This window comes from Macaca nemestrina, chromosome 5 (genome assembly GCF_043159975.1).
Source record: "Macaca nemestrina isolate mMacNem1 chromosome 5, mMacNem.hap1, whole genome shotgun sequence".
In the NCBI taxonomy this organism is placed as follows: domain Eukaryota; kingdom Metazoa; phylum Chordata; class Mammalia; order Primates; family Cercopithecidae; genus Macaca; species Macaca nemestrina.
This window is the reverse complement of record NC_092129.1, coordinates 177,474,064-177,904,547: the sequence shown is the minus strand read 5'-3', so window position 1 is coordinate 177,904,547 and position 430,484 is coordinate 177,474,064. Positions and strand designations below refer to the sequence as shown.

Here is a 430,484-nt window from a genome sequence, read left to right as displayed (position 1 = left end):
TCCCTTATCTAAGTGGCTACTGGCTATCCTCGCTTGTCACATTCCAGTGACAACACACGCTCCTCATGTCTAACATGAGATGTATCAGTTTCCCTGAAAACCTGGTGCATCTCAGGAGTTCCCTACCTCAGTGAATACCATCACCTTACACGAAGGTGGTATGCCAGACATGTGGGCATCACTCTTGAGGCTTCCTTGTTTCTCTTCCTCAAACATCAAATTCGATCCCTGAGCAAATATTTTCTATCCTACCTCTTAAATAACCCTTGAATCTACCCATGAACCCCTTTCCAGCCAATTCTCTACAGTGCAATCAGAATGAATATTTCGGGGCTCAAATCCGAAATCAAATTATTTGCTCAAAGCCCTTATATGGCTACTTCTCTTTGCTTATTGGATAAATTGCATGCTTAAACTGACAAGGCCCTATACAAGCTAGACCCTGCCTCTAGCACTGCTCTTTCCCTCAGCATTCATACAATTTAAGGTTTCTAGTATTTTAAAAAACCTTCCCCCAGCACCAGTCTCCCCTCCCCACCTTCCACTGTTGTTTCTCCTCTCTTCCTCTTCATCACTAAGCTTCTGCCATTTGGCTTCCATCTTTCTTCCCTACCATCTTCCTCTGCCATCTTTCTTCCCTGCCTGGCCTCCCTCCACTGACTCCCCAGATGTCTTGTGAGGAGTTTACCTTGTTGTAGTGCTCCTCACACTGCATGATCATGTTCTGTTTCCTTGGCTGTACCCGCACTAGACTACAAAAAGGTAGGGACTCCAGCCAGAGTTCCCTGGAGAGAGGCTGCTGACCACTTAACTATCCAAAGTCCATCTTTGCCACATTCCTTGCTGAGTGCTACAGAAAGGCCCTAAAGATGTCTAGCACTGCTTCCCCTCAGCATTCATACAATTTCAGGTCTCCTCAGTACATTTTTAACCAGCCCCCCAATCCCTAACTATCATATTCTGGTAGTTCTCCTGGCAAACATCAAATCTGAGTGTCCAGGATTCCAAGATACCCTCACCCATGTGGGGTTGGAGGATGATCATCCACCCTGGTACCCTTCAGATGAGGTTGTGCAGATGCCAGGTGCCCCTGGGACTTGGGGTTGAGTTGTGCATTCAGAACAGGATTGTCACCCTCACAACCACCTCACGGTGTCAGTTTTGGCCTTAGACTAATAGTTGGCTGTGTGAACATACACACACAGTGGTTGGCTTTCTGACTCCCCCAAACCACTAACTTCATAAGCATCATAAACGCAGTGGCTTCCCTTGTGCTTAACAAAGTCGATAAAAATGTGTCCAAGGCACGAAGCCCTAGAATGTGGCTGAAGCCCATTCATTTTACAGGGCATTTCCTCGTGGTTGTATGACTGAGACATCAGAACAAAGGATTCCGGTTACACAACGAATCTTGAACTGTGCTAGGGATGCAACTTCCACAAGTGCATAGTCTCTGAGGTCCTTCAGGATGGGATGATGTCTTCTATTTCTGAATGCCCCTTGCCTGGCATGGAGGTAGACCGACGTAAATATTTAAGGAATGTGACAGATGAGGTTCATCCAGGAAAACGAAAACCACTCTAGGTCTTTCTAAAAGAAGGAATTTAAAGTAGAGGATTGGTTACACAGGTGAGAGAAGAGACAAGAAACCAAACAGGAGAAGGTGAGTCAGCTCCACAATTAGCAACAACAGAGAGGAGTTGGTGTCATCATAGTGGGAGGGCTGAGGGTAGGTCAGGCACTGGAACTGTGTGATCTTGTCTGGTAGGAGCTTTAGATGCAGTCATTACAAGAAACACTGTATGGGGTCAAGAGGGAGGAAAGAAACATCCTAGCTTGCCCCTTTCTTCCCGCTCCCTCTCCCTCCCTTGTCTGCCATTTTGCTGAACTCCACTAGAATCAGTTGACAAAGCACTCTGGAAAACACCGCCTGCAAATTTAGCCCCACCATTTCTGTGTTGGGGGCCCCAAGGCTATTCCCAGGTTCTGTGATTCACTAGGAGGACTCACCAGACTCGGCCACCCACATGGCCACGACCAGATACAAATGTACATATATTATATGTACTACACGATAAATCATGACAAAAAGATCCAAATCCAAATCAGCAGAGAAAAGGCACTTGGGCAAAGTCCAGAGGAAACCAGGCAGAAGCTTCCAAAGGTCCTCTCCTAATCAAGGCACAGGGGCTGTGCCTACCAACCCTGGCAATGAGTTGTGACAACACTCATGTAATGTCATCTGCCAGGGATGCTCACCAGAGGCTCAGGGTGTTTATGGGGGGCTGATCACATAGGTACCCTCTGCCTAGCTCATCCCCATTTTCCAGACTCCCTGAAGGAAGCAGGTGTTCAGCGTGAGCCACACTTTTTATACATTTTAGGCCTAGCCAGCCCCACTTGTCAGTCAGGGAACAGCGGGAAGACTCCTGAAGTCCAAGTTCCCAGATGCCAGACAAAGCCACGCTTGCAAGTACAGCTTTCTAAGCCAGTTTCAAGTTTGCTATGTTAACTCTTTTCTGCACCCATACAGGGAAAGGGTGAGGAAAGCCTCTCCGGGCAAACAGTTCCAGGACTGCCACAACACACTGCTCTTTCGTCATGGCATGGTCAGTCCCTCACATGCGATGTCAATAGGCCTGGAGCATGAGGAGACTCCAGTGGGAACATCACAAGGCTAATCCAGTTCTGCACCTACTTTCTTGGCCTGACCAGCTCAGTATGAGACCTCCGAGGAGACTGGCACTCCCTCTGGCTGCACGGGCCTGAGCATACCTTCTCACTCTTCTGCAGCTGAAGGGGTCACCCCGTTGCCTCCCCAAGAAGCAGGGTAAGAATGCCTAAACACATCACTTTGGGATCCCGGCATCTGTCAGAAATATGTAGCAAACTTTGGGAGTTGTGAATAAACAGAAAATACATAGGAGGAGGGATTCTGGATCCCCTCACCTTGATCCTTTAATTTTGAGTTTTCATTTCTATGGTATTGACACTTTTCTCCGCAGTCTCTCCAGACAAACCATCCTGGCAATACCCAAGGAGCAGACCGTATTTGCTCAGGCAATGAATTTTCTGGCAAACTCTATTTGATTTACATGCAAAACTTCACATCTCAAACAAACAAACAAAAAACCCAGTCATGTCTGGACACTGCTGGTTTTTTCCAGCTGAACAAGACCTGGATTTTGTTGGTTATAGATGTAATTCCAGAGAGAGGTGAGTAGATATAAATAACAACTGGCCTTGTACAAAGATGCCAGACCCTCTGACATGAATGACCCAAGTTCATCTCTTGGGAGAGTCTTTCTCCTCCACTGCCCTTGATCCTGTAGGAGCTGGAGAAAACTTTCCACTCCAGATGGCGGTGTCCTGGGGGAGAGGATGAAAGGGAGGCTGGGTGGGCAGTTTGTAGTCATGTTCTAGCCACAGTAGTGAGCAGTAGGAGAAGGCAAGGGGCCCTCTGTATCCATTCACCTATTTTTCAAAGCCTTATGAGAATTTTCACGAAGTCTGACAATGACATTTTAAAAGGAAAATATAAAGCATAATCGCAGTTGCCACCACAATAGGGCATGGGATCTAAGAGAGGACCATGCCTCCGACAGCCTCTTCTCCTTCTTCTTTCAGGAGACATGTAAATCCACAGCAGGGATAGCTCCAGATGGCAGGAGTTTTCTCTCTGCTTTGGCTTCCCTGGGCAAAGCCCACTTTTGCCAGGGATCTACAATCACCTGTAATCTACCTTCACGGGGAGCAGTGGTGGATTGCTGGGGGCTGCCTCACCTCATGGCAGGCAAATGGAAGAAAGCTGTTGTCGCCTTAGGAAAGAAAGATTTAACTAATGCACCCACTTACTTAGAGTGAATATCTCTGTCTTTTAAATTGTGGTAAAATACACATAAAACTTATAATCTTAACCATTTTTCAGTATACAATTCGATAGTGTTAAGGCTATTCATGGTATTGTATGACTAATCTCTAGAATGTTTCTGTCTTGCAAAACTGAAACTCTGTTTCCATTAAACAACTCTGAGTACGTGTGTCTGTGTGTGTCTGGTTAGATATTTGTGAGTGTATATGTCTGTCTGCATGTGACTCTGCACACATCTGTGTGAGCAACTGAGTGTGTCTGAGTATCTGCGTGTATGGGTATTTCTGAGTATGTATGCCTCTGTGTGTATGCATTGCCTATGTGAGCGTGTGTCTGTTTGTGAGTGTGTGTACATCTGTGTGAGCAAGTGTGCCGTGCATATGAGTGAGTATGCAGGTGGAAGGGAAGGACTGAGGCAGCACTGAGGGTTTAGCTTCAGAAAACTTTCTCCACTGGCTTGCTAACTCTTCCAGAGTCCTGATGGAGTCCAAGGAGACTCCAAGATGATTTTAAACTTGAAAAGACTCTATAAAACATGACGAAGGGTCAACTAGAACTAGATCTGTTGCAGATAAAGATTTTTCGGCCGGGCGCGGTAGCTCATGCCTGTAATCCCAGCACTTTGGGAGGCTGAGATGGGAGGATCATGAGGTCAGGAAATTGAGACCATCCTGGTTAACACGGTGAAACCCCGTCTCTACTAAAAATACAAAAAAAGTAGCCAGGCATAGTGACGGGCACCTGTAGTCCCAGCTATTCGAGAGGCTGAGGTAGAAGAATAGCGTGAACCCGGGAGGCAGAGCTTGCAGTGAGTGGAGATGGCGCCACTGCACTCCAGCCTGGGCGACAGAGCAAGACTCCGTCTCAAAAAAAAAAAAAAAAAAAAAAAAAAAAAAAAAAAAAAAAAGATTTTTCAAGTTTAAAGGAAAGAAAGTTCATAAAAATGAAAATTTCATAAAACAATACAATTTAATAAAATATGTTAAAGACATCCACAGCAGGGAGAGACATCAGTCATGCCAGCCTCACTGTATATCACACAGACGTGTGCATGGTTTAATTTGATACTTTTCCTTAAGTGAAGCAAGAGACCCCACATCCACCCATCCCAGGTATCTATCTCACTTTGCCAGAGGAAAAATTCAATAACAAAACATTATGAAAAAAATTAGTAATTAAAATAACTCAGCAATGTGTATGAGCAAAATAATCAATGAAAGTGAAACCTAATAGTAATTCCACAAATTTATTACAAAGCTATTAATTTAAAGAGTGGTGGCAATTGAAAACCACAACCAACACCAGATAATGGGGATGCTAGACAAACAATGCTTGCTTCAGTAAAACTATCAGAATGCTGACTAGATGTGTCTTCACATGTGTTTGCATGTGTGTGTGTGTGTACAAGTACTGTAGGAGTTTTGGAGTGTTCCCAAGGGTAATAGGGCAACTGGAGTTAGAATCTACTATTTATGTAACCTTGGGCCCATTACTTAACCTCACCTGTAAAATGGTGATCATAATAATGTATACATCACAAGATTATGAAGATCAAAGAAGATAATATCTATAAAAAGGTTTGTGCAGTCCCTGGCAAGAAGTTAGCTCTAAACAAATATTACCAGTAATGGTATGTGTGCACTGGACAACCTTCACTCATCTATGATGAATATTTTAACTTTTTATAATAGTTATTATCTGTATTTTCCCATTATCATCCTCATATCAGGGAAGTGAATATTTAAGTTGCTAATAATTTTGGATAATTTCAAGAGGTCATCCTCAGCATTTATTACAGTATTTTCAGTCTAGAAGCTCTTCAAGAGTTTCATGTGCAATTCATACTTGTCAAGGGCTGAGATTTATAATTGGCTGGTTGTGGTTGTATATGTAGGATATGTATATGTGAGGGTCTATTTCTAACTGAAGCAAGTGAAAAGCCTCCTGTTTTTAAGCTGTATAAGAAAGGTGTCTGGGGAGTCGGTCAGATAATGATTTTATTTGGTACATGCCAAGTGAATGGACCAGCTTCCACATGGTTGCCAGTTCTTTCTGCAAGCCCACATCCAGGTAGGCTTCCTGGGCAGACCCACGGGCATCTCACCAAACTCTTCTAATGAGATCTGTGGATATGGGCCAGCAGGGTGCCCTTGTCTATGGCAGACCCTTGCCCAAGAGTGCTGCTGCCCTCTGTTGTAGTCGCACAACTGCACCTTCTTGCCGATGAGGTGAAGCACTAACACCAGGCCAGAAATGGAAGGGACATCATGTCAGCCAGAGTCTTCCTAACAGCAGAACTTCTGGATAATGATCTATGAATTTCTAAGGCAAGCCAAAGGCCATTGCATAATCACATGTGTGGGTGCTACAACAGCCAAAGAAAGGGGCAAGTTCTCCTTTCTTTGATGCTCCCTCAGCAATTTCTGCAGTGAAGTTTCAGATAACTGTGCCAGAGCCCTTCCTGTGAAAGTGTTTCTTATTAGTGCATTTCTCCTCTCACAATGATAACTATAAATGGTTAAAATAGCATCAGAAATACTAACTCTATCATATGGACATGTACCGTGATTCACTGAAAATATTTCCCACAATGCAGTTTTAACTTAAACAAAAGTTGTATATACAAGTGTGTGTGTGTGTGTGTGTGTGTTAATAAATATCGACAGTGTAACTTACTCAGAAGAATTCCTTATGCCTATGTTCTGAAAAAGACAGCACAGAATATAAGAAATTTTATTAGGGGCTGCTTTTAGTGGTCCAAGAATCTCCTGCTGGCTTCTATGAGTGATAATGATCTAGAAGTCTTCAAAAAGCCATAAAGAAGTCTTCTAACAGCCATGATTTAATATAGTCCATTGTCACTGATGATTCAAATTCCTTCTGATTGTTCCATCTGATTTCATGATCATAAAGCCCATGAAGACATTTGTTCTGGGAAACAGAATCAATAATGTTTTATAAGCTTAACTGTGTGATATGATGTGGTATTATGTTTTATGGAATTGGACATGGCCTATGTCATTTCTCTACTATATTTTCACCTTGTATGTAACCTCCTGGGTTGCCATTAAATATATATGCTATAGATATGCTATATGTATATGCTATATATATGTACACATACATATTATAGCTAGGTATGGCTTTATGTAGTACTTTCTTAAACATTCTCCCTCAAATCTGAAGAGTTCTTTAATGATTGTGTTCATTTATTCACTTGGGATTAGCTAGTTTCCAAGGATGGATCAACCATCCGTGCCTCCCGGTATTCCCACCCATGTGTAGTCCCCTTCCACAGTGAATCTGGCTTCAACCAACAGAGTGCAGTGGAAGTGGCCCTATGCCAGTTCTCCACCTAAGCTATATGATGTTCTAACAGCTGCCTTTTCATGCTTTTAGAACCCTCAACTAACATTAAGAAGCCCAGCTACACTCCTGGAGTCCAGCTAACATGGAGAAACCATACTGAGAGGCCACATGGAGCGGTGAGGACATGAGAATGTACAGGGAGGGAGAGGAGTCCAGCTGCCTCATAATCCTACCAGAGCCCAGGCGTCAGCCATCTCTGCCAACCTGCAGCATGAGTGAGGACGCGAGTGTGCCATCTGGCAAGTGGATCCTCTGGCCCCAGTCAAGGAGCTGCAGTTGATGGTGCATGGAGCAGAGAGAAACTGCCCTGCTGAGCCCTGCCAAAATCATAAAATTGTGAGCAATAAACGAAGTGGCTGTTATTTTAATCCACTAAGATTTGGGACAGTGTGTTACACAGCAATAGATAACAGAGACACATTAATCTAATAAATATTTATCTAACCTACTGTTTATAATATTGAATAATGCACTAATATTGAATATGCTATAATATACGGTAGTATAATTAATATGGTAATATTTATCTATCTACTATTGGCAGACTTTGTGATGAATAAGAAATTATATCTATCTTTAAGGTCTGCAGTCAAGAAGGGGAAACTATATTAAAAGCTAGTATTTTGGAATTTTGTCAACAAGTCTGTTTCCATGATTTAATAGACTTCAAAATATTCTGTGTTTTGCTCCTATAACAAATATGTTCCTTATGGACCTAATCTGGCATATAATATATGTACAAAAATACAAGTTAATTAATGAATTAAAGTCAGTGGAATCTCTTATGTCAGTGAAAGCAATATGGTTGCTGATCAAAAAAAGGAAGTAAAGATTTTTAGTAAATTATATATGCACCACTGTTTTTTATTTCACCTTTATCTTAAACAGTCAGCCACTCACTTAAACTTTGGCTTCTGAGGCTGAGAGCCACATAAAAGGGAGCACTAAGTAACTGCAAGTGTAAAGAATGATTTATGCTCCCTAAAATGCTTTATTCATACATGGGAACTGAGGCTTGGAGAGGCCAAGGGGCTTGCTCATCATCACATAGCTGGTACATTACAGGTTTCAGACTCAAACTGACATTTTTAAAACCAAGTCCATTGTCTTGGCTAAAGTACACCTTCACCAACCTCCTATCTTTCTCTTACTCAAAATTTCCCTTCAAATCTACACATTCCAAGATCTCTCTTAGAGCTGGGCCCATGGTGCTCCGGGAAGACATGACTGGATTTCTCCACACCCTCTGAGCAGTGACCTAGGCCCAGGTCTTCTGGTTCAGTGGATGGGGACATTAGAATGTGGCAGCTAGCTGGTACCTATTGGAGACCACCCCTGCAGGTGGGGTGACTCTACCACCCTGGTCGGTCAACAGAATAGTTTTTATTGGACCCTCATATGGGTCAGGGACTCTGTTAGGTGCTGCAAGGAATTCAGTGGGGAGAAAGAGAGAGGTCCTTTCCCACAAAAGACTTACAGTCAGTCCCTAAACTTCTGGGTGAAGAGAAGAGCAACATTGAACATCCCTCCTGGACACCTCACCCCTTGGTTCTTCTACCTCACGAGTGCCTCCCAGTGGCTCTGCCCTGTGGACCCTTACTCACTTCTCTGGACCAGGGTGGTTACCCATAGCGGGTTAGATCTGCCCATTTATTCTAAATACAACAGCCAACTACCATCTTTATTTCAACCCTCATTTCCCACCACTTCTTCTCTGGTCTCAAAATGCCTTTCAGCAAAGGCAGGAAATATGACAGAAGAAAGTCCCAGTCGAACAAACAATAACCAAAAATGCTCTTTGTTGCTGGGCCTTGGCAATCAAAGCCCTGCACATGTTTGCCAGCTGTAGTTCAGATGCTTTCTATTTCACTCGGCATTAATGTTTTATGAAATCTATGGCCCAGGGGCCCATAATTGGCTTTTAGTTCTTCATTCTATACTGTCTGGTATAATTGCCAAGGCATGATAAGACTCAGATTTTAAGGTGGCGTTAATGTATTTACCAGCCTTCCCATCTACAGGCAGGCTCACCTCTTTGTATGGGATTTTAATCATGTTTTGTTTGTAGAAGGGAGATGAAGGTATTCTTGGACTACATATACTTGTTTTTCTTTGGATTTATTATCAGTATTTCACACCAGTGAAACAGCATACACAACACTGCCAATCTCAAACCTCAGACTTTATCTTCCAGTTTAAGTTTGATTCTTAAGAAGTATATGGAGTCTGTGCAGCGGAGGTAAGTCCTGTTTAAAATGAAGCCTGTTGTTTGTATGAAACATGCTTATTTAGCAGTGTATGATAAGGGGCCTGTTGACCCCAAAGGCTGTCTTTCCTTTCACTTAGCAGCAGCAGCAGCCTGGACTTTGTTTCAGATCATCTCTGGATGCTGTAGCAAAGCCAGCAAGTGACTCACTGTCTGTCCCCAAACCCTCTTTGCAGCCCCCATTACTGAAGAGTCCCATACACAACTTAGAAAACATAGTGATGGGAAAGTGGCAGTGTTTGCAGAGTTGCTGATTGCCAGGGGTCTACATGCAAGGCCAGTGCTGCAATCATTTTCATGAATTTCAGATGTCCTTTCTCTTGCCAACTTTGTGTGTTTTCTGAAAAATAATAAGAAAAAAAAGCCCAGTCATCTGGCCTTACTTCCTTAAACCAAAGCTATTAGAGGTATCCAGGATCTGACTAGGGCAGCTAATTTTCTTTCAGTAGTGATTATAGCTACACACCCTGCACAAACCGCATGCAAGATTCCCCCTCAACATTTTACATTCTTCACTTCTCCAATTGGCTTCAACTGTTAACAGAGCCCAGGTTTTGCATACATAGCCACATTTGGGGAGAAAGAAAAAGAGTTTGTTGTAGGCAGTTTTGCCTTGATACTTGGCACTACTCCATTTCCTGATTGCGTCGCACTCCCTTCCCTCCCAGGTACCTGAGACTTCTTCATGCACCTGAGAGTCTGGCTTTTGATGCAGCTCCTGGTTAGGAACCAGCCCTCTCCATGGTCATTAGCTTTTTTTTTTTTTTTTTTTAACAAAGCTACCATCTAGTAGGCAGCTTCTTCGGCACTATTGTTAGTCTGAGAATTTGCTAGTACTTAACTCGCTCTTCCCAGGCCATAAAAATCTCTATTCTTTGAAGTGTCTAAGTGTGTGATGGCTGAATGTGTTGGGAGGAGCTGTGTTTCAATATGTTTTTTACTTTTGTTCTCAGGCCAGAGAAATTCCATTCAGTTTCATGTGTTCAGTCCTTGAAAACAAAAGGCAGTGCTTCTATTTGAAGCTTTGGTTCATTTAAAGGAAGTAATCAATTCTGTTCTGTGAGTATTTGTTGAATACTTCCTAGGACCTATGAACTGATTCATGCTAGAGGCTGCAGGGCAGTGCCTCTCAAAAAAAAAAGAAAAGAAAAAAAAAATGTGTACCACAATCCTCTAGGGGCTGTCTGATTAGCTAGGTTGGGAGCAGGGTCCAATTAATAAGCATTTCTGAAACATCCCAAGGCAATGCTGACATTGCCTCGGTGGACCCCCTTTGAGTAACACTGCTGAGAGAGACACCATAGCAAATGCTCAGGGTTTTGTGGGAGGACATTGAAGCACATCTGAATTAGACACTAAGACAACCAGTAACACAAATAATTCAATCCCCAAAATGCACTCCAGAGATATAGAATGCCAGTGGCCTTCAGGAGGTGATAGGAATCACCAACCACTGTGGACCAAAAGTGTCAGATTAGTTGCCACTATCTAGGGTAGGGTTTTGGAGGCAGTGGGGTTTGGAAGAAAGGGTATGATGTGGATAGGTGGGAAAGAGAGAGGAAGGCTTCCTGGGACAAGAGAATATGGTTACAAATGATGATATGTTTGCACTGAGAGCTGATACATAGTTTCTGCAGAAATAAATGAAGACCAACCAAATGAGAACCAGAAAACTCTACTTATTCAGAGCTTGCAAGACAGTTAGTCACCATCACTAGCATTTTGGCAGAAATCCAAAGGCAGGCAGAGGAGTGGGAAAGTTTTAGACTGGCGGAAAGGGAAGGTTCCAGTGTGTGCTGATTGGAGGCTGTTGGCATGAGGAAGCTGGAGGTGGCTCACTAGGAATGGGAATCCCATTTATTGGTTAGGGGGTATATTTTGCTTTCTCCAGTTGGTCCTATATTGGAAGGATGGACACAAATTAAGAAAGCTGTAATTTATCGATGGAGTCCTAGCCATTTTTGACGATTGTTATAGAAGTTATTGCTTGGCTTCCTGAGTTGTTATGAGAGGTAAGAACCTACTTTCTACAAGTCTGACTTATAAGTAGCACGCTGGCTTCCTGGCTGGCTACGTAGAGGTGACACAGTCTCCAGGGCAGGTTGCTGCTGGCTGTGGGTTGTAGTTCTGTTTGTATATATGGTCTGGCCATTGATGTTTGTACATTCACCCTCTTGTTTCTGGATTTTTGGGGTTTGCCCTGATGTCATCTATCTTTTCATATTGTTTCCTCTTCATTTTTTGAGAATATGGGCTTGTAGCCTCATTCCACTTCACCGATGGCTTTTGAGAGGTCCCTCCTTATTTTCTGAGCACTCAGGAGCCCTTCTATGTTCTACTTATTCTCTCATCCCTCAGATTGACGATGAGGAACTTCTCCTGGAGGAGCAGATATTGGTTCAGTTGCTCCTGAGTGAAGCCCAATCTTCAGGCTCCATCGCTGTTCACAGGGTGACAGCTATCGCTTGCATGGAGATACCAAAGCTGTGTGGGAGACATCAAGGACCAGGGCTCACAGTTCTCTCCTTGACCTCATACGGAAGGACAATTGAGTGCTCTCTGCAGAAGCTTCCAAGTCCCAAGGTAGAGGGAGCCCTGCAGGATCCCCTTGGATGAAGGCAGATGCAGGCACTGGACCCTTTGCTAGTGTCTAGAAATGGAAACTCTGCAGATGGGGTCTATGCTGCCAAAGCTAACATCCTAAAGGCTCGTGGCCCCAAACAGCTGAGTGGGGTCACCTCTTTTTCCAGCAAGCGCTTAAAAAGGCTCCATATCAATGCTCCGTAGACACCACATTGAAGCTTTGCAGGACAACTCTCTGTTCTCACCCTCTGTCAGCAGCTGCTTTGGCCACAGTCAACTTCTATTTTCCATCAGAGATGGCCTTCTTTCAGGCTTCTCGACCAGCTCTTTGATGGCACATAACCTTTTAGCCACCTCCCTAATTCTGCAGGTGGCTCACCACTGTTTATTTATCCCATTTCTTTTGCTCTCTGAAACTCCTCTTGGGATGGCTCCCAGGAGGTCTAGTGAGCCATAGCACCTAATTAATTCCTCATGAGAAGTTCACGTGTTGGGCCATCCTTTCTCTTTTTTTTTTTTTTTTTTCAGAATTGCTTATTTGTTGCACTTATAGTCATTTCTCATGGAAAAAATTTAACATATAAATCCATCATATATCAGATTATTCCAGTATACTAAAATGGTCATAGGCACTCAACGTAAAATATTCTGGCATTTAAAAAATCCATACCAGAGATTTTTCATTTATAATAATCATAGATATTATTAAAGTAAATAATACGTCTGGGAGCTAGGGCTTTTTCACCTTTGAATTCAGACATGTTGGGTGTGTTCGAGCATATGCATTTATTTTTTCTGGGCAGAAAACAAATATCTTTGTGACCGTTGTATAAACAATGAAGAATTAAGTTATTGAAATAATGATTCTGTTTTGTATATTGAAATTAGAGATTGTTAACTGCTCCTCGATACTCATTTTCTTCTTCTTCTATAGTATTTGAACCTCCAGTATTTAGCTATGCACTTGGCTGCAAGAAGAATCCTACTTTCCAACTTTTCTTATATCTGGTTACAGCCAGATAACTGAACTGTAAACAAGGGGTATAAAAGGAGATATGTGCGTATGAAATTTCTGGCGTGAGTCCTTAAAAGGTGGAGATGTGCCCTTTCTTGACTTATTTTCCTTTCTGCTAGCTGGAACATGAACGTGATGGCTGGAGCTAAAGCAGCCATGTGCATCACACTGGGAAAGCCTTAAGGATGGTGTATGATGCAGCCAATTAAAAGGAGCCTGAGCTCATTCCAGCCCTGGATCACCTCCTCAGTCTCTTAAGTGAGAGTTAAATAAACACTTGATCAGTTTTTAAGAAGCACTGTTATTCTTGTTTTTTAATCACTTGTAACCAAGCCTGACCACAACTAATAAAACACTAAAATAATCAAGTATCAAGGAATAAATTTTGCACTGTCCTTTAAAAAGATGGAAGGAGCATTCATGCCATATAGGACTGCCTAAATCCACCCAGAAGCGTATTCACCAGAGTCTCAAATAGTGGCTCATCATGGTCACAGTCTTCAGTGAGTTAGAGCTGCTCATACACTCAGGATACTGGAAGTAAGGCCTCTGGAAAATCTCAGTTTAGAAATGATAGAAGGATGCATTTTCTTAAAAAAATAAAATCAGAGGCCGGGCGCGGTGGCTCACGCCTGTAATCCCAGCACTTTGGGAGGCCGAGGCGGGCGGATCACAAGGTCAGGAGATCGAGACCATCCTGGCTAACACTGTGAAACCCCGTCTCTACTAAAAATGCAAAAAATTAGCCGGGCGAGGCGGCGGGCGCCTGTAGTCCCAGCTACTCGGGAGGCTGAGGCAGGAGAATGGCGTGAACCCGGGAGGCGGAGCTTGCAGTGAGCCGAGATCGCGCCACTGCACTCCAGCCTGGGCGACTAAGCGAGACTCTGTCTCAAAAAAAAAATAAAATAAAATAAAATAAAATCAGAATGGGGTGACCTAAAATAATTGGATGGTCAAAGCCAGTCTTCACTGTCACAATGTCAAATACATTTAGGGACAAACAGGTAATGTTAATGTAGTTTGATTTAGGACACCTGAGTGTCAGAAACACGTACGCAAACCCAAGAGTCCTTGTTCTGTCTGAACACACTCAGATTTTTCTAAAATACATGTCTGGCTAAATAAAACTTGTCTGCGAGCTGGTCCTATTCTCAGGCCACCAGTTCGTGCTCCCAGTAAGTTTTTATCAACATTTTCATTGGATTAGAGTAGACTTCGTTGTTGGGGCAAGACGTGATCTCAGGCTTCCATTATAATTAAGGGGAAGACAAAACGGATCAGTACAGGTGACTTTTAGAACCTGAAATGCCTCACTGGGCTCAAGGGTTAAAATCTGGGATGGTTATCTTTGAGCTTGGCGGGAAGTGTGGTGGCCAAGAGAATGATCCATATTAGAAACCTAAATACCAGCCAGACAAAGACAGGAAGTGCACATTCAGGGTTGAGACCAAGAGAACTAGAGGTTCAGATTCAGAGAGTAAACCATCAGTCTCTGAGCAAGAGAGAAGAAATAACCTGAATGGAAAGTAAAAATTTTTTAAAATTTTTAAATTAAAATAAAATTGATGTCTCGTATGTTGTATATAAATATTAGATTTAAGTTAAGAAAGGATAAAATGCAGAAAGCACAGACCATATGCAGATAGGCTAATAGCCATTCTTCCCATCGACCCACACAAAAATAAAAGGCTCGAAAATCATTACATAAAATCAGGATTTATAACAATACCACGAGTTAACAACCCACCTACTTGGTTAAAGTTCCCTTTAATTTAAACAGGTGACATGATTCTGAAAGTTATTAAGACTACATCTGTCCCTTTCAAGCTCTAATTTGATTATTGACAAGTATAAAAGATTATTTCATAGATTGTTCTTAATATAGGCTATACTGGTCCAACTCCCCTTATGACAAAGCTGACAAAATTTGAGAAAATGAAACACATTTTCCTATAACATTACTCTTTTTCCAGTGTGTAGCATTGTAACTGAATTAACGTTACTTAGCTAGGAAAACATAGTTAATTTTATTTGGGTTGGGAAAAGAACTGGAATATTAGAAGAAACTATATACTAAAAAAGGGGGCAGGAAACGAGCCACAGATCTTAAGGTTTATTAATGCATCCTTCACTTGTGAGCTATCTTCACTCTAGTGAAGAGAGATAGCATACAAAAAAATTTGCCAACGCAGCTTAATGCATGGGAATCAGCATGTCGACACCTAAAAGGAGGTAAAACACAGCTCAATAGTATCAGCCCAATTTCTCACATCTTTACTGTGGGACAGATGGAGAAACAAATTGACATCCAAAAGGTCACTGATTTTGACATTCCTGGGACAGAAATGCTCCCAACTGGCAGTAAATCCACAAGTCACTGAAGTGTGCAGGACTAATCCACTTTATCGCCTTCATCAAATATCTAGAAATGGTAACATTACTCATTGGAAAACCACTAAGGGGATAAAAAAGAAACTTTGGCAGGCACAGTGCCTTACACCTGTAATCCCAGCACTTTGGGAGGCCGAGGTGGGCAGATCACCTGAGGTCAGGAGTTCGAGACCAGCCTGGGCAACATGAAAAAACCCTGTCTCTACTAAAAGTACAAAAATTAGCCAGGCATGGTGGCACATGCCTGTAATCCCAGTGATTCAGGAGGCTGAGGTAGGAGAATCGCTTGAACCCGAGAGGCAGAGGTTTCAGTGAGCGGAGATTAAGCCAGTGTACTCCAGCCTGGGGGACAGAGGGAGACCCAGTCTCAGAAAAAAAAAAAAAAAAAAAAAAGGAATGTTTAGGTTCTATGGTTTAATATATGTACAAACTGAACACTTTATTAAAACATTAGAATTGTTTTCTCACGAAAACAAAAACCTCTTTGTGGGAATTTGAGAAAGAGAGTTGATGGGACTATGTCTCCAAAAGATTTACATGTCACTTTGTGTGGAAACACTAAAATCTCACACACATAGATCACCTGAGGTCAGGAGTTCGAGACCAGCCTGGGCAACATGGAAAAACCCTGTCTCTACTAAAAGTACAAAAATCACAGATCACAATGGAAGAGACCTGCAGTCACAGACCAGATGAAAATGCTCGGTCTGCCAGCAACAGATTTTCACAGTAAGGCTTGGACTTTGAAGATTTACCTTAAAGATTGAGTTACTGGCCTGAAGCAGAATACCAGTGAGGCTTCCCACTGGAATCTCTTCATCCCAGAAAACTGTTTCAGGGACATGGACCCAAAAAAGTCCCTAAACTGTATGCAGCTGTTTTTGGAATAATGAAGTATAAGCCCTTCTAAACGTAGAGTTGGTCACTAAAATAAATGTTACCCTGGGATTCACTGCAAATATTGTGCAATTAAATAACCCATTAAGCACAAGCTTCAAAACAGAAACTTCTTCCTAATAACTGTAAAGTTTTGCACAACCAAACAATGAAAGCCAAATAATCCACTCACAATAAAACCCGGTTCGATAACATACAGAAGGTTATGCTATGAAACAACAGCCATCACAAATTAATACAGTTTTGTTCCCCAAGTACTATAGTTCTTTTTCGGAACATTGGTTGCCCTTTTAAAATTTTATTGATAAGGAACAAAACAACTACACAAGACCAAGATGTTGAAAGGTAATCTATATCCTCAAGATAAAGTAGAGGGTATTGTAAACAAGTTCTATCACATAAACTGCATTTACCTTTCCCCTCTACAAGTTATGGTACCCACCAGCTGCTGGAATCCCAAAGCAATGAAAAAACAATTAGAATTATATGCCTTGGTTTTGTTTTTATTAGTCAGAATGAAAAAAATAATAGCCTGGTGTTGAAGGCACAATGGATTTGAAATAACACCTAAGTCAGAGTCATAGCTGTGCCACCTTCGAATGTGCAACTTGGGAAACTCAATTTATTTTTTGTCTTGAGTTCCTTTTCTATAAATGGAGAAATTGGAATAGATTATCTCTCTTCTCTCTTTTTTTTTGGACGGAGTTTTGCTCTTGTTGTGCAGGCTGGACTGCAATGGGGCAATCTCAACTCAGTGCAACCTTTGCCTCCCAGGTTCAAGCGATTTCCCCTGTCTCAGCATCGCTCGTAGCTAGGATTACAGGTGCCTGCCACCATGCCCAGCTTTTTTTTTTTTTTTTTTTTGTATTTTTAGTAGAGACGGGGTATCACTATGTTGGCCAGGCTGGTCTCGAACTCCTGACTCAGGCTATCCACCAGCCTCAACCTCCCCAAGTGCTGGGATTACAGGCATGAGCCACCACGCCCGGCTAGAATAGATTATTTCTGAAAGCTTTTCAATATCTGACATTAGTATAATGACGAGCAGCTATTCTTTCCTTTAGGAATTCCTGGAGGGCTTTGCTGTCATTTCTTCATAACGCCTACTGGGGACACTATTGCTTTCTCCCTTAGTATCTTTCTTATGAGAACCACATGCCTGGAGGTAATCAATTTCCTTTGGCGATTGGTGGCTCATAAATAGGCATGGGACTTAGGCAATCTAAGATCAGGGATTCTGGGAAAGTTCATTATTAATTTTCTGCAAAAACTTCTGAAAATAACTCTGCTTTCTTTCTTTGAACTCGGCTGGGTGCAAAATGCAAAATCTGAAGTGTTAGTACTATCTCTCTACCACCCTAGAGGTGAAGCTAATGTGTGGAGAAAAGCTGAGTCCAAGGACTGTCAGGAAAAACACATCCCGAACCACAGGATTAAGTCAGCAAGGAAGCCAATCCTACTCTGAACTTTGAGTTGTGTGAGCCAACACATTTTCTATTGCTCCAGCCACTTGGAGTTGATCTTTTATATAATCAAATAGAAATCTGACATTTCTATTTCATTGTACTTGAACTATCCATTTCTGCTTTTTTTTTTTTTTGTAGAGACAGTCTTGCTCTGTAGCCCAGGCTGCAGTGCAGTGGCACAATCTTGCAATCTTGGCTCACTGCAACTTCTGCTTATTGGGTTCAAGCGATTCTCCTGCCTCAGCGTCCCAAGTAGCTGAGATTACAGGCGCATGCCATCACGCCTGGCTAATTTCTTTTATATTTTAGTAGAGACAGGGTTTCATCGTGTTGCCCAGATGGGTCTTGAACTCCTGGGCTCAAGCAATCCACTAGCCTCAGACTCCCAAAGTGACAGGATCACAGGCATAAGCCACGCGTCCGACCCATTTCTGCTTATGTTTCTTTTGCACCCACTCTGCATGCCATGGTAGAAATCCTAAGAGTGATTCACCTGCAATGTGTCCACTTGATCTAGAATCTCAGAGGGCTTATTTTATGTGTGTCCAGTAAAGGAAAGTGACAGATTTGAAATTCATCCGGAAATGGCTAAATAAATGAAGAGAACATATAACTTAAAACCAAATAAAATTGAGGGAGATAATAAATGTCAATTTGGAATTTAGCTCTTTCTGTCATGACATAATTTGAGTTCTGCCAGAGATTTGATTTTTTTTTTTTTTTTGTCCCACAAACTGAAAGATGTCTCTTTTAATTTCTCAGTAATGGTGGCAACAATGTCACATGTCTATTCTTAGCCTTCAATCTTTATTTTGCTTCTACCTTGGAAACTAGATCATTTATAAAAAATAATAAGACAGACCCTCATCTGTACTTTGCAAACAAGTAAGAAAATCAGCTTGTTCTCTGTTCAACTGTACTTTTTAAGAGAGAAGGAAGACAGTGGAGAACAAATCTTAATTGAATTAAAAACCACATTATTTTTATAGATGTGAGTTTAGTCATTTTCATTTAAGAATTTTTAATGTTCATTTGGAAAGTCTTACATCTTAAATATATTTTTGTAAGTAAGTACATTGGGTTAAATGTTAATTGACTTATACATGAAGCACCAAATAGTTCAAACCATCTGCTATAAGTCTTAGATACCAAGAACTTTACTAGGTTACCCAGAATGTCTTCCAGTGGTCACCTCTGACATTTTCTGACATGCTTCCCAGAACTTGGGGACAAGGGAACATCTGGCACCACACATAAAATTTGTCATTACATAAACCAAAGATGCTGAGGGCACCCTCACGAAAGCAGTATACTGCAAAGAAATTGAGTTTCAGCGGTGATTGATCACAACTTGATTTGTGCTGTTAACTCTTCCGAGAAATTTCCTAAACAAATAAGACAAAATCACATTTATATAACACTTGATCATGTATGGATCCCTTTTACATTCATGGTTTCATCTGTCTTCTATAAGAATTCTGTGAGAGAGATAACCATACCCATATTTTTTTTAGATGAAAAACACTAGGCTTAGAAAGATGAAGGGCTCTGACTAGGTCACACTGCTAGTAAGGGTAACACTAGTGGTTCTCGGGTGCTTTTTTCACCTACCTGATGTAACTCCCACTTTATGCCTCCTGTTACCCTCACAACCTCCTTTTCAGATAATTAGGGGAGACATTGTGATGGGTATTATAATTAGGTTAATATTGTAATTAGGATGGAGCTTCAGGTTGGATTGAAGGGCTTCTTCAGGGATCCACTTTCGGGTTACAAAGAAAAAGAAGTGGTACCTGATTTTAGTTCTCTGGGAACAGTATGTTCATAGAGCCCAGGAACTAAGAAATGAAGGCGACTTTAATGGCTGGGGAATGTGGAGAGGAAGAGTGCTGAATGACAGGGTCAAGACCAGGTGAAGGTAGAGCTATCCCCGGAGAAACATGTGGCCTTTGTTAAATCACTAGGGACAGGCACTAACTTTGAGGACATTTAGGGCAAAATACTGTGCGAGGTGCCCAAATTCCTCATATAATTTTCTTAAAAACTTGTTTCCCAAGCGTGGAAAGATTCACTAACTCTCTCAGATCTACATAAATGGGAAGGAGAATTGGCATGTTTGGTTCTCAAGCCCTCCCTGGCCTCAGTGTCCTCACTGACTTTGTTGATTTCTAACAGTCTCTTCCATCTCTCAAATTGTGAGTTGACTTTAGTACTACTGATATGGTTTGGCTGTGTCCCCACCCAAATCTCATCTTGAATTGTAATCTCCATAATCCCCACGTGTCGTGGGAGGGACCTGGTGGGAGGTAATTGAATCATGGGTGCAGTTCCCCCATGCTGTTCTTGTGATTGTGAGTGAGATCTCAGAGGTCTAGCATTTCCTCTAGACCTAGCATTTATATGTGTCTAGCATTTCCCCTGCTGTCTCTCATTCTCTCTCTTGTCATCCCATGAAGAGGTGTCTTCCACCATGATTTTAAGTTTCCTGAGCCCTCCCTAACCATGCAGAACTGTGAGTCAATTAAACTTATTTTCTTTATAAATTACCTAGTCTTGGGCATTTCTTCATAGCAGCATGAGAACAGCTGAATACAGCTACAGTTCACTAACAAATCAAACTCTCCCAGTTGACTTCATTCCCCCGTAATGTGGTTCTTTGATAATTTGAAATTTAAACTAGTAAATTGTGAGGTATCTTACAGATTATTATGGCTCAATAGTATTAGTTTCCTGTTATTGTTGACATTATAAAGGCTTTGGTTTCATTTGCTTTCTTTTTGGCTTTAGGTTTTTCTAATTGTTTCCTAACATCTGATTTATATATTCTTTATTTCACCAAATCATGCATTTTGAAAGACTACTCATATTTTGCCTGTTGCTTTGCGATTCAAATAACATACCATCAGGCAATCAGAATAACATCCCTTCTTTTTATAAAGACTGGCCAGTTTTTAGTTATCTTAGAAAGCACCTGAATATGGTCTCCAGTATGAAACATAAACACTTTTTGTTTTGTGCCAAACTTGGAAAATTTGTAGCCTCTAGTTCTTCAAATATTTTTTCTGCCCCATTCTCTCTTTCCTTTCATGTTGGGATCTTAATTAAATATATGTTATGACTGTGGATATTGTTCACTAAAGCCTGTTCCTGTTTCCCCCAATTTTTTTGCGTCTGTTCTTCAGACTGAATAATTTCTATTAATCTGTTTCTGATTATCTTTTACTTACATTACCTCTAATCTGCCGTTAAGCCCACCAGTGAATTTATTATTTGAAATTCTATTTTATTTATTTATTTTTGTCCTAGAATTTCCATTAATTTCTTTTTGATCCTTTATTTTTCCTATTAAGATCTTCTCTATGTTCCTATATGAGATTTCCTATGTATTCCTTCATTATGACTAAAACAGTCTTTATCTTATTGAACATGGTTATAGTAACTGCTTTAAAATTCTTCTCTAGTAACTTTAATATCCAAGTCATCACAGAGTTGGTCAACATTAATTTCTTTTCTCTAGAGCATGGGTCATGTTTGACTGTTTCTTTGTATGTATGGTAATCCTGCATTGCATCCTGGACATCATGAATGATATTTTGTAGACACCATGAATTTTGTTATGTTCCCCCAAATAGTGTTGATTTGCATGTTTGCTTATTTTAGCAGTTAGTTCACTTAACTAAGCTTATTCCCATTACAAGAAGTGAAATTCCTAAACCCTTCATTTTAAATGGCTTCTTCGAAGCACGTGAAAAATCTGATATTAATCAGCCACTTCTTCTGAACTTATTACCTGAAAAAATATCATTCCATCGTAAAGCAAATCAAACAGAGAGACTTGAGTAGATGTTTACAGAGATCTTTAGTTTATAGAGACTTCTCCTTCAAATAATAAAAATAATAACAATAAAATTCTCTCATAGCTCTTCTGCTTTCCAAAAATAAGGGAGTTAATCAATTTGTTAGATTATGAAAGCATATGCGTCTATAATTTTATCAGTAGATATTTAAACTCTATAAACCAGATCATCATTTAGGAGATTACATATGACACTGTATTTAAATGACTTACACTTCTTGGCTGAACCAAATTTGATCTCCAAGAAAAGTCTTTGATTAATGAAACTATATTATTTATTATTACAGAAATCATAGAAAACAAAAGAGTAGCTTTTAACAAAATTGGTCTATGTAACACAGGGTGAAGGACTATAGGGAGTAGATCCAGCCGACAAAAAAAGAAATCTACATTCTGGTTTGGCTGCAGAACAACTCAGACATGGCTAACTCCAGCTTGAGTTCCAGACAGTTCCACTGGTGCTCTGCTGGGAGATTTCATGACAAAGTTATTTTGCAAGAGAGGGATCATCTTGAGATAGGACTCTGAAGTTTTTATTATTCATAGTACTTAAAGGTCTGGGATAACATATTTTAAGAACCCAAAGCAAGATGCTCAAGATAAATCAATTCTTATGGTTGGTCTCAAAAATAGATACACATAACTAGATGTTAGGACCCCGTTTTCTCCTGTTGCAGGGTTTCAATAAGCAATAATATCCCACTGGACAACAGCTGCTCACAAGTCAGTTTATAAGCGCTTTTTTGGTTAGTAAATAGTCTTCAATAATTGTGATTGACCAACACTTAATTTTGCTGGAAATTGTTTTGCTTCTTTCTAGAGAAGTTTCTATTCATCAATGCAAGGAAGAATGCAGAATCTCCACAGAAAGGAATTTAACCTCTAGGAATCACTACTCTAGAAAATGATAAAAATAAAACCACTGAATTTGTCAATAGTCGAAGATTACTTAAAATGTTTTCATCCACTTATTACTGAAGTTTATGTAAAAGATGCACAATATTCAAGACTAAAGAAAACTTTACAGATCACATAATCAAACCCCTTTTATTTCCAGGCTTGGACACTAAGGCCCAAAGCAGAGGTTTGCTTCTGCATCTAACTACGTGCCAGCTACTCCACCATGTCCTTAAATTTACCTCATAAGGCTATTTTTTTTTTCTGAGATAGATACAGAAAAGAGAAAGTGCAGGGACATAGAGAATGCATATTTCTCACTTTAATAGGTATTGCCAAAATGCCCATGAAGATAGTCACATTGGTTTACGCACCAACAAGCATGTATGAGAATACTAGTTTCCCCACAGTTTCATCAGAACATACTATCAGACAAAACTCATTTTAAATCATATCCATTTTTGTAAAAATCATATTTCATTGCTTTAATTTCCCTTAGCACTAGTGAAGCTAAGCAAATGTTAATGTGCTTAATTAGATAACTACATTTCTTTTTTCTTTTTTTCTTTTGTTTTTGAGATGGAGTTTCACTCTTCCTGCCCAAGCTGGAGTGCAATGGCCCGATCTCAGCTCACTACAACCTCCACCTCCTGGGTTCAAGCGATTCTCCTGCCTCAGTTTCCTGAGTAGCTGGGATTACAGGTGACCACCACCATGCCCGGCTAATTTTTGTATTTTTCTGTGAACACAGGGTTTCACCATGTTGGCCAGGCTGGTCTCGAACTCCTGGCCTCAGGTGATCTGCCCACCTCAGCCTCCCAAAGTGCTGGGATTACAGGAGTGAGCCATTGCTTCTGACTAGTAACTGTATTTCTTCTGTGAATTTCTTATTCTTTGTCCATGCATTATTGGTCATTTGTTTTTACTAATTAACTAGTGTTACTCTTTACATATTGCAGTTTTTAATTCCTTAACTGTTACATATGCTGCAATGTTTTTGTCTATTTTCTCTAAAAGTAGTTCAACATAACTTTAATGAAATGCTGATTAACAAAAAAGGGTATCCATGTTTCTCTGGAAACCATTACATAAATTCTGCTTGAGAGGGTTATTTGTATTTTGTTTGGCTTTCACTGTGGCTTGGGCATGGAAAATTAATTTTATAATATTAAACAACTACTCATTTCACTGTATAGTCAGTGGAAAAGGGACAGTATGCAGAAATGAATCTCTACTTCATATCCGAAGTATCAACAACTCTTATTCTGTAGCTGTCATGTCTGATATAAAAATCCAGTCTTCCAAGCATAGCACACTTCTTCTCTAAGGGTCAGAAATGAATTTCAGACTCTCCTGTTGTATCTTTTCATCAGAGGAGGAACTGCTTCTTTTTTTTTTTTGAGATGGAGTCTCTCTCTCTCTGTTGCCTAGGCTGGAGTCCATTGGCACAATCTCAGCTCACTGCAACCTCCACCTCCCAGGTTCAAGTGATTCTCCTGCCTCAGCCTACTGAGTAGCTGGGATTGCAGGCACATGCCTCCATGCCCAGCTAATTTTTGTATTTTTAGTAAAGACAGGGTTTCACCATGTTGGCCAGGTTGGTCTCAAGCTCCTGACCTCAAGTGATCCACCCGCCTCAGCCTCCCAAAGTGCTGGGATTATAGGTGTGAACCACCGTGCCAGGCCAGAATTGCTTCTTTTCTCTTTTGCTATTAGAAACCAGCAAACTCCATGATGGCTATTTATCTATAATTTATTTCTAAGAACATTCTACCAGTGACGTCTCAAGCAAGATGTGATAACAGCTACACAAAGCAGTCTACAGCATGCAGTGTGTCTCAATGCCTCTGAGAAGTAGCAACAGCTTTTGTTCTCAGATGGCCCTCAGTCCTTCCCCATGTCATCTTTCTGTCCTAGACTATGGCCTCACTGCTCACAAGGATTCAATGGCATGCAAACGGCTGTTAGTTGGTTTTCTTAAAATAGGTATTGTTGATTGGAAAGACTGGCTCATATTTAAACTCTGCCCTTTTTGCAAATGCCAAATTTTCCCAATAGTATCCCAGGAGAGATTTTGTTTTGAACAGTTACTGAATTTGACCAGACTGCAGGCATAGCACCACCCATATTGCTCAATGCTAAGACACAGCATCTTTGATTTTCTGTATGTCATAACGTTCTGAAGATTGAGTTATTGATGGTGCAATTTTGCAACTACACATCCTCCTATAGTTCTTGCTCTCCATTCAAGCAGGCCCTAGGGCTCATGGCAAGATGATTTCCTTGGAGAGAAAGAGCCTGAGGCTTAGAAATTTAATTTATGTAAGGAACCCTGGCTTTTTCCCTCCTTTAGGAATCTGATTCTTCTTTATCTTCCTCTTCTTCTTCCATCACAGGACTCTTTGTGCTCCACTCCAGTGTAGTTTGGTTGACTGATGCTTCATTGTCTATATGCACTGACATGACAAGTGACTGTTCAGGCGCAGTTGGAGATGTTGGAGAAGACAGCACCTCATCCCCTCTCCTAGAACTAATCGTTGATTGGAGGGCCAATGTTTCAACCTTGATGTGATTCACCAGGTTGTGCAAGGGTTGCCTTCAACGGGAGCAGTGTCTCCTCCTCCTTGTGCAGTTCCTGACCCAGTTCAGCATGTTTCCTGGTGACACTGCTGCCCGCCACACAGCCCAGAGCTGCAAATATGTTTATATAATTAGATTTGTTCATTTAATTTTTAATGTCTTTTTAATAGAGAAAACAATAACTTTATGAGCTCAAAATCTGCAAATCCCTTGTTTTTTTCTAAAAGGCTTTCCTTAATTACAAAAATTCCCCTTATGTTTTATTCTAATATTTTATAAATTTTGTTTAGCTTGTCGATTTTGCATCTGAAATTTATGTTACAATAAAATAAAGATAAAATTTAATATTTTCCCTCAGATGTATTGCCAAGTGTCCCAACATAGTTTGTTGAATATTTCTTTTTTCTCTGCTGATTTGAAATGCCAATTTTCTCATACACCAAATTTCCATACAGATACATGTCTGTGGCTCTGTCCAATATTCTTTTCCACTGATCTATTGGCATATTCCCATGCCACCATCTATGTTCAATTACTGTAGAATGAATATATATATAGATATATGTATATCTATCTGTCTATATCAGAGCAGTTCTCTCTCATTGTTCTTGTCTTTTAAAATTATTATAGTTATCCTTGCCCATTTACTGTTCAGCACATTTTGCTTCCAGTAATTGATTGTAAGAAATGAATGTAATAATTTTTTTAAATGGCTCTGATGTTGAAAAGACTGTAAAAAAAAAAAATGAAGTACACATTGGCTAACTCAGTATACCTTTGGAAATATATTGTTTAAGATTCCATATTGATCTTGCAAGATCATTCCAGGGAAATAAGTGTGTTATTGTAGTGGATACATCCACCACAATCTCACCATTTGAGGATGTATCTCATCATCTTGACATATATCCTCAAAATGGCTCCAAATCCACCTTATTCTAACACAAAGTGGACTTTGCAATCACAGTTCTTGTCCACTTATTGTGACACACGAATTGTATCACCCTATTGTTTCTGAGGCAAACTTTGCACTTGCTTCCGTTAGGTTTATGAAATTTGCGAATTGGGCATTTTCACTGAACTTTTAATCTTTCATCATCTTAAAACTATCGAATAGGCAAAAAATTCTGCAGACTGTGAAAGGCTATGCACCTTAATGCTAGAGGAAGTCTGTTAAACAGACCTGCTGCGTGGATTTCATCATTTTATCTCAAGCTTTACCACAAGAGTTACTTCTGCTGAATTAGAAATAGGGTGATAATTCTCATTTGCTTCTATCTCAATTCCAACTGAGATAAAGACTTTAAAAACAAAATTACCTTCTGGGCACTGCTTCTTGCATGGACTCTGCCCATTTTAAACACACAAGTGAATTTTTTTTTTTTTTTTAGGAGTCAGGAGCTGGATTAATAAGGGTTCTTTCACCCTCAAAAGACCTCACACCTCATGGCCTTAAATGGTTCAACCTGAAGAGACAGAGTTAAAAATATAATAATGCATTACTCGGCATGATATTAGTCCTCAAGTATTTCCACAACCACTTGTAATTCAGGGAAATCCCATCAAGAACCTCGTTGATGGTTAAAAGACACCGTAAGGAAAAGAAGTGGATACAGTCCATATTCGTAATTTGGTTCTTCTGGGTTACTGGAGCTTCCTCTCATCATTGCTTCTCTTCCGTTTCTATGCATTTCTATTGCCTTCACTGAATATACCATTAGCTTTGAGTTGATTTTGTATAAAGAAAGAGCTTCTTAGCAAAGGTCTTTTGGCCCCTTGCTTGTTTTATTACTGTCAACACAGAGTTAGAAAAGGACTATTTAATAAAGTTGTCAAGGTCTTGAAATGATCGCTCAGCCAGTTCATCAAAATGATGGAAGATAGAGCAAATTATCTTTGCATGATCCTGTCCTTATTATCTGTTGGTCATCCAACAAAGGACAGCTGTACAGACAATCCCCTAATAATAGTAGCTCTACAACAATAAAAGTAGAAAATAGTAACTATATAGTGAAGAAACCTGGCAGACACCTCCTTCACCAAGTGGTCAAAGTCCAGTAATGGGACAAATCAAATCCTCTGCCTCCAACTATAATGAACTAGGGAGAATGCAACATCTCTTTTATGCTATTGCTGCCCCAACCTGATTCTCACTGTGAGGAAACATCAAACAAACCCAAATGGGAGGACATTCTACAAAATATCTAGCCTATCCTCCAAAAACATCAAGGTATAAAAATCAAGCAAAGACTGAGAAACAACTGTTTCAGACTTAAGGGGACTAAAAAGACAGATGACTTAATACGTCTTTCAGGATTTTCTCTGGTCCTAAAGTATATTACTGGGACAACTGGCAACATCCAGATAAGATCTATGGATTAGATAATAGAATTGTAGCAACATTCATTTTCTGAGTTTACTGTTTATACTATGATTATATATTTTGAAAAAAAAAAATCCTTGTTTTACCAATTCAGTCCCCTGATCCCTCCTAGCTACAAGGGAAAAATAGGAAAATCAATCTATATACCAAGCCTAGTGAGCTGGTTAAAAATCAGAGTTCTGCTACCCATGATAAAGGAAAGAATTGATACTAGAATGAAACCAGTGGTCTTAGACATGAAGTATGTGTTCCTGAGAATTGCAGTTGTACAAAGACAAAGTCACAGGAGAGGAAGACCTATTTTAAGGCTCTCATGGGCAATCTCATGGATGAGAACGAAATTATACATATGCAGCCTCATTTGGACTAGAATGAAACATCAAGAACTGAGTGCCCTCACTCATACGTTATCTCAGGGCCTAGACCACCTCCTGCACCTCTACTTTCTTTTATCTCGCACCCACCAGTTTCTTCTTGCTACCTGCTTTGCTGACCTATGAATCCAAATAGCGTTCCCAGTTTTCAAGTCTAAATGGCATGGCAGGTCCAGCCTTCACTATCAACTGCTGGTACTCACTATATCTCAGTTTCTATTGAATTGATTCCACCCATACTTTCATAAAAGGATTTCAGCGACCACAACATGTCTAGAAGTACTTCAGAACAGTTGTCCATCCGGGTCTAATCCTATGTGGCTTTAAGGAGGCAATGTCACATGGTTATGATTTGAGATTAGAAGGTTATGATTAGAGATTCTCCCAGAAGAATAAATGGTCAGGATGAGAAATGATTGTGATAGTTGGAGGATATTTCAGAATACTTTTCATTTGAAAAAAAAAAAAAGCCAAAATTAAGATGAAGTGATCACTCACTCCCAGAAGCAAAAAACTGCTAGGATTGATCTGAAGAACAGCGAATCAAGTAGCTAAAGTGGAAATGTACAGCAAATATGATGAAGAAAATTACTTCCAGTAAAAAATCCATCGATGGAATTTTTTCAAAGACCTTTCCTCAAGAGCATACGTATAGAAATAGACGGGACATGGGAGGGACAAATAGCTAGCAAATCAAAGCACTCTGCAGTGAAATTAAAAGAGAACTAAAGCCTGTGACATTATCCCTCTCCCTAATAAGCTTTCTGCCTTTACTTGAATCTTTTCCTGAACTTAGGTCTTGGTAAATCTGGCAGCTGTCACAAAATACCATCTGTCCTAAGAAAATGGGTGCAGAGGTGGCTGTGACCCAGGGGATTTTCCCGAATGCTGTCGGCGTGTATTTTTGGCCTGATCAAGTCCCTGACAAGAAAGTGAAAACCCTACAAAGAAAATCTCTGAAGCTGCACTCGAAAGAGGAATGGGTGCACAGTCCCGTTATAAGATTGGGGCAGTGGCTGTCCAGTGTGAACAAAGGGGAAGCTGGCCGGGCGCAATGGCTCGCGTCAGAAATCATGCGATTTGGGAGGCCAAGGTGGGCGGATCACGAGGTCAGGAGTTCAAGACCAGCCTGGCCAGCATAGTGAAACACCGTCTCTACTAAAAATACAAAAAGGTTAGCTGGGCATGGTGGCAGGTGCCTGTAATCCCAGCTACTTGGAAGGCTGAGGCAGGAGAATCGCTTGAACCTGGGAGGTGGAGGTTGTAGTGAGCCGAGATGGCGCCACCACACTCCAGCCAGGGGGAACAGTGTGAGACCCCGTCTCAAAAAAACCAAAACAACAACAACAACAACAAAAACGGGAAAGATGAGGAGGAGTACAACTTAGGACAGCTCGTGCTTAACTCCAGGGGAGGCAGGGGAGAAGAGAGGCATGGGAATTCTATAAAGCAGGCATGGAGTTTGCCATCTGAGAATCCATCCTTATCTGGTTAAATGTACGCATTAGTCAGAATTGCCTGTACCTTTTAATCTACCGAGAGCACACTTCTAATCTGAGAAATTTAAATGCTGGAATTACTCAGTCTTTGTGAACTGGGTACACTGAAAGCTGTCCTCATCAGCTCTGTTTAAGTTATCCCAGCATTTGAGAGGAAACCGTTTTAACCTCAGTCTGCCATCATTGATAATAGGAGGTTTTCTTCAACTTGCAAAGAAAGCCATTCACCTACCTTTAAGATAACTTCCTGCTACTGGTTCTTTCCGTGGGTAGGGAAATGTTTAGCCCGTTCCCAGGTTTTGCAGGAGAGTCAAAGCATTGCAATTGCTCGTCTATCTCCCAGCAAAACTGTGACTGTGGATCCTGTTTCCTCTGAGAGAATACCGAATACTTTTTATTTTTATTTTTTATTTTTGCAGGGGGATTGGGATGCTTTTTTTTGTCACCCAGGCTGGAGTGCAGTGGCATGGTCATGGCTCACTGCAGCCTCCATCACCTGGGCTCAAGCAATCTTCCCTCCTTAGCCTCCCAAGTAGCTGGGGATCTAGGACTACTGGCACACACCTGCCCTACCTAAGCTTTTTATGTTTTGGGAGATGGGGGTCTCACTTTGGTACCCAGGCTGGCCTCTAACTCCTGGCCTCAAGAAATCTTCCTGCTTCAGCCTCTGAGTCACTGGGATTACAGGCGTGAGCCACCACACCAGGCTTTGAAAGCTTTTTAAACTAAACCCTTGGCCATTGTACTGAGCAGGTATTAGGAAAACGGCAGACACGCTGATGAATACTCTAGAGCCTACTTATCCGTGCAGTGGGGGGCTCCCCAAAACTGATGGGGAAATGCAGCAATAGCCTCCTGATTCCACTAGATGTTTAAGAGGAATGTGGGAGATGCCTCTACAAACTAAAACCTCAGCTAGGCAAAGGTCAGATGCATACGGATGAGAAACGCACAGAAATAACCTGCAGAGGCTGGGCACGGTGGCTCACACTTCCCGTCCCAGCACTTTGGGAGGCCGAGGTGGATGGATTACTTGAGATTAGGAGTTCAAGAACATTCTGGCCAACGTGGTGAAACCCTGTCTGTACCAATAAATACAAAAAATATTAGCCAGGCATAGTGGCAGGTGCCTGTAGTCCCAGCTACTCAGGAGACTGAGGTGGGAGAAATGCTTGAACCCAGGAGGCGGAGGTTGCAGTGAGCCAAGACTGCAGCACTGTACTCCACCCTGGGTGAGAGAGAGAGACCCTGACTCAAAAAACAAAAACAAAGAAATAACCTGCAAAGAAAACACATGCACGCCATACACACTACACATACACACCACACATACACATCACACCATGCACACAACACACACTACACACACAAACCACACGTATACATCATGCCACTCATACCACTATACCACACACACCACACATACACACCACAGGTACATGTCACACCACATACCACACATACACACCACATGCATATGTCACACCATGCATATCACATACATATCCACCAAACACAACCACACCACACACACCACACACTTCCTGCACACACATACCATGCACACCTGTAAGGTAAAGAAGTGGATACAGTCCATTTTAGCAATCTGGTTCATCTGGGTTACTGGAGCTTCCTGTCATCATTGCTTCTCTTCTGTTTCTATGCATTTATATTGCCTTCACTGAATATACCATTATCACACACACACACACACACGCACACACCGTGCACAGTAACCCCAGGCAGCAGCAGCAGTCCATGACTACTTTCTCACATAAGTGACCCCGTGACTTCATTTCTGCACAGGTGTCTGAGCAGTGAGTGGAGTCTCTTCCCGTCAGTGACAGAAGGACCTACAGGCTGGAGACTGTGGGAGTCTCCAGAATTTTCAGCATCGAAGGGGTTGCCTGCGGCCCCTGATGTGAGCAGATCCCTTGGCAGAAGCTGTGGAATCTGCTCATTTGCTGGGAAAGGAGGAGGAGTGCCAGCACACAGTCTGTGTTCACTCTGAGTGGGGCATCCTGAGACCTATCAGGGTGCACCAGCCTGTGCGGGAGGCGCAGTGCCCTGTTGGTGCAAATGCCACATCCTTCCAAAGTGTAGGGCGTTCAGGCCTCACCTTCAGGCACGGTTTGCCCCTCAGGGGATTTTTCCTTATCTCTCACTCTGTCCTCCAGGTGCTGAGAAGGACTTCCTTGAAGGTGCTCACTGAGCCAAAAATGCCTGAGGAATGCAGGACTCCCTTGTTACACTGAGTTCTGGGCCTCATTAAAAGAAAAAAAAAAAAAAATATATATATATATATATATATATATGTACACTTGTAGTATATACTATGATGAAAATGTCAGACATAATGTAAGATGTAATATATGGTATGTTCAATATATTTTAGGTGTACTACATATATTTATAATATAATAATAAATATTTATAATATATTTTAATATATATTACACAGATATAGGTATGTGCATATATGCACATGTATGTATGTGTCTTTTATTTAATTAACAACACTTATATAATGATTTCTATGTACACTGTCCCAAGCCTTTTATAAACGATAACTCATTTAACTTAACCTTCAAAACAACCCAATGCTACAGCTACTTCCCCCCACCTCCACTCCCACTTTACGGATGGGGAAACCGTGCCTGGGCAGGTTGGGTAACATGCTCCAGGGTGCACAACTAGCATGTAATGAAGCAGGGTTCAAACTGCCCCTCTGGCTCCTGATCTTGTAGTCATGTTCCATTCCAGCACCCTGTCCATGCTCACTCTCACCTGAGACGGGACCTGTGATGGAGAATTTAGTAGGGCTTAGTTGGGCAGTTTGGTAGTACATAAAAATTTTCCCTGGGCATTTTTCCAGGCCACAAACTCTCTAAAATGATTTGAGGGATGTGCATCTACACCTCTGACCATTCACATTCAGCTTTGCAAGGCCTCAGACTTTGGATGAGGAGAGTTGTGGAGAACGAATTTGTCAACACTGCAAAGAAAGTTAATTGTGGTGTAATTTCATATTAAACGGTGTGAAAAGTCAGAAGAAATTTTCTTTCACAAGATATTATTTAAGCTATGTATTTATTTACTAGAGATGAAAATAGAAATAATCTAAAACCAGATGACTTTTTAAAAAAACATGCTACCAGATAATACAAAGAACAAATGTGTATGTGTGTGTGTGTATGTGTGTGTCTGTCTGTCTGTCTGTCTACCTTACGAGTATAAATGTCTCATTATTTACCTGTTATAAAATTCTAGATGTCACCTCGTTAAGCCTATTATCAACTAGTTATTACTGACCATCACTGACCTTTTGGGCTATTTTTATCTGCTTTTATTTATTTTGTTCTTTTTTAGGGAGTTTTACTCATGTGTTAACTTCTCCATTGACACTGCTTCTTACTTAACATTATTTGAATGTAGATTGTAGCCAAAGATATTCAATGATTCAAGGGTTTGACTATTTTCTCATAGCAATAGCATTTGCTTGTGGAGTATCTTAAGGACACTTTGAGACGAGTGAGAATGAGATTTTAAACTGAAGACAGGTTAAGAGCTGGTGCCCTCATGACCCTCCTTCTCTGAATGAGCCTCATGGAGCAAAAATGCCACCATGGAAATGAGGTGACACACAGCTCTGGGAAGGCTTTTACAGTTTATAAATTCTTTCCTCCACAGTGTCTCCTGGCATATTTCAAAAAGAGCCATTGTCCTGATGATATTTGACAATGCCCATGATCTCCTAGAAAGATGTAAAGAGAAATGACACTGGTGTCCAGAGTAGCCCAGGGGTAAGCAGAGCCCATACCCCCATCGGGCTGCCCAAGTTAGCAAATATAAATTCAGGAAGTTAAAGTCAAATTTCAGAGTCAAGAGTGCTCACCATTGTACTACAGACCCCAATGCTTTACATTTCAGATAAGCAATAAATAATTGTCAAGTTATTGACAATTGTCAATACATATGTATATATGTCAAGACATATGTATGTCCCACATATACTGTGGAACATATTTATACTAAAACAATCATTCAAATTTAAGTGAGCTTCTGGTATTTTATCTGGCCACCCTAGTAAGAAGGCAGGGACAGCACAGGTACGTGGAGGCCACTTTTCTCTACTGACAGATGAGTACAATATTCTTTGCATCTGTGTTTCCCTGATGAGTACTATAAACTAATGTTTTTGTGCACTCAAGATATGAGTATAATTTAGGGAGTCTCTGCACAGCCATGAGTGAGAAGGTAGTGTTAATAAAGAAGAAGGAAGTGTTAGTGAAAAATTGGAGAGACTGGAAAAGAAGTGCTGATTTCAAAGCATGCCTTGAACACTAAACATTTGCCCTCAGACAAGTCAGTAGACTTGTAGGGAAACGAGAAAGGAAGTAAGACATTTTCAAGTGGTTTAGTTTTGCCCATAAATTGTGATGATATCTACCTATTGATGATGGCTTTTGAGAGACTTAAATAATACCACCAACCACAAAAGTGCTTTATAGAGTACAAAATATTACACAAATTGTCAGGATCACATTTCCCAACTATACCTGTTTTAGGAGGAAGGGAAGAAAAGGAGCAGGAACCTCTTCCTCCTCCTCTTCTTCTGTATCTATCTGCTTGATCCTAAGCTGATGGTCTTTCATGTATTAAGGAATGTCATATCACTATGACCACCTCAGCTATTGCTAATTAATTCAACTCAAGCTACTGCTAAATGAATGACAGCCAATTTCGATACCTTGCTAACTTGCTTTTTAGTTTAGAGCAGCCAGACTATTTTGCAGCCAACCAAATACACATCAAAGAATGTTAAGTCTTTCCGTGCCACAGATATAATGCAGATCTCTTTACAAAACAAAGATGGAGGGTCAATATTCCCTGAGGCAAAAGGCTGAAATATATAAATTGCCATCCAATGTAAAGCACTGTTTTAACAGTGAAAATCCTTGGAGTAAGAAGACCTGGGTTTAAGGGCAAACTCTGCCAGGTACTGTGTGGTCTGGGCTAATCCTTTAACCTCACTGAACTTTAATTTGGTTATTTTTTGAAAAATAACCTTATCTTTCATATAAGCTGCTGTGAGGGTTAAATGTGGTTTATATACATATATAGCCCTTTGTGAAATACAATATACAATAGAATGTAACCTGTTTTTCTCATCAAGCTGTGTTGTGTTTGTGTTATTACAACTGAAATAGGAGTCCAGATCTTCTACATCCCTAGTGTTATTTCCATCAGCTAGTTCCTACCCTGAGTTTTTGGACTTGTATGCTTCTCTGAAGTAAAATTGCCCCAACTTTCTTTCAACTAAAATTTGAAGTATTCAGGAGACTTACGTTCAATTTAGTTTAGCAGCAGTTTGGAAGGATGTCGAATATTTAAAATGTGTCCTGTTTTTCTGAGGTTCGAGGTCCTCAAGACGATTTGGGGGTGTGCAGATATACCTTCTGACAGTTCAAAATCAGCTTTGTAAAACTCTTCATATTTCATACACAGACAAATGCCTTAACAGTGCCAACAAATGAGAATTACAGTGCAATCCAGACAAAGGGTATAACAAATACAAGGAAATCTGCTTTGGCAAGAACCACTTGGTGAATGCAATAAAGCAAGCTCTGAGCTGCAAATGTCACTGCTGAGTAGGTGGGTGTCTGCCTTGCCTTGAGCCACTGAGCAACTAGGAGCCTGACTAATATTTATTATTCATAAGAAATGGAGCCAGTGCATTTCAGATATTTGCAGAGTATTGCAGACATTAATGAGGGTGGAGAAGCGATCTGTTCCCTGGTGGACCCCTACTGCATTTATTCGAATGCGTGATTATTAGACTGCACAAGTCTCTCTGGGGCTCAGTGCCCAGAGTGCATTACACCCTGGAGAATGTGAAAATACTTTAATTAACAACAGGAGTGGGCAGACCTGCTGAGTGCCTTCTGTTACCATCCTTGGGACGTGGAAAGTCAAGACTCATTCGTCACCCCCACCATTTTTCATTATTGACATAAAGAAAACACTAAGCAACAATTTCATTTAAAATCGATTGGAAAGGCTGCTAAATGTAAGATATTTCACTCCTTTCCTTCCTCTGGCTGAAATTTATTAGTAACCAACATTACACGAACACATGCACACATCAGCACGCTCACACACACGTGAGAAATGAACTTGAGATTTCTCTATATTCCACATGCTCTGCAAATAGTACAGCACTCTGGAGTGTATAGATGGAGAACTTGCCAAATTGACTTGGAATAGGCATCCATTTGAACATGCAAATTTGCATTAGTCAATTACTCAGTCTGATAAATGCTTTGGTTCATTAGTTTAAATAAAATACTGGAAAATTCCTAACACTCTAACTGACTAAGAAAGGATGTGTTTTTGTTTGGTTTGTTTTTTTAAATGTTGTATCAGTGATTTCTGCCTGAACTGGTTGTATTTAAGACCATATAGTACCCAACCACAATTTGGGGAGAAGGGGTCTGCCATGGACACTGTGCAAAGATCAACTCTCAGTTTTTAATCTTTCACCCTCTGTCCAGAACTGATGTGTTGCTGTGTGAGAACTGAACGTGAGGAGAGTGGCTGTGCACACGCATGCAAGCCAACCCTGGGTGTTGTCCCACAGCTGGTCTGCAGGCTGGCTTCTTGTAAAATAAGGCCACGTCATGACATGGACTGGTTTGGCCAGAATTCAGAATTTACTTACCAAAGACCTAATTTTCACATCACTCTACCAATTCTTAATTGTTTATCGAGCATCCACTAGTGTCCCAGCTTGACACAGGCCCCCGAAACAGTGGGCAACCCAGACCAGAAGTGACCAGTATCTGAGACACATTTGGAGAAAATTAAATGCTGATATGCGACGTCGAGACTTTAACCTCTTTGAAAGCACACTATTTTTCCAGAAGTATTGGGGAAGTTTTATTTTTGGCTTTTTTGATGTACTAAATGACAGTGGAATGGATGGGGAGGCAAGGAGCTATTTTTTTTTTTAAATAAACTCTTCATTTCAGAACAGTTTTAGATTTACAGGGAAATTGTGAAGGCAGAACAGAGAGTTCCCATATGCCCACATACCCAGTTTCCATATTATTAACATCTTACATTGGTCCAGTACCTTTGTTATAACTAACAAACCAATAGTAACCCATCAGTATTAACTGAAGTCATACTTTATTCAGATTTCCTACGGTTTTGCTTAATGTCCTTTTTGTGTCCCATAACCCCATCCAGGCTACCACATTACGTTTAGTCACCGTATCTCCTCAGGCTCCTCTGGGGAGAGTTTCTTGGACTTTCTTAGTTTTGATAACCCTGACAGTCTCGAGAAGCACTGGTCAGAGATTGTATAGAATGCCCCTCAGTTGGGATTTGTCTAAAGTTTTCCTCATGAGTAGATGGGGGTTATGGTTCTGGAGGGAGAAAGACCACAGAGTTGAAGTGCCCTTTTCATCATGTGAGATCAAGAATGCGTACTATCAACATGACTAATTGCAGGTGCCATAATTCTCTCCCCATGAAGACTATTGTCTAAAAGTATTTGAGATCTTCCCTGCCAAAGTAGACATATAAGGAATCAGTCATATACCCAAAGTAGACGTATAAGGAATCAGTCATACACCAAGTCATATACCTGATCCACTTCTTGGACTATGACCAGATTCTCAGTTTGCTCACATGGCTTATGGAACCTAACGTTTGTCATGCAGCACTTGCTTTCCCTAGTAAGCATCAGTTTCAGCATTAACATTAGATATTTAAAACGTACAGAGGCTATGAGCCATCTTGAAGAGAATATAGTTTCTACCTCATTCTAGAAAATCAAGTGTATCTTGACTTACTTGTGAGAAACCTCAGCAACTGAGTATTTCAAGAAGGAGCCAAACCTTTATATTTACTGGCTTGGTGATTTTACATTTTAAATGTTCCTGTCACAGTTGAGTAGCTATAGGTACAATTTTTTCATGAAATAACTTGCGGGATTGGGAACAGGAGTGTTTGCTGAGCATCTACTATGTATAGACATTTTACATAGTGAACCTCATTTAATGACCACAGTAACCCGACATCCAGGTCAGGTATAATTGCATGCACTTCACAGAAAAGGAAGTGGATGCTCTGGTAAACCAGGGCACATGGTGACGAATGATGAACTAGAATGTCTAAATGACCCATGTTCTTTCTACAATACACTCTGCTCCTGCTGGAGTTGATAATGCTGTGTTCTAAGGGGATACAGATAGGTCTCTCTCTCATGGCTGAAGTGTCTCCATGAGTGATGCAAGACTTTTCATCTCTAAGAATTTCCAGACTTCAAGAATCTTCTGGAAAAATAAAAGGTTTTTTTATAGACATTAAACCTTGTAGGTTGACTTAAAAAGTTCTGTATATTTCTTCATTTTTCCTATATTTAGGCAATGTTTCTCACTCTTTTTTGGTAATGATATTTAAACAAATGTCTGTAATAAAATTGCTCATAAAATTTATAGAACTTGCCAGAGAATCAAAGGGAGGGCAACTGTAATAATAGTGTACAATAGAAAAATACTTCGCTGTAATCAATATGTAATTAGTATGAGAATGGATGCAACATATGTACTAAAATAGAGGGGTTTTTTCCTGTAATACACAAGGAGCTTGTATAACTTAACGAGAAAAATGAACAGTCCAACACAACCATGAACAAAGCTCATGAATAGGCAGTTTCAAATGAGGAAATAAAAATGGCTAGTAAATATATGAAAAGATATTCAGACTCTTTACTAATCAAATAAATGCAAATCAAAACAACAATAAGGTTTTTGACACATCAAATTGGCAAAAATTGAAACTGCCGATTCCCAGAATGGGCAAGGATTTGAAACAAATATATTTTTAGCAATACCAATCATAGCTTAAGTGTACATTTCCTTTGAACCAGAAATTCCCCTTCTAGGAACTTATTCTATAGAAATATTTGTCAAAGTACACAAAGATATGTTTCCCTGGGTGTTAATTGTATCATGGTTTATAAATTACAAACTAGGAAACAATCCAGCTGTCAATTAGTGGAGGTTTATTAAAATAAATTATAGCACATACATACAACGGAAAGCTATGTAAATCATTAAAAAAAGATATAAAGGAGAGCCACATTATGTTTTTGAGTGAAAGAGTCAGGTGGCTGAAGTTTACAATTTTTATCCAATGCATGTCACTATATGTGACTTTGCCTACACATTCCCATTCCTATCTTAATGCAGCAATGATGGGACATTACAAGAAAGAGAATCCTAAACAAGGCATAATCTTATTTTTTGCATGCCACTGATAATGCATCTGCAAACAGACCAGCAATTTAGAAAAATATTTGTAAGCATAGTCAAGATGTTAAAAGCATGAAGGTCAGTCATTCATTGAAAGCATGTTGAATTAAGGTCATTGTACATTATTAACCAGGACTCTGTTAATAATGACCTCAATCTAAGATGTTCTAGGAAATATCAAAAGCATGGAGTTATATAAAATGATTCTTCAAACATACGGATTTCATTAATTCCATGGCTCCAAATTTGACTAATCTTTTTTCTAATTCCTTTGTCACATGCTGAATGTTATAGAATGAAAAAACATAAATAAACATTATTACAGTATTACAGAAAATGTTCCTATGTTACTAGCTTTAAGTAATTGCTATTCAACTCTGAATAACCCACTTGAGAAAAAGAAAACATCATTAGTCTGAAATGTCTGCTAACGTTTTCTTCCTACTTTGTTAAGGTCCATTTAAGGAGAGACTTATCACAGCCATACTCAAATAATCTGATCCTCTAAAAATACTTTATAGTTAAGTTACACTGATGAAAGTAATGTATTTACCCAAGATGTAAACACATTGCCTGGAAAATTCCTAATTGACAAAGGAGTAGGAATTTACCCTGTTGTGTGTGGGGCAAACTAACGGTGAGGCTCTGTGGCCCTCAGCAGAGAATAAAACCTGTAACAGCAAGGGTAATGTTCACTCTATATGTCTACAAAGGCTGAACATGTACGCCATTGTCCAGCATCTTTTGAACTAAGTCTAGAACAATGACACTCCCCTTGGACTTTCTTAGATACTTCTAGGGCTTTAAGTTCATCTGATATTTGGCAAATGCTCAGCATAATTTTGCTTCGGAAAATAGTCACTCTAGCCATATCTAATATGGATGGTAAAAACTGGCTCATTATTATGTAGTTATGGAAAGCTGTCCAAAGGATGCCAGGTGTTCATCATGGCTACAGGGAACTTGAGCGGAAAATGTGGAACCAAAAATATTTTATTAAGATGTACAGATATGCCACCTCAAACAATAACCTACTATAAGCCCTAAGAGAAATGAACAACAAATGAAGCAACCGTGGGAAATGTATCAAGAAAGTATGGCAATCTGGCTGGACCCAAGGAGTGCTTTGAACAGCAGAAGTTCTAGAAATAGCAGCAGAACTTAGCCCAGTCTGGTTTGTGGGCTGCTGGTCATGCAATGTGGTCTTTTTGGTCACCTCTGCTCACAAAGGTAGATTTCATTGAAACAAGGGACTGTTATAACATCTTTCAACCTGGTATTCATTTTTGAATCATTGCATAACATTTACATGGAATAACACATACCAAGTTCTGAATAGTAACAGGCAAAACCTCAAAGGCACCATGACTTGGACAGGCCTTCAAAAGTACGACGTGGTTGAATGAATCATAATCTCTTTGATTTAACATCTGGATGGCAACCTCTTTAAGGATCTCATTTCCTGTATATTCACTTCTCTTCCTTGCATAACAATATCCACCTTCAGACACACACATGGTAAAAGCAGAGAAAATTTTCAGAGTCTAAGCTCAACAACAATTGGTTTATTCCAGCATCATGGTTCAGCCTTTTGTTTTTACTTTTCAAAAATATTTTAAAAACAAATTGGATATCTTTTATTACTACAGTCATAATGTTTTACATATTGCTTGGCACATAATTGACAGTAAACAGTTAAGGAAGGAATAATGGAGAAGGGGAAGGAGTTTATGTGAGAGATGTGGGGCTTAACTATCTGTCATATCTTCAATTCCCAGATTTCCTGCAGCATGAGTCAACTACTAACCCAGTGAGCAACAGAAAATTTCACATCGTTTTAAGAAAGATAGTGGGGCAATCTTATTTTTACTGCCAGCAAAACCCAGGATGGCAGCAGAAGAAAAAGGTATAAAACATAATATAGAGGTTAAGAGCAACTGGGGCAATGAGCTGGAAACCCTAGTTGTGACGACAGACCCACAAAGTGGAGCATCAGGTTGGGAATTCTATGATTAATGACTCCACAAAGGGAGAGATTTTAAAGAAGAAGAAGATTTTATAAGTATCTTCCTAGTGTTCCTGTAGGCTCCTGACCAAATCTATCTGGTGATAAAAATAGCATTTCAACAATCATAGGTCAATACTCCTGGGTCTCCACCCCTCCATTCTCTGATAAACTTCTGGCCTTCCTCAAACTCTTCATGCAGAACCATTGATAAACTCAATGAGCAGCTATGAGCCACCATTAATATGTGCCAGTCATGGTATGAGGAATACAGCTGTGAGCAGGATAGTCATGAGCCCTTCTGTGAGGAGCTGATAATGTGGTGAAGGGTTCTGGGCTCTCCCAAAGATGGTCTCACTTGCATTCTGAGTGCCAGTGCTGTTGACTCTAAGAGACATCCACTGCTCTTCTTTCCTTGTCCTGTTTTCTTTGGGGATGATCCCTACCCTTAGCTGTACCCAACCAGCTCTGCTGAGGTGAGTGCCCAGTAGTCACACTGCTCCTCTGATGGTGCCCATCAAATTGCTCCAAGGTTGGTCGTGCACCTGTTAACCTATTTCCTGTTTGCCTGAGAATATTCTTGTCTCTAATCTTAATGCAACATCATGTACATTTGCGTTACATTAGGATTAGAGACAAGTTCTATTTAGAAATAACTCCATGAAGTGTTTTTATATTTTGTTTTCACATTGCAGATCAGTCAGATTTGCTTCAGCCTCAAAGAGCATGTTTATGTAAATTAAATGAGCACTGGTAGTGAGCTGCAGTTGCTTTATTTTTTCTAAACGGGAAATAGGAAATGAGCTAAAAATATGGAGGACCATGGCCAGGCTGCCATTGACTTAGGAAGCTGAAGCCATTGGGGGCATTTCCCATGGTGGCAGAAGGTGCCAGCAAATGTGTTGGTGGCATCTTGTCCTTTCCATGTCCCACAAGGACTTTTGTCAACAGGCTTTGCAATGAACAACAGTCCTTCTCTCAAGAAGTTCACATTCTAGAGGAGAAAATTGGGGAAGGATACACACACACACACACACACACACACACACACATATATATATATATTCAACTCCATCAGCTAGTGGTGACCATTATCAAGAAGAAAAACAAAAACAAAGGACAATATGCAGACAGAAAGTGATGGTAGAGATCACTTTTATATAGCGATCATCAAGGGCCACTCTGACAAGGTGGTATTTGGGCTGAGACTGAATAAAGTGAGTTGGACAAATGGATATCTAGGGGAAGAGCATCCCAGTGGAGGGACCTACACGTGCAAAGGCCCTGATGTAGGATCGCACCTGACATCTTCAGTCCACCCCTAGGAAGTGAGTGTGGTACGATCAAGATGAACGTGGAGGAAATGAGGTCAGGTAGTGAAGGAGCTGGATTTCATAGAGTCTTGCAGACTTTGGGAAGGGCTTGGGGTTGTCTTCTGAGTTAGGTAAGAAGCCATTGTAGGGGTTGCACAGAGGGACAGCATAATCTGACCTTGGTTGTAGAATCATCACAGACTGGCTGGGGGGTGTAGTGAATAGACCGAAGGGTGCCAAGAGGGAGATATTTGGGGGCAGGCAAAAGGTGATGGTAACTTGGGTAAGCTTAGTAGTAGTAGAGGGGTTGGAGAGCATGCTTGGACTCAGAATTTGCTTTGTGTTGCATGTGAGGTGGGAGGGAAAAGCAGTTAAGGATGACTCCAGGACTTTTAGCCTGAGAAACTCTGGAAGTACTGCTAGCTATCTTTAATTGGAATGTGAAAGTCTAAGGGGAAGAAGGCTTATGGAGCAAGATCAGAACTTTGGTTACGGACATGTTGATTTCAGATGCGTCTTAAACATCCAGCGGAGGTACTGACTAGGCAGCTGATTACGCAGGATTGGAGCATAGGAAGACATCTGGACCGGTGATTTAACATTGGGAGTGTTCATCTTATAAGTTCATTGGACTTAGTGAAATCAATGGGGCACTAAGCATTAATATTAAACAGATAACAGAAAAGTTCTGAGGACTTCTGAAGGATCCTGGAGATATGTAGCATCTAGGGCTAAAGAAAGGATGAGAGCGTGTTTAAGGGGGGGAAAAAAGGCCTAAGTAGGAGCGCCTGTGAAAGTACTATTCTGAAAGCACAGTGAAGAAATTGTGTTAAAGAGAAGGGAGTGACCAGCTGTACCGAATGCTTTTGACTCATTGAGGAAAATGAATGTAGGGGTTGACGGAGAATTGAAGACTAGCATTGTCAACATGGAGGTCATTTGTCGGTGAACAATTAGTTTATTTTCTAAACTGGGACACTTTTAAGAGTGAAAGAGAATATGTATTAGTAATTTATTTCTGTATAACAGATTATCCCTAAAGCTCAGTGCTGTGTTAACACAGCAAACATTTTTGTCTTCTACAGTTTAGATGGGTCTGGAATTTGGAATTTGGTACAGGTTCTCACTCAGCACCTCTCATGAGATGGCAGCCAGATATTGGCTGGGACTCCAGTGATCTAAAGGCTTCACTGGGGCTGTGAGATCTGTTTCCAAGGTGATTCAGTTACATAGCTGGAAAGTTAGTACCATTTGTTGGCAAGGGCTTCAGTGCCTCACCACGCAGGCATCCCACAGACAGCTTGAGTGTTCTAACAACATGGCAATTGTCTTCCCCTGGGTCAGGCAACCTGAGAGAGCAAGGCTGAAGTGGTTACTCATGTTGGCCCTACTCAATCTGGAAGGGGTCCCAGAAGAGTTTGAACAATTGGAGACTAGAGACTAGGATAATTAATTGAGGGTCATCTTCAAGGATAACTACAGCAGGGTTTATCCATATTTATGCTCAGGTAGCAGATATACACTGGAACCATCTCAGGCAAACTGAGATGCATGGTCACCCTAATCTTTGGTGACTTTGGGGAGAAAAGTTTCAGGGTAGTGTAGTGATAGAGATGAGAACCACACTGATGAAATCCAAGCCCAGATCTATTGCTCAATCACTCAATTAAAAAATGAGCTCATTTCTCATTTCTTTCTACTAGACTTGAAGCGGGTGGAATGGTGAATGTGATGGCTGCTCATTTTACCATTAACTTGGAGTCCAACAGAGGGTTAAGCGAAGTCAAGATGGAAATTTAGATTAGATTTAATTAGGTTTATTATCCAATAACATTGTTTTAGTACCTGGATCTGGCCAAGCCTAAAGCTCACAGTAACTCTAACAGTCATCACATTCTTCCCCCATCCTCCTTAAAAATTTTAACTTAGATTTTTTTTTTTTTTTTTGAAATTTACAACCAAAGGAATCCAAATTAATGTCTCCTTTATTTAAGTAGATCCTTGTTGAACACAATCTACTAATCTCCCAGACACACCTAGGCATGTCTGAGTGTGGGGTAAACATGGTTTAAACTCAATCTGGTCTCCCTGGTATACTAAGAAGGCTGTTCAGGTCATCTCCTTTAAGAACTTTAACTTGCACTAGCATCTTACCTAGTGATTATGATTAGAAGATGGGTTTTATATGTAAAAGTATATATTGACATTGAGTTCATATCAGTATTTGAGCAACCCATAAAACTCAATCTTCAAGATGGGCAATGACACAGGTACTTCTTTAGAAATATCTTTACTCTGAAACACTGAGGGATCTTCCTTAAATCATTCCAGTAGCAAAAGCTTTGCCCTGAAAAATGTTGTCAGCAGAATAGCTAGACCACCGATTTGGAACCAAATTGAAGTTCATGTCTATAAAGGGAAAGAAAATATCTGTAAATTGCATGCCAGTTGCTTTCTTTTCTGTTACCTTCTAACCACCCTTCAAGTTCTTGTTTCCTTTAGTCATCCAGCAAGAACAGAACTAGGTTTTCATACAGCCTCTCAGGATTTATTCTATTTATAGTACCTCTATTTTGAATTACAATGTGATTAAAACTCTATCGGTGTTAGGTACATAGAAGAGAGGCTAGAGGTGAAAAGAAAAAGACAGCAGTGGCTGTAATCAGCCTGTGGGGCTCTCCCCTGCTAGGGGTTATCCCACACTGAGGACTGGGGACTTGCAGCCATCTGGAGGTTACTGTAGATCAGTGTCTCTTTGGAATGCACATGCAGAGGTAGGAATGCAACTGAGCTGTGCTTGTAGAAAATTGAATGTGTCCACTGATCCACTAAGTCTAAATAAACTCTCATTCTTGTTAGCACAGCAATTAGTCCTCGTGGTCACTGGAGCATTGAAACAAGGCAATTTGGCCCACTTGTCTTGTTTTCCTATGTTCCCAAACATGAAACACGTCCAGATTGGGACAGAACAAACCTCCTTAACTTTCAATCACCACCCGCTTCAAATTAAAAAGTAGACTGAGAAGCGGGAACAGCATGGAGGTGACATTTAATCTCAAGATCTACCCACTGCTATTGCTCAACATTAGCTTGGCCCCTTCAAAGAACACAAGCATGTTCTGGGCATCTAATTTTTTTATATACATCATCTCACTTAATCCTCACAAGTGAGGTTTATATAGCAGCCTCTCTTGCAGAAGCACAGTTCACACAGAACACGTGCATGTGGTAGAAACATCGGCGATGGGCAAAATCTGCTAATGGATTGAACCTAGAGGAAAGAACCAGCAAAGCCAAGTCATGATTCCAGATCCACCACAAGATCATTTGTGCCTCAGTTTCCCTTAAAATGCAAGACAACATTAAGGTAAGTAGAGGATCCCTGTTACCATGTTCAATGTAGAACTCTAAGCTTCTTCATGGAAAGGTGTTTAAAAATGCATGGTATGACAGCAGTTGAGTAGTCCTTTCACATTCAGACTTACCCAGCGCAGGTGGGAAGAATAATGTGAATTGAGCCCACTGCTGTCTCCGTGCAGTTCAATGTTCCCAGATGGCATATCCAATTAGAGTTTATTTCATCATCTTAATTGAAACTTATTGAGAAGTTTCATTCTCAATGGAGGGGAAATTCAAGGGGAACAAGCATATCAAGATGCTAGCTCTAATATACTGTTACTCTTCCATAGTTCATGGCATAGAACCTGCCATAATTTTCTCCAGCCACACTTAGAGAACAAGACAGTACCATGTCCTCTTTTGAGTGCCAGTTTCTCCCCCTTAGGCAGTGTATCTCAGCCTTGTCACTATTGATATGTGGAGCTGGATAAATGTGTGTTGGGGCTGGGTGGCTGTGTTATGCATTGAAGGACTGTTTAGCAGCATCCCTGGCCTCCACCTGTCAGATGCCAGTAGCAACCTCCACCTCCCCACCTCACCCCCAGTAATGACAACCAAAAATGTCTCCAAACATTGCCAACTGTCTCCCGGGAGTAAAATCACCTCTGGTTGAGAACCACAGCCTTACAAAATGCATAGCAACTAAACTACATTGCTTGTTTGAGTTAGGAGGTCTAGAGGGCTGAGTGATCATTTATACAATCATCCATTTTATAGATGAAGCCACTGAATCCAAATAAATGTGGTGCCTTGCTTTAGGTAACACAGGTAAGTGGTACACCTATCATTAGAAACCAGGCCTACTGACTACTCCCTAACTACCTTATCTAAGTCTTGGGAATGGAAAAAAATCCTATTACCATCTACCTGATCAGCACAGTCTATTTGAAGAAAGTCCATTAAATCTAGATGGGTTAGATCTAGATTTAGTGGGCTAAAGCTGCAGTTACTTTGCACCAACCCAATAAGTTAGGTGCACCTGTAGTTCTGGAATAGTCAATGGAATGTGTGGCAAATTAAAAGTAATGGCAAATTAAAAGTAATGGCAAAAACTGCAATTACTTTTGCACCAACCCAATATTATAGGTCTAATCCAAGCTCCTCTGAGGTCATTCTGATTTAGACAAAACAACCCTCTGCCAATTTTTTACCTCTGTCTCCTCAGCCCCACTCTTTTCTTCCCTCTAGTCCCTGTAGAAGCTGTGCTATTTCTAGGACACATAGTCATTGAGTATGTTGCAAGGTTGAACATCTTCAAATCCTCTAGTGAGCTCCACACCCTTACACAAGCCAACACATGGTTAAATGGTCATCAGTGAAGTCGGTCGGTCCCACCACTATGCTTCCTTCTTCAACTCACTTGATTTTTCTTTCTTTGCCCTTAGAGTCACCCATCCCCTTCTATGTACCAAATTCTCACTCATCTTCAACCAAAAAAATCCTAGATTGGCCCCTACCATCAAAAGATCCATGCCTTTCAAATCTGAACTGATCGTAGACACTTTAGCTGGAGATTCCTTTCTTCTGTAAGTATGTTCACCAAATTCTTGGCCTTGCCCAAGAATCAACAGGTAATGTCCTGAAAAAGAAAGAGAAAGAAAGAAGAAAGAAAGAGAGGAAAGAAAGAAAGAAAGAAAGAAAGAAAGAAAGAAAGAAAGAAAGAAAGAAAGAAAGAAAGAAAGAAAGAAAGAAAGAAAGAAAGAAAGAAAGAAAGAAAGAAAGAGAAAGAAAGAAAGAAAGAAAGAAAGAAAGAAAGAAAGAAAGAAAGAAAGAAAGAAAGAAAGAAGAGAGAGAGAGAGAGAGAGAGAGAGAGGGAGGGAGGGAGGGAGGGAGGGAGGGAGGGAGGGAGGGAGGAAGGAAGGAAGGAAGGAAGGAAGGAAGGAAGGAAGGAAGGAAGGAAAGAAAGAAGGGAAGGAGGGGAGGAGAGAGGGAGGGAGTGAGGGAGGGAGGGAGGGAAGGAGGGAAGGAGGAAGGAAGGAAAGAAGGAAGGAAGGAGACATTTTGGAATTTAAGATGTGACTATCAAGTAATGCAATGTATTTTCACTTAAGACTTACAGAACCAGGTCTCATTACTCATTACTCTGTGGGAACTAGAGATTTCAGATACTGTCCTTGGGCTTGATATTCCCTTCTTCTTATCCTCTAAGACACAGGTCAGTTATTTGCAGAAATCTTCTACAACCCTCTCTATCTCAGTTGGATATACATGGTCTCAGCCTAGGGCCTGATGGCATCATAACACATTCACTGTCTTTAGCACAGTCTATTTTCCTGAGTTGGAATTAGACACTCTACAGGAGCAAACAAGAACAGTGAAACATGCGTAGGGTATCCTGCTGTAATTACTCCAAATTTACAACAACATTTAAAAAGAATTTTACATAAATAGTGATATTGCATAGAATTTCAGAATAATCAGTTCTCATAAATTACTTTAATTGCACTGTCAAATAAATACCAACTATTTTTTTCTTTTAACTTAGCAAATTCTATTTTTAGTGTTGGTGACGTTGACTTCTTGGATACCATGGAGATATGTTCACCGTATCTGTCATGGCACACAGGTGCATACACACTATTTTTCAAATGTCAGTTCCTACATTTCCCTTGTCCCACTTCCATGCCCTGCTGAGGACGAGGTTTCCTGTGCTTTACCCCTATCCACAAATTCCATTGACCATCCCACTTATACCTCTGGGCTGAGAGGTCTTGGCCAGCTGCTAGAGGAGGGCTGGGCTCTGGGAAAGCATGAGTCCCACCCTCAAGGGGCTTATAGTCTGGTGAGGACCAAAGGTAGATAAATCAGTAATAATAATATACAGTAAAAAGTGGGCAGGAACCCACAGGGAAGACTGCTAATCCCATCTTGGTGATTGCCCTCATCAAAGAGAAAGCTTTCTAAAGAAAAAAAACATCTAACTCAAAATTTAAGGTGAGTGGTCCAGGCAAAGTGAGGTGGAGGGAGTGTCCCACGTAGAAGTTTGAGGAACAGAGAATGTCAAGAAACCTCTCAGAGGACATCAAGTCCCTTCTGACTCAACATGTTCCAAATATCAGCAACTGGCTTAAAAGGCTTGTTCTTAGACATGATATCAGAACAAGGAGAAAGTCCCCTGAACCGCCAAGACATCACCCTGTCTATTCAGAATTGGCTGTAATTAACTGAGAGCACAAATATGCCATCCTATAGTTAGAAATAAAATGCCTCTGGAGAGGTCACTTCTTAAGGGTTATAAGCTCTATACCAAATAATGTAAGTGACGATGTCAGAGCCCTAGCTTCCAAAGGCAATGATTATTAAACATTAAAGGGCATAGGAATTACCTGGGAAACCTATTTAAAAAGCAGGCTTGGATATTTATACACCCATATACATAGCAGCATTATTCATAATCACCAGAAGTTAAAAACAACCCAAACATCTATTGATAGGTAAATAGATAAGCAAAATGTGGTCTATACATAAAATGGAATATTATTCCATCTTAAAAAGAAAGGAAATCTCAGATACTCCAACATGGATGAAACTTGAGGACATGATGCTCAATGAAATAATCCAGTCACGAAAGGACAAATGCTGTTTGGTTCTACTCACAGTAAGTACTGAGTAGTCAAATTTGTAGAGAGAAAAAGTAGAATGGTGAGTGCCAGGGGCTGGGGAGGGAGGAATGCAGGATTGTTGTTTAATGGGTATAGCATTTCCGTTTGGGAAAATGGAAAAATCCTGGAGATGCGGTGATGGCTGCACGACCATGTGAACATGCTTAATGCATCTGAACTGTACACTTAAAAATGATCAAGATGATAAATATTATGTGTATTTCACCACAATTAAAAACAATAATGAAAAAGAAAAAGAAAAAAAAAGCTTGTTCCTGGGGTCTGCTGCCAGACAGTCCAATTCAGTAGGCATATGTCAAGGAGGTACCAGAGAAAGGTGAAGTTCAACTTAAAGAAATTAAAAAAAAAAAAAAAAAAGATACAGGATATGAATGGAAAAATCTCCAGTGAAACAGATAGAATAAACAAAAAAAGAATCATAACTTTTGGAAAGGAAGGGTACACTAACAGAAATACAAAAGGCACTGGAAAGTTTCAGCAACAGAATTGAACAAGTAGGAGAAAGAAATTCAGAGCTTGAAGTCAAGCCTTTTGAATTAACTCAGTCCAACAAAGACAAAGAAAAAACAATTAGAGGAATTAACAAAGCCTCTAGGAAATTTGAGATTATGTTAAATGACCAAATCTAAGAATAATTGGTGTTCCTGAGGAAGAAGAAAAATCTAAAAGTTTGGAAAACACATTTGAGGGAATAATCAAGGAAAATTTATCCAGCCTTGCTAGACATCTAGACATCCAAATACAAGAAGCTCAAGGAACCCCTGGGAAATTCATCACAAAAAGATCATCACCATGGCACATACTCATCAGGTTATCTAAAGTCAAGATGAAGAAAAGTATCTTAAGAGCTGTGAGGCAAAAGCACCAGGTAACCTATAAAGGAAACCCTATCAGACTAACAGCAGATTTCTCAGCAGAAACCCTACAAGCTAGAAGGGATTGGGGTCCCTATCTTTAGCCTTCTTAAACAAAACAATTATCAGCCAAGAATTTGGTATCCAGTGAAACTAAGATTCTTAAATGAAGGAAAGATACAGTCTTTTTCAGACAATCAAAGGCTGAGAGAATTCACCACTACCAAACCAGCACTACAGGAACTGCTAAAAGGAGCTCTAAATCTTGAAACAAATCCTTGAAATAGAATCTCCTTAAAGCATAATGTCACAGGACCTATAAAACAATAGCACAATAGAAAAAAATAACGCAAGGTATTCAGGCAACCACTAGCATGATGAACATAATAGTATCTCACATCTCAATACTAATGTTGAATGTTAATGACCTAAGTGCTCCACTTAAGAGGTACAGAATAGCAGAATGAATAAGAATTTGCCAACCAAGTATCTGCTGTTTTTGAGAAAGTCACCTGACACACAAGGACTCACATAAACTTAAGGCGAAGGGGTGGAAAAAGATATTCCATGCAAATGGACACCAAAAATGAGCAGGAGTAGCTACTCATATCAGACAAAACAAACTTTAAAGCAATGCAGTTAAAAAGGACAAAGAGGGACATTATATAATGATAAAAGGACTAGTCCAACAGGAAAATATCACAGTCCTAAATATATATGTAGCTAACACCGTAGCCTCCAAATTTATAAAACTACTAGATCTAAGGAATGAGATAGATGGCAACACAGTAATAGTGGGGGACTTCAATACTCCACTAACAGCACTAGACAGGTCATCAAGACAGAAAGTCAACAAAGAAACAATGGACTTAAACTATATCCTAGAGCAAATAAACTTAACAGATATTTATGGAACATTCTACTCAACAACTGTAGAATGTATATTCTATTCATCAGCACATGGAAATTCTCCAAAATAGACCATATGGTAGGCCACAAAACAAGTCTCAACACATTTAAGAAAACTGAAATTACGTCAAATACTCTCTCAGACCACAGTGGAATGAAATTGGAAATCAACTCCTAAAGGAACCCTCAAAACTGAAAATACATGGAAATAAAATAAGCTGCTCCTGAATCACTGGGTCAACAATGAAATCAAAATGAAAAATAAAAAATTCTTTGAACTGAACAATAACAACATAACCTACCAAAACCTGTGGAATACAGGAAAAACAGTGCTAAGAGGAAAGCTCACAGCATTAAATACCTACATCAAAATGCCTGAAAGAGCACAAATAGACAATCTAAGGTCATGCCTCATGGAACTAGAGAAACAAGAACAAACCAAACCTACACCCCGAAGAAGAAAAGAAATAACCAAGATCTGAGTAGAACTAAATGAAACTGAAACAAAAAAATTTACAAAAGATAAATAAAACCAGAAGCTGATTCTTTGAAAAGATATGAAATTGATAGACCATTAGTGAGAGTAACCAAGGAAAGAAGAGAGAAGATCTAAATAAGTTCAATTAGAAACCAAATGGGAGACATTACAACCAATACCACAGAAATACAAAAGATCATTCAAGGGTACTATGAACACCTTTGTGCACATAAACTAGAAAACCTAGAGAAGATGAATACATTTCTGGAAAGATACAACCCTCCTAAATTAAAACAGGAAGAAATAGACACATCCAAAAAGCTCCTAGAACTGGTAAATGAATTCAGCAAAGTTTCAGGATACAAAATTAATGTACACACATCAGTAGTTCTGCTATACACCAACAGTGACCAAGCTGAGAATCAAATCAAGAACTCAACCCCTTTTACAATAACTGCAAAAAAAAAAAAAAAATTAAATACTTAGGAATACACTTAACCAAGGAGGTGAAAGACCTCTGCAGGGAAAACTATAAAACACTGCTGAAAGAAATCATAGATGACACAAGCAAATGGAAATACATCCCATGCTCATGGATGGGTAGAATCAACATTGTAAAAATGACCATACTGCCAAAAGCAATCTATAAATTCAATGCAATTCCCATCAAAATACCACCATCATTCTTCACAGAACTAGAAAAAAAAATCCCAAAATTCATATGGCACCAAAAAAAGAGCCTCTATAGCCAAAGCAAGACTAAACAAAAAGAACAAATCTGGAGGCATCACATTACCCAACTTCAAACTATACTATAAGGTGATAGTCACCAAAACAGCATGGTACTCTTTAAAAATAGGCATATAGACAAATGGAACAGAATAGATAACCCAGAAATAAACCCAAATACTTACAGCCAACTGATCTTTGATAAAGCAAACAAAAACATAAAGTGGGGAAAGGTCACCCAATTCAACAAATGATGCTGGGATAATTGGCAAGCCACATGTAGAAGAATGAAACTGGATCCTCATCTCTCAGCTTATAAAAAATCAACTCAAGATGGATCAAGGACTTAAATCTAAGACCTGAAACCATAAAAATCCTGGAAAATAACATTCAAAAAACACTTCTAGACATTGGTTTATGCAAAGACTTCATGTCCAAGAACCCAAAAGTAAATGCAACAGAAACAAAGATAAATAGATGGGACTTAATTAAACTAAAAAACTTCTGCACAGCAAAAGACATAATCAGCACAGTAAACAGACAACCCACAGAGTGGAGAAAATCTTCACAATCTATACTTCCAACAGACTAATATCCAGGATCTACAAGGAACTCAAACAAATCAGCAAGAAAAAAAAAAATCAAAAATTGGGCCAAGGATATGAATAGAAAATCTCAAAAGAAGATATACAAATGGCCAATAAACATATGAAAAAATGCTCAACATCACTAATTATCAGGGAAATGCAAGTCAAAACCACAATGTGGTATCACCTTACTCCTACAAGAATGGCCATAAAAAACAATAGTAGATGTTGGCATGGATGTGGTGAAAAGGGAACAGTTTTACATTGTTGGTAGCAATGTAAACTAGTACAACCACCATGGAAAACAGTGTGGAGAGTCCTGAAATAACTACAAGTAGACCTATCATTTGATCCAGCAATCCCACTACTGGGTATCTACCCAGAGGACAAAAATTCATTATATGAAAAACATACTTGTACATGTTTGTTTATAGCAGCACAATTCACAATTGCAAAAATATGGAACCAACTCAAATGCCCATCAATCAAGGAGTGGATAAAGAAAATGTGGTATATATATACCATGGAATGCTACTCAACCATAAAAAGAACAAAATAATGGCATTCACAGCAACCTGGATGGAATTGGAGACTATTATTCGAAGTGAAGTAGCTCAGGAATGAAAAACCAAACATCATATGTTCTCACTTATAAGTGGGGGCTAAGCTATGAGGATGCAAAGGCATAAAAATGATACGATAGACTTCCAGGGCTCAAGGCGAAAGTGTGGGAGGGGTTGTGAGGGATAAAATACTACAAACATGGTACGGTGTGCCCTGCTTGGGTGATGGGTGCACCAAAATCTCAAAAAAATCACTGCTAAATAATGTGTTCATGTACAAAAAATAAATTTTAAAAATTTACCCCCCCCAAAAAAAAATACACAAAAAATAGCATATGTGTGAGGGTCTCACCTGGAGACAGAATTCATTTCAGGTGCCTCAAATGAAGGGACTAAGAGGAGGGATTCCTCACTTAGATGAGGACAGGTTTGAGAAGACCAGCAGGAATGCTGTAGCACCCAGAAACCAATGGCAGCAGAAAGGTAGAACTGCTCCTAGGGCTGAAGAGGCAAAGGATGGAGATTGTGGTACCCAAGCCCATTGATCACTGGAGCTCCGATGAAGCCAGTCTAAGCGGAGGGGCCATGCAGCAGGAGCAGTGTTGGGGATGCAGCCACTGCCAGGGATGTGAGGACCACGCAGGGAGGGAACTGGAAGAAGTGTGCCGACCCCTCTCCCCTCCTGTTCTCTGTTCTCCCCTTAGGGCCACCATTCACTGAGGCCAACAGAACTAGACAGGGAAGCAGCCAGGGGTGCAGTTAATCAAGGCCAGCCTCCCAGAGCATAGGGCTGGGAGAAGTGAGCAAAATAACCAGCAGGATAGTTATTGGGAGTGGGGGAGCTCTGAAATCAGCATTAAAAATAAATCCTCCAGAAATCCTTTAGCAGCCCCCCTTCCCCCGCCCCCGCATCCCCCCCACCCCCGCCCCCCCACCACACAGGGACAGCTGGAAGACACTCTCTTGGGGGAAGGAACTAGAAAGCCTAGAAGCACTGGGCAGCCAGGAGTGGAGACAAAGGTGGAATTGGAGTAGACTGGGTTGCTAGAAGGGATGCCAAACACAGTGTCACAACTGTGATCCACAGAGTGGCGCTGTTTCTCCCCTCCAGTTCCCACATGGAGTCTGTATAGGACAACACCTTTGCATACTGCCTCACTTCAGCAGGCTCTGAACTGCAAAGCATGTAACTGGTTTCTGTGGACAAGCAAGCACCTGAAATAGATTTATGTGTCTGGGAAAGTAAACAATCTCTCCTCTGCAGACCCAAATGTGACATGGAGTATACTAAAACCATAAGCACACACTCTGGTTCCTCTACAGATGGTATCAATCTTTCACCTTTTACTAAAACCATAAACATCATTATTCTAAACACTGTATCCACTTTCAGGTAATCACTCAGATTAAGTCGTAAGTCTGCATATTTCTGAGAAAGTCAGGCACAACAAAAAACAACTTTGTAATGTGTACAAATTATACAAATACGTTGTTAACCCTAGGCAAGTAAGAAGTAGCTAATTTAATAAATCATAAGTTCTGTGAAGTTTGGGGTTTTTAACATGCAATCGGCATAAATTACAAAATCACAGGATTTATTCCTTTTTTTTTTTTTTTCTGAGATGGAGTCGCACTCTTGTCGCCCAGGCTGGAGTGCAGTGTCACAGACTCGGCTTCCTGCAACCTCTGCCTCCTGGGCTCAGGTAATTCTCGTACCTCAGCCTCCTGAGTAGCTGGGATTACAGACGTGCGCCACCATGCCCAGCTAATTTTTTGATTTTTAGTAGAGACAGGGTTTCACCACGTTGGCCAGCGTGGTCTTGAACTCCTGACCTCAAGTGATCCACCCACCTTGGCCTCCCAAAGTGCTGGGATTACAGGCATGAGCCACTGTGCCCAGCAAGGATTTATTCTTATTTACTCATTTAACTAACATTTACTGAACTCCTATAATATGCCAGGAGTTAATCTAGATGCTGAATGAAACAGGCAAGACCTGGGCCTTGTGGAACTGAAATAGCTGAAGATGGGGCAAATTACACTCTGGCTTCCTTTCTACCACATTGCAGCTTTTTGGAGTTTAGAAAGACTGAAATGCCCTTTGCAGAACTTTATTGAAAATGCTGATGTTTTCCTAAGAGCAGATGTATGGAGTAAAATTCTAGGCTATGTCTCAGACTCTGCCTGCCAAAGCTTGGCATGCCTCTCTCCCTCCCTCCCTCCCTCCCTCTCTCTCCTTTCTCCCTTCCTCCTTTCCTCCCTCCCTCCTTCCCTGTCATCCTTCCGCTCATCCTTTTCTTCTCTCTTTCTCTCTTTTTTCTCTTATCTGCTCTCTTTTTTATTCCCCAATCACACCTAAACTGTTATACTAGTTCTGTTCTGGAGTACAACCTTCAGCAAAGCAAAACTAAAACACCCAAGGGTTTTAGTGATTGATTGATTGACTGATTGATTGACATGGAGTTTTGCTCTTTTTGCCCAAGCTGGAGTGCAGTGGCGTGATCTTGGCTCACTGCAACCTCCGCCTCCCAGTTTCAAGCAATTCTCCTGCCTCAGCCTCCCAAGTAGCTGGGATTACAGGCACCCGCCACCACGCTTGGCTAATTTTTGTATTTTTAGTAGGGATGGGGTTTCTCCATGTTGGCCAGGCTGGTCTTGGACTCCCGACCTCAGGTGATCCTCCTGCTTGGCCTTCCAAAATGCTGGAATTACAGGTGTGAGCCACTGCTCCTGGTCTCAAGGGTCTTTTAGATTGAATTAAAAAATAATAATAATTGGAATTTGTTAAATTGGTAGCCTACTTTGTGTTCCTTTAAGCAAACAGAAAGTACTTCTCCCAAGGCACTGGCATACACTATTTGACCACATTTTATTTATCAGTGACTCTCCAGGTCTAACCAGGCTGGCCAACTCATCCTGGTTTTAACACTAACTCCTCAATCTCCTGGAGGCCAAGAGAGTCAGTCACCCTTCCTATAACACAATTATACCTAGCAGATTCTTTATACACACTTTCTATATGAATAAAAAATATCCTCACAAAAATAGGCAATACTCATCCACACACTTCATTGATTCAATTTTCTCTAAGATTTTTCTCACGTAAAAACAGAAAAAGGAGATTTTCATACACAAGGCTATTTCCAATTACAACCATTAAAAATCAGATGTTTTAGGTTTGAACATTAAAATATTTAAAATCCACATTTAAACTCAGTCAGTATGCAATATGTTTATTTTAGTATTCTTAGAGAAAAATGTCAGAGTATTTATTCTTGTTATACTCTGTAACTTTCATTCTGCCAAATGTAGGTGGGGTGAGCAAATAGATTTTTGAAAATAGATTCTGAAAACCGGATTAAAAAAAAATCGAATGGCTTCAGGGCAGTCATAAACTTGGGATGATGGCTTTCTGCAGGGCAGAAGTAATGAGGCATGAATAAATATTGTTGATCTCACTTCCTCCCTCTGTAAATGACCAACAAGAGCCACGTTGTACATGTAACGCCACCAACTCACAGGCAGAGGAACCCAAACAACTTCATTTGTGCTTCACAGTTGAAGACAGCCCCTGTTGCATGACCTCAGGTTTAATAAGCCATCACCGGTCCAGAGACAATTCTTCCTGTAGACACACTTCCCAGCCCAGCTCATCAGGAGACGCTGGCGCAGTCTCTCCCACTCGAAAGCTTTATTAGCCATTATCCTTCGTGACTTCAAGGTGAGATCTCAATACACAGTAAAAACTGCTCATTTTCCATTGCTTCTCACATAACAGGCAAATCTATTTCCCTTATAAAACAGGAATTACAGGCGTAAATGCCACCTACACAGCTATTTCACTGCAGGGGCCACCCCACCAAAAAGAGAGTATCTTATCCATGGGATATGCTTTTCTGTGGTTTCAACCAAGTTGAATTAAGAACAGGTCATAGTTTTACTTTCCTTGCTCCCTCCTTCTCTCCCTCCATTCTTTCGTCCTTCCTTCCTTCTCTTGCTTTCTGTCTTTCTTTCCCTCCCTCCCTCCCTTCCTCCCTCCCTCCCTCCCTCCCTCCCTTCCTCCCTTCCTCCCTTCATTCCTTCCTTCCTTCCTTCCTTCCTTCCTTCCTTCCTACCTTTTCTTCCTCATGAGTCTGCAGAAAAAACTTATAAAATACTAATCAACAGTTTGCAAGACTAACATTCCTCAGAAAACAGCTTAGGAAGTACCGCAGTGAACATCAAATGGAGATTAGTGATCTACTATGTCCTCCTCATTTCAGCAGGATGTTCTGGACCTATTTACTCCTTAATGGAGAGCTGCATGGGGGAAGTGCATTGGTTTCAGGCCCAACTTGGTCACTAAACCACTGCTGGGTCTCATCTCTTCACCCCTACAATGGGAGTTTGGAAGGAGGCATTCTTCAGTGTCCCTTCAGTTCTAATCATGGTCTACATTAATTGGTACACACATACATGTGTGCACACATACACTCCAATGTAACCACATATAAAGGTATGAACTAAGTTGTGTCCCTCATCCCTCAAAACACTTGTTGAAGTTCCAACCCCCAGTACCTCAGAATGTGACTTTATTTGGAGATAGGGCCTTAAATAGGTGATTAAGTTAAAATGAGGCCTTTAAAGTAGGGCTCCAATGGAATATGACTGGTGTCTTTTTTTAAGAAGAGGAAAAGACACAAGGGATGCATGTGAAGAGAGAGAGGGGCATGTGAGGACACAGGGAGATGACACCATCTACAAGCCAAGGAGAGAGCCCTCGGAAGGAACCCACCCTGCCAACACCTAGACCTTGGACTTCCAGCTTCCAGAACTGTGAGAAATACATTTATGTTGTTTAAGCTTCCCTGTCTGGTATTTTGTGTGTGGCAAATATGTCCCCTTTCTATCAAGGAAGATCTGCATTGATGCTCTGACCCCAACTGTATGTGCAACACGGCAGAAACTGAAGGTTTGCCTGGAAGACCCAGACTTGCATCCAAATGGTGCAGTTGGAATAACTTCCTTCAGGTACCAAGACAACCCACACCGATGTGGTCTATGGCTGACCTTTAAGCACAGCCACATGGCATGTCTTCATTCTCTTAAAACCTGCAGTAGAATAAGCCACATGCTGGAAAAGGCATGGCTAACGTGGGCTTCTCGCCTTAGCTAAGATTCACGAAGACCCAGATAATTCTACAAGTATTTACTGAGCACTCATCATGCACTGGGAGTGACGCAAGACACAAGATAAATAAAGCCGGGGCCTCCTGCCCCTGGAGAACTTACAAGTGAAGGATGATGGACATATAAGCAGCTCCACTGTAAGCCAGATGGTGTTTTGTTCAAGCGACTAAATGCTATGGAAGTTGTATCTGTGAGGAATTATATTTCATTACAAATAAAAGGAGTCCTGGGGAAAAGTGGCTCAAACAAGTAAGGACTTTATTTTTCTTATACAACTAGAATTCCAGAATTTCATGGTTGCTGGTGTTGTTTCAAGGCTTCAAAGATGTTAGGGTCAAGGTCTTTGCAACAACTGTTTTCCCCCAGCTTTATTAAGATGTAATTGACCAATAAAAATTGTATACACTGACAGTATACAATGTGAGATCTCCACATATGCATACACAGTGAAATGATTAAATCAAGGTGTTTAACATTTCCATCACCTCCATACTTATTTTTATGTGATGAGAACATTTAACATCTGCAACAACTTTGATAGTCCGTTGTGGTTTCAAAGTGGCTACTCTGGTCACTGTGTCACATTGTGATTTAGTGAGATAAAAGAAGGAAGGAGGAAAAGAGCAAAGGGCAGACCAATGGCAGCTGCATCTACAGCCCATTTTAGAGGCTTTCTCCTTGAATCCCTCCCACCTACTTCCATTAACATCTCACTGGCCGGACCAGTGCTCCATAACCTCTGGGCCTAGAGAGAGGCTGAGAAATGCATTTTTTTCCACGTAGGCACTTTGCTGCTCATCCCTCCAAGAATGAGAAGGAGAAGTAGAGGGAGAACAGATTTGGGGTAGGCAGAACAGAGAGCAAGGAGAGGTGTGTTCATCTGCGATGGCTCATTCCATGTTGTTAGAGGATGTGGGGTGTGAGCTGAATCCAGAGACAAGCAGCGTGGAAAGAGCAGTCTATGCAGAGAGATCATCACTGCAAAGACAGAAGATTCAAGACCACAGATCACATAAGAACCACCGAGGCTAGGGCTTAACGTGTATGTGCAGTGAAAGAAAGTACCAGAAGATCAGTTAGAACATGCAGATGGGGGCTAACTGGTGAGTTTACTAGTTTCCTAGTGCTGCCATAAAAAACACCACAGCCTGGGTGGCTTAAATACCAGATTTATTTCCTCACAGTTCTGCAGGCTAGAAGTCCAAAGTCAAGGTATCAGCAGGGTTGTTTTCTCCTCAGGCCGGTGGCTTGCACGAAGCTGTCTTATCACTGCATCCTCACATAGTCATTCCTCTGTGTGCACACATCTCTCTGCATGTCCAAGTTTCCTCTTCTTATAAGAATACTAGCGACATTGGATCAGGGTCCACCATAATGGCCTCAGTAACTTAATCACCTCTTTAAAGTTCGTGCCTTCAAATATGGTTGCATTCTGAGGTTATTAGGGCTTAGGTCTTCCACACAGGAATCTGGGGGTGGGAGGGCAAGACACAACCAGAATTCAACCCATAACAGGGAGAACCTTAAAATCTAGGCCAAGGAGTTTGTGTTTTGTTCTGTATGCAAGAGAAAGACAGCAGACGTTTTGAGCGAGGAGAAACATTATTAGAGTTATTATTTTTTAGCAGGCTAGTCCTTTGTTCCCATTGTGTAGGATGCAATAGCAGCATAGAAACCCAAGGGTAACCATTGCTTTAGTGAAGGCAAGAGGTAATGATGATCTGAATTAGGGCAGTAGCCATAGAAATGCAAATAGGAAATGGAGTAGGAGATAAATCCAAGAGACACTGTGGGAGTAAAATAACCAGGATTTGCTAATTTGATATCACAGTGCAGATGAGGGAGGAGTTGGAGGCAATGCTGAGGTTCTTGAGGCCAGGCAATGGAGTGGGTGGGCTGGCATTCACTGACATGGGGTGAAGTGGAGGAGGACAAGTTCAGCTGAGGACATGACCATGCTTATAAGATGTGCATATGACACTACGACAGAACGATCACAAAAGCAGCTGGAAATGTGGGTCCAAAGCTTGGGCATCACCAAAAGCCTTATTTTAAACAACAGGCTGGCCTAAGCAAACTTCAGAGTAGGAAAATTTGTCTCTGATGTCTTTCCAGTCGCTGTCACATTCTGTCTGCAATCCTTGGGTCCTAGGCCCACAGGCTCCCAAATTGCCCCTCCTCCTCCTCCTGAATGCAAATGCCCCTGTACTCCATCAAGCTCCAAGGGTTCTTAGTCATGGAGAAGGAAGAGAGAATGATGATCTCCCAAAGGAATGCCTGGTGCCTTTCAGGCAGTGTCAGGGGGAAGAGAGGGATCTCAGCCCAGGGCTGGGAGGCATTTTCACAGTCGATGCCTTTTCCCGCTGCTCCTGAAATCCCACTCAGCCTTCTCAGAGGACTCTGAACCCAGAAATCAGACTTTGACCATCTGCTTTTGGTTGCTTCTGAGAGAAAAGGCCTTAAACCTTCAGATATGCATTTGAAAATAAAGAATGCATACCATAGATTTATGTGTGTCAAATGGGTTTTGTTCATACTTGTAAACTTGTCTTTCCTGAAGCAGTAGATTGCCAAGCAGCCCTGTGCCCTGGGGAAAGATCATCAATGCAACCATGCCTCTAACAACATTTAATCTGAGTTATCTTTCTGTTTGCAGCTGAAGAGTTCTCTAGAATGGCTTTCTTATTAGGATTAGGTGTGGGTTAATGTCTGTCAAATTTTAGGTGACACTAAAACTCCATAAGAAAATGGATACCTTTCTGTTTCAAGCATGCCAAGCCCTGGTCTTTGGTGAAGAAATATATACATTCTCACCCAAATACAAATTCTGTTTCCCAGACACCTTCTCTGAGCTCTATTTCCTTTGGGTAGTGTGGTACGGATCAGTTCCTGGGATGCCCCACAAATCCGAGATCTATCATTGCAGCAGAAAGGCCAGACTGCAACTTCTTCGAGTTTTCTCATCATTCTCACCCTGCCTCGAGAATATAGGTCATGGCATTTGTGGATGCACCTGTGGGACACAGTCACCTATATTCTCCTGTGGGTGCCCCCAAGGGATGGGCTTACTCGAGATCTGTTGTCTCTGTGCAGGAACCAGCTCTGAGCTTGGGCAGAGAGACATGTCTTACACAGAGAGGGAGGGAGAGGAGAAGCAGTAAAAGAGAACAAGGCCAGAGTCAGCCGAGGGAGACTCAGTATAATTGATGGTTGCTGCCCAGGGCCTCTTTGGCCTTCACCCCCTGGGAGGAAAAGGGATTATGCATCCCTCACATGCACAGGGCACCCCAGATGCAACCCTGAGGACTATTAAGAAGGAGACAGAGGTAGCCCTGCACCTCTTTCTTTTTCTCTCACAAACCACATTTCTGACGTTCTTCACCCCACAGCCAGTGGGAGTGACGGCTCCTTTTATCACTTGCAGTCTGACCTGCTGGCTGAGGATCTGAACTCGCAAGCTCGTCTCTTTTCAGCTGTGGGTTGTTTGCAGTGAAACAATACCAACTGCCTGCTGAATTTCAGGTGGTCATCGGCCACGGGGCTTTCAGGATGCTGCCCCTAGCCAGCCACCTCAGGGCCTCAGTCCCCTTTTTGCTGATTTCAGATAATGTTCTAGCAGCTTGGAATCATTACTTTCCCCCTTTCTGTTCAGGTTTGGGTAAGGCATTTATGTGTAGACAGCCCAACCCCTATTAGTTAGAATGAGAAAATCCTAGGGCTGTGAAGCTCAGATTTGATGCTAAATTAATTCACCAAGTTCTTGCTTTTTTTATGGATAACATGATTCTGAAAAAAAAAATCATTGCATTCTCAATCTCTGCTCTGTTCAGTACAGTAGCAAGTAGCCTCATGTGACAATTTAAATTTTAATTACTTAAAATTACATAAAACAAAAATTCAATTCTTCAGTCACACTGACCACATTTCAAGTATTCAATGGCCACGTGTGGCTAGCGGCTACCATGTTGAAGAGGCAGACACAGAATATTTCATCTTCAAGGAAAGTTCTATTAGACAGCACTGATCCAACAATTCCAATTCTGACCTTTGACTACGAAATGCAACAACTTTTTGGACCTATGACTCTTACACCAAACACTTGGATTTTGTCTGATAACAACAGATCACTGGTGGCAGGATACGTTTAATGTTCATTATTGTTATATTGCTGTTATTTTGATGATTTATAATTATAGAATAACTGCCAGGCTTTTAACTGATTTCTTTCCTTATTATTTCATGGATCTAATTTGCTAGTGTGAATTAATAGCATTTATGGAATTTCCAAGGTTACTCTGCTTCTCCAACAGCTTCCGCGTTCCTGACATTGATTCATTTATTCTTCGTGCATTCACTAGATGCTTCTGGAGGGTGTGTTCCATGTGCTTAGATGGGGGTGACATTTGTGAACGCACCTGTGGGACACAGTCACCTATACTGTCGTGTGAAGTACAGACACTGTAACATTACATTTCAGAGCGGGGGCTCTGGTGTCCACTATGCAGCTCTGTCACTTTCTATCTATGTCCTTCATTTTCTCATCTGTAAAATAAGGATAATAAGCATATGGAGCTCTACAGATTATGAAGATTAAATGAGCTAAACCATGCACAGTTCTTACACAGAGGGTATTATCTACTAGATAGTCTAACATGTTATTTTAATAATCAGCTGTTCAGTGTCATTATTGTTGATACAGGGTGATATTTTAAGTCCAATTCTTTTCCGGCCAATCACTCTACAAAAGAAATGAGGATCCAGAACAGGGATTGTGGTTAGTGTGAATATGTAGCTTCTTCCCAGAACAACCATTTCGACAGTTCCTGCAGCGTGGTGAAATTTCCTGTTCTTTGTTTTGCTGCTTTCTCTCTATGGATAAAAGCTATGAGTAAGCTGAACAGTAGTAGCAAGCAAGCAATTAAGAAATTAGGTTCTGAAAATGCTTGTTCTTCTTTTACAGAAGAACAGAGTCTGTTTTCAGTGCCTGGAGCAGAGCTGTTTTATTTATTTAATTTCTTTTTCTTTTTTTTTATTATTATACTTTAAGTTCTAGGGTACATGTGCACAACATGCAGGTTTGTTACATATGTATACTTGTGCCATGTTGGTGTGCTGCACCCATCAACTCATCAGCACCCATCAACTCGTCATTTACATCAGGTATAACTCCCAGTGCAATCCCTCCCCCGCTCCCCAGTCCCCATAATAGGCCCCGGTGTGTGATGTTCCCCTTCCCGAGTCCAAGTGATCTCATTGTTCAGTTCCCACCTATGAGTGAGAACATGTGGTGTTTGGTTTTCTGTTCTTGCGATAGTTTGCTGAGAATGATGGTTTCCAGCTGCATCCATGTCCCTACAAAGGACACAAACTCATCCCTTTTTATGGCTGCATAGTATTCCATGGTATATATGTGCCACATTTTCTTAATCCAGTCTGTCACTGATGGACATTTGGGTTGATTCCAAGTCTTTGCTATTGTGAATAGTGCCGCAATGAACATACATGTGCATGTGTCTTTACAGCAGCATGATTTATAATCCTTTGGGTATATACCCAGTAATGGGATGGCTGGGTCATATGGTACTTCTAGTTCTAGATCCTTGAGGAATCGCCATACTGTTTTCCATAATGGTTGAACTAGTTTACAATCCCACCAACAGTGTTAAAGTATTCCTATTTCTCCACATCCTCTCCAGCACCTGTTGTTTCCTGACTTTTTAATGATTGCCATTCTAACTGGTGTGAGATGGTATCTCATTGTGGTTGTTATTTGCATTTCTCTGATGGCCAGTGATGACGAACATTTTTTCATGTGTCTGTTGGCTGTATGCATGTCTTCTTTTGAGAAATGTCTGTTCATATCCTTTGCCCACTTTTTGATGGGGTTGTTTGTTTTTTTTCTTGTAAATTTGTTTGAGTTCTTTGTAGGTTCTGGATATTAGCCCTTGGTCAGATGAGTAGATTGCAAAATTTTTCTCCCATTCTGTAGATTGCCTGTTCACTCTGATGGTAGTTTCTTTTGCTGTGCAGAAGCTCTTTAGTTTAATTAGATCCCATTTGTCAATTCTGGCTTTTGTTGCCATTGCTTTTGGTGTTTTAGACATGAAGTCCTTGCCCATGCCTATGTCCTGAATGGTATTACCTAGGTTTTCTTCTAGGGTTTTTATGGTATTAGGTCTAACATTTAAGTCTCTAATCCAACTTGAATTAATTTTCGTATAAAGAGTAAGGAAAGGATCCAGTTTCAGCTTTCTATTTATGGCTAGCCAATTTGCCCAGCACCATTTATTAAATAGGGAATCCTTTCCCCATTTCTTGTTTTTCTCAGGTTTGTCAAAGATCAGATGGCTGTAGACGTGTGGTATTATTTCTGAGGACTCTGTTCTGTTCCATTGGTCTATATCTCTGTTTTGGTATCAGTACCATGCTGTTTTGGTTACTGTAGCCTTGTAGTATAGTTTGAAGTCAGGTAGCGTGATGCCTCCAGCTTTGTTCTTTTGACTTAGGATTGTCTTGCCAATGTGGGCTCTTTTTTGGTTCCATATGAACGTTAAAGCAGTTTTTTCCAATTCTGTGAAGAAACTCATTGGTAGCTTGATGGGGATGGCATTGAATCTATAAATTACCTTGGGCAGTGTGGCCATTTTCACGACATTGATTCTTCCTATCCATGAGCATGTTATGTTCTTCCATTTGTTTGTGTCCTCTTTTATTTCACTGAGCAGTGGTTTGTAGTTCTTTGAAACCAATGAGAACAAAGATACAACATACCAGAATCTCTGGGACACATTTAAAGCAGTGTGTAGAGGGAAATTATAGCACTAAATGCCCACAAGAGAAAGCTGGAAAGATCTAAAATTGACACCCTAACATCACAATTAAAAGAACTAGAGAAGCAAGAGCAAACACATTCAAAAGCTAGCAGAAGGCAAGAAATAACTAAGATCAGAGCAGAACTGAAGGAGATAGAGACACAAAAAACCCTCCAAAAAATCCATGAATCCAGGAGTTGGTTTTTTGAAAAGATCAACAAAATTGATAGACCACTAGCAAGACTAATAAAGAAGAAAAGAGAGAAGAATCAAATAGATGCAATAAAAAATGATAAAGTGGATATCACCACCGACCCCACAGAAATACAAACTACCATCAGAGAATACTATAAATACCTCTACGCAAATAAACTAGAAAATCTAGAAGAAATGGATAATTTCCTGGACACTTACACTCTCCCAAGACTAAACCAGGAAGAAGCTGGATCCCTGAATAGACCAATAGCAGGCTCTGAAATTGAGGCAATAATTAATAGCCTACCAACCAAAAAAAGTCCAGGACCAGATGGATTCACAGCCGAATTCTACCGGAGGTACAAGGAGGAGCTGGTACCATTCCTTCTGAAAATATTCCAATCAATAGAAAAAGAGGGAATCCTCCCTAACTCATTTTATGAGGCCAACATCATCCTGATACCAAAGCCTGGCAGAGACACAACAAAAAAAGAGAATTTTAGACCAATATCCCTGATGAACATCAGTGCAAAAATCCTCAATAAAATACTGGCAAACCGAATCCAGCAGCACATCAAAAAGCTTATATTTATTTTTCTAAAGAACAGAGCCTGTTCTAGAATACCCACCCAGCATGTAGATGATTGAGCCTGCCTGGCCCCCACTTTCTCATTCACATCTTTTCTCAGTGACTTCACTGGAACAAGAATAAGATCAATAATGAAATATAACACCATCTGTGTTCCCTGAGAACACTTGAATTTAGTAGAAATTGAAGGAATTCAAAGCACTTAAAGAATTAGATTATTTCTTGAGCCTATATCATCTATGGCAGGACGTCGGTGTGAACAGGAAGAGTTTACATTTAGGAAATGCTTTGGTGCATCAAGGTTACCTTCACTTCTACAGTCTGGCTTCTGCTCCACCTGTCTTGGTGAAATTACTCTTTCTGTGACTTTCCCAGGAACCTCACAGTTCGTTGTCCCTGTTTGACATTGCTAACCCCCTTAATCTTCCTTGAAAATTTATTTCCAATACTCACTGCTTTGTTTCTGGGCCTGGCTTGTAGAAGTATCTACATTGAAGAGGCTTTCCTACTGAAATTTAATAGTGTCTCAGATAAAGACCTTGATAGCATGGTATTTACATTTTTGGACACTGTGAAGCTGAGAAAATTACCCACAGTGATAGCTTGCACAATGAAGACAATAAGAAATCAGCAGATTTGAACAATGGATCAATTGCAAAATCTTCATCTTTGGTGTCTCTGAAACAACATCCAAATTGAGGATAGGGAAAAAGAGAACTGGATCACAAGCAATGTAAGATGTCTTTTGTTTTTTGGTAATAGCCACCCTGAGAGGTATGAGGTGATATCTTATGGTTTTGATTTACACTTCTCTCATGATTCGTGAATTAAGCTTTTTTTTTTAATTTTTTTTTTTTTAGATAGAGTCTCACTCTATCACCCAGGCTGTAGTGCAGTGGTGCAATATCTCGGCTCACTACAACCTCTGCTTCCTGGGTTCAAGTGATTCTCCTGCCTCAGACTCCTAAGTAGCTGGGATTACAGGTGCCTGCCACCACACCCAGCTAATTTTTGTATTTTTAGTAGAGACAGGGTTTCGCTAAGTTGGCCAGGCTGGTCTCAAACTCCTGACTTCAGGTGATCCTCCCCACTCAGCCCCGCAAAGTGCTGGGATTACAGGAGTGAGCCGCTGCGCCCGGCCAAGCAGTTTTTCATATAGCAAGACATTCTTATGTCTTCTTTGGAGAAATGTCTATTCAATTCGTTGAGCCATTTTGTAATCAAATTGTTCATTTATTTTTACCATTGTGTTGTAGGAGCTCCTTATGTATTTTGGATATTAACTACTTTTCAGACATATAACTTGCAGATATTTTCTTACATTTTGTAAGTTGCTTTTTCACTCTGTTGATTATTTTCTTTGCTGTGCGGAAGCTCTTTAGTTTGATGTAGTCCCTCTTACTTATTTTTGTTTCTGTTGCCTGTGCTTTTGGTGTCATGTCCATGAAATCGTTGCCAAGATCAACGTCATAAAGTTTTTCTCCTTTTTTTTCCCCCTAGAAGTTTTACAGTTTTGGGTCATACATTTAAGTCATTGATCCGTTTTGAGTTCATTTTTGTGTATGGCGTAAGACAAGGGTCCAATTTCATTTTTTCTAATGTGGGTATTGTTTTCTCAACACCATTTGTTGAAGAGACAAAAGACAAGTGTTGGCGAGGTTGTGAAAAAATTGGAATCCTTGCACACAACTAGCGAGAATGCAAAATGGTGCAGCTGCTATAGAAAACAGTATGAAGGTTCCTCAAAAAATTAAAAATAGAGCCACCATATGATCCAGCAATCCCACTTTTGGGTATTTATCCAAAAAAATTGAACTCAGGATCTTGAAGAGATAATAGCATTGCAGCACTATTCACAATAGTCAAGATGTGGAAACAACCTAAATGTCCACCAAGAGATGAATGGATAAAGAAAATGTGATATATACATACAGCAGAATACTATTGCTTTTAAAAAGAAGGAAATTCTGCAATATGTAACAACATGAATGAAACAAGGATATTATGCTAAGTTTAAAAAGTCAGACACAGAATGACAAATATTGCATGATCCCACTTATGTAAGATATTTTAAAATTGTCACATAATTGAAGAGTGAAATGGTGGTTCCCAGGGGCCAAGGGAAAGCAGAAATAAGAGTTACTAGTCAATGGGCATGCAATTTCAGTCAAGCAAGATGAATAAGTTCTAGAAAACTACAGTACAGCATTTTACCTATAGACAACAAAATAACGTGTTATAGACTTAAAAATGTAAGAGATTTCCCGTTAAGTGTTCTTATCACAATAAAATAAAATAGAACAATGCAAGATGTAATAAGTTTAACAAGGAAAATCATGTCAATGAAGTTGGGGCATGTTAAGAGGAGTTTGGGTTGTAAAACAAAGGAGTTTAACTCTTCTAATTGATTAAAGAGATAATGATTGATTTCATGGCCATATGGCATCCGGTGGAGTGCATGAGTGGCACATGCTATGTGAGCAATGCCAGGAAGTCATCTTTCTTTCTTTGCTGGCCAGACCAGAGCCAGAGCTTGTTGAACTCTTCTGGAGTGTGTACTTTAAGATGGGCATTAGCATAGAGAACTCTGAGAGGGAAATGGCCCATAACAAGGAGATGGAAATCCACATCATTCTGTGTGTGGATGCAGTTAATTAAGGGCAGGGGTGGCGCATGGTGTCAGTCCTCACATCTTCGACGGCCGTCATAGGGTGTTCTGATTTAGTGCCTCCCCACAATAGCAAAGACTGTTGTCCCCCCTGGAGCGGCCAGGCCGGAACTGGGCTACCACTGCACTATAATATTAAGGTAGAAATGAGTAGACTCTCTTCCATGCCTCAGATGTCCTGAATATGTCAGAAGTTTTGACTACATGTTCCATGAGGGCAGGAAGTGTGACTGTCTTTTGCACCCCTAATTCCCGTATCGAACAGTGCACCTGGCACATAATAAGCACTCAAATAATGATATGTGGAGTTGAATTGAAGGTTCTTTCTCTCCGTAAAGATGTGTGTTCCTCATGGCTGAGCACTAGCCCATCTGAGCATCTCTCTCACTGTCCTCTCTCTGATACCTCATTCACTCCCACGACTTCAGCCCTCACTTCTCTATGGAGAAGCGACCCCTGAGTCCATGCTTCTTGCCAGGCCCACATTTCCCAATTCCCTGCTGAATTATTTCCCACTGGAAATTTTGTTTTCTGTTATTTGCAGAATTGCTAAGCTCAAACTCCTTATGGTACCCACCAGAAAAGCCTTCCCTCCAATTTCCCTGCTTCAGTACTAATACACACATTTCTGCAGCCATCCATTTCTCAATGACAGCACATCAGCAGGCACTCAAGGTTCTGAAGAAGGCATGCAGAGTGTAGCTTGTGATTGGTCAAAATCAGACTGACAGGAGCTGATCACTGAGGCATGAGCCTGGCGTACCAGCCAATACAGGTGAGGGAGAGGCTCATTTTGGTCAAGTATAAATTTTTATGTCCACTTAAGAAGTAAATTCATAATTATCACCTCCTCCTCATCAATAACAAAGAAATGAAAGAATGCAAGGTAGTTCTATTCAATGTGGGCATGTTTCCTCCAATCATGAATACACTCTTAAACTCCAGCTTAGCCATCATTGTTGAAGAGCTTAGTGTGCTGCCTAAATAGACTAGATGCTTAATACATATTTGTTGAATGAATAGAGATAAATCTATTTTCAGGGAATAAATTAACATCAGAAATCTAATCCTATTTCTCTTCTGGCATAGGACTACAGCTATTAAGCACTTGAAATGTGGCTCGGCTGAATTGAGATGTGTTCTAAATATAAAAGCAGCATTGAATTTCAGTCCTAGGATGTAAAATATTTTACTAGCAATTTTATACTGAATATTGATTACATGTTGAAACAACCATATTTTGTGTGTATTGAGTTAAATAAAATACATTATTAAAGTTAACTTCACTTGTTTCTTTTTACTTTTTAAAAGTGACTTGTAGAGATTTTAAAATTATATGCCCAGCTTATATGCTATTTCTATTGGACAGTGTTTTTGTAGACCCCTCTGTGGGTGATACTGAACTCCTATTCATATTTCGGCAATGAAGAGGAGTTCTTCGTTCTATAGGGTGCCCGTTCCATTGTATGGTAGCAGCCTGATTGAAAGAATATTAAGTTGAAATTAGTTTTTCTATCATTTCCATACTTCAATCCCAGGCAAATGCCCCACCCTCACCTTGTAATTTCATCGGTCAAATGAGGCAGCTGGGCTAGGTGACCTTGAGGCCCTCTCCCTGTCCAACCATCTAGGAATCCTCAATTCCTGCCCTCCTCCCCCTTCCACCTGACAGTCCTCCAAATCCTTTCCGGCAGCCCTCAGATCTCTTCTTAGCTTCTGCCAGCTTTTCTCAGCTCCTCAGCACCTCTGAGAGCTTTGCAAATCATCCCTTCACAGCATCATCATAAAATATCTCACTGGAGCCAGTTTGAGGGGGAGGCAGCTTTTGCAGTTCCCAAGAGGGCAGACGCCACTCCCTGCCACCAGGTCTCCACAGCCCCTCCCGCACTTGGAGAGTGAGGGCTCTGGGGAGGGTGGCTCCACTTCACTGCAGAGAAAATGCACTGTCAGTGAGAGAAAGAGACACACTGAGGCTCCAGAGAGTGTACAACAAGCATCTTGTCACAAAACAGAGAGGGAACCAGGTCTGGGATTTATTGCTGAGCCCCTTCTTCTGATAAAGAAGCCAGAGGAGCATCAACACTTTCCTTGGAGTGGGGAGTCCTTGGCACCCTCTCCCTGCAGAGTGAGTTCCGTCCGAAAACTCTCCTCAGCTGCTCATGCCAATCTGCCTTTCTTCCAAACAAGGACATGAAATCACTCTCTCTAGAACCCAGATTCCGTAAGGCTCCAGAAAGAGATTAGGTTTCATTTTAGCCATCAAGGTCCTCTGGCCCCAAGTGCTGTTAGCTGGGTGGCCCCTCTTGGCAGAATGACTTCAAAGGGTATTTTCCACCTAAAAGTCTCAGTTCCCTTTTTGCTGATTTCAAATGATGTTCTAGCAGCTTGGACTCATTGCTTTCCCCCTTTCTGTTCAGGTTTGAGGGAAATATATTTTTTATATGTGTGTGTGTGTGTGTGTGTGTGTGTGTGTGTGTGTGTGTGTGTTAAAATAATCAGACTGTAAGCCATTGCCAGTGCACCCCTCAATTATCGGTGAGTCTCTTTCTTAGGGGTCAGCAGTCACTCATTTCAGTGATACTGCACCTGTGTTAGGTTACACATAAGACAATGATTTACTCCTGGTGTGTTTTGTTTCCACAAATGACTGTACATACTTCTGAATTTTTCAATTGCTTAAGAATAATTGCAGACCCCAAAGGCCAGTTGTTTGCAAGTCATTTCCCTTGGCATAGACAATCTAATCCATGATCCATGTTGGATGCAACTCTCCTGATGTCCTCGACACCCAGAATTTGCCAACACATGTTTTTGAAATTAAGAAGAATTAATACATGAGACTGGGCTTCTCTAGTCCTGTCTTAATCATGGGTAAAATTCAGCATGGGCTGTATTCCCTTCAGCAATGCCCATGCCATGCCAGCTACTGGACTTAGAGAACTTGAGGAATGAAGACAACAGGCAATTGTAATACTGTAAATGTGTACTCTGTTAAAGATGGTATGGACAAGACTTAAATCAGCACGTTGGCACCATCAGAGCTAGTTTAGCTGTTTATAGCTCAGACTCACTTTGGTTGGTCAGAAGAGACTCCAACCTAGCTGGTAGGGGCAGTGGGACAGTTAATAAGCCCTGGAAGATTTGTCAACACCCGTGGGACCAACAGAGGCAACGAACTCAAACTTTTCCAGTGAGGATGAAAGCCACACAACTCTGTCACTGTACCTTTGGGCTGACCCTCTGACCTCTTAGATGCTGAATCCCCCCCTGCCTTCCTGTTCCTGCCACTGCTGTCCTCCTCACCAGGCCCTCCATGCTTGCCTCCCATCAGCTGTCTCAGCTCCTGATGCCTGGCAGCCACCCAGACCCAGTATAGTGTATTTTGTCCTCAGGGCACTTTTCAGAAGCCTTGAGTTTCTTGACAAACTTTTGCTCCAGTTGGAAGGAGGTCATGTGGTACAGAGAAGGGGCCTTGGAGTGCAGGATGAGAGTCTGAATTGTAGCCCTACATATGAGAACTGTGGGAACAGGGACAGGTCACGTGGCATCCTCATCAGTAAACTGAAGATAATATGTGTCCCAAAGGGGATCACATGAGATGATAGTGAAAAAACAGTGTGTAAGCCAAATGTGAGGGTCTCACCTAATACCTTTGGAGATTGAAGCTGCACTGAAGCCCTGTGCAGACTGAAGCTCCCAGCTTTGCAGCATCCTGTTTCAACTCTACAAATCACCCAATGACTGAGAGGTTTTCAAAACTGGCAAACTCCTGTTGCCCATGTGAGATCTCCATGGGGATTTCCTCAGATATCCCTTGAGTCTTTCCGGCTAACTGCTATCTATTTTTCCCTCTCCTTTCTCCTAGATTCCAGGCTGAGTTTGATGCTCCTCCTTGGCTTGCTGACGGCTCCCAGAGCATGCCTCTATTCAAGCACAGGCGAGGCACAGATTTTCTGATCTGTTTCCCCCTGTAAATCCCTTCGTGGTGGAGACCGTATCTTTCACTGCTAGGTGAAAGATACCTTTCACATGGTAGGTCCTCAATAACTATTTCTTGAACAAATGAATGAGTGAAATTCTCACTCATTTCTAAAATGTACATTCTCTGCTTTCTCTGAGCAGCCTGTCAACACAGTATGACCACAATAATTCTATTTTCTCAGTGGAATTGCATACCCTGAGGTTAGACGCAGTCCTGGCAATGGCTACTATATAATAAGATGCAGGGAAGGAATAGAAGGCACCACTGGTTTCACTCACATACTTTGTTATTACAGTACTCCTTTATTACATGCTTGGGTTTTGTGTTTGGAGATGCAGTCACACGGCAGGACCAAATCTCATGAATATATAGGTAACATGGTAACCAAAAGACTCCATTTTGGAATGGCTGGAGTCTCTAAGACCTCCCTGGATGTAATATAATGTAATGATTAAATGCCTGGGTTTTGGAGTCGAATAGACAGGCTCAAATCTCACTTCATGAACGATGTGATCTTAAGCAATTTCTCTAACTTTGTTGCCTCATTTCTTTCATCTTTATAAGCTTTGTGCTCCTCACATACTTGTTCTGAGAATTAAAGAAGATAATACATATTAAGCAGTTAGCACAGTTCCTGGAACATAGGAATTACCCAATATCTACCATATCTACCAGTTCTTTCTTTCATAATTGTTATTATTTTCATCATTAGGAAGTCATCTCTTCCTTCCTTTTGGTGGCATTCCCCGGCACCTGTCTCCCAGTTCTAAGGACCTCAAGGGCAGCCTATTCCACAAGACTTTTAGTACCTCTGGTAGCATTTGTGGATTTGTGTGTCTGTGGATGGAGATATTTGGGAAAAAAGAATGTCAAAACTCTTTACCCTCAACAAACCAAGAATGTTTCAACAAGTATTCAATGACATCTCAGTGTCTTATCAACAAAGCAATCTCAAATATTTATTCTTTTCCCCTCCCTGATGTCTGGTCACCTCGCCAGTGCCCTTCCCCTCCACAGCCACATGTCCCCTGTAGGAGGACAGCATTCTGCCATCTGGAAAGTTTCTATGTATGTCTCCTGCCTTTCTGATCAGGTCCATTGCCATGGAAAGAGAAAAATGTACTTCGTTTTCCTGATTTCCTAATGCTGCGGGCATGTGGGTCAGGGAAAATAGTTCCTATTTCACTTTTTCTTTCTGTGATCAAACAGCCAGGCCATAGAGAATGACCAAAGTTAAGCAGCTCTCCTGACCTGTCTCCAAAACAAGTCTGTTTACAGATGTGGGCCACATCTTGATCTCTTAACATCAACCACAGAGCAAGACCTGTAACCTAGAGATGCTCAAAAATGTTTGGTGAGTGAAAGTGATTGGGTGAATGAGCAAACAATTAAGAAAGCCAGCAAGATGAGTTGCATTAGCCGTAAACTGCACTTGCACTGGATATCGGGGAGCAAATCCTTAGGCTTCTCCGGAAAAATGCTCTTTCTGGCCGGGCGCGGTGGCTCACGCCTGTAATCCCAGCTCTTTGGGAGGCCAAGGCAGGCGGATCACGAGGTCAGGAGATTGAGACCATCCTGGCTAACACGGTGAAACCCCGTCTTACTAAAAATACAAAAAATTAGCCAGGCGTGGTGGCAGGTGCCTGTAGTCCCAGCTACTCAGGAGGCTGAGGCAGGAGAATGACGTGAACCTGGGGGGCAGAGCTTGCAGTGAGCCGAGATCGTGCCACTGCACTCCAGCCTGGGCGGCAGTGCAACAATCCATCTCAAAAAAAAAAAAAAAAAAAAGAAAGGAAAAAAAACCTATTTCTTTCACTCTCTACACTCTCTATTATAACAAGAAGAAGAAGAAGGGGAAGAAGGGGATGAGGAAGAAGAAAAATGGTTGGAGTAGAAAAGGAGAAAGCAGATGAAGAGGAGGAGGGAAAAACAGAAAGGACTTAGACAAATAAACACATTTTGCAATTCCATTTTTAGGTGTATATTGCTTTACAGTTTTCAATGTGTCTTCGGGTTCATTTAACACAAAATATTTTCTATTAAACAACTACATAAAATTTGTAACAATTGGCTACAAATTGAATAGGACACAATTTCTGCCATCAATTTACAATAATCCTGAAAAGTATAAAGGACGCATATTTAGATTATGCCTTGTTTTATGATGAGCAAACTGGAGCTTGCTCAGAATGGAAGATTACGAATATTACTTGTCCAAGAGTACAGAGCTAATCAGTGAGGGGATTGGACCTAGAATTCGAGGTCATATTCTCTACCCATACAAGGCTACATCCTTTATCCTTTATTTAGACCAAGCAATATTCAAGCACTTGCAAACCATACGAATGTTCCAAATATGTATAGTGGACACCAAGACTTTATGCACATCCAGTAACTCATCTGTTGTGAACTTTGTTTTTGTTATATAATTTACTGCCAACAATCTGAAAAGGGAGGATTTGATGACATTTATAATCCACATCTACATAATCAAGAATTAACAGCATTAATCTCCAGAATGTAATAAATATTGAATCAAGCTTTTATATATGGCTAGTAGCTATTTGGTTATTACATTAGTTAGGCAAACTCATTTCAATACTCACGTTTAGGTTTAAACTATAAACCCTAATCAGATTAAAAAGCAACACTGTGCCAGATCTTGAACTGATAGCAAATACTGATTCATACACCAAAATCAGAAGCTAAATTCCATGGAACAACCAGTGAACTGTTTTGAGTATGAATTAAATAGGAAAATATTGGACTTGAAAATCAAAATAATGTCCACAACTAGGTGTCCATCATTCCAACATTCTATTCATTTTAGCCCTTGTAATTGAGCAGGCAGGCTCTCAACAGGAGGATGGGCACCCGTTCACATAGTGGTAAGTACTGGCCAACCTTGCAGTCAAGTCCACCAGAATTAATAAACTTGACCTTGTTATTCAGTAAGCAATATGGATTTTAAAAAGAAAGAAAAAACAACAAAAAACATTCATGATTCAAATGGGAACCATTTTGTAAAGAACAGCTGCAAAAGCAAATTTTACGTTTCACTCTGTTGCAATCCAAAGTAGCTGAGAGTACTGCTCTGCCACTTCTATTTTTGTAATGTCACACGCCCACAGAGAGTTCACAGGCACGTAGCTGGAGGAGAGACTGGTTCTCCCTTTTGTATCACTACCGTTCAGAGGCAGGCATTGGAATTGCTGCTGCTCAGGAAGGCTAATAAACATAGCAACCAGAAGAAAAAAAAAAAAAAAAAAAGAACCCAAGGCAATCAATCAATCAATTAGATTAATGGATTAATTTTCACTTAGGCCAGAATTTGAGTTATCTGTTGAGGACAATGCTGGGGAGTGTTAGGGAATAGATCGAGAAATCGGTGGGTTTGAGAGGGAAGGCAAACCGGGTAGGGTTAGTGGAGTGACCTGCTATATTCCTTGGCAAAAGCCTTCTGATTATTTTCTTTCTCCCACTTCAAACAGGCTTCTGTCACCATCACTCCACTGAAACTGCTTTTGCCAGGATCCCAATTTGAAAAGTAAAATTTCCTGATTAAAGGAAGTGGTTGACCCTGCAGTGTGCATATAGATGTGATCCATCGTCATTCAGGTATACAACGTGACTAGCACCTCTTACACTTAGGCAGGGCCCAAGGGTGACAGAATTAACCCTGTTACAGAAAAACTATCCCATCATATGAAGAAGGCACCAGTAAGCTATTTTCTTTCATTCATTCATTCATCAGTTCATTATTCAACAAACATTTGTGTCCATAACATCCAGTCTAGTTCTAAGCGATAGGAATGTGACTAAGCATTTTAATAAGATTGACGTGATACTTGCTCTTGTGGGGCTCATATTACGGTAAGCCAATAAAAACATAAATGAACAACATAATTTCAGGTAGAGATAAGCACAAAGAGCAACACGAGACAGGGTAATGTGAACGAGAGCTATCTTATATTACTTGTCAGGAAAGGCCTTCGTGAGGATGCCATATTTAGTAATATGAAGAACTTCTGCATGCTCAGTCTCAACCATCACCTGCCCACACCCCAGTAGCAACACTCCCAGAGTTGCCCATTCTCCCTCTCGTAGCAGCACATTTTCCATCTCTGCCGAACCATTCTTGTCTGCATGCAATTTGCCTACAGTATCTCTCAATTTTTAAAAAATACCCTCCTCTTGCCTTCTCTCCCCTTTCAGATTCCACTCCATTTCATTTCTCTACTCTCCTTTACTGCAGAAGTCTACTAACAAGATTTTTATCCTTTTTCTCCACCTCTCCTCCCCCTCTTTCTTGAACCCGCTTCAAACAGACCTGTTTCCACCACTCCAGTGAAACTGCTCTGGTCAAGTTCTCACCAACCATCAGGTGGCCAAATCCTGTGGTCATTTTTCTGTTCTCACCTTGTCATTAGTGCTCAGTCCCTATCCCTTGGCACTCATCACTCCCTTACACACGGAGATTCGTACTGTTGCCGTCTGGGACTCTCGAAGCAAGCATGGCCAGCTGGGGATGGGCTGGAAGTCCTTGGGAGTCAAAGCCTGTAGGGGCAGCCCTCAACCAATGATAGAGAGGAATTGGTGTATAAATGCCTCAGTTTCCATTCCCTCCTATGGGCAATTCTGACACAGGTTCTGTGTAGGTTCCCAGAGGCCTCCAGTGGCACTGAGTTCACTTTCCTACAGTGATAAACTTCTTATGAACATGCCCTGTGCAGACTCCCCTCCATTCCCTGTCTTATGTACCTGCGCCTTTACTGGTGCCCCTTAGAATCACCTCTCATATTAACTGCTTACAGTCAATTCCTTGTCTGGATCTGCCTCTGGGAGGATACAACTCTGACAAATTGGTGACAAAAGTGACTGCAATTTTCCCCTCACTATATTTGCAACGTGACTTTGCAGTTCCTCCCATAAAGAGATGAAAATCATTTCTCCATTCCTGGAATCTGGGCTGATCTTGTGTGCTGTTTTACTTTAGGGAAAGCAACAGAAGTGACAGTGGCAAGTGATGTGAGCTGAGGCCTAAATGATTGTTACATGCTTCTTCTTGCTCTCTTGGGATTCAGCCTCTATATGTTAAAAAGCCTAGACTAGCCTGCAGAGTAATGAGACATTACGTGGGCCAGTGCGAGTCATTTCTGTTCCTGTCTGTGAGAAGACTTAGCCAAGATCTGCAAAGCTAATCTGCAACTGACTCATTGTCAACCACAGACCTATAGGTAACCCAAGCCAAACCCGAAGAACCATGCCACTAGGCCCTGTCTAAATTGTCAACCTATGTAATCTTGAGCTAAAAAAAAAAAAAAAAAAAAAAAAAAAAAAGGTTACTTTTCAAAGCCACTAGGTATTAGGATGATTCATAACACGGCAAAAGGTAATTGTCACATTTACCTAAAACGGATGGTCCCAGAAGTGGTCCTAAGAAGATCTTCATGATGAGATTCTGGAACTCTCTTGCTTACCAAACAGATGGCAGCAAGTACCCCATTTCGAGTGGCATGCAGTATCACAAATAGTGAGACTCTTACCTTTGGTGGATTGAGATAGGGCAGAGATGAAAGGGGATACATTGCCTTCTGTAATAGTTCTAGCTCTTGAAATGTATGTAGACAATGATCATTATAAGGATGGCTGGCCATAGTGGCTCACGCCTATAATCCCAACACTTTGGGAGGCTGAGACGGGCCAATCACTTGAGGCCAGGAGTTTGAGACCAGCCTGGCCAACATGGAGAAACCTCGTCTCTATACAAAAATTAGCCAGGTGTAGTGGCACATGCAGGTAATCCCAGCTACTCGGGAGGCTGAGGCAGGAGAATCGCTTGAACCCAGAAGGTGGAGGTTGCAGTGAGCTGAGATTGCCCCACTGCACTCCAGCCTGGGTGACGGAGTGAGACTCTGTCCCAAAAAATAATTATTATTATTATAAGGATAATTGTATTGCTTCTCTTTGTTAATGACAGAAGCCCTGAAAGAATAAAATGACAGCTATCATTCTGAGCTCCAGTTTGAAAGATGAAAGTCTACAAGAAGGACCCACATCTCCTGTGGCCTGAAGACAAACTGTAATGAATAATCAGACACAGTATTTGGTTATAACAGCAGTAGAGATATAAATCACCTACACTAAAGCGTGAGGTCTAATATAGAAGAGGTGGGACATTGAGACCTGGAATGGGGAACTTTGGGTAGATACACTTGAGAACCTTAAATCTCCCAAATTTACTTGAATTTGCATAGAAGCCTACTTCCTTCTTGTCAGAGGAGGGTAACCTCTCATTACTTGGAGACCATGGACATGCTTCTCCTTACAAATGTCTTACAATATGATACTTTCCCTCCTGAGGATATGGCCCCACCTCCCCTCTTTGCTTCTAGACCAATAACCAGGCTCAAGTTTCTTCATGTCACAGTGAGAAGTATTGACACTTCTCTGGGAAGAAAGATGTTACTCACCAGGAACCAGAAGGTTCCTGCTCCATATTTTCCAGATCCTACAACTCTCTTGGTGAATAATATCTTTCTTTCCAAAGAAGGTCAATGTTCCCACTGGGGATACATATTGAGGGTATTAGACTGCGATCCGTAGATTTGAGGGGTTGGGGGGGTCTCCTGTAGGTAAGAGCCTGCAACATAACAGAAGGATTATCAGTAGCTCTTACTCCAATCTTTTCCCCAAATAACCAACAGCTGTTTTTCAGCGTAAATATAAACTGGAAAGGGAAGAAGGATCTTTTAACAGCTTTTGAATTAGGATATGGATATAGATCAACAGCTACCATTAGAATGCCATTAAGTCCTTACACTATCATGACACCTTGTTAGAGTTGAGATTCACAGATGTCAGGAGATAAATGGAGTCCTGGTCAAAGCCCATCTCACATGAGTTCACCCTGAGTCTATGTCCTTTGTCCTAGATTGCATAATAGGGACAGATATACATAGCATCTGGCAGCACCTTCATATTGGTTTCCTGACCTATGAAGTAAGAGCCATAAATGTAGGCAAGGCCAAGTGGGAGTCCCTGAAACTGTCTCTGTCCCTCACCAAATATAATAAATCTGAAGTGATGCTGCATCTGAGGGATTATACCTGAGAATAGCGCCACTCTCAAAGATTTAAAACATGCAGAGATGGCGGTTCTCATCACATCCCCATTTAATTCAACCATATGGTTCTTGCAAAAACCAGATGGATCATGGTAGCTGATGAGGGGATAGCACAAACTTAGCCAAATGATAGTCCCAATTACAGCTGTGCTGGATGTGATATCTCTACTAGATTTAAAACTAGATCAAATAGCCTGTTTCACTTGGTATGTGGATACTGATTTAGCACATGCATTCTTTCCTATGCCCATTGAGAAGCGGGATCAAAGGCAGTTCACGGTAACTGAGGACAGATAATTTTAAATATTTACCATCTCTACCTCTTCTAATCTTTGTCACAATATGGTTCCAAGGGACTTTAATCATCTGGACAGTCTACAGAAAATCATGCTGGTCAAGTGTATTGATATCATGTTAATCAGACCTGTGGAGCAGGAAATGGTAATTCTTTCCTATGTTCTGGAAAGACCCATGCAGGCCAGCAGGAAGAAGGAAAAAAACACACAAAGATTCAGTAGTTTCTAGGAACTGTGAGGTCTGGAGCATGCTAGGACATCCCTTCCAAGGTAAAGAAAAGCTATTGTACTTTGCACCTCCCACCACTAAGAAAGAGACACATGTTTGGTAAGCATCTTTGGAATTTGGAGGTATTATATATTACACTTGGAAATCCTCCTCTAACCCATTTATTGGATAATTCAGACAGCTGCAAGCTTTGAGTAGGCCCAGAGCAAGAAATAGTTCTGCCATATAAGCAGCCCTACTACTTGGGCCATATGATCCAGCAGATCCAATAGTGCTACAAATATCAATAGCTGAAAAGGACACCATATGGACTCTCAGGCAAATCTTCGTAGTAGAAGCTCAGTCAGAACCCAAGGTTTCTGGAGCAAGGTAATACCATCTGCATCAGAGAACTATTTGCTATTCAAAAAGTAGCTCCTGAACTGTTACTGGTACATACCTAATAGAGACTGAGTGCCTACTATGGAACATCAGGAGGTTATGTGACAGATGTTGTACATCATGAATAGGGTATCATCACTGCCAACAAGCTATAGGGTTTGCATGGCTCAGCAGCTATCTGTGATGCAATGAAAAGTGTATGTTTGGGATTGAGCAGGTCTGGAAAGCATAGGTTGAAAACCCATGCCATATATCTCCATTGTACTAGGGTCTTTCCCTCACGTCACAGCTATGTGAGTTAAAACAAGTAAATTTCTTATTGACGGCAACTAAATGGTGTTTGTAGCATTTTTTTCATACAGTAGATTCCATCCATTCACTATACTTTTCTGAGTTGTCCTACATGCAAGTACATGTTTTTAATGTTGTCTGTCTTCTGTGCTGTTCCTGTAAGTTTGCTATTAAAATACATTAAACTATATATATAAAAAAAGTGGACTGCTTACAAACTACAGCCTTACTCAAGAGTTCCTCTGATGTACAGTGAAGAGGGGAAATCCTCTCAGTGGACGGGGACATTCTGGCCATCACGTTTGTGTGGAAAAAGTAGTCCAAGCTAAGGTCTCTTGAGCACTGATGAATAATTTGACTGGGTGAGAGATCAAGGAGTACAAGATTAAAGATCAGAGACATAGAAGTCTAGGGAATAACATATTGTAAACACCTGTGGGAATGAGCATAAAGTCTGAGTCTTAGTGCCAATGCCAGCAGCTCAATCATTCAATCACTCAAAGGCAGCAAAATAGATGTGATGATGGGCACATGACCATGAGATTGATCATCTTTACTCTACACCACATCACTCAGAAACCACCAGGTTGATAGAAAGTTGGATGGCATGCCAAGGGACAGCTGGGGCATGAGCTTGGGATAGCTGTGATACTCCATATGACTGGAATGAAAGATGCTCATTTGAGTACAATATAAGTTTTAAACTATTATTTGACCATTTGGTGATGCATTATTCATGATAGCTGGCTAGACTACATGGGTCCAGGAACCAAGAGGTTAGGTTAGAGTGGCCTTTCCTGTAATCACTCCCAGTGGTCCACGTGGAGAAATTTGTGTTTTCTATCCTTGTAATTTTAGAATCATATTCATTAAAAGTTCTGATTCCAAAGACTAAGACTTCACATTAAAAATTCCATTAAACCTTTTAACCCAAAATCAATGAGTGTCACCTGGTCATTTTGAGCTCTCATACCAATATACACACAGGCAGAGAAACAAATGGTCATGTTGGTGGGCATAATCAGCCTTGATTATCATTAGGATCTACGGTTGCTGTTGGCTAAAGGTGGCACAGAAGAGTATATCAAGGACCCAGGGACAGCTTTTGTGCTTCTGTGTCCAGTAATAACCATGAATGGGCAGTCAGCAACCTTGGCCTGACTAGGACACAGTAACCAGTAACTCAGAAGCTTCAGTATCAACGTCTAGGCCACCGATTGTGCAAGAAATCTAAACAGAAGTGCTGAATGAGCATGAGGAGCATCGAGAGTGGATAATAAAAGAGGGAGGTAAATGTCTATTATGTCCTTGGGATCAACTGAAGCAACAGGGACTATAGCTGGTCCTATTAATCCTCCTACTGAACTTGTTGTGTTTTAAAGACATTATGGCTGGACTTCACTGTGAAAAATCAGTTATCAGACAGAGTGAACTTAAGAAGGGACAGAATTTGACCACAGCAGTGCAAGTGTTGATGCTTCACCTATATTTTCTTGATATGCACTGTTCCCTTACAGGCAGATGGCTTTTAGCTGCAAGCATCTGTGATCCTCTTGCAGAGGGCATTCTCCAATCACAGAGGAATTCTTGGTCTATGTGCATGACAGGCCTGAAGTGCCAGAAAGTTCATTCCCTCACAAGACGATCTCAATATGTCGGTCAAGAGTGGGTGGATAAATAACCAATCCACCCCCACTCGAGCAGGACAGCTCGGAAGCAGATTATATGTAGTGTCCCAGAAGCAAGCCCTCCAGTGGGATGGAGCCCCAGCTGCCCACATGGTAACAGCCATTAATGAAGCCGGCAACGGCCTCCTTCCCTTCCTTGTCTCACTTCCTCAGCCCAAGTGATTTCTTCTGTAATAAGTCCTAATAACTCCTCAAGGGTTGAGTGTCTTCAGCAGGCCACAGCAAGGTTGTTTCCTTGGCAATGAAAGAAAAAAGAAAGCATTATAATAAATCTGAAAATATTATCCCCAAAGGAAGGTCTATAATAAGGAAATTACATGCCATGGTATAATGTATGTTTTTAAAACAAAATAGTGCCTTCTCTGTAGAAAATTGATCAAAGGGAGACCAACTGTAAGTTATGATGGTATCTCAGACAAGAAATGGTGGTGTCTTGGCCTAGAGTCTTAGCAGTAGAGGTGTATTACTTCTTAATTCCAAGAGTGAGTCTGGGTTTTATACAATCCTTTTTATAAACTAAAACCTGCAATTTAATCTGGTAAGGTTGCCTTGTTACAAGCTTGGACTAAAGCAATTAGTGAGAAAAAACATTGCCTATCCAGGGATGGATTCAATGTTGACTCTTTAGAATCAGGTCCAACTAGTTTAGTAAACGTTTTATAAAACGGTTACAAAAATATAAAATTATATAAAACCCATGTGTTACCAAAACTGTAGATTCCCTGGTCTTTGAAGGGTCATTGTCATCATTACTATGATGGAAAAAGTATAACATACTGGTTAGTTAAGAGTAAAAGAAGGGAAGCCTCGCTGCCTGGTTTCAAATCTGTGATCTGTCCATTAACAGAGAGATGACTTAACTCTCTGAAGCTTACTCAGTTCCCTCAACTACAGAGCGGGAATAATCATAGCATTTATCACAGCTTTATCCGTAAAGATTAAGTGAGATAATACAAAAATGAATAAACAAACATCAATAAATATCCTGCAGACATTAAACATAGAAGAATATTATTAACAACTTTCTGCCAATACATTTGACAATTTAGATGAAACAGACAAATTTCTAAAAAATCTTCTTAAAACCGATTTAAGAAGAAATAAGAGGAATAAACAGTAATATAACCATCAATGAACTTGAATTAGTCATTCAAACTCTCTCCACAATGATAATCCAGGGACATTTAACTTTCTTCACTAGACGATTTCACAAAATATTCAAAGAAAAAATGCTGATAGTTTTATCAAACTCTTCAAATAAGAAAAAGAGGGACATGTCCCTCAATACATCTTATGATTCTAGAAACACCTTGATGCCAAAATTCAATAAGGATAGTAAAACAAGAGGAAGAAAATAACAGACTGCTCTTATCTATAAACATAAATGCAAAACAAATAAATAAGACATTGGCAAATGTAATCTAGCAATTTTCAAAAGGAAGAAATGATGACCAAATTGAATTCACTCAAGGAATGCAGGGTTGTTTCAACATTAAAGAAAAAAAATCTGTTGCTGCGATTAGCCACATTCACAGATCAAAGGAAAAAGTCCATGCAAACAATGTTAACAGATGCAGAAAAAGAAATGTTTGACGCATTCCAACACCCATTCATGATGAAGCACCATCGTAAAGTAGAATGAGATGAAACTTTCTTAATTTGCTGAGGGGAATCTACAAAAAAATCAACATCAGATATATTTTCTTTTACTTCATTCGGGTTTATTTTGCTGTTCTTTTTCTAGTTTCCTGGAAAGATGCTTAGTTCATTACTTTTGTGACTTTCTTTTATCTTATAAATTCACCTTGAGGATATAAGTTTTTCTCTAATCCTGCCCTTAACTGCGTCCTACGAGTTTGAATACGTGGTATTTTTATTAACATTTTGTTTAAAATATTTTCAAGTATCCCTTCTTTGACTCATTGGTTATATAGAAATACATTTCTTTATTTTAAAACAGAGAGAGACGTCCTAGTCTTTCTTTCTTTAAAATTGCTTTTTTTTTTTTTGAGACGGAGTCTCGCTGTGTCCCCCAGGCTGGAGTGCAGTGGCGCGATCTTGGCTCACTGCAAGTTCCGCCTCCCAGGCTCACGCCATTCTCCTGCCTCAGTCTCCCGAGTAGCTGGGACTACAGGAACCCACCACCACGCCAGGCTAATTTTTGTATTTTTAGTAGAGACGGGGTTTCACCGTGTTAGCCAAGATGGTCTCGATCTCCTGAACTAATGATCTGCCTGCCTCGGCCTCCCAAAGTGCTGGGATCGCAGGCATGAGCCACCACGCCTGGCCTAAAATTGCCTTCTAACATGATTGTTGGAATATACTCCCTGTGACAATATTTTGAGACTTCATGGTACAATATATGTAAACAGATTTCATCAGTGTTCTGTATGTGCTTGAAAAGAGTATATATGCTTCAGTTTTTTAATGCAGTGGTTTAGTCTAGTTGAATAGTCTAAAACTCTGTAATTTTAAGATCTTATTTATTTTATTTCAACAATGTCACTTTTTACAGTTTCCTTTAGATGCTTATATATTTTAAGCTCAGTTTTTACTTCTTCAAACTTATTAAGCCTATTTATTTTATAATGTGTCTGATAATTCCAACACCAGAAGTCACGGTGGACTCTGTTTTCTGTTGTTTCTGCTGATAATTGATCATGCCATATTATTTATTTAGGTATCCTCCTATCTTTGACCATAGTATTTATTTTTTAAGTTGTAGACGTAATTTGAGTCCTAGGATGGTACCTTCCTTCAAAGAGAACGTTATTTCCTTCTACTAGTTGTGTCGGGGGGCCGTTAGTGCAAGACCACCTCAATCCAAGTTGAATCTTGAGATTCCTCAGATGTCAGGAGAAGAGAAGTTGATCTCTGAGTCAGCATGACTGCTGGTTTACTTGTGGCTTACTCTCATCCTAAGGCTGGAGTCCTACCTTTAAATATGAGTGGGCGTAGATCAGATTTTTCATGTTCAGTGGACTTTGACTCTTGTTCCCCTTGTCCTGGGATTCTGCCAAAATCTCACTTCAGTTTTTCCACTGTTGTCTCTGGGTCAGCAAATGCCCTCATGGCAAAAGTTTTAAAGATTTTTTTTTTTAATTCCTATTTCGTCTAACTGTTTTTACTTGTTCTCAACAATAGAGTTTTTTAAAATTGTCTTGCTCATCATTACTGAAAGCAGACAAACCCCACTGAAAAGTATACTTTAAGTCTCAAATTTCAGTATTGATCTTATCAGTAAAATAGCAGTAATTGTGATAATAATAATATCAACCTACTCTTCTTTGGTAAATGTTAAGAAAGATAAAGACTGAAATACATATTTCTCTGCAGAAGATACATTCCTGTCATTTCTTTCACCATAGTGGCATTTAAGTCATGTTTTTCAGAAAGCAACTCTAAATTAAAATCACTATAAAGTCACCAACAAAAACCAAAGATAATATTGTCAAGATCTTCTTTTCTGTTTGCTCTAAGAATTTGTTCTATTTTACAATTCTCAAATAGTGGGGAATATTTTCTTAATAAAAGGGCTCAATCTTCCTGCCATAAATATATGAATGGAGGAGAAAAGCTTCCAAGTGATAACTGAAAAGTACAATCCCCACATTAGAGGGGGTGATTTTTTATTCTGTTTATAAATGGACTCAAATTTCATGACTTAATTTTACTTTTCTTAAAACTAAAAATAAATTCACTGGAACCTCGGAGTGAAATACCCTAAGTTAAAAATTCTAAAATTACTTCAAAGGCTATGGGGTTCATGAAAAGAAGTCCCATTCTCAAAACTCTGAAAATGGTTCAGTTTATTCCCAAGACCTGCTCAGGAATGAAGTGAGAGCTGAATCTGTTTTATTTTCAAGACTAAAAACATATCCAATTTTATTGAGTTTATTGCACAATCAGGCTGCAGATTTGAGGAGCCAAAATAACAAAATTACACATCATGTTTTGTACCTCACCCAAACTAGATGACATTTCTCCAAATTAATCAGCTACCCCATAAAGGATACTAACACGAGGTCTGCAGAGACTTTCTTCATGCCAAAATATTATGGTGACTTTGTAACTAAGCAACAGCCATTTCCAAGAAATTCTAAAGACAGCATGTTTCAAGGGCCAGGATCTTTCACCTGTATCCCAGCACTTATTTTCCTATGTCCTGAATACACTTAGGTTGCTGGCTTTGGCTCCACTCTGATTTCTCATACACTGTTTTCTGTCTGTTCCTAAAACATTGTGTCATCATTTGTTGTGAACAGTTAGAGAAACATACTAAAGAGGCCTCCAGGCAAAGCTCTTTCCAAAATGAGAGGAGCTGCTAAAAGATCTTGACTGGTATACAATGTCAAAAAAGAAAAACAAACAAACAAACAAAAACAATGACAAAACCAAAGTTCCCCATCAATTTAAAGACAGGATTACTTTAGAGCTCATTTTATTGGCAGGACAAAGTACTTCATATGGTCTCTCAATTCTCTCTAACATCTTCCAAACCTGTTCACCAACTCTCATCCAGATACTTGCCATCACTCTCCTGCAGTGAATCCCAAGCTCTTGGCAGCATTGTAGGAATGACTCTGTTTGGAAAGCTTTCACTGCAGTGGGCAAATGTCACATATAAACTTCATGTGGAAATATGCACAAATACCTAACAGCGGGCATTCAAACGCAGTTGTTTGAAGATGCTAAGCTTTTTATAATACTTTCTGCTTTTGCATCGTAAGAGAAAACATTCATCGTGTGTCAGGGGGCAGCAGATAAAAAGGGAGAGAAACACAAAATGAATCAGATATTCTCCATGTAAGCATTGAGCATCACTTGGCCACCTAGCAAAACATGAAAGCGAGAGCATCTGGTCTTGGTTATCCTCTGCTTTCCCCTCGAGAGTCTTCTTCCTTCAACAGGCATCTGTTTATCTCTGCCTCCCATCCTCCACTTTCTAAGTTCTCCAAACATGAAGCTGGTACTATTTCCTGTGCTGCATTTCACTCTTGGGAACCTCACGTTCCAGGTTTTCCCTCCTTCTCACCTAAACTGTCCTGCATTTCATTTCCTCAGAGTGTTGCTCTGTTCTGCTTTGCTCTCTCCAAACTGAATGATTCTTTCTGGCTTATGTGTAGATACAAGCTGTCCACACTTTGCAAAGTTCTCTTATGCATGAATTTCATCACAGTTACCACCAGTCCCCCCAGCAACATAGTTCCAATTTCAGTTATCACAGTACATTAACTCTGAGTAACTGTATAAAGTACAAACTTCGCTGTCAGCTCTTCAGTCCACAGATTAACACGCAATAACAGATGTACATCATGATCAGAGACCAACCACATCACTTCCTTCACATTTCCCCAGTGACTGGTCCCTGTGCATCTGTTATCAGTTCATGCACAGACAGAAAAGCATGTGGTTGTGTTGCCTCCTTGGCTCCCAGTGGTAAACATAAGTGACATTTTATAAAATGAATACTTCAAAAGAGGGAAATAGTTAATAAACATGACGGTCTAGCAAAAAACAAAAAGTGATAATGGTGAAAGTGAAATTCACATTGAAAGTAAATGGAATTATAGGAAAACTAGCTGACGGTGGGGATGTGAACCTTGTGTCTATTGGAAAGACTCTAGATAGGCAGCCAGAGGAACTTAAGGAAGGCGAATTTATACACAAGAATTAGGAAGGCAGCAACAGGGAAAAGAACGAAAGTTAAGATAAGATGTCTGAGAGAAAGATACCTCAGCAAAAAAAAAAAAAAACGTCATATTGAAGGAATTGAAAGATGTTTCATGACATTGAAGGTTCAAAGGATAAAATATTGGAAACTGTTCTGAACTTAGAAAGGAGTGTGACATTCTGCCAAGGCATAGAAACTATGTTCGCTCCATAGAGTAAGGTTGATGACAAAAAGAAGGCAAGCACTCTTCAAACTACTCTTGATTAAGTTTTTTACACAAAATAAAACTCCTGATGCTCCGTGTTTCTAATGATTTAAATTAGACTGTATAAATAAATATTAGTTTTACTGTATTTTTCGGTTTTCTATATGTTTATAACCCATAGTAAGAGAGTTTTTCATATTTTGGAAAAAAATTGAAAAATCACAAAACAATCGTAATGATTATGAAGATGGTTTTGCAGGGTGGCAGAGCTGTTTTTATTGTCCCACACACCATGCAAATCAGGGACTGACAGTCTATGCTCAACAATAGGATAACACCACAACCCCTCTTTGATAGAATAGTTGCATGTTAAAAGCTCTTGGTTAAAAGTATTACATAAGCAATAACTATGCCTCTCCAACTCTAACTGAAAACAGCTATCACACTATTTTAATTGAGTCAAGCAGGACTACATACAGTCATGTGCTACACCATGGTATTTCAATCAGTGACAGGCTACATATATAACAGTGGTCCCACAAGATTATAATACCATATCTTCATTGTACTTTTTCTATGTTTAGATATGTTTAGAGATACTTATAATTGTGTTACAATTGCCTGCAGTATTCAGTACAGTAACCTGCTGTACAGGTTTGTAGCCGAGGAGCAATAGCTGTACCATACGCCCTAGGTGTGTAGAAGGCTATACCATCTAGGTGTGTGTAAAGGCATTCTGTGATGTTTGCACAATAATGAAATCACCTAATAATGGATTTTTCTGAACATATCCCTGTCACTGAGTGATGTAAGATTATATATTCCAATTGATATCTATTCTAGCCCTCCAGCTTCATTTTCTCTGCTACTCACTCTCCTTTTCTCTTCAGGCTCACTGGCTTTTTAAAAAATAAATAAATAAATATTTTGAACAGACAAAACATATACAGAGTATTAAAATTAACTGCCTACTACACTTTCCTGCTAAAAAAAAAAAAATTATTACAATATTGCTGAAGCCCCTGTGTTCCCCTCCCAGACTGCACGCCCTCCATCATTCCTCACCACCAACAACACCTCTAACCCCAGATTCTGTGTTTATCATTCCCATTGTTTTGTCGCTCCTATTTTTTTGGCATATCTTGAGCATTCACATTCTTTTCCTGATCCTGGACCCTTTCACGCCTCCCCAGCACTGCTGCTGTTTCTTTTAGCACAAATCCCCTCCTCTGCTCCGCAGCCCTGCCCGCCACAGTTCTCCGCTACTTTTTTTCAGGTGAGAACTACATTTCATCATCACCTTCTCTGAGAGAAGGGACCTGGGACCTCCCTCACTGGGTCAGCTCCTGTATTGCAAGTTCTCATAGCACCTGACCCCTTTCCTTTGCACTCGGCATTTCACATGTGGTTTTGCATTCATTTGTGTGATTCCTCTATAAACAGATGTCTCCACACTGCTCCTGAGGGCAAGAACCAGGTCTGCATTCACTGGGTACTTAATCCTGGCACTGTGCGCTGTGCCTTGCATCTAGAAGTCACTTGATTCAGATTGAATCAGCAGGGACAAGACTTTCTTTGTTGTTAGGCTCTTTGGGAAGCTTTCATAAAAATTTGAAGGTTAAAGCCCTCTGGCCACACATTGCAAAACCAACAAAATAAATAAATAAAAATTTAAAATCAATGTGAAAACCAAATTCCAGCAATGACCAATGAAAAACATGCATGCAGATCCCCAAAGATCAGTGTGATGGAATTTGTCCCACAGTACTGAAGAAAACCGGGCACGTCGAAGCAGCTTCCAAAGTGAATTTTCTTCTGCTGTGGCCTGATTTACAGATTGGAAAGTTTGTGTCTGTGAAAAGGTGGCACAGGCAGCACACGCACCCCTGTCCAACTCATGGGTAGTGATGATTTCAGCAGAACTTAAAAGAAATAGAAGGGATGTTTGGAAGAGAAAAGAAAATGTAGCCTCAGACATTCATCAGAGGCTGGCTGGATTCGCAAATCTTTTAGGAGGAAGCAAAAAAAAAAAAAACTATTTAAAGGTTTCTTGCTCAACAGTATGCATTTTTAATGAAATTACTAAGTACTTTACAGTCCTTCTCACCCAAAGCCCTCATCTCCCAGCTCTGCTCCCAGGTTCTCTCCCTTGCCCACTGCCACTCCTGACACTTCCACTTACATCAGCTCATTAATCAGCACTTGCCCTTGTGAAATACACAGCTCCAAAATATTGTAACCTGAGTTCATGTTAATTACTTGGACAGTGGTACAGGATCCTGAGGGAAGTCAGAGACCTCTGCATGCAGAAATGCCTCTGCCAAGCCTAATATTAGGATTTTATATTTTTTGAAAACCTCTTTTTAGTATCCGACTAATTGGTCAGAATACATCTTAGAAAGAATAGTATCACATACAGAGCAAGTGCATCTCCTATACCAAATTCTCTTGGGTTCCACTAGCCTAGATTTGGAACCTTTTAGATATAAATAACAAGAGTTTCTGTAGAGTCACATTAAAGTAGGTGTTTTTGATTTAGGGTTTATGAATGACCTGGGGCGGGGAGGAGGAGGAATCCATGCCCTCCATGAAATTGTAGGCATGCTTGTAAGTGCTAAGGCATTTTTCTGTAGCAAGAATGATAGCGTTTATTAGATCCTCAAAGCGGTTCACAGCCCCAGCAAGAATCTTCTCAAATCTATTTGCTATTATTGGGCTGGTGAGTTAACCACAAAACTAATCTCTAAACTTGATTGGCCTAAATGCCTTGGACATTGACACAGCTCCTCATGGCAGAGAAGCAAGATTGAAATTGTGAGAAGGAGAAAAGCATTATTCCTCTTGTTAATTACTCATTGTTCCTATAATGGTTTTCTTGGGATGTCTATGGATGTCTTACACAAGGAAAGAAAGCATATCAGTTACTAAAATTCCAAAGAAACCAGAGCTTTAGGTATACATAGGCAGTGACATTAATTTGACAAGGGGTCTCTCAGATAAATTTCGCAAAGGTGATCTTCTCATCCCCAGAGATGTCTTGCCTGCTGTGCAGGGTTGAAAGCAGGAAGCACGGGGGAAATAAACTGGAGGGGTGCCGGACCCTGCTCCCTACCACTCATGGGAGCCAACAGTGTGCTTCTCTTTTCAACAATATTTTCAGTGACACCACATTGGCAGCTTGACATTGGCCATGCAGGGAGTATGTACACCCATGAAAGACAGCAAACACTGTAAATACTTTCCTCAGAGATGCAATAATTAAACGTTTACCAACACATAACTGATCAAGACCCTTTTGTGAGTTTTCAAGCTGTGCAAAGCTGGTTGTCCAGTGGCCATGCTTAGAGACTAGATGAGGACACATCAAAAAAAATTTTTAAAATGTTAAATTATAAAGCAAAAAATGTGCATATGCCAAATTTAAAGGCATTTTTAAATCATTTTGATGCAAAATTCTGAATAGGCTTATGGGAAGAGAACTCTTCACAATTATTTGGTGCCCGTGTGTTGACGGGGCTTTGGGCTCAGGCTCTGTCTGTGTGTGGAGAATCCAGCACAGCTGTGGACGCAGATGGAATTTTATTTTGCTTTTCCAAACAACCAGTTTAGTCTTTACTAGGCCAATGACCACAGTTGCACCTTTTTCAAGGTTTCCTAAACAAGATGTTTGCAGTGATTTTGTTTTGTTTTTGTTCGGTTTGCAACTCTCAGAAGCTCCTGACCAGTTAGGTTATAAAGAATAACAAGATGATTTGGATAATATAACATGGACAGGCTCAGGTGAGATTCCTTGGCTGTACCCCTGAAGGGTCAGGCTGCTGATCTGGAAGGAGCTAAATGAAAATATCCCCTTTTCTGATGCAGCTGCCACAGAAAATAGAGGAAACAACTGAGTGAGAAGAAACTAGATTCCACTCTGCTCTGACTTCACCAGCTCACCTAGTGTTCTGAGCCACCACGGCAGCCAGAGGCTAGCAGGTTTCTGCAGGACTGAAACACATGAACCTCCAAATTCATGTGGGTTACACTGGCAAATGCAGCTCCAGTTGGAAACCAAACATCTTTTTGATTACTGGCTATGTGAGTTTGTGTCTGCTGAGATGCAAATGCCTGAATGCCATTAGATGTACAAGAGATTTATGGGGGAGGCATCCAGAGAGTTAGGAAGCACCTTCAGACTACAAGGAAGGTCTGACAACTGTGGAAGAAAAAAGTCAAGGGAGGAGAACTGGGCAAGAGGAGATTTGGACCACAGCCCAGTTCTAGGCAAGATTCGGTGAGACTGTTGGTGAGCACCCTAGTCAGAGTCACCTGGTAGGAGGAGTCCTGTGTCTCACTAGATTGAGCCTGTCTTAGACCATTGCCAAGCTCAGTCTGACTGAGAGCAGCCCATGGGGAGTGTGGCTTCCAGTGAATGTGAGGTAGATGCAGAGGACAGCAGCTTTCGCTTCTTCAGCAGATCTGAGTGGTGCATTTTCATGGCTACCATGCTGGTCATTGTCATCTTTACATCTTTGCACAAATGCTGCTGTCACTGAATTTGCTTTTTTTTTTTTTTGAGATGGAGTTTCACTTTTATTGCCCAGGCTGGAGTGCAATGGCACGATCTCAGCTCACCACAACCTCCGCCTCCCAGGTTCAAGAAATTCTCCTGCCTCAGCCTCCCAAGTAGCTGGGATTACAGGCACGCACCACCACGCCTGGCTAATTTTGTATTTTTTACTAGAAACGAGGTTTCTTCATGTTGAGGCTGGTCTCGAACTCCTGACCTCAGGTGATCCACCCGCCTTGGCCTCCCAAAGTGCTGGGATTACAGGCGTGAGCCACCGCACCCAGCTGCTTTTTTGTTTTTTTAATGCAAGGGCCTGCAATGGCCCTTTAATGCAAGGCTGCTACGTGAGAAGTACAAGGTCATACAACATATATATTACTGTATATTACTATATATGTTGCAATTCTCTTGGGGAAAAGTTTGCAGACTAGAAATTACAACTATGTGAGGGTCTTCCAAGGCTGTTTATTGACTTTGGCTTCTGCTCAAAATGTACAAAGCGTCTAAGACACGATCTACAGGAACAGGAAACTGCAGAAAATGTAAGGGATTGGGAAGCTGGAAGCTCAGGCAAAATGTGGTTCCATCCTTGGGGATAAGAATATATACCTCTTGACTCACATACGAGGAGAATGAGTAGGAACTGACATTGGCTATGCATGAGGAACCTGCACTCTGTATTTTACATTGTCTCTGCTTTCTTTCCTTTATCCTCTATGGCATTAAGTAATGTCCTCTAGAATATTCTAGTCCTTAAAATTTAAGAACTCAGAAAAGTGATCTTTTGTTTACTTTGGGGACAGAATTTTAGAAAAGAAGTCAGTGCAATAGTGACCATGGTAATTTAAGAAGAGAGAACTCATGGGACAGATAAAATCTAGGAGGAACAGAGTCAGATGCACTTGGCCCCAATACCTTGTCTTACCTGGACAGTCTCCTATGAGGACTAAAACTTTGGAGAGTCTGCATTTTGTTTTAATAAGGGAGTTCAATTCCCTTAGATAGATCATAAAAATGTATGCCTCTTAGTGAGCCAAAGGCTCGTTATGCAACACCTTCTAAACAGTGTTCCATAATCACTATCACAGACTCAGGAACTCAACAAACCATTAGCCCTTCCAAGCCTCTTTCAGAGGTTTTCTGTGAATCTCCAGCATCCCAGTCACATAGTCCTTCGAAGGCAGCACCTACAGTCTGAGGTCAGAGGCCTGGATTATTTCAGGAGCTCCCAGTCACCCCTTAGCCACATGCATCAGTCCACTTTGCTCTGCAATACAGATTTAAAGAAAAGATTCTCTTGGTTAGGTTCTCAGAAATATTAGTAGGCCAGGAAAATAGTCTCTCTCTCTCTCTCTCTCTCTCTCTCTCTCTCTCTCTCTCTCTCTCTCTCTCAGAAGTCTACCAAGAAATAAGCGCTGAATAAATGAACAAATGGATGGTGCAATCAGGAGGTGAGAAATCAGACTAATTTCCATGCTACTTTCTAATATCCTATACACCCAAAGAACTAGCATTATGCCTCTGTCAGTGGACAGTACAGTAGATGTGGCCCAAGACCTCTTCTCAAGCCTGCTGCAGACAACAGGAGATATAACAAGAATACTTGACTTCTTCCTTTCATTTGGAACTGAGCTCTCATCCTTCTAAGAGATGAAGGATAATTCTCTATATTTTGCTCAGTGTTTCATAGTTTTCAAAGCAATTTTATAAGTTATCTTATCTAAGACTTATATTTATAAAGCAGGAGCTACCATATTATCTCCATTTTTCCCAAAGAGAAAACTGAGGCACAGAGAAGTTGATTAACTTGTCCAAAATCAAGCATCAGGGAGTGTTTGAGCTGAAATAATGGTGATAAACAACAGCAACAGCAACTACTTATTGAGTGCTTATTTTGTACTAACTACTAAAAGTTTTATGTAGACTACCTCTAACTATTAAAAGAGCCTTGTAAAGAAGGTATCTATGTGTTCATTTTGTGAACAGAGTAAGCAGCGAAATGCCTTTCATATATAGACCCTCAAAGAACATTAGCAGATTGATTGGTAGGAATAGATAATCTGTTGGCTGAGTCCAAATCTATTAAATTTTTAGAAAGAGATTTAGACTTTTAAAGAAGTGCAGTTAGGCAGCAAACAAAAAAGGGAGGAGATATTCATCTAATTCAGAAACATCGGTTTTTCCAATGGGCTGAACTATGGTATTCAAGTATAAATTTTCCCTCTTATGTTCTTCTTTGATTAAATCCCTCTCTGTCAAAGCTGGCCTAATCTTTAGGTGGAGTCTGATATGCTGTAACTGGTCTGGAGGATCCTCACAAGACCTCTACTTAAAAACCCTCCCCCACCAACAATCCTATAACCTATATTCCATAATTGTAGCTACCATGCTTGTAGTTTGAGAATCCTCTAATTAAAATGGAAAACAACATTACAGGTGGTCCTTGTTTGACTCTCCAGCTACTATTTACTTCTTAGAGTGAACAAAGATTTTAAGCACATGCTTTAATGTGAGAGGAAGGCAGGAAAACAAGGTAATCTGAGTCTAGAAGGGAGAAGAAGGAAAAAGCTTCAGAATAAACGCACAGCTAGTAGAAAACTTAATTCACACGTTTGACTGAGCCTATCTTATTTACTAGGAGAAAATTAGTGCACAGTCATACTTCAAGTCATTTCACTCATTATTCCCCAACTGTTTCCCCAATTTCTCATCATTTATCAACACTTCTTCCCCCTGCACACTCACATTCACATATATAAACTTGTTCCTGGGATATGATTCAGACACTAGAGAAAATATATCTCTGGCATGATTCCTTCCACAATTTAATTAATAAAAGCAAAGTAACAGGCATGATAATCACAATGAAGCAAAACCACTAACAATGGAAGAAAAATAAGAGAAAAAAATATATACTCACTGGAAAGATGTTTTATTGCTAAAGTGAGTTACTAAGGTCCCCACTATTGCTCATTTTCTTAGAAGGCTTAAATAGTATAGCCAACTAAATTTTGAGTTGGCATCAATACTATTGGAAATGCTCTTCCATTTCCAAAAACAGAATGGTAGAAGAGAAAGTTAGCCAAGTGCATGAGTATACATGTATTCATGAACTGATGGTGTGGTTCTATGCTTCAGAAAATGACCCTGGGAGTCACTTTCCATTCTTCCTCAAAGATCACTTTTCAAAGCACAGCTCAATATCTTGCTTTCCAGGAGCCTTCCTCGGTCTCTCAAACCTAGCAGAATCCCTCCTTTCTCAGAAATCCAAGTGCCCATTTAATTCATAGACTGTAATACAACAGTGGCAGCAAGAGATAGTTTCTATTCATGGAGTACTGGGTGTTGTTTTGTTTTCCAGAGCCCAGTGAACAAGACTGCATAGGCTTAGCTACATTTGTAAACCTCTCCATCCCATCATTTAGAAAGCTGAGCCAGGCATCCTGAGCAGCTGGCTCTGAAGCCTTTCACCTAGCATGGCTGCATGTGGTCCATTGATTGCATCTGCACATGAAAAAACTTTCAGGAAATGCAGCCTTATTGATCAAAGGGTCCAGGGACCTGGGGGTTCTGTGTGCACATCACTGGGGTTCCATTTCATTTGTCTGCCTCTACTCATGAGCAAGAGGGATTTATCCATAAAACAAAACAGGCATCTTGGCAACTCTTAGATGCTGGATTCATCTCTTGGCACATCTTATTTAGGAAAATGAGCCAGCTACCAAACCTAGGAGGGAATCTGAGGGGTCACCCAGATAGAGTGACCAACTGTCCAGTTTACCAGGGACTGAAAAGGTTCCCAAAATGAGGGTTTTCAGTTTTAAAACCAAGGCCGTCCAGGGTAGAGTAAGACCCGTAAGGATAAGGACCGATTCTTGTTCAATGGACAGAAGGCATACAAAAGGCCAAGGATTCAGTACCGTGTCTGGGTCAGCAGGAGAGGGAGGAGAAACAATGAATTGTAAACGTGTCTTCCAGAAGAATGCGGCCTTTGTAGGAAATGGTTCCTCCCGCTTGTTCAGAGGAAACCGTGTTCATGGAAGACATTACGCAGACAATTCCAAATCAGAAAATGGATGAGAACATAATAGGAAGAGGCCCTAAGTCCCTTGATCAGAGAGACCTGAAAACCAGCCAAAGTGACCCCACAGAGGACCATGATACAAAAAAGCCCTGGCCTCCCAATCAGCAGCAGTGCCACCTGCTTCAGCAGAGTGTGCCTCCAGGGCCGGCTGAGAAGTCTCTAATTAAGGAAGGTCCCAAGAGAGCAGCTTCTGTCCCAGGGACACAGGGACATCAATGCACATACATGGAAGATCACATAGCATGGCTGGATTTCTTTCCTAATGAGACTTCATGTTAGGGCATAGGACCATCATTTCTGCCCTAGAGGACAGTGGGGAATTTCCTGGGTAGAACTGTTTGGGGCTTCATCCTCTTAGAAGCTAGACAGCTCCAAGAGGCAATAGAAAACCCTTTTGACTATGAGCATCTGCAACACAAGATTTTCATTCCAAAGTAAGAGTCCCAAAAGTCCAAGGGCCATGGAATAAGATAACAAAGCTTCCCAGGCCTAATATTTAGCAATTTGTCACCTTGCTCTTCTCAAACAGGGAACAAACCTGGTCCCAAGGCAATCAGATTTCTAACACTGAGGAGCCTTTCAGGAGGTGGGAGGGACAGCTGTCATGAACTCCTTGTAGCTCTTGCTAAGCTGTGGCTCCTGGGAGCACCCAAGCTGAATGTGGGTGGCACAGCTCTAAAATGTTCTTTTCCAATTTGTTCTAAATCCTCCACACGCTGGGAAACTGGACCACTTGCCAGAGGCAGGGCCCGGTCCCTCCAGCTCTGATTTTCATTAGCCAATAGGACAAGATGGACCGCCAGAATCTATGCATCTTGGTGTCCAGGTGATGCTACCCTGTAAGCAACATGCTTTTAAAAAAAATTCTGGAGTTTTACACACACTCTGAAGAAAACAATCCTTTTGGATTTTTGCTTCAAGTCAGTGACATCTTTGATGGAGCTGGGTAATTGGAAAAGGGATTTAAATATGTCTGGAGGCTTCCCACACTGTAGAATTTGCAAACACTGTACGGAATCCGTAAGCAAACAGAATTTACAAAGAACCTCTCCCCTCTGGAATTATTCAAGGATCCAATTTGAAGAGATTTTAGTTTATTTTGAGGTGATGCCAGAAGGCCTTGAAAAGAAGAACAAAGCAGAGTGGGGTGTGGTGTGGCGGCAAGGGACACAGGGTAGGCGTCAGGGAGTGTCACTTTCTGGTAGAGAAAAAAAGACTGGTATGATCACCCATCTGTGATGGTGACAAAGCAGTTTAAAGGAAAAGCTCTAGGGATGGGGCTGCCCCAGAGTCATTTTTAACGTGTGTGTGTGTTTGTGTGTGAGTGCACACTGCGTGTTTCTAAAACACATTCTCTTTTAATTCATTAGGCAGAGTGAATATTCCGACTTTAAACAACCTGCTCATTTTCCTGCATAGAAGCTATTGCTGGACACACAGAACCCTGCATACCTGTGCGCACACATGTGTAGAGGCACTCAGTTCCATCTGGAGGTGCATCATTCATTCACAATGCTTTACACTCACAACCATTTAAACTGCTTAGAAATGCCTAGGGACCCTCCGCCCACCACCACCACTGTGGACTCCGAGAGACTGCACTTCACAGTCTCTGGAGAGATTTTTTAAATAAACATTTTTCTTTTTAAAATAGTTTTAGATTTACAGAAAAAAATTGAGAAGATAGTACAGAGAGCCTCCATATATTCCACACATTTATTTTCCCCTGTTTATTTACATATTTATGATTATTTATTTATTTTAAGAGAGGGTCTACCTCTGTCACCCAGGCTGGAGTGCAGTGGCACAAGCATGGCTAAATGCAGACTTGAACTCCTGAGCTCAAGCATTCGTCTCGCCTTGACCTCTGAAAGTGCTGGGATTACAGGAGCAAGTAACTGCCCCAGACCCTCCCTTATTATCTTACCTTAGTATGATGCATTTGTTGCAATTAATGAACCAATATTGATAGATTATTATGAACTGAAGTCCATACTTAGTTTTTGCCTAAAGTCCTTTTTCTGCACCAGGATCCCATCCAGGATACCCTATTACATTTAGTCCTCTCGTCTCCTTAGGTTCCTCTTGGCTGTGACGGTTTCTCAGACTTTCTTTGTTTTTCGATGACCTTGACAGTTTTGAAAAGTACTGGTCAAGCATTTTGTAGAATATTTCTCAACTGGGATTTTTCTGACATCTATCTTGTGATTAGGCTGGGATTGTGGATTTGGGGGAGGAAGACCATGGGGGCAAAATGCCATTGTCATCCTACTACAACAAGAATATACGATATCAATGTGTCTTTTCACTGCTGACATTGGCCTTCATCATCTGACAAGGTAGTGTTTGTCAGGTTTCTCCAATGCACGCCATGCTCTTTGGAAGGAACTTACCATGTGCAGCCCACACTTAAAGAGTGGGGAGCTACGCTTACCTTTCTTGAGGGGAAAGTATCTACCTAAATTAATTTTGCATGGCACATGTGTCTGTTTTCCTCCAGTTATTTATTTACTTAATCTATAATTTATTTATACTAGTATGCACTCATTAATATTTACTTTATACTTAGTTTATATTCCATACTACTTTACTTTGTTGCTCAAAATAAAGTTTTGGCCATTGGGAGCTCTTTTAATTCACTCCTGTGTCTCTTTGACACCTTCCTCCCACCCACCCCACGCCTTGAGATATTATGGCTTTAAAAAAAATACTTCCATTACTTTCTAGAATACAAGATACTTCAAGTTCATCTTATCTATTTCCTGTCCCGGTCCTAGAATTATTATTTCCCTAAGGAACCCTGGTTTTTTTATTGAAGACTATTAGTATCAGAAAACAAGATCTGGGCACTAGGTGTGCTCACTGCTACTGGGTTATAACCACAGCCCTTCTTCTAGACCTCTCAGCTGACAGAGCAAGGGTATATATGTGTGCACACTAACCTTTTTATATGCATATATCTATAACTATTGCTTTATATAACCATCTGTAACCTATATTAAGCTAATTATGATGTCTCCTCTGAGGGATTTTAAAATGTAGAATATTTTTTAAAAATTAGATCTATTTCTTAGAAAGAACATTCTAAGAGGTTTCTAATCTAGACTATTAGAGGAAGAAACCTGAACCACAGATATCTGTATAAATGTGTTTCAGAAGGTCAAGGCCTGATTAAGTTAGTGGCAGAGTACGTCCTAAGACCTTGAATAGCCAACAGATGGAATTAAGCAATTTTTAAAAACAAGGCTCAGTGTCATTGTTAAGAATTTGCTTCCACTAAACTTTGTTTTTTTCCCCCCTTAGAAGGCAGAGATGTGAAATCATCACTTTTTAAAAATTTTCAAATACGTTATTTGACTTTTTATAAAAGAGATTATTTTTTAGGGCAGCGTTAGCTTCACAGCAAAATTGAGTGGAAGGTACAAAGATTTTCCATATACTCCTTACTCTCACACATGCACAGCCTCCCCCATTACCAGCAATCCCCACCAGGATGGCACACTTGTTAAAACTGATGAACTCACATTGATACGTCACTATTACCCAGAGTCCGTAGTTCACATTTGGGCTCCCTCTTGGTGTTGTGCATTCAACAAATGTGTAATGGACAAATGTAGAGTGAAATGTATCCATCATTATGGTATCACACAAAATGTATGATACTCTGTGCTCTACCTGTTCATTCCTTCCTCCCTCTTAACCCCTGGGTATCACTGATCTTTTCCAGAATGCCATACACTTGGAATCATACAGTATGCAGCTTTTTCAGATTGGCTTTTTTCACTGGTAGTATGCATTTAAGATTCTCCTAGGTCTTTTTGTGGCTCAATAACTCATTTCTTTTTAGCACTGAATGATATCCCATTGTCTGGATGCACCACAGTTTATTTATCCATTCACCTATTGTAGGACATCTTGGATGCTTCCAATTTTTGGCAATTTTTAATAAAGTTTCTGTAAACATCTGATATGGTTTGGATTTGTGTCCTTGCCCAAATCTCATGTGGAATTGTAATCCCTAGTGTTAGAGGTGGGGCCTGGTGGGAGGTGATTGAATCAAGGGTGTGATTTCTAATGATTTAGCATCATCCCTCTAGTGCTGTCCTGTGATAGAGTTGTCATGAGATCTGGTTGTTTAAAAGTGAATGGCAGCTTCCCCCACCTCTGTCTTCCTCCTCCTCTCACCATGTAAGATGTGCTTGCTTCCCTTTACTTTCCACCATGATTGTAAGTTTCCTGAGGCCTCCCCAGAAGCAGAAACCTGTACAGTCCACAGAACTGTGAGCCAATTAAACCTCTTTTCTTTATAATTTACCCAGTTTCAGGTAGTTCTTTATAGCAGTGCAAGAACAAACTAATACAACATCCATGGGCAGGTTATCGTGTAGACGTAAGTTTTCAACTAATTTGGGTAAATACTAAGGAGAGCAATTGCTAGATGACATGGTTTATTAGTCAGGGCTCTCCAGAGACACAGAGCCAATAGGAGGAAGAGAGGAAGAGAGAGAGAGAGAGAGAGAGAGAGAGAGAGAGAGAGAGAGAGAGATGAAAGGAGACTTATTAGGGGAAATGGCTCATGTGATTATGGAAGCTGAACGATAAGATGTCTCCAAGCTGGAGAACCAGGACAGCTGGTAGCATGGCTAGGTCCAAGGCTGAAGGCCTCAGAACCAGGGAAACTGGTGGTATAACTCTCAGTCCTGGGTTGTAGTTTTATGAACCAGAACGTTACTGATGCAAGTCCCAGAGCCCAAAGACCAGAGAGCCTGGAGTACTGATGTCCAAGGGCACAAAAAGAAGGGTCTCTTGGCTCCAGAAGAGAGAGGGAGAATTCATCTTTCCTCTGCCTTTTTGTTCTATCTGGGCCCTCAGCTGACTGGAAGGTGCCTGCCCCCATTGAGTGGCGGGTCTTCCTTACTTAGTCCACTGATTTAAATGCCAATCTCTTCCAAAACACCCTCACAGACACACCTAGAAATATGCCTTACCAGCTACCCACATATCCCTTATTCAGTCAGGTTGACACCTAAAATTAGCCATCACAGGTCCACCCCTTGTCAACACATGTACATCTCTTCAGACCATAGTTAATCTCCAGACAATGACAATAACAAAGTCATAGTTCCACCTAACTCTCCTGTGTCCAGCTGACAATGCACTAATTCCTTCTCCAGAAAAGAAAGTAAAGTCCTTGAGTGATGTTTTCTCTTCTCCTGATAGCTCATAAATTAAATGTTATGATGTAAAGTTAAAAATACTTGGCGGGACACGGTGGTTCACACCTGTAATCCCAGCACTTTGGGAGGCCAAGGCAGGTGGATCACCTGAGATCAGGAGTTCAAGACCAGCCTGGCCAACATGGTGAAACCCCATCTCTGCTAAAAATACAAAAATTAGATGGGTGGTGGCAGGCGCCTATAATCCAAGCTACTCAGGAGGCTGAGGCAGGAGAATCACCTGAACCCAGGAGCCAAAGGTTGCAATGAGCCGAGATGGTTCCACTGCACTCCAGTCTAGCGACAGAGTGAGATTCTGTCCCAATAATAAAAGTAAAATAATAATAATAAAGTTAACAACACTTCAATACTCACATAAAGTCAATACATCTTATGTTACATGATAAAGTGGAAAGAAAGCAAAGCTATTTGTTTAAAACATGTATATAAATCCAAACATATTCTTAGCAAAATGGGGAGGAATTACTCATGACAATTACAGTTTTCAATTCCATAACTGGTCATGTCATCATAGCTGGTATTGATAGCTACCTTCTTCCACTATCCATTCTGTATTCCCCTTCCTTTTAGCAAGCACCTTAGCTGGTGGTGGTTCTTTATCTGGCAGGATGACCCAAATCTTCATTTCAGAAGGGTCTAGGCCATTCTTACTCATGCCTGGATTGTGTTGCTGTAGTTTTCCATTGACCTTAATTACAGTGCATGGTAATCCTAAGAGATGCCCTAAGGAATGTCCCATATTCCAGACATGCTCTTCCTTACCTCTGTTGTGGAGCAGTAGTCCAATTTCCTTTTGGTGGTCCAGATCAATCTCTCCAGCCAACACTGTACTTTCCTTCTTAGCCTGTTGACTCGGAGGCATGAAGAGCCCAAAGTGGCTGTGTGGCAGTCTTAATTTCAAGTTCAGTGGAATCATTGTTGTGTCTCCTGGTGGAAGGATTCCTACCTCTGGAATTAAGACCTCTAGGACAGTAGAGCATAAAGCCATGGGAATGGAAAGGAAAAGTTTTTCTAGTGGGTCACTAGGAGTAACGGTGAGTCATGTCACTCCCATTTCCACCGCTTGATTCCTAGACTGGTGAGTCCTAGATATGGGACAAAAAGTACCATGTATTGAATGCTGATTCAGAGCATACACTGCCTTCTGGGGAACCTTGCCCCAGTGTTACAAGGTATTCTCACCCAGCTGGTGCTGCAACTGCATCTTCAAAAGGCCAATCATTTCACTTTTCTATCAATCCAGCTGCTTCAGGATGATGGGGGATGTGGTAAAATCAATAAAATCCATGAGTGTGAGCTGACTGCCACACTTCTTTGGCTGAGAAGCGAGTTCCTTGGTCAGAAGCAATGCTTTTTGGAATACCATGATGGTGGAATCAGCTGGCTGGCTGATAACCCTGGGGAATGGTGAGAGATAGGGACTCAGTGTTGGTCTCAGGTTGGGCACTCACAGGTGGTCATAGTCAGATCAGCCTTGTTGCTGAGCCCTGAACCTTCCTTTGTGCCACCATGGCCACTTTGCTCATGAGCTCTCTGGGGCAATGACAGGGGTGACTGAGGAAACAGGCTGACTAGTATCACAGAACAAATCAGACTATCTACTTTATTATTGAAGTCCTCCTCTGCTGAGGTCACTCTTTAGTGAGCATTCACATGGGACGCATATATCTTCACATCCTTTGCTCATTCAGAGAAGTCCATCCATATAGCTCTTCCCCAAATCTCTTTGTCATCAGTTTTCTAATTATGTTCCTTCCAAGTTCCTGACCATCTGACCCATGAAATAGTATATATTAGCACATCTGATTATTATCCTTCCAAACAAAGTGTGCAACCAAGTTCACTAAGAAGTTCTGCACATTAAGGAGACTTCCCTTCACCACTGTCCTTCAGGGATGTCCTAGAAAGAGGTTGTAGTGCTGCAGCTATCCTCTTCTGGGTGGTGCCTGCATATCACACAGAATCACCTATAAATTAGTTCCTAGTTTTCTCTTCCTCTGTCAGTTAATTATAGGGTACTTCCCCTGAGACTGAGAGAGAGAAAGCAGTAGGAACAATGGGCACTGGGCCACTTCTTCATGTAACTTACTTGGCCTTCAGGACCTACTTGGGCCCGGTCATGTACACACTGCTTCCATTTGATGATGGAATCCTGCTGTGCACACCCAACTTTGTGGCTTGCTGGGTTAGATAACACCCAGTTCATGATGAACAGCTCAGGTCTTATGGTAACTTGGTGGCCCATGGCTAAGGGTTCAGTTTCTTTTATGACCCAGTGGCAGGCCAATAACTGACTTTCAAAAGGAGAGTAGTTATCTGCAGATGGTGGAAGGGCCTTGCTCCAAAACCTTAAAGCCCTGCCCTGTGATTCATCTATAGGTGCCTACCAAAGGCCTCAAACAGCATCCCTGTCTGCCACTAGTGCCTCAAGCACCATTGGATCTGCTAGGTCATACGGCCCAAGTGGAAGAGCAGCTTGCACAGCAGCCTGCACCTGTTGTAGAGCCTTCTCCTGTTCAGGGCCCCACTCAAAACTAGCAGCTGTTTGGGTCACTTGGCAAATGGTTCAGATTAACATGCCCAAATTATGAAAGTGTTAACTCCAAAACCCAAGTAGGCCCACTAAGCATTGTGCCTCTTTCTGGGTTGTAGGAGGGACCAGATGCAACAGCTTATCCTTGATCTTAGAAGGGGTATCTTGACATTCCCCACACAATTAGACTCCTAAAAATTTCACTAAGGTAGAAGGCCCTGGAATTTTAGTTTGATTTATTTCGCACCCTCTGACATGCAAATGTCTTATCAATAAGTCTAGAGTAGCTGCTGCTTCTCCTTCACTAGGTCCGATTGGCATAATGTCATCAATGTAATGGACCAGTGTGATAGGTTGTGGAAGGAAAAGTGATCGAGATCCCTGCAAACTAGATTATGACATAGAGTTGGAGAATTTGTATACCCTGAAGCGGGACAGTGAAGGTATACTGCTAGCTGAAGGCACATTCCTTCTGGTGGGCCTTATAGACAGGGATGGAATAAAAGGCATTTGTCAGATCAACAGCTGCATACCAGGTTCCAGGAGATGTGTTAATTTGCTCAAGTGACGAAACTGTATCTGGTACAGCCACTGCAACTGGAGTAACCATTTGATTAGGCTTACAGTGACCTACTGTCATTCCCCAAGGTTCCATCTGTCTTCTACACAGTCCAAATAGGAGAGTTGAACAGGGATGTGGTGGGAATTACCTACCTCTCGCATCTTTCAAGTCCTTGATAGTAGCACAAATCTCTGCAATTACTTCAGGGATGTGATATTGCTTTTGATTTACGATTTTCATAGGTAGAGGCAGATCTAATGGCTTGTACTTGGCCTTTTCCACCATCATAGTCCTCATTCATAGGTTGGGGAAGCAATGGGGATATTCTGCCAGTTGCCAAGTATGTCTATTCCAATTACGCATTCTGGAACTGGGGAAATAACCACAGGATGGGTTCAGGGACCCACTGGATACACTGTGGGTCACACCTGAGCTGAAACTCCATGGATCATCTGACCTCCATAAGCCTCTATTCTGACCAGAAAGCTAAGATGATGTTACAGGTCTCTCAGAATCAATGTCAGTTCAGAGATAGTGTCTAGTAGTCCCCTAAATGTTTGATTTCCTTTTCTCCAGTATACATTTACCCTGGAACAAAAAAACATAGGTCCCGTTGGAGAAGGCTTGGAGAATGAATAACAGTATAAATTTTTAGTAGCGTATGGGGTCTTTCCTGAAGAGGACCTGACGTTCCTTTCATTCAGGGGATTCTAGGTCTGTAAACTGGCTCATCTGGGAACTGATTGAGGGGCCATGATTTGAGTCTCTGTTTTTATTATTTGAGTTAGACTTTTGTTCACTTGACCTGCAAGTTTTCCACTTATACAGATCAAGTAAAAATTTAGATAGGCTTCCTGACTGTTTCACTTCTAGGAACACCATGATTAATTTGCAAATGCCATAGATTTACACAAGTCAGACCATTCTGATTTTTGCAGAGGCTGTTCATTATGGTAACCATGCCCACCTTGCCTTTGGAAGGATTCTGGGATGGCAGCTGCCTCTTGGCTCCTGCCATCCCAGAATCCTATTATACCCACTGGATTTAAGTTTTCCAGTTGAATATCTGTGGTTTCCACTAGAAGATCTGACCTATTGAGAAGAATAATTATGGAGCTCTTCAGGGATGCTGGGACTCCTCTCACAAATCACTCTCTTAAAATGTTGGTGAAAGGTATATTTTCTTGACTTTCCCAGCACGAGTCAGCAGGTTTTAAGTGACAGGTCCATTTTAGCATTTCAGTCTCCCTAAGCCTTTGAATCCCTTCCTCTATGTTAACTCACAGGCAATCAGGCATCTCCAGCTTCTTCATGGTGGGCCATCTTTTGATCCATATTTTAGCCAACCAACCAACCAAACAATTAGAGCCCTTTCTAAGTTCCTGAGATGCAACATTAAATGCAGAATCTTGGCTTAGTGGGCCCAAATCAATAAAGTCAACTTGATCCCATTTTTTTCATTCCTTCCACTATTACCCCTCACCCTTAATACCCATTCCCATGCCTATTCCCTGGATTTCTGCTGATATAAATAAGAAAACACAAGTAGTTCTTTTGGAGGGTAGTGCACCTTCTCATGGTTCACACTTTGTACTTTGCCTTTAGGGGCCTGCTGGGACTTGAGTCTAGTTATAGGTCTAGAAGCAAAGAAGGGTGGTGGAGGTAGGTCCTTAGGAGAATCAGCAGTGTCATGGTTGGCCACTGCCTCAGAGGTGGCCATTACCATTTCCTCAGGCAATGGAGGGTTAATCCTCTCAGACAGAGGTGGAAAGGCACATACCATTTTGGGGTGGAAAAGCCATGGAAGAAATGCTTAAAATAATTAGAAATTACAGAAACATAAATTAAGTCCACACACATAAGAGTGCATAAAATAAAAAAGCTATGTAATGCTATGCTCTGGCAAAAGATTGTGGAGATAGAGAACTTTCATGAATTGCTGGTAGGAGTATAGTCTGGTGTAGCCACTTCAGAGACCAATCTGGTTGTACTTAGTCAAATTAAGAAAACACAAACTCTAATATACTAGAATTCAGCAGTTCCATTTGTGGGCTTATATGCCCAAATTATTTTACACAGAATCACAAGAAGACATGAGCAAAGATTCTACCACAGTTTTACTTATGACATTGAGGAGCTAGATGCAACCTGGTGTTTACTCTGGGAGATAAGCCAGGTAAAATAATGCAGATGCACAGTTGTGGAGTATAATGGAGCAGTTGGAAGAAACGTGAATTTCTGGAAAACATGATGGTTGGTGGAAAATTAAAAAGTGAAATTTTACAAGAATAGGCACCATTTACATACATTTCAAAATACATTCATACAAGTGACATCACACAAAATGGTAGAATAAGAAGGTCTAGAAGTTGCTCCCTTCAACAAAGCAACAAATGAACTGAAAAAAGCACTTTTGAATCAGCTACATCAGAACTCTAGAACCTGATTGGACACTTAAAACAACTAGAAGAATGCTAGATAAAGTCAGAGGCTGATATTCTAAGGTAAGAGAGTGGAATGTATAAACCAGCCATCATCCCCCATTATTCAGCACCATCATGGCTGTGAAGATAGCTGCTCCTGTTTCTGGAGCAGCTGGCTGGTGTCAGCATGAGCAGAGAACTTCTCCTCCAAAAACTTGGGGTTGTGTGCATTGATGGGTCTGGGTGCCCTGAGGGACTGGCAGAGACACCTGCCTTGGTTTCAGCCCTCTCAGCAGCAGCAGCAGCAGATCTCCCCAGTGACATGTATCAGAAGATTTAAAGGGCCAATGCCCTTTTTTCTTTTTTGCTTTTGGAGCCAGACATTTAAGAAAATCCTTGTCAGGTCACTAGCTGACAGCAGAGATAATGGAACATAAATTTTAGTTAGCACATATGACAAGGAATATACTTTGCAAAAATGGTTTAGAAAAGTCACAAACAGACTACTCCATCCTTTGACAAGCAGAAAACAATAATCCTTAAGTTTTCAGATAATCAAACTTACCACATTATGATACTCAAAATGTGCAATTCTCAACCAAAGAATTACAAAGAATACAAGGAAACAGAAAAGTATAACTCGTTGATAGGAAAAAAAAAAAGAATTTGACAGAAATAATTCCTGGAAAGGCCCAGATACTGGAGTTACTAACCAAAGATGATTAACGCCTGAAATAAGCTCAGTTACCTAAAAAAAGTCATGGATGAAGAACAAAAGGAAATTGGAAAAGTAATATATGAACAGAATATCAGTAAAGAGATAGAAATTATGAAAAAGGAACCAAACAGGAATTCTGGAGCTGAAATTACAATATCTGAAAGGAAAAATTCACTAGAGAGCTACAAGAGCAGATTTGAATACATGAAAGAAACACTCAGTAAACTTGAAGATATGGCAATCAAAATGATCACGACTAAAGAACAAAATTTTTAAAAAGATTAAAAAATAAACAGAGCCTGAAGGACCTCTTGCATACCATCAAGTATGCCAACATCTGTGCATAGTATATATTAGTCCATTTTCATGCTGCTGAAAAAGACATACCTGAGACTGGACAATTTACAAAATAAATAGGTTTATTGGACTTACACATGGATGGGAAGACCTCGCAATCAGGGCAGAAGTCAAGGAGGAAAAAGTCACCTCTTACGTGGATGGCAGCCGGCAAAGAGAGATGGCCTGTGTAGGGAAACTCCCATTTTTAAAACCATGAGATCTCATGAGACCCATTCACTATCACAAGAACAGTGCAGGAAAGACCAGCCCCCCTCCATAATTCAATCACCTCCCACTGGGTTTCTCTATGACACATGGGAATTGTGGGAGTTACAATTCAAGATGAGATTTGGGTGGCGACACAGACAAACCATATCATAGTAGTATGAGAAGGAGAACAAAGAAAGAAAGAAGCAGAAAAAATTATCTGAAGAAATAATGGGTGTAAACTTCCCAGATCTGAAAGACATTAATGCGTATATCAAAGAAGCCCAACAAACTTCAAACAGGAAACTCAAAAAAATCTACACTGTGACACATTATAGTCAAATTGTTGTAAGTAAAAGATAAAGAGAAAACTTCCAAAGCAGCAAGAGAGGTGACTTGTCATGTACAGTGAGTCCTCAGTAAGACTGACAATGACAATGGATTGCTCATCAGAAACTTTGGCGACAAGAAGGCAGTGGGATGACTAAGTCTTGTAAGAATAAAATTGTGAATGAAGAGTTCTTTATCTGGTAAAATGATCCTTTAAGAGTGAAGGAGAAATTAAAACATTTCAGTAAAACAAAAGCTGAGAGTAACTTTCCAGTAACTCTTCCTACAAAGAATACTAAAGGGAATTTTTCAGGCTGGCATGGAAAGACTCTGGACAGTAACTTGAAGCTGTAGGATAAAATAAAGAACACTGGCAAAGGAAACTATATAGGTAAACATAATGGCCAGCATTATTATACTTTTGGTTTGTAACTTCTCTTTTTTCTTACATGATTTAAAAGTCAAATGCATAAAATTATAAGTCTATCTTAAAGGGCAAATACTGTATAAAGATATATCTGCAACAATAATAACATAAAGGGGAAAGAAAAGAGATGCATAGGAGCAGAGTGTTTGTATACTATTGGAACTGATTTGATACTATTCAAACTGGGTTGTTATCAGTGTAAGATATTAATATTAATCCCCCAAGAAAACCACTGAGAAAATAACAAAAAAAATATACAGAAAAGTAAAGAAGGAAGGAATCAAAATGGCACACTACAAAAAATCAACTAACTCCAAAAGTAGGCAGTAGTGTAGTAGTGGAATGAGGAATAGGTAAAATAAATAAATATGTAAAATATACAGAACAAATAGCTAAACGGTAGAAATAAATCCTTTCTTATCAGTAATTACTTTAAATTCAAATTGATGAAAACCTCTTATTAAAAGACACGAATGAGAAGACTGGATAAATTAAAAAATAAAAACAAACAAAAAACAACAACAAAAAAAACATGATCTATGTACTGTATACCATAGACTCACTTTAGATACAGAGACACAAAGAAGTTGAAAATGCCCAGCACTTTGGGAGGCCCAGGCAGGTGGATCACAAGGTCAGGAGATTGAGACCATCCTGGCTAACATGGTGACACCCCTTCTCTACTAAAAGATACAAAAAATTAGCCAGGCTTGGTGGCGGGCGACTGTAGTCCCAGCTACTTGGGAGGCTGAGGTTGGAGAATGGTGTGAACCTGGGAGGCGGAGCTTGCAGTGAGCCGAGATCGTGCTACTGCACTCCAGCTTGGGCAACAGAGTGAGACTCCATCTCAATTTAAAAAATAAATAAATAAATAAATAAACAAAAAGTTGAAAATGAAGGGATGAGATAAGATATTTCACGCAGAGAGTAACCAAAAAAGAGCTGAGGTGGCTGTATTATTGTCACGCAAACTAAACTTTAATTCAAAAAAGTTTACTAGAGGCAATGGAGGACATCATATATTAATAAAATGTTCAAACTGTCATGAAGATGTAACATTTATAAACATATATGCATCTAACAACAGAACTCTGAAATATACAACGCAAAACTGGACAGAATTGAAGGGAGAGATAGATAGTTCTACAATAACAGTTGGAGACTTTCATACTCCACTTTCAGTAGTGAGCAGAATAACCATACAGCCATATAGCAGAATACATCAAAAAGGAAACAGAGGACTTGAACAACACAATAAACCAATTTTACCCAAACGCATATATAAAACACTCCACCCAACAACTGAAAAATACACATTCTTCTCAAAAGCTATGTTTGGAACATTCTCCAAGATAGACCATAGGGCTAGGTCACAAAATAAGTCTTAATAAATTTTAAAACATTTAAGATATTGAAATTTTAAAACAAAATATCTTTTTTAATCACAATAGAAGGAAACTACAAATCAATAACAAAAGGAAAATTAACAAATATGCAAAAGCTAAACAACACAATCTTAACCAACAAATGGGTCAAAGAGTAAATCACAAGGGAAATTAGAAGACACCTTGAGATGAATAAAAACAGCTTCTCAAAACCTATAGGACACAGTGAAAGAGGAACTACGTGGAACATTTATGCTGTAAACAGTGACATTTAAAAAGAGGAGAGATCTCAAATCAACAACCTATCTGAACACCCAAAGAACAGGAAAAAGAAGATTAAAGTAAACCCAAAGCTAGCAGAAAGAATGAATAATAGAGATTACAGTGGAGATAAATAAAATTGAGAATAGATTAATGATAGAGAGATTCAAAAGTTGATTCTTTGAAAAGGTCAACAGAATAAACAAACCTTTATCTAGACTAAGTAAGAAAAAGAAAGCAAAGACTGAAATTACTAAAATCAGAAATGACAGTAGGAATATTACTACCAATTTTACATAAATAAGAAGGATGATTAAGAAAATACTATAGAATATTGTATGCCAATACGTTGGATAGCCTGGATAGAATGGAAAAATTCTAGACCCAAAATATAAAATTGATTCAAGAAGAAGCAGAAAATCTGAATAGACCTATAACAAGTAAGTATATTGAATCAGAAATCAAAAACCTTCTAACAAAGAAAGGTCAGGACAAGTTGGCTTCAGTGGTGAATTCTACTGAACATTTGAAGAATAACTGACATCAATAGTTCTCAAACTCTCCTAAGGAATCTAAGAGCAGGAAACATTTTATAATGCTTTTCCTTAAGACTAGCAGTACCATTATACTAGAACTGGGAACAGATTCTATCATAAAAGACACAAACAGGATTTTATGAATATAGATTTTAAAAAACTCAACAAAGTACTACCAAGCCAAATTTATCAGTATATTAAAAGGATTACACACCATGAGCAAGTGAATTTTATTTCAGGAATTCAAGGGTCCTTCAGCATATGAAAATCAATCAACACAGTACACCACATTAATAGAATGAAGGGAAAAACTCATATAAGCATATTAGTTGATACAGAGAAATCATTTCCCAAAATCCAGCACCTTTTCATGATAAAAACATTCAATAAACTAGGAATAGGGGGTAACTCCCTCAACATCTAAAGGCCATATGTGAAAAACCCACAGCAACATCATGCCCAGTGATGAAAGACTGAAATATTTTCCCCTAAAATCAGGAACAAGACAAAATTGCTCATCATAATCACTTCTATTCAACATAACACTGAAAGTTCTAGCCAGAAAAAATAGACAAGAAAAAGAAATAAAAGGCATCCAAGCTGGAAGAAGGAAATAAAATTATCTCTGTTCTCAGAGAATATAATCTTACAGGTCGAAAACTCTACAGAAACCACAAAAAATAAAACTGTTGGAGCTAATAAACAAATTCAGCAAATTTGCAGGATACAAAATCAACACACGAAAATCATTATGTTTCTATACACTAGCAAGGAACACTCTGTAAAGGAAATTAAGGAAAAAAGTTTCATTAATGATAGCATCAATTTAGGAATAAATTTAACCAGGGAAGAAAAAGACTTGTAAACTGAAAACAATGAAACACTACTGAAAAAAGTTAAGGACAACATAAATAAACAGAAAGACAACTCGTGTTCATAGACCGGAATACTAAATATTTTTTAAATGACAAAACTAATTAAAGTAATCTAAAGATGTAATGCAATCCTTTCAAAATCCCAATGGTGTCTTTTGCATAGACAGAAAAACCTATTCTAAAATTTTTAAGGAACTTCAAAGGATCCCAAATAGATCTTGAAAATGAAGAACAAAATTGGAGGACTCATGCTTCCCAATTTCAAAACTTACTACAAAGCAAAAATAATCAAAATACCATGGTATTGGCATAAGGATAGAGACATGAACCAACGGAATAGAATAAAGAGCCTAGAAGTAAGCCCTCATATATTCAGTCAATTCATTTTCAGCAAGGTTTCAAGACTACTCAAAGGGGAAAGGACAGTCTTTCCAACAAAAGACGGTGGGAAAACATGCATAACAAAGTTGAACTCTTACTTTATGTCATATATAAGAATCAACTCTAAATGGATTAAAAACCTAAACTTCAGAGATAAAAATCCAAAACACACAGAAGAACACTTAAGGGAAAATCATAACCTTGGATTTGGCAATGACATTTTAAATATGACACCAAAAGCAAAAGCAACAACAACACCATAGATAAACTGAACTTCAGCAAAATTAAAAACCTTTAAGCAAAGAAGACATTCAAATGGCCATTAGGTGCACAGAAAGATGCTCAACATTACTGTTGTTAGGAACATGCAAATCAAAACCACAATGAATTATTACTACACACATTAAGATGACTGTTGTTTAAAAAAAAAAAAAGGAAAATAACAAGTGCTGGGAGGATGTGGAACAATTGGAATCCTAGTTGTTCGTGGGAAGGTAAAATAGTATTGCTGCTATGGAAAACAGTTTGACAGTTCTTCAAAAAGTTAAATATAAAATTATCATATGACCCAGTAATTCCACTCCTACAATCCCACTCCTAAAATAATTAAATAAGGGGAATTAAATGGATACTCATACAACAATATTCACAGTAACATTATTCACACGCAATAGCTAAAAGGTGGAAACAAGTGTCAATCAACAAATAAGTAATTGGATAAAATGGCATATATATACAATGTATTAATATTCAGCCATAAAATTGAATGAACTTCTGATGGTTGCTACAGTATGAATAAACCTTGAAAACATTATGCTAACTCAAAGAAGTCAGACACAAAGGATAAATATTATACGATTCCTCAAAGATGAAATATCTAGAAGAAACAACTTTAAAGATAAGGAATGTAGAGTAGAGGTTATTAGCAGCTGGAAGGAAGGGGAAATGGGGAGTTATTGCATAATACTAAGAGTTTTTGTTTGGAGTGATTAAAAAGTTTTAAAAATAGATAATGATGATAATTACACAGCATTGTAAATGTATTAATGCCACTGAATCGTACACTTAAAAATGCTTTAAATGATAAATGGTATGTTGTATGTATTTTACAATAATAAAAATACATTCATGCAAAACAGTAATATTCATTTCAAACACATACAAAATGATATACATCAAAATGGTTGCCTATAAAGTGAGAGGGGGTTCATGGGGAAAAGGCATAAATGTGAAAAATATGAATGAATGAATAACAAGAGGCCTAACAAGAACCAATGATCAACAACAGACCAAGAAATAAGAATTCTTAAACTGTACTCTATATCTGAGGTCTGAAAGAAAACCAAAAACAACAAAAATATCTGTGTGTCAAATTATGAACTGCCATTTTGAATGGAACTGACACACACGTCCTCGCAGATTATGATACTCTTCTCATATATTGTCTCAGATCAGGATACTTAACTCCAAAGGGAGTTCCTGAGAAATGGAAGGAAATGTATGTGAACGCTACAGAGCACATTTTACTGAATGACAGCTGTGTGACACTACCTTCACGTTGATAAATTGGTCCTCCTATTTCTTACAGTACTTTTTACTGGTAACAGTTGTAATGAATTAAAGATGATGGTCAACAATTTTTTGATGTTCCTCCTACCAAGGGATGGAGTTAGTTTCCCTTACGTTTAAATATGGGTTGGTTTGTAACAGTCTTATCTTCTACAGATAGTAAAAGTGTCACTGTATGATTTCCAAAGCCAAGTTGAAGGCTGATTCCTTGGAATACATCTCTCTGGGACCCCTGAACTGCATGTGAGAAGTCAACTGCTCTGACATAGCCATGCTCGACAGGCCATAAAAAGGCACTCTGGGTGATAGCTCCAGCTAAGCCATTTTCTCTACACCAGATACATGTCCATAGTTTAAAAAAAAATGCAACTGCAAGAAGGTGGTGTGAAAAGTAAACATCTCCTCTCCTTGTCTCTCAATACTACTGCTTCTCCCTTTAGACAATTTCTGTTAGTTTGTTATTAATTCTTCCAAATACGTTCTGTGCATGTATTACATTTATATTTACACTTATCCATTCTTATTTACATAGAAATGCAGATATGACCTTATGCTTCTCAGTTAACAAAATATCTTGAAGATAGATCCATATCATTATATAAAGAGCTTTTGTGTTCCTTTTCATGGCTGTATGTAAGCAAAGTCTGGATGTAACCACCATTTATGTAACCGGTTCCAACTTGACTGTTTCCAGTCATTTGACATTCCAAACAATGCTGTAGTAAAAAACCTTGCATATTTGACCTAGAAGCCCAATTCCTGGATTCAAGGATATGCACATCGTAAATTTTGATGTATACTGACAAATTGCTCCTCAGAGCGTTTCCACTTATTCATACTCCATCAAATATGTAGGGAATACCAGTGCAACTAGTATTGTATACTATCAAGCATTAGATTCTTTACAACTCTGTTAGGTCAAAAATGTTTAATTGCTCTCAAATTTGCATTTATTTTATTATGGGTAGAGTACAATATCTTTTCATGTGTGATATTGTATATATACATTTATATATATATATATATGTTTCTGTGAACTTTCTATTTGTGTCTTTTGTCTATTTTATAGGAAGTAATCACTTGCATTTAATGATTTCAAAAAGCTCTTTAGATTTTAGTTAGCCCTTTGTCATATTAGATACATTTTTCTACTTTTTAATCTCTTTTAATATTACCTAAATTCTTATTTTTGCCATGCATAAATTATAATTTTTATTTACTCAAATTTGTCAACTTACCATTTTTTTCTTGATATTTTCTAGCCTTTCCTACTTCTTGATTTATTTTTTCAACCTAATATCTTTTATTTATTTATTTATTTATTTTAGATGCGGGGGAGTACATGCGCATGTTTGTTACATGAATATATTGCATTCTAATGGATACTGGGCTTCTAGTGAACTCATTACCATTACCAAACAGTGAACATCATACCTGATAGGTTATTTTTCAACCTTCCCCCTCCACTCTTTCCCCTTTCAGAATCCCTGGTGTCCATTATTTCCATCTTTCGGTCTATGTCTGCCACATGTTTAGCTCCCACTTAGTGAGAACATGCAGTATTTAATTTTCTGTTTCTGAATTAGTTAACTTAATATAATTGTCTCCACCTCCATCCATTTTGCTGCAAAGAATGTGATTTCATTCTTTTTTATGACTGCATAGTATATGACTGCATAGTATTCCGTGCAGAATACATACCATACTTTATTTATCCAGTCAACCATTGCTGAACACATAGGTTGGTTCCATGACTTCTCTTTTGTCAATGGTGCTGTGATGAACATGCAATTGCAGGTGTCTTTTTTATATAATGATTTCTTTTCCTTTTGGTAGACACCCAGCAGTGTGATTACTGGATCGAATGGTAGTTCTATTTTTAGTTCTTTGAAAAATCTCCATAGTGCCTTCCATAGAGGTTGTACTAATTTACATTCCCACCAACAGAGTATAAATGTTCCCTTTTCTCGGCCATCCACACCAACATCTATTGTTTTTGACTTTTTAATAACAGCTATTCTGATTGGTGTAAGATGATATCTCATCATGGTTTTAATTTGCATTTTTCTGATGATTAGTGATGTTGACCATTTTTTTATGTTTTTGTTGATCACTTTTCATGTGTGTGTCTTTAGAGAAAAGTCTGTTCAGGTCCTTTACCCAGTTTTTAATCCAGTTGTTGGTTTTTAAAATTACATTTCCTTCTACTGTCTTTACAGATTCAATTTTTATATTTAAATATATTTTAAACACTCTGAAAATTATAGACAGTGAAATGTACAAATATGAAGTACACAGTTTAAATAGTTTTAGCAAATGCGTGCATTTGTGCAACTCATGCAACTATCAGAGTTGAGAAAATTTTCATTTACTCCAGAAAGTTTCCTCATGCTCCCTCTCAGTTCCCTCCAAACGCTTCATTTGAAGAAACAATTTTCAGATTTCTTTCATTTGAGATTAGTTTTGCCTGTTCCTAAACATCTTATAAATGGGATCGTGCAGAATATACTCTTGTTTTTAGCCTTTAATGCTCAATATGTTTTGTTTTGTTTTGTTTTTGTTTTTGTTTTTGTTTTTTGGTTCATGAATGTTGTTGTGGGTATTAGTAATTCACTTCCCTTTTACTTATTGAAGCTGGGTCATTGTCTGGGGTAAATACCCAAGGTTCATCATCTTACACCAAGGAAATCAAGGACACGGACACACAAGAAGTGAGTTTAAGAGTGGAGGTTTAATAGATGAGAGAAAAAAGCTCTCCTTCCTGCAGAGAGGGGCTCCCGAGTGGGTCTGCCAATTTTATGGTGAAATCCATGGGGTTTTATAGACAAGCTTGAGGAGTTGGTGTCTGATTTACATAGGACATAGGAGATTGGTCAGACCAAGTGTGCCACCCCACCCTAATCTTTATTTTGCAGATGGGTTCTCTACCTGGCCGGTACCATGTTTCCTGTTCCTTTACTGTACATGTGGTTGACAAAGTAAAAGGACGGTGGAGCCTCATGTTGAACATCCAGGCCCCCAGGTAGCCTTTTCCTATTAGCACAACTGCTAGCATTCACCCGTGCAAGCATCTAGCTTGCCTTTGTCTGCAGGTTGATTTTAGGGGCTGGCTGTTCCTTATTAGAAAAGAAATGATTTGGGGTCTGCTTTTCGTTAAAAGGGAAGCCTTACTGAGGACTCTCTTACCCTCACTAACTGCCTAAATAATTTCTTTTTAGCTCCTGTATTATTATGAGTAGCATTCCATGGTATAAATATACCACAATTTGCTTATCTGTCTCTTAATGGTGAACATTTCCATTTTTCCGTGTTCTGGCTAATACATATAAAGCCATGTGAACATTCTGGCACAAACTTTTTGTAGCTATGTCTACATTTCTCTTAGGTAAATACCTAGAAGTGTAATCCATGAATGACACAATACATTTTCAATTTTTAAAACACTTTATAAGAAACTTTCCAAGTATTTTGCAATGTGGTTGTGTACGTTTATACCCCATTATTGTCGTATGAGAATTCCAGTTGGTCCACATCCTCATGAACACTTGGTGTTCTCGGTCTTATTAATGTTAGTCATTCTGAATGGTGAATGCTAGCACATTGTCATTTTAATTGCATTTCCGATAATTAACAATGTGGAGCATTTTTTAATGTGCTTAGTAATCATTGATATATCTCTTAATAAGTGTCTGTTTAAGTCTTTGCTCATTTTTATTGGATTGTTTGCCAGTTATGTATATTGTGAATATTTTCTCTGAATCTGTGGTTTCACTTTTTTAAAATCAGTCTCAAAGGTCTTCTGAAGAACAGATGCTTTTAAATTTAGTGAGTTCAGTTTATCAATAATTTCTACTACATGTGCATGTGTACTTCACACACACAAACCCAGAGTTACACTTCTAATGAAAGCTACCCTGTGGATCTCAAACTTTCTATTCCCACCCAAACCATAGTTACAGCTGTTACAGCTGACGGGTTGTCATTAATCAAGTGATTAATTTCATTCACATCAAAAATGCATACACACAAATATTTGTTGTAATGAAACAGCATATTTTAGAATGCATAGTCCTTCTCATTTTGAGCTCCCACTGACAGGTGTTTTCAAATTTAAGATTATATATACATTCATTTCCAAAAGGACAGCTTTTTCTTAAATTCTTCATTAAAAGTTATTAACTCCTTGCCAGAGAGGGTGAGGACAAAGACCCTTGAACTAATATGTCAGTACCATTGCCAGCAAAGATCAATGAGGGAGGAGAAAAACATATCTCAAAAATACTATGTCAGTGAAACTACTGGCTTAAATTTACCTAATGTATACTCAGCTATCCAAGAACAAAATTTTACAGAAAGGATATACTCTCCTTCATTTCCATATCTCATTTTTGGGGCTGGAAAAAGGGGGTATTAATGCAGCCAATGGCTTATTCAGGTCACACGGCGTTGAAGCAAGGAAACTAGCCAAAGCCGCCTGCCAACATTCACCAGTGAGCACCCCACGGCATCGAGTCTGGCCATGCCAGTCATCTATCTTCGCAGCCACCAGATCTCTTGAGCTCCTGCATTTCTCTTACCCTCCCTTGGAGAACCCTACCTCCTGGTGCACACCTCAGAAATATAATCTCAGTGCTTCCCTCTGCCAGGATGACTTGGCCCAACTCAGGCATATTGATTGGAACTCAGTGGAAACTTTTGAGTCAATTTTTTTAAAAGAAAGAAAACCACCCAGGCACAACTGAAAAAAAAGAACACACACACAAAAAAAAACCTTAAATTCTATTCAATGGTCTGGGTTTGTGCCAGATTGGAGGGAACAACTTGCAAATTCTTCTTTAGAAGCTGCCAGAATACTTGCCTTAAATTTGCTCTGACTCAGCTCTGCAGGAAAGACGTGTTGCCGCAGCTGATGCATCAATAAACTGTTTCTTGTCCAAGACAAGTCATAGACTCACCTTTGATTCCACTTGACTCTGTTCAGTTCAAGAAAGGGGTGCTTGCAGTCAGAGTGGACCACCACACAACTCACGCAAGTCAGTATGCCTTGAACTGCTCAGAGAATGGCAGTAGAGCTTGTCTTCTTCGCTCCTGGATGTGTATTCATTCCAAAGACTTTGAACAAAAACAGATGTTTAGGAGAAAAGGGACAATTTAGAAAATGTCAAATCACCAGGTGCTTCTTTTTCACGATGAATATCAATTTTTTAAAAAAGATGGTGTCAGTAGCAATCCAAAACACATACACATAAAAAATATAAGGGCATCCTCCAATTCTTTAAAGACTTATTTTTCTATAAATTGTTCTTCTGTACCCCATAGCATTGTCTTAAGTTGAAATACCAATAGCCATCTTTTATTTCTATTTGCTGAAAGACTAAGTAGTAACTTATATGGAGGTAAAATATGTGTCTACCAATACACCTAAACTATATTTATCACATACATTCAACGGAAATTTCAATGGAAAGCTAGAATCTGTCAAAAAATATTCAGGCTTCTTATTGCATTTGAATCTGAATCTAACAGTTTATATTTTCTTGTATGCAGTATGTGAAAAGAAAAGTTGATTCCAGATCTACGGTTTTCCTGATCATCAGAAGATTATGCACCAGAAAAAAGTAAGCAACAACTTTGTACTTAATATTGGGCAAACGAGTAGGAAGGATTTTCTAGTCCTATTGAAGAGTTGGTGTAATTTCAGGACTGGCATAAAAATAACTAAGCATTTCTTTCCTTTGTATGTATCTTCTCAAGAATGTTCATTGTTCTCTGAGCTCTTATCTGGACTCTGGATTGTAAATATTCTTTTTATAAGAAGAGTACTTTAAAATCAAAAATACTTGATAGTGAACTCTGATTCTTTCTTAAGGTTTATTATATACCACTGTGACTTATATTTTAATTTTACCCAAGCCTGAATTAAGTTGTTTGTTTGTTTAGGTTTATAATTTCTATTTCTAATCACTGAAGAGGGGTAAATTTTGATAATCAGTGAGAATTTTATCAGGGGCAGGAGTTCAGGAATGGAAGAGAGGAACTGAAATAAATTTGGCCCTCTATAAAAGCAGAAACAATGACAAAAGCCATCAAAATCAACTTGTTCAGAGCTCTGAAAGTTAATAAAAGGCAGGCAATTATTCGAGAAACATTTATTTAAGAAAAACTGCTCAACCTACATGAGAACAGGGTCTTTGTGATCTTTTAATTTGTCCATAGGAGCCTTGAATACTAACCATCTGGCAGCCACAGTTGCTACAAAAACCAGCAGCCTTGCAGCCACTAGATGGGACAGACTTGATTTGAAACTTCTCAAAAGTTCCCATCTTCAGATCAGTGTCACTATTTGACTTGACATACAGCCCAATCTGCCAGAAAAGCTCTATTTGCAGTCACTATCTGACCTGACTTGGAGCTCACTCTGCTAGAAAAGCAATACCCCCAGAGAACTGGTTGGAAACAAAGCTTTGAAAATTGTTTAGCATCACAGTTTCTTGGGACTGTGATACCCATAGGACCAAACGAGAGGTTGGCCAAAAACTTAAAAGGAAGATCTGGGGAATGTGTTATCCATACAGGGCTCCAGAAAGCTCTGAAGTATTCCTGAGGATATAGAAAGAAGGCCACATACATGTGCAGAGCTGTGTGCATTCCCTAGCAACATCTGAGAGGAACCCAACCTTCCATCTCTGGCTGACTTTCAGGCCCTGTACAAGCAGGGAGTGAAGGCTAAGACAGAGCTATAAACTACCTGAGCATTGGAGACACACCCCAACACACACACAGAGTCTCTCAGCAAAGGGTGGAAGTTTTATAGGTTCAAGGCATGTAAGACAATCTCTGACCTATTGTTGTTTGACTGCTAAGCTAACTAAGCAAAGGCTCAACTTCACACTACAGGGAACAAATACTTTACAGAATTAGTTAATAAATATCATTAAACAAGCACCAGCAACAGCAAACTCCAGGAGTAGAGGTGGAATCTGATACCCAGAGTTGCCACATCATATCAAAAATGCTCAATTTGAAATAAAATATTAGAAGATATGCAGATAAACAGGAAAGGAAGGTTCATATGAAGGAAAAGAGCAGTCATAGAAAAAGTTCCCAAGGAGACCAAATGAACAAATATTTTAAACCAGTTATTATATATACATATAAATATATATATACACACATATATACATTCTAAGAATTAAAGGAAACCATGTCTAAAAAATTAAAGCTGATTTAACATCTGAACAAAGAGCAAAAACCACATGATCATCTCAACAGATGTAGAAAAGGTATCTGACAAAATCCAGCATTCCTTCATCATAAAACACTCCACAAACTTGGAATAAAAGGGAACTTACTTAACCTGACAAAGGTCATCTGTGAAATATCCACAGCTAATACCACACTTGGTGAAAGACAGAATGTTTTTCCCCTACAATCAGAAACAATATTGTCCACTCCTGCCAGATATATTTACTATTGCACTGGAGGTTCTAACCAGGGCAATTAAGCAAGAAAAATAAATAAAAGGCATCCACATTGGAAAAGAAGAAGTAAAATAATCTCTACTTGCAAATGGCATAATACTGCATATAGAAAATCCTAAGGAATCCACTAAAAAATTAGTATAACTCATGAATGAGTTCAAAAAAGTTTCAGGACACAAGATCAATATAATAAAAAAGGTCAGTTGTATCTCTACGCACCTGCAAGGAACAATCCAAAAATAAAGTTAAGAAAATAATTTTACTTATGATAGCATCAACATAAAATGCTTATGAAAAAATTTAACAATTGCACACAGTGTACAGTATGAGACTTTTTAACTGAAAATACAAAACATTCCCAAAGGAAATTAAAGATGATCTAAATGAATGAAAAGATAACACAGGTTTTGGGATTAAAGGACTTATTATCATTAAAATGTTAGTATTTCATAAATTAATCTACAGATTCATCACAATCTTTATCAAAATCCCAGCTGGCTTTTTGGCCAAAATTGATAAACTGGTCCTAAAATGTGTGAAAATACAAGGACCCCATAATAGCTAAAACAATTTTAGAAAAAAACAAATTTAGAAGACCCATACTTGCAACTTCAAAGCTTACTGCAATGTTACAATAATAAAGATAGAATGCAACTGACATAAGGATACACACGTAAATGAATGGAATTGAGGTGAAAGTAAAAATAAACCTCTACCTTTATATTTAACTGATTTTTAACAAGTGACCTAAGATCATGTAGTGGGGAAAAAACAGTCATTTCAACAAAGAGAGCTGGGACAACTAGATATTCACATGTCCAAGAAAGACATAGTTGTACCCCTTTATTGTATCACACACAAAAAACCTCAAAATGAATCATAGGCCTAAACATAAGAGCTAAAACTATAAAACTCTTAGAAGAAAACACAGGAGTAATCTTTGTAACATAAAATTAGGCAATGTTTTCTTAGATACGATACCCAAAAGCAAGATCAACAAAATAAAAATTAAATAAATTGGACCTTGTGATGGTGCATTTTAGGTGTCAACTTGACTGGATGGAGGGACGCCTATATGATTGGGGAAGTATTGTTTGTGGGTGGGTCTGAGAGGGTGGTTTTGGAGGATATTGGCATGTAAGTTGATAGACTGAGGGGGGATGATTTGCCTCAATGTGGGCAGGCACTGTCCAATCAGCTGGGAACCCGGATGGAATAAAAAGGGGAAAGAAGGATGAATTTGCTCTCTGTCTCTCTTTCCACTGGAGCTGAAATATCCCTTTACTTCTGTCCTTGGACATTAGAACTTCAGGTTCTTTGGCCTTTGGACTCTGGGATGTATACCAGAGGCCTCCTGAGGCTCTCAGGCCTTTGGCCTTGGACTGAGAGTCATGCTATTGGCTTCCTTGGTTCTTAGGCGTTACACTTGAACTGAACCATGCTACCAGCACCCCTGGATCTTTAGCTTGCAGACACACTACCATGAAACTTCTGAGCCTCCATATGTGAGCCAGTTCTTCTAATATATCCTCTCTCATGTATCTATATCTACATCCATCTGTATCTGTATCTACATTTATATATCCTATTAGTTCTGTCTCTCTGAAGAACTTTGACTAATGAAGACCTCATCAAAATTAAAAACATTTTGCTGCAAATGATACATCAAGAAAATAAAAAGGCCACACACAGTATGGGTGAAAACATTTGCAAATTATATGTCATACATCTGATAATTATGTATCATACATCTGATAAGGGACTTTATCCAGAATATGTAAACAAGTCTTACAACTCAACAAGAAAAAGATGAATAGTCAAATTAAAAGTGGGCAAAAAAAACTACCAACATAGCAACACTCTGTTTCTACAAAAATAAATAATAAAAAAATTAGCTGGGCATGGTGGTTTGTGCCTATAGTCCTCGCTACTCAGCAGGCTGAGGCAGGAGGATCGCTTGAGCCCAGGAGTGGAAGGCTGCAGTGAGCTATGATTGTGCCACTGCGCTCCAGCCTGGGAAACAGAGCAAGACCCCATCTCTTAAAAAGAAAAGTGGGCAAAAGATTTGAATGGATATTTTTCCAAAAAAAAAAATGTAAGAATGACTAAGACATATATAAAAAGATTCTCAACATTGCTAGTCATTAGCGAATGCACATTAAAAACACAGATGCCACTTCCCATCTTCTAAGATGGCTATAATAAAAACAACAACAACAGACAATAACAAGGGTAGGCAAGGACGTGGAGAAATTGGAAGGCTCATAGGTTTTGCTTGTGGAAATGTAAACTGATGCAGCCACTTTTGGAAACAGTTTGATAGTTCTCAAGATGTTAAACATAGAGTTGCCATATTCAGCTATTCCACTCCTAGATACTATAGGAAACAAAATAATGCCCCTCAAAGATGCTCACCTCCTAATCCCTGAAACCTGTGAACATGGTATCTTACATGAAAAAGGAAGCTTCCACTGTGATTCAGTGTCTTGAGATGGGGAGATGAACCTGGATTATCTGTGTGGGTTGAATGTAATCACAAGCATTGTTATAAAGGGAGGTTGGGGGGATCAGAGTCAGAGAAGGCCATGTGACAATGGAGGCAGAGAGAGATGTTACAGCAGAGGCAGAGATCAGGGACGCAGAGATCATTATCAACAGAGGCAGAAACCATTATCTTTTGATAATGATCATGGGAACACAGGTGGGAAGATGCCATCGCTGGTAGAGCCAAGGAGTTTGGGTGTCTTAAGAAGTTGGAAAAGGTCCCCCTGGAGCTCCCAGAGAGGTGGCAGCATGGCCAGTGCCTTGATTTTACCCTGGTGAAACTGACTTTGGACTTCAGAACTCCAGAACCATAAGACAATAAATTTGGCTTGTGTTAAGCCATTAAGTTTATGGTGATTTGTTACAGAAGCAATAGGATACTCATCCAATAACCAAGAGAAATGAAAACATATGGTCACCCAAAAACCTGTACACAAATGTTCTTACAGCATTTTTCACAATGACCAAAAAGTGAAAACGACCCGCACATCCATCAACTGATGAAAAGACACAGAAAATGCGGTCTATACAAACAATGGAATGTTATTTGTAAGAAAAAAAATGAATGACTGATACAAGCTACAACATGGGTAAACTTTAAAAACACTATGCTAAGTGAAATAACTCAGCTATTTACATGAAATGTCCAGAATGGACAATACAATAGAAATACAAATAAATTAGTAGCGGGATGAGGACTGACTGCTAACAGGTGTGGGGCTTCATTTCGGGATGGATTATTCAAAATTAGATAGTGATCATAATTGCACAACTCCGTGAATATACTAAAATCAAACATATTATGTACATTAAATGAATGAGTTTTGTTATGAGAATTATATCTTAATGTTCATAACCTGTGATAAAATACAAATGCTCACCTCACTCTACTTAACAGCAATGTAATCAAACACATAGCAAAACCAAAAATATTGGTTTTCGTACATTTTTAAATTACCTTTATTATTATTTTTCTTTTTTTTAACTTTAAGTTCCAGGACACATGTGCAGAATGTGCAGGTTTGTTATACAGGTATACATGTGCCATGGTGGTTTGCTATACCTATCAACCCAACACCTAGGTTTTAAGCCCCACATGCATTAGGTATTTGTCCTAATACTCTCCCTCCTTTTACCCCCCCTCACCCCTTGACAGGCCCTGGTGTGTGCTGTTCCCCTCTCTGTATCCATGTGTTCTCATTGTTCAACTCCCACTTATAAGTGAGAACATGCGGTGTTTGGTTTTCTGTTTCTGTGTTAGTTTGCTGAGGGTGATGGTTTCCACCTTCACCCATGTCCCTGCAAAGGACATGATCTCATTCTTTTTTATGGCTGCATAGTATTCCATGGTATACATGTGCCACATTTTCTTTATCCAGGCTATCATTGATGGGCATTTGGGTTGGTTCCAAGTCTTTGCTATTGTAAATAGTGCTGCAATAAACATACACGTGCATGTGTCTTTATAGTAGAATCATTTATATTCCTTTGAGTGTACGCCCAGTAATAGGATTGCTGGGTCAAATGGTATTTCTGGTTCTAGATCTTTGAGAAATCACTACACTGTCTTCCACAATGGTTGAACTAATTCACATTCCCACAAACAGTGTAAAAGTGTTCCTATTTCTCCACAGCCTTGCCAGTATCTATTGTTTCCTGACTTTTTAATAATCACCATTCTGACTGGTGTGAGATGGTATCTCATTGTAGTTTTGATTAAAGGGCTTCTGCCCAGCAAAAGAGACTAGCATCAGAGTGAACAGGCAGCCTACAGAATGGGAGAAAAATTTTACAATCTACCCATATGACAAAAGTATAATATCCAGAATCTGTAGGAACTTAAACAAATTTACAAGAAAAAAAGAAAAAACAAACAACCCCATCAAAAAGTGGGTGAGGGATATGAACAGACACTTCTCAAAAGAAGACATTTATGCAACCAACAAACACATGAAAAGAAGCTCATCAGAATATTGATTTGTATCTCTCAATTAGCTTTTTAGTTTTATACTAAGCATTGTTAACCACAGAATAAATGCCAAGTTAACTGATTTATTTTTTCACTCCACAAATGAATGCGTACTTTGTATCATACCCTGGCTGGGCACTGGACCATGAGTGCCAGTGAAAATACTAGTGCCGTGAGTACTAATGGACTTATTATATTTTGTATCTTATTCATACAAGGACAGTAGGCATGCTGTCTGACTTCCAACCAATCACATATCTTAAATATGCCAAACTCCATTACTTCTGTCACTCCTTATGTAATAAAGCTATGTTATGCCTTACAGATTTGTTCCAATGTACTAACTTTATAAGATTATTGGCCAGCTCTAATTTGTTGATACAGATTAGGTTTTACCTGTTTATATACACACGCCTCTCTGCTAGGCTGAAATATTTGAAATACAATATAACAATATTAGCCAAATGCTTATGTGGACAAACGTATAATTAATGCTATGAGTGAGATACACAAGGAATTAAGAGAGTAATTATCATCTTGCCTTTTGGGTCAAAGAAGTTTTTTCCAAGGAAGCAAGCAGAAGAACATTTCAGAAAGGTGGCAACATGGCCAAGACCCAGAGATGCGGGGATGTTTGTTCATTTCAGAGGCCAGTGTGGCCAGAGTTGATCAGCCTTAAAGGCAGATTAGTAGGGGCACCTCAACATCCGCTTTCAAACTCTTCATTATGAATGCAACTTTTTAGCTGGATACTGTCCAAGGGGATGAAAGACTTTAGATCCCACCTGCCTTGCAGCTAGGTCTGGTTGTGTGATAAAGTTGGGAACAACTCAAGGCCCGCTGAATGGTCTCTCAAGGGAGAGAATGTTCTTGTCCCTTTGATTTCTCCTTCCAGTTAGCGGGAAGATAGAGGCAGTGACTGGAGATCAGCTAGATATCTTTACCAAGGTGAAAGCTTCTTGTTGCAAATGTCAGAAAAAGACAAGGGATCCAGGTCTTGGATACCATATTGGATGAATCAGCCCTAAGCTGCTTACCTCTCATGTCTTTTATATGAGAAAGAAGAAATTTCTATCCGGTGAATCCACAGTTATTTGGGTTTTCTTTTCTTCACAGTAAAATATAATTAATACACTTTCGAGGATGTGTTAGTTTCTCCTACAAGCACTGGGAAGATCATAAAGGTTAAGACATAATTGCCTTAAGCTTTAAAAAATGTTTTTGGCTGTCATATGAAGAATTAATTGAAGTGAGAACTATTGGAGATAGAGATACCAAGTGGGAAACTATTACAGTAATTTAGGTTAAAGATGTTGATGAATTTAGACTAAAACAGTGTCAGACAAAAAGAAAAGGAAAAATGAATTCAAGATATATTTAGGATACAGAATCAACGGGACTTGGTTACTGATCATTATGGGGAGTGAAGAAAAGGGAGGTGTTAAGGATGATTCCAGTCATTCTAAGATGAGCAACTGGTGGGTTGAGGTGTTATTTCCTGAAATGGGAAATGCTGGAGGAAGAACAGTCTTAAGGGAAAGATCAAGAGTTTAATTTTAGTCTGGGAGAGTTTGGAATGGCTGCAGCTATGGCAGGTTTACAGTTGGATATGGAGATATGGAGATCAGAAGATAGGTTTAGCGTGGGTGTGGTGCCTCACACCTGTAGTCCCAGCGTTTCGGGAGGTTAATGTGGAAGGATCGCTTGAGGCCAGGAGTTCAAGGCTGCAGTGAGCTATGATCTTGCCACTGCACTCCAGCCTGGTTGACTGAGCAAGACTCTGTCTCCTGTCTCAAAAATAAAATAAAAGTAAAAAAGAAGATAGGTTTATGCTGTACTCACAAATTAGTGTTATAAAATGTTTTGGATGAAAACCTACATTTGGGGGGATTTTGTTGTTGCTTTTCTTCCTCTGCTCTAGTGCTGTGCTTTGTAAACTACAGATTATGATCCTTGAGTGGCTCAGGAAAACAATATTTTTTATGTCATTAATGAGATAGAATTTTTAAATTACGGTGTTCCACTAATAAATATAACTTAAAAACTTTTGTTTCCGTTTTATGCAAGTATATATAAACACATATATACACACATGTGTACCTATATACATACATGATCATGGGTAACTAGATACGCACATAGGCTTCATAGGCAAATATTTTTGCCTATTTTGGTTATTGATGTATATGCATTGCCTAGAATGGTGTATGGTAGGCAGTCACTAAACATTAATTGAATGAATAAATATGTGAACATGTGCGTATGTGTACATTCACTGTGTGGCAATATAAAAACTATTTTTTACTATATTAACATTGACATGATTTCAGACTTAAAGAAACATTTCAAGAAAAGTCTAAGAATTCCCAGATACTCTTTTTTAATGAATTGGAGTCTTGCTCTGTCACCCAGGCTGGAGTGCAATGGCACCATCTCGGCTCACTGCAGCCTCTGCCTCCTGGGTTCCAGCGATTCTCCTGCCTCAACTTCCCGGGTAGCTGGGATTACAGGCACACGCCACCATGCCTGGCTAATTTTTGTATGTTTAGTAGAGATGGGGTTTCACCATGCTGGCCAGGCTGGTCTTGGAACTCCTGACCTCAGGTGATCCGCCTGCCTCAGCCTCCCAAAGTGCTAGGACTAAAGGCATGAGCCACCGCACCTGGCCCCCAGATATTCTTTATCCTTCACCCAGATTCCTCATAAGTTAATGTTTTACTGCATTCTCTTTATACACACACACACACACACACACACACACACACACACACACACTTTTCTGAATCATTCAAAACCTGCAGACATAATGTTCCTTTATGCATAAGTCAGTATTTATGTCTTAAAAACAGGAATTATTTCATATAACCACAATGTAGTTATCAAAACCAGAAAATTAACATTGAAATGTTGCTATTATCTAATCTACAGACAATATTGGGATTTTTGGTTATTGTCCCAATAATGCCTTTTACAGCAAAAGAAGATCCAAGATCCTGTGTGGCATTCATCTGTCGTGTCTCTTCAGTCTCTTTTAATCTGGAACAGTTCCTGAATCTTTATTTTTATAAAATATGGGGATTTTTTTTTTTTTTTTTTTTTTTTTTTTTTTTTTTTTTACTGTGGTCAGGGTAAAAATTTTTCTGACAGTCACTGGGCTAGTGAGCAGTTAGAGTCTAAAATATCACCTTGGTCTGCCTTCAGAGGGGAAATCACAGAAGAACATTCTCTTTCTTGAAATGGTGGAGGGTGGCTTCTGGATCTGATCAGGACATGGTGTTAGGGAAAGGAGAGCTATGAGAATGTCTTTGTTGCTGCATTTGGATTCTGAGAGGACATGAGAGTTCATTGTGGGGGTAATGAGGTTAAGGACACCTTTGTGTTGAAACCCTGGAAGAAGGTGCTGGCTGGCCTGAGCAGGTGGAATTCAGGGAAGAAGAGAATAGCCATTCTGGGTCTTTGCAAGGTGAGCTGGAACACTGGCTGATGTTGGAGCTTTGCGGAGCACCAGATCCTAAGATCTGAGGTAAGCAAATGAGAGATGCCCCCGGCCACACCTGGCCCTGAAGGAGGAAAGGCCCACCTAGGGAATCTACTCAGGCTCTGGATTAACACTGGCATCTGTCCACCTGGGTTGGATGTGTTGTCAACAGCCATGTGGTAGCAAGAGGCAAAAGATGATGGAATTTCAAGTTTTTCTCCTGATAAATTGATTTGCCCCATCCTAGCCCCATCTTGGGCTGCTGAAACAGTATTCCCAGGGCTTCCTTAGTTATCAGCAGAAGGGAAAATACTTCAATATTTGTTAATGTGAAAGGTAGGGCTCTCAACTAGCCAGATCTCATTTGAGTTGCAAAATATGAACATGGGTTTATATTTGCACAATGAGTTTTTGGAACAAGTCCTGCCAGTCACAGATTGCTTTTAAAATATAGGAGATGAAAGAAATCTCCTAAGGAGAAAGAAGAGAATAAAAAGAGAGCCTAAGGAATGCCATTATTTTAAAGTCAGGCAGAGAAATAGTTGTCAAAGGAGACAGAAAAGGCATTTCCACAGAGCAAGAAGGAAAAGCCAGAGTGTGTAGGTCACATAAGCTGAAGGACTTAAGACGGCAGAAATGCTAACAGATGGTTGAACTTTACTTGGAGTGTTTGCACCCTATCAAGAAGAAGTAATTATTACACTCTGGCTATTGTACCCAGAATGTTCTGTGACCAGTGCTGTTGTAGAGATGTGGATGTCTATGGCAAGGTCCAGCAGTTAAAGAGTCTATCAGGACTCATGCCATCAGCCATGGAAATGCACTTCCACTATCCCTGGATAACCAGGAGAGAACAGGCTTGGAAATGTGCAGCTGAGAGAGCTCTAGTGGGCTGGACAAGCCACCACAGCCAAGGTCTTCTAGCAGGAACCCTATTGCTGTCCCCTCACTGAATATGCCTCCAGCCAGCCTGTGTGCTCCCTCATTCATTGAAAGTAAATGTGCCCAGAGGGGCACCTGCATGCCCAAGCTTGAATTGCATGCCTACCTTGGGGTGCGCTTAAATGGTGAGACACAGGATCTGGGATTCTCAGTTAAAGGGATATTTTACTTAACTTGAAACTATTGATGTAGTTCCTGCATCCCTCAGTACAGGCAGAGAGGAGAGCAAGTGTGTCCTGGACCTACTTAGCTGTAACTATGGCTTTGTGTCTGTTCACGTGCCACATGTGGTCAGGTGGTGGGCTCCAGCATGCCGCACAGATGTAGGGAGCCCTCCTGAACACTGGGCTGTGTCTTCTGACTGACCCAGAAGCTGGTGGGAGCTTTGCCTCCCTTCTCCCCCGCCCTGCTATCCTGCCTCCCCCTTTTTACCGCCCACCCCCTGTCCCCTAACCACCACCATCATTCAGTGATTGTCCTGGCAAGATGACAGTTCCTGTGCAATCTCTCTGTGGACACCTCTCAGGCTGTAGGCGCCGTGCCTCTTGGAAACTGGTAAATTTGCAGGGGAAGGGAAGTTCCTAACCTCACTTTGCCTGGAAATGCCATGCCTTCTCTACCCTGCTAATTTTTTTTTCTTCTGTTCTAGTCACTAGGGACAGATCAGAAAGTTGGCTGGTGACACAGATAGCCTTGGAGGGAGAGGGAGGGGTGGCTGGAGTGCTCCCTTGGCTTTGGAAAGCCTGCCCCTCTCTCCCAATTAGGTGGTGACTGGAACAAATGACACTCCCTCCCAAACATTGCATTTCCACCAAAGGTGCTCCTCCCTTCTCCCAATCAGCGAGGATAGGGTGTAGGGAGGGAATGGGGGTGGGGGGGGAATTATCTGAACTGATGCCTCTCAGCAGGCTCTGAAAGGTGGAAGCTCGGCTTGACCCCTGGGGGTCCAGGGTGAGGCAGGGGAGCAGTTTGCTCTGGTGCAAGCAATTGTTAGAACTGAGACTTTGGTGGGAGTCACACGGGGATAGTAAGGAGACGGGTTTTCAGTTGGTTTTGTTATTATATTTAAGTGTTCTACAGACTGTGTGGCTCCTTGCTGTCTGCAGCACAGGGTGGACTGCTCCCATCTCCCCACCTCTGGGACAGCATGGATAACAGCTGACAGGCAGCTGCCTGACCTTAGGATGAGAACAATTAATGTGGTCGTGGATAAATTTCCAGGGTACCAAGAAAAAAAATCAACACTGAAATCCTATCTGATTTTCCTAATATCCTGGAAATTGATCCATCACCACAAAAATGCTTCTCTTCCTAAGGTCAGACAACTATCTAGTGATATCCCAAAGGTGGGGAGATGAGAGCAGCAAGTGGGGGAGTTGGATGATGGACAACTGGTGGGCAGGGGGAAGGAACGAATTTCCACTGCAATGAGCTTGTAAGTATTAGAGAGAAGCATGTGTGTGTACAAATATTTTTTACATGCACTTGCAATCTCCCACACATATACCCACTAGGAACCAAGGTTGCTTATGCAGGCAGGGGAAGTAGACAGGCTCTTACTGGAGCAGTTTGAAGGGCATCTCAGATATCTCCCCGTTGCCAGTTTTCATAGGTTGTGGATATCTAACTTTCGAAATTCATTCCTTTCTGAACCTGATCTTCAAGCCATTCTTTCCTTAGGTTCCCTCTTCAAAAACCACAGCTAAAATATTTTCCTACCTCACTGAATTTCCACATGCTTTACCTAAGGGCAGAAATCTCACAAAGTTAACCTTGTTGTATCCACAGCACCAAATGTAGTGCCTGGCTTATACTACGTGGTCAACAAACAGATGCTGAGCGAATTAAAATTAGAATCATATCTGGGAATTCTAGAAAGCTAAGTCACTGGCATGTCAAGGGCATTCGGGCTAGTTTTCTCCTCAGAGGAAAGACGGGGCAGCCTGAGAATCCCAGGTTGCTTTGAGCTATTGGAATGTTAACAAAGCATTGAAGAGAACTCACTAAAGTGACAGCATCAAAATGATGACATCAGAACATCTTGTACCCATTCCTGCTTCATCAAGTAACCTCAGGCTAGTCATTTAATTTCTCTGATCTCAATGTTTTTAATCTACAAGTTATCAAGAGTGGATTAAGCATTTTCTAAGATCCTTTTTCTCTTGGTTCTCTTCCCTGCTGGAGAGAAGGGAAAATACTTCTGTTACTTTTGTTATTATTTACTTGTCATCAAGTTTTATCTCTTTCTACATACGTCACATTGATGCTATTACTCCACTCCTTAAAATGTCTGTAATTATCCCCCAATTACCTACCAGATCAAGTCCAAACTCCATCTGCAAACATTCGAGACCTTCCCACCCAATCGACACTTTGTCTTTCTCAGCCTTATTTCTCACTATTCCCCTATCCTAAGCTTCCCTGGCTGTCAAAATTGATCTATTTCTGGTTCACTAAATAGTTAATAAATTTTTAAAATTTTGTCCCTTTACTCAAATACTTCTTTCTACATACGTGATAGTTAATTTTAGGTGTCGCCTTGACTGGGTTAAGGGACACCCAGATAGCTGGTTAAACATTATTTCCAGGTGTTTCTGGAAGAGATTAGCATTTGGAGCAGTGGACTGAGCAAAAATGATCAGCCCTCACCATGAGTGGGCATCATCCAATCTGGGGAAGGACCACATAGAACAAAAAGGTGGAGGAAGGGCAAACTTGCTCTCTCTCTTCTGCAGATACAACACTCATCTTCTCCTGCCTCTGGACTACAAGACCTTCACCAGCACCTCCACCCGCCCTCAGACTGAGAGTCACACCCTTGGCTCCCTGGTTCTCCAGCTTGCAGACAGCCTACCATGGGACTCCTCAGCCTCCATAATCATGTGAGCCAGTTCCCGTAATAAATCCCCTCATATATCTTTATCTATCTATCTATCTATCTATATATCTATCTATCTATCTATCTATCTATCTACCTATCCATCCTTCCATCCTATTGATTCTGTTTCTCTGGAAAACTCTGACTAATACAACATACAATTGCCAAATCCTCCCATCTTACTTTGAAGTCCTCTCCATTCTTCCAAACAAAGCTCAAATATAACTTACCCCAGAAAGCCTTCTACAGACAGAAGTGACAATTTTTCCTTTAAATTCTTATAGAACCTCTTATTTCCTTTTTTTAAATAAGTATTTTTTTTTTACTTTAAGTTCTGGGATACATGTGCAGAAGGTGCAGGTTTATTACATAGGTATACATGTGCCATGGTGGTTTGCTGCACCTATCAACTCATTATCTAGGTTTTAAGCCCCTCATGCATTAGCTATTTGTCCCAATGCTCTCCCTCTTCTCACCCCAACCTGAAAGGCCTCAGTGTATGTTGATTCCCTCCCTGTGCCCATGTGAAGGAGGTCAAAATATCAACACTAACAAGATTTGAAATAGGTGGATTCTGACACTCGTGGATGACTTTGAGGCATTCAAGACTTCAGTGAAGGAAGTAACTGAAGATGGGGTGGAAATAGCAAGAGAACTAGAATTAGAAGTGGAGCCTGAAGATGGGTCTGAATTGCTGCAATCTCATGATAAAACTTGAATGGATTAGGAGTTGCTTCTCATGGATGAGCAAAGAAAATGGTTTCTTGAGATGGAATCTACTCCTGGTGAAGATGCTGTGAACACTATTGAAATCACAACCAAAAAAAAAAAAATGGAGCAGTCCATGAACCAAGTTGATAAAACAGTAACATGGTTTGAGAAGATTGACTCCAATTTGAAAGAAATTGTATTGTGGGTAAAATACTATCAAACAGCACTGCCTGTTACAGATAAATGTTTTGTGAAAGGAAGAGTCAATTGTTGTGGAGAACGTCACTGTCTTATTTTAAGAAATTGCTACAGCCACCGCAACCTTCAGCAACCACCACCTTGATGACTCAGCAGCCATCAAAATTGAGGCAAGACCCTCCGTCAGCAAGAAATATTACAACTTGCCAAAAGCTCAGATGATCATTGACATTTTTTAGCAAAAAAAGATATGTACTTTTTTTAGGCATAATGCTATTGCAACTTAATAGACTACAGCAGAGTGCAAACATAACTTTTATATGCACTGGGAAACCCAAAGATTTTTGCAACTTGCTTTATTGCAGTATCTGCTTTATTGCAATTGTCTAGAGCCAAATTGGTAACTTCACTAAGTTATGCCTGTGTGCATTTGTATAACTTTCATGTCAGACAAGTATGACTCATGAGCCATCTTTTATTCCTTGATGCTTATTTAGTGAGGGTTACTTGTTTTTCCTTTGACCCTGGATGTAAATTTAGGCAGGGCTCATGGTTACTTCCACATAATAGAAATTCCTACAGCTATTTTAAGATGTAGAACATAGTTTCAATTTAGTAATCATGTAATATTCATCTAAAAATCAACACTCCAAATTTGATTTAAGTTTGAGATTTATCCCCTTTTTCCCAACTCAGGTCTATTGCAGGTAGGAAGTCATCCTTTGGAAGGGTTAGTTGCCTGCCTCCTTTTTCCATTCCCCCAGCTCTTGACCCTCCAGGGTTAGAGCTCAGGAAAGGATCAAAGGAAAGGGGAGTAGGAAGGTTCTTCCTTGTTTGGTACCAAAGTGAGCTGATGCCAGTGACCTCTGGTCTTAACACAGCTTATACTATACATATACAATGGACTACTACTCAGCCATAAGAAAGAATGCATTAACGGCATTCGGAGAGACCTAGATGAGATTGGAGACTATTATTCTAAGTGAAGTAGCTCAGGAATGGAAAAGCAAATATCATATGTTCTCACTGATATGTGGGAGATAAGCTATAAGGAGGCAAAGGCATAAGAATGATACAATGGACTTTGGGGACTATGGGGACTTTGGGGAAGAGTGGGAGGGGAGCAAGGGATAAGGGACTACAAATAGGGTGCAGTGTATACTTCTCGGGTGATGGGTGCACCAAAATCTCACAAATCACTACTAAAGAACTTACTCATGTGACCAAACACCACCTGTACCCCAATAACATATGGGAAGATGAGTTAAAAAAAGAAACAGCTCCCCCAAAAATCATGGCTCATGGCACTTTTCTGCAACTAGGATAAGAAGGAGGCAGCTGACCACTGATGTAGGAATCCCCGACATAACCAGACAGCTTATTTCAAGATTGCAACAACTTAAATAAAAACTCTCAGATTTCTCTATCCAGGAAAGACCTCTCATGTCACTATTATTTGCAATAAAACACCTGGGTCAAAGATGTCAAAATTAACATATTTTTATAAGAAATGCAATTCCTGGAGAGCAAATAAAGTCACTATAAGATAACCCGACTGGCACCAACATCACCTGTCCCTACATTACTGAGCATACAGTAGGTGCTCAACAGATACTGCAGGGTTTTTCAGAGGAAATTGTCATTACCACACGCCTCCAAATTGGCTTCCTGATGGGATGCATCTGTCTGTTCCATGGACCCATCAGCAGAGAGCTTTTCCCAGCTTGGATTCATACAGAACAACATTATTAAAGACAAACCATCGTCACCAGTTCCATTTTCTAACTTTGAAAAGGGGAGTGATTGTCCACCTTCTTTTTATATAAGTGGGAGAAGAAATGAGTAGATCCAGACACATTTTAATAGTATTTTGGGATTAAGAAATGAGTAGATCCAGACACATTTTTAATAGTATTTTAGGATTTAAAAATGACCCTCTCTAAACTAGATTCCTGAAAACTGATTCACTGAAGATGGTGAGCCACAGGAACTTCAGAGAGTTCCTGTTATAGAATCACAGGGACAGAAAACACCACCTCAGCTGCCTCCCTCAAAATTATAAAAACCCAGGGGCTATTTTAGTACCCACCTGCTCCCCCCAACTAACACCTGTCTTGGTTTGGGTGATAAATATGTATTCAAACCACAAAGCTGTGAGTGAAGACGTCTGCCTTTTGCTCCTGTGGGCTCCAACCCTTCCCAGCGGAGGTGACGCCAGCAGACAGTGGTTAAAGGGATGGGTGTTAAAATCGAGCCAATTCCCAAGCACACCCAGCTCTGGAGAAAAACGCCTGTCAGACTTGCAGATGGAGCCAAGCTCCGGCAACTATGCAGAGCCTGGGAGGGGCAAGGAGACTGTGGGGGCAGAGGTCTCCAAGGATGTGGCTCAAGACAGATGCCCAAATGTCCCAGGACACACGTAGCAAAGAAGCCGAGTGCTAGCAGGGAAAAGTGTGGGCAGACGGAGACTGTCTTTCGGGAATGTAGTCTGTAACTACAAGTGTAGACCTGCACATGGAGCAAACCCTCCACTCTGCTGGGTCGCTCCTGAGGATCAAGGAAACATCTCAGTGGCCGTTGGAATAATGGGGGCTTTTAGGTTAATTGAGTTATGTCTTAGATCAAGATCCCCAGATCCCTGAAATGGGATTTCGTAAGGTTTATTAGGAAGTGGGTTTAGGAAACCAGTAGAGGGAAGAGAAGGGAGCTCAATCCTGCAGAGGACGCTGTAGAGACGCAGCAACCTCACCTCAGAGATGAAGGGACAAGAGAGCTGGAATACGGATAACATTGTATCCATCAGTCACCCACCAAGAAGGACCACCATGGGGAATGGGATGGGGAGGTATGTTCCCAGACACTTCCAACTTTCAGAGTGTGCAGAGGAAGCCAAGTTGAAGGTGTCATTACAGCCCGAGAACAGTGGTGGTCCTCAGACAGGGAGACCCAGCCATGCTGGCTGTTAGGAGTGAAAGTTGTGAAAGAACATGGCAGAAGAACCAAAGGGAAACCTGTGGAGCAGCCCCCAGCATCTACTACAGAGGAGGCCATTGCCTAGAAAATCCACACAGGGGCTGCTTAGAGGGGAGTATGACTTCTGCTCACAAAAGCACAGGCAATCTGTGCTCATCTTTCCAACAAAGAGTTCCTGGGCTACTCATCTCAGACATTTTCTATGTAATTGCCCAGTTCCTGTAGGTTTAGAGAAATTTTCCCAGACTAGTCTTTCTCTCCCATCCTCCTCTGTATTCTTGTATTCCTCAAACCCCTTTTTCCAATTTCTGTCTTTCCGCTTTCCCTTTCCTACTTCCTTTCTTCGCAATCTTTCTCCTTCTCCATCTCCTTCTCCCTCTCCTGCTCTCTCAGCCTTTGCTCACCTTGAAATGCCCATGTTTCTGCATAAAGACAGCAAAGATACCAAAAACTACTTGATGCAAGAAAAGCAATCAAAATTAATTTGGCAGGTTGCAGTAAAGAAGCCAGCCAAAACCCACCAAAATCAAGATGGCAACAAAAGTGACCTCTGGTTATCCCCACTGCTCATTATATGCAAAAGACACTCCCACCAGCGCCATGACAGTTTACAAATGCCATGGCAACATCAGGAAGTTACCCTGTATGGTCTAAAAACGGGAGGAATCCTCAGTTCCGGGAATTGCCCACCCCTTTCCCAGAAAATTCATGAACAATCAATCCCTTGTTTAGCATCTAATCAAGAAATAACTATAAGTATTCTTAGTCCAGCAACCCAACCTGCTGCTGTGCCTGTGGAGTAGTCATTCTTTCATTCCTTTACTTTCTTAATAAACTTGCTTTCACTTTAAAAGAAACATAAGTTTAGAAAATTTTCCCATTAAATCAAACTTCTTTAAGGGGGATAAAAATCCTTGGATTACTGACAAAGTAATATTTGATTCCAAAATCTCATTTAAACGCCTTAAGGTTTAATAGGCTCATTGCATCAGTATAGCTATAATATGCCTTTAAAAATCCATGCTGGCTAAGCGCTTTGTGGTATAGTCCTATTTCTGAAGCTATGTGCTTATTTAGTGGTGTCTTTCTGTTTTATTTGGAGGTATTACCATGTGAAAACATTTGGTAAGCCTGTCCTCTTAGCCGAAATAAAATCTAAAAGAGTTTCAAACATACTTTGAAAGGCTAATGGACACTAGCCAAAGATCAGGGATGTTTCCCCCTACTTGTGCTCACACAAACTTGAGAAGAGATGAATAGCTACTTCCTGTTCTCACTCATACCTATCTCTAATTTAAATCTGCCCCTAATTAAAAATGCAGTACGATGAGAAAGCATATGATATGATTTGGCTGTGTCCCCACCCAAAATCTCATCTTGAATTGCAATCCCCACATGTCAAAGGAGAGACCAGGTGAAGGTAATGGAATCATGGGGTGGTTTTCCCCATGCTGTTCTCATGATAGCGAGTGAGTTCTCATGAGATCTGATGGTTTTATAAGTGAGTGCTGGTTCCTCCTGCACTCATTCTCTCTCCTGCCGCCTTGTGAAGAAGGTGCCTGCCTCCCTTTCACCTTCCGCCATGATTGTAACTTTCCTGAGGCCTTCCCAGTCATACAGAACTGTGAGTGAATTAAACCTCTTTCCTTTGTAAATTACCCAGTCTCGGGTATTTCCTTCTAGCCATGTGAGAACAAACGAATACAGTATAACCGGAAACCCTTATCATAATAGCTACAGAGGAGGCATTAGCAGCCTCCATCAAAATTCAAAGAACTGATTCACAAAATGAGACAAAGAGACAATAAAAAATATGGACTTTGTTGCCTCTCTAAAGATACCAAAATCCACAAAATAATTAATGTCTGTATTTGCACTTCTAACAAATTCGCTTTAGAAATGAATGGGTAAAAAGAAAATTAATTCTTGGCTTTATTTATTTTTCCCAATACTCTGGACTTTGGGTTTGGATATTTTCAAAGAAGGTATTTTTATTCTAACCACAATAATACAGTTTAAAAAATAAGTTATTTAATGTCTACTGTGGAGGGATACAAAATAAATAAGAAGTAGATCTTGACCTTGGGATGCTTACACACTAAGGAATTATGAAGTAATTTGAGAGGAATGAAAATATACATGTGAAAAATAATATTGGCAACAATTCAGAGTGGAGAAATAACTCTAATGCAAAAAGTCAGCATATGAATCAGGGAACCCTTCCTGACAATGGGACCGTGGGCACAGGCAAACACAGTATGTCTTAAGTGGTAACCCTGCTTTTATTTAAGCTGGAAAGTAGCACTGGAGTAGTTTTACATTCTTTACTTGAATTTACTACTTTCCTATATTTATCTGAAAACTATTTTCAACCTTGTGTTATCAGGAGCTGCTGAACTAAGAATGTTGGGGAATTGATTTAAAAAGATTCGTATTCCAAGTTCACGTAGATGTTTTTTAGCAGCCACTTTGACTCTCATTTGAACATATTCTCTCTAGTGAGAAGTAATAGAGTAATGAGCAAAAGCAGGTACTCACCAGGATGTGTGATAAAGGTGAAGGAACAGGCTTTGTGAAACAGGGAATTAGATGCCAAGATTGGCAAGAAGAGACACATAGTACTCGTTCTGTCATCATCCCAGGAAGAGCTGTGCTTGAGCAGACACACTGCATGTCTGTGCTCTGGGGAAGGGGCATTGCCTTCCTGTCTTCTTAGATTGAGAGTCAAAAACAGTCTTGGTTGTGAGGAATGATTAGATGAAATTTTAGCACCTGCCATCTGCCTATATGTTTCAGCTGTAGGCAAAGCTGTCAGAGAACATTCACGTTTGTACCAGGAGACCTTGCAAGATGCTGGATTCAGCTGCTGCATGGGCAGGGAAGAGGCACAGTCCTTGGGAAGCTGAGTTGGGGCACAAGCTCTGCCACTGGACAACAGGGGGCCCTTGACCCTGGTGAACCCACTGCCTGGCCATTGATCTTCCAGGCATTCACTGGACAATTTTCCTTACTTTGCCACAGTAGAAAATAGGGCACATTTAGGACTGGGGAGATATTGGTTGAAGGATACAAAATTTCAGTTACCCAGGAGGAATGAGTTCAAGAGATCTATTGTATAACATGATGACTATAGTTAATGTATTCTTGGGAAAAAGGAAATAGGGCATGTTTATTTAAAAGAAGTAATTAGGAGATACTTCACAGCTTCATAACCTCCAAGAGCCAGTATGCTGGTGGGCACGCCATATGCATTCTAACAAGAGCTTCCAGAAAATTGCAAGGACCCAGATCCAGGGTCACTCTGGAGCACTTTGATTCCTCTACCACATCGAATGAGCTGAGAATATGATACAGCCTTATCTGTCTCCAATGCAGCCTGAAGTTATCCCACACCAGGAAGGGTATTCTCTGTTGGTCTTTGTTTCGGACAATTTGGCAACTGAATTCAACTCCATTTGCTGGGGGAAACCTGCTGCTACTGGTTTTGGCATCATATATTAAAGTAATTATGATGACAGCAATAGGTATGCACTCACCATATGTCAGGCACTGCGCTGAACACATTACCTACATTATCCTATTTAATTCTCTTGACAAATTCATTATTTTTTTATGTCACCTTTTACCACAAAGAAAATTGAGTGGAAAAGTGGGGATTCCAACCCATCCTTGTAACGACCTTACTGTTCAGTCTTGACAGTTTAGTAAAGAAAGCACTGATGATCAAAATTAGCCACAAGAAGTTAAGCCATAAGGCTGGGTGACCCTTACCTCCCTCACAAAAACCAAAGCTTCACAAGGGAAGAAATTTTGTGTCTTACTCCTCAATCTATCCTCAGTGATGAGAACAGGGATTGGCACAAAGTAGATGTTTAATAAAATTGTACAATGGATGAACCCTACAAAAACCTCCTCTTCCAGATCTCAGAGGTGTGTTCCCGGCCCACTGTGCAAAGCTTGGAGGCAGGCAAAAATAAAGAGGCTAAGTCTGCCTTCTTGCTACCTCTACACGTCTTGGGAACTTTGCTCTCTGACTCCTGCTGATTTAGAATCCTTACCTTGCCTCTTGTAAATTTCTTCTTGGCTAGGGTGTAGGATAAATATAAGAGAACTTAGAATTAGGAAAGTCTCCATTAAAAACCTCACCTCTTCAATTCCTCATCTACGTGACTCCAAGCCAATAACTGAATCTTTCTTAGATCATTTGGAGATAACAATATCTAACTCAAAGGAATATATATATATTTCAAAGTCATACATACATGTTATATATCATCACTGACTAATTATTATTATTATTATTTTAGACAAGGTCCCACTCTGTCACCCAGGCTCTGGAGTGCAGTGGTGCGATCACAGCTCACTGCAGCCTCAACCTCCCTGCCTCAAGCAACCGTTCCCCCTTAGTCCCCCCGATTAGCTGGGACTACAGGCATGTGCCAACATGACTGGCTGTATATTTATTTTCATTTTTTGTAGAGACAAGGTCTCACTATGTTGCCCAGACTGGTCTAGAACTCCTAGGCTCAAATAATCTTCTGGCCCCAGCCTCCCAAACTGCTGGGATTATCGGCATGAGCCACCATGCCCAGCCTATCACTGAAAAATTATTGTAAAGCATCTGAAAAATTAGCCTAAATGGAAAAGTTCATCAATGACAAATATTTCAGGTACAGAATGTAGGCTTTCCTCGATATTTCTCAGATCAACCTGAAGAGCGGCAACCATCCGCTCTTGACTATATTTTATGGTCACTAATAATGGTATTCCATCTGTCACCTACTAATAGACATAACATCCCCTGTGGACCTTGCAGAGAGACCAGTCATCAAATGGCTCAGTCACTTCCACAGGTGCTTCTACCTGAGTACCAGAGTCAAGCGAGACCGCAGCTCTCTGCGAAAGTTAGCCCAGTTGTTCTGCATCGGAAATGAATGACTCCTGCCTTGTTCCCACCTCCACACCCTCCTACACGCACACTCTGAAAAAGGTGATGTCAAATAAACAGAATTTTTTTTTTCAACTTATTCAAACCCTGCAAGTCACCTCAACTTACCGAAAGATTCCCTGGGAACTTAGGAGAAAGAGAAAATGTGTCGCCTTATTTTTTCACTTATCTTCTAATCAAACAGAAAAGCCTCGGCTTTGCTTCGGGGCACTGGAACACATTTCCCTTCTCTGGGTGATGAATATTTAACACACGGGTCAGCTGTAAACAGCTGTAGCTCCCTGATGAATCACTCACTTCAGACACCCAAGCAACCTCGTCATCCAGGCCCTGCCCACAGGCACCTGGGTTTCTCCGCTCCGTTAGAACACCAGCAGCTTGTTCCTAGCCTCCTTAGTATTAGGACTCCTTCGCCCACGCGGCTCAGAGGCCTGCAGTTGATTGCCTTTGCCTCTATTGCGCTGATTCATCCCCAGCCTCACACTGCCTCTCACTTGTCTGTAGTCTCGTATTTTACACCTATGTGCTCGTTGTTCAGTTTCCTCACTGGCCTGCATGTTTCTCCCCCTTTCTCTATCAAGCGTGGACCCCAGTCTGTTTTATAAATGAGTAAATGGAACCATCTTTCCTGCTTACCTCAGAGTTTGCCTCCAGTACTTGTAACTCAAAGCATCTCAGTCAGACCTACTTTAGGTCAACAGCACGAAACAACACTGCGCCCCAGGCAGGGCGAGGCGGCTCACGCCTGTAATCCCAGCACTTTGGGAGGACGAGGAGGGCGGATCACGAGGTCAGAAGATCGAGACCATCCTGGCTAACCCGGTGAAACCCCGTCTCTACTAAAAATACAAAAAATTAGCCGGGCGTAGTGGCGGACGCCTGTAGTCCCAGCTACTCGGGAGGCTGAGGCAGGAGAATGGCGGGAACCCGGGAGGCGGAGCTTGCAGTGAGCCAAGATGGCGCCACCGCACTCCAGTCTGGGCGGCAGAGCGAGACTCCATCTCAAAAGCAAATAATAATAACAATAATAACACTGGGCCCGGCACGGTCAGCTAATGCCACATGGTAATTGCTGCGTGTGTGAGTAGCAAAATCACGTGGAAGAGGAGCTGGCCTTGGGGACAATGCCACATTACAGTGAGGAGTTCCAGAAAAACCCACGTACAAATTTCTCAGGTTCACTCTTAGGTGCCCATCCTCTCCCTGACCCCACAAAAGAATAAAGATCTTACAAAGATCGAATGAATACCAGGATGGAAACAACTTGTTTCCTGGCATTCAAGCCAAAGGAAATCCTTACTATTAAAACTAGAAATGATTAGCAAAGACATGAAACACAACAGTTTAAAAAGCTTCAGGGGCCTACAAACACATGTGGATGTTCAATGTTTAAGGACTTGAAACTAATGCAAGCAGGTAGTTAATCCTACCCTCAGTCTCTCACCTCAGAGCAGTTATCTGATTTTAAAGACCCCCATGAAGGAAGTTTCACAGTCATTTATGCAGTAACTCTGCAGGTAACCTTTGTACCAAGCATCAATATTGACACATTGCACTTATTCTAGTACTCAACCGATTTCCTTCTCCTGAAGAGCTAATTCAGTAACACCTAAGAATAGTCACAGTTCTTCCTTTAAATCCAACCTTAATATCCTGTGCTGTGGCTTCATCTTCCTTGCCTCCTCTTATTTTCCTCAATGGAGATGGGGCCCGTTTTATCACCATGAGTGCCGTTTTTATGCCAAAATCATGTTAGTCTCTCTTCAGTGCTTTCTTCTTTTAGTCTAGTTGTTCAAATCCTTGGCTCTTTACTTGTGAGCCTTTTTTCCTCTGACTTCATCCCCACCTTCATTTCCTGGGCCCTGTATAATTCCTACGACACGGTTATGTGATGGCCAGAGGGCAATTGAACATTCTGGTGAGTTTTGGCTAATTTGGAAATCACGAGAATCTCTCTTGGGCTGCTAAATTCTTCATTCCTGTTAGTTCTCCCCTGGACACTCCTTGGTTTTTCTGAAAGTTGCACAACATTGCTGATTCACGTTCAGCCATTCAGTGTGCAGATGCCAAACAGCATATGATGTTTCGATTGGCTCCACATAAGAAACGTGAGCTTCCTGGCAAAACAGGGATAGAGGTGTGGCTTTACCTCCAGGCTCTGCTGCAATGGCCAGTCACCCTCTTATTCTATACTCACAAACTCTTGCAAGAAAGGCTCAAAACTGGTTCACAGATTCACAACCCTGAGGGGTTGCCTGGCTTTAAATGAGTCTCATTTTGACTAAATCAGTGTGTCCCCACAAGGCAAGTGTTTGGAGGGCAAAAGGAGACAGGAGTTTGTTCTAACATCGTGCCAGCTTAACCTCCACATTGTGTCACTTCCACCTAGGTGGCCGATGGGTTCCATTCCCTTTAAATGAACCTGGTTCCTGCCGCTCATACTGCACTGAACCTTGCACGAGGCCAGTCTGAGTGCCAGTATTCCCTCTGCTCAGCCTCTGCCCTCCTCAGCTTTCCTGGTCTCAGGACCTCATAGGAGGTTGATTGTTTCCAAAAAATGGTCCCAGTTTTCTGCCTTTCCCGGTATTCACATTGTTGTAACGTGGCTCTGTAACTCCTCCCATCCAGAGGTGGAGTTTAGTCCCCTAACCCTTGAATCTGGGCTGGCCTTTGTGACTGACTCTGCAGCAGAAATGACAGCATGCCAGGTGCAAGCCTGAGCCTCAAGAGGTCTTGCACGCTTCTGCTCCCTCTTGCACCCCCACATCTGTTGTGAGAACAAGCTTCTGGAGGATGGGAGATAACAGGGATCAGAGCTGAGTTATCCCAGCTGAAGCCATCCCAGAACAGCTAGCTCCAGGCAACCAGCCTGCTAACCACACATGCAAGAACAAGTCCAGCCAAGATCAGCCAAGACCAGTTCTCATGAGTGGAAATCATGGATCAGCTGACCCATGGATTCATGAGAATTAAGAAATGGCTGATGTTCTAACTCACTGAATTTTACGGTGATTTGCTATGCAGCCATAGTTAACTGATACATACTCCATATCCTGATTTCTGTTCTCTATTTTGTTACTCTGATGGCTGAGACAATGAGGGATCTTTTCTCTCTCGTATTTGATCCCTGGCATTGCTGAAGAACATACTGTCTCTTTTCTGACTACTTGTTTCCTTCTCTATAATTTTGGAGAAAATGTGCACTATTGTGGATGCACCTGTCTCCACGCCTTGCCTCCTGAGGGAAAGGACTCAGTCACTGAGACTAGATGATTCCTTACAGGCCCCTTCAATCACCCCTGCAAAGCCACTCTTCTTTCTGCATTTTCTGCTCCTGGGGGCATCACTTCTAGTTGCCTAGTCAGTCGCTCAAGCAAAAACCTGGAAATAACCTACGGCTTCTTCTCCCTCATTCCTTGGGGGCCAAGCCTTCAGTTCTAATTTCTCAGCACCACTCATTGTCATGCATTTCCTCCTCTCTATTCCCACTCCCAGGGGGCTCTGGCCACCAGCAAGCAGTACCCATATGGCAAGCTCTCATTAAATATTTACTGAATGATGGGTCTATCCACTCACATCTCTCTGTGTAAGCAATAGAGTCATCAAAGAAGAACTTGTGAAATATCATTTGCACCTCCCCTTGTGTTCTCCCAAATCAACAGTAACTTTGGTGAAATCATCTTTTGTTGGCATCTTTTGAAATTGTGGGTCACAGGATGAAAAGTCTAAAATGTATGCAGGATTCCTAATTTCTACTACAAATAATAATGCAGTGAGTACATTTGGGTTTGGTTTGAGTATTATATAGAACTTAAATGTAAGTCAAAAGCATAAAAAGCCTTTAAGAGTACTGACCTTTCTGTCGGGAATCCTGCCTAATGCCACAGTCTCATGAAAATCTTTCATTGTATTTAATTTAAGTGGCTCAAAATCATGTCATCAATGGCATTTGGCTTCATATAGATTACCTGCCCTGGCCACAATCTGATACACACCTGATGACGACTACAGAGGGTGAACTTTTGAGAGAAGGGATGCATTGTGTCAGGTGGGTGGGAGTGGGTCTGACATTTCAGACCCTCTCAGATGGATCTGTAACCAGCAAAATGCCAGAAGGAGGCCATTCTGGTGTTGGAGGTTCAGAGCCTGTTGGTGGAAGCACCACCCACTCATCCTTCTCCACATAGCTCCTTGACTGCTATGATTAGGCCTTCGCCTTGGAAGCAGACCACAGGAGCCACAGGCCTTATCGGGAAACAAGTGTTGATTATCCTAAACTGTCTCTGTAGGATGTGCTTAAATCCTGACATGCATGATTTTGTCACACTAAACATTTGAATAATCTTGGCACTTAGGAATCAATGACTGGAGGGCAATGCCTAAGGAAGTGGTGAGCCAACTGCAGACCTAAGGTAATGCAGGAGTCACAGGAGAAAGCCCCAGGTCCCAGACCTTCTAGCAGCTGCTACCCTTTGTTTCCCTATGCTCAGGGGTGAGCCCCTTCCCTTCCAGTCTCGACTTGTTTGTAGCATTGCACAGATGACATGATACTTCCACATCTTTTTGTCAACAATCTCCATAACATTGAGACATGGAAAAATTATTTTTATTGTTCCCATTTTATTATGAAAATATGAAAATACGGTAGTAGATTAACCAGTGTTGTCCGGGTGCAGTGGTTCACGCCTGTAATCCCAGCACTTTGGGAGGCTGAGGTGGGTAGATCACAAGGTCAGGAGTTCAAGACCAGCCTGGCCAACATAGTGAAACCCCATCTCTACTAAAAATACAAAATTAGCCAGGCATGGTGGTGCATGCCTGTAGTCCCAACTACTCAGGAGCCTGAGGCAGGAGAATCACTTGAACCTGGGAACTGGAGGTTTGAGAGAGCTGAGGTCGTGCCACTGCACTCCAGCTTGGGCATCAGAGTGAGACTTCATCTCAAAAAATAATAATAATAAAATAAAATAAATAAAATAAAAAGGATTAACCAATGTTACATAAATAATAGTAATACTGCGTACCACTTGTTGGCCACTTTCTGTCTCATATTCACTTCCTTTTAGCCTAATTAAAAATCTTGCTGAGTAGCCTGCATCAGCATCCTTTTACAGAGCAGGAAACTAACCAAGGGAGGTCAAGGTCTAGTGGCTTGCCCAAAGTCACGTAGCTAGGGTGGATCCGAGATTGGATTTGCACCCAAGTCCAGCTGATTCAAGGCGCATGTTTGATTGGTTTTAGTTTACTTCCTCCAGGTTTTCTCTGCCCCACTTCATTGTTTGCTTTTGGGAACTCAAGAATTCAGGGAAGGATGCAGAGTTAGAGCTTCATTTTCTTGGTCTCACACACAACCATTCTCTCCTCTTCCTCCTCCAAGAAGAGCTTATAGCCACATCAAACTTGACTGCAGTTGCCCATGGCATTAGGTAAATCCTAACTTTCTGAAGGCAGTTTGACTTTCCAAATCGTCTCCATAGGAAGATATTGGCATCCTCAAAATGCCAGATCAGAGACTGTCCTTTGAGCTGTTATAATCCTGGCATTTGTTTTCATTATTACATTAGCAACTGAGAATAGCTTTCACCTGGGTATCCCATTGAATTGACCTACATGTTGGCAGACAGAAGAATCTTACTGTATCCTCCCCATACCACCAGTCACTTGTTTGGAAAACGAAAATCCCTGGCCTTTTCCTAGAAGATTCCAGTGCCTGGCTTCTTTTTCACTGATGGCAAAAGCTCAAAACAAAACCAATAAATATCTGTGGAGTGTCTGCTAAGTGTTAGTCATTGTGTAAGCATTTAATATTTGTTTCTTTTTATTAGATTGGTGCGAAAGTAATTGCGGTTTTTGCCATTAATTTCTTTTTTTTTTTTTTTTTTTTTTTTGAGATGGAGTCTCGCTCTGTCACCCAGGCTGGAGTGCAGTGACACGATCTCGGCTCACTGCAAGCGCTGCCTCCCGGGTTCACGCCATTCTCCTGCCTCAGTCTCCTGAGTAGCTGGGACTACAGGCACCCACCACCACGCCCGGCTAATTTTTTATACTTTTAGTAGAGATGGTGTTTCACCATGTTAGCCAGGATGATCTCGATCTCCTGACCTTGTGATCCACCTGCCTTGGCCTCCCAAAGTGCTGGGATTACAGGCATGAGCCACCATGCCCGGCCTTTGACCCCAACTTCTACTTGTATTTATTATAAAGAAATAATCAGAGACAATCATAAATATGTATGCATAAATAACACAACAATGTTATTTATAATTGCAAAATTATAAAACCACTTAAATGACAATAGCAAAAATGTTTAAATAACTTCATCATCTGTATAATACAATATTATACAAACACATTTTTGAAGATACAGCATGGCATTTAATGATATGAGAAAATAACTAAACTGCAATAAATGGAAAAATACAGAATATAAAACTGTATATATAATATCACCTCAATTTTATCCAAAATAAAAATTTAAAATGTTTACATATACATAAAATAATTGTAAGTGAATAAAACATGCTAACTTGAAGTCATCTCTTTTTTTTTTTTTTTTTTGAGACGGAGTCTCACTCTGTCACCCAGGCTGGAGTGCAGTGGCCTGATCTCAGCTCACTGCAAGCTCCGCCTCCCGGGTTTATGCCATTCTCCTGCCTCAGCCTCCCGAGTAGCTGGGACTACAGGTGCCCGCCACCTCGCCCGGCTAGTTTTTTGTATTTTTTAGTAGAGACGGGGTTTCACCATATTAGCCAGTATGGTCTCGATCTCCTGACCTTGTGATCCGCCCGTCTCGGCCTCCCAAAGTGCTGGGATTACAGGCTTGAGCCACTGCGCCCGGCCTTGAAGTCATCTCTTTATGGTTATTTTTTCTTAAATTTTTCTGTTTTTTCCAAATTCTCATCCATGAGCTTCTGACTATTAGAAACAACAAGTGTACTATTTTAAAGAAACGTAATTCCTATCACTATTACAAGTAAGCAGAGGTCAAAGTGGCTCAAGTCCAAAGGGCTGCTTAGAACACCTGGTTCTTTACTACTTTATTCTCCAGTTCAGGGAGCAAGAGAGAGGCAGTGTCAGAGCATAAAGATCTAGCTAATTCACTGTGTGACCTTGGACAAGTCACATTACCTCTCTGGGCCTCAGAGGGCTTTTCTGCAAAATGAACAGCCTGGTTCAGTGAGCTATGCCCTAGCAGAGCACAGCCTCCTGCAGTGGCTTCTGGGTAGAATTGCCTTTCGTTGTGCAATGAAATCTGGCCTTCCCTCATGACTGGAGAGAAAAATATTTATGAATCACTCTCTAGTTTAGAAATGGATCTCTGTCTGGGAACAAAGGAACACAAACCCCACTGGCAAATTAGAGTCCATTATCAGATACTATAGCAGCAAGCTCAGCCTGGTGGTAATTGTATCTGCAATAATAAGGCTGTGAGGGTGACTCTAGGCCATTTGCTACCTGCATCAATCATCATTACAGTCTAGCACAGAGGGGATGGGGAAATGAGCCCATGTTATCAATGGCCAATTAGAACAAAGATCCATCCAGAAGCTCTTGGGAACCTGGCCAGGGCCAGCGGAGGGGGTTGGGGAGGAGTGCAGAATGACAGGTGGCCTGGGTCTGTCAGCTCACTGATGTCACCCAGGAAGATCACCCTGAGACGCCGGCCTGCAACTCTGTTCGGAATCCCTGGTGACTTCAAATGATGTCAATTCTGCTTGGCTATGTGAACCCAAAATATCTGAAACAGGTCTCAGTCAACTTAGAAAGTTTATTTTGACAAGATTAAGGACACGCCAGTGGCACAGCCTCAGGAGTTCCTGAGGACGAGTGCACAAGGTGGTCAGTGCAAAGCTTGGTTTGATACATTTTAGGAAGACATGAGACATCAATCAATATATGTAAGATGTACGTTGGTTTGGTTTGGAAAGTTGACAACTCAAAGTGGGGAGGGGGCTTCAGGTCACAGCTAGATAAGAAACAAACAGTTGCATTCTTTGATTGTATGCATTTGTCTCATGTGAGCAAGAGAATGACTTTGAGTTCTGTCTTTTGTCCACAAGGAATTTCCTTGTGGGCAAATTGTGAGAGAGGTGTGTAGCTTTTTTATTTTTGTAGCGATATTATGTAGGAATAGAATGGGATGCAGGTTTGCCAGCTCCCAGCTTGACTTTTCCCTTTGGCTTAGTGATTTGGGGGCCCTGATTATTTTCCTTTCACAGTGATGACATACCAGTGTCATGTAAATAACTGTATACTCCCTATTGATGGCACCTATGGAATTACCCTGTGTATCACTGTTCTAGGACTGCCATAACAAATTATGCAAATGTGATACCTTTAAACAACAGAAATTTATTCTCTTATAGGCCTGGAGGCTAGAGGTCAGAAATCAAGGTGCAGTGGGCCCATACATACTTCTTCTGAAGGCTCTAGGGATCCTTCCTTGCCTCCTCCAGCCGCTGGTGGCCACAGGCATTCCTCAGGCTGTGGAAGCGTGACTGCAGTCTCTTCCTCCACCTTCACAGGGCCTTCTCCTCTGTCTCTGTATGTTCCCTCTTCTTGTAGGGACACCAGCCATTGGATTCGGGTCCTCCCTGACCCAGTATGACTGCCTCCTCACTCGACGACATAAGCAAACTCTCTATTTCCACTAAGGTCACATTCTGAGGTTTCCCAGTGGACATGAAATTTAGGGGACACTATTCAAGTCACCACACCCTGATGCAGGACACTGTTAGATTTTCATCGGTTATCTTTTGCCTCAGTCATATCCGTGGTAGTAGATGGGGTAATAACAACTAATATTAAAATAGCGCTTGCCATGTGCCAGGCAAATTCTAATCTCTTTGCATATATTAATTCATTTCATTCTCACTATGAGGAAGTACTATTTTTATCTTCATTCTTCAAAGGGAGAACAGAGACATAAAGAGATTAAGTAAAGTGTCTGAGATCATGGAGTAAGTGGCAGAGCAAGCACTTCAGTTGAGCAATCTGGTTCTGAGCCTAGGTTCTTAACCATGCATCCTACCTCCTTAACGATGGACACAGCTGAAGTAGACATTCTGACACAGGAGAAGAAATGCAGATGGCAAAACACTTTTGGAAAATAACTTGACAATCCATGTCAATAGTCTTGAAAACATCCATTCATGTTTTATCCAGTAATTACACTCTGGGGAATTCTTCCTTAAAAAAAAAAAAAAAAAAAAAAAAAAATCTGAACTGTGTAAAGCTTCCATCCACAAAAACACTACAGCAGCATTGTTTATAAGGAAAGGCTTACAAAAAAGCTTACAAAAGCAAGGGAAAAGATACTCTCAAACAAAAGGAGATTACTTAAGTGAATAAGGTTATACCCATAGAATGAAGAATGTATCTCCATTAAAATAATGTAGATTAGTTGAGAGTAACAAAAGCAAATGCTTATGTTATAACATTAGGTGAAAACTGGAAAATAAGGTGGTCTATGTAAAATATTCTTGACTAGATTTTCAAACAACAGAAAAGAGAGAAATTACATTAACATGTTCACAGCAACTCTTTTAGAATAATTTTTTTCTTTCTCCTTTTTTTAAACCTTTTTGGATTTTTCAGTTTAATAAACATATTACTTTTGTAATTAGAAAAGAAATTATGAATATGGAAAATGTAAAGCAGAAGCAGTATTCTTATGGAAAGACTGAGGGGACAAGGGGAGGGGTAGTCAATTCTAGCCCTACCTCCTTATTCTCTCTGATGGCCTTTACATCAGAGATCTAAAATCCAAGACAGGCCATGGGACATGCTCTCGCCTGGAAGCTCTAGCATTTGTTATTAAATTCTGAGACCATTGATTTGTCTTGTTTTTCAATCTGCTAAATTCTGGTTTTGACATTGATATATGCTATGCAAATGTCTGTTGAATAAATGAATAGGCAGCTGAGCTAAATAAGTGCACAGCATAAACAAGTGAATGGAGAAGTGGAGGCATAGAGAGATTAAATAAAGGGTTTGAATAGAAAATGTCTTTCTAAGGGAAAAGTTTGAAGCCCCTTCCTTCCTGGTTTCTGAGACAATCCCACTAGGAATCTTGGGACTTAGTATCATTGACTTCACTTTGCAAGGCGGTAGATTAAGCTTTACCTCTTCAGCTATAAATGATGGAATCCCAAAAGAAGAAAAGTAAATCTAAGCTGTGGGTCAAACAAACAGAAATTAAATTGACCTAAATCGATACCCAAAGAAGTAACTTTCCCTCTGAACAAAAGCTGAAATGAGAACCTAGTTGCTTCAAAGGACAAACTGCCCTCCAGTTCAGGGAATCAGAAAAGTTTTTGTCTACATCCAAACCTTTGTAGTATAACCCCCCACTTCCCATTTCCTTACATAGAAAGACTTCTATCTGTGTTTGTAACCACATAGTGTCTGTTAGCAACCAGGATGGTTTTGTGGTTCTGGGTTAGGACACCGAGCTCAAAATTTGGACTAGTCAGATTGCCACAGTATGGCCACTCTGAAATTTATTACCAAGTGCAAAACAAATATTCCCACCTGAGGACTAAGCTCTGATTTTTTTTTTATCTTGCCCAAATTCCTATCTAAGGAGTCTGGGGTGTCATACTCTACAAACCATAAATTCTCATCAGATGGGTTTTATTTAACACTATATATCATGACTTATTTTCCAACTGACTCTGGTATAACATTATGAGACAAGGAAGAAAATCAAAATATTTTCCCCAAAACATGTTTCTTTGCCATATCTTGAAATGGCCCTGCAAGCCATCCTCTGTGGAGGAAAGTTTGCATCTGTAAAGAATCTCTATTAACATAGCTAGATCTTTTTCTTCCAGGCCCTCCCAGTCCTAAAGAGATTAGACCTAATAGTCTAGCACCTTTTAAAGATCTGAATAGGAAGCATTTGCCATCTATTGTCTTTAAGGGCAGCCGCTATAAGACTTCAAAGGAACCTTGGTCTCCAAATCTTTTATCTTAATCTGAAAATTTCCTTTCTATCAATCTTAGGTCTTTAGAGAAACTCAACCAATTGTCAACCAGCAAATGTTTAAATTTACCTGTAGGCTGGAAGCCCCCACTGCATCAAGTTGTCCCACCTTTCTGGAAAAAAACAATGTATTTCTTAAATGTATTTGATTGATGTCTCATGCCTCCCTAAAATGTATAAAACCAAGCTGCACTCCGACCACCTTGGGCACATGTTCTCAGGGTCTCCTGAGGGCTGTGTCACAGGCCATGGTCACTCATATTTGGCTCAGAATAAATCTCTTCAAATATTGTACAGAATTTGACTCTTTTCACCAACACAACTTTTGACTTCCAGGGCTGGTTGGCTGAAAAAGGAATGTCCTTAGTCACATGTATACTCACACTCTCCTAATGACCCAGAGAACAGGGGCCCACTTGGTCCCCATTGCCACGCAGGGGAAGATGCTTCCCTTAAACTGATGGTGCAAAGTTAGCCACCAAGGACCACGAGCTAACTAGACTATCCCTAGGATTTCAGGCCATGGTTAACGGACTTTCTGTGCTTCTGTTCAAGGGCATCAGTGTTTCAGGGCTCAGTGGAGAATATCCTAAGCCAGCCTTCATGGACAAGCAGTGTGGCATCCCACTGTCAAGAAAGGGCTAATTTCATGAGGTAAAAGGTTGCTGAGACCCACACGTCATGGCATGGCCATCTGTCAAGCTCACAATAATTCATTCAGCAAAATTATGTGTGAAGCACTGAGTCAGGAGCTCAAGACACTGAGAATACATTCTACTAAGAGAGGCAGACATAAACTAACAAATACAATATGCATGTTAGTTGATGGGGTTGGGGAACTCTACTGAATCCAAGTGTGGGAAATGCTTGTTCCCCGGTGCTGTAAAGAAATAGCACTTGAACATAAATTTAATTTCCGTAGCAAGGTCATTTTTATACTTGCTGCAGAAAGGGTACACTCACCAGCAGTTTTGCCATGAGAGTACACCGAACAAAGGAGACAGGGTCATTTACAACCCGAAGCGTCCACCCTACTGCTGTGTCCAGTTTCCATTGGCTGGAACAGGACCTCATATTCTGTATTTGTCCAGAATGGCTAGCAACTTCGAACTTTTTTAAGGAGGCAAACACAGAGGAGAACAAAGGAAGGACGAAGTAACTTGTGGAATGCTGAGAAAGGTAAAACCACCTTCAAATAAGGAAGATACATGGGCTATGATGCAATGCTTGCTTGGACCAGTATAAGCATGCCAGGGCAGATATTTAGGCTAAACTGTGGGAGCTAAGAACATAAAGTACATTGATTTCTTTATTATGGCTAGCAGGTATTTAAGAATGTTAGCACAGGTCTTCAAATAAATTTTGCTTCTAAGAGAAGTTACTATTTATTCCTAATTAGATGGGGAGGAAAGGCTTTGAAGATGAACCTCTACTTTACTTTTTACACAAGTTGGAAGAAAAAAGATCTCCGAGGAGAAAATGGCTAACCTGTGCTCTGAAATTCAGTGCATTCCTAGAGCAGAGAGACCTAGGAAACTTACACAATTAGAGAGGAGAAATAAAGTACACTGCCTGCATGTGCCCAGAGTCTCAATCTACCCATTTTTCCAGGACAGCGAAAGCTATAGCCACTCCATGTAAAAGTACTCTCTGAGTCCCTTTGGGCTTCTAGAACTACAGGACAGATGGCTGCAGATAGCAAAGCCTAGCTGCAGACTAGCTTGGTGAAGCAGAATTATACCGTGGCTATCTATCATGTCCACAAAGAGGTAGGGCAAATTTCTACAATGCCAGGCCCCTTGGCAGCATTTTCAGGAATTGCCCCTCATGACTAGTGAAACAATGTAATCAAGACTTGCAAGATGTGAAAGGCACAGTTCAGCTTGGTGACTCAGGGTAAATGTTTTATTGCTCACCCGGAGAATAGTGCCACCAGTATTCTGTCCCAGGGTATGCTTTCCGCTTACTGGATAACAGGAATTTGGATTCTTAATTGGCTAAAGAGGATCATTTTGCTTTGGCTGATTATTTGTGTTTTGAATGGAAGTGAGAAGATCTTCAGATTTTAGAGCGTGTGTTAGAGTGTGTGTTCAGTTCTAAGAAAAGCACTTCATTTGTCTGGTTAAATTAGCTGCGCCAGTTACATATGTCTTAAAATTGAACTAAAACAGACCAACATTGGCAAGATCTTGGAGTTCATTGAAGAGAAAACTAAACTAAATATTTTCACATTGTAATGGTGGGTAAAACTAAAGATCTGAGTTTGGCTAGAGGGGTTTATAAACTTAGGATTCTATGGGAAGGGGTAAAGAAATTAATTCTTCAGCCAAAGTTCTTTCAAGTATGCTGTCTTCTCAAGCCAATGATGACAGTGTGTCTTGCAGTATTATAAAGAAAGTACATTCTGGAAGGAAATGTTCCATATGAAACTACAGGGACCCATTGCCTTTGACCACTGATGGCCTAGAAAGTTACCAGGATACTCTGAAAGCTCTGAAGAGAACCAAGAGGCTATCTCAACATTTTCTTTTCTTTTCTTTCTTTATTTTTCCCTCTCAAACCAGCTTGGGAGTAGCTCATGGCTAATTTTAGAACCCACTCCAAATTTATAAACTCAGAGCCCCAAACCAAAATGAAATTCCATTTGCAATTAGTTAAAATATTCTCTGAAAATTTTTTGAAGTCTTCTTGAGCAACGATTCTCTTACAAAATACTTGCAGAGTAACATCTTTATGATTTCAGTTCCAATGAAGCAGAAACCCAAAGATTATATTTTCTTTAAAAAATGAACAGCAGGTAATCAATTCACTGGGAAAGTCAAGTCTATGTGTTATTAAACAGAGAATATTCAAAAGGTGATTCTCAGACTCTAAAAGGTTGCATTATTTATTCCACCCCAACATGAATTCTGCAGAGGAGACAGATGGAAAAGTCTCCTGGGTTTTAGAAACATCTATTTTAAGGGGATTTTGAAAAGTCTCAATGTCCAAATCTACTGACAAGCTACACATCATCTCATAAGGGATATTCAGAGGCAGCAGTAGCCAACAAAGTGGCCAAAAGCCTTCAGCTCCTGCTGTTTGGTGGCATGTGACATTTGATTGGGATATTTCCCAGACTAAATCATTACTATCAACTTCTGTGATGAAGAAGTGTGCTGTGGGTGGAATACCATCTTCCCACAGGGGAAAACAAAATAAAGAATTTTTTTCTTTATTTCAAAGGAAGAAAACATCAATTATCCAGGGAAATGAACTGGAAGGTGCAGTTTCACAGCTTCCAGGAGTCCAAGTGATCCGCAAAGGACAAGTCCATTTTTTTTTCCTTCAGCAAAGCAATTACTGTCCTTTCTTCCATGTTGGATGATCTTGTCACATCTGACACACCAGTTTGATTACCGAGAGAATGAGCAAAGCAATGAGCCCTTAGCACAGGGCTCTCTGAGACTACCAGCACCAGGGCGCATTGGGGAAAACACTCCACTTGGCATTAGGAAATTAGTCTTTCAGAAGACAATGCTTTGTCACAATTCCACTCGTACAAATGAAAGAGAGGAGAAGAAAAGGGCTTGGGAGTTTATTTCCTCATTAATGTGCTAAAGAAAGATATTCAGTTAGAAGAGCTATGTCTGGGCTCTTTGTTTACAGGTGCCCTCTAGGACAAGTGGCCAAGAAGAAAGGCTTCGGTCATATGGAAATGTGGTATACCAGTAACAGGTTTTGCTTGGTGCTTTTGTGACTCATCTTTTCTGCCTGGGCTGAATTGCACCTCACAGCAATGCTGGAGACAGCATAGTGACAGAAAACAAGGAAGACATCGGACATGGTGATAGGGATGAGTAGGAGGCTCTCAGAGCGATATCACTTTAGGAAAGTATTCAGAGGCTACCACAACCATCTTTCTAGACTGAAATATTTTCCTTAGGATGTCCCAAGTGAACTCAAATGTCTTGCAGTCTGGTCTTAGGAAAATACATTCCAAGTTGCTTGGCAAGGGAGACTCAAACCTCAAAGAATAGGACTGGCTGCCTATTAGGAAACCTCCAAAAGAGTGTTGGTCACTGAAAGCCTGAACCATGCCTAGCTAGTTGTAATCATGAGATGGGAAAATGTCTTCCAACTTCCACAACAGTGCTGGGAGGGCTTGAGGGGGTCTCTGCCCAGAGAAGCAGCGGTGGTCGCAGCAAAGTTAAAAAACCAGCAAGGGAAGAGTAGATGCTGGTGGGGATCCAGCGGGGAGCTAGTGGGGAGGACAGAGATTACACTTGGGGTGGGTGGGGCTGCAGGCAGCTCAGTTCAGTGCTGAAAAGGGTGGGTGTGGCTCCACGTGGTTACAGTTGTCACCCAGGTCTCGGGTACAGGCTAAGGAAACAGAAATCCAAAATAAAGGATTGAATGCTGTTCAACTTTATAAGCGATTTGCATTTATGTGATCCAAAACAAAGATTTATCCATTTTTCCTCTTAATAGAGGGAAATACTCACGTAAAGAAGGCTAAGGAAGCTCCCATCACCAAGATGGGGTTTTTAAAAGTCAGGGAGGCTGGGACTGTGTGATAGAAGAGTTAGGATTGCATGCCAATAAGTTAGACTGTGTTTATTCCCTAATCCCAAACTATTTGACAAAGCTATAGTAATCAAAACTGCATGATATTGGTGTGAAAACAGACACACCAGTGGAATGGAATAGAGAGCCCAGAAATAAACCCAGGTATATACAGTCAACTATTCTTTGACCAGAGCACCAAGAATACACAATGAGGAAAGGACAGTTTTTTCAATAAATGAGGTTGAGGAAACTGGATATCTACACAAAATAGAATAATATTGGGCCCTTGCTTTTTACAATATACAAAAATTAACTCAAAATAGATTTAAGACTTAAGTATAAGATCTAAAACTATAAAACTCCTAGAAGAAAATGAAAAGAAAAAGTTATCTGACATTGGTCTTGGCAATGATTTTTTAACATGATGCCAAAAGCAGAGGCAACAAAAACCAAAATAAACAAGTGGGACTGCATCAAAATAACAAGCTGTTGCACAACAAAGGAAACAATCAACAAAATAAAAAGGCAGTCTACAGGGTGGGAGAAAATATTTGCAAGCCATATATCTTATAAAGGGTTAATATCCAAAATATATTTTTAAAACTCACATTGAAAGTAAAAAAAAAAAAAAGGAAAAAAGAAAGAACTCCATTATAAAATGGGCAAAGAAGCTGAATAGACATTTTTCTAAAGAAGACATACAAATGGTAAACAGGTATATGAAAAGGTGGTTAAGATCACTAATCCTCAGAAAACTGCAAATTAAACTACAATGACATATCTCTTTACACCTGTTAAGATGGTTACTATCAAAAAGATAAGAGATGGTAAGTGTTGGCCAGGGTATAGAGAAAAGAAAACCCTGTACACTGTTGGTTGGAATTAAAATTGGTATAGCCATTATGGAAAACATAACGGAGATTCCACAAAAATCTAAAAATAGAACTGCCATATGATCCAGTCATCCCACTTCTGAATATATATCCAAAGAAAATGAAATTAGTGTGTCAAAGAAATGTCTGCACTCCTATGTTTATCACAGCATTATTCGCAATAGACAAGATACAGAAACAACATATGTGTCCATCAGCGGATATATGGATAAAAGAAAATGTGATACACACACACACACACACACACACACACCCATCCCTCCCCACAACACATATACACTCCCCTGCCCCCCACACAGAAATGATTCAGTCATAAAGAGAAAGAAATCCTGCCATCTGTGACAACATGTATGAACATGGAGAACATCATGCTAGGTGAAATAAGACAGACACAAAAAGACAAATATGATCTCAATTATACATGGAATTATAAAAAGTCTAACTCAGAGAAACAAAGAGAGCTCCTGGTTGCCAAGGTCTGGGGATGGGAGAAATGGGAGATGTTGGTCAAAGGGTACAAACTTTCAGGTATGAGATCAATACATTCTGGGGACCTAACGTATAGCAGGTTGACTATAACTAAAAATATTGTATTATTTACTTGAAATTTGATAAAAGAGCACAATTTAAGAGTCCTCACCCCACCACACAATGTGCGCGCGCGCACGCACGCACGCACACACACACACACAGAGTAATTATGGGTGACCATGGATGTGTTATTTTGATTTCGATAATTATACAATGCATACATATATGAAATCACATTGTATATCTTGAACATATACAATTTTTATTTTTCAATTAAACGTTTAAAAAGGAAGAAAGGAAGAAAGGGAGGGAGGAAGGAAAGAAAAAAAGAAAGGAAAGAAGGAAAGAAAAAGTGAGTTTCATAATATATCATTAGAAGATTGACGAGGCAAGCCCCAGGGTGGGACAAGATATTTGCAGGACCTATATCTAACAAAAGACTTGTAAACTATAATACATTGTAAAACTCCTACAAATCCATGAGAAAAGAACAATCTAGGTTTAAAAAAGTAAGTAAAAGACTTGAAACTGCATTTCACAAATAAGTTATCTAAAGGGCCAGTAAGTAAATAAAAAGTTAACATCATAAGTGAGGCACTAACAAATATCCATCCCACATGTACCTGCATCCAGGTGTGTGTACACACAGACACACACGTGCGCACACACACACACACACAGAGAGAGAGAGAGAGAGAGAGAGAGAAATGACCTAGATTAGAAGGACTGAGAACACCAAATGGCAAAGACACAGAACAACTGAAACCCTTCTACGCTGCTGCTGAGAATGGAAAATGCAACGCCACACCGGATAACTGTTGGCAATTTTATCTGAACATAAACATATGCAGCACTGTGACCTAGCAATTTCACTTACAGGAATAAAGCCAATAGATTTGAGTGCTTACGCACACCAAAAGATGTGTCCACAGCTAGCTTTATTCATAATAGCCCCAAACTGGAAACAACCCAAATGACCATCAAGGGTAGAACAAATAAATTGTAGTATATTTACACAGTGGAAGACTACAGAACAATGAAGGAAGACTGCAAAGGGAAACAAAGTGAACAAAATCTTACAGCATAATGTTGAATGAACTAACCGAGACCAAAGGAGTACATACTGGATAACTCAATTTACATGAAGTTTTTAAATAGCCCAGACTAATCCCTGATGACAGAGGTCAGAAGAGTAGCTACATTTGGGGGGCATTACTGGTGGTGAAGGGGCATGAAGGAGACTTCTAGAGTGCTGAAAATGATCTGTATCTTGATCTATGTGGTGGTTAAAATTGGTCTATACATACAAATGTAAAAATTCATTTAGCCATGAACTTAAGACATATGCACTTCACCATATGTTAGGTGTACCCTGATTAGGAAGTTGGAAATATGTCCAGTACTTCATTTTCTTCTCCAAGACCTCTGTGCGGGACTTCAGCTTTGCATCCACCACGTTAAACAAGAGTTATTTGCCTTCTCTATTATGTGTAAGCTTCTTGCAGGCGAGCACCATGTCTCATTCATCTGTACTTCTCCATTGCCTAGCCCAGTGCTTGCTATAAAAAAGTTACCTGATAAATGTGTGTTAAACTATCCTACATGTCATGTAGACTCTCAACCATGCCTACTGTCCATCTCCTGCCTTCTACTTTGGATGCGAAATTAAAGAATGGGGGCAAACTTGTATAATCCATTCCATTTGTCAAGATTTCAGATGAAGAAAATATGCTAAATTCTCTCATGGGTGGTGGTTTACTTTCAAGCAAAGATTCTCAAGATTGAAGAGCATAAAGTTCACATGCAGATCTTGCTAAATATGCAGACCCCTAGCCCTATACCTGAAGATTCTTAGATCAGAGAAGGAACCCAGGTGTACACTTTTACCAAGCACTGAAGAAAGTTCCGATGGTTCATACCAACCATCCTATAACCTCCTCCAAAACAGAAGGTTCTAAGACAAGTGTCTTACCAAAATATTGGTATGTAAATACCAATTTGGGTATTTCTAAAACTACCCAAATTAAGTGATCCGTTAGATTCCAACTTTCTTTGGAAACCAGGAGGCACATGACATCTTTAATTCACCTAGGGAAACAGCCATTATGGCTGAAAATCCACTTCTGAAGGAATGTTCTACTGAGCACTGGGGAAATAAGGAGGCTACATGAGGTTCTATCAGAGATTTTTCTTTTAGAAAAATAATATTCTGGGGAATTTTTTTGCCAATTTCTCTCTAGATAGAGGTCTTAAGGCCATGACACAGACTGACAGGAAGCTGAAAACTCCAAATCAAGACTGGCACTTCGCCCTCAATTTACATCAGTAAGTTGAGAACAAATTGTCCGACTCAATTTCTCAACTTTTTCCTTATGTTGAATTAGTTTATCAGGAATTAATGTTCTTTGGGGGAAAATGTATAAAAACAAGGGAAAACCATCAGTTTAAAAGTTCTCTCTCCTCTAAGCGTTGAACTATACATATATGGCATTACCAAATTCTGCAGACAGTGGGTTGCTGACTTTACTGTGAGTACAACTCCCTGAAGAACTACTCAGAGCCTAGCACTCCAGTAACATATATCGGTTGCAAAACAAAACCAACAGGCCATAAACAAACCAACAAACCATTTGCAAACACAATGAATGTATGTCACGCACGTATGTGGCTGTCCAGGAATATTGAGTTCAGCTCCTCTGACTGGAATGTAACAAATAGCTTTTTAGTTTTGCTTTGTCATCTACTTCTTCCTGATGGAGACAAGGAGAATATTCTTGAAAAGCAGCTGTTAATGGATAGTGACTAGTGGTTTCCTGTGGTCTAAGAACAAGCCATTAATTAGTGCTTTTTATGTTCCTTTAAATTCCAGAGGCAAAGGAAGTTCGATAGTGGTATATTGACTTCATGGTTATTGAACTAAGAGGAGGAATCTCAAGATAAAACAAGGGCTTTTTTTTCCTTTTTGAATGAAGTTATATATATTTTCTTCATGAACACTACGAAATTTCTGGGAATCTCTGGGCTTCAGTTTAGCTCCCTATATCTTTTTGTACAATATAGAATGGTAGACGTGATAGCATCAGGGTCCAGTGTGAATAATCCCAGGAGAAGGTCAGTAATGCTTATCACGTAGGAGGTGGTGGGCAAGGCACTCTAACTCCCTTAGCCTCGCCAGGCCTTCATCCCTCCACGGAAAGCCTTCTCAAAACGCTTTTAGGTCTCCTGGGTCTGACTTCACGTAGAAGAGACAGAACCCAGAAGCTACAATGAACTCTTCGAGAAGTGTTTGGAATCTTCCTCAGCAAAATTTAGACAGTTTGTCCTCTCTGGCCTCAGACTTCCCAGGTCTTCTCTCCTCTGGCTTCCTCCCCTCACGGCTCCATCCGCCATTATTCCCCATGATCACAGGTGGAACCACCAACCTGTCTCTCCGCACTGCCTGTAGACTATCTGATAGCTCGAAGATATAAATGACTGGCAGCAGCTTCAAACATTGCCTCTTACAGAGACTATTCATTCTGGCAGAGGTAAAGCAAAGGAATGCTGTCTTTGGAATTGAAGGAGAGAAGGGCACAGGGAGAAGAGACACGCTTGGGAGGCTGAAGGGAAGCCACAGAAGACCAGAGTGCATCAACGAGCTCCCACACACAGTCACAGCTGGCCCATATTCTGGAACCAGGGCTCTGCTTGCAGGCATCACCTCAGAGAGACTGCCCTGACCAAAGGAAAACATGTCCACATAGTCACAGCCTTCAGTCTGTGTCTGGAGAACCCCACTTTCTTCCCCATGTGTTGCTGCTTGAAATTGTATCACGTATTTATATGTTTGCTTGTTTATCGTCTAACTTCCTCACTGTCTTCTAGGTAGGATCTTCATCTTGTTTACTGCAGAATACCCAATAGCTAGACTAGTACCTGGCATATAGTAGGTGTTCGATAAACACTTGTTGAGCTAATGAATGAATGATGGAGTGGATGGATGGGTGGAGTCAGGCCTCCATGAGCCCACCAGCCGGCCATGCCTCTATCCAGGTACCCAGGGCAGCACCCTATCCTGGCCCCAGTGGCTCAGAAACCTAGAGCTAAACTATTCTGGTTTACCTGAGACTAAGGAGGTTCTTGGGACATGGGGTTTTTGGTGTTAAAGCTGAGAAAGTCCTGGGCAAACCAGGATGAGTTGGCTACCCTCCCTAGAGACACCTCCTGAAAGTCTTTGACAGTTTATGTGAAAAGAGCAAGGTCAGGCTATCTACTCTCCTTTCAAGGTCACCTCAGGCTGGCTTGCTTGCTAACTGAAGGTCACTGCTCTCGCCAGGTGGTCTCCTCTACCCAATCCTTCCCTTCGGATTCCAGTAATTATTGCCACTCTTTGTCATTGGAGCCTGGGGGTGGTAGCAGCTCTGACACTACTAATTCTGACTATCTGCACCATTCCTGTGGTTCCTCTCTGCTCTCCTGAACCTCAGTAAATAGCACTTTTAAAAATAACCCCCTCTTGAGTTATCTAAAGATGAATGAGCCATGGTTTTTCCATGGGGACCCTGACTGACATGAGGGAAAAGGAGAAACGTTGAAATAAATGTTATCAGAAACCATTAAGATGCAAAGGTACTTAACCTCTCAAAGCCCCAGTTCCCCATCCATAAGCCTCTGACCACCTCATAGGGCTGTTATAAGAAGTGATTAGGAAAATCTACTTAAAGCTATTTGATAGCATATCAAAAGCACTCAGCAAATTTTAGCCACCATTGTAGCTATTATTCTTTACTTCTCTTCTTAACAGGAACAAGCCAGAAGGCAAGATCAGGCTTGCCATTCGTCTGAGAAGGGCCCCAGAATCTCACCTCTCCAGATGGCCTGAGGTAATGGGTAGAAGTACTGTAAATTTAAAACTTCACATAGGCACAAATTCATACTTTTAGTATTTTTATTTGGGCTTTGAGTGGAGGCCTTAATATTCTATGTTTAGAGATTGGATCTAGTGGTAAGTCCAATGTCTGTTTTGGAGGAGGCCAGGAATGTGGGAAATGGTGGTTACTTTGCACATTTGCAGGAAACCCCTCCACCTGCGGGATACACCCGCACCTCCTGTCCTGGCCAGCCTGCTGAAATAGACAAGAAATCGATAGGCCACAAAATGGAAACAATTTTGAACTCAAGAAAAAGGTTCTCCTTTTCTAATTTAATGATGCGGTGACCTGTCTGCAGACTTTGGATGAAAATGAGGCCCTGAGAAGATCCTGGGGAGTGCAGGAGCATGACGGCTGAACATCAAGAGCAAGAAAGATTTCTTTTTTATTAAAACAAATTGGTACACTTGGATTTATAGTACCCAGTAAAGTATAAGCAGGACGATGAAAATTCCACCAGGAAATAAGACAATTTAGGAAAGACAGAGGGGGTGGAGATAGCACTCAGCTTATTCCAAAGTGAATAATCACACACACACACACACACACACACACACACACACACACAGAGAGAGAGAGAGAGAGAGAGAGAAATGCTTTGCACATAACTTTCTAGGAAAAGTGGGAATAAGGAAAAAATACATGAGGAAATAATGCACACTGATGTTCCCAAGAGCAAGGCTAGATTTAAATCATGTTATAATATGTTAAATAGTATCTCCTAAATTCAGTCACTCAACACCTCAGAATGTGATCTGACTTGGAAATAGGGCCTTCAAAGATGTAATTCATTAAGGGTCTCGAGACAAAATCTTCCTGGATTTAGGGTGGGCCCTAAAACCAGTAACTTGTCTCCTTACGCAAGAAAGGAGAGGGAGATTTAGACACAAGGGAGACCATGTTAAAACAGAGGCAAAAATTGGAGCTACGTGTCTTTATAATAGAACGATTCATATTCCTTTGGGCATATACCCAGTAATGAGATTGTTGGGTGAGATGGCATTTCTGTTTTTAGGTCTTGGAGGAATCACCGTACTGTCATCTACAATGGTTGAACTAATTTCCCCTCCCACTAACAGCGTATAAGCGTTCCTTTTTCTCCATGTTATGTTTATCACAGCACTATTCACAAGCACAGAGACATGGAATCAACCTGAATGCCCATCAATGGAAGACTGACTAATGGAAATCTGGTACATATACATCATGGAATACTAGGCAGCCATAAAAAAGAAAGGCATCCCATATTTTGAGTAATATGGATGGAGCTGGAGACCATTATCCTTAGCAAACTAATGCAAGAGCAGAAAACCAAATACTGTATGTTCTCACTTGTAAGTGGATGCTGAATGATGAGAACACGTGGGCATTTAGAGGGAATAACATATACTGGGGCCTAGTGGAGGGTGGAGGCTGGGAGGAGGGAGAGGGTCAGGAAAAACAAGTGATGAATACTAGGCTTAATACCTGGGTGATGAAACAAGCTGTACAACTAACCCCTGTGACACATGTTTACCTATATAACCAGCCTGCTCATGTGCCCCTGAACTTAAAATAAAACTTTGAAAAAAGAGATTGGACTTATGCTGCCCCAAGACAAGGAGCTACAGGAGCTACAAGGAGCGGGAAGCAGCAAGGAAGAATCCTTCCCTACAGCCACTGGAGGAAGCGCGGCCCTGCCGCCACCTTGATCTTAGACCTCTGGCTTCAGAATTGTGAAAAGTTAAATTTCTGCTGTTTGAAGCCCCGAGTTTGTGGTAATTTGTTATAACTGCTCTAGGAAACGGATGCACTTATCAAAATTCTTCACATCGTTTATACAGCAGGAGCTCAGTAAACACAGTTGGCCAACAGATCACCTAGATGAATCTACTGCCCTATAAAACCATGGAGGTACAACTATACTTACGTGTGGTCTCATCTCAGAATGAAGACCCAGCACTTCATGCTTCCTGTTTTAAATGTTGCAACGAGTACGTTTCATGTGGAATGAATGGGAGTTCAGAATATGGAACAATCCGACTGAGATTGGTGTACCTGCTAATCAAACCTGGCACTCTGTTTCCAAACTGCTCGTTCCAGCAGAAGCCACTGAGTAATTACACCCAATAGGAGGCTGCCAACATCTGTCTCAAGCAAAGCCCGACTATAGGGTGACACCATGCCTAATCTTTGCAATGGTGTTTGCATCATCTCAGGCCTTTGGTCGTCCAACCATCCATGGTGGAATTCCAGTTCTTAAGACCCCTTAGCTATTACTGGCCACAGTGAAGGAGGGCCGCCTGCACAGGGAAGGTGGCAGTTGTTGGGGTGGAGGTTGAGGGGGTTACTAAGAATGAGGCCACTGTACTTCCAGAGAGGTTGGAGGAGGACAGGAAGGAAGCAGAAATGGATAAAGTGTATCTCCTACAAGACCCAGAGCATAACACAGCCGGGAGTTCTCAGTCCCTTGCTCTGCTACACAGCACTCTGCCCAGGAATATTTTGAATCCTGTCTTCCAAGTCCCCATGTACTTAGTGTGACCCTAATGATGTTCCTCTTCTCCATCTCACCACGTGCCTCTTCTTCCCAGCTGGTGAGGCTGTGGACCTCAAGTCCAGTTTGCTCCTCCTTGTTTTTGTTCCTAAATTATACATTTGGTTTCATCCCTCTACAATTCTAACTTGATTCCAAGGCGCCCAGGTTTCTAGTTGATTATTGTGCTGTTGACCTCCATTCGCCCCTCCTCATTGCTCTCTGCCCTTCTCCTGGGCCCCAGGGCATCCACTTTGGTGCACAGCATCAGCCAGGCCCCCTAGCCCTGGTTTCTGGATAGGAAGGGAGATACTGGCAAGAGACCAGAGGAGAGAGAGGTCAGATCAGGGTCGGATCAGCGTGTCCTTTTCCCTACTCAATCCTTGCCAGGCCTCCGTGGTAACCCTGTCTCAGTGTCTCCACAGCCAGAGCTCTGCCAGTTCCTTCAGGCCTGGAACTGGAAACTGCTTCCTGCTGTTCCAAGTCCCTGAGTGCTAGACTTTCCTTTATCACTTCCTCAACTCTGTCCCACCTCAATAAAAGGTACTTCCATTAAATCCATTAAATTCCCTTTTATTCAATCCCTGAGGCAGTTACCAATATTAATCAGGTTGCACACATTTAATACTTTACCTAGGCTCAAGCATTAAACACACACATGTAAACCCTCTCTGTTATAGGAAGAGTGTGGCTTCGAAATCAGACACACGTAAATAGACAGGTGTGCCATAACTGCCCAGCTCAGAAGGGTTCTTCTGTCTCTGTGACTCTCAGTTAATTCCTCTGGGAAATGAGACCAGAGTCTCTACCTCCTAGAGTGATGATGAAGCTGAACTGAACTGAACGGCACATTCCTGGTGCGCTGCTCCCTCAGCTACTCATTCGGAATCATGCAAGCGTCCTGGCTCTGCTTGGCTATCCTCCACTGAGCTTGCTTAGGTCTGGTTGTCTGACCTGCTTCCAGGTGCAGTATCTTTTTCAGGCTAGGACTTGGGTGGTCCTGCCCAAATGTCTAAGCTTTTTTCCATAGGATTGACTCCAGCCTCACCACCTCCTTGTCAGGAGGGATGGATATGCTATTTCCAAAAGAGACTGTGGAGGTAAAGAGATGGGTGAAATGATTTCTTCATGTTTGCCTCAGTCCCAGTAGAACTGCCATGAGGTGTGGGTTCTCTACGCCCCTGCCCCTGCCATTCTGTTAGAGGAAATCTAACCCAACATGTGGTTTCTGAATTGCCCTTCTGGGTGTGTGATGTGCCTGAGATGATGATGACAATGACCAGGGTTGGGGGAGGTTGGAAAAGAAACGGTGGAGGAAGTCACTGTGGGCACAGAATCAGCCCCCCATGCCTTGCATGCAACAACTTAGACGGAAACAGACTCACTTCTCAAACTGATGAATTGGCAGCTGGACATCCAGCTGCTGGGCGTTCCCATCCTGGCTGAAAATTCTGTGTGACATCGGCCATGAGCGATAAACCACGGAAACCAGTGCTACTAAGATCTTGTTCATCCATCGGCTCTCAAAAACATTGCCTCAGTGAGCACAGCTATGCATGATTAATGGTGGTTGAGAACGAATGCAGAGTTATCATTTCAGAAGCAAGGGAAAAGTTGCATGCATCCCCCAATTTCTGAAAAAAAAGAAATGAATTCAGAAAATACAAGCAAGGGCAGGATAGAAGGGGAAAATACTTATTTGAGATTTGCCACTAGATTTTTCACTTTTAAGATACATTTCAGCAAAACAAACAAACAAAAAAGAAACATTTAGATTGTTTTCATTAACTATATGAAAGTAAATAAGATCCATAAAAGAAGATTAAAAAAGAATTTAAACCATGTTCTTGCCAAAGAAACTTTAAAAAGGAAATATGTTGTTTTTACCAATTCTAAAATAGCCAATAGAATGCTTAGAAATAGTTGATAAACCTACTTTGTTTAGAACTCAATTTTCAAATTGAATCTATTTCTTTAATTAAAAAAACAAATTTACAAAAAAAAGATAAGATGGTGAGTAATAAAGGCTGAGATTGGCTGTATATTCAGCAAATGAATCTCCTCAAATCATAACTGCTGTATCCATTTCACCACGACTAGTGATGGCCAGAGCCATTTGTGTTTGTATCATTATCCAGACTGATGGTTAAGACAGGCAAAACAAACAGATCATCCACGGCCATTCATTGGACAAGTGTGCAGCTCTGCCTCATAAATAAGATCTACTGTCATTTTTTTTCCTAACTATATAAGCAATACATGGCCACTTCCCAAAACTGAAAAAAAACAAGGAAAATCACAACGCAAAGAAAATTCAAACTGTTGATAATTTCGCCTATAGTTCAAACTACTTAGGAGGATAGCTGGAACCCAGGAGTTCAAGGCTGCAGTGAGCTATGGTAGTGCCACTGTACTCCAGCCTGGGCAACCAGCAAGACCCTCTCTCTGAAATTATAATAATGCTACTAATAACAGATTCACATTTCAAAGGTACTCATTGTTAACATTGTGGAGAATGCATTTCCATATTTTTCCAGTTCTTATATCAATAAAATAAGTAAAGAAATAAGATATAAATGTAAATAATAATGTGCAGCTATAAATAAATAATACAAAATGTAAATAAAGTCAATATAAAACCCTATAATATGATTTCATTTTCTTTTATTACATGGCTCTGCCATAATTGACTATCAGTCTCTAGTTACTGGTCAAGTATATCTTTTCAATTTTTTCTCTGTTTTTGTTTTTTGTTTGTTTGTTTGTTTTCATTTGTTTGGTTGGTTTTTTTTTGAGACAAGGTCTCACTCTGACACCCAGACTGGAGTGCAGTGGCGCGATCTCAGCTCACTGCAACCTCCGCCTCCCAGGTTCAAGCGGTTCTCCTGCCTCAGCCTCCTGAGTAGTTGAGGTTACAGGCGCGTGCCACTCCTGCCCAGCTATTTTTTTGTATTTTTAGTAGAGACAGGGTGGCTTCAGTACGTTGGCCAGGCTGGTCTCGAACTACTGACCTCAAATGATCCACCTGCCTCGGCCTCCCAAAGTACTGGAAACAGGCATGAGCCACTGCGCCCGGCCCAATTTTTCTCTTTTTTAAAATCATTGAAGTTCCTTTCCTACTGTTTAAAGCAATTTAGTCTGCTGACCCTAACTGAAGATAAAAACTGAAAAATTAAACAACCAAACCCCACACCAACCTTCTACAAAGTTTCCTTGTTATTTGAGGCCCCAGGATCTTTGCTTATGCACTTCCCTCCATGTGAAATGCTCCCTCCTCTGCTCATCTGCCTACACACCCTTGGCTTTTGGTAGATGGCACTTAACTACTTAGTTCCACATGTTTTCCTTAAAGAGGAAGGACTTAGATGTCATTCCCAGGAGGGAATAACAGTTTCTCCCCTTAGTCAGTGCTCCTGAGGTCCAAGGCAAGAATATACAGCATTAGGGCGCCCCCTTGCTCCAGTGGATGGCCATGCTAGAGCTCGTGCTTTCATGGGACCTCCTTCTTCCTGGCTCTCCCTGTTTTGTACTTCATGTGGGGGGGAGGCAGGCTGTAGTCACACTTCTGGCTAGGTGAATATTCACTCTGCAGACTCAGTTACTGTCTTGCAGTAAACCGCAAGTCTTCACATGGACAAGAGGACTGCAAAGGCCAGAAGTTCCAAGTTTCATTCTTCAAACTCGCTTAAGTCATTTAAAATCTTGTGGATATTTCAATACCTATCTGACTTCTACATGTAATTCTCAGGGTTCAGAACTGGGGCAGAACCCAAAAGTCTTCCTTAGACCACATCTCTCATAACAGAATTAACATTTTATACATACATTTTATAGCGCTGAATCATATGTGTTCACATGGCACATCCCATTTGAGTCTAAGGCCTCCTTAAGGCAGAATATTGAGACTTACTTATCTCTTTATTTCCATAAATCATTCTATTTCTATTATGCTATTTCCTAGCACAGTATCTGGCATATAGGAACACTTAGTAAAAAATCTGTTAAATGAGAAGATCGCAAATTGTTGGCAGTGTCACATATTTCTAAACAATCAGACAAATTTTTATCCAAAAAGTTTCCCTAGAAATATAGATTCTTATAATCATAAGATGTCCCTAGAACAGTGATTCTCACATGTTTCAGAATCATCTGGAGCAGAGAACACCTGCTGGGCCACCCCTGAGTTTCTGGTTAGTAGTTTTAAGCCCTAGAATTTGCATTTCTAACAAGCTCTCAGGTAATATTGATGCACTGGTCTGGGAACCACACTTTGAAAACTACTATCCTAGAACGATCATTCTCAAACGATTATCAGAATCACTTCTGTTAAAGCTTGCCCCAGTACATTTCTAAAAATTAAAAAAAATAAAATAAAAAGAATTACCTCTATGTTTGCTAAATTTCCACATATTGCTATGATATTCCTACCTGGAAAGGTAGATGCAGAAATCAGATATTTCATACATGACTCTGTGGTAGCAAATCCATCCAAAGACAGATAATTGGAAATCACTGGACTTGGGCCACACTCACAAGCTAACTTTGGAATGACATGTAAAAAAGAATTTCCTGGCCATATATTCTGTGACTCATTCTGTAACTGTGAATTATTGAGTAACTAACAATTTTCTGGGGAAATCTACTCCAAGATACCTTATGGTATCTTGGTTTGGGCTAAACTTCAGTATTTAATTCCTGATTTTATCATGCCCTATAGGACTGTTCTTCTGATCTGATCTGGATACAGCAAGTCTCGGGACAGCCACCTCTTCACCAACAAACATTAATTAGACACTCACTAAGGGAAAACCACCATAGAAGCCCCAAAATGGAAAGAAAGAAGCAAAATACTTAGCTCTCTGGAAATATCTTATAAGCTGGTTGGAAAGATAGAAAATAGCTACTTTTTTAAAAAGATATTCCTAATAACAAACGATAGTTATCCAAAGATTGGTGCAGAAAAGAAAAGCTAAATTAACTTTGAGGAAGAGGAGGATGGATTTCTCAAAGCTGGAGAAGTAAAGAGAAACCATTTGAAGAGAAGAAGGCACTGCAGAGTTTTATCTGAAGATAGAATTGAAGAGGCAAGCTCATACCTAGAATAAAGTTCCAAAGAGAGCCTGAGACCCAAGCCAATTATAGAAGGACAGGTCTACTGATAGAAGTAGGACATCTTGACTTCCATAAAAACAACAAGGGCACCTCTGTCAATTAGCTACTGACTCTCTTCTGCAGATGACATTGCCCTGCAATAGTATGAGTCTGATTCCTCAGTACCATCTGGCATTTTCTGGCTAAGAGCAGCTCTTGTGCTGAAATGCAAAAATGGTAGTAGTTAAAATAGCACAGAGAAAATGGTGGCCTGTGTTTATCGACATGTCTTAGCGTATAGAAGTCAATAACTACTAGATGTCATAGAAAACACATTCATTCTGATGAGCCCTGAGGCCCTGGAATGCCTTTCTCCAGTTAGTGATAAAATTGCTGATTGTTGTCTTTGGGAGAAGTTAAAGTGGAAATTAAATGGGCCCCTGAAGAATAATAGCCCTTTTGATTTCTTTTTGGATGAGGCATGTGTGTTACTGCTTATTCTTTCACTTGATGTAGCAAACACTAATGATGATATCACGGGGTTCCTTAGTTATTGAAAACCATGTGAAACATCCTAAAATAATTGTGTAGGGTAATCTTCTATTTAACTCATCATGTAAAAGTGGCACCACACCTGAAATCAGAAATCGAAAATATTGAAAATTTTGAAATCAAATGCAGCATGCACTGAGATGAGACACGATTGTTACAGTATCTGCACTAATGCCATCAGCGACTAGCTGTGGATGAATAGAATAGGATACTGAAGTGGTTAATCATTAATTATCGTCTTGGAGCCTTCATGCTTTTATCAAATCATCTGGCCACGTCTGCAGCTTTGGCTGAGGGACATAATCAGACCACCGTGCTTTTATGAATATACTCATCTCTACGTGCAGCTCGATGGGCATATGGTGGACACGACTAAATCTTGGGAAATCAGATTCTCTCTCGTAGGAAACTGGGTCTCTCACTGAAAGATTGTGTCCGTTACTAGTGGGAGTCAAAGACAAAGTCAGGCAGACTTGAGGCTGGTGGCCATATTGAGCGATGAGCCGAGGAGCCAGTCTTTAGGCGAAGAAGCCTGAAGAGATGCCTGACAGAAAAGCTGCCAGCTCTTGTGGGACCCAGCAGGGCCCCAACACTTTGTTTCTCTTGGGTACATGAGAGGGAGCTGACCACGGCTGCGGCGGGGCCCACTCCATACGCAGCAGTGCTTGTTCCTGGTGGTGCCGGCTATGTAGCCCGGTGGATCCGTGGGTTTCGTTTGAGTATCTGCTTGAGTCAGTGTCCATAATCCTCTTCCATACTTTTTCCGAGGCAAAATGAATCTTTATGGCTTTTAAGTGAATAGATGCATAGCTGGATGCAAATGGGACCCCACTGGTCTCCTCCTGAAACTGGAGTTCCTTGGAATATGTGTGAGATCAGTTGGCAGCAACCTGAGGCTGCTCCGTGGCAATGGTATGAATGCCACAGGCACTGATGTTTGTAGCCATGAACTTTTCAGGAGATATTTGTCCTGCTTCCTATAAAGATTAGTAAAGTCTCCACACAAGATGAGCATTCTTCACATTCGCATGGCCTCCAGGAGCATCAGCCTGGGCTCAGAAGTCCTCAGGAATGCAGCGCCTCACACCTTTGGCTAAAGGCCTTTGACAAAGTGCTGGGGGAAGGAGCGTGGCTATGGGAGGGGCATGGCTGTGGAGTGGGCATGGCTAATTAGCACTCACCACAGCTAGAGGCTATTTTCATCTCCTCAAATTCTCCAAGAGATTCTGTCATAAATTCAGTGGTAACTCTCCAGAAAAATCTTTCCTACCCCTCCCCTGTTCCCGCTCACCCTTAACCCACTTCAACTCATCCTGGGCTGGGTGCCATTTCGTATTCACCCATATAGCCCATGAGGTAGCCCTTTGTGGTTAAACATACCTACTATGGCATAGTGGTATTATTGAAACATTAACTGATTTTTTTTTCTTCTGATATTTGCCCTCTTCCTCCCCTTTATCCTCCACTCCCACTCACTGCCCCCACTCCTATTGAGGCAGATGGTCTCTTCTGGATTCATTGCCTCAAGGAAGGGCAGAAGGTAGAAGTGGTCTATTGATTTAGCCTTGATATTTACCAAAGCCTCCAACAATTAAAGAGATTACATCAAAATGCCTCAATAGGGTGCTTCACAGAGAGGTAAAAGGTCCACAGAGCTCTCAGGAAGGGGAGCCCCCCATACCACTCCAATGCAGGGCCTCAACAAAGTAACTGGACTTCAAAGAGAGACAGAATCAAAGCCCTGAATTTCCTCTTTGGACAATAGGCACAACAAAGATCTGTTGGACCTCAAGTACAATGAAGATGCCAGCATTTCTAATGTGGGTAATCTGGCTTCTCTCCGCATTTTGGGCTCCATGATTCTGTTGGAGCCCTAGTAAGGAAAAGATTACAACAGCAACTGAGATTACATTTTCTGTCCTCATGGTAATAAGTTTTAGGGCCTGAATTAGTTTCAGGGGAAGGAAATAAGTGAAGTAGCAAGTATGTTTTTAAACTTGAGTCCTAAACACTCGTAGTATCTGTGTTGTATCATCTTTTCATCAGTAGGCCCTCAACAGCTGCAGGGGGAATGATGTGTCTGAGTTCTCCCACAGACACTCTGGAGCAGGTATCCCCAGTGTGCCAGGAACCCTGCTGGCAAGAACACGCTAACCTATTTAGAGCTGGTTTCCCTTGGAAGCTGTTCATTTAATATGTGTGGCACATGGTAAGGTGGTCAATGAGGCCAAGGTCTTTCAAAGGGATTAATAATGTAGACTATTTTTAACTGCTTATCATACATACTTAAGAGAGAGTGGCACTGCTTGTTATTATCTCTATTTCATTTGTTTGCTTTCATTTAAATCTGCTTTCTTTTTTTCTTTCTTTCTTTCTCTTTCTTCCTTTTTCTTTCTTTGTTCTTTTTTTTTCCTTTTTTTCTTTCCTTCAACAAGAGCCTATTCTTATCTCCAGAAATACTATGTTAAGCAGTAGGAATATTGATAAGAGATGAGAACACATTCAACAACAACAAAAAATCCCATTTTTGAAAACAGCACCATGGAGGTGGGCAAGTGTCTAGTGCGAATAAGGTAGAATAAGGTAGAATAAGCATATACATGTGCCACTCCCCTTGGCACAGGTTCCACTCAAATGACTGTATGGATATTCAAGGAGAAATAAGTCTGTAGCAGTGAAGAAATTGGAAGCAATGAAAGTCTTTTGTAGATGGGAGACTTCAATGCATTTCTTGAATATGGAAGCAGATGGGAACATGAAACAGAGGAAACTAAAGCCCAATTATGTGTATGAGGGGACTTCAGGGGAAGTGGCTGCCAGTCAGCCTCACAAGATGTCAGCCAGCATTTAGGCATAGGGTTACTGGTTCCACTCCCACACAGGGCAGAGAGCACCAGAGTTTTAATCTCCGAAAGAGGGCAAAAGAATAGCAAGAGACTCTTCACTACAACAAATGGATAAACTCGCTGGGGAGGAATTTGTATTTTTTTAAATATGGAACGCTTCACGAATTTGTGTTTTAGTGGGGATGTTGATCTAAGAGGAAAGCTCCCCTTGTTCTGGCATTTGGTGGGTGGAGATGAAGCAGAATGTCTCATCTAAGGCTGATTCCCACACATGTACATCCTAAAGCAAAATCTGTCAGTTAGCCCTCTGCATTTGCACAGATTTCGTGTCTGCCTTCCCATTCAGGGGAGATGTCTATTAAACATATCATCAACCCAAATTAAAAAGAAACCTTTACTAGATAGCCATTATTATGAAACGAATCCTTCACTCATCAATGTGAATGTACGAAAAAATCATCAGACATTTAAGGACAACCACAAGCAGAAAATTTTTTTAAAAAACAACCAAAACATACATAGTCTCAAAGGAAAAGAAATAATTCAAAAACTAGAAGAGATTTTTAAAAATTGTTAATCAATATCTTTAAAGAAATTTGAGAAGATACTGCATTTATAAAACAAGAATAGTATGGCTGAAAAGAGAACTAGCAGAGAACACAGAAGAGTTCTTATAAATTAAACATATAACCTCTAAAATATGAAGTTCAAAAGAACAGCTGAAATATAAAGTCAAAATGCTCTCCTAGAGCTTAAAGCAAATGGCAAAGAAAGCAAATTTGAAGGATAAAGGTGAGAGTCATAGAGAAATAATACAGGAGTTGCAGAAATCTATCAGGTAGCTAAAAGAAATTATAGAAAAAGAGAACAGAGAAAATGGATGGAAGAATTTTTTAAAGAAATAATAGGGCATACTTCACATTTGATGAATCCATTGAGTACTGAGAGGATGAATGAAAATAACTACTGAGCCAGCACATCCTCTTGAAATTTCCAAACACCAAACATAAAGAAAAAAAATATAAAGCTTCCAAAGACAAATTCAGGGAACCATCTAACTTGTCATTAGTCAGATTAGTCAGAAGATAATGAAACAATGTGGTCAAAGTGCTAAGGGGGAAAAAAAATCTTTTGAGCCTAAAATTCTATGCCCAAACTATCACTGCAGTATGAGAGTAAAATAAAATATTTTCAGATAAAGGCCTAGATGATATACCATACTTTCCAGGTGAGGAAGTCTTCTGAGCATATATGCTAGTAAAACAAGGAGAAAAACAGAAAGATGACATGGAATCCAGGGCTAGACTTTCATCCTGGAGGTCACTAATAGGAAGCCCAAGGATGGTGACTGTGCAGCTGATCTGGACAAAAACAGGTCCAGAATAGGAGAGTCTGGGAGAGACCCTATCCTGGGGCACGATGAGAGGATAAAGGCATTCAAGACAACAGTTAACACTATTGAAGGTCTGGATACATTTGAGATTACAATAGAGAGTTGAGATTCTTTTCCAAATAAGAAAAAATATAAGTAAATTAGAAGCCTACCTGGTATTTTTTTTTTTAAGCCAGGGCCCCAAAATCAGAGGAACAAAAATAACACTTGATTTTGAGCAACTGATAAAATGAAAGAACAGAAAATCGATGTGACCTTGAAGCTAGGAGCACTCTGCTTCAAGTAGCTCTGGAGTCACAACCTGAGACCCACAGGGCATGAAATGTCATCATTAGCTCCTTACGCGGCACTGCAGTCAACATTTATATAGTCTTAATTATGTCAATGCCACTTATTAGTTTTCCAGTTTTAGAATCCACCAAGAGATAAAGCACAGGAGATTGAATTATGATCACAGCATAGAAGAGAAATGTTATCAACTTTGACAAAGTAAAAGTGCAGCGGCAGCTGACAGAAGACGGGAAGTGAAAGTGATGAGATGTCTAGGGAAGAGCGGGAGTGAAGGTCTTATTGTTAGTTAAGAGATAAAGCTTAGGGAATAAGAGGTGGAGGTTTATTAATAATATTTAGGTAACCCGTAGAATAATTAAAAACAAAAAAAGTTGAAAGAGAGGGAGAAAAGGAGGTAGGGCATGTATAAGTAAGATAAATGCTCATCTCTCATAGCAGTGGTCAATAGATCTTGATCAAAAGGATCACTTAAAGTTCTTTATTGCAAACAGCAGAACTCAGGATGAGTGAGCAAAGAAAACCTTTCGAATAGGGTACTGGGTAGCTCACAGAATCCTCTAGAAGTTCATGGTCAAGCAATTCCCCATTTTGCCAAGCCCATCTCCACTGCCAAGTGGGCACAGCAGTGGCAGCATTAGACTCATAGCGATGGAAAAGCAAATGTCAGCTCCTCAGATGGCTCTGCAATGAGCTGTTATATACGAGCTGCTCTGGGGAAATTTCTCTATCATCACTCCAGCATCTGGTGCTGCCCCCGCAGCCCCTCCAACAACACTCAGGCCAGGATGGCAGAAATTCTGCTGCCGTTCCCTCCAAATGGTGCTACAAGTAGTAGTTGAAGCCCTACTACCGCACTCACCAAAGGAAAGTGGATTCCCTGCACAGGACTCCCTCCTCTGCCCCCTCCTAAGTGACAGCCCAGTGTGGTGTGGCATGCTAGCAGAGCCCATGTCACAGTCTGCTTCCTTCCAGCAAGGGATGCCAGAGAATGAGTTTTGGCTTCTACCTTGGGGATGTATGATGCGTAACAACGTAGAAAACTCTTCAAATAGAGAAACGTATTAGAAAGACACTGGTCATCAGAAACCTAGCAAATGCCCACCACACTCAAAAAATCAAGTTATTGGTTTTCAAAAATGTATTGAGGTGTTTTTGTGTGCTTGTTTTTGTTTTTTTGTTTTGTTTTGTTGACATGGCATTTGATCACCAGAAAAACTAAAAGGAGAAACAGTAGTTGTCTTTGCATAGCGGGACTGAGGGTGAGTAGGACCATACCAAAGATTGGAGAGTGCTCAGTATAAATCCCATATGCCATTTTATATGATGTGTACATGGGTTACTTGGATGACTTTTTAATTCATAATTTTTAAACCCACCCCTAAAACACTTTAACCATGCTATAGATTCAAATACCAAAAACTCTACCAGTCTCACCATATATAAATTCCTACTAAAAAAAAAACTCTTCTGATATTGCCATGTACACATCAGCCAAAGGTAGGCTGGTCTTGAACTTACTAGAAACCTTTTCTTTTCCCATGAGCAGAGACTGTCTTCTATTTCATGGGAGAATCTTTTTTAAAAGTAGTCTGTTGTCTTGAAGGAAATGTAGGTGAAGGTACAACCTCCTGGGAAATGGTGCTAAAGCTGAGAAGGTTCTTTTGTGACGCAGCAGTTTTTCAAGGTAGAGCAAGAACCTGAACTGCCGAGAACAAGTCCCTGAGTTCAGCAAGCCCAGCTCCCTGGAAACTGCCTCCTCCTTCAAAAGCAAATGGAGAAACTACTATCTGCTTCCCCACACTTCGCTGATATGTTTCCTATATTCTATCTGGAAAATGAGCTGATGCTATCTGGTTTTCTTCCCTTTTTTTCTGCTTTGTTGCTTATAAGATTTTTTTTTTAAATAAAAGCTAGTATTTACTATGTGCCTATCATTTACTAGGCAGCTTTTCATTCTTTCTTTCTTTTGTTCATTATTTAGCTACATTTACTGAGCACCTGTTCTGTACCAGGCATTGTGCTGAGTGCTGGGGATGCAGCAATGAACAACATAGGCCATGTCTATACACGCTATAGTTGTGTAGCACAGCATAGTGGTTAAGCTCATGAGCTTGGACACAGGCTCATGGGTTCAGTCTCACATCACCATGAACTAGTTATTGATTTAAATCACTTACCTTACATCTCTGTTTGTTGTTCTAAAATGATAGACACATTTCTAAAATGGGAACATTATTCATCTCAAGGATGTTATGAGGATTAAATGACATATCTTTGTAAACCCTTGGCACAGTATTTCAGTGAGGGGCAATTAGCAGAAACAGGCAATTATGACAGAATTATACATAAATAAGCACTAGAATCAGTTTTAAGAGAAGCCTGCAAAAGGCCATGTATTCTTGCCTGGGTGGATCAGAGAAGGCTTCCTAGAGGAAGTAAGATCTAAGCTAAGGACAAACAAGTAAGCGAAATCATTAGTTGAGAAAAGAGGAGCAGGGTGTTTTCACTAGAGGAATAAGGTTGAGGTTTGGCTTTTAAGTATGCAACTTCCAGTTACGTTCTGTGTGGTTGACTATGGAGCATTGGTCAAAGAGTAGTCCAAGAAGGAAGCAGGAGCCAAGTCAGGGGTTTATAGATAACATTTTAAAACACTGAGAACTACTGAAGTGATTTCAACTAGGTGATATTTTGATCGGGTCTACTTATAGAATTATCACCTGGATCAGATCTACTTGTAGAAATATCCATTTGGCTGCAGTGTGAAGCGTGGATCAAAAAGAGAACAGACAAGGGACAAGAAGACCCATTCAAATGCATAGGTTGATTCAGGAAAGAAATAGTGGTGACCAGTACAGAATATAGTGGTGGGGACATTAGGAGGCAAAAGCCACAGATCTGGGAAAAAGATTTATTGTGCAAGAAAAGGAAGACAAAGGGTCAAGGATGCTTCCATTGATGGATGATTCCATCCTTCTGTTGATGAAAACATTTACTGAGGTAGAGAACTGAGTAAGAGAAACATATTTCGGGGTGAAAGCAATGAGTTTGACTTTGTGTGAGTTGAATTGGAGATGCAGACAGGACACCCAAGTGAAGATATCTAGTAGGCAGTTAACATTATATCTGAAGCCCATGGGAGATCTGGGATGGAGAAAAGGTAGAGATAATTTACTAGGGTTTCCTACCCTAGTAGGAAGATGTTTATTTTTTTTTATTGAGAAAATTACTAATAGCTTCCTGGTCCTGGGACACACAGAAAATTATCTTAGAGTAGCTCTTCCTTACTCAGTGAAGAGTATCTTGGTTGGTTCCTATCTTAGAAAAATGTGAGCCTTACTGTCTTCTTAGAGGGAGATAATAACACCTTTGTGTAAAAAAAAAAAAAAAAAAAAAAACTCTTTTAAAATCTGCCTATGCTGTCCAAGAGAGTATGTGCTTATTATCAGTCAGGATAAGCAAGGTTCTGCTGTGGTAACAAATAGTCTGAACAATGGCCATGGCTTATGGCAGCAAAGGTTCTATTTCTCACGCCTGTTACATGTCCATTATGGGTTAGCAGAGGGCTCTGTTCACTGCAATCTCTCAAGTACCCATAATGACAAAGCAATATTTCTAAACTTGTCACTGTGTACCAGAAAGAAGAGTGAGTTTTGGAGGATCTAAGACCAGCAATGGCATGCTCTTGCCTGAAAGTGACTCACATCACATTTGCTCAAAAGTCATTGGTCAGAACAGTCACATGGCCCCATGCAATAAGAAGAGGGCCAGGGAGAGCACTAAGATCATATGCCTGGGAAGTAGAGAGCTGGAATTTCCTGGGAAATGGCATAAATGACTGCTACAGAAGGGATTGTGAGCCTGAAACCTATCCCAACCTAGCTCTCATGCAATCAGCCTAGATGGTGGCCAAGTACATGAACCAATCTCTAACATCTTTAACACTTAAGGATCAAGAGAGAAGGATCACACACTCTTTTAACAAATGGGCTGCCTTAACTCCAAGATCTTCTGAGAAAGAGCTCCCATCAGCACCCTTGGATAAAGCAACTGGCACCACACTCTGAACTGATAGAGCTTCTCTAGCACAGGCAATACTTCCCCTGTGTGTCCCTGTCTTCCGCCGAAGCTACCCCTACAGTTCTAAATAACCTCATTTCTTGAGTCGTCTCAAGGGAAGACTCAAATGCTTCTGTGCATCTGTGTGGCCTTGTGCCATCAAAGATGTTTCAGCATCCAGCTGCTCCAGTCCACTGTGACCTTATGACATTATGTGACTAACACCAGAACTTTCCCTACTGTTTTGACCGTGGGACCCTAAGGAAGTACCTGAGGGAGCAAGTGGAATGAGTTTTAATCCTGCAGGCTTTGTGTGATTTGAATGACAGCCTCTTTCCTGAAGAGGAACCTTGAGAAGCTGAAAACCCACTCTCAAAGAATAACTACTCTAAAAGGCAACCCTCTACCCAATAACTAGTGATCACTGTAGACATGAGGAAACGGCCCAGCCTCTGCTCAGCAGACAGCAATCACCAAGCTAGCAGAAACCAAGATAGGGCCAGGCAAGATTGGACTTCACCTCCTCAGGAGACTTGTTGGCTCTCTGAGACCCCAGGACCCATGAAAAGGAGGGGAGCAAAGGCCAGGCTAGGGAAGTGAGGGATGGAGATGGGTCTGGCCTCTGGATTTCTTGCACCAGCATGTGGTGCCCAAACAGTGCCATCTGGAGACTGATTGGGGTATGTTTGTTTGAACCTAAATTATGTACTGGACTCTCCAATATATAAATGATCATTGATGTCTTGGATATGAAGTGGATTGTGAAGCAAAGGTATACAGAAGAAGAGGACCCAGAACAGAAACTCAGTAACAACAACTTTAGGATGGGGACGAGGAAGAGGAGAAGACACTGGAGACTGAGAAGTGTCCACAGAGCTAGAAATAAGTGATCAAAGTGTGGTTCCTGTAAGCCAAGGGAAGAGAATGTTTCAAGAGAGTAGGATTGGTCAATGTTTCTGAGAAGCCACAGAAGACAAAGACAGTCACTTAGCAACTGAGATGGCCCTGGTAATCTTATCCGAGCAATTTCAGTGGAAGCATCAGTGTAGGAACCACAGAACAGGACATGGAAGGTAACAAGGAAAGGTAGAATGTAAGCAATGTCATGTACATTACTTTCAACCATCTCATCAATCCTGTAAGCCAGGTATTGTTTTCTCCCCTTTGAAAAATAGGAAAAAGAGAGTTGCTCAAGATAGTCCAGCTGGGAGATGACACAGCTAAGATTTAAACACAAGTCTGCGTGGCAGAAAGACAAAGTCCTTTCCACACACCACTGCCTCCCCAGGCACTTAGCCACCTGTGTGTCTCGGCTGACAGTGTTGGAAATTTCTGATAACACTGCACTGAGTAGTGGGACAGGGGCACCATGCAGTACGCTTGTCTGTTAACAGAGAAATAAAGTTGGATGGAAAACTGGAAGAAAAAAAAAAAAAAACAGCAGCAGCTTTGCTCTTCTCTTTGCAGCAATGTGTGTGTTTGTTTTCATGGGCCCTGTTCATGGACTCCTACTGAACATCTCAGAATTCTTTGGACTCAGAAACCTCTTTGCTGTAGTGCAAAGATGCTGACCTGCCAAAAGTATGTTACAGGCTGTGCCTCTTTGAAGAACCAGCTTGAACTGATTGTTCTTCAGCTTCTCACATAAATTAGAGAACATGAGGCCCACAGCTTTGCCCAAAGTTGTCAACAGGTTTTAATTGTCTCTGCTTTTCTGTACACACAGATGGCTTCGTTAAGCTGCTCTGAGCAGACCTCTGCTGTCTCCACTAAGAAAAATTAGACACAACAAATGGAAATCAATTTAAAAAGAAAAATTATAATAAGGTAAAGTCCTAAGTAACTGTGGCTATTTTTTATGAAGGTAAATGCTATGAATAGTAGCCATGACAGTGCAGAGATAGAGGCAAATTAAGAAAAACTGTAATGAAAATGTGAACTTTTGAAGGCAGGTGCAGAAACTACCAAGAAAAGTAGTTAGAAGTATTTGGAAAGGAAAGGAGATTCTTTTTTATTAATGGCATCTATAATAGGCCTTTAATTTCAAGTTCATTTTTCCAGGTTCACTCAGAGAAGCTAGAAATGATTCAACAATTATACTTACAGGAATCTGTCCTTCAGAAATAATACCACAAGTGTGTAGAGTTATTTTAAAAGATTATATTACAACACTGTTTATAGTAGCAAAAAGTTGGAAGCAAACTATTAGGTTGGTGCAAAGGTAATTGCTGTTTTTTGCTATTGACAGTAATGGCAAAACCACAATTACTTTTGCATCAACCTAGTAATTAGTTAAATGTAGTTTATATAACAAAACGTTGTACACCTAAAGTTAATAATATGAACTTAAGTTCATAGAAGGTCAAAGGGTACAAGCATCTTGCATGTTAAAAGGCATTGCTACATTGCACCATGTAAAGGTTGTACCAAATTACATTTCCACCTACGATGTATGAAAGAACCTATGTCTCTACATTCTAACCAATGCAGCATGGATTACTAATGTTATAGGTTAAAAATAGATAAGTAAATTATGCATCATTATCATTCTAATTACTATTTCCTTTATTATAAATAAAGTCGAACACCATTTTGTTTCATTTGAGAACAATCATTTATATTTTCTTTACTATAAATTACCCTTTCAGGGTCAGGCACAAGTGGCTCATGTCTGTAACTGTAACACTTTGGGAGGCCAAGGCAGAAGGATCTCTTGAGCCCAGGAGTTCAAGACCAGCCTGGGCAACATGGCAGAACCCAGGAAGGAAGGAAGGAAGGAAGGAAGGAAGGAAGGAAGGAAGGAAGGAAGGAAGGAAGGAAGGAAGGAAGGAAGGAAGGGAGGGAGGGAGGCAGGGAGGGAGGAAGGAAGGAAGGGAGAGAAAGGAAAGAGAGAAAGGAAAGAAAGAAAGAAAGAAAGAAAGAAAGAAAGAAAGAAAGAAAGAAAGAAAGAAAGAAAGAAAGAAAGAAAGAAAGAAAGAAAGAAAGAAAAGAAAGAAAGAAAGAAAGAAAGGAAGGAAAGAAAGAAAGAAAGAAGGAAAGAGGAGGAAGGGAGGGAGAGAGAGAGAAAGAAAGAAAGAAAAGAAAGAAAGAAAGATGGAAAGAAAGAAAGAAATTATCCTTTCATATCTTTTTTATTTTCCTGTTGGGTTTTGGTCTTCATATAAATATAAATGCTTATATATACATATATATATGAAAATGACCCCTTTTCCTTTTGTGTTTTCACTTTATTTAAAATTTTTTGCAATGCTATTGTTTCGTCAAAAATGTTATCAACTTTTAATGGTTTTATTTATTATTAAAAAATATTTATGTATTTAAACTTTCTGAATCTTATATACTTTTATACTTTTAATTTTCCCATTTTGAACACCTAAATCATAGCCAATCTGTAGATTTCTGTGTATATAATATATAAGATGGAAATTCAGCCTTCTCCCAGATAATTATAAAGATGAGCCAAAACCATTAACTCAGTACTCCCTATTTTCTTTCACTGTATTAAAATTCAGCCTATATCATCTACTAAATTACTAATATGTATTGTTTCTGAACTTTTTGTTTCATTTGTTGGTTTTCCTAGACATGCACCAACACTACGTTGTTTTAATTTTGGTAACTTTAAAATATGTTTTGATATCGAACAGAGATAGTCCTCTTTCATTTTTTATTTAATTGTTGATTGTTCATTGAATTAACTTGAGGAGAACTTTATGGAGTTGAGTTATTCTACCCATGAAAATGCCACAGTTTTTTTCCAGTAGAATTCTTTATTTAATGAAGGGGGGAAAGTCCATCTCTCTGCCAGGGATGTCAGAATCCTAATGCAAAGCTTTATCTACAGGCCCATTCATTTGATTGACACAAAATCTAGCCTTGGCTTATTTATTTGTTTCTAATTTTGTAGAGAAAGATACTCAATGGCAAATAAGGCTTCTCTGAATGTTCCATTTTCACATAAAGGGCCGAACCAAGACTAAATGAGTCATTCCCAAGCGGAATGCCTTCTATTTAACAATGCATTGATCTCTGACATTACGCAACCCAAAACACAGTTTACTTTAGTTGTTTTTCCTCATCCCAAGCACTACATGATGACTTACTCAATGAGAAAGCATCTAAAATTATCTCATTTGAAACTGCTTAAGAAAATAAGCATTATTGATAAACATTTGCTAATTAACTTGGAAAGATGTCAAGTTTCTTTGCCTATTGATGATCTTGGAAATTTCATTATTAAATATTTCCATTATGCAATGGTCACGTTAGTTGTCAATTTAGTTGCATAATTTTAGTGGATTGTCATCAACTTCCCACGCAAAGAAGATCACCCACTGATTATTGACTGATTTTTCTAAGATGAGTTGAGAATAAAAGAAGGAAACTACCATATCCTCACAGAAGTGAAGAAGCTCACTCAGTGCTAGTCAAATAAAATATTACTGCTGAAATGCAGCCTGTTAGCTCTGGACTCATTACTCTGAATGATCTCTGATCCCATTCAGGGTCCTTCTTCTCTTGTCTTGAAGAATAGTGTGTATTTTCAGCCAAATATCTCTATGGTCCGGTCCTGTAGTATCTAAGAAGTCCAACAGCCTTTCTTTATTTCATTCTAGCTCTATCTCCTTCAGTTCAAATTGTCAGTGTTTCTGCTGGGGCGTCTGGGTCCCTGCATCACACCCATACTAATCTCCTTCCCAAATTGTTGTTCAGGATTCAGAACAAGCCTTTCCTTCAGAACAAGCTTTTTATATTTTGCCCTATGGATAGGCTAAGAATTTTCCAAACTTTTAAGTTCTGCTTCCTTTTGCTTAACATTTACTTCTTAAATTCACTTCTCTCTTCTTGCATTTTACCGTAAGCAGTCAGGAGGAACCAAACCATTTCTTCAAACACTTTGCTTAGAAATCTCCTCTGCTAAAACTCCAATTTCATCACTCACAAGTTCTACCCTCCACAAAACACTAGAAGACAGTTCAGTCCGTTCTTTGCCACATTGTGACAGAGATCACCTTTCCTGCAGTTTCCAACATGTTCCTCATTTCCTTGTGAGACCTCACCAGAATGGCCTTTAGGTTCATATTTCCACCAATATTCAGTTGATGATTATTTATGCATACTCTAAGAAGTTTAGTGGCTCTTTATCTTGGTAGATTTTTCATATGCACTTCAAAAAGTTTGTTATTGTTAGGTAAAGTGTCTTATAAAAGGCAATTAGCTCAAATCAGTTGATTTCCTACCAAATTTTTCTATCCATTATTGAGATTGATATATCTGACTATAACTATAGATTTATCAATTTTTCCTTTCAGTTCTATCATGTATTTTGAAATTTTATTTTGGGGTACATAAATATTCAGGGTTGTTATGTCCTCTTGATTAACTGATCCCTTTTTACTTATGAAATATCCTTCTTTATCTCTAATAATATTCTTTTGTTCTGAAATCCACTTTGTCTGACATTAATATAGCCACTGCAGTTTCTTTTTATTAACATATCTCTTTCTGTCCGTTTGCTTTTAATCTATTTGTGTTTTTATATTTAAAATGTGTTTTTAGGCAGCATATAGTTAGTTCTTCTGTTTTTATTCGTGGTGACCATCTCTGTCTTTTAATTGCAGTGTTTAGATCAGTTACATTTAATGTGATTACCAGTAGGGTTCAATTTAAATCTGTCATCTTGCTATTTCTTTTCTGTTGGTCACATCTGTACTTTTATTCCTTTTTCCTTTTCATTTTTTAGAATTCCATTTTATTTCCTTTGTTGGCTTATAAGCTATAACTGTTATTTTAGGTATAATATATATTTTTACATTTTTTGTTTGTTATGTACCATAATTATACAGCATATATAATTAAATAAAAGTATATACTATATATAATTATACATTTTAGATACTATAAAACATAAAATTATATTCCCTATATAATTATGTATTAGAGAGTATAAAATACATAATTACATGGTATGTAGTATATAATAAGTAATATTATGTTGTCAAGAACCATGAGGATCTGGTATTTTGCCATTCTTGCAAGCTAATGAGTTAGCCTGCTATAGTTTTAGAGATGCTCGTAAAAGATTTGAGACTTTTGGGTCAGAAATGAAAAATAGTTTAGTAATCATAGCAATAGCAGTGGCCAAAATGTGAGCATTTTTTGTCAGTTCTCTGAGATCTAATTCACACATGTACATTCATCCCATCCAAAGAGCACCAGATGCCACTTGCACATGCAGAGGGTTGAAGTTGCAAAATATGAGTGGTTTATTATGAGCAGTGTGTAGGCTCTTTATTCCAGGCAAATACACTATTCCTGTGTTCCAAGGATGTTTGCTATATAAACAAGCATAGGTAGAGATATGTTTGCTATACAAACATCCATGAAAAGATAATTTAGAACAAAAGGCCTTGCTTGCAACTGCCTTGCCTGTCAGGCATGCAGAAACACAAGAGAACTATAAAGAAATGTTTACCAGTGATACCCACCCTATATTTTTACACTGTCCTAGCTTCTGGTGAATTACCCTATAATACTCCACTTTGCCAATAATTATGATTAATCTGACCCCCAATGAGGACTCAAATCCTTTCCACTTGTTTCATATGACATTTAATTGAGACTACTATTAATAAGACCCCAAGCAGCAAGAGGAGGCAAACCTGCATTGATCTCAGTCATGCTCCCAGTGTCCCAGACCCAACCAGCTGAACAACTCCCATAAACTATACCTTTTAGGTCTATATAAAACCAGGCGTCTAATAAGGGTCTAATAAAACCAGGCGACTTTATCATTATGTTTCTGTATTAACCTTCCATTTTCATCCAAGGCATTAATCCAGGCGCAGCAGCATGCGTTAGTGATTGCACAGACTGCCCTGGCTTGCAAAGAAGAAGCCTGAATTCTATTATCCCTAACAACCCTGGCCAGTGAGTTGAGATTGACCTGAATGTCTTCCAGATTCTAGGTGATGCTACTGATCACTTCAGCTAAGATCAGGAACAAATTTTATACCACCTTTTCTAATTAGATGGGTTCCATCTTAGGGATGATTGTCTGCATAATACACATAAATAATAAGTAAGTTATCTCTCTGGGAAGCTCCTCCCAAGTAAACCAGGATATGCCCATTAGGTGATATCTCTACAGTCATTTGAGGCTAAATGACCTATTAGTAGAAACCTCTTAAGCCCTTGAGTTTCTCTTTAATGATCATCTTTAAAGTGAAGGTCACTGTGTTCTCAGGAGGAAGGCAAGTTAATGCCTGGCTTCCACATGAGTACAGTCCCAGGAAGTACATGTGCTACTAGAAAGAATATATTGCTTACAATCATTGAGACTCCAAAGTGCGATTCATATCTATCAAGGACACAAGTTAATGGTGTCTCTAATATAGTCTTATGGCTAGCTGTTTGGCCTTAGGGTTCCTGCTCAGTTCAAATAATTGAGTCTAGTCCTCGTTTTTGGAGGGACTGCCTGAAGGGACATAGTAGAACCTGGCCCATTTTTTTCATGCCGCCAACTGGGTGACATCCATTCACTCCATGGAATGGCTGAGTCTCATAAATAGGGGTTTATAGATATTGTGTATGTGAAAATCTCAGGAACGGGGCCAGCCCCTGCTGTTTCCAGGAGAAACATGGTGAGGTTAAGGGGAATGGCAATCCGATAGAGGCAAGAGCTCTCCAGTGGAGAATGGCAGATCCAGGGATCAGTTAAATTTAAGAATCTTGACTAGCTAGAGGAGCGACACCAGTGGAAGAAGATCTAGGGATGATACTGAAAGACAGAAATCGGTAATGTTTTTCCTTCTTTGTACATCCTGAAATCTAAAGTGTTCCCACCTCATGTGTCAAAGTTGTTCTCCCTTCACCATTAGAAACTTGAAGTTTCCTGTTCCAGTAGGTATGACTTCACCTTTTGTACAATCATTTCCTACTTGCACCCAGATGTTTAATCAACAAGGATCAGTTGAAAGCCACAAAAGGGTCTTTTCATAAAGCTTACAAGACCCATTATAGCCCGTGTTTGGCCACCGTAGAGGGACCAGTAAGAATGTACTCAGCCAATTATCCTCATGATCCAGGATCATGGCAATCCCACAAGAGAATCCAGGTGGCTGAATCAGTAATAAATTTGAATCTCCTGGTCCCTTTTGGCTGGGCTGCCATCCTGAGGGTGCACCAAGGAGTCCAGTTTGGAGCTACTATTAGGGAAAAGAAAGAAGCATAATGCCCTGGAGTGGTGGGAATGAAATTCCAAATATTTGCATGAGCCTAAATAACCCCCATCCCTTTCATCCTGACCATTACCCACAAAGCAGCTGGGGGATAATCCCTTTCTGGGGACAGCTGCTTTACTAAGGTGTGTTGATCAAGAGGACATCCGTGTTAGTGACTTAGACAACTTGACCAGCAGCTGTGATTGGTTTCCATAGCTCATGACTTCAAAAGGGGGTATCTTTAATCAGCTGGTCTACCATTCCCCAAGCAGCTGGCCAGAGGCCTACATCATTGACAACAGCCCAAGAGTCAGTAAAATATAACAAAGTTCATCAGGGAGCTCATTGGCCAGAGCTTATGGGAATGATGTGTGCAATCCAGAAGGGCAAGATAATTTGCCTCCAAGGGGCTCTCCTTTGGCAAGGACATAAGAACATGTAGGTAATTCTTCACCTTTTTTCTCCTGGATGACTGTCGTGCAACACAGTTATATATTGTCTTCTCAGAGGACAATCACATGACATGGAGCAACCAGCCACACACAGCTATGGCCAGCTTATTAATGCAACTTCTACTGACCCTCCCTTCTCTCCTGCCCACACCCTTTGTTCCTTATTCATCCTCCCTGGGAGTTTACTCCTCGATAAAGTAGTAGCACAAAGGGAAAACCCAGGCTAAGACAACAAGAGAATTTCAACTGGGAGTTGCATTACTCTAGAAAAATCACTACTTTATAGCATGATGACTAATATTATCAGAGAAGGTTATTATGTTGGCAATTTTTGTGATAAACTACTTTAGGAGGAAATGGTAAGTCAAAAGCAAAATCTAATTGAAAACACTCCAGTTTTCTTTTGTTAACATTTATATGGCTGAGCTATAAGGCACTATCATCCACTTGTTGTCCACACATCCTAATTGCAGGCAAGGTAAGTAAAAGGAAATAAACAACCTCCTGAGCACTGGCCTTGCAAAACCAAACCTATAAAGCAATGACAAATGTCACATTTTGTAACTGAGCAGGACAATAATTGAATTTGAAACAAACAAAACAGAAGAGAACTGACTGAAAAACATTTTGGTTTCATTTTTTTAAAACTTTGGTTCGAATCTATAATTCATTAACATATCATTTCCCACTTCCCATCTGGAAACCAGAAATATTGGCGATATACATCATGTAGCAGAATCCAACAAAATAATTTAAGAACCATAAATTTGAATGCGTGCAGAAAACATGTATTTTATTTGTGTTTTTGAACGGGAGGGGTGTTTTACCTTTTGGAGGAGTTATGATTTAGATTCATTTTTCCAGCACTGGCTCTGAGCTCAGCACATTCTGGGGTATTTCAGAATTTATGTTCCACTTCACATTTTTCAGTCCCACTATTTCTTTGTAAGGTATCCCAGTGGGAAGTAACCAAAAAACCATTTCTTTTTTTTCTTCCCCAAGAATCTTAAAAGTCGCATAAGAAAGATGAAATGACCAACGATGGCTCTCAAGGGGAACCTGAGAAACACAGAAGATTCATGAGGGCTTCTTAATGTACAAGTTTCTCTCTCTGCATTCACAACCCACATGAATGTCAGAAGCCACAGGTTGGAGGATGCAGGAGTCTGAGCTCTGCTTACACTTTCATGGCATCAGCTAGTAGGGACAGATGCCCTCCTTTCTCCCAGAGACACTGCCCACAACTCAATGAAACACACCACCCAATTCCTCCTAGATCAACCCCTTCTACTTCTCACTGGAAGGACTTGAACTAAATGAAGGTGGTCAAGTTGTATAAAAGGTTTTCCTCATGCCAAATCCACAATGGGTCCATGCCAAGGATATGTGGAAAATATTCCATATTGTTTCCATAAGTGACTTTCTAAACAAGAATTGCACCCTTGCAGGAAATTTGATCATGTTAGCCACGTCATGCAGTTGAATGCACACTTTGGACATCATATTTGATAAATACTTACTCTGCCTTCACACAGTGTATAGTGTATAAGGAAGAAGGAAGAGAAACACTTGGATCTTGGAGCATTGATTATTTAGAGCAGCAAAATGTAGAGGAAATCATACTTCTTACACTCTAGTAACACTATAAACTCCTTACTGAAGACCATGAAATCAGAGAAGAGAAAGAACGGCCAAGAAGGAAATGCTGTAGCCTAGAAGAGAATTACACAAGCAAGTGAGATGGCAAAAATTCATCACAAGAGTTCATGGCCCAGTGGTTGAGAAACACAGGACTAAAAAATTGATGTTTAAGGAAAAAAAAAAAGTTTCCACATAGTTTAACCTTTTGTTTAAGCACAACATATAAATGTGAAGAGCCCACTGAGATGTTACTGATTAAACAGATCGAAGAAGTGAGAACAATGTTCATCAGTCCCAGTGTTTTGGGCTTGGAGTGAGACGTCATGGACACTGGCATAAGCATTTTGCATTTAGCAAGAATTACCTGTTCTGCTGGGCATGGTGTTTCATGCCTGTAATCCCAGCACTGTGAGAGGTTGAGGCGGAAGGATAACTTGAGGTCAGGAGTTTGAGACCAGCCTGGCCAACGTGGTGAAACCCTGTCTCTACTAAAACAACAAAAATTAGCTGGACGTAGTGGTGGACACCTGTAATCCCAGCTACTCAGGAGGCTGAGGTGGGAGAAATGCTTGAACCCAGGAGGTGGAGGTTGCAGTGAGCTGATATCGTACCACTGCACTCCAGCCTGGGCAAAAGAGTGAGACTCCTTCTTAAAAAAAAAATAGAAAAATAGAAACCTGTTCTTTTTCTCTCATTAGGTCTTGATCTCAAACTTCCATGGGTCTTTCTGGAGAGGGAACGATCGACCACAAAAGCCCGTGGATAGAAGTTTGGCTATTTTCAGTGCTTTTGTTGTAAAGATGCTGGCTTTCAAAAGGATTATTAAGAAAAAAGCCTACCTCTTTGAAATCTACATCAAGTTGTTACGGCAACAAGATCCAGACTAAATCTAGAAACGTTTGCTCCACCGCCCCCTCCGTCCACCCTGTTATCTACCTCGCATATTTTCGTGGGTTGTGCCAACTAATTGCAATCATTGCAGCATCTCTGCCACCTCATCCCGAGGTTTTCCAACAGCAAGAACAGGAAAGCATTGATTTGAAGGATGGCGTGGTAGTATGTATGTATGTGGTTACGTTTGTATGTCTGTGGGTTTGTGAGCAATTCTGGAAACAGCTCATCAAATTTCCCCTAAATGCTGTCAGATTTAGCCAAAGAGGTAGGAGAATTGACAGTGGTCTCAGTAGCCAATGATTCAATGTGGGGGTGGCGAAGGGGGAGCTGGAGCACAAAGGAGCCAAGGAAAAAAGCACGGCGGAAATAGGAAATTCAGAGGGAAGAGCTGCTTGAGCTGTTTGCAACTTCTTTCCCCCAGAACCATAAAAAAAAATCTCATGAGCTCAGATCATCAACAAGAGATGATCAACTCCCCCCGAGTCTAAGCTACACTGCAATCTCCCCCTGAGTCTAGGTGTTTGCTCTTTAGATGTGGGTTTGTGACTGCAGCTTCAAACCTCTCAGCTGCATGCTAGCTCTCCTGTTTCAGGAATCCAGCACAGTGTCAGCCTTTGAGTGCCAGGGCAAGAGCACTGGGATTCTAGGGAGGGCACCTCTCCAGAGGACCCCCGGTGATCCCTGTCCAGGCCTGCACTATGCATTTCCTGGGTCCCAGCATTAATGACCCTGCCTGCTGACCTGGTAGACAACACGTCCAAATTTGAGAAGTACTGGGCAGGCAAGAAGAAATTCAGACACAGGGCTGTTGAAAGAGGTTAGGACTAGAGGTTCCTTTTATATCCTATTCAAGTGAGATGATGAGGTGAGACGATGAGCCTCCCGGCCACAAGCTGGCAAGAGGAAAGAGAAAAGGACCGAGGAGGAGACTTTGGCCATAAGAGCCCATTTCTAACCAATGTTGGCCTGGCAATTGCAGGACCTCACCCCAGTGAGCAGGTGAGAAGCCAGACAGCTTGCCCAAGACAGCGTGTGGTCTCCCGAAAAATTAATGAGCTCTCTGCTGTATCCCAACAGTCAATGGGTGGATTTTAGGTATGTCTCACTCTCTGGATGTCTGAGCTCAGAGGTGCCCTGGGGAAAAGCCTTGTGTTTCACACACTTCGTGACCCAGTTTCCATCTGTCTGACAGAAGCTCTTCCTGCCTCAGATGACAGGTCTGAAGGCAGCTTAGTGGGATGGGTGATGAGTTATATGAACACATTCCACATTAATTGAATTCCCCTCAGTTGGACTTCTGCAAAATGAACTTCTATTTTTTTAAGAGCTACATTTTACTTTACTAATAGGGACTTAACTGGGTGAAGGAAGACTGCTGATTCCAGGGGACGTTTTCTGTAGCCTTTCCCTAGAGAGGTGGGCTTGGCTGCAGGAGGCGGTGGGAGGAAGGTATCCCAGAGACACTGTGTATGAAGAAAATGCCTCTGCCAAATCCTCTGCCTGCCCTAGGTCACTGGTTCCCAAATGTGGCTGAATCACCTTGGAGAGCTCTGATTACACAGTTTCCTTAGTCCAGTCGGACCAACTCAATCAGACCTTACAAAGCAGAGCCCAGGAATGTCATTTTTACCAATCTCACCAAATATTTCTGGCACAGCCTTTTTCAAGACCCCTTTTCCAGAAATCACTACCATAAGGCATTCCATCCATCCTCTGTAAGAAATCTCCAGTGATTTTCAACAGTTGTACAAGAATGGCATTTTCTTGACAAAGCCTATGAGAATAGAGGGTGAGGTTTGCTGATTGGAAAAAAAGCATTTTCTAAAATTGCCATTTGTTTTCACCACAATAACCATGTCTCATATCAAATCACATAAAAGCTTCTCATAAGATTGGTATCTTTAACAGAAGAATTTTGGATCAAACACGGTCGAGAAAGACCAGGTGCGGTGGCTCATGCTTATAATCTCAGCATTTTGAGAGGTTGAGGAAGGTGGATCACAAGGTCAAGAGACCGAAATCATCCTGGCCAACATGGTGAAACCCCACCTCTGCTAAAAACACAAAAATTAGCCGGGCATGGTGGTGCACACCTGTAGTCCCAGCTACTCAGGAGACTGAGGCAGGAGAATGACTTGAACTCAGGAGGTTGCAGTGAGCCAAAATCGCACCACTGCACTCCAGCCTGATGGAGTGCGGAGTGAGACTCCATCCAAAAATAAAAAATACGCCGAGAAATTTTACAAATTGTGATGATGCACACTTTCCTTATGCAAGATTGCTCTTATCAGTGTTTCCAGAGTGTCCACCTCTGTTAACCTAAGTCTCTTCCTGTTTGAGTTCTGGACGGTGCAATCTCTGATGCCATGAGCCCTCTCTGGAGGGACACTGGGTTCCCTGCATTAATTAAGGAGAACACACAGCATCCAGGTCGAAAACTCAGATTCCCCCAGCGATGCCTGTCAGAGGGGGCATCTTCCTCTCCTTCACACTCTCTCCAAACCCCAGGAGGCCAGGGGGCACAGTTGCCAGGGGATAGAAAATTGCGTCCAAGGAAGACCTGCTCAGGAAGCAATTCTCTTCTCTTACCTTGCACGGTGAAACCAAGCATCAAAACCCACAAATCTGAGAGCCAGTGTTTAGGCCACACCCACATAGATGGCTCAGCATTTCTAACTCACATCCCTCTCCTCTTTAAAAACCACAGGAGACACGGCACGAGTGATTTTGCCAGCAGGTGGGAAGATCTGGTCTTCATTCTTCATCTCCTCTGAGTCTGTTTCCTCCTCTCAAAATTGGAACTAACAGTGGTGCCTCACGGAGAGGGTCTGGAAGGTCAGAAGGGCTCACCACATCATGGTGAGGGCCAAAACAAGCACAGGTCAAGGGCAGTGGGAAGCCATGAGGAGCCACGCAGTGGAACAGGTCTCAAGACTGTAAACCCCAGTCCCACCTCCCTTGCTTTGATTGGCTTTTTCTTAATAATTTGCTAGATGCAGAGAAGATGCTGTTTGCCACTTCTTTCCCCCAGAATCATGAAAACTCTCATGAGCTTAGATCATCAGCAAGAGATGGTGACCCTCAAACTCCCCCTGAGTGTAGCTTTTTGCTTTTCAGCAGCTTTGAAGCTGTGACTGCAGATGCTAGCTCTCCTGCCTGGGGAATCCAGCACCGTGTCAGCCTTTGAGTGTCAGGGGCAAGAGCACTGGGATTCCAGGCAGGGTACCTTTCCAGAGGGCCCCTGCTGGGTGATCCCTGTCCAGGCCTGCACTATGCATTTCCTGGGTCCCAGTGTCCCTGACCCTGCTTGCTAACCTAGCCTCTGACAACCCTGAGCTCCAGCCACTGAGTCCCTCACACTGCAAGCAGCTCTGCCTGTACCCAAGAAAAAGCACCTCTTTCGAAGTTCCAGGCCTTTCACTTGACTTTTCACGACTTATTTTCCAAGAAGCTCCAACTCTTGGCTTCCAAAAGTGGCCTCTGTGGAGGTGCACAGTGTTTGGCCTCGTGCCAAGTTTCCAGAGTCTGCCCACATTACCCTGTACCTACCCAATGCCTGGCCCCCAAATGGCTCCTTACTCCTTCGGCTCTTCCCTCAGTTCAGCACGAATTGCCCACTTCTCTGTGGAATTCTCACCACAAGTAGAAGATCCTCCTCTTTCCTTCATTCACTGCTTCTTCCTTGCATTGCCCTCAAATTTCCTTTTTAGGGTAATAAGAAATTTAAAAGGACTTTTATTTTTAAAGAGCATTATGGTTAAAAATCAGCTTGATTAAAAGTGAATATCCAAGCTATGCATACATTCAAAAGGTCTTTATGTTTTAAATTTAACAAATGCTTATGGAACAGGATCTATGCCAGAGATTGGGGATTATTTTTTCATTATGCCATACCCTTGCAAGCCTGGTGTTGGGTGCATTCATCCAGCAAGCCTGTATTGAGGACGGATGTGTGTCGAGCACCAAGTACCTAATGGGAACATCATGGCTGTAGCTCCCACCCCACCCCCTATCCAGGGAAGGAGGCAGCAAACACAAAAACAACACCAGTCAATAAAATGATGGCAAGTTTTAAAAGTGCTGTGAAAAAAACAAACACAGGAACTGAGGTAGAAAGTTATCAGGTAGGAGGTACACCAAAACTGGATACCGTGGTCAGGGAAGGCTTCTGTGAAAAGATGACACAGAAGCTGAGTCCCAAATGCTGAGGAGGAGTCATGCAGAGAGAGTGAGGTAAACGGCTCCCAGGCAGAGGAAACAGCACATGCCAGGGACCTGGGGTAGGAAAGACCTTGCCACGGAAGAAACTACAAGACCAATCTGGTCAGACGTTAACAAGAAGAAGTGAGTGGCCCAAGAAAACATTAGACAGATTGGAAGGAGATATATTATGCTAAATCTTATAGATTGGGAAGAGATATATTATTCAAAATCAGTGAAGATTTCGAGTTTATTTCACTAATGAAATTTATACTTAATCCCAAGGGGTCCAGGAGCCTTCTTGAAAATGAGCCTTTGGAACAAAATCATGTCCTTTGCAGGGACATGGATGAAGCTGGAAGCCATTATCCCCAGCAAACTAATGCAAGAACAGAAAACCAAACACCGCATTTCTCACTTACAAGTGGGAGTTGAATGACGAGAACACATGGACACATGGTGGGGAACAACACACACTGGGGCCTATTGGATGGGGAAAGTGGGGGAGGGAGAGCATCAGGGAAAACAGCTAATGGATGCTGGGCTTAATACCTAGGTGATGGGATGATCTATGCAGCAAACCACCATGGTACGTTTACCTATGTAACAAACCTGCACATCCTTCACATGTACCTCTGAACTTAAAATAAAAGTTGAAGATAAAAAAAAGAGAGAGAAAACAGGCCTTTGGCATGCCAGAGTTCCCGATGCCTTCCTGCATTTGCCACATATTCTGGAGAGCACCTCTGTGCTGGACACACAGTCATCTCATTAGGTTCCTGTAACAACCCCTTCCCACACACACCAATCCACATCCACATATATCAACGCTTGAATGTGATTTTTGTCTCTTTGCAATTCTGAAATAGTACCAGACCACCCAAGAGTTCACAACTAGAATTTTGTTGTTGTTGTTTGTTTGTTTTTTGTTTTTGTTTTTGTTTTGAGACAGAGTGTTGCTTTGGCGCCCAGGCTGGAGTGCAATGGCACGATCTTGGCTCACTACAATCTCTGCCTCCCGGGTTCAAGCGATTCTCCTGCCTCAGCCTCCCGAGTAGCTGGGATTACAGGCACCCACCACCACACCCAGCTAATTTTTTGTATTTTTAGTAGAGATGGGATTTCACTATGTTGGCCAGGCTGGTCTCGAACTCCGATTTCAGGTGATCCACCCGCCTCGGCCTCCCAAAGTGTTGAGATTACAGGCGTGAGCCACTGCGCCCGCCAACTAGAGTTTTTTCAGTTAGCAACATATGATGGACATCCCTACATGTTGGTAGACACATTCTCAGGGCAACTTTCTTCTTCCTCCTTGCTCAGCCTCGCCTGTATGCACAGCTCACCCAAACATTGCCTTCCTCCTCAGCCTCTCCCTCCCCCAAATATACACTGCAGAAAATCTTGACACGAGATGGCAAGTGTACCTTGGAAAAGGCATACTAGAGACCTATTCTCTAAACTTTGTTTTCTCAAATGGTACAAGCCCACGGCACAGGAGATCAGTAGTCTCTGGTGAGGTCACACTGGGCTTACATTTCATACTTTCAACAAAGTAATTTCCTTCATGCCGTAAAACATGATGGAGTGGTGGGAGCAGGGGGAGATTCTGGGATGAATGAGGATTTCCTGCCGCACACTCAGTTAATCCTCTGGGGAGGAAGTTGAATGTGGCAGGAGGAGCTCAGGTTTCGGAGCAAGCCACAAATGGGTTAAAATTCTGGTTTTCCTGCTAATTAGTCTGAGGGAGGTAACTGGATCTCACCATGCTTCCTCATCTACAAAAAGGAAATATTAACACGCAATAGAATATTATTCAGCCTTAAAAATGAAGGAAATTCTAACACATGCTACAACATGGTTAAACCTTGAGGACATTAAACTAAGTGTAATAAGCCAGCCACAAAATACAAATACTCTATGAATCCTACAGCACCCAAATTCATACATAGTAGGATGATGATTGTCAGGGGCTGGCAGAGGGGGAAATGAGAAATTGCTGTTCAATGCATATAGATTTCTGTTTTGCAAGATTAAAAAGGTCAGGAGGATCCGTGGCAAAACAAAGATAGGTAAATTTTATGTTGTATGTTTTTATCTCAATTATTTAAATACAAAAAAAAAAAGGTGAGAAATAGTAATACCTGTCTCATAGGGTTGGTAGAAGAAAAAGAAAATCATACAAATTATATAAAATATTTACCACCATGCAGTTCCTCCTTCTCCCCACTGCGCTCACACAGACTCACACGTACACTCACACAAGCACATATGCACCACAAACTCACACACCCAAACATGCATACTCTCTCACACACACACTCACACACACGCACACGCACATATGCACCACAAACTCACACATGCAAACACACATACTCTCACACACACACTCACCCATGAACATATGCACCACAAACTCACACATGCAAATGTACATGCTTTCTCTCTCTCTCTCTCTCTCACACACACACACACACACTTATTTCTCTCAGTTGTCTCCTCAGCCTCCCTGCCCGAGTCTCCTTTTAGCACAGGCATCAACAGGAAGAACAAGTCGTGTTCGAGGACTTCTGTCTTCAGGAGTCTCCTCAGTCTGCATTCTGGAAGATTCTTCCATATCCTATATTTCCTTTCATGAATTCTTATTCCAAAGCATTTCAAGACACTCTTAAAATAATGGCTTTTAAGTTTCAGAATCCTAAAATCTAGATACAGTGAAGCAGTTGAATCTGAGCTGTGTATAACATAATAAAACATAATCATGCCTTATTTGACTATAATAAGTATTTTGCACTTTATAAGTTGTTTTCAATACATTATCGCATTTAATTCTTAAAATAAAACAAGGAAGTATTATTATCCCCCTTTTTTAAAGAGGAAAAGCAGCTTCAGAGAGTTTAAGTGAGGTGTGTTCAAAGTCACCAAACTAGCAGGGATCAGAGGTGAGTCTCTGAAACAGCCATCTGTTGGCTTCAAGATTTTCCTGCTCTTTTTACCTCATCACTGGGTAAGAGAGGGTAGGTCAGATAAGAGCTATCTAAGGACTCAGGAAACCGTGGGCGCGCTGCCTGGATCGGACTCAGAATCAGAGCTGATCTAGAAAAGAGAACACGCGTTTCCCTGAAGGCATGGAGAACAGGAGGAATTCAGAAAATAGGACACGAACTTTTTCAGAGCCTCACACTGGAAGCAGACTTCTTCTTGGAGCCAATAAACAGAAAATGTGTCACTACTAAGTGCTTGCTTCTGAGGGAAGGCCAGAAGAGCTAACAGAAGGGCCCTGTCTCCAAGTTCGGAAATAGAGGAAGCATCCCAAAGGCCGTAGCACAAATACCGAAGGCAGGAGACGCCTCGTTTCAAGAGATTAGGGTTTTACGGTCTTAGGCAGGTACTAAGTAAAAACGTATGAAAAAACAGAGCCCCTACACCATACTAGCGAACTGTATAAAGGTTACAGAGGGAATGAGAAACATTACCCTGTTCTAACTCCAAAAACAATAAAATTTAACTGTGATCCCTCAGTATCCAGAGAAGAGTCCCTCGGAGAGTCCTGCTATCTGGGGCAGTTGTCACTGTGGCTGCCACGTGGGGTCACTTGTGAAACACAGTATTTGGTCTTGTGCCATCTCACCTTGCTACTTGGATGTCTGGTGAACTGAGCGGAGTAGATGAAAACCATGCACACCCTCACTGCACTGAAACCCATGCACACCCTCACTGTAGCCATTGAGAAAGTGCTGCCAGCACCACCATTTCCCAGTGTTGCGGCGCGGAGGAAAATGGACTCTCCGTTCCTCTCCGTCTCTGTCTCTCTCTCACCACGCCATGCCATGCTGACTTGGGCTCACTAGGCTAGAGTTCTTTACCCACACAGTTCCTTTAACACACACAGACACAAACATACACACTTTTCTCCCAAAACCTGTCAGCCTGTCCCCCAACCTCCATATCCCGGATTTCTGAGAGCTGAGCTTGCTTCTCTTGATATCTAGTCCTAACCACTTCTTGCCCCAGGATAAATCACATTTCTCATAGGAATAAACTGTATGCTGTGATAGGTTTCATTCCACTTTAAAAGGCAGGGCAGGGCATGGTGGCTCACACCTCCAGCGCCTCGGGAGGCTGAGGCGGGCAGATTGCTTGAGTCCAGGAGTTGGAAAGCAGCCTGGGCAACATGGTGAAACCCTATCTCTACAAAAAACACAAAAAATTACCTGGGTGTGGGGGTGCACACCTATAGTCCCAACTAACTCAGGAGGCTGAGGTGGGAGGATCACTTGAACCTAGGAGGTCAAGGCTGCAGTGAGCCATGATCATACCGCTGCATGGCAGCCTGGGCAACAGGGTGAGACCCTGCCTGTCTCTAAATAAATAAATAAATGACAGGCAGATGGACTCCGTACCTCAGAAAGAAGTATCAGATAAACTGGAAGGATGGAGTATGGTTTGGGGGTAGAGTAAGTATTAAGAACAAGTTGATGGAATCAAAGAAAGAGGATGCCTTAAAAATAAAAATATCCAACTTTTCTTCCTTGAACAATGCAACTGAAAACCATATGATACGTGACTATTTCCCCGAATGAGTAAATGGAAAGTTAAACAAAACCTTTAAGTATCCCCAGGTGAGATGCACGATGGGGGGGTGGGGGAAAAGGCACGTAAAGGTGTAGATTTAGTTTTCTTCCTTTTTTAAAATTTCCAAGACTCACACCTTCTGCAAATTTGAATGTATTAACCTAAATCTCACAAGAACATGCTCCAAGAACATCCTGTCCCATAAAACCATAGGAAAGAGGAACATCTTAGGTTGGGCTCCCCAGAAGCAAATCCTGAGAGGAGGATTCTGCGCAAATGACTTTCTGAACATGCTCTTAGAGGAAGCCAGTGAGAGTGGGGAGCAGAGTTGGGAAGGGAAGAGGTCAAGCAAGAAGGAGAACTCAGGCAAAGTCTTGCAGAAGGTTAGGCTGCAGGGAACTCAGGAGTGTAAGGCCTGTTCTGCCATGCAAGGGAGCCGAGGCTTTCAGACTCCTGTAGCCATGAGCCACTGGATAAGGTCACCCCAAGGGGATGTAAATTCCCTTGGCACTTCTAGCTCTCAGGTTGTGCATGCCAGGGAGGCTCAAGCACCCTGAGATTGTGGAAGAAGAAAGCCCCCTCAAGCCAACAGGCACAAAAGAATGGCACAAAGGAGAGTAGCCATGATTGGGCAATGCATAGACATTATCTGCTATAAGGAGCAAAGAATGAAATTTGAGAGACTCAGTTTTCCCATATGCAAAATAAGGCTAATTGTCCAGCACCCATCATCTGTAAAACAGGGAAGGTGCTAACGCCTGCTTCATTGGGTGGTTGTGAGGATTGCATTAGACAATTGAGGAAGACACATCTTCAGCTCTCAGAAATACCAGTGTCTGTAAATATCTGCAAGCAAGTAGAACAGCGATTTCAGCTGGGCCTATGGCTCCAGTTATTTTGCCAAAAGAAATGTAGTGACCACACATGTATCCAAAAATCTCTGAGGTCTCTACCTTCTCTCAGCAATTTGGAAAATGCAGGAGGAACTTGGACAACTTCTATGGGGAATTTAAAAACCACTTTGAAAAGTATGAACCCTCCAGTTTGAAATGTACACAAAGCATTTCTTTCTAAAAATGTCCACCTTGGGTCTATACGGTGGGGTTTCTGCCCTGTTCATCTCTCAGGCACACTTACAAGGAGAGCTTTCAGTGCATCCAAACAATTGCTTACAAGCATCAACCTACCATGAGGTTAGCCCCACATTGAGCTAACTGAGGAGCCAGGAGGGAGCTGTTTCTATGGCATTTGAGTAGCATAAAATGTGATTTTTCTCTGGAGAAGACTTTTGAGAATTAGAGGGAATTAGTCATATTTTCCAATGTGGGAATTTTAACAGTTGTGAAATGATGAAGAAGACCTGACTCAACAATTTCAATATTGCAGTATGTCACCTAGCTGTCTTGTTACTCAAAATTACATGATTTAAAAGACAGTAACTTTAAAAAGAACCCAACCAAGGTTGGAAAGAAAAAGGAGATATGCAGACAAAGCAAAGGAAAAATATAAAATTGCTGAACATTTACAGAGCTAAGTTTAACAATTCTGGGCTCATTTAATACAGTTTTTATCTTAAATAGAACATTGAAAGGCATGTTTATCCTCTCAGTGAATTATATGTTAGAAATGAACTCTTTAAACAGTGGGTTTTTTTAAACCTACAATATGGAATCTGAACTGGATTTAACATGTTGCTAAATATTCAAATGGGTCATCCCTTCATACTCCCTTTTGGTAGGTTAAAAAAAGATGAGCAGACGTTCCGGACAAAGATGAGTAAGCCAATTCAAGACCACCTTTGCGTTGTACATTTTCCAGCCTCTTAATTAGGCTACTCCTCATTAACTACCCTAAATGAGCTACAAATAATGATCAGGTCCTGTCCTTTATATATGAAAATTAGTCTATTAACAAGTGCATGACTAGGGTATTTTCCAGGAGCAGTGAAGGGTTTGAACCCTTTCAAGTATACTCTCTCTAGGCTTTCCTTGTCCTCAAAAGCATACCTTTGCAGGACAGCTAGCCAGGGTGCAAAGGAAGCTAAAACACTCCAAAACAGACCATTCTAATGAACTTAGTCTCATTAACATTGGGTGATAATTAGGTAACCTAGCCAGAACAAATGCAACACTGGGCAAATTTGAAGAGATATAGATAGCTCCAAGGAATGTTAAATACAAAGCTAGAAGTGGTATTAGCCCTTGACTAACTAAATGAATCACTGAATAGAACAAGCACTAGCGTTTATAATCAAGAACCTTAAGGAAAAAAGAGTGGGTGTTATAGTAAAAGAATGATTGCTACCTACAACTCACCAAATTCCCACATACACACATTTCCTGACATATATTTTCTCCTATTGTAATAATACCAATTATATACGTTAAGAGACCCCAGGCTTATTGTAAACAGTTAAGAAAGAGTATCTAGATCATCCCAGAGAAGTTTATTCCAATATATTAACTTCAAAAACTTACCATTCTTTATGCACTTTCAACAAAATAGTTCTCCTCAAATCGATCTATAAATTAAATGCAATTCCAATCAAAATTCTGGCAGAATCTTGTATAAACTTGACAAATTCATTTAGAAAGCTATCTGGAGGAACAAAGCAAGGAAACTTGCTTATCTAGACACTAAGAAACAACAAAGATTAAGTAATTAAAAAGAAAAAAAATGTGGTCTTGACATTGCCCAAGACAAAGATCAATGGAACAGAACAGGAAGCCCAGAAACAAATCCAAGTAAATTTGCAAATTTGTTCTGTAGCAGAGATGGCATTATGAATGAGTGAGGAAAGGATGAAGCTTTTTAGTAACTGATGTTAGGAAAACTTTACAACATAAAGACAAATATCTACCTCATGGCATATAAAAATTCAATTCTAAATTGATTAAAAACCCAGATATGAAAATTGAAACTATGAAATAAGTATAAAAATATTTTTAATATTGTGACATTAGGATGCATGGAAAGAGTTTTAAAATAACACCCCAAAAACACAAGGTGAAAAAAAAATTGACTACAACAAAATTGAAGATTTCTATTCAATGTAGAATATCACAAACAAGGTTAACACATAGGTGACAGAATGGGAGAAGAGAATGCAATATCTAAAATAAATTGGAAGTTAATATCAACATTATACAAGGAATTTCTATAAATTAACAAAAATATATAGAAAGCCCAATTTAAAAATGTCCAACGTATAATAGGTAATTCACAGGAGGAGGAGCCCAAATAGTTAATAAACACATGAAGAAATACTCAACTTCATCTAACAATAATTGTAGATATGTAAATTAAAACAACTTTGTGTCCATTTGGTTGACAAAAATGTGAACATTGGTAAATACCAAATGTTAGTGATGATGTTGGCATACAAAAAGTTCTTGCGCTGCTGGTGTGAGAGAATACTGGTTATGATATATGAGATTATTGTTCAAATATATTCACTACTTCTCTGCCACTTTCATCAGAGGAGTATATTTCCTCTCCTGATTGGGTTTGGCAATGTGACTCAATGTGGTCTCATGGTAGATACCCCTGTACACTTCTCTGCTCCTGGACTTAAAACCTGGCCATGTGACTTGTTTTGGGCAATAATATGTTAAGAGAAGTGACTTGAGCAGAGCCTCAAAATGTGGTTGCTTGGTTAGGCTTTATTGCTTGTGCTTCTGCCATTGCCATGAGAAGAATATGCCCTAGCAAAGTCCACCAGTCCAAGGAGGAAGAAGACGCAGGGAGCAGACCTGAACCAACATAAACCTGACCCAGAGCTAAGCCTAACTAAATACCCAACTGACCCCGACCCAGAGCCAAGCCTGCCTAAACACCCAGCTAACCCATGGATGTATCACTGATAATAAATTGCTGTGTTTTAAGTCATTTAATTCTGAGGAAGTTTATTTCACAATGTTCTTTTGACAATGACAGACTGATACACTAATACAGCATCCAGTCAGTATTTAATGACTAGAAAGAGTATATACATTATAGAAACTTCTACATAGCCTTCTCTGATTTTTCCTTGTTGGCAGAGGGTGTCTTCCACTATGGAGCTCTTTAATTCCAGATACTTGCTTCCACAGTCTCTTTTATAATATATATAAAATGCTAGTCAATGGGGCCAAAGAAAGCATCCACTAAGGACTTCTGGCAAAAGTTTTCTTCCTCTGTAATAAAAAGAGATGCATGGGAAGCTATAACCCTCTTCTACAATGGCTGTGATCATGCCTGTATGTGATGTTCAGAGCTGCTACAATCATCTTGTGGCCAGTGGGAAAAATAACACTGACTTATGGAGGATGGTAGAGCAGAAAGATGAAACTCACCCGGGTCTTTGGTTACACCACTGAGCTACTAATGCTTCCTGTAGAACACTTGTTACATGAGACAATTTAGGTTCTTACTATTTAAGCCAATTTAAGTTGAAATGCTAAAAGCATTCATAATTATCCATGAAACTCAACTCATTATCCCATTAATCTCAACTCCTAGATATGAACAGGCACATCCATAAGAGGACAGGTGTGACTGTGCTCATTACAATATTGTTTTCTAACAGCAAGTACCTGGAGGTTACCTAAGTGTCCCCCACTTGGAACATTGGTGAGTAAAATGCCTATGATGAAATGTTAGGCAATAATGAAAAGTAGTAAGCTATATCTAGATAAGAAATTTGAATAAATCTCAAAAACATGAAGTGAAATAATAGAAGTTAAAACATAGAATAAAATATATAACACAGTGCCATTTATATAAATAAAGAATGTAAACACAAGACATTACAAATTTTCCAACAATTAATATATATTTAAGGAAAAGTATTAAAAACATTACAGCATGTGCTTAAGTGGGATACAAGAATGTTAGCAGGATTGAGGCATGAAAAAGAAAAATAAATAATTAAAAATCTGAGTACTTATACTGGTTGTTGCTACATAATGAATTATCCTAAAATGTAGCAGCATTTTTTGTAGAATTGGGGTCTCTCTTTGCTGCCTAGGCAGATCTTGAACTCGTGGCTTCAAGTGATCCTGCCACCTTGACCTCCCAAAGTGCTAAATTACAGGCATGTGCCATCACACCTGGCCTGTAGTAGCTTTACAACAATAAATGTTTATTATCTCAAAGTTTGTATGGGTTAGGAATCCAGGCATGGCTTAGCTAGATGTTTCTGACTCATGGTCTCTCAGATGACTCCAGTTAAGGGTTGGGCTGCAGTCTCATCTGAAAGTTCAGATGACAATCTGAGGATCCATTGTTAAGCTCACCAACATGGTTATTAACAGCAGGATTTAGTTCCTTGTGGGCTGTTGGACTAAGGGCCCGAGTTCTTCATGGCTGTTGGTTCCTTGCCATACGAGTCTCTTTATAGGGCAGGACACAGCACAGCAACTTGATTCCTCAGAGCAAGCGACTGAGCAGGAGATAGTATGTACAAGTTGGAAGCCGTGGTCTCATGTTTGCTGTATTCAATTTATTAGAAGCAAGTCACTAGGTCCAGCCCACACTTAAGGGGAGAGTATTACTTGGGAGAATGAGAACCAGGAAGTGGGGATCACTGGGGGCCACCTTAGAAGCTCCCTAGCACAGCCCTCAGTGCTATGACCAGTGAGGATCACTTATCATGAACTGAGGAGCATAATCACTTCAAGTTGGTGTTCCCGTGCTCCAAAAACTGAAAGGCAAGCCAGATGGCAAAAAGAACCAATGTGGCTTTGACTTTCATATATTTGCAGATCAAGTTCTAGATAATTGACATTAAGTTGTTCTTGACAGACTGAGGAGTTATTTGGGATAATATGCTGACTTTAGGTACACAACTATTAAGAAACAGGGGAAAAAATCAGTTTTTTTATGTAAGATTAAATATCAAGAAGCAGAAAGAAAAAAGTGAATATTAGTATTGTTTCTATGAAAACAGCAGCAAATCCAGATTTAACGTGAAAAATACTGTTCTGTATGATAAAACTTTTTGATGTAGATTTGGATAACTCTATAGTCAGAGAAAGCTTTTAAGATTCCCTTGTTTAACAGGTGGAGAATCAGAGGTTCACATGGCCAGTGACTTAACTCGGGTCATTGAAGTCACCTACCCTGGGTCAAGCCACTCTTTTATCAAGCAGAATTGCCTGTGAGAGTGAAAATGTGATATTTGCAGCCTCCAAGTAGAATCTAGTCAGATTCTAAATGGGCTAGATTTGGCAAAACCTTTCTTCCTTTCCCAGGAAATTTACATCAAAGAGTTAATCCCATTAAATTGTTCTGTATTTAACTTCCATCTTTGCTAACAAGCAAAATTTCAACAACAGTCTCCATTTTCTGTGTAAATCAGAGAAGGACTTCTTTTATTTTGTTTCAATACTATTTTTCTAAAGCTCTCTCATTCTTTTTATGCTCCTCATCACAGTGTAAGTCCATGAAAAATTAACGCCTCTGTTCAGCAGGGAAGCTAGCTCCTCTTAAAAGAATGCTCTGGCAAACCCAACACCAGGACAAGCATCTCCAAGCAGATATGCCATAGAAAGGTGCAGTGTGTTCCAGAAGCTTCTCCCTAGGGAGTGGGGGTCTCAACTGCTGTGGCAATTACATTAGACTCATTTTATATTTCCTCTGCTATCCCTTACTTATTTCATATTTCATATTCAAAATTATGAAATAATTTTGAATCTATGAGTTTGCAAAATCCAGGTAAGCCACTATAAAGATGTAGAAACCATTCTACTTTCTTGAACTCCATGGACAATTAGGGAAAGCTGATGTGTCATATTCAGAATTCCACCAACAAAATGGCATTTGCAATTGCTGAATACAACAATTGTGTTCTATGAGTAAGATATTTTGTGTATAACAAAAAGTTTAAAACATCGGTGTATATTAGAAAAATATGCAGTGAAACACAGGAGGAAATGTACTTGCAATGCAAAAGGTAATCAGTGTCATGAAAATTTTAGCCAGAGAGCATGGTTGGTGTAGTATTTAATGAAAAGCAAATCTGTGTCTTCTCCTAAAGTTGAAAGTATAATTCTTTTTAGTTCATACATCAGTTTATTTTTATACATGGTTACAAATCCCCATTTGGATTAAGATTTTTTACCTGTAAAACTGATAAGGGTTTTCAAATTATGTCACATTATTAAAGAATCACTGCGAGTACAGTAGGTAAGAGTAACCCAACCACACTTCGCTTAGTGAGTTTCATTCTCTGGTTGATTAAGATCACAATTCTCCACTTCTGTGCCTATTCCTCTTTGGTCCCCCATCCTAGAGATATTTTGATTTACTTCACTTTAGATTCACACCTGTTAGGCATTATCTCATAAAATCACAAAACCACCAAGCGAATCAACAGCTTCAACCATAGAGACAGACACAGGTTGACCACCAATGGGGAACCCCATCCAATTGAATTTGTTTGCCCATGCCTTTATGTCATCTCACCCCTCCATACCAGACCCCACTGGACTCAGCAAGAGCTGTCTCTTCCATTTGTGCTCCATCTCCACTTCAAGGATAGACAGCTCTTACAATCTTAGTCCTCAGCATCAAATCAGATGCCTCATTTAGTAAAAAGCTTTCACTCTGCTCACAATTCCTACCTTCCCACCAGCCCCCTCTAGGTCTAATATTCTGTAAATTTCATTACCCAGCTCCAGCAATAACATTCAAATTTAGCCTCATCAAAGGTCATAATAGCTTCCATACCTTAGAATGAATGGAATAAAACATATGGAATGCATGAGTCACATATAAATGTGGTTCACACATAAATGTGCAATATTTATTGTCTCTCAAAATATTTCACAAGTACACCACCTTCATCCTTGAGTTTTGCAGGCAAATAAAATGAATGAGCAGAGGACATTAATTAACATGGGGTGTATGCATTCTTAAAAGCTTTAAAACAACAGTGGTATTAATATCTCTTTGATGCACCAGAAGAGCAATCAGAGAAACACTAAAAAAGTTCCCATTCTCTCTTTCCAAGGTTATTCATTAGCTGAACTACATCGCTCAGAATCGGAGCCAGACACCTCCGTTCCTCTTATATATGTCTCAATCATTTTACATAGAAAGAATCCATTCCATTAACCATCAACTTTACAGGAAGCAAAGCATAAGATGGCTGCTAACGTAGCTAATAGAACCCAGTGCTAGTCTAATGGAAGTAGAGAATCCAGAGTCCAAATGGCACTAGTTCCACCGTGTGGTCTTAGAACAGTATTAAATGGTTAAAGGAGAAAAAGCCATTTAAAACACAATTTTTAAAAATAGTCCTTTAGTCAAAACTAGTCTGGCCTAAATCCACTCTAAATCACTGCAAGATTCAATAGAAACTCAAAGGAAACTGCACACCAATGGATTCTCCAAAGAAAAACACATTATAATTGAACCATCCTATTCCTTGGCACACAAAACAGCTGGTCTGACCACACATGTTCAATTCGGGAGCCATATTTTAAGAGGGACAATGACAAACTAGAACACATTCAGAATAGGGCAACCTATTCTGAAAACTATTTCCTATGATAAATGGTTGAAAGGACTGGTGATCTATATTCACCAGTGAGAGAAATGAGAGAGCTGCCTGCAATAATGGGAGTGGCTAGCTCGCTGGACTAGAATTACACAAGAATAGCTTGAACCATTAATCAAGTAAAGAGCCCTAATCAAATAAATGCAAATTAAAACAACAGTGAAATACTATTTCCACATCCCCACATCTCAGCAAATTGGGACACACACATAATTATTTTTTCCAATGGAAATGCCTACGGTTTCACTGCTAGGAAGAGTAAAAAAAGCTTTTCTGTTAGTCTGGAAATAAAATTCAAAAGTCTTAAAATTGTACATACCTTTTTACCAAATGTTTTCATAGCTAAGAATTTATCTTAAGAAAATAACTGGATATGTCTTCAAAGACTTTTGTAAACAAATGTTCATCAGAACATTATGCTTACCAAAAAATAAAGTAAAAAGAAAGAAAGCAAAAAAACAAAACAGGGAGAACACCTAAACATCCAATAAAAATCTCTGGATTTTCTCCACTAATAATTGTATAGTGCTTACAACGTGCTAGTCAGTGCCAGATATGTTCCTCTTAATCCCCAGAATCCCTGCAACAGCCCTATGTGGGGGGCGTTATTATCCCCATTTTACAAATAGAGAAACTGAAGTGCCAAGTGTGTCACGTTGCTCACAGCCTCACAGACAACACATAGTGGGCCTGAAAGTCCAACACAGGCCTCCTGCCCAGACCCTGTGCTCACAGCCACATTAGATCGGTTAAAAAGTAATGGCAGGTAAACACGTGGAATACAATTTTTAAAAAGTAGGTGAAAGAAAAACGTGATGAACTCACTGGTATCAGTTAGCAAACTCTACCTTCTCCCCCTTTTAAAGAAAACGAAGAATACATTTGCCCTTCCGTCTTCTGGCACCTCTCCTCTTCTCCAGCTTTCCGAAGACCTCACCCCTAGCCCTCCCAGCCCTGGAGCTGGAATGCTTGCAAACCAGACTCCGCCACGTGAGCAGCTCCGAGCTGGCTTGCAGCCTCTGGCCAGTTTTTGTTATTCTCTCAACTGCCCTTGTTGCACAGATTAACGCATAGAATAAGTAACTAGGAAGCATGTTTTTATTTTTACATCCCTCGGGGGAAAAAAAAGTATTTTTATGCAAAATAAAAAGTTGAATTTGTAGTGAGCCGCCGTGCGGACAGCCAGCGAGGCAGCCAGCAGGATCCGGAGCGACCCTGGAGCCTCTGTAAACCCCGTGGGACCCAGGTTTCCAGGCACCCCATCCAGGAGAGCCAGCTCCGAGCATCCTTGGGCAGCCACTCCTTCGGCCAGGAGCCTGGAACCCAAGCGCGAGAGACCAGGACCCCCGAGGGCAGCTTCTTCCCACCACCACCCGAACCATCATGACTCATTTCAAGGACGGCCCTTCCTACCGGCTCTTGGCCAAAGTCAAGATCAAGATTGCTTCCAAATAGGATTATCAAACAGAAGATCTTTACAACTGGATAGCAGAGGTGACAGGCAGGAGCTTTGGCACCCACTTCCAGCTGGGCTTAAAGGAGGGCATCCTCTGCAAACTCATCAACAAGCTGCAGGCAGGCCCAGTGAAGAAAGTCAATGAGTCCTCATTAAACTGGCCTCAGCGGAGAATATTGTCAACTTTATTAAAGCTATTCAGGATTATGGTATGAAGCGACGTGACATATTTGAAGTAAGTGATCTTTTCAGGATGGAAACATGATCCAGGTTCAGGCTACTCTGGTGGCCCTAGTAGGTCAAGCAAACACAAAAGGACACAACCATGGACATCAGGGTTAAATATGCAGAAAAACAAACAAGACATTAGGATGAAGGAAAATTAAAAGCTGCCAAAACTGTAATTGGATTGCAGATGGGAACCAACGAAGTGCCAGCCAGGCAGGTATGTCAACTTGTGGGACTACAGGCATCTTTATGATCCCAAAATGCAAACTGACAAACCTTTTGACCAGACCACAATTTGTCTGCAGATGGGCACTAACAAAGCAGACAGCCAGATGGGGATGTCAGCACCAGGCACCAGAAGGGCCATCTACTATCAGAAGCTAACATTACAGCCAGTAGACCGCTTGACCATTTCTCTACAGATGGGTACCAACACGCTTCCCAGAAAAGAATGGGTGTGCATGGGCTTGGGGGGCAAGTATATGGTCGCAAATACTGTGCTGCTTTATCATTCACAACAGAAACAAATGGTTTGAAAATCAGTGATAGTGATTATCACACAGAATATCCAGATGACTAACATGGCGAGTACCAAGGTGACTGCCCTAGAGATTACCAATATGGCGACCAAGGCATCGGTGACTAGATTCACAGAAAAGAACTCAGTATTTAGTCTACTGTTTTCATTCAGTGAGAACCAAGCTGTCTTTAAATAATTTTTATCTTGTCTTCCTAAAACACGATTAAACTTATTGTACCTTAAAAAAATGACTTACATACATTCCTTTTCCCTTTATCTGCCTCTTCCCCAAATGGTTGCCTTTTCTTGTTGTAATAGTTAAATCGTACAGCATAACCAATAACTAGCATTTGAAATAAAAAGGAATATGGTGAAAGGGGAGAACTCTTACACAGCCAATTCTTTTATTAAAGATCTATGCATTTTTACAGCCTTAAACTAGTATTTTCAAACAATAGGAAACTATTATTTTTGTACAGTTAAGTGTATCTGATTCCTGCCTGGAAGACTAAGCTCATCCTTATTTCTAAATGTGGTCTTTGCCAATTAAACCTAAGTTGCAACATTTTAGAAATTTACATATCAATGTTGCCACCATATTGTTTAAGTTTTAAATAAAGTCAAGATCAGTGTGTGTTTATGATTATATATGTACTCGTTCTCTTCCTTAGCTGACAAGATCTTTTCAGAGTGATGTTTCCGAAGGAGTATCTATGAAATGGTCTGCAGACATTTAGATCTGGGTGGTGCATTTGCTCTTCCTGATCTTGCCAAAGTATCAATGTGGAGCTGCTCTGCATCCTTCAACTGTATTGACTGCTGAATGGCTCAGCATGAACTTATCACACTACGTTTTTTGGGGGGGAGATGGAGTTTTGCTCTTATTGCCTCAGCTGGAGTGCAATGGTGCAACCTCCGCCTCCCAGGTTCAAGGGATTCTCCTACCTCAGCCTCCGGAGTAGCTGGGATTACAGGCACATGCCACCACCATGCCTGGCTAACTTTTCTTTTTTTTTTTCAGAGTCTTGCTCTGTCACCCATGCTAGAGCTCAGTGGCATGATCTGGGCTCACTGCAACCTCCGCTTCCCAGGTTCAAGCAATTCTCCTGCCTCAACCTCCAGAGTAGCTGGGATTACAGGCATGTGCCAACACGCCCGGCTACTTTTTGTATTTTTAGTAGAGACGGGGTTTCACCATCTTGGCCAGGCTGGCCTCAAACTCCTGACCCTGTGATCCACCTACCTCAGCCTCCAAAAGTGATGGAATTACAAGTGTGAGCCACCACACCTGGCCCACATTACATTTTTTGCACATAAATTTTGTTTGAACATTCAAAAAATAAAATAATTAAAAACATTAATCATGAGTTTTCAAACTTTTATTTTAGAATAATTAGGGAAAAATTGGACAATAGATCTAATTGCTAAGAGGAAATTTTAAAACTTAAGTTAACCCCCAAAACTTTTTCCAATGAATTCTAGTTTTTGTCTTTTTTCTTCTTCATGCTGAATGGTTCCTTGTCATCCTGTAGAGATAAACAAACAAAAAATTCTTGCATAAGAAAAAGATAAATACAATTCTTCCTTCCTTCTTCTGCATTAGAAAATATCCTGTTGTACTGGATGTGGTTGCTCATGCCTATAATCCCAGCACTTTGGGAGGCTGAAGCAGGAGGATCACTTGCCTAGGAGCTAGAGACTAGCCTGGCAGCATGGGGAAAAATCCATCTCTACAAAAAATAAAACAAACAAACAAACAACTAGCCTGATGTGGTGATGCACAACTGTAGTCCCAGCTGTTCAGGAGGTTGAGGTAGGAGGATTGCTCGAGTTCAGAAGGTAGAGGCTGTGGTGAGCCATGATCACGCCACTGCAGTCCAGCCTTGGTGACAGAGTGAGACCCTCCAAGAAAGAAAGAAAGAGAGAAAGAGGGGAAGAGGAAAAGAGGAAAAGAGGGGAAGGGGGGAGGAGGGAAGGGAGGCAGGAGGGAAGGAAGGAAGGAAGGAAGGAAGGAAGGAAGGAAGGAAGGAAGGAAGGAAGGAAGGAAGGAAAGAAAGAAAGAAAGAAAGAAAGAAAGAAAGAAAGAAAGAAAGAAAGAAAGAAAGAAAGAGAAAGAAAGAGAGAGAGAAAGAAAAAGAAAGAGAAAGAAAGAAAAGAAAGAAATCTTGTTTTAGCATGTGACTCACAAGCTTGTTTTAAACTCATGTTCTGTTTCTCCACAAATTCCTATTAAAAGCTAGATTAAAATATGAATGACTAAATAAAAATGGTTTTAAGAGTCCCTTTATATAAATACCAGTCAGAAGGAGAAAAATACATAGATGGAATTGCCTCAAATAATGCAAAGAAGTCTGTCATAGCAACATAAGTATTATATGAAGAACTGGTGGAATACTCAGAATTGTTCAGAATCTACAAGTTTTGTGCATAGAGAGCCAATGAGAGTCAGTGAGAGCTGAGGGTCACCCTGATCTTTTAACTCCCTTGGATTAAATGCCAGTACCAAAATTTGCGGACAGTCTGGCACCCTGCCAATCAATGATGGATGGGGCTTCCCAGAGGAGCCTCACGTTCTTATGGTTACCCCTGACTGCACGCCTCTATTTCTACTGAATTGGATGTCAGTGTGGATCCTAGCATAGTCTTCTACAGGCTGCTTCAGTTCTGTACCAAATCAATCCAGACATGGAAATTGCTTTTCTTCATTTTCTCCCAAACAAACAAAATTCAGAAAACAAGCAATAAGTAAAGCCCACGTTCACACCAATACTCCACTTGGCAGACTTTATACAGGAGGTTGGAGAAGATCAAAGAAATTTACATCATAGCAGTGCAAACAACAGATGAGGATAGTATAACCTGGTTCCAAAACCACTTTGGCTCGCCTCCCTGCCATGGGACTGCTGGTCATGCCAACCCCAGTGAAGCTTCTGCCCCCTCAGCATCTTGCTAACTTCCCTCACTTTCTCCTCTCTCTCCTCTCAATTCCTAAATCCTGCTGACTGCAAGTGCAGAACATTTAGCTCTTCTATTTCCTTTTCTCCTGCTAACCCCATGTGACATGTTATGTTATTTTTTTTAACAAAGCCAGTTCCCTGAAACAGAAATGCTAATGTTGCTACAAAGAATGTTTTTTATAATGCATCTTTCATTGTAATCATAGAATCTTAGAAGGCATTTGGTGCAACACCCTTGAGAAATCTGCAAGAAAAAGGGATTAATGACTTACTCAAGATCTCATAACTTAGAAGCAACAGAGCAAGCACAAAAACCCTATTCTCCCAACTCTGTCTGACGTGTTTTCTATTACTAAATGCAAATGCTAAGACAGTTTAATATTCATTAATAAGAACAACGAGGCAAAGTGTTAATTTTATTTGTTTAAGTTGTAAGAAAGTAACATATCTATCTAATACAAGTAGTCCCAAAAACTTTTAATCATCAAATATTTTTTGAGCACATAAATATTCCAGGTTGAGTAAATGCTTTTGTTTGACACATAGATCCTTCGTGGCATGGCCCCAAATTACCTAATTTATGTCTATAAATACCATCTTTATACTGATGACTCTCCAAATTTATGTATCTCCACTCCTGACCTCAGCTCCGTACTCGTGCATCTAACTGCCTTCTTTACCAAGCTGACTGGTTGGCTAAAAGGCAAGACACAATTCCTGGATCCTTTCTCCGCAGCCCCTTACATAGTTCCTTCCTTGGATTCTCCATTTCAGTAAATAGCATCACAGCTGCCCAGTTGCTCAGGCCAAAAGTCTCCTGACTTATCTTTGATTTAGCTCATTCAATTAAAATCTATGCCTACTCTATGAGTTCCTCTTACAAAATATATACTGAATCCATTCCGTCTTTCTCCACCATAACCACCCTTATCCAAGCTCCATGAGCTCATGACTAGGCTGCTGTAAGAGACTCCTTGCTAGCTAGTTTCAGTCCTCCAAAGTCCTGCCTCCTACCGTCTATTATCCACAAAGCCAAAGTGGTTCTTAAAAGTGTAAAACACATAATACTCTTGCTCAAAACTCTCCACTGTCTTTCCAAGCATGACCACCAAGTCCCTTCCTTGAGCCTATGGGGCTGTGCATGATCTGGCCCTGTTTCTCTGTGATTAAATATATCATCCTCTTGTTATGGCTTTTATTTCATGCCTTGTTTAAGAAATCCTTTCTATTGCAAGAACATAAGGACATTCTCCTAATTTTTTTCTAAAGGTCTGTAATCTGTGTGGAATTGATTATGGTGTATGGTGTGATGAAGGAATCCAGTTTCCTTTTGTCCTCATAAATAGCCAGTTACCTCCACATCATTTATTGGATAGTCCATGCTTTCTTCACTAGGCAAATCATATTTCTATGAATGGGGTCTGTTTCTGGCTCTCAGTTCTGTTCCATTGGTTTACATTTCTGTAGATCTGAGCCAATACTGGATTATAACAATTATTAGAGCTTTATACTAAACCTTGATTTCTGATAAGACAGTCTCCCCACTTGCACCTTTTACTTCTGCAGGAATTTCTCAGTTAGTGTTGGATAGTTGCTTTTTTGCATACATTTTAGAATTAGCAGTGCTTATAAATCTGCATTTATTCCAATCGTAGCTTGCATTGAATTTACAAATTACATTGGTAGTAATTATGAATAGATGTTGAACATTATCAAGTGCTCTGTGTACATCAGTTGACATCATCTTAATGCTTTTCTCCTCTAATGTGGTGATTGACAAATTGCAATAAAATACTTTTCTATTGTTAAACTAATTTTTATCCCCATATAACCCGATGTGACCATGTTTTTCATACACTGATGGATTTAATTTACCAATATTTGATTTAAGATATTGTGACAATGTTCGTAAGTAACTTCATGTTATTCTTGTCTTGTTTTGGAATCAAGATGATAGTAGCCTTAGAAAATAAACTCTCTCTTTTTCTAGCTCTCAGGAAGATCTTCCGTAGTATTATAATTATCTCTTCCTTGAAGGATTGGCAAAACTCACCTATCAAGGATCTGGGCCTGGGTTTCTTTTCTTTTGACAGGGTCTCACTTCGTCACCCAGGCTGGAGTGCAGTGGTGTGATTATAATTGAATGAGCAACCTCAATCACCTGGGCTCAAATGATCCCTGCAGCCTCAGCCTCCCAGGTAGTAGAACCACAGGCATGTGCCACCACACCCAACTGATGTTCGTGTTTTCTGTAGAGACAGGCTTTTGCCATGTTGCCCAGGCCTGGGTTTCTTTATGAGAACATTTTAAACTACTAATTTTACCTTTAATTAATCATTATAGGATTGTTTATGCTATTTTTTCCTTGAACTAGTTTTGGCTAGTTAGATGTTTCTAGAAATTTGTCCTTTTATCTAAATATTCTAATTACTGGCATGTAATTTTTTTATAGAATTTTCTTTCATCATGTCTTCTGTACTCATGAGTATATCCCTTTTTTATTCCTGATTGTTTACTTGTGCCATCTCTCATTTCCATGGAGTAAAGTCATTGGAGTTTTATCTGTATTGGTAGTGTTTTTCAAAACGCAACTTCTGACATTGTCAGATCTCTCTGTATTTTAGTTTGCTATTTCATTTATCTCTCCACTTTTCTTTGTTTTTATTTTTTCATTTCTGTTGCTTTCTTGAATTTATTCTGTTTTCTTTTTTCCCCTAACTTAAGTTGGCTCTGCAGTTCACTAATTCTTAATCCTTCTTCTTTTCTCATATATTCACTTTGATTTTCTTCAAATTACCTCTTTAACTTTATCCTCTGTTTTGGTCATTAGTATTCCCATTATAATTCTATGTTATGTCTCTCTGATAGTAATTCTTTGAAGTTTTTCCAGACTTGCTTTAAGGACTACTGCATGTCAATTTTTGCAAATGCTGCAGGTACTCCTGAGAAAGATGATGTGTTCCTTAGTTATTAGAGTTCTTGCTTTCTTGGGTGCTGGTAACTTTTGAATTCATCTGAGATTGAATTTAAACCATGGGAATTCAGAGGGGCTTGCAGAGAAATGCTTTCCTCTAGGGATGATTTATGCTTGTTTCTGCAAGGTGCCTGGAGGCCCTTAGCTGAACACTTGTCATGACATTTCAGCTCACTCTCAGGTTCTACTGTTGCTTTAAGTTGCTAAGACAGTCTTGGTTCAGAACTGAGGTACAGGACTCAGTATGTACCCATTAAGTCAAGTTGTTAACCGTGTGTTCAGGTCTTCTCTATCCTGCTTTATGTCTTCTTAACCAGTCAAATACTAGCGAGGTAATTTAATGGAGGATTTATCTATTTCTTCCTTGACGTTTTCTGAATTTTTGCTTTCTATATTTTGTATCCATTTTATTAGGTGCATAAAAATTGAGAATTGCTAAGTATTACTGGTGAATTGAATCTTTTACATTTCATAGTTACCCTTTATATTTTAAATAATTTGCTTTTGTCTTTTTTGATATCAATATAGGTACCCTATATTTGTTTGGGGTTTTTATTTGTTTGGTTGATTCTGTTTGTTTGGTTTATCCTTTTACTTTTAACTTTTCCATGCCCTTAATTTGTAGGTTTGTTGTTTCTTAAGAACAAATAGCGAATTTTGATTTTTATCCAATCTGATTAAGCTCTGCCTTTTAATTGACAAGTTTAGTTCTTTTCTGTTTACTATGATTATTGAAATATATGAACTTTTCCCAACCATTTCAGCTATATACCTGGGCTGTCTTGTTATCCCACATTCTCCATGCTTCTTTTTTTGCTTCCTTTCATGTTTTTGGATTGAGGGGTTTTTTATTCAATTTTCCCCTGTGCTAATTTGAAAACTGTAAACTCTGTTTTTATTCCTTCAGCTATCACCCTTGAAATCTTACCATGCAAACTTAATAATGTCAAGTGTTCACTAAATCTTACCTCCTTGTGAGAAATGTAAAAACTTTAACTTCAATCACTTCCCTGCCAACTTACATGCTATTGTTGTTCATTTTCTTTCTTTTGTACCTTTTTCTTTTCTTTCTGGATTCTTTTAAGATCTTCTCTTTGTCTCTTATACCACAATGTATCAATGAAATACTATAACGGAATGTATTTTACTTACCTTGTTTGTTATGCCTACACTAGTGGAAGAATAACTTTCATCATTCTGAAAAATTTTTAGACACAGTCTCTTTGAATATTCCCTCCCTGCCTCATCCTCTGTATTCTCTCATCTTAACTCTAAACATGTTATATATTTTCATTTTATCCTCTATGACTATATACCTCTCTTCTAGATTTTTCTTTCTTTGCTCTTTGTGGGTGATATCTTCAGAAACTTGCCTCTCGCTTATGAATTTTCTTCTAATTTGTATTAACATGTTTTTAAAACAAAAATTGAGCTTTAATTTCAACCATTACATGTATTTTTATTTCTAGAAGTTTATTGCTAATTTTCAAGTCTCCTTAGTTATTGTTGATAGTCTCATTTTTAACTCGTTTTGATTATTTTATTTTGTATTTTTTAATATTTATATTTTATATCCTGTATCTGCAAAGTCTACAGTCTAAAGTCATGAATGGTCTAAATCTGCTTACTCCTGCTAACTCTCACTAGCTATGACTTGCTTTCTTGGGTACTGGTAACTTTTGAGTTCATATGAGGTTCAATTTAAACCATGGGAATTCAAAGGGGCTTCCAGAGAAATGCTTTCCTCCAGGGATGATTTATGTTTGTTTCTGCAAGGTGCCTGGAGGCCCTTAGCTGAACACTTGTCATGACATTTCAGCTCACTCTCAGGTTCTACTCTCACTTTAAGTTGCTAACACAGTCGCAGTTGAGAAACTAACATATCCAGTCCCTGAGAGTAGCCAAAGCCCTTTGATTGAATATTAAATCTCCTCTCCTCCAGCCACCTGCAAAGAGAACTATGGGTACTACCCCTCTTTCCTCTGTCCCGTCTCCCCAGCATTCCCTTCCCACCATAGCTTGCCAGCTGTAGTCTTTGAGTCCTCCAGAATCAGGACCAGGGGAGAGAGGATTAGGGAAAAGGAACCACACCCCAGCAGGGCCAACTTTGTGACAAGTATGGCTGGCTGCTTCTTTCTCTAATAGACACCTCATAGGTATTTCAGAGATTCTCCTATTGGATTTTTCCAATTGCAATGCATGAAATATGGGTGATGCCTTCTTTTGTTTTTAATCAGAATTTTTTTTTTAGTGCAGTTTTAGGTTTGCAGCAAAATTGAGAAGAAGGTACAGGCATAACTCTTAATTCAGGTAGCCAAGGAGGTGGCCACCACACGCACCGCCCTACACATTTACAGCCCCCCATATCAACATCCCCTCCAGGGTGGTACATTCGTTACAATTGATGAGCCTACATTGACACATCATCACTCAAAGCCCACAGTTTACATTCGACCTCACTCTTGCCGTTATATATTCTATACATTTTGATGAATGTATAATGAGATGTGTCCATCATTGTAGTATCATACCGAGAGGTTTCAGTGCCCTCAAGTCCTCTGTGCTCCACCCATTTATCCCTCCCTCCCCTCTAATCCCTGGCACCACTGATCTTTTTACTGTCTTCCTTGTTTTGCATTTTCCGGAATGTCATACAATTGGGATCATACAGTGTGCATGAAGAAGCCTTTTCAGATTTGCCTCTTTCACTGGGTAATATGCATTTAAGCTTCCTCCATATGTTTTCATTGCTTGATAGCTCATTTCTTCTTCAGAGCTGAGTAATAGTCCATTGTATGGGTGTACCACAGCTTTTTCGTCCATTCACTCCCTGCAGGACATCTTGATTGCTTCCAAGCTTTGGCAATTATGAGTAAAGCTGCTGTACACATCTCTGTGTCATTTTCTCTGTGGACATGAGTTTTCGCCTTCTTTGGGTAAATGCCAAGGAGTGTGAATGATGGAGCCTATGGTAAGAGTATGTTTGGTTTTGTAAGAACTGCCCATTGTCTTCCAAAATGGGTGATGGCCTTTCTCCCAATGGAACCAGCTGCTTCCCCTCAGCCCACCTGCATTTCTTCTTGCAGACTCTTAGTTGGAGTCCATTACCTCCTCCACGGTGGCCTCTGAACAAGGTCTTAAAGTGGCTTCAGGCTGACTTTCCCTCCCACATGGTCCACATCTGGTCCACAGAGGAGCACCCCATAAAGGCCTCAGGGAGGACAGCTACTTCCTGGATGCAGCAGCAACTCCCCTGCACTGCACCTTGCTAGCTGGTGCCTCCTCCCCTGTTCCTACCTGGTAACTATGGATTGAATACAAAACATGATGTGGCAAGGAATATGTTCCCTTCCTCCAGAAAGGCTTTCTTTGCTTGTGGCAGAAGACAGAGTGCATGCAGACCATCTGGACACACCCAGCAGAAACCGAGTCCATCAGAGCCTGTGTTGCTCTTGTCTGAAGGCTGCTCACCTGCTGGCCCTTACTCCTGCCACTTGGTCTCTTGGGTCTCAGCTAACAACCCGAGGTGCTTACAGGGCACCTGTTCCTTTGTGCCTGAACTGACAGTTACGTCCACCCAGCACCACGAGCATGCCAGCATCTTGGCTTAGCTCTCCAGCCTCTTTGCAGCTGCTTCTGTTTGGTTTCTGGGCATCGCATTGTTCACAAGCACAGCTTAGACATCAGGAAACGGTTTGAAGAGAAATCGCATGAAGACACAATTTTTCCTGGTTCCCTTTTCTCTGTGTTCACGGCCCATCAAGTCCTGACAACTTTGTATCCTGAATTCCAATTTTTTTGACTGTGGCAAGCTATGAGCTGCCACTTTCTGTTTGGGTTTCACACCCCATGACAGGACCTGAATCAGCAAATTCTCCCAAGGGACAAAAACAGCTGCAAAGAAAGAACTCACTTCAATGCACTTCTCTCCTTTCTAACATCTTGGCCCTTGGATTCCAGCAACCTTGGTTGCTCTTTGATGCTCTCAGACTACTATATTACATTTTATTTGGTTTGGCTTTCACAGTTCTTCAGCAAGAGGGTTATTCTGATACAAAATACTCCTTCACAGCCAGAAATGGAAATCCCCTGTAAGTTTTTGGATTTCTTTTTCTTTCTTTTTTTTTTTTTTTTTTTTTTTTTTGGTGCAAAAAAAAAAAAAAAAAGTACTAGGTGGCATATTTTCTTATATAATGAATGTGTTTTCTCTTCACTTTAAATGTGAAAGATAATTTGACATAGACCAAAAATGTTTGGTTCACAAACACTTTATCCTCAAAATTCTGTAGATGTGGTTCCATATTCTTTTTTTTTTTTTTTTCCCAAGACAGAGTTTTGCTCTTGTTGCCCAGGCTGGAGTGCAATGGCGCCATCTCGGCTCACCGCAACCTGTGCATTTCAGGTTCAAGCGATTCTCCTGCCTCAGCCTCCCAAGTAGCTGGGGTTACAGTATGTACCACCACACCTGGCTAATTTTGTATTTTTGGTAGAGACGGGGTTTCACCATGTCGGCCAGGCTGGTCTCGAACTCCTGACCTAAGCGCCGGGATTACGGGCGTGAGCCTCCAAGCCCGGCCACATTCCTTTTGCACTCGATGATCCAGAGGATAACTCCGATGTGGGCCCTACTTTGTTCCTTTGTAAAAATTAAATTAATTGGACATTAATTAAATTAATGTTTCAAACAATATACTAAAAAGACTGAGATCATATACAAAGCAATGTCTGCACGGATGTTACAAAGCAATGTCTGCACGGATGTTCCGCAGAGGTGGCTGAGAAGGGATCTCACAGCTCCCAAGCCCTGGCCACAACCAGAGGGCAGGGGCCAGTGGGCAGCTGGGTGCAGGGATTATTTGTGAGGAGGGGTTTGGGAGGTGGTTTTAGAGTGTTTCGTCCAAGCCCTCCCTGGCTCTTCCACCACAAGTGTTGGGGTGAAGTGGTGCAGAGGCGGACGTTGTGTCACTGGAGCCCTGGGAAGCATTAAGAAACCTCTCTCTTGGGAGGCCAAGGTGGGCAGATCACGAGGTCAGGAGTTCGAGACCAGCCTGACCAACATGGTGAAACCCCGTCTCTACTAAAAATACAAAAATTAGCCAGGGGTGGTGGTGGGCACCTGTAATTCCAGCTACTCAGGAGGCTGAGGCAGAAGAATTGCTTGAACCTGGGAGGCAGAGGTTGCAGTGAGCCCAGATCGTGCCACTGCACTGCAGCCTGGGTGACAGAGTGAGACCGTCTCAAAAAAAAAAAAAAAAAAAGAAGCGCTCTCATTTAGCCTTCTATCTAATGATGTTTCCGTACTGACCATGTTTAGAAATTAGCAAATAGCATATGGTCTCAACTAAATTAAACACCCACAGGAAAAAAATAGTTTAAGGAAACATACCAAAAGGATTATTATGTATTTAGAATCTGGGTAATATTTAAGTTTTGTTTTCATATAGTTCCTTATTTTCCAAAAATTGAGAAAAACATCGACTACTTTTATAATGAAAAATCATATTTTCTAAATGCCTAAACACACGATGTTTAACACAACACTACATATGCTGTGTATGTATGTTTCACATACAATTAGGTAAAAATTATCCACATGGAAAACACCTGGATAGAACTCCCCGCCCTCCACCACCACCACCACCACCACCACCACCACCAACAACAACAACAACAAACCAGTGTTTCCCTCTGCGTAGCGATTTCTCTATATACATCTGTAAATTTTCAAATTTTTATGTAATGGGGGAAGGAGGAGGAAACTTTCAGAAAATACCAGTCCCAGATATACGGGCCACCTGTGTGTGGGGTGGTCTAAAGAGCACACCTGGAACGTTCACACCAGGTTCCCCTGGGAGCCCAGTGTCCTCCCCCACTCCAAAACCACGCCCGGCTGCTTCCTATATTTTAGTAGAGATGAGGTCTCACCATGTTGGCCAGGTTGGTCTCGAGCTCCTGAGCTCAAATGATCCACCCGCCTCAGCCTCCCAAAGTGCTGGGATTACAGGCGTGAGCCACCGCGCCCGGCGGTTTGTTTCATTTTCCTTCAATACCTTTTCTCGCTCACTCCACCGGCTCGTTCTTGGAGCGGAGACTCCTCTACACTGGGTCCCACTACACTGGCCCTTGGTACATACATTCATTCCCACACTGTCAATCAACTCTTTTACCCCCACTCTGCGAGTCCCATCTCCCCGGGAGCCCGCGAGCTCCTGGGACAAGGATGCGACCATTCCCAAGCTCCTTCTCCAGGCTGAGCTCAGGCTGGCTTTCCCCAAATGTGATTAAACTGAACAGGCGCCCTTCCTCCCTCAGCCTTTCCTGGCTCTCATCCTTGGAATTCCCAGCCCCCAGCTTTGCTTGGGAAATCAAAGGAGGCCAAAAGGCACAAAACAGCTCACTGGGGAGAGAAATCCGAGTCTCCCTCCCAGGTCAGTAATTAGTGCGGCCGGAAAAAGGGCAGCCCCTGGCACAGTCGGGTCCTTAATAGCTCCTGCCCCAGAAGCTGCCTTCGGATGGACAGCCGAGTGAATCGCCATGAAAAATTAATCAGCCTCTGCCTGTCCGCAGCCCAGATGCGCGCACAGCGGATGACCTGGCAGGAACCAGCCGCAGTGAAGCCGCCGCAGCCGCAGCCGCAGCCGCAGAAGGGAGGCCGTGCACCTGCCAGCCGGGAGAGCCGCGCGCCTGAACCGGGCGCACGTGGGAAGTGGGCCACGAGACTGGAGGCCACCGAGATGGAGGCCCCGGCACTCGGGCTCAGGCCTTTTAGCACGTACTCTTGGAATCCAGCAGGCCCTGCTCCGGCCAGCGCCTCCAGTTCTGAAGCGCCCACCTGGGAACTCACGCACCGCCCAGCTGCGAGGGGCTTGGCCTGGCTAAAAGCCATGTTATTCTCGAAAACACCCGTGGGAAGCACACGCTGAGCTCCCGGGGCCCCTAGAGTATGCAAAGAGGCCGGCCCTGGGAGACTAAATAAGGCTCTCCCCCTAGGACCTCGTCCCTTGCCACCAGCTCCCGCGGCCACCGCGCAGCCAGAGCGCACCGTCCCTAGGGCTTCGGCGGTGGCCAGAGCCAGAAACTGCGACAGCCTGGAGCTGGGGTGGTGAGGGCGAATGGCAGGGCCAGGGCTGGTGAAATGCAACCGATCTGCAGGTTTCTGGAGGCCTCTACAGCCCCTGCCATCTGGGCACTGCACAGACAGACGCTGCGTGAGACCCGGAGCTCGCCACCTCCATGCGGCGCTGCGAGCCACTCCGCTGCGGGTGCAGGAGAGTTCCACGCCGGGGACTGAGGGACCAGCGCGGGCTCCCCAGTTCTCTGCAATGTGAAGTCATTTTCTTAAACTCGAACTTTAAATAACCACCGATGTCTTGCCTACGGGCCAGGCAGATGCTATGCTCTGACCTCGCTGGGATGTGCAGCATTTTTCTACTGTTTTGCTTTTGAATCCAATTCGGGAGTTTAGAGAAGTTTTAGATTCAGGTCAGGCTTTCCCAGGACCTCCAGGCTGGGGACTGTGCTCAATCTTAGGCCAATAGCGCCATCTGGTGGTTATGATCCGCATGTACACGCCAATGCCGGCCGACCGGAGAGAGTGATGTAATGGTCCACAATTGTTCCTGAAGCCAGCTCTGCAGCAAGCCAGATGTTACCGGTGTTTTATACCCCAGTTTTTCCTGTAAGTCACTGAGCGAGGGGGTTTCTTCATAGGACGAATGCTATATGCTGTAACAGAAATTCCCCTTTTTGCAGTCTATTCTAGAGAGAGTGGATTTGAAGCTAGGGAGACATGGGACATAAAAAAATCCAGTCTCTTTGATTTCCAGCCTGACTACCTGACCTTCCCAGGTCCCATCAAGCCAGGATGTGAATGCATGCCTCTTGATTCCAACTGTGGAACCGTTTTACATGTTTTACATTCCTATGCTGCCGTGGCCTCCACCAGCTCATGCATTCCTTCAGGACTGAAAGCAGACTCCACACTGCCTGAAAATCTCCCGAGACACCGATCCTCGGCAGAGTTGCCCTCGGTCCCTCAGACTTCCTTTTATTCCCTTACTACCCAAGCCTGCAGCTGGCCTCCCGCCAGGGCACTCCAGCACCTCGGACCCCTCGCTGTCTCTCTACTCTTTGCCTCTTACCTTGACCTGCCCAGCATCCTACAGTTGCTTTTTTGTCTTGTATCCCATCTGGCCAAGACTAACTAGAGAATGTCACCAAACTATGCCAATTGGACCAGCTGCAAATTTAGGCTGTGGGACTTCAGATGAGTCCTCACTGCAACTCACAGTTTTCAGCATTTGTTGATTCCTGCATTGCAGATACTCCAAATGTTTCCTTCTAATTTTTAGCTCTTGCCCTTACAGTATCTCACAATTTGAGAAACAACTTACACTTTCCAGAGATGAAGTTGGTCTCATGTGAGTTGCCTCAATGTTGCCTCTTTTGCCCTTAAAATGTTTGTATCACCTCTTGCTTTTTCATTCTGTGTTACTTCAACAGGGAAAGATCCTTTGTCTTTCCAAACCAAATGCATCTGCTTTTATCTCTAACATAAAATATGAAGCCCAAACAAAGCAGGAAAGAAAAAAAACAAACTCAAAATAGAAGCAAAAGGACACTTCAAGAAACTATCATTAACATTCTCAGAAGAATGAATAAAAAATATTGCACACATGAAAAAAAGGATGCCACAAGAAAAGGAATATTCAGAAGGTGGAAAAATCCTCTTAGAAATTGAAAAATATGATAGCAACAGTGAAAGTTTCAAAAGAAGAGTTAGAATAGAAATTTAGTGAGCCTTCCATAAAGTAGAATAAAAAGGCAAAAGGGCAATTTTTAGAAAGAAGGAAAACTACATCAGCCCAAGAGGCCAAGTCGGCTGCGTAATTTGAGAGGCTCAGTGAAAAATGATGATGTAGAGTTCTCTGTTTGAGAATTTTGGCCAGGCCTGGTGGCTCACACCTGTAATCCCAGCACTTTGGGAGGCCAAGGTGGGTGGATCACAAGGTCAAGATATTGAGACCATAATGGCCAACATGGTGAAACACTGTCTCTACTAAAAATACAAAAAATTAGCTGGGTGTGGTGGCACACGCCTGTAGTCCCAGCCACTCCAGAGGCTGAGGCAGGAGAATCACTTGAACCCAGGAGGCGGAGGTTGCAGTGAGCTGAGATCATGCCACTGAACTCCAACATGGCAACAGAGGGAGACTCGGTCAAAAAAAAAAAAATCTTGAAGAAGCCGGGGTCAGTGTAATGCACCTGTAATTCCAGGCACTTGAGAGACTGACTTGAGGCGGGAAGATAGCTTAAGTCCAGGAGTTCAAGACCAGCCTGGGCAACATAGTGAGACCCTGTCTCTATAAAAAAAAAAAAAAAAAATTAGCTGGGCATGGTGGCTCATGTCTGTAGTCTCAGCTACTGGGAAGGATTGTTTGAGCCCAGGAGTTAAAGGCTGCAGTGAACCTTTTCTAGTTCTTTTTTTATTATTAATTTTTTGATAAGAAACAGGGTCTCACTCATTAATTTTTTGATAAGAAACAGGGTCTCAATTCTAGCTCATTGCAGCCTTAAACTCCTGGACTTTCATGATCCTACCACCTCAGCCTCCTAAATAACTGGAACTACAGGGCCGTGCCACCTTGCCCAGATAATTTTTTTAATTGTTATTTCGTAGAGCTGTCTCACTATGTTGCCCAACCTCGTCTCAAACTCCTGGGCTCAAGCAGTCTTCTTGCCTCGGCCTCCCAAAGTGCTGGCCTGAGTCACTTGCCCAGCCCCTTCTGTAGTTCTAACTAGTGACCTTCTCTAGTGAGTCTCAGCCAGATGAAGTATAAGATATCATTCCACTGCACTCCAGCCTGGATGACAGAGCAAGACCCTGTAAAAAGTCTTTAAAAATGTCAAGGTGGTGACAGGAGAGCATTAAACCTAGCAGGGGTTTGCTGCACTGGGCACAACCCTCTGGTCCCTGCTTTATACCTTGTGATTCAGGGTTCTCAGCAACCCATGCCATGATGGATCCTCCTCATCAGAGTTAAAACCATGGGTCACTCACTGCCTTGCAGGCTGTTTTAAAGTGGGTGGAAAGTGAGGATGCCATGGCAGCCCTGAGGATTTAAAGCTGTGTTCTACAGAAGCCTTACCACATGTGACTGTTGAGACCTAGATCTGGCTCATTTTATGCAGTTGCTGCAAGCACAAAATACTCATCAGATTCCACGTAACAAACAATGTCAAGTAGGTCATTAATCATTGCATTATGCTGATTACATGTAGTGATAATGTTTTGATTTATTTGGTTAAATAATATGTTTTATTAAAATTAAGTTCACCTGTTTCTTTCAACTTTTTAAAAATGTGGCTACTAGAACATTTTTAAAATGTGGCTCTTGTTGTATTGTGATCCAAGAATGCTGGTCTGAAGAGATTTATGACAGAACCAGTCACCAACCTAGTGATTTGTAGGTTTCGTTCCTTGCTCTTCCATTACAAGGTGTCAGGGCAGCAGGCCTGGCCATGGCTGGATTCATCCATTTCCAAGGAAGAAGGCAGACACCACTGTAGGTATTTCAAAGCGGAGGAGATTTCATATAGGAAATGTGGTTACCGAATTCTTATTAAAACTGGAAAAGCAAGAAGGAAAAGGTGGTGTTTCCAGAAGTCCTGAACTGCAGAAAGCTGCTAACACTTTTGCAGGATCCAGTGCTCAGGTGAGCCCATACAACCCAGCCCCTGCACTGTTGCTCGGCAGCTCCAAGACTTTGTAGTCATGTGCTAGCAACCCCAGGCAGGAGCCTATAGCTGCTGTTGTTAGTAAAGACATGTTAGCACAGTCGCAGCAGCCAACAATCACCTTCTATGTGGAGCTACCAGAAAAATAATGTCTTCTATCTTCTATACTTCGTAATTGCTGGGAATTCCTCCAATTGGCAGACCTAACCAGAACTCAGCTGGGAAGAGGGCCTGTAAAATGCAGTTTGCAATCTTCCAGCCCTGAAGGTAAAAAGGAGAGGATCGTAGGGCAAGGCACAAAAGCCTTCTATAGAATCTCTCCTAAAAGATGAAATGGGTAAATGGAGCTGAAGGTACCGAGACGAAAGCATCTGGGATGATGGGAATGAATTATTGATAATGATACAAACTAAGAGCGCAATAAAAATGTGAAAAGAAGTCAATTATAAACTCCAGGAAAAACAAAAGTCTTACAATAAGGAAACATAATCACAGTATACTACTTGGTTGTGTTGTGAACAATGTTTCTGTGGTCATAATAATATTAATTCTGAATATTAGTTTACCAGATATTATGTATAATTTTATTGGGGTGATGGGTCAAGTAGGAGAGGGTATGTAGGGGAGGCAGGGGAAGTTGAGATCTAAGAAGTCAACACATTAGTTCACACCTAGCTGGGAGAGAATCAAGAAATCGCAGCTTAGGTGATTTTTTGCTTTTAATGTTTGAAGGTGTATCCTAAAGAAAACAGCTGACCAGTTGGAACAGGGAGTGAGGATCTGGAAGGAGGCAGGAGACAGGGCTCTACAGTTTGAGGTTTTAAACCCTAGGGAGTTATATAATTTGTTTTAATGATGTACATGTATTTCTGTGCCTCACATTCAATAAATATAAATTTACATACAATACAAATGTTTCTACAAATTATTGTATATAAAATTCAATAAGAAATTTTTTACTTCATAAATGAGAAAAACTCCCACTCCCTAAAATCTTTCACTTCTCATAAACCATTGATTATATACCCAAATTTATGGTAATGATGAAAAGAACATGTCATTACTGTCAGGGTGAAGCAAAGCTTGACAGCACTGAGCAGTATGATTTATTTATGGAAGGAAGAGTTGACTGAGCAAGAAACTAACTGTGTTTATCTTTAGCCATTTCCTTTACCATAAATTCATATAAGTACACTTATTCTTTGGGTGAGCAGTTGTGGTTACCAGCACTGTTTTGAAAGGATACGTGGATGGTGTCATTTCAATCTGTCAGCCGTGCCAAGATTGGTAATTAGGTAACTTTGAAATCTGTGTTAACTCTTTGAAGCTAAATGGTATCTGGACGGAGAACTTACTGCTCACCAAATGCCTCACCTCCTACAGTTGAGAAGGGCCATGTGACTTATCCTAGGCAACATACAGTGAGCGGAAGTGATTTGTGTCCATTCTGAGCCAAAGCATTTTAGAGCCAGTGCCCAACTTTTCAGCTCTGTCCCCGCAGCCACGGTGATTGTTGAGACGAGAGTGTCTTATGTTGAGGAGAATCACAAGGCGGTGGCAGCACCTTGAATTGTTGAGTTACCACATGGGGGAAGGTTACCCTAGGAGTCACCCATCATTCACTGAACTTTGGGTGGTTGAGAAATAAACTGTTATTGCTTTAAAGCCTTGAGATTTGGGCATGTGTGTTACTAAAATATAAGGCATCCTTTCCTGACACAACATTTCCTTGCATTGTTTTGCTTATAGTGTGTCATTTTAGTGTGTGCTATTTATGGAACTCCCTTTACTAATTCACCAGCATAAACCCATCACCAGGCACATGTAGGCCATGATTCTAATAAGAACAATGGGTTTTGCTGAGTTCTACCCACTCTGTTACCCTGGGCTGTTAAGAACATTTACTTTAAGACGATCGTGACGAGGGTGCCTTAGTTCAGGCTAGTATAACGAAGAGCCCTGAAGTAGTTGCCAGGAACAACAGGAAGTTATTTCTCACAGTTCTGGGGTGTGGAAGTCTGAGTTCGGGGTGCCAGCATGACTGGGTTCTGGGGAGGGCTTTCTTGTGGGTTGCAGATAGCCAACTTCTCCTAGTTCCCTCACATAGCCAAAAGAGGGCAAGAGGTTTCCGGGGTTCCTTTTATAGGGACACTAATCCCGTTCACGAAAATTCCACCCAATTTACCTCCCAAAGGCCTCTCCTTCTAAGGCCATCATATTGGGGGTGAGGAATTCAACATATGGATTTCAAGCTGGGGGGATGAAAACACTCAATCCATAACAGAAAGGGAGGTATCCTGGGTGGTCACGTAACAAATCTTTTCTCCGTGTGAGGTTAATTCTTTAAGGGAATTGAACCCACAATGAAATAGCCATTATGTTTTCACTAACGGAAATAACTCACAGAGGAAACAGAATGAAAGGGATTAGGCTATTTAGACTGCGTCAGACCTTTCAGTCAATCAATCCATAACATTAATCTGAAGGCTGCTGAGTTCGACGTGCTGTGCCAAGTTCAGCACATGAGACAGAAAATGAATGGGAAACACATTTAATTTCTCCTATGCAAGAAAGAAGAGCCATGGGCAAGCAAAGCTAAACGTATCTGCAAAAGTCACAGCTTATGGCGTGAACCCAGGAGGTGGAGCTTGTAGTGAGCCAAGATCACACCACTACACTCCAGCCTGGCAGAGCCAGACTCCGTCTCAAAAAAAAAAAGTCACAGCTTAACACATACACAATAATTTTCTTCAAATGTCATTCTTGTGCTGAGGTCAATGAAGAAGGGGGACTGGAGAAGTTACTAGGCAGGATAAGTCACGGGAATGGTGTTCCAAGCTGGGCTTAGTAGGAGTCAAAGGACAAGTTTTAGTAGAAAGGGAAGAGAATGGACAGCATATGAAAATACGGACAAACAGGAAAGCAAAGGGAAGGGCCAGAAATATGCCAAAGGCAAGAATGGGCATGGATGGAGCGAGAATTTCTACAGAGGAATTTAAAAAATGAAACCCAGGCATGGTGGCTCACGCCTGTAATCCCAACACTTTGGGAGGCCAAGGTGGTAGGATCACCTGAGGTCAAGAGTTTGAGACCAGCCTGGTCAACATGTGAAACTCTGTCTCTACTAAAAATACAAAAATTAGCTGGGCATGGTGGTGCACACCTGTAATCCCAGCTACTCGGGAGGCTGAGGCAGGAGAATTGCTTGAACCCAGGAGGTGGAGGTTGCAGTGAGCTGAGATCGTACCACTGCACTCCAGCCTGGGTGACAGAGGAAGACTCTGTTTCAAAAAAAATTTTTTTTAATTAAAAAATAAAGGCTGGGCACGGTGGCTCATGCCTGTAATACCAGCACTTTGGGAGGCCGAGGTAGGTGGATCACTTGAGGCCAGGAGTTCGAGACCAGCCTGACCAACATGGAGAAACCCCATCTCTACTAAAAATAAAAAAAAAAAAAAAAAAAAAAAATTAGCCAGGCATGGTGTTGGGTGACTGTAGTTTCAGTTACTCAGGAGGCTGAGGCAGGAGAAGCGCTTGCACCCAGGAGGTGGAGGTTGCAGTGGGCTGACACTGTGCCACCGCACTACAGCCTGGGTGACAGAGCGAGACTCCATCTCAAAAATAAATAAATAAATAAACACATAAATAAACTGGGGTAGGGAGAAATTAGGGAGGGGCCTTGAAGTCCAGATGAGAACCATTTAAGAGAATTGTGTAGAGCTTTATATAAAATGATCTGGGAAAGAGAAAGGTTAAAGAGGTGGAGAAAGAAGGCCAGCCAGGATTTAATGCAACAGTTCAACAATGAAATTAAGAATTGGGGTAGTGACTTGGGGTTTGGAAGGGCAGGAGAAAGTCCAAAGGAAAACTCAAAAGGATATGAAGATGGATGAGAGCGGAGGTTTCGAGAAAAGAGTGGAGACATGACTGACCCCACATTTTCAAGCATGGAGAAGTTGAAAGGTGTCTACTTTGTGGTAACTAAGAAACTTCCAAATTCGACAATATATTTCCCTGTAGTCGCAGAGACAAGAACAAATTAGACGCAAAGAAGAGATAGAAAAGAACAAGTAGAGAGGACAATGACCCTAATCTCTTAGCTTTTTGAGGCCAATGATCATGTTTACTTATGTTAGCATCCTCTTTGTGCGACTAATACGAGGACGAGTACCTAGAACCAACTCAAAATAGTCACTGAGTGAGAGAATAGGTTAACTCGAAATGATTTAGCTTTCCTATACAACAGAGATGCTAGCGCGATCCAAAAACCTTCCACTATACACTGCAGAGGTTGAGGTCTACATTCCAGAATCACTGAAGGATTTCTCAGAAGAAAGCTAAATGGGGAAGGAACCAGGTTCACTGATATTGAGCTCATAATAATAACCTTGGGCATCAGAGAGAAATTGTGATTCATGGTAAAATCGTCTCCAATATAATTAACTGGACACAAGTCTGAGTCCTGGACACAGGGCTGTAAATAAGACTGAAAGAGAGCTGCATCATCACTAGCACTGTGGAGCAGAAGTGTAGACAGTGACGCCCATGCAACTCTGGCGGCTCAAGTCTTGAATAGGCCACCATGGAGGCAGGAGGAGCTACTGCACCCCGCAGAGCAAGGCTGGGTTGCAATGTGCTGGCTGCTCGAAAGCACAGCGTGGAGGCTGCAGCCCATCGTGACAGTGTAGAGATTACTGAAATATTTTTATTCATAAGCACATTTGAAAATGCTCCCACCACCTTCCTGAAGTACTTGGAGTGGTGGAAAATATTGCAGTGAGCTGAGGTCTGAGCATCAGTAAACCAGGGCCTGTCAGGCCCAGCTGAGATACAGTCAAACCCTTTGCCCAAAGTTCAAGAGACTGTGAAGGACAGCACCCAAGCTGGTGCAAATTGCAAATATTTGAGGGTGCATTCCAGCCAAGAGGGGCCATAGCTGGTTGGGGAAAGCAGAAAGGGTACAGCTGTAGCCATCCAAAGCTTCTGATCAATAAAATGTACCCCATATGTTATGTACCAGTTTTTTGCTGTAATAAAGAGAAATCTGCAAGAAGACGGTAAACAATTAACTGTACCACACGGAAACTGTTGTAGAGTCATCCGCCCCCTGCCCAAACCTGCCTTGCCCTTTCCTGCCTGTGCCTGCTCGCCGCCCAATCTCTGCATCCTCTGCAGTAGCAGAGCCTCTATTTTGTTCCGGTGGTAACGTGCACATCTACTCCTTTCAGCTCATGTGGGTGGGGAAGACCACGTAGCACATTTCTGGGAGGATGCAGAAGTGTCCGGTTGATACTTCTCTCTACAGAGGTTTTCTAAAAGGGGGCAGGCTCCACTGGTCTGTGCCTTGACCCTTTGTTCCCTGCTTCTTCTAGCATGGAATGCAGGCTCCCATGCTAGGCTGGGATAACGGGCCCTCTTGTGAACATGAGGCTATACACCTTTAGGACGAAAGCCTCATACCTAGGAGGGATGAGCAGAAAGGTAAAAGGGGACTAGTGCCCCGATGGCATCATGGAGCCACTATACCAATCCGGGTTTCCTACCTCAAGATGCTGGCTTATGAGAGAAAAACAATCCTCCAATCAGGGTAAGCCACCATGCTGGGCTTGTCACTTGTAGCCAATGCTGTTACTACCTTTGCGCCTTTGCTCAAGATATTACCCAACTGAATGGCTCTTTTCTCTCTTCTCAGCTTAACAATTTCTTTGTCTCCCACTACAAAACATGCCTCTCTACCCCCCTAAATCTAGAGTTCACTCTTTTTTTGTACATGACACCTCTGCAACTACATTGTAAGATTCTGGTGACAGAGACCAAGGCTCACACTCTTTTTTTTTAAGCTTCCACACAATCCTTGATCTTGGTAGAACATGGTTCCCACTGAGTGCTTCCCTTAAAAATGTAATTCCAGAACACTTTTAAAGTTCATGAACTATTTGGTCTCAACTTCAAACTTATAGTGCACTAATTATGATTCATTCAGCAGAATAACTCCAGACTCCAGCCCACACACGGACACAGCCGGCTACTCGCATGCTGTTAGAAAACACCAGTTCTGGGGGTTCCTCTCCGTGAGCACTCCTAACTGTTCCTGAGGAAACTTTCCGTGACTCATCGTCTCCCTTCTAACATTACCACCTCTCCGTAATCTGCCAGGTCCATCTGGTTTTCTATGGCCAAAATAGCATCCTGGGATGACTGTCCCAGAATGTACCAAAATAGGTAAAGGGAGAATTGTGCCTTCAGAGGCATTTGGATGATTGTCTGAAACAGAAAATAATCAGAGTTATTTTCTGGGCCAGATCCTTTATTTGCCCTTTGTACTAAAGCGGGTTTACCCCCTTCACCCCATCTGCCCCTTGCTAGGTCATTTCCAATGCATTGTTTCCAACAACAGTAAGCTCTGCCATATGGCCAATACATATATTGCTGAAGGACGTCAGTGTGTTTCATCAGATGTTCTTCTCCAAAGTTAGAAGGACTGCCACCGTGAACTGGGTGAAGTAGATAGCTCTAATCTGCAACAGCACTGTTTCATTGATTCTGATTCCTACCATGTTGCGTAACTGTGGAAAATTATCCCAGTACCCCAGGGTCTGTGTGTGCCCACTCAGACCAGTGCTGCAGCAGACCAGTTCACACAGACCCCAGGTGCTGTGGACAAACTAAGCCAAAGAAACCTGCCCTTTGACTCACCCTGGTTGCCCCAGCCTACTACATCTACATGTGGGTTCAAGTGGGAGCCGCCATGAAAAGGTCTCTCGGTTTTTCCTTACCGGGCTCTCCCACAGGTGGCTCTAATTCCAGGAGCCTTGTGGGAAGCTGCAGACCAGCCAGGGAGTCACTAGGGGGCCCGCTACTAACAGCTGCCGGAACCAGAGGGCTCAGTCCCTCGTGTTTTCTGATACATTCCACACATCTTATCAAACTGCTTATTTTCTTCTTCCATAAAGATTTGGAATACCATAACAATATCGCAGATGTCAAGCGAGGAGAAACTGTTCTTCGTTCATTAACTTTTGGAAAGAAAAGAAATTTAACTTTGGCCAGGAGTGCCCAACTGGGGTCAGCTGCACGGCCACAGGGGCACCCTGTGGCTAAATCCCTCATGGTAGCCACTGGAAAGATCCTCTACCCCAAAACGCAGGGCTCAGGGCATCGTCTGTCCCTGCAGAAGCAGGAATCTTGTTAGAGTTACCCAAATACAGCATTTCAGTAGGAAAGGCTGGGTGTTCTTGCTTTTAAATTAAAAATTTTATTGAGATAATTGTAGATTCACATACATTTATAACAAAGAAATCAATAGAGTTTGTTACTACTCAGTACTTACTTGCTTTACGGATTATTAGTCAATAACCATAAGAAAGAAATCGATAAAGATTGTTACTAATCAATACTTCTTGCTTTACAGATTATTAGTCAATAACCAAGAGTCTCATATGCACTTTACCCAGCTTCCTCCAAAGTAACATTTTTCAAAACTATAATATAACAACCAAGATACAATCTAGTAATCAGATTTAGGTTTCCCTAATTTTACTGTTACTCGTGTGTGTGTGCGCGCCCATGTTTAGTTCTGTACAATTTTATCATCTGTGGATTCACGCATCTGGCCCCACAGTCAGGATACTGAACACTTCCACCTCCACAAGGATCCCCGAAGCTGCCCTTTCATAACCACAACCCCTCCTTCCCACGTCTTCACCCAACCCAAGCTTCTGGCAAACACCAATCTCTCCTCCACTTCTAAAATTTCATCATTTCAAAACTATTATATAAATGGCATAATATAGGCTGTTACTTTTCAGGATTACCTTTTTACTTCTCATAGCTCCCTGCAGAGTCATCCGAGTTCATACAAGTTGATTCATGCATCAATAGTTCATTCCTTTGTGTTTGCGTGTACTTCAGCACATTTAACCATTCACCTGTCAAAGTATATCTGGGCTGATTCAAGATTTGATGGCTAAGCAAAACTGCTACTGAACATTTGGGTGATGTTTTTAGCACTGATGGTGAATGACGTTGAACGTGTCCGTATCCTTACTTTCTAAGTGTATCTGTGAAATATCTCTTCATGTCTTGTGCACATTTTCTAGCTAAATTGATGTTTGACTGTTGAGTTTTGTGAGTTCTTTATAATGTTTGGATGCTAATACTTTGTTAGACATGTGGTTTGCAAATGTTTTCTCTCTGTCTACAGCTTGTCTTTTCATCCTCTTCACATGGACTTTCACAGAGCCAAAGTTTTCTATTTTGATGAGGTCCAGTGTGTCAATTTTTCCATCCATGGATTGTGCTTGTCAAAGCTCAAGTCCTGAAAATTTTATCTAATTTTCTTTTTCCTGAAAATTTTGTAGTTTTACATATACTTCTAAGTCCATGATCCATTGTGAGTTAATGTTTACATAAGGTGTGAGCTTTATGTCAAAGCTTATTTATTTTTGTCTATTGATGTCCAATTGCTCCAGCACCATTTATTGAAAAGCTATCCTTTCTTCAGTGAATTGCTCTTGTACCTTTGTCAAAAACCACTTGGGCACTATTACCAGATTTTCTGTTCTGCTTCTTTAAGCAATATGTCTGTTCCTCCACTAATACCAGAGTCTTAATTATCATAGTTATACAGTACGACTTACTATCAGATAGACTGAGTCCTCCGCTTTATTGTTCTTTGTCAAGATTATTTTACCTGTTCTAGAGCCTGTGTTTTTCCATGTGCATTTTAGAATAAGCTTGTTTGTTTCTATTAAAAAATTATCTTGCTGAGTTTGACAGGGATTCTATTAAAACTACAGATCAATTTAGGTAGAATTAACATCCTTACCTTGCTTAACCTTTCAGTCCATGAACTTCTTTGCTTTTCTTCTTCAGTGTTTTCTATTTTTCAGCCTATAGATCCTATACATATTTTGTTACACTTATACCTAGAATTTCATTTTCTTCAGAACGATTGTAAATGGTATTGCTTTTAAGTTCAGTTTACAAGTGCTCATTGCTAGTACATAGAAAATTGATTGATTTTTGTGTGATCTTCCATCCTATGGCCTGAACTCACTTATTCATCTTAGGAGTTTGGTTCTTGTAGATTCCCTGAGATTTTCTACGTAGATAATTATGCCAGCTGCAAGCAGGGACAGTTTCATCTTCTCCATTTTTACTCCTTATCCTCCATTTTCTTATCTCATTCCAGTGGCTAGAACTCTCACCATTATGTTGAATAAGATAAATAAAAGCAGACACTCAATTTTTTTCTGATCTTAGAGGGAAAGCATTCAGTCTTTACTATTAAGTATGATGTTAGCCATAGGTTTTTCATAGATTCTCTTTATCAAGTTGAAATAATTCAACTCTATTCCTAACTTGCTAAGAGTTTTTTTTATCAACTCTTGCTAAGAGCTGGGATTTGTCAAATGCTTTTTCTATATGAATCGATATGATTGTATGATTTTTGATTATAATATAATAGATTACATTGACTCTCAAATACTGAACCAGCTTCACCTGAAATAAACCCCACTTGGTCATGGCATATAATTCCTTTTATACATCATTGGATTCAGTTTGCTAATACTTTGTTGAGGATTTTCACATCTAAGTTTATGAGAAATATTGTTTTGTAGTTTCCTTTTTTTGTATTGACTGTCTGGTTTGGGTATCAGTTAATACTGGCCTCAAAAAATGAGTTGGGAAGTATTCCCTTCTCTTCTGCTTTCTGGAAGAGATTATGTAAAATAGGTGTTAATTCTTTAGCTGTTTTGTAAAGTTCTTCAATGTAGAGACAACAGCATAGCAGATCTGGAACTGCTGTCCTTACAAAGGCTGTCTTGCAAGGTTAGCCCTTGGCTGGCAGGATAATGTGGCTGGAAAAGTAGTTCCCTATGGTGATATAACACTTACCCTAAATGGTAAGAGCAACTCATTGTACCTAAACTGCTAGCACAGTGTGGTTATGCTGAACTACTGCTCTCCTTCTGAGTGTCTGGAGTGTCAGTGACAGCAGTCAGTCATGCAGGCACTATGGTCCTACATACCCAATACTTTTGAAACACGCTCGACTCCAGGGCTCAGGCGAGCTTCCCTGGCAGGCAACACTTTGCACATACTGTTGCAGCTTGTTGCTGGAGGAACTCAGAACGTCCTGTTTGACTGCACTGGGAGGTGCCTCAAACGCCTGCACCTTGTGTCTCCCAGACTTCGTCGGGCATGCCTTTCCCTTTGCTGACCCCACCCTGTATCTTTGCACCATAATAAATCTCAGGCATGCATGAGACAACATACTGGACCCTGGGCGCCCTCCTAGTGAATCACTGAACCTGGTGATCACCTTGGGGACCCCCCACAGATGCAGTGAAACTATCTGGGCCCAGACATTTCTTTTTCAGGATGATTTAATGACAAATTCAATTAGAAGTTGTTAATGGTTGTCCAGGCGCGGTGGCTCACACCTGTAATCCCAGCACTTTGGGAGGCCAAGGTGGGCGGATCAAGAGGTCAGGAGATAGAGACCATCCTGGCTAACACAGTGAAACCCCATCTCTACTAATAATCACAAAAAATTAGCCAGGTGTGGTGGCAGGTGCCTGTACTCCCAGCTACTAGAGAGGCTGAGGCAGGAGAATGGCATGAACCCAGGAGGCGGAGCTTGCAGTGAGCCAAGATCGTGCCACTGCACTCTAGCCTGGACGACAGAGCGAGGAAAAAAAAAGAAGAAGAAGAAGTTGTTAATGGTTATAGGGATATTCAGATTATTTACAGTATCTCCTCTTTATCTGCGGGGGATACATTCCAAGTCCCCCAGTGGATGCCTGAAACCTAGGATAGTACTGAACCCTATCTATACTATGCATGAATTTCTTTTTCATTCTTCACCATTTCAAGGATAGAAGATTCATTTTTACTTTAGCAGCCTCAGTATATCATTTTTCCCTTTATTAAGTTGACAACTTTCATTTTTTAATTTCATTTTTAAAGGAAGTATTTTGTGACTTCTCTTTGTCATATTCAAATCACCAGCATCACTACTGTTGCACTCTAGGGCAATTATTAAGTAAAATAAGGGTAACTGGAACACAAGTACTATAATAACACAACAGTCAATCTGAGAAAACAGCTACTAAATGACCAACAGGTGGTGGTGCAACTCATTGAGACACTGGACAAAGGGAGGATTCACATCCTGGGTACAGGGAGCAGGATGGTAAGAGATTTCATCATGCTACCCAGAATGACACCCAAGCTAAATCTTATAAATTGTTTATTTCCGCAGTTTTCCATTTAATATTTTTGAGCCACAGTTGATTGAAACAGCAGAAAGCAAAACCACAGCTAAGGAGTGACAACTGTATTTTACCTTGGTTGAGTTTTGGTAGTTTGTCATTTCAAGGAAATGATCCATTTCTTCCAAGTTCTCAAATTGATGGGCATATAATTATTAATCGTATTCCCTTGTTATCTTTTCAATGTCTGTAGGATCTCTTGGGATATCCTTTGTTTCATTCCAAATTTGGTGATTGGTGCCTTCATTCTTTTTATTTTTGTCAACTTTCATAGAGTTTTTTGTTTGTTTGTTTGTTTGTTTTTTGTTTTTTTGAGACAAAGTCTCACTCTGTTGCTCAGGCTGGAGTGCAGTGGCACAATCTCGGCTCACAGAAACCTCCACCTCCTGAGTTCAAGCAATTGTCCTTCCTCAGCCTCCCTAGTAGCTGGGACTACAGGTGCGCACCACCACGCGTGGCTAATTTTTTGTAATTTTAGTGGAGATGGGTTTCACCGTGTTAGCCAGGACGGTCTCGATCACAGATATTTTTCAATGTCATTGATTTTTTTCAAAGAACCAGCTCTTTATTTCATAATTTCCCTACTGTTTTCCTATTTTCCACTTCATTGATTTCTGCTCTTGTCTTTATTTCCTTTGTTATGCTTGCTTTGGGTATATTTTGCTATTCTTTTTCAAATTTCTTGAAGTAGGAATGTAGGTTATTCATTTGAGACCTTTCCTCATTTATAATGTAAACATTTAGGGCTATAATTTCTCACTTAGCCCTGCTTTTTGCTTCATCTCAGGTGTTCTCAATATCTGTGTTTTCATTTTTCTTCAGTTCTATAGGTTTTTGTTAGTTTCTTTTGAGACATTCTCTTTGACCTTACGATTATTTAGAAGTATGTTGTTTAATTTCCATCTATTTAGAAATCTTCCTATTATCATTGTGTTATTGATTTGTACCTCAATTCCATTATGGTCAGAGAATATGCTCTGCATAATTTCAACTCATTTAAATGTTATGTTTATTTAGGTTTATTTTATAGCCTAGGATATGCTCTATATTGGTCCATTGTCACACTGCTATAAAGAACTACCTAAGAATGGGTAGTTTATGAAGAAGAGAGGTTTAATTGACCCACAGTTACACAGGCTTAACAGAAAGCATGGCTGGAAGGCCTCAGGAAACTTAAAATTATGGCAGAAGGTGAAGAGGAAGCAAGGACCTTCTTCACATGGTGGCAGGATGGAGACAGAGCAAAGGGGGACATGCCACACACTTTCAAACAACCAGATCTTGCAAGAACTCACTCACTATCAAGAGAACAGCAAGGGGGAAATCCACCCCCATGAGTCAATCACTTCCCACCAGGCCCCTCCCCCAACATGTGGGGAATACACTTTGAGATGAGATTTGGCGGGGGGACATAGAGCCAAACCATATCATTCTACCCTTGACCCCTCCAAAATCTCATGTCCTTCTCATATTTCAAAACCAATTATGCCTTCCCAACAGTCCCCCAAAGTCTTAACTCATCCCAGCATTAACTCAAAAGTCCACAGTCAAAAGTCTCATCTGAGACAAGGTAAATCCCTTCCACATGAGCCTGTAAAATCAAAAACAAATTAGTTATTTCCAAGATACAATGGAGGTACAGCCATTGGGTAAATGCTCCAATTGCAAAGGGAGAAATGAGCCAGAAGAAAGGGGCTACAGGCCCCATGCAAGCCCCAAACCCAGCAGGGCAGTCATTAAATCTAAAAGCTCCAAAATAATCATCTTTGACTCCATGTCTCACCTCCAGAACACGCTGATGCAAGGGGTGGGTTCCCAAGGCCATGGGCAGCTCCACCTCTGTGGCTCTGCAGGGTACAGCCGCCATGGCTGCTTTCACAGGATAGCATTGAGTCCCTACATCTTTTCTAGGCGCACGGTGAAAGCTGTCAGTGGATCTACCATTCTTAGGTCTGGAGGACAGTGGCCCCCTTCTCACAGCTCCACTAGGCAGTGCCTCAGTGGAGATTGTTTGTGGGGGTTCCAACCCCACACTTCCCCTCTGCACTGCCCTAGTAGAGGTTCTCCATCAGGGTTCTGCCCCTGCAGCAAACTAATACCTGGACATCCAGTGTTTCCATACATCCTCTGAAATCTAGGTAGAGGTTCCCAAACCTTAACCTTTGCCTTCTGAGCACCCACAAGTCTGACACCACATGGAAGCCACCAAGGCTTGGGGCTTGCACCCTCTGAAGCAACAGCCCAAACTGCACCTTGGCACCTTTTAGCCATGGCTGGAGCTGGAGTGGCTGGGACACAGGGCACCATGTCTCAAGGCTGCACAGAGCTGAGGGGCCCTGAGCCTAGCCCAGGAAACCATTTTTTCCCCCTAGGTCTCCAAGCCTGTGATGGGAGGAGCTGATGCTAAGGTCCCTGACATGCCCTGGAGACGTTTTCCCCATTGTCTCAGCTATTAACATTTGGCTCCTCTTTACTTATGCAAATCTCTGCAGCTGGCTTGAATTCTCCCCAGAAATATGTTTTTTTTCTTTTCTACCACATGGTCAGGCTGCAAAGTTTCCAAACTTTTAAATTCTGCTTTCCTTTTTAATATAAGTTCCAATTTCAGAACATCTCTTTGTGAACACATATGACTGTACACTGTTAGAAGCAGCCAGATTACATCTTGAACACTTTACTGCCAAGAAATTTCTTCCCACAGACCCCTAGAGCAGGGGCACAATGCCACCAATATCTTTGCTAAAGCATAGCAAGAGTGACCTTTGCTCCAATTCCCAATAAGCTCCTCATCTCCATCGGAGACCACCTCAGCCTGGACTTCACTATTCATCACTACCAGTATTTTGGTCAAAACCATTGAGCAAGTCTCTAGGAAGTTCCAAACTTTCCCTCATCTTCCTATCTTCTTCTGAGCCTTCCAAATTGTTCTAACCTCTGCCCATTACCCAGTTCCAAAGTTGCTTCTACATTTTCAGGTATCTTTACAGAAATGCCCCACTTCTCTGGTACCAATTTTCTGTATTAGTCCATTTTCACACTGCTATAAAGAACTACCTGAAACTGGGTAATTTATGAACAAAAGAGGTTTGATTGACTCACAGTTTCACAGGCTTAACAGGAAGCATGGCTGGGAGACCTCAGGAAACTTACAATCATGGCAGAAGGTGAAGGGGAAGCAAGCACCTTCTTCACACAGTGGCAGGAGAGAAAGAGAAAAAAGGGGGACATGCCACACACTTTCAAACAACCGGATCTCATGACAAGTCACTCAGTATCACAAGAACAGCAAGGGGGAAATCCAACCCCATGATTCAATCATGTCCCACCTGGTCCCCCCCGATATGTGGAGATTACAATTCGAGATGAGATTTGGGTTTGACAGAGTCAAACCATATTATGCTCTATCCTGGTAAACATTCTATGGGAGTTTTCAAAGGCATGTGCTCTGCAGTTGTTCGGCAGGTGTCCTATATATGTCAATCAATGCAGTTGGTTGATAGTGCCATTCAGATGTTCTATATCCTTGTTGATCTTGTGCCTAGTAGTCCTGTCAGTTGCTGAGAAGGGGATGCTCAAAGTTATGAACTTCAATAACTATTATTATACTACCTCACCATTTACAAATGGGGAGACTGAGGGTTAGGTAGTTCAGTTAAAGCCTTTAAGAGGCAAGGCTGGGCTTTGAAACCAGGTCTTCCTGCCCTAAAATCCACACCTCTTCTACTGCAGTTCCCATCACCTACGAATGGGTCCAGATTCCTGTCTTTGAAATCAGGGGACATACTTTCTGGAAATGCAGCTAAATTGGCTCCTTGTTCAGATTTGAGCAGCAGTGAAGCCCCTGGGCTAAAACCAGGGTAGGTGTGTTGACCGAGGGCCCCAGCATGAGCAAACCCTAAACTTTCCTGCCAAGACCAGGGGCGAGGAGACCTACCTGAGTAGTACTGATCAGGGGTCCTCTTCTGCCTCATCTCTTTGGAGTCCCATACTGGGCCCAGCCTGGGTATAGCCTGGGATTCTCCTTCCTGCCCCCCGCCAGCTTTCTCCACCTGTTGTCCTTACCTGTATTCCTACACTTTCGGTGCAAGCACAATACAGGTAAATAAATGTGGCTGGAATTGGAAGACAGCCGAATGGAATGAGATTGTCAAGGAGATATGGCTTGATTAGTGTAAATAAAGCCTAGTGGGGTGGGGGGAAAACAGAAGCCTGACACTGTTCCTTATCATTAGATGCTGGGAAAGGCTGGAATACACTAGACAAATCCCCCTGCGATCTCATCACCACTAAGCCCAACCTGACACATTTATTAAAATCAAATTTTAAAATTCTTTTACATCTCTTTCTTCCTGGAGGAAAAATAATCATGCATAGCCAGTACACTCTATAATCACGGCTATGATGAATAAGTGAAACACTCTTGTACACTGGAGCCATGGCTGCCCCTTGGCTTTTTCACCTTGGGCTTCAGGCCAAAGACTGCAGGCAAGCGAGGTACTGACACATCATAAAACCCAAGGCCACCTGTTATCAGCTCCTCTGCTGTGTCCTTATCTACCATATCCTGTGGGTGTCCACTTTTGTGGGAACTGTTACATTTTTAAAATCAACTCTACCAAGTTTGGCTATAAATCTTTTATGGAAATTTAAAGATGAAAAACATATTTCTTCTTCATTGGTCTCATTTGTCTAATAAATGCCTTAGGGACTCACCGCTCAATCAATGTTTCCAATCTCCTGAAATTAAATTATCTTCCTATTGTGAGCTAAATAAAAATGATTTAAGTAGGTAGAATAATTTGGTTCTTATCTTGGTGTTATTGAGTGAATGGCACTATCATCAGTGTTTTTTCCTCTGTTATTTCAAGAACAACCTGGGGCTTCTGCAAGACAGAGAGATTATTTTGCCAAAGAATATGTTTCCCAAATAGCCATAGTGGGTAACATTCTCTACCCTTTGGAGCAAAAGGTATAAACTCAAGGCCAGTGGCCTTCATCAAATGTAAGTGGACTTAGTCTCCCCTAAACCAGAGCATTGATAAAAAGGGCATTACATAACACAACATAAACATATGAATTAGAATTACAGAAGAAAGGAAAACTTCTGCATCATTTAATAACATATCTTGATATATTTCATTTAGGTATTTATGGCATAAGCATACACTTAACAAACATTATGTATTAGACTCAAGGCCAGGCTTTGCAGGTTTTAAGATGAACAACCCAGGGTCCTGGAATTCATACAGTTTATAGCTGGAGAGGTTCACATATAAATAGATAATGTTGATAAAGTGGGATCATGCCATAGTTGATGATATAGTTGAATATATGCTATATAATGCTAGCCATATAACTGGCCATAGTGGGAAGGAGTTTGAGGTGGAAGCACACCTGGGTGGCATGTATTCTAAACAGTCCTGTCCAACAGAAGCTTCTGTGATGATAGAAATGCTCTATGTCTAAGTGTACACTATGACAGCCACTAGCCACATGTGGCTGTTGAGGACTAGAAATTGTTTATTTCTTTTTAATCAACTTTAACAGCCATATATGGCGAGTGGCTATCATATTGGATAATATAATTCTAAAGTAATGATCCTTACATCTTTAGTATGCAACAGAACCACCTGAAGATCTCAGTTCTGATCCAGTAGGTCTAGGATAGTGCCCAAGAATCTGCATTCTTACAAGCTCCAGGTGACTCTGACACTGCTGGCCCATGACTCTCACTCTGGGGAGCACCATTCTGAAGGACTCCAGTCCCTCCAGTCCATGGCAATAAGCCCAGAGCTGACTTCTGTCCTTTGCCACAGGCAGACTTACTGTGAAGTGGATGAAGTCGACTGCCAAGCCCTCACTCCCATGGCCCCTTCCAGGACCTATCTGGTGGTGTGGAGTGGCTGAAGGTATTTTGGGGAGATTGGTATTGGGCATCCATTCGATTGGTCAAGAGCTGTCTATTTTTGTGATTCCCAGTCACTTTTGTGTGCTGGGGGTTCTGGTGCAGGAGTTGCTTCTGGGATGGTCCTACCACCCATTCTGCTGATGCACCAACACTGACCAGATGGCTCGTGCCTTACAGTCTGTCCATAGCACCAACCCTCGGAAACCAGTGGGTGGGGTGGGGAGAAACAAGGTTTGGAATGGAATCTGTGGGAATGTTTCCAGTCAGCAGGCTTGTATCATTGCAAGTGGAGGTTTCAGTCCTTACAGGCACCTCGGCAAAACGGAAGTTCTCTCCTATTAGAAATCTTGTTGGTGATTCAGCTAAAACAATGATAAACAAACCATTGTCTTTTTTTCCCTATGTGTAAAGAGAATGAATTATTTTAAAAATAATTTCAACTTTGACTTTAGATTCAGGGGCTGCACGTGCAGGTTTGTGACATGGGTATATTGTGTGATGCTGAGGTTTGGGGTATAAATGGGCTCACCACGCAGAGAGTGAGCATAGCGCCCATGAGGTAGGTTTTCAGCCCTGTCCCTCTCCCCTCTCCCCACTCTGCGAGTCCCCACTGTCTATTGCTTTCACCTGTATGTCCACGGCACCCTGTGTTTAGCTCCCACTTACAAGTAAGAACATGTAGTATTTGGTTTTCAGATCCAACTTGAAGATTCTTTAGAGATTAACTAGTATAGGAGAAAAGTTGGAAAGCCTTTGAATCTTATAATTACTGTATAAGGGAAACTCAGTAGATATTTGCCCAAATTTGACATTATTCCTGAAAATTTACCCATAACTAATTGGGAAACTAAAAATTCATTTGTTGTAAACTATCAGTAACAATAATAACAAATTCAATCAACAATGCAAAAGGAAGACTTAATTATCTTCCTAGCTTCTTTCTAGGAAAATATTACAAAACTTTCATCTGAAGAGAGGGAAGCCAAAAATATCTAAGAGAAACAAGTACTTAGAGAGGAAAACTACATAGATAACTAGCTAAAATGCTTTTTCATGTATTTTTCAATGTTTGTGATATTGGCCAGTGTTTTAAATTTAATAAATTTAATAATATTTAATAATATTTTATGTATTTTATCATTTTAAACATTGAATGGAAATATTCATTTGTATTTGAAATTTTGCATTTTTTTTCAAGGGGGCCCATAAATTATAAACGTGCTAGGCTCTACAAAACCTAGATTCACCCCTACCCTTCTCCAAGTAATTTTGAAATGAAGCTTCTAAAAGTGAAAAGGACTTAGGAAATGCTTTCTTCACTATTGCATTGCCAGTGCCTACCACAGTGCCTAACACACAGTGGGTGCTTAATAAAAATGTGTTAAAGAATAAATGAACAGTAAAGCCCATATTCAAATAGCAGTGAACAATTATCCAAGACAGGGCTACAAGCATCAGGGAAGTCCCTGGGCAGGTCAGGGGAATACCTGTCCCATTCTGTTCCTCCTCGTTAACCTGGATTTATGGCTCCTCTGAAGCAATGCTAGGTTCTGCAGGTCTCAAGCTGCATATGCCAATACCTCAAGGAGCTCTAATCCAGACAAGGGCCCAGAACTTATACAAAACAGAGTGTGACCTCTGATAAATTCCAAGCCATTCTGCTGATGCAACGGAAGTAAGAGAAGAGTGACCTTCCAGGGCATAGTTGGGAAAAGTCCATGGAAAGTAGTTGTGAAGCAGAGGAAAGGCAAGGAAGTCAAGGAAGAGCTGCACGGACAAAGGTGGAGATGGGAGCCCCGTGACTTGCTTATAAAGGGAAGAGAAGGCAAACCTTTATGCTCCCTGTAAACGAGGAGGCCCAAAGAGCAAGGTGTGAAGACCAGCTTTGGGAAAATTAACTCTGAAAGCCAATTCCAGACCAAGGACTTTGGCCGCCAACCTAAAAGTAGAAAAGAACATGCACAGGGTTCTGTGCATAGAAAGACCAGTGTCGGGTGTGGGTCAGAGTACCTTGTCCCTGTGACCCAGTGGAGGGCTTGGAAAGAGGCTCCAGGCAGGAACAGACCAAAGATTATTCCATAGCTCAAGCTCAAGGTTGCACTGGCCAGGGCTGGAGAGGCAGTGAGAACACAAAGGAGGGATGGAGCTGAGAAATGATGCAATAAGGGAAGTGTTGGTTTGTGTGTGCATTTGTTTGTTACATGTCCTGCATGCCTACTTTGCAACAGATGCGTTTTCATAGACTGCTTCACCGAATCCTCAAACAACCCTGGGAAAACAGAAGTCATCATCCTCGTCGGGGACTGCGTGCACAGACTCACCTCCAGGCACGAGATTCAAGCCAGAATTTCACAAACTTTTTTTTTTTCTGGTTCCTCCTCTTTCCACATGCCACACTGAGGATGTGAGGAATGAGAGGTAGAGTCGAGAACAGCTTCTAAGTTTGCAGCATGGACGCGAACATCGAGTGGAACTCAAAGAGGTCTGCCAGAGAGCTGGCTGGGGAGCAAGAAGAGGAATGGCCTGTTTTAAAGGGAATCTTTGGGAGGCAACAATTTCTATTTGAACAGCTGGAGTACTGCCTCTTTCTCCTTGTTCTCTTAGCCTGACAAGTATTTTGAGCCCTGGGACTTTGAAAGAATCACTTCCCAGCTGTCCCTGACATTTTAAAATCTGTTCCCAGTTTGAATTAAGTGGAGTCTTTAGTCTTAGATATGAAGGCTGTTGCAAAAAGTTTGTAGAAAGCAGTATATTTCCTCTATTTTTCCTTGCTGCAGCTGACCTTCTGGAAAAAAAGTATATTCAATACAAACAGGATTTCCTTGTCTCTAGGGAGAGAAAGTCTAGCAGATATGATTCAGAGCCATCAGAAATTTGATGACCTCATATCTGAACTCCCCGAAAAGGTTCGGCTCTGCCGTTCACCCCAAAGGGCTAAGCCACCGGCACACTTGAGGTTAAGCAAATAAAACGCAGTAATTCCTTCATGTATGTGCCCTTCATTTTTGCCAACTGTCTCCAGCTTTGTCCTTGGAAAAAATTCAAACATTTAGGTATGGTCAGGGGAGATGTGCTTTTCCTGTTCAATAAAGGAAGAAATATTTATGTATGTCCACAATTTACATTTTAACAGACATGTTGATTTGTTTAAATATTCCTTGATATATGTTTTAACATGTTATATTAATCTGTCAAAGACAACTCACTACAGCAGAAAAACAGCTCCCTTTTGCAAAAATCAAAAAAGCTGATCGCTCTCAAATTTCCTCTTGTCATGGACAGTAAAAATTAAGGAAAAACAATAATTGTGATGCTACACCAGGAATCTGACTTTGAAGATCCTGCAGATTTTTTTAAGGTTTGAGAAAATGACATTAAACATGAAAGAAACCTTTGGGAGGCTGAGGCAGGTGGGTCACAAGGTCAAGAGATCCAGACCATCCCGGACAACATGTTGAAACCCCATCTCTACTAAAAATACAAAAATTAGCTGGCTGTGGTGGTGTGCACCTGTAGTCCCAGCTACTCGGGAGGCTGAGGCCAGAGAATCACTTGAATCCGGAGGCGGAGGTTGCAGTGAGCTGAGATCCCGCCACTCTACTCCAGCCTGACGACAGAGCAAGACTCCATTTCAAAAAGCAAGCAGGCAAGCAAAAAAGAAAAGAAAAGAAAGGAAAGGAAAGGAAAGGAAAGGAAAGGAAAGGAAAGGAAAGGAAAGGAAAGGAAAGGAAAGGAAAGGAAAGGAAAGGAAAGGAAAGGAAAGGAAAGGAAAGGAAAGGAAAAGGAAGGAAAGAAAGAATCTCTACCTGCTCCAACTAATTCAACACTGTTTTAAAATTTTCTTCATAAATTGCACAATTGCTACATGGTTATTATTTTAAAAGACACAAATGTTATAGAAGTATGCAACTACAGCACCCCTTCCCTGCATATCTCGGAATATTGGGCTGTTATGAATATTACATGTAAAATTTTCAGCATAAAATATATAGTATATATACCCCAAATATCATATAAAGAATTTAGACTGTGTTGTATAGAATCTCTCAGGGCTCTCTGCTGCTATAAAATGTTCCTGGTATCCTGAACTCAGCAAGTAGTTCTGAAATGCTTTGCCCACAGATACATGAAACATTTTTACCAGACTCAGACAAAACAAACAAAAAATAATCATATAAATGTCAGTGTGAGGTTACCAACTGCCTTGATTGTGAAGAACACTCCTTTAGTTTAAGATTGTATCTTTCATCCCTTTTTTGGTGTTAAACTATCCTTTCTTTTAAAGCAATTATAGCAATAGTAGATGGAATTTCTTTTCTAATGACATTTGTTGCAAAATAAAAAGTTAGCAATCCTAGTTTAGCCTAATTTTTAGAAACCATTTTAACCATTTTTAAGTGTACAATTTAGTGGCATTAAGTGCCTTCACAGTGTTGGGCAACCATCTCCATCATTTCCAGAATTTTATTATCACCGCAAACAGAAACTCTGTAACCATTAAACAACAATTTCCCATTTTCCCCTCCCCCAAGTTCCTGGTAACCACCATCCTGTCTCTATGAATTTGTTTATTCTAAGTGCCTCATATAAGTAGAATCATATGACATTTGTCCTTTTATGTCTAGCTTGTTTCACTGAACGTAATGTTTTCAAGGTTCATCCATGTTGTAGTGTATCATAATTTCACTACCGCTTAAGGCTATATAATTTTCAATTGTATGTATATACCACATTTTGTTTATCCATTCATCTGTTGATGGATATTTGACTTCCTTCTCACCTTTTGGCTACTGTGAATAATGTTATAAGCATTGGTGCACAAGTATCAGTTTAAGTCCTTGCTTTCAATTCATTTGAGTATATACCTAGCAGTGACATAGCTGAATCATATGGTAATTCTATGTTTAACTTGTTGGGGGACCACCAAACGGTTCTCCACAGTGGCTGCACCTTTTTCCTCTCTACCAGCATTTGAGAGAGTTCACATCCACATCCTTGTCAACACTTGTCATTTTCCAGTTTTTTAAAATTAGCCATCCAAATGGATGTAAAGTAGTTTTCAATAAAGCAGTTTTCATCATAGTTTCAATCCACATCTCCCTAATGGCTAATGATGCAGAGCATGTTTTAATGTGTTATAGATATTCTTTCTACTTATTCACACCTTTTGCCTGTGTTTGAGTTGGATTGTTTGTTTTTTTTTTAGTTGTAAGGGTTTTTTAAATATTCTGGATACAAATCCCCTATGAGACACATGACTTGTAAATATTTTATGCCATTCTGTGAGTTGTCTCTTCACTTTGTTGACAGGGTCAACAAAAGTTTTTAATTTTTATGAACTCCAATGTGTCTGTTTTTTTCTTTTCTTGCCTATGCTTTTGGTATCATTTCCAAGAAATCATTGCAAATGCAATGTCATGAAGATTTCTCCCTATGTTTTCTTCTAAGAGTTTTTATTTTTAGATCTTAAATTTGGGTCTTCCATCCACTTTGAGTTAATTTTTGTATATGCATAAGGTAAGGGTCCAGCTTCATTCTTTTGCATATGAATATCCAGTTTTCCCAGCATCATTTGCCAAAAAAAAAAAAAAAAAAAAAACTAAAACAACTGTCTTTCCCCATTGAATGGTCTTAGCAGCGCTGAAATTCATGGTTGAAATTCACCATGTACTCGAGTGTTTATTTCTGGGTTCTCTATTCTGTTTAATTGGTCTATATGTTATCTTTATGCCATTAACACATATTTTGATTATTGTAGCTTTGTTGTAATTTTTGAAATCAGGCAGTGTGAGTCATTCAACTTTGTTCTTTCTTTTCAAGATTGTTTTGGATTTTTGGGGTCTCTTGAGATTTCATACAAGTTTTAGGATGAGTTCTCTATTTTTGCAAAATATGTCATTAGGATTTTGATAGGGATTGCAATGAATTTGTAGATTGCTTTTGGTGGTATTAACATCTTAACAATATTAAGTTCTTCAATCCAAGAACACAGATGTCTTTCCACTTATTTATGTCTTCTTTAATTTTCTTCCAAAAATATTATGTACTTTTCAGTGTATAAGGCTTTTGTCTCCTTGGTTAAAGTTACTTGTAAGTATTATATTATTTTTGATGGTGTTGTAAATGAAATTGATTTCTTTATTTCCTTTTTAGTTTGTATGTTGCTAATGAATAGAAATACAGCTGGTATTTGTGTGCTTATTTGTATTCTGTAACTTTACTGAATTCATTAACAGTATGTGCATGTGTGTATGGTGTGTACGTGTGTGTGCATCTGTGTAATATTTACAGTTTTCTACATATAAGAATGTCATCTGCTGAGTGGGATAATTTTATTTCTTCCTTTCCAATTTGAATGCCTTTTACTATTTACATTGCCTAATTTCTCTGGCTAGAACTTCCAGTACTATGTTGAATAGAAATGGTAAAAGTGGAAATCCATGTCTTCTTCCTGGTGTTAGGGGGAAAGCTTTCAGTCTTTCACAGTTGAGTGTGATGTTACCTGTGAGTTTCTCACCTATTGACTAAAAGTTGCTTATTTCATTTAGTTGTGAAATCTGCCAGTTGCTGGTATAGGGGCAAGATCAGCTTGGGACCCAGGCAGACTTAGGTTCAAATGAAATAATCTTCTAAGGTTTCTAGGGGCTTTTTGTCATGAGGAAGTAATAAGCATCAAACTTACCCACCACCCTAAGCAACTGTAAAACTGGGTAAAATATATGAAGCAATTATTTTCAAGAATTAGACAACAGGCAGCATGGGGCTTTAATACTTGAAATAAGAGAAACACAAAGTTATATCCTCATTATTCTGACTTTCGGCCTGGCACAGGGAAGTAGCACCCCAAACATAGCAGCAGTCTAACTGGAGTGAGAAAACAAAGATTGGAGTTTGGGGATACTTAGATAACTGGATTTTCATGAGCCCTCCTGACTCCTTGGCTAAATACTATTGTACACTATGCAGGGCAAAATTCTGCAAAGCCTCACAAAGAACAACTAAAGAAAGAATGACAGAGATCCTGGAGGTTACTCATTATTGAGAGACATTTGAATTTGATCAGCCAGAGTAAAGAGACTGTAGGAATTCAACTGAAACCCAAGAAAAGACACATCTCAGAGACAGAGCCCCTCTTAGCCCTATAGTGAGGATTATGCTAGGCCTACACTAACAAAGCCTAAATCAAATTTCAACATAATCAACCTGAGCTGTCGTGGGTTCACTACCCAAGATTTTTGCTAACAAGACTATGTTAACAACATTCAATATTCTTTGAGGCAGGTCAACATAATTCAACCTCTTGATATAATTCAAACTCTCACAATGCCCAGCATAGAATGAAAAAATCACTAGACACTGTAAAGAAGCTCTTGACATAATTCAAACTCTCACAATGCCCAGGATAGAATGAAAAAATCACTAGACACTGTAAAGAAGCAGGAAAATGGAACCCATAATATATCAGTTAATGGAAACACAAAGAGGTGTCTCATATAATTAAGTTTAACTGACAAAGACCTTTAAGATACCTATTATAACTATAATTAAATACTTTAAGAAAAAGATAAACATAATGAGTGGACAGATGAGTGGTCTCAGCAGAGAAATGGACATTATCAAAAGAAGCCACATGGAAATTTTGGAACTGAAAACATATTATTTAAAATAAAAAATATTATATTTTGAATTTCAAATAGAAATTATCCAAACTGAAACACAGAGATAAATAAGAAGAAAAAAAAACAGAGCCTAAGAATTTGTGTGATGATATCAAACAGTCTAATATACAAGTAATCAGAGTCCCAGAAAGAGAGGAGATAAATAATATAGCAAAAAAATACTTAAGGAAATAATAGCCTTAAATATTCCAAACTGTAAGTAATTCAACTCATAGCTCCAGGAGATTCAAAGAACTTCAAGTAGAATAAACCCAGATAAAGTCACAGCAAGGTACATCACAGTCAAATTTCTGAAAACCAAAAATAAACAGGCAATTTTAAGAACAATGAAAGAAAAAAGAAACATTAGATACAGAGGAACAAAAGTAAAAATAATCCTTAACTTCTTATGAGATTTAATGTAAACCAGAATATAGTAAAACAAAATATTTAAAGTTCTGGAAGAATAACTGTTATCAAAATTCTATATACAGTTAAAGAATTATTCAAAAATAAAAAGTGAAAGAAAGACATTTTCAGCTGAATAAAAGCTGAGAGAATTCATTACCAGCAGATCTACACTTCAGAAAATATTAAAAGAAGTTCTTCAGTTTGAAGGGAAATAACAATATATGGAAACTAGGATTCTCACAAAAGAATGAAGAGCACCAAAAATGGTAAACATATGGGTAAATATGAAATCATTTTTTTCTCATTTGTTCATTTTTTTAAGGCCATTGATTGTGTTGAAAGAGGCAGTCTGCCATGCACCATGAGCATATATGCTAGTTCTTGCAGCATGTGCCAGACTTCCAAGTTTATCTGCCTCCTGATAAGCAGTAATTTCTGTAGCTAATCACAAAGGTGACTAAGTAGCAAGGAAATGACAGTGTAAATACTAGGAAACTACTCCCTTTCTAATGACAGGAAGACAGGCCTGTTAGCTGCTGTCTGCAATGTTTATTGCTTGCTCAAAACGTGCTAAGCACTCGACCCTGAGTTCTTTAGCTTCATCACAAACCCTCCGCTTGTGTAGTGTCTGTCTGAGCCCATCACATCACCCATGTGGAACTTAGGGGAAAGAGGAATCAATGCAAATGTACTGATGATCATCCTGCTCATTGTTCTTTGAGTAATAAAGTCCTTTGTCTCTGACCCAGGAGTCTCATGTCTCCTGTCAACATCCATCAAACAGCAACAGGGTACCTATTAGCTTGCAAGTGGGATGAAGTCTCTGAAACTTCACAATTCTTAATAACTAATTAAGCAAAAAATAGTGACAATGTATTATGAGATTTACAACATATGTAGAAGTTAAATACATGCAATAGAATAAGAAATAGGAGTGATTAAGTGGAAATGTATTATTGCAAGTTTCTTATATTATTGTATTATATTCTAATTATTCTAATATGTCTTCTTATTATTAACCTATTATGTTATAAGATAATTATTATATAATTAATGTATTAATTATGTAATTATTACACTATGTAATATATTACATAATTATTGATAATTATATAATTATTACTTGTATTATTATGTTATTCTAATACAATATATCTTATATTATTAATATAATATCTTGAGAGTACCACTGTCCAATAGAAATATAATATAAACCACAAATACAAGCCATGAATATATCTTTAAATTTTCTAGAAGCCACATTAAAAGCATAAAAGAAATAGAGGAAATTAATTGTAATATTATATTTAACCTAGGATCTTCAAAATATTATAACTTCAGTATATAATCAACATAAAAAAATACTAGTGAGCTATTTATTTTACACTTTTTACATTAGCCCTTCAAAAGTTAGTGTGTATGAAACCATCCACACATCTCAATTCATTTCAGCCGTATTTCCCATGCTAACGTAGCAAATGGCTAGCCTACTGGACAACACACTAGAGCAACCACTAACAACATAAAACAAGAAGGTATAGCTGAAAAACTGCTAGGGGAGATAAAATAGAATACCAAAGGAATACTATATTAATCCAGAAGGAGGTGGGAATGAAAAAAAGCAAAGAGTAGATAGGACAAATAACACTTCTAGGCATGACAGATTAATCTCTTATCTTCTCCAGCTGGAAGAGGGTACAGCCAAGGAAGCCGAGGCAGATGGAGTAATGCAAACAAAGACATTTAGTTACAACCCACGAATGGTAAGCTTTGTGAACATGGACAAAAAACCTAATCTTTCTTATCCTGCATTTATTCCTTTACCATAGAGCTTGTTTCCCTGCTAATTTATTCACTTGGAGCAATAGAGTGTTATAGTTAAGAAAATGGATTTGGATATTAGCTCTGGATTTGAATCTTGGCTCTGTCATTTTGAGACCTTAGACAAATTACTTAATGGCCCTAAACTTCAGTTTCCTCATTTGTGTAATGGGTATTATACAATACGTGCTTCAAATCCCTGTAAAACACAGTGCCTAGCATCCTAGAAGCTCTCAAAAAGGTAAGTTAGTTGTTTCTTTTTTTATTGTTCAGTTAACTAACTCTTTAATACCGTGAACTATAGTCCAGACACCATTCAAGACACAAAGGATTCAAGGGTGTATGACAAAGACCTTTTCCTTAACAGAGAAGCCATACCTGTAATATCTGACTGCCTATTGAAATGACTGTTATGAGGCAGAAATAAGAAAGCAGACAGAAGCACTAGGGTAAAAATATAAATGTTGCTATATAAGTGTCTGTATTATGATGTGCAATCTTTTTCCTTGGCAAAACACAGCAGCCAAGCAGCCTGGAAAATTATGGATGTAGTTCTGATCCAGCCATTCTCTCCAAAAATTAGTAGGTTTTAGTCTACCAATGAGTGGGAAGTAAATCATTCTCATTTAACTTTAAAGAGTAGTTTTCTACTTGTTCACCAAGAGGCTCCAATCTTCTGAATCATATTCGACACTGTCAGAAACTACTCTTTTATTGATATTTTCTTCACTAGCATTTTTTAAACTATTGTGTTCCTTCACATATTGTGCCAACCCCTAATTCTAATTGAGACTGAGAATTATTTCCTAATGAAGGCTACCAGGTGTGTATGTGTGTGTAAGTCGTGTGTGTTTATTCTTAAGTCGGGAATTATTTTTATTTTTATTTATGTGTTGTAAGCATTGTATACTTTATTAATAGTTGGCATCATCCTCAGAGTAAACTTAAGTTTCTGCCTCCGGGTATGTGTGTGTGTGTGTGTGTGTGTGTGTGTGTGTGTGTACATAAAACACTTTGATACATGTTCAATCTTTATCTTGTTTTGTTTTCAAATCTGAAATATGGATTTAATAAGCTTCATTTTGCCGGTGAGAGTCTGTGACTTGCCAAAGTCATATAGTGGTCATTAGTGAGACCAGAATGCAGACACAGGTCTGCCTGTCCGACTCCACCCACCTCATGCAGCCTCCCTTATATAGTGTCCTCTGCTGGTGAGTGCTCGGGAGAGAGCAATCGTTGAGTAATACTATTTTGTATTTGTTCAAAATATAAGAAATTGATGGCCAAGCATGGTGTTTCATGCCTGTGACTGCAACATTTTGGGAGGCAGAAGTGGGAGGGTCACTTGGGCTCAAGAGTTCAAGGCTACAGTGAGCTATAATCACACCACTACACTCCAGCCTGGGCAACAGAGTGACACCTGTGTTTAAAAATAAAAAACTTTAAAAAACATATAAGGAATTGGTCACACAACTTCAGTTGCCTTTACCAAACATTTAGAAGCTTCTCCAGAAGATCGTGTACTCCGAGTTGCAGCTGAAACGGCAGCAGCAGTCTACAGTCATGTGTTTGCCTTGAACAGTCGCAACTAAAACAGTGTACCTGAATTCACCTTTTCCCACATGACTTCCAAGTTAATCATCTACAAATATAGACAAGTCACCCAAGAAAATGCAATACCTTAGGTCAAGAATTCTTTTTCTTTTATTTATATATTATAAGCACTGTATATTTTATTAATAGCGGGCATTATCCACAGAGTAAACTTAAGTCTCAAACAAATCTCGTTGCAAGATTTTCTTTAACTGCACCAGATCGTAACAATGTTTGTCCAAGAATAAAAAGCACTGTGCAAAAAGGAGGTAACAATAAATGCTGGTTAAACTGAATTTTCATGAAGGTTTAAATTCAGCAATCTCTTACCTTTTGTTTCTTTCCTTTAAATTTGATTTTATAATAGAAAATAGGCAATAGCCTTGCACAGAAATTTACTAAGGAAGAAACACAAATGTCCAGTAATAATAATGTGAAAAAAAACATTCAACTCCATTAGTGCTGAAAGAAACCCCAAGTGAATATAAGGAAAACCAATGTTTACCTAACATTTATCTGACAATGTTTAACAAAAAATACTGTAAAATTATAATGTCTAGTGGCTGATGGGATGGCTAAATTTTTCAATGTATCTGGAAAACAACATAATAGCATGTATCAAACTCCTGAAAAATCTGGTAATTCTTTCACCAAGCATTTCACTTTCAGGTATTTATCACACGGAAAAATAAGCACGGCTGCACAAAAATAGAGCAATAAAGCAACTCTGTAGCATCATCTCCTATTAATTATTTTGTTATTAAGTGTCTACATGTAAATTGTTTAAATAAGTTGTGGTCAACTCATACAGCAGAATACTATGTAGTTATTAAATACAAAAAACTAGCCGGGCAAGGTGGCGGGCGCCTGTAGTCCCAGCTACTCAGGAGGCTGAGGCAGGAGAATGGCGTAAACCCGGGAGGCGGAGCTTGCAGTGAGCTGAGATCCGGCCACTGCACTCCAGCCTGGGCGACAGAGCGAGACTCCGTCACAAAACAAAACAAAACAAAACAAAACAAACAAAAAGGTCAAGTAATGGGAGAATTCTAAGTAACCAACGGAAGTACTATAATATGTTACAGCTTATACAGTTGGTACAGTATGGTTCTGTGTGTGTGTGTGTGCGTGTGTACTGGAAGGATATTTCACAAGATGTAAATAACAGTGACTTCTAGGTATTGAGATTATGGGTGATTTTTTTTCCTGTCTCTCCAGTTTCCCTGCCCCACAGAGGAGGGCTGGCCTGTATATCCCCCAAATCCTTCAATTAGAATATACTACTTTAAGAATGAGAAGCAAAAACAGAGGAAAAAGGAACTGTGATCTACTTTCAGGGGCAGATGACACCCACACTCTGTTAACTTCCGGGGGGGCCAGACCGCCTGGGAGGGAAGCTCCTTGCCCCACCTTACTTTGCCCTGCCTGCCAAATCCAGAGGTCCAGTGGCACAGCCAGAAAGACAAGTTTGTGGGGCTGTCCTCATCCTCTATATTTTTTCCATTTAGCCTAAAATATCTTACCAAATACCTATTATGTGCTAGGCATAGGGCACACAATAGCGAGGGTGGAAAGAGAAAGGAAGAGAAGGAAGGAAGGAAGGATGGGAAGAAGGTGGGGAGGAAGAAAACTTTCCTGGCATACTATGCAGGAGTCTGACCTTCATCAGATGACTGACTCTGAACCATGCTAGGCAGAGGCAGGGTCACAGGGCTATAGGAGCTGAGTTTAGTGGGAGCTGCCCAGCCCTGACAGAGCATCTTTCTTCAGGAAGCAAGCACTGAGTTGAACTCTCAAGGACATGGCAAAGAAGGGGTAAGGAAGGGCATTCCAGGATAGGCACTAGAGATGCCAGGGCAGGGGAGAGCAGGCAGCAAGGCTGGAGCACCCACAGCCAGGGAGGCTGGATGGGAAGAGACTAAAGCACGCGAGGCCTCAAAGTCACATGCAGGGGGCACTGAAAGGCTTTGGCAGGGCATCCCTTAGCAGATGCACCTTCAGACAGGATAGCTCTGGGTGTGGACTGGAGAATGGATCTGGGAGGGGGCCATGGTGGATCCCAGGAGACCATGAGGAGTCCTATCTAGGGCGGTGACACACGGGTGGAATGAAGTGGTGTATTAGTCTCTTTTCACACTGCAATAAACACATACCAGAGACTGGGTAATTTATACAGGAAAAAGGTTTAATGGATTTACAGTTACACATGGCTGGGGAGGCCTCACAATCATAGTGGAAGGCAAGGAGGAGCAAGTCATGTCTTACATGGATGGCAGTAGGCAAAGAGAGAGCGTGTGCATGGAAACTCCCCCTTAGAGAACCATATCTACTGAGACTTATTCACTATCACGAGAACAATATGGGAAAGACCTGCCCCCATGATTCAATTACCTCCAAAAACACGTGAAATTTTAAGATGAGATTTGGGTGCGGACACAGTCAAACCATATCAAGTGGAAACACTATTTTTCAGTGACTTTGATGGGGAGTTTCCAATCTCGCACTTCCAAACGGTAACAAAGATTGAGTGCAGTGACTCACACCTGTAGTCCCAGCTACTTGGAAGGTTGAGCCAGGGCAGGGAGAAGGATTGCTTACAGCCAGGAGCTTGAGACCACCCTGGGCAAGACAGCAAGACCTCGTCTCTAGAAAATACAACATTAGCCAGGCATGGTGGTGCATGCCTTTAGTGTCACACTCAGGAGGCTGAGGTGGGAGGATCAGCTGAGCCCCAGAGTTCAAGGCTGCAATAAGCTATGATCACACCACTGCACTTTAGCCTGGGCAACAGAGCAAGACTCCATTTCTAAAACAAAGAAACAACAACAAAAACAGTAACAAAAGAAAAACCAGTTTTTTGGGCAAGAAATGACAGCTCAGGACCAGAGACTTCATGATACAAATTCCAGGTGAGCAGAGGCCACAGCCAATGAAGCACCATTTTGTCTGGAAAGTACAAATTGCTTCCCCTTCCACTCTCTGCTGAAAGCCTACTTTGTTCATCAACAACCTTACAATTGGAGCCCACATATCCAAGCTTCAAAGTAAAATCAGAGAGCTCAATTTGTGTCTATGAAGCAGCGTGCCGTGAAATCATCTGACCCTTTGTTTTCATCCGTGTGCAGTGGAGACAGGAAAAGCACCACTCATCAGACTCCTCCAGGAGCCATCTGCCAAACCTCTCTCTTCTGAACTGAGTCCTGTTTTCCGTGGCTATTTTACATTTCTAAAGAGAAGCTATTGTGTGTCTCATAGGTTCATCCATGTAGTCCCTCGCAATGGAGGACCTGCCCCCAGCTGAGTCTGCACACTAGATTACAAAGAAGTTTTCAGCGTTAAGGCACCTCCAGATATCTCGATTCCTCCAAAAATAAAAAGAGCAATAAAACAGTTACCATTTATTGATTATGACTGACTTTTTTGTAGGTAAATTAACCTACATTAAGGGAATGTAACTTATGTGACCTACCAATACCACAGAGTAGAGACAAGATTCAGCCCAGGCCTACAAGACCACACAGGCCATTCACTTTGAGCCCCCTCCCCTCACCCTTTCCTCTCTCCCTCCATCTGAGAGAGACAGAAGCATAGGCCAGACCTGCTTCTTGAAGCTACACGGTCCAAGTCCCATCAGTTTCCAAGCGCTTGAGGGTCATTTTTGGGATATCACTACAGTGGAAGATAAGCAAACCACTGGGCGTGGTAGGAAAGAGGCCGTTTTCTCAGAGACCAAGAACTTAAGATGGGAGTTTCACTGTCTGACCTCCAGTGGCCCTACTGTGTGTGTGATCTTGGATGCGTCACTCAGTATGCCTCAGCTTCCTCATCAGAAGAACAAGAATCATCATACAACCGGCCCAGGAATCCCTTCCCTGAAACCCTTGGGTACAGATGCATTTTATAAATCAGAATTTCTTGATTTTAGAAAGGTGACAGAGTTTACATTTTATAACACCTGTAACAGAGTCTGGTGCAGTACCCATTAACCACAAATCAATCATTGATAGTCCGCAGCGAAACAAAGTGAACTACACCCAGGTGAGATAAATTAAAACTATAAACAGTCTCATCAGTTTAGATGAAATTTTTCCACCAAAAGAACTACCTTTAAAAAAAAATTTCCTCCTCTGCAGACTTGGAAGACTTTGGAATTTATTTCAGAGTTGCAGAGCCAGGGGTTGGGTAGGGAGGTGGGGCAAGGAGTGGATGACAGAACTGTGTTTACCTTGTAAGGCCGCTGTGAGGATGAAATGGATCAAAGAATACATGGAAAGCACATAGAAGAATGACTGAGACATAACAGAAGTGCATTTCAGATATTCTTATTCATTCCACAAAAGAAAAAACACAGGCTACTTCAAAGGCCATTATTTGTATGTCAAAATTACTGCTGGGATGTTTACCACTTCAGGGAATTAGAAGACATCTTCAGAAGAATTCTGAAATAGAAAGACCTCATCAGACCTCTTCAGAAGAATTCTGGGTGGATCTGCCGGCCGCTGCCAGGAGAGAGACCTCAAGAACATCCCCAAGGGTCTGATCCAGAGAAAAGTAAATTATTTTATTCCAAATACCACCTGCCAGTCCAGCAAAACAGGCTCTCCAATACTTTGGATTACACGTGGCAAGTGCAAATCCCATAATGGCAGCCAGAAGTTCTGGAATTAGCCAGAACTGGAGGGACACAGTGAAGCCAGAGCCTGGGATCCTACCTACAACAGCAAATGAGTACCCCTTCTTCATAGCACGTAAAAGAACTCTTTGCATTCTTCATCCCATTTCTGGTTCCCTCCCCAGTGTTTTTCCTTCGACTTACTGAAATCACTTCAATCTTATCAAGGTGAGATCTTGAGAGCGTTCTCAATTTGAGGAACAGAGTCGTAGCTACAAGTTGCTAATTTGTCCCATGCTGCAGAAGAATTTTATACAATGGTCGTCAGTCTTTTCATGCTACAGCTCCCCTCTCTGAAGCTCAGAGCAATTTCTTTGACCTTCATCGAATGCTGCAATGTGTTGCTCTTTTCATCACTGGAAAATTGATCAGACTGATCTATAAGTGCTCACCTCTTTCCTGGCCCAGCATACGTGTTCCTCACACCAACAAAAACCTTTCCGTTTGTAGTTTGCCATAGTATATGTAGACTTATTTGAAAAGCAAGTACTTTGCATAGTATGTCCTTAGAATAATGAAATATTAATAACAAATGGGGAAACAAGGAAATAAGGAAACGGTAGTGTCCCAGATAGGCCTGCTACAGTTTGCCCATTGGAGCAAACAGTTATTGGTAACCCTGATGAGTTACCAGTCTGGAGCAAATCAAAGAAAAAAAGCTTATTGTGTATACACAATAAACAGCCAGCTGAAAATATTTCAGAACACTTACTCCAATTTTCCTTGGGAAACCCAAGAAGCCTTTCAAAAAGCAAAGTCCCTTCTCTTTCATTAAACAATTGTACTAAAAATGTTATTGTCTGTCTTTTTCCACTAGAAGGTAATCTCCATGAGAACAAGAACTTTGTTTTGCTGTATTCCTGGTGCTGGGAACTGTAGCTGACATTTCGGAGGTGCTTAATAAATATTTGTTGGATAAATGAGTGGGACAACCTGAAGCAAGTAGACAGACAGATGAATTTTTCCTAGCTGTGTAGAAAGCATATAGTTGGTTTCTATATATTTCTATCAAATACATACACAGAGTATGTGACATCAAGAGCCCAAGCAACTTTGGGGGCATCTCACACTTTCTGTGGAGTGAATCTTCCAGAAGTCTGAGAGATCGTGAGAAAGACTCTACCGAAAAGCTCTGTAGACTGGCATCAATTCCACAAAATATTTGTGTAGCCTATATAACACAGGGTTTGAAACTAACTAAAAAGTAAAACCTCAGCAGTCAGTCAAGGGGGCTGTGAAACAGTGTTACACAGGAAGTAGCATGGTTTCCTGACTCCTACGCAGGAGAGGAGCAGTTTTCAGGTTGCACTCAATCTAAAACAGCAGTCCCCGACCTTTTTGGCACCAGAGACTAGTTTTGTGGAAGACAATTTTTCCATGGATAGGAGGGTGGGTGGTGAGTAGTTTCAGGATGGTTCAAGTGCATTACATTTATCATGCACTTTATTTCTATTATTACATTATAATATATAATGAAAAAATTATACAACTCACCGTAATACAGAATGAATGAGAGGCCTGAGCTTGTTCTCCTGCAACTAGATGGTCCCATCTGGGGGTGATGGGGAACAGTGACAGATCATCAGGCATTAGATTCTCATAAGGAGTGTGCAACCTAGATCTCTCGCATGCACAGTTCACAATAGGATTTGCTTTCTTATGAGAATCTAATGCCGCAGCTGATCTGACAGGAGGCAGAGCTAAGGCGGTAATGCGAGCAATGGAAAGCAGCTATAAATAGAGATGAAGCTTCACTCACCTCCTGCCATGTCACCCAGTTCCTAAGAGACCAGTACTGGTCTGTGGTCCAGGGGGTGGGGACCCCTGATCTAGAAGACAAAGGCAGGATGTCATCAAACCTGTCTCTTCCCACTGCAGTGTCGCAGAAACTCAGAGACAGGCCACAGAGAAAAAAGCAAAGTGGCAGTGCTACGCAAAGGGAAATTTTTGCCTAATATAATAAAGATCTGAGGGAAATTAGAGGAGAACAGCCACAGCTGAATACAAATGATGAGGAAGGTACATTTGCACTGGAGACAGAGTGCTACATCATCATTGTGTAGCGTTAAAGAATAGTTAGGACTGTCTGCCATCTACTGGCATGTGTAATGTAGGTTACATTGGCCCAAACCCCCTTCCCTGTCCTAGGGAAGTGGGATGCTCACCCAGCTATTGAATCACTTTCCCAAGGGAGGGCGTATTGCCATGGCCCTCAGTTCTATTGCACACCACACTGACGCAAGCATAAAGCTCTGGCCTTTTCTCCCGTGTGTGTATGCGCACGCACATATAGAGCCTTCCTGGCTGTTAAGTCTCTTCTAAACTTTTGTGGGTCACAGAGAGGAGAGGGCTGTCACATTGCACACTGCACAGGAAGTCATGCAGAATCTGTTCCTAAGGGACCTTTGCTTGTCCCACCTGCTGGCAGGCTGCTTCCCTCCACTCCACACCAGCCATTCACCTGCTTACCCCTCCTCTCACTCCTCTCCTCTTCTCCTCTCCTCTCTTCCCCCTAGTCCTTTCTTTTTTCTCCCCTCGCTCCCTGGAGTCTTGTATTTTCTCTTGTGACACAGCTTCACCCTTACTTGCTTACATACATACTGGACTTCTGCCCCCAGAGTCTCACATTTGATTCTTAAAGTCTCTCCTCAAACAAACATTTTCTCCTTAAGAACAGCTTTAGGGATGGTCATCTTGATAAGAATATTTTTACCCTGCAAGAAAAGAAAGGCACCACCCCCAAGAAGACCTCTATAAAATGAAAGCAAGGCTGGGTGCAGTGCCTCACGTCTGTAATCCCAGCACTTTGGGAGGCTGAGGCGGGTGGATCACCTGAGGTTAGGAGTTCAAGACTAGCCTGGCCAACATGACAAAACCCTGTCTCTACTAAAAATACAAAAATTAGCTGCACATGGTGGTACATGCCTATAATCCCAGCTACTCGGGAGGCTGAGGCAGGAGAATCACTTGAACCCAGGAGGCGGAGGTTGCAGTGAACTGAAATCATGCCACTGCACTCCAGCCTGGGTGACAGAGTGAGACTTCACCTCAAAAAATAAAATAAAATAAAATAAAAAATAAAATAAAATAAAATAAAAATATGCCAGGCGCGGTGGCTCATGCCTGTAATCCCCAGCACTTTGGGAGGCCGAGGCGGGCGGATCACGAGGTCAGGAGATCGAGACCATCCTGGCTAACACGGTGAAACCCCGTCTCTACTAAAAATACAAAAAAATTAGCTGGGCATGGTGGTGGGCTCCTGTAGTCCCAGCTACTCAGGAGGCTGAGGCAGGAGAATGGTGTGAACCCAGGAGGCGGAGCTTGCAGTGAGCCAAGATTGCACCACTGCACTCCAGCCTGGGTGACAGAGCAAGACTCCATCTCAAAAAAAAAAAAAAAAAAAGGATATATATGTGTGTGTGTGTGTGTGTGTGTGTGTGTGTGTATGGAGAGCAGCCTGAGACATGGAAGAAGAGGAGGATTGTCCAAAAAGTAGAAGAGAAACCTGAATGAGACCAGAGCATGGCTTCTTCAGCTACAGCTGGCTAAGAGACTAGAAGTCAGCATCAAAGCCTGACAGTATGTTTGTGTTTGGTTACCATTACATAGACATAACCATATTTTAAATAACTATCATAAACTGATTCTAATTTTATTCTATAATTAGGGAACAGGACATTCTCAAAGAACACTTTGGCTGTCTTTATAAAGGTTCTAGTTAAAGAACTCTTCAAGACATCATTATGGGTTGACTTCTGAACTAGATGGGCCATGACTAATGATTTCAACCAAATCCCATTTTCAGTAGGCAGAACCAGTACGTAGAATTCCTTGGAGAATGTGGCTTACTCTTTTATCCCATTTGGATGTGTTATATATGGGTTATATGAAATGCCATCTGTCATAAAACAAAACATTTTATTAAGAAGATTTTTTTTAATTGTACTTTCTGCAAACAACCAAATTCTATAAGCTAAACCAGAGGTCCTCAGAATGTGACCCCAGATCAACAGCACTGGCATCACCTGGGAACATGTTAGAAACACAGATTCTCAGGCCTCACCAGACATAGAGGAACAGAAACTCTGGTGTAGGGCCCAGCAATCTGCTCATGTTAACAAGTCCCCCAGCTGATGCTGATGCCCTGAAGACCACTGTCCTAGGGTCACCATGATCACAAGGTTCCTGATTGGTCCATATGGAATATTTCTAAATCCTAGTGCAATCCCTGAATTATGATTCCTTTCATTTCCAGGTCTTTTGATTCTCAGAAATCCGTAGCCCTGTCTTCAGATGGCACAGTTTCTTCAATAAAGCCAATGTTTGTGTCCCCGCCCAAACTCATATATTGAAATCCTAAGCCTCAAGGTGATGTTATTAGGAGGTAGGGCCTTTGGGAAGTGATTAGGTCATAAGAATGGAGCTCGCATAAGTGGGATTAGTGCCTTTATAAAAAAGCCTAGGAGAAACCCCTTGGCCCTTCCCCCATGTGAGGGCACAGCCAGAAGGCACCATCTGTGAACCAGAAGCCCCTCGCCAGACACCGAATCTTCTATCACCCCAATCTCTGACTTTGGACCTCTACCCTCCAGAATGGTGAGAAAGAAATGCTTGTCATTTTGGCCACCCAGGCTAAGGTATTTCTGTTATGGCAGCCAGAACAGACTGCCAGAAAGACCGTTTCCCTGCCACAGCTGCTCACAGCTCTCTGCCAGGTTGTCTGCTCCCTGCCCTGCACTCCTGGGCTCCTCCTCCAGTGTCAATCATCACGCAGTTTGCAGGGAAGGAAGGTCTCACCCTCAATTGCTCTCCTCACTCACATGTTCAGAGCTCTCTTTACAACTGCTGGAGCACTCAAATATCCCAAGGGAAAGCTTCTGTGTTCCATCCTGGACCTACTAGGGGCAACCACCCTTCCACCAGGGCCCCCACTCTCACCATGAGCTTCAGACTCTCATCTCCCAAGATCTTGCTCACAGCACAGCTGCCTTCCGCTCACGCAGGCCAGAGGAGCTACCTTGTCTCCTCTTAGAGCAACGTCCCACCACTCCCTTGGGGCTCAACCTTCGCTTTGTGTTCTGTAAAAGTCAGCAGTTCTCAAGCTTGAGACTGCATCAGGCACACCTGGAGGGCTTGTGAAACTCCAGAATGGTGAGTCCCGCCCCCAGAGTTTCTGATTTAGTAGGTCTTGTGAGTAGCCCAGAATTTGCATCTCTAACAAGCCCCCAGTGGAAGCTGAGACTGTCATCTTCTTAGGCCGCGCTTGGAGAACTGCTGTTGAAAGCCAACATCACTGAACTTACCTGCAGAGGCACCTAAAAATAATCAATCCAGAGCTGCTCCTTCTCCAAATGACTACTCTCTGATGTCTGTCAAGAAATCCAAATTATTTACCAATTACTTTATTGGTAATTAAGTTCCACCTATTTCAAGAAAAGTTCTGAGCTGACTCTCATTTTTGATTAGCCATCAGCAGAAATAGTAAATCTACCTAGTGCATTCAGAAAAATGCTGTTCCTCCCAAGGAAACGTGTTTTCTGTTGCTCCTGAAATCTGCTGACCTTGGTACTGACTCTGGTCCTCTTACACTAAGGTGGAGCTGGGGCAGGGTTGGGGGATCAAGACTGAGAAACCTTGCTGTCCTGCAGCAGAACGGAGATACATGGAAGAACGAAGACAATCTTGGCTTTGAAGAGAAAGTGAGATGTGATGTCAATGATCCCGCTAACACCAAAACCATTAAACCAGCCTCGTTAAGGGAGGCCCCACCTCCCCACCCTTCCTGCCTTTTCTACCAAGCCAAACCCAGAAATAGAACACAGCTCACTTCTCAGGGCTACTGCCTCTGCCTCAACTTCAGAGACCACATCTGCAGCTCCCAAAACAAGGTCTGTTCTGCAGCTGGACAATTCACTGCTAAAATCCCAAACCGAAGAGCAGAGCCAAAGCCAGAGGAGACAAAAGTGGCAATAGGGCCAAAGCCTCATTCCAGATTCCAAGTATCATTCTGCAACCCTCTTGCTATCAACTGCTGCCTGCTGGCTGCAGCCAGGTCCCTGGTCCACACACAGCCTGGATCGGAAGCCTACAGAGACACGGGGGCTGGAGATGGGAAACAGATGGTGGCCTGTGCTTTGTCTTTCCCAAGTTTACAACCTCACCTGGGCTGTTCTGAGGAGCCCCGAGAGGTAAGTTCATGCATCACTACTGCCCCTCTCCCTGTGAAAGCAGAAAGTCAACATGCCTCCTACCCTAGAATAGACCAGCCTCACCTGTAGATTCAAGGTCCTGGGGGAACAGTATCAAATGCCTCTGCTCACTGCCTTTTACTTCTGACTGTGGTTCCCAGGGAGGCTAAAATTTGAGAAGTGAAACTGAACATCCCACCGCCTTGGTGAGGGGAGAGGAAGAAACTTCACAGGCTTTTTATTGGCCGGTTATTTTTCTGTGTATCCCACACAGGCCCTCACCATGAAGGGTTTCACAGCTGCTCTCTTCCTCTGGACTCTGATTTTTCCCAGCTGCAGCGGTGGCAGCGGTGGGAGAGCCTGGCCCACACACACGGTCTGCAGTGACAGCGGCTTGGAAGTGCTCTACCAGAGTTGCGGTAAGCCCTTGCAGTACACCCATGTGTGTTTATGGGGAAAGTAAGGCCCACAGATGTGAGCTGTTAGTGCTCAGCTGGGGTGGGTGAGGGGAGAGGGGACCAGCAGCTGAACACTTTCTCCACCTGTAGCAAGTCTGGGAGGGCCACTGGGAGCCTTTGGGAGAAGGGGAGGTGGGGCTGGGGCCGGGAGCGGAAGAGAGAATGGCAGAGCGACGAAGAGTACAAGACAGAGAAACTGAATATAAATACAGTCATTTACTAACACCAGAGAACCCAAAAGAGAACAAAATGATCAGTGAGTCGACCAAATCATCAAATCTCACCAGTTGAAAATTAGGAAAGAAACTTCCAGTAGGCCCTTCCCCAACACTGTACACCTGGGCTACCTTCTCATCTGATGTACTTTGCAAGTAAAGTGAAAAGATCACTCCTGCCCAAAGAGAAGATTCCTGTCCCTCTCTGGACACTTGCAGAGCTTTCACTGCAGGAGCAGCTCTCATGAATTCAGCAAACACTTCGCGTGCAGCTATCAATGCCAGGGTTTCTCAGTGCTAGAGATAATAAAAGTGCATAAGCCAGGCCTGTCACCCCAGTGGGCCAACCCAATATGCCAACAGATAAATTGCAATTCAGTGAAGAAAATGCAGTGAACTGCGGTAAGAAATGTCAGAACCAACCAACTGGGCTGTGTCTTAGTCAGCTAGGGCTGCCATAACAAAGTACCACAGGTTGGGGGCTTAAATAACAGAGATTTATTTCCTCACAACTGTGGAAGCTGGGCTGGTTCCTCCTGAGACCTCTCTCCTTTGCTTCTAGGTGGCATCTTCTCCCTGTCTCCTCATGTGCTCTTCCTTCTGTGTACATCTGTGTCCTCATCTCTTCTTCTTCTAAGGACACAGTCATATCAGATTAGGGCCCACCTTCATGGCCTCACTTTAGCTTAATCAGCTCTTTAAAGACCCTACCTCCAGCAGGGCGTGGTGGCTCACACCTGTAATCCCAGCACTTCGGGAGGCCGAGGAGGGTGGACCACTTGAGGTCAGGCATTCAAGACCAACCTGACCAACATGGTGAAACCCCGTTTCTACTAAAAATACAAAATTAGCAGGTCATGGTGGCACGCACCTGTAATCCCAGCTACTTGGGAAGCTGAGGCAGGGGAATCGCTTGAACCCAGGAGGTGGAGGTTGCAGTGAGCCAAGATCGTGCCATTGTACTTGAGCCTGGGCAACAGGAGCAAAACTCTGTCTAAAAAAATAAATAAATAAATAAATAAAAGTAAATAAATAAATAAATAAAGACCCTATCTCTATATACAGTCACATTTTAAGGTACCATAGTCCCCCTAGTCTGCTAGGAATATGTTCCAAGACTCCCAGTGGATGCCTGAAATCACAGATCATTTTGAACCCTACATACACTATGTTTTTTGGACCCAATAAATGAGACAGCTACTAAGTGACGGATAGGCAGGTAGTAAAGACAACATGGATATTCTAGACAATTCACGTTCCTGGTGGGATGGAGCTGGACAGCATGAGATTTCATCATGCTTCTCAGAAGGATGCTCCATGAAAAACTTACGAATTATTTCTGGAATTTTCTATTTAATATTTTTGGACTGCAGTTGGCTGAGAGTAACCAAAACCTTGAAAAGTGAAATCTTGGATAAGAGGGCACTACTGTACTGGGGGTTGGGACTTCAACATATAAATTTGAGGGGATGCAATTCATCCCATACAGGGCTCCCAAGTGGGGAGCAACTCAGGAGCCCAGCCTCAGGATCACACCTGCTGTTAGAGGGACTGGCTTGTGCAAATGCATGGCATTGTGATATCTGCCACTTTGGAGGGAGATGGAGGCAAAATGCCATTTGAACTGCAGAAGGTAGGAAAGAGAATTTGATTAAGCATCTGAATTGGTCTCACTCTAAGCTGGGGTTGTGGTGCTTGAGCAAGTACCTGATCCTACAACTGCCACCCAAAGAGCTGCCCAGAGAGGTCCAGATGGTCACTCTAGTCACCAGGGCCATTTGTTCAATTTGACCTTACTCTTTTAAAAATAAGGGACATTGAAGTGCACACACACACAAAAATTAAAAATAAGTAAAAGAGAATGAATGACTGGATGCTGGCAGTGCTGATGTTGTCACTCTAGGTTTTCCCATGCGGTCAGAACCACTAGTATCCCATTCATTTTTGGTGCAGGATGAGAAGCAAGATGTGAGATAAATGGACTGGTCAGGGTTGGTTTTTCCAATTCATCCTTGAATAAAAGGTTGCCACAGCTGATCTGTCTCCCAGACTCCCCCTCTGCCTGCAGCCAGGCCAGTGCATCCTTTCAAGTCACTTGCAAGAGGACTGGGCATGTCAGAGAAAGAACAAGGACACATCACCTGCCCACCGGAGGATGGCTCTTTCCTCTGTAGGTGAAGTTGCTCCATGAAGTCAGTGAATGTCTTAGCCAAGCCACTCAGAATTAGAGATGGAAGAGATGCAGTTCTCATCCAAGGGGTGGGAAGATCAGTTTAGCAACAGGATAAATGCTTTGTGTGAAAGGCTGTAGTGAAAGCAGGCATTGTGCACCAGTGACATGGTAGTCAGAAGATGGTGAGGTTGGCATCTGCATCTATTGGGAAAGGAGTCACCAAGCCTAAGTTGAGGCTTAAAGACTGATTAAAATAGTAATGATAGCACCTCATGTTGGTAGAGGCCGCCATGCTAAGTGCTTTACACGTATCATTCTTATGTTGCAGATGTGTAAACTGAGGGATAAAGATGTCATTAATAGTTAACTTTTCCCATGCCACACAGCTAATAATGGCAGAATTATATCCCCAGGGTCACAGAGAAGGTAAGACATTGAGGAACTATTGATGGAATTAAAACAAATTGATCCCCAGCCTGCCTGACTCCAGAGCCCATGCTCTAAAACTCCCTGTGGTCTAGAGTTTCATCAGCAGGCAAAGTGGACTAAAGGAGGGGTGAAGGGAGAAGTTTGGCGGAGAGAATGACACATGTGAAAGCAGGAAAATGGGACCAGGCACAGGGTTCAGGGAACTGCGGGAGAGCTGAAAACACAAAGGGCTGAAAGAGGAAGTGGGAGATATGAGCAGGACCCCATACAATGGTGGGCTGCCTCTCTTTGGGCAGGAGGAGGTTGCATTTTGGAAAGATCCTCAGGCAGTAAACAGGAGTGTAGATTTTGAATTGGAAGCTATTTGAGGCTGAAAATAAGGTTTTCTCCAGGCGGAGCAATAATTCAGGAAAGAAACCACTAAGGCCTGAGTTGACATCATTTCCGCAGTCTTGATAACCTTGAGGAGAAGGGAAATTCACAAGCAGTTACTGGGCTCTGAATACTGACTAGGAAGTAAGCATAGTTTTCTGAAAAAGCAGAAGTCCTGACCTGGCCAACTGTCAGTGACAAAGGAAAGAAGAGAGCCACTTTCTTTACTAAAGCAAAAGGAGGAACAAACACGGTCAGGGCCTTGGGTCTGCTAAATCCCAAGTCCCAGGGTTACAAAAGCCCAGGGACTCCACCCCATGCACACGCCACAAACAGCCACCAATGTATGTATTTATATGCTGCCTCCAGCATATACACGAAGATATGAGGAGATGACAGAAATACTTATGATTAGAAGGGGAAATAGGCAGCAGTGGAAGAAGCAGGGGGAGGAGAAGCATAAGGGAAGTGCTATGGACTGAATGTTTGTGTCCCCTGAAGATTTGTGTTAAACCCTAATACCAGTGTGACAGTATTAGGAGATGGCGCCTTTAGGATGTGGCTAGGTCATGAGGGTGGAGACTTCATAAATGGGATCAATACCCTTAAAAGAAGAGGCCAGAGATCTCCCTTTTTTCACCACATGAGGACACAATCAGAAGGTGGCTGTCTGTAAACCAGGAAGTCAGCCCTCACCAAGAGCCTGCCCCTGCTGGCTCCCTGATCTCAGACTTCCATCCTCGAGGACTCTGAGAAATCAATGTTGGCTGTTTAAGCCCCACAGTCTATATAATTTGTTAAACCTGCCTGAGTTGGCTAAGGGGAAATCATAAAGGCAGGAAAGGTTAGGACACATGTAACAGATGAGGCAGCCTGAGAGTTAAGAGCTTAGAATCTGGAGTCAGCGAAGCTCATTCTAATCTTGGGCCACACTCTAGATCTCACATTGTTGTTTATAAGGAGGGTGTATTAGTTTCCTGTTGTTGCTGTAACAAATTTCTACTTGGTGACTGAAAACAACACATGCATTCACGCATAGTTCTGTGGTCAGAGTCCAAAATCAATTTCACTGGGTGGGCAGGGCCTAGGCCTTGCTCCCTTAGAAGCTCTGGGGGAGAATCCCTTTCTTTTCTTTTCCAGCTTGTATAGCTGCATTCCTTGACCTGAGGCTTCTTCCTCCATTTTCAAAGCTGACAGTGTAGCATCTTGCTTCCTTCCATCATCACATGGCCTTCCTGTTCTGTTTCAAAGCTCCCTCTGCCTCCTTCCTGTAAGGACCCTTGTGATTAGGATCATCTCCCCAACTCAAGATCCTTAATCACATCTGCAAAGTCTCTTTTGCCACATAAGATAAGATTCACATGTTTCAGGGATTAAGAGGTAGACATCTTTTGGGACCATTATTTAGCCCAATATCATAGGGAGAACATATTACCTACCCAAAGGGCTATGTGAAGATTATGTGAGAAGGACTACATGAAAGGTGCTTAGCACATACTATGCACTCAATACATCTTAGCTGCTGATGACTTTGTACGGTATTTTACAACTGATTGAGGTATAATAGACTCTGAGCTTCCTTGAAGCCAAATCAAGCAAGGAAATGGCATTGTTTCTAAAATAAAATTAGTTTTTAAGATGCCCAGCTTTTCCTGATATAGGGATGAGTGATGAGGGGAATTTCTCCCCAGAGTAGATGGCATCCTGGATGGCGTCTCTACTGAGATGCCATGGTGACTCAAACCCGCTGTTTCTAATGATGCCCCATGGTGCAGGTCAAGAGCCCAGAATCAAGATACATTCTGCAAAGGGCCAAGGCAGAATCCTCCATGAATACAGCAATCACAGGTCAGGCTTCTTTGAGGGAGAAGGTTAGATTGTGTACAGGAATGGATAAGCTGCACATCCTGTGGGCAATCCTCCATAAATATTATTGTTGCCATTGTTTTTGTTACTGGATGTTCATAGGGTCAGACAGCAGAATTCTGGATTGTATTTTTTGGCAAGAGCCCAGTGTTGTAATTTCACATGTTTTGACATCAACCAGGCAGAGGAGGACCTGTGACACTTGCTCAAATGACTTATGTGCCCCTTTGGTTTCCCTGATACTCACAGGCTACCTGGACATAGGAGTGGCTCCTAGATGTCGTGTAAGGCAGACACTTGCGAACTAGAGCCTGCAGGCCAAACCCCACTTGGTGCCTGTTTGTGTATGGCCTGTGAGCTAGGGATGATCTTTACATTTTTAATGTTAAAGAATTCAAAAGAAGAATATTCATGACACATGGAAATTATCTGAAATTCAAAATTCTGTGTCCATAAATAAAGTTCTATTTGACACAGCTGCACCCATTCTTTTAGGTGTTGTTTATGCTACTCTTGTGTTACAATGGCAAGGTAGGGCGACAGTGACCACACGGCAAGGCTCCACAGAGCGTTACATATTAATCATCTGGACCTTTATAGAAAAGGCTTGCCGATCCCTGGCCAAGAGTAGGAAGGAATCTCTTAAGCTCTTCACTGGATCAGAGTCTCAAGTTCCAGGCCTTCCAGATGATTCTAGCCACAGAGAAGCTGCATGGACAAATGAACTCAATGGCAAACCCACCATGATTGCAAGGAATGTATAAGATCCCTTTCAGAGCATCATCATTGTCAGAATAATCTCTCCCTCCTGCATGCCATTTTAAAATTTATGAAGTCCTTCCATTGACCAAGCCTCATTTAATCCTTACAAACAGAGGTAGATAGGATGTTTATCTCCATTTTCTGGATATAGAAACTGAAGCATACACACATTAAGCATTTTAATAAAGTAATATACCTGAGCCATGATACAAACCTACGTGTCCTTACTGCATGCTCAGTGACGTAGAGCTATGTCACAGAACTCTAGTAGGGAGTAAGTCATGCCCTCAGACCCCAGAAATACAGGGTGAGACCAGGCAGAAGGCACAGCTCAGACGATAAGTCTTCAGGTAAAAAAGTGAAAACCCTAAGCAGTGTGTGGACCAGCAAAAGAAGGAGGATGGGGAGGAAGAGGAGATCAGGAAGAGAGGGAGGAGGCGAGGGAGAGGGAAGGAGAGAGGAGGACAGAAAGAGGGGAAGGAGGAGGAACAAGAGGAAAAGGAAGATGGGGAGAAAGAAGGGAAGGGAAAAAGGAGTAGAAGGAGGGAAGGGAACAAGAAGGAGGGAAGGGGGAGGAGGATGAGTAAGAAGAGGTGGGGAAGAAGACAGGAGAAGGAGGAGGGGGTGGAAGAGGAGGAGAGAAAGGAGGAGGAATTGGAAGAGGAAGAAGAGGAGAGGAAGGAGGAGGAGGAGAGGAGAAGGAGGAGGGGAGAAGAAAGAAGAGAGGGGAGAAGAGAAGGAGGAAAAGAAGATGAAAGAGGAGAAAGAAGAGAAGGGGGAGGAGGGGGAAGTGGAAAAAGAAGAGAGGGAGAGGAGACGAGGGGCAAGATTCATCTCCTGATGAAAGAATTGTTTCCCTCCTGCCCCACCCCACCCCAGCCCCATCCTCTCTACACACATCCAGAGCTGGGCCAATTTGGCTCTTCCCAAGTATCCCTCAGAGGAGGGAACATACGGCTGCCTCAGAGGAGGAGGAGACCCACCACATCTCCATTTTTCAGCCATGTGCACCAAGTTCTTATTTGTTGCAAAGTGGTGTCTAGAAATGACATCTTCCAAATTAAAAGAAGTACATGTAGGGCCATTCTCTTATCATTAAGAACAGCATATTTTATAGTCAGAGCCCTCCTGCACAGGAGGCATGCTAATTTCCTGAGGAAGCCCTATTTACCACGCCCAACCATTCCACTGTGGGATAGTCGGTGAGCAGGGAGGGGAGGAATCCCTATTCAGCAGTGTGTGGAGGGCTGTGGGCTGACCTGGTAGCCCCCTGGAAGCATCCAGGGTCAGTTTACCATGGCCTCTGGTCACCAGGCTTCACACTTGCAATCAGCACCTGCTCTCCTCCCCTTAAAGACAGTTGGCCTTTAAGTCCACCTCTGCCTAAATAGGCTTCCCATGTTGCTGATATTTGCTACAGGGCAGGTCCTTTAGCTGACCTCCAAAAAGGCCTCTTAATTACAAAGCCTGAATCAAGTCACATGTGCCTGAATCGTCCATCAAAGTGGTCAAACAGGACAATTAATCAGACTTCAAGAATGTAGAACATCTCCATACAGAATAGAGGCTAAGCTGCAAACAACCTCGCCATGTAGCAGAACCAACAGGATATATTGATAAAATGTTCATAGAAAACATTTTAAAAGCTGCCCCAGGAGAAAATGGATGGGGAAAATGCCACTTTCCTCAGAACCTAATAATTCTGAAGGAAATGGAGCATAAAACAAGCATGCATGAAACAGCATCAAAAAAAGAAAAGAAAAACACAGGTCATCTAGTCACTTAGGAATACTTTCAGATGTTGCACACAGACAGCAATTTCTCTTTTCGTTTATTTTCCCAGATTAACAAGGATCTAAAACTATAATTAAGGAAAAGTAGACAAATAGCTGGAGAGACAAAGATGCAATTTCAGAAGGAGGACTCTGAGCGTGCAGGATTGAACATCTAGCTTCCTTGAGTAGGGCAAGGCCTTTTGGCCCAAATTTAAAGACAGGAAGTTGATAAAGAAACACAAGAATATTCACACTGCGGTGCAGATTTTTTTGATGCTAGATGAAAGTGAACGCTGCCAGAAGGGAAGCAAACCACGTAGGTGTGTTCCTGTGACCACGCCACCAACATCTTCTGGGTTTCCATTGGTGGGAACATTTTACAGCCCAACCTCCAAGCCAGAGATAATTCTCCAAAGCACTTTTTAAACGAGATGCTAAGTAACTTAGTGAATAGGAACCTAGAGAGGGAAAAAAGCCAAGAGTCTGCAGTTCTAAAGAGGCCTCTTCTGTGGGCAGGAAACGTTTTCCCAAACGCTGTTCACCGCTATTGCCATCCTCAGGCAAAATCTTAATGGGCAGCTCTGCTCATGTTTTGGGAGGAGAATCTTTGGAGAGGTAGCGATGGGAAGGGCTGTCCTCCAGCCCAGCAGCTATTTTTGTAGAAACTACAGCATAGACAACACATTCCTAAAGCAGCAGCGATTGTGAGGTCCTGGGCATGGTTTCAGACCCAGGCCCGCGGGAGGGGGAGTGTAAAGACCAGAGCAGTTTCTGTTTTCTCCAGAGCCCAAGGAAAGCAAAGGTGGAAGAACCCATTCCCAGCTCCAATAGTGCAGCCAGAGCTCCAGGCAGAACCCAACAGCACCAGGTAACCCATGAGGCAGGAGCTCCAGGTGGACAGAGGTTGTCGATCTTAATTAGAGCAGTCGGAAGGCACAGAACGGGAGCAGGGCTGAGGATGGAGCATAGAGAGGCAGGTGCTTCTTCCAAAACCTGAACAACAAGGCGGGGTTTTCACTGAAATACAAGGGTGACCCATCCGCGACCTATGTACCATCTAGGTTGGTGTTCGTTCCTTTTCTGGGATGCCATGTAAGGCAATATCTGAGGCCGCCGATCCATTAGCTTTGACTGGGGTTCTAGAGACACCAAGTGGGCAACAAAAGAAGCGTGCTGGGGTCTATCGGGAAACCAGTATTTGCACCTCCGTCTGTGGGATTCGTGTACAGTAGGTAGTGTGCATGTCAGCATCCACCAGCCCCTGCCTGGGATCCAGGAAGGCATCACTGTGTGCTCCCTGCCCTCAGAGCAGAAGTGAGTGGTAACCAACCCAGTGGCCAGGAAGAAAAATAAAATCTCCAGCCCAGAAATCTCCACTCACATTTCCAAGCACAATTTATAGTTCACATAGGCTGCCTGATCAGCCAGAATGCCCTCCAAGGACTCTCTTATTTGAAACCTGACACCTTCCCTTCTGGCCAGTGGAAGCTGCACCAGCCTCAGTGAGAAATCTAGGATAGAATTATCAGGATTCCTTTTGCCTCCTAACCATTAGAATCCACCTGTATAGCTGAGATCTTTCTTATTCAAAGGGCTTCTCTGTGTGCTTTAGTGCTCAATTTAGTCTTCTTATATTGTATTTTTAAAATATCCCTTTAAACAATTCAACACTACTTACACAACTAATAAGTCAAAACTTTGTAAATTTAACAAATTAATTTTTGCAGACATACATACACTGGCCACAAATTTGTCTTAAACATCTAATCAAATATAGCAGATTTTTAAAAATTTGCTTTATAAATTTCAAAAGCAGACAAAGCACACACAAATTATCACAAGATTATTCAACCCATTATTCTTTTTCTTAACGCCATTTCAAAATACTGATACCATGAGTTTACATTTATCTCTTTATTATCTTTGTACTGACATTTATTTTTACCTATACTCTTAAACTTTCCCAAGATTGCAGTAAAATTTATCTCAGTATTTTTCTGGGTGTCTAATACATTCCAGACCAAAGATAAAGGCTACCTCTTCAGATCATCTGAGGATGCAGGTTTTGACTTACCAACCAGTTGATTCTGGGCTTGGTGGACAGTCCACAATTTGAGCTCTCTTTACTTAAAGTTTACCTATTACATGCTTAAGATAATTTATGCCTCTTCTTTCAAAAAGTTCCCTCTACCCTGCTGCTTTTTTTCTCAAGTGACATGCTCTTTAAGTTGTGCTAGGTCAGTGTCTTGTAACTCATTGTCCCACCCTTATTGTATATTGACCTGGCCTGTAGGCATCATTGGAAACTCACGCCTGCCCTGGCCTTCTCCACATATCATTAGAGGGGTGATTTACAGGACATGATGAACTTTGTCTGCATGGTCAGGGTTAATCCTTACAACACTTAGCTAGTTCATCATCTTAGAACATGGCATTGACCTGTCTTTCCATTTGTACATTCTGTGCGATCACTGGTGCTGATTTGACTATTGTCTGATATTCTGCCTAATGTTTATATGGGACCACTTGAGCTGATCAGTCCTTCTGTTCCATTTTTCCCAAGACTATCTGGCTCATTCACAACTCTTTGTCCTGACTCCTACTTGCTTACAAAGATAGAAAAAACTGCCTAGTTGTCTCTGATCTATCCATATGGATGGAAATGCTTGGAATCTCCAAATAACTAAGAATGAGGCTCCGTGTTCATCTAGTGTTTGGGACACGACCCAATTTCCTTCCCACCTTTGTTATCACCCAGACATGCCTGCTAAGTAATTTTTAAAGACAGAATCACGAGAGATGAGGTCTTCAGGAGCTCAAAACAGTAGTCTTCCTATTTCTAGGAACTGCCTGATATCGTTAATGCCATTCACCCCAACCAGCAGAGAAGAGGACTCTTGAGGACTTTCCCTTAACCTACCCTCTAGCATTCCATCAGTGCAGTTGTAGAAGACTTTGGTCTTTTCAGTCAGTTCTTAGCGGCTAGGGATAAGAGGGAAGCATGCCCCAGTGGGGGGTGAGACACTGGAGTGGTTCCTGAATATCAGCTTGATGTCCTGTGAGGCTGAGTAATTGGTTTTTGACAGTCTGCCTTGCAGCTGATGGTGAAACATTGGGTTGCAGGGAGCTTTCACATGACGACCTATTTCCCCACAAGCCTGGTGCTCTGCAGGCACAGAGTGAGGGGTCAGCATTCTGCCAGTCCCTGCCCACAGGCAGACGGGGTTCCCTTATAGTACTGGAAAATGTTCAGGCAAGATAGAGCCTCAGGGCTTCACTCCAAGTGTCTCCTTGTTTAGAAAAGGAACATCCGAGCCAGAAAAGCAATGTGTCCTAACCATGGTCACAAAGCCAGCCAGCCAGCCAGCAGCAGAGCCCAACAGCACCCTCCCAGGCAAGCTCTGCTTCTTATTCAAGCATAAAAACCATCACATGAAGCAAACTCACCCAATGTCAGGCGAAAGATGCCACATAAAGCAAGACCAGACCCCCTCCTGCACACCCACATCCCCACAGCACAAAAGGACCCTCTCTCTAGGCAGCCCTCCTCTTAGGGCAATTTCCCTACGTCTTGCTTTGCCCAAGACCCTACAAAATAAGGGTCTTTGAATATGCAAGAGACCACTGGGGGCTCCTTTATAATATTGAGAGGATAAGGAATTCCATAAATGTACTATTATTGTAAACTTTACATAGAAATGGCATTTTCATAGGGCAGTGAAAGCAAGAGCTTGTTTAGAGTAAGGGCTGCCTTCCTCTGTAATAGGAGCCTCATTAAGGACTCCAACAGCCTTTAGTAAACACAGAATCATGACAGGGGATGCCTGATGAAAATACAGTAGGTCAGCTGGGCGTGGTGGCTCATGCCTGTAATCCCAGCACTTTGGGAAGCCGAGGCAGGCGGATCACCTGAGGTCAGGAGTTCAAGATCAGCCTGGCCAACATGGTGAAACCCTCTCCTTACTAAAAATACAAAAAATTGGCCAGGTGTGATGGTGGACACCTGTAATCCTAGCTACTCGGGAGACGGAGGCAGGGGAATTGCTTGAACCCAGAACACAGAGGTTGCAGTGAGTGGAGGTTTCACCATTGCACTCCTGCTTGCGAGCTAGAGAGAGACTCCATCTCAAAAAAAAAAGAAAAGAAAAAAAGAAAAGAAAATAGAGCAGGTCATTTGGGCCCCCAACACCCAAAAGCTTGATGCCAGGGCCTGATTCTGCTGGTCTTTTCTCCAAATGTAGAAACGCTTGCTGCATACAACCAACTTCATACATCAGATAAACACCAAAATCCTTCCACTTCTCTCCACTGGGATCATCTGCCACGGGTCTAGATAACTGGATGGAGGATATTCCTAAAGGGAAATATGAGGAGCCTCAAGTCTCCAGAGAATAAATTCTAGACTGACCTACACTGAGGTTTTTGGAGAGAAGACAGGAACATCATTCTTCCAGGATGCACAATAGCTTTTCTGCCTCACACTGGGCTTCAGTTTTGACTAAATTAAAAGGCAATTCATGGGTAAATAAGTGTGCACATTTCCAAAAAATACCTGAGGAGAAAATTGCCAGTGGCTCTTTTTTTATTTGAAGCAGTGGCTGAACAGAGTGCAGGCTTGCTAGCAAGTATCAGGTATCCTAACAAAAATGTGCCTGAGGTTTTAGAGCCAGTAACAGAAACGATGAGCAGGAGACTCTTACGTAAATACTACCTGATCTCAGGATCTCAGCAGGGCTTCTTTCCTGGGGGAGTGGATCTTCAGCATGTGGGGGAAGCAGTGGTAGGAGAACAGGCAACAGAGAGAGAAGGCCACAGTTCCCTTCCTACTAAATCACAGTCATCCCCTACATGTCACCCATGCCAGAAGATGGAAAGTGAGGGTCAAACACGAAAATATCTTCATGGAAAGGGCAGATGATGAACAAAGAGGGTAAGTTGCAATATACAATAGAAAGTAGTTGTAATATACAATAGAAATACACAATGGAAAGCAGAAGGGACCATGGTGCTTGCCTCATCTCAAGAGGGAAACTTCTGTTTCCCTCCATCTGATTGCCATGTGTGAATGTAGGAACTGGGATGCCTGATCTCCTCATTTTTCAAAAGAAGCTAAAGTTCTTCATCTAGAGGTGCAGCCTCCTAGTTTATAAATATGGCAGCTATTCTAAGTGTGTTTAAACATTGTGCAGACCAACAAAACCCATCTGGAAGCTAGGAACAGTACAGGGGCTAACCATTTGCAGCCTCTGCTATGGAGAAGAAAGGGTTTAGCCAGGTCATGCCTTTTATGCCACCTGACCCTACCACCTTCCTTCCCCTTCTTGACTCAAAGCATTTCCAGGAAACATCCTTCAGTTCAGTTTCACCATCACCACCCTCTGTATCAAAGTGGGGTCACCACACGAGTCCCGAAGAATGCTAATTATATGATAATTATGTACCCACTTGTTCAATTTGGAATATTCTCATCAGCCCAAAAATCAAGTATTCAAGGATACCTAGTTCATGTCAGTCCCATCACCATTTGAACATCTGGAATTGCTAGATTTGATAACTAGCAGACCCAAATCTATTAAAAATTCTTCTTGATACCCACAAACACCACTGAAACATGCATTTCCAAAACAAAGCCGAAAGCAAGAAACCTAGTGTAAATTACTCTGGTGATGAAACCACATCTGAATTAGTACAGTATACATAGTCCATACTCAATGTGAATTATAGGAATTTGCTTAAATATTGCTTAAGTTTAGAGTTTCCTCAGACATGGACCCTGGCACAAAGAACTGAGTGCAAGTTTGTTTGAGAAATGATCCTGGTAGGCACCAGCAGGAGAGTGAAGAAGTAAGACAGGGAAGAAAAGGAAGCCAGTGCAGCTCACTGCTGTGGGTAACGGGGGTTCAGTCCTTCTGGGGACCCTGGGGAGCCCTTGTGGAACATGTCTTAGAGATGTCACATCTCCAGGGGGAAGAAACTGGGGTATTGATCTATCAACTCCCACCTGTTATTTGTTGAGAGCTGTTCCTGGAGGCATCAACTCTCAGCACTCTCGGCTTAACTGTGTACTGGACAAGCTTACTCCCACAGTCACAGATAGCCCTCAAGCAAAGAGTTATAGGTGTTTACAGGAAGAAATCTTTGAGGAAAATAAATACTGGTGTCTTAGTTCATTCAGGCTGCCATAACAAAGTACTTTAGATTGGGTAACTCATAAACAACAGAAATTCATTGCTCACAGTTCTAGAGGCCAGGGAGTCGAAGATCAAGGTGACAGGAGGTTCAGTGTCTGGAGAGGGCTCACTCTCTGCTTTACAGATGTGCCTCCTGACTCTGTCCTTACATGGCGAAAAGGGCAAATAAGCTCCCTCAGGCCTCTTTTATGAAGGCACTTGTCCCATTTATGAGGGTGCTGCCCTCATGGCCTGATCACGTCCCAAAGCCTCCACCATTTAATATGATTGCATTGGGAATTAGGTTTTAACATATAAACGTGGGAGGACACAAACATTCAGACCATAGCACCCTGCAGTGTCCTTGTGCACTTGGATCTCTAACATCACACTAAAGCATTCATGAAAGGACCCTGGCAAAAGAGAAACCAAGACAGTGCACAAAAAAATTACCCACACATCTAAGGAAACTGTATGAAGTGGGCAGTCTTCTTGTCTACATAAAAAACTTCTTCCTATCATAAAAAACTGCCTTGCTATAAAATATCTGAAAATAATGGATAAGACATGACACAAATCTTTTAAATATATAGCAGAGCTTGCAATAAAAAAAAAAAAAAAAAAAAAAAAAAAAAAAAAAAAAAGATGAGAGGTCTCCAGAAGTCAAAACAAAGCCAAAGCTAAAGTAAAAAACAAAATCAAAAACAAAAAAACAAAAAGACACAGAGTGGAAAACCAACAATAAAGTTGTGTGTCTACCCACAGAAAATGTGTCAATCTCCGTTAGCCAGAACTTAGGCTTTAATGGCTGTGCATGAGTTTGGTAACCAAGCCCTTCACCGTACGAGATGGAAAGTTGATCCCTCCATGAAGCTACAACCTTCTAAGAGTTACAGTCACAGTAAAAAAATAAATAAATAAATAATAATTAATTAAAAATTTTTTTAAATTAAAAATAATTAAAAGAAAGGAAAACTTATCTAACTCTGCCTAATCTCTTGGGAAAATAAGTCTTCCATGCAAATATGTCATCTAAGCATATTATCATCTAGGTTTGGGCCCCAAATGTATATACTACCTTCCTAGTTCAAAAAAACTCAAGCCTAGAAATTAAATTTAGAGTGGTTATTGATTGGGAACATCTGAGGCATATAGGCAGAAGGAAATATTAATTATCTCTGTGGGGTCATATACCCTCAATTCACATTTCACTGGGTCTCTAAAGTTTTAACCATAAGCTCACAGTCCAAAATTTAAAAAGACAAGGAAATAAACCACCATGAGGAAGAGTCAGCAGAGAAAACCCAAACTGTAGAATTCTATTCCCAAAGGTATTAGATTTTAGAAATATAAGGTACAGAATATAAAAATAAAATGTATAACTTCTTTAATTAAAAAAAAATCAAAGCATGAGAAAAAATAATATCGAAATAATCAGGGAGGTGTGAAAAAGAATAAAATAAAACCCTTTAAAATGCAACATTTAATTGTTGAAATAAAAAATATGGATATGTTAAAACGTTGATTTTAAAATAGCTGAAGGGAGAACTGATGGACTGGATGAAAGGTTTAGAGCGATGACTCAAAATCTACCACAGAGAAATAAAAAAACAAAAAATATGGAGCTACAGCTAGAGAAGAAAATAGAACAAATAGGGGAAAAGGCAATTTCTGAAGAAAAAATGCTGAAAATTTTCCAGAACTGCAAAAAGACATGAATCTCAGGTTCAATAAACACAATAAATCTTCAATGTTTATTAGCCAGAGACCCCCTTACCATGGGGGTCTCTCCACCAGGCTACCCACAACGTGCAACGTGCTTCCCACAGAGTTTCCCACAGAGGTTCGTAAAAGGAATTTCACAATTAGACCAACCAGGATAAAACCACAAATCACCAAAGGAAAAAAAATGGTAAAAGTTGCAAGAGAAATTACCTAAAAGAAGTTATAGACTGACAGCAGGCTTCAGCAATACTATCATAGAAAAGAGAAAATAACAATCAACCTAGAACCTAGAATTCTATATACAGTATAGTTAAAAGTCATTCAATAATAAGAGTAAATTAAAGACTTTTTGGAGAAAAAAAATCTAGAGTGTTTGCCACCGAAAGACTCTCACTAAAAGAATTGTAAAGGTACTTGAGAAGGCAATGATCCCAGAAGTCAGTTTTGAGATGTAAAATGGAATGAGAAGCAAAGCGGTGGCAATTTTAACAATCAATGAATGTAATGATGATAATGATGAATTTGGAACAAGAATGTATTAGATGTCTATTTCTGCATAATAAATGCCCTAAAATTTGATAGTTTAAAACAATAAGCATTATCACCTCACCTCGCAGTTTTTTTCCTCTGGGGCAGGAATTTGGATGTGGCTTAGTTGGTGGTCTCTGACAAAGGGTGATGAAGGTGGACTGTAGTCATTTCTAGGCTTGGCTGGGGGAGCAGCTGCTTCCAAACTCATGTGAGTACATGGCAATGAACAGACCTCCAGAGATCTGCTTCCATGCCCACTCACAGGGCTGTTAGTGGAATTCAAGTCTTCAATGGCTATTAGCCAGAGATATCAGTGCCTTACCATGGGGGTCTTCCCACAAGGCTACCCACAACATGGCAACGTGCTTCCCAGAATGAGAGAGAGGTCATGACAGATAGCTGTCAAAGTCTCATGACATTGCAGCCTAATCTCAGAAGCAACATCCCAATGCTTTTGCCATGTTCCACTGCTTACAAGCAAGTCACTGGGCTACTTCAGAGAAGGGGATTGCACAGGACGTGCAATGTAGGAGGGGATACCTGGGGCCATATCGGAGGCTGCCTAGTGCAAAATGGCAGATAACAATAGCACACGGAGGAGGGGCTGGTGAGTGAACATAAAGCATTCTCATGTCCTTGACCTGGTCTTTTATAAGGAGGAGAGTAAAGACAATGCTTATTTATGCAAAATGAAAAAGTTCTAGAAATCTGTGGCCCAACAATGTGAATATATGGAAGACTTCCAAACTGTACGCTTGAAAATGGTTAAGATGGGAAATTCAATGTCATGTGTTTTTTGCCACAATAAAAACAAATAAATACGTACATACTTATATACCAAGGTTTTTCTTTCTTTCTTTCTTTTTTTTTTTTTTGAGACGGAGTCTCGCTCTGTCGCCCAGGCTGGAGTGCAGTGGCCGGATCTCAGCTCACAGCAAGCTCTGCCTCCCGGGTTAACGCCATTCTCCTGCCTCAGCCTCCCGAGTAGCTGGGACTACAGACGCCCGCCACCTCGCCCGGCTAGTTTTTTGTATTTTTTAGTAGAGACGGGGTTTCACCGTGTTCGCCAGGATGGTCTCGATCTCCCGACCTCGTGATCCACCCGTCTCGGCCTCCCAAAGTGCTGGGATTACAGGCTTGAGCCACCGTGCCCGGCCATACCAAGGTTTTTAAAATAGGTAGGATGCCGGGCACGGTGGCTCAAGCCTGTAATCCCAGCACTTTGGGAGGCCGAGGCGGGCGGATCACAAGGTCAGAAGATCGAGACCACAGTGAAACCCCGTCTCTACTAAAAATACAAAAAAATTAGCCGGGCGTGGTGGCGGCGCCTGTAGTCCCAGCTACTCAGGAGGCTGAGTCAGGAGAATGGCGGGAACCCGGGAGGCGGAGCTTGCAGTGAGCCGAGATCGCGCCACTGCACTCCAGCCTGGGCAACAGCGTGAGACTCCGTCTCAAAAAAAAAAAAATTAAAATAAAATAGGTAGGAAAAAGAAAAGTTTATTTTTAAGATTTATTAAGATATTCATGTTAAAATTTCAAAGGTAAGTACTACAAGACTAGAAATATAGTACATGATTTCCAAACTATAAACAAAACAATACAAACAAAAGAAAAAATTAAAATATTCCAATGAATCCAAAAGAATGCTGGAAAGAAGGGAGGAAAGGCATAAAGAAAGAAAACCCAAAATAGGATAAAATAATTATTAAAATATCAGAAGCTTGACTGGGCACAGTGGCTCATGCCTGTAATCCCAGCACTTTGGGAGGCTGAGGCAGGTAGATCACCTGAGGTCAGGAGTTCAAGATCAGCCTGGCCAACATAGTGAAACCCCGTCTCTACCAAAAATACAAAGATTAGCTGGGCGTAGTGGTGGGTGCCTGTAATCCCAGCTATTCGGGAGGTTGAGGCAAGAGAATTGCTTGAACCCAGGAGGCAAAGGTTGCAGTAAGCCGAGATAGTGCAACTGCACTCCAGCTGACAGAATGAGACTCTGTCTCAAAAAAATAATAAAAAATAAATAAATAAATAAATAAATAAAAAGCCCTAATAAATATAAATGGACTATATTAACCTGATCTTACAAAACAAAAAATGACAAATTGCATTTTATAAGTTAGCTGTCTGCTTTTTAAAGAAATACACCTAAATATAGATCTACAGTGAACAATACATTTAATGGTGAAACACTGGAAACCTTCCTTTTAAAATCAAGAGTGAGACAAATACACCCATCACTACCACTTGTATTCAAAGTTGTACTGAAGGACCTCACCAGTGTAAAAGACAAGAAAAAGAAAATGTTTAAGGATTTGAAAGGAAGAAACAAAAATGTTATTATGTGCGTACAATATGAGTGTCTACACAGAAAAAGCTGACCTACAAATTACTGGAACTAATGAAAGTTGAATTAGCAATTTATTTGGAGACTAATTTATTACATTATTTCAAGAGATAGCTAGCATGCATTGCTTTAGTTAATTCATTTTCATGGAGGTACATTACATCATTATATGTATCGACTACAATTGTGTCTCTCCTCCTTTTGATAAAAATTTAGGTTATTTCCACTTTTTTGCAATTACAAACTTATGAATATCCATTATTTATGTCTCCTATGTTAGAAAATGTTTACCAGCCCAGTACTTTCTTTCTTTCTCCAGTTTTCAGCAGCTTAAGCCTAGGCAAAGGTATTTAGACTAATTGCTCTAGTTGTATCAGTTTTGTCTAGTAATATTTCCATGCACACTAACAGTTTTTAAATGTTATGTTCTGAAGACACATGAACAGATGGCAAAAAAAGGCTGAACAATATCCAAATGGTTACAGCAATGGTGTTACAGAGAAGGGCACAGTGTTGAGCCAGGGCCTTTAAACTTTGCTGTGAAGCAGAAGAAACTCACACGTGGTGTTTAACTTGTGCGCAGGTCTGCGGGGGAAGGCTGTGATTGTTCAACGGGTGCACTCGTCTCCTTTATTCATCTGAAATCCAATTTCCTGTCTTATTTTTCGTGGCAACTTGCTATCTTTCAATGTAATTCTTTTTATATCTTTAGCAGAAGTATTTTTTATTCCTCTAATCAGGAAGGGAATGCTAGGGTGTGTTGATTCTGGAGGCAGAAAAATGAGTCCTTTCCTTGGTCAGGAATTTATTTTGCTGGCAGAGAGACCAAGCCAATGGCAGCTCTGCTTTTCCCTCCAGCATCCACCTGTAAGAGCTTGTAATCTCACATTATTCATGGTCCCGGGATCCTATTCCCGGATGGTCTGTGTTACATGAAGATAAAGTACAAGCAAATTCAGGGTTTCCCGTAGAAGCACCTCCCTCCTTCCTATCCAGGAGAGCTCTATTGCAGATTTCTGGCATCCAGCAGACCCGTTCTGGCTTCATCTCATTGACGTAAGAGATGCAGAAAGAAATGGCGAATTGGCTTTGGGAATGTAGAATTTGACTTCCCTGGTTCCAGTTCAAGACATCTGGGTGGGAACTCCCGCTGGGTATCCACTCTGCCTTCTTGGGGAAGCTCCATGGCATCTTTAAGAAGGAAGCCTGGGATTCCACACCCTGGAGACACGGGGTCTCTTATTCTCCATGCACTTCCTTACACGGTTTCTCTTCCTTCGAGGGCCTCTCGGTTGAGGCGCTCCTCCACCTTAAATCCAGGAGGCCACATTCAGAAGCAGTGTCACGTGGGCCCCTCGGCAGCACGCTAGCACAGAAAAGGAGGGGCTTTATGAGTCCGCTCTGCCAACAGGATTGTTTCCTAGGAAAAGTGCAAATTGAGTTTTTTTCCTCCTGTTGGTCTGCTGGGGGATTGGAGGCAGCCACAGACAACTCATTAGCACATGTAGGGAGGCCAAGGAGAAAAATAAGCTAAGTTGCTCTCATACTAGAAAGCATTTAGGAAGCAAATCCATAAATATGGATAATTATTGTGTGTCCTTTAAAAGTTAAAAATTTTTTTTAAAAAAGAATTCATGCTTGTTCTGTAGGTTTCTGTGTATGGCCAAGATTGGCTCCAGGGCCCTGAACATTGCAAGAAACGTTTGCACTGGCAAGGAAGGGTGCTGGCCTCTACTTTTGTAGAAACAGGGTCTCCCTATGTTACAGCTCAGGCTGGTCTTGAACTCCTGGGCTCCAGCGATCCTTTTGCCTAGGCCTCCCAAAGTGTTGGGATTACACGCATGAGCCACCACGCCCAGCCAGGATCTATATGGTGGTGCTTACATGCAGTAAAACTGCATAGAACTACATGAGCAAACACGTGTGTGTGTGTGAAAACTGCTAAAACCTGCATACAGTCTGTAGAGTACACCAGTGTCAATGACTAGGTTTTGATACTCGGTTACGTAAGATATTACCATGAAGGGAAGTGGGTGAAAGTACACAGGACACCTCTGTACTCGTTGTGTAGCTTCCTAGGTCTATCATTATTTCAAGATAAAAAGATTTTATTTTAAAATAATGGCCTGAAGCTCTTGAGCCTGAGGCTGTGCATCTCCCTCTGCCTTTATGACCCACAGTGCAGGCCCCGGGCCCCCAGAGTCTGGGCTCCACTGCCCTGGCCTCTGGGGCATCTGAGAAACCTGGTACAGGAAGGAAGCATGAAGCCTAAAATAGTACTCAGTTCCTCCTTTTACAAGTGAGGAAATGGAAGCTTAGGGGGACAAGGTGAGTGCTAGCTGACACCCTGATTTACTGCCTAAGTTACACAGAAGCTTCTGGTCCCTGGGAACACACCAAGACAGGTTGCCCTAAAATGGTCAAGCTAGAAGGCAAAAGCAAGGCAGGGCTGCGGTTTTGTTTTGTGGGGTGTGTGTGTGTCTGTGTGTGTGCATTCTCATGTGTGTATTTAAGGGCTGCAAAGGACATGCTGGTTTTGATGTCACACTATGGGCATGGATGATGTAGAAATTCTATTCCACATCATGAGCAATGCTCAGCAACGTCAGTAAGAGGGTGAGCATGTCTGAGCTTACCTGCAAGATGAAGGCCTGTGATGATGGTGGAAACTCTTTCTGACGCCAGTAGCCACAGAAACTTGTATTTTGCCAAGGAAGGCTCCTTCTTTGAAAATATATAGGAAGATGACAGAAATCTACCTTTCTGATACCACTTAAAGCAATAGAGGAAAAGAAAATTATCTCATTTTTCCACTAGCCTTCCAGGGGTGATTCTGGGACCTTTAAGGTCTGTCCGTGTCTGAGCAAACACCAGCCACCTCCCACCTCCAGCCTTTCAAAGAAAGAAGCTGGACTGATTGCATTTATGTGATTCAAGATGAAGCTCACAAAAGCACAACTGGCTTGATTTTATGAAGAGTTTTGTTGACCAGAATACACAGACTTTGGGACCTGAGACTTTTTGTACCTGTTGTTCTCTGTGCCTGAGTTGGTAGAAAAGAGTCTACATACACAGGCTCCTACTCCAGCCCCGTACAAGGTTTGCAACCTGCACACTTTCCATAAACCATCTCTGCCTCAGTTTCCTCAATTCTAAAACACAGATCTTAACAGCATCTCTCTTAAGGCTTTTGTGAGGATTTCAGCTAATACACATGTAGGGCTTAGAACAGCACCTGCTATGGAAAGAGCTATAGAAGTGACCACTGTTTTACACCCATCTGTAATTACTGGAAATATTTGGAAATATATAGGAATATACTTAAGATGAATGGTCACAAAAGCGCTTCCACAGCTTCCAAGGCAAGCGCTAGCACACTGGTGCCTCCCTGTTCTCTCACTGCACCTTGTGGCTAGGCTGCGTGCGGGTCGTGTGTTTACTACCTCTTTCTCCTGAAAGTCAGGGGCTATGCCTAAGACTAAGTGATCTTCGTATCCCACATCTAGCATGGTGCCTAGCAAACAGCAGAGGCTCAAAAAGCTTTACAATCGGACCAATAAACAAATAGCAGGGCTTTTGTCTCTCCTGTCGAAGTAGCATCTCTCCTTCCATTTTCTCTGCACCTACCAAAAATAGGAAAAATCAAATTGCTGCTGTATTCTGCTAGCTGCTCTGACTTCAAGCACGTGTCCCAATCAGTCTAATTGGAGGGATATTTACCCTTCTAACTCTGAGTACTGAACACTATGAAGATGAAAATAATCTTTATCGCCTCTTGTATTAGGAGAGGGCAAATTGAAGTTAAGATTTATTAAAAGGCCAATGTGTTACCAAAACATTTGAGGAGATCCAAGAGCAAGCTGATTGTGTCCAAAATCAGTTCAACGACTGCTAGGGTGATACGGCCCCTTCACTTTCCCTGCCTGATGGTTTATCCGCCTTCCTTCATTCACTCCTCGAACACTTAACCGGCTTGCACAGTGCAGTGCAACGAACCAAGCAAGGTGATGCTAGAGCGGGGAATTCAGGATTAGTGAAGGGAATTTTTAGCGCATTATCAAATTCTTATGGAGATATTTTTCACAGAGTTTATTCCTTAGAACCCTCTACTTCTCTCCCCTAAAAGAATAAGTTGTTCTTTATAGCCTGTATTGGTGCCCCTGTTCAGGAACACAGGCAGCCTGTCCAGAAGAAAATCAGTGTTTAGGAAAACAAAGAAAATGGATGAGTTGACTTTCCATCTCCAAAAGTCATGGCGGCTTATGGAGAGTCACGAAACACACACAACACCACACAATCCGCCCAAGTCACAGTCATGGAAGAACCACACCCAAAATTCCTGAGAGCGTGAACGGTGACTGCCTTACAAACACAGACCGTACAGGGAGGTAAAGCTTATTCGGCTGTAAAAGATGCTGCTGATCTCTTAAGTAGTTCCTTCATTGACGCCAAATGCCTTTTATTTATAATCACAACTCTTTTTTTTTTTTTTTTTTAATTTGAGTGCGTGCTTGCATTCCCATCTTCAAATCATTCTCTCCGCCCAGCACAGAGCTCCCGCGAGCCTGCAGGCAGCCCAGGACTCCTGCGCATCCCGGGCTCTCTGGCCTTGGCTCTCCCAGCCCCACGCCGCCCACTCACAGCTGCCAAGCTCTGCTGTTCTTCCACGTTCTTCTCCACATTGGGAGTTTTTTGCAGGCGTGTCCTGTCTCATGCTCCCCATCCTCCGCTAGCTCTCCTTGCTCATCTCGTCAGCTTTGTTCTCTTCGTCCCTGAACTCTCATCTCAAATCTTTTCATGCCTAAGATCGTGTTTGGCAGAGAGTCAATGCTCAGGAAATGAAACAGAAAAAATATGCTTTTAGGGGCTGTTGCAGGAATCCTACCTCAGCAGAGCCGTGCCTTTCTTGAAAGAATTCTTGAGAGGAGCTTGGGTAACTGCCAAGGTTCCAACTCCTCAGGACTGAGCCAGGGCAAACATGGTGTCCTGTAGAGACAGGAGCCAGAGACGTGAAAAAAGAGGGAGAGGCCGGAGCATCTCACCAGGTCATAAGGGGCTAAGCGGAGGGGGCTGCCTCCTAACGCTTCATAAATTCTGTACACCTTGTGAAATGGTTTGTAAGGAGATTTCTTAGGACGTCTATGAAGGGGTTAAACTTTGAGCCTGAGTGATACACGGTAGACGTAGGGTCTCACGTTTAAGATCATGTACCAGGAAATGACCAAAAAACTTGGTGTGGCTTTTAACAGTGGGTTTCAAACTAGGCAGGGCAATAGAATCACCTGGGTAGCATTTAAAAACCAGGCAGCACCCAGACTTATTAAATCAGACTGTCTGGGGTGGAACTCGGGCATGGGTATTTTCACAGCACTCTCCTAGTGATTTCAACGTGCAGCCACATTGAGAACCATCAGCAAAGAGCATCCCAGCCATGAGATTATGTTCCACCAATCCTGTTTAATCTTAAGGGCTGGGACGCCCCAGGTGGCGTCTAGGTTTCATCTCAGAAATGTCTATTTAACTTAAAGCTGGGCTGAAGGCCAGGTGTAGTGGCTCACACCTGTAATCCCAGCACTTTGGGAGGCCAAAACGGGTGGATCACTTGAGGTCAGGAGTTCAAGACCAGTCTGGCCAACATGGTGAAACCCCATCTCTACTAAAAATACAAAAATTAGCCCACTGTGGTGGCACACACCTGTAATCCCAGCTACTGGGGAGGCTGCGGCATGAGAATCCCTCGAGCTTGGGAGGTTGCAGTGAGCCAAGATTGTGCCATTGCACTCCAGCCTGGGTGACAGTGAGATTCTGTCTCAAAAAAAAAAAAACAAAAAAAAACAAAAAAAAAAGTGCTGGGCACAGTGGATCACATCTGTAGTCCTAGCAGTTTGGGAGGCTGAGGTAGGAGGATCGCTTGAATCCAGGAGTTTGATACCAGCCTGGACAGCAGAACCAGACCCTATTTCAAAAGAAAAATAATAATACAAAAAAGATATATGAACTTAACTAAATTATTTTAAACCTAGGGTGTTCTTACATTAAAAAGAAAAATGTTTAAAAAAAAAAGTTGGTTTCATTTTCTGCAACTGTAATGAGAATAGTCAGTATTGTAATATCTTCTTTCTAATGGACTCCATCCTCCTTTTGCCCAATTATTAACTGTCTATTATGTGCCTAACACTGGCCAAGATGCTTTACATGCATTATTTTTCTTAATTCCTAATAAAAAAAACTTCCAAAGCATTTTCCTCTATCCCAGTTTCCTTTGGGTTGAGAAAAGCAGCACCTTCGCTGACTGACAGTGACCTGCACAATCACAGTGAAGAATTTTATCAAAATTGGGAAGCTTGTTGGGTCTTGTCCCTCTCTGTAAGCAACTTGAATCCTAAGAGGACCAGGTCCCGGCACACATGTCTGGACTCATTTCGCCTCCATCTAAAGCTCTGCTTCTGTCGTTTGTCTGCCTCGCTCACCTGCTCCAGGGTGAGACCCGCACAGGAACCAGGGTGCAGTGCTCAGGGCCCTGGAGGCTGAGTCTGGAGATGAGAGGAAGTCACTTCCTTGCCTGAAATCTCAGTCTCTTCCTTAGCAAACAGGGATGTTAACTAGCACCCCATGCCCTGGTCACTCTCAAGGATAATGAGAACAATTCAAATAACATTTGAGGACCTCCTGGTATGTTTGGTTCAAATCCAGCACCATCAATGAACAAAGACTAGGCTGGCCTCAGCTGTTACCTCCCAGACAGTTTGTCAGTTCCTGCTCACCCAACCATCATATTCCACAACATCCGATGCCAAGGACAACAAACACCTTAGCTTTTTCTTTTAAATCATATCTAGTTCATGACTTCTAGAAGCAGAAGAGAATTCCTTTTCAGCATTTGCAGCATGTCAAGAAAAGTCCCAGGGATCATCTTTGTAGCTGTACAGTCAAGTAAACCACCCTATGCATCTGGCCCTGTTTATGTCCCCTGTCAAGACTGTCAAGAGACAGACAAATTTGTAAGAACTGCAGACATTAAATACAACAGGTGTATCCTGGTTGTGTGGGTGTCACCAGTGCCATGGTTCCCGCTGTCTCTAAGCCAGGCTCTCCCTTAGAAGGAGTCTGCCTGCTGGTGAAATCCACATTGGCAGTGGAGAAGCATGTGCTAAAGTCTAATCTTCCATTGTAAAAAGAGAACAGACTAGCATTTATCCACTTTTCTATCCCACGCGGACTGCCTCCAAATTAGTAACAGAAAGTTAAACGATTACCAACACCAAGCCGAAGAGGCAAGTTCCCCTGATGCTTCTAGACTTGAGGGAGCTCTAGTAATCTGGTCACTACTTAACCAATAGTAGGGCTTTGGGTGAACTGGTCTGGTCAAAATGCTCCCTTTCCACCTCGGTTCCACCACAGCTAGCACAGTGTCCAGCACATATTAGACAGTTAATAAACATATTGTAAGAAAGAATAGTGACACTGTTATTAAGATGGTGTTTAAAATGAAGAGAGGCCAGGCAAGATAGTATAAAGTGAATCCATGGGAAACATGCCTTGCCTACAGAAGACTATAAAATGTTGACTATAATGAGACTATAATGTGTTGTGTTGACTATAAATGAGAGATTTAGAGTATGGAGTATACATGCATCTTTTGTTGAGTTTATTATTCAGTAGTGTGCTATCATAATCAGATGATGGAAATATTATAAATACGATGATACCAGAAGCAGTTCTGATTTGTCTTTCTATCCCCAAGACCTAATCCCCTTCCTATTACAGGGTAATGAATGATGAGCCAAGTTGCTCTTCCTATCGCATCTTCCAGCCACTAAGGTGCACTGTTTCTCACCCATAAGACAGGTTCCAGTTTCCTCTCACCTTCGTGTTAGGATCTTATGCTATGTGGCACCATGGCACCCTCTTGGTAACACACAATAAAATTTTGCACTTAGTGCATTTGTGTTTTTTTTGTTTTTTTGTTTTTTGTTTTTTTGTTTGTTTTTTTGAGACGGAGTCTCACTCTGTCACTCAGGTTGGAGTGCAGTGGTGTGATCTCAGCTCACTGCAACCTCCGCCTCCTGGGTTCAAGCATTTCTCCTGCCTCAGCCTTCTGAATAGCTGGGGCTACAGACACGTGCCACCACACCCGACTAATTTTTGTATTTTTAATAGGGATGGGGTTTCACCATGTTGGCCAGGCTGGTCTTGAACTCCTCACCTCAGGTGATCCACCTGCCTCGGCCTCCCAAAGTGCTGGGATTACAGGTGTGAGCCACCATGCCCGACCAGTGCATTGTTGATCTACTCCTAAGATGTAAAGATCAGACAAAACTGCCTCAATTAGGTCATTATTTTCATCAAGACATTTGGCAAGATATTTTGGGCAGAAGACTGTCTTCATTGCCACTCATCTCTTATGGTCTGTCATATTTATATCATGATAGAAAAGCCATCTCCTCCTATGCTGATGGAAGCCAAACTTAGGTTATTCTGGGAAAGTGGAACTTAGAGGCCAGAGGGGCCATGCAAGATTCCTACTCCTTTTCTGTCAATAAAAAGGCTTATTATGAATTCAATTTTTTTTTTTTGCAATTAAAAGCAGACAAGCTATGGATCCAGAATTTTGAGTTTAGCAGCCCCAACATACCATCTCACTCAAAAACACATTCACCAAGGTTGCCAGGCAGCTGGCAGGATGTTGCAGTTTTTACCATCTTATATCACAAATAGTCGATATTCCATTGTGATCGTGTTAATTTTATTTTTGTTGCATTTGAAAGCAAGAAACATGTTTAAGTATTTTGAACACACTGTTTACATATCTGAGATGAAGAAACAAGAAGCCAGTTGACTTGAATGTGTGAGTCAATTCCCGAGGAAATGCTGGCCAAAGAGAGTCAAATGGGAGTGGAACTACTATTATTTGAAATAATGACCCACTGGGGAGCCTTGCTGTGCTACAGTAATAAGATTTGGCAGGTAGAAAAAAAGAAGAGATCAGGACATAATAGAAAAACACAGCTAGAATGCACTTACCACATTGTAAGTTATTTCTTTTTCCACAAAGGTGGGAGGGAGTATGAGGGGAGGAGGCGGAGGGAACACAGTGGCATTAAGGACAGAAAAGAAGAAAGTTAATTTTGCGTTGTGCTGCTAATGGATTTCCAGCAATGCGATTTTACTGAAGCCTTATGCATCATCCTCCTGTAAAGGTCTACAGTGACCCTTGAATGTCATCCTATGAATTCGCCAAGAAAATTAAGACACTCTAGTAAAAGTACAGCCTTGAAAGAAGACAGACTTCCAGATCTGTGCCCAGCTAGATCTGTATGATAAACAGAACACAAGCTGGCAGAATTGGCCATCAGCCAACCTAAAAAAAAGAAATCAAAAGCAAGGTCTGTTTGTTATTTTGTTACATTTGGGAAGAATTCTGAAAGATGCAGAGGAATATCTGCTACCATTTGACCCGGAACTAGCAGTTCAACCACACTCAGACACTCAGTCTCCAGTGCCAAGTGGTTCTGTTTTTCTAGAGAACCCTAACACACCCCCCATTATTAAACAACCATCCAGTACTATTTTATTGAGCATTCAGAAGCAGACCAGCTTTACTCACATTCTGTTAACCCAATTTTTCCTTCCTTCCATAAACTGTTTGTGAGAGGCAGTCCTGCCAGTGCAGCTAAGCTGTGTGTGACTGGTAAGGTCTCCTGGGCCCTCTATGCCCTTTCTCCCTCCCCAGGTCGTGCCTCTATCGGAAGCATGCTTGTAATACTTAACATTCTCCTGGGGCCAGCCTGTGTTCTGCCAATAGCACATGCAGGAAGCAATACCAGCTCTTAGAGTAATGTGGGCCACAGGGAATGAGCCATGAAGGTTAAGATGTGTTTGAAGAAAAATCAGTGTTCTTAATCTCAGGATGGTAGCCAGATCTAAGTACTGATATAAGAAGAAAAAGAGAAAGAGGGAGAGAGAGAGAATGAGGGACAGGAAGAGAGAAGAGAAGAGCATAGGATAAAGGGAGAGGGAGAAAGACTACCTTTACAAAGCAGGAAGGACATTGCAATCTTGGGGTTGCACTTGGCCGTGAGTATGTGGAAGGCTGGTACAAGTGAGGTTGGAGGGGAGTCAGCTCCTTTCCACAGTGACTCTGCTGTAAGAATTCTACCCTCCCCTGAGAGGAGGAAGACCAATTTCTAACCATTTTAAACCCAAGCAATAGAACTGTAAAAAATAGGCACACACACTTGTACACACACACACAGACGATTGCTAAACTGTTGACATCTGAATAAACTTTGTGGATTGTACCAGTGTCAATGTCCCAGTTTGGGTATTGCCCTCCATGTAAGATCTTACCATGGGGGAAGATGCGGAAAGATATATGAGACCTCTCTGTATCTTTTTGCAACTTCCTGTGAAAATATAATTATTTCAAAATATAAAGCTAAAGAAAAACCTCAAGTAGAGCTAGAATATAGAAAATGGAACTAGCTGCATAAGAGTTGGGCCCTCCTCTATGCCTCAAACTACCCAGCCAGCAACGCAGAGGCCACAGGGGGCGGAGCTACATCCGTGGACTCCAGGACTTAGACACACACATCCAAGCTTTCCCGCTGCCTGAAGTCAAATCGAGGATTGGTCCAGTGGAGTGTACCCAGGCCCCCACCATCCTCTGCTGAGGAATTTCACTCCCAGAGTCTGTGTCATTGGATTTTGTCTTCTTCCTACTGATTCCATTTGAAAGCCTACTGCTAGCTGTTAATAGAAGACATCCCGACAAGGTTGTCCTCCCCTCGACAGCTGCCCAGGTCTAGCCCAGCCTAGGCCACTAATGGAGGGTGGAAGGCACAAAAATACCTTTGGAGCTGAGATCTGTTCAAATGCTGCTCACTCTAAACCCAGCTTGTTTATCCAACTCTATTTTACTCCATGAATGTCCAAGAAAACCTTTCTAGGAGAGATTTGATTGTTGCTGCCCTTAGTATGCAAATCAGATGCTGCTGGCTGTTCTCCTGGAGCTCTTCCTCACCTCTGGCAGGGTTCACATGCTGCTGGTTTGGAGAAGCCTGCCTTCGAGGGCACACCTGCCCGGGGGAGAGGGGAGCAGGGGCAGTTTGGGGTTTGCTGGGTTCACCCACTACAATGCCGTCCTCCATTGGGCTGAGGCCATAGAAGTCAACAGAACAGAGAGCAAGGAAGTGCCACATAGAGGCCAAGGAAGAAATATTGAAAATGAAGTCTTCTATTTCATGATGAAGCTTTGACTTCTTTCCTGAGCTCATTTGCTGAAATACAGTGAAGTATCCAGAGGAAACACTTATCTCTTTCCTCAAATTCTCAGAACACCAACTCTGATTAACTTTCCGATGCTATTGTTTCAGAAAGTCCAAAGGCAGATGATCCATCTTATATGATTAAAAGTTACTGAAGCAAGGGTCCAAGGGAAAGTCTCTCCACGCTCAGCCTGCCCATCACGGTTCATACTGTAGAAGGAGAACTGCTTTAAAATGCAACCTACCATCTTTTATTTTGGTAGGTGATTCTGAGGCATTTGCAGTATAAGTAAAGCCTGGAAATTGACAAAGTGATTATTTAAAGCAGTGATCGCCACCAGGGGTGAGTTTGTCCCTCATGGATACTTTGGTAATGTCTAGAGATATTTTTGGTTGTCACAACCAGAGGGTATGGGGGTGCTACTGGCATCTGGTGGGTAGAGACCAGGGATGCTGCTAGACATCCTGCAATGCGCAGAACAGCACCCACCACAAGGGATATCCAAAACAAAATGTCAATAGTGACAACATTGAGGAATCCTGCTTTAAGGTTCTCAGCAGATTTACTACAAATAACCACTACTATTCATCCAGCAGACAATCACTGGAGATCTGGTATAATCTTAAGAGATTATGTATAGCCCTGGCACTGGGGAGTCAGCTTTGCATTATCTAGTGGAGGAATGACAAAGGTATACAAACAAATATAATGTAGTATAGAACATACAAAGTGCCTGAGTGGAAATGCAAATAAATACAGAGAAGGAGATGAGTTTGAGAGGATGGGATTGGGGGAGGAGGAGGAACCAATGTCACTTTCCCCAAGAGGACCACAAACTGCATGTTTATACTCAAAGATATCAGTCTTGCATATAAATTTGAAATAGCTGCTAGGAAAGCTCACCAAACCCTTAAGCGCTTTTTAAGCAATCTGTCTTTCTACTTTTATATACATATCCTCAGAGAGATGCAGCCTACAGCTTTCTTTGTGACTTTGTTCTTTATTGAGATTATTTTCCTAACAACAATGTGTTTCTAGTACCAGGAAAATGCTTTATTTCCTTCTCCCACCCTTAGTTGATTCTTCCTATCTATACCTTTAAAATATTGATAAACATACAGTGTAATTATATAGCTGCTAATCAACAACACAATACATACTTAGCCTCTTTTATTTTGCCTGGATAGCAACTTAAATTTATCCACAATTTTGAGGATGCACCTTCCTAAGCATCTGTTCATTGGCTTCTATCTTTTTCAATACTGAGTGCCAAGGATGTAGCAGGAACTATCGTCTCCAACCCCCTGCTCCTATTTTCCAGGCTGAAAGAAACCCTGGGACAGCACAGAGATACTTAGGAAGGAGTCCAGTGAGCATAAGACAAGAGGGCACTTTCCCACCCTTAGGAAAATTAGTGACTGGACCAAAGGGGTTTTGATCAAACGAAAGTGTACTTACGTTAGATTTGCAAGGCTGAAATTGCCTAGTGATCATTTCCATTGCAGATATCATAGACAATGATGCATCTTCCAGGTCAGCAATGTGGATGATAAAACTGTCTGGAACACTATCATTGGCAAATGTGAGCTCATAGCTAAGCTGAAATGGAAATCAGTTATGAAACAGAACTACCAGATGCCATATGCCTGCACACAAAATATTCTGGGCAATCTTACAAATCAAATAAGTAACATATGTAGTTGAGGTTCTACTTTGTGAGTTTCACTGCATAATACCAGGGAGCAATTTGTTTGTTTGTTTGTTTTTAACTCTGGTTTTGAATCTTGACTCTGACACTTTCTAGTGTGGGGATCTGGATAAGTTAATACAACATCTCCCAGTCTATATTTTCATAACAGTAAAATGAGGTGTATCTCTTCAGATTATTATTTATTCTGCAAGTTTGGGTCCTGTCAGGAAAACGAAGACCATATCAGTTATTTTAACAGAGAGAATTTGACATAGGAAGTTGGTTAGAGAACCAGTTGCTGGAGAACCAAAAGAGCAAAGAAAGGACCGCTGAGGGCTGGGAGAGCAAAAGGCAGAGGTTGTGGGGATTAGAAACTGGATGCTTGACAGAAGGACCCTATGGAGCTGAGACAGACTGCTAAGGAAGGGGTGACAGCTTCTGATGTGCTGTTATTGCAGTAGCTTAGGGCCCCACAGAGCTGAGTGTCAGCTGATGCTGGGAAGGTGCAAAAGAGAGCCAACTGGAACCAACTTCCCCTGCCAAGGTGTTGGTCCATCACCAGTGACACTCCCAGAAAGCACTCAAGAAGGAGTAAGTCCCTTCTTCAACTCCAGCATCCATCTCCCTGCTATCTTGACTGGCAGACAGCGAAGGAGAAACATGATTACCGAGAGCCCAGTTAAAAATCAGAGGAAAGAGGGCTGGATTTGGAGCTGAGAAACAGCTCCAATACACGGCCCATCCATTCACTCAACATGTACATTTATGGAGTGCTTACTGTGTGTCAGACTGTGAGGCTGTGAGACTCTCTGCTAGGTGCTGGGGTACCTAGAGAATTAAATGGAAAACACTCATAAAGTACAAGGCTCGGCTATTAGTACAAGGTAATCCTCTGTTAAAACTGTCTCCAGCCCAGTGGGAAACATAAAGGAAAAGGAAATGGAAAACAAAACAAACAAAACAAAACAAGAAACTAGCTCTGGCCTTTAATGAATGTCATGTTTAGATTCAGTGTTGCAGGATAAGCCATGTAGCAAAGTACAGAGTGATACATGTTTGTACACTTACCGAGAGTGCCAGACATCACCATTTTAAAAATTCAAGGAAACAAGAGAATATTTGGGGTCAGGGAAGCCTTCACAAAGAAGATAGGAATGATCAAGACCTGAGGATTTAGATAATAGCCAAAAAGACTAAGACCATTGCAAATGGGAGAAAGCACGCAAGCAAATCAAACATGGTGGGAATGTGCTGGTGTGTTGGTCTCAAGGAATGGAGGATGGATTTATGATGTGGAGGATGGAAGTTGGAGCCAGTCACTCATTTCTGGACTTTATTCTGAGGCATAGATAAACCATTGGAGCTTTGTGAATGAGCAGAAGTTATATGCAGAAAATATTATCTTTATAGCTTCATCATATCTAGCACAATACCTGTACATAGTGGAATATTTTTTGGGGGAAGTATTACATTAAATGGGATGAGATGGGACGGGATGGGATGGGATGGGATGGGATGGGATGGGATGGGATGGGATGGGATGGGATGGGATGGGATGGGATGGGATAAGATAAAATGGAATTACAAAGGCAGATCTTAACTTTGAAAATCTTTTAAGAAAATATTTGAAGCCTAAGTAGTAATGTCTACTCAAGCTCTCCTAACTTTTGTACCTCCCTCTGTTTTGATAATAATAATAGATACTTTATTAAAGGCTCTATGCAATCCATGAGCAATTTTAAAGCCAAATGTTCAGGAACTAGAAGAATTTGGGCAATGATAACATTTTTCTATGATAAAAACGTTAACAAGTAAAGACATAACCCAACTAGCAAGACACTGTTCATTCCATGGATGGAGGCCCTGTTGTCAGAGTGAACATGACGTTGGCTTTGAAGACACTGGGGGGAGCTGATGAAAATATCACAGGCTTATTCTAAAAAGTGTTGGGCAATATGCTTTTGAATAAATGCAGTAATTCGTGTGAAAACAATGTTGGTGCAAATTTTGAATATGTTTGCAGAATATACTATGTACTCACAACTAATCTATTGTTTTCTTCTTCGCAGATCCATTACAAGATTTTGGCTTTTCTATTGAAAAGTGTTCCAAGCAATTAAAATCAAATATCAACATTAGATTTGGAATAATTCTGAGTAAGTAAAAAAAAATGATTAGCATGAAATAAAACATTACACAGCCTCTTCCAACTCCACACCCCCAATGACTTACATTAACTATAATGACTGGCTAAACTGCTGTTCCCTCACCACTCTCTAGAATTAACACTGTTTACATCTTCATTTTCAAATCTCTCTCTAGGTTATATCCAGGTAGGGTAGAACTCTCACTTAAAGCTGTACTTTTGTATTAAAAAGACTCTAGGCACTCATTTGGACGATATAAGCATCTGGAATCAGTATACGCAGCAAAAAAAAAAAAAAGGGGGGGAATATTTTGAGATTAAGTATTAATGTCTACTCAGGATCTCCTAACTTTTTTAGTTATCTCAGCAACAAATAAATCTACTACCAGCAGTACGGTTTGTCATTTGTGTTATTTTGTATCCCAAATAGTTAATACAAATTCTTAAACCTTGACATAGGCAAGGAGGAGATGTAATATTTTCTCCCCTACCCCAATCAATAAGCTAGAGCACTTTCTGATTGTTTAATGTTCATCATATGATCATGCAATTATAGTTAGTCAATATATTTGCTATAGCTACTAGACTATCTCCTTTTCCAAAACAGTTATATCAAAATCAAAGTAGAGAGGTTGAATAAACTTAGCATGTGGAATCGTTCCAGAAAAGTGGAAGCAACATTCACAGAAATCAAGAACTCTCACGCAACTTTGTATTTCTAGAATCTTATCCAGTATCTGGACTCTAGCAGCAGCTCAAGAAATGTTATGGGGAGAGAAGAAGAGAGAAAAGAGAAATGGAAGAGTGGGTGGAACATAAAAGGGAGGAATGGAGAAAAAGGCAGAGAGAATTGGGAGCCACGGCCATGGGACCCACCGAAGCTTCCTGTGTACCTGTGCTGCAATACCTCCCTGGTGACAGCAGCAGGTGTATGTAGGCGTGACCACACCCCACCGCCATCATGGGGAACAAATGATACTCTGCAGCTGAGAAATTCCAGAAGCCAGACCTGCAGACTTCACATGAAAAGGCCATAGCACCAGGGTGGGGAGCTCAGCCGATTAACTACCTTGCTCCAAGCAGGTATTTTGAGAAGCAGCCACCCTTCATACCCCGGGTCTCGTCATAATCCCCCGCAGCATTGCCTAAATGCTGTTTTACTAAGGAAAGAAGTAAACTGTTCCCCACGCAGAGCAGATTAATGGAAACAAAAGGTTCTTTAGCTCATGCTGCTGTGTACTGTGAATGCCTTTGCTGCACAGTGAAACACGCAGTAAGAGTAAAGCTGTTCTTCTCTTTCCTCCAGGAGAGGACATCAAAGAGCTATTTCTTGACCTAGCTCTCATGTCTCAAGGCTCGTCTGTGTTGAATTTCTCCTATCCCATCTGTGAGGTGGCTCTGCCCAAGTTTTCTTTCTGTGGAAGAAGGAAAGGAGGTAAGCCATCTGTCTTGCTCACTGCTTGCAGGGGCCTGCAGAGAGATAAATGCAAGCTTGCATCTGAGGCCAGGACACCCAGACCAGAGCTCTGTCTCTGCCCCTCACCTTTGGACGAGTTTATCCTCACTTATCAGCATGTGTTGCATAAAAATAACAATAAGGCCCATTCCATAAGGCCTACCTTACAGGGCTGTTGTGAATATCAAAAGGAAATGACGCGTATGAGATGCTTTAAAACAGTACATTGTTCCTGTGAGTAGCAGCATTTTATAAACAGAGCTGGCAGCAGAAAGAGCCAAGAGCTTCCAAAAATCCGTTGCGGTTCAGAGTGGTTCCAGGTTTTCCCTCCACAACTTCCTTAGTGGCAGGGTGTCCTGAACGTAGTAATGGACTTCAAAAAAGAAAAACAAATGAAGCTTATGATATGTCACCACCTTTCCCAACGTGGGTCATTGACTAACAGAGGCATCGGGTAGTTACACTAGAAGTAGAGAGGCAGAAACCCCATTACATTAGCTACCTTTTCTCCAGTGCACCAACCCTCTACTCCCTGCCTTACAGCCTTGAAGAAAGAGAAGGTAGCCTTCCGCCACCTGTCCCCACCTCTCCTTTCCTCCTTGGCTTTACCACGGCTTCACCAAGGCCCTGAGATGCTTCCGCGGTGTAGTTAAAACCTGGCTCTATTCTCTGACTGTCCTTCCCCAGGAGTGGTTCTCTCCCAGCTGCTCTCCCCTCCCAGGGTCTCCTTCCTACTCCCACTGGCCAAGGCGGGGCATACTCCCAATACACCCCTCACCTCACATCTCAGAAATACCCCTTTATCTATTTTCCCATTCAAGAGAGCTAGAATTTTAAACAGTAAAGTTCCTTGTGAAATGAGGCAATTACTCCTTTTAAATGAAAGATCTAGAAGAAATTGGAATATCCTTCCTACACTAAGGGATGCAAACAAAAGAAAACAAGGAACTTAAGGGAGGATTGACCAGATGGAACCGGGGGAACTTTGCTGGGATCTGTAGAGGACAGACTCAGCCTGGCTCCCTCACCACCCTCGCCATCCCCGGCAACTGTGTGGCACATCACTCTATCCTAGCGTTTGCCATGTTGGACTGTCCTGGTTTGCTCCCGTGTACCTTCCACATTGTACTACGCGCTTCTTGAGGGTAGGGTCATATCACCTTTGTCTTTTTATTCCCAGTATTTCAAATGTGGCTGATACATAGAGAGCTCTGAATACAGAGACACACAGAGCAAAATGCCTCACACGATGGAGCATTCGTACCAGGCCCTGTTATAAGAGCTTTCGATCCACTAAGTCATTTACTTCCCACACCAACCTTACAGGTTAATACTATATTAATATTCCAACTTTATAAATGTGTAACTGAAGTACAGAGGGCTTTAGGAGCTTGCAGCAAGTCACAGAGCTTGAAGGATCCACGGCTTGAACCCAGGCAGGCTGACTCCAATCTTAGTTTTAACGAATGAATGAATAAAAGAACAAACAAGACAACGAATGAATGTGTCTTGCTTTTGACCAGGGGTTTATTTAAAATTATCATTTCGGGAATCTTTCTGCCCAGTGATCTGACTTTGTTTCAAATTGGGACCTTTTTTTTTTTTCTTAGCTAGCCCACCTTAAAATGATAAGTCAGTTTTCCTCTCTCAACTTACTGGAGACATTTCTGATTAATCAAGTATATTCATGCATTTCCTCAGAATGATGAACTCGTCATTCGTCCGTCCCTGTTTAACCTTTTCGTCCTGCCCTCAGCTGGGCTGACTCTGAATTCTTCACCCACAGTCAGTCCTTTCTCCTTTCTTCCCTCCCTCCTTTTCCTCCCTCCCTCCCTCTCTCCCTCCCATTTCTTCCTCCCTCCCTTCCTCCCTTCTTCAGCTACATCTTGCTCCACCCCCCATACATAGCTTAGGCATCAGCTTAAGGAATCCTTTGCCACTTTCTCTTCAGAGCCTGCATTTTAACACCTGCAACATTGTTTGGACAGTCCCCTTAGTATGTGTGGCCCAATCGCCATTTGCTTTTCATCCAGACCTAGCTGAAGTATCCCTTTCTCTCTCTGTCTCTGTCTCTGTCTCTGTCTCTGTCTCTCTCTCTCTCTCTCTCTCTCTCTCTCTCTGAAACTTCCTCCAATGCCAACAGATAAAGTGCTCCCTCTGGGTGCTCTGGGAGCATCATGTTCCTATTTCTGCTGTAGTTCTTATCTCAGATGGAACTGAATTTTATGGTTAGTGTGTGTGTCCCTCCCAATTAAACTTCAAACTCCTTTAAGGAAGGCATATTTCTTGCTCCTATCTGTCACTGCTGACATGGCAAAGAGACCTGGCACAAAGTAAAGACACAATAGATACTTGTTTTGTTGTATTTGCATGTGAACATATGATGGATTGAACACAACTTTACCAGTTCACCTTTAAAATGACTACTTAAGACTGCTTATGCATAACATAAAGACACAACATGCATCAAACCCTAGCAGAGAGTACATTTTCCTGGTCCTCCAAGTATAAGAAAACCTTGCTGTTTTTCCCTATGTATGGTTTTAATAGGATTGATGAAAGAGAAGAGAGATGGTTCCCTAAATCAGTTTGAGGTGTTCAATTCAGTTTAGCAGCTCAAAAGGCTGGCGTTTGCCTTATTTGAATGCTGGGCAGCTCTGCAGCTATTTATTTGCTTTATTGCAACGGGAGTGATGACTGCATAGGCAAACTGAGAAGCTGGCACTGGGGAAATTGCCAGAAAACCTCATATAGTGTAAAATATCATATAGTATAAAATGATCAGAAAAGTAATATATAAACGCTGCACGAACAAATAATTATGTAAACTACATAAGGCAGAGAAACTAAAATCTTAAAGTCAGAGGTTTTTTGGATTATTAAAATTTTTTAACCCACCCACAAACCTACTGCAGGAATGATTCTGTTCCAAAGAAGTGGTTAATACTAAGACCAGAAGGGGAAAAATGGCACCAGGAAGAACTAAAGTCAATCCAAATCCAAGCATAAGCTGCTGTTAACACATTAAGGCTTGCTGTGGGGCTTGCAGGTCCTTCTTAGCAGAGCGGTGAGAAAACCTAATGTCCACTGTGGGCGGCACATTGTGGTGTCACTCGCAGCTGAGCTGTCTGGTATCATTGTCACAGCATTACTATGCATTCCTCTGCAAACTGCATCTCGCTGGCTTTTCTCCAAGCCAGATAAAACTACAAAATGGGTCAGACTTAGTGAGACGGAAATGTTGCCTCCTTTCCCTCTGCCTTGTCCTCAGCTAGCTTTAAGGCAAACATCACATTGGATTCAAAGACCAGCTGATGCTCTTTCAGTATGATTACTTACGCTATGATTGACAATGTGGGGGAAATAGCGTATATGACCAATGATAGGGCATTGACTAAGTAGGTCATTATTCAGCCAAACAATGGTACAATGGCTGTGATTTTAAAATGATGCTGTAGATTACTAAATTACATGAAAATATACTTGTAAGAATATTATGTAACAAAGAAGCATGCTATAAAAGTGTATTCACTGTTGAATCCTATTGTATAAAATGTGTGTATGTGTATACACCAAAAAAATACTCTGAAAGAGTACACACTTCAGCGCTAAGAGTGCTTATCTCTGCAGATCTTTATTTTTGTCTTTTTTGGAAATCTTGCTTGCTTTTATGATAAATTTGCAAGGTTATTCTTTTAAATATTAGTTTATCATTATAAGAAAGAATAGAGAGAATAAATTCTGTTCCCCTAGGAATAAACCTAAGAGTTTTCAAAGAGAATGACAGCCTATGTAATATCCAGTGATATTTGGACTTGAATAGAAAGTTCTGAATCAAAGAGTTGCGTAGAATATCAAGGGATGATCTAACAGCCATACTCTTGCCTGGGATTCCCACAGCCCTGTTTACTCAGGCTGTGGGCTCACTCAGAAGGAGACAAAATTGGCCACAGTTTTACCTCCTGCTCTGTTAATGCTGCACTGGTCCTTCTGTCTTCTCTGATAGCATCAAGTCATTTAGATTTATTTGCTTTAGTTGATCGCCATGCTTTCAAACAGGTTCCATAAGCTGCACATCCAATTTTAAGACAAAATTGAGCTTCACTGAATGTCCTTAATGACCACACCTAATTCCTAGCCCAAAGGAGGGAAGCTGCAGTCAACTCTCTCAATCCTCAAGAATAATAATGCCGATAGAACCCGTGTGTGGTCCGGGAGCTTTGGTCTGGTCTGAGAACACCAAGCATGCCCTTACCCCAGTGGGTCTCCATCTTGGTTGCACATTAACTACTCCTGTGCTTTCTGAAGCAATGACCACAAGTCACAGGTCACTACTGAACCCTGAAATATAGCCAGTCTGATTAGAGATGTGCTATAAGTGTAAAGTACAGACTCAGTTTCAAAGCTTTAGTCTGAGAAAAAGAATGTAAAATATCTCTGTCATTGTTCCATGGTTGTATGTTGAAATGTTAATGTTTGGAATATACTGAGTTAAGTAGAATTTATCATTAATATATTATTTTAATTATTTATCAGTGATAAGATATTAATATTATATTAAAATTAATTTCACCTTTCAAAATGTGGCTCCTAGAAAACATAAAATTATACGTGTGACTCTCTTTATATTTTTATTGGACAGTGCTACATTATTATCTCCATTTATAGTTTTGAAGATCCCAACATCCAGGCCATACCCCAGACCAATGAAATCAGAATCTCTAGAAGTAAGAGCCAAGCCAGGTGGTGACCAGAAGTGCTCTGTGTTGAGAATATAGGAGGAAAAACTGTTTTTTCCTATATATACCCTCATCTTAACAGATGAGGAACTTGAGTCTAACTTACCCAAGGTCACAAAGCCAGCAGGCTGTGGAACTAGGTTTCTGTCCAGCTCCAAACCCTTCTGCTGTGTATCTTCCATAAACATAAAGAAAGCTTTGCTAGAGAAGAAGTAAATTCCTTTCAGCCCTCCACTAAGACCGTCTTTTTCGATTTAAAGGAAGGGCATAACAAAATTATAGAAACCAAAGGATCTTCTTTGGGCATAACCAGCCTATTATTATAAGGCAGTGGTTCTCAAAGTGTGATCCTCAGACCAGCAGCATCACCATCATCTAGGAAATTATTAGAAATGGCAAATTTTTGGTCCCTACCCAGACTTACTGAATCAGAAGCTCTGGGGTTGGGGCTTAGTGATCTGTATTTTAACAAGCCCTTTGGGCCACGTGTTGGCGAATTTTTTTCTGGAAAGGGAAGGATAGTAAACATTTTAGGTTTTACAGACCATATGGTCCCTGTGGCAATCGCTCAACTCTGCCCTTGCAGAGATAATATGAAAATGAGTGGACATGGCTGTGTGCCCAGATTACATGAAGTGAGGTATGTCTGTATCTGCTGCATGTCTTTTATGATTGATTTGGCTTTGTTTAACTTATTTATGGACACTGAAATTTAAATTTCATTTAATTCTTACATGTGGTGAAATATTATTCTTCTTTTGACCAATCAATCCTGCTCTAAGTAGTTCTGTAGCATACTAAATTTTGTGAACCACTGCTAGAAGCTGAGTCAGAATCCAGGGCTCTCTGCCAGAGTTACTGAGCACAGGTATGCTGGGGCTGTCACTCGGTGGACACTTGACCTGAGCTGCAGCATAAATTCAGATCCAGGACATGAAGGATAATACTGCACCTGTGCTTTGACTCTGCTTTATAAGGCCTGTGCCAACAAATTAGATTTGGGGCAAAGGGGACTTAACAGAAAGACTGGGCAGAGTGGCAGCTGGCAGGAGGAAGGGCACCTTAGGAAAAAGCCAGAGAGTGGGCCTGGAGGTCTCCTTCCCTCCCCACAGCTGCCAGGGACAGTCTGGAGGGCCATTTCATTTCTCTGTTTCTCAATTACTGCATCTATCAAATGAGAGTGGCCATAATTCATGATTGGGTAACAGCGGAGACTAAGTAAGATATGCAACGTGTCTGATGCTTTAGGAATCACAGCACTGAGTCCCTGGGCTTCCTCCCCTACCTGAGGGACCTTGAGGCAGAAGGTAGGAGCATTTTGTGAAAACTGCAGGGCTGATTGATAAACTCTGGTAGGTCTGTCATAGAAACAGGCCAGAGGTGAGGATTCAGATTCAAACTGGCTCACTGTAGAGCCAGAGGAGCAGCCTGTCCATAATATCGCACACTGCCAACCTGCTCAGGCTCCCAGAATTTCCTGACCAGTAACTGAACAAGTCTTTTACGGCTATGCTGTTCTGTTCTGTTTTGTTTTCTTCCTTTGATCTAAGGTCAGCCTCTAAAATTTTTATTTTCTGCCACTGGCTTGACTTCCACCCAGAATACATAATCTTAGGAATGTCTACTCCCTTCAAGGAACCTGACATCCATCAAAGTGTGATCTGTCACCCTAGCCCACAATTGTCTGACATAAGGACTTTTCCCAAAGTCTGGGCTTGTCAGCACTCACCAGCACCACACATGAGGCAGCCACAGCCCTGTCTAACTTGGAATCGAGTCAAGTTCCCTCCAGTCTCCTTCAGTCTCTGATGTATCAAGCGTTCAACACATCTTGATGTCCACTCTCAATGAGGTTCATTTTGTTCAAGCAGTTCCCTAGAATATCCCACATCAGGAAGATGAGAATAAAATGATATGTTAAATAGAGCCAAAATTTTATTGTAAGATGTACTGTGGCGCCTGAAACTCAGGTATCACCCTGGGAAGTAGAAGCAACATTTCATGCTTGCTCCACAAGCTCCACCCAAATAAAAAGTGGGGAGAAATGACCTAAAGGTGGCTCATGTTTGGACCGTCAAGAATATATTGTGTAGGGCCACAGAGATGTGAGGTTCTCAACTGGAAGTGAACCTGGAGATTTGGGTAAAGACTCGGATTAAAACCATAAAGTACATAGAATGAACACATGATTTTCTTTCTTTTTAAAAGTTGTTTTATGTTATTTCCAACTTCTATTTTAAGTTCAGGGGTACATGTGCAGGATGTGCAGGTTTGTTACATAGTTAAACATGCGCCGTAGTGAATAACTGCACGGATCATCCCATGATAATGCCTAGGTATTAAGCCCAACATCTATTAGCTGTTTTTCCTGATGCTCTCCCTCCTCCCATCCCCCACCCTCCAACACACCCCAGTGTGTGTTGTTCACCCCAATGTGTCCAGGGAACACATGATTTTCACACTTGATAATAAGAGACATGTCAACTGTCAAACCTGGTTCTGGCCAAACCTCTGTGAGTTCTGACCAGGGTAGGTCAACCCAGGCAAAGTGGCCTTGGTTCCATAGCACCAAGTGAGTAATACTCTTTCAAAAATAATTTGTGTATTGATTCACAGATTGACTTGCAGATATCAGTTGTACACAACCTACTGCCAAAATCAGCTGAAATTAAAATAAAGGCATAGGCGAGTTAGATAAATTGTGTGTGTGTGTGTGCATGTGTGTATACACTGGGTGTGTATGATTATAAATGAGAGTATCTGTAGGTCAAGGAATCTTCTTTGAGACCTTGAAAGCTGTGACTGATGTAGTCCAACCAATGAAAAGCTGAGAGGACTTAATGATGCCTTATTCATGTTAGGATCCCAGAGAGGTGCAGAAGACAACGGTGACCACAAGAACTGCTGATTCATGGTGCATCCATGCCTGCACAGGCCACTTCTCAGTATGAGCAAAATCCATTATGAAACACATTCAACAGATAAACGTACCTCCCTGTGTGCAATATGCAAGCTAGAGAAAATAATCAGGTTTAAACTTGATTTTAAACGCATTAATATTTAAAGCTTGCAATTAAAGGAAATAGTATGATGACATCTTTTGCAATCTGAAGAATCCTCTAGTTGAGAAAATAACTGGTTCTTGGTTTATCTTTTGTGTAAATCTGAGCTTTCCTACTGTTTGACCAAAGTGAGAAACACATTATAATTAGATGAATTTCAATATAAAACAGAGTAGATCCCCTGAGAACTGTATTTAAAGTCTGGCATAATATTGCCCATAAGGCAGATATTTTTCTGACAGAGCTAAGAGATTCTATTATAATACTCAACTGATTTTACATATACAAGTAAGTCAAAGGTGTAACCAGAGTGGGTGCTCGTGGCTGCCCATCCTCCCTTCCTTTTCGTTACCTTCCCTAATTAAATGTTTCTCTTCTGGTCCTGGTTCATGCTGAACACTTGGACCCGGTGATCCTCCCAGCATCATTCGCTGCAGAGCCTTCTCAATCTCACTGTCTGTATCAATTCAAAATTCTGTCTTAACAATAATATCTAGATCAGCAGTCAGATTCCATCAGTTAGATTTCTATGACCTCCTCTATTTCTGTTTCAATGTGCTCCTTTCCACAGATCTAGGAAATGAAGGGAATTTGGGGGGAGTGCTGGGAATGCAATCTGTTTACTGCCTGGATTTGGAAAAAATCCACAAATGCTTTCTGCAAAATGCCTTACCCCTGCACTGCTGGAGTAGAAGACAGGGCTAAACCACCTTCCCAGCAGGCGCTACCTTGAAGAAATTAATCTATGCTGATGAGCTGACAACCTCTGTAAAGCCCAGCCACGGCCCCACTACCATGGGCTTCATGATTCAGCTGTTTCATGTTCACTGCACATACATTAACAAATGCAAGCCCCAGGAATTCAGGCATTGATTTAGGCTATAACAGAAGGGGAATAAGCAGCTTAATAGAAGCCTAAAATTTAAAATACAGTAGTCCCCTCTTACCTGATAGGGACATGTTCCAAGACCCCCAGTGCATGAATAACTGCAAGACCCCCAAGCCATGAATAATACCAAATCCTATATTTACTATTTTCCCCATGCATACATATACCTATGATAAAATTCAATTTATAAATTAGCCATAGTTAGAAATTAACAATAACAATTAATAAAATAGAACAATTATAACAATTTACTGTAATAAAAAATATGTGAGTATGGTCTCTCTTTCTCTCTTTCTCTCTCTCTCTTTTTCTCTCTCTCTCTCAAAATACCTTAATATTTTCAGGCCACAATTGACCACAGGTAACTGAAACTGCAGAAAGTTAAACTGCAGATAAGGGGGACTACTGTCTATCGTACATGTTTTCTAGGGTATCACCTATGTTATACTTGTTTGCTTACCTTTGATTTCTGGGCCATTTTAGACTTCCTGCTCCTTCAGAAGCTGCAGGCTTTCCATCCCCACACTTCCTTCCCCACCTCCCCCAGCCCTACCTTCTGGTCCTGTCCTTCAACCGCTACCGGTATCCCCAGTGACAAAGTGGCTGAGATGGGAACTCATGCGTCTTGGCTCCTCTTCTCATGGATGGATCTATAGACCCGTGGAGGGAGTGCTGACTTTCTGTGACCTGAAAAATTGCACTATTTCTCCTGCCATTATTATCCCCACTGTCATTTTGCAGCTGCAGGCAGCATGTTACCAAAACCAGTATTATTCTGGAAGCATTTCCTGTCCCCTGACTCATCAGACTGCAGCACTGCTGCCGGAGAGCAGGGACCTTAGCCCAGTCCAGTGGTTCTCAACCTTGAGCAGGCATCGGCATCACCTGGAGCCCAACTTCAACCACAGTTGCTAGACCCAGCCCCAGGGTTTCCAGTTCCACACATCAGGCGAGGAGTCTGAGAATCTGCATTTCTTACATGTCCCCAAGTGAGGCTGATGATGCTGGCCCAGGGACCACACTTTGAGAACCACTAGCCTGGTGGTTACGCCCAAGATTTGAAGGCAGACCTACACAGAGCTAAATCTTCACTGCCACTTACCATTTATGTGACCTCAGACAAGTAACTTAATCTCTCTGAGCCTCAGTTTCCTCATCTGTACAATAGAGAAAATACAAGTGACCTCATGGGACAGTCATAAGGATAACATGGGATAATACACATAAAGCCCATAGAATGGTGTTCTGCACACAGCAAGCGTTCAATAAGTGATCCATGGCAGCAACTGTGTGCAGCTGATGACAGATTTCTCCAGCAAGGCTCTGAGCCCCTCAAGTCATCATCCATCTCAGATTGGAAGTCTGCATTTTAACAAAGCGCATGAAGAGGCAGTGGAGTCATTGAGGCTTAGAAGTTTAAGACCTTTTTCCTTACAGGTAGCAAGAAGATGCCTTTGGTCCAAGCCTGCATATTTTCTGATGGCTGAACAAGGGGAGTTTCCCTGGCCCTCTTGTCCCTGTAGGGAGAGAGCGTCATTTGCATCTCTCATGGAATTGGAAATTTGAAGCACCATCATCTCCCCTTCGTTCCTTTCTTCTTTTCATGTATTATTCCTTGTCTCCAGACTTCAATGGTAGATTTCCTGCTTGTGATTACCAGGCAGCTGCTGCTGCAGCAAATTCATGCAGAATCACCAAAAACAATGGTTTACTTATTGTATTAGCAGAACTCCTACCCTCAAACCACAAAAAAAAAAAAAAAAAAAAAAAAAAAAAAACCAGAACTAAAAGCAGTAGCCACTCTACAGAGGGCACCAGTAATGACTAAGCAAAAGAGCACTTTTTCCTGCTAAATGAAATGAAAGGAAGTGTATTGGTTTTTAAGGAATTCTAGAGCCCTGGATGCTTTCTCCCCATCCTCAAACTCAAGCATGTTTGTAAATGAGCCAACCGTACTGCAACTGTACTTTGACATCAGTCAATTCTTTATGTTCCTTGAGCCCAGCATACTATGACTAAGGATGACCTAGGACCAGAAACACTTTTAATTTTCTAAGACAAGCTTCTTTACAAATCCTTGACCGTTATGGAATTTCATAAATCCAGCTCAGTGACATACTTTGATGTAATAATCGTTTAGGAAGCTAATTAAGAAGGCCAACTCACGGCTCCCCCATATCACACAATCGGATCCCAGAGCCGCTGGTATTTGCCTTTTAAGAAACTAGACATCCCGAGAGCCCTGATGTGCATGAGCCCGGACGCCTACCCCAGTGTGAAAAACGCAGCCCTCTGTGATGTCTGTTTGCTTAGCTTTCCAGTCGCATTACTCATTCCCAGGGTTGCCCAGGTTTCGGAGGATCAAGTCAATTTCTTCTCTTTGCTTCCATCATCATCTACTTCATTTCCATTTCTAGGAATCTAATCAGCCTGCCAATTTATAAGTTGTATTTTGAATGTTGTACAAAGTATTTGTCCACAAAATTTAGGAATTAGTTGGTAGGTGGGACAAAAATACTTAAATTCTTTTTGCTTTGCTGCTGGAAGTTATGTATCTCTCAGAGGGGGAACCTGGACAGCAGAAAAACAGGCCTTGCAGAAGGAATGCTGCTGAAAGCAAGTCATTTTCCCGGCTAGGCCCCGCTTCCTCATCAATGACTAAATAGTCGGCACCGTCCAGACAGTAGCTACTGGCCCCTGCAGCCATTAAGTACTAGGAACATGGCCAGTCCAAAGTGAAATGTACAGAATACACACTGGATTTTGAAGACTTGGTACAAAGTATGAAAAAAATAATGTAAATATCTCGTGAAGACTCTTTATATTGGTTCCATGCTGAAATGGTAACATTTTTAATAAGTGGGTTAAACAAAATATATTACTAAATTAATTTTACTTACTTCTTTTTCCTTTTTTGTGTGTAGTTACTAGAAAATCGTATGTTGCATATATGGTTCACATTCTATTTCTCTTAGCCAGTGCTGATCTGGAATTGCACTGTCCAATATGATGGCCACAAGTCATATGTGGCTATTTAAAGAATTTACATTTAAGTTAAATTAAAAATTCAGTACACCAGTCCTACCAGGCATATTCTAAGCTCCTAACAGCCACACATGCCTGGTGGCTACTGTATTTGATGGTGTAGACACAGAACATTCCCATCTTTGTGGAATGTTCTATTGCACAGATCTGACCTGGTTGTATCTATACTGCTCTGAAGTATTTTTAACAGTCCATCCTGAGCTCATTTGTGAGTTCATGCTAGAAATTCTACTCTCTGGCCTAGCCCTAAACCCAAGTACTTTCTCTTCTGCTCAAATCCTAGGTTACATCTGTGTCATAGTTCTGAAGGGCCCTTTGTGGAGAGCACAAATACAAACAAACCATCACCTTTGTCCCTTCTCAGGCTCATCACCCTGTCCCTCCTTTCTTAATCCAAGACCGCTGTATGAGCTTTCCATAGCTGCTGTAACAAATCGCCATAAATGTCGCCATTGACGACACCATCAATTTATTCTCTTACAGTCTGGATATCAGAAAGCTAGCGTCAAAGCATCATAGAATTGTGTTTCTTCTGGAGGCTCAGGGAGAGCCAGCTTTCTTGCCTTTTTCAGTTTCTAGAGGCTGCTGCATTCCTCAGCCCTTAGTGACATCACTCTACTCTCTGCTTCCATCTCCACCTGGCCTTCTCCTTCTTCTGACTTCCTACCTCGCTCTTATAAGGACCTCTGTAATTACAATTGGGCCCCCCTGGGCCACACAGGATAATCTCCCCATCTCAAAATCCTTAATTTAGTCACATCTGCAGAGTTCCTGTTGCCATGTAAGGTAACATATTCACAGTTTCTGGGGATTATGACTTGGACCTCTTTGGGGGGCCATTACTAGCCTGCACAACCCCCATCTGGAAAACCAGCATGCGTTGCTGACCTCCGTGTGCCGTGTGAAAAGGCCCAAAACTGTGTCTAATATGGGAAAAACTCAAACTCCATAGGTTTTCCATTAAAATGCTTTCATAGAAGTCCAACAACTCTGAGAACTTCACAGTTCTCAAATGCACTTGCTCACAAATCTGAGGCTGAGGCAAGAGATGAGTCTTTCTATTAGGAGATTGTATCATTGTTCCCAAGGGCTTGCTTTATCGGGCCATTATTGTCACCTTTCCCCCATAAAACCACCACCTGCATGCCCTCTAACCACAGGAGAAATGACTTGGCTAGCAGTCAATGACGGCCCATGTATTATGCCCATTCTTGGCAGAGAAAGATGGTAAGATGGCAAGGAGTCCTTCATCATGTTTGTCATGGAGAGAAAACCAGCTTCTACTAGGAATAAGTATGGTGGCTCACACTTGTAATCCCAGCACTTTGGGAAGTCGAGGCGCACAGATTGCTTGAGCTCAAGAACTCCAGATCAGCCTGGGCAACACAGAGAAAGAAACCCCATCTCTGGAAAAAAAAATTTTTTTTTTAAAGGCAGGAAGGGGCAGGGATAGCTGTGTGCAGTGGCTATCCCTGTAATTCCAGCAGCTACAGAGGCTGAGGCAGGGAGGATCTCTTGAAGCTGGGAGTTTGAGACCAGCCTGGGCAACATAGGAAGACCCTCATCTCTAAAAAAAAATTTAAAAATTAGCTGGGCATGGTGGTATAGTCCCAGCTACTTGAGAGGCTGAGGCAGGAGGATCACTTGAGCCCTGGAATTTAAGGCTGTGGTGAGCTATGATCACACCACTGCACTCCAGCCCTGGACAACAGAGTGAGACTTCTCTCAAAAAAAAAAAAAAAGAAAGAAAGAAAGAAAAGGAAGGTAGAGATAATGAGCACATCTCTGAATCACTGCAGAGGCCTAAGGAGAGGACCATGAGTGAAGAAACCCAGGAAAAATTCTAATTCTGTAAATGATTCATTACAAATACACAGTGAATGTTTTCAAGTTGTAAATAACATTAAATTTCTCTAGGTAGTGAAAGGCCATAAAATAAAATCTCACATGCCTCGTCGAATGGATGGGGAAAGATATCAAAGCAGAGTTAGCTGGAAGCAAAACTAAGATAACTCATGTATAGAAAAAGTCATCCAAACTCAAATTATACAGTTATGAATTCTAAAGTACAGTTGTGACTCCAAAAACACGACAGCAACTATTCCCAGAACATGCTGACCCTTCACACAGCCAGTGGGGTGAGACCAAATGCCGGACATCCCCAAGAAACATTTAGAAATCAAGTTGAGCAAGTTCTAATTATGGAGCAACAGAAATAATCCTCCAATGAAAGGTCACTTGACTTGCCAAAGAGTCCCAAAGTTTTCAAATCCACTTTATTAGAGTTAACTTGATTTATTATAGGTTATTCCACTTGTGCACTATTGGACACTTGTGCACTAATCAGGGACAGTAACTCTCTATCCAACTGAATGAAGAAAACAAAGACAGAGATGGACTGTGCCCCCCTCCTCCTTCCTGCAGTCCCTCTTTCCTAAAACTCACAGGCTTCCTCGCATGCTCTGCTCCTCCCCTTGGAGCACAGCTGAGGTCTTCACCTCCTGTCCCTGTCACTCAGCTCCCGTCTTCTCCCAGAGTGTGAGATTCACAGAGTTCAAACAGATAATCCAGGGCACGAAAATTCTCCTTCCTGGCCTTTGGCATGAAAGTCAAGGAACAGGTTCCAGGGCATTCGGGTATCATTTCTGAACTAGGTGGTTCCATCACAAGAAACAGGTGCAAATGTCTCAGCAGCCAGGTGGCTAGGGCTACCACTAGCTCATCCGTGGCCTTGGTATACATTAGAAAAAGGGGAACCTTCTGCCAGGAAGTGTTCTTAGTGTGGGGTACCCCCAAGTAAAGCCAGGTTCAAGGACTTGGGGGTGGGTAGTACTCTGGGCCGTGATGCCAGGAAGCAAGGGTGATGGGAAAAGCCAGTGAGAGACACACCAGGGAGCTGATGACCAGCACAGGGAACTAGGGCTCCATCCCTCAGCAACCCCTGGGGAGCTGCAGCGAGTGCCTCAGAATTGTCTTTCTCAGGGTCAGGAAGCTTCAGGAGTTCACATCCCTGCACTTCCCAGTTGCCCTGCATGGGCTTCTCTGAAGCAGGAAAGCACGCAGAGGGGCAGCCCTTGACACGGAGTAATGTCAGAGGCCCTGCTGATGCCCACTCCAGCAGCCGGGATTCCACCAGGGGCTGAGAGGATGTGGCCCAGACCACTAAAAGCATATGCTGGTGGGACCCAGCCCAGACCACTAAAAGCTTATGCTGGTGGGACCCAGCCCAGTCCTGGGCTGCAGGCCCTGACCCAATAGGGCACAGCTGGATTTCTGATCCCATTCAACCCTGAGCCAGGCACATTCTGTGCAACTGCATGTGGAGGACCGGCAGACCCCCCTCTGAAATGGAGCAGCCAAGCCCGCAGCACTGAGAGTCCCGGAAGGACCCCTCCAGGAGAGACACAAAGGACTCAGAGGCTCAGAGGATAAGAGTTGAATGGCCCGGGAGCTTGAGGAGCTGCCAAATTAGGAAACACTGAAAAATAATACTAAAAAGTTACAATTAGGCCTGGCCTAGGCTGGAGCTTACCTACCCACAATGCCGGGAATCCATGGAAACCTGAAGAAACCTCCAGCCTTTAGGGCCTACTGGGATCTCGCTACAGTGACATTCGCCCTGAAGGCAGTGGACACTCTGATCTGTCCCTACCCCAGGCAAGTTTATTATTACCTTAAATGAGAGCCCTAACCTACCAGCTCCAAGGCTTAAGGGAACAGGAAGAACTACATCCTCAAGGGTCAGAGAGACTGAAGAAAGCAAAGCTACAGATCAGAGGGAACATGATGAGGATCAGTGCCTGGGCCTTCTCCATCTTCTGGATTTGGGTCTCTTCGGAAATACCCAGAGGCGGGAAGAAGAATAAAGAGCTCACTAGAATAAAGCCATGCACTCCCTCCCCGCTCCTCCAGAGACAATGCTCTTGGTTGGTCTGGAACATTCTCCCCACCTTCCTCTTCATCCTCTAGCCCCTCAGCTTGGTCCTCCGCACGCCAGATGCCATCACAGACTCTGAGCTCCCTCCCACTTTGCTCTTGGCCTCACCTGGAGGGGAGAGGGAAGGCTGCATCCTCCCAGGTCGACACTGCCTCCCTGCGTGCAGGTATCCCTTCCAGATACATTTCATCTCCTTTGGATATATATATATATATATATATATATATATATATATATATATACACACACACCCAGAAGTGGGACTGCTGAATCATATGGGAGTTCTATTTTTAATTTTTTGAGGAATCTCCACACTGTTTTCCACAGTGGCTGTACAAATTTACATTCCCACCAACAGTGGGAATTTCCCCCAGAATTATTCGCAGTAGCCAAGATGTGAAAACAACAGCGACAGATGAATGGATAAAGAAAATGTGGTCTATACACACAATGGAATATGATTCAGCCTTAAAAAAGAAAGAAATTCTGCCATTTGCAACAACGTGGACATACCTGGAGGACATTATGCTAAATGAAATAAGGCAGACAAATATTGCGTGATCTTACTTACATGTGGAATCCAAAAATAAAAGTCAGACTCACAGTAAACGAGTAGATGAGTGGTTGGCAGAGTCTAAGGAGTACAGGAAACGAGGAGATGGTGGTCAAAGAGTGCAAACTTGCAGTTAGAAGATGAGTAAGTTCTGGAGACCTAACGTACAGCACAGTGACTACTGTTGATCACAACATATTGTACATTACTAGCAGAGTAGCTCTCAAGTGTTCTCACTACACACACAAACACACATGTACACACATAAGCATGCACACACACAAAAATGCACATACATTCACGCACAAATGCACACATGCACACACGCACATGCAGGCACACACACCTGCACACACAAACGTACACACGAAAGGTGACTATGTGAGGATATGTTAACCACATTATACCACTTAAATATATATAACTTTTATTTGTCAATCATTTCTCAATATAACTGGAGCAAAAAAGGACACTGCCTCCCCTCTACCCTGCCCTACTGGGCCCAGCAGCTGGGAAGGGAACACAAAATGCTAGGTAAATGAATGAATGATTTTTTAAACAAAAACATTTGTTCTTGATATGCCAATTGGCCTAGTCATCATAATTATAACTCTTGAGTAGTTTTATACTGTTAAGTGCCCTGAAAATGCTTAAGTATTAATGACATTTTATAATAAATTTGGGAAATTGGCAGGAATTCCAGCAAGATCCTAGAAAGGGCTAGGAAATGGGGAGAGGGTCGCCTAAAAGAGTTCATGCAGTCAGCAGGCTGCGTCTGCGCTGGTTATTGAGAACAAAAAGAGGCAGACCAAGACACAGGACCAGCCAGGTGCAGTGGCTCACGCCTGTAATCTTAGCACTTTGGGAGGCCAAGGTGGGTGAATCGCTTGAGCTCAGGAGTTGGAGACTAGCCTGGACAACATGACGAAACCCCATCTCTACAAAAAAAACTAGGCAGGTGTGGTGATATGCACCTGTAGTCCCAGCTACTCAGGAGACTGAGGTGGGAGAATGGGAGGATCACTTGAACATGGAAGGTGGAGGTTGCAATGAACCAAGATTGCACAACCTGGGTGAGAGAGCCAGACCCTGTTTCAAAAATAATAATAAAAAAAAAGACACAGGCCCTCATATCAAGTTGATGTCACCCAAAACCCTTGGGACCTTTTATTTCCACAATTTATAAACCAATTTTCTCTTCAAAAAGACACTCAATGACAATCACCCAAAGTTCTGGGTCAAAAAAAAAAAAAAAAAAGCTGATACTCAGAAATGACTTCAAGTATTCAGAACCAGGGAGGTGAGTTTCTTTAATCCACTGCACATTAAAAACTGATAAATATTGCACATGAAAGAAACGGAAGAAATGGGTGCAAATATACTGGGGTTCTTTTTATAGTCCTGGAGTGTGAGAATGTTAATTAAAGGAATCTCAGAATTGGAGAGGATCTGAGAAAGGACAGAGTGAAAATTTAATTTTAGGTATTGTTTTATCAGATTTAAAAAAAGACAATTTCATTAGTTACTTGCAGTTATCTCAAGAACTTCATGAGCCCCCCAAAAAGCTCCAATTGAAACTGTAAACTGTAAGAGACCAATTTAATGAAAACCTCTCAGCCAAGTGAAGGACCTCTTAATGGTGAAGAACACAAACGAGCAAACCTGGGTGCATTAAATGAGCACAACAAAATATTAGGTATCATTAGAGTGTTGTTCTTCAAAGAGTCATACTCGTCCATTTTTTAAAACAAAAGTTTAAAAAAAAGGCACAGACAGAACTTAGCAGTTACATACACTGGCTCAAGCAAGAAGCTAGAAAACCTAGTCTCATTGCATATTTCAGCTTCCACCAAATGAACGTTACTCCTTTTCACACCTGGGTGAATAATAATACAGTTAATAACTGCCATTTCTACCCTTCCTTGGGACCACATTCTGCTCAGCGGCTTTACACACAAGTTCTCTAGTCCTCTCAATGCCCTATGGGGAGGCATTGCTATTTCTATTTTGCAAGTGCAAAAACTGAGTTGCAGGATGGCTGAGCAAATTGCCCAACATCACTTAGCTAGTGAGTCGGAGAGCTGGGTCTCAAACCCAAGTCTGTCTGCTTCCTAGGTCAAGTCATTTGCACTGTGCCACCATACAGCAATTTGTAGAAGCATAAAGCAGGTATGAAACATGTCCAAGGGAACCCAGCCAAATCAGACAGGGACGGCACACCAGTCCTTGTTCTTGGACTCTGCTCCTGAGCCACACTGTGTCCAAACCCTGACAGCCAGCAGGAGTGCTCTTGGCTTATTCATGCCTGTAGCAGCCACATCCTTGAGTTGCAAGCAGAAGACACCCAATCCAGCCAACAAAAGCAAAGGGAATTTCTTGAAAGGACATTTAGGAGTCACAGAATTAGCAAGAAAGCTGGAACACCAGGCAGAAAGCGGGCAGCTCTAGAGACTGGTGAGCTGCAGTGAACGCTTCTCTTGCCAGAACAGATTGACAAGGGGTCTCTTTGTCTCTCTGCTCTGATTGTCTTGGCTTGGGTTAGAGAGTATCTACTGGGAAAAAGATAACTTCCGAAAAAGAAATCATGTTCCAGTAGCTGAACCACTGCAGTGCATATCTGTTAGGGGCACGATCAGCATGGACTGCAACGCAAGGGGTGCGCCCTCAGGCTGGGCAAAGCACCAGCATGACAAATGAATCCTGGGCAGGCTGTCCCTCTGAACCCTCTATATGTAACCACATATTAGTTACAGTGCCTACATGTGCTGCTCAGACAGGTTAAGTAAATTGCCCAATTAATGAAAAAAGAACTCAGATTCAAGCCCAGATAGTCTGACCGCTGGACATGTGCTCTTAGCCACGATGCTTGTTTGCAGTGCTGGGGAATCACAGGGGAGGCAGTAATGACTGAGGGGCTGGGCAAGGAGTCATCCTTCTTGCTGACTTCAATACTGATGTGGATAGCCCACCAAGCACCATAATGTCTCAGTTTTTTCACCCCCTTACTTTCAACAACCATTTCCATCTTTACACCTCGACCACCATCTCTCATGCCAACCCTGGATATCTTAGAGCCTGTAAAAATGCACCATTTCTGAAATCTAAATGTCAAGCCCTCTGCCATGTGGCTTCCTCATATCCTGCCAGCTCACCAATTCTAGCACCTTGACTGCAATAATAGAAACTCCATTCAATTCTCTCCCCGACTGTTACCATCAACAACTCCCTCCTGCCTTCACTTTCTTCCTTACCCACGTTAGATTCTATGGTCTATTGTTATAATCTTTTCCTTGCATCTAATCCAACAGCCTTGACTTTCTCTCCTTTTCATTCTTGTCCAGTGAAACTCCAACCCAACCACTGACCTTCAGTAGCACTGGAGCTACTGAATGTCTCTAAGAAAATATACATCTGGGCTGACTGGAGTATCTTTAAATTTATGGCCACAAACCTCAAGAAAAGCACTCAACACTGCCTAGAAATCTTACTATATTTTTCAGGTAAATTTCTTCCCCACTGTCCATGAATATTGTATTCCTCCTTTTGCTGCTCAACACAGCACAGGTCTTTGCCATCTAGTGCCCCCTACAAGTCTGTGGACTTCACTGCAAAAACCAAAGAGATCAGACAAGAGCCCCACTATTGGTTTACTGGCCCATCTACAAACATATCTACACCTGAACTCATTCTGCTCTGTTTTCGCTCCTACAATTGTGGGAGTAATTTTCACGCTTCTCTCAAATACAGGAGGGAGTGTTAATAGCGTTCCTTTCCACCTTCTTAAACCCCTCATGTCTTCAGTTATTCCCTCTTCTGCAGCTTCAATCTCTCTTTCTACAAGATTATTCCTTTGGAACAACAAATATGGTACAGTATCTCCCATCTTGAACAAAGAAACAAACCACTCTTAATACCACACTCTCCTTCAGTTATCCTTTTTTTTTTTTTTTTTTTTTTTGCTTTTGCTTCCTCTCATAACAAAACTCTTACTTCCTCACCTCCTTATATCTCTTCAGTCCACCCCATTCAGGTATCAGTACTCATCTCTCCGGTGTTCTTGTCAAGGTCATCAAATGACCTCCATGTTGCCAAATCCACTGCACAGTTCTGTTCTCATCTTACTCAAACTCTCAACAGCAGCATTCAGCATGGCTGGCAATACCCTCCTGTTTGAAAAACATTCATCTCCTGGCTTCCTTGCTCCTTCACTCTCTGGCTACCCTCTCACTCCACTGACCATCTCTTCTTAGTCTCCTTGGCTGGCTTCTCCTCAACCCAACCTCTGAATGTTGGAGGGCCTCAGGAGGTCCTGTCCTCTCCTCTGTTGATTAATTCTATCTCTTTGGGGTGAGGGGGGCATCTCATCCTATCCCATGGCTTAATCACCACATGTTAATAAATCTGATATTCATAGCTCCATTCCTACCTTTTCCCTAAAATTCCAGACTTGTATAGCCAACTGCTTCCAAGGATCCTTATTAACCATATCCCAGAATTAGAGCTCTTCAATCATCACACACACACACACACACACACACACACACACACACACACTGCCTCACCAGGCTTCTCTAATCTCAATAAATGGCACCTCCATCTATCCAGATATTCAAACCAAAACCTTCCTGGCCCCCACTCTCTATACCCACTCATCAGTGGGTGCTATCGGCCAACACAAATATTATCTCATTCATGTTCTCTACCTCCACCACCACCACCCTTCACCAATCCATCATTTACCTTGGCCACGGAAAAGCCTTCACACTTGGCCTCTTCTTTGCATTCTTTATACAGCAGAATGTCTCTGCAAAACATAAATTAGCTATTTTGACATGACTTTTAACACATTTTCCACTGGAATGAAATCTGAACTCCCTACCATTTCCTGCAGGTCCTGAAATATGTCACCCCTTGATCTTTCCAAGTTCTTCTCAACACAGTTCCTCTTGTTCACCATGCTTCAACAGACTCATCTCCCACTGTCCTTCCAATTTCCTAAACTCTTTTCCACATCAAGGCCTCTGTCCTTACTTTGTTATTCTGAGATGGTCTTCCCCCAACTCTTTAAATGCTTGGCCCATTCTGCTCCTTCAGGGCTTGGCTCAAATACTACCTCCTTATAGATGCCTCCATGACTGCCACCCGTGGAACATGGTGCCTCCCAGTTCCTGGCATTAGCGAGTATTCATGGAGTGCTTCCCAGGTGTTGTTATTAGTGCTTTTTATTGATTACCTCTTTTAATCCCTACCACCCTAGGAAGCAGGTACTCTTATTGTCATTATCTTACCCATCTTGGAAAAAAAAACAAAAAACCAAAACAAAACAAGGAAACTGAGCCCAAAGAGATAACAACTGTCCATAGTCAACTAATCCTGGGACTTAACCCTGTGCAACCTGGATCCAGCCTGGCCCCTTCCCCACCACACCCTCCTGCCTCTCTCATATTACTTGGTGTCCCTTTCCAGCACTTGTTACAATCTGGATATTGTCTTGTTTAGTTATTTCTGTATCATCATTCTCCGCAGTAGAATATGCATTAGTTCACTTTCATATTGTTATGAAGAAATTACCCAAGACTGGGTAATTTATAAAGGAAAAGAGGTTTAACAGACTCACAGTTCCAGAGGGCTGGGAAGGCCTCACAATCATGGTGGAAGGCAAAGGAGGAGCAAAGGCACATCTTCTATGGTGGCAGGCAAGAGGGCCTGTGCAGGAGAACTGCCCTTTAAAAATCCATCAGATCTCATGAGACTTATTCACTATCACAAGAACGGCACGGGAAAACCCACTCCCATGATTCAATTACCTCCCACTGGGTCCCTCCCATGACACACAGGAATTATGGAAACTATAACTCAAGATGAGATTTGAGTGGGGACACAGCCAAACCACAACAGAATATCAGCAATGCATGGACAGAGACTTCCTTTTTCCATCCCAGGATCCCCAGGGCCTGCCACATGGAAGGTGCCTGACCAATATTTGTGGCATGAATGAATAAGTGAATGAATGTAGATCAGGTGTAGATCAGGGAATGAAAACATTTCTAGCAATAGCTGCTCTTATTTTGGTGCCAACAATTGTCACACATCAGTGTAAGCACAGAACATATGAATGAATCATTTTTTTAAATGATTGAATAACATCATGTATGCTTTATATATTTTTTCAGAGCAGATTTACTATGCTGGGCCTGTCAATAATCCTGAATTTACTATTCCTCAGGTAAGATATTACTTAATTCTTGTATTAAATAGTTTGTTTCTGGAAGAAGTCTAGAAGAAGGGGGAGGGAAAGGAGGAGAAACCAAGAAGGAAGAGGAGGAGTTAAACAATTTAAAACTTATCCACAGGCCATCCCTGCAAAAACCCTTTCTTCATAAAACTGCTGCTTCACCGTGGGCACTTGAAATTTCTTGACACGCTGACTTTGTCATTTTGGCATTTAATATTTTACATGTCGGTGAACCTTAGGGAATCCTCCGAATACAAACCTCCCACTGAGAGGGATGCCAGCGTCTTGTCCAGCAGAATTGCGGCATCTGTGGGGTTCCATATGGCAGTGCTGCTGGGCTGTGTGGGCGGCACCACGCATGTGCTGGGACTGTGCTCAGGAGGCTGGCGGTTCAGAGAAAGGAAGATGCACAAGCCATGGAGGCGTGAAGGTCCCCCGGTTACTGTCCTTTCACTGTTACTCATGAGCTGCCACTAAGTCAGTAAAATGCCCATATCCTTAGCATTTGCTGGCAAAGCTCACAGCTCAGAGTAGAATTTTCCACTAATTCCTTTCTGTTCAAGATAATGTGACGTTATTAAATGGCTCAATTTACATCACTCTGCTATAAGCAATAAATGTTCAATATGCTACCCCTAAGATAATTTTTTTTTTGAGACGGAGTCTCGTTCTGTCTCCCAGGCTGGAGTGCAGGGGCATGATCTCAGCTCACTGCAACCTCCGCCTCCCAGGTTCAAGCTATTCTTCCACCTCAGCCTACCGAGTAGCTGGGACTACAGGCATGCACCAACACGCCCAGCTAATTTTTAGATTTTTTGTAGAAACAGGGTTTCACCATATTGGCCAGGCTGGTCCGAAGTCCTGACCTCGTGATCCACCTGCCTCAGCCTCCCAAAGTGCTGGGATTACAGACCCCTCAGAGAATCTTATGGAATAATATGGAAAGGATCACAAAAATGTGATCTTTTAAAAATGCATGCTGATGTATTTAGTACCTGTGAGATTTGATTATGCATATATAATATGTAGTGATCAAGTCAGGCTATTTAGGATGTCCATCGCTGAATACATTTTTGTTAACTATAGTCACCCTACTCTGCTATCAAACACTGAATTTATGTCTTCTATTAACTGTGTGTTTGTACCCTTCAATCCACTTCTCTTTATCCTCTCCCTCTCCTCCCCTCCCTCTCCACTCTGGTATCTATCTTTCTACTCTCTATCTCCACGTGATCATGTTTTTTAGCTCCCACAGATAATTGAGAATAAGCAATATTTGTATTTGTTCCTGGCTTATTTCACTTATGATAATGACCCCCAGTTCCATCCATGTTGCCACAAATGATAAGATTTTATTCTTTTTTATGGCCATATAGTATTCCACTGTGTATATATACCACATCTTCTTTATCCATTCATTCATACATGGACACTTAGGTTGATTCCATATCTTTGCTGTAGTGAATAGCGCTGCAATAAGCATGGGGGTGCAGTTGCAAAAATGTAACCACTTTAAATAGTTTTGTTTACAACCTCATCCTTTCAGTTCTCCAAAACCTGTATATGGCTGAAGAAAAAGGTAGGTCTCTTTCTCCGTAAAGAACCTCTAACTTAGTTTCACCTCCGGGTTTGTTTCCTTTCTTTCCCAGCCTCTGTGTTCCTATGTCACAGTGCCATCTTGCTACCATCTCGGATTTCCACTAGCATTGCTCTTGTAGCTGGGAAGTCTCCAGGCTTCTCCCTCTGGAAATCTCTAGAGTTTTCTCCTCAGGCCTTTCATTAAAATACAAAAGTTTTGCAAGAAAGAAAAACTACACCTCTCTTCACTTCTAGTATAAGGTACCTAAACTGTCCCAGAGAGTTCCATTTTTCTTTAAATCTTTGCTATTTGAATTGTTTTTCTTTCCCCATTGTCCTTCTGACCCTCCTCCCGACTAGAGGCTGACTTAAAATTTACTAACAATTGACTTTCACTTTTGCATTGTTGGCTTAATTTTAACCCAGTTACTCAGCAACTGTTATAAGATAGAGCGGAAAAGAACTTCTTAAAGTCAGAAAATCCCTTTGAAAGTAGGTTGAGGGGCCAGGCACAGTGCCTCATGCCTGTAACCCCAGCACTTTCAGAGGCCGAGGCGGACGGATCACTTAAGGTTGGGAGTTCAAGACCAGCCTGGCCAACATGGTGAAACCCCATCTGTACTAAAAATACAAAAATTAACAAGTCGTGGTGGTGCGTGCCTGTAATCCCAGCTACTCGGGAGGCTGAGGCATGAGAATCGCTTGAACCCAGGAGGTGGAGGTTGCAGTGAGCCGAGATTATACCACCGTACTCCAGCCTGGGCAACAGAACAGGACTCCATCTCAAAAAAAAAAAAAAGAAAAGAAAAAGAAAAAGGAAAAAAGGTTGACCAGATATGTAAAAAAGCTTTATTTGAATCACCTTACTATGCAGGAAGGAAGTGCAGAACCTAAGTTCTTCAACTGCTGATGGTACTTAAGCAGATATTACCCAGTATGAGGGCATCATATGTACAGAGAGAGAGCTGGAGGCCTTAATCCCAAAATGGGCTCCCTACACTGGTCGCAGGTCAGCCGTGGATGGCCCGCAATGCACAGAGGCTTTGCTTCTTAATATGGAACAGACACAGTTCAAAGCCTTTTGGTTGTAAAAGACCTACCCTGTATCACCTCCTCCAACCAAATCCTCCAGGGATGGGCTCTGGGCTAATGGCAGTTCCCATGTGGCCAAAAACGCTCCCACTCAGCGCTCAGTCTCCAGGGCCTTGGTATTATTTCCCTCTGAACTCATCCAACCCCTTGGCACAGATTGAAGCCCTCCCTGGCGTCCTCTGTCTATGCTTCCTGTTTTCTGAATGAGAATTTAGGGGATCCTTTAGGCTCCCGAAGCATGTGGACCACAACTCATAGGCACAGCCTGACCTGTGTATCGCCAAAGGTGCACCTACAAATTCCTAACTTGCAAACTTGTGCCCTCCTCAACAGCAGAAAAGCTGCACTCAGTCCTTCCCTACCCTGGCCTCCTGGCCTCCCAGCACACACCTCCACCTGCCTCCAGCCTGGCACGCTTGCCTAAATACTCTTATCTCTTGTACCAGAGTCTGCGATGTCTGTAATTCATAATCTAGAACCCCTTCCTTCAAATACAACCCCTCCTCTCAGGCTCATAACATAGTAATGAAAAATTCATGTGGTGTTCAATACATTTGTAGGTGTGTACCTAAATGCACATAGAGATTTTAAAGAAAAGTACATGAGGAGGAGGAGAAGGATGAAACACAATGAGATATAAATTTGAGCCGGTCTTTACTCATAATTAATTCTCGAACATTTGGACTGCTTTGGTTATATTCCTAACACTGTTTCTAAAATTACAGCTGCTCAATATTGGAAGAGTATGACTCATGGGAGCTTCTAGAATCATGGAATCACACCCCAGGCGCCATCCAGAGCACAGCCTGGCTCTCTTGAATACATTTCAGTGTCGGGGACTCCACTCTCTTTGGAAGCTCTGCTCATTGCTAGAAAGTTGTTCACTTCTAACAAAAGCCACCTCTCATGCAGTTTCTCTCCGGTGGTCTCACCTACTCCTTCCCTCTTGCTTTGTACAGATTAAACTCCTTCCCCCGTTGGGTGACAGGCAGTTCAAAGATGTGCCAGCAGTCTCCTGGCCTCCTCTGCCACAGTCCCTCTGCTCTGCTTGTGACCCTCCCACCACCCCAGAGCATTTTCCTCTCCAGATTAATGTCTACAAACACGTCACCGCTCTGTGGCTGCTGGGGTGCAAGGCTGGGGCGCTGGCAGCAAACAAAACCGGCATGGCTCTTCCACAGTCTTCACAGGACCTGGCTGCCAGGCGGCTTCTGCCAAGCTGACTGCAAAGGAAGGGAGACCTCCTCACAGCGTTGCTGCCAGCAAGGACCCCCAAAGGCAGCCATTCTTTCTGTGACGGGGCATTTTGGTTTTGTGCTGGTGAACTGTGCTCCCCGGGGTCTTCTCTGTCTCAGCATACAACCCTTTCTCCCTCCAGTTGCTCAGGCCAGGAGCCCTGGAGTCACCTTTAACCCATCTCTTTCTCTCCCACCCACTTGCATGTCCTCAGCGGATCCTATCGACTGTTCTTTCAAAATTTCTCTAGCACCCAAACCCTTCCCCCACCTCCACCTCTAATCCACGTCATCTTCATCTCTCACCTGGATTCCTGTAATCACCTCCCGCCTGGACTTTTCAGCGAAGCAGCCAGAGGGATGCTACTGACACAGGCGCCAGGGCAGGCCACCCTCTCCTGACCCCAGTTCCTTTCAGAGCGGAAGCTGATGTCCCCACCACAGCTTCTGAGGTCCTAAGAGTCTGGCCTCCTGTGTCACCCTAACTTCACCCCCACCATCCCCCGCTCTCCCTGCAGCCCCGCTCGCCTCCTTCTGCCCCTCTAAGGTGGGGGCCCCAACTCATAGCAGGACTGCACCTTCTTGCGTCTGCTTCAGGTCTTTACCTAAACGTCGTCATCTCAGCAGGACCTCCTTTCACCACCCTGCTCAAAATTGCAGAGCAGCACTCGCCTTCACCCACCCAGTGCTTCCATCCACTCCCTTCCTGCATGAGTTTTCTCCATGACACGAACACCTGACATACCATACGTAGTCACATATCATAAGGCTGGTCTGTCTCTCCCAGAGATGCTGGAAGCTCCGCGGGGCAGCGGTTGGCTTGTCTTGTTCTAACGTTAGCCGCAATGTCCAGAACATCACCCAGCACATAGAGGTTTCTCTGTAAATATTTGTTAAATGATTAATTGTACCGTGGGTCACACGTCTAATACTTGACCTGTGCCCCTTGCAGGGAGAATACCAGGTTTTGCTGGAACTGTATACTGAAAAACGGTCCACCGTGGCCTGTGCCAATGCTACCATCAGGTGCTCCTGACCGTGGCCTGTAGCAAAACTCACAGCCAGCTTCATCTCACGGGACCTCCAAGCTCCTCTGACTGAACCTGCTGTGGGAGAAGAAGCAGCCAATGACAGAGAGAGGCTCTACAAAGGCGCCCCCCAAAAAGTGCAGCTGCTAACTTTAGTCCCAGGACCAGACATCCCCAGAATCCACAGATGTAATGAAGTCCCCGAATGTATCTGTTTCTAAGGAGCCTCTTGGCAGCCCCTAAGCAGTCTTGTGGGTCCATCCTTTTTGTCTAATTGGTCGCCTCACACCAGACTCACCTGCTTTTCAACTTCTTAGGAGTGCTTCCTCACAGTTACCAAGAATAAAGGAAGCTGGCCACCATTGTTCATTGTGATTTGTTCAAAGAATCTTACTACAATGCTGTAGTTAAAAAGTCATTTCCTCCAGATGCAGTGCCGGATGCTGGTGCAGCATAAGCAGTTCCAAGAAATTCAGGAGGATGACAGCCTGGCTAAAATTAGAGCGCTGGGAAAATGTGCCATTGCTTCTCCTGGCCAGGCCCCCACCCTTGGACCATGAGGGCCGAGAAGCTGATGCAACCTCACGAATAGGGACATCATCCTCTCGCTTATCCAAACACTCATTTCACCTTCATCCCTCAAAGCGTGATTATACTTCACCTCAGCACACAATGGCATTCATTACTGCATTTATTAATTAATGCAAGGAATAACTCCTGAGCATTTAATGTGTATCAGGCACTGTGTTCTTAAGTTGTCTTTTACGCTGCTCTCCATAAATGAGCATGTTGCCTATCCTACTTCCAGAGTCATTTCTGCGGCCCTGTCTTCTCTCATGGGATGCACCGACCGCATGGTGGGCTCCATGGCCCCTTCACCATCCAATGCCCCTGTCCTTCCAGTGTCCCTGCTGGCCCTCTTGCTCCTGCTAAGGGGCTGGAGTAAGGTGGGTGAGTTGACACTATCATTCATAAAAATGCCACTATATTAGAGATTAAAGGAGAAAAAACTCCATAGTTTAAAAAACGGTAGTTGCTATTAATCCCTATTTATACATCATTAAACCACCTAGAATAGCAGGTCATAAATGCCTGGCGAACTTTAAAACCAGCATCTGAGGTTTTCTGGATTATGAGGAGGCAAAATTACAGCAGTGTCCTCGCCTTGGCCATAATGCTTGAGAGAAAAGACGTGCATGGCCATACTAGGCTCAGGAACAAACCTCTGAACGTACATGGGGGTGACAGTGTTATGCACAAGAACAGCAAATGATTCCTCCCCGGGCCATTCCCTCTAGCTTGAGACATTCACCTCCCTCCCTTTTCAGTAATCATCACGACGAGTAGTAAAGGCCCTGGCTAGACTCTGCGTACGCACATGTTCTAACAGTACAAGACAGCTGTCACAGCCTTCCAAAGACACAGGTGGAACTCAGCCAGTCCCTTCCCAATCCCTTTGCCCTCTCCTTTAAACTGACTGTGTGGGTGTGTGTGCATGAGAGAGAGAGGGAGAGAGAACGTTTCAGATTCTATAGGTCTGTGTTAAACTGGAATTTCCATATATGGAGCCTATCCTAGTCATCGCGGAATATACAAGTATACAGCAGTTTCACTAAGGACATGATTTGAGAGGGGGAAAAGATGTTTCTTTGTCCCACAATATTTTTTTTTCTTAGTGTCCTGTCTTGGGCCTTAAATTTCACCATTAGTTTTATTCCAGCAAGTTGAAAACCTTTTTCAACGTTCAGGAGTCTCCTCTTGGAATCCGAACAGCCCTGGTAGGAGAAATGCTGGAGTCTACTACATCTGGCAGGATGTAGTAACTAAGATGACTTTGAAAGTGCCAGCCCAGAAAGCAGGGGTGTCAGGGGAGGTGGGTGACCCAAAGCCGAGCCCTCTCGGGCTAGCCATTGTGCGGTTACTGAGGGGGCGGGTGTCAAAGTGCCCAGACAATCTACCAAAGAAACTAAATTGACTTCTCCCGTAAAGAGAATTGCTACTGTTTCAAAAATCACTATCAAGAACTCCAAAAATTTGTCCTCAATAAACTTTTCTGAAGAAAAAAATAACAGTTTGGTTCAGGATGACCCAGTGTCCCCGCAATTAAGGAACTATTGTGAAAATCAGCCAGCTTCAGACATTTGAGTGCCCATCCACCCTTCTTTATATTTGGAGGGCAATTTCAATCGTTATGTATAGAACGTTTTAAAAAATATTTTTGAGGGACGTTCCAGTGCCCAAGGGAAGCTTTGTCAGGCTAGAGTCTAGGCAGAATGTTGAAAAGCCTCTCAGGACGGTGTGATTGCATCTCTGAGAATGTTCTGGCTATGAGGAACAGAGAACTCAACTGAATCTGGCATATGCTTAGCGGACTAGGTTGCCTCCCATGACCACTGAGTCCCAGGGTCATTTAGGTGTCAGCCAGCATTTGCTGCTGAGGCTCATTCATCATCAGCCCTTCACCTCCATTTCTCCACAGTTCTTCCACCTCAGGTCTCCTGGAATATTGCCTTTAGCCTCAGACAGTCTGTCCCACAATAAAAGATCATCACATCCACACTGTCCCTACTACAGAAGGCAAAAGAGACCTTTATCCCAAAACCCTGTCACTCATTCTGACTAGAATGGCTTGGGTCACATGACCTCTCCTTGTAACCACATCAGACCAATCTGGTTCAACTTTTAGGTCATAAAGTTGTGAGTTGTTTTTCGGTTGCCATGGACCCCAGGTTGAAGGTTATGTAACCCGAGCATGCCCAGATGAACCAAGTGTGCAACTACAGAGGGACCTAAATACAAGACTGAGGAGTGGGAACTTCATTAAGAAGTGAACATGGCATGTCAGGATCCAGGATCCAATCATATCAGCTTCCAGCATCACCCCATGGCAGGATCCAATCAGATCATGCCTCCCAGCATCACCTCATTGCAAAATCCAATCAGATCATGCCTCATGACCCTGTGCTTATAAAACCCGACCTAAACTCCAACTTGCAGAGACAGGTTGGAGTGTTTCCTCCTGTCTCCTTGCCCTTAGACTTGCAGTAAATCTTTTCTTTTCTTAAAAGCCAGTGCAGTGGTATTGGCCACTATGCACATTAGGCAGTGAGCCCATTGCTTGCTCAGTAACATCCTGACCAATCACTTTGGCCCTGTCCTGATTGGCTTAGCCTATGTCACATGCCCCACCCCTAGAGCTGGATCAGGGTTATTTCCACTAGAACCACACATATCCGTAAGTGGAAACTGGGGAAGTTGCCAAAGGGTAAAGGGAGAGGAAGGGCATGTCTCAAACTAGGCCAAAGGACGTGTCCAGATCATGTCTTAAATTAGGCCAGTTTTAAGTTCTAATTCTCCCCTAGCTGTTCACTGGGCAAGTGACTTTTATTGTCTAAGCCCCAGTTTCCTCATCTGTAGGTGCTGACTATAAAATAGTACCTATCTTGTAGAGACACTGTGAGAATTAATGAGAGAATGCATGTAAAATGCTGAGAATAGGGCCTGGCATGTCATTCAATTAAAATGAGTCATTATTACGTTAAGGTGGGTGTTCACTTGTGGTGCTAAAGCCTCCTTTCCTAATTTACCTCTCCCATCCTCCTATATCGTCAGGGCAAACACTCCTAGAAGCCCAGCCCTCACCCATAAGCCCACATTCTTTTCTGGGTCCTGAGATGGTCCCTTGGCATCTTGATTTCTTCTAAGTGTAGCTAGTTTTATTAGACCTGGCATGGGGGCATGTTCCCTGGGCCATGAACTCTGAAAAGAATTTAAGGAAAACATTTGGATACACTTTCCCCCACCCCCCAAACAGAAACAATATAACCAGGCCAAAAGGGCCTATGAAAGAAAATGTGGGCCAGGTGTGGTGGTTCACTCCTGTTATCCCAGCACTTTGGGAGGCCGAGGCGGGCAGATCACCTGAGGTCAGGAGTTCAAGACCAGCCTGGCCAACATGGTGAAACCCGTCCCTACTAAAAATACAAAAATCAGCCTGGTGTGGTGGCACATTCCTGTAATCCCAGCTACTCAGGGGGCTCACTTGAACCCCCTGAGGCAGGAGAATCACTTGAACCTGGGAGGCGGAGCTTGCAGTGAGTCAAAATCACTCCATTGCACTCCAGCCTGGGCAACAGAGCAAGACTCTGTCTCAAAAAAAAAAAAAAAAAGAAAAGAAAAGAAAAGAAAGTCTGCATTTTTTTTTAATTTTTTTTATATTTTTTTTTATTTTTGAGATGGAGTCTCGCTCTGTCGCCCAGGCTGGAGTGCAGTGGCCGGATCTCAGCTCACTGCAAGCTCCGCTTCCCGGGTTTACGCCATTCTCCTGCCTCAGCCTCCCGAGTAGCTGGGACTACAGGCGCCCGCCACCTTGCCCGGCTAGTTTTTTGTATTTTTTAGTAGAGACAGGGTTTCACCGCGTTAGCCAGGATGGTCTCGATCTCCTGACCTCGTGATCCGCCCGTCTCGGCCTCCTTTGTTTCCTGCACACAAAGACACACACCCAAGGCGTGCAGAACTAAATGTGACATCTACAAATGTAACAATGACGTCTGCTTTCAGGAAAGATAACCCAAAATAGCTAGCATGAGAACAGAAAGGGCCACATCCTGATTATAACCCAGACTCATTAGAATGGGGGAGTTTATTATCTCAAGAGTTCAATCACAGGTTTAAATTGGCTATATTTTTCTCAATCAGCAAAACAAGTTAGTCTACCTAATTTTCCAATCATTTCATCAGGCAAGGAGGGGTCCTATAGGGTTTATAAAAGAGTTATTTTCATCTAGTTTGTAAATGTCTTCAGTCACTTAGTTTGGAACAGAAGCCTTCAGTTGCATTCAAATGCTCTGGCCTGAAATATTCTTCTCCCCTTGCTCCCAGCTTTCTTTTCACGTGTGACACAAAGCCACATTCTTTCCTCCGGTGGTTTGGTCTCCTCACTTCTCTGGAAAAGGGTATACATCAATGTTCCTTTAACCAAACACAATGATACCTTCTGCCAGCTGGTATTTTTCTGGATTTCCCTGAAACCCAGCCAAGCACGGAAAGACAGAAAACACCCTGCCACCAAAACCTTTATCGTATCATTGTAGCTTCTTCCTTTTCTTCACTCAGAAGTGGTACAAGAAAATTCAAGAAAGAACCAGAGAACATCTTTGACATAATCAAGGGGATGCAATAAGCTTTCCACATAAAGATAAACGACAAAGATTAAAATATGTGAGTGCAGAAAGATAACATCTGAGAAGGCAGAACAACAACCAGGATAATAATTGTGTAAAAGCTAACAATGATTTGTGCAGGATCTCTGCGCCAGCATTGTGCTCGGCCTGCATCTCAATACTTAATCCCCAGAACAGCCTGTGGGTGCGTAACATGATTGTCCACGTGACAGAAGAGGAAGTCGGGGTTTAGAGAAGTTGAGGAACTGGCCTAAGGTTCCCCAGGCTTGTGAGCTCCATCAGTGAGATTCAGACAGATTCAAATCTGTCTCACTCCAGATCCAGGCTCTTTCTACCTGATGTTGCTGGGCTGTTTGGAAAGACACCATGTAATAAAGAAACACTTCATGGTTTTAGTTGCAGGCTTGCAGAATGTGTTAATGCAAGGAGCAAACAAGCTAAAAACAAAGGTAGGCTAATGACAGGTTAGATTAACTCAACGATGGCAGCACAGAAGGAAAAAGGATGTAGTTTAGATTAACTCACTGATGACAGCACAGAAGAAAAAGGGATCACGAATACTAGTCAGCTTCATGATTTGTTCACGCTCTTCCACAAAAACTTTTGGTCACTCACTGTCAAACCCACCTGGGTGAATGTGCCATAAAAGCATAGTCTGGCTTTTTCACCGTTTCCTTCTTTCCCTTCATAAATCTTTATTCAGCACCTACGTTTTGCCGGGCATTGTGTTAAGCACAATACATCAAATATAAAAAAATGAATAACATATAATATAATCCCAATTCAAACTCAGCTTATCTTTTAGGAAAAGGGAAGAAGAAGAGTATCAAAAATCTCTTGTGATGGAGAAACCATGGTAAGCAACACAAGACAAGAACAAAGCACTGTGGGTGGCTTTGAGGCGGGGATGACACGTGGCTTGGCTTCATGGTAGAAGGAGGGACCACGCTGGCCCTAGAAGGTTGGCTGGGACACTGGAGGTCCTGGTGCCTACATGTTGTGGACAATCTCCTAAGGGCAGAGGCAGAGTGGGAAGGATGGCCTGGGGTCCCATCTCCCTCCCTAGCCCCTTGGTTTTGTGGCAGAGCCTCCTGCAGAGAGAAGCAACAGCTAGGAGCTAACTTTATGAGGGATTCAGAGAAATGCCAGAGCACCTGCAGCATTTCATGGGGTCTCAGTGGCAAGGTGGCATAAGGGCAGGAGGGTAGTGCACAGCATAGCTTGTTCCATGAACCTGAGGGGACCCAGAACACAGGGAAGGGAAGGCCAGCAAGGCCTAGACACAGGCCCTTTGCTACCCCGGTACACACCATAGCAGAGACTCTGTCTTCGTGCACCTTAAGCAGCTTGGACAGCAGCCTCAGGAGGAAGGAGCTAAAGGGTGAAATAGGAAAGAAGTGCTCTTGAGCTGACATGAGGCTTCCAGAAATAAGCAGGGTAGGGAGCGAGGAGAAACTGAAGATTCTGTAGCATGCAAGTAGGGTTATAAGTCAGTGATTTTTAATTATGTTATTATTGCTGAAATGTCTTCATATGAACCCACAGACTGTTGACACAAAAGAAACTCCTATTTCCCTGGTGAACAGGTTTTCCCTCCCTTGGAGCCACCCCAGAATGGGGATCCTATTTCCTTACCAAGCACCCCACCCCAGCTCCTTCCGCTCCCCGCGCTGCCGTCTGGAAGGCCGTGCGCATCTACTTGTAATGCCCACACTATCCCTATACTGTTGTTTTCCCCTCTGCTCTCAGACAGACAGGCTGCATTGCTTGCGATCCTCCAGACAATCAGCGTTAGAACCTGTTGTCTGTTCATATTCTGGACTGGAGCACGCCCCGAGCCCCCACAGCACATCCGTTGACCTCACTCCCAAAGCAAATTGGGGGGAGAGGGCCCTAAAGGAGAAGAAGCTTGAAGCTCAAAGTAATTTACAAAGTATTCAATGTTTAAATATATGACAAAGTAGAATTTGTAGAAGATTGTCCTAGCAACCCAGACAAAACATATAACTAACATTTATTAGCCAGTTACTTAGCGCTTTATTGCATCCCTAACTTTCTGGCTCCATAAAAACCACATGTGGTCTTGACTTCAGGTGCATAAGCTGAAAGCCCTGAGTAAGAGTGCAGGCTAGCAAGTTAACTGGGTGGTGGTAATTTAGCTAATGCCATGGGAGTACACATTAGGGTTGCCAGAGAACCAGGCTCCAATTGTGTAACAGGGACTCCTTGGCAGACTTCCAGCTGGTAGAATGGCCTTGGTTTCAAAAGAAACAAATGCTTCCTCATGCAGCCAGAGCCAAAGACCATGCTACATAGATGGCACCTTGTATGAATTAGAAAAAGGTGCCCTTTCTGGGTGGAACCTGAGTCAGTTGCAGATGACTGAGCAAGCAGATGGTATGTTTGTGCAAAACAAAGAGGTATCCCAAGACACACAGCCTGTGCAAGGGAGCATGTGCTGGATTTCAGTCCCCATTCTCCCCTTGGTCAGGGGTCCTTGTGCAGTCCACAGGCTACACAACCTTACCCAGCAGCAACGGCTTTGGAATCTTTTCTTGCCATGTGGCACATGTTGATGAAAGAGGAAGGGTTAAATAAAGGGAGTATTCTGCCTTTAGAAGACATCAGTCTTTCCTGTTGATAAATGTTCCCTGATCTCATCAGTACCCCACCCTATTCAACCTCGACTTGTCACTACCAAACATCCCCCAACCTTAATCAGGAAACATCTCAGCTAAAAGCGATCCTGGAGGCAGAACTGCTAAGTGAAACAAACACGTTGGCTTCCCTTCTAATCTCGCTTGTTCCTGTCATTTTTTATATATACTTGGAACTGTCCTTGTTCAATTATAACAACAAAAAGTCATTAACGCCCTTGCACCATAACAGGCATGTTCTTTTCCAAATAAAATGACTACTCCATCATTTTTGGGATATCACTCCCTCGAAGCAGCTGTGCTTCTCTGATGCGCACGCTAATTTAAGGGCCCCTCCTTGAAGCCCCCGAAGCACCCTGCCCTTGCCTTGCCCATGGCCAGGCACCAACCACACTCTACTATCATTGCTTGTTGATGTGTTTGTGTCCCTAACTAGGACATGAGCCACTCGAGAGCAGAAACAGGATCTGTTCACCTCTGAACAAATCCCCAGCACTTAGTTTGAAATATTTGTTGAATGAATGGCCTAAGGAAGAACAACAACATTGGATTGTGTGCTGTATTAATATTCCAGAGATGCTGCAACAAAATACCACAAAAAGTGTAGCTTTAAACAACAGACATTTATTGTCTCATCCCTCTGGAGGCCAGAAGCCTGACATCAAGGTGCTGGGTGAGCCATGCTCCCTCTGAAGCTGCGAGGGAAGGGCCTGCTCCCGCCTCTCTCCTGCTTCTGGGAGCCCTGGGCATTCCTCGGTTTGTGGATGTATTTCTCCAATCCTTCACTTATCGCCTTCTCCCTGTGTGTCTTTGCTTCATCTTCCTTATGTGCCTGTTGATCTCAGTGTCCAAATTTCCCCTTTTAGCAAGGACATCAATCATACTGGATTTGGGCCCACGCTCATGGCTTCATTTTAATTTGATGACCTCTTAAAGACTCTATTTCCAAATACAGTCACATTCTAAGGCACTAGGGCTTAAAACATCAATATAACTGTTGGAGGGGCACACAACTCAAGCCGTAACATTCACCTATGATCTGGCCAAGATTTTCAGGTGGGTAATTTTACTAAATCTTCATGGCAATCCCACAAAGTCGGTACTATAACCTTCATTATTTGTAATATTAGGAAGCTGAAGCTCAGTGACAGTTTACAGGGTATTCATTGGTGAAGTCGGGTTTAGTACACCTGTAGGTGACTTCAGCACTAGACAACCAGACCGTCGTGGTGGAGACAGCCAGGGTTTGAGTACAGATGGACCTCAGTTCAAGTCCTTCCTCTGCCACCTACAGGCCATGAGACATCTGTTTCCTCGTCTGTTAAGCAGAAATGATAACAAGACAATGGCCATATCATGTGCAGCACAGGGACTGACAAAAATTGGCTCATATCATATCATGATATGGCTCTAACTAGGTCTTCCCAAGGAGTGGTCCTGGGGACAGTAGCGGAATTCAGTTAGAAATGAGGCCACAGCCTCCAGCTTACCTCTGTGGAGGGTGAGACGTACAGAGCCCAGCTGTCCTTTTGTGCAGGCAGAGGCCATCTGTTTCCTTTCCCGTCCTCCCTCCTCCAGCGCTCTGTGCTCAGATATGATATTCTCAGGAGAGGAGGAATGGCAGGAGCAGCTGCCCAGCCCAGACCCCTCCCGGCTGCCATAGCATTCCACGTGCTCTCTGTACCTGCCCCTTTCTCTTCTTAGTCCCTATTGTCACTGTTTCATAAAGACAAGTAGCAATGGGGTGACCTTCATGCAACCACAAATCACAGAAACCCTTCAGAGGTCCTTTCAGATAAAGGATACCTTAAGTAGAAGAACTGACCACCGAGACCTCTAAAATTCCCAGCAAAGCAAAACCCATAATTTCTTTGGTGGTATCTTTAGTAATAGCAATCGTACAGTACTAAAATTGCATGTAACCCACGTCCTTATGCCTTTTTTTTCTTTCTTTTCCCACTTTTCTTAAAGCGGTATAAACCTGAGAGCATGTTGCCATGAAAAACAGAGAGGGGTTGAGTCTCACCTCCATCACATGCTGGCTGTGTGACCTTAGGCAAAGCTACTTAATTTTTTTATGTGTTAACTTCCTCATCTGTAAAATGGGCTCATAATTTCTGCCTCCCAGATTGTTGTGTGGAATATGTAACATGCCAAGCTTGGTAAAGACTCAGTGGATATTATTCCCTCTTCCTTTTCCTGAAGTCATTTTTAACTGCATGCATTAAAACAAGCACATATTTACATACAACATTAGAACAATTGTAAATATAGTCAAGAAGAAAATGTGGACTCTACATTCACTGATGCAACTTGTATCTTAAAAAAATAGAAAGATCAGCTTGGGAAGATGAAAAAGTTCTGGAGACAGTGGTGATGGTTACACAATGTGAATGTGCCTAATGCCAGAGAACATTAAGAAATGCTTAAAAAGGGTAAATTTATGTTCTACATATTTTACCAAAATGTAAAGTACTGAATATTAAAATATTTAAATTAAAACTGCTTTAACTGAAAAAAACAAAAAAACAAAAAAACAACAGTTCATTCTGAGCTTATTTTCCTTTTCCTTACTGGGCAAGAAGAAGAAAATGGATCCACGAATGATTAATACTTGAAGACTTCCCCTATAATTTAACATTTTTTACAAAGCATTCACTATTGTATAAGCCTATTCAAATTTCTTTGATCCTAAAATGCTGACAGACACTGACACTATAATAGAAACTTATTCAAATGCATTCTTTACATTTTCTCAAAATGCTTTTTTGCTTGTTTGTTTGTTTTTGAGACAGAGTCTCACTCAGCTGCCCAGGCTGGAGGGCAGTGGCACAATCTTAGCTCACTGCAACCACCAGCTCCCTGGTTCAAGCGATTCTCTTGTCTCAGCCTCCTGAGTAGCTGGGATTACAGGCACCCGCCATCATGCCCGGCTAATTTTTGCATTTTAGTGGAGACAGGGTTTCACCATGTTGGCCAGGCTGGTCTTGAAGTCCTGACCTCAGGTGATCCACCCGCCTCGGCCTCCCGAAGTGCTAGGATTATAGGCGTGAGCCACCGCACCCTGCCCTGCTTTGTTCTTTATAACTGTACGCTTAAAGTGGTTAAGATGGTAAATTTTATGTTATGTGTATTTTACCACATTTTAAAAAGTCTTTGTGGATTTTTTATTTCAACTATTGATTAAGAAATGAAAATAGAAATTCTGAAAAGAGAAGCTTTGGTGAAGTAAGTGTGAAGTCTTTTAGTAAATTCTTAGGTACTTTTAATCAGATCTTCTGCTTCTAATGGTCAGACTAGGCAAGGAAGGTCAAAAGGCCAGCCTGTCTGAATGCGCCTTCCTCTGGCTTGGAATCCAAGCCAGGTTTTCTGTCTTTTTTTCTTTGTCACTTTCCCCTGTAAATCTCCCTTTTTAGTCGGTTTTCCAGTAGCTCTTCGACAGCTCAGCTGCCCCGTAAGCATCTGCAGCGGTAGCTTTTCTACACGATTAATCTACCTCCCTCACAGTCCCTGGACAGCACAAGGTGATTTGACTGCCATCTACTCGTGAAGGGGCCCGCAGGGCTACAAGTCTTCAGGTTTAGACAATACATCCAGATCACTTACACACAGTATTATGTTTGTATCCCTGGAAGATTAGATTTCTCTTAAACGTTTCCAATTTTTAGTCAATGCCTCTATTCTGCCCTTCTCCTTGTAGAAAACAGCTTACCAGATGGACTCTCATGCCAACACAGAGGCTGAAATCCACGTTAAGAGGGTAAATAGGAACTTGGCTGAGCCAGGCTCAGTCCCATGTGCTCCCGGGGCCCTCTTAGCTCTCCATAATCACACGTATGGGGATCCTGGGGGTTGAAAGAGAAGAGGTGGGATGTCTAAGCAGCCGTATGGCTCTGCCCAGACAAAGGGTCGCAGACAAGGGGAAAAGACCACGTTAGGAGGTGGAAACTAGCAGCCCATCAGAGATGGCTTGCAAGATTGTGGATAAAGAGATAGAGAATGCAAAGTGCTCAGTACAACACATCACGTCACACATTCATAGCAAATAAACACTCGGCAATGGGAACTATCACATGACCTGGGATGTACTTATATCCCATCAAGAATGTGTGTTTGGCTCAGCATTTAACCCCAAAATAGCATACCTTAATTAAGCATTTTATGACCCAACTACAGACCCAGTGGTCTTTCTTCACAGAGTTTAGAAAAAGAGAACCAGAGGAGTCAGAATTTGTGTATCTGAAAGATGGGCCCACAGGGGAATCACCAAGTGGAATGAAGGTTCTTGTTTTAATTCTGTGATCGCTAAGCAGCCTTCCAGTTGTGACTTGGTTTCCCATATGAACTCCTGCCAAGGAGGAGGGCAGGCGCAGTGTCAAATCCTGGAGTCCTTCTATAAAACTGGGGGTGGGTTCATGGTTGGAGTTCCAATCCTGCCATCGATAAGCTGCCTAACTCTGAGTTTGTATTTTGACCTCTCCGGGTCTGTTTCTTGGACTAAATTATCTCAAAATACCTCTTTTGCCCTAACATCCTGTAACTGTGAACATCCCAGTCCACTGTCAGTTACATCTTTCACAGAAACTATATGAACTCAGTATTCTCCTTTTATTAATTGGCCTGTCCTGAATTTGACTTAAATGACCCGCTTGCTCTGATTCTGGTTATTCCAGGGGGAAATGATAAAAGTTTAGTTTGTGGACTTATTAGACTGAGAGGAAAGCCCCACCTCCTGGAAGGACACCCAAAATTGAGTCATTGTGTCTTTAAATTCTTCAAATACAAAAATCTCAGCCTCTTTTCCATCTGAAAAATAAAAGTGAAGCCAAACTTCAGTTTGCAAAGAATGATTGAGTATTCAAAAAATAACCTCATGAATTATACATTTGAGTAAGCACAAGTTATACTATTCGTTTACTTTACATGTGTCACTAGGTTGCATATTTATACTACTAGTCAGGAAGAAGAAAATGTATTCTCTTTAGTTTTGGTCTGTTACTGGCTTAGTCTTCCTCCAGAGCTCCCACCTATCAGGGCAGAGGAAAGATAGTTAATATAGAGACTGGTTTTTAACCTTAGATGCAGTAATTTAAATAGTCTCTTTGGTACTCATTTTTGGGGGAATGCTATCTCCGTGCCCTTTTGCCATGCCCATGCCTCCCAAGGTGGTGTCTGGTATATGGGGGAGGAGGCCTCTCATGACCTCATGATGGTGGGATGAAAGGGCTTGGGGACATAGGACTATCCTCAGCTCCTCGCTTGATTGTCTTGGCAATACAGTAGTATAGCAGACTGGCAGTATAGTACAGTTGACTTAATCTTGTCTGTTGAATCTGCCAGTATGCTGATGACGTATGTGGCTCACAAACCTGTGCCCATTCTTTCCCAATAGGGTCTCCATTGACTTGGTCTTCTCTCAGCTGTCACTGGTCAATAGACTACTGAGGCCAAGTACCCTGGCCGAGACTCTACGGCTGAGCCTCACATCTTACCACAGTTGGCCCTGTGGCAGAGTCACTGACTTTACACTCAGCATTTATGCCATATAAGAATCAACATAGGGGTTGAGAGTGTTAAGTAGACTAGTTCTGTATTCAACCCTCTCACACCATCATGTTAGATCACCCCTAAGTCCCTGCATACTGGCCTAAGTCCCTGCAAGGCCTCTTCCCCAGTGTTCTAAATGGCAAACACAGAAAGCATGCCCAGCCCTTCTATCCATTCCTGTGTTCTCCTTGCTTTATCTGTCACAGTGGTGTGCTGGTAGTATAACAACAGGCTTTCCAGAAATTGATAGTGTTTTCCAGTTACCATGGTATAAATATTCCCACCATGTCCATCTCAAGATGCTAGCTATTTGAGGGGTCTGTCCCAAGATGGTCAAATAGGAACAGCTCCGGTCTGCAGCTCCCAGCATGATCGATGCAGAAGATGCGTGATTTCTGCATTTCCAAATGAGGTACCTGGTTCATCTTACTGGGACTGGTTGAACAGTGGGTGCAGCCCACGGAGGGCGAGCTGAAGCAGGGTGGAGTGTCACCTCACCCAGAAGCACAAGGGGTTGGGGGATTTCCCTTTCCTAGCCAAGGGAAGCCATGATAGACTGTACCTGAAAAAACGAGACACTCCTACCCAAATACTGCACTTTTCCCACAGTCTTAGAAACTGGCAGACCAGGAGATTCTCTCCCATGCCTGGCTCGGCAGGAGCCCATGGAGCCTTACTTACTGCTAGCGCAGCAGTCTGAGATCAACCTGCGAGTCTGCAGCCTGGCGGGGGTTGGTGGGTGGGGGAAAGGTGGTGTCTGCCATTGCTGAGGCTTGAGTAGGTAAACAAAGCATCTAGGAAGCTCGAACTGGGCAGAGCCCACCACAGTTCAGCAAAGCCTATGGCCTCTGTAGACTGCACCTCTGTGGGCAGGGCATAGCTGAACAAAAAGCAGCAGAAACTTCTGCAGACTTAAACATCCCTGTCTGACAGCTCTGAAGAGAGCAGTGGTTTTCCCAGCATGGTGTTGAACTCTGAGAATGGACAGACTGCCTCCTCAAGTGGGTTCCTGACACCCATGTAGCCTAACTTGGAGACACCTCCCAGTAGGAGCCAACAGACACCTCATACAGACAGGTGCCCCTCTGGGATGAAGCTTCCAGAGGAAGGATCAGGCACTAATATTTGCTGTTCTGCAATATTTGCTGTTCTGCAGCTTCTGCTGGTGATACCCAGGCAAACAGGTCTGGAGTTGACCTCCAGCAAACTTCAACAGACCTGCAGCTGAGGGACCTGACTGTTAGAAGGAAAACTAACAAACAGAAAGGAATAGCATCAACATCAACCAAAAGGATATCCACACCAAAACCCCATCTGTAGGTCACCAATACCAAAGAACAAAGGTAGATAAAACCACAAAGATGGGGAGAAACCAGAGGAGAAAAGGTGAAAATTCTAAAAACCAGAGTGCCTCTTCTCCTCCAAAGGATCACAGCTCTTGCCAGCAATGGAACAAAGCTGGACGGAAAATGACTTTGACGAGTTGACAGAAGTAGGCTTCAGAAGGTTGGTAATAACAAGCTTCTCCAAGCTAAAGGAACATGTTCTAACCCATCGCAAGGAAGCTAAAAACCTTGAAAAAAGGTTAGATGAATGGCTAACTAGAATAAACAGTGTAGAGAAGAACTTAAATGACCTGATGGAGCTGAAAACCATGGCATGAGAACTTCGTGACGCATGCACAAGCTTCAGTAGCCAATTCAACCAAGTGGAAGAAAAGATATCAGTGACTGAAGATCAAATTAATGAAATAAAGCAAGAAGGCAAGGTTAGAGAAAAAAGAGTAAAAAGAAACAAAGCCTCCAAGAAATATGAAACTATGTGAAAAGACCAAATCTATGCTTGATTAGTGTACCTGAAAGTGACAGGGAGAATGGAACCAAGTTGGAAAACACTCTTCAGGATATTATCCAGGAGAACTTCCCCAACCTAGCAAGGCAGACCAACATTCAAATTCAGGAAATACAGAGAATACCACAAAGATACTCCTTGAGAAGAGCAACCCCAAGACATAATTGTCAGATTCACCAAGGTTGAAATGAAGGAAAAAGTGTTAAGCACAGCCAGAGAGAAAGGTCGGGTTACCCCAAAGAGAAGCCCATCAGACTAACAGCAGATGTGTCGGCAGAAACTCTACAAACCAGAAGAGAGTGGGACCAATAATCAACATTCTTAAAGAAAAGAATTTCCAACCCAGAATTTCATATCCACCAAACTAAGCTTCATAAGTGAAGGAGAAATAAAATCCTTTACAGACAAGCAAATTCTGAGAGATTTTGTCACCAGCAGGCCTGCCTTAGAAGAGCTCCTGAAGGAAGCACTAAACATGGAAAGGAATGACCAGTACCAGCCACTGCAAAAACACGCCAAATTGTAAAGGCCACTGATGCTTTGAAGAAACTGCATCAATTAACAGGCAAAATAACCAGCTAACATCATAATGACAAGATCAAATTCACACATAACAATATTTACCTTAAATGTAAATGGGCTAAATGCCCCAATTAAAAGACACAGACTGGCAAATTGGATAGTGTCAAGACCCATCAGCATGCTGTATTCAGGAGACCCATCTCACCTGCAGAGACACATAGGCTCAAAATAAAGGTATAGAGGAAGATCTACCAAGGAAATTGAAAGCAAAAATAAAGCAGGGTTTGCAATCCTAGTCTCTGATAAAACAGACATTAAACCAACAAAGATCAAAAGAGACAAAGAAGGCCATAACACAATGGTAAAAGTATCAATTCTATAAGAAGAGCTAACTATCCTAAATATATATGCACCCAATACAGGAGCACCCAGATTCATAAAGCAAGTCCTTAGAGACCTACAAAGAGACTCAGACTCCCACACAATAATAGAAGACTTTAACACCCCATTGTTAATATTAGACAGATCAACAAGACAGAAAGTTAACAAAGATATCCAGGACTTGAACTCAACTCTGCACCAAGTGGACCTAATAGACATCTACAGAACTCTCCTCCCCAAATCAAAAGAAAATACATTCTTCTCAGCACCACATCGCACTTATTCTAAAACTTACCATATAATTGGATGTAAAGTACTCCTCAGCAGATGTAAAAGAACAGAAGTCACAACAAACTGTCTCTCAGACCACAGTGCAATCAAATTGGAACTCAGGATTAAGAAACTCACTCAAAACTACACAACTACATGGAAACTGAACAACCTGCTCCTGAATGACTACTGGGTACATAACGAAATGAAGTCAGAAATAAAGATGTTCTTTGAAACCAATGAGAAAAAAAGATACAAAGTACCAGAATCTCCAGACACATTTAAAGCAGTGTGTAGAGGGAAATTTATAGCACTAAATGCCCACAAGAGAAAGCAGGAAAGATCTAAAATCGACACCCTAACATCACAATTAAAAGAACTAGAGAAGCAAGAGCAAACAAATTCAAAAGCTAGCAGAAGGCAAGAAATAACTAAGATCAGAGCAGAACTGAAGGAGATAGAGACACAAAAAAACCTACAAAAAAAAAATCAGTGAATCCAGGAGCTTGTTTTTTGAAAAGATCAAAATTGATAGATTGCTAGCAAGACTAATAAAGAAGAAAGGAGAGAAGAATCAAATAGATGCAATAAAAAATGATAAAGGGGATATCACCACTGATCCCACAGAAATACAAACTGCCATCAGAGAATATTATTAAGCACCTCTACGCAAATAAACTAGAGAATCTAGAAGAAACGGATAAATTCCTGAACACATACACCCTCCCGAGACTAAACCAGAAAGAAGTTGAATCTCTGAATAGACCAATAACAGGCTCTGAAATTGAGGCAATAATTAATAGCCTACCAACCAAAAAAAGTTCAGGACCAGACGGGTTCACAGCCAAATTCTACCAGAGGTACAAAGAGGAGCTGGTACCATTCCTTCTGAAACTATTCCAATCAATAGAAAAAGAAGGAATCCTCCCTAACTCATTTTCTGAGGATGGCATCATCCTGATGCCAAAGCCTGGCAGTGACACAACAAAAAAAGAGAATTTTAAACCAATATCCCTGATGAACATTGATGCGAAAATCCTCAGTGAAATACTGGCAAACCAAATCCAGCAGCCCATCAAAAAACTTACCACCATGATCAAGTTGGCTTCACCCCTGGGATGCAAGGCTGGTTCAACATACACAAATCAATAAACATAATCCATCACATAAACAGAACCAATGAAAAAAAGCCACATGATTATCTCAATAGATGCAAAAAAGGCCTTTGACAAAATTCAACTGTCCTTCATGCTAAAAACTCTCAAAAAACTAGGTATTGATGGAACGTATCTCAAAATAAGAGCTATTTATGACAAACCACAGCCAATATCATACTGAATGGGCAAAAACTGGAAGCATTCCTTTGAATACCAGCACAAAACAAGGATGCCCTCTCTCACTACTCCTATTCAACATAGTATTGGAAGTTCTGGCCAGGGCAATCAGGCAAGAGAAAGAAATAAAAGATATTCAATTAGGAAAAGAGGAAGTCAAATGGTCCTTGTTTGCAGATGACATGATTGTATATGTAGAAAACCTCATTGTCTCAGCCCAAAATTTCCTTAAGCTGATAAGCAACTTTAGCAAAGTTTCAGGATACAAAATCAATATGCAAAAATCACAAGGATTGCTATACACCAATAACAAACAGAGAGCCAAATCATGAGTGAACTCCCATTCACAATTGCTACAAAGAGAAAATACCTAGGAATCCAACTGACAAGAGATGTGAAGGACCTCTTCAAGGAGAACTACAAGCTACTGCTCAACAAAATAAAAGAGGACACAAACAAATGGAAGAATATTCCATGCTCATGGATAGGAAGAATCAATATCATGAAAATGGCTATACTGCCTAAGGTAATTTATAGATTCAATGCCATCCCCATCAAGCTATCAATGACTGTCTTCACAGAATTGGAAAAAAAAACTACTTTAAAGTTCATATAGAAGCAAAAAAGAGCCCTCATTGCCAAGACAACCTAAGCAAAAAGAACAAAGCTGGAGGCATCACGCTACCTGACTTCAAACTATACTACAAGCCTACAGTAACCAAAACAGCATAGTACTGGTATATAGACCAATGGAACAGAACAGAGGCCTCAGAAATAACACCACACATCTACAACCATCTGATCTTTGACAAACATGACAAAAACAAGAAATGGGAAAAGGATTCCCTATTTAATAAATAGTGTTGGGAAAACTGGCTAGCCATCATGGGAAAGCTGAAACTGGATACCTTCCTTACACCTTATACAAAAATTAACTCAAGGTGGATTAAAGACTTAAATGTTAGACCTAAAACCATAAAAACCCCAGCAGAAAACCTAAGCAATACCATTCAGGACATAGGCATGGGCAAGGACTTCATGACTAAAACACCAAAAGCAATGGCAACAAAAGCCAAAATAGACAAATGGGATCTAATTAAACTAAAGAGTTTCTGCACGGCAAAAGAAACTACCATCAGAGTGAACAGGCAACTTACAGAATGGGAGAAAAATTTTGCAATCTACCCATCTGACAAAGGGCTAATATCCAGAATCTACAAAGAACATAAACAAATTTACAAGAAAAACAACCAACCAACCCCATCAAAAAGTGGGCAAAGGATATGAACAGACATTTCTCAAAAGAAGACATTTATGCAGCCAACAGACACATGAAAAAATGCTCACCATCACTGGTCATCAGAGAAATGCAAATCAAAACCACAATGAGATACCATCTCATGCCAGTTAGAATGGCAATCATTAAAAAGTCAGGAAACAACAGATGCTGGAGAGGATGCCGAGAAGTAGGGATGCTTTTACATTGTTGGTGCGAGTGTAAATTAGTTCAACCATTGTGGAAGACAGTGTGGTGATTCCTCAAGGATCCAGAACTAGAAATACTATTTGAACCAGCAATCTCATTACTGGGTATATACCCAAAGGATTATAAATTGTGCTACTATAAGGACACATGCACACGTATGTTTATTGTGGCACTATTCACAATAGCAAAGACTTGGAACCAACCCAAATGTCCACCAATGATAGACTAGATTAAGATAATGTGTCACATATACACCATGGAATACTATGCAGCCATAAAAAAGAATGAGTTCATGTTCTTTGCAGGGACATGGATGAAGCAGGAAACCATCATTCTCAGCAAACTATCACAAGGACAGAAAACCAAACACCACATGTTCTCACTCATAGGTGGGAACCGAACAAAGAGAACTCTTGGACACAAGGTGGGGAACATCACACACGGGGGCCTGTCTGGCGGTGGGGAACTGGCTGAGGGATAGCATTAGGATAAATACCTAATGTAAATGATGAGTTTATGGGTGCAGCAAACCAACATGGCACATGTATACCTATGTAACAAACCTGCACGTTGTGCACATGTACCCTAGAACTTAAAGCATAATTTAAAAAGAAGAAGAAGAAGAAGAAAAGAAAATTGTGGATTAAAAAAAAAGAACTGAGAATAGATATTTCATTTGATCCAGTAATCCCACTACTGGGTATCTACCCAAAGTAAGTCATTATTTACACTTACACTTGCATACACATGTTTATAGCCGCCCAATTTGCAATTGCAAAAATATGGAACCAGCCCAAATGCTCATCAATCAACAAGTGGATAAAGAAAATGTGGTATGCATTAAATATACACAATGGAATACTACTCAGCCATAAAAAGGAATGAAATAATGGCATTCGCAGCAACCTGGATGAAGCTGGAGACCATTATTCTAAGTGAAGTAACTCAGGAATGGAAAACCAAACATCGCATGTTCTCACTTATAAGTGGGAGCTAAGTGAGGAAGCAGAAGCATAAGAATGACATAATGAACTTTGGAAACTCAGGAGGTATGTGTCGGGGGGTAAGGGATAAAAGTCTACACATTGGGTACAGTGTATACCACTTGGGTGATGGAGGCACCAAAATCTCAGAATTCATCACTAAAGAACTTATGCATGTAACCAAAGACCATCTGTTCCCCAAAAATCTATTGAAATAAAAAAAAATACTAAGAAAAAAAATGCTAGCTATTTAACAATTAGCTTGCAAAATTCCTGAAGTTTTAACTATCAGCTTTCAAGAGCTGGTACAAACCGGCTCCAACACACCACGGTCTGGCACTCTTCAGCATAAAGACAGAATGTTGCAACAGATTTCTAACCAGCTACCTCTCCTGCCTCTTTCTCCCTACTTTTCTTCCCTCATCATCTCACAGGATGAGAAGTGATGAAAATTCCCTTTTGTTTTCTACCCAAGTTTCTATGCAGCAAGTTGCATAGCCAAGACAGGCAGCTTCTCTACATTTAAGGCATGAACTCTAAGATCTGAGCCCCTTCTCCCTAAGGTTTGGTTCTTGAGGTGCTAAGTAGAAGCTAGAAATATTAGAAAATGTTTTCCTTTCCCAAGTCCTCTTATCAGACTGTTACAATCAGTTTTGAATGTCAGAAGCTGAATATGCTTTCTATCGTTCACATTGGATTATTTCTATTTATCTGTCTTCAAGTTCACCAGTGCTTGCTTTTGTCATTTCCACAGACCCAAACCAGTTAGCTTTTTAAAGTTTTGTTACTATATTTTTTGCTTCTAAAGTTCTTATTTGGTTCTTTTTCCATTTAATATTTTTATTTGTATGCTGAAATTTTCTAGCTTTCCATTCATTTCAATGGGATTTGCCCTTACTGCTTTGAGTATTTTTGTAATCACTGTCTTAAAGTCTTTGTCAGGTAATTTAAACATCTGTGACATCCTGACTTTGGCATTTTTTTGTTTTCCTTTGTAAGTTGAGATTTTTCTTGGATCTTTGTATGCTAACTAATTTTGAATGGTTTCCTGGGTATTTTGGATATTATGTTATAAAGCTCTAGGTCTTATTCAAACCCTATGGGAAATGTTGGTATTTTCAGTTAGGCAGCCAAAATGCTTTGTTTAGCAAACTGTTAAATTCAGGCAGCAAATTCTGGTTATTTTAGGGAGGAATGATAAAAAATTTAATTTATGGACTTATTAATCTGAGAGAAACCAACTTTCTGTTTATGCGGTTTCCAGGTTAGCACCATTTTCAAAACTTTTGAAGTGCTATTCAGATGCATCCCACACATGTGCCCTCCAGTGGTGACTCTGGGTTCCGGGCTGTAGTCTATCCCATAATTCAATTCTCAAAGTCGGGTATTCTGCTTACAGTCAGATCCATGCATGTGGATGAGTTCAGGGGTAAGCTCAGGAGCTCACATACAACTTTATAAGGTTGCTTTTCTTAGCTCCTCCCTCTCCACAATCTCCCCAGTGGGGGTTTCCTGGGGCTCTCTGTTTTTAGTTTCCAGCCAGAAAGCTGGGGCTTTATTTATCTAACTCTGCCACACATTTGCTACAACTGAACTCTTATCTGGGGCCAAACAATGGAAGAAATAGTTTTGAAAACAACAAGGGTTCAGCCCACACTCTTGAGACCACAGTTCCTTCAATTGGAGAGGAGGTTTCCACCCCCTCCCTCCAGGAGTTTTACGCTCCTGTGCGTCCCCATTGCTGCCACTATCTCTGCTGCCACCTCAGGCTTTCTTGGGGACTGGGATGCAAGAGATTGGAGAAAATAAGTAAAAATGAAAAATTATCCAACTTTTTCTTAGCATTAGGTGACACATCTCCCACTCCTCAAACCTTAACCAGCTGGTTTGCCCTGAACCTGTCTGTATGCCAATGCCTCCTTTCATGCTTCAGGCTGTGTTGAGTCCAGGAAATTTGGGAGATGGGGGAAATGTAAACTACTAGTCCAGCAGGTCTTCAAGCTCTTTCTAGTCTTTTTCTCCAAACCACTTGCTACTACTTACTTTTCAGTCTTCAAATAGCTGCTCCACACATTCTGTCTAGATATTATAACTGATTTTGATGGGAGAGACAGGATGGAGTGTATTTAATCTATCTTACCTGGAACCAGAACCCCCACAACATGATCAGAGGTATCTTCCTAAATCACACATCTAGGCATGTCACCCCCCTGCTTAAAGCTTTTAAATCCCTTCTCCCCCATGCCTTCAGATGCCTCCATCTGTGATGCCATCTCCTCCGTAATCTGGCCTTTCCTCCTCTCTCCAATTTCCAGCCACTTTCACCTCACACCCTACTCAGCAGCAACACTGAGCCATGTGCAGCTCCTGGAACATGCAATGCTCTCCTCACCTCCCAACCTTGGCACATATGTTTCCCTTACTTAGAATGTGCTTCTCCCTTCTTTCCCCAACAACTTTTCCATAGACTTTAATAGAGATATTGTTTTCTTTAAGAAACTTCCTTTGTCCACAAGAATGGATTAGCTTTCCTTACTGTGAGCATCCATCGCACCCTATTGCAGAACTTGATCAGCTGTACTACAGTTGTCTGTTTATCTGCCTGTCTTCCCCACTATATGGTGAGTACCTTGAAGGCAGGCGCTATGTCTTCACCAGTTTCTATCAGAGCTTCTGGAACATAGTAGGTTCTTAATCAAGGTCTGTGGAATTGAATTTGGGTACCAGCAGTGCCTCTGGAAGGGATTTTCTACCCCTCTACTTCTGCTTCCTTTCTCGAGGTCCCTGATAACAACCTGCCATGGGTTCTTCGTCAACAATATGCTCCATGCTGGATCTTAAACTCCACCTTGGATCGAGGTTAATGACACTTGTACTGCTCTAACCTTCCATTGTGTGAACCACCAGATTTCCATCCTTTCTTCAGACTTGTGTGACTGAGTGCTGCTCCCACACATGACCACCCCCAACCTCACTCAGCATCTGTGGAGGTGAATTATATCAGGATCCACAATACCCTTGGGAAGTCAATTGCCTCCCCCAAACTTGTGCCTCCTTCTTCCGACCCCCTAATAACCATCAGATACTGATAAAGTAAACCATGATTTCCTAGTTCACTTTATCACCCCTGCCCCATCTGTCTGTCTAAACCTTACCCCAAAAATACCTGATGTGCAAGCCACAGAGGAAATGTTTAATTTTTTAGTAGTCACATTAAAAATAAAGAAAAAGAAAAAGGTGAAATTAATTGTAATAGTACCTTTTATTTCAATTATCTAAAATGTTATTATTTTAATATGTAATAAATAGTTTTTTAATTTATTAGTAAGATATTTTACATTCTTGCTTTCCTCTAAGACTTCAAAATCCAAGCTGTATTTAATCCTTACAGCCCATCTCAATTTGGACTAGCTTCATTTCAAGTGTGTGACGGCCAATGAGCCAGTGGACATTGTATTGAATAGCACATGACCAGAAATTAGGTATTAGTAGTAATAAAAATAATAATAGCTAATACTTACTGTGTACTTGCAACACACCCAGCACGCTCCTGAGCCCTGGAGACTTTCCATGCATTCCAAAACTTCATTCTTACAGCCATCTCATAGGCTGGGGACTGTTATTAATCCCATATGGTAAATAAAGAAATAGCCTCACAGATTATGCACTTTCCCAAGGTGACACAAACTGTTGAGTGGCAGAGCCAAAGCTAGCAGACTGGTGTGTTTCCAGGCTCAGGCATTTATCGCTCCTGCAACGCTTCTTCCTAACCTACAGAACAGTTACTAAACGTATGACATTTCCACACATTGAGAATACATGTGAGGACTAAAAATGTTGTGGATAAAATAGCTCAAGTGCTTTGATGGCTAAATTCTTGTGTGTGTGTGTGTGTGTGTGTGTGTGTGTGTGTGTGTGTGTGTGTGTTTTGAGAAGGAGTCTCGTTCTGTCACCCAGGCTGCAGTGCAGTGGCATGATCTCGGCTCACTGCATCCTCCACCTCCCAGGTTCAGGCAATTCTCCTGACTCAGCCTCCAGAGTAGCTGAGATTATAGGCGCCCACCACCATGCCTGGCTAATCTTTGTATTTTTAGTAGAGATGGGATTTCACCATATTGGCCAGGCTGATCTCAAACTCCTGACCTCAGGTGATTCACCTGCCTCAGCCTCCCAAAGTGTTGGAATTACAGGCGTGAGCTACCACGTCCAGTCTAAATGCAGATTTTGAAAGTCATCAGAGAAGATAACCATATCCTTCCAGAAAATACACCCCTGTGCTATAGCCAAAGAGGAAACCCAGCAAAGGGTAATATTTATTATGTTCTCGAGCTTTGAAAGCTTCAAAAAACATTCCTTTAGAGAAAGTTAGTTTCCAACAGACTTGACAGACAATTAAAATCAAGCTGGTTTCCTCCTTGGTCCCTTCACTCAGTAAACTCTGTTAGCCTCTGGAGCCAATGCTGTTAGCCTGGAATGCGGTGGGGGGACTCAGCTGCTGTCTCATGTGCTGTTTTCAAAGGCTTCTTCCGTGACGAATATCAATGGTTTCCTTCTCTCGCCCTTGCTAAGTGGAACGCCCTCTTAGCGACAAAATGGGGAGATTTGCTAGCACCTTGACTAGAAGCAGCAAATGTCACCTCCCAGGAATAGTCCTAGGCAATTCAACTTCTACTTTTCCCATGATTTATCCTCTGGGAAATACTTAACTCTGTTACCCTTCGGACTTTACATGTAAAATGTAAATGTTTTTTCAGTTTGGATAAAGTTCTGTTATAAGCAACAGAAAATCAAGCAGAGACATACACAAGTTAGAAGCGTATTTCTCTCTCCAGTGAACCCGGAAAGTTCATGGTGGCCCATGATCAGTGCGACTTGGGCTTCTTTTATTTTGTAACTCCATCATCCTTCACCTGTGGCTTCTGCCTTTTAGTCCAAAATGGCTGTTTCAGATCCAGTGATCCCATCACGTTCCAGCCAGCAAGAAAGAAGAGAAGGCAAGAAAGTGATAGTCCTCTTCTTTTCAGGACCCTTCCTGGAAGTTGTACATACAACTTGTACATATGCATATTGGCCAGTAGGCCACCTGAGAAGACTAAAGCCTCAGTTCTCTCCTGGCTGCTTGGCTGGGGGTTGCACACAGCTTCTCGTTACATGGCCCTTTCAATATGGCAGCTTGCTTTATGGAAACAATATTCAGCAAGACCCAAGCTTCAAGAGGGGATGAGAAATGTAATATTTGCTCTCAGTGTCTGTGGTAGCCATGAAATGATGCCTCTCAGATCTCCAACTCAGGGAATGTAACTGTCTGAAGGCCCCAGCTGCTGTCCTCTGGAAAGGCTGATGGGATAGGGTTGCTTGACTTAGAAAGTCAAGGCTGCAGTGAGTTATGATCACGCCACTGCACTCCATCCAGCCTACTTGACAGAGCAAGACTCCATCTCTAAATAAAATTTTAAATATACAATCCACCAGGCGCAGTGGCTCACATCTGTAATCCCATAACTTTAGGAGGCTGAGACGGACGGATCACGAGGTCAGGAGATAGAGACCACCCTGACCAACATGGTGAAACCCTGTCTCTACCAAAAACACAAAAAGTAGCTGGGTGTAGTGGTGCACGCCTGTAGTCCCAGCTATTTGGGAGGCTGAGGCAGGAGAATCACTTGAACCTGGGAGGAGGAGATTGCAGTGAGCAGAGATCACACCACTGCACTCCAGCCTGGCGACAGGGCGAGACTCCATCTCCAAAACAAACAAACAAACAAACAAAAAACCAATCTACTCCAAAACTACAACTTAAATGACAGAAAAAGCCTGTTTCTACTTCTGTCAATGTATGTGTATTGCATGTACGTTACAAAGAATCCTTTTCCTAACTTAGAACTTACATTTCTACAGGGTAATGGCTTATGTATAAAACCAATATAAAATAATGAAGAGGAGAGATACCAAATCTTACACCTTTTCATTGTACAATCTAAAGACATGCCTCAGACCTAACAATTTTTTACATTGCAATTTTCACTTTAATTCCTTAATTTTGTACTAATTTTCCAAAATGATTGGTAGATTTCCCTCAATATGCTAAGAGGTCAGCTTTAAAGAGTGGGCAGGGGTCTTGGAAACTCAGATAAGGGCTTTGACAGTTATTTTGGGCAAAGCTAACACTGAGTCACAGGCTTGTCCCAGGGAATTATTTTCCCTAGTGCCTCAGTTGAGAAAAGTCCACTCTGATTTTATTTCTCATTCTTGTGTCTGTTTTATCATCACAGTTAATATAAAATATGCCAATAAATACTCTCTCTAAACAATAAGTCTTCTCGTTTCCCTTTTGTGCCACAGAGAACTTGCAGAAAATGGGGGAAAAGGGGGCTACTTTTTCTTAAAGCAGTTTACCCAGGAAACCCATGCTGTGTAGTTCACAACTTCAGCCAGGAGGTGGCGATAGTAACCAATGACAAAATCCTGAGACGGCCTCTATCAGCTTCTCATTGTCCCGCGGATGCTTCCTGGATCTAATCTGATGCTTATGAAAGTGATTTCCTCCTTTCAAAAACACCAGGCCCAAACAGAAACTAACTTCATCCTGCAGATAAAAACCTGTGTGTTCCTTACAAGTTGTCAGACTCTTCCAGACCTTCAATAAATATTTTCCCAGCAGCAAAATGCGGCTGCACATTTTCGGAAGCAGAATGGGCAAATTCCTTCTACGGAAGCCCATGCACCATCAGGCCTCCCCCTCAGGGTGGCAGGAAGGTGTGGAAAGGGGGATTAAGCAAGCCAAGCTGCTAGACAATTCGAACTCCAGCGAGGCCAAGCACATTCCTCCAGTTTCTGCAGGAAACAGCAGGGAACTGAAAAACGGGTTCTGTTGAGGTGAGAGTGATGTTCCCAAGTCCTGAGTCCTCAAACCAAATCACTTTCCGGCAGCAACACCTGTCTTTAGCCTGCAAACATCGATCTCATAGACTCTTTTCTGAAAGATGTTTAATTAACATGGCATTACTGCCTTTTTTTTTTTTTTTTTTTTTTTTTTTTGAGAGTGAGTTTTGCTCTTGTTGCCTAGGCTGGAGTGCAATGGAGAGATCTCGGCTCACCTCAATCTCTGCCTCCCAGGTTCAAGTGATTCTCCTGCCTCAGCCTTGCGAGTTGCTGGGATTACAGGCATACACCACCACGCCTGGCTAATTTTGTATTTTTATAGAGACGGGATTTCTCCATGTTGGTCAGGCTGGTCTCAAACTCCGGACTTCAAGTGATCTGCCCACCTCGGCTTCCCAAAGTGCTGGGATTACAGGCATGAGCCACTGCGCCCCGCCACTGCCACCTTTTAAATTACAGAACATGACTGTGCCTGCTCAATGAAGCGTTCTGAAGGATTTGGAGAGCCACAAGGAGTCCAGATCTTAACCTGAGAGCAACAGCAGCATTAAAAATGTCTAAGCCAAGGAGGAACATGGCTCCATGAATTTAGAAATGGTTAAGAAGAAAATAAGCTAGTAGGAAGGTAGAAAGTTCAATCAGTTTTCTATCCATGAATCTCAACATTAGGCTGTTTTTATTGAACTTCTGATAGTACATCTTGAAGAATGCTGAAGAAAAGTCTAGAACGGTGCTCTTAGTCTCCTTTCTCTACTGCAAAAGCCCTTTGTGATCCCCAGGGGAAGCAGTCCCCTGTTTCCACATGGTCCCAAGGAGATGAACAACGGCAGAACATTTTCTGTGCTGTGGAGGGACGTAGCTTCAGAATGTGAAAAAGTAGCCAAAGCTCTCAAACCTCCATTTCCTCGTGTGTTAAACAGGGATAATAGTCCTTACGTCAGGGTTGTTGGGAGAATGAAATGAGATCACATATGTGAGTCACTGACCTCCAGTAAGTGCTTGGTAAACAGTAGTTATCACGGGCGGAGGCCTGACCTGGGAAATGGTCAGCAGGCACAGCAAGCTCACCAGCAGATGCTAAAGTGAGCCCCAAGGCTCATCATACCCGCCACACGTACACACATACACACACACACACGCACACACACACTCATGCACATGCACAAGCAGGCATTGAGTGTCCCTCCTACATCTCACACATGCCAGGTCTTCTGGGAGTCACTTCTGTGCTTCAGCCAAGATGCCCTGGAAATGTTCCTTTTCTCACCTGCATGAAAATGCTTTTGAGCACCCCCCGCCCTCCGCCTGCGGTTCAGCCCCCTCAGACTCTGCACCCCTGGGGGTGGCCCTGACCCACCCACCCCTGGAGCTCACCATTCCAGGGCTCCCCTGATTATTTACATGGCAATAGAAAGCTTGAGATCAAGCTGAGGTTGTGGTGCATATTTGAACTATAGGGAAGGGAAAGTGTCCTGCTGAGGTTTGGAAGGAAGGTGGGAACTCACAGAAGCCACACAATGAAAAGTCACTGATGATAAACGCCGATTTCACACCCGTTAACCACAGAGAATGTGCTTGCACCGGGCCCAGGTGTCTCTTGATGGGAACGAGGTGTGCCTCTCCCCACGGTGTGCAGCCTGCCCTGTTCTTGCCCTGCAGTCTCATGGGAACTTGCACTATGTACCAGAGCCAAGTCGGAGTTCATCAGCATTCACCCAGGCCTATTCCAAGTGACTTCTCATGCCCAACCAGGCAGGGACAGAATGGATCAGCCCCCCGCATGGAAACTTCCAAAGTTCTAAAAGAGTCTTACAGCAGAAAGGAGTTCAGCGTCAGGCCCAAAGTGATTCCTTTAACAAAACCTGTGCAGGCTCTGGCTTACAGGACTTGGTTGCAAAGGTTGGTTTGGAATGTCACTTCCGTCAAAACATGACTCTTAGGGTGGCTGTGTTTCCAGGATTCCCTCAAAAGTCAGTGGAGCCCACTCTCATCCTCCCGCAGAGCCGGGAAGCCAGGGAAAGCCTGGCACACTGGGGAGACTGAGTCCAGTTCAAAATGGCTGGAGAATTGATGAGGAGGGTCAGGAATGGAGAGAGAAGAGAGAGAAGTACACAGAGGCCCATCAGATAATGAAGGACTTTGGAAGCCACTTTAGGAGTCTGGACGTTACCCTGAGATAATGGGGTGTCATGGAAGGATTTTAAGTAGAAGCCCCACTGATCAAAAAGGCTGAAATGCTTCTCCCTTCAAGGTATTGCAACAGTCGAAGTAAACTCTATGGCTGGCCCAGGGCCTGGAGCTGTAGGGGTTCTTGGACGGCAGAGGAGAGAGGGAGAGCAATGAGGGCCCTGGGCTCCCTGTCAATGTGGGCAGGGAGGGGAGCCCCGAAGCTCTTGGTTTCGGCAGAGAGAGTGGGAGAGGCCAGAAGGAGAGGCCAATAAGACACTAAATCCCACTAAATCCCAGCTCAGGGAGCTCTTTTTAGGTGGGAGGCTGGGTTTAATGCAGGTGTTCTAAGTTAGGGGATGTCTGCATCCTGCTTTCGTGAAAATGCAATTTCCTCCAAGCCTAGAAACTACTATCAGTCCAGACAGGATGACTACACGGCAGTGGCCATACAAAAAAAAAAAAAAAGGTGCAGGATGGAAAGAATGGATCTGTTTTATGTGGGGCATTAGTTATCTGGAAACGTTTGACAAAAACCAAAGGCCGGTGCCCTTCAGGTCACAGTATATAGATTTCTCTTTATGTCCAGATATGAACTGCATAAAACTTAAAGCCTGTGGGAAGAAATTTAAGGTTAAAATATTTTTATGATATAATAGTGTTTTTCTAAAAGCAAAGATAGTATAAATAAATACACCTGTACACCAATGATAAAGTTAAAATTATATATTTAAATATATTAATAAATGAAGCCATGGGGCAAACCAAGAGCAATAAAGGCAGCACGGATCCGTCATCATGAGTCAGCCAGCACTGGAGCAAACAGACAAGGTGCTTGAACTGAAGTGTTTTCATAAAAGCCATACCAACTGTGCACAAACGAGTTTTTATTCTCTAGACAGCACATGTTATAATGCAAGCCTTTTAATTTTCCTCACCTTTCATTTATTTTGCTTTTGCTCTAGACAGATGCCAGATTAGCAAAAAACAAAAATATATTCAGAAACACAGGCTTACAATATTGGAACTTCCCCTCTCAAAAAGCAAGACAGCTTCTTAGCTAAATTACAAAAACTTTGGCAGGCTTCCATGAGATTTCAAAAATAGTTAAATAGCAAGATGGCCCGCATATTTTTCCATGAATACATTAGAAACAGATTGATGACTATTGAAACATAAAACATAACTACTACCATATTTTATGGAATTCAAAACTGCCTTGGTGTAAGACACACTGTTATTTAATGAAGGACTAAGAAAAGATAAACACTGACAGAACTCTATCTGTCACACTGCTTTCTTATCATTTAGGCTTTTTAAAGCATATTACAAGAGCTCTTTTAGGCCTAATTGAACTTAGAATGTATTAATCATACATCACTCTTCTGCATGTGCAGAAAAGGAAAGATAGGTAAATCACTGGGTTACCGTATGCCTAAAACTTCACAGTCAGACTCTAACTCTTTGGAATCACTCTTTGATTCTGGATCTTTTATATCTGTGTCTTCCCAGACACTGTTGAACCTTGAGCCATCAAGAGCTTCCAGAAGGGTTTTGGCGAGGCCGTATTGCTTTTAAAAGTGCCACACAACTGTCTTCGGGATTTTCATCTAAGCCTCTGACACCCATCCTCTAAGCTTTGATGTTCGCACAGAGGCCATGGCAACCATGTCACACAGCGGCCATGGGAGTACGGAACCCAGAGATTTCAGAGTGGTTGGAGCACGAGAAAGCGTTCCTCCTAGAATCGGTGAAATACACTCAAATTTAATTTTTACTTTTGTGGTCTTCCACTTCCACTTTTCCCCCCACCTCCAACCAGATAAATTTATATACATCTAAGTCCAAAGATAACTCTTAGGGAAGGAGAAAATTCTGACATCTATAATAAAAAGTAGGAAAAAACACATTAAAAAAAACATGGCAAACCTATGATTGGAGATTATTGCATCAGTCTACACTCCAGAATGTCTCCTGCTGGTACACAGTGTAAATTAGCAGTGCTGGAAGCTAGGCGTGCATGTGGGTTAAGAAGCCTGGGGAGGCTCAGGGCAACAGAAATAACACAGGCGCTGGGGTCAGCCCCAGCTGGGAATGGGTGGCGGCTTTCTCATTTAACTTGCCTGATGCTGTCCATGCTACTTAACCTCTCCAAGCTCCAGGCTGCTCATCTATCAAAAGGATGATAATAGTATGTGTCTCACTGGGTTGTGATAAGGAGTAAATCAAGTCACAGATGTAAAACGCCATCAATAAATGCCAAATGTATTTTGGTTCCCCCCACATTTATCCCGTCCTCAGTAAACAGCCCCAGACATCACCCAAAAGCTGAAAATAAATCAGAACCACTCAAAAACAAAGACACGAAATTGAAGCATGCTTTTTGTCTGTGTGTCACTGAGATTCATGAGTGGCAACAAATTCTCTCATGTTTTTCCACCAACACAGAAAAAAGTTACAGCTCAATGCCGAGAGCAACATGTTTGGGTTTTTGACATTCTGCTACAAATGGTGATCTTTTAAAGAATAGTATATGAACATGACCCAAGTCTGTTGAGAAGTGAATTCAGCCACACCCTTGGGCATTCTTGGACGCAGTCAGACTCTTCCACAGCAGTGGCAAGTTCATGCCTGGGCAGACAGTTGGTGATGACACAACCCGATCCCAAGCCCAGATCACTCCCAGTGGCTTCTCTCCCTCCCTTTCTGCGGGCACACCAGCTGCAGCATTCTCCTGCCTGCCGCCAAATACAATGCCTCCACGCAGGGCATGCAGATGCAAACCTCTGCCTTCCAGGAAACCCAGCAAACCTTCCTCCTTGGAGTTGGTTCCAGTAAAAGGTGGAGCTCACCCACAGTGGGCAGGAAGCTGAAAACACAATCCCAAACTCAGCAGTGACTTTCTTTTGAGGACCTGCTAGCTCAGTTAACCATTTCACCTTGGTTTTCCATCTTTCTAATGGGAGTAATAGGCTTCCCTCCTCTACAAGTATGTTTTGAGAATTAAGTGTTTGGAGAATGTGGCTGTTTTGTATGCTCTGGTGGGTGGAACATTGAGAGAGTACCAAACACTACTGTGGCGTATTTGTGGTGAACTTCCAGCCTGACCCTTTAGTAAACCACATTCCTAGGAATCACTTCCATCACTACTCAAGGCTTTTATAGGTTAAAAAAAAAAATCACGGCCAGGTACGGTGGCTCACGCCTGTAATCCCAGCACTTTGGGAGGCCAAGGTGGGCCGATCGCCTGAGGTCAGGAGTTCGAAACCAGCCTGGCCAACATGGTGAAACCCCGTCTCTACCAAAAATACAAAAATTAGCTGGGCGTGGTGGCAGGCACCTGTAATCCCAGCTACTTGGGAAGCTGAGGCAGGAGAATCGCTTGAACCCAGGAGGTGGAGGTTGCAGTGAGCCGAGATCACGCCACTGCACTCCAGGCTGGGCAACAAGAGCGAAACTTCATCTCAGAAAAAAAAAGAAAAGAAAAGAAAAAAGAAATCATGTAGTATAGTAGATGATTCTCTCTCTCTCTTTCCCTCTCTCTTTATCTCTCTCCCCACCCTTTTCTGTCTCTCCATCTCTTTTCTTTCTCTCCCTCCCTCTCTTTCTCTTCTCCTCTTTCCCCATCTCTCTCTCCCTTCCTCTTTCTCTCTCTCCCTTTCTCTCTTTCTCCCCCTTCTCTTTCTCTTTCCCTGTCTCTCTCCTGTTTTTGGTCTGTGCAGGTTCACATCTCCTCTGCTGTGGTAACAGCACCCCTTTCCCTTGGGCTTTGCACCATTCTCCCCCACAATACCACCTCCAATCCCTCTCCTATTTGGGGGCCCCAGGCAAAGACCCAGGACTCAGGCCTCCCTGGTTACAACATCCCACCTGCCTCAGTCTGGGTTTCCCCCAAAGCAGAGCCTTACCAGGAGGTAGCTTATTAGAAAGAAGGCACAGGGAGCAGGGGTGAGGCAAGGAGCAAAAGTCAACAGGCCAATGAGTTAATAAGTCAGCCACCAAGGTGGATTTCTGGGAGAAGATCTTGCCAGGGTAGTCCAAGCAACCTACAGCATGTACCTTAGAACTGTCTGCCTGAGGGAAAAAAAGCAGGAACATTTAGCCATTGGGTCCTTCCCCTGGCCCCTCTGCTCCTTATTTCCAGCTAAAGCACATATGAGTCTTGGGTGGGTCATGCCCGTGTCCCCCACCAGAGTTTAGAACTGCAGTAGGAGGCAGCCCAAGCCGAGGTGAGTCACTCAGGATGTGACTGAAGCCATGGCCAAGATGAGAGATAGTTCTGAGAAAATGCAAGACATGTCCAAAAGCTGTCCAGTGCACCATTCCTGGGTATTCTTTCAACAAAGGCACTTCCTAGAAAGCTGTTTTAACATTATGACACTTCTAAAATTATAGCATTTCAGAATCCAGGAAACTTGATATAGGTCAAGGAGAGTCCCAGTGCACATGAACATATTACATTCTCTTAAAAGTTCTGCAACTTCTTTATCCCAAACGCTTGTTCCCCATGGTTAATCATCGGCCAGAAACAGACACCGGGTAACGCTGCAGGAAAGCTTCCATCGAAAGCAGCAGGTAAGCAAATTTCCTTCAGATACTTTTGTGCAATTGATTCAAGGAGGAGGGCCAGGAATGCCGTTTCTCAGAGGAGTAAAGCTCATTCACGCAGAAACAACCTGATACCATCAACATGCACGTCTATATGTTGAAGGTCAAGAATAATGAAAAAACTCATTGATAATATATGCCCTGTTTGTGAGGCACTCATCACATTATGGAACATTCAGGCAGTCCTCACCTTGCATAGTCCCAAACGCACGAATTTTCATTGTCCCATGGCAACTGAAGTTAAATAACATCAGCCCCCTACCACAACAGGGTTCCAATTTCAGTCACCATTAACTGTGAGTGATTGCATGGGGGACAACCTCTGCTGCTTGCTCTGCAGTCCGCAGACTACCACATAATAACAGATGTGCATCATGATCAGTGATTAACCTCATCACATCCTTCAGTCCTTCCGTGTTATCAGTTCACACACAGCAAAGCGTGTGCTCGTGCTGCCTCCTTGGCTCCCAGTGACAAACCCACATGACATTTTACAGAAATGAATACTCAAGAGAGGGAGGTAGTCAATGAAGATGAAAGTATAGCAAAGAAACAAAAAGTGAGAATGCAGGAGGTGAAAGTTGACTCAGACGTAAATGAGTTTAGAGAAGAAAGAGCTGATGGTGGAAACGTTGATGCTGTTGTCTTTTGAGAGATTCTGGATGTGCAGCGAGAGGGACTCAGGATGAAGATGCTGGCAAAAACTTCATAATAAAGAAAATCTTGGAGATATTTCACAGCACTGAAAGTGTGCAGGACAAAATGCAGGAAGCCTATCCAAATATAGAAAGGAATGTGACAATTTACCAAGGCATAGAAAAAATGCCTGGTCCATACTGTAAGTTTTACAACGAGAAGGTGGCAAAGGCCTGTTCAATTTACTCTCCATAAGTCTTTCACAAAGAAATAAAACACTGTTTCTCAATGTTTCTAATTTTTTAAATTATGACATGCTACATAAGTATTCGTTTTGGTATTTTTAAATGTTCTTGTACATTTACAACCAGTAGTAAAACAGTTCTTAACATTTTAAAAATTTTTTGAAGATCACGAAACAATCATAATTTTTCTTGTTACTTCTTAAAATCGCTTCACACAGTTTCAACTTGCACAATCATTGCTGCAGTCCCACACTTCCATGCAAAGCAAAGACTTTACAACGCTGTGATGTTGTCAAGAAAATTCCCGTTGTCCTACTCTGAATCATTTGACAAATGTAACTGAACCCATCACGATGGAATTGTGTAATACCAAGGTTACTTGAATCTTGCTCTCACATAGCTTGCAGATGAGGAAGAGGGATGGCAAGTCAACCAACATAATGGTTAAGGCTGACATTGATTGATAGCTTTCTGTGTGCTGGGCACTGTGCTGGTCCTTTTGTTACAGTGCATTGCCTGCAAGGTGGAGCTTTAGGAGGCGGAGAATAATGAAAACTTCAAAGACCATGGAGTCTTCATCCTTTAGAGCTGGGGTCCATATGCCTGTGTGTCAAGAAAGGCCCAGCCAGGAAGGCAGCATCCCTCTTTTCTGTCCACATCTACAGGCTCCCAAGGCAGGGCCAAGGTGGATATGATGCCTGAGATGGGTACTCAAGACAGCAGTCCCCTGTCAAAAGGACAAGACTGGAAGTTGGCCGAGGTTTGCCAGCAACTACTGCTTTCTCATCATCGCATGAGATGGAAATGCCTGAGGATTCTTCTAACGTAGTGCTAGGCAGAGGTACTCCGTATCTCCTTCCTGTTTACATGAAAGCACATTTCAGGAGAGTGAGCTGCTGCAAAGGGTAAACGCTGGGCCTTGGAAAACTCCTTGGGCATGAAAACTATAAACCAGCCATCCAAATAGCCTTCCTATTCAGGAAATCATCACTGTTGATATGATGTGTCTTTGTTGGATTCTTGTACCTTGGCAGTCTCTTCGAGCAGTCTCTTTTAGCCTTCTCTCCGTCTATACTTTCAGGCATGGCTTACTTTTTTTTAGGCAAAAATATTACATATATGCACATGTGTGTGGCTCCATGTGAGTAAATACGTATGTATTGGTAGGGATACGGTATTAGTTCCTGGGGCTGCCACAATAAAACACCACAGATGGGGCAGCTTACACAATGGAGCTTTATTTCCCCGCAGCGCTGGGGGCTGGAAGCCCCACATCCAGTTGTGGGTGGGACTGGTTTCTCCTGAGGCCTCCCTCCTGGGCTTGCAGATGGCGTCTTCTCCCTGTGTCCTCACACCGTCTTCCCTCTGTGGGTGTCTGTGCCCTCATCTCCTCTTCCTGTAAGGACTCCTGACATATTGGATTAAAGCGCATTCTAATGCCTTCCTTTTACCTTAATTATCCTTTTAAAGGCCCCATCTCCAAATACAGTCACAGTCTGAGGTATGAGGCGGTTAGGGCTTCAACATATGAATTTTGAGGAACACATTTCAGATTATAACAGATACATATATATGTATATCCTATAAATGAAAATGTCAGGATAGATTTTAGGGATAGAATTTTTTACTTAATTATGATCCCCCAGGGATCTCACCTCCTCTTAGTCTCAATTTTTCTTGTCTAAGAGAGGGTGCTCCTACCCACATCCTCAGTCCAAATCCCTCTTCTGAAGGTTGGACCCGCGTTTGCAGTGACAGTGACTGGACATTTTCTCCCAGGTGTTCTTCAACAATTTCAGCCCCACAAGTCTGAAACAAAACTTACCCTCCTCCAGTGAAGCTCTTCCTCCTGGCCTTTCTGCTTCGTTTTTAAGCTCCATCACCCTCCAGGTCTCCCATTACTGGCTGGGAGCCCTGCCCCGTCCAGTCCTCCCCTTCCAGGCTAAGAGCCCCGCCCATTCCAGGCCTCACCTCCTGGCTGGGAACCCCGCCCACTCCAGGCCTCACCCTCCGGGCTGGAAGATCTGCCCCTCCTGGGCCTCCGGATCCTGGCTGGGAGCCATCTCTGCCTCCTCCCGCTTCCTGGACTCCTGATCAGGTCAGTGGCGAGTCACAGACCTCTGAAATGTCCTTCCTGACTGTCAGCTCCACGGCATTCCTACAGCCCCCGCTGCAGTTCCGCCCTCCGGAGGGCTCCAGCAGCAGCCCAGTGCGCCTCCCCAGCCCCAGGCTCCCTCCTCGCTAGTCAGCCTGCACCTGGCGCTCCCTGGCACACATATTTTCCATTGCTCTTCACTGCCAATTAAATGCAGATTTCTCATCGTGTGGTTCCAAGTTCTATATATTTGGTCCTCTTGTCCTGACAGCTCTACCCTCCCCAGAGCTCTACAATCTGGCCAAGAGCCTCACCAGCCTATTCCACCAAACCATTGCTTTATTTATTTTAGATTCACGGATATTTGAGTTCAGATTTGTTACATAGGTATATTGCGTTATGATAAGGTTTGTGCTTCTAATGATCCAGTCACCCAACATAATACCAGAGAGTTAGGTTTTCTTCCGTTGCCCCCCCTCCCTCCTTCCTTTTGGAGTCCCTGGTGTCTATTATTCCCATGTTTATGTCCTTATGTACCCGGTGTTTAGATCCCACTTATAAGTGAGAGCGTGTGGTATTTGGTTTTCTGTTTCTGCATTAGTTTGCTTAGAATAACGGCTGCCAACTGCATCCATGTTGTTGCAAAGGACATAATTTCCTTATTTTTTATGACTGCATAGTATTCCATGGCCAAAAAAAAAAGTGGTATGAAAATATGTACCACATTTTTTAATCCAATCCACATTTGATGGGCACCAGGGTTGATTACATGTCTTTACTGTTGTAAATAGTGCTGCGATGAACATACATGTGCAAGTATCTTTTTGGTAGAACGATTTATATTCCTTTGGGTATATACATAGTAATGGGATTGCTGGGTCTAATATTCATTCTATTTTAGATCTTTAAGAAATCTGCAAACTGCTTTCCACAGGAGCTGAATTAATTTGCATTCTCACCAACAGTTTATAAGTATTCCCTTTCTCCTCAACCTCTCCAGCATCTGTTATTTTTTCACTTTTTAATAATAGCCATTCTGACTGGTGTGAAATAGTACTTTATTGAAACCACTGCTTTAGAAAGTGAAAGTCCTTTTCAGTTTTTTTTTTTTTCATTCACTGGCAGGGGTTGCTGGCCCAGCAGGAGTTGTGCAAACTCTGTCTTTGTTCCCCTGTATTTGCCTTCCTCTCCCTTTTTCCTTCCTTTCCCTTTCTCAACACACACACACACAACATATACAGAAGGGCTCTCATCTGAAATAATCAATAAAAATTGAGGATGTGAATATGTCATACAAGGAGCAAAGGGGGAAAGTAAATATAAGGAAAATGTACAAATCCCAATTGTTAACCACGTAACTAGCATGGGCTTTCTAGTCTACACAAGACAGACTACAACAAGCTTCTGTCCCTGCAGAAACTGGATAAATCCTGGAGAACGACTATAGTCTCCATGGCACAAATTCTTCCTCAGAAGGAAGGATCAAGGCTTCTGAATAAAAGCACTAGGAAAAGAAATTTTCCTGTGGCTGTCAAAGGCAAGTAGGATTCTTTTTCAAGGTCAACAGATAGTAGAGACAGAAGACATACACAGTATGCCAGAAAGTTACAACATTTCTCTCTCCTGGACACCAACGAGTTAAATAGAGAAATGTGCATGTGGACAGTTATTGGGAGAAAGGAGAAAGGGAAGAGAAGGTGGCCCATTTCCTCCCTTGGCCAAAAAGAAAAGAAACAACTCAAATAAAACAATAAGATGCTGTCATCACAAAACACTGTATGTGTTGGCCAGTAGGCTATTAATACACAGCACAGCCTGGAGCTTTACTGAACATAGAAATGCTTCCAGCCTCTTTGCAACACTGCTTGTATGAACACTGCTAAAAATATTGGTGGGATACATATGTGTATGTGTGTGCTTGTGTGTGCATGTGTGTGCTCGTGCATGCATGTGTGTACATGCATGAGGATGTATGTGTTGCATGTATTGTGAGCACATGCGGGGTCAGTAGACCCCAACACAGACTGCTTTGAGGATAATTTATTTTCATTCCATCCAGAGTTGCTCACAAGTCTGATTAGCTGGGATAGTAAAAGAGAAAGGAGCAGACAGAAATCTATCCCCCTTTTCTCTTTATCTTTGAGATTCTTGGAGAAGCGCATGCCTTCCCTCTCACCCCACTGAACAACACACCCTTCAGAACCCACTCCCACAACCACACCCACTGCATTCTATGCAGGCACATCCAACTGTCCTTCTGGCTGTCTTCACCATGGTGACCAAAGCCTCCACCCTCTACTTCCCTAAAGCAAAAATTGGCAAAGAACCCAAGGAAATGAATGTCTTTCCAATGAACCAAAGTTTTGTTATGCACTGTTTGGATAACAGTGTCCTAACAGAATACCTGGAAGTTGCAGAATATACTCATTAAACCTAGCTGCCGGTTAATAAGCCCTTGAAATGCCTCAGGGCTCCCATCAAAGAGTTTTCTGGAGACAGAGGGCCAGGCCAGTATCTGGGTCTTGCTTGAGAATAAGATTTCATTTCAGAGACCACTTGTTACACTGTATTGAGAATGTTTCAGGGGCTAAATCAGTACCTCTGGGGGGAAAATGCTATCCGAATGTGTGCCCTGGGTGTGGAAAGGGGGGGTGGCTCAGATTCGACATTTTCAATGTAAAGTGTACTCATGCATTGTCTCAGGAATCCTCATGGCTTCCGTACAGCAAGAATCAATCCATATTTCACCCTTTCATAAGGACTCCAGTCATACTGGAGTGGGATCCACCCTAATGACCTCATCTCCATGTGGTTAAAACTTTTTCCAAATAGGGTCACATTCTGAGGTATGGGGTTTAGGACTTCAACAGATCTTTTTGGAGGGGACGCAATTCAACCCACGAAAGTAGTCCTTACCCAAATGGACCTATGGACGTTTACTCAGGTGGCTAATCACTGGGGAAAGGGGAGGACTCAGACAGTCCAAGGACTACTGGACACAGGTCTGAGTTGACATGGACTCTTGGGTACCCACAGTGTAATCACAGTCTCCTGTTAGAGTGTGGCCCCCCAGGGACAGGCACTAAGTGAAGTAGTAGCTAATGTCCAGCTCCTAGTGGTCCTGCTGGGTCCACTAACATGCTGTGGGCATTGCCCTGTTTCCTAAGTGCACAGATGGAACAGATCTACTTGATAGTTGGATTAGCCTTAACATTGGGTCTCTGGCCCATGGGCTAAGACCTGTCATAGCAGAGAGCACCAAATGGAAACTCTGAAAATACCACTGTCAGCCGAGGTTGTCAATCAAAAATAATAATGGAGTGGATGGCATTCTGAAGTGGATGGCAGAAATTTGTATCACCATTAAAAACCTCAAGGGCACAAGGCAGTGCTATTAATCATATCTCCATTTAATTCACCAGCCTAGACCCTGCAGAAACTAGATAAACCCTGGAGAATGACTGTAATCTACACCAGGATTAAACAAATAGTAACCCTGAATGCAGGTGCTATACTAGACATAGTATCTTTGGTAGAACCAATTAGTGAGGCCTTTGGTACAACCATTGACCTGGGAGATGCATTCTTTTCCATTCCAATTAAGCAAGAGGATCAGAAATGGTTTGTATTTAGTAGGATAGAAAACAATATTAAACTGAAGTTTTGCCTCAGGGTTAAATGAACTTTACTGCCTTCCATCCTAAAATAGCTTGAGGATATGTGGACTACCTGAATGTCCCACAGAACATCATGACACCTGGGGGATGGGGCAGAAGCAATGATAGATGGCTATCTCACTAGAGATTTTGGTAAGATACATGCACTAGAGAGGATGGGAAAGAAACCCTATGAAGATCCAGAGATACACATGTCAATAAAGTCCTTAGAGATCCAATGGCCAGGGCCATTCCTGAATATCCCTCTAAATTCAAATAAAATCACTGCATATTGCATTCCCTACCACAAAGAAGGAAGCACAGTGCATGGTGTACCTCATTTGCTTCTGAAGGCAACACATTTCATACCTAGGAATGCTGCTTCAGCCCCTATACTGGATGACACAAAAGGGTGCTGACTCTTGAGTGGAGCTGAAGTAGGAAAGAGCTCTGCAACAGGTCCAAACTGTAGTGCAAGCACACCTGCCACTGGAGGCATGTTGTCTGGTGGACCTCATGAGGTTGTAGGTGTCAGCAGTGGGACAAGATGCATCATAGGATGGAAATCGTGTATCTAAGATCAAACCTAGGCAGGACCAGAGGAGATGCATGAGTAATCCACATAAGCTGGTAGCCCAGACCCCCATGTTACCCACCATGGCCAAACTAGGGCTCCTGCCCCAGCTCATATGTATGGCCATATTGGAGTGCTGACACACTGATCTGGGGTGACTCACTCACATCAGGGACTGGATGAGCACAGTGTCCTGGGCTAAAGATGATCTATCCCAGACCCTCATCTTCAGCAACATCAGTGGCCCTCACAGCAGCTCTCCTTCCTCTGTGTTCCTACTTAGTGGCAGCTCTGGTCTGCAGCACCCAAAAACAGTGAGGCAGAGGGAATGGCAAGCATCCTTTACCCTGTGCCCCATCAATGGCACTGTCACCCCCTCTGTAGGCTCTGTGCCATGTGTCAGGTAGTACCCAGGGCTTGTGAGACATTACTCCAAGTTCCCACCAGATATGCTCTTGATTCCAGTGGATGTGATGACATTGTGCTCTCTCAGGGCTTAGGCTGTGCCAGAGGAGGGATGAACATTCCTTGCTGAATTGGACTCCTCTAGTTGCTCCACCCAGGGCCTCTGGCCTGTCCTTTCCTTTGGTGATGGAGTGTAGAAGGCAGGCATGGAGTTAACACAGAAAGAGTTAACTTTCTGTGTTAGGCAGGCATGGAGTCAACTGTCCGAAAACACAGGATGCCAGTCTAAAGAGTGAAGAGTAAATGTGGTTGGAAGATGTGTTCTTCTACCTTTACATCATAAATTTCTGAACAGTGCATTTCATGACCAGAAGATGAATTACTGTTCACATTTTCCTGCATGCTCTGGATAAGATTTGCAGTTGTGATCATCGCCAATGGAAAGCACAGTAACAGCTTTCAGAGGGTCAGTAGAAGCCAGTATGCAAGACATACGCTGGACAAGGCAGCCTCTTGAGTGATGATGTAACTACTATTAAACACATGGTATCAGGGAACTACAGGGGTATGATCTGTGTTGCTTCAATACAAAAAAGTGAAGAAGAGCCATGGCACTGCCAGTAATAATCATGTTTCATGAGAGAAATACAAGTAGCCAGAACTTTTGCCACTAAGAAGAAACTTCACACTGAAAAGACACTACGTAAATATGTAAATGCATCTTATCCACCTATAACTCTAAATCAGTTGATCAATCTATACATCACCAGGCCTCATGAATTTTGTCATAAATTTTTAATCAAATTGTTTACACAGAGGATTCACAAATTTAAATAGAGAGATAATCTGCCCTGGATTAATCAATGACATTTACCAAGCTGTAATAAGAACCAGAATTGTGCTAGATACCATGGATACAATAAAGAACAATGCAAAAATGCACTAAATGTAACTCACTGTCTAAACCAGTAGCAATGCATATAGACAGGTGCAGGGTGTCCTGAGCAGGGACATAGGAAGGGGTGATGGAATGAACACCCAGCAATAGTTCCGTGCTGACGTTCCCAGTTGAAGTCATCAGAAAGGTGACCACTCCACAGGAACTCCACTTGAGGGCCTTGTTCAGTGGGACTTTTCAGCCATACTCCCAATCCAAGTATTTTCTTCTCCTATTAAAGTTGTCTTTGATTAGCTCTCCATTGGTCAAAGATTCTCCAAGATACCTATGGAAAGATGGAAGTGGCACTTAGGTCTGCCTATCCCAACAGCCTAGTTGGAAATCACCAAAATGAGGCAAGAGAAAAGGGTTTTTAGTCAACCTTTTTCCTGTGTGCCTGTTCTAGTTGAAGAATCAGTTTTATAAACCCAGAACTTTTTATAAAAGAATTCTCGCCGGGCCAGGCATGGTGGCTTATGCCTGTAATCCCAGCACTTTGGGAGACCAAGGCGGGTGTATCATGAGGTCAGGAGTTTGAGACTAGCCTGACCAACATGGTGAAACCCCGTCTCTACTAAAAATATAAAAATTAGCTGAGCGTGGAGGCACGCTCCTGTAATCCCATCTACTCAGGAGGCTGAGGCAGGAGAATCTCTTGAACCCGGGAGGCAGAAGTTGCAGTGAGCTGAGATCACAGCATTGCACTCCAGCCTGGGTGACAGAGTGAGACTTTGTCTCAAAAAAAAAAAAAAAAAGGATTCTCGCAACCGCACCTCACAGATCACAGTTCAAGAACTGCTGCAAAAGGAGGTCTTTCTGAAGATGGTACAAAGGGGAAAGATAAAGGCGCTGGGTTTTATCCCTGGTCCTGGTCAGAATCAACTCAGAGTCTTCACCAACAGGGATTGTCCCATCTGTCATCCTTGGTTACATAAGCCCCATCAAGCAGAATGGGGAAGTACTGAGCTCTGGGCCTAGTGAGCACCACTGAGAGCCCCACTGCTACTTCAGGAATCGCCTATCAGGCTGGTGGGTGGGGTAGGAGTAAAAATAATCAGCACCAGTTTTGGGGCCCAGTCTAGAGGTGGCATTTAACTTAGACCCCCCTGTAGCTCTTGAGGGTCTTCTCTGAGGACCTTTACTGCAGTCTGTGCAAAAACCCACTCATAGGCCTCAGTAACTTCCGGTCCTCCAGAGCCATATAGTGTGGTCATTTTAGTCATCCTCTGGGCTTTCTTTAGTTGTTCATGCAAAGATAGGCCTGGCCTTGGGTGTCTGTATTGAGGCCCCAAGGCCTTGGATCAGAACAGCAGTATCAGGGAAAACAAAATCCAAGGGGCTGCCCATTCCAAGGGCAAACTGGGAATCTAGTCCTCCTCTTGTAACCACCATCTCTACCTTGCGATGCTGCAGGGGCACATCTTCTGCCTTTCACCTAGGCTCCTGGCAAAGGCCTTGCAAAGCATTATTCAGGGCACTGTGTGAGGCCAGAGAAGGAATTGAGGAAGACCAGACACATACACCGAGATGAAACGAGTGGAGTGACAGGAAGGCAGGGTGAAACGGGAGAAGTTCCCTTATCCTCCTGACAGGGCTTGTGATGGGAGTGTGGCTGGCTTCTTCTGTGCCCTGCTGCTCAAATCTGTAGGGGGAGCATGCAGATGGGCAGGTTGTGGGGCTCTGACCCCACGGCAATGTCTACGGGTGAATGTTTACAGCTCCTGAGGCCCCAGTGCGCCTGTGTTACAGGGTGCTGTTTCAGTTGAGCCATTCCTAGTCAGCTCAGTTAGACCTCGTGCCTTTTTCCAAGGACAGAGGCTTTCTGTATCCCAGGGTTTCTTGCCTTGGTGTACCAAAAGAATCAGATCACGCATGGGCTTGCAGAATGACTGCAAAGTTTTATTGTGTGGAAGTAGCTCTCAGCAGATGGGGGAGCCAGAAGGGAGATGGAGTGGGAAGGTGGTTTTCCCCTCTGAAGTCGGACCGCTCAGTGGCCGAGATCTCCTCCAACTGCACCGAGTGGTTCTGCCTGTCGATGGCCTGCCAGCCTGCCACGGGCCTCTATCAGTGTGCTCTTACACGGGTGTGTTCCTGTTGACGTCCAGAGGCTTGTGTGCATGCCTGCTGGGCTCTCGGGATTTTTGTAGGCACAGGATGAGGGTGTGGCAGGCCAGGGTAGTCTTGGGAAATGCAACGTTTAGGCACGAAAACAGAAATGCCTGTCCTCACCTAGGTCTGTGGGTACAGGCCCCGGGGTGGAGCCCTAGCCAGGGACCACACCCTTCCCTTCCCAGCACTTCCCTGCCCGCCTTCCCTATCGGTAGCTTGATGGAGTTACTTCTCAGGGAGATGTTTTGGTTTTTAGGGAGGAGAAGACAAAACCTCCAATTTGAAAACCAAAACAAGTCCTTTGGTGAGGGAAACACTGGACATACAGAGGGAGGGCTGGAAAGGCCAGGTGCTGGGGAGACAGCAAGGAGGAGCCCAGACCCACCGGAGAGGCAGCCGGGGAAGATGTTTATTTTCTAAGAGAAGAGGAAAGACTGGGAAACAGGGAGAAATTTTTAGGGTGGAGGGTGGGAAACTTGGGAAGCACAGAACAGATGGCCTTAATCTTCTGAGTGAGAAAGGAGGCAGTGCCAAGGCCGGCTGGGGTGACAGTGGGAATCAGGGCTGAGGGATGGCGGAGACATCTTCTGCTGGCTGCTGAAGGTCTAGGATGGGCACTGAGGTGAGCCTCAGCGGTGCTCCTCGGGCTTGCCTCCCAGGAGGGGCCCTGCAGGAAGTGTCCAGATGCAGAGCCCCAACTCCTCCCCCAGAGACTCGGATTCAGTAGAACTGGGATGGGGTCCAAAATCTATATCATTAGAACAGTCTCAGAATATACTTGTCGTCAGGGAAAGCCTGGAGAAATAGTGAGTGAAAGAACCATTAGCCCCAGGGAGAGCCAACCAGAGGCTGGAAACAGAAATATTGGGGAATCACTTAGTATCCTTTTCACAGAGACACTCTGCTGCCTAGAACCCTGGGGGAGAAAGCTGGTGGAAGGAGGGGTGTGTAGCCACTGGGGTCTACCCAGGAGGGAAAGGTATCTCCGGGAGGGTCGAGTCCATCCAGGAGTGTGAGGTCTAGCTGGAGGAATGGGGTTTACTCAGGAGGGTGAGGTCTAGCTGGGGGGATGGGGTCTACCCAGGAGGGTGAGGTCTAGCTGGGGGGATGGGGTCTACCCAGGAGGGTGAGGTCTAGCTGGGGGGATGGGGTCTACCCAGGAGGGTGAGGTCTAGCTGGGGGGATGGGGTCTACCCAGGAGGGTGAGGTCTAGCTGGGGGGATGGGGTCTACCCAGGAGGGTGAGGTCTAGCTGGGGGGATGGGGTCTACCCAGGAGGGTGAGGTCTAGCTGGGGGGTTGGGGTCTACCCAGAGGGGTGAGGTCTAGCTGGGGGATGGGGTCTACCCAGAGGGGTGAGGTCTAACTGGGAGGATGGGGTCTACCCAGAAGATGAGGTCTAGCTGGGGAGAAGGGTCTACCCAGGAGGGTGAGTTCTGGTTGGGGAGATGGGTCTACCCAAGAGGGTGAGATCTAGCTGGGGTGATGGGATCTGTTCAGGAGGATGAGATCTAGCTGGGGGGATGGGGTCTACTCAGGAGGGTGAGTTCTAGTTGGGGAGATGGGTCTACCCAGAGGGTGAGATCTAGCTGTGGGGAGAGGGTCTGTCCAAGAAGGTAAGGTCTCTCCATAGGGTGCTTTGGGAGGTCTGGAGCTTGGAGTTCCTGTGATCAGAGTCCACATGTGTGACTTGGACCCACACTTGGCAGAGACCAAGGTGAAGACAAGAGAGGACTGATAGACTCTGAGGAAAGGAAGCGTGGTGGGAGCAGGGTCAAAAGCGAGAGGCCAGAGAGTGTGAGGAAGTGGGAGGATCTGAGGAGGTGGGATCCCAGAGTGGGACCTGGGGAGCTGGAGTGCTGGCAGTGCTTCTCACGCTGGAGAGGCCAATCCTAGGGCTCGGTTACACTAAGTGCATTTAACTGGGGCAGTAGTTTTACACATATATTTCAGGAGGAGATGATTTTATCATAAACACATTCCATTGATTCATGTGAAATCATTTAAAAAAATTAAGGTCAAAGTTTTTCTCCTGGCTGCTTTAGGCTGCATGCCCAGGACTTCCGTCCCTGTGGTGAGGGGATTTGGGTGGAAGAGCTTGAGAAGTTCTGCTTCGGAATCCTCTCCTTTTTAAATAAAGAGGGACGCTCCAAGCCTGGCATGGAAAGGTACACCTCTCGGTGGAAGCAGGTGGCCAGGCTTTGATTCCTTAAGGATTGGAATCTTATGAAATTGCCAACATTGAAACATGTTTGACTTGTGTAAATAGCTTCTTCCTGTGATTCAATCTAAATTGTAGACTCCAGGCCTCATAGCCGCCTCCACCATGTGGCCTCCAGGGGGCGCCGCTCTGCCTCCTAAATCCCCAAGGGCAAAGCCCACTTTCTTGGCTTCTGGAAGCACCGCGAGCGAAGTCATTGGTGGAATAAAGAAGACTGCTGTATTTAAAAAGGAAGTAAGCATAGAAAGAAACATGAATTCAATTAGAACAGTTCCTTATCCCCTAACATATGGTCCCCAGACCAGCAGCATCAGCACCCCCTGGGAGCTTGTATAATTCCTGAACAACAACCGAGACCTGCTGAACCAGAATCCACATCTTAGCAGGACTGCCCAGGCTCTCCTGTGTCTGTGCGCATAGGAGAGGCACCAGTCTAGCCAGCAAGAGTCCGCTTATTTGTCACCTGCCTTTCCAACCCCAGCAATCTGGGCCTTGCCTAATACTTCCCCTGGGGACACACTCTTAGACCCTCCATTCTTCAAAATCAACATAAGGTCTGGCTCCCGCAGGAACGTGTTCCTAAGGAGCCATCTCTTCTTTCAGAAGTGCATTCGTTATCTTTGCTGTGTAAATAAATGACCCTAAAACATAGAAGTTTAAAACAATAAACATTTATTTTTGCCATATGCTGTTGGTTAGAAGCAAGTCCCTAATCCTGTCCAGGCTTAAAGGGAAGGGAATCACACCAGGGCCAGAATACCAGGAAGCAGGGATCACTGGGGATCATATTCCAGGCGACCTACTGCAGGGAGTAATCTCCAAACTAAGGGGCACGCCTCAACAGGGCAGCCACATCAGAAGACGAGAAAACAACCTCCAGAGTCAAATGGTAAGGATGACATGCATTCAGCAACAGGATGCTTGAATAAGCCTTTCAACTGTGGCTTGCAGAATGGCTACATTAGCATCACTTGGGAAACATTTAAAAAATACCAGTGCCCAGGCCCTACGCAAGACCAATTAGATCACAATCTTCAGGTGTAGGTTTTTTCTAATTTTTAAATTCCCCAGATAATTCTATTGCACAACTGAGGTTAAGAACTATGGCTTCAGGCCAGGTACAGTGGCTCACACCTTTAATCCCAGCACTTTGGGAGGCCGAGGTGGGCGGATCACCTGAGGTCAGGAGTTTCAGACCAGCCTGGCCAACATGGTAAAACCCCATCTCTATTAAAAATGCCAAAAAGTTTAGCTGGGCCTGGTGGCACACCTGTAATCCCAGCTATTTGGGAAGCTGAGGCAAGAGAATCACTTGAACCCGTGAGGTGGAGCTTGCAGTGAGCTAAGATTGCACCACTGCACTCCAGCCTGGGCAACAGGACAAGACTCCGTCTCAAAAAAAAAAAAACAAAAAAACCCAGACCTATGGCTTCATATGAAGATTTTCAAATGCTACAATACTCCAGTGAAGTAGTGGTAAAGATCACTAGTGGAAAAGAAGATGTGAGGCTTAGCAGCTTGGACTTCTGCTGGGGAATCTGTGGATTGGAAAAGTGAGCCTTAAAGAGTGTTGGGACCATCTCAGAGGTGAGGCAATAAGGCTGACAAAAGATTTGTGACTTTTTATGATTGCCTACCTTAGCAAAAGTCCCATCAAGTCATGATGCTGGAAAATACATCCAAGAGTTAGGAATACAGAAAGGATAGAAGGAAAGGTGGTGGGAGGAAGAAGGAAGGAAATAAAAGAAAATGATATGAAGCCAATCTGAAAAGGCTTCATGATGTATGATTTCAACTACATGACATTCCGAAGAAGGCAAAGCTATCGAGGCAGTAAAAAGATCAGTTGTTGCCAGGAGTTAGAGTGCAGGGAGGGGCAAACAGGTGGAGCACAGAGGATGTTTAGGGCAGTGAGACTACTCTATATGATCCTGCAGTGGTGGATAATGTCATTATTCATTTGTTCAAGCCCATGGAATGTACACCACCAACAGTGAACCCTAACGTAAACTATGGACTTTGGATGATGATGATGTGTCAGTAGAGGGTCATTGATTATAACAAAGGCACCATTTGAGTGGGGACATTGCTAATGGGAGAAGCTGTGCATGCATGGGGCAGGGGGCATGTGACATATCTCTGTACCTACCTTCGCTGTGAACCTAAAACTGTTCTTAAAAAATAGTCTTTTTTTTTTTTTTTAAAGAGACAGGGTCTTGCTCTGTTGCCCAAGCTAGAGTTCAGTATCACAATCATAGCTCGCTGTGGTCTCAACCTCCCAGGTCTCAACCTCAATCCTCCTGCCTTTGCCTCCAGAGTAGCTAGGACTACAGGCACACACCACCATGCCTAGCTAATTTAAAATTTTTGTACAGACAGAGTCTCACTATGTTGCCCAGGCTGGTCTCAAACTCAAAATCTATCCTCCCACCTTGGCCTCCCAAAGTGCTGGGATTACAGGTATGAGCCACTATGCTCGGCCTTTATTTTTTTAAGTAAAATTTTTTTTAAAAAAAGAGACAAAAAGAAAAGAAACCTATCTATTGTTAAAACTTGTCCTCAACTCCAGCTGATGACTTCAAAGAAATGGAAACAGAAAATGAAGAAGACTCAACTAATAAAAGTGCCTCATCATCTTCTACTCTCCAGTCTGTAGAGACACAGAAGGTGAGAACCGGAGGGGCCTTGGAGGTCACCTCACCAATGCCTTTGTTTTGTGGTTGAGGAAATCGAGACATGAGGTCACTGGGAGGTAATGGCCTTGCTGGCATTAGAACTCACATCTTCAAACCTGAGCCCAGTGCTCTACTCGAACACTTTGCACATACAGAGCATCTCTGCCAATGGGGTATGCTGGACTCTTTCCTGCACACCAGCGTGTGAGAATGAGGCATATTGAAGAGTTAGTCAAGGGAGATAACAGGCATCCTCTTACGGGAACACCATGGCCTTTCACATCAATGTTTCAATGAGGGCTGGTTCACAGGAGGCTGGTGGTACCTGACCAGTACTGCAGCAGTTCATCTACTCTGCCTCATGGGAACAAGTCAATAGGTTGATTGCAGTCGCTGAGTCTAACATGCTCCCAGCTTGAGCTGCACCCACTCTGTAAACAGCCCCTGACGGTAGCAGCTTTACCCACAACAATAAAACGGCTCCATCTTCAGGCAAGTCCAACCTTTACCTCTCCTCCCTACCCCTCGCCTGCCTGATTTTAGCCACTGTTCTCATTCCCAGGGACCGGGTTGCTCCCAACTCGTTGCCATGGCCACGGGCCTCACCCAAAGCATACCAACGCTGTAGTGCTCACAGATCTTGGCAGACGTCCAGGCAGATGCAGAGCAGTTGGGGTGAATAACGTTCTCCTCTGAAAGCTGCGCCAAGGCTGTTCGATTGCGCTCTCTCCGCTGTCGGCTTGAGTCTTATAGAGCTGTCCATTTGGCTGCCTGGCTGTGAATGAGCCATGGTTGTTAATTTCTTTCCCCTGCACCAGCTTCTTGGGAGCCTCTAACCCAAAACTTAAACAAAGAGCTAAATCAGGCTGTTCCCAGAGCTCGGGACCCTGGCTGTTCACCAAACACTGAAAATGTTACCAGTTGCCACCAGTCCCAAATCCCTAATCTCTTCTAAAAGTCGTGAGGAATGTTGTCCCAAGAGGTCCAGGCCTGGCCCATCTGTGATACTCTTGGGTGTCCGTTTCAACATCCCAGTCCTGTGAGTTGAAATATCTTTTCCAGAGAGAAAGAAATGAAAGACGGGGGCGGAGAGGGGGGTGAAGGAGCACATGGCAAGAGAATAGAGATGGAATCCCTTCAAAACCAAACAAAGGGGAGCCGTCCGTGTGCAGCGTGTTCATCCTTGGATGATTTATGTTGGCCCAGTGCTCAAGTTCATGGCAATTGCAGAAAAGGAGGGAGTGTCAGAAGGAATCTTCCATGAATACCAATAGTACCAGCCAACATCTGTCCCTTGGAGTGGGCGATCTGCTCCAGCCTGTTCAGGATTCTACTTAGAATTCTCAAATGGAGGCCGGGCGCGGTGGCTCAAACCTGTAATCTCACTTTGGGAGGCCGAGATGGGCGGATCACGAGGTCAGGAGATCGAGACCATCCTTGCTAACCCGGTGAAACCCCGTCTCTACTAAAAAAATACAAAAAAAAACTAGCCGGGCGAGGTGGCGGGCGCCTGTAGTCCCAGCTGCTCGGGAGGCTGAGGCAGGAAAATGGCGTGAACCCGGGAGGCGGAGCTTGCAGTGAGCTGAGATCCGGCCACTGCACTCCAGCCTGGGCAACAAAGCGAGACTCCGTCTCAAAAAAAAAAAAAAAAAAAAAAAAGAATTCTCAAATGGAACAGTGTACACAGAAGCACTTTGTAGGTTAGAAAGCAGCGCATACTGGTAGAATGTTGTTTTCATCAGGCATTCCCTTCACTACTACACTGGCGCTCACGAAGTGAGTAAGTCCCTCCGCCCCCCGCCCCAGGGTATGTGCCCACATTGCCATAGAACCTACCCGGTAGGGAGGGTGCTCACAGACCCTGTCCCACATGAGAAGGGATTGGGATGGGGGGTGGGCAGGAGCCACTTCTGCTGATGAGAACACAGCAGTTCCAACCTCCCTGAAACTGGCCCCCGAGCCCCCTCCCCAGTTGCATTTTTGCATTGATCTCCTGCTCAGAGATACTTCACCCGCAGTTGCCACATCTTTGCTATGGAGTTGCTTTAAAAAAGTATATAATATTTAGATTTAGCTGCCTGGAAGAGGAAGGTGTTTCATTCTTCTTTAAAGGTAGTCTGGAAAATGACCACTTTTTAGTGGGGGAGAATATACTCTTCAATTAATAACATAAAAATGAAGCTGGGTGCAGTGGCTCACACCTGTAGTTCCAGCACTTTGGAAGGCTGAGGTGGGAAGACTGCTTGAGCCCAGGAGTTCAAGACCAGCCTAGGCATCATAAGGAGACCTCATCTGTACAAAAAAACAAAACAACAACAACAAAAAAAACCTTAAAAAATTTTTAAAATAAATAAAACCATCACTACCGCTAACTTTTAACAACACACTCTAAGAGCAAGGGAAAAAAAAATCCTGTGTACTAATGCTGAAAATGCACATTTTTCAAGGAATGGTAGCCATCATATTCCCAGTATGAGACAGAACAATTGAACCAGATCCTACACAGCTCAAACCCCCCCTGAACTTCCCTTCATGTTGTCTTTCCATAATTCCTTCCCCTCCCAGCACCCACATCAGTCTCATTTCTAATATTTACACCACTAGAAGCTGGGCAGAGCCCACCCAGGCAGAATTCTAAAATGTGATTAACAAATACAGCCTGAAATGGCTTCAGAAGTTGCTGACACTCTGTTGAGACACAGTGTCTTTTGAAAGACAAGGACAGTTGAAAACTTCTTGCACCACTGAAGGCTGGTGCCCTCGTGCACGTTAACAGTTTCTCCCTCCACCACAGTTTGCTATCTCTCCATCGCTGGCATTCAGACGGCCTCACCCATCTCCCCGAGGGACAGCTGCTCCCAGACCCGCCCTGCAGCTGAGCGGCAAGACAAGCAGAATTTTCCCCGTGAACAGGAGACAAGGGTAAAGCTGCATGTGTGTCAGTCATGAAAGCCCAAATCAGGAAACAGATTAGGACTCTAAGGGAGCTCTGCTGACCTAAGATGATCTCCCCAAGAGAACAGGCACCGAGGGCCCACTCCCCGCCCGGCCATTTTCCAAACAGATAAAGGGAAACTCACATTTCTTTTTTTTAAACTGAGTTTCAAGTCTTTGGAAAGCTCATATGCAATTGACAGCCGCTGACTTCTGGAGACATTAAAAAAAAAAATTAAAAGCATATTAGGATGTGATGTGGGACAGCAGATTTGGAGTTCAAAGGGTGTCAGTTCAGATATGGTGAACAGCCACTGGTGAGCGAGGTGCGTAACCCCGAGAGCCTTCAGCTCTGGAGCCTGTGAGAGCTCCCCCTGCAGGCTTGTTGGGAGGTTTATAGGAAAGAGGACCCATGACAGGCAAGGCAGCATCTGCTATGCAGGAGGCGCTCCACAAACCCGCTCCAAATGAATGAATGTATTTTCCGTGTCTGTGACACGGTAGTCACTCAGTAAGTGTAGATTTTGTCCCTTTCTTTTCCCAGATGAGCAGCCACCATAGAGTTGGTTTCTGTACTTCAACCTCTCAATCAAGCCAAAAACACAGCTTCTTGGAGGGACCAGGCCATCTCTGCAAGGTATGGAGGGGGCATCTGCAAGGAGTTTCCATCCTGGCTCCTGTCACTAGCTAGGTGTGCAGCTCTGCACGCAGTCATCCAGTCCCTTTTCCCTCATTCCAAGCCTCATTTTCTCATAGTGAAAATGAAAGAACTGGACTGGATTCATAGCTGTCAACAATGCTCTATCATCCAAGCCCTTTGTTTACAAGAAATCTGATACAGCCGCACCATTAAATAAGATATCTCAAGAAAAGGGGCCAAGGCCTAGGCCTAAGTCAGCTCAGCTCTCCAGCCCACCTGCTTTTAGAGGTTGAACAGAAGGCACCCCCTGACTCCCACACAGGAGCCCCTAGGGCTCCTTGGAGCACAGTTAGAGAACCATAAGACCACGTTGTCTTTAAATCTCCTTCCAGACCTGACCCTCCATGATTCCAGGTATGTACAGAGTAACTGCAGCGCATTATTGAACCCGACCAAATTAACTCAAGCCTGATGTGTAACACATATCAGAAGAATACAGCCAGGGTCTCTCTGTCCCCAGCTCCTCAGCCCTGCTGCCTGGGCCACTCAGCAGGAAGTCCTTTTTGACTGGTTTCAGCTCGAAACCCTACAGCATCAGGGACAAGGGGAAGTAATATAAAAAAAATACCTGCAATCTTATCCTGAAGAGAGTATCCCGTGAACATAAAGCAATTAAAGGAGACTATAGAAATAAGACCTGCAATAAATTAGTATGAACAATAGGTGTGGGAAGTGGGGAAAGGGCATCGGGCAGGAAACGCCTAATCCCAGGTTGGCATGACCTTGGGCAAGGTGCCAGTGTCTCAATGACCTTGATGGTAGGGCTGAACCAGGTCACCTCTGTGAGAATTCTCTAACCACAAACTACTGTGACTCTAAGTATTGCATGGCCAGGCATGGTGGCTCATGCCTGTAATCCCAACACTTTGGGAGACTGAGGCAGGCAGATCACCTGAGGTCAGGAGTTCGAGACCAGCTTGGCCAGCATGGTGAAACCCCTTCTCCACTGAAAATATAAAAATTAGCCAGGCACCATACTGTGTGCCTGTAATCCCAGCTACTCAGGAGGCTGAGGCAGGAAAATCGCTTGAACCCAGAAGGTAAAGCTTGTAGTGAGCCGAGATCATGCCACTGCACTTCAGTCTGTGCAACAGAGTGAGACTCTGTCTCCAAAAAAAAAGAAAAGAAAAGACTTGTAAGTACTTAAGAATGTTGATAATGATGTTGTCAAATTGTCAGAATTGGCATTTTCCAGCTACTTATGTTTATTACTCCTAGATATTCCTCAACCGTGACATCAGCAACCATCTTAGGCCATTGGCAGGGAGTGAGCTGACTACTCCCCAGGATCTCAGGTAAGGAAAAGATAATGGTTTTCCGTTTGTAAGGTCAGTGTGAACAGTATCTCCCAGAGGCCTCTGTACTATGATTACAGCCACCTTGGCATAAATGAGCACTTATCAAATCCACGAGAGGCAAACAGACATCTGCAGGCTGGCAGAACTGTCTGCAAGGTTTTGCTTGACACAGATCTCTGGCTGGGCTCATAATATCAGAGGTCCCCGGGTTTATTAATTGTTTTTAACGATCATTTTTTTCACCACCTAAACAGAAGGACCCTTTAGCTGAAAGCAAGAGGAACTAACACAGAGAGGCAGTGAGACTCAAATGGCTCAATGAAGCCTGGGTGTGACTGGGCTAATGCTTTTTCAGGTCACAGGTCACTCTTACAAGGTGATCCATTTGCCTAAAGAGGCAGTGCATGTAAACGCAGCATCTTGAAGGAAGGGAACTGTTGTGGCTAGGTGATTGGGTGGAGTGGCATTTCCTCTGGAATCTGATTGAAGAGCCTGATTTCCAGCTTGGTCTCCTGGTCTTCTTTAGCTTTTGACTTCCAGAGTCTTATTAGAACCAGCTAGGTGGCCCCTAGAATTAAGTATCCACCTTTGTCAAAAGCAGGCTACGGAGATGGAGCCTGGTAAGGAAAATAAAGGTAAAGTAGGATGGCCTTCACTCATTATGGACAAGATGACCTCTGTATACGTCGGAAAGCTTTTCACCTGCAAGTAACAGACACTCAGCTCAAACCACCTTTAAAAAGAAGGATATTCTAATCTCAGATAACAAGTTCAGCAAGTTCCAAGGAAATGAAAACCAGTGGTTCAGCATTGTTATCATAAATGCCTTCCAGCTCTTGGCTCTACCATCCTCAGAGAATTGGTTTTGGCCTTAGGCAGCTCATCTCATGTTTCAAGACCCCTCAGCCCTCCTGATTTCACATCCAGATCGGCAGAGTCCACTTCATGGTGGCCAACCTGTCACGCTGCACAGGGCCTTGTGCCTAGAAGGACCCACTCTTGGCTTAGTGCTCTGCCATCACCATCTTAACATTCTTAATCTTACCTGTGAACTTGTGTTTTATGAGTAAAGTCCTGTGGGACAGTAGAGATGCATGTGAACAGAGGGGAGCTATGCAGTGCACATGTCCTCCTTCTCTGCTGTCCCACGCACAGGTCATGTTGGGGATCCCCATGAGCACAGAATTCCAAGGACCCACGATGCATGGGAATCAGCGAGACTCAAAGCCAGCACAGTAAGCATGGTAAGCCCACGACCAAGTGCGTGGCAGCACTGACAGCCCCAGAAGCCATGCTTTGTGTCCAAATCAGAACTTGCTCTGAACACAGAAAGAAAACAGTAGGACTCTAAGAAAACACAGGAGATCAAGCAACCCTACTCTATTCTTTTGAACACGTGTTACTTTGTGTTAGACAACTACTTACACTGAAAATGATGACATAGATTGGGTATGGTGGCTCATACTTGTAGTCCCAGCACTTTGGGAGGCCAAGGCGGGCAGATCACCTAAGGTCAGGAGTTCAAGACCAGCCTGGCCAACGTGATGAAACCCCGTCTGTACCAAAAAATACAAAAGTTAGCTGGGCGTGGTGGTGCAGGCCTGTAATCTCAGCCACTCAGGAGCTGAGGCAGGAGAATCACTTGAACTCAGGCGGGGGAGGTCACAGTGAGCCAAGATCACACCGCTGCACTCCAACCTTGACAACAAGAGCAAAACTCCATCTCACAAAAAAGAGAAAGAAAGAAAAGAAAATGATGACACAGAAGGAAAGACATAAGTGGTTAGCTAATACACCTTAGTGAACTATTTCAGAAGAAAAATCAGCACAATTCCAGCCTATAACTCCAAAAGCCTCAATTTCTTGCCTTGTTCCTGTCCCTTGATTTTTGTCCCCTCTTCTTTCATCGACAGAGCAGAAGGGCAACTGCCTCAAGCGTGTGCAGTCATTTATTGCCCTGGAAATGTGCATCCAGAACAGAATATCATCTTCCTGGCAGCCGTCCCATTCAGCCTCTGCATGAAGACTCTGTTTCTTTTCCTAAGCTGTCCCAAGACCTGAGCCTTCTCAGTTTGGTGCGTGCTTCACTATGGCATCAACTCTCCAACTTCTTCAATGCCCTCCAAGACCATAGTGATAAGAAAACAAAGATCACCCATCCCCAAGCTGGGAGGAGGACTCCTTTTTTCTCTCTACAGCCTTTTATACGTTTCACTTGCTTACCATATAATATGGATAACCTATGAAAAAGATTTCACATGTATACATTTTTAAATCACTTACTCTACTTGTTTGTGAAGACAAAAATAAATTTTAAAAATGCCACAGACTTCTTCCTGCAAGTTAAAGAAAAAGATTCAGCTTCCTGTATAAGAAGAAATATCGTAAGTCACATGTGTAGCCCAAGCTATTTGGGAAATTGTGGTGGGAGGATCACTTGAGCCCAGGAGTTCGAGGCCGCAGTGAGCTATAATGGTGCCGCTGCACTCCAATCTGGGCAACAGAGCAAGGCATCATCTCTTAAAAAAAAAAAAATTAAAATTAAAATAAATTTAAAGACTAAAAAATATATTTAAAAGAAATATCACAAGTGAACTATAATTCATCCCAAAAGAGAATATGGATGTTTTCAAAGAGCAACATCAAAATGTCCGAGGCTAGTCACCATTTCTTTCTTGAGAACATTCATAAGCCACTGCTCACCCCTGGACTCCATTTTAAAAACAGATGCCACGGAATTCCTCTCTGCTCAGCCCATTCTCACATCACCAGTCCCCAGGCACGGACCTCACCCCTGGCCAGCCTTCCGGCATGCCAGGCCTCCTCCTCCCCCAAGCCCATGCAGAAGAGGGAAGTGGGTCACACGGGGAGCCCGTGCTATGAGTGGACGTACCCTGCAGACGGAAGTGGAAGGGCAGAGGTGGAGTGGTTTCTTCTTCCTTATTCCTTTATATTCTGTTAAACTTTAGCAACTCTCTCAACTGACTCATGCATAGACTTGTTCTAGAAGAAACTCTGTTACAGGCAGCAAAACTCTGAAGGTGCTTTCGTTCCACCCCCGGAGGAGAGTGACAGTCCCACACACCCAACAAGGTAGCATTGGAACCAGAGCTAGAACCCAGAGCTTGTCCCCAGCCAAGTTCTCTTTCATCAGCAATATCTGATTTCCCAGAATCATCCTTCATGGTGTGCTCTGGACCAATTTTTTGTCTGAAAACTAGACAAAAAGATAACTGTTCCATTTCTATTTCTACACTACAGCTCATACAATTGAAAGGAAGGACACTGCTGTGAGAACCATCCTCCATCACTAAAGCAAACTGGTTGAGTTCTTTTTATTTATTAAATAAGATTGGAAAGGGTCATTGTCTTGATTAGCATTTCTAAGCCTTGACATTGCTGATATTTTTGGTGGGATCACTCTCTGATGTGGGGACCATCCCGTGCACTGCAGGATGTGTAGCAGCATCCTGGCCTCCACTCACGAGGCACTGGTAGCATCTCCTCCCTTCCACTTGTGACAATCAAAAGTGTCTCCTTTCGAAATTGCCGATTGTCCCCTGAAGGGCAAGACGCCCTTGGTTAAGAATCACTGACCTAGGGGAAACTCGATTATTTGGTTGTCATTGAAAATACTCATCAAGAAAAAGATTGTTCACATTAGGGCTTTATAGACAAATAAACTGGAAAACTGTGAATCCAAGGCATTTCTCCTCAACAGCCAGTGCCCAGAATAGCCTGAAAGGGGTCCTGGAGAGATAGGTGGGGGCCTCAGTAAACCCCTGAGGCATGGCAGTTCATGTGTATTATTGACCTTTCCAGGTGAAGGCAAAAGGATATTTGAGTCAGGGTTGAAAAGCATACTGATAAAAGCAGAACATGGCCGGGCACAGTGGCTTATGCCTGTAATCCCAGCACTTTGGGAGGCTGAGGCGGGTGGATCACCTGAGGTAAGGAGTTCGAGACCAGCCTGGCCAACATGGCAAAACCTCATCTCTACTGAAAACACACACCAAAAAAACTAGCCAGGCATGGTGGTGTGTGCCTGCAATCCCAGCTACTCAGGAGGCTGAGATAGGAAAGTCGCTTGAACCTGGGAGGTGGAGGTTGCAGTTAGCCAAGATCACACCACTGCACTCCAGCCTGGGCAACAGAGTGAGACTCCGTCCAAAAAAAAAAAAAAAACAGAACATAAGTTGATGACTAAGTTGATGACTATGAGATGAATAGTGTGGTGTGGAGAGAAGCCAGAATGGTGTTGGGGTCCTTAGAGAAAGCCTGGCATTGTCTATTTGAACAATTGCTTGCAAGCCTTGGACTAGCTGGTACCCATTGAGCCTCTTTACTGAGAGGATGGGAGTATCACAGGAATTAGACATGGAGACTAGGAGTGTTTTGTGAAGGACACCTTGAATTATAAGTTGAAGATCTTGGAGAATTCTTGTCTTTAGGATATTACAGTAATGTTGAGAGTGGCATGGAAGGTTCTATTTCTACTTTGAGAGGTTCAGCCTCCTTGATTTGGCCTGTGTCAGTGAAGTGACCAGCTCGAAGGCAGTTGGGTATTTTAGTTAGCATAGTTTGTACTTGAGGTTTTAAAGGGGGATCAGGGATTTTGACAGAAGCAAGAAAAGTGTGATGGTCAATGAGAGCCATGAAAGGGCAAAGAAGCAAGGCTGGGACCCAAGGCTCTTAAGGGTGAGGCCTTCAAGGGAGCAAAACTACTGGCAGTCCAGTTGGAAAGTAACTGTCTTTCCAGAAGGTTTACTGAGTAGTGGAACTAAGAAGCTGTACTGGGTGGGGAGGGTTCTAATAAGACAGAATAAGGTTCTGATAAAAGCAGCACATGGATGCTCATCAAGTCCCACCACAGGCATGACTTGTGTGCTCTTAGGGAGAGTGGCAAGAGGCGTTCATGGTGAGATGTGTTGCTCTGGGTCCATTAGGAAGGGAGTGGAGTGCCCATTGATGTGGAAGATGCTCTCCTCTTATGAGTTAGTGTGGACACAAAGGGGAACACCCCTCCAAGAAAGTCATTAAAAGATGAATTTTTAAGCTGTTGCTCTCTTTTGTGTTTTAAAGCCAGGCAATCCCAAGCCGAGCATTGTTTTTATTTATATCTGCACGTGTGCCTAACAAGTTGGGGTTTGGAATGAGCAGATTGGCCTGGTTTGCTTCCTCCTGGTCAGTGAAGTCGTGCAGCCATCAGTTTGCACTGTGTTGATTTGGCCTCTTCTCTCATGGAGTCTTCAGGATGTTGGGCTAGTGTACACTTTCACAGAGAGAAGCGTTCTGCCTACTTACGTTGTGTTTTGGGGTAATATCTCTGATTTCTGATCAGAAGCCATTAACGCAATAATAAAAGCAAAAGTGGCTCAGTCATCAAATATAAGATGAGATCATATATTTTGTTAAACTTTAGCAACTGTCTCAATTGACTCTATCAAAATGTCATCCTTTCTAACATTTTCTAATCTATGTCTATAGTGAGAGGCAAATTCATCTCTGTGTTGTCTGCCATCTTTTATCTTTGACCAGTTTTTGAGGAGAGACAGTGGGAATGGATTCTAAAGTCTCTCCCCTATAGTTTTGGCCTGCATCCGGGTGTTCTGATTTCTTTGAAAGTCCTCATGAAGAGTGACCCATCTGGCTTTTTCAAAACATAAAGTGGCATCTCTGGTACCCATTCACAGCTGCAAAAATTGATACGGTTCAGGGAACCAAGGAGAATATACCCCAAGGACCAGACCGAATGGATTACTAAACTCTTCCCTATTCTCACTGTCTGAAAAGCCCTTAACAATTGCATATGGACCTGAGTGAGTCCTTATTCAGTTGGGCCCTCGGGTCATGGGCCTTCCATCATACTGGGGAAGCACCAACAAATCGGGATGAGGTAGGGAAGTGGGAGCAGGGAAGCTTGGGGAGCAGGGGCTAAAGGAGGAAAAAAGAAGTCCCTCAGACTAAGGAGGAATATTGGGTGGAGGGGGAAAGCCTCAGGGCAGGGCCCATAGAGGGGTGGGGGAAAGAAGTGTTGAGAGGTTTCATTAAGGGTGGAGAAGGAGTGGGAGGAGAGGTTGGTAGTAAGAGAGATGTGCTTAAGGGACTGCTCAGTTTGAAGTAGATTGGAGACATTTCCTCATGTTTCAGCGTCCTCATACCAAGCAAAATAAGCTGACCTTTGAAGAGACGAGATCTTCAAGGGGGCTGTAGATGGACACGATTAGGGAGATTCCAGGTGCCTCAGAGGGGTCACTGCAGTTCCGACTTGTCCTCAGGGAAATCTTGCCATTTTGGGGGGATAATGAACTGAATTTTCATCACAGTGGAATACATATCATCGGAAGGGATTTTTAAAGGAGGCGGGGGAGAAGTGGATTGAGAATTTTCCATAGTATGAAGGTTTAACAGAAACCAACTACAAAACAAAGCCCGAAGAGCACTCAAGCAAATATCAAAATCAAATCCTTACCACGCTGCCAAGGACCGATATCCGGAGCACGGGACCAGGAGCTGGACTCACAGTGGGATCTCCGATCAGTCACAGAAGGAGCTTGACGAGCTCAAGGGGTCTCACTCCCTAGGTGGAGAAGACGGGGCTCCAGATGGGTTTCCAGTCTGTCCTGGCAGCTGGTTTTGTCTAGACTTTCATAGGGAGCGGTGAACCAGTTCCAAGTGGGGGTGATTTTACAGTTGGGATGTTCGTGTCATCAGGAGGCATCTGTCAATCAGCTGGAATATCTAGTTCTGTTTCTAGCTTGTTTGGAGGAACAAATAGTTCAGCTAATCATTTAAGAAACAAAGAATGGTAATTTGGAGGGTCTCTGTGTGTCCTTATCACAGGAAACAAGGGGGTCACCCATGACTGTTATGGAAATCGCAAGAACAAGTATACAGTATTTATGAACGGACCTGCTGGTCTGCTAGTAGGGCTGCCATAACGAAGTACTGCAGAGTGGAGGCTTAACCACAGGGATGCATCGTCTCACCATGCTGGAGGCTGGAAATCCCAGGTCAGCACATGGACAGGGCTGGTTTCTCCTCTGGCCTCTCTCCTTGGCTGTCTTCTCCCTGTTTCCCCACATGGTCTTTCCTCCATGTGTGTCTGTGTCCTCATCTCCTCTACTTATGAGGACACCTGTCACGCTGGATTAGGGCCCACCCTAGCGACTTCATTTTACCTTCATCACCTCTTTAAAGACCTCTCCAAATACGGTCACACTCTGAGTTACTGGGGGTTAGGACTCCAACATCTGCATTTTAGGAGGACACAACTCAGTCCGTGACAGTGAGTCTTCTCGAAGTCTCGTGGGAAAGAGTGATTCTTTGCAGTAAGTCATTTCCTGGAACACAAAAGGATGGGAGACATCTGCCATACAAGTGTGGGCAATTGCCTTTGGCTGTCTTCCAGAGGCACAGGGCTCAGGTGCAGCCCTGCACTGTCACGGGGTCCCAAAAGAGGCCCCTTGGTTTGCTCCACTCCAAGCTTCCATGAGCTGATGGGGGAGGGGTGGGAAAGAACTCGCAAGGGAACTGAGACCTACTGAAAAAAGGAAGGAGAAGTAAAGAAAATGTCTACGGGGCTGAGGGAGACAGGGGAAATGTGGTTTGAGGTTGACAAAGGGGAGGGAGAATGAGAGAGCCACACAGCAGGAGGCCTGGCTGTAAGAGAGAGAGAGATTCTGAACGGTCTCCAGGAGGCACAGAATGTGAGAGACAGGTGAGTGAGGGAAGATTTCCCCACAAATCTTCGCCCTGTTAATCCACGCAGGCTCAGCCCCACAGGAGTTGTTTGGTGAGCACACATATTACTGTTCAAGACTGGAATCTGATTCATGCACCTTTGTGTTCAGCCTCTGCGAAGAAAGGCCTGGGAGCAGGGTGCATGGAAGGGCCTGCTTCATTCTGGGTGCCCAGCCTCCAGCAGGTTACCCCTCCTGCCAGATGCATGGGCAGGCAGCTTGCCTCCTTCCTGGACTGTGAGGTCCCTGATGACAAAATGAATGCAGCTAGTTGGAATTCTGCTTACTCAACCTCTATTGAGCGAATGAGCAGTGAACGACCTGCTGCCGCCTTACTGTTCCCTCTGCACACAGCAGAAGCTTGGATGGAAGAAATTCCTGGGTCCCCCTGAAAATGTTCAGGCACTAGCACGTATGAATCAATCTAGACCTTTTTTTGCATCCGATTATGTTTTCAACTTGCATCACCTCTTGGGGGCACTGAAGTCATAATTCTTCCATTCCCCATGTGTCCTAACTAGGCAGGAGCTGCATGGCTGTCTAAACCCTTGTGGGTTTGTGATAAATGGGCGAGTGTTGAAAGAGAAAGGCAAACAAACTGCTTTCCCAAAGAAGTCGGGAGACGCCCTCGACAAGCCCTGGACAGAGCAGAAAATGGGCTCCGCCAGGAGCTGGGGAGAGCCTCGGGGAGGCTGCTATGTCCAGGACTTCAGCCTTACTGCACCTACCCTACCAGTCTGTGCCCTGAGGACCTGAACTTAGCCCTGCGTGTGGATATCTGTTGGAGAATGTGCTAAGTGCCCAGAAGAGAGGCCAGGGAGACAAAGGCAGCAGGGCAGGATGGCAAAGGGGACACCTCTGCCATCCAGCCTCCTCTTTCCGTCTGGTGCTTACGCATCTGGGTGCCACACACTTCCTGTGCTGCCCAAACCAGCGCCAGCCCAGTTGTAGAGGGAAGTAAGAGAACATGCACAGCAGAGGCCTGGAAGTGGCCAGGGAAGGAGGAGAGGCCAAACGCAGTGCCTGAGTACTTTCTTTTTGGGAGGTGCTACGAGGCGTGCAAAAGCAAACTGTAATGGCTCTCAGTAACTTCAGCAAGTGCCAGCGCTCAGCAGCCGCCCTTCCAAAGAGGGGTCGCTGGCAGCTGCAGCATCAGGGGGAGTGGCTGCATAGGACGCTTTTTCTAGTGCTGTTTGGCTTCACGGTTCTCCAACACAGATGAGCTGGGGGGTGGATGGTTTTAAGATCCATTTGTGTACCGTGAAAGCACATGGTCTGTCTTCCCAAGAGTTTCTGCATTTCCAACGTTTTAATCCACAATAGAAAAGAGTCTAGTAAAACTAATTGCAGTTAGAGTAGGTTTTCCTTGTGCCAGTATCCTCATATCCTCCCCCTAACTCCCCAAGGAACCCCCTCAGCAGAATGTGGTATTGTCTCTTAAAATAAGAACAAAAGCAGCAGAGCCAGAGATGGAGCAGAAAAAGCGAGATGTGACATTCCTCCTACATTTACTTCCTCAGGTCCTTTTCCAGGAGTAAATGGCCATCGTGCACCCATGGGAAGAGTGCTGCATCCACGGAGGACCTGGGCCAACAGCGCTCTGAAATGGGTTTCATGAAAGCATCTGTGACTCATCCCTGTCCAAGAATGTTTTCATTGAGATTCAGCAGAAGCGATGTGCCAGGTCAGCAAATACAACTGCAAAACTGGGGCCTGCCAGCCTGGCCAACACAGCAAGACCCCGTCTCTACTAAAAATTAAAACTAAAATTAATTAGCTGGGTATGGTGGCTGTAGTCTCAGTTACTCAGGAGGCTAAGGTGGGAGGGTCACTTGAGTCCAGGAGGCCGGGGCTACAGTGAGCCGTGATTGCACCACTGCACTCCAGCCTGACGCCGTCTCAAAAACAAAACAAAAAAACCTGGGGCCTGAATGCAAAGTGAAACACTTGCTCCTGTTAATCGTAGCACTTGCATTACAGGCCAGGTGGCTCCTAGCATCCGTCCGCAGCACAAGGCCATGTTGTGTAGCAGCACATCCCTAGTCCAGCCGCAGGGAGCTGCCTGCAAGGGGAAGTGGTGAGCAAACAGCTGCACAGCAGCAGGGAAGCTCCATCTGCCTCTCACTTCACAGCCCTCCCCAGCTGCTGCAGAGATGCTGGGGGTCCCTTCCACATGCAGGCCTATGTTCTAGCTAATGAGAGCCAGGAGACTGGCAAGATTAAGCAGAGGCCTCATGAGTGATCTGGCAAACCCCACTGCACTTCAAAACAGATCCCTAGATTCTGGGCTTCACCTCATTTAAAAAGGACATTGTGTATACTGTTTCAAGTACATAAAATAATGAGGAGATGAGAAAGAGGAAAGAAAAATAGTTTTCAAAAGCTATCCTTTAATTTCCTCAGAAGCACAGCTCTCAGTGTCTACAAAGGGCTTAATCTGCACTTGGTCGGTGGACAGAGTAATCCATGTGCTTGGCCCAGTGTCCTACTCTGTGAACATTCTAACTGCATGAGCACACTGGGCAGCTGCCTGGGACCGGGGGCTGGCACTGTAGCCATGGCCTTGTGGCTAGTCCCTCCGTGTGACCAAGCATTAAGTGGATTAAGCGGCTCCAAGTAACACGGAAGGCACTCTTCCTCTTTTGCAGAACAAGGCTCTCATTTTCAGCTTTAAGCCACTTTATTTCCACTTCTAAGAGTCAGGACTGTTGTTCTGGATCTCAGTGAGACAGCACCCAGCACACCCAGTGGAGTCAGAGAACTCTCAGTCTCTTGCTGATAGCCTGAAAAAAATAGGGACCATGGAGGAAGGAAGGCCAGGCTGCACCCATGGGTCAGAGGACTGGGAATTCCCAGGCGTCACTTGGCCTTTGACATCTGTTCATCTTTAGAGGCCAGGATTCCAGCAGTTGGCCCATGATGACACAGACAGGGCTAGGGTAGGAGCCATGCATTAGAGCCAGAGGACTTCTCCTGAACCTCATTCTCCAACAGCCGCAACTCTTTCCTTAACACATGACAAAATGAATGCAGGTAGTTTGAATTCTGCTTACTCAACCTCTGTTGAGTGAATGAGCAGCGAAACGCCTAAGGGGGGCAAAACTGAGCAGTAGTCCCAGATAAAACACACATGGAGTGACTATGCGGTGGCCCATGCTTTGCCAACCAGCAAGCATAACCACTTTATGCCACGAGTATGGAGTCTGTTTGGGATGGGCTGAAGGCTTCCGGGTCCTTCAGAAATGTGCAAAGGACCTCTCTCTCCATGGTGAGTGGACAGGCTCCAGGAGATCCCAAAGGTCATAGATTCCAGAAGTGAGGTCTAAAATTCCCCTGGGGCGCAAGACACAGAGAAAACAAATGTATTCTAGGGACCCCCAAGACCAGGCCCATGGCGGGGGGTGGAAGGCTTCCAGGGAGCTATCAGAGTGTGGCACTTCCATCCTGGAGTCAAGCTGTCCACAAACAAATGCAAGAATGCAGAAAGGGGCTGGAGGCCAGAACAGCAAAGAGGCAGGCCAAGGGTCAGGGAAGGGCAACTGTGAAATAACGAGGTGATTTATACAATTTACTGTATATTTCAAGGTAGCTAGAAGAGAAGAATTGCAATGTTCTCAACACAAAGGAAAAATGTTTGAGATGATGGATATCCCAATTACGCTGCTTTGATCATTGCATATTGTATAGAGGCATCAAAATACCATATATACCTCCAAAATATATACAACTGTTACATATCAATAAAAACTTTAAAATAGAACTTTAAAAACTAACCTCATGATTTAACACTGGAGCGAAGAAAAAAGGCTAGTTTATATCTGTTCTGTAAGATTCATTCATTCATTCAATCACTCATTCTCTGAGTTTGTACAAAAAGTTCAAGTTCCAAATCTACATACCTACTGTGGAGGAAAAGGGCTCCTCGGGAGCCAAGGAAACACAGTCGGTCATTGTATTCTAAGCTGTGACTTCTAGTCACGGCAACGTACTTTTCATTGACTGATGAGAATAAACATTCAAATGGACATTTAGAAAACTTTCTGCCGGGTGCGGTGACTCACACCTGTAATCCCAGCACTTTGGGAGGCCAAGGAGGGCGGATCATATGAGGTCAGGAGTTTGAGACCAGCCTGACCAACATGATGAAACCCCATCTCTACTAAAATACAAAAAATTTGCTGGGCATGGTGGCGGCAGGCATCTGTAATCGCAGCTACTTGGGAGGCTGAGGCGGGAGAATCACTTGAACCCAGGAGGCGGAGGTTGCAGTGAGCCAAGATCGCGCCACTGCACTCCAGCCTGGGAGACAGAGGAAAACTTTCTCTCAAAAAATATTAAAATTTAAATTTAAAAAACTGTTCCTGGTCCTCTTGTTGTTGGGTAAGAAACCCAGTCTCATCGGAAGATGCTCCTCTTCTGACCTCCATGCTTCGAAGGTCCCCCTTCAGAGCTGGCCCAGTGTCAGCCGTGGAATTCTTGCTGGGTTCAGTGTTTCCTTTGTCTCTCGGACCAGTCTTCAGGTTGTGACAAGTGGGTGAATTTTCCCTAAATTTTCATGTAACACAAAAGGAACTTCTGTGCTAAGGAACTTTGTGCGGGGTGTGGTTTCTTGCTTGTGGCTTGGGTCCTGTCACTTATGTTCCTCTGCTGAGCTTTGCTGGAGGAAGGATTGAGAACACCTGCTACAGCCACAAGCCTAGAGGAGGTGTGGGCGAGCAGAGCTGCCCCGGGGCCCCACTCAGGACACCTGAGTGCCAACACCGGACCTGCTACCGATAGGCTCTTGTGCCTCATTCCCATCACCGTGGGGAAATACAAAAGGGCAAGGGGTAGGGGCAGACCTTAGTCTAGATCAGGATTTCTCAAACTTGGAACTACTGATATCCTGAGACAGAAGATTCTTTGTTGCGGGGATTGTCCTGTGCATTTGTAGGATGTTTAGCAACATCCGTGGCCTCTACTCTCCTACAGTTGTGAGAATCAAAAATGCCTGCAGACATTGCTACACGTCCCCGAAATGGGGCATCCAGCCCCAAGTTGAGACTCCTGGTGTAGACCTGCGATGTGTAATCCAGAAGCCACATGTAGTCATTAACCATGTGACTAGTGCAAATTGAGATGTGCTTTAAGTATAAATGTACACTGGATTTCAAACATTAAATAAAGAACAAAAAAGAATATAAAGTAACCCATGAATATTAATATATTACATTTTATATTATTTATATTTTATATCGATTATTTGTTATAATGATACTATTTTTATACATCAAGTAGATTAAAATATATCATAAGAATTTATTTCATCTCATCTCTTTTTTTTACTTTTTATAATGTGGCCACTTAAAACAATTGAAATAACACATATGGTCCCATTGTGGCCACATTAGATTTCTACTGGCCAGCGTGGGACTAGACTCAGGCTAAGATCCTCCCCATTCAGGTTAAGGTCCTCCCCATTCAGGCTAAGGTCCTTCCCATTCAGGCTAAGGTCCTCCCCGCTCAGGTAGTCCCAATTCTCTGTGAATGAGTTACTACTGCAGGAATAATAAATCATTTTCCAGCACTATCTGCAGGTAGCTGAGGCATAACAGAGTGTGGACACAGAATCCCATCAGAAAATTTCCAAGGTGTGTTTGAAACTCTCTCTCTTCCATACTAAACTAAGCAAAACCTGCAGCATCAGCGTTTAGAGGCAACACCCTTCTCCATCCCACAGAGGAAGCAGCCCTAACTGTCAACATCCTGTTCTGGCAAGCCCATGGATGCAACAGGCCCTGGAAAACCCCATGCAGAGGCCTGGGGAAGCCAGCCTCACTGTGGAAACTTTCCACTCCCAGCTACCCATAAGTAAGAGAGCCTGGGACCTGCACTTCTCTGTAGCCAGGAGAGCCAGCTCCTCATGGGAACTGTGGAGTGCTTCATGATTTACTATCTTTCCACACACATCACCTTTCTTCATTCCTACAACGGTCATGCAGCTGTGAACTAAGTATATGTGACCAGTAGAAATTTTGCTCCAGAAACGTTTATTTCTCCTTCTCCTTCTTCTCCTTCTCCTTCTCCTTCTTCTTTTTTGATGGAGTTTTGCTCTTGTTGACCTGGCTGGAGTGCAATGGCATGATCTTGGCTCACTGCAACCTCCACCTCCCGGGTTCAAGCGATTCTCCTGCCTCAGCCTCCCCAGTAGCTGGGATTACAGGCACCCGCCACCATGCCTGGCTAATTTTTGTATTTTGAGTAGAGATGGGGTTTCACCATGTTGGCCAGGCTGGTCTCAAACTCCTGACTTCAGCCGATCTGCCCACCTTGGCCTCCCAAAGTGCTGGGATTATTGCCAGTGGGCCACTGGCCCACTGTGCCTGGCCCATTTCTTCATTTTGATCAAATTAAATGAACTCTAAGCCCAGATGCCATGAGAGTGGTCAGAAATTCAATCTCAGCCCTTTCTCCACTGTCCCGTCTCATCCCAGCTCCTGCAGTTAGTTGTTCCAGAGGCAAAAGTCTAGGGTTGTGAGCAAAGGAGAACATGCATGGTGGCTTCTCTGGTTTTCCTCCCTGGTCATCCTTACTAGATCATTGTCTTGGCCCACCTGGTACCGCAAAGAGCTCTGTGTGCTGCTCACAGGATGCACCACCCCTTGCCAGGTTTGGCCACCTCTGGGAGCTGTGACTGTGACAATCCAGGACTCAAGTTCCTAGTGACCCCCCCTGAATTTTCAACCCACCGACTCTCCCCTAGCCTTGGGAAAGCAACCTGTCTCATCTCTGCTGGGCAGCTAACTCTCCTTGAAAACAAAACCAAACCAAATGCACCAGCCTCAATGGTCTTGTCCTCACATACACTTCATCCTTAGGCACGAGCTAGCGTGATCTCCTGAATGACTTTAAGCTTTCAAAATAAAATCCATGAGGGAAAATCTGCTTAACACCTACAGCACAAACCTCCTAGCAAGATGAGGAGCTCGAAGGCCGGGAGGCTTTCTGGGAATGGAGGCATAAAAAACGACAACAGACAAAAGACAACTTAAGATCTCTATAAACGATGCTTTTTTTCACCAATGGAGAAACCAGGACTTTGCAAGGTCAAATGACCTGCTCAGGATTACAGTTCTGTTAAGAGTCAGAGGAGGGACTCAAACCCAGGACCCCTGACTCCATCTAAACATATCATGAGCAGCTCCTATTCCATGCTCCACCCTGAAATCACTGAAGAGCATGGAAAGGTATCTGTCTGCTCTGCTTCACCGTAAGTTGATGACTTAGGGAGATCCCCAGCCCTCAATTCTAGTCCTAGAAACTCCTTCCTCAGAGGAAATGTTCTGTTCCCCACAACCAAGTTAGGGCACACTTCTCTGACTCCCTGGAGCATAGCTGGACCTTGCTGGAACATTTCAACAAGACCTTGTTAAAGAGGTGATATTAACACATTACTAAACTAGATATTCTGATTTACAAGAAATGTTTCTCTCTCAACAATCTACAAAAATGTTTCTGTTTTCTTTTAAAAAACAAAGTATTCAGAGAAACCCACAGGAGTTTCAGGGGTTCTGCAAAGAGGTAATTCCAACTGCACTGTTTTCAACCGGGTGGTTCTGGATAGAGGAGTTCATTGGGAAAGCCGGTTTAGAGGAGGTGTGAAATGTAGGGTTATCTTAACAGATGGAGTGCTTCTCAGCCAGGATAACTAAAGGGCTGATCAAAGTACTCTATCATAAAATTATAAAAGGAGCCCTAAAGTTAGAAAGCATCCTGGACATACTAGTAGGCCCAACTGGGGGACTCTGCAGGAATCGTCACGTAGAGTGTGAAGTTTATTAGAGCACCAGAAACAAAGAGCTGGGACTTGATGTCCCCACAGGAGATGAGAATCACAAGACCTAATATAACTTCTAGAAAATGTGTTTGGCAAAGGTTTCTGTTGAACTTTAAAGAAGAAATGCTCTACTCTACTCAATAAGCTTACCACATGCTGCACAGCTAATGGTAGAACTGGAAGGATCTACCTATTAAAAAAAAAAAAGCATGACTTATAAGACATGAGAGAATATAAAACACACACACAAACAAAAATCAAGTAATTGTAACTCCTTAGAACACTAGATGCTTGTTGAAAATGACAGCAACAAAAGTTGAGTTTCACAAACACGAAGTTGAACCAAAAAATCCCGACACAAGAGTACACATTCAATGATTCCATGAATATAAAGTTAAAAACCAACAAGACCAGCTGTGAATAATCAGTATGGCAGTTCTTCAAAAAATTAAAAATGGAATTGTCATATAATCCAGCAATTCCACTTCTGGGTATATTCCCAAAAGAATGTAAAGCAGGGCATCAAAGACATCTTTATACACCCGTGTGCAAAACAGCATTATGTACAACAGCTGAAGGACGGAGGCAACTCAAGCGTCCATCAACAGACGAATGAGTAAACAAAATGTGGTGTATCCACACAATGAAATATATTCAGCCTTAAAAAGGAAGGAGATTCTGATACACGCTGCAGCATGGATAAACCTTGTGAACATCAAGCTCAGCGAAATAAGCCAGACACACAAGCACGAATGCTTTATGATTCCACTTGCATTGAAGTACTCCTAGAGGAGTACTATCCATAGGGACAGAAGGTAGAACAATGGTTGCCAAAGGCTGGGAGCAGGGGAAATGGGGAGTTGTTTAAGGTGTATGGAGTTTCAGTTTTGCAAAATAAAGAGTTCTGGAGATGGATGGTGTTGAGGGTTGCACAACAATGTGAACATGCTTAATGTCACTGAACTGTATACTTTGAAATGGTTAAGATGGTAAATTTTATGTTGTGTGTATTTTACCACAATTAATTTTTTTTTTTTTAACCAAAGGGAGGAAATACAGGCAAACTAAGCTATGGAACCTGGGAGCTGGTCGTGTTCTATAGTTTAATGGGAGTGCTGGTTACGTAAGCCTTTTTAGTTTTTGAACTTTTATCAAACCAAATATTTAGAATTTTGCCAATTTTCTCAATGCATGTTATGGTTTAATTAAAAGTTTTTTAGTTTATAGGAACAAAAATTAAAACCTACCTATATAAGAAAGGCCACAAGGATGAAAGAGAATCTAAATTCTAGAATGATATGCTATCCTATTAACTTTTGCTCACATTTTGTCCCATAATAGCTTCTGGAGCTCCCAAGTTTAAAAGCAACTCTGATTTTTGTTTTTATTGCCACTCTGGTTAATGAGCAAGAACAACCACCCCCAAAAGAGTCCATTTTTGTTTTTAAAAAGCTTTCTCTTAGGAGTCCCTCCCACAAGGCTGCTCAGCACAGTCCAAGCTCAGTCAAGCACTTCGAGTACAAAACAACTTGAGTGCGTGGAGATCTCACTGTGTGAGCTTTGTCGGGATTAGGTAAATCACAGGTGCACCCTTACCTGAACCAGCCAGCAGCTTACTCATTAATCAAGTGCTTAAGAAACTGTTGCTCCAAGTTCCCCTCTCAGCCTGGCAGACTGGTGTCTTTGGACTGGTTCCCAGTTTGGGGCCCCCTCGGCTCCCCTTTTCCACTCTTTGCCAAAACTTCTCCTGCAGGTCCTGTCTTATTCTCTTCTCTGCTGGATTCCCCATGCGGAGTTGGCCTCTCAGGTTTCTCCTCCCTGTGTTTCTGCAGCTTTCTCTGACTCCTGCCTGCCAGGCTGCTCTCAAGGCTCAGGTTGTGATCTGAACCAGTTTCTCCACAAGGAGCCCCAGGTCTGTCCTCTCTGAATCATCGTCATTCTTTGTAAAGCTTTTCTTTCTACTTGGATCCTATATCCCTTCCCGCACCTGCCCACGGTCCAAATGCAGCACAGAGCTCACCAAAACCAGCTCTGCATGTCATTCCCATCTGCTCAAGCCTTAAAAATAATAATACTGACTTCTGTACAATAGAATAAGCCCTGCATCCAAACAATCTAATGCTCACAACATCTTCATTTTACCAGAGAGGAAACTGAGGCTTGGAGAAGTAACTTGCCTGTGAGCCTATAAAAGTGGCAAAGCTGACCAGGTGTGGTGGCTCACGCTTGTCATCTCAGTACTTTGGGAGGCCAGGGTGGGAGGATTGCTTGAGCCCACAAGTTGGAGACCAGTTTGGGCAACAAAGTGAGATGCCTCTACAAATAATTTTTTTAAAATTAGCTGGGTGTGGCAATGTGCCTATGGTCCCAGCTACGCAGAAGGCTGAGGTGGGAGAATCACTTCAGCTCAGGCAGTTCCGGCTGCATTGAGCCGTGATCACGCCACTGCACTCCAGCCTGGTTGACAGAGCAACACCCGATCTCAAAAAAAAAGGAGGTGGGGGGTAAAGCCAAGATGCAAAGGTTGCCTGGATTTGGTGTGCTGCCTATTGCACGGGGTAGGGTATATTCAAAGCCTGGTCTACCTTCTGCTGAGCTGAAGTCCTACTGCTGGGTGCCATTTTCCCCAGGACACCATGGCATTCAAATCCTGCTGGCTTCCTCCAGCCACTGTTAGAAGAACATTAACAGCAAATCGTGGAATGTCAGGGATTCAAATAACTCTTTAGAGGCCCTCTGATTACATCCTTTTGTTTTAAACATCACATATAAGCCCAGGGCCCTCTGTTTACTTTTGATTTTACCCAAATAGAACCAACTAGGGAGCAGATGTGTGCAGCTCAGCAGGAATCCAGCTTTGGGGAAATACTAATGTCTCCAGACTTGGGACTGGCTTTGTGTGAAATGCTTGGTTAGGGGAAAGGGGCTCCCTGCTGAACAACACCAGGAAAACATCTCCCAAAGGCACCTGTGGCATCTTTAAGCTGTGGGTTGCAGGGGTGCCCATAAAACAAACTCTCAAGGTAGAAAATACGCATATTATTTCAGACTCAGCTCTGTCCCCTTGAGGAAACCAGCACGAACAGCCAGCTTTATCCTCTCCTGACAATCCCTTACAATGTGGGAGCAGGGCCCCAGGGTTCCCACAGGGCCTGAAGAGGACATGCCCAGGGCTCCAATAGCCTTAGAGAGCTGCTCACACAATCTGGGGCTGTGTGAGCACCATCAGGCTTATGGAGAGAGACTAGGCCAAAAGTTCAGGCCAGTTCTGTTGAAAGAGAGAATACTTTTTTGAAAAAATTGTATTTCTTCAGAATTTGCTCAGGATTATCAGAAAAGAGAGAAGGAAAAACAAAACCTTTCGTCCTCTAAAGTTGAGCAGGGAAAGGATGGGGAAAGATTTGTTTCCTAATGACAGCCTTTTGTAACTGAAGATCTAAATAAGGAAAAAAAAAAAAAAAAAGAAAGAAACTTCTTTTCCATTTCTACAAGCAGTGGCCAGCCAGGAAAAGGACTTCTTGTCTAACCCTTCTCTGAAAATGAGGCTTATTCAGTCAGATTTCAACCCAACCTTCTCCACTTTCTGCCTCCATCAGCCTTCCGGGGACAGAATTTAGCAGTGGTCTGCCACCCCGAGCCGCCGCTCCCACAGGAACTGCCTCATTAAGCTCTGTGACCAGTAACTCCCAACTTAGGAAAAGCTCAAGAAGGACCATTTTGCACTCTGCTTTGCGCTGTCTTTTTTTCCAAGAACCCTCACTATATAAAACGTTCTAAACTTGGGAACACTAACTTCTGCACTGTTTCCCGCCGAGCCACAGAGCTCACACTAGCATCACGCTCTCCCTTTGCCAGATCTGAGCTCGCTGGAGGAGAATTCAAGTTCCTCTTTCAGCTTCTTTCCTTCACTTCTGGAGACAAGCTTCCCAGCTACCAAAACAGAATATTTCCCAGGTTTTCCTCCCACACCTATGAACTTTGTTCCTTGATTAAATCCTAGTTTCCCCTCTAAACAGAACTGGACTATGTCCAACCAATTTCTTCAGCTTCTGCAAACATTAACTCAGCAGATGTTTTTTTCAAGAGGTTTGTGTTCGGCTTTTGAGTTGGTTCCGGAGGCTGCCAGTGGGAAAGTCTGAGGGGCCTATCAGCAGCATTTTACCCCATCCCCCGCATCCCCTCTGGCCAGCCGGGCAGGAAAAGGAAACCTGTTTGCGTGCACCAGCCTGCTGACAGGCCTTTGCCATGCGCTGTGCTTTCCTCTGTAGACACAGAGGGACTGAGAGGGAGGAAAGATGAGCAACTCCTTCCCAAGCTGTAGGGTACATGGCTCCAAGAAACGCTCCTGGTCTGGAGTGAATGTAGGACCGTTTTCCTCTCACAGCCAGCCACATAAAGCTGCCTGTCTTCGGACATCTTTCCCCGACGCTTGAGCAGGCTGCAGGGAAAGGGGCCCGCTTGCCCTGAGGAAGGAAACTCTCCGCAGACTCTCCAGGAAGGCAGGCCTGGGGCGCCCGTTCCCCGGGGAGCCTGGAAACTCACAAGGCAGGAGCCATTAGAGGGCAGCACGTGCCTGTCTCATAACACTGAGCAGGCTCGGTCTGGTCGTTTTTTTTTTTTTTTTTCTTTTCTTCCAATTACAGGGTGTTTCAAAAAGCAAAAGTACTGTGGCTCCAGTGTCAGCAGAAAAACAAGTTAGAAAGACAGGCGGGGGAGGGGGGAGTCCCTCCAACTCCAAAGCTGTGACACTGCTCTTGGGAAAGTCAGGCTGCAGCCCTTGCGCGTGCTAGGAAGATATGTGGAGGTCCCAACACATGCTGTCCCCTTAGAGCCCCCGGGGCCCAGCACCGGACCCAGCGCCTAGAGCCGGTTCGCAGAGAGCGCGCTCGGGAGGCTTGGGCGCCATGCCCTTTGGGTCACTTAGCTCTTCAGCCTCCTGGAACGCTAGGACAAAGGAGCGCCTTGGTGCTGGCAGAAGCCTGGGGCACGGCTGGGTTTTACAAGGAAGGACGAAATCCGATCCCAGCAATCGGGATAGATCACCGTCGCCCGTCTCTGAGGTGACCCAATTCAGGGACCAGCCGCTTGGCCCTGAACACACGTGTGTCACAACCCCAGCTCGTACCCCGGCTTTGCCAGAGAGGTAAGAACGTGGCATCCCTCCCTGGGGCCAACGCGAGCGCCACTTGGGCGGCCCTTGCCAGGGCCGCTCTGCATTTCAAAGGGTCCCTGGGGCATCCAGGATTGGCCTCTGCCCCTCCTCCCACCGCACCATCTCTTCTTCCCACCGCACATCTCTTCCTGATTCACCAAGGGGTTCCACCCCAAGGAAGAGCTCTGGCGTGCTGGAAAAAGCCTGGGGCAGCACAGTGGGCCTCCCCTCGGTCTGGGTCACCAGAGGCAGGGAGGGAGGGGGCTTGTGTAGTCTTACTATTCATTCCTCCGTGCAAGCTCCTCCGGACAGCCCTGAATTCATGACGCCATCTCATTGGAAGACCTTTGCCCCTCAAGGACCTGGGCAGATTAAAGCATCTAGCAGAGGTAACAGGTGACCAAACCCCAGCCCTGAGGTCTCACTACCTGCTCACAAGCCCAGAGCTGGGGTGGTGGGGTTCTCACTGCCTTCTCCCCACCCTGCTTCTCATTGCATTTCCTCTCCCCAACCCCGGCCTCGGAACCCAAGGAGGCGAGTCGTTAGCGGGTCCCTTCTCGCTGCTGTTGTCCAATCTGTCACCGTGCCTGACGTTTCTTTAGGGAGTGATTACTGTTCGTTGCACACCATTCAGAAACATTTCATTTTCAGATCCTGCCCTCTGCACACTAAGTGCTAGGACCTCGGCAGGCCCTCTGAGTGGCCCAGTTCGGTACACTTGGTCATCAGCATCTAGTCTGCTTCTGCAACTCTTCCTTCTTCCTCTTTCAATTCATTGGTTTCAGTTGACAAAGATTAGGGAGCTTTTAACCCAAGGGCGTGCTAACCATAGAAATATCACTCACAGTCTAGCATAGAGTGCGCCTGTAACTGAATGGGGAACTTCACTTCCTTGATAGTGCTTCCAGTTTCCAATAGCATTGGGCTAGGTATTCGGACTAAATTTCCCACTGACAACCGTGTACAGGCTGGATAAAATATAAAACAACTCACAATCTTTCTGTTGAAATTGTCAAATAGTAAGAAGTAACATTGGCCGTTGATCCAGGGAGTCATGAGGGACTGTGAGTCATCACTCTCTAATCCTATAGGCATCAGAAACAAAATCATGGGTGCAGTAAATCAAAAGTCAAACTGACACATAGTTTTCATGAAATTTTCCTAATAAATTATCCCAAAAAACTATTCAGCTGGACAAAGATTATATTGCATGAATATTCATACAATATGTTTTCTGGTTGACGAATTCCACCTAGTCGACAGCTCTGTTAGATTCCTTTGGGGCCCTCTTGTCTGCCTTGCGACTGTACCATTCCTATAGAAAGTGCAGAAAGCACCTGCCTTTGTTGTTTGCAGCCATACTGGAAAAAACCATGCCATTCCACTCTACCCCTCCAATGTCCATAATAAACAACCCTCAGATCTCTCGACCTGTTAGATTTTTAGTCACACTCACCAAAAAGGCTTCATTCTTCACTGCTGTGATTTTGGGCACATTCTTCACCTCCCTGAGCCTGTTTCCTCACCCCTAAGATGGTAGTAGTATAACTACCCCATAGTGTATGGTAAAGGTTTAAATAAGATAATGCAGAGAAGACATTGAGTACCACATATCAATAGTAAGTGCCCAATTAATGTTAGTTATTCCTATTATTTTAGTGTTAGTATCAACCATAAATGGTTGTGATTGCCATCTTGTTTAAGAACATATTCAATGTTTGAATCTCTCTGGAAACACTGCATCAAGTATTCAAACTTTTTCAAAGTAAGACATACTTCCTCATGAAGCAGCCCATCCATCCTTGGACAACTTTGACTACTGTGAAGTGCATCTCTGTGTTGAAAATGAAGCTTGACTCCAGTGACCTTAGTCCTCCGCCTTGGAGCCCAATGTCTGATTTCTCTTCCTCATTATTTGAATACTGTTATCACATCCTTTTTTCCCTGCACTAACCATGCTTAATTCTTTTTTTTTTTTTTTTTTTTCTGAAATAGAGTCTTGCTCTGTTGCCCAGGCTGGAGTGCAGTGGCACGATCTTGGCTCACTGCAACCTCTGCTTCCTGGATTCAGGTAATTCTTGTGCCTCAGCCTCCTGAGTAGATGGGACTATAGGTGTGTGCCACCATGCCTGCCTAATTTTTTGTATTTTTAGTAGAGATAGGGTTTCAACGTGTCAGTCAGGATGGTCTTGATCTCCTGACCTTGTGATCTGCCCACCTTGGCCTCCCAAAGTGCTGGGATTACAGGCATAAGCCACTACATCTCGCTTTTTTTTTTTTTTTTTTTTTTTGAGATGGAGTCTTGCTCTGTTGCCCAGGCTGGAATGCAATGGTGCGATCTTGGCTTATTGCAACCTCTACCTCCTGGGTTCAAGTGATTCTTGTGCCTCACCCTCCCAAGTAGCTGGGATTACAGGTGTGCACTACCATGCCTGGCTAATTTTTGTATTTTTGGTAGAGACAGGGTTTTGCCATGTTGGCCAGGATGGTCTCGAACTTCTGACCTCAGGTGATCTGCCTGGCTTTGTCTCCCAAAGTGCTAGGATTGCAGGCATGAGCCACTGCGCCCAGCCCCATGCTTAATTCTTTCGACCTGTCCTGGTTGGTCTTGACAAATGTGGATGTTTGGCCATTTCCTTCTTGAGTGTGGTGCCTGACCAGCTGCTCATTCCAAACATTGTATTTCCCTAAAGTCTAAACTCAAATCAGCTTTGTGGGGTCCACATCTGCTGGTGGCTTCTTTTACCCTACTTTTGACTAAAACCCTGTTAAGTCTTTTTGTCTGCTCAGCTACAGCTCCCTTATCCTGGTCCTGTGCTATTCATATCCCGCCCCCCCCGCCGCCCCAGGTGAAGATAGTGGCATATTTTCCTGTTAGAATCAGCCTATTTCCATGCCTTCCAAGACGTTTTGGATCTTGATTCTGTCCCACTAAATGTATGCTAGTCTCTCAACATTCATTAACCAGCAAATTTGGTAAAGAGTGACCTTCATGACTTCCTACGGGTAACATGATGAAAGTTTTGGACAAGACATGGCAGAGGAGCCCTTTCTTGTCAGGGCCCAGCTCTGATATTCAGAGCCTGGCCCATCAGTCACCTCCCACAGGCTGCCTTCCGTGCTGTGCACTGTCTGTGAGGCATGTTCTGCCTGGTCTAGGCCTTCACAGCAAGGGGCAAGAGGGATGTCAACAGTGCTTGTAAACCGTGAGAGGGACGGGGTATGGGGTTGCATGGGGGATGTTGAAGCACAGAGGATGCTTCAAGGGCAGAAAAAAAAAAAAAGAGTGAGCAAAACAAGGATGGTAAGGAAGGAAAAAAACCAGTTAGGACAGTAATTGGGTAAGTTAGAAAGAGAGGAGGGAGAAAATGTTGGAGGAAGTAGGTAGGGATTAACAAAGAATTTTCTAAATGGGCAATAGAAATCAATGTAACAAAGATGGCAAGATGGAAATAGTCAAGGGCATTGAATAAGGCAAAACCCTAAAGCAAGAGGGGACTGAAAGGCCGCCAGACCGAGGAGAAGTTCTCCAGGCCACCCCGTGGCCATGGGGATTGTTGAGTTGCAGGGTTTCGTGCTGGTTACTGGAGCAGCTGAAAGCAGCCTCACTCGGACAGAGGAAAGAGCTTCCCAAGACGCATTTTGATTCTAAGAATATTGATTCCACGGAAGGATGTTTTCATGTCCTGAGAATCTTTAGACATAGGAAATGTACACATCAGGGTTTGCAGAATACATCTGCCTGGAAAGGGCAAGATGGATTTAAAATAATTTGTGAAAACAAACCATGATCCCACTGTGTTTTGAAGCTCCAGGTTTATGATATGTAACTCAGCAGGAGCCTGGCATGAGAAGAACTCATCTGAAGATGAGAAGTTGAGAAGAACTCATCTGCAGCTTTAACATTTGGGGAATGCAGCCTTTCGACAGATGTTTGCTAAATGGACAGGAGACTCCTGAAAGCAGAATTCTGCTCTTTCTGTGGACCAGCCCTGATTATTGGGAGCAGGTCTTAGCCAGTCTCCATGTGCAGTGCCTTTTAGTCTCACCTGCCTGCTACCTTATGCAGGCATGGAACTTAATATGCTAGCTATGTTCTCCTAACCTCAGATATCTGTAAAACCAGAGACAGTAAGATAGCATGGTAGAGCACAAAATGCTTATATTTATTTGAAGCAATGCTTCCCAGAAGTTTTTTAATGCAGCTTATGGCAAGAAACACATTTTACATCTCTACTCAGGACACAGACACTCATACACACACTCATACTCAACTGAAACAAACGTCTTATGAAACAATATTTAATTTCACTCTCTGCAGTACACACAATACGATCTGGTATTTTCTGCTGTTTCGTTGTTTTAATATCCTGAGCATAGCTTGCTGATAGATTACAACTCACAGTTTGAAAAGCATGGGCTAAGGGGCTTCAAATAGTGGTGACAGATTGAACACACACATTTATCACCTCTCCCTTCAGAGATCTCATTAAAATTATAATAAAGGAACAAAATGGCTGAAATCCACAAGGACAAAGAGCAACCAAGAGGGATATCAGCAGATAGGGAACCTCAACAAGTATCTATCACAATGAGTGACCCACACCCCCTAAAAGAGCCAATTTTGATGGTCCTCCCATAGCTTTGGCCTTATTCTTCTTTGTAATAGGATTCAGATTTTGTTTAAAATCCCCGTATTCTACTGCAAAGTCATGTTATCAGGAAAGACCAACCCTAACTCCAGTTCCATGGAGTAAATATTGATTAATCTAAGATAATTCTATTAATTGTGTTCCCTTTATCTGGTGATAAGTTTAAGAAGAGCTGATCCCTTAATTTTGGACATGGGAGCACAAGGGAAACTCACTCAAGACTGGGATTAATTCTGGGAAATATTTCACAGTTTCCAAAAGAGTCAGAGGAAGAGCTAATCCCAACTTGTGTATCTGGAACATACGCTGCTGCCATTTTTTGTCCATGAAGGGAAGTACCCAATGTACTCTGGCGGAACAGACAGATTTTTGAAAACTTGAGTCCCCGATGATGTAAGTCAGCCGCAAAGTTAATCAACCCCAGAGCCACCTTATTTCTGGACTTATTATGTAAGACAAAAAAATCGACTTGCAGTATGAAACACTTTTAGTTGGGTTTTCTTTACTTCAGCAAATGTATACACCAAGGCACAGCATCATAAAATTCCACAATACAAGGGACAAGTCAAGGAGCCCAGAACTTCCAATGTGGGGGACTACTAAGTCATATACAAACGAACTAGCATGTAAATGGTGTTGAACTTCAAGCACAACATTGGATGCTAGAAGAAAAAAATGAATGTCTTCAAAGTTTTAAAAGAAAACACTTTTCTACCTTGGATTCTGCAATCAACCATACCATTGATCAAGAATAAAAGTAGACAAAAGTATCTTTAGACATGCAAGGATGAAAATTTACTTCCATGTGCCTTCTAGGAGCTAATAGTTGATGGGTTTCAGGAAAAGAAAAGAATATAAATGAAAATAAGGGAAGAGAAGGGACCTAGGAACCAGTGATTCCAGTCAGCAGGGTGGAAAAGCTGACAGCTACAGTGTGCAGTCCAGATGGGAGTAGAAGGGAAAGACATCCAGGGAAAAATTACGTAGACTTAACAGAGTAGAAATATGGCAGATCTAGTCACAAAGTGATCATCAGAAAGAAATCAAATATACTGTATTGTATAACAAATTACCCTGAGACTTTCAGACTTAAAATGATAGGTATTTATTATCTTCCATTTTCTGCAAGTCAGACATCTGGGAGCAGCTTAGCTGGGTAGTTTCAGCTCAGGATCTCTTCTGAGGTTGTCAAGATGTCAGCTGGGGCTCCAGTGAGCTGAAAGCATGACCAGAACTGTGGAATCAGCCTTCACCATGGCTGACTCATGTTGCAGTTGGCAGAAGGCCTCAGTTCCTTGCTGGCTATGGGCAAGAGGCCTCAGCTTCCTGCCACATGGACCTGTTCAGAGGGCTGCTCAAGTGGCCTAACATGGCAGCTGGTTTTTCCCAGAGCAGGCAATCCGTGAGAAAGTTGGTGGGGGAGGCTGTAATGCCCTTTATGACCTAGTCTCAGAAGTCACATGTCATCATTTCTGCCATATTCTATTTGTTAGAAGCAATTCACTAAGTATAGCCCACTTATAAGGCAAGGAAAATAGGGTTCTGCATTTTATAAGAAAGAATATTAAAGAATTTTGGACGTGTTTTTAAACTATTACACATATGCATATAAAAATAGCATGTAAGTTAATAAGTGTGGCAAAGAGATAACTTCAAAGGAAGCAGAATCTAAAGAAAAAATGTAATCCTAATAAACCATGCAGATTTGCTGTTAACAGTATCGACATAGTTTTGGTGTTATAAACAGTGATTATTGATTTAATTAAAAGCAACTATAGGCCAAGCGCAGTGGCTCATGCCTGGAATACCAGCACTTTGGGAGGCGGAGGTGGGTGGATCACCTGAGGTCAGGAGTTGGAGACTAGCCTGGCCAAGATGGTGAAACCCTGTCTCTACTAAAAATACAAAAATTAGCCAGGCATGGTGGTGGGTGCTTGTAATCTCAGCTACTCAGGAGGGTGAGGCAGGAGAATTGCTTGAACCCAGAAGGAGGAGGCTGCAGTGAGCCGAGATCATGCCACTGCACTCCAGCCTGAGTAACACAGTGAGACTCTGTCAAAAAAAAAAAAAAAAAAAAAAAAAAAGCAACTATATAGCTGTATAAGAGGGATGAGGAAAGATGAATAAGAGAGGATAAGGGAGCTAACTTTTCATTAACTCTGAGGAGGCCAAGTGACATTACCTATAACTGATAAATCAAAAAAACACTATAATCAAGACAGTCTTGCAGTCTTACACTGGCAAAAGAACAAGTAGGTCAATGAACCTCTTTGTTCATTGAAAAATAGAAACCCTGACGTAGACCTCACCCAAATACAATCAACTGATCTTTGACAAAGGGGAAAGATAGTCTTTTCAATAAATGGTGCTGAAACAACTGGGCATCCACATGCAAAAGAATTAATCTAGTCACAGACCCTACATCCTTCACAAAAATTAACTTAAAATGGATCATAGATGCAAATGTAAAACCTAAAACTGTAAGACTCCTAGATGGTCACAAAGGAAAGCATCTAGATGACCGCTGGGTTTGGGAATGACTTTTTAGACAACACCAAAGAAACAATTGATTAAAGAAGTAATTGATAAATTGGATTTTATTAAAATCAAAAAATTCTGCTCTGTGAAAGACACTGTCAAGAAAATGAGAAGAAAAGCCACAGATCGGAGAAAATATTTGCAAGAGATATATCTGATAAAGGATTGTAATTTGAAATATGTAAAGAAGTCTTAAAACTCAACAATAAGGAAACAACCCAATTAAAAAATAGGCAAAAGATCTGAACAGATACCTCACAAAAGAAGACATACAACTGGCAAACAAGCATATGAAAAGATGCTCCACATCATATGTCATTAGAGAATTGCAAATTAAAACAATGAGATACTGCTACACACTTATTAGAATGGCCCAAATCTAGAATCCCAATAGCATCAAATGTTGGCAAGGATGTGGGGCAGCAGGAACTCCCATTCATTGCTGTGTGAATGCCAAATAGTAGTTTGGAAGACAGTTTGGCAGTTTCTTACAAAACTGAACTACTTCTGCAATACGCTCCAGAAATTGTACTCCTTGGTATTTACTCAAATGGGTTAAAAACATGTCCACACAAAACCCTGCACACAAATGTTTCTAGCAATTGTATTTATTAATTGCTACAACTTGGAAGCAGTGAAGATGTCCTTCAATAGGTAAATGGATAAATCATCATGCGTCAAGACAGTGGAATATCATCTAGTACTAAAAAGAAATGCACTATGGAAGACATGAAAAGACATGGAGGAAACTTAAATGCATATTACTAAGTAAAGGAAGCCAATCTGAAAAGCCTACATGCTATATGAGTCCAACTATGTGACATGCTGGAAAAGGCAAAACCATGGAGACAGGAAAAAGATCAGTGGTTGCCAGGAGTTAGCGGGGAGGGAAGGATGACTAGGTGGAGCACAGAGGATTTTTAGGGCAATGAAACTGTAAGATATTATAGTGATGGATTCATGGCATAATACATTTGTCTAAACCCATAGAATGTACAACACCAAGAGTAAACGCTAACACAAACTGTGGACTTTGGGTGAAAATGATGTGCCAATGTCAGTTCATCAGTTGTGACAAATGGACCACATTGGTGCAGGATGTTGATGATGGAGGCAACTGTTTTGGTGATGGGGGCGGGTATATGGGGACTCTCTGTACTTTCTGTTCAGTTTTGCTGTGAGCCTAAAACTGCTCTAAAAATAAAGCCTAATAAGAAAAATCGCACACTAGTTCTGGTCTATCAGCACAGTTCTTCCCCCTCCCACTGCCAACTAGTCCCACCTGCCTCCTTTCCCGGCCCTTCCTCACTGCTGGGTCTTGTTTCAGTGCATGGATTACCAGAAGGAAAAATATTCCCATCGGCCTCTCTCTGTATCAAACACAGGAGTGAAATAAACAAGCTTTTCAATAAAAAGGCTGGGGTGGGGTCGGGGGGTGGCTAGAGAAAGGATGACTGTTGCTCATCATCCTCAGATCCTCTGACTCATCGGCCCATAATCTCACCTGTCTGACAATCTTGACCCCTCCCCTAAGTCCCACGTACTTTCTTCCTTCCCCCATCTTGATGGCACCGATGGAAGAAACTCTGGACCACTTGTGCCAGGGACACCAACCCTGCATCCTCAGCCTTGACGGGGCCATGGTGATGAAGCAGTCCTCCCCCATCCCCACTCAGCTCCCTCTCAGTCCCCACAACAGTTCAACCTCAGATTTTTTTCTGGAGCCCTATGGCTCCCTTGTCATCCTGCACAATAGGTAGCCTTGCCTCCTACTAAACAGGGAAAGGTGAGCTAGCCAGTCCTGAATGCCCTGAGCTCTGCAACTCACCCCTGCCCTGCCTCCTGCCCGCTCCTGCCTGCTGCTGGCCTGACACTGGTGTGCAGACCTCATTCTCCTCCCTCTGCTAGCATCCCCTCCCTGCTCTCTTTGCCCTCTCCCTCTCCAGGTGTGCCCTTCATCGTATCATCACAATTCTCTCCAGGGAAAACCAAAACCATAATAAAGACAACAACAAAAATACTCTCCCAGGGATAGCACGAATTGCACCAAAAGGCTTCATTGCTGGGGCTGTAGCGGATTTTGACTGGGCACTGAAGGTGGCGAGTCCCTAGGTTTGAATTGAAAAAGGCACAGGTGGAGTTGTCAAGCAGAAGAGTGGGTGGTTAAAAAGTGGGCAGATTTCGGCCGGGCGTGGTGGCTCATGCCTGTAATCCCAGCACTTTGGGAGGCCAAGGTGGGCGGATCACGAGGTCAGGAGATCGAGACCATCCTGGCTAACACGGTGAAACCCCGTCTCTACTAAAAATACAAAAATATTAGCCAGGCGTGGTGGCGGGCGCCTGTAGTCCCAGCTACTCGGGAGGCTGAGGCAAGAGAATGATGTGAACCAGGGAGGCGGCACTTGCAGTGAGCCGAGATCGCACCACTGCACTCCAGCCTGGGTGACAGAGCAAGACTCTGTCTCCAAAAAAAAAAAAAAAAAAAAGGTGGGCAGCTTTCTTGGTTTGTTACTCCCCCAGCCCCTTTCTGGCATATATAACCCCCTCCAGATACACCGCTAAAGACTTAAGCCTTCTTGAAGTAGATACCATTATAAACCCCTACCTCCAAGCAAAACAGCAGAAAACCTTACACACAGAAACTAGCCATCAGATTCCTCCAGCAGCCTTGGCACTCCCTCTAACTTCTGCCCTCTTTCTTCTTTGCCAAATTTTCTAAAAGTAGCTTCACTGTCCTACTTACTAACCTCCTGTAGGCTGGTGTTGGGCTCCACCACACACCCATTAACCAGCTCTTATTATCACACTGGTTACTGCTGAATTTCCAAGTCTAATGGACACTTTTATTGTGTCTTAATAACCTCTGCGGGGCACTGACTCATCACTCTTCCTCCTGGAAATTTCTTCTCCCCTGGCTTCCATGACCCTCTCTGGCCTGGTTCTCCCCACCCCCACTCCCACCGCAACCCAACGAGCTTTTCTAAGCTCATTTCAGCCTCTGCCTTGACCTGGCCTTTCTCCCCCAGATGGAGCTCCATCCTGGTTCTCTTTGCTTCTTGTGCTCCACACCCCCTGTGAGGCTTCTGATCTACACACTTTCTGTACAGCACACACCCTCCTGACCCCTGGAGCTGCACTGCCATCCCAGTTATCAGTAACAAGGCTCCCAAAGTGGGTTGAAATCTGAAGATCCAGTCCAGGAGGAATCTAGGTATCTGCAAAGGCTAAACACACTAAGAGAGTAGGCAGAGCTGGGGGCACCCCTGCCAGGTGCTGGGGCTGGAGGCTCTGTCAGTTCCTTCAGAGGAGTCTCCTAAGAGCTTCGGGACTAAGTGGGGGATGAGGCGCACTGATACGGGGAGAAAAGGACCTGTCCTGGGATCAAACAGCAGTGCTAGGGCTCCACATTAGACCACAATCAACCCCCTCCCAATCAACAAAGCAACACTCAGCTGTCCCAGTGCATCTGTTCAGGCTTTGGACACACAAGTGCAGGTTTTAACTCCATGGCACAAGTGTGCATCCATTTTCAGCCTTATTTGGGGGAGGGGAAAGCTGTTTGAGTCATTTTATATGAAGAATCCACTGAATGGAACATTTGTTACTATTTAATTAGAACAAACAGAAAACATAATAGCTATGTAAAATGGAAATTGCATAAAACATGGTAAGTATACACAGAATGACCCACTGCAACCTGCCTTCCTCTCAATAAGCATCACCAAGTGATGTCCCCACCAGTCCCCAGTGCGAACAGGGATGCCCTGACCATCAGCTGGTTAGACATACACCTAGAAGCATTTTGTAAAGTCAGCTATCGGAACTTAGTCATTAGAATGTACTAAAAACTAATCCCGTACTTGAAGCAACATGGATAAAATGAAAAGGTAAATCACTCATGTTTAGTGACAATAATTAAATAATAAGGCTAGACCCACCGTAAAAATGTCAACAAGTTGGGAGAATGTTAAGAGAGCAGAAAACTTCAGACAGATGATACAAAAAAGCAGAAATGGGGAACTTGGGAGGAATTCTGCTTGTCTAGGGTCAGGATGGTAGGAAGCTTTTGTACCACGTATGGTAGCGGTGGTGTGACCTTTGGGTCCAGCCGGAAAAATAAAAACAGATGCCAGCCATAGGCAGAGGAGGAACAGCAATGTGTGTGATTGCATCCATGACCTAAAGCCCACGTGGTATTAGTGGGGTGGCCAGGGAGAGGCAAACGGTGACAACAATGATAGTGTCAACAGCACAGGGTAACTGTGGCCCAAGCACAAGCACTTTTCTGATTACCATCTATAAGATGACTCCCCAGGCGAGGTCAGGCTAGATGACCTAGCCCTGAGCTTTTATTATATCTGCAGATCCATATATCCAACCGTCTGTTGAAAACATTGGCAAGGATGTCTCTAAGTGTTTCCAGCCCAACATGTCCCAAACTAAACTCTTAATCTTATCAACAAACTTGCTCCTCCTCCAGGCTTCTCTGTCTCAGTGACATGCCTATCCACTCCACTGCTCACGCCGGAACCCCTCCAAGCAGCCTTAATTTTTCCCACTGTCTGTTCATCCCACCTCTGAGCCACCATTTTTACACTTCCTGTTTGTCCACATCACCATCATCACTTGCCTGGACTTCTATACTCCTAAATTGGCTTTTTGCTTCTGTTCTCACCTTCACCCCTGTAATCTGTTCTCTCCCCAGCAGATAGAATAACCATTTTAAAACTTAAATCCAAAATCTTCCTGTGGCACTCAGGATAAATCCCGGCCTCCATAGACTCACAGGGTCTGGCCTCTGCCAGCTTCTCATTTCTCCTGCGAATACTTCAACTTGCAATGAAAACTTTGCCTATGTGAGTTCCATTCCCAAGTTCTCTTGCATCTGCCTATTCACTCCAAAGAGAAATCAAGCTCCTTTTCAGGCTAAAATGCAAAATAGAGTTTGGCGTATCTCCTAAGAAGGCCAAACTCCGAGCCAATCTTTTAAAATTTCTTGCCCACGTAAAAATTCTTGAAAAGCAATCTCGATTCCCGGCCAGACTCCCTGCCCACGTGTTCCCCACCCGCGTGCCTACAGCTCCATCCGCCTGCTCTGGTCAACACCACAGCTGGGCCCTGCCCCTTCGGAAGCTGATGCTCCAGCGAGGGCGGCGGATTTACGGTGCAAGGTTACTTGGAGCGTAAATCTGGGCCTCAGGAATCAAGGGCTTTGACATTTTTACAGCCTCCTCCTCCAAGCCCCTGCACGGACATGAGGCAACTGGAGGGAAGAACATCTGGTTTCACTTTTTTTATTCACGGCCACAGCTTCCATCTGACAAAATCCTGGATCTCGCCAGAGTTCTGGTTCTGGCTGAATGAATGAGAGACGAGGCCGTGCTCTGCAAGAGATCTCGTTTTCCTGCCTCACCATGGTGTAAGGAAGCCACCAGGAATTAAAAGAGCACCACCATCGCACTGAAACAAAACACTTGCTTGAGTCCTGGCCTGGGCGGCCACCTGCCAACTTGCTAGAAATTAAGAAAGGGCGTTTCTGAGGGAGACAGGGGGAGCCTCCGGGCCTCTCTTGCAAAGGGGGCTGAGGCCGGGGTCTTGCGCGGTGCATGCTGGGACTTGTAGTCTCCGCGGGCAAGATGGCCGCGGGGTTCTCAGTGCAGGACACAGGGGCTCCTCCTCATAACCCATTCCTGTGATCTCTGACACAGCCTGCCACAGCAATGACTGCCGTGGCCAAAGGTCACCTTGGGAGAGTGCATACAGAAACACACATCAGCCGCTCGACTCTACGCGCAAAGATAAGAAGCCGCTCTGATTAGGTGCGCCTTTCTGGACATGACTCGCCCAGAGCCCCGCCTCTTGACAAGGGGCTTCCTTTTCATCTGATTGAGAACTCCAGACTGGAGCAACTTCAGAAAAACGTGCCCCTCTCTGCTGTCCAACCAGCAGGGATGATCAGAACAATCAGAAAGAGGTCCCTCTGAGGAATGTTCTCCTGCAGTGAACAGAGCACCAGATCCCCTGTCCCTAATCACTGTGTGTGGCTCTGGTCAGACCCAGTGAGGGAAACGGTAACTCCTCATCGTCTGTTTCCTAAACTATGCGTTGGCCTGAATGTGCCAGTAAAGAAAGAAAGCAAGGCAAAGTCCAAGCAGGGCATGGCGCCATGACGCTGTAAGAAGGCACCCTGATCTGCCCTGGGGGCTCCAGTCCACTTTCTTGCCAGGACTCTGAATGCAGACTCTAAGTCACCCCAGCTCAACATCCCTCAGCAGTCCTCACAGCCTAGTAAATAAGCTCCTTTCTACACATTTGCTTTTATGGCTCTACCTCATTACTTTCTCATTCTCGTCCTCAATTCTAGTCAAGAGGGCATTTGCCAATGTTCATAGTGACCTTTTACTGAGCACTTACTTCATGCTATGAGCTTCGCTAAGCATTTATACCCATTATCTCATTTAATCCTATATTAATCCATAAGGTAGTTACTGTTATGCCCATTTTTCAGATGATGAAACTGAGGCACAGAAGTTAAAGTCTTCACACTATTTACTGCCATCAAACCTGCAATCAAGCAAGTAGTTCTGTTTGAGGTAACCATGTAGTCATGCAGACAGTCACCACAGGACATGCATAATCACCTACCCCCAAAAGCCCTCGACAGTGACTGGAAAGATTCCTAAGTGCCCTCTCCCACACTCTGCTCCCACCCTTTAATCCTGTGGCCACTCTCCACAACCCCCTTTGCATAGGTGATCTCATCTACATTCATAGCTTTCACACTTACAACCTCCAGATTAATCCCACAGATTCGTATGTACAACTGCCTATTTGAAATGTCTACTTCACTGTACAAAGGCATCTCACATGAAGCATGTCCTGACCATACCCTTCCTCCTGTAGATTGTACCTCTTCTAGATTCCTCCCAGCTAAGACTAATTACAAGCAGTGTCCAAAGCCTATCAATTCCAGCACCCTAGTGGCTTTTAAATCTGTGCCCTGTTCTCACTGCTTTAGGGTTAGATTACAACCCCTTTTCCTTTTCACCTGAAACATAAAATGACCTCTTATTTTGGACCCTCCACAAATAAATATCATAAATTGCATCTGTAAGTTCTGTAGCACACCTTCTTTCAAACGGTGGAGTCTAATTCCTTTACCTTTGAGCATGAGCTAGACATAACAGCTCTCCTCCAGCAAATAGAACATGGCTGAAATGACAGTATGTGATTTCTGAGGTCAGATCACAAAACACATTGCCACTTTCATCACACTTTCTCAGATCATTCTTACCTTATTCTGGGCTGAGCCAGCTGCCATGTCATGGGGATACTCAAGCAGCCTATGGCAGGGTTCATGTGGAAGGAACTGGGTATCTACAAACAGCAATCACCAACTTGGCAGCTATGAGAGTGAGCCACTTGGAAATGGCCTGATTGCCGCTCCAGCCATGCCTTCCAGTGCCTGTGACCCCAGCCTGCGTCTTCATGGCAACCTCCTGGGAGACCCTTAACCAAAACCTCTCAGCTAAGCAGCTCCAGAAATCCTGATCTCCACCCGGCCACACACAGAACCAAATGTGCTGTCGTTTTAAGGCATTATGTTTGGAAGAAATTTAGTGTGCATGATGATAACTAAACCCTTATCCCGTTCCCCACTTATCACAGCCAGGGCTATATTTTTAAAATGCAAGTGTGATTATGTCATTCCCCTACTTAAAATTCTTTTATGACTCTCCATCACCTACAGACTAACTGTGAAACTCATTAAGACAGCATCCAAGTTCTTCAGCATCTGGCCTCTTTGGCTTCAACTTTCAAGAGCTCACTGAAGGAGTCTTTTCTCTGGCAGGCCAGAATTTGTTTTATATCCGATCCCCCTCTCTCAGAGATTCTCCTTGAAGTAAGTGTTAGATCATACTCCTAAGAGTTGTAGGCAATTTTTATCAGTACACTCATGAACATTTACCAGGGCACTGCCCACTCCTGCCCAGGAAAGAGTGTCCTCTACATCTGTCTCCTAGGCAATAGAACAGTACTGAGCTAGAGGGAGGCACTCAGGAAGTAATTTTGATGCAAGAGAGGATGCAATTGATAGGGGAAAAGTTATCTAAGACTGATTTCAATAGCAATCGCTGACTGAATCAGAGAGCCCAATTCCAGCAGACATTCTCTATCAACTCATCTAGATAAAACCAACCTTTTTGGAGACTAAGTCCCTTTCTGGAGACTGAGAGTCTGAAAAACACGCTGTTTTGTGTTTTCCGGAAGAACAGCCTGGTGGGATGGTGTGATGCTTTAAGGCAGCACCTGCATCCTCCCATCCCCCCATGGCCCTGATACTTGAGGCATCCCATCAGGTCATCCTGACACCTGGGTGCCATTGGAAACTAACTGAACCTGGAACACTGGGATTTCAGGTTCAATGTTGGTGTGAAGGGTGTGCCTATGAGAGGCCTGGGAAAAGTCAGGCACATTTACTTTAACCACAATGATGTACTGGGGCGCTACTATATACAGACCCTAAGACTTTAGATATATCAGCAATCTTACAGGGGAGGAAAAGTAAGTGGTATTTTTTACTGTTCATCTAAGTGATTCATGTTTCATATAGATTAGGAAACACCAGTTTTAGTCACTCTTAGAGAAACGTATGTGTGTGGGGGGATGCTTGGGGTGGGGGTGGGGGCTCTGGAATGTCACTTAAATTGGTGGTTGCCTCACCAAGGTGATGAACCTGAAGGCTTTTTTTTTTTTTTTTTTTTTTTTGCGATGGAGTCTCGCTCTGTCGCCCAGTATGGAGTGCAGTAGCATGATCTCAGGTTACTGCAACCTCCATCTCCCAGGTTCAAGTGATTCTCCTGCCTCAGCCTACCAAGTAGCTGGGACTATAGGCACATGCCACTACGCCCAGCTAATTTTTGTAGAGATAGGGTTTCACCATATTGGTCAGGCTAATTTCAAACTCCTGACCTCAAGTGATCCACCTGCCTTTGCCTCCCAAAGTGCTGGGATTACAGGCATGAGCCCCCACACCCGGCCTGAAGGCTTTTATACTTAGAAAATACCTGAACTCCTCCACATGGCTGACAAGGACCGCAGAGCTGCAGGGCCACCCAGGCAGCTCTGGCCTCCTCCCGCTACCTGGGGCTGTCACCCAGGTCTCTCTTTCATTCCTGGGATGTGCTGAGGGACTTGATGTCTTCTCCTTCTCCAGATTTTTGCAGGGCTGGCTCCCTTAGTTGTTCAGTCCTAGCTCAGATGCTACCTCCTGGGGGCTTATTCCCTGCACCATCTTTCAGAAGTCACCCCTCCCTCCGTGTAAGACAGGCTGGAGCAAGGAATCTGCATTTCGGTAAAGGCATTGCTGATAATGATAGCTAAGAAAACTCATTTCTTCATATCAAAACTTTGGTCCACTGGGCATTGGTGATGGAGGTGGGAGGGGAGAGGATTCCTCCTTGTTGCTTTGGATCTTTTTTGGAAATGAGTGCTTTTAGGGCTTGCTCCACAAAGGGGAAAAAAAAAATCTAAAAATGTTCTGGCTTCACTATAGTGTTAATGGTTTCTTCTCAAGTGTTTGCCTAATTGCCTTTCATTAGCAAAAACTTGAAGGAAGTTGATGGCTTCAATGCAAGCAGTTCATAACCCTCACATAGGTCATTTACTTTGAGGCAAGGGAGTGGCTTTTGTGCCCTAGGGCAGGAAGGAGAAGGGGCAGTGTAACCTCTCTGGGCCAGGCAGGCCTCCTTCAGTGCAGACCTTAGCTGCTGACCAGCAGCCGGGAGGCATAGCTGCACCTGATGAAAGTGACGCTTGCATTCCGTCCGAATCCCCACTGGGCACCACAGCACATCCTACAGCGTCTGGATACTGATGTCTCCAAGGCTGGTGTGTTTTCAACCTCTTGATTCTTTACTTTATTATGGACTATTTCATAGTCTAATTGTGTGCCTGTCTTCTTGTTCTATTTATAATGGGGCACATATTTATATCATATTCCTTATAATATTATAAGGAATATATATAATATAGATTATATTTTAGTCCTGAAATTTATCAAGGAATATAAGATATTATATTACAATATTAATTATAATTTATATTTATTATATATTATAAGATAATATTATACTATATTATAAATATGTTACCTTATATTCCTTGATAAAATTCAGGACTAAAAAACAAAAAGAGAGTGAAATAACCAGCCATAATCCATCCTGGCTGCTCCTTGCAGTCAACATCAGTGGTGTCCTGGTGAGCTGGCTCTACAAAGGAAGCGGGGGAAAAAACCCTGACATGCCATTTGCTGGTTTCTTGGTATAAATACTCCTACCATGGCCAACCAGCTAGCAAAATTTCTGAATATTTAACAGTCAGTTCCCAGGAGCCCACACAGGCTGGTCATAGCACATCACGGCAAAATACCTTCCCATCAGCCCATCTTAGTAATATTGCAGTCTGAGCTCTGCCACAGCCCCTAACTAAAGAAAATAAAGGCCAGGTGCTGTGGCTTATGTCTGTAATCCCAGCACTTTGGCAGGCCAAGGTGGGAGGATCAGTTTAGGCCAGGAGTTTGAGGCCAGCCTGGCCAACATGGTGAAACCCTGTCTCTACTAAAAATACAAAAATTAGCCAGGCATGGCGGCGGGCGCCTGTCATCCCAGCTACTTGGGAGGCTGACGTGGGAGAATCACTTGAACCTGGGAGGCAGAGGTTGCAGTGAGCCGAGATCGCGCTACTGCACTCCAGCCTGGGCAACAAGAGCGAAACTCCCACAAGCAAGCAAGCAAGCAAGATAAGGAAGGGAGGAAGGGAGGAAGGGAGGAAGGGAGGAGGGGAGGAAGGGCGGAAGGGAGGAAGGAAGGAAGGAAGGAAGGAAGGAAGGAAGGAAGGAAGGAAGGAAGGAAGGAAGGAAGGAAGGAAGGAAGGGACTAGTGTCTTCTCCACAAACACTGGTAGCCCTTATTTTCTAAAAGAAATCTAAGCTAGTATACCAAAATCTGGTTGAGTGAATATTCAAGAAAAAAACCATCCATAATCACTATGAACAATCAATCTCTTATATGAGAAGCATATTGATTGTGTGTCCTGTCCTGCTTCTCAGCTTGTTGCTGAGTGTGGGGGTGGGGGGAATTCCTGATGGCAGGGACCTTGCCTCCTTAATGCGCCTTTGCCCTCCAGCAAGGTCAAAGCTTTCAATCCACAGGGAAGCTCAATTATCCTAATAGGAGGATAGCTGGCCTTACTGAGGGAGTTAACTGAGTTAGGAGCCACAGCCTTTGCAGAAAAGTTAGATGAAAGCTGGAAGTGAACCTGACCTACATAAGGTACCAGGCCTGAGTCCCATGCATTTGACAGATGCAAATAGCCTTCATCCAGACTGCTGGAAGGCAACCAGTGGAGGTTCCAGCGCAAGGCTCAGCAGCAAACCTGGACCTGCCCCACGTCAACTGGAAATTTCAAGGCTAGGCCAGGTATGAGGCTATGCAGAAAGAGATAAGACATGTGTGCCCCACCTCAGCCCTTGCACAGCCCCAGCAATGCTAACCAAATCCCATCCCAGCCAAAGGGCCAGGAAGAAAAAATAAAAGACAAAAGCACCACATGGAAAAGAAAAATTCAGCAAATAGCTCTCAAGACCAAATGCCTAGCAAACAGCTGTGTGCCAGAGCTCCTCCTTACTGTGGAAAAAAAGGAATAAATGTTCTGCACCTATATGTCTCGTGTGGATAAAAACAATGAAGTTGTTGTTTCACGGATTGATTGTGTCAACATCCATGGAGTCCTTACCATGTGCCAGTAACTGGGCAAAGTGCTGAGGACACAAAAGTAAAAAGGACAGCCTGTGTCCTCCTTCAGATCTCGTGACCCTGGCAAGCGGGCAGCTGGGTCCCCGCAGGACAGAGGTCTGGGAGAATTGCTGGTGTTTGCGCACGTGCAAGTGCCTGCAGACTGCAGAGTGCAAAGCCAAGAAGCGGCAGAGGATGGAGACCAGAGGCAAAGCAAGGATTCAGATTAATGGACAGCCCTGTCGGAGTCAAACAAAGACCCAGCCTGGGAAGCCAACACCAGGTAGGAGGTGAAAGTACTGAAGCCACAGTCACCCAGATAGAGTCAAGTAGGTTTGGAGTAGACATTGAGGGCAGCACCTGCAAGATTCTTTCAGGGACAGAAAGGAGCCTGTGTCCTCCCCCTCGTTGGGAAGGGAGTTATTAGAACCACTATTACTGGTTCAGGAACTCTCGAGGCAATCTAAAGCACCATCAATGTACCATTATTTGGTGTGCCACTAAGAAAGAAATAAACCCTAACGAATTATGGCACACCACCAATGTTACATGTATTTCAATTTCAGAAATGCTAAAATAAGAACTAATGTGTATCTTAGAATCAATGAAATACAGTAGTGGGGCATAGATAATTGGGTGAAATATTTGAAGGGAAATGGATACAGACACTGAATTGCCAGAATAGATTAAATAATGTCACACTGTTTGGGATACACTTTTATCACATTGGGAATCCTGGAAAACCATGGAGACAGGCAGGGCACAGCAAAAAGAAAAGAATGAAGTGGTGGCCTCTGGCTCAGCCATCTCTAAGATAAGAGAGTGAAACTGATCACGAGATCCCAATCCTTAGTTAGAGACCCTCATTAACTTGGTTTCTAGTCCTCCATTCTTCTAGGCAGTGTCTTCTTTCTCAAATTACATCCATCTATGGGGGGGCGGGGACTGCATTATGAGCACCAAAATGTGAACAAGTAGTGCATTAGTTCTGTGAAGTCTTGTACCTGTGATCCCTTTCTTCACACACGTATCAATTCTGTTTCCTACCCATGGTTGGGTTGACTTCCACTGGGGTAATATATACATGTAAAGACACACATAAAATCTGGCAAAAGTAAGTAGCTGTATTGTTCAACACCCATAAGCTTGGGCCTGATGGATGAATGACCGCAGGTGGGAGGCAGGAAATAGTTAGGTCTCATTAGAGGGACGAGTGTGGCAGAGCTACAATACAAATTGAAAACAAAAGACCAAGAAAGACTATCTGGATGGCGAGACTTAAAACACAAACTGATGAGCCATGAGGAATGGAAGGAAGGATGTCTTCAAACATAGACTGTACCAGTACAAACTACAGAGAATCTATCCTAGAGGGGTTAATGGCTGGAAAGTCACAAAGGGTCACTCGCCTCCTCCCCTACTTCCCTGGCACCAGTAACATCAGCATGGACAGAACCCTGGCGGATCTGCTCCTGGAGGGTTCGAGGGAGGGGAGTACTGAGGCTAAGCATCGCATCTCAATCAGGCTGCCGGTCCCCTGAGAACAGGCCCTGTGTCCTGTTTCTGTGTTCTCTACAGTGTGTCCTGCCCGTGGCAGAGGCCACACAGGACAGGGCTGAGGGAGGATTGTGGGTTTTCTTCATTACAACCCTCCTCAACAGTTAGAAACTGTCCTTATACTCAAGGACAGTCCTACACCAGGTCACCTGGGCAAACCAGGCCCTTGTCCAGGCTGGACCACCCAGGACTTACCCATGTGTTTTCAGGGTCTTAGAGGAAGGCTTCACCTCCCCTGCAGCTGAATGAAAGCTGCCACGTCCCACTTACCCCACAGGGGTCGGATCTAGAGAGTCTCCGGGGCTGCTCCAACATACCATATTCCCTAGATCTTTCTGATCACCGCATGTCCCTGCCAGGGGGTCTGCACATCTGCCTGCTGGGGGCTGGGAGTGGCCGAGAGCCCCAGCTCCCCCACAAAGACCTAGCCCTGAGTGTGCAGAATGGCAGGTCTCAGATGCAGAGCCACCGCTGGCACAGGGTAACATGGAAAATGCCTGGCCTTGGCACAAGTGCATTCTGCTCGGAATATCTAGCAGGAATCGTAATCAGAGGGCAGAGGCAACTGCATTTGTGGGGAGAAAATGTGGGGCGATGCAGTGTCCCGAGCAGCTTCCCGACCCCCGTCATCGCCGTCCTTGCGTTGTGCCACCGCCCTTGAAGATACTTCTTTTGGTGGTTCTGTGGGAGCTGCTGCAGATGAGGACGGGGTATCAGTGTCTGTTTCTCCTCAGCCACTCTCAGCCAGGTCGCTGGGTGCCAGATATGGAAACATAAATGGCAGCTGCTGTCCTGAAAGCAGGTGGCTGCTCTGACCAGGGAGGGAAATGGCTTGGGGACTTACTCATGCAGCCTGAGAGCCACAGAGTAAGAATAAGCGTGCAACAGGTGTGTGTAGGCACGATTGTGTATGCCTATATCTGCGTGTAAGCTCCAGAGCTGTGAGCTCACACACACACAGGCACACAGATACACACATACAGGAACACACAGACACACGCACATGCATGCACACACACACACAGATGCACATACACACACATACATACACACACAGACACGCAGAGACATACATACAGATGCAGAGACATACGCACAGACACACACATACATATACACACACATGCAGAGACATATATACAGACACAGACATACACGCAGACACACACATATGTATACACACAGGCACACAGAGACATACACACACACACATCCAGACACACAGATGCACACATACAGACACATACACACACACAGACACGCACAGACACGGACAGACACATACACACATATACATAAGCACACACAGACATACCCACAGAGACACAGACACACATGTGCACACACACAGACACACACACTCACATAGCACACACATACACAGAGACATGCACAGATACACACATAACACACGTATGCAGACACACATAACACATGCTCCTCCCACCCCATTGGTGGTGGCCACAGGGCTGTCCGGAGAGCAAGCAATCAGTAAGCGTTTGTTGGATACTTAGTGAAGGATGAAATGACTGAATGCACCTGTAGGTGAAATGGATGCTTCTGCTTGCAGGGCAGGCTCTAAGAGTCGAACAGGGGCATGGCAGAAGCATCGCCACAAGTGCTGACGAGGTGATGGCTTAAAACACTGCAAGCCCCATGCAGAGCGAAAACTCCTTTCAGAGGAGCTAGATGACCCGGGAACTATTGCTGTAGCCTCATTATCTGTGAATGATTGATTCCAGACAGGAATTGAAGATGAGGCAACTGAGAAAAGGAAAAGGGAAACACAGTGTGCCTGTTAAATGCCCTTGTTCACCTGGCGAGAGATGCACATGTATAGTCTCACCATCAACTATCCATGTGGGGTATATATAAAAATATAGAAGTGTACATTGTATGTGTATATATATGTGTATATGTCTGTGTATACACACATATATACACATACACACATTATGTACATTTATATCTGTATAACGGCAGTGCCTGCACTGGCTATTTCCAGGCGGCCCATATCCTGTTTTAAACTGATTTAAAATATTGCTACTGTAAACTAATATCGTGATTTGCAACCACTTAAATTCTGGGAGAATTTCCCAGGACTGTGATGAAAATCCCAGCGTCTGGTGGTTCCCTCATACCAGCTTAACCCTAATTGCCTACACTAAGTCCAATTAGCGGCAAATCAGATTCCCCTTCATTTCATCTGATGAAGTAAGCTTTGGCAGGAGCATCTGCCCACGCAAAGCAGAATGAAGAGGGAGAGAAGAACGGGGTTGCAGGGAACAGGGACATGAGTGTGGCGACCAAAGGGTGGCCACAGTCCTCCTGCCCCTGAGTCTCCATGGCTCCGTGCCCCCAGCATGCAGATTCCCTTCCCTGCACAGAGTTTTTGTAACTGAGTTTGGTGAGAATCAAATCTATCAGGTACAGTCCTAGAAACAAATAACTTGAAGTCTACTTTAAAGGCAGATTCTCCTGGTCTCTTTCTTTCCTGTGTCTCTACTCTGTGCCTCTCTCTAACACACACACACACACACACACACACACACACACACACACACGGCCCTTCTGTAAGCACACTTTCCTCTCTGTCCCCTCAGTGCCCCTGCAGGCACTGGGTGGCGGCTGCCGAGGAACCAGTAGGACTGGCACAGCCATGGCAGTGGAGCATGCGGTCCAGGGCACAGATATCAGCGGCTCTGGCTCCACAGGCAGTGCATCCTGCCAAAGCCTTCTCTCTCTGCATCTCAAGGTCACAATAATAGATTACGAAAGAGTGGAAAAGCACGGCTCAGAAAATGGGCCGTGGGGACTTTCCTCTGGGTGAGGAGGAAGAGAACAATGCCCAATGCGGCAGCAGGTCGTTTGAACTCTGCGAGGGAAGGAAATGTGGAGCGTGGGGTCCCTCCAATGCCTGGCGCCTGCAACGCCCCCCTTCAAGGGCTCTGAAAACACCAAACTTGGGACCATTGGAAAATGATTTCTCAGGTGTTCTGATGTAGAAGAGATTCCATCACAAACACTAACCTGTTTCACAAGAATCAAATATTTACTATTGTGTTTCATGGTGGCTACTTTTTAAGTCCCTTGCAAATTAAGGTAGGACAAATGTTCTCACAAAATAAACATTCTCCTGTCTTCAGAAACCACTGATAAATAGTCAGGGCCGATGAATCCTTGCCTCTCCTCAGAATAAGGGAGGGCTGTTATTTTAAAGCAGCAAATAGAACCAATCCTCAAGTGCCCTGGCGGAACAGAAGGCTGGACTGTTAAAAGTTTGTGACACTCTCAGGGATGACATTGGTTTCCAAGGGCTGCAGCAGCCATACCCAAAGAAAACATTTTATGCATGATGATGTAGTAACTATACTTCAAGTCTTGACTTAAAACATGTATAATTCAACAACAAAATTACAATTTCTCTGTAAAAGGAGCACTTTTTAAAAATCCAAGCCACTTATACCAGTTTGAAAATATTTGGGGTCTTAA

At 42.3% G+C, this 430,484-nt stretch overlaps 1 protein-coding gene, 4 long non-coding RNA genes and 1 pseudogene across 9 annotated transcripts; 3 read left to right on the top strand and 3 right to left on the bottom strand.

The window, feature by feature from the left end:
- Window positions 1-82,899: 82,899 nt before the first annotated feature.
- On the bottom strand, window positions 82,900-302,450 carry LOC112427650 (uncharacterized). Its single transcript, XR_011624071.1, has 7 exons — window positions 302,434-302,450; window positions 300,161-300,301; window positions 298,286-298,997; window positions 292,320-292,420; window positions 267,365-270,281; window positions 119,910-120,066; window positions 82,900-106,091 (listed from the first exon to the last, which is right to left on the bottom strand). It is a non-coding gene; the product is annotated as an uncharacterized lncRNA (long non-coding RNA).
- Window positions 211,599-212,545, top strand: LOC139363103 (calponin-3 pseudogene; annotated as a pseudogene).
- Window positions 268,531-332,188, top strand: LOC105487367 (lymphocyte antigen 86). Its single transcript, XM_011750820.3, has 6 exons — window positions 268,531-268,614; window positions 268,889-269,033; window positions 302,462-302,548; window positions 303,845-303,973; window positions 326,393-326,445; window positions 331,312-332,188. Exons 1-6 carry the CDS (start codon window positions 268,546-268,548, stop codon window positions 331,393-331,395), a joined length of 567 nt encoding a protein of 188 aa, XP_011749122.1. The 5' UTR covers window positions 268,531-268,545; the 3' UTR covers window positions 331,396-332,188.
- LOC139363512 (uncharacterized) lies at window positions 305,867-330,752 on the bottom strand. 2 transcript variants are annotated; one of them, XR_011624073.1, is made up of 4 exons: window positions 326,714-330,752; window positions 325,837-325,943; window positions 324,960-325,023; window positions 305,867-314,201 (listed from the first exon to the last, which is right to left on the bottom strand). It is a non-coding gene; the product is annotated as an uncharacterized lncRNA (long non-coding RNA). The 2 variants fall into 2 exon arrangements; XR_011624072.1 differs by having other exon boundaries at window positions 325,837-330,752.
- Window positions 332,189-368,152: 35,964 nt separating the features above from the next.
- On the top strand, window positions 368,153-395,264 carry LOC105487371 (uncharacterized). Of its 4 annotated transcripts, XR_011624069.1 has the most exons (6): window positions 368,153-368,236; window positions 383,603-383,730; window positions 384,287-384,379; window positions 385,661-385,737; window positions 386,896-386,984; window positions 387,654-390,134. It is a non-coding gene; the product is annotated as an uncharacterized lncRNA (long non-coding RNA). The 4 variants fall into 4 exon arrangements; XR_011624068.1 differs by lacking the exons at window positions 386,896-386,984; window positions 387,654-390,134 and adding an exon at window positions 395,003-395,264; XR_011624066.1 differs by having other exon boundaries at window positions 386,896-390,135.
- On the bottom strand, window positions 377,224-406,797 carry LOC105487372 (uncharacterized). Its single transcript, XR_011624070.1, has 4 exons — window positions 406,730-406,797; window positions 392,213-393,083; window positions 381,426-381,583; window positions 377,224-378,350 (listed from the first exon to the last, which is right to left on the bottom strand). It is a non-coding gene; the product is annotated as an uncharacterized lncRNA (long non-coding RNA).
- Between the last annotated feature and the right edge of the window lie 23,687 nt (window positions 406,798-430,484).

Coding starts and splice junctions, on each gene's coding strand:
- LOC105487367 (XM_011750820.3), top strand. CDS start 268,546: ATGGTGGCCTGTGCTTTGTCTTTCCCAAGTTTACAACCTCACCTGGGC. Junction 268,615..268,888: donor GTTCTGAGGAGCCCCGAGAG/GTAAGTTCATGC, acceptor TATCCCACACAG/GCCCTCACCATGAAGGGTTT. Junction 303,974..326,392: donor CTGTGGAAGAAGGAAAGGAG/GTAAGCCATCTG, acceptor ATATTTTTTCAG/AGCAGATTTACTATGCTGGG.